The sequence below is a fragment of the Desmodus rotundus genome, chromosome 7, assembly GCF_022682495.2.
Source record: "Desmodus rotundus isolate HL8 chromosome 7, HLdesRot8A.1, whole genome shotgun sequence".
Taxonomy (NCBI): Eukaryota; Metazoa; Chordata; class Mammalia; order Chiroptera; family Phyllostomidae; genus Desmodus; species Desmodus rotundus.
In genome coordinates, this window is record NC_071393.1 from 18,393,650 (window position 1) to 18,893,551 (window position 499,902).

Below are 499,902 nucleotides of genomic sequence, written 5' to 3' on the forward strand. Positions count from 1 at the left end.
CAAAGCCTTGGGCCAAAGCAACGCTTCTCAGCCTTGGCTTCACCTTAGACTCACCGGGGACTTGTAGAAATGTTGATGCCCAGGCTGCACCCCAAGTTGATGACATCAGACTCTCTCTGGGAGTGAGCCCAGACATCTGTTTTCTTTAAAGTTTCCCAAGGGGGTCCCAGTGTGCAGCTGGGGCTTGAGAGCCACTGGGCTCAAGGGCTCCATTCAGAGCCCTGACCAGGGGTGAATGTGAGGGACCAGAGTCTCCTGGGGGCTGAGTTCAAGGACCCAGAGGCAAGACTGAGCCAAGGCCCCTGTACCAAGCGCTTGGCTCGCAATAGCCTGCTTTTTGTGCCTTCTGTCACAAGCCTCCCATTAGCTATGAAGCTGACATCATGGAATGGAGACGCAGAGAGAGGTAAGCTCACCCCTGTTCACAGGGCCAAGCAGTGGCAGAGGCAGGATATGAACCCCGTCCACCTGTGTCTGGAGCCTATGGCCTGGAGCATTTCTCAAGTATACAAGGCCTTCCCAGAAGGTACCAAGTCATCTACTATGAAAAATAGAGACCTTTATTGAAGAAGATCCAAGATACAAGAAACATTGTACGTAGGACAATGACACCTCAGTCCCCTTCAAAGTAGGCACCTTGGGATCTCACACAATCCTCCCAATCACCATCAGCTGCCCTGTCAAATTTTCCTGAATCTCACTGAGGGTCTGAAATCTCTTCCCTTTCAAAGGTGATTTTAGTTTTGGGAAAAGCCAGAAGTTGCAGGGCGCCAAATCTGGGCCACAGGGGGCCTGAGTCTCCTGGGTGATTTGAAGTTTTACGAAAAAACCTGCATAAGACGTGATGCATGAGCGGGCGTGTTGTTGTGATGTAGCTGCCAATCACCAGCCACCCATAGCTGTGACCTTCTGAATCATCCAAACAGTTTCCGTGGAGCAAAATTCAATGCAGATTCATTGTTCTACTCGAGCATTCATTTTGAATGTGATGCCACCCAGTACACATGCTCACTCGGTGGCATACTGCCCCCCACTGACTAGTACAGTGCAGGCATCGTTGTTCACGCCTGCGCATTCCAGTCCACTCTCCTTGGCGGCCAGGTTACATCAATGTTGCACAAACCGTTCTCTTTATATTAACAATGGCTGGGCTTTTCTAGGACAGACCTCATAGAGATGGAGCAGGGCAGCAGGGAGAAGCCCCTGGTCCACCAGGGACGAAACCTGGTTTAGAAGAGGTCCTCTGCTTCACTCCATTTCCGGTGATAAATTTCCCTCCCTCTCTGTGCCCTGTTTCCTCTTCTCCTTCTCTCTGCCCCCCTCTGTCTTTCTGTCTCTCTGTGTGTCTGTATCTCTGTGTCTCTCTCTGTCTCCCTTTCTCCCTCCCCCTCCTCTTTCTCTTTTGTGCTGAGTCAGCCAGTAGCTGGCGCTGTCTGAGGTCCCTGGTTGGAGCAGCCTGGGGGCACTGGAGGTCTGATGACTGTAAACCAGTCAGTGAGGCCACAGCCTCAGCAGCGTCCAGGGCCTGAAGGAGGAGGGGTTTTGCCTGGCTTCCAGGGACATAGCAGCCCCAGTGAGATGATGGCTCAGGATTGGAGGGTGAGTGCTGAGGCCCCCCACACCCCCGGCACTGACTCGGGGTTCCAGTGGCTCCTTCACCCGTGTTCTGCAGCTGATGTTTATTGTGTACTGTTTAGGTGTCAGCTCCTGTCCCCGCAACAGCCCTATACACAAAGTCACCTGCCAAATGGAATTTGAAACGAGAACAAGAGAACACACGATTCTACTTCCAGGTTTTGCTCAAATCTCAGTGAGTTCTCCCGTGACCAATGACTTTAAAACGGCAGCCCCTCTTTATTTCTCTGTCTTTATACCACGTGCTCCACGTCCTCCTGTCTGGCTTTATTTCTCCGTGTCGCCCTTCCAAGCACCTGACTACTACTCGCTATTTGTATTATTTGTGTTGTTTATGTCTACCTCCTCCAGCTAGACAATCAGTATCATGGGGGTGGAGATTTGAGCCTGTTTCACTCACGTCTGTATCCCCAGCATCTGAAAGTGCATTTGCCCATAATTGGAACTCACAGTATGTTTACTGAGTGAGTAAATGGGTGCGCATTTTACTTAACCCCCTTGTTGTTTTCTCAGCCCATCAATCATCAAATTCTCCTCGAACTTAGAATAATACTGCAGTAGAGTCCAGCACGGCACCCAGCACATGATTGGGACTTTGTCAATATTGGATGGAATCCATTACCACACACTGCGTAGGACTCTTTGATGAAAAGGAGCTGATGCTGGCTAAATTCAGCCAGAAAAAGGCGGGAGGGCTTTGTTGGAAGGACGGGAATATCTCACAGACCAAAAAGGAGCTGGGAAAGCAAGTCTGAGGACAGCACCGTAGCAGTTCCAGGGATCCAGGAAGCAGAGACCCTTCCCAGTCCTTTAAAGAGGATGCACTTGGTATAAATCACTTTGGGTCACATGCCCACCTCTTGGGCAGAGGAGTATGGAGCCTTTTGGTTGACAAGCCCACCAGGCTTGCGTTCAATGAGTGGTTCTCAGAACAAAACTATGGTGTTGATTCTAAAATAAAGATGGGTGTGGATTCAGGTCGGGGGAAAACAACAGGTGCCCGATATTTGACATATCAGTTACACTGGGCCCCCTCCTGTGTGTAGAAGGCTGTGCGGCTGCGAATGAACCATGCAAGGGCCCTAATGTCTTGGGTTTTCCATGGTTCTTCCTTCCAGCCATCTGAGCCATCTGCACAGCAAGGGACCTGCAGCAGGTTTCGTTGAAGGGTTTGAGCATCATGGCACATCTGTAGACTCAGAAGTCCCAGTTTCCCTCCCAAAATCTGTTCTGGAAGATGGTCCATCAGTCTGGGAATGACCAATAGCCAGAGGTGCATTCAGGAGAAGCGGAGCAAACAAAAAGATAGACTTGCTTGTGGACACCCATCACTGTCTTAATCAGTATAGGTTAGGCTACACTGCTATAACAAAGAAACTTTAAAACTTCAGTGGTTTAATGCAACAACCGTGTATTCTTCATTCACAAAAGGATGCAGTGGCTCTCCTGGACAGCCATCCTCCTTTAAGGGCTTGATTACCTAGGTCACTTTAACCTTGCAGTTTGCAATCTTTACATGTGTTTTCCTGGCAAACGGAAGCGACTTATCCCTGTTCACAGTCTACTGGTCAGAAGGAGCCACATGGCTTCACTCTAACTGCAATGGAAGCTGGGAAATGCAGGGGAGCATGTGAGGTATTTAATGAGCTTTGCTCAGAGAGATGACTGAAACACTTCCCGGCAATCAAAGTGGTAACAGCAGGACACGGCCTTAGAGGAAGAAGCACGGAAAAGCCTCTGGGTGAAGGCTGGTGATTAGAAACCTGGAGATTTTTAATTTTATATTCTGTATGTCTGAGAGAGACCACCACCAAGGTGCTATGTCAGAGGGCCGCGACTGGATGTTGGAGAAGGAGAATCAGTGTTGCTTAAACGCCTACCTCCAGGCCAGTTGTGGTCCGCACCCCTCACCACATCCCCCAACATCCCCTTGGAAATCGTGCTCACATTACAGATGAGCCAACAAACCAAGAAGAATATAACGACTTGTCTGAGCTTGCACACTTTATGAGTGGCACAGGTTGGATGGCTGCCTGAATCCAAAGTTACAGTGTTTCCACTACGCTGTGAAGCTTGCCAGACCCATGTGAGGTATTGTAAAAGCCTTCTCCTCACTGCATGAAAGTAATAATGGTGATGTTCATGGTAATAAAAACAATGATGGTGATGAGGAGGAAGATGAGGAGGAGGAGGAGGATGGTGGTGGTTATGGGGATAAGAATGATGAAGACAATGAAGTGGTGGTGATGGTGATGATGAAGATGAAGATGCTAGTAACTCCTATTTTTAAGGCATTATGTCATGTTAACCCCACTCACCCTATGAGATAGGCTCTACCATTATCCCCATTACACAGATGAGGAAACCGAGGCTCCGAGAGACAAAACAAAACTGTTCAAGGTCCCACAGCGAGCAAATAGCAGAGTTAAAATGTGAATTCAAAGTTGCCTGATTTTAAAGCCGCTCCCCCACAAAGAGGACAATTCAATTCGATTTGTTGTTTTGTCTACACATCTCCAATGATCAACTTTGACTGTTTTTCTTTAAACTCACCACTGCTTGTTTAGGCATTTCTTAGATCTCTCCACCACGTGCATCAATTTTCAAAACAGTTCTTAAAAAAGGAATGAGAACAGAATGTCCTGCCCCACCTAAGATCCAGAAAAGAAGCATGAATGCCCGATTATGTTCCCCGTAGAAATATACACCCCCACGTCGCTCTCCTTAACAAAAGACAGATGCTAAGTGGAATTTTCACTAGCATTTACAGGTTCAGTTTTAATTATACCAGATCTATCTGAGTTTACGGTAGCCCTCTGACTAACAGGGGAGGAAAATTAATAAGCATACCGAAAAATTTGAATGTGTTATATGGCTAATTCCAATTTTATGTTATAATCATGTTTTAATGTTGGTCCTAATTACCATAATTAAGCTGCCTGTGACAGTGTTGGCTGGGACAGAAGCTATTACTATTCTAAGATGACTTGTTGAAGGCTTTTCCCAGATTTGGGGTATATTTTGCCATTTGGCTGGTTCGGGGTGCTACAGGGGTGGGAAAAGTGTGGGCAGGGGGCGGGTGTGATAGCTCCTGGAATGCTGACTCTGCCCAAGAAAGCCTTGGTTCTAAGGTTAAGGCTGGGTCAGGGGCCATGTCTGTGTCATTTATTAAACATTTATTGAGCATTTACTACATGCCAGGTCTCTGATGAGCACTGGGAATACAGATGAGAGTTCCCATTCCACTGGGATGAGTTTGTCATTAGATAACTCATTAGATAAGTGAGAAGTACCAGATGATATGGATGAGAGCTATTCTAGTTAGATGTGCACGCAATGTGGAGTCTGGGAGGCTTCTCTAAGGAAGCAAATTCTTAGTTGAGACATTAAGAATCTCAGCAGTTGCGGAGGCAGGAGATCATTAAGAGGAGATGATGCCTGGCTAAGGGACCAACATTTGTAGAGACCCAGAGCTGAACGGAGGCGGAGACATAAGAGTGTTATGAAACAGGGAATGAGCGGTACGGGGTGAGGCTGATGACCAAGCAGGGGCCAGACCACGTGGGATCTTACAGGCCCTTCGGGATTGCTCAGTGCCTGGCTGCTTTGGGCTCCAGGCCTCTGAGCATCCGTCCTCCCTGCCTTCCTTCTCCCTCCCATCCACATGGAAAGCATTCACTGAGCACTGACTATGGACCAGAACGTAGACTTCCTGCTCTTGACTGCACTCAACGATCACTCATTCGTTCATTCATTCACTCTTGCAAAAGCATTTTTGTACCAGAAATTTAAGTACTAGAGGTGTAAGGGTCTACCTTGAATGACGTCCCTTTATTGAATGTGAGTTACTCAGCAACCACCTACAAAGACTTACTATCTTTTAAGTATATAGTCGTTTAGCACTCTACGTTGATTTACTAAATACGGTGCCATTCAGCCATTCCACAACCATCCTAGTGCGGACCCCTCAGAAGTGGAGGCTGAGGCAAGAATGTGAATGGAAGTATAGTTGACTTGGCAAGTGATCCTGGGAAATATCAGTAGTAGAGTGGAGAAGGCAGAGAGGGAAGGGACAGGGACCCCCTCCCCCCAAAGTGTGAGTCACCAAGCAAATGACTGCTGTGGGCAAGTGGGGCTCTATCTCATTGGGGACCTAGGAGGGAGACCTACCTCTTAAAGTTATTTTCCTGAGGGATGAGGGAGCTGAGGGTTTTGTACACCAACTTCCATCGGTCCCGTGTCCGGGACGGCCGAAGGTCATGGGGGCACTCCCTGGGACTTCAGGCCTGCTCTGCTTATGCCAGCAGGGAAAACCCACAGCCCAGTGACGCACGTGCTGAAAGTGGGGGCCCGCACAATGAATGCAGATATGGGGAAGGGGAGGCCAGCAAGTGCATCTACCAGAATAGCCTTTAAAATACCTACTATGCACCAGTATCCAAATGTCACTGAGTGACACATATTTGCCCCCAAAATATTTACTGTCCACCACTATCTGCTTTGCGTATAAGATCCCATCTCCCACTCCTCATATTATCCACCCAGGGCGGTCCACTCACAACTCCATTCACTCGTCAAGCTTGCACTGTGCTCGGGATAGGGGCTGGGCACTTAGGCTTTCAGCCTTAATCTCAGGTTCTGGGAAGCAAGACAGGTCCCCGTAGGGACCCCAAGAGAAAACTGAACAGGCCCCAGTCTCCCCTTTGTAGATTGGAGGCCCAGCCAGCGCTGGAGTAGCGTCCTGAGGGCTGAGCTATGGGGGGCAGGCCAGCCGTGGCCACCCTGGCTTCTGTCCACGACCTGTGGGAGGCTGCACAGCAGCTAAGTAGGGGGCCAGGTGTCAGTGAGTCCCCTTCCCACAGCAGCATGAGGTAGCTTCTGCAGGTGAGGTGAGGACCGCCACAGTGGCCAGCAGAATTAACTCCTTCCTGCCTGAGAAAGCACAAAGTGGAATTTGGAAGTTACACGGGATGTTTAACCATGTAACCATGTAACCATGTAACCGTTCACCTGTGGTTTCCAGCTTTAATATTCTATGAGACTTGGTCAACGTGCAGACTCCTGAGCCCCACCCAGCGGGAGGTGGGGTTCAGTGGGCCTAGGGTGAGGCCCGGGGATCTACCTGCATTTTAACTGCTGCATGAGTGATTCTGAAACAGGCAGTCTACAGGGCACGCTGAGAGCAGTGTGGCTTTAACCTGAGAGCCGTCTGTTACAGACGGGGCACCCGAGGCCCAGGGAGAGGCCCAAGTTGCAATAACTCATAGATCAAAACCCAAGCCCTCCACCTGGAAAGCTAGAGCTTCCCTCTGCTAGAAAAGATGAGACTCCCTGGGTATTTGTGCATTTCAGGCACACTTCCTGTTATTGACAGGCACTAATTGTGGTAATGAACTAAGAAGACCTCAGTTCACCCAACAACTGCAGGTGAGACTTACGGAGTAAATATGATTCTCATTCATATAACTCAAACTTCTCTCTGCTATAGGGATCTTATGTGAAGCTTTAAGACTTAGCCCAGCCTAACCACACCCTTTAAAGTTCTTTTGTTTATTCATTTAGCTTTCAGAAAAAAATAATTCAGAATGCTTGTATAATCCATACAGCAGGAGAAACCAAAGATAAATTGAGCTCCCTAAATTCAATTCAAGTATATAATTATATACTTAAGTCAGATGACATGAGAGTGGACACGGGCACCTACCTGTCTAGTCCAATTACCTGGACAGGAAGCAAGGGGTGCCTGTGAGGAGGGATGAGAAAAAAATGTAGCAGGATGGAATAATACATATGGTATAAGGTTAATTGGATACAAAATTCTTCACATACATTGCTGCAGATGTATAAAAGTAAAAAAATGCAACTATGCAAGTCCTGAGGAGAACAAAATAAGAAGAAAAAAAGAGTTTCTAGGTAATTAAGTGTTGGTTTCTTAAAAGCATCATTCTCCCCTTCTCCAAAGAAGAAAACTATTGAAGAAAAAAATATATATAAATGAAATAGCAAGAGATAAAGGACAAGTACCTGGAGGGCTTTGTAAAACGCACTCTCAGGCCTGTCCCTTGGTGATGCTGATTCTAATGAGTTTCCCTGTAGTTCTGATCTCATTGTGATTAGAACACGGTTTGGTCTAATGTCCGCCCCTAGCCCCTCTTCACCCAGCCCAATTTGCTCAGGTCTGAAAGCCCACTTGGAATCTATTTCCTATAACAAGATCACGTTAAAATGCAGTCTCTGCCTGGAAGATGATCTATTGAAACCAATCATTACCAGACAGTGTGATAAGATGAATCGGACCTGTGGAGCCTGACCTGAAACTGGTTGCACATACTAAGAAGAGCAAATACTCGCTGACCAGTAGTTATGGGCCCAGGGCTAACATGCTCTCAGCAATGCCCGGAGGTAACACTCTGGTCAATGCCATTTTCCAAGCGCAAAAACTAAGGCACAGAGAGGTTAAGCAATCTTTCCAAGGTTGCTCAGTATAACAGTTTGATGAGTATAACAGTTAGTAAGGAGAAGAGCCAGGTTTGAATCCACATTATCATATAAAATAATACGCTTCCTCTTCCCAACAGATAAAAGGGAGGAGACAGCTCCAGGACTCAGGGAACCTGAAATGAGAGAAAGGACACACCAGGAGAAGGCGGGGTAGGAATCCAAGCCCAGCCTGATGACCGTATTTCCCGTGCCAAAATTCCTATGTGTGCTTCGAAAAAGAGCGCTGCCTTTTCAGTTTGCAAAGGCATGAAGACGTGATTATGCCTATGTTCTTGGGGGCGAGGGTATGTCAGGAACAAACACAACTGCACGACTTGACGGAAACGGCCCTAGACCCCTCCATCAGGATGAAGATACGGGTTCCGGGTCAGGAGGGTGCGAAGGCCTGGCTGGGTCGGGAAGGAAATGGCACTGTATCCTCAGAGTGCTTTAGCTCAAACCCGGCTCTTCGGCTGACACCCCCTGTCGTCTGGTGCTGTAAAGGAAACGGGCCGAAACACATGCTGGAAACGGGTGTTCGGAAGGCTCAAGCCGTCACATGGTTCCATTGTATGGATGTGTCACATCTGTCTTCCGACTCACCCGTGGGGTGGCATTCAGATGGTGTCCACTTTTTGGTGAATACAAATAAAAGTGGCCGCAAACTTTGTGCAGAAGTCGTTTTGAGAGCGGACGTTTTCATTTCTCTTAGGCAGACACCCAAGAGTGAAGCGGCTCCGTCACGCGGTGGGTGTGTATGAAACTGCTCAGGAAGCTACCAAATGGTTCTCCAGAATGGGGGGCATTTTACATTTCCACTGGTATCGAGTCCTTGACACTGAACAGCCTTGTCAACAATTGGTATGATCTGTGTCACTAATTTAAGCCATTCTAGTAAGTGTCTAGGGGGACCTCATTGTGGTTTTAATTTTCGTTTTCTTAATAGCCAGTGTCTTATGGGCTTATTTGTCATTTGTGTATCTTCTTTGAGGAAATGCATGTTCAAATCTTTTACTCATTTTTGGGATAAATTTTAATTATTGAGTTGTAGGGTTCTTTATATATATAGAGAGAGAGACAATTTTATTTATTTTTAAAGAGGGGAAGGGAAGGAAAAAGACAGAGAGAGAAACTCAGTGTGTGGTTGCCTCTTGCATACCCTACTGGGGACCTGGCCTGCATCCCAGGCATGTGCCCTGGCTGGGAATTGAACTGGCGACCTTTCAGTTCACAGGCCTGCGCTCAATCCACTGAGCTACACCAGCCAGGGGAAGAGAAACAAACACTTGTTGGCTATGTGTTCTATTAATATTGTCTTTCAACTGGTGGTTTGCCTGTTCATTTTCATAAGTATATCCCACAGGGCAAAATATTTATACATCGATCTCATTTAGCTAATTGGTCTTTTTTAAATAGTTGGTGCTCTTGCGTCCTACTTTCAAAAATCCTTTGTCCAATCCAAGGCCACAAGGATTTTCCCTTGGAAGTTTTATAACTTTAGCTCTTACATGGAGAATTATGATTCATTCTGAGTCATTTGTATGTACGGTTTGAGGTCGGAGTCAAGGTCCTTTGTTTGTTTGTTTGTTTGTTGCATATAGCTAGCCCACTGTCTCAGCACCAGGAAGTAAAAGATTGGCCTTGGCAGCTTTACTGAAAATCAATGGGCCATATGCACGCTGGTCTATGTCTCAACTCCATTCTATTCCATCCATCTATACACCCATCGCTATGCCAATACTGCACTACTGATATTGTCGTGATGATTATGGCTTCATAATACGTCTTAAAATCAGGCGGCGGTGTAGGCCCTCCAACTTTCTCTTTTGCAAAATTATTTTTGCTCTCCTAGGTTCTTTGTCTTTCCATGTGAAGTACATAATCTTCTTGTAAATTTTTGCAAACAGTCCCGTTAAGGCTTTGGGTGGGAGTGGACTGACCACGGGGTCCGGGAGGGGGGGCAGTGACATGTGGGCAATGTTAGACGTTCTGACCCACGAATCTTCCCACTTATTTAGGCCTTCTTTAATTCCTCTCAGCAACATTTTACAGATCCGAAGGGATCGGTCTTGCATATCTCACCAGATCTGTCGCTAAGTAACTCCTATTCTTCGTGCTGTAGTAGGAGTATTCACGTCAACTTCCGAGGGGTTGCTGCTGGTAAAAAAGGAATACAATTCTTTTTTTTTGCACATTGGCTTTGCTAAACTCGATTACCACCCGTAACTTCTTTGTAGATTCCCTGGGATTCTTTCTTTGTAAAATCCTTAAGATTTTCTACAATGATGATCATGCCTTCTGAAAATAATGCTAATTTCCATTCTTCCTTTCCAATCTGTTTGCCTCTAATTTTTTCCCCTTCTTTGCCTCATTTCCTTGACTGGAACATCAGGTACGACACTGAATGGACATGATGAGAATGGATAGCTTTGCTTCATCTCTCGCCTCTGTCATCATAAAGGATGATATCAGCCGTAGTGATTTTGTAGGTTCCCTTTATCACATCAAGAAAGTTTCTATTCTGAATTTGACAAGGATTTTTATCAGGAATGGCTGTTAAATTTCGTCAAATGCTCTTTCTGCATGTATGGGGATCATTTAATTTTCCTTCTTGAGACCCTTGATATAGTGAATTCCATTTAACTTCCAAATTTTAAATGGAGCCTGCATTTTTGGCACACGCCACACCTAGTCACAATGTGATTATTCTCTCCATAGATTATTGCCAGCACTTGATTTGTTAGCTGATTTGCTAACATTTTGTTAAGAACATTTGTGTCCATGTTCATGAAGGATATTGATCTGAAGTTTTCTTTTCTGTAATCTCTCGGTCTGATTCTGGTATGAAGGTAATGCTGACCTCATTGAATGAACTGGGACATTCCCATTTTTCTAAAAAATAGTCGTGCGTAATTGTACTATTTTTTTCTTTAAACGTTTCATGGAATTCACCAGTGAAGTCACCTGGACCTGGAGTTTATTTATTTTTTTATGAAGGTTTTTAAATACAAATTCAAGTTCTTTGATAGATACAGAGCTATTCAGGAAACCTATTTTTTTCTTGAGTGAGCTTTGGTACTTGGCATTTCCCAAGGAATTTGTCACTTTTTCCTAAGTTGTTGAATTGATTAGTGTAACATTGTTAATAATATCCCCCAGTTAGCTTTTTAACATCTATAGTATTTTTAATATCTGCAGCAATGCCACCTCTCTCATTTCTGATATTAGAAGTTCGTGTCTTCTCTTTTTTTTCCTGATCATTCTGTCTAGAGGTTTATTACTTTTATTGATTTTTTTTAGCAAAGAAGAGCTTTACTTCCATTAAATCTATTTTTTCCATTTTATTGATTTCTGTTCTGATCTTTATTATTTCCCCTTTTCTGCTAACTTTGGGCTTAATGTGATTTTCTCTTTCCAGTTTTTGGAGGTAGACACTGTGGTAATTCACTTCTTTTCTGCGGCAAGCAGCTGATGCTGTAAATTTCCCTTTTCAGTACTGCTTCCGTTGCGTTCAAACTTTGGTGTGCTGCAATTTTTAAAAATTCAGTTCAAATGCATCTTAATTTCTCTTCTGATCTCTCCTTTGCCCCATTGGTTATTTAGAAGTGTGCTTTTAGTTTCTAAATATTTGGGAATTTTCCAGATATCTGGTATTGATTTCTAATCTAATTCCATTGTAATTAAAGAATACACTTCATATAATTTGAATCACTTTGTATTTACTCAGACTTGCTTTATGGCTTATAATATGGTCCATATTGGTAAAATATTTCATAGGCACTGGAACAGGACGTTTGCTGCCCTTGTGCAGGCATTCCGGAAATGCCAGCCAGATCAAGTTGGTTGGTTTTGTTCTTCAGGCATTGATACCCCCTTCAATTTTATGGCTACTGCCCCATCACTTACTAAGACAGAGATGTGGAAATCTCGGACTATGATAGTGGATGTGGCTTTTTTTTTTTTCCTTTTTGTTCGATCAGTTTTGGGTTCAGATATTTTGAAGGCTGTATTTGAATTTTTAAAACAGCTTTATTGAGGTATAATCTGCATAGTATAACATTCATCCCTTTTACATGTACAATTCAATGGTTTTAAGGGAGTTTATTGGCTTGGGCCACCCTCATTACAACTTGGTTTTAACATATTTCTGGCACCTCCAAAAGGTCTCTCTTGCCTGTTTGTGCTCAGCCTCCTAGTCCCACCCTCAGCTCTAAGGAACAGTCCTCTGCTCTGCGATGCTAGAGATTGGCCTTTTCTGGACGCTTCATACAAATGGAATCACAGGACGCGTGGTCTTCTGCATTCTTTCACTCAGCACGATATTTCTGAGGCTTGTCCACCTGCAGTGCAGATCAGGACCTCATTCCTTTTTACTGTTGAGCAGTATTCCCCTGGGTGGGTGCATTGCATTGTCTTTCTCCGTTTGCCCGATGACGGACATGTAGCTTCTTTCCACCTTTTGGCAATGGTTAATGTTGCCATGAATATTTGTGTGCAAGTTCTTGAGTGTAGCAATGCTTTCACTTCTCGTGGCTCCATTCTTAGGAGTCGAACTGCTGGGCTACATGGCAAGTCCCTTAGGAGTGGAGTCAGTGGGTGATACGGTAAGTTTCTGAGGAGCGGCCAGGCTGTTTTCCAAAGTGACTGTGCCATTTTCACCCCCACCCGCTGTGAACAAGAGTCCCAGTTTCTTTCTGTGCTCACCAGTGCTACCTGTTGTCTGTCTTTTGGGTGATGAGCTGCTTTTGGACCCATTAAAATGGCATTTCACGCGATTCAATTTACAATTGCCACAGCATCTTACAGATGGGAAAGCTGAGACCCAGCGGTAAGAGGTGGCAGAAATTAAATTCCCATCGCTCTGTCCTGCAAACCCAGGGAGCTGCGTGTGGCTGCGTCCATTTCTCCCTGGAAGCTCGGCCCTGGCTTTTCTCTCTGGTCACCAATGAGCCCTGCTCCAACCCCAGACCCTCTGGGGGCCGGCTTAGCCTGGAGGTTCGCTGCCTCATCCTGGCTGCAGAGAAAGACCTGTTCCTCCCTGGCCGCCTCTGTAAGGCTGATAGAGAAGGAAATCGGGGCTCCCTTAGGTGTATTTGAGTCCTGGGGGCTTATTCCCAGCCTGGTATTCAAACCAGCGGTTTCCCAGCTTCTACTTAATGGCTCCCCTTTAAACTGTACAATAAGCTCACCCGAGTCTCTTAAGACATTATTGTTATAAGAAATCCTCTTTTAGGTTTGCTGAATTTGTGCTATTACCTGGGGAAGATATATATATATATAATTTTTTTCCCTCCAGGTATTTCTCAGCTGACTTTTTTTTTGAAAACAGCACTTTTGAAGTGTGCCCTAACCCCCCAAACCTCTTTGCAACGCCCCCTCCAAGGCTTCATGGGGGGGCAGAGTAGGCAGCACTTTCAAAACACTGCCCTGGAAACCTGGGCTGGCGTCTGCCGGGCTTTCCCCTGATCTATGGGAAAAGTGAGAGGAATGCTGTTGAGAAAGCCTTCAGAAAGCCGCACTGATATAATGTAAAGGGCTCTCCTTTCTGCTGTGGTTCTGTTTTTTTCCCTCTTTTTGGTGTTAAAATGTCCTTGCTTGATGAAATGATGGTGGTGAAAGAGGTAGTCATTTTTATAAAATGTCTTATTTGGCAACATAGAAAATGGAACACACTACATCAATCCATCTATCTTTATTTTATTATTTTTTATTACTATGTTGTTTCCTTTTTTGATTGACAAGTGCTGTCCACATGCCTGGGAATTTCTGGTAGCGAGCATATGAGGATGGGGGAAAATTAGAGAGACCTGGCTTTAAATGTAACTTTGTAGCAATTCGGTCTTGGTTAATAATAATATTGATATCAGAAACAATAATAATGATGGTAGTAAATACTCGCGGAGGTTTTTCTCTGTGCTAAGCACTGTTCTAAGTACTTTATGTTCATAAAATTATTTGCTCCAGGATATCCCAGTGAGAAAATTTGAGAGTTAAAATTACCAGGGACTAGGGTTTAAATTCACCTGACAGGGGACTATGGGAGCCTAGAAAACTGTTTGATCTTTGTGTCTGGTTCCCAGCATAGAGCTCCCAAAACCCTTGGAATTCCCTGACTGGTAAGCGAGATGGGAGCATCTTTTGTTCTAATGAGGTAACTCTCAGAGGGCCCCTAGAGAGCTTCAGGATGGGGGCTGGTGGACAGAAAGACTGACCCTTGATGAGAAGCTGGGCACTTTCAGCCCCACCTCTCAGCCTCCAAGCGGGGAGGGGCTGCAGAGTCGCCATTGGCCAATGATATAATCAATCATACCTACATAAGGAAACCTCCACAGAACCCTTAAATGATGGGGTTCCAGGTTGGTGAGCACATGGAGGTGCTGGGGGACTGGTGCACCTGAAGAGGGCATAGCAGGAGGGGGCACGGCAGCTCCACCCCTTCCAACATCCCTTGCCCGGTGCATCTCTTTCATTTGGCATTTCCTGAGTTGCATCCTTTATAGAAACCAGTAGTAGTAAGACACTTTCTTTGAGTTCTGTGAGTCATTCTAACAGATCATCTAACCTTGGGGGTGGGGGTTGCAGGACTGCCCCACCCCAAATTTGTAGCCAAGTGGGCAGAAGTGTGCTTACCTAACCTGGGGACCCAATACTTGCGACGGGCACCTGAAGCGATGGTGGTCTGATGAGACCGAACCCTTAAACCTGGGGGGTGTTAGTGTCAGAAGTGAGTGGAACTGTAGGACCCCCAATTGGTCCTGGAGAATCAGCGAATCAGAGAATCGGCTGGTGTCAAAAGTTTTTAAAAAAATCTCTAAGGTGCCAATACATTGCCGGACCCAGTGTATGCGCCCAAACTAAGATTTATTTTCCTCCTTCCTGTCCTCAGGGCACACCTCTCCGTTTCTCATAGAGGGGAGGTAGCTGGTGAACAGCTTGCGTTTGGAAATCTAACGGACCTGGCTTCCAGCCCAGGCTCTCCTGTTTTTGGCTGGGAGACCCTGCCCAGGTTGCTCATGATCCCGCCCCGCCCTGCCCCGCCCCGCCCTACCCTGCCCCATGCGTCAGCGGCTGAAGGGTGGGGGGCAGCTGAGGAGAGTTTGCACTTTGTGTTACATTCATCCCCTGATCGGGAAGGAGACCAGAAAGGAGAGGTGGGGAAGCAGCGTCTGGATCCCGCATCTCGGTTTTTCTCCTTTTGGACGGGCTCCACCGCCGACTGCAGTGACGTGTGACAGAGTCTCCCGCCCACTGCCTGGCACAGCCGGCTTCCCTTCAGCCCCCAGCACCCAGCCAAGCTCAGCCCCATCTCAAACCCCAGCAGAGGGAGGCCTGGCCAGCTGCAGTGGAGCGTTAACCAAAGCCTGAGTCAAACTTCATTTCCTCTTGTCCGGGGAGCCTGGCCGGCCATGGGCTAAGTGCCAGGCCAGAGCTGTTGGCATAGGAGCAGATGCTGAGTGAAACCGCAGCTCACGGGCCCCAGTGGAGCAGGTGCCCTCACACACTGCCCCCCACCCCTGCCATCCCTGGGCCCCTAGGGGCCCCTACCCTTATGCCCGTTGTGCAAATGGGAAAACTGAGGCTTGGACAGGCAAAGTTGCCTGCAGAACATCCCAGAGTGAAAACCAACAACTGGGGGTTAATTCCAGGTCCCTTCCAGGGCTGCCTGACTTTCTTCTTACACCACTTTTTTTTTTCTCGTTTGCTCTGAGGTGCAAATGACTCCTTAACAAAGCTCAAAATACAATGCTTCCTTGGAGAGCCGCATGCAAAGGGAAAAAACAAAACAAAACAAAACAAAAAACCAACAGCAACAGGCGAGGAGGATTTTAGTGGCACTAGAGTTATCCTGCAGGGTTGTGAATGGTACCAACAACCATTCTGTGAGCATCTAATCATATGTGTCAGGGGCTGGGCTTCCCATAAACCATGCCATTTCATCCTCCCCACCACCCAGCGAGGTAAATACTAACAGTCCTCACTCCGCAGATGCAGAACAGAGGCTCAGAGAGGAAAAGTAGCTGGCTGAAGGTCACGCAGTCAGGAAATGCAGGGGCTGGGATTTGAACTCGGGACCATGGCTTCGGAACAAATTCCTGTTGTCCCTGAATGTCAGCCAGCATGGCAGCCACCTGTCCTTCCTGTGACTTGCCCAGAGGGGTGAAACTTTGGCACCCTCTTTCCTGCACACCCAGGATATGATGCTGGTCACAAAGGAGCTGTAGATACAGCAAAACAGAAAGGCGTTGCTCCTGTGGGAAGCGCCCAGGTGGGGAGCAGCGGTGCCTGCTTCTGTGCTCGGCACTGTCACTTACTGGTCACTCTTTCCTCTTCGAGCCTGAGTTCAGATTCAGCCAAGGAGAGCAAGGTTTTCCAACTTGTTTGCCAACTCCACAACATCACAACTCCAACCACTCGGTGTTTGCTGTCTAGAGGGTTGTATTGAAAGAATTGTGAGGCTCCACAATCGATTTGTGATGTCTGTCACTGCATGAGGTGGGGTGGGTGGGTGGGGTAGGTGGGTTCAGGGGCTATTTTTGTGCTATGCATTTGCAAATCCCAAACCAGGGACTCTCTGAGGTCCCTAAAAGGAGCCCCAATCCCTTATTCCAAAGAACGCGTGGCTTCCACTTGAGCACTCAGCAAGATGGGGGTGGGGGAGTCAAGAGCTTAGAGTTGCCAGCCCTGGCTGGTGTGGCTCGGTGGATTGAGGGCCGGCCTGTGAACCAAAAGGTCACAGGTTCGATTCCCAGTCAGAGCACATGCCTGGGTTGCAGGCCAGGTCTCCAGTGGGGTCATGCAAGAGGCAACCACACATTGATGTTACTCTCCCTCTCTTTCTCCCTCCCCTCTCTCTATAAAAATAAAAATAAAATCTTTAAACGTTTTTTAAAGAAAGATCTTGGAGTTGCCAGATAAAATAGGGGTGTTCTGTGCTTTTATTTGCTCAATCTGTTTACCTTACAAGAGCTGAAAATTCAAGAGACTCCAACAGTATCTTGTCGGCAGCTCGCTGTAATCTCGAAGTCAGCACAGCTGATACAGTCAGGACTAACCCCAGGCTTCTGCTCTTGACAGGTATTCACTTTGCTAAGTCAAGGCAAGCGAGTCACTTCCGGGGGCAGGGGAGGGTTGTTAACTCAGCCTTTCAGGGTAATTACCTGGTCAATTCTGCATGTTCCTCCCTCGCCCCATCCTTATCCCCAAGTGCCGTCTGAGCCCAGAGAAGGCTTTTGTCCTGGCTGACCTCTGCTGACCCCTGCCATGTCTCAGGGGTCAGCCTTCACCTCACTAATGCCCAAAGTGGACCAGGCCTGAATGTGTCAGGTCTACATGCCATTCTTTCTCTAAATTCGTTTTTCAGTTACAGTTGACATTTCATATTATTCTGTATTAGTTTCAGGTGCACAGCATAGTGGTTAGACAACCATATGCTTTACAGGGTCCCCCTGACCCCCGATATTTCCAGGACCCAGCTGGCACCCTACATAGTGGTCACACTGTTATCGACTATATTCCCTGTGCTGCCCTTCGCATCCCCGGGACGAGTTTGTAACTGCCATCTGCACTCCTCAACCCTCTCACCTTTCTCGGGCCCCTCCCCGCCCCCGTTCTGGCCACCACAGTCTGTTCTCCGTATCTGTGAGTCTGTCTGTTTTGTGTGTTCGTTTATATTGTTCCTCAGATCCTTGTTCCCTCGGCTTGAGGGGACTCCATCAGATAGTGACTTTACTGCACCCTGGGGAGCTCTGAGTGGCTGCCTCCGGCCCGGACATCCCTCAGCCATGGGTACTCTATGGTCCAGGAGCCACTTGGAGGAGCTTCTGGCTTATCTGGGAATCCAGGAGGCCTGGGCTACATCTCAACTTAGGGAGCTTTCAGTGGCTCCTGTCTCTTGTCCTGCCTAAAGATTGGGACCCTGGGCTCCTTCTCAGGGACTCCTGGCTGGTTTTCTCCTGCCGGACCCCTGCCATGGAGAACCGGATGTTCAGTCTTCCCACGCACTTCTGCACTCTGGCTTGCTCTCGGGGTTCTTGATATTAGAACTCAGGTTTTGGACTTTCAAAGAAAACAAGGGCACTTTTTTTTCCTGCTCAAACATTTGACATTTTCCATTGAAATCCATGGCTTTCAATACCATGGGTTTTGTTATAGATTCTCAAAAATCTGCCTAAGAACTCAAAAGACAATACTTTGATTCCTGAGTCTTTTTTTTGCCTCCCTTCCCTGAGGAGGATCTGATCAGATTGCTCACCGCTCTTAGGGAGATGGGGAGAGGGAAGCAGGTACAAAGCCTTGAATATAAATATAGTTTTTAATATCAATAGTACGCTGCTAGGGGTACGTTTAGAATAAGGTATAAAATCCGCAAGTAAGAAAGATTCTATCTCCCACACGAAAAATGACCCCGTACACACAAGCAGTGCATCTTCTCTGATGCTTCCAGGGCTGTTTGCTCATCGGCGGCTGCGATCTGACTTTGCAAGGGTATTTTCATCCATCCATCGCCCATCAGCACGAAACTGTGAAAAGACTCCCCCAGACTTTATTTTTAGAGTCCTGGTGCCGATTTTTAATTCATCCTCTCAGTCATTGATTTGTCTGCTCATCGGCAGCATGGCTGGCACCTGCACTCCGAATTGGGGACCCAGTGGTGGATAAACCAGAGGTGGCCGCTTCCCTCATGGAGCTCGCAGACAAATTCATCGCACAGTCTTGGGAAATCCTTGGGGAGTGAATGAGCGAATTCTTACTGCACATCCCTTGGTTATTGTGTTTGTTTTCTAGGCTGCCACATAGACTTGGTGGGTTAAACAGTGCAAGTTTAGTGTCCCACATTTCCGAAGGCTGGAAGTCCAAGATCAGAGTGTCAGCAGGGCTGGTTCCTTCGGAGCTGGGAAGGAAATCTGTCCCAGGCCTCCCCTTGGCTTCTGGTGGGGTGCCCACAATCTTTGGTGTTCCTCGGCTTGTAGAAGCATCACCATTGTCTCTTCCTTCATCTTCACATGGTGTTCTCCCCATGCGCATGTCTGTGTTCAAATCACCCTTTTTTATAAGGACGGGCTCACCCTAGCAACCTCATCTTAAGTAATAACATCTCTAAGAACCCTACTTCCAAATAACGTCACATTCTGAGGTCCTGGGGGTTAAGACTCCGTCATATGGATTTTAGGGGACACAGGTCAACCTGTAACAGTTACACACGTTGGCTTGCCATCCTGACATGAGACACACGCAGCTGGAGTCAGGCCGGACCTTACACTTGCGTATCCCCGGGAGCCAGTGGAGAACATGGCCTACAGTGGGTGCTCCGGAAATACATCTGGACCCTGAGAATCTCCACCAATTCATGGGAGGGAAAGTGGATATGGCAAAGTTAATGACTTGCTCAAGGTCAAAGGTGCAGCCCATGTGAGCGCATGAGAGTATGTGAATGTGTGAGAATGAGTGTGTGTGAGTGTGTGTGATTCTGTGAATGAGTGCGACATGGTGTGTGAGTATCCAAGGAGTATGAGTGAGTGCATGATTGTGCATGCATGCAAGGAAGTGTCAGCTTGTGAGTGAGTGTGTGTGACCCTGAGCAAGAGTGAGCATGCAGGTGTGAGCCCAAGTGTGTGGCTGAGAGTGTGGGTAAGGGAGAGTGTGGAAGTGTACATGAATGTGGGAGTATGTACCTGTGTGTGTGCACATGTGCGCATGTGGTGTGGGAGCAGTGACTTCCACAGGGCAGGCTTCCATCTGGGTTCAGGCCAGAGCCGGCTCCGTGGATGTGGATGGTGAGAGTTGGCACAGCCCTGGCAGGTAACTCAGTCGGTGAGAGCATTGACCCGATAGGCCGCGGTTGTGGGTTCGATGCCCAGTCAGGGCACACACAAGAATCAACCAAAGAATGCACAGATAAGTGGAACAACAAACTGAAGTTTCTTTCTCTCTCTCTCTCTCAGATCAAAAAAAATTTTTAAGGCGTTGGAACCGGCAGGCCGATGTGGGGAAGGAGGCAGTCCCAGCCGCCTCAGCCTCTCATTCTCCCTGGCCTAACGTGCAGCTCTTTTCATGAACTCAGCCCTTAGCAAGAAGCCCATTAGGCCTGAGAACAAGGTTAATGTGCGCACTGTGGGACTTTCATGTCAGGGAGCATAGTGCGAGAGTGAGTGAGTGTGTGCATGTGTGTGTGTGTGTGCAAACGCTGGCTAACCCCTTCTGTGGTGGATATGATTGATCTCAAGGATAGGTGGGCCAGTGGTAGAGCAAAAATATGTTAAAAGATTTTTTATCTCTTAACTTCGATAGTATTTAATTATTTGTGGCCTATTAATGCCCAAGTTAGGCAGTTAAAAAGCAATAAACATACGTTTTTATGTCAAGGACTGTACTTCCTGCTAGCAGCTTGCACATGTTTCTGTACCCTTGATACAGCGCCTCATTGGCAAACCCTTCCCGAGCACCTGTTCTTCACCAGGCCCTGGGGTGGGTTCGGGAGATACAGTAGTGAATATGAGAGATTCACTCACTCATGTATCCAATTTCTGACTACCTCCCTGCGGTTCTGTACAAGATACTGAGGCTACCATAAGAAATTCATATCCATTCATTTGACAAATGCTCATCGACCACTTGCTATGTTACCCTCCCCCCGAGTGATATATTTATTTACACACACATTCATTCAGTCATCAAATTTCTGAGTCCTACCCTTGGGTCTGTGCTAGGTAGACACCAAGCCTACCCCAGAGCCACGTCCCTTCATTCAGCAAATGCTCCCCGAGCATCTGCTACGTGACTCCTTTATTTATCGACAAACACTAATTGGGAGGCTATTCTGTGCCTGTCCGGTCCCAGGGGCTGAGGATCCAGCAGTGAGTAAGGCAGATGTGGTCTTGGCCCTGTGAGCACCTTGCAGACTCACCTCTGTGTTTGGGGCTTCAGGGGATCAGGAAGAGAGACCATTTCAGGTGAGGAGACAGACAGGTTCCAGGGGTCCGCTGAGGAGCTGATGGTGGGGACAAGGGTGGGGCTGCACCCTCCAGCTACCGGGAGCCCGTCTTCAACTGTATTCCTCATGCACGGCCTCTGTGGGCACATGTGAGCATCAGGGCACCTCTGCTCACCAAGGTCAGGGACACACGGGCCCACCCCCCCACTGCCCACTCTCAGCCGCCTCAGGGGCTGCACCTTTTTCCCCTCTGAGAGGTTTTGCCTTCAGCCTAACACATGAGGATATTTCTGCTTCTAAGGCACCATCAGGACACATATCCAGCCCACCCCTCTCCTCTTGGCATCCTGGTCAGCCCTCCGAGCCAGGCCTAGGGGACCGTGCACCCCCTACAATGCTTGTTGCTGCAGCCAAGGCTCAGCCCAGCCCCCATTCCAAGCACACCATTCAAACATCAGGCTGGCCTCCCATCCAAGCCAGCAAGCAGCTCCCTGCCCTGCTCCCCTGCAGAAGCTCAGGCTCCAGGCAACTACCCAGGGATTCCGGCTTTCTTTCTGCCTGACCAAGCTGATTTTTCCCCCTCTTATTCTCTCAAGGTTTTGTTCCTGGCACCATTGCTAGCTTTGCAGTGAACTGAAATGTTATTCATTGCAGGGGGCGAAAATCCCAGCAAAGTAAAGACTGCAGCTTCCCATAACACAGGGTTTTAGTCATCAGGAAAAAGCTAGGGTGAGGAGTAGAAGAAAGAATTTTTAACTCTTGTGGTGACATGCTTTCCACTTGCCTCTAGGAGTCTAATTGCGGTCTAGCCACCAGGAGGCTTGTCAAGAACAGAGGCTAAGAAGGGCACAGGGCTGAGAGGCAGTCCAGGAGACAGGTCTCCAAACAGTAGCTCATTCACCCACCCACTGACCCACCCACTCACAGACTCACCCACTCACTCACTCATTATTCATGGATCATCTTTCATGCTGCAGGCGCTGTGCTAGGTGCTCACAGTAAATACACTGACAAGCGGAGCCGCCGTGCTCCCTGCCCTGGTGGATCTTGCAATTTGTGGGATGAAAACACACTGTAGAAAACTACCCAGCAGCCCAGGGAACGGCAGGAAATGTTTGCTAATTGCACATCTGATAACACGCTCATATCGAGGATATAGAAACAATGTGTACAAGCCAACAACAACAACAACAAAGCAAACCTCATTAACAAGCAGGCAAAGGACTTGCACAGGTGTTTCTTCCTCCAAAGATGAAACGCAAATGGCCAGTAAGCACATGAAAAGATGCTCGACATCAAAGGTCACTAGGGAGATGCACACCAAACCCATAGGGAGACACTGCCTCACACCCATTAGGGTGGCTACCATCAAAATGCCAGACAACAGGCGTCGGCCGGGACGTGGAGAAACTGGACCCCTTGTGCACTGTTGGCGGGAATGTAAAATAAAGGCAATATGAGTAAGCCAGTCACAAAAAGAAAAATACTGTCGGATTCTGCTTACGTGAGCTACCTAGAGTAGTCAAATTCAGATGCGGAAAGTAGAATTATGGTCGTCAGGCGCTGGTGGAAGGGGAAATGGGGGAGTTTTTAAAATTGGTGTAGAGTTTTAATTGCAAGATGAAAGGAGTTCTAGAGATGAATAGTGGCAACAGTTACAGAAAAATGTGAATGTCCTTACCGCTACTGAAAAGTGCGCTTAAGTATGGTTATTTTAGATCACTTTTAGGATTTCATATTAGTGTGTTTTACTACAAGTTTTAAAAGTTACCCCAAGCCATGCTTTTGAACTTTAACAAGTGCCATGTGGGAAAAGCAGAGGGGGCTGTGACCAGATCCAACAGGGTTTCAGGTCTTTCTGGACGAGTGGTCTGGGAAGGCTTTCCTGAAGAGGTGACGTTGAAGCTGAGACTTTGTCGGGGGGCGGGGGGAGTCAGCACACCCCAGGCTGAGATGTGGGAGGTGGGTGTCTATGGCACAGCAGGAGGCGAGGCAGAATAGGCAGAGAAAACCAGAGTCTTTATCAGTATTCAAAGTCCAGGGGGAAATTATTGGAGGGCCGTAAACCAGATTCATCATGACTAGATTCTCATTTAAAAGAGCTGACCCCAACTTCACTAAAAAGATAACTCTCCCACAGAATGGACTAGAGGGAGAAGGGCAGAGGCAGGGACACCAGTTAGGAAATTATCACTCAAGCGCAGGCAAGAGATGATGGTGAGCTGGTGTGCAAGGGTGGAGAGCAGGTGAAGAAACGGGGCAGCTTCAAGAGATGCATGTGAGAGGAGGTGGGCCAAGCATGGGCCATGGGTATGTTCTCTCCTGAGTCCAGGGATGAGCCAGGACTCCGATGGGGTGTCTGTGCCGGGCTGTGACCTCAGATGGGTAGGACTATATGCTGGAGACAAGTCCAGAGGTCAGAAGTGGAAGCAAGGAAGGGAATAGGGGTTCAAGAATGAATACAGCCCCCAAAGCTGGAGGTCGGTCTGCAGGGACCTCATGGCGCGGAGGCAGGCTTGGCCCCCAGGAGGGCTGGCGCGTCTCTGCATCTACTGCCATTGCCGCCGCCAACTGTGCGAGACAGAAGAATATTCTAGGGGGAGCAGCCAGTGGGAGGCTCTTGAGGAAAACATCTAAAGCCTGGCTCTGCTTAGGTGGGTGCCCCAAGTCTTCCTCTCATCTCACAAGGCTGAGCTCCTGAGTGCTAATCATCACCGGAAGTTTCCTGTGCTGCCGTGGTAACGCGTCTAGGCCACGGACCGGAGACCCCAGGAGAACGCAGCAGATTAAATCGGCAGTATCTGAAAGGAAGACGGACCGCATGACCTCAGGGAAGAAATCTCTATTTGGGTTTATTAAAAACTTGCACTGCTGTTCTGTGATGAACATGTTTTACTGTGTGAAAAAATAAAATGAAGGGAAAAAACGCACCATTGGACTTCTCCGTTGCCAGAGGCCCTGGGATCGATGTGGACTCCTGCAGGAAGCAGAGCGGGCAGGTGGACACCCGGAATCTTTAAATTGTTTATGACTTTTGTGGCAGTAACAGCACTTTGGAGGTTCTTTCTTCGTGAAATAATCCTAAACGGGAGATAAAAGCTCCATAGACAGAAGCTTGCAGCGGTACTTGTAAATGTAAAAAGCTGAAAACAGCTTAACTGTCCCAACAAAAGGAAGGCCAGTTAACATTCGGCACCATTCCACTCAATGGAATATTAAGCAGCCACCATAAATGACGCATGCGTGACAACCTGGGCAACGCTTAGGACACGGTGGACTGTGTGTGCAACTGATCTCAACTCCAGAGAGACAACAGCAAAGATGATGTTCTGAACAGAACCAGAAGGAAATGCATCAAAACATCGACTCCTCTCGGGTTGCGGTGGTGCAACTATTAACACTTTTCCCCATTCTGCTTTAATTTATGCAACGACATTTCTATAATGTGTGTGTATCTGAAAATGGGGGAAGTTCGTTTTAATAAGAAAAACCTTTTGGAGCCCTTCAAGAACCCAGGTCTTCCGACACCGATGCAGGGTTCATGGGGAAGAAGGAGATGAAAACCGTGCAGGCTGCTGTGTTTTCTGATGATTATGAACTTGGTCTTGGGCTTGGTGTCAGAGTTTGTGACTTGGCTTCGGCGACTTGTGAATAAGACCTTGTGTAAGTGACTCAGCCTCTCTGAGTGGTCCCTCTTTCTCATCTGCTGGGTGGAGATAATAGTAACCCCTTCAGAGGGTTTGTGAAGACGATTTGAAATGACATGGGTAACTATTTAACAATGTGCCTGGCATGTAGCCTGTTCTCCATAAGCATTAGTTATTAACAGTATTATTATTGCCAGTGGACTAGGTTAAAGAGATATTTGTACGAACTGTGGACAGCCAAAGAATCCAGATTTCATTGGTCCAAAGGAAGCAGGCCAAACAGGCATTTTTCTCTGAGAAAAGCAATTTTGCCCCTGGGTCTCCATGGAGTTTTGTGAAGAAAGTTAGGTGCCTGGCTGGGTAGCCACCAGGCAAAGGGTCACCTGCCTTCACTCAGGAGCTGCCAGGGCATTGAATCAAATGGGTTCATGCAGTCACTGTCACACCTGACTGGGTCCCACCTTGGTGTTCCCAAGCGACCAAAATGCCAGGCCAAGCTCATTGGCATACACTTCTCAAGGTAGAGACTTGGTTGCTTCAGCTGCTGGTTCCCAGATCATGGTGTGAGTTTAGGAACATTTAACACCTTTTGGTTCTTGGGCAAGAATAGGATCCCAAAGTTCAGTTTGAGGGCGCTTCTTCTTCTCCTCTGTTTGGGGGGGCATGACTTTGCACTTCTGTGGCTCTATGCAAGCTCCTTCCTTCCCTCTGAATGTTCCTCCCTGTGCTTCCATGTACTTGGGAACTTCTATTCTGCCTTGGCTCAAATGTCACCTCCTCTGGGAAGCCTTCCCTGAATGTATCATCCTAGTATTAATTACTTTTTATAGGTGATGCCTTTGTACCTTGTGCACTGTTAGAGGTACATGTACCTCCCCTATAACCCATGTCTTGCGTGTCCTTTGTAGTTCTCATCACACCTATACCAAACTAATTTATTATGGGCTGTCTCTCTGTCTAAGGGCTTTGTGATGGCAGGGATCATATTTCTCTTGTGGTGGTTATTATCCTTAGTAGTACCTAGTACACGATATGGAATAGATAAATGAATGAATGGATAAATGAATGGATGCATTTTCAGCTTCTTGGTCGCTTGATGTTCACTATTCCACAAAATAGGTTTTATATCAGGAACCTAGGTTTTATTTAGGAAATGAAAAGGGAACTAACCATATGGGAAAATATATTTGCCAATGACACCTCAGACAAGGGTTTGATCTCCAAAATATATAAAGAACTCACACAACTCCACTCCAAGAAGACAAACAATCCAATTAAAAAATGGGCAAAGGACCTGAACAGACACTTCTCCAAGGAAGACATATGGAGGGCCAAGAGGCATATGAAAGGATGCTCAGCATCACTAGCCATCAGAGAGATGCAAACTAAAGCCACAATGAGATATCTTCAGACCAGTGAGAAGGTCATCATAAACAAATCAACAAACAACAAGTGCTGGCGAGGCTGTGGAGAAAAGGGAACCCTAGTGCACTGTGGGTGGGAATGCAGACTGGTGCAGCCACTGTGGAAAACAGAATGGAATTTCCTCAGAAAACTAAAAATGGAACTGCCTTTTGACCCAGCAATTCCACTGCTGGGATTATACCCTAAGAATCCCGAAGCACCAATCCAAAAGAATCTATGCACCCCAATGTTCATAGCAGCACAATTTACAATAGCAAGTGTTGGAAGCAACCTAAGTGCCCATCAGTAAATGAGCGGATCAAAAAACTATGGTATATTTACACAATGAAATACTACACAGCAGAAAGAAAGAAGGAGCTCCTACCATTTGCAACAGCATGGATGGAACTGGAGAGCATTATGCTAAGAGAAATAAACCAGATGGTGAGGGACCAATACCATATGATCTCACCTATAAGTGGAACCTAATCAACAAAACAACAAGCAAGTAAAATATAACGAGAGACATTGAAATTAAGAACACACTGACAGTAACCAGAGGGGACAGGGGAGAGGATAACGGGGGAAAAGGGGGAGAGTTGTCAAGGAACATGTATAAAGGACACATGGACAAAGCCAAAGTGGGGTAGGGTCGAGGGTGGGAGGTGGGAGTGGCTGGGGTCGGGGGGGGGGGGGTGGAGGCGGGAAATGGAGACAACTATACTTCAACAATAATAAAAGAAAATAGATGGGAAAAAAAGAAAAAGAAAAAAGAAAGAAAATGACCGGTCAATGGATGAAAGGATGCTGGGGAAATTGCTGGACTGCAGCGTTTGTCTGATTAAGCTCTTTCCTGAATTCTAAGTCCCTTACCTACACTTTTGTCCCCTTATAAAAAGGCTGGCTTGAGAGGAAAAGTTAGACGGTCTGTTAGGGTACGAACCCACCGTCTACTCAGATTGCTGGCCATCTGAATAAAGTGCCGATAAAGATTCAAAAAGGTAAAAGAATAGGTTTTCTCAGGCGGAAGAAACACTTTCAGCGTGAGGATTGTGTTTCTCTCGTTCATCGCTCCCTTTTCTATGGTGGACCTGGGGATACACAGCCCAGACCCCCTTCCAAGTGCTGCTGGTAGATGGCCCTGGCTCTCAGCCCCTCAGGTACACTCGGCAGGGCGGAGAGCTGCCTCACCCCAGAGCACACCCTTCCTGGGGTGGCCCACACCCAATCACAGGAGAATAAAGGCCTGGTCCTCTTGGCCCAATTTGGGACAAGGTTGAAAGGTCACTCGAACCCCAGGGTTTCTTGTGGGCCGGTCCAAGGCCAATGTTGGTCTGTACATGGCTTCTCTTTTCCCCTTGGTCCTGCATCCATCCACGGGGGCTCCTCTGCAAGACCCTTTACTGCTTGTGAACCTTGTCTCAGGGCCTACCTACCCCAGAACCCAGCCTATGCCTTCAGTCCCAGCACCGTCTGAGGGCACACAGTAGCTACTTACTAAACATTTCCCGAGTGAATAAACAGGGAAGGGCATCTCCCTCCTAATGACGGCAGCTCTGTCTCCCTCTCTTGCCTCCCACTCCAGCCCATGAGCTCCCCATGGAAGCAACTGTATCCTTGTCATCTCTGTAATCTTAGCACCTAGCACCATGCCAGGTATACAGCAGGTGCTCCATAAGTGTTGGAGGAATAATGGGTCTATGAGCCTCAGAGGACAGATTTGGGCAAGAAAGTATGGATGAATAGCATCAACCCACCTCCACCCTCTGTCCAACCTTAAACCTGAACTTCCCTCTTAGCAGCTGCCTTGCCAACATTGGGCCAGGAGCACCGTTTCCGAAATGGTAGGTGGAATGGGTTTTCTTCTCCACTTCCTTCTCAAAGGCCCTTTCTATAGCACTTGTTTGAGGAATGGATGCTGGCTCGGAGCACGGGCATTTATTGGTAACAATAAAAGCCTCTTTAGAAATGACTTCCATGACCTGTGGTCAATTTGGGGCTTGCAGGCCATAGAAACAGAGCTTAGCAGACTCGGAGTTACAGGGGAGGGGCCCAGATTGATTTTGGCCATTAACATGGCAGTTCTCCAAAGCCCAGACCCATGAGAGGCCAGCCCTCCCTCCCACTGCAGCCAGGGGCAGGCTGGTCGGGAGGCAACCAGGGAAAGAGGAAGCACCCAGGCTTCAGACCTAGTTGCGTGGTCTTGGGCTCATGTCTTTATCTGGCAGAGTCTCGGTTACCTTCCCTATATAGTGGAGCCACTCCAGGCATGCACGACGCTATAGAAAAAGAGTAGGCATCACAAGCTCAATTTAAATCAGGTAATGGGGTCTGAACCTTCCAACCTTGCCCCTTGCCCCGCTGGGTGAGCTTGAACAAGACACCCTCTCTGAGCCTCAGCTGGTTCACCTGTAAAGTGGGGCTAGTAGTGTCTTTTCCTAGGGGCCTTGGAGAGATTCGAGATACTGTATGGAGCACACTTAGTGCACTGCCCCCCCTCTCTGCTGAATACGATTTTGCTGCTGTAATAATTCAGGCTATGGATACAGTTCTATTCTCAAGGCAATTATTTTGGAGCCTCTGCGGAGTCCACAAAGTGGCTGACGGAGGCTGTACCGTGTCCCCATCATTGGCTGGCCCAGTTATTTCTTACCAACCTGCATAATTTAATTTTTTTTTCTATTACACTTCAATTTTTTCCTGATTACATAAGGAACACATGTTCATTGTAGTATATTTGGAAACCACAGAAAAGTGCAAAGAAGCAAATCAATATCACTCAGAGATAAACATCACCAAGATTTTGGCTTTTCATCTTGCTGTTTACATTCTATGTGGCGTTCTCGTGTGCGTATGCACGAAAATATGATATTTGGGTCATGTGATCTCCTCGGGCAAAAAATCAGATTGTAACCTGCCTTTTTCACGTAATAGATGTTGGACATAGTTCTGTGGAATAAGATATTCTTCAAAAACATAATTTTTAACCACTTCACAGTATTCTAATTTATGGATGAATCCTATTTATTTCACCATTTGCCCTAATAAGGTTTCTTCTCCTCCCACATTTCACAACTCTGAACAATGTAGCGATGAACGTCTCTGAAGGAAGGCCTTTCACATCACTTCCTTAGCCCGTGTTCTTCAAGGGGGTTCCCGAGTGGGAAGGTACACATATTTTTAGGCAGCTTCATGTGTCCAGGGTTCCTGTATCATATGATCTATTTGTCCATTAAATATCAACACGATTTCTAACTATTCTGTTGCCAAAATGCATCCCCCCCCCAGAGGTTTACCAACTCACACTCTTTGTAGTCAGTGTATGAGTGTCTATTTCCTCATTCCATGCCAGCACTGGCTACCAGCATCTTTTTAAAAATAGTTTTGTCTCACCTGTAGTTTTAAAATACAAACATCCATCCACACCGGATTCCACCACAAGCTACTGGCACAACCTTGGACAAGTCATGTTCCTCCTTATTTATCACATGAAGGGGTAAACTTCCACAGAAGCCAAACTCAAGTGGCTTCAGGGAATAATAATCACTTATGGGTTCTTATAACTGTAACGTTCAGAGAGTAGGACCTCAGGCACAGATGCATCCAGTACTCAAATGGTATCATTAAGAATTGGTTTCATCTATTTCCCAGAGGTGGTGGTTTGGTTTACCTCTCAGACAGCCTCTCTCCAGGTAGTCAACTCTGGCACTTCCTAGCTCATATTCTCCTAGTCTAGCATCGCCTCTTTTGTGATAGTCCCAAGATTCATTCTGATTGGGCCAGCTTGAATTCTGTGCCCATTATAAACCAATCAGTGTGGGGAAGGGGGCTGGACTATGCTAACTGACCAGACTTAGATCCTGGACACCTCCTGTAGGTGGGAAGTGGTGGCTTCCAAGTGAAATCAGTGTTGTGACCAAAGCAGGTGGGCTCAATGCCCTGACATTGCAGGGGTCTGGGAAACTCTGGTTTCCCCCAGCACCTTTCTCACGGTGGTTTTCTGTATCTGGTTTCTCCATGGCCAGTATCTCCTTACCCATTATGTTCATGGGCACGTTGTTTCAACGATCTCTGCTTCTAGGGGGGCTGAAACAGAGGGGAGAATAATTACCACAAAGATTTATGGACCTCTGCTCAAGAAACAGAGCCCTTTCCCTGCAAAGGTGCAAAGCCAGCTTTATAAATATTAATCAGAAGGAAACTGCAATCAATTCAAGTGGGAGAGGAACTGGCAAATTGCTTTTTCGTCTTTAGGACAGAAAAGCGAAATTCATTTGTTGTGTGACCAGAGACTATCCAGGGGGCTGCCTGTCTCTCCCAGCTTTCAATACTAATACTAATACTAATACTAATATTAACACTACTACTACTACTACTACTAATAATAATAATAATAATAATAGCAACTAAGATTTCTGAGGTACCTACCATGTGCTACTTCATGTACATTAGTTCTAACTCCAGTTTTCCAGATGAGGAAACAGGCTCTGGAACTTTAAGTAAACTTGCCCAGGAAAACGCAGACAATAAGAAATGAACCCAGTCTGCCTGACCACAACGTCTGAATCGCTTCTGCTTAATGGGCTGTCTAGGGTTTTTCCAGAAGGGAGGACTTGATTACCCTTTGCCCTTTAGTTTTGGGGACACCATAAATCAGACTTCTATTTTATGTCTGTGAGCATCAGGGAGATAAGCAAGGGGGATCCCATCTGCTTTTGTAATAGTTGTCCATGTGCAGACCTCGTAGGTCGAAGGCTCTGGAAAGGTCTGCTTGAGCCCCAGCTTTGGGAGGGAGCCAGGTGGGCCAGGTTTACCCACTTTGTCCTGATATCATGCCCCAATAACTTTGCCACTTAACTAATTTAGGCCCATTTTACAGGCAAGGACATTGAGACAAGAGGGATGACTGAGATTAGATCCCAGTTTTCATTCATTTATTCAATGAATATTTAACTAAACATTTAAGTAAATACTTAACTGAATCTTTGCCGACCTCTGCCTAACCAGCCTGCCATGTTGCAGACTCATTCTTTCCACAAAACATAATAACTGATGCCCATCACCCACTGATAGCTGGTAGTCATCACTCCCATTCTTCTGAGCATGTGACACCCCTCAGCCGTGGTGCATGCTTATTCCGAGACAGCTGGGTCTGTTCCCAAACCTGTTTATGCCAGTTGTACTTGTCATTATAATTATATGATTTAATTAAGTAAACCAATTACATTACATTGAGTGTGAAAAGGAAAATAAATATTTCTATGAATAGGAAATGGAATGCTATAAAAAGACTCAAGAACAAGGATGCTATAAAAAGACTCAAGAACTTCTGGTCAAGATGGCGGCGTAGGCAGAGATGGCATGGTTCTTTGCACAACCACATCAAAATTACAACTAAAATATAGAACAATCATTACACAGAACCATCAGAAATTGAGTTGAATGGAAGTCTGACAACTATGGAATTAAAGAAACCACATCCATCCAGACTGGTAGGAGGGGAGCTGACACGGAACTGGCTGTTCCCTCAACCTCATGTGAGGGCCATATCAGGAGCAAGGAGTCTCAGCCCCACACCAGGCCCCCCAGGCCAGGGTTCCAGTGCCAGGAACAAAAGTCCCCTGGCTGCATAAACCAGCAGGGATTATGTTGGTGGAAGAAACTTCTGGAGCCCTAAGCAGTTCCTCTTAAAGAACCCACACATGGACTCACCTACTCAGGCTCACTTCCTTTGGGCTCCAGCGATGGGGTGGTGGCTTGAGGGGCACCAGTGGCATGCAGAGGGAGGCTGAGGTATCTGGCATCAAGATGAGCAGACGCCATTCTCCCTTTTGGGGCCTTCTCCCTAACAGAGCTGGCAGACTGGTGCCATATCTGAGACTCCATCAACCTGGCTAACACTGTTTGACCTGCCTTGGAGCTCCCCAGAGACTCCGCCCCACCCAATTTATGGGCCCACCCAAGCTGCATTTCCATATGAATGGTTTTAGCTTATGCTTCACAACTTCCTAAATCCTCTCAAATAAGCAACAACTGGTCTTAGTGATCCTCAGGCCCAGAACTAACAGCAGCCAGCCTAGATTCACAGCTTGGGTTCACCTGGGAATCTCCAAGCCCAGCACAAGGTGAAGCCTTCTCCGTTGCTTTATAACTCAGGCAGGGTGGCACTGGACAAAATACAGGTTGGGGCTGACCTTGGCCTGCACCACCCAGGAAAACCCAGGGCCAGCACACCCAGTGGACAGCTACAGACCACATTAGAGCACCACCATACTGCCCTACACAGCTGATCCTCCACGAAGGGTAGAGGTTGGTGGTAAGTGCTCACAGCCAATCCTTGCAGCTGACTGGCCTGGGTAAATCCCTCCCATTGATCTGCCAACAGCATCCAAGGCTCAACTACAAGAGGAGGATATACTCAGTTCCTATGAAGGGCATACCTTGAGTACCCAGCTTGGGTGATAGGGGTGGCTGTGCCACTGGACCCTACAGAAAACCTATTACATTAGGCCACACTACCAAGACACAGAGTCAAAGCAGCTCTACCTAATACATAGGAACAACACAGGGAGGCTGCCAAAACAAGGAGATAAAGAACCATGGCCCAAATGAAAGAATAGATCAAAACTCCAGAAAAAGAACTAAATAAAATGGAGATAAGCAATCTACCAGATGCAGAGTTCAAAACACTTGTTATAAGGATGTTCAAAGAACTTAGTGAGGACCTCAGCAGCATAAAAAAGATCCAGTCAGAAATGAAGGATACATTATTTGAAATAAAGAACAATTTACAGGAAAACAACACTAGAGTGGATGAAGCTGAGAATCAAATCAATGATTTGGAACATAAGGAAGCAAAAAACCAATCAGAACAACAAGAAGAGAATCCAAAAGAATGAGAATAGAACAATTAGCCTCTGGGACAATTTCAAGAGGTCCAACATTCACATCATAGGGGTGCCAGAAGGAGAAAAAGAAACAGCAAGGAATTAGAAATCTACTTGGAAAAAATAATGAAATAAAACTTCCCTAATTTGGCGAAGGAAACAGACATGCAAGTCCAGGAAGCACAGAGAGTCCCAAACAAGATGGATGCAAAGAGGTCCACTCCAAGACACATCATAATGAAAATGCCAAAGGTTAAAGATAAGGAGAGAATCTTAAAAGCAGCAAGAGAAAAGCAGCTAGTTACCTATAGGGGAGTTCCCATATGACTGTCAGCTGATTTCTCAAAAAAAACTTTGCAGGCTAGAAGGGATTGGCTAGAAATAATCAAAGTCATGAAAAGCAGGAACCCACATCCAAGATTGCTCTACCCAGCAAAACTATCATTTAGAATTGAAGGGCAGATAAAGAGCTCTCCAGATGAGAACTAAAGGAGTTCATCATCACCAAACCATTATTATATGAAATGTTAAAGGGACTTATTTAATAAAAAGATCAAAACAATAAACAATAAAATGGCAATAAATACATATATATTAACAATTGATTATGAAACAAAAGATGGGAGCAGGGTGTGGGAGAATGGGTGAAGAGGCGAGGGGATTAAGAAGTACAAATAGGTGGTTACCAAATAGCCATGGGGATGTGCAGTACAGTACAGGAAATGGAGTAGCCAAAGAACTTGTACGCATGACCTATGGGCATGAACAATGGTGGGGGAATTTCCTGAGGGAGTGGAGGGTGCTGGGTGGAGGAGGGCACAGGAGGAAAAATCAGGACAACTGTAATAGCATAATCAATAAAATATATATTTTTAAAAAATAATGAAAATTTTTGGGGGGAAAATCCTGGCATCAAGTCAGGTCTTGGAGGTGACTGTTAAGGTTCAGAGTCAATGCAAGAAAATTACATGAAACTCCAATAGCAAAACACACTTAAGGAAAAATCTTCACCTTCTATCATAAGATGAGTGAATCAATAAACACGTCTCAGAGTTTTAAAAAAATGTTAAGGTGTTCATTCTCTTCATTTTCAGTTTTAGCCATTTTCCTTTTGATTAGCTGGCAATTAGTGGTTCTATATGGACTCAATAAGAGGGCTCTGCTGTATGCCCAAGATAACTAGCTGCAGAAGGTCTTAGAGATGAAGACAATGAGCACATTGGAAATGAACTCGTACTCGTCCCCTTTCCCCACCACAGACACTTCCCTTTGTCAGGAAGGGCAAACGGTACCTGCATCTGCCAGGACACTGAAGCCAGGTGTCGTCCTAGACCCTTCCTCTCCAGGTGTCGTCCTAGACCCTTCCTCTCCCTCCTCACCCACAGCCAAGGTCCTGTTGATGCCACCTCGCTGGCATCTTCGAAACTCACCCTATTCTCCCTCCAACCGCCCCTTTTCCTCCCTCCCTGCCTCCTTCCCTCGTTTCCTTTCTTTCTTCCTTCTTCCTTCCCTCCTGCCCTTTTGTTCTCCTTTGCTCCCCTCCTTCTGCTTGCAAATGTTTATGGAGTCTCCACCAAGTACCCGCTACTCAGCTGACTCTGGAGGAAGCACTAGTACAAAGAGTTGACATGGTCCCTGCCCTCAGGAAGGTTATAGTCTAGCAGAGAAGACTAAACAAGTAGGTAAACCAAAAAACACATTAATACTTCTAAATTGCTATAAGTGTCATGAAAAAAGTAAAGGGGACCATGAGAGAGAATGTGGAGGGGCTGCTTTGGAGGAAATCAAGGAAGGCTTACACGAGGAGGTGATATTTAAGCTGAATCCCAAATGATGACGAGGAGTGAGCAGAGAGGAAAGGGGGGGAGAAAGCCTTCCACAGAGAAGGAATGCCATAGAGTAAGACTTGAAATCCAGTGAGAAACAAGACAAAAACTGCCTGGAGTGGCTGGAGTTTGGAGAATGAAGCATCATGGGACGATTTGGAAGGTTAGCAGGGACTTCAGGCCAAGATGAGAGTTCGAGTTTTATTGCAAAGTCAATAGGATGCTCTTAAAAAAAACACACACACACACCGAGTTTTTAATTTTAAGGTACTTACAGATTCACATGAACGTGTTTTTTGTACAGACATAAATTTTCACTTCTCTGGGACAAATCCCCAAGAGTGCAATGGCTTGGTCTTACTGTATTTGTCTCTCTGGTTTTAGAACCACAAAACTGCTTTCCAGAATGGTGCCCCATTTTCTAGTCCCCCCAGCAATGTATGCGTGATCCAGTTTCTCTGCATCTTCCCCAGCATTCGAGGTTGTCATTATTTTTTATTTCAGCCACTCTGATGGGTGTCTAGTAACATCTCCTTCTGGTTTTGAGTCTCATTTCCCTGGTGGCTAGGGATGCAGACCATCTTTCCACGTGCTTGGATGCCCTCTGTAAGTCTGATGCCCTTTTACAAATGTTATCACTCTCCCAGTACCGACGAATCCCTCTCCCAAAACAAGACTTAACAGCAAGATCTGACCCATGGATCATGCTCATAAATGCTCCTTGGTGAACAAACTCAGGACTAGAACAACTAGAGTCTCCACCAGCAGCTCGGAGCCTGCCGCCAACAGCCCACATCTCACCCCTGCGCCCTGCTCACCAGCCTGCAGCTGACGGCGTCAGGAGGTCCCATCTAGGAAGTTTTGACGCCCAGAGGCTTGCCCTTGCTGTATAATTAGGTCTAGCAAAGCTTATGAATGTAGTCCCTGATTATAATCACTTTTTAATTATATTTACTTTTGTCTACAGAGAGGTGCGATGTATTATTGGCTCTGGGAGGTAACAATTCAAATCTTCATCCAAAGAAGCAGGTGCCCTGAGGAAGATGTGCAGACAGAACCAAAGAAATTAAAACAGACCTGCAGACACAGAGCTCTGGCCTCCCTACTGTGTCTTGGAATCTGGGGCCGGAAAGTTGAGGGCCTTAACATTTGCAATTCTCTGTGTACCAGGAGGGTGGGAGACTACAAACAGAGGTCAGTCCTTGAATGCTGACTGTGTGTTGGGTACTATGCTAAGTCCTTTTCATATGTATCTCATTTAATCTGGGAGGTAGAGGCTGTTAGTATCATTCCCATTGTGCAGGGGGAACAGAGAGGGCAAGTGGCTTACCCGGAGTCACACAGCCAGGGAGAGGCAGGGTCAGGATTCAAATTCAGCTCTGCCAGACGTCAGTGCCCTTGTAGGCAACTCCAATGCTGTAGACGGCCCTGACCCTGCTTTCCTACAGCTAAATCCCCTGGTTAACACCCCAGCCCCCTCTGCTTATCTGCATTAGCTCAGGAAGTATCCCTTGAGACTAGTCTTTTAGCTACTGTTACCTTTATTTTAATGATGAGGAAACACTGGTAGGTGACAAAGCCAGGATTCGAACCAGGGCTGCCTGACCCACAAACCCACGCCTATACACTTGGCCCTTGAACAACATGAGTTCAGTCTGCTCCGGTCCCCTTATGAGTGCTTTTTTTCTTTTTTCTTCAGTAAATACATAGAGTACTGTAAATGTAGTTTCTCTTCCTCAAGATTTTATTAATACCACTTTCTTTTCCTTAGCTTACGTTATTGTAAGAACACAGTATATAATACATGTAACATGACTTGACTGTTCATGTCATTGGTAAGGCCTCTGGTCATCAGTAGGCTGCTGGCGATTAAGTTTTGGAGGAGTCCGGAGTTGTCCGTGGATTTTCGAATGTGTGGCAGTCAGCGCCCCCGGCCCCTGTGTTGTTCAAGGCCCAGCAGGAGGTGTCGTGGGAGAGGTCACGTGGGTGAGTCGCATGGTCTGGGCTGTCAGGGCCTGACGAGTGTGGTCGAACCCTGCAGGGACTGTCATCTGACACCACAGAGAGCCAGCTCCGAGTGAGCTCCCACGGCGGTGGCGAGACTGACACCCGTGCCCTCAGAATGCACCCATCTGCAGCTGACAGGAGGGCTGGGGCGTCGGAGCTGTCAACTCAGCCTCTTCTTGGAGCAGTGCGTTCCCAGCAAATGGGGTGTGTGTATATAATTATCAGCGATGTAGATCCTGACATTAAAACAAACTGTCTCAAAACCCATCAACGCTGAGGATGGCAGGTTAGGAGGGAGCGGGGGGTAGAGCCGCTGTCAGCAATGATTAGGAAAGGCATATAACTCGGCACGCTGGGGAACGCGCGCGGCAGAGAAATAGAGGAGGCATTTAATAGCACCGATTATGTTTGTAATTACTTTAACAAACGAAGTGTTCTTGTGCTCGGGTGGCATTGCTGGAGAAGCCGCCCCCGGTGTTCCCAGGCTGCCTCTGAGTCACCACCGGGATGGGGGCTGGTCTGGGGGAGCCAGAGAGCGTCCAAGGCAGCATAAGTGGATTTACGCGTGATGTCTTCTTCCCAGGAATCCTGCCCCCGATCCGCCTGTGGGGTGCTCAGGCCATTATCGTCAGTGTGGTCAGGATCACGGATGCTGGAGGCAACCTAACTGGACTTAAAGCCTGCCCCCACCATTTAAAAAATTTTCCTTTTCTCTTTCTATTGATTCCAGAGAGGGAAGGGAGGGACAAAGAGAGGGAGAGAAACACCAGTGCAAAAGAGAAACATCAATCAGCTGCCTCCTGCACATGCCTGCCCAGGTATAACACCTGCAACCCAGGTATGTGCCCCGATGGGGAACGGAACCCCCAACCCTTCAGTATGCAGGACGATGCCCAACCCTCAGAGCCACACCGGTCAGGGGCCTGGCTCCACCATTTGTTGCTGAGTAATCCTGGATAACACACCTGGAGTGGGTGGAACCGTGTCTCCCTCCAAACTCATACACGGAAGCCCTAACCCTCGGTATCTCAGAACGTGACCTTATTGGGAAATGGGGTCATTGCAGACGTAATTAGTTAAGATGTGGTCATGTGGAAGTCCAGTGAGCTCCTAATTCAATGTGACTGGTGTCTTTATCAAGAGAAGCAGTTTGGACACGGTCGCGCACATGGCCAGAAGGCCATGGGAAGATGAGGCAGCGGCTGGAGCAATGCTTCCACCAGCCAGGGAACATTGAAGACTGCCAGCGACCCTGCCAGAAGCTCGGGGAGGGGCACAGAGCGGATTGTCCCTCCTGGCCCTAGGAAGGAACCTGTCCCTCTGACTGCTTGACCTCGGACATCTAGCCTCCAGAAATGCAAGACAATATTTCCGTTGTAAGTCACCCAACTTGGGGACCTTGGTCACAGCAGCCCTAGGACATTCACACAACTTTGCTTCTCTTTGCCTCTATTTTCTCTTCTGTAAAAGTAATGATGGAATCTATGCCTGCTGCTGGTGTTGTGAGGATTAAATGCAATTTAAGTAAAACACTTTCACCCATGCCTGCTATAGGATGAGCTCTCCATCACCACACGCAGCTAGTTTTACTGTTGAAAACACTTGTGGAAGGAGTGCTTTGAATGGCAGTTAGGAGGGGGAAACCAACTTGGATCGGGTACCTATGATCGAATGGCAGCCATCCTGGGCCCCGGACACACCTTGCTTTATTTATACTTACAGCGTGAAGGCATTTCAATCCCATTTTACTGACAAGAAAGTTGAGCCTCAAAGAGGTAAAATGACATCGTACCCAGGGTCTCCCAGTTGCAAGCAGTGGACGAAAGAGTTGAACCATACGCATCTGACTTGGAAGGCAATAGCTGCACCCTCCACAGGCTTACTGCCCCCAGGGGCATCAACGCAGAAGACCTCCTTAGTGCTCTTGGGATGGGGGAAGTGGGAAGTGACAAAGGGAACAGGCACAAACTGTGAGTAGCCACTGGGGCTTGGGGCAGATCAGGTTCAGGGTTCAGGGCCATTACCTCCTGGTTATCTGACCAAGGCCAAGTTGCTTCCCCTTTCCTGAGTCTTAATTTTACCATCTGAGACAGGGAGATGATAATGGCTATGTTGGGGGGTACGGGAAGGAAGACCGAATTTAGCAATGTAGATGAAGCTCCTGATGGATAATCCCATTAGCCCTCATTACTGGTACAATAATGCAGCTGTGAGGGAGACAAGGGAGGACTAGCTGAGCCTAGGCGAGAGGAGGGGCAAGCACCGTGCGTGGTGAGTGAGCGATGTGAGGGGAGAAGGGAGGCTGTGTGTGCATGTGTGTGTTTGTGTGTGCATGCACACACTTGTACACAGCAGGCAGAGTGTTCACTAAATGAGACTCAGGTGATTGTGCAAATACACGCACACATACACACATGTGTGTGTTTCTCATTGGTCATTTCAAGTGCCCAGGAGGCCACTCTGACTCAGCCCACTGGGTTTTGTTTTTTTTTTTTTGCAGCTAGGGAGTTGACCCCAGTTCTCAACCCAAACAGACCACAGGGAGATGCCTCAAGCAGAAAATAAAGACCATGTCTGTACTGTCCTTGTGATTAAAAACAGGTAACAGGTAACAGGTAACACAAAGCCCTTACTTTGCCCCAGGGGCTGTGTAAGCGACATCATCTTGTTGAGCCCTCTGCTGGCTCCCAGGTGGGCCATGAGTGGGCGGGAGAAGACCTTGCCTCACTTCATTTTAACCTCCAGACACACTCTGTGAGATTAGATCTACATCCTGAAACCGGCCGGCTTCGGCTTCCAGAGAAGCTCATTACTTATGGCCCCACAACCGTGTTTACTCGGGGCTTATACCCCCTTTAAACACACTCTGTACAGACTATGCCCTTGCTACAAAGTTCATGCAGACACCAGGCCTGTTCCAGCTCTCCAGCAGATGCAGCAGCATCCTAATCCATGGCCACATCTGGGAGGAGAAGCCTGAGCTTGGGCAACCTCTCCACCCTCCTCTCCAACAATCCAGGAAGTCTATTTCCCTGCATCAGCAGACTAGCCCTGGGAGAACAGTAACACTGTTTTACATTGCAAGTGATTAATATTCACTGCCGTTATCATCGTTATTGAAGAACATCTCTGGAGGCAGCATTCAAGTGGCACGAACAGGTGTGTAGACATAGGTCATGGGTTTGGGGGCTGCAGCCAAAGTTCAGACCATCAGTGATCAAACCTGGCTCTGCGATGCAACTGCAGGGACAGAATGTGGAGGGGTGACTGGTGAGCACCGTGTAAATGGAAGACTAAATGTGCTAACATCTATGGAAGGGTTTTGTAAACTGTACACATCTGAGTATAATTACAATTAGGGCTATTTTCATCAATTTTATTTCTGGGCCCGTCAGCTTTGGTTCTCTAGAGAGAAGATGCCATTTAATTTTCCCAGATCAAATATTTAACAAACACAGCACTGAATAAACCCGGCCTTGCTTATTTAGCATGCACTCAGTATTTTTAGTTGCCAAGTGCAGCTCCAGAGATTTACCACCTTGACTGACATGATTCCCTGACTGAGTTCGCTTATCTGTAAGGAGGACTGTACATACAGTGTCAAGGCCAAGAACACAGGGCCTGGAGCTCCACTGCCTGGGCTTGAATCTAGGCTCCGCCCTTGGGCAAGCTGCTCAATCTCTCTCTGTCCCCAACAGTAAAGTGAAAAGAATAATAGAATTACCTTATGGAGTTGTTGTAAAGTATAATATGCCAGTAGGACAGGGTCTGGAATGTGAGCACATCCATCACCACCATCATCACCACTACCATCACCACCATCACCATCACCACCATCACCATCACCGCCATCATCATCACCACCATCATCATCATAACCACCACCGCCATCACCATCATCACCATCACCACCACCACCATCATCATCACCACCATCATCACCATCACCATCACCGCCACCATCATTACCATCACCATCACCATCATCACCACCATCATCACCATCACCATCGCCACCATCATCACCATCACCATCACCGCCACCATCATTACCATCACCATCACCATCATCACCACCATCATCATCACCACCACCACCATCATCACATCACCATTATGCCGCTCTTCTCAGCATTTCATATGGTTGTGTAAACATGTAGTTATTTTTTACCAGAATATATTATACATGTTAATTAACTATATATAATGGGTTTATTATTGTCATTGTGCAATAATAAATGTTTTTAAATGTTTCAGTTTTAATTTCTAATATGACCATTTTTATTGCTATAACCCTATACACAAAGTTCTTTGGGGGTCTTCAGTTAGTTTGAAGAGTTTGGCCCAGCCCTGAAACCGAGAAGATTGAGAAACAAGGCGAGCCCGAGCAGTTACAATGTGACAGGTGTGGACGCCCAAGGAGTTCCTCCCAGGTACCTGGGAGCAGACTGTGGTGCGGTGTCTGCCCCAGTCCTGGCCAGATGAGGCTTCCATGATTGCAGCTGAGGGGGCCAGATTAGGGGGGCGGGTCTGACACCGCCCCCCAGCCAGTGCCTCCAAACCCACTGTGGGTTGCCTGCCCTCAGACTGAGCCTGGGGGCTGTGGCACCACTGCCTGGTGTCAGGATGAAGTGCTTGGCTTGGGTCTGCTCACTTGTCCCCACCAGGAGTTGCTTCATTGTTTCTCTACTTTGACCCCAAAGAGCACTATCCTACTAATTAAAGCAGCCTTTGTTCTAGAGCCCTCTGGAGAGGGCTCACACGCAGTCATTACACCACAGGCTGAGGCTGGTCCCTGGTCCTAATGATGTCCTTTTGGGAGAAGAGCAGGAACAAAATGTTCTAAGTATGTACTAGGTGTAAGGCAGGGTGTCCTGACATTTTCATGTGTGATTAAAAATACAGGTGTCAGAATTAATTCTGGCATTCTGTGTCCTCACTGTGTGACCTTGGGCAAGTTGCTCTACCTCTCAGGTCTCCAGTGTCTGCTACCGTACAAGGGACATTAATTATCACACTGACCTTTGTAGAACTGAAGAGTTCTACATGAGGAGGTAGCGAGAATCCCATCTGAGGGTGCATAGTAGCTAAGCATCTCTGATCAGTGCCTGAGACTACCACTAAAATAGACATCACTCCTGTCTTCGTACACTTCCCCAACACCCCACAGGTAAAGGAAGAGGAGCCCAGGGCCCAGAGAGATGAAATTAGTGTCCAAGGGCTACACAGCCAGGAAGTGGCGGAGCCAGGAAGTGGCGGAGCCAGGATGTGAACTGAGTTCTGTCCAAGCCCGAAGCATTCAGTCACATCGGTGGCTCTGGCTGGGATGGGGTGGGCGGAATCCAGCCATTGAGAGGACAGTCTGCCTGGTGACCCCTGCTGTTTCCATCCAGGATCTCATTTTCCCTCTTTTCACCTGGAGGCGAGTAGCTGATACTTGATAGGAAACTCGAGGAACAAAGACATGAAACACAGGACTTGTGTGATTGTTTTGTTGCTGCTTCTCCTTTCTGTCCCTGGACGGAGATTGGAGCAGCAGGGCTGTTATAAACACACCCGCAGATACTTCCGATCATTCAGGTCCCCCCCCAAAGGACATCAGGTGTAAGAACAAGGGCTGAAGAAAGCGATTTGATGTGCACTGAATGAAGGGATGATGCAGGAACCAGAAATGGGAGGAGCAGAGAGTGGGGAGAAGAGTGAGAAATGAGGCCTTGGAGGGAGCATGAAATTAATATTTCTAAAACCGAGCTGCTGAATGAAGAAATCGGGAAGCTGAAACTGCCCCAATTACAGTATCAAATGGAGGCAACAGAGACAGGACACTTACCTTGAACATGGGCAAGCTAGTGGAAAATATAGCGCCTTCCAAATCATGGGCTTCTGCCTACTAGAGAGAAAAAGCTGGCTTTACCTCCTTCAGAAGGTGGGGGAGGGACAGAAATACAGAGAGAGAGAGAGAGACATGGAGAGGGACAGACACAGAGGCAGAGCCAGAGACAGAAGGGAAGGGAAAGAGACAGGGGGTGACAAAGGTGGATTTAGTGAATGGATGACCCGGCTTCATTCAGAGGGGTCTGTGGGTCTCCAGGCTCTCCCTGTCTGTCCCAGTGCCCTTTCCCCACTGCCTCTCTAAGCCCTCCAAGTAAGAAAACCCAGGGACCACTGCCCTCGTGGAGGCTGTGACCCCTGACACCTGGTTGGGACACTCTGTCTAGGTGTCCTGGCTCTATCGATGAGCTGGGCTCCTTTCCAGGGAAGCGAACTGACTTCCTCACGACCTGCGGGAAGGTGGGCAGTGGACAGGCCTGGATGAGGGGTCAGAAGGCCCATGGCCAGACCTGGCTCTGCTGCGACGTGCTGTGTGATGTTGGGCAAACTTACTCAATCACTCTGGGCCTCAGTTTTCCCACCTGTGAAACGGGAAGAATCACTCCTGCCCTTCTTACCTCCCAGCACTGGTGTGGGACTTAAATGAGATCATGGTTCTCAACAGGCTTTGAAAAATTTTTTAAAAAGGGTAACAAAAGTGAGACACCCTGGTTTTTGTGTGTGTGGCCGCGGGTGGGGAGGTGTCAAGGCCCACTGTGTTGCATGGGAGGAGTCAGTCCGGGCAGAAAATAAAATCCTCGTGTTGTGCGGGTGCAGGAGGAAGTGTTCAGCGAACTTCCGTCTTGCTCTACTCCAGAGGAAAACCCCTTATAACAGGCCATGAAACTCAATGGGGGGAGAATGGTAAGGACGATAGAATAATAATGGTCTTTAGAAAAGGAGAAACAGAGCCACTTGGATCAACTAGAAATACGAGCCGCAGAAGGGACCGCTGTGCGATCTCTTCTTCTGCAGGAACCTCCTGGCCTAAGCTCCACCACTTCCTGAGTGGGCCCACGGCTGCCTGGCAGGCAATCCCTTGTGGAAAGGGTTTATGAAGGAGACCGACCAGTTCCTTCAAATGCGGCCCTTCCTCTCTTTTGGTCGGATTCTGGAAGGAAATGGCTCATTAGGCCCCTCTGCAGCTTGCTTTGGGTGGAAGCATCCCTCCCCCAGTTGGTGAGAAACACATGGAAGAAGCTGCACTCTTTCCTGCCAGGAGCCTCCCTCCCTCCCTCCAGGGCCTGAGGGCAGCAACTGGATAATTGTGTCCTACATCAAGGGGGCTTGCAAGAAGCAGATTCTTCTGGACATTTCCTTCCTTCTGGCCTCGAATTTGCCAGGAACAGGAAGTGAAATTGCTTCATGAGCAAGGATCTTCTAGATTAAATAGCTAAACTGCAGTCAGCTGGGTTCCAGGAGCCCCACTGACCTTGCAGGCATACCCAGCAACAGTGTTCCCATGGAGGGGTGGGAGCTCCCTCAAGCTCAGTCCTCACACCTGGCCTGGCAGGTGAGTTTAGTCAAGCCCCAGCTCAACAGATCGGTGGAGTTTGGAAGCTTCACAGTGACAGGGAAGGCCTGAGGGCTCTGGAGGCAGAGAGACGGGGCTGCAGTCCAGTCTGTGCGACTTCCTACAATCCCTGGGTCTAGTGAGCCAGGGAGAAAGTGGACGTAGACGTGTCTTGCTTCCTATAGGAAGTTAAAAAAAAAAAAGTAAAAACATAAAAAAGATGACTACCATTGGCTCATTTATTAAGGGTCTGTGAGCGGTTCCAAACTTGCCCAGAGAAATTACTGGAGTTGGGTTTGAAGCCTCTGGCCACAGAGGTGATAAAGGGGAGGAAGCCACAGTGGTTTCAAAGCCACATTTTTCTACTCCCCATCCACTACTTTTTCTGCTCTGAAAGTCTACCTAATTCACACTATTATGTTAATGACTGATGGAGTGCTTCTGTCATTCTTAGAAAGGTAGCCATCATGGCAGAAAGAATCGTGGCAGAAAGAATCGTGGTAGAAATCTGCTCACTGTAACAGCATGTGGGGACACATGCGGGAGTACAGGAGCCACTTGGCCCATGGCATGTCAGGTGCTCACCTCCACACTTGACAGCTTCCGTTTCTTCCTAAGAGGGAAGGGGCATCCTCACCATTCACAGAAATGGTGCTGCCCACCACTTCCTGTTTGTTTTCGAGCAAGAAAGACTTCTCTGGCTTCCTCCTAGGGGAACAGCTTGGCAGTTCCCTGCCACCCATCTGTCCCCAGGTTCAAGGCTCTTCCCCGGCACAGACACGAACTTGATAATAAATGCAAAGCAATGCCGTCTTGTTCTATTTTCTCATGCTTTCTGCAGGAGAAGAGGATGCATTGTGCACTTTATTTGAATTCCATGACCTTTACAAACACAGGGCTGCATATGTTGTTCCGCTGCAGAAGAAAATGTGAAAAACCACGTGACGCGGGAGTAAAATGCGAGGCCCTCAGAGCTCCCTTGGGTCTGATTCGTGATGTCAGAGTGCAGATGTGCCAGGACAGAGGGGTGGTTGGTGCGACACGGGGGCTTCCAGGAGCCTCCACTTTCCCATCTCAAAAATGGGGAGAATAACAGGATCTCCGGAAACTGATGGGACCAGCAAATGCAGCTCCAGTGCCCAGCACAGTGCCTCGCACACAGTAAGCACATATAACGAAGGGGATTGTGAATTGGCCGCAGGGGAAGTGGCGTGCAGCACAGAGTGGCAAACTGTGGCCCGTGGGCCAAATAAAGTAAACAAAGTTTCATTGGAAAACGGCCATGCCAATGCACCTGGGCGATCAAAGTGGTAGCGATAGGCAGACTAGTTGCTGAAAAAAAATTGCCATCTGGCCCACTGCAGGACAGCGCGATGACCTCTGACCTAGTGGAATCAGACGGCGCTGGGTTTGCGGTTACGGAGCAGGTTGCTTTGCTTCTCTAAGCCTCAGTTTTCCCACCTCTAAAATGGGGATAATATTATAATTGAAACTTCTTATAAGGATGTCATGAGGAGTAGACAGTACAGGGCTTGGTACATAATAGGGACTAAACTGTCATTTCCCTTTCTCCCCCATGCCTGCAGGGTTCTAGGGCAGATGGCCCCCAGTGCCCCTTCCCACCTGGGGTCCTGGTTTCCCGGGCCGACCTTCCACTGCCCACAGCAGAGTCGGGAGCCTGGAGCTGCCGTGTGAAATTAGGGTCACATGGGCTGAAATGAGCAGCTCATTTTCCAGCAGGTCATTCCGTCCCACAGGCTTCCAACATGCCCAGCAAAACGGAAACCAGAGAGACTGAATGCTTTTATCAAAGGAGCGGCTCGGGAGGAACTGGGAGGCTGTGAAGCCTCGGGAAGGCAAATCAAAGGCAGACTGAGGAAACCCTTTGTGAAGCAAAAAAATAAAATAAAATAAAAAATCCATTGCGATTGACTCAATGGAAGGTAATTTAGTCGGAACACAGAGAGGCTGCTCCCCTTCGCGTCTCTGTGCTGAAAACCAGACCCCAAAGGGAAGTCGGACAAATACCCAGGCGATCTGTTTGTCAGATAATTGGCATAAAAATGTTGCTTTTTCCCTCGCCTCTTGAATTATTTGAGTGCTTCAAGACAAATCTTCCATCCTAAAACTTTATGTGGAAACACAATCGCAGAGAGGTTCTCTATTCTGTATTTTTCATCTATCTATCCATTTATCCATCCACCCATCTAGCTATCTGAATATATATTAGATTCTATCTATCTGAATGTACATCAGATATATATTAGATCCTATCTATTCTCTCCCTTTCTAGCTCTCTATCTAGCTGTCTATTTAAGTATATATCATACATGTATGTATCCACGATCCTATATTTTTATTTCTTCCACCTACTATCTATTTAGAGAATCTAATGTGTATATAATATAAGAGAATTGAGCATGTATCATAGAGTGAGAGAGAGAATCTCTCAGAATGTATCAGGCCCTATGCTAGACTCTGGAGATTCAGTGATAAACGTACAAGACAAATGTGACCAGACAAAGGTGACCTGGCCTCACGGAACCCAGCACCTAGCTGCTAAGTGCCAGGTTGGAGAAAGCATGGAGGAGGGGATGAGCTTGGGAGCCAAGGGAGGGCCCAGTCAGCCTGCAGTGTGGGGAGAAGTGGCTGTGGTTGGGGAAGGACCACTGGAGAAAGACAACACTGAACGAAGAACGCTGGACTAAAAGTCAGGGTCAACAAGTATGCTCTCTGTCGCTCTCTCTTTATGTGACAGTGGTCATGTCACTCTCCCTAGTGACCTGAGTAGCCTCATGCATGAAGTCAACTCAGCGTTTATTAGAGAACATGTGTTCTTCACGGCATTCTGCGTACGAAGAGTTCCACGGCCAAACAGGGGTGAGATACCCACATGGGGTCTTCTTCTGTTGAGAATGCAGACTGAATTGTAAGGCATCATAAAGGCTCTGACAAGTCCTTCAGTAAAACAAAATTGAATTTAACTCCATTTACAAAACTCCTGTCATAATACATGTTTTTAAATAGACTTTCACTATTTTAGGGTTCCATAGGATACATTCTGCAAATGCAGAAACATCACTGTGTGCGTACTGCTTTAAATTTTACAACCTGATTCTCACAAAAAGCCTGACAAAGTGATACAACTTCTGCTCCATCCCTCCTTCCTTCTTTCCTTTCTTTTGTCTTTCCTTCCTCCTTTCCTTCTTCCCTTCCTTCCCTCCCTCATTGATTGTTTGAAAGCCCACCAGTATCAGAATATAAAAAATTATAAAATTATGAGGAAATGGACGTCTAGAGAGAAGTGATCCTCCCAAGATCACCAAGAACTGGAGTTAGAAACCAGGTTCGGTAGCCCAGGGGAAACTCTGAAAAGCAGAAAGCCAAAGCCAGAGCTTGCTGTCTTACCTTCCTATTAAATAGAGTGTCACACACTGAAACCATCCAGAAGCCAGGGAGGCAGCATAAATGATCCTAGCAGGCTAGGTGTGGGGCAATAGGGAATGGTGGGGACTGAGGCAAAGTGGAGAATCGAGCCCTTTTAGGAAGAGTAGCCCCTACTCATCTCCAGCTGATGCTTATTTTATGGAAATGCAGGCCTGGTGTTGCCAGATCTGATTTTTCATGGGGAGCTCTAAATCTAGATTTTTATGCAAAACCTCCTGATAATAATTGGCCACAAGTTTAATATTCTTGACAACCTCAAAATGTGCTGATGGGCTAGATTTGACTAACAGTCCACATGTTAGAAATTCCTCCCTCCAATGAATATGCTACCATCAGAGCACTGGGTCCCCCTGGTCGTACATACTCATTTACATATCTCCCTCGGGGCTGTAAATGGGCTGTAACCCCCTTGAGGAGGACTGTGGCCTAATCATACTTGCATGTCCCAGTGCCCAACCCAGGGCTGGCATGAGCAAGGGGCGTAACACATGTTTAGAGAGTGAATGCTTACATTCCCACCCTCTTCAGCAGCACCCCCCCCCGGCCAAAAATATATATATAATAGCTTTTAATTAAAAAGAAAGGATGAAATATGCATGAGACTCCTAGTTTTTTGACAGGAGGCAGTGTGTTAAGGAGAAAGAGTTTCAAATTATGTTTGCCAGCAATGCTCCCGGAAGACGAGAAAAGTTTTCTGGGCATGTGGTGAAGTCTTGTTCTTGGTTCTGCCTGGCGACCAGTGCTCACGATGTTTGGATAGTTCTCAAAGAACAAGAGAGATGCTTATTCAAATAGGTTAGCACCCTCGTCAGCTATAGAGACTTGCTGATATGGAATCCGGATATCCCTCAGCTGACCTCGCAGCCATCGTGTGGGCTACTCCCTAGGAGCGTCTTTTCTCACAGTAACAACGAAAGAATCCTAACCGCAAACTGCTTCCAATGAGAGAGATAATGGAGCAGCCTGAAGGTTTAATCACAGGCTTCAAAATCAGGCCCGTGTTAACTGGGGTCCCTGCTTTGGCATGGTGGCCAAGGTGACCTTGAGCCAAAAACTGAACCTCTCCGGATCTCTGTTTCCTCTTCTAAAAATTGTGGATGCCACGGTCTACCTTGTAGTTCTGTTCCTGACGGTTGGGAGCAGCGTATGTGAAAGGCCCACTGGCAGGTAGATGCTGAATACCTGGTAGCCACCATCATTTAAGAAGGTGGTTTCCAAAGTTCCCTTAAGCAGCAGGATTCCTTTTCCAATTGAATCATACCTGGAACCCTGATTTGAAAAATAGAGCAAATGAGAGAGGCTCAGGTAGGCTGTAGCGACCCAATCTCCCCTGCTCCCCAGCTTAGCTCCCCCCTCCCTCAGGGGGAAACTACAGACCTCTGGGACTCCAAGCAACACGGTTCGAAAGCCAGGCGTCTCTTTGCCAAATGTGAAGACTGAGTTCCAGGGGGGGTATGACTTCTTCAGACACATGGTAGATATTCAAAGGAACTTGGACTTGGGTCCAGGAAACTGGGTTCCTAGGCTGGTTGGTGCTAAGAGACGGACAGAGTCGCGATTAAAGGCGATGGCTTTGGGGTCTCTTCAGTCTGGTTCACGTCCCGGACCCATCCCCACTGCTTGTGTGACGAGCGAGTCACCTCCCCTCTGGAAACTCAGTTTTGCCCTCTGTAAAATGCAGACAAGGGTGACTGCTTACCTTGTAGAGCCAAAATGATAGATAAGTAACGTAGAGAAAGGCCCCAAGCAGGGCACTGGCACATAGCTGACAGTATACCAAAAACTCAGGATGGACATCTTTGTGACCACGTGACAACGGCTTGTGCCTGTATAGAAATTCACAAAGGGCTGTAGTAGTCATTTCATCCTCAAAGCCACCGATGAGGTGGTGATTATTCCTCCCATTACACAGGGGAAAAAACCTCCAAGAGATGCAGTCATTTGCCCAAGATCACACGGGTAGTAGAATGGTGGAGGTAGGGTGTGGATTTACCTTCTAGAAACGGTCTCCTGACCTGACTCCCTGCCCTCTTACCTCACAGCCACGATCTCATCGTGCTAGATACATGTGCTTTCCACAAAAACAGCCAGGATCACAAACGGCTAATACTTGGCATGCTGACCACTGCTCTCCACGTCCACGGCCATGGCAGACATCAGTAATCAATCCCCACACTCTCCCACTGAGCCTTAAAATCCTTCCTTGTAGGCAGGGCAGCCATCTACAGCAGGCTGGAGTTGGCTCCAGGAGAAGCAACTGCTTGCTCACAGCCCCCCCTTGCCCTCAGCCTCCAGGTTCCTGCCCTGGAAAGTCCTGAGCCCAGGAAGCGGGCTGCTGTGCCTCACTGAGCACACTGGGCTCCTTGCTGGGTGGGTCACCAAGACCTTTGCCCTTGTCCTCTGGCTCTCTGCCCAGGGACACCTTAGAAAAGGAACAGCTGTTACAGAAAGAGCTATTTGTGCTTTAAAAAAAAAATCCTTTATGTGGGTGGTGAATCACATAATTAGGAGCCCTTCCCAATGAGATTGAACACTCTCACTTGGACCGGTGGCCATTGTCCTCATTGTCCCCACCTCCCAGCTGAATTAGCTCCCTGCGCACTGCCCGTCCCCTGCAGTTTTCTTGCACAGGAATTACAGTACATGCTGATGAGAGTCAGCGTGTCCCAAACGGGCTCCCTTTCCAGGGCAGGAGGAGACAGAAAATCACTCATGACCCCTCGAGTACCAGGCTATTTGTTTCAAAGACGCACGGGGTCGAGGGGTCGCAGAGAACAGCCTCAGACACACAGTGCTGGTTTTGTGGTGGTGGTTCCCACTTCCTCCTCATCCGATGCTCACAGCACAGAGCAAGCCTCACAGTCACTTTAAAATCGAAATGTATGCACCTCGCTTCACAATTATGGACTTGTCACAGAGCTGACATTTTATCATATTTCTGAAAATGACAACCACCTCCCCCTACTTCCCCTCAAGGTGTCTAGGTGTGTTAATGTGCATGTGTGTGTGCACGTGTGAGAGAGAGAGAGACGGGCTGTTGTTAGAATCGCCTCCTTCACACTCAACTGGCCAAACTTCTATCAAGTTAAATCCAAGTACTGGCCCTTCCCATACCTGTGGCTACCTAGGCCCACCTGGATAGAGCCATTTCTCACTTGAAATTCACGCTTGCTAACCTCACAGTCCCATGGAATTTCCATGATCCCAGCTGCCAGACAGCTCTCGATTCATCCTTCAACCCTCCAGCTCCTCCTCCTCAGTCTCCGTTAATATCCTTGCTTCCTTTCCCCTGAGGAAACAGGAAGAGATGTTCCCGATTCTGTGGTCCTGCCACCACCACACCCATCAGTCTTCCCCCGGTGACCCTGTGCACCTGCACACAAGCCCCCTTCCAGTGCCCATTGAGGCCCCGCCCCAGCTGCCAGCCCCTCCACAGGGCCCTGGGTTCCTCTGCTCGCACCTAATTAAACATATCACCCCGGAAGCTGATCCCTTTCTATTCTGCATCATCCGTTTTTCTCCTTTTACTGGGTCATTCCCATCAGCAAGCAAACAGCTTCCTTCTTCAAACAAACAAAAATAACAACAATAAAAATGTCCCTTGACTTCACATCCCGCTCCAGCTGCCATCTGGCCCCTTCTGAGAAAACATTAGAGTCGTCCAGATTGCTCAGCCTTTTCCCCATTCTCTCCTGAGTGCACGTCAGCCAGGCTGAGCCGAGATGACACCTGGCAGGGTCACCGATGACCCTCGTTTTGCCACACCCAATGGGCCATCCTTAGTGTCCGTCCTACCTGAACTGTCGGCAGTAGTGGTCAAACTGACCACTGAGATGCTTTCGGGCGCTTTCTGGCTTGGTTTCCAGGACACACGGGCTCCCGGGTCTCCTCCTGCCTACCTGGCTTCCCCTTCTTCATGGTTCCCTGGTTCTGCCCTGTCGCCTGCCCTCTCCACACCGGGGCATCTTGAGACTCGGGACTCTCCCCTGTCCACATCCACTCCCACAGGTCTCATCCAGTCTCTGAGCTGTATATACAAGCTGCGCTCTGACAACTCCTGCCTGAAGCACGTGTCTCGAGCCCTGGTCTTTCCAAATGCAGACCGCCCTGCCCAGCATCTTCACCTGGATGTCCGCAGGCACCCGGCCTAAGGTGCCCGCCCTTCCCACAGCTGTGCCTCCCACCACTCACGCATGGCAACTCCAGCCGCTTGGAGTCCATTTCGTTGCTTCCTTTTCTCCACTTCCCACACAGTGTCTGTCAAGAAGCCTGACCTTACAAACAACCTGGAATCTGATGACTCCTTAAATTATGCACTGTTATTGTTCTGGCCCATGTCACCGTGACATCTCCTCTGCATGATTGTAGTCACCTCCCCATGGTCCTCCTTGCCTCCAGCCCTGTCCCCACAATCTACTCTCCACACAGCAGCCAGAAGGATCCTCTTCAAACGAAATCAAATCATGTCACTTCTCCACTCAATATTCTCCAGTGGTTCCCTATCTCATTTGGATGCTAGGGTACCATATCCATTACAGGATTTCTTATATACAGCCTCCTGTGACCTGTGCTTGCCACAAAGCATACTGGGCAAATCCCTGGAACATCAGACCGCTCCAGTGAAACGTGATAGCTTGGGCAATAAAAATCTTAACCTGGAGATGTTGCATTTCTAGGGCTTAGAATCTTCTGTTCTCCTTTAGGCATTTTGCTCTCCAGAAGCACTTGAGAAGCAAGCCAAGCTCCTTCAATGCTGAGGAAGGCAACTGTCGGGAAGCCTAGGGTAAAATGTAAAAGCCTTCCTCTTCACGCTCATCCTGCTAGCAATCTTAAGGAGGGCGACGCGCTACCCTCTTATCTTCATCTGCGGACGGATGTAAAACACGCTGCTCGGGGGATGATAAATGGGGGGAGCTGCTGAACAGATCAGCTCCTCTCCAGAAGGTTGAAGCCTCTTCAGCGACGGCATATACATCATCCCGAAATCTGCAGAAAAGGCTAGATTTCAGCGGGGCGGGGGGAGAGGGAAGGTGCAGATCCTTTTCTATAATTAATTCCATTTAATCTTTTAAAAATTTTATTGCGAAACACATCACACATACAAAATGGTGCAAAATCTATATAGACAGTTAAAGAAAAACAATAGTATGAAAATCTGTGTCCTCACCCCTTGGCTCATAAAACAGAACATTATTAATAATTGAGGAGGTCGTAGAAGAAATCACCACTCTGAATTTTTGTTTTAATCATCTCCTTGCTTTTCTTTATAGTTCTGCCATCAGGTAAAGGTTCATAAATAATGATAATAATGACTGTGGTAATAACGCAGCAAAGACAAAAGTAATAATAGAAGCTAATATTTACATAGTGTTTGCTCTCTGTCGGGCATCTTCCAAGCACTTTACGCACAGTAATTCTCTTAATCCTCACAACAACCCTTGGAGGTGGGGACTCCCGCTGTCTTCAACATCCTGCAGGTGAAGACGCAGAGGCACAGAGAGGCTGAGCAACTCTCCAGGGTCACTCAGCAAGGAGAAGGGAATGCTTACTCCTCAACCTCTTTTGGCTCCAGAGTTCCTAACGCCTCTGTTATTCTGTCTCTCAATAGACTACTTCATTTTCCCTGTTTTTGAACTTTACACACGTGGTCTTGTGCACTGTGAATTCTTATGGGATGTATTTCTTTGGCTCCGTCCGAAGTCTCAGAGATGCCTCAACATGAATGAGTGTAGCTATTGTACACTCATTTTTACAGCTGCATTGTATTCCGTTATATCCATTCTTCTGTTGATGGAGACTTGGGTTGTTTCTAGTTTTTCACTGAATCTCTGTAGAGCTCTCACCTCCACGTAGAATATGATCTTCTTGGTTGTATAGATGGGGGAACTGAGGAGGCTCTGAGAAGGGGAGAAGTCCTCTGCGGTCAGAGCTGGCAACTATAGAGAAAGACTTCAAATCTGGAGCTGCCTGACTCCCAAGCTCTTGCTTGTCGCTGCTGCGGCTGCTGCTGCTGTTCTGTGTAGAGTCTTCAATCGCTGAGCACAGGCTTTTCCACTGGAGTCTCTGGTGATATTTTTACCCTTTTCTCCCCTTTGGAAAACAGCTCTAACATCTCCCTTCTCTTCCTCCTGGGAGAAGCCACCCTCACTCTTCCAGACACACACTGCAAATGGCAAGCCCTGGCTCAGCTGGGTGGACAGAGAGGTGAGTGGGGCATTCCTGGCCTCGCAATCGCCCCAACTGTGGGAGAGGGCACAGGTCTTCCCACCCACAGGGCGACAAAATGTGCCATAGGTCTCCTAGGGGATGGAAGTCCAAAGGGATCTAGAAACACACACAGAAGTGGAACCAGGGAAAGCTTCCTGAGGAGGAGACACTTAAGATGGGCCTTGAAGCCTGAATAGGAGTCATCCTGTTAGATGGAGTACATTTCTAATGGAGGGACAGGCTGGGTCAAGCCCTTGAGGTAGGAAAGTCATGGCGTATTCAGAGAGCAGAGAGAAGCTTAAGGGGGCTTGAATGTAGACCATGGGAGAAAAGGGAGCCAGGGCGGGAAAGCCTGATGGTGAGTGGCCATGGATGCCAAGCTAAGGGGTCTGGAAATGCTCCTATGGGCAAGTGAGGGGGCCGACACTGAGGTTTCCAGGCATGAGGGTGATACGATGCAGCTGCTGTTTTGAGTCCAGTACAGAGCTGGTCTTGGGGGACAGGCGCGAAGCTTCCTTTTTGAGGGAAGGAAAGCCAGGGAGCCTGTTCCGGGAAGTCCACAAGGGGGTTCACAACCATATTTATACCTTATCCTTTCCTTCACAGCAATAATTATCTTCCATGTATTTAGCTCCCACTGCATTAGCTTTATGAGCTGGGGGGAATAATTTAAACTCTGTGTTGTGAATTCTTCATCTACAAAACGAGCATAATAAAATCTAATAATGGAAGGTAATTTTATGACAAATAAACTCACACATGGCAAGTAGTTAGAGCAATGGCAGGTACATTATCTTCAGTGCTATTGAAGGTTTAATGTGACGATGGTGGTGGACATCATCATCATCACCATCATCACATTTTTAGGGCACAAAACCAGACTTTGAAATACTTCATGATACTGAAACTTTTAAAAAGATTTATTTGTTTATTTTTAGAGAGGGGAAGAGAAGGAGAAAGAGAGGGAGAGAAACATCAATGTGTGGTTGCCTTTCATACACCCCCTACTGGGGACGTGGCCCACAACCCAGGCATGTGCCCTGACTGGGAATCGAACTGGCGACCCTTTGGTTTGCAGGCTAGTGCTCAACCACTGAGCCACACCAGCCAGGGCATGATACTGAAAGGTTTCAATATCTCTGTGGAGTAGGTAACACAGCATCCTCCTCCACAGGCAGATTAGAGGTCTGAGAGGTTAAGACCAATGTTACCAGAATCAACACTAGACTTGTAACCTCAATCCATGCCTTCTTATGGGTTTCCAGCCATGACCTGTCACACTCACTCCCAGACTAAGACATTGTCCCATGCCTTACCTAGAACATGGCAGTTCTGAGAAATGGTCAATTATTTGGGCTCTGCCAGAGCTCGGTCAATACCTTGGACAGTGACAGACATTCTTAAAGAATCCAGTGTCTCAGTTAGAGGAGCAACATCCCCCCAACATTCATTCTAGCACGAATGCCATCAGCCTTGCAATGAATTAAGTAGCACCTTTGGGGGAGAACGTAGCTTCCTTACTCGCTTTGTAATTCCATAAGCCACCCTTCTCAACCCTGCGCTTTTATTGTGTGTCTTCAGGGCTAATTCTTTGCTTTAACCACAGTGGGTGGCATGCGCCCAGTTCCCGAACAGTTAATTAAGGTCAAAACTCATTTCCACAAGAAGCAGAAGTAAGATGAAGGCAGCAGAGTGCACTGTACCTTTCATTATTCAGGGAACAGTTCTGTGTGTGAGGGGAGAAACTAAGAGGGTGAAAACGGCAGAACGCGCTGGCAAACTCTCTGTTGGACCATTGGGGTTACAACTCCAAAAGTTCCACTTGTTGGAATCTCTAGGCCATGAGATGCAAAGCAAGGACAAGCCCCAGTTGTGACAAGGCCTACGGACCACAGCAGGGGCTGCTGGTGACTTCACCAGCCCTCTCCTGAGTCCAGAGATCTCTCCTTAGGTATCATTCTCTCTGGAACTAAGGAGGACTCACACATGAACAGTATAAGTGGGGTGATTTCTCTCTCCTGCAGCTTTCACTAATCCTCAGCTTTTGAGCTAATTCTGGCCACCCAGAGCCCGTTTGGATGTTCCCGATTGTCTAGTGGAGAAGAGAGACCTGGCCTGGAGGCTAGAAACTTGGACATGACACCAACCTGGTCTGTTATCTGAACCAGTCCTTTCTCCTCTCTATGCTTCAGCGTCCACATTTGTCAAAGGCAGATAATACCTACGCAGGCTTCCTTGAGGGGCTGTGTGAGTCCAAGTGCAATCCTAGATGGGATGATGTAAGCCCCTTGAGAGAGCACACCGACACCTGAGCGCATAGCTCCCATGTTTGGTTCTGATCACAGATAATGTAGTAATTTTCCATTTGTAACTCATTCATCCTTGGCTGTCGAACACCCAACACAGTGCCTTGTCCAGAGCGGTCCTCACTCAATATTTGTGGAACAAGAGGCAGCAAAGCCTAACAGTTAAGTGCAGGACCATGTCCTGGTTCTGCCACATCTCAGCAGTGTGACCTTGGGCAAGTCTCTTAACCTCTGTCGTCCTTAGTGTGCCCATCTGCAAAAGAACGATGACTCCTCATTGGGTCATTGGGAATGGTAAATGAGGCTGTGACTATAAAGCACTTGGAAAAGTTTCTGGTATCTGGGCAATATGCAACATACCTTAGCTAACACGTTTATCTTACGTATTCTGATCTTTTACCACGGGCCACCAAGGGAGGACTCGCAAGGGTGCCTACAACTGCTACGTGGGCACGCTGCCATTTTCGGCGTGGCTACTCCAAGTCCATTGCAGCATGACCCTTTCATCGGCCAGAGGGTGTCCAGACAGCCAGTGAGTGTCCAGGTGCAGCAGGAAGGTGGATAGACCTCAGCTGGCTCTGCCACTCACCTGCTGTGTGATCTCATAGCAATTGCCCGTGGTCTTAGTTTTCCGACAGGTGAAGAGCTGGCTGGGATTGATTTCTAAATCCACCCTGCTGCTGTAAACACCACGATCGTTTCTGTGCTAAAAGGAGGTCACCCTTTCCGAAACCCCTGCAGCTGCTCCCAGGGAGGAATGGAACCTGATAGAACAAGAATGCTGGCTTCGGGCAGAGCCAGAATGGTCCCCTGGGCATCCGTGCTGAGCACCCGGCCCAAGGCTGGGCTGCCTGAAAGACACACTTCACAGCAGAAAGCAGAGATGGGCGCTCCACATTTTGTTCGGGGAAATCTGAGCCTGAGGGCTCTCCTGGACCCCACCCCTTGCCCCCCGGGAGTCATTTACTCAGGTAACACATTTCCCAGAGTCGATCCCTCACTTTAAAAGAAGTCACCAGTGACGATGAGTCAGCAAGGAGACCCTGGGTGCTTTGCTGGAAAGGTCATGCGACCCATTGTCTTTTGGGAGGGGAAGTGCTTGCCGTGGGGGTTGAGGAGGGTGGGGAAATAAGCCTTTCTCACTCCCTTTGAAAACAGAGAGAGGATGGCAATCTGGAGACTTCAGCAGTGATGGGACCTGGGCTTTCTCTGTATGGCCTCCGTAGGACTGAGAGTTCCTGGTGAGACTCAGGAGAATTGGGTCGATGGTGCCTTCGCCATGGACCAGCCGTGTGACTTTGGGCGAGTGCTTTCCCCTCCCTGGGTCTGGAACTCAGTGCCTGCTCTCACGCTGGCTCTGTGTATTACAGAAGGACGTAGCAGCAATTGTCCAGGATGCATTCAGTGCGCCTGCTCCGAGTCCAGGACTGTGCTCGGTGCTCAGGATGAGTTTCTACCTACCAGGAGCTGACGAGTGAGTGAAGCAGAGGTATAGAATAGGTGGTTGCTTCACCAGTAGATAAGTGCTGGGGGCAGAGGTGGAGAAAATACAGGTGCCTCGGGGCGATATGGGAGGGACTATATGTGCACAGGTGCCCAAAGGGAAGCCACAAAAGAGTTCCCAGCGTCAGAGGGCTATCGTCAGGCCAGCTGGCAAAAACATTCTGGCCACCCTGTTGGGAACGGAATTTCCCTGCCTGGTGCTGATGGCCAGGGGACTTCGCCAGGAGAGACAGTGAGGTGTCACCCCAGAGGAGAGCAGTGCGCAGTGACCCCCTCCCTGCCCTCACTCACTGTCATCTCTCCGTGCGCGACCCAGCAATCTTCCGGTTTATCATCGTGACAACCTCTCACAGCGGGTCAGACTCATCGGTTAGGAGGCTGAGTTTCCATGACAGCCACCAGCCCGAGGCTCACACGTGTTTGGCGGGAAGGACCGCCTGCCACTCCCCAGCCAGTCCCAGGCATGGTTCCGGGAGAGACCCACTGAGAAACAACTGATATAAATGTGGAGGAAGACCAGAAGACAAGCATGGATGCAAGTTCCATGTTTGTTTCCTTATGCAAATCGTGCTCCCTGCTGGGCTGGTGGCCGACACCAAGCGTTGGAGCCTCAGTTTTCCCATCTGTAAAGTGAACTGGTTGTAGAAGGTCAATGTCTTCCCAAGTATATCCCAACAAAGACGATTTACAAGTTGCTCCAGGGGTCAAGGGTTCCATGACTTTTGGGCAAGGCCGTGGCCCTCTTGAGGAGATTCACATCCCACACCGGCAGACTAAAGGCTCTGATAAGTGCTGCAGGAGAGGCATTTATCTAATCCAAAGGCCTTTACACTTGACCGTGGATTTTCCTCCTTTAATATGACACCTCTGAGCCTCATTATCAAGTCAAATCAAACCAGCATTCTGTGACGCCCACACAGGGAAATTTTGGAACCCATGCTGTCTAACTTCCTAGTTTGAGATTAAGAGCTCCCGGGGGTCAGAGAGAACACCTCACCCTGTGGGTGCTGATCAAATCGGGGATGAGAGGAGGAAGTTCACGGTTACTTCACACCTGTGCAGAACCCAAAGCTAATCCCTAATCTGTACTTACATTTTCCAAGTCCTCCATGACGTACCTGGTAATTCCCGTAACCACTTATGAATCACCTACTAGGTGCCAGATTTGGGGGCATCAGCCATGACCGACTCCCAGCAGTTTTCCATCTCCGGGGTCCTGGCCCTACAGAGGGCGGTGGGCGCTGGCATCTTTTTCTGCCCCTCAATTTTCCCCCGCCCTGCTCTGGCCACCCGAGCCAACCTGTATGGACTCTATGGGCCCACTTCCGTGTCCCCTAGGTGCCAGCTGTGTTCTGCCAATGACAGGCAGCAGCGTGATTCTGCAGAGCAGGAGGAAAGTGGGCCGGGGCTGTATTCTCCTGGCTCCCTCGCTGACAGGTCGCTGTGAACTGAGGCAATAGGGCAGTCAGTCCTAGAGTTCAGTCCTTTGAGACCAGTCTTGTAACTGTTTCTCTTTTGCAGCTTTAGGCCTTGGGGCTAAGAGCTCCCTAGTGTTGCCTGCCCCGGGGCCTGCACTGTACCTTGTTAGTTCCTTAAACCCTGCCCGTTGTCATGGATACTACATTGTAAATAGCCACTTTAGGAAAGCCTCCTCATGTTGTCTGGTGTGAGTGTTCCATTGTTTAAACTGGGACCCTGATGTGACCGTGGAGAGTAGCGTATTGGGGACACAGAATTGGGGCAGGGGATTGACCCCAGAAAAGGAGGGTGAAGATTAGTAAAGGTTGTGGATATTTGAGCTGGGTTTTGAAGGTTAGGTTTTGAAGGATGAATAGGAGTTTTCCAGGTAGATGTTATTTTTGAGGGACACACCTGAACAAAAGTAAAGGGTAAGAAGAGATAAGAGTGTTTGGGGAAACAGTAAGCATGAAATGATGCAGGCTCTTCTTTAAAATCATCTTCCCACGTCTCTGGAACTGACCATCTAAGAAGATGTGGAGGCAAACTGTGGTCACAAATTCTTCAAGATTTGCTGACAAAGATGCTGCAGATGAGGCCTGGCTGCTCAGGAATTGCAAGCAAACAGCTTGCAGACCAGATCAGACATGTGAACAGTTCTACCGTACTCAAAACTCTCTTTAAGAAAATTTAAACTGACACTTAAATGTTGATCCTTTAATTCAAAAATTCTGTGCTATCTCCTCCTCCCTCTCCCTCTTCCTCCTCCTCCTCTTTGAGACAATCTGGCAGCAACATGCCTGCACCCCCACCTGGCAGTAATCAGTTGGAGTTGGGAGGCTCCCTCTCCAAGGCTGTGCATAGGGTCTGTAGTTTCTCACAGTCTCCACCACTCCCTATTGTCCTGACCACTGTCATCTTCTTCTTTTTTTCTTACTCTTGTCCACCATGCTCTATAAAAATAATCCACTGAGCTCATAAGAATTTAGTCTGATGACCCTGGCTGTAGAGTTCAACCCCACCTATAAATCCTCACCCTCCCTTTTCCCTTTGCCCTGCCTCAGTTAAACAAAGAACTTTTCTTTTCTTTCTTTTTTTAAAAATATATTTATTGATTATGCTATTACAGTTGTCCCATTCCCCCCCCCCTCACTCCACTCCATCCTGCCCACCCCCTCCCTCCCACATTCCCCCCCTATAGTTCATGTCCATGGGTCATACTTATAAGTTCTTTGGCTTCTACATTTCCTACACTATTCTTACCCTCCCCCTGTCTATTTTCCACCTATCATCTATGCTACTTATTCTCTGTACCAACAAAGAACTTTTCAACACTCTGACCCACCTTTCTCTAGGATCAGAGTCGGGGAGGGCCTGGAGCATATTTTCACCTTCCTCTTTGTGCAATAGGCACACAGCCTTGTTTTTAAGTGAGCAGAGGGTGGGATTGATCTCCCCCTTGTGATCAGACCTGGTGGGGTGCTAAAAGACTGCTCCAGAGAACAGCTCCTTCTTTGATATATGAGGCGAGCCCCAAGAGGACTCTAGGAGTCTCAAAATCAGGCCCCTCATTTTGCAGATGGGGAAACAGATGGAGAGAGCAGTAGGACCCACACAGGCTCACGTAGGAAGTAAGGGGCGGGATGGGGAAGAGGAAGAGGCAGCATTTGGTGACTCCATACTAGGTGCTTCAGAAGGCATGTCTGTGTTCTCACCATCACTAGTCAACTGCTAATTCCCTTTGACAAATGAAGCAATGAACACTTGGAGAGATGGGCTGAGAGGCTGGAGGCCACACAGCCGAACTATCATGAAGGTTCTGAGCTTGGGGACCCTAGAGTCACATGGGCCCGGGGGCAAAAGTCAGCTCTGCTACTGACAAGAGGAGGAGTCTTTCGGGAGGAACTTTCTTGCTCACACTTTCTTTATAGCCTGAGGCAGGGCAGGGCTAATCTCCAGTTCACAGGTGAGAAAATAAGACCCCAGGGAGCAGGGAGCGCTCCAGGACGGGGCTGGACCTCTCATCAACCACTCCAGGTTTTGGATCTGGAGGGTTCGCCATGGCCGTGTTCGGGCCAGGGTCTCTCCCTGTGAACCCGGAGGCAGGCCAATGGGTCTCAAGCTCAAATGATATAAGGACCAGACAAGCAACAATAAAAGAGCAAATCAGGTCCATGTGGGTAAGTAGGGGTGAGGATGGTGGTGAACAGGTGGCCAATGGGGAGGTGTGGCCAGACCTCAAGAGAAGGTAAAAGTCTGTTATTTTATGTGAAATTTCCTTGTTTTTGAAGTGCCGTGTGGACCGAACCAAAAAACATTTTTGTCTGCAGGCCACAAGTCTTCAGCCCCTACATTAAATTCCCACCAAGCCCCCAGCTACAGTTGCCAGAGTTAGCAAATAAAATGTAGGATGGTAGTTCAATTTGAATTTCAGATAAACCTTGAATAATTTTTAGTGTAAGTATGTCCCACGTATGGCATGGGACATATGCTACAAAAATATTTGTTTTTCATCCAAAATTCAAATTTAACTGGGGTTAAGGTTAGGTTTAGGGTGAGCAACCTTATTCCCCCAACAAATCGAGTCAGCTCACCCCACACAGAAAACGCCCCGGCTCCACATCCCCCCACCCCCCAGCTCATCTGGGGCCTGTGCCCACTCTGCACCTTCATCAAAGACTCTGGGTGCTCAGCCCACCGTCCCCTTGGCGATGCATCCTGTACCCTTGTCTTCCTGCCCTGACAGACGGGGACCACCGAGACTCATCAGATGCAACCACAACAGCCCTGCCTTGAAATCAGGGCTCCCAGTCTCCACAACACAATGCTGATACATCGAGTATCATCTGCTTGTTGGTCCCATGCAAAGGAAGGAAGCACCCCTACCCCTCACAAACCCGGGGCTCTGGGTCTCCAGAGTCCATTAGAGATTCCGGAAGGTTCTTTGGAAACCTTCCTCCCCCAGGCCGCCGATCAGACGATACTGTGTCATCTTACTCCCATGCCTTGTTCCAGAGCGCCCAAACAGCTGAATGCACGGTTTTCCTCCTCTGCCCGCCAGGTATACAGGCCCCTGGTCTCAAAGAGTCTTTTCTTTTGTGGATGCTGGCTGATTAGGGTGTCCTGTTTCTCATTTTTTTTTCCTTCTAAATGTCCTTCAGGGATGCCTCTGAATGTCCTGCCCACAAAGGCCTCACTGTCAGGTGGAGACAAGCAGAGAGTGGGCAGCGATTCCTCTGACTCCGCCCAGTGGCCTTGCCAGGCCCGCAGGCTTGGACACCCACCCGCCTGTCCTCCCCGGCCTCTGGGGAGAGACTCAAATGTCCCTGTGCACCCGGGACGCAAGGATCGGGCCTCACCAGACTTCTTTTGACATTGAGCGTCTGTTTGCCTCCTGTGCCCCCTTCCCGCCTCTCAGGCTCCGGGAGCCTGCTGTTCTCTCGCCCACCGAACTCTTTCAACTGCCCCTGCCAGGCCTCCCCCACACTGGTCTTTTCTTTTCTGCCTTCCAGGATGAACGCTAAAGAGGCAACCCTCTGCGCAGGCCCTACGTGGGAAGAAGCAGTTTGTCCCTGATACTGTTTATAATAAGCAATGGAGTCAGGTTCAAAGTCAGGCCCAATTGCCCCCTGTACCTTCCCCGCGAACACTGCCTGCTTTCTCGCCAGCACAATCCAGCAGGAGCCACAGCCCCACATGCTGCGTTACCCACATGCCAGCTCCCAGAACCTGGGTGTAATTACAGCGCCCATGCCAATGGCCTTGAAAGGCCCAAACTAGGTGTTCAAAACACAGGAAGGCGGAAGGGCTGTGCTGTGCCTGCTTCCCCTTCCAGGACGGCTCCGGAGGACACAGCCAGTCCCCGACCCCTTTCATCTTCTTCTGCTTTTCTAGCTCTTTAGCCTGTGAGCTGGGTTTTCTTCTTCTCCTTCCAGCTAATTATTTACACAGAAGGAGAATAATTAGCAGCCCGGGAAATGCTGCTTTGTTCTCAGCTTCCTGCCCCTGACCGTCTCTCTTGTTTGAAACGGTACCTCTGGGAAGAGGGGGCATCAAAGCCTGCAGGAGAGGCTTTGCAGGGAGAGGGATTTTTTTCCTTTTTTGTCTTTCTGAAAAGCAAAGAAAGACAACCTTGGCTTGTTTGTCTCTGCCTCCTGATGCTGCCGTTGCTCTGGCCCGGGAGCCCCCAGGAACCCTGCAGAGGTTACAACAACAGCAGATTGCTTCCAGGGTTGGTGGGTGTTTTCCTGTTTGCTTTCAGGCTCTTTCCATGGACGGTGAAGGGTATGTTCTGCCATCTCGGAAAATAAAGGAGAACGTCCGCCTTTTGGGGCCAGCAGGTCACTCCGGAGCTGAGCGAAACATCCAGAATGAAGTGCAGGAAAGGGTGAAGGTCGGGAATAGACAAAATGGAGTCACTTTAAACGGGCGGCTGAAATTATTAACATTATGAGGAAAGACTCTCTTCTTGTTCTAACTGGTCTGAGAACTTAAACTTTTTGAACTTTCCAGTCCTCTGTCAATGGCTGGGTATACATCAGGCCTCCCGGTTTCCCCGCGACTAGTCCCCCTGAAGGACTCACGTGTCCAGACCACCCTATGTCCGTTATCCGGTGCAACCAGACCACCCAACATTCGTCACCCAGACCGCCGGACACCTGACTGATAACCATCCCCGACGAGTCCCAGGGCCAAGAATTCAGGACTGGTCATTCTCAAGAATGTACTGTTTTACTGTAAGTGATAGGGGACTCAGGAGTTGGAAAATTTTAGTTTAAGGTCAAAAGTTAAAAGCCTAGCAAGTAATGTATATGTTAAAGCTTTTGTTTCAGAAACTACAGATAAGGCCCGTCCTGGCTCCTGGGAAAACAGCTGACCTCCTGGGGCACTGCGGGAAGATTACCCCCTGGGGACAACTGGAGGCATAGGTCCTTTGTGTTCCAGGGAGAGACAGACAACCGCCGCCCCTGGGAACAGCTAACTGCCCAGGACACGAATGTTGCAGCTTCTTCCACCTAATTCTCCCTGAATCTCAAAGCTCTCACCGCACCTTGTTTATTCCTGCTATAAAAACGTTGATCTGGAAAGAAAAGACAAGATGGTCTATTAGGGTATGAACCCACCATCTTCCCAGATGGCTGGCCATCTGAATAAAGTGCCCATAAAGACTCAATCGCTGTCATTGCTTATTGGGTTTGGTAGTGACAGGCAGCCCGAATGCCGGTGTCTTTTCTGGTTTCATAAGAACTCTTAACTTTCCTGTCTTCTTTGAAACACTTCCGGGTTTTTGGCTGGCTGTGTCCCCAGTTTGCATACTCTAAGACCCTTGAATTAATCTTGATCATTTATTTCTAGCAAAGGCTTCAGACTCTTTATGAATCTGTTTCACAAGGTGATGGGGAGGGGCAGGGTCTGGGGGACTCAGAGTCATACGCCCGCCTCTCCTAAAACCTGCCTGTATATGTGATGTAGCACTGGGGACCCCATCAATGTTGACTCCCGATTTTTCTAAAGAAGCTGGACACCTGACTTTTCATGTGCAATTTTCTAAATTGCAAAACACTGCACAGACTGAACGAGATGCCAAAAGAAGGGCTAGGTCTAGCCCCCAACCAATCTGAAATGTCTGGTGACTTCCAACCCCATTTTCTTGCAGAGGAGGGAAACTGAGGCTCAGACAGTAGGAGTAACTTATCCAAGACCACATTTAAGGGATGAAGCCAGGACTGGAATCCAAGCCTTCGAGTATACCATGGCTATTCCCGGCACTTAATACAGCTCAGTGTGCTTGGCACACAGAAGGTACTCAAACGGTTGTAAACTAGACCACTGCTAACAATATTTACTTAATATTGAATATCTGTCACGATTTAGTACTACGTTAGTTGTTACATATCTTAGGTGTATTCTTCAGGACGCTTCTGGTTGCAAATGACAGAAACTCAATTCAAAATTGAGTTTAAACAAACAAAGACGTCTTGGCGGCCATGTATGCAGGTGTGCGAGCTTTAGATGTAGCTGTAGCTAGATATTCGCACCAACCTGGCACCAATTGTCAGTTTGTTTTGCTACCCACATTCTTTTTTTCTTAATTCTGCTTTCCTGAAGGCAATGTGTTGACTCCATCATTAGGTCAGTGCAAGAGGGTACAATGGAACCACAGACAAACTTTAGCAGTTCCAAGAGTTCAGCCAAAGTCCCAAGAGTTAAGCCAAAGTCCCAGGGCTGACTGTCATTGGACCAACTGAAGTCGTTGCTCATCCCTAAACCAATCCCTCTGGCCAGGAGGATAAAATGATCTGATTGGCCATGTCTGGGTCATGTGACCACATTTAGAGCCTGGGCGGAAGGGAGAGAGAGGGAGGTGCCTCAGCTCCATCCAATTTTATGACCTGAGAGTGGGGGAGAAGCCGATGCTCCAAAGGAACACCAGGGTGCAGGGGGACTGAACACTGGGCAGACATGGGCCACAGATGCCCACTCTGCAGAGTTAATGCTTACAGCAGCCTCGTAAGGTAAATACTGTCCCTGGATCTATGTGACTACCCTTGAAGGGAGATATGGGACTAGCAATATGTTCTTCACCCAGGGGAAACCATGTGATTTTTAAGGCAGTGGGTCTCAACTGAGGCCATTTTTTCAACGGAGACATTTTTCTTTGTCACAACTGAGATGGGAGTGCTGCAGGTATCTCAGCAGTAGAGGCCAGGGACGCTCCTAAATGTCCTACAATGCACGGGACACTTGTCCTACAATGCACGGGACACTTCCCCCCACTCCGGCTCGTGCCCACCACCACACACACAACAATTATCCAGTCCAACATGGCAATTATACTACAGTTGAGAAGCCCCATTCTAAACAGTAACAGCTAAAGAAGCCAAGTGCACATATATTTAAAGAAATAGATAAGAAGGAGCCGTGCCTCCCCAGGGGTTTTGTCCATCTATTTACAACAGGGTAGAGCAGCATTCCACATGCTGCTGCCCAAAGCGAATTCAAGGTGGCAGGAAAGAGCCCGCCCTTGGTGGGGTCAGCTCAAGTTCTAGCAAGCCTGGTCTTTGGGAATCTGAAGTGCCCCCAGCAGGGCATTGGAAAGATCAGAGAAATGGACATCAGGGCCCAAACTGTGTGCTGGAGTCCAGGGTGCGAGAGAAACCCAGCAGACTGAGGCGCTGGGGCTCAGACATCTCAGAGATACAGACGGAGACACCGGCAGAGGGCCCAGGGAATAAGGAGGCCCAAGGGGAAGGCTGGGTTACAGGAAGCCCCATAGTCTAGAAATCAATTCCCTTCAGGTATATGATTTGCAAATACTTTCTACCATTTTGTGGGGCTCCTTTTTTACTCTTTTGACAGTGTCTTTTGAGGCACAAAATTTAAAATATTTCCTGAAGTCTAATTTGTCTGTCTTTTTGTTTGTTCATTTGTTTCCTGTAACGTTGCTGTCATTTCCAAGAAATCATCGCCAAATGCGAGGCCACAAAGCTCTTGCCCTGTTTTCTCCTAAGAATTTTATAGTGTTAGGTCTTCCGGTTAGGTTTTTGATTCATTTTGAGTTAATCTTTATATACGATATTAAGTAAGGGTCCAGCTTCAGTCTTTTGCATGTGGATATCCAGCTTTCCCAGCCCTATTTGTTGAAATGAAAACACTGTTTTTTCCCCATTGAATGGTCTTGGTCAAAAACACTCAACCAGGTATGGGAGGGTTTTCTTCTGAATTCTCTATTCTATTCCATTGGTTTTTAGGTCTGTCATCACACCGGTACCACACTGTTTTGATTACTGTAGCTTCATAGTAAGTTTTAAAATCAGGAAGTGTGAGTCCTTGAGCTTGAATCTTCTTTTTCAGAATTTCTTTTTTTTTTTGTTTTTTATTCAGGGTTCCTTGATATTTTATATGAATTTTAGGATGTATTTTTCTATTTCTACAAAAGATATCATTGGGATTTTGACAGGAATTGCATAAAAACTATAGATTGCTTACGGTTGTATTGACATCTTAACAAAACTAAGACTTCTAAAAAGTATTTTACATGTGGATATGTGTATGTATGTGGGTGTTTTGTTGTACATGTTTGTTTATATGTTTGAGTGTCCGTGTGTTGTTTCCATCTTGATTCAGTCTAAAAAGAATGTGAAGTAGCTCTTACTCTAAGACACCCCTGGTACACAGTAGGTGACAAATAGCTGCTTTTCTGAGTGGTGGTGAAGTACACCGAATGAGCAGAGCATTCATTATTGGCCATAACATTCAGAGGCTAATACTTATCTGGGGTCAACCAATAATTAAGTTGCTTTTGTGCTGATTTAATTATTTCATCTTAGTGGTTTGTTTATTCATTCAGTCACCATATTATTTCCTCATTTAAGCACCTACTATGCGCTCAGTGCTCTGTACTGCTAGTAATATGGAGTGATGAACAAGACAAGCACAGTTTCTCCTGGAGCTTATGGCTGAGCTGGGGAGTAAGGAAATGACAATTAATGTTTTAAGTGATGGGTGCTGTCTTCATTATGGACTCCTAGCTCACCTTAATGGAGCTGGTCTGGGCTGATAGGAGTGTTAAAATTTACTTATGTCCACCATGTTTCCAAGGACAAGCTTTGCAATACTTTACTCTCCTTCAAAAAAGTATTTTTGATTTGTTAAGGTGTCATAATAGGCCCAATGCCACCAAATCAAGAAATGAATGATTGGGGGGGAAACAGCCTCAATCACCATCACACTATTTTCTACAGTCACAATTTTCACAGGCGGCAACTGGAAAGGTTAATGGTGGAAAACACGTTCTAGCAAGTGGTGTTTTTTGGGGAGTGGGTGGTAAAATTCAGAGCAGGGAAGAGATGAAGGGCAGACTCACCTTATCCACTGGCTGGCAAGATGGGAAATAGAGTCCCACATTGACCACAGAAGAGAACTGGCCAACGCAGCCTTGTGGGGTCGCGGGCAAAGAGAATCGGTGGTATGAGTTACCAACAAGATTATCGGTGGAGGCTCTATTCCGACGTTGAGTGGCCTTGAGCCTGGAAGGTGGTATTTTCATTGCTCTCTCCACGCATTGGGTTCTCCTCATTTCTGCCACTTGTTTACCCCTGTATTCTTGGCACTTCCGCCATTCCACATGAGTAATTCCCGAATTAAAACCACCACTCAGCTGGAAGGCCTTGGAATCTCTCGTCTATAAATCTGAATATCATTCAAGTCAACACATGTTGTTTTGTAGCTGCACCGAGTAAATTATTCCAGGGCTGCAATCAATGATCTTTGATGTTGGAACAGTATGACAGCCAGGAATGGAGAAATTTAGAACAAATGCAGAATCAAGACACAATCCAAGGGGGAGCACAGGGCTGGGTGACTGTTTCCCTAAGAGCCGACCCGGTGGGTTTGCGTATGACGGTACCCAGGATCCTGAGGCTGTTATTAGAAAGAAGGCATTAGAACGAGGAATTGTGGATGGAGAAGCCCACACTGTGCTCTCGCCTCACTTCGTCTGTCTGCTTCTTGGCCAACCCCTCACTTCTATATGGCCTTCTCTCTTTGGGGAACCTGAAGTGGGTAGACTAGTACCCCAGCCATGGGGCTGACCTTGGGGACTACATTCCAGGGATGTAGGGACGACAGGGGGATTTTGACTCAAGGTGGCATGACACATATGTTGAACCAAGCGAGGCTGTGTCAGTTAGGCAGGCGTGTGTCACTGATCAGAGAGAGAAAGTGAACTGAACTCAAACTACCTTAGGAAAAAATAAAATTGTCAAAGGGGTGGGGGGTTTACTAGCCCACGGGATGAAGAAGTCAGGGGCGTGGACTGAGCTTCAGACCTGAGTGAACTTAGGGGCTCAGGACATATTGTCAGGGTTCTGCTCTTTCTCCAGCTCTCAGTTCTACTTCTCTCTTTGGCTTGGGTTTCTACTCCAGAAGGTTTTCTCCACCTGAGAGCCATTGGACCTCCTGGGCCGCTTATATCCCAGTGGAAGAAAGAACAATTCTTCCCTGAAACCGTGGCCAGAAAAGTCCTAGCAAGGACTCTGATTGGTCCAGCTTGGATCTCATTCTCACCCTCAGCTCAGCCCTGTGGACAGGACTGGGTCACGCCCTCAACCCTGTTGCTGGAGACGGTGGCGAGGGGGTCAGTCCCCCCCACACACTGTATGGAAAAGGTGTCTGACTGGAGAGGTATCTTGACAGAAGTAGTGAGGTGAGGAAAGGATGGAAGCTGGACAGAGAAAAACGACAAACTCTCATCAGGTCAAACATGAGATGCCCCCACTCGGAGAAGAGAAGTTCCATGCTAGATTTAGCTTTGACAATGCTGCAATCTCAATTGTCTTGTATTTCAAAGGCTCTGAGAAGTCCTGCAGGAAAGAGACCTCTTTAAACTGGCTTAAGCCAGCACTTCCTAAGATGTTTTGACCAGAGGTTCCTTTTGTTTTTCAGAATCAATTTTAGAATTAAAAAATAAATAAAACAGATGAGCAAGGGGGGTCCACGTTTCAAATGCCGAGAACACCAAACGCAAACAGTCTGAGGCAGGAGTGACACTGGTGTTCCCGGACCACAGGTGGAGCTGGGAAGAGGTACGTTGAGAGTGTGAGCAGCTCAGGACAAGCAAGGAGCATCAGACCGCTGGCTGCTCACAGCTGGTCAGGGCAGAGTGCGTGGATGAGCTGGAGTGGCCCCAAAAGGCAGAAATCAGAAGCTGTGGGAGTGCCGCCTCTCAGGGAGCCCACCTCACCGTGGGCAGGAGAGCAATACCGAAGCACTGCAGTTGGTGTTCGTCTGGAGAGGGTGGAGAGGGTGGAGAGGCCATGGGCCTAGCCAGCCCTCCCTAGCCGGTAGACCTGTCTGCTCCCAACACACAGCAGAATGGAGCCATCGACAATTCAGAATTCTAACAGCTCCATCAAGGTGGAAAGTCTGAAACTGACTCTAAAGGGACTCCAGGTTCTAACCTGGGATTCAGAGTCAGGACTCGTGTCTGTCAGGATCCACCCAGGGAAACAAACCACCCTATGGATTGAAAACAGGGAAGTTGGCACAGGTTGCTGGTTACATAGGTGACGGCCGGGCTGAGAAGCTGAATAGGCCCCAGTGCGCTGTCCCAGGGCGCAATAATACAGCAGGACGCCCCTGTCACCCCTTGGCTGAGGGTCAAAGAGGGGGACAGTGTTACTAGAGGCCAGAGTCTGGGGTTCCCAGAAGAAGCTAGCATTACAGAGGGCTTGTCCTACAGAATCTGGGGCCACAGAAGGGGACTTAGTTGCTACTGGAGATGCTGGTCAGTGTGTGTGTGTGTGTGTGTGTGTGTGTGTGTTTAAGTGACCCTTCCTTCCCTCCTCAGTCTGCTCTCATTGTCAATGCTGGACCTAGACAGAAGCCAGCTGACCCAGGGACCTCAAAGGCAACCACGGGAACCAGCCCTTCTTCGATTTCCTACGTTGCTGAACGGGGCAGATAAAAAGGCAAGGGAAGTCACAGACCAGCACAGAACCCCAGCGTCAAAACCAGATGATGTGTTTTCCCAGATATTCCCCTAGATCGGGATCAAAAAACTTTTCCTGGAAAGAGCCGGGGAGTAAATATTTTAGGTTCCGCCGGCCACTCACTCTCTGCTGCAACGACTCAACCCTGCTCCTGAGCAAGCACAGGCCAGATTTAAATAAAGGCACTGCGTTCCAATAAAACTTTATTTATCTGAACAACTACAGGCCAGGTTTAGCCCGCCAGGATGTTTGAGCCTGGGGATGTTTCAGAGACAGTTGTCACCTTTGCCCCTGACACCCAGGAGCCGAATGCTTCTCCCAAACAGAAATAGAGTCCTGGGCTGCGCAGATCACAAGCTAATAAAAGAACCATTAAAACATATTCTTAGGCTTAAAAGGGTTTCTCCCAGGATTTCTGACTTGCAAATCCTTTCCTAGGCTGCCACAACCATCTACTGCAGATTTTACCACTTGTGTCTTTAAGATGCACCAACACGTTGCAACCTGGCCCCACAGACCATCTCCAACCTTCTCTAGGACGACATGTAATTTCTTCCTCCCAGAGCCCCAGGCACGGGGAAGCTTGAACGGCAGGGGGTTGATTTGGAATTGTTCATAATGAACCCCCAGTCAAGCGCTGCTCTCTCATTGGTTCAGAGAGGCTAATTCTGTCTCAGGAATTGTGAGAATAATTCTCTAAAGCACGCTGTTGGAGTTTGAGGATGGATTTAGGCAGACAGCGGAAACATATGCGAGTTGGAATTGGTCCAAAGTGGCGCAGACAGCATCTGCTTAGCTCATGGAGATGCTGTCCCCTTCCCCAAGCTCAGGGCACAGACAGGAGCCTGGACTGAGCTCCCCCTCCTGGGGGAGGGGTTCAGTACTAAATTTAAATACTTCCATGAAATAGGATCCCTCACTAGAAGGCAAGCTTTTCTAGAAAGTTCTGCATCTAGAGTTTTCTAGAAAATTCCTCCTTTCTTGGAATTTCAAATGGAAATAGAAACAGTCACTTTGGCATTTGCCTATGTCCCATCTTCCCAGCCCAGGACTGCACTGCTTTAAATTTGGTGCTCACACCATCTCCATCCCCCTCGCCCCACATTTTGGTCTTCCTCCCTTTGTTCTTTCTGACTCCCTTTGTTAATGTGACCACGATCCATCCATCAGCCCAGGAACCATGCCCTCTGGGAGGTGCAGTAACGACAGTATGACAGAGACTTGTTTGCTTGGCAGGGTCTTGTCAGAATGTGTTGACCACATGGCACCCACAAGTCCCAGGAGTCAGGAAACGTCCTCGCCCGAGTCTCCTTCAGACAGGCCCCAAAGGCACTGTGAGGACCAATAGTATACTACCCTTCTCCGCTGATTCTATTACCCTCCCTTTTATATGGCCGCCAAATAAAGGGGTCTGGGCAGGGGCAAGGGGCAGAGCTATCTTGTCCGGATGGCTTCAATTTATATATACTTCCTATTTACCTGTTTCTTCAATCTTTGAATCTTAGCTTTGTCCCCACAACCCAGTTCATACCGCCTACCCTCACAGCTGTCCATCTGAGCTCCCCTCTTGGTCAGACTGCATCTTCCTCTCCTCAGCTTCACGTACTCCCAGGTTACTCTCAGGTTACTGTCATCTCAGACTGACCAAACCTCCTGCTACCACCTTCTCCTGCTCACATCCAGTCCCCTTGTGATGGTCCCCAGCCCCACTGCCATTCCGCTTTATCATGATCTTGTGGTCAGGATACAGGCATCAACTCATGATGCTGTGTATCTGCCTCCAAAAGTCACCAGCTGTAGGAGCTGGTCTTTCCTAGTACTTGAAAGAAACTACTTTGGACTGAATAAATTTTTGATAGCAGGTACTCAATTGGACTTTTTTTTTTTTTTGGTGTCCTCTAAAGGCCTGAAACAGTGCTCTGATGGTGACAATAGTACATAGGGCTTATCTCATTTGCCAAATCCAGCTTGTTGGGAGTCCTTGCCTGGAGTCACATCCAGGCTCAGCAAGAAAGAGTTCCATGATTGATTAGCAATGTCTGCAGGAGCTAGAGGTAGGAGAGTGATGCTATGTGTGCTTCTTATCTGATGTCCCTGTGGCAGGTGTTCAACCATTACTTGCTGAAGCTGAGTGGAACATAAAGAGCTCAGAACCCAGAGGGAGAAAAACAAGGACTTAAAATTAGCTTTGCTACTAATTAGCTGGGTTGATACTCAGTGAGTTTCTAATCTTTACTGGACCTCCACTGCCGTAAGTACTAAGGGAAAGGTGAGAGCAAAACAAACATACCAAACTTGGAGCCTCCAACCTGTCAACAACAGCTGCTGAAGACATTGATGGACCTTCCCCAAATGACTGTCCATATTCCACAAAGACTAATAAAAAGGCTGTAGCATGTAAGAGTCAAGACTGGCTTTATGGCCAGGCCAACCCAGGTTTGGGGCCCAGCTGGGTAAGTGACAGAACTCCTCCATACCTCAGTTTCCTAACCTGTGAAATGACAGTCTAGGGGGGATTCGGGAAGGTAAGGTTTGTTAATCCCTTGGCTGGGACCCAGGAGACACCAGTAAGTCATATTTTTTAAAAATAGTTTTGGGAGACATAGGTAAACACGGACTGCCTCCTCATACAACCACAGCAAAAATTACAACTAAACTACACAACTATCACCCAGAATCATCAGAAAATTGAGCTGTATGGAAATCTGACAGCCAAGGAATTAAAGAAGTCACATTCATTCAGACAGGTAGGAGAAGGGGCGGAGACACAGAGACAAAAAACGGGTGGTCCCACACCCAGGGGTGGCAGACAAAAATTGGAAGGGAGACCTCAGGAGCCAGAGATCCCAGCTCCACACCAGACCACCCAGCTCAGGGCTCCAGGGCCAGGAAGATAAGTCCTATAACTTCTGGCTGTAAAAATCAGTGGGGGATTCTCAGGAATCTCCTCTTAAAGGGTGCACAACGGACTTAGGACTTACACAGACTCACTCCCTCTGGGCTCCAGCACCAGAGCTGCAGCTTGAAGGGTACCAGTGGCATACAGGGAGAAACTGAAGTGTCTGGCATCAGGGTAAGTGCTGGGTTACAGCTTCCTCCTGGACAAAACTCCAGAGGCCAGGCAGCAGCCATTGTTGCTTTTCTGAGCCCCCCCCCACACAGGACCACAGAGCGACCGGCACTATATCTGAGACTCCATCCACCTGCTTCACACAGGTTGACCCACCTTGGTGATTAGCTAAGGCTCTGCCCCATCCAACTTATGAGGGAGCTTTTCTACATTAGGCCATACTACTAAGACAGTGAGTTAAAGCAGCTCTACCTAATACACAGAGACAAACACAGAGAAGCTGCCAAAATGAGGAGACAAAGAAATATGCCCCAAATGAAAGAACAGAACAAAACTCCAGGAAAAGAACTAAACAAAATGGAGATAAACAATCTATCAGATGCAGAGTTCAAAACACTGGTTATTAGGATGCTCAAGGAACTCAGTGGGTACTTAAAAAGAATAAAAATGATCCAGGCATAAAATGAAGGTTACACTAAGTGAAATAAAGAAAAATTTACAGAGAATCAACAGTGGAGTGAATGAAGCCAAGAATCAAATCAATGATTTGGAACATAAGGAAGGAAAACAAACTCAATCAGAACAGCAAGAAGAAAAAAGAATCTAAATAAATGAGGGTAAGGTCAGGAGTCTCTGGGACAACTTCAAATGTAGCAACATTTGAATCATAGGGATGCCAGAAGGAGAAAAAGAAAGAGCAAGAAATTAAAGACTTATTTGAAAAACAATGAGAGAAAACTTCCCTAATTTGGTGAAGGAAATAGACATACAAGTTCAGGAAGCACAGAGAATCCCAAATAAGACAGACAGAAAGAGGACCACACTAAGACACATCGTAATGAAAATGCCAAAGGTTAAAGATAAAGACAGAATCTTAAAAGCGGCAAGAGAAAAGCAGGGACTTACCTACAAAGGAGCTCCCATAAGACTGTCCGCTGCTTTCTCATAAGAAACTCTGCAGCTGGAAGGGACTGGCAAGAAATATTCAAAGTGAAGAAAAGCAAGAACCTACAACCTAGATGACTCTGTCCAGCAAAGCTATCATTTAGAATGGAAGGGCAGAAAAAGTTCTTCCCAGATAAGGTCAAGTTAAAGGAGTTCATCACCATCAAGTCATTATTATATGAAAGGTTAACGGGACTTATTTAAGAAGATCAAAACTATGAACATTAAAATGGTAATAAATTCATCACTATCAACAATTGAATCTAAAAAACAAATAAGCAAACAAGCAGAATCATTGATATGATCACGATTTGGGAGGGGGAAGGGAAGGATGAGGGAAAAGGTGCAGGGATTAGAAAGTACTAATTGGTAATACAGACTAGGCAGGAGGATCTTAAGAACAGTATAAGCAGTGGAGTAGCCAAAGAACTTACACGTATTACCCACGGACATGAACTAAGGGGGTTATTGCTAGAGGGAATGGAGGGTACTGAGTGGAGGAGGGGCAAAGGGGGAAAACTGGGACAACTGTAAAAGCATTACCAATGAAACATATTTAAAAACTTAATTGACCCAGATATCATTTAATTGAATTGACTGGGGCGACATTGGTTAATCCGATCATAAGGGTTTCAGATGTCCAATTCTGTGACACATCTTCCACCTATTGCACTGTGTCAAAGTGAAGTCTCCTTTAATCGCCATTGACCCCCCCTCGGCCCTCTTCTCCCGCCCCCAGCTCCCTTTCCCGCTGGTCATCACTGCACTGTTGTCTGTGTCTGTGGGGTCTTTCTTTTTCTGCTCCCTCCCTTCTAATAAGTCATATTGTTACTGATATTATTATTAGTTGGATGGGAGAGGCCACTTGTCTTTTGGAGGCACCATATTAACTGAGTGATCATTAGCGGCTTATTGATAGATCCACAGCTGTTCTGTAGGAAAACCTCCTCTTCCAGATGATCAGAGAAGGTTAGCTGGCTGGCTGCACCCTTTAAAGATGAGATTGGGGGGCGCACTTCAAAGAGCCCTTTGCTGTAGAAAAGGCCAGGGCCCCTGGGGACAGCTGTCCTCTAAAGGCCTTTCTTATTCCCGACGCCCGCACTCCTCCGAAGGCCAGGAACATGTCTCCACAGGGCTTGGCACACGGGCAGCTCTCTGGGTGGGAGGTGAGACCATTCTGAGGTTTTTCCATGCTATTGTGTGACTCACAGTGCAGGTTGTGTCCCCTGTCGCGCCAATTACTGACTTAAAATGTTTGGAGAGGCGAGCACGTTCATTATGTAGTTGCGAGCACACAGGCCCGGTGGTTTTCTATTTGTGCTCTTTGAAAAGACATTCTCCCCTGGTCTCTTTGTGTGTGCGTGTTGCTACAAGGCCTCCCAATCACGGTCTTCCCTGGGAGCTGACCACGTCCCACCCCCTCCCACCCCTCCCCCCCCAGGCCCGTGTATCACCCTGTGCCGCTCCGCAGGGATTGGCTAGAACAGGAATTGCAGGAGGGAAGAACTGAGTGAGAGCTGAAGTTGTTGGTAAAAGATGCTGAGTGCCGTGATACTGGAAGAAATGGAAGGAAAAGGATGCAGGAGCTCATGGATCGGGCCAGCATTCCTGAGGCTCGAATGGAGGTGAGGCTGCGAGGTGTCATAGTCTTGGGTGAGTTCCGTGAAGACCCTTGAAACCATCGAAGAAACCAAGAGCTATCCTGGTGGGAGAGGCAGACGAGGCTGGGAGTGAAGCCACCTGGGTTCTCGTAGTGGCCTGTTTGCCCTTGAGCAAGTAATTGAACCTTTCCGGTTCCCAGCCCTTTCTTCGGCAACCGGAGATTGTTGGGTAATATCTCTGTGGTCCCTCCATTCAGCACCTACAGCACCCGGGTTTGTGATTCCGTGAACCAGAGCTGGTAGAGAAACTAAGTCCTAATGTGGGCTCCATTTTAGCTTCATGGAGACTAAATCTAAGAACTTAGAACAGAACCTCCACCAACCCCTGGAGGGCGTTTCTCAGGCTTGGCCACACCTTGGACCCATTGCTACGGCACACAACTAAAAGCTCAACACCTGGAGCGCTATTTACCCACCTGGCCAACCCGTCTTTTTTCTCCTCTCCTGAATATTCCATCGCAAGAAACACAAACATAGGCCCTTTTTATCAACCCAACCTTGCTATCAGTCAGGAAGGAGCTGAATGCTCCCACTTCACGTTTCCTAAGCAGGCAGGACAAGCTCACCTCCAGCACAGACTGAGTTCGCCCCCGAGTGAGGAATCCCGCCTGCGTTTTCAAGCCTGCCCCGCAGCTACGGCCCTGCCTCGCCAGGGCACGGCTTCTCTAACCCAGCTGCAAAGAGGCATGTGCTCCCTCCTCACCTGGCTCTCCTGACTTGGTGTTCCTTCATTTTCTCCTGCTTTTTTTTTTTTTTTTTATCACTTGCTCTAATGTATAAGGCACCCGGTTTCCAGAGGCAACCATCGGGAGTCTAAAAAATAACTACAGAGTGTCTCCATCTCCCCTGCCTCCTTCCCAGCCTCGTGACAAACAAGAGAGAGAGTCGCCAAGCCGTCAGATCTGCTTTGCCAACACGAGTCCCCGGCATGGCTTTTTTCCCCTTCAATCCAAAGGGAGAGGTTTTCCTTTCTCAAAAGAGAAAGCCTCTCCCTCTCACTGGCATCATCAGCATCTCAGAGTTTACCGAGTTAATATGACAATGGTCTCCTTAGCAACCACCCTCTCCTAGGATTCGAAGAGGACATGGCTCTCTTTGATGAGCTGGGTCAGAGAAACCCCAGTCCTGACCAGCAGAACACGGCTGTCCCCAATGTGGGCAAACAGAATATAATGAGATAATGAAGTTACCAAAAAAACCCAAATAAACCCCAACAATAACAACAACAACAAAACCCGGTGACCTTAGATAGTTTCTCTCCAGGAAGCAAGGCGGGATTGCTAAGCAGCACGTGGTCTTCTGTAACTAAGGGCTGGCACAAAGTGAGGGAGGGGAGCATCCTGTCTGCCCCCTCCCTGAAGGAACTCAGTGTTCTAAAGAGAAAAGACATTGGGCTTTACACACTGCTTACCTTTTGGCTTTTGATTGAGACTCACAGATTATAAGTGGCGTGGAGTCTGGCGCGCCTCAGGTGGTCAGCAAGGATGCCTGATGGGTGGGAAGAGCTTCTGCTGCACGAGGCTGCGGGCTCCAGGAAGACAATCAATCCTCCCTTGTCAGCCACTGATGGGTAGCCTGGTGTCTGGCAGGCAGCTGATGCACAAAAGTCAGTGTTGCTTAAATGCACTTTATATGTTGTTGTTACATCATTGGATCCTCGAGATACAGGAAGAGGTAGATAACACTCTCGCCTAGCATTTTACACATGAGGAAAAAAATGAGCCTTGGAGACCAGGTCTCTGGACTCAGGTCCCATGGTAGGTGGCAGGGCCAGGATCTGTCCAGGTGACGTGGATGCCAAAGCTCTAGCCACCACGTTTAAACTGTCTCAGCAAACAGTTGCTCTTTCTCTGGGCTCCGGGAACAACAAAACAAAGCTCAACATCTCTCCAGAGTTCTCAGCCCTGTTTACCTGCCAAGCTGGAAGAAGCAAGCATGACATGGAGGTTGCTGCTGAGGAACTTTAAGCATCTCCAGGACTTTGAAATTCCACGACTCTGCCTCTCCATGCCCCTTGGTAACTGTCTCCCAACTGGAAGCGCGAGTGATCCAGTTCCAACACGGCTGATTCTAATTCACCGAGGAGTGCTCACTCTCGGTTGCTTCTCCAACATATGTTTATCCAAATTAATCACAGTAACAGGGGATCCCGTGTCCCAGCACGGGGCTCTGCTACCTGGGCAGGTTTTCCTGGCAGGGGACCCAAGCACACGGGACTCGGGGATGGAGTGAGCATAGGGCTAGTTCTATGGAGCCATGGGAAGGTGCTGTCTGCCTGCTTCCGGAGAGCAGGATTATGGAATAAGGAGGAGGCAGAAGCGCGGTTTGAATATTTGGGCAAGGCAATGAACTTTATCACGCAGGTTCCTCGGTGGGAGCCCCAGAGAGTAGGTGACCCAGCAGAATCGTCTCCTGAGGCTGCAGACCTTGTACAGTGTATGGTCTCGGGAACCCCTGCTCTGGGCCGGTACTAGTCACTGGCCTAGGAGAACACCGTGTTGCGCTGTGTATATGCGCTCCCATGTATACTGCGCACCCATGTTTTGGCCTAAACTTTCAGGGAAAAAAATCTCATTTTAATTTTTTTAATTCAATTTTTATTTATTGATACTTAGATACTTGTTTTTTGTATGATAAAGAAATTTTAGCCTTTATTTTTGAACATATCATGGTACAAGAAATTTTATGGAACAAATAATTACAAACACAAGAACAGATACAAGGTATTTCAGGTACTACCCATCTATAAAGCGCATCCTTATTATTCCCTCAAAAATCTGGGCAAAAAGTGCGCATTATACATGGCAAAATACGGTAGTCACTCAGCCTAGAAACCCCAGAGGCATCCTGGGACCGTCCCTTTTTCTCAACTTCCACACCCAATCAGTTTCTAGGTTGTTTGTATCAACTCTTCTCTGTCTGAGTTAACCCATTACCATCTCCCGCCTGGACTTTTGCAAGAGCATCCCACCCGCACTGTCCTCCAATCCCCTCCGGGTCCCCCTCTCTATGGTATCAGGTCCCCTTTGCAGCTGGAGTGATTCTTGGAAGGAAAATCTCAAAACCCCTCAAGGATTTCTGACATCTTTATCATAAAACCAAATCCCTTAGCCTGGCGTTCAAATCCCTTCAGGGCTCGTCCCTGCCCGGTTCTGAGGTCTCCTCTCTCTGCCCCTGGATGCGCATGCGCCCTTTCTGAGCACCAATACCCTTCCTCGCCTGCAGCCGCTGCACGTGCTGTTCCTGCTACTCACGACCGCGCTCTGGCTCTCGTGTCCTTTATGCAGTTCTGAAAAGCTGATGTGTAGCTTTTCCCCAGGGGACATACTCCAGCTCTCCTGGAAACGTTTGGGGTGACCATGAATTTGGGGTTCACGCCTGAGAGCCTGAAAGGCATGTTGTACAAACGGAGCTCACACCCCTGCATTCACACTAATAAGATGCTAACCGGGTGATAGGGGATTAGAGCGCGGGTGTTTGATTGACACCCACGGGTGTAAATTCCACTCTCCGCACCAGCCCTCAGGCTGCGGGCAGAGTGCTGAACCCTATTTAGCCTGCGTTTCTTCCTCTGTGCGGTGGGGATTGGTGATATTATCCAAAATGTTATGTAAAACATCTGATGCTGTGTCTTATACACAAATGTGTTTAACAAGTAGCGGTAACGATGATGAGGCTACTTGACGGGGATGGCGGTGACAGCCGAGCCCAATGCAATCCTAGGGTGCCACGTGGTCCGGCTTGCGACTAGTATGACCTTCAAATAAACACAGACCGGCCATCATAGGTGCCAAACCAGCAGCCTCAGCATTTGCCTGTCTCTCTCAAAGAGGCACCCAATTCATAGACGACAGCAGCGTATTTGTAACTCCCTTTCCTAATTCCGCTCACTCTGCCACTCGGTAGTTACACCAAAGTGATTCCTTTCCTCAACTCTTAGTCAAAACCTCAGCCCCCAAGCTGCCAACGTTCCCTCGTCCCCGCCCTGACCTCTTCTGTTTACTTCATTTTCCCTCCTAAGTACATCTGTCCAACCCCCGCTCTTGGGTCGCCCCAAACTAACTTCTTTCTGCATAATAAATGTTTGGGGGCCAGAGGAGGGAGGGTAGGACATGCTGAGCAAACAATGGCAAAATTTTCTGCGCCGGTGAGGGGAGGGATGACAACATGCATCCATTAGTCCCATTTTTCCTGTTAAAACAGCAACTTCGCAATGGCGAACACGTTATGAACGATGAATTGGTGAATTGCCACCTCCATCCATGATAACCCACTTGATAAATGGAGGTGACCTTTCTTATTATACAAGATAAGTGGCGAGATTATCAAAACCATCTCAAAGCAACTTGCAGCCGAGGAGGAAGGATTTCTAGCTCCCAAATCTATTAGGCCTTTAACCTCCAACAAGCCAACCTCCAGCACTGCCGGCAACAGAGAGCGGGGAACTCGAGAACTGTGGAAACACACCAGTTTTAGAGTTTAGCAATCCCTGCTAAAACCCACAAAAATCGCACTCAATCTTTTCATTTCACCTTTATGAATCTATCCCACCAATGACCTCAAACATACATGCAGAGATATAATCAAGGATATTCATTAAACTATTGCAGAAGGAAAAAACCGAAAAGAACCGCAGTGCTCACTAAGAGGGCTGCTTGAAAAATTAAGGGAGATTCAAGCACTGAGCAGAATAATCTGTGTATCTTCTTTGCGCCGATGCAGGAAAATCTCCAAGATGTATTTTGAGTACAAAAATACAGAAGCATTTACAATGCAGAAGTATTTACAGAAGCAAATACAAAAAAGTGCAGAAGCATTTATTTAATATGCGCTCACTTGTGTTTTCAAAAATAGTATCGTACATTTGAAATGTACGGGTTTTATATGCGTGCTTGCCCGTGCCTAACCAGTATCTCAGGAGAGGTTAACAATAAATCCACAGGGATGGCTCATCCCTAGGGAATAAGACCAGGGGCAGAGGCGGGAAGAAAAATACAGGGTCCCACACAAATAACACCCCCCCTTTTTTACAAACTTTTATTACAAAACCATAAGCATGCAATTCTGTAACATAACAATGTCAGACGCAAGCACACCATATGATATTTTAGGTGAAGTGTCCAATTAAAACTATACATTATGACGGCCATGTTATCGCCCTACCGACCCCGCTCCAGCAGGCGTCCCTTCTGCCGGGCCCTCGATGTTCCACTGCATCCTTGTTTTTCCACAGGCAGGTCTTACTTTACGATGAACCTTGTTCTTTTTAGGGAGAAAACTGCCCTCACTTCAAGAGAGACCCCAACTCAAAGCCCATCCCTTCACTCACTGGCTGTGTGGCTTCGGCAAAGCATTTCCCCTCTCAGGCCTCTGCTTTCTCACTGTAGAGTAGGGGCCATCAGCTATATCTTGCTTGATTGTGAGAACTCAGTGAGAGCGTGTACACAAAATCCCCAGCATGCATCTGCAAGATAGTAGATGCTCAATAAACCTCGGTCCTTCTGTTCTGGTCTCTGCCCAAGTTCATTGCGTGAGTCCACAACACCCCCTGTTCCTGGGTCTCTCCTCCTCACCAACCCCTCTCTCGGAACTATACCTGCCCTTGATCTTAATAGCTACCCAGGTTTGCTTTCACTTACTCTCTCCTTGACAGTTTTACCTCTTTCCAGCAACTTTTCCACCCCACCTTATGCCGTCTCAGGTCCTGCAGGGGAGCCCGTTAGCGGCTGGGCCCTCTCAGGCCCCCTTACCACCGCATAGGAGCCCAATCATATCTAATATTCATTAGGCATTTTCTATGCACCTAACACCGTGCTAACACTTCAATTCACGCAAACATCCAAGGAAGTAGGAATCGTTATTCTCCTTACTGTACAAAGGAAATCAACATAAGGTTAAGATACCTGTGAATTCCTACTCTCCCCTGGCTAGGAAATTCAGACAAAGAAAGACATGGACACCTGGCCCGGGCCGGGTAGCTCAGTTGGTTAGAGCATTCCCCCCATACACCAAGGTCACAGGTGCGATCTCCCATCAGGGCACACAGAAGATCAACCAACGAATGCACAAATAAGTGGAACAATAAGTCAATGTTTCTCTCTCTCTCTAAAAATCAATCCATTAAAAAAGAAACGACATGGAGCTCTTCATCCCATCACAGCCAGCAATAACCCTCCTCCTTTCCCACAGGCTTGGTATTCTCTTCCTCATCCCATCCTCCCAACAGCTGCAGAATAAGTGACTGCAGAAGAAAGCCTTTACTGGCTTCTCCAGACCGGCCCAGACCCGGTGGAGCTCTGAGAACACTCCAGACCACACTCCACTTACCAACTAAACCTTCCGAGGAAGCCGCCCTGCCCCAGGGACGCAGGGCTCCAGCAGGACCCCCTTGGCTGCACTGCGTATCTGCCTTGAGTAGTTGAGGCACCTCAGGTGAGTCTCTGAGCCCGCCTCCGGCCACAGACACGCGGCTCGTGTCCCCCACTGCCGCCCGTATTTCCCCAGGGGGTGTGCAGGAGGGCTGTACACTTCACGACAGCCCATCCATCCCCACTGCCGCGGCCCGATGGGTGGTGTTCACCCTCGTTTATTTGTTTTATGATCTGGTTGCCCACCAGAGATATAAACAGGGTTGTTTTTCTGAGGCCATTTCTTATAAGCACTGAAATCTATTCAAGCATTGGCTCAGAGTCGCTTTGCAAGGACAGCTGCGCTTTGAACTGAGAAGCTCCGACCTCCGGCTTGTGGTTGTCGACTTAATGGTTTCTTGACGGAGGTCTGAAAGGGACGTGCAAACGGAATTACAGGAGATACTCAACCGTTTACTCAAAATAGTCTTTGTGGTGGACGATTTTGCCCCACTGTGGGTTAATGCAAGTGTTCTGAGGACGTTTAAGGTAGGTTAGGCGTATTAAATGCATTTCTGACTTAACGATATTTTCAACGCATGATGGGTTTATCGAGACATAACCCCATCACAAGTTGAGGTGCATCTCTATTTAATCTGGTTTTTGGCTTTGCAATGCAAAGGAGGGTTTGCCATTATTTTACACTTGTTGTATACCAGCCACTGTGCCCAGCACTTCACAAGCATTTTCCCACTGAACCCTCAGGGCAGTTTAATGAGGCAGATGCTACAGGACAGACGAGGAAGCAGAAGCTAAGAGAGGTGATGGGACTTGCCCAGGACCCTCGGAGGTGTGGTCAGAACGCAAACTCAAGCCTCTGGAATTCCAGCCCTGTGATTATTCATTTCTTCATTCAGCCACTCGTTTATCCTGCGGGTATGCGTGAGAACCTCCCAGTGCTGGGCCCTGGGCCCTGGACATGTGACAAGATGGCCCCAACTCTGCACGGATGGAATCTTTACTACGTTTACCAGGAGCACATTATGCTTGCAAAAGAGCCATCCCTTTGGATGTGCCAAGCATTTTAAAGTTTTCGAAGTGCATTCACACACATTACCTCATCAGGAACAACTTACTTCCCTCACGGGAAAATGCGACCTATGACTCTGGAGCGGCTGTTACTGGAAGTGCATCCTTTTCCACTCAGTTTTCCACAAACCAGAAGCTTGTGTTCTCTCTACTCCAAGCAGCTGCCTTTAGATTAAATCACTGTCTCTCTTTCACTCACTTCACTCTCTGCTTTCTGCTGCTCTTAAAAATGCTCCTCGGGTCTCCAGAATCTGGCTTTCCATGGCCAGTGCAATAGGATGAACAACACGTGTTCTCCAGGTGCTGGGGGTTGGGTGCCACCTTGCTGACCTACAGGGTTCGATTGGACCGCTGGGGACTGGGCCGTCAGCCCCTCTCATGGAAGCCACCTATTCGCCTCCCATATGTCTGCCCACTCTTTTTGAGGTATCCTTTGTTATAACGGGGGAGACAACACTCCCACAAACAGATACACGTCAACTATGTGCCTATAGCCCTACAGGCCATGAAAAAGGATTTTGTCCCCAGGGTAACTGGGAGCCATTGAATGCCGTATCCCAGATGTGCAAGAGCTGCCAGCGTCCGCACCACATCCCTTTCTGCTGATAGAGAAACACCCTTGTAAGCTGATGACAAATGTCATGCTCTGCCTCTCCACTCTGTCCCTGAGAATTCACCGCAGGTCTTTAATCCTCAGCCAATAATAATAATAATAATAATAATAATAATAATAATAATATCACCACATGTAAATCTAAGCTTTGATTTTATAATCTGGGATCCAGTGTACGTTTATCTCATTGGTCTAGAGTTCGGGAGGCTTTTCAGCCGGTGCCCCGAGTCTTTTCAGGGCGTCTTTCTCACAACTATATTTTAGCTCCTGCTTCATGTCAAGAAAGATTTCCTGTGTTCGTGGATTTCCCCGCCTAGGGCGTGAAACAGACAGCGCACAAGCAGACTGGTAATTAAAGTGCAGCTTGTGGTTTGGGCCATGAAGAAGATAAACCCGGAGCGAGGTCTAGAGAGTGATCAGAGGGAGCCTGGTTTGAGTCTGAGAGGAGCGGACATAGAGGCAGAGATCTGAGGGATGGGGAGGGACCAGCTGAAAGGACTTCAAGGGGAAGAGCATCCCAGGCATGAGGAGCAGCCTGGGAAAGTCTCAGAGGCAGGAGATGAGGTGACAGGAAGCTGGTGCAGCAGGGGCTGGTGACTAACGAGTGGCACTAGAGTCAGTCCGATTTCGTCTGCCAGCAGCTGTCCTAGGGGAGGTGACCAGAGCACACAGGCAAGGGGTGCTGACAGGTCAGGGCCGAAGCCACACTCCACGGTGGGAGCAGAGCACAAGGTACGTGTCACTTTAAAATTTCTAGGTATTCAAAATAAGTAGGTAAAATTGATTTTAAGAATATATTTTTTGAAACCCACATAACCAAAATATTATCATTTCAACTCGTAATGCGCATCCAAAGTGGTTAGTGGTATGCTTCAAATTTTTGCAGGCACTGAGTACTACAACCTGCTTTGCATGTTATGCTTACAGTGCTTCTCGGTTTGAACCAGCTATGGCTCAAGCCTCAGTGGCCACACGTGGTCAGTAGCTACCATATGGGACAGGGCAAAGCTAGACTGTGGGAGGCCTTGGTGGAAGTTGGTTACCCTGGTGACCGCCCCCACTTCTCCAATGAGACCATGCTTCTCAATAGTCATGCCCTTCTGTAGTCCTTTCCCTCCCCCCAAATAGGCCAACTAGCAGAAGGCAGCGGTTTCCAAGGCTGGGCCTGAGGAGTTCTGCAACCCTCGCCTTCACCTCCTCTAATACATGCTCTTGCACTTAGCCACCATGCTGGCGGGAAGCCTGAGCAGCTTTGTGAATAGGGTCACAGGGAGAGAACGCAGACACCCATCTGGTGGCCCCAACTGAGCTCCCAGCCAGCAGCCGGCTCTCACCACCCGCCAGGTGAGTGAGGTCGCTGTGGACCCTCTGGTTATCCCAGTGCCCCAGCAGGATAAGGGCATAATCAACCCACCGAATGTGAGGAATAATATACTGCTATCTTAAGCCACTGTGTTTGGGGTGGTTTGTCTCATAGCCATAGAGAAACAAAACACCATGGTAAGATTTGGGTTTTCCTGGGAGTGGGAAGAGGAAACCAGGGAACAATCCTGAGCAGGGGAGCGACTCAATCTGACTTCATTTTTAACCAGGTCGTTCTTACTGTTGGGCTGACAACAGACTGTGGGGTCCAGAGTGGGAATACGGAATCTTGGGGGGGCGGGAGATCACAGCATCTGGGTAAGAGATGCTGGAGGCTGTGACAAGGGCGGCCGGGGAGGAGGTGGAGAGGAATGGACCTATTGGGGATAGTTTGGTGGTCGGGTGGAAGCCCCTCTAACGGGGTGGAAAGGAGGTGATAAGGAGTATAGAGGGAGGAGTCGAGATGTACTGGGAAACACTCTCGAGAAGCCTCTAAGGACACCTCTGAGCCTTTCCCTTCCATCACGGCCCCACTTCAGAATAATCCTGAGAGCCGGTGCAAGAGCGAAGTTGAAAAGTGTCTGGCATTGACGGCATGGATGGAACTGGAGAGCATTATGCTAAGTGAAATAAGCCAGGTGGTGAGGGACAAATACCATATGATCTCACCTTTAACTGGAACATAATCAACAAAAGAAAAAAGCAAACAAAATACAACCAGAGACATTGTAGTTAAGAACAATCTAACAATAGCCAGAGGGGAGTGGGGAGGGGACAGTGGGGAGAGGGGTTTTCAGGAACTACTATAAAGGACACATGGACAAAACCAAGGGGGAGGGTGGAGGCGGGGGAGGGAGGTGGGTTTGGCTGGGGTGGGGTGGAGGGATGGGGAGAAAATGCAGACAACTGTAATTGAACAACAATAAAAAAATGTGAAAAAAAAAGAAAAGAGAGAATCAAAAAACTAAGGGTACAATAAAGGGTAAAATGGAAAGAAAAAAAAGAAAGAAAAGTGTCTGGCACTGACGGCCTTCCCCCAGCCGGTGAGGACGCCAGCCGTGCGGCCCCTCCTCCAAAGTGTGTGAAGTGGATAATGAGCAAGTGTCCCAAGGCTTTCTAGTCTCCCAAACAAGTGCTCAAGTGTCACAATTGTGCTAATCATCACAAATTGCTCCTTAATGAAGTCGTGAGCACAGACATTGTTCAGTGGACATGGGTTGCCTGATGGAGTCGGCCACATTCACGATGACAGCCACTTTTTAAAAATTGTATTTATTTATTTGGCTGGAACAGAACCCCCTTTTTCCCAATGAGAAGTGAGACCCTTGTCAGTTGAGAGCAGAGCTGACCCTTTGTACCAGGTACCCGTGGCCACAATGATGTCACAACAAATGTCTTCCACCGTAAGTGTCTACTGCTCACAGGCCTGGGGGGCCGGCTGGGGGGCCCTGCCCTGCTGCCCATGGCTGGGCTTTCTCCCAGCAGAGAGTGCAGTCACGTGACAGCCTCCAGCTGTTGGCACCTTCAGGATCTCCTTCGGCTTTCAAGCCAAGGTCAAGGCTTCGAGGGCGGCCCATTGACAATGACTGAACACAGCCAGGTAGCAGAGTCTGGCCTTTTTTGTCCACTGCGAGGCTCCTGTAAAGGGACATCGTTGCTCTAAAGCCCCCTTTGGGCTTGGCTGAGACTTTATCAGACATGGGTCACGATCTGAGCTTCTCTGGCCACTCCTGCTTCCTCCATCCTTCAACAGTTTTCTGATCGGCATTGCGGTCCAAAGCTTTTCCCTGCTCAGCTCTGGTTTCTTGCCCTGTTGTCTGTCAATGGAGGACACCCCTCCGTGAACATCTTGTGTGCTGGACTTCGTGTATGCACCTGCTCCCCACATGACTCAGGAGGCTCAGTGGGGTGGGGGGTGGCTGGCCTTGGCTAAGATAACTGGGGTGAGTCGGCTCCACTCCGTGTATCTTTTATCCATCAGCAGGTCGGCCTGGGCGTGCTCCCGGGACGATGATGGAGGCACAAGAAAGCAAACAGAGACACGCAAGACCTCTTGTTACAGACTGAAAAAGTGCCAGCCCCCAGTGGGACTGTATTTGGAGACGGGGCCTTTATGGAAGTAACTAAGGTTAAATGAGGTCATAAGGATGAGGTCCTAAGCCAGTAAGATAAGTGTCCTTATAGGAAGAGACACCAGAACACACTCTCTCTCTTTCTGAACGCACAAGAAGAGATGGTGGCCGCCTACCCGACCCCAGGAGAAGGGGCCACAGACTGACACCACATTATCAGAACCATGACCTTGGACTTTCCAGCTTCGAGAATGGTGAGCTAGAAACTCCTGTTGTTTAAGTCCCAGTATGCAGTTCTCATAATGGCAACTCTAACAGACCCCTGAGGCCTAGGCTTGGAGCTGGACCCCTGTACTTTCTGCTTCATTCTATTGTCTAAAAAAATGTTGCATGGGAAAGGAAGTGCTTCGCCTGTAGGAACTCCAAGGTCCTATAACTAGGCAAGGGAACGAGGAGAGTTGAAGAACTGGGGCCGTCACTGTGATTTCCACTCTCGTTGCCATTGGGCCGACCCCCCCAGCAAGAGGAATGCCTTGGCCCAGGGATTTCCTCTCCCTCTATCTGTCTTCTCCTTATACTCGAATATTTGCATCTTACTCAACTTCCAAAGGCTCTCCCAAGCTCTCTTCTTCTGTGAAGTCCTTTCCTGGGCCGCCTAGGTTCTCTGTGGCCGGGGACTGAGAGTCTTACGTGCAGGTCAAATGCAAATACAGGGGCAGGTCCACTCAGCTCCAAAGTGAGTTTTAGACGAGTATTTGTGAAATCAACAAGTGAATATATACATGAAACACAATAAAAGACGTAAATGAAAGTGGAGGTCATGTTTGTACCTACGTCAAAACCATTAAGGAAAATTCAGTAAGACTCTCCACGTTAAGCATTTGACACATTTCCTGGTACATTATGAGTGAATTCCATTGTAAATGGAAGAGCTAAAATAAAAATAAGGCTGCTAGAAGAAAAAGATAGGAGAATATCTTGACAACCTTTTGGGCAGGCAATGGTTTCTTAGAAAGGGATTAAAAAGCATGAATCACAAAAGGAAAAATAATAAACCGAGCTTCACCAAAAATAAAAACTCCCGCTCATCAAAATATATCTGTAAGAAAATAAATAGGCAAGCCACGGGCTGGAAGGAAATATGGCAAAACGTATATCTGACAAAGGACTTGCATCCTGAACATATAAAGAATTTATACAACTTGATAATATAAAGGCAAGCAATTCAATAAAAATAACTTAAACAGACACTTCATTCAAGAATATATGCCAATGGCCAATGAGCACATGAGAAAGGTCTGCACACCATTAGTCATCAGAGAATGCCAGTGGGAACCCAGATGAGATCCCGCTGCACACCCGCCAGGACAGCTATAATTAAAGGAGCAACCCCAGGAAACGTGAGTGAGCGTGTGGGGGAGCCGGGACCCCACTGGTAGGAGTGCAAAACGGCACGGCCGCTTCGGAGAAGCGTTTGGGAATTTTGCGAGAATTAAATACGCATTTCACCCTGTGACCCAGCGCTCCGTTTCTAGTATTTATCCCAGAGAAATGAAAATAAAGGTCCATAAAAAGTTCTGAATGCAAATGTCGATGGCAGCTCTTATATAACAGCTCTCAAATGAAAACAGCCTAAATAGCCACCTCTGGGAAAACAGATAAAAAGATTGCGGTACATTGGCACAATGAAATACTGCTCAGGGGAATAAAAAGGCCATGAACTGCTGAGTTATCCAATCCCAGATGAATCTCAAAACCGTTCTGCTGGGTGAAAGAAGTCTACACACAAGTCTACACACACACGCGTGCACACACACGTATTTTGTGTGATCTCATTTCTATGAAATTCTAAGATAGGCAAACCTAACCTGTAATGATACAGCTCTGGACAGTGGTGGCTTGGGGGAGGGCGAGGGATTGGACCAGGAAGAGTCGTGAGGGAACATTCTGGAGTGAGTAAATGTTCTGTTGGGATTGGCATTGGTCACAACTGATTGAACAGCATGCTATATATTTTTAATCGAATGTATCGGGGTGACCTTGGTCCATAAAGTCATTCAGGTTTCAAGTGCACAACGCAACAAAACCTCATCCGCACACTGCATCGTGCGTCCATCGCCCTGAGCCAAGTCTCCTCGGTCTGCGTTCCTCCACCCCACCCTTTGCAGACAAGCCATCGACAAAGGAAAAGGGAACCTCTGAATGGGAGAACACGTTTGCCAGTGGTAACTCTGGTAGGGGGTAATCTCCGAAATACACTGCTACTCAACACTGAGAAGACAAACAACACAATGAAAAAGTGGGCAAAGGACCTGAACTGACACGTCTCCAAAGAGGACACACAGATGCTCAACGTCACTAACGATCAGAGACGCAAATTCAAACCGCAATGAGACCACACTTTAGATCTGAGTATTCACCGTAGGTGAAGTCAACGTCGAGTAAGAAATATGAGCTGTTGTTATCATTATAGTCATTACTGCTTTTTTTTTTTAATGTGCCAGGTACTGAGGTTGAAACTTGAGAGCCAACACCGTGAGGTCAGGTCCCTGTCCCTTCGACCCCTGCTTGGTCCCCAGGGTCTGGCGCAATGCCTGGAACACAACAGGCGCTCTGTAGAAGTGTGTGGGGTAGCTTCCCAAGTGAACAAGTGACTGTTTGAGGAGGAGAGAGCAGGTGTGAAAGAAGTTTCTGGCTGCGGAACGCGGAGCCGGGAGAAAGTCCTGATGTTAACCAATGTATGAGACCGGAGCGCCTCAGTTCTGGTCTGCTGGATGAAGAGCGGGCTCCGTCAGCGCTCACATCCGTGTATTTATTATCGTGCAAGTCAGCCTGCAGGCTGCTGGGGAACTAATTCGGCATCTCCAGGAAATCATCTGCCTTCAGAAAAGAAGACGTACATGTCCCCACTGGGCTGACCAGAATGGCTCCCCCGGGCTCCCCCAAAGAGTCCTTAAGAACGTTCTTTAAATCTGTGCAGGAAGGCTGGGTGGGTGGAGGCTGGGAGGAGGATCCAGGGAAAGAAAGGGAAACTGTGGGTAGTGAGGGTTGACTCCGCACCAGCTGCCCGGCCCTGAGCTGAGCGAGCCCTGTTACACGCCTGGTCTCCTTTATTCATTGCAGTGATGAAGCCAGAGAGGGTCGCCGTCTCCATGGTGCAGATGAGAAAACAGAGGCTCAGAAGTGTCCCAGGTGAGTTACACTCCACTGGGCTGGCACTGAAACCAGGCCTGCCTGACACCCGGCGGAGGTGAGAGACCAGGACGTCATCCCAGACCTAAGAGTCACTTACTTGCCCCCCGAGTATAGCAGCCCCCAAGCCTCCATCTCCTCTCTGTTGTAACGAGGGGTCCATGCCCTGCCTTCAGCGCCTCCGCAGGTAGCGCTGCTGACCACATCCTGAAGACGCAGGTGCTCGCTGCGTCCTGGCTCCTCCCACCTCGGAGGAGGCGAGGCTGAGGGGAACTTCAGGGGAGGCAGAGACGCAGTAACTTCTCTTGTCATCCAAGGCGGCTGGCTGGGCGCGTCACCTGCCAGGGGGCCCCCTGCCAGGTCATCCATGCAGGGAAAGGGCACTGATTTCTCCATCACGACTCGCCAGCTGGCGCTGCCTTCTGAACCTCCTCAGAGGCTCCCCACTTCTCACTCCCCCAACTGCCGCCACTCTGGGCTGAGCCACCTTCACCTCGCTCAGCGGCCTTCAGACTCTTCCCTCTATTCTGCTTTTGTCCCCTGGAGCTTATTCACTACCCAACAACCAGCGCGATCCTTACCGAACCAGGGTCAGAGGACATCACAAGTGGCTGGCTCTAACCCCTGCAATAGCTCCAGGGTGACCGCCTTGCCCTCATCTGCCTGGGACTTTGCTGGTTTCAGCACTGACAGACCTGTGTCCTGGGAACCCTCTCGGTCTGGGGCAACGTGGGATGGTTGATCATCCTAAATGTCCCTAATCTCTCTGTGTTAAAGCCAACACCTTTACAAAGTCCCACGCTATCTGGCTCCCATCACCTCTTGGACCATGTCCACCACCCCTCCCCCATCTCGCTCACCCAATTCATGTCATTCACATGCCCACCTCAGGGCCTTTGCACTGGCCATTTCCAATGCTCTTCCCAAAGTTAGAGGCAAGGCTGGCGGTCTCACGCCCCGCAGGTCTGTACGTAAATGTCTCTTTCTCGAAGAATGGTCCTCTGCCCACTCTTTCTGAACCATCCTCCACACCGCTCCCCCAGCCCCTCCCCTACTGCATGTTCCTTCCCACACGCTTCATTACCGACCGAACACGTGGCTCACACACTGTATTTTTCAGACCATAAGACGCACCTGGGTTTTAGAGAAGGAAAATAGGGGAAAAAAATTTGAAGCAAAAAAATGTGGTAAAATATTTAATAACATAAATAACATAATATTTCACCAATGTAAATGTAAGCTACAGACTATAAGATGCACCCCCATTTTCCTCCCAAATTTGGGGGTGGGGGAGTACGTCTTATAGTCCGAAAAATACGGCATTTGGCTTTCTTCTCTTGTTTACTATTTGGTCCTATCCCAAATGAAAGGTAAATTCCATGAAGCCATGAATGTCCCCTTTCATCACTGCTACAACTCTGGTGCTCGAACTGTGCCTGACATATAGCAGGCGCTTTATAAATACTGGACGAGTGAATTAATTTCCATAGCATGGACCACAAGTGGGGTCCTGAGCTCACAGGTGGGAGGGGAAGAGCGGTGAGTGAACAAAGAGCTCCAAACAGCAGAGGGAGACACAGGTCTCAGGGGGACTGTGGCAGAGCCCCCAATCCCACTCGGAAACCAGGGAAGGCTGAGAACTGAAGGAAAAAGGCAGGAAGACACCACCTTGCTGGAGCGTCGGCTCCTCAACCACAGAGAACACCCCCTCTGCCCCTCCCCCAGCCCCTGCCTTCCAAGCCCACCACAGGGCGGGCAGCAGTCCCGGGCGGGACCAGGAGCCCTGGCGTCCGCCCGGCTGTGATGGAGGCATCTGGTACCTACTGCGGCTGAAGCACCGGCGGTGACAGTAACTCCAGTTACCTCTCTTTCAGAAAGGACACATTCAAATCTGCCTGACGGCGTCTCATGGCATGGCAATTTGGTGTAAGTCACTCCACCCAGCGAGCATGAAATTGGGTTCCTTTACGTCCGGGGAGCTGGCCGGGCAACCATGGAGCCACCCCCAGCCCTCCCGCCTTTGAGGGAGGTGGCTGGAGATCGGAGCTGACACAGAGGTGAACAGCGGTGAGGGCTGGGCCCTCACTCGGGGAGTCCCTGCCTGTTGCCGAGCCCGAACCCACCTTTAGCCTCTCCCCAAACTGGCCAGATGACCGGGCCATGGCAACGGGAGAAGCCAGCATGACTGTCTCAGGAAGCCTCTGAACTTGGAGGCAGGAGTGCTGAGCTCCGATCTCAGCTCCTTATTGCTAACTCGGTCATCGCCTGGTCTTCCCCAGCCTCAGTTTCCCCCCTTATCATGGGGGGTATGTTCCAAGGCCCCCAGTGGGTGCCTGAAACTGGGGATAGTACTGAACCCCCAAAATACTATGACTTTTTTCCTACATTCATACCTATGACAAAGTTTAATTTATAAATTAGGCACAAGAAGAGATTGTTACAACTAATGTAACAACTAATAATACATGCGAACGATTATAGCAACATACTGTAGCAAAAGTTATGTAAGTGTGGCCTCTCTCAACGTCTTGCTGCACCTTACTCACCGTCTTCGTGGGGGGTGAGAGGGTACCGTGCCTGCGTGTTGCGGGGAATGACAAAGACGTGGTGACAGAGCGCCAGGCTACCATCAGGGTGACCGGGACACAAGCACTGCGATACTGTGACCGTCCATCTGACAACTGAGCCAGCAATTAAGTGACTAATGAGAGGGGAGGGTACAAAGCATGGACACACTGGAAAAGGGATAATTCATGTCCTGGGTGGGACAGAGCGGGCGGGCATGAGATTTCAGTATACCACCCAGAATCATGCACAATTATGAATTGATTATTTTTGGAATTTTCCATTTAATATTTTTGGACTGTAGGTAACGGAACTTCCAAGAGTGAAACCATGGCTAAGGTGGGCTCCTGCAGGCATCTAACCCTTGTTCTGGTGCTTTGAAGGCACAGAAGGACTCTAACAGCAAGGTCTCCCCTCCCACCCCCATCACGTAAGAAGCCACCGAGGTCTACAGGGGTTTAGTGAACTGCTCAAGGTCACAGCTTAAAAAAATGACAAAGACAGGAGTGAACCTAAGACAATTCCTAGAGACGGGGCCCCACTGCCTCCCATGGAGAGCCAGCAGAGCTGGCTTTGTTTGCCCAGAGGGAGATGGCGAAGGTGAAGGCCCCTGGGAGGAAAGAGCCGCCTACGCTGCCAAGCGTGGCCCCCGGTGTTAATGCCAAGATCACCTGGGTTGGAACTCCGAGCCCTGGGTCTTCTTGTCCCAGAACTGCAGTGCCTAATGTGGGAGAGCATCCCCAACCCTCTCCTCCCGTGCTTACCTTCTGCCCAATCACTTGTCCACCCCCCCTTCCCCAACTCCCACACACACACGATAACCATGGACAGCTATTTATTTGATTGATCGGTCAGAGCCAGCCAGAGTCACTGGACTCAGTTTACCAGGGGGCAAGGTCACTGTGCCTTTAAGGATGGCTTCCCCTGGAGTCCTTCCACCTCCTGCTGCAGACCCACCCCCACACATAAGCTGGGGACAAGTCAGACCCAGAGCTTTGGGCCTTTGCCGCTCTGTCTCCACCACTGTCTGCAGGCAGCCTGGCAGGAAGGCCGCAAACCTAGATCGGAAGATGGAGAAGCCACTGCCCTGAGCTCTGCACGCCAAAGGCCTGCACTGGGAGCTTGGAGCAGGGCTGCCGGGCCTTCGTGCGGCTCGTTACTCTGCAGCATTGCAAGTCATTTTTAATTTCCCCCACGTGCACAGAACGTACAGGGTGGGCGACAGGGCGGTGGACCCCCAGCACCTGCCTCTTGGAAGCACTGTTTGAATAACACCGAGCATCGTGCCTCGCTCCTTGAAGACGCACAAGGAGTGGGAGCTGTGATAGTTCTTACTGAACAGTGGCAGGGTCACTGTCTCACCTTGTCACCAGGGCTGCTGCTTAGAATCTGTCACTGTTTGCTCTGAAGGTCGTTGTCCACCTTGACGGGTACATCAGCACCGGGCCTGGGGGTGGGAACATAGCCCAGGTGGCCCATCACCTCCTGTAGACAATCGCGGGAGTTTGGCCAGGTGGTTAATCACACCCAGAGCCCTCCATGGGCACAGCCGACACCCAGCTACGGCGTTTCCCTCTCCCGGTGTTCCCATTTACGATCTTTAGGGTCCGGAAAGAACGCTAAACCCCTGGCTGTGCGAACAGGCAGGGGCCTTGGGACGGTACTGGGTCTCTGCGAGCCTGGGGAGGGCTGTGGGCAGGGCTGGGGCGGTGCAGACACGGGAAGATGACCTGCAGCAGGCAGACTTCAGGGGGCATCAGGGCCCAGGGCCACAGCCAAGTTTACTACCTGTGTCCTCCAGTAAACTGGAAGCTCCACAAAGCCGCCCTGTTCTCAGCCTTTTCTTCGGTGCCTCCAGCAGTGCCAGCGACAGGGGCTGCAAGGCCAGTAAATACTTATGAGTAAATAAATGTTAACTGACTTCTAAAATCTGTCTTTGAGTGTCTTTGCACAGATCTTTTCCCCTCTCTGAGGCCTGGTTTTGTTACCTGTGTAATTACCTTGAGGCTTTCTTCTAGTCCTGAAGGTCTTGGGCGGGGGGGCAGATTTTTAGATGTAGGCACACTGTTAAAAGTGGCCTTGGGGCTTGGAAGTGGGGGGAAGCATTTGGGGTGGTCAATGGGTCCGTGATGTTGGACACACCCACCTTGGGAATCACTTGGGTGACTCAGCTGGGTGCCGTGCGCAGCCGGAGCCATAGACCTGGCCATCAGGGAGCAGTGCGTCTGCACCCAGAGATGAGGGGACTGACCCACCACTTACTGCGGGCCGCTGCATGCCAGGTGCTGTGCTGCGTGCTCCATGAACGTCAGACCCCTCGAAGGATGCTGGGGAGCTGGGATGAGCCCTAGAGCCATTGTACAGATGAGCGGAGGCTCAGAAAGAAGTGAGCTGCCTGAGGTCACACGGGGAGGGAGAGCAGAGTCCCGGCCATGAGCCATGTGGGCACCCAGGGTAACGGGGGCCATAGAGACAGAGGGGCACCTGGGTGGGTCAGTACCTCCTGCAGCAGGCTGTGTTGGGCTGGCGGATCTGAGAGACAGGGGGACAGGTGTCATGTTCTAGGATGTCCAATTGCCTCTCAGTGAGCATCCGAGGGATTTCTCTTTCCTGCTGAGCAATGAGGAAAGCTTTGCTGTTATTACATGGGCTGAAGCTTTTGGATGTATCGCTTGCTCATCATTGAAGAATAATATGACAAGTTTCTTCCTTTACAAAAATGTACTTCGTGAAATCAACCTCCAGTAAATCTCTAACAGGGCACTCGCAAGATAACGGCCTCTTTATTTTTCTTTATAGCATTTCTCACCCTCTGACAACATTTTTTATTTTCTTGCTTACTGTCTGTCTCCCCAGCTAGGACGTTCCCTCCAGAAAAGAAGATGGGGGTTCTGCCCACGCCCCGGTTTGAGGAACAGTGCCCGGTGTGTAGCCAGAAGACACAGCCAGAAGGTGGCCATCTGTGAGCCAAGGACAGAGGCTTCGGCAGAAGCCGGGCCTGCTGACACCTGGATCCTGGCCTTGCAGCCTCCAGAACTGCGAGAAAACCGCTCTGTTGTTCACTCCGTCTGCGGTCTTCCGTTACGGCAGCTCTGGCAAACTAACACAGCAGCTACTCTCCTTAAATAGAGCACTACGCTCCTCGAGTAGCATTCACTTACAGGCTCACCAAGTGGGAGCATCTTCCGGTATCCAGGCGCTTGACAAACCTGGTCTGAGTGCGCGATGCTGCTGGCACAGACAGCGCTCCGGGAAACTCAGAGCTGTCAGGTCTCAATGTCCGCAAGTCTCCAAAGCCAGGGCGTCCCGGGAACCTTGTCCGGCCTTCCAGAGTTGCTTTTATTTGGGGATCCAGCTGGCAGCCTGGGACATACTTATCCGATAACCACATACATAATAATAATTACTAATAAATCAAGTCACCGCCTATTTTCACACAGTATGTCTTAGGGCCTGAATTGTGATTCCTACAAAATTCCTATGTTGAAGCCCTAACACCCAGAACCCTTCAGAATGAGACTGTGTTTGGAGACAGAGCCTTTACAGAGATGACTCAGTTAAAATGTGCCTGTGAGGGTGGGCCCTGATCCAGTCTTCATCCTTATGTGAAGAGAAAACGGGGACACAGAGAGACACCAGGGACGTGTGCGCACCGAGGACAGACCATGTGAAGACACAGCCAGAAGGTGGCCATCTGTGAGCCAAGGACAGAGGCTTCGGCAGAAGCCGGGCCTGCTGACACCTGGATCCTGGCCTTGCAGCCTCCAGAACTGCGAGAAAACCGCTCTGTTGTTCACTCCGTCTGCGGTCTTCCGTTACGGCAGCTCTGGCAAACTAACACAGCAGCTACTCTCCTTAAATAGAGCACTACGCTCCTCGAGTAGCATTCACTTACAGGCTCACCAAGTGGGAGCATCTTCCGGTATCCAAGGAAACGCACTGTCCGTGGACTTGCTCCGTCGGAAAGGCGGGAACAGGTGAGGCCTCCCTTGGGTGGGATCCCTGAATTTCCCTCCCGCCCACCTCTCCTCCCCTTCCCACCATGAGGCACAGCCCCTGCTGAGGACGGCCAGAGCTGAGACCGCCCCTTCTTGGAGCGAGCTCCAACTGGTAAGTTGTCATGGGTTGAACTGTGTCCCTCAACCCTGCAAAAAAGGTATCCTAACCCCCAGTACCTCAGAATGTGATCAATAAACAGCCAATCGTTTTTCTGTTGCTAACACTGCAAGGGCGTTTGAAGAGCAGGTAGCCGAGCTACAGATGTGCGTGCCCTACGGGAGCGTACTTTATGCACAGATGCATGCGGTGTGTGTGGCAGAGCTATGTGTGTCTGTGTGTCTGTGAGTGTGTAGGGGGGGACTGGGAGCAGATGTTCACACATTCCTGAATGTTGATACGGGCAGACATTCACAGGGAGGCATGTATGTCGATCTGTCACACGCATGCAGTATGTGTAGGCTCGTCAATTTGTTCATTGGTTTTTTCATTCATCAGAATTTTTCAGATGCTTACCCGCCCATGTGCACACAATGTAGAAGATAAATAGATGAGGAAAATATGGTAGAGTACGTATGGGAATTAAAGGAGAATGGAGAAGTTATTTCAGTCTGACCCATCAGGGAAGACTTCCTGGGGGAGGTGACAATTGTATTCCACCTGGCCAAATGAAGAGAAGGAGCAAGAACAGTGCATGTAGAAATATAGGGAGACAAATAACAGTATGTCACCCCAAACTACACAGAGTCTAGGTGCCATTCCTCAGGACCCTCCGACCCCCAGCTGCAGCCCATCAACCCTCCAGAGTCCCAGGGAACAGAACGACAGAGCAGAGAGAAGGCACAGATGCCAAGGAGCCAACACTTTATTTTGTGCAGACCAAGCACGCTGGGAGCCCTGCACCTGTGGGATAGGCCTCTGCTGGGCCCCTCTCGTCTCCTGAGGGCGGCCACGCTGGCTGTATCGGGACTGAGGGCCCCCGGGGAGGCCAGGCTGGTCTCTCTCTGTGGAGTTGGGAAGTCTTCGAAGGCAGTGTGTCTCAGGAGGCTGGAAACAAGCGTAGGTCAGAGCTGATAAATGGGACACAGGAAGTGGGGGAGGCCCCAGCGGCCCATATTCCCAGGCAGCATTCCTGCAGAGATGCTCCTGAGAGGAATGAAGACATGTGGGCAGCAGGCAAGAAACAGGTGGTGAGAGACAGAGACAGGGCTCCTGAAGGACCAAAATTTCCCTGACATTGGGTGCGGGCACTGTGGGCCGGGCTCGGGCCTCAGGCCCTCTCGCACTCCCAGACAACTCATGGCGTAACTTTACATGGTTGGTATTGTTATCTCCACTTTCCAGCAGAGAATGGATGCTCACAAAATCACATCGCTTGCCCAAGTCTCATGGCCAGTGATGGGAAGAACTGAGCTTGTATAGTTCTGCATCCTGTAATGCATGTGCGTTATGGGGAAGGGGCTGCACTGTTTAGCCCGAGACTCTGGCAGGAGGCCAGGGCAGAGGTCTGTGTTCAGGCAGGTGCCCTGTTATCGCAGTGAGCGTTGCTGGGTAGGGGGAGGGAGCTTGAGTTTGAAAAGAAATGGCAGAGACAAGATGTTCTGTGTCAACTTCCGCTAAGGGCTGCTCCCCTTATGGACGCATGCCCTTTACTTGGCCTTTGAAACTGCGCTCTCTGTCCCTGAGCGCATAATAATGTAAATGAATATCAGATCTTTCCTTGGTAATTGAGAGCAGAGAGAAGGCCATGTAAAGTCAAATTAATTTGCTCTGAAACATCCGAGACTGTCTCCACGGAAGGGGCAATGGCTTTTTGATGGGCTGATGGTGCCCCTCCAAGCAGCAGGTGTCTAGCAGTGGAGGGCATGCCGGGCCCTTTCTGGTCTGGGATGCCTTTGGGGGTAGGGCTGGGGGCTGAGGACAGGCCTTCGCAGAGCGCCCACCTGCAGCTGGAGCCCAGAGCAGCTGTGAGTTCCAAGATTTGATAAGGGGGAGATTACTGTGGCCGTGGACTATCATTGGTCTGTGGGTTTGCACTGTGTCTGAACCTGGGGGTTGGTTCTTTCTCCTCCTCCTCCTCCACCCATCCTGCCCTAAGGGGGCCATGAAGAAGATGCTCAGGGCCCTGAGGTATGAACATGACCCTGGAGGTATGTCAAGGGCCAGCCCTGCCTCTGGGAGGAGAGCAATGACCTGGGAGTTGGGGTGGCTGGGTTGAGCAGCCTCGCTCACAGACCTTAATCCCCAGGTCTCCCTCACTCGTTCAACAGTGAGGTTGGAGTCCGAGAGTTCCAACACCCTTTTTGTCACATGATTGTGAGGTCTTCCTCCTCTGGGGGGGTTCACGGAGGCCACCTCTTTCAAGATCCAGCGTGCTCAGTGTGGCTGAGCTCACTCAGGAAGATGCCTGCGATGTGGACCCAAGGAAATCATCACAGATGAGAGGAGCGATTCTGGAGTTTGGAGTCCCAGTCCTGCCTGGGTGATTTGGTACAAGTAGCTTAACCTTCTTGATTCTTAGTTTGTCAGCCTGTACAATGGGAATAAATACCAGCAGCCACCTGCTGGGGTTTTTGTAGGTACGAAATGACTACCTGATGACACCCAGGGTCCGGCAGAAGTGACGCCTGCTTGAGTGAGGTGGGTAGGGTAATAATATGGGTGTCATAATGTGTAGTTTTAATGGGAACATTTCACCTAAACTGTCATGTGGTGGGCTTGAGTGTGATAGCGTCATGTTACAGAATGACATGCTTATGATTTTGTAATAAAAAAGGGCGTTATTTGTGCCAGACCCTGTATATACTCAGTAAAAGGAAGCCATCATTCACTCTCAATTCCTCTCCCTGCCTTTCTGCCACTGAAGTGCCGGGATTAGGACTGGGAGTAGGAGAGGAGGCAGAAAGAGGCGCTGCTTGTCCCACACATGCTGCTCTGCGACCTTTGCCCAGGCCCCCTCCGCCCTCCCCACACCCCGGGCCTCCATTAGTCTCTGGGTATCATCGAATGCACTCTTCAATAGTCTCCACTGTCCCCGAAGTCTGGCACCTTCTTTAGCAGTGTCCCCAGGACCCTCTCGCTTTCTGATGTGCCTGCCTTTTAAGGAGTGGAGAAACAGGAAGCACCAGGCAGAGGGCTTCTGCTAAGCCAAAGCCTCTAAAAGCCTCATGCTCTGGAGAAATCAGGCCCAGCATTAAGTGCAGGAGCAGGAACAAAAGTCCTCCAGGCCGTCCGGCTGGGTGCAAGGCCTGGTCGTACTCCCCTGAGACGTCCCCTCCCGCCTGTGACCTTTACCTGAGCCGGTTCCTACTTCTGGAGGTATTTCTTCATTATGCTCTCCACATCCTGGTCTCTGCCACCCGTCCCTGGCTCTCTGTTATTGGGGGACATGCGCTCACCGCCGTCGCCCTCTGGCCGTGGGATTCTTGGTCGACTCTTGATGCTGTCGGCGCTCTTGAAGGATACGATGGAGCTGGACGAGGAGGACGAGTCAGACAGGTGAGCAGGGTCCTCCTTGGACTCCGGGCTCTTTTTCAAAATGGTCTTGATCCCTGAGAGAAAGGTCCGGCCGGCCCCTTCGGTCTCCAAGTGGGCGCTTGAGTGCGGCGAACTGTCTCTCCCGCCTTTGGACGCTCTGGCCAAGGACCGAGACGTCTCGGGCTTCCGGATGGCCGGGAGGAAGTCATCAAAATCCACTTTGGTCTTGTGTTCATAGTTGAGGCTTGGGAGTTTCCAGCTGAATGGGTCGCTGCCCAGTGGTTCCCCCATTAGGTGGGCAAACTGGCGATTCTGGAAGACGAGCGACTCCTTCCCCAGGTCTGGACAGCCCGCGTCGTCCAGTGAAGACTCCAGACAGCGCCTCCGAGGACGCAGTGTGGGCGACAGGAGTGTGCTCCTGGGTGTGGTGGGGGAGCTCAGATTTCTCCCCGAGCCTGGCCCTGATTCTAAGAGAGACTCGCATGAGCTGAACCGGGTCTTCAGCTTCTCGGGGAGCAGCGGGCTGCCCTCCCCGTTCTGGGAAGAGATGCATTTCAGGCTGGTGGACCGCAGGAGACCAGCTGATGCCCCAGCCGAGTCCTCCGTTTCTAGGAGGGACTTTGCCCCAGACCTCAGTGAGAGGTGGCCCTCGTCACTGCCCGCCCTGGCCCTCCTCAGTGTAGATGCCCCGGTGGTCTGGTAGATGGGGACAGTGGGCCAGTCCTCCAGGCCCAGTGGTGACCCCTGGCTTCTCTGAGCCCTCTTCCTCCGGAGCCCTTCCACGAACTCAGACAGGGCCGCTGAAGGACTCGGCAGCTTTTCCCGAGACACCAGGGATGTGTCTGTCCTCGGAGAAGATGGAGATGAAGCCATAGCTCCTAACCTCTCCGCAGGCTTTCTCTGGGCGTCACACTCTTCGCCATCCCCCAAATGGCAGTACCTTTGCCGGCGGCGGGAAAGGGGAGAAAGGGACTTGTCCCCTGCGGTCGGGCTAGGGACGTCCCAGGCTCTGCTCAGTACAGCTGCCCGCTGGGTCCTTTTGGCGTCCCCGGCCTCCTCATTTGCCCTGTGCCAACAAGAAAGACGCAGTCGGTAGAAATCGTGCAATTCCTATAATTTGGGCAATTGCCGTTGAGAGCCACTAAGCACAGGCACTAATATTATTTTTTCTTTGAAAATGCCATCCCTACTGCATTCTCAAATGCACCGTATGATTTAGTGTGCAAATTCAAGCCATGTAAATGATTTCTTGTTGCTCTCTGAAATGCAATTTCTGTCTATAATTAAACCCAGCTAAGTACATTCGAGTAGATTAAAACTGCAGCCAGGACGAATGACTTAGATTTATGAGGCATCATATCTGACATGATGGGACCCACCATCCCAGAGCCTACTGTGAAATAAGTCATTTCCTTCTTAAAGACACAAGGGGGACCTGCAGGAGGTTAATTATTTGTTTAGGGACAAGCCCAGAGGACGGTCCCAGCAGAAGGGCTTCTGGAGGTCCATGACCCCAATATGCACTTCGACGGGATGCTCTGTGACACCCCTGTTTCATGGGCAGGGGCAAAAATGGTCCCTCCAAAAGGGAAAAGATTCACATGAAATCCCCACGAAACCACGAGCAAATACGAGAGGGCAGACGGCTTCCATTCTGGGATGACACCAGGCTTGGCTTCCATGCAGAGTCTCTTTGCAGCCGCTGAGCCAAAGCCACTTTCCTTCTGAGAAGGAGGGGCCTAGACTGTGAAATAAAGGGTGTCACTGAAAAGGAAGAGACTAGAATCTACTAACTATTCCTTTAATAAAGAGAAATCAATCGGTCCTTCTGCTAAGACAAACACCACCGTTCCCACCCAGCAGCAAAGTCATGATCCACAAAAAGCAAGAGGGGTGCCCAGCACCAGAGTCTGGGCGGAGCAGGCCAAGCAGGGGCTGGGGACCGAACGAGGCTGGAGCGTGCATGCAGGCTTCCGGTCACTGTCCCGCTCTCCACGTTGCTGCTCTCCCCGTAACCACGGACGTCAGCCCGCTGCTCGTGAAGGGGGTTGGCATCCTGGGCAAGGTTCTGAGGAAGGTTTCCCACTCACCAGTTTGATGTCACCATTCCCACCCCGTGATCACAGATGACAGGGCAATGACCCAGAAGGCTTCTGAGTCTGGGGAGGTGGCCAAGCCAATGGCCCCTGGAGGCAATGCCCAGAGGGGAAAGGAGGGACAGGGTAGGGGATCGGGGTCCTTTCTGAGGACAGGGGTAGAGACCTAGACACTGTCTCCTGAGCTCCCGAGGTCAGAGCTTCAACCACCTGATGTGCCTCTTTCTTCTGAGGCTGGCGGGAGCCCCTGCAACCCAGGACCTATGGGAGGACGCCATGGCACTGATGTTCTGTTAAAGGGTTCCATGAGTGACAGCCACAGAGCTGGGTCTGCTCATCTGCCTCTTCTTATTCCCAAGGTCAGCTAGGTGGAGGGTCAACGGCATGGTGTGGGGTTGGTGGGGAGACACAGGGTCAAGGTCAGGGTGTAGATGAGCCACCTCCATCACCCACACCCCTCACCATCCTCAGTCCTTCTGCAGGGTCAGGTTCCCTGCTCCCTTCCCAACTTCCTGCCTCTAGCTGCCCTCCTGCTCAGTTCCTCCACCCACACCAGCCCCCAGGGCAGGCCACGCCCCTCCAGCCCCTGGGTGTTGCCTCTGCTGTTTCCTTGAATACTCCTTCCACCATTCCCCCACCAGGCAACACGCAGGCCCCACGGGGGAGTCACGGGAATGCAAGAAAGGCCCTGGGCACCGTGTCTGCACCTTGCTCCTCCAATAATTGTTACCAGTTATGATGCATAATTAATAACCAATAATTAATGGCTCTGAGTAATTAACAGGTCATGGTAATCATCACTACTACTACTCATCTCTGAATCTCCTGAGCCTGGCCCACCACTGGACTCAACGAAAGCCTCAGCTGAAGTTCCAAGAGGGGCAGAGATTGGATGGACAGGTGACCTTGCAGGCCCCCATGGGCTAGAACAAAAGCCACACAATTGGCCTGGAGCAGCTGCCGCCTTCCCCATTTCTTGGTCATCAACTTCCATCTCTGCTGCAGCTGGACACAGGCCGGGAGAGGAGCTGAAGGGCTCCTTGAGGATCACCTGAAACCATGTTTTTCAACATCATTGCTTTGGAATCGCTCCCCTAATACAGGGTGAGATGGCATTCTCACTCCTTTCTTTTTTTTAAATAAACAGCTTGGAGCTGCCAGGGGCAGTGGGCTGCCGCAGAGCTGACAGAAGTCATTTCCTTCCTGTCTGGGCCCCTGCAGGGAGCTGGGTGTGATGGATGTGTCTTGGGTGTTCAGTCTCATCCATCGCCTGCCACGTGGGGTGGTGGCATCAAGGGCTCCTGTCGCAGAATTGCCTGGGATTCTGCCATCCCACTCACCCCAGCGCCCACCTCCAGCACTGGCTGTGGATGCCAAGACAGGGCATGAAGAAAGGAGGGGAAAAGGTTACAGGGAGAGCAGGAGGAGGAGGAACAGGAGGAGGAGCAGGAGCAGGAGGAGGAGGAGCAGGAGGGAACAGGAAAAGGAGCAGGAGGAGGAGGAAGAGCAGCAGGAGCATGAGGAGGAGCTGGAGGAGGAGGAGAAACAGGAGGAGCAGGAGCAGGAGGAGAAAACTGGGCAAGAGGAAAGGAGGTGGGGAATCACAGAGCTCCAGCTGGTTCTGTCAAGATCTTGTCAACTCTTGTTTCTGCGTCTTCTGAGCTGGCGCAGGGTAGATGGGGTTTGTTTGTTTGTTTTGTTTTGTTTTTAAGAAACATCTATCAGTTGCCTTTCACACGCCCCTAGCCGGGGACCTGCCCTGCAACCAAGGCATGTGCCCTGACTGAGAATCAAACCGGCAACCTTTTGGTTTGTGGGACGATGTCCAATCCACTGAGCCACACCAGCTGGGGCGGGTAGATGGTATTAAACTGGGGCAGGTGTACCTTGGGAACCAAGTCTATAAGGAAGAGGAAGAGGGTGGGAGGAGAAAAGTGGCGCAGAGGCAAAGAGAAGTGGGAAGAAGAGGAAGCAGGACATGCAAGAGAGCAGCTGAAGTGAGAAGGGATGGAGGAAGAGAAAGGAGTCCAGTGGTGATGGAGGAGGAAGAAAGTGAAGGTCAAAGGCAAGGGACACAGGGACAGTCACAGGTGGGTGCAGGTTGGCTGCTGAGCATCTGCCTTCCTCATCTTCAACCAAATGGTGGGATAGGGTGGGATAGGCGGGGGGTCATGCCAAACCATCAGCAGCTCATGAGTGAGGTCTGGTGGCCCCAGCCTGTGAGTGCCAGTGTCCAGGGCAGAGGGCACAGGCTCATTAAGCCCAAGCCTTAAGGACCCTTCGCTCTGAATGGGGAAGGTCCGACCACCTTCCCAGACACCCAGCAGGGGCAACACCTTCTAGAAGGTGCGCAAGTCCCAATGTCCCAGCACAGCCACTCCGGCCCCTGCCTGGCTGTCACCAGATTGTGATTGCTGAGCTCTGCCAAGGGGCACAAGGGCCTGATGCCTTGGGGTAGGGTGGGCTGAGTTCCATCTGGCAAGAGTTGTCTGGTGCCTTCATAGCCCCAGCTGGTGGGCTTGAAACAGAAACACAAGCCAAGCGGTGCAGTTTCCTGGGAGACTGGAGAGGAGAGGGTGTGGGGGCAGTGAGGAGGAAGGAAGAGTGTGGGAGGGAGGGAGGAGAAGGAAAGAAACAAGGAAGTCTTGGCTGAATGCTACCTCCTGGGTTTACCATTCAGAAATCCACCCACATCTCTGAGATGTCTTTTTCTATTTCCTGTCTACTTTACCATTCACAGTAAAAAGTTCCTTGTTCCCACTCCTTTCTGTGTGGAGACCACAGAACTACATCTGAATTCAGATGTCCTCTTGCAGGTTTCAGGGTGAGGGTCCCAGTTCTGCTGTCTGAGACAGGATGGTCCTCTCTTTCTGTTGCAGCTTTGGACATTTCAAACACACATACTATCTTCGGTCAGGGGCCTGGAAAGACTCATTTTTTTCAGCTGTCCTCACGGGACAGCCTGGCACAGACGGAACTCCCCTCCATTGATCTCGTGTGATGGATGGCTGGTGGATAATCAAGATGTCACGGCGCCCGCCTCCCAGAGCCTTGGCCAAGGGGAGGGATGATGGATAGAAGGCTCTCTGAGTTGCTGGGAGACAGGTGTGGACAAATGCCAGGCGAGGCACTGTGATTCTCTAATGAGAGACTCCAGAAACATCTTGGGAACTTCTGCTGCCTGTCCTTTAGTCTAGACAAACTGGAGCAGCCTTGTAGCATACCTGCTACGATAGGGAGCTCACTGGCGTCCCTGAGACCCAGCCACAGTGGTGCCGGGCTGCTCCACAATTGAGTGGAGCGGGTAGTGAACAGTCGTCACAACAGCTACCCCTGGCTGAGCATCTGCTGCGTGCCAGGCACTGTGCTGGGTACCACGGATACGAGGGGGAACAAGCTGACGAGCCTCCCACCCTCTTACAATCTTTATGGCAACTCTGGAGGTAGGGGTTATGACCTTGAGGCAGGTGACCTCCACAAGCACCCAGGTGAGAGTGACAAAGGCAGGTTCCAACCCCAGGTTAGGTGACCCCACAGCCAGTACCACTGTTCTCTGCAAACTTCGTCTGAGCCCTGTGATGTGACTCAGGGTTAACAAAACTTCCTTGTCCATATAACACCTGTCACTTGGCCTAGGCTGCTCCTGCCATTTATAAGCCATGTGACCTTGGGAGTCAACTCACTTCTCTCGGCCTCAATTTCCTTAGCTGCAAGATAGAAGAAACCTACCTGGCAATGTGTGGATATTTGAACTCCAGGAGGGAAGGGTGCCTATACACAGGTGCCTAGAACAGCGTTCTGGCACATAGTAGGTGCTCAATAAACCTGGATTGAAAAATGAGTGACTCCTGAGCTCTCTGCACATAGTAAGTACTTAACAAACATGTGTTGAACAAATGAGTGAAGTGCCATAGTATGTTCTTAGCAAACGTGTGGAATGAGTGAATGAATCTTGAGCCCTCTGGCACATAGTAGGTACTCAATACATACGTGTTGGATGAGTGAGTGAAGCTCCGGTGTCTGCCACATACTAGGTATCCTGTAGATGTTTAGAAGTGAATTGATGAACAAGAGAATATATATGAAAATTCTCTAGAGGTATCGGTGGCTTAAACTGCTGAAGGCTTATTGGGAAAATCAGGCTGCGAACACCCAGATTTACCGGAGTGGCCACTCTTTCTACCCCGCAGGGCTAGGACGGCGAGCTCCAGAAGCAGACAGGCCGGGGTTCATAATCTGGCTCTGTCCCTTCCCAGCCAGGCATCTGGTGGAGCCTGGACTCGCTCAGCCGTAAGGGCGGGAAGGCTCAGGCCTATCCCATGGGGCTGTGTGAGGAGGCAGAGACGGCGTGTGTGACAGGTGTGGTCAGTCGCCAGAGCGACATCTAGGACATCTCTGCCGAAACCCCAGCGCTTCGCAGGAGGCCAAGGCTGGTGCAGTTAAGTTTACCTGTTGTATCTATTCATCTCAAAACATTACTACTAAGAAATACAGGGTGGGGCAAAAGTAGGTTTACAGTTGTGAGTACGCAAAACAGAGTGAATTATTGCCTTATTTTCCGTATGAAGAGCTGTAAACCGACCTCTGCCCCACCCTGTATTATTTAAAAATCTTAATGCTTGTCTGAGTGTTTACTTTATGACCCCTTCCCTCAGGCCTAGAGAAGGCCCTGGAAGGGCAGGTGTTGGAGAATAAGCAATTCTCACATACGATCCTGCTCGAGCAGAACAGGAAGAGTGCGGATATCAACGCTGTCGGTTCAGCCTCAAAATGAATCAACTCTCCTGTCTGGACCACACCCCTTTCCCTGCCAGGCCGTCCTGGGAATGCGTCACCGCGGCCTAGCGCCTGTGTCCATCACAGTAGTAGGTGCTCCGTGGATATTAAGTAAAGCATAAAAACGCACCTATGTGACACGTGTTTTATGCACACCATCTCTTCAGGCTCAGACCATCACCCCATCCTGCAGATGAGGAAACCGAGGCTCCCTGGTGAGATGCCATGTGCTCAAGGTCACAATGCTAAGTGGCAGGGCCTGGATTTGAACCGTGGTCGCCCACATCTGAAGCTTATGCTTTGTCCTTCCCTGACATCCCACGTGCTCCAGGTAGAAAGCTGGGTAGAAACCTCAGCCAGCTGAACTCACATCTGCACGTGTACTCTTCCCCACATCCACTGAGACGGTGAACAAAAAGAGTGAGGTCCAAGTCAAGGAGAAGCTGAACTCACTGGCATGAGATCTAATCACACAGCAAAAAAAAAAAAAAAAACCCCACCATTTCCAGGTGGGAGAGTCTGGGCAGAGCCGGGACCGACTGGAGCTACAGGCAACTCGAGGAGGGTTTTAATGACACCATGAATCATCCCCAAAGGCATGCTGTCACCCCATGCTTCATCCGCACCCTGAAATTAAAGAGGAAATTAAAAATGTATTGATGTTCTTTCATCCTGGCGAGGCCTGGGATGGGAAACCAGATGTCCTTTCAGGATGGCCTGAAGGCTTTGTAACCGTGTCCAACATAACAACTGATCGTCTGTAATTAAACTTGACATGGTGCCCGAAACCACGCGTGATGCGCAGAGAACCCGAGACGTCTATTAAGCCCCTACAGCATGCAGGTGAATTCTGCAGAGTAACAGCCGCCGTACACGGTGCCTTGAGGCTTTGCTGGTATTGCTCAATTTTGTCTCCCGTCAGTCCTCTAAAAGCAGATGGTACTGTGATCTTCCCAGTTCACAAGGAGCCTCAGAAAGGTAAGTAATTTGTCATGTGATAAATGGGAAAAGGTGGACTTCATCCAAGGAGTCTACCTCGGGGATCCATGCCTCCTAACCACTCGGCTCCACTGACCCTTATTATCCCACTTCACAGATGAGAAAACCGGGAAAACAGAGGCAAGTGGGCTTGCTAAGGAAGGAGCGGAGGCTCTCATCTCGGCCCCTCAGACTAGACACAAGGCGAGGCTAAGCTCATAGCAGGAAGCCGGGCTGCCTGCCCCTCCTGGAGAGCACAGCGTGGGTGTGGAGGCAGGGTACGCCCAGGAAGAAGAATCAGCGGTGCAGGAAGCTCTAGGTAAACTGTGAGCCGGGCGGCAAGCACAGCAGGGTGCTGGCAAAGGAGAGCCAGAGCAGAGCGGGCGTGCACAGCCTTCCCGGCAGCGGCAGGGGAGTCAAGTTTTTGAGGAGGGCAGAATTTGGGCGGTGGTGAGGGGTCAAAGAAGGCACTCTGAACGGGAGTGGGAGGAGAGTCCTCCTACCAGTTGTTGGCCTATTCAATCTGCAAAGCAAGCCCGGGCAGATACTAACTTTCAGAGGCAGGGAAACAAGATTTGGAAAGGCCACCCGCCCGCCGGAAGGGAAGACCTGAGACAAGGAGGAAGCCATGCATGGGCTGGCCAAGGGAGCTGCAAGCTGGAACCAGCAGCTCCCAGCTAGTTCCTCAGCCTGGTCATGCCTGGCCGCAAGGTGGCAGAGACCCGAGTCAGAAAACAGACTCTCTAAATATCCTCTTTTCCAGATAATAGGATGTTTTCCGGACACAAAATAACTCTCAAGCCTTCCTTGCTATTCTCTTGAGTGCTAAGCGGGTACGGAGCTCTGGACACTTCAGAAAAACGAATCCAGGGACCTGCCCTCAGAGAACACCAGCCGCAGGTCGGCAGAATTTGCCCTGTCCTTGTCCGCATCTTCCTCCTGGTCCCCAGGTCCCAGGACAGGGAGATTTGGAGCAGGGCTCCATCAGAACGAGACCTGGAGCTATCCTGCACCCCCCCAACCCCTCCCCCGCTCAAAAAAGTCTGTCTCAACGGGGGAGGGGGAGGCTACGGGGGCATTCTAACTTAAAAGAGACTAAGACAAATACAGGGTGTTAGCGATAGGAAAACTGTGTGTAGGAGGCAGGGGGTATATGGATGCTTTCTATACTTGCTGCTCAATTTTTCCATAAGTCTAAAACTTTTCAAAAAAAAAATTCTATTTTTTTAACAAAGGAAGAGACCAAAGAAACAAAACAACCATATGCAATGTGTATTCTTCAGAGGATCCTTCCTTTTGAAAAATACAATGATACAATTTTAGGATGAATGGGGTAATATGAATGTTGGGATCGTGGACAATATTATGGATTTGCTCATTTTCCTCAGTGTGATGGTACAATAGTTAAGAAAGTCCTTCTTCTTAGGAGCAAGATACGGAGTTATTTATAGAGAACTGTCAGGACATTTTCACGTTACTCTCATGGTGTTAAGCATAAAAATGTGTCTAGATGTATAAAGGAATAGACAAGGAGGTAAAGATAGAAATGAAGTAAATGTGAAAAGTCATTAGTCATTGTCAAATTAAGGTGGAGTTGATGGTGCCCAGACACCTTCATTGTTAGAAATAATAAATAAGAAGAAAGGAAGAGGGAGGGAAACGAGAAGGAAGTGACATGTTACAGGTGATTCTGAGAAACCACTGCTCTACGTATTGTTTAAAAAGCAAACACTTTTCCTCACGCAACTGTTGCCTCCTCCAGAAAGCCTTCCCCCACCTCCCAGGAAGGGTTAGGGGTCTCCTCTGTCCACAGCCCCCTCTGCTTCCCCTTTGCCCTGTATTATAATCGCCTGTTTACTTACTCGCATCTCCCAACAAGACTGTCAGCTCTGCATTAGACTGTATTTTTCTTTTACGAGCACCCAGCATCTGGACCATGCTTCATGGGGAGTTGATGGAGATAAGAAAATAAAGGAATGGAGCAGCGGAAACAAGAGGGGTGTGGAAATGCAGGAAGAATGAACAAAAGGCTTCGTCCAGACCCCGAAAGCCCTACTTCACAGCCAGCCAATGCTTCTTCACTGGGCTTAAAATAGATTCAAAACCAACTTCCAGTACACAATATAGACGAGTGAAGTCCTCCTACGTCCAAACTCAAACTAAGAGACTGGTCTTGTTTCTACAGAATTTTGTAAACTTCTAGAATATCAGAATTGAGAGGGAGCTGGAACCTCATCTAGTCTGAACCTCTCATTCAACGTCGGGAAAAACAGACATGAAGAGAATTTCCCAGCTCACATGCCGATGAGCAGGGAAAAGCACTAGCTCTAAAATTTCAGCCGTTAACTTCCTGATATAATTTCTACAATGTTTTGAAAGAACAAACGGGGCATGTGAAGTAATTAAAATCTTTAATTGGATTGGAGGTTCAACTTGGGCTCAACCTATTTTCAATGTATTCTTACATTTTCCATACACAGTCATTGCCTGGCTGAATGTGGTTTAATAGCTATAGCCACATAAAATCTCAGACTTATTCGTAAAGGCACCCAGTTCCTCAAGAAAATGCAGTTTTCAATCAATGGAAATCATCCACCCATCCAATCATCCATCCTTCTTTACATCCACCCAGCATCGCTTACTGAGTGCCCTGACGCCAGATGCTGTCCACACAGAGACGAACAGCCCTCGTACTTAGGAAGCCTAACCCCCAGGCCAGGGAGTAGATTCGCCCAGCTGTGGCTGAGAGGAAATACAAGCGAACGTTCACATCTTCTGGGGCATAGAAACTACGGAAGACGTGTCTATGCAGCAAAGGGAGTAAAAATGTCCAGCTTAGCCTTCAGCTTTCCGATGTAATAGACTAGCTGTGTCAGACCAAATCCTCACTTAGAAAAACCAGAAAAGCTAAATTTAAATTTAAAGGCTTTGGAGAGTCACCAAAGCAGACAGGACTTAAAGGGCCAAATTCTGGAAGAGGGAAGGACACTGTGGTGAGCCCAGCATGGTGTAATGCTCTCCCTAAAAAAAGATCACTTGCTGATCTTGAGAAAGAAGAACTAACCCAAGGAATATATACATCCAGATATCAAGACTTACTATCTAAAGCTACATTAATTAAGGCCATGTTAAATCAGTTCATGAACAGACAAGTAATAAAATGGAATAGAGTCTATAGGTAATACTGTTGTGAACTGTGGAAATATTATTTATTTTAAAATACATATGCGAACCAATCGGATATCCACATCTTAACCCCTACCTCACACCATAAATAAATATCACTTCCCAATGACTGTATATCTCTATACAAAAGTTAAATCAACACAACTTTCACAAGGAAACATAGGGGATAGTTGCATGATTTGGGAGCAGGCAAGTAATTCTGCAACATTATATTACAAGTGCCAACCATAAAGGAAACAAATTCTAAATTTGGTTACATTAAAATTAAAAACTTCTCTTTGCCAAAATAAACCATTTGGTGAGAGAAAAGGGCAAGCCACTGAATGGGAGTAGATTCACATACTCGAGAGAGGAACTGTATCTATAATATATTAAGAACTTCTACAAATCAATAAAGAAAGACAACCCAAGAGAAAAACATAATGAGGAAAATATTTCATCAAACATTTCACTAACGAGTACAAAGGTTTAGTTATCAGGAACATGCAAATTAAAATCAAAATCAGCTCAAGAATGAACAACTACTAATATCCACTAGAACAGCTAAAAAAAATTTAGATGACAAATCCAAGTGTTGGCAAGGACGCAGAACAACGGGAACTCTTTCACTGCTGGTAGCAATGTAAATTGGCACAGCCGTTTTGACAACATTTACTGAAGCTGAAAACACATCTATGACCCAGAAACTTTACTCCTGGGGTTCACTCCAAAAGAAAGCCGTAAATGTGTGCCAAAACAGATGTGGGCAAGACCGATCACAGTGGTACTAGTCGTAGTAGTGCCGAACTGGAAACAACCTAAGCATCTATTAATAACAGAACACACGAATATTATTTCATGCTCACCTGATAGGCTATTACAGAACAGGGCTTCTCAATGGTGGCATGACTGACATCCGAACCGGAAAACTTTTCTGTGGCCTGGCCTGTGCGTTGCAGGATACATAGCTGTATCCTGGGCTTCTACACACCAGATGCCAGTAGAAACTCTCTCCCTCCATTCTGACAACCCCAAATGTCTCCAGACATAACCAACTGTCCCCTGGCAGGAAGGGGGGCATGAAAAATTGCCCCCACGTTGAGAACCACTGCTATGGACTACAGAGCAAAGAAAAGAAGCGAATTGCTGTTCCGTGCCACATTGTGGATGAATCTCACAAACATAACATTGAAAGGAAGAAGCCAGACACCAAAGAGTACTACTGGTTGCTCCCATGTGTCCAGAGCTCAAAAATAGGCATATCTGATTAACAGTGTTAGAAGTCAGGATGGTGGCTACCTGTGAGGAAGGAAGCGGGCATGACTAGGAATGGTCTGATTTTGATTCAGGTAGTAATTACATAGGCTTGCCTAATTTTTGAAAATTTCACGAGGATGTACCTTCCTGTATGTATATAAAAATCAAATGCATATGACGTGTGCACGTTTCACTAAGAAGCTCAATGAGAGCACCACGGATGCTGAAACGGTGTTTTGAACCCTCCAGGATTCATCTAAATGGTTTCACACAAACTTGTGGTTAACTTAGTTGAGCCCCCAAATTCCTGAGAGAACCACAGATCTACCATCCAAGACAGGAACCAGCCCTCTCTTCCTGGAAACCCGACCAACCCAAGAGGGATGTGGGCTCTAGGGGTGAATCTTGGGCAGAGACTGACTGGCTTTACTTGCTCAGTCCTTGGGTCCAAGATGGATGTGTTTGCATTGAACAGTTCCACACACTCAGTTGTACCATCTTTTCCACTAATCTTCCTAATACTGAGAAAACTGAAAAGAATCCTTTTGTCCTCAGAAGACGGAAAATGATATTCATGAGAGGCCCTTTCATTAAGTACATTCAGGACGAGTTAAAATGAGCCTGGGCTCCGGTTCTAAGAATGCATAGACCAGTAAATAAATGTACTATTGCAATAAGATTAGCGTGGATGCTTAACCTACTTTGAGAACAAGCTGTTTTTAAAGCTAAGTACCATCCATGCATATTTACATAATTAATGAACTAATTACAAAGAAGACACATCTAATCATTTAAGCAGGCTTCACGTGACCCATCCTTGGCTTCCACTTCTGTAGAAGTAATTGCCTTTCCTTGAAAGTAATACAACTTTATTTTAAAAACAATACCCTATAATTTAGATCTTTTTATTAATTCATGCCAGCCTTATCCAAATAAAAATCAACAGGGGGGCTCAGAGGGGGTGGTGGTGGTATCTAAATCAATTTCTTTTAAACTAAGAACCACAAGCCAAGAGTACGAGGCTGTGAATGTTTACAGAAAGCAATTTTTCCCCAGAAAAAGAAAACGTTATAATGCCATTTTTTAGGCAAAGGAAAAGCAGTTGTGTTACATCGGAACCAAAGCAAATGATACATACAACAGTAATTAGCGAAGATTACACAGTAATTAAAATCACGATGATTATGTGAGTGAGAATAATTTATACAATAATCTCCACGCTCACACTGCAATATGGTCCACGTCCAACAACAACAGCGGAGAGCCCTGCTTGGTAATAAATTCAAGTCCCAACGTCACTAATTTATGTAGTGACGGCCCGGTGTTGGAAATGCAGGGGTGAATGTAGCCCCTGACCAGGAGACACATCATTGTATTTGGCCTTCCCAAGGCTGCCAAATGGGGACCACAAACACTCTAATATGTTTTTGCTTTCTCCCTCTCCTCTCCCCTTCTTCTTCTTCCCTCCTCTCCCCATCCCCACTTCCCTGTCCTCTGCTCTCCGCCCCTCCCCCTTCATTTCCTGTCTGCTGGGTCTTGTTTCCTTCTATAATTCAACCTTCCTCTTGATGGAGACCATTTGTTCTGATTATTTTATCTACCCCGTGAGGATATACTTAGGATGTGGGGGGACCTGCAGGCGTTTATAACCTGTGAGGAAGAACAACTGGAATGGGGGAATCAAGCAACCAAGAGAGGGGACCCTGGATGGGTTGCTGCGCTGCAGGGCAGGAGGGAGTGGACCCGAATTAGCCTCGGACAGGACCGGATCCCGTCTTCTGAGACCAGAGGGAAGGTGGGGGCAGATGGAGATGAGTTTGCAGACATCATAGAAGTTGAGGCCATTATTATTTTCCACTGAATGAAAGGGGAGTTTAGCGTGTCTCCTTAGAGTGAGGGGTAGGGGCTGGAGGAAAGTCAGAATGGTGTGGATAACTGTCCAGGAAAATGAGAGAAGCGACTGCTTGGTGACAAGACATTAGGAATCTGCACAGTTGGGTCAATTAACGCCTGTCAGCGCATGGACCCTGCAGAACTGTGAGTGATCCTCTGTTGGGCATGAGGATAGGGGTCCACAGGGACATGGGGCTTGGACCCTCCTTGGGAAGCTGATGTGCTGTGAGGACAAGGAGGAAGTAGAGCCCCTTTCACACTGTCTAGCAGGGCAAGGGCCCTGGAGGGCAGGAAGGGGAGGCCAGGGGCACAGCAGGGGCCCAGGTGAGATGTCAGCCCCTGAACAGCCCTGACACCACCTGTAGCCAAACATTAAGAGACACCCCCGAGCCAAATGTGGCTGCTGCCACCAAATCCATAAAGTCCCACTCTGGGGGCTACAGGGTAATATAGTGTCTCCCTCTCCAGAAGCTCTTGCATTTATCAGCAGCAGCTGCATAACTCCTGGGCAATAAATCATAAAGGCTTTAGCTATATTTCTCTGGAGTTGACATCCCCTTATAAATAATACAGAGAATGCTTTTTAGTTTTTTGGCAGAAGACTGCTTTCTCCCTGTCCTGTTTTTAGAGTGACCTTTCTCAGTCAAATTGGAAACATCCATGAGACTTGTCCCTTGAGCTCCGTGATGGGCCAGGTAATACTGGCAGGAGGATACAGGAGTCTCATTGTCTACTATGGTACAGAAGGTACATTGGGAAGGCCTGCTAGTATCCAGTCAAGTTTCACACACAAATGCCCTTTGACCCAGGGAACCATTTGCCCACGTGCACAATGATGTGTGTTGTTTGAAGCCTTATGGGTTAATAGCAAATACCTGGAGTCAACTAAGAGTTAGAGGAGAAGACTACAGTTAATGAACCATGGCAGAACTTCAAGATATTTTACAGAAATTCAAAAGAATGTGATAGGCTTGGTGTACTGCTAAGAAAAGGCTGCCAGAGTCTACGGTTGAGGGAAAGAAGCACAGTGTAAGAATTTATATATAGCATGATATACATAATACAGCAATCTATCACTTACGGTTTTAAAAAGCCTGCAAATACCTTATGTATTTACCACAAGAATATATGTGTTTCGAAATATACAGAGAAAGACACGGAAGGATGCACACCCAGCTGAAGATGGTTAATACCTCTGAAAAGGGAGATGAGATCGGAGTGTTTGCCAAGAGGATTTTAACCTTCTCAGTTATATTTTAAGGTCTCGAAAGGGGGAGGAATTCACGGATCACTCGGGAATCTACGAACAGAAAGAGCTGGAAGTCAAGGCACCTGAACTCTAGGTCAATCCTTACTATAAAGTTGGCTAAGATACTTCCTTCGGCAGACCTCAATGTTCTCCATCTGCATAATGAGCAAATTGGACTAGGTAATCCCAGTGGTTCCTTCCAGCTCCGAAGTTCTAGAATCTTTAATTTGTAAACATAGCCCAAGGACAGAGATCAAGAATTTCAGGGCTTCATGCCATGGGATCTGGCACTCAGCAGGCACTTAACAATATCTTTTGGATGGATGGTGAATGTTGAATAATAACTCTTATGCAGTTTTATTATTAATAACAAGCCAACTCTTTGCCAGTAAATTTTGCCTGGTGAGTGATCTACCCACTGGGGAAATGTCCAAAGCCACGCACTGTGGCAAATACAAATATAGGCTTTGGAGGAATTGAAACCTGGGTTCAAATCCTGACTCCTCTACTTACCTGCTGTGGAACATTAAGCAAATTACTGACCCTCTCTGATCAAGGCTGGAGCAGAAATACGAAGTGTACTTGCTGAGCTATGACCAAGTACAGTTATTATTTCTGCTTCAGCCTTGATCTCACATTCAGTTAGTCATTCAACAAGCATTTATTGAACACCAACTGTGTGCCAGCCCTGGGGACACTGACATAAAGAACACAGACCAGGAGCTTACAGTCCTTTCTTGCCCCCTGCCCCATCACTGTCCATGGTGCAGGCACCTCTGCTCTGCACTGAGCTGGATGCTGAGGACTTGCAAGGGGAGAGGACAGTGAAAGGGGGAAGAGGCTCTGGAGAGGCTGCCTGGGAAGGCTCAGGACCAACTGCCCGAGGAGCGGCCATGGGAGCTGGGGAAGGGCCATCTGGGCCTCCTCTCCGGGCCTCGGATGCCCGTTCTGTAACATGGGGCTAACGATGTCTGCCTTGAGGTGCTCTAGCATCAAATAAATACCGACACTAACAAAGCAGCTCATTTTCTCAAGCACTTTCGAGGCGCCAGGCTCAGCATGAAAAATGACTTCCAAACCATCTCATTAACCTTGACAGCAACCCTGATGTACTCACGATGAAACACAAACAGAGAAGTTAAGCAAGTTGCCCCAAATTTCACAGCTGCAGCGGAGTAAATACAGGGCTGGAATCCAGATGCTCTGACTTCAGCCCATGTGTCGAAACTACAGCCACCTCCCGTCTCCCAGTGCACCAAACCCTCGAAAAGAGTGTAACTCAAGGGCTGAGTCTCCTTAGCATACAATTATATGCCCCCTAATACAATTATAATTAAGAAACTCGGAGATCATGGTAATGAACATCACACTGTGATCTGGCCATCTCCAGTTCTGCTTCTGTTGCCTTAACACTGGCTGATGGGAAAACACAGGAGTATTGGGTTATCAGGAGAAAAAAAAAGTCCTCGTTGTTTGGGGTTAACTGAGGACATGGCTCCTTCTCCATACAGGCCTTTGTTATTAATGAAGTGCCATAATTGGACCATCTTGCTTTCATTAACTCCCTACATGCGCCCCATTCTCAGAGGCTCTTTGATCATTTCAACATCAAATCTTTTAGCCTAAGACGGTCTGCAGCCCTGCGCCCGTTTGCCATTCACCGAATGTGCCCAAAAGGTTAGCGTCAGCTTCCACCCTCCTTTTTGTAGAGACAAGTCCCTGCCTCAAAGCGAACGCATTTGAAGTCAGCAAGGGGTTGTCTGGGTTTGCTCCATTTCTCTGTGATTTCTCTATCTTATCACATTGATTCTTCCGGTATCACAAAGCAGTGTGCCTTTCATCTTAATTACGCATCTGCTTAATCCATACTTTCTGATTTACAGTCATTAGCTCTCAATTACAAGAGGGCCACCTTGAAAAGGAAAAGTGAATGAGCTGAGAGAATGGGGCTGAAAAGCAGGAGGGAAGATGGATTTAAGTCCTACAGCTAAGGGTGGATTCCAAGGCTCATTTGTTGGAGCAAACTATTGTTGGTGATCCCATAGATTTGTGAGCGTCCCATCTCAGGCTATAAAGGAATTCATCTCCCTCTGTGTTAGGGAAAGTATAAAATCCTGATATTCAATCAAAGCTAAAATCTCCTAAGGAGAAATCATCCAACTTTATATTGACTCACTGTTTTAAAAAAATAAAATAAAATCTGAATACGTTGATAATTTTTTTAAATCTAGAACTATCTAAACACGGAAAACCAGAAGAACTTGCCTTAGATAGAAGGCAACTATAACGAACACATAGCTATTTTTAAAAAAGGTTTGCCTCATGCTATTTAAGACCATTTGGAAAACCATGCCTTGTGGGGAGCTGCGTTAGATTCTCATCATTTCAACTATTGGGGGCAGTAAATACGATTATATTTCCTGTTCTTCAGCTGAGGAAGTGACGGCTCAGAGAAGGTAACTGACCTGCCTAAAGTCATACAGCTAGAAAGTGGCAAGGTCATACCTCAAACTGTCCGGACCCTGATTGTCCTTGCGTAGTCCAGAGGAAATGGATGACTTGAATGACAACCTGCAGAGTCTGACATTTTTTTGAGACATTGGCCATCCAGAGGCAACAAGGAGATACTCTTACCTGGGGCTGAGGATGTGGCTGCTGATGGCTGACTGTTGCGAGGGGCTCCTCCTGGCGTCCGTGGCCATGGACAGAGTGCAACTCAGCCAGGACTGCAGACTGCCTTCTGGCTGGGAGCTGAGGAGGGAGCCGTTATCTCTAGAAGCAGAAGGCAGGACACTGTCACGACGATGACAACCACAGTAACAGCAGTAACTAGACAGTCGCCCCTTACAGGTAGGCTGGGTCTTGTGCTAAGGGCTGCACGTACGTATCCTCAATCAGTTCTCACAACCCCATCCCGGAGGGGTGGTAGCTGGTGATGTCCCCATTACGTAGATGACAGAATGAGATTTGGGAAGGCCAACCTGCCTATTGGTGAACCCCACTAGTTGGTGATGAAGTTGGGATGCAAACCCTGGTCCCTCTGGTCCCAATATCCATGCTACTGATCGCTGCCCTTCCTTGGGAAGATAGCCACTCTAACGTGGATGGAGAGGCATCCCCGATTTTAGAGTAAATTTGGCATCGAATTTCACACCAAATGATACGTTCGTGGAATATGGTAAGCGTGAAGGTCTCAAGTCCCTGCTCACCTTCCCCAGGATCTTTGCGGACACAGTCTTTACTATTATGCTCCCTAATTCTGAAAGCAGCACAGGGAAAGTCCTGTGTGGGCCTAATATTGATGTGGGCCTCAATTATCATTTTATTTTCTGGTTGATACAATATATATGATAAATATAAATGTACTTATTTACAGAATACTCTATGCCAGGCACCATGGGAAGGAGTTATAAACAGGAACCCAGCATCAACCCTGTCCTCAAGAACCCATCTTAGCAGAGTAGACGTCTATATACATCACCATGAAACGAAGGAGAAAATGAGCAGTGCCACAGAGTGGGACGGAAGGTGGGTTCTAAGAACAATAAAGAGGAGTCTTGATTTGCTTCTTGGAAGCATGGGGAAGGCATCCCATAGTGGCGGTTGAGCTACATCTCCTCTGAAGGTTAGAGCCTGTCTACACAGGGCCTGGAGATAGGAATTTTAGGTCGAAGGAACAGCATACACGTAGGTATGGAGGTCATAAAAAGGCAGAATGTGGATAATATGGAAAGTAGGAGTCCTAGGCAGAGCAGGAAGTAAGGGTCAGAATGTGCAGGGCTCAAATGTCAATGTAAAAAGTCTATCAGAGGTCATGGAGAGCCATTGAAGGTGCTTGAGGAGGACAGTGGCATCGTAAGTCCCGAGCATCTCTTTATCTCAAAGAAGTTGGACAGTTCAAAGTCCCCAGTGCTATATACACGCTATGACTACGGAGCCAAAGCTCTCATGGGCATCACTGGTAATGCCCCAAGAAGGCGTGGACGTGCGCTCTGCAGAATGGACGCAGACAGCCAGGGGTTTGCTCCTGGCTGCACTGTGAGTTGCTCAGTTCTACTCAGGGCTAACTTACATCTCTTTTCTGCCACCTCCACCACAATCCACTGTCGTCAGGACACTAGAAGGAGGCACAAGAAAGAGTCCGTTACCCTTGTGCTGCCTGGGGTTAGGGGAGAGCACCGTTCCTGACATTAGATAAGCTTGGGTTAGGGTCCCACTACTGGCCTTTGCCACCTTGAGATCTTAGGCAAGTCATTTGTCTTCTCTGGGCCTCCTGTGCTCCTTTGTAAAATGTGTGTAATAATGGGGTTCTGCCTCCAGAGTTGTGGGGCAGATGAAGTGAGATAACCCTTGGAAACGCGATGGTTCTTGGCAAATAGATAGTGCTGCTTAAAAGGTAGCAACAATTACCACTCCTCTAAGTACAACCAGTACCATGGTTATTAACAGCATCATTATTGTCCGCAAGCAAGGCATTTGTTCTTTGTGAGTGCTAGCAAGTCAGACAAGAGAGAAGGTGGTCAGCTTCCCAGGGCATTCTGGGGAACTCTGGAACTAATTACAATGATAGCTGTTTTTTAGGGGGCATCCCTTCCTCCCAAAAGTATGTTTTACACACAATCTCATCTGATGACCCTGCCTGTCTTCGTTGTAGAGATGAGAAACCTCACCCTTACCTAAGGTCACACAGCTTTGAATCTCAAGTCTGTAAGAGCTATTGAGCCAGGCTCTTAACCACAGTGCAACAGCCCAGCACGTGGGTGCCGACGGCCAGACCAGAAACCTCAGACCCCTCAGATCTCATCTGAACCCTGCTCCTCCAGTCAGGACCTCTTCATTCTCTGCTGGAATCTGGCTATTTCCTTCCTTGCAAGACCTGGTCACTTCCTCCAAGGGATGCACCTTCAGCTTTTTGGTCCCTGCCCAAAAGGACCTGTCTCTCTTGGGGCTTCTATAAACATCTATCTGTCCCCACCAGACTGCAAGAGCCCCTCACGGGCCAAGAACTTGTCTTATTCACCCTTTAGCCCCAGGGCCCAGGACAGACCAGAAGTTCTCTCAGACGACACTTGGTGAATTCGAACAGGAAGCGCGTATAAACTTCAGCCATGGGACAAATCCAACCTACAGATCTGTTTCTATAAAGCTTTATTGAAACACAGCCACACGCGCTCACTCACATTTTGCCTGTGACTACTTTTGCTCTACAACAGCAGCACAGAGTAGTCGACACACAGATCACATGGCCTGGGAGCCTAAAATACTTACTACACAGGTTTTAAAGAAAAGTTTGCTGACCTCTCCGGTAGACCAAAAGCATCTTTTGTGAATGACCCTGTGGGAGGCAGAATAACGGCCCAACATGTCCGTGTCTAAATTCTTAATCCCAAGAGCCTGTGGCTCTGTTTCCCAACATGGTAAAAGGGATTCTGCACATGCGGTTATAGTGAAGGACCTTGAGGTGGGGGGTTATCCTGGATTATCCAGTTGGGTTCAGTCTAATCACACACACCCTTGAAAGCAGAGAACTTGCCCTGGATTTGGCCAGTGGGAGATGTGGCAATGGAAACACGGTCTGAGATGCCACACGCCTGGCTTTGAAGATGGAAGTGGCTGTAAGCCAAGGAAAATTGGAATCCTCTAGAAGACAAGCAGGCAAGGAAGACTCCCTTGCAGTCTCCAGAAGGAACCCCACCTTGCTCACATCTTGATTTTAGCCCAGGGAGATCCATGTTGGACTTCCAACCAACAGAACTGTAAGATAATAGAACCTGTGTTGGTCGAAGCCACTGAATTTGTGATAATTTGTGTAGGATGGTAATAGAGAATTCCTGCTACAGAACAAAAGTGCTTTTGGTAAGTGACCTTAAATCCTGAGGATCTGTATAAAATATTTGATGCAGCTTTCAAGCAAACTCTTTACAGATACTTTAAAAAGTTTGTTGTTAAGTAAGACCCAACTCTAACCTGGCAAGTGACCTGAGTTTTTTCTACAGCTCTGCTGGACCCAGGCTTCAGAAAACACCTGACTGAGAGAAAAGGAGACTAAGTCCCAGTACCCTTGCCTTGTGGTCCTGGCCTACTCCCTTCCCTGCTCGAAACTCAGTGACTCTACTTTTGAAATGAGGAGTTTGGACCAATGATCTGAGGCTTGTCTGGCTTAAATGCTTGAAAATCATATGCAAGCAAGAGGATGCACTTGGGCCCTGGAGCAGGTCCTGGGCCTTTTGTGAGCATCTTTTATGAAAAATAGAGAAAGAACTTCCATCTCCCCAAATGCACCACACCGACTTGGATTTTGGTGCAATATCTGAGGGCTCACAGTATTGTTCCAGAACTCATGCATGGACACCCCCTTCACTACCCGTTCACAGACCCCAGGTTAAGGACTCTGGTTCTGGCTGAGCTAAGCATGTGGTGGGCAAGGCCCCTTAAAAGCAGAGGGATTTGAGTAAATGGGGCCACACCTTCTGAAATGTTCATAAAAAGACAAAAAGGACTGAAGGTCCTGTGGCCCGAGCCATAGAGATCAACAGCGTGGCATTCCTCTGGGAAACAGAGAGGGGCGAGTTATACACAGAACAGGGTTTCTCATGCCCTCCAGCAGGGAGGACCGGCCAACCCTGGCTGCAGTGGGGGTGGCACCTGAACCATGACAATGGGCATGGGGGCTTCAGGACCATTTCCCACCTCAGAATTCCAGGACTCTGGAATAAAAGAGGCTGCGGCCACAGGTCCTACTGGGTGCCCGGGCACCCTAATGTCTCCACAATCCTGACGCGATGCGCCTGGAGTTCTGCAGGAAACGAGAATTTGTATGTACCTCTGCTGGACAGCCAGGTACACACTTCCTCACAGACGTCATTAGACTGAACATCAACCTTTAATTGAACCCAGGCCCAGGAAAGCCTTGATAGCACAAAATAACTAATGAAGGCACAAGCTCCTGGTAGTTTGTGACCACTATTCACTCCAGCTGACCCCATGAGTATGAGCCCCATTGCGGGGGGGAGTCCCAGTGTTCAAATTCACCCCTTTCTGCAAGGGCTCCTTCCTCCCCAGACTAGAGACCCCGTAACTTCGAGATGTTCTGTTGCACTGTCTTCTCTTTACTCCTCCAAATCCACTCCACACTGTCATGTGCTCAGCAGGCTGACCTGTACCTTTATGGCCACAGCAGGGGCTCCCTGCCCTGTGGACTCAGCCAATGGGGAACTCAGATAATAACAGTGGGAGGGACAGAGGAAGAGAGGAAGGTGGAGTATTTATTCTCTTGGATTTCTCCCTACAGCAACTCCTTATTCTCTCTCTCTGGCCACCTCCCCTGCCCCACCTCCCCCTGGATTCCATCAGAGGTAGTTGCTCCCAGGAGTGGCTAGCCCCAGGGGCTACACCATTCCTTAGGCCTCATTTCCTCAACACTGTGCCCATTATCTTGGTAAATAGTCCCTTTATTCAGCTTCCTCATTTGGCTCATTTGAGGTGTGCCTTCTGGTTCCTGCCAGACTTTGTTAAAATAGCTAATTTCAGTACTGGTTTCTGCCATAACAGGAAGAACTGGGTTTTCCAGACCAATAGTTTCCATGACAAGCAAGCAGGCAGCAGATATGACATATCACTGCATCATTAAGATCTGTTACATCCTTTATCACCATGTGGGGGGAAAAATGGTGGAACATCTACAGAGGCAATCTTGTAAGAACATGAGATTATCAGCAATCATCATTAGCCCAACCTGAGCCCAGGATTCTGAAAAAGAACCAGCCATGAGAAGAGACAGAAAGATACAGGTAGGGATGCCTACTGAAAACCACCCTAGTTTTTCATAGTATCTGCGCTGGTTGCACCTGCCCGTGGACCTGTATCACTGAATTTGCACAGAACCTCTCAGGTGGAAGCCGACGCCTGCTGGGCATTCTATTTATCCACCCAAGCTGAAACACCACCCGGACTGAGGATGGTGTCCAGCTGGGACCACAGATTGTCTGTCATTTGGGAATGTCTCAAAACAGAGGATATTTAAAATAAAGAGGCTGGGTTAAGAAGGGCTTCCGGAAACCTCATCACACACTGATGGTGGGAGAACATGCCAAAAGCACCTAGCACCTTTATTCCGACGTGGTCTGGAGTGATGGTTTCGGGGAGGAATGGGAGGAGGCTTTCCGGCAGAGGCAGGAGATGTTTCGTTCCGCGTGATTCTGAGAAGCATTCAACCGGGTCGGGAGGTATCACCACCAGGGTGAGGTTTGACAAGTCAGGGATTATGGACCGTGGCAGGGACCTGGGTCTGTGCACAACGGTCCAACGCGTCCTTGTGTTCCGGGAGTTCTCACAGCTGGCTACCAAGGGGTCAGGGAGAGGGACCTCGGATGGATGCTGAGCCTCAAACCTTCCTCTCCCATGCCCATCAGAGAGGACAGCTGCAGTCCATCCTAAGCTAGAATTTTCTGCAGAAGTTTGTTTTGGTGTAAAAAAGAGGGTTCTCCTTAAAGGAGGGCATTTGAGACCTGCTGACCCTTTCACCATATGAAGGAGTCTCGGGACCAGCTCCAGGAGCAGGTCCATGTTGCCTGCTCCCTGCTGTAACCTCGGCTGTCTCAGCACAGAAGGTGCTCTGTTATGATGCCGATGAGGATAACGATGATGGTGATGGTCATGGTGGTAAAGATGATGGTGATGATGATGACGACGATTGGAATCTGTTGAGTGGGCAGATGATGCCCAGGGAGACCGGGGGACCTGTCCGTGGTCCTGATTGGCTTGGTGGTGCAGCCAAGGCCAGAACCTTCCTCTCCTGACACGTACACTCAGTGGTTCTTTCTCCTACCTTGGCGCATGTGGTTTTTAAGGAATACCTGGTGCCAGGCATTAGTGGGCAGGGGACTGCTGATGAGCAAAATAATTAATTAAATGTCTTCTGCTGTATTCCTTCAGGGTGAGGTGTTGCCAGACAACTCCAGTCTGAATACAAGCATGGCCTGGGAAACAATTCGTGAATGCACTGGGCCCACATCAGAGTGACAGACACGAGTTTGCCAGGATGACAGGCCAGTTACTTGGCAGAGGAGAGACCCTGACAAGAGAAAGGGGGAAGCGGGGGGATGTTTGACAGGTCCACAGCGCTCGATCATTTGATCTGTGGGTGACGAAGTCAGCCTGGAAGTCAAATCACAACCCCATCACTTACTGTGTGCGCTGGGGCCGGATTCTTGACTTTTCTCAGCTCCAGTTCGTCATTATAAACTTGAGGTGGTAATGGTACCAACCTCAGAGATTTGTCGTGAGAATAATATATGCAAAATGGGTAGGCTGCATAGCCTGGCACGAAGTCCTGAGGAAAGAGGGCCTGTTATCAGAATTGTCATTTGTTTCCTGTACTGCCAGAGCAGGAAGTGGTTGGAGCTCTCACTCCCTGCAAAGCCCACTAGCTGGGTGTCCAGGCTGTCCAAGCTACAAAGATGCTTCGGCATCATTTAAACACGAGCTATCTCACACCAGGGTCCTGTGTTTAATTTGGAATGTGACATCAGACATCAACCTATTTAGAATAATGAAGAAATTCTTTAAGCTTTTCCCTAGTTCTGGGATATGCTAATTACTTAAAAAGGGGAGAGCAAATGAGAATGCAAGAGAATTGTAGGAAAAGAGAGGTGGGCAGCTCTGAAGCCTGTGCTACTAAGTAGCAGGAACCTTTGCTGTCTGGCCAGAGCCTGTGCCCGCTAATAAATAAACTAACTCAAAATTATGCCCTGGATGGCAGCTGCAAACTTTGGTTAGACCCAGTTTTTCCTACTTGTCCCACTGCAGCCTCATTTGAGCCAAATGAAAAGGATATATGTTGGAAAATACACAACTGAACTCAAAAGAGCAACAGAAGACTCTTGCTAGAACATTCATCCCAGAATGGGCCACCTAGAATGGATATACTCTCAGCTGACCCAGGAGTCAGAGGTCATCCACTGACCTCTCCACACTCCCTTCACCCCATCCCAAAACACCAGCCAAGGAGACAGAGCAGCCACGGACCCTGGGCGGGGATAGATGGGGCGGTCTGTCAGCTGATACATCCCTTCCATGACTAATGAGCATGCTCCAGGCCTGGGGTAACAGCTTAAAGCATTTCTCCATTAATCTAAGAAGGTCGGTGCCACAGGCGAAGGTACCGCATGGCACTCTGGAGCAGGACAGCACACATTTAAACACTGCCGCACAGCCCGCCTGGCTTTCTGAGCACGTAGCCGTGTTTCCAGCCTGGGAGGCCTGTTACGCTCCGATCTAATTCCCAACATGGGGAAATGTGACTTTTTATAATTTGAACAAGTCTCTCAAAGAACCTCACCTCCAGCTGAAGCACCTCTCTCTCCCCCTCTCTCCAGGGTGGGTCTGAATCCTAATTGAGAGCTCAGTTTGGAGGAGTGCCATGGGCCAATCCCTCCGGCTCCCATCCAAAGCTCTTATCGCAGCTAACAAGACAATGCAGAGGGGAGTGCAGTGCGGCTGCTGGGCTGGGGAACAGCACAGATGGGCGCTGGGGCCCGGGTTGGGAGCTCTGCTCCAGACAGTGGCTCTACATCCTAGCAATGCATGTATTTCTTTTCTATTGTCGATCACCATCTTAATGGCACTGTGACTAGAGAACATGTTTTGTACGATTCTCCAAAATGTGTTCAGACTTCTTTGTGGGCAATGTTTTCCCTAGTCCTCCCCCATCCCTATGCTATTATTGAAATCTATGCTCCTTGTAAATTTTAAATCCAAGTTACAGGGCAGTGAGCTAGGACCAAGGCCTGCCAAGAATTAAGAAATGCTTCCTAGAACCACGTGGGGTCAGGGCTGGCCCCCCAGAAGGGCCCGTGCTTGGCTTAATGCTCCGCTGTCACTGTCTACAAATTCTGCATGAATCTGGAACAAGAAGGCCCATATTTTTATTTCACAGCGGACACACTAGTTACATAGTTGGTCCTGCCTGGGGTTCTGGGGCACATCAAAGAACAGGGGGGTCCAGTGGGCTCCTGTGAGCCATTTCAAAAGAGGAAGAAAGGCGGAGACAGGGAAGGAGAAAGTGGCGGGAGGTGGGGTGGAAGGAGGAGAGGAGACGTGCTTCTCTCTCTCACCTTGCTCGGGCCCAGAGAAAGTGGGCAGCTCCAAAGCCCATCCTACAGCATAGCAGGAGCCTTTACAGTCTGGCCAGACAGCCTTTGTCCGCTAACTCAGAATTAAGGGCAGCTGCAATCTTTGGTTAGGCCCAGGGATTTCAGCTTGTCTCACCTCAGCCTAATTTTAGCCAACATAAAAGGACATATATTGGACAAGGTACAATGTACACTCGACACAGCCAGAGAGGACTCATTTCCAGAGCTTCCGTTCCTGTGATCTCAATGTCCAGGTGAGAATCTGCTCCTGGCTTCCTGTCACACCTCCTGCCCAGCCTGTGCCCAAGGCCCCAAGCGGGGTCCCTCTTTTCCCCTCTTCAATTCTGTCATTTCCATAACTTCTATTGTTTATCCAAAAAAAAAAAAAAAGAATCTCTTCTTATGCAAGCGAAGATGGTTCAGACGTTTTGCTCATTGGCAAAAAAACCAAACCAGTAGTATACACAGCCATCAATTCCCTTTATAAGGAATGCAAAAGCTCGCGCATTTCTATTAATAGAAAAACTAGTCCAAGCGCCGAGTGCGTAATGTGAGCAATAGAGGTTTGTAATTACAGACGTTAGTTCTGTCATGACACTAATAAAACTGGAGGAGGGGGCGGCGGACGGGACACCCCTCCATGTAATCACAAGCTGGGAGCAGCTGCGACGTCGGTGTTTGCCATCTCACCAGCTATTTGGCAGCTGTACAAAGCAGCAGGGAGCGGCAGAGACACTCAGGATGTGCATGGAAGCCATTTTTGTAGGAACTGCAGGTTCTTTAGACAGAGCCCTCTCTTTAGAGCCAAGAACATGGGGTTTTAGAGCCACTGGGTCTCTGTTGCGATGACGCTGAGCACGACGAACACCTTTGTGGGAAAGTTGGAGGGTACATGCCTCTAAATAGCATATGGCCCTCCCAGGCCTGCGTCAAGGGAAGAATGTGTTCCCGTTCTACAATCAGCTGTGTAGAGCACATCACTTAGGCGAGCAAAATCTCCTAAAGAGGGTGCTTGGAGAGCTGGGGGGTGGGTGTGCACGTTCATTGCAGGAATTTTAGAGAATAGAAATGAACTTGCAGAAAACAAACCCTTAGGTCACCAACAATGCCTGCCCTCTTAGGAACAGAGGGTGGGCGTGTTTCCCTCCAAGCTTTTTTCGTGATTAGGTGTGGTCAGCTCTGATGCAGATGCATGGTTGTTCCCACCAGAACCAGCCGCAGGGCACACGCAACTCTATTTCCCTCACTGCCGGTCCCATGCCCACGTCTCCCACCGGTCAGCTGCTGGCCCCTGCAGTCGCCCTACCGATGAAGAGGCGTGTGGCCGGCAAAGGTCTGGGTGGGAAACTGAGCAGCGCTGGGTTCTAACTCCGTGTATGATGCTAATCTGCTGTGCGACCGTGAACTTCTCTGAGGTCAGGATTCTCATGTGCAAACGAAGAAGGCTGCACTCCGTGGTCTAATCCTCAATGGTTCTGGCTGCAGCACTAACCATCCCTGACCCCTGAGAAGAAGACCAAGAGGGGCTGGTTGTCGATGCAGCCTGCACAGGCGTGCACAGGGATGGCTGGCCAGTGTAGGGAGGGGACCACATCTGAAAGTTAGGCTAAGATACCCGGTTCCTTACCAAAGCGATGCAAAGCCCAAGTCTCTCCCCGCTGCCCGGGCTTTGCTGCAGAGGCTGGGATGGGGGCAGAGATGCTGCAGTCAGGTGGGCAGCCATCATTGCCAGAGATTACCACGCCGAGGCCCCAGGCAGCTCTGAGGAACAGCTGCGTGTCCATCCAGCACACTTCAAACTCCTTCCAGCTAAGTGGCCCACTCATGGCCCCAGGCAGCTTGAGGCTTGAGTGAAGATGGTGAGAAGCAGCCTGCCTTCCGAGGAAGGAGAGAAGCCTTGACGTTGAAGTGAGTGGTCGCGCCAACCACCAGCCATCGAATCTTGCATCCTCGAATTACTTGTTGCCTTTGGCAGACTTCCTGTCACTCTGCACAAACACGGCTTGCATCGTGCAGCACTCACCCGCCCCAGGCACTGTTCTAAGTGATGCTCACCTACGAACTCATTTAGCTCCCTCACCAGTAACCCTATGAGGTGGGCTGTGGGTTGAATATATAAAATGTCCAGTCTGTAGGTCAAAAATGACCGAATCTTGGCAATTTGATGTGGTTTGTCCAGTAGTATCCAATCTACTTTACAGAGGAGGGAATTAGGCCCAGAGTGGACGTGTAACTTGCCCAAGATCACACAGTGGAGTCCCCTTTGCAGCCACTCCCCCAGACTGTCTCACCCCCCAAAGGCTTGGCAAGCTAGGCAAGATGGCATGGGCCTACTCACCCGAGCCGGGCAGATACCTCCCACCCTGAACACACCTGGGTCTCCCAGCAAATGCAGCCCCAGGCCCCTGGGTGGGAGCTCGGGCCACAGAAGGCCACAGCATCCCCCTGAGTGCAGCCCACCTACTGCGCCCAGCCCCCGCGGGCCCTCCCGGGTTACCTCTCTGTGTCACTGTCGCTGGATGCCACCTCCTCCAAGGCCGCCTGCAGGTCGGCGATCCTCCGGATGGACGTCTCCAGGTCCACCTGAAGGGTCTGTCTCACTGTGGCTAGCTCCTCCACGTACTTCTCCTAGAGACAGAGACCACGAGCCCACATTGGCCTTGGGCAGGACCCCAGCCACCCACAGGGGCTCAGGGGGAACAGACGGACCCTGGGCTCAGCCACGTGTTCACCGAGCACCTATTAACGTGGTGGGTGCTCATGCCAGCCTCTCTCTGCAGGTGGGCTTGTCAAACCCTCAGACTAACGCTCTGAATTTTATAGTGAAAATGGATGCATGAGGGCCCCTAGGAGATGGCCCACAGAGCTCACTCATCCACGGTGGGGGTCTGAACCCAGACTGTGCGACCCAGAGCCATGTTGAACCCGCCCCACCACCCTGCCTGGTGCAGAGCCAGCTCTTGGTGCACCTTGGACAGATGAGTAAATGCACGAACCGATCAATGTTTCCCGGCGCTGTCACAGAGGGTGTTTCCGGAAGCGGAGCCTGTGCCCCGGGGTTGGATCTGGAGTGGGAGGGTTGGGAAGGGCAGAACAAGAATGGCTCCCTTTCTGTCACCTCCACCCCCAAACCCCAGCTTTCCATCCTCCAAGGCAGCAAAGGCAAAGATGGCAGGCCTGGCAGGGCTCCCACCGTAGCAGACCAGCAGCGCCCCCGTTTACTGGGAGTTTTCTGAGCCCAGCACTGTGCTGAGCGTTTCCCACGCCTGACCCCACTCACTCCTTACAAGCCTGAAAATGGGTCACTCTTCCTGCTCCCATGCCACAGACGAGAAACTGAGGCCCAGAGTGGAGAAAGCTTAATGGCGGTGCTCGGTGCATCTGACTCTCTTCTTATTGCTTGTCCCTCCCTTCCCTCGCTGACACCACCCAGGACAGATGTTGCTCAGGTCCTGGCAAAGCTTTGACTCCCATGTGCGACACAGTCCACACCCCTACCCTTGACCACAGTGACCGGCAGCTGAGGGTGAGTATGCCCCCGGGGACACTGGGCAATGTGCAGAGATTTTTGGCTGTCACAACTTGGGGGGTTGTTACTGGCATGCAGTGTGTAGAGGCCAGGGATGTCGCCCAACGTCCTACAGTGCCCAGGCCAGTCCCCACCACGGAGAACGACCTGGCCCAAATGTCAACTGTGCCCAGGCTGAGCCACCCTCAGTTAAACCTGGAAACTCATCTCCTGGAAATGAATACCACCGGGAAGGAATGAAACGGCAGAGGGAGGCTCTGTACCTGCGGGCGCTCGGAGCAGTGCTCTCTGGTGACACGGAGAGGCTGACCGCCGCCCTGTCACCCGGCGATTAGGAACGGTGAGGGAGATCACAGCGCGCCACTGCGAGGCCACCAGGCAGACATTAAGATCAGAAATAAGGACTGTGGCAGCGCGGAATGCTTCCGTGAAATAGCATTAAGGAAACAGTATAGAACGGGGGAATAGCGTAGCCCACATGTCTGCGAATAACAAGGGCTGAGAATATTGATAGGTGGGCGTGAAGAGGGTTAGGGATAAGATTTTTTCTTGTAAGTCGTTCTAATTATGTAAAGTTTACTTGTTGGCTGTTGCTTTAAGGACCACACACACACATATGTATATCTCAACCAATCAGACAGTGGAGAGGTGAAAACATAAGGATTCAGCATCTACGTGCAGTTCTCAGCTCCTCGTCTAACTGACGAGCAGTGTGTCCTTGAACAGTTCACAGCCCCTCTCTGGGCCTGGGATCGTTTTCCTTTCGTTTGCAGGTGAGGAAACCGAGGCCAGCAAAATCAGTCAGGGCGGGCTGGAGCAGAGAAGGTGAGTGTGCCCTGTTCCTCCCATCTCCCGGTCTCTTGACCTTTCTGGGGCTGTGGGTGCGTGCCCCAGGGAGTCAGGGCTGCTCCCCACTCAAGGGACACTCTCAGTTCTCCTTGCACACTGGCTCGTCTGTTTACCACACTGTAAGTCTGGCTTTTCCGACAGAGCCAGGCTGAAACAATGAACCATGCTTATTCCGTAAAGCTGGGACGGGAGGACCATGGTTCTAAAGGGGAATGGGTATGGCGTGGAGAGGTAGGGGTGCTGTGGTGGGGGGCTGGCAGTGCACAGCAGGTGATTGAAACTGCCAGCTGTGAGGTCCCCACCTTGTGCTGACATGGTGACAGACACCTGAGGCAGGGCCCCGGGCGGGAGGCCAGTGGGCCCTCTGAGGAAGGAGCACACACCCCAGGATGGCAAGGGGGTGCTTGCCCCAGGATGCCAGCACATGGGCTCCTAAAAGCACCTAGGAAGGTGGCTGGGGACAAAATCCCAGCAGCTACAGGGGCAGCTACTCACAGAAGCTCAGTCCCTTCCCAGGGGGCCAGGACGCCAAGGCCACAGGAAAGCGGCCCCCTTCCCCAGGAGATGTGGCCCTGTGCCTTTGTACGACACAGAGATGCTATCTGAAGTCCACATCTGGGCCATTTAGGGCGAGTGCTCGTTTCAGAGGAGAGGAAACTGAGGGCCAGAGCAGCAAACAGCTGTCTGAGGTCACGCAGCCACGAGACCACAGGGTGGAGACGGGCATCGCATCCTGGCTTCTCGGGTGAGACCTCTTTAGGCCACTCGTGCTGAGAGATGAGAAAAGAGCACAGGTGTCCCCTCCCAGCTGTGCCTGGTGAATGATGCCTGGGTCAAGGTCACGTGGAGGGAGCCCCTAGGGCCTAACATCCCAACTCCAAAGAGCTCCCTGGTGGGCAAATGACAGGGACGGTGTGGTACTGTCTCAGGATGGGTGGCCCCGGGCTAGGACTAAACAGGGGGGCAGAGGAAAGGGGACCTGAGAGGGTCAAGCCCAAATTATCGTGAAAGTGAAAATAGTTCTCTGGAGCACGATGCCTGGCTGTGTGACCTTCAGCAAGTTACTCAACTTCTCTGGCCCCCACGGACACAAGCGGGCAGGACCCCCTCCATGCTGGGCAGAGAGGAAAAGCTTGGCCAACAGTGGCATTGCTATCATTTAAATATCAGAGAGAATGCGGAGCAATTGGGTGGGTGCCCCCACGTCACTGAGGAGCTTTGCCAAGGTCACTCAGCCGATAAGGAGACTGGAAAGCAGGACTCTGGCCCAAAGTGGTTTCAGTGTCCAGAGCGGGAGAGACGTGGGTGGAAAGCAGGGTGGTGTAGAGGAGGGGTTAGCCAGACAGAAACAGGCGCACGGAGAGCAAGGAAACCGTCACAGATGAGGATACATGGACCCAGGATGGAGTTCAGGGGACCGGCACTACCTCACACCCCGACCAAGCCCCCTTTGTCCTGAGTCCCATCCTGTCTGTGAGGGGCCTCGCATCAGGCTCAGTGGGAACACCCTGAGGACACGGGCTGGGGAAATTCAGACTCTGTGTAATCAGCAAGCAGCAAACCTTTCCTGCTTCAGCTCGAAAACTGAATAGAGCCTGCTGACTGCAGAGACCACATCATCAGGCGAAATGGATGCGGGGCTCTGGTGTCCCTGGGACAGACAAAGCAGGGCCCCATCCACAGAGCCCACGAGAGACACGGAGGGGTGCTCAGGGAAAAAGGGGCACAGGGAGGTGCCCCCTGCAGGCCAGGTGCCTGGCTTCTTCCCCTGCCAGGACCTCTGACTAACAAAGCTCAGTACTCAGGCTACCTGCAAACGGGGTTGTGTTTACAGCCAGGTGCGGGCCTGGTCTTTCCCGTCATTCTCGCTCCTTGGAGTCGTGGAGCACAGAGAAGTGCGGGGCGGGGGCGGGTAGGGGGTAATTACGATCTGACCATTTAGATAGTGAGATGGATACCGCAGAAGCCTACTAATAAAGATACCGTATGCCCATATTGATCTACAGCTACAGACAGTGATACATACACTGTTACAGAAACACAACATACTCACACGTATTATATATTCATTATATATATTCATATACAGATGCTCTGCCACTTTAGATGGGGCTACAGCCCGAGAAACCCATCGTAAGTGGAAAATCGTTTAAGTCGAAATGTATCCAACACACCTAACCTGCCGAGCGGCACAGCTTGGCCTGGCCCACCTTAAACCTGCTCACCGCACTTAACGTTATCGGTAACCCCACCGTAAGCGGGGTGCAGGTTTCATTGCCTTCCTCTTCCCACCAGAAGCAGGAGGCACAGATGGGCTCTTGGCAGACACGATGGAATGCAAAACACAAAGCGCGATGTCCCCAAAACTCACCAGAGACACACACACTGTAGAGGGTCCTCGGGCAGCCCTGTGGTCACGTGGCTGACCGGGGGCTGCGGCTGCCTGGCATCATGAGAGTATGGAACCACATGTTGCCTATCACTCACTCGTCCAGAAAAAGATCAGAATTTGAAATCCAAAGTACAGTTTCTACGGGATGCATATCGTTTTCATGCCACCGTAAAGTCGAAAAGTCATAGGCCAAATCATAGTAAATTGGGGACCATCTAAGCCATTCATTCATACACTGATTAATAATCATTTATTGAGCACCTGCTAGGTGCCAGCACCAATCTTGGCTCAGGTGACAAAGAGAGACAAAGCCCTAACGTCCACGGAGCTTATGTTCTTGCAGGGACCTCATCCATCTGTGTTGCCACTGCCGGTGTCCAGAACACAGTAGGCGCTCAACACACATTTTGGGGTTGAAGGAATGGTGTTACTGCGTGACTCTAAGCGGTGAGTGAAGGAGGGGTAAGGGCCCTGCACACTCACTAATGCACGCACAGTACACACCAAGTGTGCAGAGAGATCAATGCAATAATATGCAGTGTGTGTACTTGCCGGCCTCCCGGCACCACTTATGAGAATTACTACCCATGCTGAACCCTCGAGTCGCCCCCCCTGGAGCGTGTCGCACAGGGCGGCTGGGGCGGGGAGCAGTTCCTATGATAATTAGTGGCAGCAATTAACATCATCTCCTCTTGTAATGTTCAATTAGAGGCTAATATTTAAAACTGTTGTTTGTTTCCTCCGCCCAGGGCAGCTCCGTCTCTGGAGCCCCTCTCCTGTCTGCAAATGCACAGTTTCCTGTCAGTGTCTGAGCCCCTGGAGGTCGCCTCTCTGGCCTTTCAAGGTCACCTGCAGCTCCACCAAGACCGCCCACAGTTAATTTGACAAGTTTACATTATAGAGCAGAGGATGTCAAAACACCCCCAAAACACAATGAAAATTCATCTTGTTATTTTTTTAATTAATTATTTATTTTTAGAGAGGGGGAAAAGGAAGGAGAAAGAGGAGAGAAACATCGATGTGTGGTTGCCTCTCTCATGCCCCCTACTGGGGAACCGGGCCCCCAACCCAGGCATGTGCCCTGACTGGGAATCAAACTGGTGACGTTTTGATTCACAGGCCGACGCTCAGTCACCTGAGCCACATGAGCCAGGGCCATCTTGTTATTTTTTTTTTTCTGGTGCAGTAAAGACAAATAGAAACTTCATGATACAGAGCCTGGTGCAAAATAAAAAGAATTATGCTCACATAATATTATACATATATATGTATGAATGTGTATGCACCTCTGTATATATAGACACACACAAATATTCCTAGTCTGACACATGCTTAATAAATGTCTTGAATTAATTAATAAGTGAATATATTTATTTATATTTCTCCCATGTGCGAGCACTCTGCTAAATGTTTAAAATACCTCGTCGCACACAAGCTTGTCGAAGAAGCCTCAGAACCACGTGCTACTTAAACACACAAAGGGTGATTTGAGCCTGTTACAGCGAGTGACAGCGGCGCCGTTGTCTCCGTACGCTGAGATAGCAGGCGATTTTTACTTTCCTTTTTTATACTTCTCCAGATAGTCTGCAAGGAACATGAATGACTTTTCTTTTCAGAATGTTAACAAATCTAAGAGTTCACTTCTCTCTGATGCTACCAGGAACAGTCCCCTGGTCCGTGTACCTGCGCACTGACTCTCAGGGCATTCTTGTTGCCTCACTGACCCCATTTTACAGATGAGCAGGCTGAGTCTCAGACAGGTTGTCACTTGCCCTGGGACATGTAACTAAGACATGCTGACCCATAGTTGGATCCAGGTCTCGGGAACCCAGCCCACAGCTCTTTCCCCCTTTGCCTCTAGTTGCTCCTGCTTCATCCAAGGACACCTGTGTCTCCAAAGAAAGATTATGAGAAATGGCCATTGCATCATTCCAATCATCCAAAGGCCACTTGCCTGGGAGAAATGAGGCTAAGGGGAAAAATAAAAGCCCTGTGAACTGTGTCCTGGTCAGAGCTCAAGTCCCTCTTAGCAACGAAGTGAGCATTAGCAGGGAGTGTTCGGCCTCACTTGGTGAAAGGGAAGAGTGGAGGTACCCATTAGAAACCCTAAAAGTATGCACCTGATTGTCTTATTTGGGACTGAAAACGAGCCCAACCTCCAGCAGAAGCAGGAACTGGGGAAAAAACGTGGTCATCTCTCTCCAAGGTCCTTTCTTCCTTCTTCATATTTATTCCGCAAGTTCATTGTTTTTAGTCTATTTTTATGATGTGGTAATAGACACATAGAGACTCATCAAAGATTCTAAAGTCACGCAGCTAGAAAGTGGCGGGTTGAAGTTCCAGCCTACCCATTTCCAAAGCATCAGTAAATACCCAATTCTTCCTGCCCTTTTTTCGCCCGTGGCAGGCATGTCCAAGCGATCGCTGCACGGGCCCAGGCAATCTGGGGCCAGTGTCCAGGGCTGCCCTCTGCTCCGTCTATCTGCCAGCACCAACAGGAACTCTCAGCTCTGCCACACTTCTACTGATCTCAGTCCTCCTGAACCCTCAAAGAAGACACATGTTAGTCTTTCAGGGGCGTGGATTTGTCCTTGAAACCTGGCAAGTGTTCTATGGAATTAAAGGAAGCTGCAGCCCGCAACACTCAGGGAGAGACCCTGGTAGGTGGGGAAGGAGAGATGCAAACTAACCACACGGAAGCAGCTGGAGAAGCAGTGTCTTTAGAACAAGATGAACCCTAACGCGCCTGTGTGAATTCTGAAGCGTAACTAATCCTTTCTTGTTTCCAGTTCCTCATCTGTTAAAATGACAGAATTATTCTCTAGCTGAAATTTGTTGCAAGGAACAAATGAAATAGCGTATAACTGCGTATGTCTGGTATACCTAACACAGGGGCACGTACTTGACACATAATGAACATCCCCATTTCCTTTTCTCTAAGTAAAGACTGAAAATATGAAGCCCGCAGATATTGTATCCTGAGGACCGCCTCCTTTTTCAGGAAATGAAGTCTACGAACCTGATGCTTTCTTGTTGAATCCAGGATCCACTATGCAATGCCTCCAGGAGCCTGTATCCATCAGGGAAATCTAAATCACTCTATGTCACCCAACCGAAGGAATTTAGTACTGGGAATTAGTTATCCAGGTGATGGGAGACGGGGAAGGAAAGAGAGATTATCAACAGCAGAGAGGCGCTGCCAACCTAGGGCTGGGTGGAAAAGCCAAGACATTGGGCCACCCAATGGGTGGCGAAACCTCAACAGGGCTGCCTGCTGGGAGTTGGCGTCACGGAGGAGGGGAGTCCCTGATGGGACCTGGAATCACAGAGGCTCAGCTGCTGCCAGGGGTCCCTCTCGAGACAGTGCGAGACAGGGAAAACCACTCTGGCTGCTCTCCTCCTATCTTTCAGCTGTCCTTCACTGCCATGGAACCTACCAGAAGGCAGCTGGGAAACAGAGTTTCCTGCAATTCTGAGCAGAGCAGAGAAGGGGCAGGAATGGATCTGAGAGCGAACAGGAAAATTACCAGCCCCAAGCACAAGAGCATCTGGGCTCAATCCAGGCTTCATTGTTAGAGACAGACAAGGGTGTTTTCAGTTTGCAAAAATTCATCGGACTGTATATACAAGATATGCACACTTTTCCAGCAATATAGGAGGTCTGTCTAGAAAAAGTCCAGTCAATGTTATTCTAATGAGCACAGTTTGCCCAACACGGATGTAACCTGGCAGCCAAGAAGAGTAGACTGGAATGCACATGTGTGAACAATGACAACATCACTGTACTAGTCAGCGGGGGTGGTACATGCCATTGAGTGAGCATGTGTACTGTGTGGTCATCGCATTCAAAATGACTGAGCAAGTACGGCAATAAGCCTGCATCAAATTTTACAGTAAGCTTGAACATTCCTCCATGGAAACTACTCAGATGACTCAGAAGACCTAACTGGCGATTGGCAGCTTCATCACAACAATGCACCTGCTCATGCATCATGTCTCATGCAGAGCTTTTTGGTGAAACATCTAATCACCCAGGTGACTCAGCCCCCCTACAACCCAGATTTGGCACCCTGTGACTTCTGTCTGTTCCCAAAACTAAAGTCACCTTTGAAAGGGAAGAGATTTCAGACAATTGATGAGATTCAGGAAAATATGACAGGGCAGCTGATAGTGATTGGGAGAACCGTGTGAGGTTCCAATGTGCCTACTTTGAAGGGGACTGAGGGTCACTGTCCTGTGTGTAATGTGTCTTGTATCTTCTTCAGGAAATGTCTCTATTTTTCATATTACACGGCTGGATACCCTTTGGACAGACCTCGTATGTGTGTTTCGAGGAAAAAGCTTTAAGAAATCCAGAATTATAATTTTCAAGTATTACAGACTCGAATGCGGGGTTAAAAACTCCGAGTCTCTATCAGTATTTATTGCTGCATGACAAACTGCCTTGACACCTAGTGTTCGGAAATATCAAGTATTATTCAGCAACGCTCATGGTTTCCTGGGGTGAGGACACTGCCGCCCATGCTCACAGAAGAACCCTGGGGCCACTCTGAACTTCTTCTCGTTTCTAGCACCACATCTGCTAATGGACCAAACTGCGTCTCCCCTCTCCCCCTGCAGAAAGATTCATTACATCCTAACCCCAGCCCCTCAGAATGTGACTGTATTTGGAGAGAGGGTCTTTGCAGAGGTACTCCAGTTAAAATACGGTCATTAGAGTGGGCCCCCAGCCAATATGACTGGTGTCCTTGTAAGAAGAGGAAAACCGGAACCCAGAGAGACAGACACAGGAGGGAAGATGACGTAAGGATGCACGGGGAGAGCACCCCACGTAGATGGAGGATAGGGGTGATGCATCTACCAGCCAGGGGACACCAGAGGTTGCCAGCAAAACACCAGGAGCTAGGAGAGACACAGGGAGCGGGCCCTTCTCTAGCGCCTTCCAAGAAGCACGGCCCTGCCCACCTCTTGAAGTCAGACTTCTGGCCTCCAGCACGGTGAGACAAATGCCGTCTGGTTTTCCAAAGCCACCCGGCTTGTGGCGCTTTGTTACCGCAGCCCTAACAAGCTAATAAGACACCACATGATCTTCTTTCTTTTAAAGACCATTGCAGTCACGTGCCTCTTAACATGCACTTCTGAGAAACGTGTCCTTAGGGGAGCCTGTCTTTGCAGCAGCCACACACAGTGCACTTACACCAACCTACCGGACGGTCTGGCCTACAACACGCCGAGCCTATCGCTCCCAGGCTACAGGCTCGTATAGCATGCTGCTGTACAAAACGGCACGAGATAGAACTGAGCACAAGAGGCAATGATGCAATGAAGAGATGCGCTGAACACAAGACGTATGGGCAGCTGCCAGCCCAACAGGGCACACTGGAAAGAGCACGCTAAAATAATGATAGAAGTATAGGACAGTGCACAGCCGTTTATTATCCTTCCCCAGGACCGGCCACGCAGTAGGTTTGTTTATACCAGCATCACCACAGCCTGTGAGTAATGTGCTGCCTGTGACGTGGGGACAGCTACGACGTCGCCAGATGATGCAGCCGCGACAACACTAGACGACCGGAATTTTACTGCTCCGTTGCAGTCATGTGGGACCACCGTGACCCAGGTGACCCAGTGTGCACCGAAACGCCATTATGTGAGATGTAACTGTGATTTTGCTTGCTGGTTCTAATAGGATACATTGTAGAGAAGTTAGAAAATAAAGAAAGTGGCAAAAAAATTACCCATAAGTCCACTATACGGGGACAACCACTCTTAATGTCTATGCTTTGCTGTATTTCTGTCCCGTGTTCATTTCTGCGTAGTGTGTAAGAGATACGCACACTCAGGTGAAAGGGCTGCATATTAAAGGCAGCGTGAAGGTTGCCTTGCCCTGCAGACAAGCAGGTCCCGCCCCACCCGGCCAGCCTGCCCTGCCACTTCTCCATTATCTCAACGCAGAAAGCTGGGGGCCCCAGGCACCTGCTTGGGTCTTTCCTTCCCCGGCTCATTTTTCTGATTGTCTGAGAATGCCCCCAGCTGTTGCCTGAGGGCGCAAGGCTAACATTTCAGGCAATTTGGGCTGTTTAAAATCTAAGTGATACAGACTTGGCCTGCAGAAAGCCTGAGATGTGTGTGTTTGCTATGCACGTTCACAGCACAGAAACCTCTGTGGACAACACACCATATACCGGCGGCCCCCACTGAGGCTCGGGGCAGGAAGCCACGTGGGCAAGGTTGCGGGGCCACTGGGTGGTGGAGGCTGAACTTCCGACCCAGGTCCCCTCTCTATTAGAAAGTACTTTCCACGCCCTGGCTGTGTGGCTCCGGCAGATGGAGCATCGTCCCATGCACCGAAGGGTTGCCAGTCAGTCCGATCCCCGGTCAGAGCATGTGCCTGGGTTGTGGATTGGGTCTCTGGTTGGGGTGCACGTGAGAGGCAAACAATCAATGTCTTTCTGTTTTTTTCTTTCACATCAACACTTCTCTCCCCCTCCCTCTAACATCAATGAAAACTTGTCCGCGGGCGAGGATAAAATAATAATGATGATAATAACAATAATAATAACACATAAAAGAAAGCCCTCTCCTCTCTCTGCTCTCCAGTTCATACACTCTGCATAAGCTCTTCTTGCTCAAGCACTGGCCCCAGCTAGTTGAGTAAGACTGGTGCCCGGACTGGGGCTTCAATGGTGAGGAGGGGACTCTGCACTTGGTTAGGGGGTCCCAAGTTTCCCCTGACGGGTGGGGAGTGCAGGAGGGCAAAGAGTCCTCGGCAGGCACAGAAGTGGATGTGGCTGAGGTGTCTGGGGCCTGTGGGGTGTGGGGGGGGGGGGAACGCGGGCCCACTCTGAGCAGTGGGCAACTATGCTGTGAGTCTTTACATCACAGGGTTACAAATAAAACAAAACACCATGAAATTAAAAAAAACACACCTCTCTGAGTTCCTTCCAGCTCCAGCTATCCAGAGCTCACAGCTTTCCCAGCCCTAAACCACCCCCAGCCTGTGACCCCTGCTGCAGCCTCTCCAGAAAGGGACCCAGCAGGACTATTGCTGGAGTCCAACCCCCCCAGGCTGATGCCCACGGGCCCCACAAGGCACCGGCTGCAGACAGACACGTGGACCTGGGCTGAACGCCAAACACCCCACCCCTGACTTCCCAGAGCCACCCACCCAAATTGCCTCCTGGAAAAAAAAAAAGGAAAAAGGCATTTAATTTTTCTGCTGAAACTCAAATATGACACATCTGTGCCACCTGATTTTCCTGACAGAAGAATAATTATATCAACGTAATTAAGTCTCAAATGCAAAAATTATCTGTGCCGCAAATACCGAGGCCATCCTTCCCGCAGCCCAGGGCCGCTGTTCCAGTCAGTAATTACCGAGCCACCTTCGGCATGTCTTACTTCAACTGAGATGGAAATGAAGCGCATATATCTTCTCAGCCCACTCGCCATGCGACTGCAGAAATAGGAAGATGGACTTTGAAGCTTCTCAGTTGGCCACTGGATTTTGTATCCAAAGAAGCTAGCGTGAGAACAAGTTACTAAGTCCCTTCTCTGGGCCTCAGGTATTTTACCAATGCAATGGGCTCATGCCTTGCATCTTTCCCCTGCTCTCTGTTCACTGACATCACCTCCTAAGGGTTCTTCTAGTCTTAAACTTCCTTTCTTTGATCCAGCCCCCTCTGCAGGCTGCCTTCCATAAAGCGGTAAGGGAGGATCTCTTTCATTTGACCAGGTCCTCTCCTGCTTAAGAGGCCCCAGGGCCTCCTCATTTCCCACAGTCCAATCTCTGTGGTTGAGCCTACAGCTCCCTTCCCAGTCTCCACCCCCCAGCCCACCCTCCGAGGTTCCTGTTCTTCCACGGCTCATACTCTGCACTCCACATACCCGGTCATTCCCATAGACTTCATTATGAGTTTTCATGCCTCGGTGCCTTTGCACCTACCAGTCCTCCACCCAGGATGCTCTTCCCTGCTCTGACAAGTGAACTCCTACTCATCCTTCAAGACCCATTCCACAATCACTTCCTCCACGATGCCCTCTCTGGCTCCCTTGCATAGAATTACCTGCCTTCATCTCTGTGCTTCTAGGATTTGTACAAGCCACTGGGGTAAGCACCTACCCCATTCTGTTGCAAACATTTTCTCCTTTCCAATTTCCTGCTAGATTGCATTCCTTAGGAGTAGGGTTGTGCTCAGCCTTATATCCCAAGTGCCTAGAGCACTGCCTGGAAAGTACAAGTCACCGCATGGACCACATTTCAGCTTTAGATTCTCGTAGCTTGGCGTGCACGGCGGGGGCAGCATGCAGCGGGTCCTCCCACCACCGGGCTTCAATTCGCCCACGCAGACACAGGCCTGCAACCAGCTCCACCACGTACAGCCTGACCTTAGGCAAGTTGTCGCCCACCTACCTCAGCCTGTCTCCTCATCTGTGAGGCGGGAACGATGAGTGCGTCGCTGTGCCCTGGGACGAGTTGAGGATTATGGGTGGAAGGTGTGTGACGCGTTGTGTAAGATGGAGAAGGTGCTCAGTAAACCTCAGCCCCTTTCCTGCTCTCAGAACTGCCGGGGGCAGTTTGGGGAGTGTGGCAAGTTCCCACAGTCTCCTCTATTTTGATGCTTTGTTGCCCTCGCCCCTTATCCCCTTCATCCAGTGTGCTCAACCCTGCCCCCCACTGGCCACAGCATATTAGTACCCCCAAATGGTCCCCAAACCCTTCCTGTCCCCTCTCCACCAAAACATGCTCGTACTCTGTCCCACTGCCTCACTGACCTGTCACAATTCAAACAAACACACCCATGAATTAGACACAATGACTACTGCCCACGTGCCAGCCCCGCGGCCTGGGTTAGGCCTCGTCCCCGTTGGTATCCTCGTGTGCCCAGGGCACCCCAGGAAAGGCTTGGCTGGGACTGCAAACACCACCTATAAATACAGGAGTCAGAAGCCTTGAACAAAGTCATTCGGGCCAACAGTGACTAAAATGACCGCATCCCAACAGCTAGGCCAGGAACTGCCAGGGAGAGAGAGCACAGGGTTGAGACTGAGAGCAGCACCAGACTCGAGACCCAGAAAGAGGTCCCACATCTGCCCCCAGCTCCCCACGCCCCAGTGACCACCCCACAGTCTGTCTCCCCAAGTCCACAGCAGTCGTCGATTCATGGGAAGGGTCCCGTTTCCCACACAGAATACTGTGAGGCTCACGTCACTTCCAAGGCTTTGCAAGCCGGTAAGAGCTGAATACGCACGAGGTCATTATTTCTCCCACTGCTGCCTCCCACTCCAGAGATGGGCTTCTCTTTTCAGGCAAATCCAATCATCTGGGAGTGACTGAAGCCCCAGCCGGGGTGCTCAGCAGGCCAAGGGACCGTCACGAGTGAAAGCACGTGAACAGGGAGAAACACTCTCCCAGTAAACCAACGCTCATCAGTGGTCTGGCGTTATTAGACATGTGCCCCTGAGAATGGACCGGGGAGGACACAGACAGATGCTGTTGGCATGGTGGACCACTGCCAGGTTCTGGCCTGCCCTGTGTTTGGACCACAGTCACAGCGGTCTGGCTGGGAACAGGGTGGAGGCAGGAGCTGCTGTCAGAGAAGACAGTGCTCATGACATAAACACCAAAAGACATCGGTAAACAGAGTACATCCAGGCGTGGGAATGGCCAGAGATTAAGACAGTGATAGTTTCGGTTCGCTCGGCTCCCAACTGCTGAGGTGAGAGAGGGTGTTACTGAGCACCCTGGCCTCGTCCTGAAGCAGTGGGAGGTTCCACCAATTGACTGGGAAATGGGCCTTGTGGGTAGTTGGGACTCACTTACTCGTGCCACTTATCAAAGGGAGGGTTTCAAAGGCTCTCCAGCTCCTCCAATTCAAGGGCACCGGGAGGCCTCCAGAGAGGAGTTCGGGTGGGTTTTTATTTTCTGGACTGAAGAATATAAGCATCACGGACACCTGGGGCCAGATACTTCTTTGCTGCGGGGAGGGAAGGTGGCAGCCCTGTGCATTTCAAGATGTTGAGCAGCATCCCTGGCCTCTACCCACTGGACACTAGCAGCACCCCTATCCCCACGGTACGCTGGTCAAAAATACCTCCAGCTGTTGCAAAATACTCCCTAAGGAGTAAAATCGACCCCCGTGGAGAGTCAAGCTGAAGGCAGAAGGGTAGATGGTAGGAATTATTGTTAAAAAGACACAGACCCTGGACAGAGGTGAATTTGAACCTTGAACTAACCACTTCCCACTACAGGACTTCATCTTAGAAACGTAAACCTGCCCTCCCCGTGACTTCCGGGGGTCTGAAAGGGGGAGGAAGTGTGTATAGTGCCAGTTGTCCCACGTGGGGTCCCTGGCCCAGCACCACGGGCATTGCCTGGCTGCTGGTTAGAAATGCAGATTCTCAGGCCCTATCCTGAACCTGCCAACTTGGAATCTGAATTTTAACAACCTGGTGACACATGCTGGTGCCAATCTGTCCTAGCTGTCTAGCCTTGGGCAAGGCACCTCACTGCTTTTAAAACGTGTAAAACAGCTAGAACAATCACCTCGCTCCTACCACTGAAGGTGCAGATTTAATCAGGCGGGGCATGCAGAGCACTGTGTGAGTGCCGGCCACGCCGCAGACAGGTACTGAGCGTCTGCGCCTGGGCTGCCCCCACCCCCTCCTTCCAGGTGCCGCTCACACTCTCACAGCTGGAAGCCTGGGCTCCCAGCGGCGGGACATAAAGACGGGACATAAAGACACGGGAGCTCCCTCCACACACTTTTGTGATCTTCCTTTTGATGGAGTCTAAAATTATATCAGCCACTTGGCCACTCATGGCCCATTTATTCATCCATTGACTCAGCAGGAAAGAAAAACAACTGCTAAGCGGTGTGCTCTCTCTCCCTTCCCTCCACATCTCAAGGTTACGGCCGGGTGGCGCGTGCCTCTCAGACGAAGAGCCTCATCAAATCCTACTGGCAGCCGGGGCCCTCTGGCGCTTGCCAGGTCTGTCAATCCAGGCCTCCCAGGCACTCGGGGTCCTCTCCTGCCTCTTACTGAGGGCAAGGCTCACGGGGGCTGGCCAGCACTCCAGAAGCCAGGTGCTGGCTCCGATGGCCTCTCTCCTCTTTTCCTCAGTTCAAGGACAAGCTCTCTGGCTCTCTCCCAGCACCAGGGAGCATGTTAGCAACAGCCCGGAGGGGCCCTTTCTTCCCGGAATTACCTCCAGGGGGCCAGATGCTGTTCTGGGAGAGACGGTGGTCTCTGGACCACAGGCTGGGGTCTGCATGGGGGAGAGTCCTGTCTCGGACCTCTCGAAGCCCCCGCGTCCCCACCTGTGACACAGTCAAGATGAAGTATCTACAGTAGGCTCTCCACGTGCAGACGCATCACCCTCAGGTGGACCTTGTTAAAAAGCAGGTCGTGACTCAGAGGGGTTGGGCAGGGCCTACGATTCTGCATCTCTGCAGCCAAGACTGCTGGTTTGCGAATCCCACTGGGAAAAGCAAGGTGGTTGGTCACAGGGCATTTGGGAGAATTAAATGCTTGGACCTGGCATACATGATTGGCTGTTACATAAGTAGTAATACTAACAAGAGCAATACTAATAACAACAATAAGTGAATACAACGTATACATCAGCCAACTTAAACTGCACCTGCAGCTAACATCTGTAACAGAAAATAAGTCAGGAAACCCACAGAATCACAAATCAAGGTTCTACTTACACTTTCCCAATGAAGAGCAATCTTTTCCCCTCCTCTAGTTAAGGGGCCGTGAACTATGAGTATCACCACACGGAAGTCAGAAGTGTCCCTCAGGTCCTGTCTGAAAGTCCTACCAGTGAAAACGCAAACGTAATTACTGGATTTAAAATGCCGCATCCCTGACTTGCGAACACAGTCTCTGACGATGGCCCCGTGTCAGACCACAGCAGAACCGCTTGCTCCAACAACAGGAGGGTGTACACAGAGTCCCGACTGGTTTGGGGGTTTCCAGCCGGGGCGGCGCCTCTTTGATGGCCATGGGGGCGGCCGCCCCAGGGGCGGCATCTTGGTGTTGGGGTACATCGGTTGGAATGGACAGGAGCAGGACCACCCCCGGGAAACTCGGAGCCGCTAGCCTGTCTAATGAGCTACAAAAAGATTTGCATCCCTGAACCTGTGGCCATAGCTGGAGCCGACCGGAAACCACTCCCGCAGGCTTCCTCAATCAGTTTCACTGCCTCATGATTTTCAGCAGGGGGGAGGGAGCAGGCGAGTTATTATTTATCTATCATTTAATAGTTCAAGACACTCCTTTAATCGCCTTATAACCCATTTTGCAGATGAGGAAACAGTCTCAGAAGACAGGAGACGTGCCCGGGATGCACAGGATTTCATCTACCTCTGCTGTCCGTCCCCTATGTCACCTTCTCTTCTAACAGAGCTTGGAGCAGGAGCTGGCAAACCACAGCGCAATGGACAAGCTCCAGCCCACTGTCCGGTTTTGCAAATAAAGTTTTATTGAAACACAGCATGCTCATTCATTCAATGGATCTTCTATGGCTGCTTTTGCACTACAGTGACAGAGGCGAGCAGCTGTGACAGAGCAGGCATGGCCCACGACGTCTAGAATGGTCACTCCCTGGCTCTTTACAGAAGACGTTTGCAGATCCCTGGCACGGAGCATGCAACTGCCACCTGGGCGCAAGCTCAGGAGGCTTTGCCAGGCTGTCAGGAAGAAATGAAAAGCGTCTTACTTCCTGAGTTCCCTTCCTTTTGTTTGCTGAGAAGTGACGTCAGTCTTTCTTTTCTCCCCACCCACCCAGCAATTAGGTCACAAAAGCCAAAGCCTGGAGGGTCCCCACTGAGTGTTTGTTTGTAAGGCTCTCTCCAGCAGGCTGCTTTGTCTCTAACCCTCTGCCCCCGAACTTTGGTAACAGCACTGACCTCGTCCTGTCCCACAAACGCAAACAGGACACCTGGCTCTCTGCCCTGCTGGGTGGGTGCCATCTGCAGACAGCTGCAAATTCCCTAAACAAGGACCGACACAGCTTGTTTTTGCCTTTCTTTTTCCATTTGAAAACTTTGGGGGGAAGAAGATGAGAATGCTGTTGGAGAAATAAATGTGTTAATTCTAATTATCTGTGTGGGCGGCAGAGGTGACTTGCAGCAGGACGCGCTCCACATCATTTACTTGGAATGCCGCCAAGGCGAGGCTGGGGAAAGGGCAGAATTCCAATGAAGCTGATGCCTGGGCCGCGGAGCACAAACGAGGAGGCATCTCATCTGTGAACCCGCAGATAATAACATGGGTGTAGCACATCAGGGACAGAACTTCCAGAACTGTCAACCTGGAAATGATCCAACCGCTGGCCTAGGCTTTGACCTCTGCTCTGAAGGTCAGAGCTCGCCTGCTCTTGAAGGCGCTCCGTGGGTGATGCTGTCCGCTTTGTGCCACTGTTCCAGTGACGATGATGTTGAAGATGATGATGATGATGGGGATGACGATGATAGTGGTGCTGGTGATGATAATGGTGATGCTGGTAGTGATAATGGTGATGATGGTGATGAGGATGATGATGGCGATGATAGTGATGGGGATAAGGATGCTGATGGTGGTCACAGTGGTAGTGATAACAATGACGATGATGATGGTGATGATGATGATTATCTGATGACAGAAATTGTGGTAGTGATGGTGATGGTGGTGCTGAGATGATTGCTATGATCTGAGTTCCCCCCACCAAACACGTGTTGAAATCCAAACCTCTGATGAGATGGTGTTAGTAGGCAGGGCCTTTGGGAGGTGATTAGGTCAGAAGAGTGGAGGCTCATGGACAAGACCGGTGCTCTTATAAAAGAGGCCCAGAGAGACCCCCAGACCCTTCTTCCCTGCGACGACACAGCGCAGAGGCACCAGCCAGGAGCCAGGAAGACGGCTGCCACTACAACGTGACCGTTAGATGCCTTGATCTCCGACCTCCCAGCCTCCAGCACTATGCGCACGAACTACATTTCTGCTGTGCATACGCCACTAGCCTGTAGTAGTCTGTTAGAACAGCCGCAAGGTCTAAGGCAATGATGACAATAAGATGATAGGAAGTTTGCTGAGGACCAGGCACTGTGGCAAGCACTTCAACACATTATCTCATTAAATCTCCCCCACGAGGTAGTGAGGGAGCTGCAAGAACGACCCCCATTTTACAAGGTAACAGAGACACAGAGAAGGTGAGTATCTGGACCAAAGTCACACAGTGCTGGAACTAGGATTTGCATCGAGGGCTCCTTACTCCCAGTTCTTGCCCATTCTGTCCCGCTCTTTTTCCATTCAATATGCGTTTTTAAAATATGTGCCAAGCAATGTTCTAGGGCAAAGATAAGCAAATCTATTTTTTCTATAAAAGGGTAAATAGTAAATATTTTAGGTTTTATGGGACAAGTGGTGTCTGTCACGACTCATCTCTGCCTTGTACTGTGAGAGCAGCCATAGACAACACATGAATAGTTGGGACTCTGTTCCAACAGAGCTGGCCCACAGATTGCAGTCCGCCGATGCCCCGCCTCCAGCCTAGACCACGGGTTTTGCGGTGTTACCCTGGGGCCCAGGTAAGAGTAAGCGTGACCTGATGGAGAACTCTGCCTCTAGTTACCCGGGAGCTTCATCAGCTATGGATTTCAAAGGGGATTTGGCTACTTAAAAAAAATAAGACAAAACTTGGCAATCTTAGGGTAACTCCTTGCTGTCTATAAGCAAGCGAAGCATGGGGGTATCTCTCTGTCCTTTGAAACCAAATCCCCAGAGATGAGGTGACCCGTCTGTAATCCAGCTGTGGGGCAGGTATCGGGTCAATCTGGAATGCACTTGTGTCTACGAGGATTTTGTTAGAGGCAGTCATTTCTCCAACTTGGCAGATGCTTAAGTGGAGTCGGAGGCTGGAGCTCAGCAAGGAGGAAGATTACACACCTTCAGGTTTGAGAGTCTGTGACTGCGTGCAGAGGTCTTGGGGTGTAGGGATGTGCTCATGCCAGAGGAGCCTGCCACCCTGACTTCCGGCCCTTTGAGACACTCCCAGAGCTTGTGGCCCCCTGACCAACCAGGGCTAGCCGTGCCCAGTGTCTCAGCAGAAAGAAGCTTAGAGATCATCCGGCCCACTTTACAGATAGAAAAAGTGGGCCCAGCATGGGGAGAGGCAAGTCCAAGGCTTTGCAGTCAGTTAGGGGCAGAAATGGGGCTGGAATCCAGGTTCCCCACCTTCACGGCATGTCCCTCCCTCTGTGTGAGCCCCTCCCTGGGGAAGACGCAAAGAAAATCAGGCTGCCCTTCCAGCCTTCTCTGCCCCTCTTTGATCCATCCTAGTATTGGGACCTCCAAGCCCCAGAAATAACGGGAAAGAAACAAAACCCAGGAGAATAAAGTCAGGTGGGAAGCAAGAGACCACGAAGAGAAGACAGCACTAAAAGGGACGTGGGCAGAGCAGAGCAGCCAGCGCGGCACAAGGCACGTGGACCTGGACCCGCAGTGGCCATGGGAGAGACTCGCCTCTCTGGAAGCCACTCCCACTTCTGGCACCAGTTCTCCTTTCCAGTTCTCCTTGGGGGAACTCTCCTTCCCCTATTCTTCGTCCATGTGGGTAGAATAGGCGGACTCTACCCCTGGGCCCAGGGCTGGGCATGGATCCCAGAACTGTCCAGACTGAGCCTGCGTCCTTCTGGCTCCGGAAGCGGAAAAAAGCCCTGGTTTGTAGCCCTTGCCAGTTTCCACGGTACAGACTCTCCCTCAGTGGCTAATGTCACTCTACCAACGTGACCTTTAACACCGGTCGCTCAACGCAGAGTTGGGGAGAGATGTGCACAGTTAGCTCAGGCGAGCCTGCTGGCCCCAGCACACCGGATTCAGCCAGGCAACATCATTCGAGTCCTTGAATTCCACTGGGCCTGAAACTGGAGGTCACTAGACTTTTTTTTATCAGATAAACACTCCCTTTTGCTTAAACCAATTTGAACTGTTTCTGTCATTCACAACCAAGAGTTGTAACTTCGACCGGCTGCCTCGTCCTTTCGCACCACGTGCACCTGTAATTCCGCGCCAGCGTACTCTCCCAGAGAAAACCGTTTTCTTTCTGTCTGCTCGCTCTACCCTCAAAGTCAGAGGTGGCCTTCTCCTTTATTATCTCTCAGCCCCCATGCCCCAAAAAAGCACCAAAAAGAGATGAATTACTCTTCAAACCACATTACAGCTTAGATGAATTCAGAACATTCAGAGTCCAATCCGGGGCCCCTACGTTTTCTCGGGGCCACCGACAATCCATCTCCCCCCCAACCCACTATCTTTTTGTGAGTAATTAACTTTGCAGAGTCAAGGTGCTCTCATTTCCAGGAGGCCTCAAGTGACAAAAGTTCAACGGATGAAGTCTCAGGGAACCAGATTGGTATCTGTTCTTCTGTTTGCCATCTCGAGACTCCCCCCGTTATTTGTAATTGGTATTAGTGACTTGGAATTCTGATTAATTACCCAAGTGCCTGTTTTCAGTGCAGAAACCAAGCCACTAGCCGGGGAGTAACAGACCCAATTATTCCCAGGTAGGCTTTCGGTAATAGATTTTATTATCGAGGTATCTCATCTCGGAGGCAGACTCAAAGGAACCCATTTCATTAGAGGATAACACCTCTTGAATCGAGACAGGCACACTCACGTCTGGGACCAAGAGGGCGTGGAAGGATTCTGTTTCAGGAAACGTGCCTGGGGGCTGGGGGCAGGCGGACTGGGTCCTAAGCCCCTCCTAGGACCGAGCTGTACTTATTTGTTTGTCTGTACAGAAACCTTTGTGGGGGGACGGACAGGACACCACGGTGCCTGGAGTCGGGGGCCTGGAGTCGGGGGCGTGATGTAAATGCCCACGTTGTCCCCCGTCAGCTCCCTGAGAACGCAGCGGCCGGGAAGAGTGGGGAGTGACGGTGGTCTGTGACCAGGGAGTGTGTAAACGTGGCGGGCCCTTTGGATCACACTGAGATAGCAGAGCAGTAATTAGGAGAGCTAGCTCCCCGTCAGGAGAGCCATAAAGGTGTTATTTACACCCAACTCACGGCCCCACACGCCCTCCATCCGGAATGCCTTTTTAAATACTTCGGTTCCCAGCCAAAATAATTCATCTTTATGCTCTGAGGTTCAGAGCCATTTGCAGGAGGAAAGCACCGAGAGCTTTTAAAAAATGAAATCCTTAACACAGGTTTGGTGGAAGCCCCAGCTCAGCGGGCGGGAGGGAGCTGTGTTCGGACCTAGAGTTGGGGAACATGGGTGTTTGGGGGGTTAAAAAACAAAACAAGAAAAGATGGAAACAAACATGAAAACCAAACAGAACCTGGCTTTGGGCTTCTGAAGGCCCTCGCCAGACGTGGCCAGATTCTAAGACGACAGGAGAAAGTAGAGAAGAGGAGATGAAGGAGCCACCATGCCCTCGTCTGCTAGGACAGTGGTCCCAAGATTTCTGTCACCAAGGACTGGTTTCACGGAAGACAACTGGTCCCCAGATGGGGGCGGGGGTTGGGTGGAGGGGGTGGTTTCGGGATGATTCAAGTGCATTATGTTCAAGCTCGCCTCCTGCTGTGTGACCCAGTTCCTAACAGGCCCGGTCCGGTGCAGGTCCTCGGCCTCGGGGTTGGGGTTGGGGACCCCCGTGCTGGGGACAGGCACAGCTAGATGAATCGCATGCATTACTGTGTAGTTTTTCCGAGTGGATTTGATCATACCCAGTTTACACGCAGGTGGAAAGAATGTCCTCAAGAACACTAAGTTCTGATGGTCACATAATTTTGTTTAAGAAAGACCGTCAGTGAGCCAGGCAATTTGACCAGAGGGCCTCTTGATTCCACACCTCTGCTCCTTCCACCCCCCACAGCCTCCTGAGCAGGGCACGCTGACGCCACCCAAGGAGACACCAAGCCAGTGATTTGACAGCTCCAGCTCACACCGGCTTGCAAGAGCTGACTGCTGAATTCTCAGGAATTTTGCGAGTCAGTTGCTAAACACAACTATTATTAAAAAGTAAGTGATGTAAACTTCCGATTAAATAAATCTTATGAAAGGGAACACATACTCCAAACACCTTGCTTCCAACTTATTTTACTAACATGTTCATTGTTATCTATGCTTTTGAAGCGATGTCTTTCCCATCTGTGTGGTCAACATACCGTCACACACTGCCTGACAACCGCTCAAAGATGAGCCGCAGAGAGGACAGCGGTCCCAGAAGATTGTAACGGAGCGGAAACCCTGCCGTCACCCAGCGCTGCCCCAGACGTCTACACACAGTAGGGCAGCGCATTACCACGTGCCTGAGTCGATGCTGGCGTAAACGGGTGTAGCACCACCGCTTATACGCGATACAGAACACCTGGTACCGCCAGTAAATGACTATCACTGGGCTACACTCCTTGTCTTTACTTCAGCGTGCGCTCTTCCTGCCTATTAAAAAAAAGGTTTGCTGTAAAACAGCGTGTTGTGCTAAACCAACAGCAGCCTCATAAATCGCGTGTTTACTGTCTCTTAACTGCATCATTTGCTCTCGTACTTCATCGAATCTTGCGTTGTTCTGTACAGTAACACGCCGCACAGGCGTGTAGCCTAGGAGCAATAGGCTGTGTCACGCAGCCCAGGAGTGTCGTGGGCGGCACCGCCCAGGTCTGCGAAAGTGCACTCTACGATCGGCACACAGCACATGGCACACAGCACACGGCAACAACAAAACCGCCCAATGGCGCGTGTCTCCGAATCCAAACACATGCCCGCCTTTAAGTGGCGCATAATGTGTCACGGTGCGCTCCTGCGCCCAGCCTCCTACTTCCCCACTCACCGGCGTCATACTGTCAGCCAGGGGACAGCCCGAAGGGGAGGAGGCAGGCCACAGAGATGGGCAAACACTAGAACCAGGACTCCGCCTATCCCGGGGAGCCCGTTGCTACCCACTTACTACTGTACCCCTGTCCCAAGCTTTTCCCCAGTGGCCTGGCAGAGCGCCCTCTGATCCGAAGTCACTGTAAGGCCTCACTCACGTCGCAGGAGGGTTTGTCCGCACAGGGCTGTTCGCTAACACGGAGGGCCGATGAGGCCTTCGCAGCTGGCCCCTCATCTGTCTTAGGCCTCACATTTTTTTTCGTTGTTTTCCCCCGGAAGGTAGAAAACATACCCCAAAGTAACAGCAAATAAATAATTCACGGATCGTACATAATGGGTGCTGGGTTTAACTGAAGCACAGCCGTAAGTGGTTGTCTATTAACTATTTATGACCGTGCCGGGCAGCCGACAAGCCAGGCTCAAGGAGGAGATCACACCCGCGCTCCCATGTTTTATTTAAACGTTATTAAAAGCACACAGTCTGCAGCAAGGCCTTCAATTCCACTCAGAATTAGAGTCTGCTGTGAGACCGCCTGTGGGGCCGTGGGCGGCTGGGCCTGAGTTTGGCTGGACCGTCTACTGTCCTGCTCCTGTGCGGGCGGGCGCTTGCGCTCCCTCCCGTGTCTGTCCATGAATTTCTCCCTTCCTCTCCAGTCTTTCTGTGACCCTGGGCACAGCCAGCCACCCCGCTGAGCCTCAGTGTGACCATCTGTAAAGTGGGGAGTACTCCGGGTGTCACCTGAAGGGTCACTGTTTGGTGACATTGGGGCAGTGATTCCTAATCTGGGGTGATCGTGCTCCCAGGGAACGTCTGGCGATGTCCGGAGATATTTTTGATTCTGATAACTCCGGGGGGGATGAGCGGGTATAGCTGGCATCTAGTGGGTAGAGAGCAGGGATGCTGCTAGATGTCCTCCAGGGCACGGGACAGCCCCCACAGCAGACAATTGGCCAGTCCCAAATGTTATTAACGCCAAGGTCGAGAAACCCTGGATTACAGAATCAAAAGCAACATTCATTTTTATGACTCACTTGTTAAAAAGTGGACTTGAACCAGCAGTGTTATGTGTCTGAAGCGGATCCATAGCACAGTGGGTCTGAGCTGGCCAGACCTGGGATTGAGTTCCCACTCTGCCCCTTGCTGGGAATGTGACTTAGGAGAATTTGCTCCAGCCCTCCAGCTTTTAGGTTCCTTACTAGTAAAAGAGTGAGGAACTCCCTCAAGGGGTGAGACTTAAGTGAGAGGTGCATGCAAAGCACTTCACCCAACACGCAGTGACTGGTAAACAAATTAGCATCGCATCAACCATTAGGGGCACGGGATGGGGTGTGGATGTGAAGCTGGCAGGCTTAAGATAAAGTTTACGCAGAAAGTCAGGGGAGGAGTGAGGAGAAAGAAAAGCAAAGCAGCATCTATTAAGCACTGACTGTATGCCACCACGCGGCACTTTGGTGTACATCACCTCGTTTGATCCTCACAGCCCCCCAGTGAGGTTGGCTGCACTATGTGCTCCTGTTTCACCTGGGGGACTGAGGTTCTACCATGTTAACTCAGCTGCCCAGGCCCAGTGCCCTTCCTACCACCCCGCAGTGAGCTGAACAGCCTCCCCTAAAATCCATGCCACTCGGAAACCCAGAAGGTGGCCCTTTGGGAAGCAGGGTCCTTGCAGACAGCGTTCGCTAAGATGAGGTCATACTGAAATAGGGTGGGCCCTAAACTCAATGACGAGTGTCCCTTGGCACAGCCCCTGGTCCGTCCATGTCTGTATGTGCCATGACATCAGGCGCAGGACCAGGAAGCCAACTGAAGTGTGTCCATCTAAAAGTCCCAATTTGTAACACAAACTGTTTGAGCTTTTCTCTTGAGAGGCAGAAGTTCACAATGTTGAGGAAACAATTCATCAAACAATGACCGAGACCCTGCCTTATGCCTGACCCTGAACTAGAGACCCAGAGTCAAATAAAATGCAGCCCTGCTCTCAGGGGGGCTCTGTCTAGAGAGATGAGAGCAAAGGCAAGTGCACTAACTGGGTGCCCCGTGCATGGGGTGCGGGGAGCACACGGGGAGGTGGGAGCACAACGGAAGTGGTTAACTTAGTACAGGGTGCAGATGACAGTGAGGGCTTCCTGGAGGGAGCTCTGATCTGAAGTTTGAAGGCTGGGGAGGCAGCACAGGATTCCTGAGAACAAAGGTGTTGAGTCAAGAAGTAACACCGTGCTGGGTCCTGAACAGTTGCTCTCGTGCGCGAGTAGAACCTGCGAGGTGACGGGAGGCAGGCAAAGGCAGGGACATCGACAGAGGCTGGGTTTCAGAGGCTCTGGGAAATGGCTGTGCTGTGCTGAGAAGGCAGTAAAGAGCCGCGGAAGACTTCTTAGCAGAACAGACACAGCAAGGTGTATCCCCTCTGGAAAGATCTTCAGCTGGGAGGAGCAAGGATGGAGGGCAAGAGGTGATACAGGTTAGAAGGCAACTCTAGAGGCCTAGACCAGAGGGGATGTGATTTAAATAAAGACACAGGGAGCAGGGATGGGACAGGAGGGTATCGATTTGAAAAATACCTAAATAGGGTAAAATCCACAGGCCTGACTATTAATGGTGTGAGCCATGGAGCGACAGATCACTGCTATTTCTGGCTTGGGTCAGTCTAAGAGTGAGCAGAAGCACCACTGAAGTTTTTCAACGTCTGAGCAGCTTATGAAAAAAACACCTGGCTCACGAGAGAGTTGGGCCAAGGTGATGAAGGGTGAACCCACCGGGTGCAGCCTCTGAAACAGGTGCACAGGCCAAAAGCAGGCAGGGGGCAGGTTTTCCTGTCGCCTCAGGCTCTCCCCGCTGCCCCTGACCTCCCCTGGCCACCCTGGGGCCAAGGTGGTGTCCACTGGGCTCTGTAACGACGGAAAACCAGCAGGAGAGAAACCCGCAGATGTGCTGTCTCATCGCTCCAGTGACAAAGGGACTTGAATGATTTAGAGCCAGAAGATTCTTTTCTCCGTAATGGCTCCTGGAGTCGCCAGGAATAGTACACTTACTAAAATTAATGGCAAAACCTCATTTTTCTTTTTTCTGGGAAGAGAAGTTCCGTCAGTGGGATAATTGATCCTGGTCAGGACGTGCCGGGGCACCCGCGAAGGGCGTAAATCATCCGCACGGACCAACTCGCAGCCTTTAAACCAACGCGAGGGTGTCAGACGCTGGAGCTGGGGACAGGCGGGAAGGAGCCTGGAGGGGCGATCCATCAACGCCCTTCTCGCCTCTCACCAGGGCCCAGAGTGCGGGGTCCTTTTTTTTTTTTTTTTTTTTTTTTTTTTGTCACCCACAGCAGAGGCCATTTTTCAGCAGCGTTGGGTTGAAAGGGCAGAACTGGAGGCTCAGGGATAAAGCTAGAGCTGGACACACAGGACTGCCAACCCCAGCTCTGCAGCCCCAGGCAAGGCCCCCAAAGAGTGCCAGCCTGCACATTCTCCACCCGCTGGGGTTGGCGTGAGTGTGAAAGAAGGCAGCATCTGCAGAGGGCCAGAGCACTGAGTGACTCAACAAACATTTGTCCAGGGAAGGAAGGAAGGAAGGAAAGAAGGAATGCTCGGACTAGGGAGTTAGGAAATCATTCCATTCCCCCCAGGGAGATTTGAATTTCATACACAGAAAATGGAGAGGGCAATGCTTTACCCACAGAAATGATCTGTGGTGGTGACAGGGGCAAGTTCCTTGAAATGCCAGCATACAGACACCTTGCATCACCCGTGACAGCTCTGAGCACCCCTCACAGAGGAACGTATCAAATACACAGGCAATGACCTTGGCCGTATCTTTCCATTCCATGGGAGCAATTTGAGGGCAAGAGAGTGTCTTGGTTGCCCTGGATGCACAACAGCTGGCATGAGGCTCGGCGCACAGTAGGAACATACTGTGCATCGATACGTACACTGTGCATGGACACGTACACTGTGCGTGGACACTACACTGTGCGTGGACACTACACTGTGCATGGACACATACACTGTGCATGGAGGAAAGGACCGGAACCCTGGCTGCTTTGCAGGTGTTGGGTGGGGCTTATAGAGAACACACGGCATGAAGCAGCCATCCCTGTCTTACAGAGGGGGGTGGAGGAAGGCACATTAGTGACATGGACATGGACCAGGAGAGATGAGATGGCATCTCCTAAGAAACCTGGGAAAGCTCCAGGAGGCCACGCCAATGGGAGGGGCTTCAGTCCAAGTTCATCTTAAAAGTGGCAGTGAACACTGAAGTCTCCCACAGAGCTGGGTTTTGTCTACCTTGCCAGCATCTACCCAGCAGGGGCCTATGATTCCTTGCCCCTCCCCACCAACACCCATGCCCGTGCCATGCCCAGAGCTGGTGTTGAATAAATATATGTTGAATGAATAAATGAGCAATATAAGAAAATACGACATGCTCTCTTCTCCCAGTGAAAATATCCTGGATCCCAAAGGCCAGGAGCATGCTTGAGGACAAAAGGTTGGTGAGTTGGGGACACCCACAATTAGGAAGGGTCCGCCCACCTGCCATTGTCCCTTTGAGCCCCTGCATAGAATTACTGAGGAAATAAGAAGCTGCACAGGACCACTGCAGAACACCAGCAAAGCAGGAACACGCCCCCTCTCCTGTAGTGGGGTCCAGAGTGCCTGCCCCAAAGGTGATGGCCCCCAGAACCTGTGAATGTGACCTTCCTCGGAAAGAGGGTCTTTCCGAGATACAACTAAGATAAGGAGCTCGAGATGAAATCAGCCTGGCCTTAGGCTGGGCCCTACATCCAGTGGCAGGTGTCCTTACAAGAAAAAGCCAGAGGGATATTTGAGACGTGTCACAATAGAGGCAAAGACTGGAGTGACACAGCCATAAGCCAAAGAACACCTGGACTCACCAGGACCTGGGAGAGCGAGCAAGGATTCTTCCCCAGAGCCTTCGGAGGGAGCACAGCCTGCCTACACCTGGGTTTCAGATTTCTGGCCCTCAGAACTACGAGAGAATCAATTTCTATTGTTTAAAGCCACCTGGTTTTTGGTAATTTGTTAAGGCAGCCCTAGAAAAGAAATATACCTCCCAGCCACAAACACCCTAAAATAAAGAGAAAAGTTTAGCCTTGGTAATTTTTTCCAGAATCTTGCAATTAGAAGAAGACAGAGAAGGATGCAGGTCTAATCCCAGCATACATGCAAGCTTTGTGTTTTACAGTTTTATGTTATTTCTGTTTTGATTCATATACGGGGGTTGCACTGTAATCTTTTCAGTATTTTAGGGCCTTAAAAGATCTTCATGTGTCCCTGGGAAAGGGGATAGGAAGAGTGAAGTGGGCAGAGAGGGAAGCAGAGGACAGGAGAAGAAAGGGAGAGAGCAACAGAGCAAAGCAGAGAGAAGCCCGTTTCGATCTGGCCAGAAGGCCTGGGTGTCTGGCCAGTTACAGAGGACGTCCGAGGAGAAAGGCTGGGGATGTTCTCCCGCTCCCGGCCACAGCTGGCAGGCGGGGAGCTCAGCTGCCTCGGAAGCAGCGCTGGTTAATGGGGTAACGTTTCCTTGTCGAAGGGAGGAAGAGCCTTCCCCTCCCAGGGCCACACGGGTGGAGGAGCTGCCAGTCATGGGCCTGGACTTTGTCTGGAAACCTCCCCTCTGTGCAGAGCCTCACCTGCTGGCTCGTCAAGGGCAAAGCTGATGGGAACGACATTGCCCACGGCAGGCAGTGGCCAGAGATATATGCCTGCTATAGGACAATTTGGTGAGACCTGTTACAAAACCAGAGTGGACTGGGCAGGAAGGAAGCTAATGACTGTGACTGAGAGGCTCCCTGGTGGGGGGCAGAGGGGGAGCCAGATGCCTCCTGAGTCCCGAAAGCAAAAACCTAAGTCTTAGGGCTATTTAGCCTCAAGGGGAGAAGGAGGAGCAGGCTCCTCAGGTGCTCTTGATCTCTGCGGGGAAACAGTTCTCAGAAAAGAACATCGAATGATGAAGAAACCCACCCACTGGGCTGGAGACAAATTTTCAAATGTTCCTTGGACCACACCAGGGAGCAAAGCATCACTAGATGCATAAAAGCAGAGACTATAGAGTTGGACAGACCTGGGTCCACATTGTCACTAGCATGCAGCCTCGGGCAAGTGACGGCACCATTCGGAGCCTCAATTTGACATGTTGATGTGCCCGTGCCTCAGTTTCCCTATCTGTAAAATGGAGATCAGAATAGTACTTACCTTGCAATACTGACAGGGGGATTTTAAATGACAAGTGTTTAACTCACAGCCTGGCGTACAGCACGTGTTTAATACATGGGGGCTTGAACATTACTGTTTTCATCTTTTGTGTTTGTTGTTGCTAATTCATGGTCCAGAAGTAGCACTGACCTTTACTAGGTGTAATCTTACACAAGTTATCCCACTGCTTTGAAGCCTCAGCTTCCCGATGGGATGATTCTGACTTCCTAGGGTTGTGGCGATTACAGCATGTTAGGGATGTTAAGACTCACGCAAGGTAGACATTTAATCAACATTGACTCTTTCCTCTTCCCATGAGGACACCTGCCTTTGGAGTGGAACGTGTGAGGCAGGAATTGGAGTCTGAGACAGAAAGGACCTAGGAGACCATCCCAGAGTGAATGCCACTGGTCCACTTTGGGCCCGCCTGCGGGGTTTGCAGCCAATGGCAGCGTCGTCTCTCTGCCGCCCCCTTCCGGTTTCGCCCTGCTTCCGGCCTATTCCCGTAGGTCGCAGAGACTCGCCTCTCCCTGGTCTCAAACCATCCATCACACAGGACCCGCGGTCAGGGATGCCACTCACCAGCTCCATGCACCTCCGGCTGGCCTCCGCCTCCCGCTGCACCAGCTCTTCCATGTCCGCCTTCAGCTCCTCTAGGCGCCGCTGGTAATACTGGCTGCGTTCCCGCTGCTGGGACTCAGCCATGGCCGCCTGCGAGAGCTCCTCGCCCATCTTGATCAGACTGTCCCGAAGCCGGATGACCAGGACCTAAAGGGGTGGAGAGCACACGCCCAGCTCACACTTAGAGGCCAGGGGTGGGAAACTGGGGGCTCCAGGAAGAGACATCCGTTGCTGAGTCTCTGTGTTTTTATATTCAGGATAATTATTCTCATTTCTGATACGATAAAGAATTTACTTTGAAAATCTAGGAAATGGTAACGGCTATTCTGAGAGGCAGTGCAGTACACTGACGAGAGCCCTGCCTCTGAATATGATTGGGGTTCAAATCCCAGCTCGACCTCTTCCTGGCAGAGCGACTTTGGGCTGGTCATCTAACCCCTCTGAGACACGGGTATGATGACAGCACCTACACGGGACATTCAGAGAAGGGCTGGGAATTATTCACACGTACAGCGGCCTTCCCTCATCTCCCCGTTTGGGAGGTGGGTGGTCTGTGGAGAGAATACTGAGCTGGGAACAAGCCCCTCCCCGACATGGGTTTCCACTTCCCGATTGGTAAAACAGGGAGGTTAAGGAACTAATCTCCCATGAGCCTCAGCTCCAATATTTTATGGTGTGTTTCCTTTCCCTCGGGGGGGGAAATCCACGGGGACACAATGAAACAATAGAAAAGAGCTGGGGGCACCTCCACCTCGATGGTAGACAAACCCGAAGGCTGTTCTGCAGAATTCTTTAGCGGGCCAACAAGCCTGGAGCCAAAGGATCCCGATGGGCAAATGCTCAAGTGTTGACAACACGGGCCCCACGTGAACATTTCAGGCCCACACTGAGGACTCTGAGCCCCTTTCCCAATCAGAGACTGAGGAAAAGCCTAATCATTCAGTTCTCCTTCGCCTTTCAAATGGAAGTCAGCAACACTTTCAAAGTACAGCAGGTGGGCTATAAGACGTAGAGTAGTTCTCAAACTGTGTCCCCAGGGCACCCCATCTCCAGGACCCAGGATTCTCCTAAATTCAAATAACGGCGGCAGAGGGGAAAAGTGCGTTTGGAGATAGAATCCGCCACTGAAAGTTATTCCACCAGTTTTCTTTCCTTCTCTGCTATCACGTGACTGTGCTAGAATCAAATAAAAAAAAGATACATGATAGAGCCCACCATCGTGTATTTAATTATTTAATATATAGCAGATCAAAGGTTTCAGGTAATCAGCAGAGACAAGCAGGCCTTGAGGGATCCCCATCAGAAGGAAATTCTGAGAGTCACTGAGGGTCAGGACGGAGACGAGATTTTTCTTTGTTCTTCACCCAGAGCAGAATTCTTAGAGACCAGATACCCAATGGGGCACTGGGAGGAAATGTTTCTGCTTGAGGGTGCAGCCTCTCATGGTCCAGATGCACCTTCACACGGTGGGTGGGCCAGCTGGCTGCCGGGAAATTAAAGCCTGGGGCCAGGATGGGGTGAGGGCCAGTGTCAGTCCACTCCTGCCACAGATACTGCCTGGCTTTATCTTGACTAAATTGCTGGACCCCTCTGGGGCCATCTTCTCCTTCTATCCTACCTGTCCCAGGGAGCTGCAGAGAATGTCAAGTGGGGCAGCTCGGGTAGAAGGATTTTGACAATGATAATCTCCTCTGCAAATGTCTCCTGTCACTGGCCTAGAGAGCTAAATGTGAATAAGACCATTGAGCTCCAGCCCAGCCCATCCAAGTCTTACTCGTTCTTCAAGGTCCAGCATCACTGCCACCTCCTCCTGGAAGCCTCCCTGACTCCCCCGCCTGAAGGGACCTCTGTCCTCCAAACCGCACAGCCCCTTCTCCATATTCTGGGTGTTTATGCACATATCTTACCCTCATCTCCTACCAAGCTCTCTGCTTCTAGAAAGCGGAATCTGTGTCATACATGTAAAACAGCCTCACATACACGGGAAAGAAATGTCTGCTCAAAACGAGTGCTGGGTGCACAAGTGGATGAGTGGGTAGATGGAGACGGTGGAATTAGATCAACCGATAAAAAGATGGGCAGATGGGATCAAGGTCTAATGAAAAAAAAGGAAGAGAAGAAAGAACGGAGAGAGAGAGGAAAAAGAACGCATGGAGGGAGGATGATGCTGGCCTGTGTGGTCGGATGGAGTGGGTGGCTGAATGGTAGTGTGTGGAACAGGGTGGTTAAAGAAAGGAGGGAAGGAGGGAGAGAAGGAACTTGTACAGGAGATGGATGAGTAATGTAGATCCAGATAAAGGCACAGGAGTGGATAGAGGGATGGTGGAAAGGCGGACAGAGCTAACAGAAAAGGCCTCCCTCACTTCTCTAGGCCTGAGCGATATTTACACATTAGCAAGTACCTCAAATCTCTTAATCTGCACTTTCTGGAACTCAGTCTTGTTCTCCAGGTCGCAGATGACCGCCTCCTGCCTGCTGACAATGGCTCGGTCCACGGTGGACTTCTCCAGGTATTCGATGCGCACCTGAGCCACCTGCAGCTGGGAGCAAACGAAAGGGGTCCATTGGCCATCTGTTGGCCCCGAATCATGAAATGAGGCACAGGCGGGACCCAGCCCCAGGCCTGTTCACACGGCTTCCTTCTCGGCACAGGTGCCGTATGGTGAATGCACAAGCAGGAACTGCAGGTTCCAATCTGAGGACCCCCATACCAGACCCAGCCCCTGAGTCTCAGGGCTGGGAGGTGACATTTTCTGGGCCTTCCGCCTCCAAAACAGGACTTTCAATCAGTGCTTCTCTTACCTCCTTTCCCTGCTCTGTTAGGGGAGCAAAGCCCGCCTGTGAGCAGCAAGCTGCAGCTTCAGAGGATACAACCAAAGTGAGTGGCAGCCAAGCGCCAATCTCAAGAGTTCAAAACCTGTCTCCATCTTTCTCCCTGGATGAGCCTGGGCAAGTCAGTTCCCTTCCTTGAACCCCACTTCTTCATTTTTGTGCCTGCAGACATCTGCGTGACACGCAGGCACTTGTGACAGTCACTCTAAGCAGGCTCATGCAACAGTCCAGGAAGTGCTTTGAGAATTTCCTGGGTAATAGCGGCCCGCCAGCTAACGAGGGAAATTCAGAGATGCCTGGAGAAACCATGATTCAAAGGGAGGTTTCACAAAGGACGACGGTCCTGTCTTGTGCAGAGCATCCCATTTCCTTGGAGCCATTTCTCAGAGGGAGAAAACCCTTCCCTGCCATGCTGATGAGTCTCATTGCACGGGGCATCTTTGGATGCTGAACAGGCACCGGTAAGGAGAGTGTGTGTCTATTTAAGATTGCTGTCAGTTCATTTGGCACAGGACTGAAGTTGAGTGAATGAATAAATGAATGAATGACAGTTTCCAGGACCCAAAGTGTGAGGTCCCGGAGGGAACCCTTCTCTTCCTCCCCCACAATATGGCGGCACTGAGCACATACTTGTTCCTGTAGCTTGTGCTTCTCCTTCTTGGCTTCCTCCAGCTGCAGCTGCAGTTCTTGGATCTGCCCAATGTCAGTAGCAGACTGGAGAGACCCAAAAAAAAAAAAAAAAAAAAATCACCCTGAGACCACAGGCTTTGCTGGGAAACTGCCCCCAGCAATCCCTTCTTCCCCACACACAGATGTCTAAATTTCTCAGAATCTCTTTGACAGTAGGTAGTTCCCAAAGGGCACCTGTCACATTCTCTCCAACATCCTTTATCTCCTTGTTCAAAGAGTCACTCCCGTTATATAAGCCCAGAGCTTTGGTCAACTGTCTATAACTTCATTAGGCACCCTGGAGAGCCCAGACAGAAATGGGCCGGCCACAGGACTAGGACCAGACGCTGAGGGAAGAGGACTATTCTGAATGTTTGGTAACGAGGGCTCCAGAGCCAGATACCAGCCACGGCAAGCCCCAGAATCTTTCTGCACCTCAGTACTCCCATCTGTAAAATGGACTGATCGTTTCTCCTTAGCCCTTCTACATAGGGTTGGTTCCGAGATGAAAGGAGACAATGGAGAGTAAAGTGCCTTAAAAAAAGTAGAACCAAACTGATAAGTGCGATTATCTCCAATGAGAGGGATTCCAGTGATCAAGAGGGTCCTTCAATTTTTATTTTCCACGTGCAATTATTATCTAAGTTATTTACAATGGGCATATGAATATGCTGCTTTTGTAACTACACAAATAAACTTTGAACAAAAGTATGATTCACAAATGCAGAAGATGGCATGGGCTATTTTTGTGGCGGTTATCATGTCAGTGATATAATTGGTTTCTTTTTGTTATTATTATTTGTGTTTGGCAGAAATTCCCTCAGATCCCATCTCCACAGGATGCATCTGAGGCCTGGCAGGCACTCCCCGTGGGTCTCCTCTGGGGGGACAGAGTCATGGGGGAGTTGCTCACCACTCCTGAAGGGAGCTGCTGGGAAGTTACCCAAATCAGATCAGAAATCTGCCAGGGGTCCTTGTTACCTCCCTCAGCTGCACCCCAAAGCCTCTGCTTCTCCCTGTCCTGACATGACTCCTAACTGTCTTCTGGGCTCATCCACTTTGCCCCACCTCCACTTCACCTCCCTGGCCCACGCCGCGTCCTCTCTCCCCTGGACTACAGCTTTCATTTCTTCAGTAGGTGTCTCCCGAGTTCCTACTCCCCACCGAGCTCTCTTCTGGGCTCTGGGATATAGCACTGGGCCGGACAGGCGAATCCTGCCACTGCAGAGCTGACAGTCTAGGGCGGCATCCTGGCTGCGCCTCTCCTGCTCTTGCCCCTAAAATGCTTGCCAACCGATTCCCATCGCACATAAGATGAAATCCAATTGCATCACAGCCGCGAGATGGCTCTCCCCTGCTGGCCTCGCAGAGCTCATCTCGCGCCTCACAAATGAACTGTCGTAGGCCCTCTGTGTGTGCTGCTCCCTCACTCTTCCACTCCCATCTAACGGACTCCTGCTCCTTGTTCAGACCTCCATCCAAGGGCCACCTCCTCAGGGAAGCCTTCCCTGACCTCCAACCTAGGTCAGGATTCATAGAACTATGTTCATTTGATCTCTGGACTCTTAGCTCAGTTTGCAAGTCTCCCTGCTCTGCTCTGAGCGACTGTATGATAAGGTTTGCCCAGCCCACTAAAGAAAGCTATGTGAAGGCAGGAATGGGGTGTGATTTTACTCAACACAGCATCCTTGTCATTTCACACAGTGCCTAATACACGGTGGGCATCCATTCAGCAAATAATGGATGGATAGATGGATGGATAGACGGATGGATGGATGGATGGATGGATGCATGGGTGGGTGGATGGATGGATGGATGCATGGGTGGGCGGGTGGGTGGATGAAGAGGTTGACAGATGGGTGGAAGGATGGACAGATTAACGAATGGATGGATAAATAAATGGATAGGTGTTGGGTAGGTAAATAAAAGAGTAGATAGGAGAATGGGTAGATTGATTAGCAGATGGACAGTGAATAGATGAATGTTCAGTGGGTAGAGGGATGGATAGATGTACGAATACATCAAAAATTTCTTAGTGGAGATGTCCTCCAGAGATGCACACGCCATCTGAAGATGACGTCTCCTCCCCAAAGGCCCCGTGAGCGTTCACAGTTCCCACACATCTTCGTGGCCTTTATTCTAGAGGGATCACAATCCCTACATAACTTTGTGGAGGTCTTATGACCAGACCAGGGAGGGACCCAACCTTCTCACCTTCTCGGTATCCCCCACGGACGCAGCCCAGGGCCACCGGGCCTTCTTCCCCGCACGGCTGTTACCTGAGCAATGAGGTCCTTGTGCTTCTGCATGAGCTCGTTCAGGTCATCCTGGTCCTCGTCGATGCGCTTCAGCAGGTCCGCTCTCTCGAACTGCAGCCGGTACAACTGCTCGTCCACCTGGCAGGAGGCAGGACAAGGGTCAGGGTGAGGCAGAACGGTGGATGGGAGGGGGACTGACGAACAGCAAGTGGGGGCTCACCTACGGGTGTGTCAGGTGCGTGACCAACTACCCGGAGGGGTGGCCACGGGTGTGTCACTGCATGCTGTGGGTATGACAGCAGTGTTGGGGGGCTGGCGGGTAGGGGGGAAATTTCCTCTTAACCTAGTGCAAATAAAATCTGGGACCAAAGGGCCAATAGGGACCTCCAGACAAGCTTTTGCCTATAAATCTCTAGCTACGCCTAAGCTTTAGGATTTCACACGTGAAGTATAAATTTAAGCCAACCCTGTATAGCCAGACAGGGGACTTAGAAACCCATGCCCAATTTTCACCAACATAATGGATACATAACATATGTCCGTTTGTCCCTGTTCCATAGAGGGCACACAGCAGGTCCATAGTAGGTGGCTGGGTCCCTTACAGTCGTGAGCTAAGTGGGCCCATGAGGACTGCCTTTGTCTCTGCGGATGAGACTGGGCATGCAGTAACCCGACGATAATGGCCAAGTCCCCGCTACGATGGTGAGTGCACAGTAGGACTACAACAGATGGCTGAGAACCACTGCAGTGGTGAGCATGCTCTGGGCGCACAACAGGAAGTTGTGATCCCTCTCAGGGTGCTGAGCACACAACAGGCTCACATCAGATGCACCTCTACAGTAATGAGCACACATTAGGTCCACAACAGGCTTCTTCACCTACCTTTGCAGAGGTGGACACACAGCTGACCCGCATATATGCCCTTATACCTTTACAAGGCTCAGCTCATAGTAGGACGCCTGCATTTGCAGGGTGTCGAACACCAGTAGGTCTACAATGGATGCCTATACCTCCGAGGTGGCACCCAGTAGGTCCACAATACATAACCTTTCCCTCTTATAGTGCTGAGCACACAGTAGGTCCACACAAGCTGAGAGGCCTGTGCTGGCCCGGGTCCCCAGAGCCTCAGGAAGGGACAGGTACCAGGCTCTTGCTCCGCGTCATGTTCTCCAGTTCACTGTGCATGCTCTCGAGGTCTGCAGTCAGCGCCTTCTGGGTCTTCAGGGCATCTTCACACTTGGCTTCGCTCTGCTCCAGCTGCAGTGGGCAGGAGGGTGGGAAGAAAAGGAAGAGGCCTCGTGACGCTGCCCTTCGAATGTCCTTCCCCTCCAGCGCAGCCCGGCCCCTCTCGGGCAGCAGAATCATTTACAGGCGACCTCCGTCTCGTGCCTCCACAACTATTCATCAACCCGCGCCTGGGGAAGCCTGTGCGTTTGCATCTGAGGCGGCCCCATTCTGAGCCCACTCAAACTTGAGCAGGCACTGCCCCATGAAATGTGGCCAGGCCACCCCTGCTTCTGTGCCACCAGCTAGGCCCCAGTTCCCTTCAGCCAATATTCACTGGCACCCACAGAGTGCCAGGCACAGGGCATGCAGGGGACAGTCCACTTGGCCCCTGCCCTCCCCGGGGAGACAGGCAAGAACAGGTAATGGCCGCCTCTCTGAGGAGCACGGGTAGAAGGAGGAGGACATGGGCATGCTGGGAATGCAGCACGGGGGTCGGGGAGCTTCTGGGAGGAGGTGCTCATAGACATCTCTCAACCAGAGTCGTGAACCCCATTTTAAATGGTATTCAAAATACTCCACATGCGAGCGTTTTCCTGGATCCGTGACTTTCACTAGATTCTCAAGGTTACAAGCCACCTACTTAAACAAAAATCCTCTCACACCCTTCTTTCTCATCCTTCTACCCACTTGCACACAGTAGGCCTGCCATCCTAGCAAAGTAGGGCCATCAAGAAGGTACAGTCACCTACGTGGCTCTAGAAGACACAGTTCCCTTTGGCAAAACCACACCTGTGCACAAACCCTACGTCCATTCTGCGACCGGCAGTGTCCCCTTGGTCTCCGAGCCCTAGAATCTCTGAGCAGAAATCACCCTCAGAAACCACCTACGGGAAACACTTGTGGCTCAGAGAGGGGCAGAGCCTTGCCCAAAGTCACACAGCTTTGAGGAGCAGACACCACTTGTACTGTGTGGGCCAGTGCACTTTCTCAACCTCCAGCCCAGCGTCCCTTCAAAACAGTTAAAGTTGGTGCTCACAGACAGAAGGGAGAAAGGGCAAACCAGAGTCCTAAATTGGCATGTATACAATCTCTGAGCCCTGAGGCCACTGAATAAGCGAGGGGGCCCCACTGACCTACAAAAAGGAAAACAGTGGAGTCAAGGCAAAGTCACCCCACAACAACCGGCCAAGGTGGGGGGTGCTGTATGGGCAGAGCCCGGGATCATTGGGTCTCCTTCCAAACTGGGCAGAGAATGTCTCCCTCAGAGTGTCCAGGAGCTCAGCCCAGCTGTGAGAATAATAATGACAGTGGAACGTGGGGAAAAGGGAGGCAGCCCTTCACTCGATTATAACCGCCAAGCACCACGCTAACGGGTCTACCTGCGTTTTCTCTTTCAGTCCTTACCTCAGATCCGTGAGGTATATACTGCTAATATCCCCATTTTAAAAACAGTTATGGCATTTACTGGGGTGACAGGTGGGGAAATAGAGATGCTGGCCTAGTCCCACAGGCTCCTCACACTGGCACCTCCAGTTCCAGCCCCACCCACTACCAGCCACCATCACCCACAAAACCTATTTCTGAGACCTCGAGAACGACGTATTCCTGTGTTCGGGCTCAGAGCAGAGCCTGTTGGAGAAGGCTCAGGGTCCACCTCCTTCCGTGATTAGGAGGGACTGAGACACACTGAGAGAAATGATGTGCAGAGAGGGGAGGTGACTGGCATTGTTACAGTGTAATGGGCAGAGGACACAAGGAGTCAGGCACAGCCTTATCTTCCTGCCAGTGGTCGCGGGGAGGCAGGGAGGTGGAAGGAAGGGCTCCCCACCACCCTGCAGGCAGGCAGGGCCACCCCAGCCCTTGATTCATGCAGGAGTCAGAGGCCTCACCAAGGAGAGGCATTCGAGCTAACACCTACAAGACACAAAGGAGACGGACAGCCATGTGCAGATTTAGGGGTAAGCTAGCCCTGGGTGGAGGCAACAGCACGTGCAAAGGCCCTGGGGCAGGAACAGGAAAGACTTGGTGCTGAGGAACAGAAAGCCAGCCAGTGTGGCAGGACAGCTGGACGGAGAGGGACAGGAGGAGATAGTGCTGGTGAGCCAGGCCGCAAAGATCAGGTTTATTTTCAGTGTGCAGGGTAACCACCGTTGGCTTCTAAGGAGGAGGGTGGCATGGTCTCCCTCTGGCTTCAGGGGACAAGACTGAAAATAAGGCGCTGGTGAGGACACTGCTGTCACCCTCCAGGGAGGAGGGGGTACAGGTGCTCTGATCAGAGTGGCAGTGGAGGGAAAGGGAAGGATCTCACAGTGGGGGAGCGTGAAGAACTAAAGGTCTAGGTAGGCAGCGACAGATGGGCCATCGTGGGAGATGATGTCAGAGAACTAATAGTGGGGGGGAGAGGCATCACGCAGGGCGCCGCTGCCAGGCCGCGTGGCTCGGCCCAGGGCCAGGAGGCTGGTGAGAGCCATTGCAAGAAACCCGTCAGGGCAGAGCCAGAGAGGATGCCAGCAGCCCCCTCTGCTCGGTGGCTCCGTCAGCAGAGGGTTTCATCAGCACGATGCCATGGTCCTCACAGCCACTGGAGTAAAGAAGGCTGTTTTAACGCCCTTTTACAGATGGTGTAGGGTGTGTGGTCCAGACAGGCTCCTTCCTTCCCCCAGTCTCCCTGAAGCGAGCAGGGAGAGCTGTTGGCGGACTTCTAGCTCACGCTGGGTTGGAGATAGGATTATCTTGGCCATGATGATGGGTTGGGCATTAATGACCGCACCTGCTACTGGTGCTTGGGGACCACTGCCAGGGCTCTGTGCTTCAAAAAGCAGCCCCACAACACCTCTAGGGCAAAGGTGCTACCCTTAGGACCAATCAGTAGAGGAGGAAACTGAGGCTCACAGAGGGGAAGGGATGCCCACAGCCACACAGCGGGTCAGTAGGGAAGCCTAGCTGGTCCGACCCCGGAGCCCGATCTCCTCCTCGCTGGGCCCCACGGCCCTTCTGGGAAAGTCTGACCACACAGGCAGGAGGGGTTAAAGGGCAGAATTCAACAGCAGAGACAGCAGCTAGCTTAGTGGCTCGGTGCTGTAAGGGAAGCCACTCGGGCAGCGCCGTGACGGCCAGAACCCGCCAGCTGAGGACTCCACAGGGAGAGGCAGGCAAGTCAGAGAGGACTGCCAGAACCCGGAGTTGGAATCAGCGAGGCGGCCCAAGGAAGCACGCCGTTATGGGAGCCGTCTGGAGGTGAATGAGTTCATCCCCAAGGGAAGGGGAAGGCGCCACACGCACTGCTGCTCGCCCGGTGCCAGAGTCCAGCACGTGTGGAGGTCAGAGTTGGCACTGGGGCCAGACCTGGTCCCTCTGCCCCTCCCAGCCAGCCACTTCACGCTGGCTGTGCCTCAGTTCCCGCGTCTGTGAAATGGGGAGAGCTGACCACAGGACCTCTGCAGGACGAATGAGTGAAAACATTAGCACGCTTTAGCACAGTGCCTAGCCATGAGAAACCGCCAGAAAAGTATCGGTGGTGGTGCTCTTATTCATCCTTTTCACAACTCTTCACAGCCTGAGAAATGGGGTTTATAACACCATTTTAGAGGCGAGAAGAATGGCGGGGAGTCCAGCCTGTCTAGGTCACACCACCTGGAGGGGCAGGGCCTCGGCGCCCAGGCTTCCTGGCAGACTGGGAGCGGGCGGGGTGGGGTGCCCGCCCCAGAGGCACACAGGCCCAGCAGGCCCGGATTTTCCTAGGATCTGGTTGGGCCCGACCAGAAATCCCCCAGCCCCAGGCCTCCACTGGGCAGGCTCTGGGCTGCTGCTGACAAGTCGTCTTAATGCCAAGCTTTAAAAATTTTCAATTTATTACCCTTTTAGGGAGCGGGAAGAAATACAGGGCCATCTCGGGCTGATTTTCGTTATGGACGACCTGGCGGAAGAATAACTCACTGCACATTATTTCCATACGGAGGCGGCTTGACTGATGTTTTTATGAAGTCGGGTGGCAAGTCACACTGGAGCCGACATCAAGCTTCGGCGGCGTGACCCTGCCCTCCGCTGCCTTCCTGGGAGGAAGTCCCGGTGTGGCAGAGAGCACAGGGGCATGAGGACAGCTGGTTGACAGGTGGTCCCTCAGAAGAGGTTATTGGGGGCTATTCTCCATGCCTAGCAGCCAGGGTGGCAACGAGGACCCCAGGTGGCAGCTGCCACCTCACAGCTTTCAGCTCCAAGTCACCGGCACGTTTCCATGGACTCGTCGACTACAAGTCTGCGATGCCGAGTAGGTGACTGGTCTCCCTGAGCGGCGGCTTCCCCACTCACAAATGGGGGAGAGAGCGGCTCGCGCTCCTTGAGCAGGACAGCAGGACGCTGAGTACAGCTGTGTCCCCTGTGCACGGCAAAAGCTTAGGTCATCTCGGGCTTGCGTCAGGCCTGCACAACACGGGGCAGAGAGGGATGGGTGGAGATAAAGCCCTCCGTCCCTCTCCAGACCTACTGTGTGACCGGACCCACAATACGCCCAGACAATTTTTGGATACAGTCATGTTTTTCTTTCTCTTCCAAATCTTGTTTCCTGTAAAAATCAATACACATTCACACAGTGGGAGAAATAATGGTTCACGTGCCTTGGGGACTACGGCGTCCAGCGGCGTGAGCTGCACACGAGCCTGGAGGATGCTGCCCATGCAAGCTGTGACGACAAGCCCTTCCTTGGGCCGGCCCGGAACACTTTGCGTGCAACGACTCACGTGACCTTCACAACGCTATGCTGAGGTGCGGCCAATAGCCATCCCTGCTGTTACAGTTATAGAAACGGAGGGACAGAGAGGTCAGGTGACTTATTGGAGGTCACACAGGGACTAAGTGGCAAGCTAGCGTACGAACACAGGTGGCCTGGCCACCGAGTTCCCCTCTGAGCTGTTACACCGCGCTCCTTCTGTAACAGATGTGCCCGCCACACAGGCTCTGTGGGGGGGAACTGGTGATGTGATTACACAGTGTCTGTTCGTCTTTCTTCCTACAGCAGCATCCGTCCCATCTTCCCTGCAGGAAGCACCCAGCCGCCATGTGGTTCTGATGGGGCTGACCCTCCCCGCTCAAGTCCCTAGAAGATGCATTTGACTCAGCCATAGCCAATCAGAGCCCCAGCTCTTGCTGGCCGTACTAGTTGGTTGTAGGATAACAGTATGGCTGACACCGGGATGTTTGCCGGGACTGTGGAAACATGTTAGCTCTTTCTGATGCGGGATGTCAGCCTGGAGTGCCTGGGAACCCTCTTCCCAATGAGAAGGAAGAGAGTGCCTAGACTGCAAGGGGGACATCGAGGTTGCTAAAGCAGGAGACACATTCTTAATGATATCACTGGAGCACCTAGATCCAGCCATTCCTGAAGGCAGTCTTAGCCTCAGAACTTTTAAAATATTTTAGCCAGTAACTTCCCTTTTTCTGCTTGAGCCAATGTGAGCTGGGTTGCTGTCACCTGGAACCCCAGTACAGGATGACCAAGGATGTCAGAGGAGAGCACTCATACACGGTGTCGGCCACAGAGCAAACACTCAGAACCGCCACTGACAGTGTTTGCTGGTGCTACTCTGCCCAAAGGTGGATGAAAGCAGCTCTGCCCAGAACCCTGTGCTAGAATAACAACCCTCTATTGTTTACCGACTCTGTGTCTGGACGCCACCCCACAACGGGTAAATATTCCCCCGCCACATGCTCAAGGGAGCCAGATCCCTTCCGCACTGACCGTGTGGGCCCCCGGGTGCTCATCATCACTGTCGCCCACAGCATCCCTGCAAAGGAGGAGTCAGCCCTCATCTTGCTACAAAGGAAGAAACTGCAGCCTGGGCAGGGGAAGTGACTTGCTCAAGGTCAGATTCCAGTCGAGACTCCAGATGATTTCTGGGCCACCACACAGCCCCTCTGCACACAAGTCTTTTCTCTATTGCTGAGTTCATCTCTGGCTTTCTCTCCCCAACTCCCACGTCCTTTCATTCAGTGTGAGGGCAATTGAGATTCCTATCACATATACATCAACTACAAGCCGATGAATAGCATTACTTTCCCATGTGAAGCCATCTGCTGGCTTTAAATACCTGGGTACAATGTTTGCTTTGAACTTCTTATTAAGCTATAGATGAGTTGGCTTGACATATGGAACAAAACGGGGAGAGGAAAAACTGATATTTCAGCAGAGTGGTTAGAACATGGGTTTCCGGGTCTGGTCGAACAACCCGGAGGATTTAAAAATACCGCAGTGCAAATGCCACAGGGGTGCTCTGAGAGACGGTGGCCAATGTCAACATATCCCTGGCCCTGATATCCCATCAGGGCACTCAGCACAATTAACCTTCAGCAGGAAGACTTTCCCCGGAGGGAATCACCAACAGCTCAAACTATAGGCAGCCCTGAGAGCAGACAAATTTGCTAAATGCAAATGCATTAAAAACGTCAGGCCAGGCCCACCACTGGTCTGTCTTCTGGCTCAGAAGTTGGATGACAAAGGGCTCCAAAGGGAAACTTCCTCAGACCATATGGTGGCTACTGCGAGTGCCCTTGATCTCCAACTCTGGGCGCTTATGCCAAACATTCCATAACTGTCCTTACACTGTGCCAGAGGGCCATCATTTATTGATGCATCTGAGAATTTATTGTTTCCATCTTCTTCAGAGTAATAACAATATTAATAGTAGAATAATCATTAACTACTCTCTGTTAATGCTTCCTGGGCATATGTTAATTTGCAATATGTAACAACTTTGTGAAATACATATTTTCTTTGCTATTTTATAGACGAGACAGCTGAAGATCAGAGAGGTGAGTTACCATGCCAAGGTCACATAGCTAATAAATGGTGAATGGGGCCAGATTCTAGATCTGGGACTGGGATGTCTCTTAAATCCATAGCTTTTCTTGTAAGGCCCGAGGCACATACCCTCACCACCTTCGGAGTAAAGCAGGGCTCCTTGCACTGGCTTTAAGTCTTTCTTTGAGGGGGTCAGGGTCTTGCCTGGCTTTGCATTATGGGCCCTGAGGACTGCCCAGGCCCTACATGATTGAACAGACTTCAAACATTTCCTTTGCGGTGTCCCCTCTGGTGGCAATGGCTTTGGGTGCACTGGTGCCCTCCAGAGAAAGAAAAACCCCCAAACTTAGAACAGTGGGATAACGTGCTCAGAAAAGTTCCTCCCCGCCCCCACCCCACTCACCATCCTCTTGTATTGTATTCCAGCACCCCTTGGTCCAGCACCCCACCGTTGCCCTAAAGAGCACAGGATCTGTGAGCCCAGAGACGGTGGGCTCCTAGAGGCCACCGGGAGCTTGCTCAGCTCTTGCCCCACAAGGTAGGGGCTCCACAGGCTCACACTGAGGGCAGCCAGGCCAAAAAGTCAGCTCAGAACATCACTAAGCGGCCCTGACAACGGTCTGCGTGCATCTGCAGCCTGAGCAGCCCTGCCCTATGCTGCCCATTTGAACCCCAAACACCCCTAGGGAAGCTATCACTGCCAGGCTGCTCCCTGGCTCCTCTCCAGCACGGGTCTCTGACCCAGACACTGGGGGCTCCGTAGGAAGGACAAGGGGCCATGCGTGCAGGACCCTCCCCTGCGGGAGGAGATGACCTGATGGCCTGGACAGAGAGTGACCACAGACGTGCTCAGCAAAGCCTGGGTCCCCAAGTGGATCCCTTTCTCCAGCACGGGAAGGAGCTCACTTTGGGACAAATGAGGGAAGCCCCATTGAGTCCTGGACAGGTGGTGGTCAAGGCAGCAGGCATTCTGCGGAGGTGTCCCTTTAATAACGAGGATCTTTCGCAAAACAGAAAATACACACACACGCGCAGGAAAAGTACCAGGAGAGTTCAGCTCTTCCTCAGTTTACAAAAGAAAGCCCTGAAGCCCCCATTTGAGATCGATGGCAAACTGGAGGGCTGGACCGAGAGGCCTGGGCTGACCCCTGAGGAAGGCGGCCCCACCATCCTGCAGCAGCATGCTCAGTCCCCCAGAACGTTCAGCTACTCACACTCACGTTCAATTCTCATATGCCGCTGGCAGGAGTGTGCACGTCTACAGACACCGGGAAACCACTGGTGTCTACTACAGCTAAAGAAACGCGGGCACTATCATCCAGAGAGACCACACTTCTAGGCGTACGCCCTACAGAAATGCACACCCGTGCCCCCACCCCACCAAAGAACATGAAAAAATGTTCACAGGGGCTCAATTAACAATAACCAAAATCTGGAGGCCACTTGCATGTCCATCAATAGCGAAATGGATCAACAGTGACAGAAGTCTCATAGAATAGCAGGAGGATAAGCCAACTGTGGCATATAATGATACCAAGTGACTCTCATAGGCATAAATGGGGAGGAAGAGCAAGACACGGGGCCACGCTATGCAGGTGGTGACAATTCATCTAAATGCAACACGAGCAGATAATCGAGGAAAGGCTCCTAGACTGGCATCTGGTTCGTTACCCTCTCTCCTAAACCCACCGGGCACCTTTAAGAACCAGCCTTTCTGCGGGGCCAGGGGCCCTTTCATCGTCCCTGGATCGCTGAGTGCTGGAGACGCTGGCTCTGGGATGGGTGACCAGTCCATCCCTGTTTGCCTGGGACTTTCCTGGTTATAAAGTCAGAACTCCTGTGCCCTGGGATTGCCCTCTGACCCGCACGAATCCCCAAGGCTCTGAACTGAGAAAGACAGGGGTTCAAAGTCCAGTTCACCCAAATGGAGGACCACTCCTCAACGTGACTGGCCTGAGCCCTCCAGAAAGGCCAGTGTCATAAAATACAAAGAAAGACCGAGGCTCTAGGGCCTTGTGTCAAACTCATTTTCACGGGGGGCCACATCAGCCTCACGGTTGTCTTCAGAGGGAGGAATGTGATTTCAGGACTGTATAAATGTAACTACTCCTTAACAGTTAAGCAAGAGCTCGGCACTGTTGCTGGATAGAAACAAGGTACCAGGCTGCATAAAACGAGGGGGAGGGTCGGGTTCGGCCTTGTGTTTGCCACCTCTGCTCTACGGCATCATGAAAACTGAACGCTAGCCCTTTTGCACCCCGGCTCCTGGAAAGGGAGGAAAAAATGCTGTAAATAACATAAATGGGGCAATGGGCGGAATACGAAGAGTCAGCAGAAAATACCAAGAGTCGTCAAACATTTTCTTCAAGCGCCAGATAGTAAAAATGTGAGGCTTTGCAGACCAAGAGGGGAAATTGAAAAATGTACATATGTACTTATAGAACCACTTTAAATGTAGCCATTTAAAAATGTGAAATGCAAAAAAAAATAAAAATAAAAATGTGAAAAGCATTCTCAGCTCACAAGCTGTAATTTAAAAATATAAATAAAGATAGGCAGTGGGCTGGATTGGGCCCGAGGGACATAATGAGCCGACCCCTGGGTTAGAAATCGGCATTTCATCAATGCTAAGTGTTCTGATTTTGATTAGGATAAAGGGGCATTGTGTCTGCAACTTGCTTTCAAATAATTCAGAAAGTGTAATTCAGAGAGAGAACGATGATGCAAACGAGGCAAAACGTTAAAAATTGATGAATCTGGGTGGAGGACATATAAGAATCCTTCGCCTATTGCAACTTTTCTCTAAGTTTGAAATTCACAATGAATTAATTTTTAGAATCCCAGCCCGCCTCCCCCACCATATTCTGTGACTTTCGGTGCATCTCCTCTATGCTGCGCTTCCTCCTGCATAACATGGACCCAATACTAGCTGCTCCCCGTGGAGGGTCACAGCCCTTCCCGGCAGACCCTGCTCACTCACTGAGCATGTGTTCTATGCAGACGCACTCCTACCCTCGGGCCCCCCAACTGCCAAGGCCCCCACTCATGGAACTCACTACAAGCGCGGGGGTTTGGGGAGAAAATTAGGGCGTGGCCTCTAAGCGCTCCTTCAGTGCCCGGCACAGCTTCAACAAGGGCTGCGCGCCGGCAGCATCGTTGCTGTTACGGTGGATGTTATTACCCTGGTGGGCGTCTGCACTGCTCAGGGGGCCAGGCTCCCCGAGCTCAGCTGTAGCAGGCCCTCCTGGGGGGACACAGAGGCGGCTTCCCCTGCCCTGGATGGGACCAGCCTCTTCTGGCTTCATTCATCACAGCACTGGGAGTGTCAATATTTGTGGGGTGAGCAGGCCCACAATAACCATGGTTTTAACCAATTACAACTTGGGCTTTATCTCCTCTGACAGGAGGTTATGTTAATATTGAATCAATTCACTCCACCTAATCTTTAAAAAGAAAAAGCCTCTTCAAATAAAAGGCCCGGGCTGGCTGTCCCGTGGCTCCTGGCTGGGCGAGGGCTCTGAAGCCGCTCGCTCGCTCACTGGCACAAAAGACTCCCACCAGGGTCATCTGTCCAGAGCTCACTCATTAGTTTCAATGTCTCATGGAAGCGTGGGTGACACCTGGTGACAAATGTCTCCATTAAAGGCACTGGGGATGAATCAAGGGCTATCCGTCTTCTGTGCAGTAATTGGGGGGTGGGGGGCCTCAGACTGCTACCTAACTGCCCCCCAGGAGTTCATTGTCTGGAAGGCATACCAGGTCTGATGGGCCCACCAGGGTAAGCCTGGAGCTGAGCCAGAATCCCCCTAAAGAGGGGCCTCCAGCCGGGACGTGAGCCCGGAGACGGCAGCGGTTCTGGGAGGTGGTTCTTACACTCCCGGGTACTGATGTCGGACTCTGTGGGTTCAAAACACCTTTGTGATTTGGGGGCAAGTCTTTTAACATGTTCACTCATTCCAGGCCCTGCTTTGAAGGCTTTGGAAGGTAAGGAGGAGAACAGACAAGGGGGTAATTTTGATAAAATGATAGGTACTATCCTAGGGGCCAATGCAGGAGACCCAGAGAGGAGAGGCGAGGCAGGGCCATCCCCCAGTGTCCAGGGGCCAGCGGTAACACCGGAGACGATGCCCAGACCCTAGTTCAGAGGGTGACTGTTCACGAGGTGAAGAGGTTCCAAAAGGAACAAGCAAGAGCCCAGCAGAGAACGCAGCGTGGGCAAAGGTGGAGGGGGGAGGATGTGGTGGGGGACCCCAAGCTGCTCTGAGCTCTGGTCAGGGCTGACAGGAGGGCTAACTATGCATCCTCAAGGGCTGTATCCTGGGGCACTGAAAGGCCACTCACTGATGGATCTTAAACCCGCAGAGTCCAGATTGTGTTTAAATGTTAAAATTCTGTCTCTAAAGATCAGGGGGCAGAAAGATGGCTTGGGCAAGACCAGAGGCCAGCAGACCTGAGAGGAGGCTAAACGTGAGACACAGGTGGTGTGTGTGACAAGGGGAGAGGGAGGAGGGGATGGATTCAAGAGCTGTTTAGGGGGTACAGTGACTCAGACTTGGTGACAGCTTTGCTCTTAGCAGGAAGGGGTGAAGACAGCCCCCAGCCTGAATTAATCCAACAATGAAAGAGTTCAGTGCAAACTCTTCTCTACTGAACAAAAATCAAATAACATATTTCCTTTGGGGAGGAGACAAAGGTCAAAGGCATAAATCAAATTAAAAAAATAAAATAAAATAAAGCCACCCCTGCCCTGGAGCAGACACGATCTTGCACTTTCTCCGCGGGGCCAGGTGCCAGCACCTGCGGCTCCCAGATGTTATTTATGTGCAGCAATTATCTCAATTATATATCTTGGTTGTTGGAATTGCTTCTGTCTCCAGATTAGTTTGTTTCCAGTGGAAACATTCCATGGGAATTAATTAGTAATTGGTGCCTAAAGAACAGGTGTCATTAGATAACCCGACAAAATGCCGCAACTACCTGTCTCAAGAGGTCCCGCAAAATCCTGGGTGCAGAAGCCAAAGTCTGCTGACAGGCGACACTGGCGTGCGGGACAGGGGCGCCGGGGACACTCTGGATCTTAACATAGTGTCTCATAGTTCTGAATGCAGAGAATTGTTTCAAAGCCACGGTCTGGGGTCCTTTATGTCGGCCCAGTAAGTTAGGAATATCACCCCCTTTTTGGGAGAGAAAGGGGAGGCTCTGAAAGGCGGAGTGACTTGCCCCAAACTCATACCACTAAGGTAGCAGAAGCAGGATCTGAATCTGAAGAGGTGTCTTTTCTGCTGCCTGGCCCCAGGAGTCTTTGTGTTTAATCTCCAGGGTCTCAAGCCTGAGATAGTGACTGAGACAGAGCTGAGGCTGCCAATGGGGGGACCTGGGCAGGAAGAGCCAAATAACTTTCTCAGGATTCTCAGTGGTGGGGCCATGGGCATCTGGGCCCCCTGGGCAGCATGCAGGGATTCTGGGAGAGGCTCTCTCAGGGGCCCTTCCCTGCCTCTAGCTGAGCTGGCTTGCCACCCATCGGTGCTGCAGCTAGAGCTAGAATCCTGCCATTTTTTACAAGCAGTCTGACCATGCCCTTTTCTACAAGGAAGCTGGCTATGACTGCCTATCACCAAAGCCCAAACTGCTTAGCCAGGCTCACTACACTCTGGCGTGCTGGCTCCAGCCTCCATTACCGACAGCGCCCTCTCTGTTCTTAACCCGCGGCAACTTCGTGCGAGATGGAACAGACTTCATGCATGTACGTGCCCCTACCCCTTCAGGCTCTGTGGTTTCCTAGAATGGCTGTGTGCATCTTACTAACCAGCAATTCACTTCCATATTTAAGGGGACAGCGGAAGCCACCAGCTCCTCTCCCACGGCCAAAGGAAAGGCAAAGTTCTCTTCAGCTAAACTCCGACATTCCACCAATAGATAGCTCATCACCCTGCTTGGCTGTAGCCTGCTCCTAGGTCTGTCTCCCGAGGGTAGGGACCCTGTTGTCTCCTCCTTTCCCTGCAGTCTGGCCTTGAATTCATCCCAGAGCAGAGACCAAATCACTGTTTGCTGAATGCCTGTGATTTTCTAATAGGTGCATTCAAACACATCCCCTCGTCCACACCCTGCTGGAGTCAACCCATCGAGGCCACGCTTAGCGAGCTGTAAGTGTGTGTTCAAGTTTCTGAAGCTCTCGCTAGCTTGACCTCACCCGCCCACACAAGCACCTGGGCCATCAAGCAATGCCACTCAGCTTTGGGAAAAGGGCTTGAGGAGGTCGTGTCATTTGTTGAATGTCACAGAATTAGCAAGTGCTGGATCCAGCTCTCTTAATTTTTTGTTTATTGATTGATTTTAGAGAGAGAGAAAAAAAGGAAAGAGGGAGAGAAACATCGATTTGTTGTTCTACTTTTTTTATGCATTCATCGGTTGCTTCTTGTATGTGCCCCAACCAGGGATCAAACCCGCGACTTTGATATATTGGGATGATGCTCTTACCAACGGAGCTACCTGGCCAGGGCTGGATCCAGTTCTCTTGACTCCAAATTTAATTTTAAAATCAGTTAACAAAACAGTTGGTATCACCTCACTGTCAGTTTTCTTATCAGCAAAACAGAGGTATTGCCATAGAACAGAGAAAGGTTGTTTCGAGGGATAAATGAGGCCCATGATTTCCAAAGGTTGGTCCTAAGACCAGCATCAGAATCCCTTGGTGTAATTGTTTTAAAATGTAAATGCTGATCCCAACCCAGATTAAAACAAACAAATAAAAAAAAGAACACGTGGTGGATGGGATCCAGAAATCTGTGATTTGCGTGGGTAAGTTATCTGACATGCAGTCGAGTTTTGGGGAACCCCGAGACACTTGGAAAAGCCTGGCACGCAGTAGGTGCTTCACAATGTTAACAGAACCCACATCACGCAAACCAACTTACACGGGCCCAACCCTCTTGCATGGGCCCAACCCTCTTGGCGCCCACAGCCTGCAGACACGGTCCATCGCTGTGTGCTCCTGGGTAAACCAGACTCTCAGGGCCTGCGTCCTCTTGGTAGAACGGGTCACAATGGAAATCTCTCCCTCCTAGGGTTGTGGTGGGGACTGTTTCTAATGCACTTACTATGGCTGCTGCCGAGACCACCTGCAAGCCCGTCGACTTCAAACCCACCCCCAGTTTGTCCCTTCTGGCCCTCTCCATCAGCACCTAATCCAGGTGACTACTGCCTCCGGCCCCAAAGGCCATGAACTCACCCCCTCCTCACCCATTCTCCACACAGAACAGTCACCCTCTAAAACGTGGATTGCATGTCACTCTGCTCAAAATCTCCCAGCAGCTTCTCACCACCCTCGGAACCAAACCCAGACCTACCAGGCCCTGCAGTGGCGGTCCCTGCCTGCGTTTACTTCCCCTAGGGGGACGTAGCTGACCACCCAAGCTAAACAAGAGCCCTTGCAACTTCCTACTCGAGAACCCCACTTACTTCCCCCCAATCTGAATTAAGGCATGGGGATTTCTATTTATTTATATCATTGTTTGCTTGTCTTCTTTTCCATCAGATGTAGGTTTCATGAGGGAGGGTACCACACCTGTCTTACTTGCCATTACTTATCACCTCACCTGACACAAGAGTAAGTAGGTGCTGTAGAGAGAGAGAGAAAAAGAAAGAAAGAAAGAAAGAAAGAAAGAAAGAAAGAAAGAAAGAAAGAAAGAAAGAAAGAAAGAAAGAAAGAAAGAAAGAGAGAGAGAGAAAGAGAGAAAGAAAGAGAGAAAGAAAGAAAGAGAGAGAGAGAGAGAGAAAGAGAGAAAGGAAGGGAGGGAGGGAGGGAGGGAGGGAGAGAGGGAAGGAAGGAAGGAAGGAAGGAAGGAAGGAAGGAAGGAGGGAGGGAGGGAGGGAGGGAGGGAGGGAGGGAGGGAGGGAGGAAGGGAGGAAGGAAGGAAGGAAGGAAGGAAGAAATTGTTCAGCACCATTCCCAACACTTGAGATGCAGTCAGTGGCAAACTTAGCTTCCTCTCCCTTCCCCCTCCTGTCTGCTCTCCCTGCCTCTGTCCCTGGAGCCTTCAGGTAAAGGACAAATGCCATCCATCGCAGAGGAGACACAGCAATGCCCAATGTCAGCATCGCTTTATTTGATTAGCTCCGACTCCGGCATCCGGGCCACGTGTGCTGGGAGACAAAGCAACTGTACCCTGACCTCTGGTCCACGAAATCCCATCCTTGTAACAATTTCCATGACAACAGCAGCAGAAAGCCAAGGCTGTGGATTCCCTTTGATAGGAGCCGGATGCAGAGACTGGGAAGAAGGACTTTCAGAAGAATGAAGCTCTTTGATTCAGCTCAAGGCGCCTTCATTAAATACCACTATTTTCTAAAAACACACATTTTAACCCAGCAGAGGGAGATTTCTCATGAATACTAAATGAAGAAAAAGAAAAAAAGAAAAAGAAACAAAACCGCCATGGCTCCTTTTCTAGAACATTCACCTGTGGGGAGGGGGAGCCCTGGCCGGTGTGGCATAGGGAATATTTCGGTGGGAGGCAGGCAGAGCACACGGACCCCACTACGGAGACTGCCTGAGCCCTGGACGTCCGGCCCCGTCTGGAAGTGTGGGCATCTCTGTGCACCTGCGGGAAACCAGCAGGCTCAGGGTCTGCCGCCCACCTGGTTTCCCAGACAGACGGGAAAAACAGAGTGACCACCAGCCCTGGTTTGCCCGGGGCTGAGGGCTTGCCCAGGACACAGAACTAGAACTAGGACGGTCTGGACAAGCCATGATGGGTGGACCCCCTAGAAGAGGGTGCCCTGATTGAGGAAACTGCTAAGAATCATAGAATCTCCCAGAGAGAAGGGCCTTGATGTGCCTTCTGGTTTAACAGCGCTGCACATCTGGGCTGTTCTTTCCAAAGCCGCCTAAACCTGGCGGGATCATGAGAGAAACAGCAGACAAACCCAGCCTGGAGGACATTCTACAGCATGCCTGGCTGGGGCGCCTCGAAACCGTCATGAAAAGCCAGGTAAGACTGAGAAACTGTTCCGGCCCAGAGGAGACTAGGCAGGCATGGCGACTATGCCATACAGTGCCCTGGGTGGGGGTCTATGGGCGGGGGTCTGAGAAGGAAAAAGGCATTAGTGGACAAACTGGCCCAATCTGAATCAAGCCTGGGATTTCATTTTTTTTAAGAAAAGCTTTCCTACTTTAGCTAATAATCTCTATCAGAAATCTTCCCTTTTACAGACGGGAAACTGGCCCCACAGACAGGAGCAGTGGAAGCTCTAGATCTTGTTTCTAGAGCCTGGAGCTAGACTCTGCTGCCTCCCACTGCCTTTCTGGGGATCTGCTGCCAGTCAGGAGCTTCTCCAGAAGGAAGAGGGAAGAGCACTGGGTTTGGTCAGAAACATAGTTTCAAGAGCTGGCTCTACCTTTAAGTGGCTGTGTGACCTCAGGCAAATTCCTTGCCCTCTCTGTTCCCTGGTTTCCTCATTTATTAAAGGAGGTGGATGAGTCCATTGACTTCAACGGGAAGGCATTTTTATTAAGTATTGTGTGCAATGGACTGCATGGGTATCGTCAGACATGAATAAGAGTCCTGCCCCCGGGAGAGCACAGGTTTGCTGAGGAGTCAGTCTAAAATCACAGATTACCATCTGAGTTTCTGAGGACAACCTGTGAAGATAAAAAGCTGCTGGCCACGTGGCATGGCCGAGGCCACGTGACAGAGGACCAGAGGTGGAGGAGGGAGGGATGGCAATGCTCTGAGAGGGTGAGGTGGTGAAGGCAGGTGGAAATGCCCTCCCTCTCCCCACGCCTGGACTCAGCAGTGGTTTGTCCGAGGGAGTGTGTGACTTAGGGGTAACACGAACTGCAAGGGCACAAGGCCTGAGCCTCCCGTGCCCTGAGGCCTTGTTACACCGTTCCACCCTAGGACCTCTCTCCCAAAGCTCCCACCACCCCGTGGGAGCTGACCCACTGACACCTCTCAACACCTGCCACCCTGGACCACACTGCCCGTACCTGGCACAGACCACACCAGCAGGTATCACAAGGTCCTCCACTCCCGCCTGGCTTCACCGCCCATTGGCCCTCAGACCTGCTGCTCCAGACCTCCTCTAAGGCAGCCCAGAATGGTGGGGCCTCAAGACCTGGGTTCGAATCCTGGCCCTGCCATTTTCTAGCTGTGTGACTGGGCGGGTCACCTCACTGTGAAAAGGAGGTGACGATCCTCATCTCCCTCAGCTCTCCTGAGAACCCAGTGCAGCACCCTGAACAGGTGGCAGCAGCAACCAACATCATTTTGTGATCGATATCAGTGGCATTGCAATAGGCAGTGAAACGGCTACTATTTGTTATTGTTGGTAGACATAGGCTTTGCATTACTAGCACTATTACTATCAGTTTCACACCCAGCCCTAGCAGTGTACATATGTACACACACGTGCGCACCTACGAACAAACGCTCCCACATATGTAAAACACATGCACCTACGAACGCACGCTACCACACATGTAAACACACGCACCTACGAACGCACACTCCCACATATGTAAAACACACGTGCCTACGAACGCACGCTCCCACAAACATAACAAACGCAGGCATGCACAAAGGCACACATGCACTCAGCCACTCTGCCCGAGGGCTCTAATCTGCCCAGGCCCTCAAGATGCATCCAGTCTCAGTCCTGAAGAAGCGAGCAAGACTCCTCAGTCATTTATAAGCCCCTCCTCCTCATCTTCCACCTCCATGTGACCCGCCAGCCTCAGCAACGTCCCCCACCTCAGGTCAGCACGGCGGTCACACCCGTACCCAGGAGGGAGATCCGCTCCCCTCCGTGGCTGCAGCACTTCCACAGCCCAGCTCTGCGGGGACCTGAGACACCCACCTGGCTGTGCACTTTCTCCAGCTCCTCCTTGCTGACCGACGTCTTGCCGTCTTCCATGGTCCCCAGAAGGAGCTGCACATCTGACAGCAGCGCGTGAGTCCTTCTGAGGTCCCTCCGGAGACGCTTCTCCACGTCAAAGTCCCGATGGCCGATCTGGAAGCCAAGGGAAGGCACTCGTGAGCTAAGACGGCAAAGCAGTGGCCGGGGTCCAAGTTCTCTGGGTTTGAATCCTGCTAATGCTTCTCACTGCGTGACCTTGAACAAGACCCTTTTCCTCCCTGAGGCTCAGTTTCCCCATCTGCAGAGGGGCCTTACAAAGAGGTGAGCACATTCCTTCCCCACAGAACCCTGAATCTACAGGCTCTGCACTGCAGGCGGACAGCTTCGAGGGCTCCTGAAGAAGCCACACCCTGAACTTGGCGCCAGGAGGGTGACAACTGCCAGCCCCAACAATGCAGACAGACAAACCCGGGGAGACACAGTCGTGCAGGGGCTTGCCATGAAACCCCGACGGACTGCGGTCACCCCTGCAGACAGAGCGGTCACTCTACACTGAGTTAGTGCCTCTGAGAGAAACCAGCAGCAGCCTGCTCTTCAGGGGGCCAGAGGACAGAGCACAGCGCCATCGGTCAGAGCGGGAGTGTGAAAGGAAGTGAGGCACAGACACCTCACCCCTGGACACGTGTGCCTCTAGGCCAAGTACGACCATTTCCTACGGTGCTCGGAATGATCAGGGATATTCTAGAAGGAATGCAGAGGCCGAGGCTCTAAACCCTGGCTCACCACCTGCTAGCAGAAGGCGCACTAGCCGAGTTATGTCATCTCTCTGAACCCGAGTTTCCTCGTCTATGAAAGAAGAGGTTAAAAAAATCCGTGTCCTCCGTGTGGAGATGAGACAAAAAGCAGACGTGACAATGGATCGGAAAGCACTTTGTATGCTGCCAAGCGCCTCGCAAACATAAAGGATTATGGGTTTTGTCTGATGACCTGACTACTCCTTGAGGTTGTGCGTTACTAGTTCCCTGCCGCCGGTTTCGAATATAGCCTCTTTGTTCTCAGCGGTACTGCTTTGTTAAGTTATAAATGCTGGGGATTATACATACATAATGTGACATCATATATAATATGTTAGACACATATATTCATATTCCCACCTGCTGAGCTGAGCTGGGGACCGGGCATTGTGCCAGTCCCTTTGTCACATGCCATTACATTTAACTCCTGTGACAATCGCTTAACAATAGACATTATTATTATTATTGCCTTTATACGATGGTAATAGCTTACACTTATGGAGGGCTAAGTGTCAGGCACAGTTCTAAATCCTTTATGGGTATTAGCACATTGAGTCCTCGTAATGAATCTCGGAGGTGAGGGGTATTGAGTCCCGTTTTGCAGATGAGGATGCTGAAGCTCACGGAGGGGAAGTACTCTGCCCGAGGTCACCCGGCTAGCGACGAGCGGCAGGGTTAGGGTAGGAACCAGCTTTTCTGACTGCGAAACGGTCACTGTAGTAAAACGGGCGGTGAGAGATGTACGTTTTGCTCTTTACATTAAAGAAAAGTGTATTGGAAGCACAGAGGAGCGTGGCTCAGCTCAGGCTGCGACAGGACTGGGGAGCACCTGAGATAAGTAGGGCCTTGCCAGGTGAGGTTCAGGAAGGACGCCAGGGGCAGGCACTGCGAGCGCACAAAGGGCCTGGGTGATGGGCATGAGGGTACCCTGCATGCAGGTAGGGCTGGGCACAGGAGAGAAGCTACCTGAGGCCAGGGCACATCTCGTGAGCTGAGGGGGCTCTTAAGTGTGTGCTGTCATGGGGAAACAGAGGTATGGCCGACAAAACTGGCATCAGAAGGGTTGTGACCTGCCCGAGTCACGCCGTGGCTATGCATGCAGGGATTTGAACCCAGGCAGCTCAGCATCAGAACGCAAGTCTCTTACCCCTGTACCACAGAGCCTCCAAGAACCAGAACCCCAACCTACTCACTCAGCCCAGGTTCTTTACCATGGTTGCACGCAAGCAGTGTGCTTGGCATCTTTCTTATTTGTGTGTCTGTTCTTGCTCGGCACACATCCTAAAGTGCCTTTAATTCTCCTGTGGGGCAAGTTTGCATTAGGTACGTAAGTTCCCTGATGTCCGCATGCCCACGCATCGGGGATGGCTCAGACTCTACCCTCTTCTCCACCAGAAAGACCCTAAGAATGCTGCCACCACTTTTTTTTTCCAGAGGAATCATGGCAAACAAAACTAGCAACAAACTCTGAGACTGAGCCACCCTCCCCTTCATAATGAGCTGCTACAGGGGAGGGCAGAATGGCTCATTAGGTTAATGGGAGACAAATGTCATTCTGCAAGTTCACATTTGACAGCACAAAGATTCAAATTTAGATAAAACTGGTGAATAATTAACCAATACATCTAAATAACGTTTATAACGTTTAGTGTTCTCGTGGAAAACTACAGTTAAACCTCCGTTGTTCCACCATTCATCATAAAGGCAGACGGGGGCAGTTGCTGGAGGTCTGCGGTCACGGATCTCCCCGAGCACTTTAAAAATATGATCTGGAAAGGCTGTGAGGGGTCGTCAAGCCGCTTCACCGGGAGGGGGAAACTGAGGTCTGGAGAGAGAATGTGCATTGCTGACGGCTGCACGGCGGAGCTGGGCTGACTTAGAACGTTATGAAAAACAGTGGCCCACAAAAGATGCTTCCAGTTAACGAGATCTTAACCACTTTTAAGCAGCATGGCGTTCAACTTGAAAAGCACAGGCTTTCGAATGATATGCCTCCCATTTCAAATCCACCTGGGCCACTAACAAGCTATATGATCCCGGGCAATTTGCTTCACCATTTCAGCCTCACATCTTTCACTTATATGGGGAACTGATAATTCCAATTCCACAGCACCGTTGTGAAAATTAAAAGTGTTTTCGGGAAAAATCACAGTTTAGTACTAAACACTTATGGTGACTACCAAAAGAGGAGAAACGTGATGTGTAGCATTAGCAGCAGCAGCAGAGCCAGAGTGATGAACTCCATTATCAATCTATCCAGAGGCCGGGAACGGCCAAGCAAAGAGCAAAGGAAGGGACAGCGAACCAACAGGGACTAAACACAAAAGAAGAGAACAGAAAGAAACTCAAATGTATCAGTCATGGTAATACAGGTAAATAAACCGTCCTGTGAAAAGTTAAGAGACTAAAATTGGACTAAAAAGTATCCAGCTGTTTAAAGGAAATGCACGCACCTCACACATTTAAAAAGGTTGAAAATGACAGCATTTAAAACGATCTTGCAGGCAAACAAAAAGCAACCAAGCAGAATAAAATAAGACAAAAATCATTTATCAAGCAAGGAGAGACAACATATAATAATCAAAGTAACAATCTGTAATCTGCCAAGGAAAGAAAGCAGTAACAAACTTAGATGCAGCTAAAAATATAACCTTGAAATATATAAAAGGAAAGCTAAAACAGAATTATAAGGAAAACTTGATAAAACCACAATCATAGTGGGACTATAACAGGATTCTCCCAGAAACAGATGAAACAGATCACACCGAAGTTAATAGAAGGTGATTTTTAATATATTTTTAACATTTTTTATGGTTTATGCTTTTATCTCGGAGTATAATATTTAAATTACAAGATTAACAAGCTCCATCTATTTGTCATGGGTAGGACTCTATGCTTCAAAAACAGCTAGATTCTTTTCCTGTGAATAATTCATTAACCTTGACCATGAACTGAGAAGCAAAGAGACCTCAACAATTTTAAAGAATAAATGTCAGGTCATGTGTCCAAAGTGACACTAGCCCAAAAATCAACAGTCAAAAGTCAGTCCAAATAACCCCAAGTGTTAATAAACTTAAAACTCAATTTCTAAATGACTTACAGATTAAAGGGAGAAGTCACAAAGGGTATGACAAAGTGTTTAGCATATAAAGGTGAAATGAAAGCAGCAATTCAAGATAAACATATTATCTTAAATGGACTTTAAAAACATTTTAAGTAGAATAGAAATATTGACATTTTCAACATCAAAATTCAATAAGGAAGAGAATACGATCTGAATTTCTGTTCAGTTATGATTTCAGGATAGTAATCACATGGCTACCCTACTTCCTGAAAGAAAGTAGGCCCAAATAGGTTTCCAAGTAAATTAAAGTATGAGAACTACATAATCCAAATTTCATAAAAATCATTTCAGACATAATTGCAAGCTCACTTTATGCGGTTAGTACAACACTGGACAAAGATAGTATAAGAAAAAATAAAATTGCAAACCAATCTTACTTATGAACCTGGTTTCAAAAATCCTGAAAAATATTAGCAATTCAAGAGAACAATGAATTTAAAAAACCTATGACTAAAAAAGGCTTATCTGGGAGCTCTAACAGGGTACACTGTAATATCTAAGATATAACATATCACCTTAATAGATACATGAGACAAGTCATAAGCTAATCAATAATTGCAGGAAAAAATCTGCCAATATTCAACAGTCACACGTTTGAACTATTAGAAAACCACAAGCAGAAGAAGACTGACTTAACCTGATTGGATTTCCTTATCAAATACACACTACACATGTCACATAAGGGATGACCCTTTAGAAGCATCTCCATGCAGGGTAGGAAAGGAAAGGAAGCCACTGTCTTCTCTAGCAGCCACTCTAATACTGGAGGGCCAAGCCAATGTAATAAGAAAAAAGAAAGGAGAAGTCCACAAACTGGAAAGGGAGAGGCAAAGCTATTCTTATTTTCAAATGGCAAGACTGTCTGGGTAGAAAATCCAGAGGAATCTACAGACCAAATATGAAAAAAGAGGAGTTCAGCAAGATTGCTGGATACAAGATCAACACAACAATTGCGGTAGTCTCTTGTGCTGCAATAACTAACTGAAACCAGCCCTGGCTGGTGTGGCTCAATGGATTGAGCACCAGCCTGTGAGCCACAGGGTCACCAGTTCAATTCCCAGTCAGGGGAAATGCCTGGGTTGTGGGCCAGGTCCCCAGTAGGGGGCACGTGAGGGACAACCACACATTGATGTTTCTCTCCCTCTCTTTCTCCTTCCCTTCCCCTCTCTCTCAAAGTAAAATAAATAAAATCTCTAACTAACTGAAGGCTATAGATGACATAGAACTATTGTACTCATAATAGCCATAGAGACTACAAGACTCCCAGAAATAAGTCTAACAAAAATGTTCAAGGCATATAAAAAATAATAAAATATATTTTAAAAAATATTTTATTCATAATTATTATAAAAATATTATTTTGTAATGAAATGTGTTAAGAAAGCCATGGATATATGTAGAGATGTGACATGCACATATATGCAATGCTCCAATATAAAAAATACGCCAATTCTTCCCAACTAACTTGCAAACCAATGCGTTTGCAAATCGCATCAGGCTTTGTTAGGAAACTTCATAAGATTAAAGGGTCAAGAAGAGATAAGACAGGCGCCTGACTGCTCTGTGGGATGAGGGCTCAGGAAAGGAGCAATGGCCTCTGCCCGCACATCTGTCTGGGAGAAAACTGTCCCTCCAGCTACTGCCCTGATGCCAGACAATTCATTTTCTCCCTGTCTGTCCCTGGTGCCTGTCAAGCTGCTGCCCCAGTGCTGGAGCTCAGAGCTAGTGAGTCCGAGAAAACTTTATTGGGTCCCCAAACTGTTCTAGGCACTGGAATGATGAAGATGAGGACAACCCAACCCCCACCACCACAAGCTTCCAGCCTCACAGAGAAGTCCTTTTAGAACATCCGGGCATCAACATCAAGCTTGCTAGTGTAGATGTTTGTCTGAAATTCATGAAAAAGGTGACAGGAAAGGTGACAGGAAGGGGTTTACATGGGTACATAAGCTTCGATTCCCTACCCTGAAGGGAATCCCTGGCTGGGGATTACAAAATGTCATCTTGAAGCCAAGACCCGTAAGGATTGGGCGTTCCTCCAGGGAGCGGTACATGCGCTGAATCAGGGGCAGTTATGTGCTGCCGTGTCCAGGGGGAAGAAAACAGGTGCCGAGGAACCAAGAAGTGGAAGCAGGACTGGCTGCACTCGCTGTCACTCCCAGTGGCCCTCCCATCCTTGCCACTCTGGGCTCTGCAGAGCTGGAGGGCCTCGTTAGGGGTGCACTCCTGCCATTGGACGCAGTAACCTATGAACTACGGCTGCTGCCTGGGTACTGTGCATCCCTGTGTCCAGGATCCAGCAGGCAGAGGTCCTTGTCCCTGATCAGCAAGTGGAGGCAGGGCTCCTATTACACAGTGAGGCCAGGGAGGAATATGCGTGGCACTCGGGGGACTCACACAGGGCCCCTGGCACTCTGTTATTGAGCTGTGACCTTAAACGGAGCAGCAGTCCCAACCGCACGCCCCTCAGAATGGAGCTACTCCCTGAACCTGTGCTGGGAGGTAAATCTGTGCAGCACCAGGTGGACCGTGCGCTCACGGATAGGAATGCCCTTCGAATGTCCCTTCAAGAACTTAGTGATCAGCTGCGAAGGGAGCAGGTATCTGACAGCCCCAGGATGCGGCGCCTTTCGGATCTGCGGCACTGTTTGAGCTGAGGCCACGCCTTTCCCCGGTGGCCCTAGCCAATGACTGCGCACGGCAAGGATCTGCCCAACGTCCTCACGTTTGGGAACTTCATGACCCAACACCTAACTGTGGGGTTCCAACAGGAGCAGCCACCCTCCCGGGTGTCCTGTCCCCTGCAGCCGAGAGGCACTGGTTTAAGAGGGGGTGCCTGACCCAAGTTAGGCCACTGCTAGTCTTCCCCTTGGATTTTTATTTTCAACTGTAAGTGAGAGGAGACTCTCTCCAGTAGAGGAATGTGCAGGAAATAGACTCGGGAGTCTCTAGTTTGTGGCCACGTGCGGAAGCCCTGGTGCAGTGAGAGAGATTAAAGTTACACAGAAGCACAGGGACAGGGACAGCCGGTGCCTGCAGCATTCAGCGTTCTTGCTGTCCGGTTGTACCCAGCATTCCTAGGGTTTTCCTTCTACTCAGTAAGATAGTCTAGTATGCTTCCAATAAATATTCTAATAAAAAAACAGATAAGACAATTTTAAAGATGAGCAAGGGGAGCTGTCTTATATGTTATTAAGATCATATGGTGCAGGAGTAGACAAATAAGCCAATTTAACAGAATGGGTAACCCATAAACACATCCATATACACACATGGAAATTATAGAAAAAATTATTTATGAAATGGTTATCTATTTCAGGAAAAAATAGATTCCTACCTCACACTACACACCAAAATAAAATCTAGGTATATTAAAGACAAAAAAAAAAAACCCAACAAAAAACTTTACAACTTCAAAAAAAAAATAAATAATAGTGAAATATATTTATGAACTCAGTTAGGGAAAAATATCTTAAGACATAAAAGCACAAACCACAAAAAGTGACTGATGAATACGGCTATTTAGAAAACACTGTTTATTAAGTGAAGAGCATCATAAAGTGAATGATTTCCATAGACTAGGAGATCGCAACATACATAACTGAAAATGGACGAGCAGCTTGCAGAAGGGTCACGAACAACCAACAGATGAAGAGGAGGAGACAGAAGACGGAGCAGGCAATTGACACCAGCGAAAACCGTGACAAACGGGAACAGCACGCAGCGTCCCTCGTAAGGAGGGGCGAGGGGACAGCAGCGCAAATGAACACTCAGTGACTAGTGAGCGTATTTAAAGTATCTGACAGTGCCATGCGTTAGTGGAGACGCGGGGAAGCAAAAATACAAGACGAAACAAACGCCAATCCTGCTAGTAGCAGTGTAAGCTGTCAGAGTCCCCTTGGGGAACAATTCGGGCCATATCTACTCATTGCAGAGTGGCATCGTCCTAGGCGCCAGCAATTGCTCTGCGAGCCACATACCTGGGGGGCAGCGTCCGTGTGCGCAGACAGTGAGACGCGGATAAGAATACGCACCGCAAGTTTGTGTCTGAGAGTGGAAACAACTAAATTCTCCCCAGGAGAAGAATGGGGTTTAAAAATATTTATGTTGTATAGCAGTTAAAATGAAGGAACGAGGGCTACATGTATTATCACAGCCTAGTCTCAAACACACAGTGTGGAGGGGAACAAATTAAAGCATAGAATCCTATGGGCTGGCAATCGTCAAAGTTTAAACACCCCACGCAGACGAATTCACACTCCAACCCCAGGATAATGTGTCCTCTGGGAGGGAGGGAGGGAGGCAGGAGGGGGAGAAGGGAGGGAGATTAGGGATGGAAACCAAGGGGCCACCTACTGGTTTTGAAATGGTTTGTTTCCTTAAAAATATCTGGATCAAGTGTGGGCAAAATGTTCACTATGTACAAACTCTGGGTGCTTGATGCATAAACACCAATTACATTATCCGTTTGACTTTTCCATGTGTTCAGCAAATGTCTTAATAATTAAAAACATTCAAAGTGATCAGATGTGATCGTTCATGGAAAGGCCCCAGCTTGCTAACACAAAATGAGCATTTTAAAAAAAAAATTTTAATTCCCTTTGCTCTTCAAACTTTTCTTTTACCAATATTTATAGTAAAAAAAAAAAAAAACCCTTCTGGTACTGGATTCCCTGCGTTGTCCTCAAATGGGCTACGCAGAATCGAAGGCAAGCTTCCCCAGTGATCCCAGCTACCACCCACTGATGCAGACGGAGAGCAGCCCCAGCGGGTCCGAATGCGGGGCCCCGGGTCTGCCCAGTGGAGGAACCAGACCGTCCAGAGAAGAGGACCATGGAGCCGTCCTGCGGACTCTCCCTGCTCCCAGCTCTCACACCTGCTGCTACGATGGTCCTTTGCCAGGATTCCGCCATTTAATCCACTATTTTTTTTTTCCAAATACATAATGAGCACCCATTTGTGCAAGGTCTGGCTGCTCTAGATGACCCCTGGAAGCGGGCCCCCATTCCTTTGTGGACGAACAAATGACTGGGGAAAGGCAACTGATGGCCAGATCGCTACTGATGAACAGACAATGAGTGCATTTACAGGCAAATGCATGAAAATGCAGCCCTAGGCTACATGAACAGGAATTGTAGGCCCCACAGGAGTCTCTCTCCAATGTTGGGGTTTCCTGTAGCAGCAGTCCAGGCAGAGGAAGGAATACTTGGGGGATGAAGGAGTGATTCCTCCCAACACTGAAATCAGGAGCTGGCTCGGGGCCCTGCCGGCTGCTTTATTGACAGCTGTGGTTCTCTGTAAAGATGAGGGGGCTGATTTTGTCTTCTGTGGACAGCTGGCGATGTCTGTAGGCATTTCTGGATGTCACAGCTAGGAGGGGTGCCACTGGCATCTACTGTGAGGCCCAGGATGCTGCTCAACATCCCACCATGCATGGGACAGGCCCCCACCACAAAGAGTGGTGGCCCGAGTAGGTCCACAGCACTATGGATGGAGAACTCTAATACACAGTGATCGCAACAACCCTGCCAAGCCTGTTCTCCAGAAGCTCTGACAGCTGACTAGCTCACCCAAAGCAGGGCAGGCAGAAGGGGTCTGGCAAGGGTTTAAAGCTGCCTTTGCCTGACGCTGAGCCTGGCTGCCTCTAGCAAGAGTCTAGTTTTCCTGAGAAGCCGGCCGCAAGCACGGGGGCCATTACTTCACCCCATTCCAGCAAGGGCTGTCTTCGATCCCACTCCTATAGCTGCCGAAGGCACGGTGACCTCATCTGCCACTGCCTGGCCCACTCTCTTTATTCTCCTGGGTTCCTCTGAGCACACTGCTCTGTGTGGGCCCCGGAAGGCCCGCTTTGAAGAGCCAGTGAATGTGAGCAAGGACAGAGCTGGTGGAGAAGAGGTCACTCGGAGAAGCAGGTGGAGGCCTGGCCCATTTGAGACCCCTCCAGCCGGCCTCCCCAGGCATCCACCTCTCTGATAGGGCCTGAGACAGGGAATGTATTCTCCCAAATGTCTCCCCGGCGGGTGTCTCCCCCTTACCTGATCACACAGGGTTCCGATCAAGCCTTCCAAGTCCTGCTTCTCATGGAGGACCATCTGCTTCTCCTCATATTCTTGCTCCAGCTGCATTTCCAGCTGGCGGAGCTGCAGGCACAAAGGGAAGGTTCATGCAAGGATAAATGAGCTCCATCCGGACAAATCCCACCAGGCCTGGACGCTCCGCAGGAGGAGAGGGTGTGGAGCTCAAGGCCCTTCACCAGTTCCACAAACACCACCCTAAGGATCAGAAGCACGTGTCTCTGTTGAAGAACCCAGGGGCCAAAAAGCTTGGGAGCTGGACAGCTACAGGGAGAGCTGATCAATTATGGGGAGCCCCTACCATTCACTGTGCAGCCCCGTCCCCCGGTTCTGTACCCATTCCCTAACAGGTGTCTCCTTCCCAGGGCTCACCTAGCTGGGATATTTAAAAGTTTTGGCACTCCGATTTTGCTTTCCAGGCTCTGCACACCACCATGCCCAACACATTAAAATGTGTCCACCTTCCTCATTAAATATATAAATACACTATGATGCAGCAAAAAAAGTTGCATTTCTGATTACTTGGGGTTATGGACTGCATGTCTGTTCCCCCCCCCACTACAATTCACCTGTTGGGGCCCTCCTGGTGCAATGGTGTTTGGAGGTGGGGCCTTTGGGAGGTAATTAGGCTTAGATGACATCATGAGGGTGCCGCCCATGATGGGATGAGCACCCTTATAAGAAGAGACACACCACAGAGCTTGCCTCCTCCTCTCTCTCTCTCTCTCTCTCTCTCTCCCTCCCTCCCTCCACCTAAAACAAGGCGGGGGGCTGTCTGCGAGCCTGGAATAGAACCCTCACCAGACGCCTTGGCCTTGGACTTCCCAGCCTCCAGAACTATGAGAAAGAAATGTCTCTGATATTCTGTTACAGCAGCCAGGACTGACTGACACATTTGTGTGCAGGGAATTCATTTAATTTACACTGGGCTCTGACTCCTCAGCAGTCGCCCCGCAGACCCAGGCATTCCCCGCTAGGCTGGATGCCCCACCAGCCTCTGTCCTTCATGTTACTTCACCCCTTCATCCTCCTGTGTTCTTTGTGGCTTCAATGACCCTATTTCACAGATGGACAAACTGAGTCAGAGAGAGTGCACCCTCCCGAGTCCATTTTTGCTAAGAACAGTTAGCTACTGGTCTCCTGGCCCTGCCCTATGGCCAGTCCAGGCAGCCCTCCCCCACCCCAGCATCCCGGCCCAGGTTGCTAGCAATCGATTTCCTGCTGCCGTGAGAGACGGACAGAGCGGAGCAGTCACTGGATGTGAAGTCAATGTTAGTATCTGTCAGGAGGAGAAAAACACCTTTCCTGACCTCACTCTCTCCCTTTATAAATCTGTCCGCGGCAAAGCCTACAAAGGTCCAGGTCGCATCTCCAGTGCACTGGGGCCCTGGCCCAGGGCCCTCCCCGTGCTCTGAGGTGCTCCTGAAATGCACCAGAGATGGTACCACCTTGACCGGAGGGCAGATGAGCAGGGCCGGAGGGCTTCCCTCTCCTGACCTATGGCGGGGGAAGTCACAGTGATTGATGGTCACTTAGGCGGAAAGCAAGTTCGTGTCAAAAGTTTCTTTTATGAGAAGTATAAGGCCTTCTGCTCCTGTCTGCTTTCAGAATGAAGGTGGGAACACAGCTAAAACAATTTTTTTAAAATATAGAAAAGAAGAAGAACTATCTAGCAAGCAGGGCGGAGTTTTCTGGAGTATGTTCTGCAGAGTATTTCCACACGCTGTTCAGAGGGAGGGTGTGGGGGAGGGGGAGGGGGAACCCATGCTCAGTGAACCAATGAGAGTACAGATTCTTCCGTGCGGGACTTATCAGAGCCTTCGGTAGGTCACGGTGCCGGAGTGCCAAGCATTGCCCAAGACTGACTATTGTCAGGTGCTTCCTAAAGGGCCTTCCGCAGTTCAAACACGGGCAAAATAAAAAATACCTTACGTCTTGGTTAATAGTCTGGGCTTTGGAGTTAGACCTAAGTTCAAGTCCAAGCCCAGCTACTTCCCAGCCAAGGTACCTTGGGCATGTCACTTCACCTGCAGAAACAGAGTTCTGTGAGGGTCCAATAAGCTGATAGATATTAAGCACCCAGTCAGGTGCATGGCACCTGGTGGGCGTTCAAGGTTGCCATTCGTTTCTCCCAAATATGGAATAATGGAAAATAAGCAGAAACGGGCCCTTTGCTGATAACATCCTGCACTTCACAGGTGACAAGACCCTTCCCATTCGCTGCCTCCTCCTCACTGTAGCAGAGGGAAGGTAGAACAAGGTCTAGCATTCCTCCCATTTCGCAGATGAGAAAACAGAGTCCCGGGAGTTACAAGACTTACTCCAGGGCACACAGGTCTGGCTGAGACCAATCATTGACATTTTTCTTCCCAGACCCAGGGGAGTTCTGGGGGTAATAGGCAGGGCCCCTCTGGATGGCCACAGGAACCTGAGGAGGAGGAAGAGGAGGTGCTCAGATGGGCCAGTTCTTAAACGCCCCCCCTGGAGTGATGGCAGGGGGTCAAAGCAGCCCTATCTGTCACAGGACATGCTCAGCCAGGTTCCTGCCTCCCGTGCAAGTCGTGACAGTCACCAAGGCCCTCTGTCCTGCCCAGGAAGGTGTTCCGCAGTGGGCTCTGCAGGGTGCCAAGTTGCTGCCCCACCTTCTCTTGATGGATAAATCACGGTCAAGGGCAGGTCAGCCACTAAGCTAGTTCCCTAGCTCCTCTTGGAGGCCCTGCTGCCTAGAAATCCAGTGTTGCTCTTCAGTCTCCAACAAACAAGGATTACATTTCACCACTCTGCACAGTGGCTCCACCCTGTGATCTCCTCGAATCTTCACTGTCACCCTGAAAAGTGGCCATTATAGTCCCCTTTGTCAGATGAGGAAAGTGAGGCTTGTTAGCAGGGTATGGAGCTGGGACCCGGTCTGAGCCTCTGGGACTCCGAATGATGCGGCACCACGGGCGTTCTTGGGCATCTCACGGACTGGCTCTCGGTGACTGGAGCTGGACAGGGAGCCAGGGGCCAAGGAACACACAAGGGTTTCAGTTGGAGTTGAGGGTTTCAAATCACTTTCCCAACGTCGCACAGTTGTTATGTTGAAAGGGCAAAGATTCAGATCGAGAGTCTATAAACTCTGCCCTGGCTGGTGTGGCTCAGTGGATTGAGTGCAGGCCTACAAACCAAAGGGTCCTGGTTCAATTCCCAGTCAGGGCACATGCCTGGGTTGAGGGCCAGGTCAGGTCCGCAGTAGGGGGCACGTGAGAGGCAACCACACATTGCTGTTTCTCTACCTCTCTTTCTCCCTCCCTTCCCCTCTGTCTAAACTAAATAAATAAAATCCTCATTTAAAAAAGTCTATAAACTTCAACACTCAGACTCTCAACCCCTGCAGTGGCGAGGTCTCTGCAGAGAGACTGTTAAGGAAGCCAAGAGAGGAGTCAGCTTTGGAAAATGCTACTCGGCTCCTGCGTGGAGACCTGCAATGCACACAGGGCTGAGAGAGACCCGGGGAAAACCTAGGGCAACCAACCTGCTGCATAAGGCTGAACCCAAAGCTTTCTAGCAATTCCCCTTTCGGGGTTCATCTTCTATTCACATTAGCTGATGCATCTATGAGGATATTTATCTCAGCATTGCTGATAACAACCAAAAAATCAGAAACATTCTAAGCGTCCGACCACAGGAGACCTGTTGAATAAATCAGAGCACATGACTGAGGTGAATACTTTTGAACCATTAAACCTGCAAGTTAGATCTGTATTTACTGACGTGGAAAGAGACCCGGGACAAAGCGTGAGGGAGCGGCAGGCCTCCAAACAACCTGACTCCATTTGGGTAAAACGCGAGCTCTACAAATACGTGTGTGTGTGTGTGTGTGTGTGTGCTGACTGAGAGAGATGAAAGAACCTTTACCAAGAGTAATAGTAATAATGATGGTTTCCTTGGTGGTAAGATTGCATGGGTTTATTGCTTTCTTGTGCACTGTTTGAGATGTCTGCAGAGAGCTTGGATAAAATTAAAGAAATTATTTGAGTTGCAAGGGAAATAGCCAGGACCTCTTCTTAAAAGGCACAAGTCACTACCCAAGGCACCGGTCACTTGGCATTATGGGCTCTTGGCAGAAATCTTGGGGGTGATTACACTGGAGAGTCCCAGAGGCTTCTGGAAGTTTCTGGATCATCATTAAGATAGGTACTTCTGCTCCAGCACCTTTGGAAGCACTTAACGGAGCTAAGGTCTCAGGTGACTGCAGAAAGAGTGCGTCCCCAGGTCCTGCATCCCCCTTACTCTAAGGAAGAGGGCAGCAGGCCTGGGCCCGCCCGGTCCCAAGGGCACGGCTGTATTCACTGCTTACATACCCGCTTCTGGCAGGACTGGCGGACATCCTCCAGCTCCTCCTCCTGGTCCTCGCGGTCCTTCTGGTGCATCTGCTTCATCCGCTCTATCTCTAGCTCAAACCGCTGGCGGAGCTGGGGGGCGGCAAGCACAGCCCGTGAGGGTGGCCCTCACCCACTCCCCTGATCCCCCATGTCATGCCCAGCATTCCAGTTGTACTTGTCATTTTTGCAGTGATGGATGAGAGTCAAGGTATGCTGCCCAGGGCGGCCAGAAATAGTAGATAAACAGCCCAAAGGCTGCTCCTATCCCTTCCTGTGGCTGTAACAGACCTCACTAATCCCACCCTTCCCACTGAGTTACACGCAGCCCCAGAATCCTTCTCCACGCTCTCACGTGGATGAAGCCTCTGTCACCCCTGGGGCAGACCTCGGTGCTGGTTTTCGGATGGGTGGAGAGGTGAGTGGATGGACAGTAGGACAAAACCTGAGTTATGCAGACATGGAAGTCTGCAGAGGGAGATACCGGCCCGAGATGTCGCCTCGGACAATTGCCTCTGTCTCTGGTCGGTTAGCTCGCCGTCTCTGCAGGAAACCACCATCCCAGAATGCTCTCGTGAGGGTTCGAGGAGGCAGTCCCGGGAAGGCATAGAGCCCAGGGCCTGGCACAGGAATGTTCCTGTCTCTTTCCCCTCTGTCTTTAAAACCGAAAGGACTTCCCGGCAGCCTGACATAACGGGAGCTGCGACCCTGTGAAGGAGTCATCTCATACGCAGACCCTCCAAACCTTGCTCAGAACAGGCAAAGAACTATGCATGACATTTAACCATGTGAGGCTGAGCCCTGACCAGTGTGGCTCGGTTGGGCATTGTCCCGTAAACCAAAAGGTTGTGGGTTCTACCCCCGGTCAGCGCACAGGCCTGGGGTGCGGGTTCAGTCCCCAGTCGCAGTGGGTACAACCAACCAATCGCTATTTCTCTCTCACACTGATGTTTTCTCCCTCTCTAAAAATAAAAACTTAAAAAAAAATTTTTAAAAGAACATGTGAGGTTGTATCACAGTTTTTGAAATCGAATGGGTTCCAGTTCTAGTTCAAGATCTCACTTTCTTGAGCTGGATAAATGGGAGACTAACCAAGCTCTTGCTTCTGCAGTCTTGTGGCACATCAGAATGACCCGTACATTTTTTAAATTTAAACTCCAGAGCTTCACCAAATCAGAGTTTCCGGGGAGACAGCCCAAGAACCTGCCCTTTCAGCTTGCATTTCTCTACGCTCTTTAATGCTCTTGGTCCCCGGAGGAGCACTAGGGACTCAATACATAGGTGACATTGTAGAAGCTCTTTCTGACCATTGACCACACTGCCCCAGCACCTCCCACCAAGCTTCCAGAAGGTTGCAGTGACTGTCCCCAACAAGAAAATTACGTTGAGAAAAAACAATCTTGGTCTTTGGAAACGCTCATGGATACTGTTCTCTGCTAGGTGGGGCTGGGGTGAAGAGGAGAAAGGGTAGTGTGCGTCCAACTCCTTATTACAGTTCTCAGCATAAACTATGCTCACTTGAAATGTCAGCTTCCCTCCTTGCCTTCTTTAAAATGACAGAGGTTATGGGAAGATAATCCAAAATGAGGAGCTTAAGCAAGTAAATAAAATAGTTCTTCTTCATTTTTTTCCTAGCCACTTGGACACTCCTGACATCTGCAGTACCATTTGTGTCAAGCTTATGTGAGCTAACATAAAACCCCCGGAAAAAGCGCTCTATTGTAATCAATAACTGTCTCCGGGTGCCTACAAGGGCACAATGCGGGAGGAAGTTATGGGTGAAGCTAAAGATGAATGGAAGTGATGAGTCAGCCTCACCTCCCATGTAAGGTAGGGATGGACAGTTAGGAAGCTGGGCTGACTTTCGGGTCCCTGAGGTCGCAGTACTGCGTGTCTGTGTCCGAAGGCTGGGTCCCCTGGTGGTTTCTAAAAGAGCTAACACAATTTTTCAAAGGGCTTGTTTGATTCTTTTTTTTAGAGCGAGAGGAAGGGAGAGAGAGACATTGACGTGAGAAAGAACATTGACCTGTGGCCTCCTGTATGCATCCCAACCAGGGATCAAACCTGCAATGTAGGTACATGCCCTGACCGAAGATCGAACCCACAACCTTCTGGTGCACAGGAAGATGCTCCAACCAACTAAGCCACCCAGCCAGGGCAAAGGGCTTGCTTTATTCTTGCCTCTGGGCTGTGAGGTGATGCTGTGCCATCCTGCATGCCTCTTAATGTCCTACACAGATACTCCCCCTCCTGCACGCACCTTCACCAATTTATGGTGCTGGGGGGAACTTAGGGGACTGACCAGGTGCTGATTCCATTGTACAGATGAGGAGACCGAAGTGAGAGAAAACAGGGAGCTTGCCTAAGGTCATATAGACAGTAGGCCACCTCCAGGACTCCATCTGGTGGGATGGTGTCACAGCTCCTTCAATGCCACATGACCGTCCTGCTCCAGGCCTTCACACAGTCTGCTCCTCCTGCCTAGGATCCTCCTGGTCAGCCAACTTGGATTCACCCTTCAGCTTTCAGCTTTGGTAAATGTCCCTTCCTGCAGGAAGTCTTCCCTGATTGTTCTCCCAACTGGGCTTCCAAGACCAGATCTGCAAGTTACCCTTTCCAAGACACTCAGCATGACTGGAAACCTTGGGAGGGCAGAGACCAAGTCTGGCTTGTTTGCAGCTGCATCCTTAGCAACTACAGGGCGCATGGCACAAAGCCGCTGCTTCATAAATACCGGCTGACTGAGTGACTAAAGGGGCTGTTTTCTGAACTGCTCCGGACTCTGTCCCTCCACATTCGCCACACCTGGGTCTCCATACTCGGCAGGACCAGTCCTGATGGAGTGGGGGTAAGCAAGAAGCAAGGGCTGGCCCCCGGACGTCCCCCCACTACACTCTCCACCCCCACCCAACAACCCCTTCACACCTCCTGCTTCATCATTGCTGCTCAGAGTTCCCCGCTTTACATATTCTCACTGCCAGGTCCAATTTTCTAGAAAAAGGGTTCCCAGCCTTCAAACCTCTTCAAAAACATTGCTCCTTAAAAATCCCACATGAGAAATTTCTTTAGAGCTCAGCATCAGGAAAAGCCCTGCTTCCCCTTGGGAAACTGGTGTGTTCTTATATTGGGGATAATAAAGGCATGCAATTCACATTTCCTTTTTCTCTTTGGCCACCAGGAATTTTAGAGCTAAAACAATTAAGTGCATAAGATCGCTGATTTTGCATATCTGCACATGAATACACTGTCCCCACCACTCCTTAACATCTATCTTAATTTGTGTTTTTTCTGGGTCAAATCGTTGTATATATATTTTTTCGATTTTGTTATGCACACATCTTACAAGCTGCCTCAAATTCCTCCTGGAACAAGGTGGGCACATAAACAAACAAGCAGGCAAATAAAATATTCATTTGATACTTCGTTGAGCGTGCTGGTACTGGAGGGTTTGCTGTTCCTGCCTTGCTCCCCTTAGTTATTGTGCATTTCCCAAAGACCAGCACTCCAATCTTCCTTGAGAGTGTGCACAGTGCACACAGTAGGTATTCAAGGCACCGTGGAGTCGCATGGCGCAGGCTCCAAATCCCATCCCTGCCACTTTGCCCACACCTCTGAGCCTCAGCTTGCACGTCTGCAAAGTGGGGGCAACTAGTACCAACGTCTCACCACACACAGGGTTCTTGTGAAGAGCCAGATGACGCCTGGGGAGAGCTTGGGGCTGAGTCTCGCACACATACAGCGCTCAACACATGTCAGATAGTGGGTCAACACCAGCTGTGTACCTGGCTTCATCTAGGCTCTGCAGATGTCCTCATAAGCAAGATCAACAAAAAACACCTCCCTTCCTCAAACTTATGTCTGAATGGGGAAGAACAGGACGGAGCAAATTTTTAAAAACACCATCGACTGTGATGGAGGTGGGTACTTCAAAGGACAAACCAGCTAAAGAGACGGAAAGTGAATGGGTGTGGGGGTGGGGAGGACGGCTGTTCTCAGGGAGGTGACCAGGGCGAGCTCCTCCGAGGAGGTCACACTGAGGCTTGCAGGAAGGCAGCCATGGACTAGATTGTGAAGGATCCGAGTGTCAGATCTGGGGGGCTGGAGGTTCTCTGGGGTAATAGGGAGCCACAGAAGGATGAGGAGCAGCTGAGTGAGGTGCCCACGCTGTATTCTAATAACATTCCTCTGCATCGGAGTTGGCAAGGGACAGCGTTCCTACCTGCTCCAGCTGCTTGATAGTGTTTTCCTGCTGGCTCTGGACCTTCTGCTGCTCGAGGGCGCTGGATTCCAGCTTCCAGAGCCTGTCTTTCAAGCCAGCGATGCCACTTTCCGCCAGTGAGGGTGACTGCAGCAGCTCGCGCTTCTGGCCCTGCAGCATCTCCACCTCCTGCTTCAGCTTTGAGGTCTCCTGCTCCTTTTGCTTCAGAGGCAAAGGGGATGAAGATCGGGAGTCACATGGCCATGTCCCTCTCCAGGCTTACCTCTACAATCTGCTGGAACTTGCCACTTTTCAGTACCCACCGGCTCCACTCAGCCATGTAGCCCCTCAGAGCGCCCCCTGGGGGACACCAAGGGCTGTTCTCTGGAGCAGCACAGACAGGCAGGGTGGGAGAGTGAAGCCTTTGCCCCTGGACTTAGACCTCAAAGCACACAAAGGGAGTACCTGCCCCATTTGTAAGCTGTGCACCTGCTGAGGCCGAGTGCCCAGAAGTGACTTTTCCAGGTTGGAAAGCCACTTATAGGGTCGAAGAGCTTCAGGCCAGATCACGAAGGAGCTGCGTGCCAGGCTAAGAAGTTTAGAGGGTCACGGGGAGCCACAGCAGGGTGAGGAGCAGCTCAGTACAGGGCCTGTGGCATATTTTAATAAAGCCCCTCTGCCCTGGAGCTTGCATGGGACAGGGCGCTGCCCCTGGACGGGGCAACCGCTACCTCATTCTGCCCAAGGCTCTCATGTCTCCCAGGCGAGCACCTCAGAGCCCATGCAGGTGACCAGAGCAAATTCAATACTTTGAGCTGGGGAGGTCCAGTCACCAACCTGCTGTCTGCTGTTTGCCTTATTAAGGTGCCCCGAGACCCATGGCTCCGAATGGCTAGCAGGCCAGGACACCCGCTCAAAGATCCCTCCATGCCACCCTCTACAGCAGGCGCATGGTGGGGTTTCCTGAGACCCAGAGACCAAGAGCCAAGAGGCCTCCGTGCCTCCCATCCCTTACCTCCAACTGCTGCTGAAGCTGGCCCAGTTCCCACCGGATGCTGGTGTTCTCCTGGGTCACCTTCTCACGGAGTCCCTTCTCAAACACACACTCACCCAGGGCCTGGGCGAGCTGCATGTCAAACCTGCCCAAGCAGAACACATGTCATGGCACCGAGGTACGGCCCCCGAGGTGGGGCCCCCGGGCCGGGGAGAGGCCGTCAGCTTGCCGGGGACAGAGAGAGAGAGAGAGAGAGAAAGCTTGATGCTTTCGTGTAAGGTTGTGGATGGTGGTTATGTGGGAGGAATCTGGAATACCAGAGAGCAACTTTTAGGGTTTATAAAGAGTTTAATACAAAAATACCAAATACTTATTTAAAATGTAAAAATAGATAAAAATTAGGATAAAACTATATAATGATAGAGAAGAAGAATAAAAAACATATACAGAAAAATCTGATCTTTGCCAAAATCTGATGTTTGCCAAAATACACCAAGAACCTTTATCTCTGCCAGGCTGAGGTGTGATATCTCACAATCATTGGCTGATGAATGGATGAAGGTAGATACCCACCCAAGCAAGGGAGAGCCTACATTTCCTATTTTACATGACATCGTTGGGCTTATGTACTGACGACCCACATTAGAGCACGTAACTACTGATAAAATGCCGGACGTTCACACATTCAGTCTTGGCTTCCTTTGTTTCCCCAGCAGATAACACACAGACTAGCAGTCCTAGTTAGGGCCACCCGGGACTTAGGAAGCGGCTCATTTGTGGCCCATCTGCCCCTCCAGGATGGTGACCACTGGGTGAGAAGTACTTCCTGGACTTGACATCATTCCATGGGGTCATCTCAGCTTTAGGTCCCTATCACAGATGAGGAAACCAACAGAGATGGCTCTGCCAAGCCTCAGTGAGCTGTGACTTTGGTCACTCGCCCTCAGACCACCTAGAAAGGCTCCAGGGAGCTTGGTGTCACCAGAATGGCCAAACTGGGCACAGGGTTTGGGGCTTAGTGAAAAGAAGGTCTCCCTGTTGCGAGCTTATCCTATGCCTTTTAATACTAGATGGTTATTCTAAGCCTCAGACAGCTGAGAAAGCCAATCCTGGGTCACATGAGGGAGCTGCTCCTACTATTGGAACTTCCCAGGAGCTTTCTGATTGGCTGTTGATGGCATCATTCAAGAGGACCTATTGGCTGCCTCTGAATGGAAGCATTGTGATGATAATACTGACCTAGCAATCCCAAAGCAAGACATGCCTTATTATATCCATTTTACAGAAGAAAGGGGGAGTGATTGATTAGCCCAAATTGCCAAAGTCGTGGAAGTGGACTTGAGCCCATGTCCTCTTCTGTCTTAGCTAGTCCCCCACCACCCGCCCATACCCTGGGAGAGCTGGGGAGAAAGACAGTGGGGGCCAGACAATAGCTGGTATTTCAAAAGAGCCCTTGGCTTAACAGGCCACTTCATGCCAAAGAATGCTTCCTACAGACCCTAGGTTCTAGAATAAACTGACCAACCAAGGCCAGATGGGTTTGCACACACCCTTCATCCCACTAGGAAAAGGCCTAGGGTCCAGCCTCTGGTAAGTGTGGGAGACAGCCCAGCATAGGCCTTACCCCAAAGAAGCAGGCTGGGAGTTCCATCAGCCCTTGGAACTGAGTTTTGTAACCCATGGGGTAACCATAGTAATAAGAAGCCACCCCCGAATGGAACTATTCTGGACCACTCTGAACTCAGAAGGCAATATCAGGACCAGAAACTCTACCGGTGTAGACACCCCTCCATCCTGGGCCCAGAGAACTAAGGAAGCAGCTGCATCTGCAATGTGATGAAACTTAGAGATGAGGAAGTATTGCTAACTTCTAGATCCCTCTCTCACGAGAGTCGTTCTGCCTGCGTTTCCACCATGAGACTGGGACTTCCGCTGCCCTCACCGGCGACTTGCGAAAACACGAATCCACCTAGAAAGATGATGGCTGCTATTCGCAATGAGCACCACAACATAAATTAACTTCTGCCAAGAGATGGTAGCAGAGCAGAGGGCCTCCCGGGAGCAGAACAATTGTTAAGAGGAGGAATTGTAAGTATGAAGAAATGGGGACCTTCCGGGGCACATCATGGAGAGATTCTTAAGTACCTGGAATGCAGGGGAGTACCTGGTGTCGGGGGAGGGGAGAAAATTTAGGCCAGAACAAGGGAGGTAAGCCGCATGGATGAGGAATCCCAACAGAAGTGAGGGGGCTTAGGAGGAGAAGCCGGAGACCCCAAAAGACCAGCACCAATGCAGCCCCCGCCCCAGCGCCCAGGTGATGACGAGCGAGGACCGTGACTCACTTGTTTTGCTTCTTCTCAAGCTCGTGGTTTCGGCTTTGCTGGTTCTCCAGCAGGAAGCGGGTGTCCTCCAGGTCACAGGTCAGGTGGCGGCACTTCCTCTTCAGTTGGTGAGCCAGTTTCTTGGCCCCCTCGTAAGTACTCTGCAGCTCCCTGAGCTGTGGGGGCAACAGAACGAGTCACCTGCTTACTCCGAGCTACGGCCGTAATGCGGAGACAAGGGACACTGGAGGTGGGGACCCTGTCTGGACCACTGTCCTCCTAGGTCACCTTGAGGGAGCTGCTTCTCTGAGCCTCAGTTTGCCCACAGGTGGAATGGGGTCATTCCATTCATCTCTTGGGGTAGCTTTTCATTTTTCTCAATAACCCTCCTGCCCACAATCACACAGATCCTTCACCTGCCCCACCTCAACTTCCCAGCCTCTTGGGTGCTGAATCATTAGTACCCCCGTCAGCTGCGTGAGCTGAGGAGTGGGTGAGCCGGGAAGCAGCCGAAATGGCACACAAAGAAAACCTCAGCCGAAAGCCCCCGAGACAGGCTCCAAGGCTAGACCAGCGAGGGGCACTCCGGACGGCCGGCGTCCAGGGCCATGCACACGCCAGGCCGTAAACACACCGAAAGCCAAGGCCTCGTGCATCTTCCTCCAGGAAACATCCTCCCAAAGGCCCCACTTTAGATCTGGGAGAGAGAGCGGCTCAGAACCATCGCTTTAAGAAATGGCCTCATTAAAGAGTTGCTTTAAATAAGCAAAACGCTGAGTTAATGAAGCCTGTAATTCTAAATTCAGTATTTGAAGGCAAATGAGATGTTTTCTTATATTCGGCTGCTCAGAAAAGGTTGAGGTTTTATTACTTTTTAATGTAGCATGACTACCCCCTTTCCTTGGGGATGCTGACCCGACTGTATACTTCGCTGTGAAGGAACCTGGGCTGTTTCCCTGCGTGGGCGCCTCTCAGGTTCTGTCTACAGCTCGGGAAGCCTCTCGGAGGACCACAACGTGACATCCGTCTCCGATGCGACGAGGAAACCCGTCACCACCGCGGGCGATAATGCGGCTCACTCCCATTGTTTACAAGTTCCACGTGAGCCCACCCTGGACCCCTGGGCAAGGTGGCCTCATGATACCTTTCTCTCACAGGGAGGAGGGGCACATAACAGAAAAACAGGCAACTGTGGCCTCCGATCTCATGACAGCTACCTCTACTGGGGAGACCAAGGAAAACAAGCAGATAATTACAATACAGCGTGATGAGGCCGATAATTTGGAGAAACAATTTGGGGGGGATCCAACGCAATCTGCACCAGGGAAGACTTTCTTGAGGGAGTGACATCTAAGCTGAGATCTTAAGAATAGTTGCAGATACCGAGGTAGAGGAGAGAACACAGTGTTCTGGGAAGAGGAAAGAGCGTATGCAAGGGCCCGAAGGTGAGAGAGAAGAAGGTGTTTTCTGAAGGAGGGAAAACCCAGTGCAGTGGCACAGAAGAGGGAGCCCAGGAATAGACCCACTGCACAGAGTCAACTGGTCCTGGACAAAGGAGCAAAGACAAAGCAACGGAGAGAAGAGCCAGCAAACGTCCAGCGCTGGGACAACTGGACGTCCACATGCAAAGAAATGAACCTCCGCACAGACCTCACGCTTTCACAAATACTAACTACCCTGGATTGCAGGTCTAAATGTCAAGTGCAGGAGCTATAGGACTTCGAGAAGGTAACATAAAAGAAAACCTAGATGACACTGGGTTTGACAATGACTTTTTAGATGTGACACTAAAGGCACGATCCATGAAAGAACTGATAAGCTAGAATGCTAGAATTCACTAAATTGCCCTGGCTGGTGTAGCTCAGTGGATTGAGCACCAGCCTGCAAACCAAAAGGTTGCTGGTTCAATTCCTGGTCAGGGCACGTGCCTGGGCTGTGGGCCAGGCCCCCAGTTGGGAGCATGTGAGAGGCAACCAGTCAATGTATTTCTCACACATCAATGTTTCTTCCATCTCTTTCTTCCTCCCTTCCCATCTCTAAAAGTAAATAAAATCCAGAATCTTACAGACTGAAAGAAAATATTTGCCAAAAAAACATATCTGACAAAGGACTCTGGCCCCCAAGTACATAAAGAACTCTTAAAACTCCACAATAAAAAAACTTAATTAAAAATTGGGGCAACAACTCATTAAAGCCAAGTTTACTAAGAAAAAAGAAATGGGGTAAAGACCTTAACAGACGCCTCACCAAAGACAGATGGAAATTTTGAAATGATGCTCCACATCACAGATCACCAGGGCAATGTAAGTAAAACAACAACGGGACCGCATTACACCCACATCCGACTGGCCCAAACCCGGACGCTGACACCACCAAATGCTGGCGAGGATGTGGAGCAGCAGGTTCCCTCATTCGCCGCTGGTGGGATGCAACATGGCACAGCCGCTCTGGAAGACGGTTTGGTGGTTTCTTACAACACGAAACTTTCTCTTGCCATATAATCCAGCAATCACGGTCCCTGCAATTTACCCAAAGGAGCACAAACCCACGCCCACGTAAAACTTGCACACGGATATGTACCACAACTTTACTCGGACTTGCTCAAGTGTGGGAACAACGAAGATGCCCTCAGTTGGTTAATGGGTAAATACACTGCGGTACATCCAAACGATGGAATATTATTCAGCACTAAAAAGGAATGAGGTATCAAGCCATGAAAACACACGGAGGAACCTTAAATGCACATTGCAATACCGAGCGAAAGAAGCCAGTCTGAAAAGGCTGCATACCACGTGATTCCGACTGTGTGACATTCTAGGAAGGCAAATTATGGAGACGGTAGAAAGATCAGTGGTGGCCAGGGGCTAAGGGAGAGACATGAATGGTGACACTTGGGGAGATTTCAGGGCACTGAGGCCACTCTGTGCGAAACTCATGGTGGACACATGTCATTAGACATTTGTCCACACCCATGCAGTGTGCAACACCACGAGTGAATCCGAATGGATGGACTCTGGGTCAGAGTGACGTGTCATGTAGGCTCATCAATTATAGCAAACGTACCACCCCGTGGGGGGTGCTGACAGTGGGGGCGGGGGTACACGGGAGATCTCTGCACCTTCCTCTCAGTTTTGCTGGGAAGTGTAAACGGCAAGCCTGGCTGTACTGAGTGCTGTGCTGAAGATGGCGGAGACCAAACTTACGAGAGTTGCTTCGGAACATCACCTCCCAATCCTACATTCAGTGGCAACACAATAGTAACCTAAACTTGGCCGTGGTGGGAGAATTTACACCAAGGAAATTGGCAATTGGCAAACACTAAACATGGGGGGGGTTGCCTACTTGTGTGCTTATGTTCAGGGAGCTGGTTGCCCTGCTTACCACGTGCTACAACGTAGACTGGTTACAATGCAGACTGGAGGTGGTTGGAGACAATGCAGAACAGGCAAGGAGGCTAACCTATCATCATATTCCTCAGGAAACGCTACGTAAGATCATGTTTGTGATGGCGAGCTGCACTTTCAAGAACAAAGGGGAAATGGCAGAATACCAGAAATGCAGAGGACACAAAACCGGAGCCATACTGGTACAGGCTGACATTATGGCAGCCAGGTGGAGCGCTGGCAGATGCAGAAATCTCCCTAAGGACAGAGGCTGAGTTGGGGAGTTGGAATAAAGGCCCTTGGAGTAAGTGAGGGCCCTCTAAGAGCTGCACCTCAGTGCGAAGGGGCAGTGAAAGTCCCGCCCTCTGGCCTGCAAGGAGATGAGAAACCTCGCCGCCACTGTGGCTCAGGGTGGGGGAGAGCATGTCCCCATACGAAATCAAAACCCCAGGTGTGGAGCTCATGTGGGTTGGGAGCCCCAGCGGGCACCTGGCGCACGGTGCGGACTTCTGAAACCGAGCTTTTTGCGTCATCTCAGGGCCGCTGCACAGGCAAGCGCAGAAGAGCTGCTTCTAAAGGAACACATCCACAGCCCCGCGAGCAAGACGCCCCTCTCATCAATGGAATGTTAAAAAAATAAAAACAAGATCAACCCACAATAAAAAGAAATAGCTAAACACACCCACACACACACACACACAAATCTACCACAAGAGTCAGATGGGAAAAAAAGAACAACGCACAGCAGCCCCCACGGCGGGTGCAGAGGAACATGGGGAGGAGGAGCTCACGGTTGGAATTTACAACACGCACAAGGAGTCATTCTGCATGAGAGTCAGCACGACTCGGGATAACAGAACAGTCTGGGGGAGTCTCGGAAGGAGCCTTTGGCTGCGGCGTGGTGGTGGTTGCTGGGAGAGGCTGGAGGCCAGGAGACCAGCGAGGAGGCTGCTGCTCTGACCAGACGAGAGATGCCGGGGGCAGACTAGAACAGAGGCAATGGCAACAAATAACACTGGACTCCTGTAACAGAATCTCATGATCACTTTAGTGATGAGAAATCTGAGGCTCAAAGTGTGAAGTGATTTCCACGAGGTCAGAGCAGAAATGGAACTCGAGCTCGGACATCCTGAGTTCATGTTCATGTTCGTTACAACACAGAGAATTCTTTCCCGGTGTAGAATACCCACCGGGGGAGGAAATATTTTCCATATCCCAAGTGACCAGCACTTGTGACAACGGTGGAGGTGGGAAAACACGAAGTGGCCAGTGTGCTCCTTCTCCCGGCCCACCTTGAGTGGGGGGAGGGGGTAAGAACCGGCACACTCTCCGACACCTTGGCGAAGCAGCCTTCCTACTCCTGCCTCTTACCTGCTGCTCCAGCTCCCTCCTGGATGTCAGCTCCGAGTCCAGCCTCTCCTCCAGCTGCTGCAGACGCTTCCTGAGAAACTCGTTCTCCATCTGCGCACAGTCGAAGCGCACCTGCCACTCATCTGCTGTTTAACAAAGTTGGGGGGACCAGGACGGAAGGCTGGGTGAGTGAGGGCGGCTCTCTTCTTAGCAATTTGTACACGATTTCATGACATTAACAGAGATCCCTGGGCTTGACCTTGGACCTTGGGTTGGGAAATCTTGCTTAGGTCCAAACTTCAAAAAAAGAAACAAGCCGCTTCCTCTAGGCAGCCTGTCCTGACCACACCCCTCGTTGTCTCCAGTAACCGAAGGCTCGCTATCCTAAGCTCAGTTGTTTTATACTGTGCGATTTCTCCACAAGTGGACACATACCTTTCTTTTTCAAAAAAAAAAAAAAAATTCTGAGGGCAGGGGAGAGGTTTTAGTCATTTGTGGATCCCCAATACCTTCTAGAAGAGTTCCCTCCACAGAAGTTTCCCCACACTGATACAAGCTCACCAACTGGTATTGTCCCACCGGCCAATCACATTGGGTGACAGAGCATATAATGAGTGAATATTGGCTGAATTAACCAATCAACGAGTAGGAAAGTATCCACTGAATGATGAGCAACAGAGATAATGATCACAGAATGTCTCCACGAGATAACAGAACAGTATTTTGATTTGATAAAAATCTGAAAAAATCCTTTGCTGGCTGATGAAAGCTGTTTGGCTGAATAGAACAGGCCAGACCAAATTATGACTTTTCTTTTGACCATGTAAATAATGAAGTAATGTCCTGTGAAATAATGGAGTTTTGGAAAACACTCTACAAGTGGAAATCTTAAAACAGAGACCACCCGGTCTTCATCCATCCATCCACCCAAACACTTACTGAGCTCACCATTGCACACCAGGTACAAGGGAAAAGGGATACGAAAGTATTACAGCTTCCAGGAGAAGCTAGTGTGGAGACAAACGTAGTGAGAGCCAACAGGATCAGGGCTCCCAAACGGGGAGCTTAAGGAAAGCTAGAAGGGGACTCAAACTCATAGGGCAGCAAACATATTTTTGTTCCTCACTATGTCTCCAGTGATGAACAAATGATATACTACAGTATAGCATATACCCCAGTGAAATACTACAATGCCTGGCATGTCATAAATGCTCTGTAACTTTCATTTGCTAGGTGGATGGATGGATGGATGGATGAGTGGATGAGTGGATGGATGTGGGGATGGATGGATGGATGGATGGAGTTAATAAATGGATAGATAAACGGATGATAGGGTAGACGGAGAGGTGGGCAAGTGGTGGGCAGGGGGACGGACTGATGATGAATGGATGGAAGGACTGAGGTCTTCCAGGAGGTGATCCAATAGAGATTCCCACATAACTAACCCAAACAGAAGAATGACGTAATTGTAAGGAGTAAGCTCATTCAACTTTTCGCCAAGATAAATAATATCATGGTGGGGAAAAACATCCTGTCTCTCCCCTAGGGAAAAAGTTTCAAGTGGCAAACAGCGTAGCCTGCAAAAGAAAGAGGAAGCAGACAGCATCTCCGCCACTGGACCACGTGCTCTGTGCTCGGAGGGGCTGCAGAGCGTGTGATGTGAGTGGGTAGCCCGGGCAGATAGAAGAGCTGTTCTCCATTCTTCAAGGCTGATTTCCGTCTCCAACCTCCCTCCCCATGGGAGCCGTTCTTAATTAGTATGTATCATTCAGCCCTTCATTACCCAGTGACATCTAGTTACATTTTTTCCTGGATTTTTCTGACCTCTCCATTTATTTTGCAAGTTTCTAGAAAGCGGGGCCCAACGAAAATTCTTCTGAAACCCCAAGAGCCCAGCTCCACGCTGGATGCATACCATAAAAAGTTCTCTTTAAACACTTCACCACACTTGGAGGAAAACACAGATACTTTTAATAATTTATGCTCCGGCTCGATCCATGGTGGAGGTTGTGGCGGCAATGCAGTGGTGTGATTAAAGTGTTTTATGGCTTCCTCCAACTTTCCTATATTTTAGGAATTTTCTATAATGAGTATGTATTACTTTCATAATGAAAAACAAAATATTTGTGGGTTGGCTTCCTGGAAATGAGCACCCGGAGCTGAAAGCCCATATAACATCGTGACTAATGTACTCATGTGCTAAGTGCGTCTCTCCTCTCCTCCGACTCCTGCATCTTTCCACAGGAAAACGAACCGGGAAAACCATTTAGACATGAGTCACAGCCAGGACAGAGCTGCAGCTGGCGCTCTTCCGGAAAATTGTGTTATCTCCCACTGCCAGTCCTGGGCAAACGCCTTTCCTCCTCCAGTGTGTGCCCCATGCCCCGTCGGGTGTCCCAAATCAGATAGTCACAACCTCCCCGGTGAATGCCTGTTAGCCTCCCTGGTGAGCGTCTGCCCGGGGAAAGCCAGGATGAAAGGGGAACAAGAAGGGAGTAGAAGGCAAACACGCTTTCCTCTCCTCTGCTGCCTCCGTTCCCCTGAGTGTCCCCGACATTTCTAGGGCAGCAATTCTCTGGGGGCACTGAAGGAATGATGTCAACATTTTATAAAAGCTGACAGACACTCTGGGCAGCCTTCTCACCTAATTCATTCAGCCTGAGCAGAGGAGTTGACAGAGAGGTCACCGGGCCCATCCAACCATGGCACAGAGTCCCCAGGCATTGCGTGAGATGGGCACCACCAGGCACCCCTGGCTCTGCGGAGCACGCCTATCCTGGGCGGTGCTGGGCCCCCTCACCGTCTCTCCAATCATCCAGTGGCTGCTGAGGGCCTGACACCACCTTTAAATGGGGGTGGAGGTGGTTTCTGTAACCCCAGAGGTTTATAGCACGGATGGTGACCCTGCTCCCAGTACTGATAGCAGCAACAGTAAGGAGCAAACGGCTGCCCAGTGCTCTGCGCCGTGGACGGGGCTAAATGCTTTCTAGGTACCATCTATGACCACACCCACTTGGGGAAAAAAGTCACAACAATTCTTATGCCCAAAGCCACTCAGCTAATAGACGGAATCTAGATTTAAATCCAGACATGCAGTTTCATAGCTTTCACTTTAAACCACTGAACTGCCTGCCTCAAAATTTACATTTAAAATGTTCATATATATTTATATGTAAATATACATTACATATAACTACAATATGTAAGAATTATAATAATATATAATACATTATAATATGTAATGTATACATATTTTATATATATTTACATACACATATATAAGGTATATTTATATATAAAGGTGCCTTACATAGAACCACTATTTTTAATCATTCTTTGCATTATTACTGAGCAGCGCCTGTCACATTGCTAGTTTATTACTTGGGATGCTGTTGGCTTATGTGTTGGACGCCAGCCTGTTCCACTAAACTGTGAGCTCCCAGAGGGCAAGGTCCATGTCTGTCTGCTCTGCCGAAGTCTCAGCCCCTAAGGCAGTGTCTGGTGCCAAGTCAGTCCTTAGTGTGAATGGGTGGATGAAGGAATGAAGGAATGAATGAAAAGGACCACTAGCCTCTAATCCCAAGGGCTCCACTCTCCTCACCTCCTCCAGCGTGACTCCTTTCCAAGTCATTCAACTGAATTTTCTGCTGGGCTTCTTCCAACTGTTTCTCTACTTCTCCCAAATTCTTCTGGACTTGCTCATACTTGCTCTGGAAGAGAAGTTCAAGGTGTCAGACCACAGCTGGCCACCTCACCATGGCGCCTCCACAGCCGGGGATGGCCCACCCTCTGCCCCTTCCTCACCCAGGGCACCTCCAAGGCCAAACCTCAGTAAGACCCAAACGTCCTCCAGGACCTCGAGCACAGGTATGCATCTTACCGAGGCTTTCTGATCCCAGATGCGAGCACAGGGCACAGCCTGTTCATCCACACCCCCGCCCTCCAGCACTCTGGACCACTCACCTTCAGCTCCTGGACCTCCCGAAAGGCCCGCAGCCGCTCTGACCGCTCACTCTCCAGCACCTGGCAGGCCACGTCCCCTTTGAAGCGCTCATCAGCAAGCTCTGTGGTCAAGTCAGCAATCTGGAATGAAGATGGTGACAGCAGTGTCACCTGGTGGAGCCACCAACACTTCTGCCCCCTCACACACTCCACAGGACCACCCCCCACCCCCCACTGGACAAACCACCGGCTCTCAGGGCGAGGCAACACTTCCATGGAATGATGTGGTTAAGAACACAAACATTGGACTTTTCTTGCTCTTGGTGAGCTTGGCATCTTGGCCCAACACTGACGAGCTGTGTGACTTTGAGCCACATAGGGGCTGGCTCTTCATCTCCTCAGCTTTGGAGGCCAGGCGTTAGCTTATGGATTTGTTTTGAGAACTAAGTGAGAGAATCTCCACGAAGCTTAGCTCCATGTCTGGCACAGAGTACGTGTTCAATTAAAAAACAGTTATGCTAGTAGAGACCCTCCTTAGCCACCCTTCTGGGCACCATCTCGCCGGACCGACCGACGGGCTCCCTCAGTGGGACGCACTCTCAGACACGCACCACGCAGGAAACAGGAACGCTCCCGGCCAGCAGCCCTGTCTGTGGCTACCAGGTGCCAGCCGTGCACGGCACGTACCAATTCTGTGTGTTCCCCGCCCACTGATACCTGTTGCATTTTTATCATAATTACCTATTCAATTAGCTGTTGCATAAGCCTATAAAATAAGACTGGACAAAGATGTTCCATGAAGAGTAGGTTAAATGTTTTGGAAAGTTTGTTTGTTTTTTTTTTTTAAAAAGGGTAAGTTGCTTTTGAAAAAAGGGGTTTCTGCATTCCTATTACTTTGCCATTTGCTCACGTTGAAGAAATCAAAGCTGGACAGCACGTGGCCGTGTATTAGAGACATGGTTTAAGGAGGAAAGAGCTTGAGTCGGAGGCTCATCTTCCAGAGGCTTTGGTCCTACCTCTGTGAGTTAAGGTGGACAGGTTTAAAGTTAAAAATAGAAGTGTTTACTTCTTCACAAATTCCCTTGCACTGATTTTTCTTTCCAATTAACCGACCGAGTACAGATGCCAAATGGGTCAGGGCTTCTGTGGTATTACTGTTCCGACACGCAGCCTTCCAGGTTCAAGGTCAGGCCAAAGACGGTGAAGAGAGAAACATATGTGTGAACTGTTTGTGACCAAGCAGCTCAGAAACGGCCTCGCACAGGCAGGGGATAAAGTCAAGAGGCCAGGAAGGAAAAAAAAAAACAGAGGCCAGGGATAGGGTTCAAGTCCAGACACAGCAACTAATACACTGTGTGACCTTGGACAAGTCTTCCTGTCGGGGGCTTTGCACACTTGCGTTGTAAAAGGCATTGAATGGGGTGATGTCTGCTGTCCCGTCATTCTGACTCTATGCCAAAAATGTAGTGCATGGAGACATCAAAACACCTCGCTCTCCCGTCAGACCCTCGGGGCCACACTGAGGGGCAACCGTGCGATGCTGTGCCGCACTGTGGCCCTTCCAGGGTGGAACCCAGCCGCCCCAACCTTGTCCCCATCCCCATCGTCCCCCAAACCACCCAGCTGCCCTGTGAAGGAAGAGGATGCAGATTTCTATGTTCTGACATGAAAAAATCCCCAAGATACGCTGCCAGGAGGAAAAACAGCCAAGCTGCAGGACAGAATTTTGGTCTGTTCCCATTTTTACTTGCACAGAAAAAGGTACCCCCCAAAATGATCATAGGGATTGCCCCCACCCCCACCTCCAGAGAGCGAGCTCATGGGATATCCGATTTCCTTGTGACATATTTCTGTATTGTTGACTTTTTTAAACCCCTTCTGTCATCAGAAAAACCAAAAAACAGCATCTCCAAAACCAGCAATCGCGCTGCAAAGCCTGGGGCTGCTCCGCACCTGGGCAGCCTCCCCTGCTTCCTCTCCCAGCTCACCTGCCTCCCGTCTTGCTCACCGGCCAGTGACTGCTCAGACCAAAATGCAGATTTCACTACAAACGGCTTAAGGGGAGTGTTTTGAAGGGGGGCACACGGCAAGTAAGTGGCTGGTCCGGAACTTGAACCCAGATCCAGGTAATGGCCAGCAGTTAATGAAGGAGAGGCTCAGCCCGGATGCTCCTGGCCAGCTTTGGGAGGGGCTCCCTTTTGCTATCCCTTACCCTGTGTTCTGGGGAAACACTTGCATGGCAGTGACCTGAGACGCTTGTTAAAATGCAGATTCCAGGATTCTCACATCCCCAGAACTATAATCTCTACAGTGGGACCCGGGGGTCGGATTTTCAGCCTACTCCAGGGTGACTGTTAGGCACAACCAAGTTTAAGAGTTACTGCCGTATAAGCTGGTAGGATCTCCTCCTAATCTTGGCCTCACCCTGGGCTTAAATGGGCTAGATTTGGTTATGGCACACAGACGCACCGGAGCTGGACAAGTGGTCATTTGCAATGGGCACGGAATCCTAGCCAGTGCGATCCAGGAGTGCCCCCATCACGCTCCTGAGCCCCGCCCCTCTCCCAGAGCTCAGCATTGATCCCAAACAGCAGGACGGTGTTCTCTCCGCCTCAGCCAATTAGTGTGAAATTTAATTTGCACTAATCAGCCTGGGCAAAGGGAGCACAAAATTACTTTAACGCATTACCTTCATGTCCCACAGAACCCAAGTCAGGAGCCCAAAGGACAATTAGCCTTTGCAAATTGGGGGAAATGACAGGTGCTTTTCTCACAGAAGCAAGTTGCCCCTGACCTTCCCACAGACTCTCTCTCTCTTCCCACATCACAGGGCCTGAGAGCTTCGTCCACAGAGGTGAGGGGCAGGCTCCGCACCCAGAGCTGCCCGGCAAATGCAAAACGGAAGCCAGTTTAACGAGGGGGAGAGCCTGGCTCACAAGCTCGGAGGGCCCTTGCAGACTCCTCAAGGACCGATGAACCACAAATTATTCCCAGATGTCCCCTGGATCCACTTGGCCATATCACCGAAAACCCCCGTTCTACCTGGGGACCCTGGCTCTGGAGTCTGCCGGAAAGCAAGCACAGGAATGAATGAGTTTGCTGTGTATTTTGCATTCAGTCGAATAGACTATACATCCTGAGCGTGGCGCCCTTTGCAGTTCGGAGGAACAGGTGGACATTACACTGAGCACTTGCGGTCCAGAGCGGTCACTGCCACTAGTCATTCATCACACGAGCACCTACTGTGTGCTGTACCCTGATCCTCAAGGACCCCACTGTCGAGTTAGGGAGATAAGAAAACCGCCATGTGGGGCACCCACATCTTGGCCCGACTCTGCCCTGTTCTTCTGTTCAAAGACTCTCAAAACTCCCCCACCCATCTTTCCTACAGAGAGCAAACAGCCCCCTTTCACCCTCCTCCTCTACTTTCCAATTTAACTAACAGGACCTGCCCATTACTAAGGCTTGAGAAATAGCTCACACTCATCCAGTGCTGGGGACATATATGCTGTCTTCTTTAAACCCTTATGAGGAGGGTGTTTTTGTTATTCCCATTCCACAGAATGGAAAATGGAGGCACTGAGTGGGAAAAGATTTGCTGAAATCATAGCTGATCAGTCACAGAGGAGTCCAGCCAGGGCGGGCTGAGCCCCAGGTCCTGGGTTATCACTACAGTACTGGCCCCACCCCCTGGCCTCTGACCTCCCAGCCCCTGGAGGTCAGCAGAGCAGGCATCATCATCCTCCTGGAGCAGTGCTCAGGGAGGTCGCGTTAAACAGCCAGCAGGGTACAGATCAAGGACCAGACAAGACCTGGACCCCTACAGGGCCATGGCCAAAGGGAACCTATTTGGACTCCTCGTGGAAGGGAAGCCCTACCCCCATTAATCTGAGAAACTAAAAGAGAAAATGATAAAAAGAATTAGGGAAAAAAAGAGAAGAGCAAATGAACCAACAGGGGAAGGGCCGACCTGACTGCAGAGCCAGCTGGCTGGTGTGGGGTTTGTTTGTCAAGGAGAGTGAGCTGTGGCTTCAGACTCCAGTCTAGCGGTGCCTGCCCCCCAAGCTGCCTCAGTCATTAGGGGAAATTCAGAGCAAATCTCTAGCTCAGTGGCAGGCTCTGGGGCTCTCCCAGAGGTGCTGGGGGCCAGTTCGGCTCATCGTCCCGCTACTAAGTGATAGTAGTAGTGACCTTAATAATAGTCAGCAGCCCAGACAGTGCTTACCACGGGCTCAGCACAGGTTACCCCACCGAACGCTCACAGCAACTCCGAGAGGAGGACCGACACCTCCAGCTTGATTGCAGGTGAGGAAGCTGCGGCACCAGGGCGCAGACTCTCACCCAAGGATACCCAGCCAGCCAGCGGCAGAGCTGGCTACGAACCGAGGCAGCCTGGCTCCTGACCACACCATCAAACTGCCCCGTGGGGGCTCAGAGAACACGTCCTGAATGAGCTAATAAACATACGTGAGTGAGAATTAAAGGGAGCGCTGCACAGCCTCTGGTGTTTTGGTGGCAATGGGGGCACTTTCGTAAAAGCACCGGGAGAAGGGTCATGCTTCCAAGAGGGGCACGCGGAGATGACACATCACCTACTGGCTCTGGGATAGAAGGGGCAGTTACGGGCTTTCATGGGCTTCAAAATGGCCTTCAAGGTTCGCTAGCTCCACCCCCCAAGAGGAAGTAACTCCTTGGACGTTGTCACCCACACACCCCATCTTGGAAGTGTTCTTCGGTCCGCCCCTCACCTTCAGGATGGCATCTGAACCTCTAACAGGGCTCCCATTGCCCCTGTGGCCTGGCACAGCTTCGTGGCCCCGCCCAGCTTCATGGCCCTGCCCAGCTCCAAGGCCTGACCACCCACCTCAGAGCCAGGGATGTCCCCACACTCTGTCTCTGACCTTGCCATGCTCTCCGCCTGGAATGCCCCCCCACCTGTCAGGTGGCTAGTTCCCACTCCTCCTTGAAGACTCCTCCTCCAAGAAGCCCTCCCAGACCCCACTCCCAGTCTGGGTAGATGTTCCTCCTCTAGCACAGCCTGTTTGAAGTCAGCCAGGCCTGGGTTCCAATCCCAGCTCTGCCGCCTAACAGCTACATGATATTGGGCAAACCTGTTTACCTCTCTGAGCTTCACTTCCCTCATCTAAATGTGGGGGTCCTAACACTTTCCTCACAGTTTTATTTGAAGATGAAATTAGATAACAGTAGACAAAGGATTATCACAGCACCTGGCACAGACACATTGCTCATTAAATGCTACTTTATTACATTCATCATTATTCCATTCATTCATTCATTTATTCAATTTGCACCAAGTGCTTTGTGAGGGAAAGAAATAGCTAAGATGTATCATTATCTTCAAGGAACTCAGTCTGCCCTGGGGAGAGGGTGGAAAGAATTCAAATACATAATAGTGCTGATGTGTGAAGGCTTGAAATTTGTAATAACTACTTTACACGCGCCTCCGTGCCACAATCCTAGGGAGAAGAATTTATAACTATCACCCTCACCATTTTACTGATGACACAGACGCTCAGGGACTTGAAGAGTTTTCCCACAATTCCCTAGTTCTAGGCGTACAAAGCCAGCCGTCCTGATCGACCCTCTTGTCCTTTACTACCAGGCAGAACAGCTCAGGTCACCCACTGTCCTCATCCCTGCCCCCAGCTCCTTCGTCTGTGTTGCAAGGCAGATAGAAAAGAGATTACGGCTCCAGTTCATATGGGGAAACTGAGGCACACAGAAAGAACATTGCAGCTATGCTGTCCTCTGCGGGCCCTTTAGCTAGCCCCACTGCAGTCACCTGTGCACACACCCACGTCATGGGCGCAGAGACACAGCAGCCCTGTCTGCTGCAAACACGCCCTGCCCTGCCCAGCATGTCCCAGCAGGGAAGGCCCTAGAGACCTGGCAGGCTGGGTCAGACAGGAAACTGGGCTGGCTTATTCTCCGGGGGTCAGGGTGTGCCAAACCTGTCCCCACAGAGGCACAGTGACAGAGCATGGAACAGGGGTCAGGAGACCTGCGATGGGATCCGGACTCAGTAACCAGCAAACACTTGACCTCATGACCCTTGCACTTCCCTCCCTCCCTAGAGATAAGTTCCCAGCCACACTCGGGACCCTCAGGCCCACCCTTCCTGGGGCTCTGGAGCTCTGCAAATGAACTTTCTTACCTAAATCTCCAGCCCCTACTGTGTCGTGGGAGGTGAACCCAGCAATGCACTACCCAAAAGGGGCACAGCTCCGACTAATGAGGAGGGTGCGAGCCTCTGTCTTTTTGCCATAAACAAGTTCTTGGGAAAAGCCTAAAATATATTCCAGAGAGAGAAGAAAACACACCTCTCATACGTCCTCATGAGCTCCCGCAGCCTTACAGGTACTTCTTGTGAAAATAAAATACCCCACTTTGCATGAAGGCAGATTTTTGCACGCTTGAGGAATATTTATAGCCAGCTTCTCCAAGGCTCCTCATCTTCTCTTCTGCTCTTTGCAAATGAAGCACTTAAATCATTTCGCCATAATGTTTTTTTTTCTTAATAAGCCTAGTCAAACAGAGTTTCCAATGATGAGGCACAACACGTTTCATTGAAGTTTCTATCAACTGTTCGCCCCTTCCACTGACAAGGGGATGGGGTGCAGAGGCCAAGAATGGAGGGGCTGGGGTGCCTTCACAATGCATGGCCCTTCAGGGGTGTCTGCTCCCCAGCTGCTAAGAGAAAGTCCCCCAAGGAAAGTGGAACCGCATGCAAAGAGATAATTTTTTATCTGTTCCCTCGCCTAATGTTTCTCAAAGCGTGGTCCTGGGCCTGCAGGTTCAGCAGCACCTGAGAGCTTAGCCCACTGGACTTGGGATGTCTAAGCAGGGGGCAGCAATCTAGATTCTAATCCATCCTCCGGGGAGCTGCTGGCACAGAGTCAGACCGCTGCCTCGGGATACCACCGGGCTAGTCAAAGAAGCAGTGGAGGACAGACCATCCATCAAGATTCTCTCCTGGATCTTGGAGGATGGGCCAGGGGAAGCTACAGGGTTAACAGTAACTCTGATGCTCTTTCAAGTGCCAAAGCAACCAATGGAAATCAACAGTAGCTTTGGGGAAGGAGGGCAGGGAATCAGAGCCCTTTCTTCTAATAAAATTGTACATGGGCCCCCACACGCTACATGCCACCGAGTCGGAGCCGTCATTGACTGTAAGATGCACTGTGATAGAGGATCAGGGAGGAAAGTACCGCCAACTTGGGGGGTAAGACGCCACTGATCGTTACTACACATCCCAGTTCCAGGGATGCACAGAGGTGGAAAATACTGTGCATCTGAGAATCAATAAAATACAGAATAAAACGAAAACAAAGTTCATCTTCCGTAACTAATGCAGGCTTGGGAGTTCTGACACCCTCTGATTTCTTCCACACCCTATGGCAGTTTTGAAGGGACGGGGACTTCAGAAAACAACAGCTTCCAATGATTGCATCCAGAAAGCCAAGCCACGGAATGGAGAAAGAGATCTGCACTCCATCGACCCAACAACTAAACTCATACCACAATATAAAAAGAATTGCTACCAATCAATCAGAAGAACAATGGGAAAGACTTGGAAGACCACTTGGCCAAAGAGGACAGCCAGGAGGTGGCAGGTTACAATCACGACGTGGCCCTGCCCCACTGCACCCGTGTGGCTCAGTGAAACAGACAGACCCACCGAGGGCTGGGAAGGGTGTGGAGCGGCTGGAACCGTTGCCTGCAGCCGTGGGAGTGGAAGCTGATACAAACACTTTGGCACACTGCCTGGCGGCACCCATCAGAACTGAATGTGCCCCTAGGTACATTCCTAACAGAAATGTAGGACAGGTGCATCAGAAGTCATGTGCAAGAGATGTTCCCAGCAGGCTTATTCCTAATCGCTCACAACTGGAAACCACCAAATTGTTCATTTGGTTGATTTGTAACTTCAAGTGAGTCAAATTTATCATTGCCCCTTGAGATTTGTGCTTTTGTGAACTGTTTAAGAATGCCTCCCTTTGGAGCCAGGTGACGCGGGTTTGCTGGATACATCGCGGACTCCACACACAACGGAATACCACTCAGCAGTGAGGATGAGGGACACACCACCCTCCACGGCTGTGTGAATGGATGATGTCACACACATGAACGTCAGATGACAGAACCACACACAAATGAGTACCCACCTCTGACTGCATTTAGGTCAAGTTCAAAAACAAAAGAAAACCACTCGATAGCATTAGAGGTCAGCTTGCTGGTCCCTCTTGGGGAGTAGTGGCTGAGATGGGGCATGGTGGGGGGGATGTGGGGAGAGCTGTGTCTCGCTCTAGGTACTGGCTGCTTTGGTGTGTTCACTTTGTAAAAATGCATGGAGATGCAATCTTAGGGTGTGTGCACTTATTTGCATGTTCAACCTTAAACATGACATTTAAAAACTAGGAGGAAGAAGAGGGAGAAAAGGAAAAAGAGGAGGGGAGAGGAGTTGGGGAAGAGGAAGCAGGAATTGTAACACTCAGCTATCTACTGTGACATCAAGTTCCACTCCCTCCAGCAGCAGCCACAAGTTCCTGCTGCCACAAATCCTGGCCGACACTTGGCTAGTGGGACTTCAGATTTTGCCCATCTGAAGTGTGAAATGGTACCTGCGGTGGTGTTAACTCGTGTTTCCTGATCGCTAGTTGGGTTGAGCATCTTTCCATGAGTTTACCAGCGGTTTGAATTCCTGAACATTTGGACTCTTCAAACCCTTGGGCACCACAGATCCCTACTTTTTTGCCCATTTTTTTCCTGTTGGAGTGAACTGCCTTTCTCCAATGAGATGAGGGAGTTCTTTACATATTCTCGATACTCTTTGCAGGTGATACGTGTTGCCAATTCCATCTTCACGTTATGTAATGTGCCAGCATTTTATACTTTGATAAACTGAAGCTTATTTCTTGCTTTAAAGTAGTCAAATTGATCATTGTGTCCCTGTGACTTGTGCTTTTGTGACTTAAGAAACCCTCCCCTTTGAAGCCAGATCACACAAGTGGGAATCTCAGGTCTGCACTTGCCCGTCGTGCAGGCTCGGGAGATACTTCACATCCCTGCACCCCAGTCCCCTCCTCTCTAGAGTGGGGACAATGGCAGCATGCACCTCATCACTTCCTCGGAGGGGCTCCTGGAGCACTCCGAGCAGAGCTGGGCAGCGTTGGGTCCCCACTGCCCCCCACAGCACACCTCGCCCCGCGCGGAACCCACACAAGCCAGATGCAGTACCTTGCTCTCTAGCAGGTCTGAGTTCTGCCGGAGTTCATTCCGAGACTTCTCCGATTTTTCTAGCTTCTGTCTCAGCATCGTAAGCTCCTCCTACAGAAACAAGCACCACAACAGAAGCCATTGTTGGCCAGAAGCACAGGTGGCCACAGTGTTAAGAGTGGGGTGGGGGGGATGGAGCAGGTGACTCGGCCAGCCTGCCTGCAGGATGCCCCAGGCTCCGTTCCTACAGGGGCTCTTTCTCTGTCCCTTCTTTTCTTTCTTCCTTTCTGTTCTCTCTCTCTCTCTCTCTCTCTCCTCTCCATCCTCACCTTCCTTCCTTCCTTCCTTCCTTCCCTCCCTCCCTTCCTTCTTTCCTTCCTTTCCTTCCCCCATTTCTGAATATCACGTCTCTGCTCATGCAATTCTGCTCCACCCCAACCCAGTCCAGGGGCTGAATGCAAACCCCTGGAATGGGGCCCTTGCATAACCTGACGCTGAGCCTGCCTGAGTGTGACAGAGCACTCAGCTCTCCCTCTTCCCGAAGGCCACATTTCTGCAGGTGACTCAGCACTGTGCTACCTGTACCGCCCACACCAGGCAGGTATGACAAAGCACACAAAGGAGCTCCGTGTGGCCATGGAAGGAGACTGAGGATGCTTTATTAAAAAAAAAAAAAAAATAGACATGGCATGATTTTCGAAAAATATTTTCAAGTGAAAAACTCAAGTTGCAGGAGAGTATATGTAGTATTCTAAGAAAGAAAGGAACTGTGTGGGTGTGTTTGTTCACTTTTGCAAAAGAAAGAACAGGATGGATAAACCAGAAATCAATCAAAATGGTGGCTTAGCAAAGGTGGGCGCTAAGGGGGAGGAAGAATGGTAGGGGGAGTGTTTTCTGAGAGGTAAGGAGACAAAGGACTGAAGGACTCAAAGGCTCAGCCAGTGAGTCTCCCTGGGGTAAGTGGTAGGCGTTCCGGGCCCAGGGAGTAATGGTGCATCTAACCAGCACCTGCAGCCTAGAGGGGCCGGGTGTGGGAGGGACGGTGGCCCGTGTTGACGGGAACAGGCAGATCCCTGGAGGCAGGCAGCCAGGGCTCTCAGGCAGAATATTCCCAGCTTCAGAATTTTCAGAGCTGGGGTGCTGGGCCGGAGGCAAGCACCAGGGTAGGGGGTGGGGGCAGGGGGCGCGATCCCCGGCACCCTGCCTGCAGTGCACCAACCTCCTTGGCACGGAGCTGCTCGTCCCCGATGGTGGCGCTCAGCAGCGGCCGGAGGGAACCCAGGAGCCGCCACCATGGCCAGTCCTTGACCGCCAGGAACACAGCCATGTTCTTCTGGATGCACCGCGAGGCCAGTCGACGAACCTACAGGGAAAGGAGACTGAAGATCGGGGGCCCGTTCCAACCTTCTGGAGAAGGTGAAGGAAAGCAAGCGGGCAGAGGGTGGCACAGGGGGTGGGGGAAAGGGGCTTATGTCTGGTGGAAGGGATTAGATACATAGAAATTAAAAGGCTTCCTTTCAAGCACTCGGGCTCTCAGCATCAGGCACCATGCCACCATTTGGCCTTAATAGTTAGAAGAGCGTGAGGAGTGGAAAACAGTATGCAATGGGGGTCACTTCTTATCATCGGATTAGACACAAAAGTGACCACGCGAGGCAAAAATGATGCTTGAAAACCCCTGAGACTGCCCACTAGAGACTATGGCCATGATTATGTTGTTGGCTGAGCTTTAAGGGATGGGCAGCATTTTAAGTGCATTTAACACAAATCCCAAGCTTCTCAACCCTGCATGCATATCACAATGCCCCAGAGGGGCTGTCAAAACACAGATGCGGGGCTCCGCCTCCAGAGGATCAGATCCAGTAGATCTGGGACAGGGCCAGGGGTTTTCGTTGCTGACAAATTCTCAGTGTTTGGGGACGTGGCTGGCCAAGAGACCCCCCTTTGAGAGCCACTGGCCTCATCCCTTCTTTCCAGAGGAGGGAATCGTGCTGACTCACCAGCCAGAAAATCCCTCCCTCTCAATAGCCAGTGCGTGCCCGGCTGGCATGGCCCTTCCTACACTCGGGGCACCACCCCGAGCACCTGGTATGCTTCAGCTCAGTCCTTGCTACAGCCCTCTGAAGGCAGGTGTTATTCATCTCTGTTTTACACTGGGGAAACCGAGACACAGAGAGGTCAAGTCCCGAGTCCGGTGTCACACAGCGTCTCAGCGGCAGAGTTGGGATGTGCACCCTGGCAGTCTAGCTGAACATACAGCCCAGGTGCTTAATTAGCCTCTAATCCAAATCGTCCCAAAACATAAGCCACTTGAGTGCAGTGGGCCAGCGGGGTTGCTCGCAATATTTAAATCATTAATGTTCGTGCCTTTTTCTGTTTTTGCCTAGTGCGTGTACTTGAATTGGTAAATTCACATATGCTGGAGGCACATGTGATGAGACCCCGTGGTAGCAGGGGTAACTGACAGTCACAATGCTAAATAAACAGCAGCTAGTATTTACTGAGCCGCTACTATGTGCCACGCACTGTACTAAGTGCGCACAATCACACTTCACCTTTCCCCAGCTACTAAGCGGTGGAGGTGGGATTCGAACATGGGTCTTATTTGTCTCCAGAGCCAAGCTGCCTTCTCTCCATGGTGTAGACTACAGAGACAAAATCAGTCTCTGGAGATCTCTGAAGATGGTGGTTCAGGGCTGTGGACTCTACACTGGCCTCCTGGTCCCCACGGCCTCGGGGGCCGTGCCCTGCCCGTGCCCTATCCGCTGACCTGTGAAAGAGGGGACAGGGTGAAATCACGCACCAACCCACAAAGGCGTGGTCAACCGCATGGCTAAGGAGCTCGAGGCTGGCACTGTTGGCAGTCTGATGTCGTGTCCTGGAAACAACCGTAATGTCTGGCAAAAGGTCACTCAAAGTCTCACCCCTCGGGGCACACTCTCATGGGCACCATCGTGGGAGACGTGAGGGCCCCTGTGTGCACCCCGCCCCCACCGGACCAGAACCGCACATTAACGACATCCCACAGGGGCTCATGCACGAGAGCAAGTGTGAGAAGTGTGGGGTCGCAGCCCCCGGACCGGCACGGACGATGCTCGTCCAGCATGCTACACCTCCGCAGGCCGCCGTACCTTCAGCTTCTTGAATTCCTGGCGCGACAGAAAGCCCTTGCAGGCGGCCTGGAACAAAACGATGCTGTGAGACACCAGCTTCTCTCGCTGCTTCTCAAGCCTGGAGACCACGCCCGCCTTCAGGAAAACCTGGCAGGAGAGAAGGCAGCAGGTGACTTCCCTGCTGAACCAGACTGTCTGAAGCCAACCAGACAAAGGTGGCTGCCATTGGGACCTTGCGTCCACCTGAAATACCTGTTAGCAGCGGCCCTGGACTGAGGGTCTGAATCATCAAAGCATCGCGTCCCTGAAAGCTCCTCTTTCCCTGCCGCTAGCCCCCAGTTCTCAGAGTGCGGCCCACACACCAGCAGCCCCAAGACTGCCAAGGAGCTTGTTAAAAATGCAGACTCTTGGGCCCCACCGCAGACCCGCTGAATCAAAACCAGCATTTTAGCGCTGTCCCCACAGGGTTCAAGCATCCTTTCTTTTAGGAACCACTGCTAAGACAGACCCACCTAAACTTGGCTGTGTCCCAGAACCACCAGGGCAGTGTGGTGAGGGCAGATTCCCAGGCCTCGCCCCAGGAAATGTTGAATGAGTGGGTTTGGTAGCAGGCCTGGGAGTGTGCATTTTTAATAAATGCCACTGGCCGAGAGAAGTGGTGCCCTAGAAATACGCGGTCTGGCCTTGTAAGAAGGGCAGAGAACGTGAGGGAAGTGAGGGCAGACCTCCTTGGTCAGGAGAGGACAGGACCAGGCCGGTGCCAGTCACAGGAGGTGCTTGGGTATCTATCGGAAAACAGCGAGATTTCCAGGCTCTGGTTCATCAATGATGGATGGAGGCCTCTGCAGCTACGGTGTGATTGATGCCTCCCCGGCCCCCTGTAGGGCCGCTTTCAGATCGACCACAGGGAACACAAAGGGCTTTTCTAAGGGGACCTGAAGCTGGGGCAAGGCCTGCTCCCGCCGAGGTGGCAGGGCAGCTGAAGCTGGTCCTGCCTCCCCAGAGATGAAGGAAAGGGGCTCAAATGGGCTCTGAATCTGAGACGGGGAGGAATGACTTTGCAGATGTCCTCGTGCTCATTTTTACTACAGCCCTGTGCGTTTCTTCACCATAGAAACCCAGAAGTGTTCGATGTCTCTGGAAGCCCTGGACAGCCCCACCTCGATCAGTGGCAGCGCCAAGGACTCGGCGACATTGTCAGTGAATGGGTAACACTTCATGGAGCCCTAACTGGGCTCCAGATCTGCGCTCACCGCTTGCCATGCGCTTAAAGCACTTCACGTGCACAGTCCTATGTGGCAGTTATTATGAGCCCCCCCACCCCCCCGCGCTATGAAGGGAGAAACTGAGGCTAAAAAAGGCAGGTCCCCATGATCCTCCACAGCAGGTGGCAACACCAGGTTTATCTCCCTCTATCTGACTCCAGACAAGACTACAATTATCACTGAATGTAATTAACATTTGCATGGCATTTACATTTTTCAAAGCTCTTTCTCCTATGTCTCATTTTAACACTCAAAAAAAAAAAAAAAATCTTACGAGGGATCTATTGGCTCAGAGAGATCACATCATTGATTCAGGTTCCACAGCCAGTGAGCTATGTGAACCCCAAACCCTGAGCTTACCTCCTGGGCGCGTTCTCCATGGCCACAGGAGGCTGTCTTCCCTCATTCCTCACGGCACACCCCCCCAACCCCGAAGTTTGGGGCTGACTTGCAATTTAACTCCAGGTGGAACAAAGGGTCTCCACATAGCCTCCGCCCCCCTAAGCGTACTTTCTGCAATGGTGACCGCTCCGCCTGTCTCGCAGAAAAGCCTGTCTCGATGGGAAAATAAAAATTAGCACACCCGGTCAGTGCTCACTCCGGTGTGCGACCCACTGTCACTTCACAGAACACTCCATATCAGCCAGGGACACCAAGACAATTAGCCTCATTGAAATAAAGACACAATCGACTCATTACCTATCAGATTGCTTCAATAATGACTGTATTAATTTCACAAGCTAGTGAGTCCTAAAAGCTGCTGTAAAAAAAAAAAAAAATCAATGCTCCAAGTGATGACGGCACCAGTTCATATATTACAAAAGCGGCGGGGTTCTGCCAAAACCGCTATTGATTAAGTATGAAGCTTTCATTAAAAAGATAATTGGAAACAACCGTACAGGGAACAGGAATAAGTCATCGCCTCAGCAGAATCTTATTTTGATTTTTTTCTCCCTTTTAAGGGCCTGTTGCCGACCAGAAGGCCACTGCATGTGCAATCCCATCCCTTTCATAAATGTCATGGCCCTCAGCACGGGCCTCAGTAAGGCACTGGGGGCTGGAGATCACAGAGAAAAATCTAAGTTATTCGCTTTTCATAGGTCCAGCTGTTTATCGGACCCACGCAGGGCGTCACGTCCTCATCTTTAAGGAATCTACGGGCGTCACCACTGGGCAAGCTGTTTCTCCCCTAAGAACGCTGAAGGCCAAGGCTGAAAAAACTGATAGGGTAATAGCTTGCATGTCTGGTACTACTGAGGAATTAGCTCCTCTCATCTTAGTAATTTTCTAAAGAAGTTTAACCCTTTCAATAGGAAATCATTGTCCTATTTCATAAGCATCTTGCCCCACTGGCAAATGCGTTCAACAATGGAGGACAGCCGGTCCCTGTGGACTGACCCTTCACTGGTCCCCACGGCCAGCTTGGGAGGGAGAAAGCAAGAGCTCCATTCCACCGAGGCTCAGAGAGGCACACTCATTCACCCACTCACTTGGGATTCACACGATCAGGAAGCGGTGGGACGTGGGTGTGGACCAGCTCAGCCTGCTCTGTCCACTTCAGAGCCTTCCCACCTATTAAGTGCCAAATCCTGTAATGAATGAGAGTTGCATCTGCCCATAAAGATCGCAGCCCATTGCCTAGCCCGGCTGCCAAAGGATGCATTGCCCTTGATTTGTTCTTGACCGTTTCTTAGTGAATACCAAGTATTACTCCCTGGTGACAATGTCCTGTTACCAGGATGTTGGCTTCTAGACCCCTTGCCCTCGCCGCTGTGAAACTGTGCACAGGGACTTCTCTGCTTCCGTCCTTGCTCGCCACAGCTGGTGAGCCCGTGGGGACTCATGCTGGCATTTATGAAATAACTGAGTGGTCATCTAGACCCGCGACTCTCAAATGTGAGAGAGCACTGGAGTCCCCTCGAGGGCTTGTTCCAACCCCCGCCGCGGGGGCCCACGCCCAGAGTTTCAGAGTCACTAGACCTGGGGTGGCACCTAATAGTTTATGTTTCCAGGTGATACGGATGCTGCTGGCCTGGGGACCACACCTCGAGAGCTGCTGGCCGAGAAGGATGAAGGTCTTAGAGCTGAGGAATAATTTCTCCGAGTCCAACCATGAAGACCTGTGTGCAAAGGCTGGGCTGTCTGTTTACATTATCAACAACAGAACCCACAGCATATTGGAAAGCCCCTGGATTTGGGCCCGTCCAGGTTCTCCTGAGAGCTGCACCTACACCCCTAACTACCTATAAGACCTTGAAAAGGGGCTGGCTTCCCAGCGGCACAGCTTTTTCATCTGTAAAGAAGGGATATACCAATTATCTCACAGGAGACTGTGAAGGAAAAGTGAAAATAATACGTGACATTGCCTAGCATTGCGTTTGGCTCCTGGTGGGAACCCATCCCTGGCAGGTTTATTCCCTTGATTAGAAGTGTCTGCAAAGTTGCTGCCAGCTCCCAGCAGGAAAAATCATGTTGACACCACAGCGGACTAATATAGCTTCAACCATACACATCAGCAGGACCGTGAGGTCTACGGGGAGAGGCTAGGGTGTGCACGGGGCAATGACCTGTGTAAAGGACCGTGAGCTCTCCAAGGGGGGAAGTGTGATGGGTCAGGCTTCTCAGGGCCCCAGGAAGCACTGAAGGCCAACGATGCCACCTCGGTGGGCTTCCGGGGAGCAGGGCCCTTCCCCAGCACCTCAAATAGCACTTGGAAGTGGAAGGTGATCGCCAAAGTCTATTGGTTGGTACTAATGGATTAGTAGATGACGAATTACAATCTCTGTACCCCACTTCCTAAACTATCACCCATGGAACACTAGTTCTGGCAAATGGTAACAGGTCTTCCACAGAACCAGATGGGTGAGGGCCCCATGGCCAAATAGTTTGGGAAGCCCTAAATACTGCATTTGTCCTCTTGAAACCTTTAAACATGAGCCTACTGGGGCCCTGTGAAATCCTCCACATGCTTAAACATTTTTGGAAGAGCTTTAGGCTCAACACCTGTTTGGAAAAGGCTCTTTCTCTCAACCCTAACGATCACGCACCGCCTTCTCAAGCCCTTTCTTTTCACTCCTTGCTGCTCATCGGTGAGGACGAGAGTCATGTGACAGTTGGTTGCAAAGTCAAAGTTCCAAGGCTCTGAGCAACAGCGAGTGTTTCTTCTCGGGTTTTCCAGCAGCTCTTTCCGAGGCTCCGGGAGGCATCCTGAGGTCCAGAATGCAAACTCTTCCAGACCACGGAGGTCCCAGGAGTGCAGCCTCTAATAAATGGTGGTTTGCAATGCTATGTCCTCCCGCAGCATAACACTATCTCCTTAGCCCCACAAGGTAGGCAGGGCGGGGAAGCACTGGGCCTGTTTGCAGCTTGCTGAAAAGGCAAGTGGACTCTGAGGCAGGACATGCACGAGTCCCATCTGGCTCCCTGATGTCATGGGCAGAACAGCACCAGAAAGGGGCCCTACTCACTTGGCTGTGCCCCACGGCCACTGCCTTCTTCTCCAGGTCCAGCGTCCGCAGGAGCTCCTCCACCGCCTGGGAAGAAGAGAGAGGTTAGAGGAGAAAACAGTCAGCAGGCGGGAGACTCCCGACACGCAAGTTCGGGCAGCCTGGGGGGCTAGGAGACAGAGGACGACCCCGCGTGGCTGTGAGCTTTGGCTAATAGAGAGCTCCACCTCACCCTGGCAATGAATGTGTACTGAGTACCTACTATGTGCCACCCACTCTTCTGGGACCTTCACAGATACCATCTCGTTTCATCCAAAGCCACCCTAGGCAGGGTATTGCATTACTATACCCATTTTTATAGACAAGAAAACCAATGATACAAAACTGAATGATGGAAGTGTCTGCTACAGAAAACAGCACAGTGATTCAACACAGAGTCACCGAGGACCCAGCGATCCCGCTCTGGGGTGTGTGCCCACAAGAAGTGGAAGAAGGGACCTGGGTAGATGCTTGTGCCCAAAACGTAGATGCAACCCCAGTGCCCACTGGCACAAGGGTGGCTAAACAAAACGGGGTGTTCATGACAACGGATACTGATCAGCTTTCAAGGGGAAGGCAATTCTGGCGCAGGTGACAATATGGACGAACCCTGAGGACACCACGCTCAGTGAGACGCACTAGTCGCAGAAGGCCAAGTACTGCATGATTCCACTCACAGGAAGCGTCTGGAAGAGTCAAACTCCCAGAGACAGAAAGCAGAATGGCGGGGACCAGGGGCTGGGGGCGGGAGGGGCTGGGGGGAGGAGGTCAGGGGGTCAGTGGTTAACGGGTAGTTTCAGGCTGGAAGATGGAGAAGGAGTCCCGGAGGCCGATGACGGGGACGGCGGGACAACAGGGTGGCACACTTAATGCCGCAGGACTGCACCGCACACACAGTGAAAATGTTAAATTTCACGTTATGCAGATTTTACTACAAAAAAAACCCCAAAACCCTAAGCCAAGGCATTTCTTCAATGTCGCAAGGCCGCCCAGGAGCAAAGCCGGACTGGATGAGGCCCGTCTGGCCCCACTGTAGCCTGGCGTCTTGACAGCTTCACGCGACCAGAATGACTCCAGAGGCCTCCGAGCCACTACGAAATTCACTCTCTGTGTCACTAAAGCCCCCTGTGACGGGCACCCCAACGCTCTGCCCTTCTTTCACTGCACTCCCCAGAAATGGCCTCACTCCCAGGAAGTATTTGCTAAATAGATGGCACAGCCACCAACCTTCTGTGCCGGACCGTGATCACAGAGGGAGAGCGGCGTTCAGTCCACCTCCTGTTTCCCCCCTGCCCCCTGCTGTTCCGTGCACCCAGCAGAAGCTCAGTAAACAGGGTGACTGAGGACGAACACCCAAACAAGGGAGATCCGATGGGGTTAGAGGTGAGGCGGGTAGGGAGGCAGACCCAGGCAAGAGAAACGAATTCACTCGCACAGGTTCCTGGATGCAGCCTTGGCCGAACCACTGGCCAATTCATGGAATTTTCCTCTTCCCGTGAACTCCTGCAGGCTGGAAACCCCGCCGGAGATCTGCACCCTCGCTCAGTCAGACGGTCGCGCCTGGTTTCCGTGTGCCTGCCAAGGGCCCTCCCACTCCACCCCCATGCCATCCCTTGTGGCCCTTCCTTCCCTTGAAAATCACAAGGTCTACGTTAGGAATAAACTGTCAGAAAAGCAAACGTGACCCTCAAGAAGCAAAAGGTATTATGAGACTGGAATAATTTAGCAGATGAATTTCAATTCCACGGGTCATTGGCATCACAGAAAACTTCCTAAGATACAAAAAAAAAAAAAAAAAAGAATCTCATTAAAAGTCAAGTCCAAGACTGTAGTCTGGGAAGAAGTTCCCTCCTTGACCTCCTGCAAGAACATTCCATAAGGCCCCTCCAAAAAACGTAGTGGTTTCACTTATTACATTTTAGCCAAAAATGTGCCCAGGGAGCTATAGGCAGCAGAATGCAGAAAACCAGTATCTCCAAAACACAGCATATTTTCTCTCTGCACAAGAGGAAAACAACATAAAAATGGGCTGAAAATAGATTGGATGAAAAATAAATGAAGGCTACAGCCAATGAATTTTTTCTAAATCTACCTTGGAGTCAATACTCAGAGTAGATGTCGGGAGGTGGGGGGTGGGGGGGCGATGCGTGGACTAAGACTCTGGAGTAAGATCCACCGGGTTGAGATGCTGGTGTTAGCCCTCGTGAACTGCATGACCTTGGACAAGCATTTTACTCTGAGCGGCAGGCTCCTCTTCAGAAAAATGGGGCGGTGCGGGGCGGAGGGACATGATAGCACTCTCACAGAGGACGGTGGACTTGACACAGTACCAGGCGCGCAGGAAGCACTAAGACATACTGTGAGCTAGCCCTGCCGTCCTGGGGCCAGTCCTCCCAGCTCTGTCATGGGCAAAGCTGGTAGCAGTACGGAGGTACACCCCAAACACCACCAAGCAAACCCCCAAGGGTTCTTCACCATCTCGTTTTCCGTGGCCCCTGAGGTGTCTGTGTAGCCGGGAACATTAGGTCTAACAAAGACATTCCGTCCTGTTGACAGAGAAGAAAGTCCCGGTCCCAAGGGTGGAGGGAATGGGTAGCCGCAGGTACTGGCCTGTACTTCTGACCCTTGTTTCCCTCACCTGCAGCATGGGGACGACACTCCGGCCCCGACTGGGCCAGGGCTGGGGTGAATAATTGGGAGCCTGGGAGAATGACTTTGTCAATGACTTTGTACTTAATTACTATTATTAGTATCATCATTAATATCACTCTTAGCAGCTGTCACGGGTTGGAAGAAGAATCAGTGATCTCATTTGGTCGCTCACTGACGGGACCCAGGGTGCGCATCCAGGCTTCCTGTAAGAAATGTCCCCGGGGGCTGCGTCTTTCTGGAGCCAGCCACGCCTCCGCACTGTCCGGATGTCCGAACGAAGGGTTCTCCTCCAGACGTGGGATGCTGAGGAAAATGTTGGCAACGGTTTTCTCCCGCAATTTCAATTCTGCCCGTTGCTTTAAGCACCTGACGCATCACTCATGTTATTTGCAAACCATGGCAGCAGGTGCTGTTTTACGCCCGTTTTAGAGAGAGAGAGAGTGGCAGCAGGAGCCACAAAATGACTCATCAAAGGTCACATGTGACGGGGGGAGACGAGACCCCAGGGATCAGATTCTTGAGCTTTTTCTCTGTCCTCTGACAGTGGGCTCCCGTCCAGGCCCACTGGTTCATGAGGCTGTGTGACCCGAAGCAAGACACCCCCCTCTCTGACCCTCACATCCTAGAACAAGGGGCAAACAAGGGGCCTACCCTACCAGGGTGCAGTGGGAGCTTCAGGAGGTCACAAAAGTAGCACGTAGGACTTCCAGAGTGCTGGGGCCGGGAGCTCGATAAATCCTCTCCCCCAGAAAACAGTGATAAAAATGGATGCTATTTTGAAAAATCAAGTTTCAATACTGTGGAAATTGATCCAGGGGATGCAACAAAGTGAGAAGCATTCATTCAAGAAAAACCTATCAGGGAGGAACAGTGGGGGTCTGTGACAATCCTGAGTGGGGCCCTTCCGATCCCCCACCGAGCTCTGTCACTGCAGAACCCTACCAGGAAGAGACAAGCTGTGAAATCTGGCAGCTGCATGGGCAGAAGGGGCTACTTCCATGGAGTAAAGCGCAGGGAAATCCCCACACCCAGGATCACTGTCAGAAACACCAGTGACCTTGGCAGCAAACAAACGAAAGTCAATGGCACAGTTAGCCTGAGACTGAGTGAGCAATGAACATTGGCCAGCCAAAATTTAACAAGGAGTTATGGGAATGGGGCAGCCATAGCGCACCTTGAGGAGCTCCCACGTATTCCTGGCATTTGGAAGGCTAGGCACATGATCAAGGGCACGTGCGTGCACGAGAGAGAGAGAGGGATGACCCTATCTACCTCCAAATCCCCATTTAAACAAAAAACCATGAGCCAAACAAAGAGTAAAAGCAAGACACAATTATAAATGCCTGAACATAGAAGGTATTTCCCAACACACACACACAGCTCCATGCGAACTGGGTGAGTGCTTCACAGATTCACGGTGTTTGATGACAACCTCTACCAGCCACGATGCTATGCTGACACAGGGCAGCCCCGAGGACCCACGATCAATAATAAAAACAAGAATTAAAAATTGAGCAGAGCTATTAGCAGTCTCATACCATGGGGGAGACAGACTCCAAAAGTCTAGTCCAGATATGTTAGCTCTTAAACAGCTGGAGAAAAACCAGAATCTAGAGATGCGATCACATGTTATCTAAAATGTCCAGTTTTAAACAAAAAGAGAGTTTCAAGTGATGCAAAAAACCCACCCATAATCAAGGAAACAACCACCGCCACCACAAAAGCAGTCAGTGGAAACCCTCTGTGGGCTTAGATGTTGAACTTGACGATGACTTCCGGGCAGCTCACATAATGCACACGGAGTGCTTACTACCATGCCTGGGACGTGTTACGTTTCAGTAAACGCTGGTAACGGGTGGAGGTCCTGAGGTCATCAGCCCGTCTTTGACACGGTGGAGAGATGACACACGCTTCACCTCCACTGCTCTAGGCCAAAGCATGAGTCCTTGAAGGTGCCTGGGAGAAACCCCCATCATGCCTCCACTCCCAGGGCCCCTCTGTGTCCTAGAGTTTTGCAAAGAGCCTTCCCCCACAATGCTCGACAAGGATGCACCCAAAAAGCATGGGGGCTGACATCTCACTTGAAGCTGAACATGAGAGACAGGCAGTGAGAGATGCCGGGAGTAATAAAGAGTCACGGCTGGGAAATGCTTCCCCAGCTTGCACCGGAGCGAGTGGTGCGAAACGGAGAACCATGTTTGGGGGACTGGACGTTTGCCCGGTGGGCTGCTGGGCTGCTGGCAGCACCGCGCCTCGTCTGTGAAACGCCGTGGCCCAGCGGCCACCCCAGTCCAACAGCTGCTCTCTGTTAGGCACCTACTGTGTGCCAGGCGCTTTGTTATGCCCAACCAAATGTTACCTGTGGGCACGAATGAATGGAAGAGAGAGATGTGAGAAACCAGGCTCTGAACAAACAAACTACGTGAACAAATACACACATACACACACAAAATTGGTTGGTTAACACTAAATGGAAAACACACAAAATTACTGAAACAGTTGACTTGAAATGGAGGACAACAAGGTGAGCAGGAAAACGATGGTGAATAAATAATTTCCACAGGGCTTAGACTATAGGAACACCTGGATAGTCATTCAGTACCCTGAGTGCGGACAGCTCCCCCGACCAGGGGCTCACGTGGGCTTCTTACAAGAAGAAAGGGGCTCTGAGAAAATTTGGAGGGAATTGGGAGTGTCCACCAGGGTCTGAGATGAAATAAGAGCAGCTGCCTTTGAGAAGATAGCTTAACATCCCTGAATTGTGTGCTTCGGACCAAGTCCCCAGGACAGAGACGTGGTTGGCTAAAATCGATCGACACTGGACTATAGGCACTCTCGGGGGTCGTCACATTGATGAGAGAGACCTGGCAATGCTGCCTGAGGAGCAGAGGGGCTGGGAGGCCAGCACCTGGGTCAGAGTCAAGGTGAGCTGAAAGAACACCTCCACTGACCTGCCTTGAGAGCTCCCCATTCTGGCCACTGTGGGTGGGCTTCAGTGTAGTTTAAAGTATCAATTTACCCAGATGCGATAACCCAGGAAAGAAAAATGGGACCCAAGGTGACTAGAAGGGAATACACGGTCATTATGCAGACTTGAGCATAGGCCTTGGTGTCTAGGACAGACGGGACATCCTGAACCGCTGGAGGTCGGTGTGAGAACGTCCCTCCCTAGACAGGACCATGAAATGGGCAGAGTAGACTTGAATTCCTTCATAATTTTGCTTAAGCCAGATCAACTCGTAGAGACCAGGTTGTCTATGCCGCGCCCTGCTGAGAACCTCTCAGTGGACCGTCACCGACCCCCTGAGGAGTCCCATACTCTCTAGCTCTGCCAACAGTGCCCCGTGGCCGGGCCCCTGCCAACATCTTCAGACCCTTTCCTTGACACCTGACACCCTGTTTGCTCAAGCTCAGGGCTGCAGGTCTCCGCACAAGCTGCATCCCGTGTGCGCACCCCTGCCCTGATCCTTCCGAAGCATCGCCCCAGGCTCAACTCCTTGGCACCTGCTGTCAGATGCCTTCCCTGCCTTCCCTGCTGCCCCACCTTAGGGGTGTTCCCTGGGGCGTCCCAAAGCCATCCCTCTGCGCGGACATTGCTGGTGTTAGTGTTTCTCCCCCAGTGAGACTGTCCCGTTCACCCGTGTGGCACCTAGCACAGGCTCTGGTGCAGAGTAGGCACTTGGCTAAAGTTGGGTGAAATGAATAATCGTTTTAAATTAACATCACAGATAGATGGCACATTCTGTAGAGAGCCTCCCCATACACCCACCGCTGGGCCTCAGAGAGCGTGCATTCGGAAGTCTTGCGTGGGCATGAAAAATGCTCCACATCGCTGATGATCAGAGAAATGACATTGAAAACACAGTAAGATGCCACCTCGCATCCACTGGAAAGGCTACCATAAAAAACAGGAGGTGAGCGTTGGTGAGGATGTGGAGAAAAGGGAGCCCTTGGGCACTGCTGGTGGGAATGCAGACTGGTGCAGCTGCTGTGGGGAACAATAAGGAAGTCCCCCCCACATTAAATATAGAATACCATACAATCCAGAAATTCTGCTTCTGGGCATCTACCCAAGAGAACTAAAGCAGGGCTTCCAGCAGAGACCTGTACGCACGTGTTCACGGCAGCATTATGCACGACGGCCAAAAGGCGGGAGCAACCCCAGTGTCCTCTGGCAGAAGGACAGACGAACAACACGCAGTCTATCCACAGGATGGAACATCACTCAGACCAAAGGGAGAGAGGTTCTGACACGTGCCACAAATGGATAAACTTGGAGGACGTTGCGCTAGGTGAAATTAGCCAGCCACAAGAAGACAAATGCTGTGCAGTTCCTTAAACGAGGCACCGGGTAGTCAGATGCATGGGGACAGGAAGTGGAAGGGTGGGTGCAGGGCCCGTGGAAGGACAATGCCGAGCTAGTGCTTAATGTTCCAGAGCTTCAGTTTTGCAAGATGGAAAAGTTCTGGAGAAGGATGGAGGTGATGGCTGCACAGCAATAGGAATGTTCTTTTTTTTTAAATCATCACTGGAGGATATATTTGTTGACTTCAGAGAGAGAGAGGGGAAGGGAGAAAGAGAAAGAGCAACATCGATGTGAGAGAGAAACATTGATCCATTGCCTCCATATGCGCCCCAACCAGGGATCAAACCCGAAACCCTCTGGTGTACAAGACAGTGCTGCATCCGAGCCACCGGCCAGGCCAGGGCAACGATATGAGTGTTCTCAAAGCCACTGAGCTGAAAGGGGTTTAAGATGGTGAATTTTATGTTGCGTGTATTTTCCCGCAGTGAAAAGGAAAAGGCCGGCGTGAGGCACCCCAGCCTGAGAGCTGAACCCCACCGCCCGCCCAGGTGGGTGGAGACGGCCTCAGCGGTGTCTGCCGTAAAGCCGGATAGTTCCAGCAGTGGGACGGCTTCCTCCCGCCAGGACTGCTCCAGGCCAAGGACCTGAGACCTTTACCTCCTGTGCCTGACACGCAGCGATGACAGTTCGTGCGCATGTGGTAAAAGATGTGTGCTTTTTGTTTCAGGAACACAAAATAGCCGGCACGTACCCAGGCAATGACAGCACGTCTCTGAGAAATAGTCTGGGCGTGAAAAACCAACGTTTAGGTGATGCAGGCCAGGCACACAGGGACCTCACCAGTTCATACCCTAACAACGAATTCCTTCTGCTGCCCTCTAGTGTCCAAGGACAACATCGACCTTTTCCCTGCTGTCAAACTGGTCGTCTTAAATCCTGGGGTCTTAACTGCTTCCTTTACACACACAGGCTGACAGTTTGCCCACCCGAGCACATGTTCATGTATAATTCATGGCCTATCACGCTGCCTGAAAGATGAATATTTATCAGCTTTTTCATAACGGGCAGGATGCTATTTCCTTTTGCTGCTACCAAAATGCTATGCTGCAGCAAATGAAATTTGTGAGCAAATGAAAAAAGAATAAGGAGCAGCGAAAACTTCCCAGCGAGTCCATTGCACTTGTAATTTTCCATTTCCCAAGGCCTCCAGCGTGGGCATGGAGGTGGTTTGGGTTTGGCTACGACGGAGAACTGCTGAGTCGTTCGGAATAGAAACGCTTCCACATGCTACGCCCACCGTCGCCGCAGAAACCCCCCACGCCCCACTCCGGGGCTGTCTGCAACTGCAGAGGAGCCCAAGCTCCTTCCAACGGCTCCATGTCGGGTGCTCGTAACAGAGATCTACTTGGGCTAAGGGACCCCCAATAAAGATTGATACAAAGTGCTTAGTGGGGCCAAGCCAGGCCAAGTTTACCAAGTTTTCCCAATGGGCTGCCACCCAGAGAGAGGGTGGCCTGTACCACACCAGCTGGGTCTGAGCTGCCCACCCCATGGTGAATTAGGAGGGCCGTGTGGGAGCGGCTGCCTTGTCTTCAGGAGGTGGCCCGTGCCCTGGTCCCTGCTGCTGAGAAGACTCGAGAAAGGACCTACTGACTGTGATTGTGTTTATCCTTCCAGCTTGGGATTTCCGTGACTGTTGTGACTGAGGACGACAATCTCAAGCACACGTGGGCACGCCTCCCCCCCGGAGGTGGAGTTTCAATGAGGTGGTGAAAGTACCACCACTCTGGCGTTGGAGGACCACGACGATGCAGGTGATAGGGGTTCAGAGGAATGGAGCCCCCAGCTCTGTGCCAAGCGCATCAACCACGCTATTATACATAATCCTCAAAACACCCCATCGAGGTATGCATTATTGTCATTCCCACTTCACAGATGGGGAAACTGAGGCAGCCCCAGCTGGGAGTCTATCACAGGTCTGTGTGACTCTGGAGCCCCTGCTCTCTCAACGACCCTCCCTGCAATCACGAAACTTGGGTTCAGGACAAAACCCACGAGTGCCTGGCTGTGTGGCCTAAGGGGTGTCCGTTCGTCTCCATGGGACTATGTTTTCTCCTTTGTAAAAGGGCCAGAATCGCTCTTGTTTTGCAGGGCTGCTGTGCGGATGCCAGAGGATTTTGCAAATTCTAAAGAGCTCTGTAACCATCAATCAGCTGGTGGCCGTTCTCAATGGAAACATCATAGAGGGTTTGGCACTAGGGGTAAAGACCAGGCTCCAGCCCCAGGAGTTTGCGGTAGAGTTAGAGAAAGGAGATGCAGGAGCAGAAGTGCAAGGGTAGGTGCGTGTGGTCGTTCACTCAGCAGAGAACTGACACTTGCCATGAGCTAGAAAACACACAGGGGAACCGACTAATTTCACGTCGGGGTAAGTGCTGCACGGACGTTACAACAAGGTGAGTGGCGGAGAGTAATATCTTCCCAGGGGTGGAGGAGTAGGTCGACACCGGCCACGCAGAGACTGGGGGAAGGGCGCCCCAGGCAGAGGCATCAGCTAGTGCACAGGCCCTGGGGGGTTCACGGCAATTCTCTCTGAGGGGGCTCTCGTGTGAAATGCGCCCCAAATGTTTTTGACAGTGAGACCCCCCGTTCATGAACTATTTTGGGGTGCTGGTGCCAAGAGGAGCTCCCTCTGGAAGTGATGGCTTTCATCTTGCCGGGGCCCATCTAGCTGGGACACGCTCTTCTCATTGTGCTGATTCTTCTCCTGCATGTCCTCATGCAGGGTTTCAGAAGGGCCACTTTGGGATGGGTAGTGTCCCAAAGTGAGATGGCAGGGGGCGCAGCCTGGTGCAGGGACCTGGGCCACATCTCACACCGCCCTCATCTTTGCCCCCAAAGCCCAGCTCTCGGACCCCAGCTGGTTGAGGGGGTCCCTTGTCCCCCCTACAAAACAAAAGTATCCAGGCATGCACCCGCACCAGCACCCATCCCTACGTACCTTCCTCTCGTCTATTCCCTCAGTGGACGACAGGAACTTCTTCGCGAGCAGGGGGTCCAGTACCTGGAATCGCCGGCGGAACTGGATGAGCCCCATGTGGTCAGCATAGCCTGGGGGAGAACAGGCATCCAGGTGAGCAGGCCAGCCTGGGGTCTTGCTCCCAGCCTGGCTACTAACGTGCTCTGTGGACTCGTTTCTCGGGGCCTCAGTTTCCCCATGTGCTAACATCAGAGTTCAATCCAAAGCTCTCTGCAGAACACAAACCCTATAAAACGCCCACCAGTCTGAAAAAGCTGCACCCTTAGCTGCCTCCTGAGAGTTCAGCATCCGTGTCAGAGGCTCTGGAAGTTCTGCAGGGAAGAGGCCCAAGTAGCTTTGCTGAACACGGAGTTTTCCCAAACCTGCTTGACCATGGGGGAAAACGGTTTTGGCCCTACACTCATTCACGCCCACACAGACTGCAGGCGGAAATGCTGCACTGAATAGCATCCAGGGGTAGCTGTAAATCTGACGTGCAGGGTGAACCCAGCTGTGCCCCTCTGTGTGCACCTGGGAAGGGGCGTCTGGAGGGCTCCTGGGGAGGTGACCTGAGGCCTGGCCTACGAAGGAGCCGTGGGCCTGTCAGGGGACTTGGTGCGGGAGGGAGGTCTAGGCAGAAGGAGCTGGACCCGAGAAATCTAAGGTTTGTTCCACAGTCATAGCAACAGCCGGCGTTTACTGAGCACCTACGTGTGCAACACACTAACGTGTGCAAGACACTAGGATGACAACTCCCTTGGGTTACAGACTCTCTGGTGCCGGTGTTATTATATCTGTTTTATGGATGTGGAAACTGAGGCCCAGAGGGTACCAGGCACCTGGCCCAAAGTCACACAGAGGGCACTGTCCCTGCTGGGGCTCAGACCCCGACAATGCCAGTGACTAACTCGGTGGAGAGCAGGCAATAAGGGGTCAGAGATGAGCAGGGTCCCAATGGAACTTGAACTCTAAGGTCAGACCTTGAGGTTTGGACTTCGTCCTGATACAAGGGGCGTGGTAGAGCCTCCATGGTCTCACAGGAATAACACAAAGGGGGCCTATCCCGGAACATGCCGGTGTAGGCCACGGCCAAGCCCAGGCCGGCCCCTTCCAGAGTCTAGGCTGTGCCCCCACCGGGACGTAGGATGCTTAACCTGTAATGAGCATTTCCTACCCGTCAGCCACCATACCCCGTGAGGGCACTGCCAGCCAGCGTGTGTGACGACACGGCGCTCAGCACTTCATAGGTGCTCAATAAACAGCACACACGTGTGTGAATTATGCATGCATGTATACATTATATTTGCATGAATTCAAGAGCATCAGTATTTTATATACGTATGCATCTAGGGATGCACGTAATATCTCTTCTATGGTGTGAGAAAGACAGAGCAACTTAGAGCAGAAAATAATGAGGAAATGAACCGGGTCTGGGAGGCAGTAACTGAAAAGTTCCACCACAAGCATCAACCCTTCTCTTGGTTGGAAAACTCATCCTGACAAGCTGGGCTATGCTGAGAACGCAGAGGGCAGAGGCTGAAGACAGAGGGGAGGGGCCAAGCTGACCTGACTGTGCACTCAGGGGCCCCTACAAAGGCCCGGCGCTTCCCGCCAGCCAGCCAGGCAGAATCGATCAGCCACCGGCTGCCACTTGCTCTTCCCCTGTGACATTATCTGTCTCCCTCCGCTGGTGGCTGCACAGGCAGGAGGGAAAATCAATGGGAAGCTCAGGGGAGCGAGGGGCTCATCTTTGCTTCCAGCTGCTCCCAGCTTCTCCACCAAATACCTTGTGCCCAGGGTTCCATTATTAACGCAGTGGGCAGAGATGGGGGCGGCGACCACAAGCTGGGATGTCAGGGACCAGAGACATTAAACAAGTGGGTGTTCACCCGGGTCCCCACCAGCCCCAGCTTCTGCAGGGAGACCGCCTGCGCCTGAGGCATTTCTGACTGCCAGGGAGGGGCATCCGCGTGCTGGCCCCTGGGGTCTGAGAGGCAGAAAAGAAGCAGAAGAATTCAGATCGAACCAAACTCATAAGATGAGCCGATGGTGGCGACCTCGGGCGCATGCTCACTTTCTAAAATGCAGGCCTTCAAGACTTCATTGCGCTGATTCAACCCCCTTTGTCACCCCCCCACCCCCTCCTCTCCTCAGCTGGACCTGGAGAAAACCCAACTTCCAAAGACCAAATTCACAGCCTTTCCCCGTGGGTCCCCCAGCCTCATCTCCCACAAGTCCCTCGCTCACTCTGAACCCCTTCCTCGGCTGTGCCTCCCTGGCTTGGCAATACTGATCTCTCTGCCCGACGCGCCCTCTCTTCCCGGACCCCACAGCTGGGCCACATGTTTTGTGTCAATACCCAGCTAAGATGTCCCCTCCTCCAGGAGGGTCTCCCAGCCTCCCCAGTGAGCCCAGACCTCCCTCCTCCAGGCATCCAGGTACCTCCTGTGTCCCTGAGTGACACAGGCCCTCGTCACATTGTGTCATTATCACCTGTTTCCATGCTGGTCTCCCAAACCAGGCTGAGCCTCTTAACCAAAATATTACTCCCTCGGGGAATTCTATTCTTGATCCCAAAGCAGAGGTTCCCAGCGCATTTGGTGGTGGAAGGAAGAGGGTAAGACACAGGCCCGGCTGTCCAGGAGCACACAGCTATTCCACGAAACAGGACGGGCTTCAGATTTGGAGAGACCTGGGTCCAAATCCAGGCTCTGCCACGTCCCAGCTGAGGGATCTTGAGCAAGCCTTTTCCCTCTCTGAGATCCCCTTTCCTCATCTGTAAAGCTCCCGGCACACAACAGGTGCTCTTGTCCCTTGGGTGCCCCTAGTGGGCAGGCATGTCCTGGAGTCAGAGACAAGGCCCTCGCCCCTTGCCCCGGCGGCTCTCACCTGCCCTGTGCAGACGCAGCGCCTCCAGGATGTAGGACCCTGAAAGCTGGGCCCTCAGTGCCGGGATGTCCACAGGCAGGGCCCCGCCTGCTCCGGGCTTGTCCCCGCCAGGCTGGGGCGGGGTCGGAGGCCCCTGCCCACCCCTGCTCTCCAGCATCAGGCTCGGCACCAGGCAGTGGATGAAGTGTAACTGCGACCTTCTGATCACGCTGGACAGCGCGTCCTAGGGTGGAGAGGAGAGGGAGTCAGGGCCAGCTGGCTCAGGGCGAGGCAGGCAGAGCTCCAATGTTCCCCAAACACGCAGTCAGCCAGCCTGGCCCGGGCATCTCCTGGGCCCTCACCAAGGACCTTCTACCTGCAGCCTGATTTGTGCTCATGAAAACTAAGGGGTCTTTATAACCAGTCCTTGTCATAACAGGTAGGGAAACTGAGGCACGCAGCTCACACACCACCAGCAGAAGAGGGTGACGAGAACCCAGGACCCAGTGTGTGTGCTTTTTCAGTAATAACATGTTGTAAGTTTCTTTCAAAACGTATCCTTCCCCGCCCTACGCTTCGGCTCAGCCTGAGCATTGACCACTCGAGTTGTCTCACGTGTGACTGGATGAGCGTGTCCAGGTAACACAGTTACATCTAGTGCCGCGGCCTGCTGCCTTCTCCCGAGGAGGGCACAGTGGTGCAAATGCAGGCATTTGTCGGTGGGGAGGGAGGGGGCAGGCAGGCAGGCCTGGTCTGTCTGAGACATCCGTCACCTTGGTCAAGAGGACAACTGTGGCTCCCGCAAACTTTCAGAGGCCACTCAATACCAAGTAGCCGGGGCTTTGACCTCGGACGTGGGCCCGTCACTCGCCAGCGGTGTCACTGTGGCCAAGTGTCTTTGCTGCTGTGAGTCCCAGTTTCCTTCTCTGTGAAGTGCGGGCTGTGGGGCGATGCCAGGGGAGGTTGGAGATAACCCGTCCTGGGGGAGGGGAGGGGTACGTGGCAGAGGGGACAGGGCTCCCACTCACCATCTGTAGCTTGATCTGGGAGCACGGAGCTTTCCTCTTCACTGCAGCAAAGCTGCTGGCAAAAACCCTCCTCACCGCGCAGCTCCTCTGCAGGGCCTGCTGGGAGGTGCCCTCCAGGCCTGCCACAGCCCGGCACACTGGGGACAGCTTGGCCCGGGACTGGAACAGGCTCCTCAGCTCCTCCCTGGCAGGTGAGGGAAGAGAGAGGGGCTTTAGGGGCTTCATGGGGAAAGGGTCCACCTCACTTCCTGCAGATCTGCTTCCCACACCCCCCATGAACTACACAAGCTGTTTACTGCCCTTTTCTGCCAGACACGCCTTCGCTTTGTGACAAATGCTGCTCCTTCCTCCTCGCCCCCTACCCCCCGCCGTCCCCCTCCCGACCTCAGAGCATCTCTCCTTCTCTGCACAGCCCTGTCGCTTCCACACCTGCGGGGGTTCTACTGAGGCTGCACTCTCAGAGGGCAGGTTGTCTCTGCTATCCCTAGAACAGGGCCAGCTCAGGGGAGGCGTCTCCTCTGTTCCACACGAGAGCAAGCGACACACAGGCCACGCCGTCAGTGCCTGGACCTGCCAATGGAGCATCCGGCCTGCTGCCAAGGGGCGGTCTGTGCCTCCCCTGGGCACTCCTGTAAGGTGCAGGCGCTGAGGCTGGTGGGCAAGGGCCAGGGCCCCTTGTGTGTCTGCTCTGTGAACTTGCGCTGGCCTGCCTGCTTCTGTGGGCAAAGAGGGTAAGGAAGGCCGAGGATGTCCCTGTGGCCCTGACAGAGCCCTGAGCCTCTGGAGTCGCACCGGCCCCACCCCTCCCACAGAAGCAGCAGGCATCTCCCGTTGCTCCCCGCAAGTCCAGGCCACACCCTGGCCCCAACCCCCCAGACGTGCTATCACCGGTCTCCCTCTACGCCTCACCCAGCTGTGCAAACTATTGAGGAAGGGGGTTTCAAACGCCCCAAAGCTGTGTAAATGGTTAAAGGCATGACCGAGCACAAGGATTCGCAATGGCCTGAATACACTTGCACTGAAATATAAAAATCCGGGGGGGCAGGGGTGGGGGGTGGCCAGGGGAGCTGCCTGGGAGCAGGAGCCCTAGGAGGACAGGCAGGGCCCTGGGGGATGTGGATACACATCCTGGCGCTGGGAGAGCAGGTCGCACCCACAGTCCTGGTCCCCATACATGACTGACCCGTCTGTGGGGCTGGGAGCCCTGACCTCTGGTCTTCAATTTACTCTGTGACCTGGGCTTATCGTGTGTCCTCTGTGGGCCTCTGCTTCTGATATATGAAGCAAGAGTGTTTGACCAAAATTTGAGAGTGCCTAAGAACCTCTGGAGAAGCTTGTCAGCAAAGCAAGTCCCCAGGGCCCACTCCCAGAGAAAGAGGGTGGCGCCCAGGAATCAAAACGCTAAACACACAACCCTGGCAAGTGTGGCATCCTTGGCTGCAGAACTGCACGCTAAGGAAAAGCACCGTGTGCTCTCAAAACCCACCAAGGCTTGGCTCTCAAGTGTACAAGACATCCCAATGGGATTTACTCCCAAACCTGCCCTGCTCTTTCACCTCTCCCACCTGCCCCTCCCCTCCCCTCCCCTCCCCTCCCCTCCTCCAGCTGTGAGTTCACAGGTGCTGCTCCTTCCTCCAGAATGCCCCTGCCCACCAGGCCACTGGTTCACAAAGGTTTGCCTCACCCTTTCCAAACCATATTCACTGCCACCCAGCCTGAGCGGCAGGATCCTAGAGCAGGAAGAGAATGTACAGGGTCACAAGCCCCGAGACCTGTGCTGAGGGCCTGCAGGGAGCCAGGCTCCTAAATGAGCCACCAGTCATGTGACATCACCCATGCCTTCCGCCAGCCAAGTCCCACACCCACTTCTCAGATTGTAAAACTGAGGCCCAGGTTGTGCCACTTGAAAAAGGCAAAAGCAGAAGTTGAACCTTTGCCTGACCCCACAGCTGGGCAATATTCAGCAGGTCTGTGGTCTCCTCTGACAAACCCTTATTTTAGGGTGGAGAAAGCACCCCCCAAAAAAGAACAAAAGCCCAGGGGAGGGAAACTGCCCATAGTCACCCAGGTCGGGGATTTTCAACATTTTTCATCTCATGGCAAACATAAAGTAATTACTAAAATTCTGCAGCACACCAAAAAATGTTACTTTTTTGCCGATCTAGTAAAACATAGGTATAATTTTGATTGAATTGCCAATAATAATCATAATAATTATGATTATGATTATGATTATTATGATTATTTTATACCCTTTCTTCTCCAAAGAGACTTTTTAAAAAGTCAGGTGCCTATACTTGTATCTAAGCATTTCTGGTACCAAGAATTAACCAATCAGACACAACCGTATTATGCGACGTGCCCAATGAGAGGCAACTCTACTATATGACCTACTTATTTATGGTCCCAGACAGGGCATTCACCCCAGACAGCTATTGTGTTGGCTCTGATTCTTTTTATTGGACAATCTAAGGGAAAAAAGCTCAGTGCCCCTGACTAAACAGTCTGATACCGCCTGCTTAAAAAATTGTCACGGCCCATCGGTTGAAAATCGCTGACCTAGGTGACAAGGGGCAGAGCGAGGACTTGACCCAGGTGGCCTGGCTTTCTTCACGCGACCCTGTCCGCTCGTTACCCTTCCCTGTGCCCCATCCCCTGGCTTGATCTCTCTGCTGGAGCTGAGTGGCCATGCACCCCGCTGCACACATGTCTCCAGTCAGCTCTGGCCCTGGGTCCTGAGAACCTCTCCGAGGGTCACTTAGTGACGTGGTACCTCGGCTCTGCCACGACTGTGCTGTGTGGTCAAAGGCGAGCCATCCCACTTCCTGGGGCCTCCGCTTTATCGTCTGTAAAGTGGGGCTAAGGATGCAGTGTTGCTGGAAGGGTTTACAAGACACTTATAAAGCGTTTTGCCTGGTGCCAGGCACAGTGAGTGCTCAGTATATGTTCCTTCCCCTCTCTCACACCCAACCACCTCCCCAGTGGTCTCAGCTTCTCTCCTTGTGTCCAAGCTCTGGCCCCACAGGATTCCAGCACTGAACTTGGGAGGATTGCTTTGCATACTTGCACGGGCACGCACACACACACACACACACAAGCATTTCCCAGTAACTCTGGGAACCAAAGGCAGCAATTGGCTGCCAGCCCTGGGCCAGCACTTCTGAAAAGAGCCATCAGGGAATGCAGTGAGCTTTTTATAATGCTACAAAACATTATCACTTCGGTTTTATGACTCCCTAGTTCTAAGATGTCCATAAAAGTTGTTCCAGTCCCATCATCTCTGAGATACTTAATGAAAGGCAAAAAACTAAATAAGAAGTCACAGCTTTTGAGCTTTTGTTCCACCTCCCCAGAAGGCTGGCTCTTCTCCTCGGCTGAGCTCACCCTGGCCCCAGGGAGATGTTGAACTGCTCCGATTTGAGTTACAGTTCTTTGCGTGATTGGGGACAGTTCCCCGACCAGCCCTTACTCGCTGGGTCGCTGTGACCGCATGGCCCCAGCAGGGAGATAACGGCAGAGCCTCAGGGGGCCCTAACCTGTCCCCAGCCCCAGCGAGACTCACCTCTTCGACTGCTGCAGGACCTGGGGCGCGTCCAGGGCCGAGAGGTTGGGCTTGGCCCTGTGCAGCCAGCCAGTGAGGTCGTAGCGCACGGGGTCCCGTCCCCGCTGGTGGGAGACCTCACAGTGCAGGGGCTGTTCGCAGGGTCGCAGGGCAGAGGTCCCTGAAAGCAGACACAGTGCGTGAGTGTCGGGGCCCAGCGGGGACACTGCAATCTTGTGGCATCACCAAGAGGACACTTTTTCCATTTGACTGTGTTTCTAGGCAGCTAAGGCTGACAGTTCTGGGGAACCACGTTCTTCCTGTTTGTGCATTTGCTGACATTATTTCCAACGCGGATTTTACTCCTCCCTGCCTTCTCAACTCCAGAATACCTGTTTCCCCAAACTGCATTGGCGCATACAATCTGCTTGATTTTTTACCATACCCATGTATCATCTGGGCTGTTATTAATGTTTTACTTCACTGGACTCACATTTGTACAGAGAAGCCCATTTATAAAGAAGGATTATACTACAGTGTGGTGGGCAAACTATTTTTTAATATTCATGCAAATACATATATAATCATTAAAAATTTTGAAAATATTTGTGTGCCACCTAAAACTCGTCCTGAATACCATCAACCAAATAAATGCACAGCCCACTCTTGGAAGATGCTGGCAGACACTCAGTTGTAAGGAAGTGAGTGGGGGAGACAGCTGGGCTTGGAGTTGAAGAAGACCTGAGTTCAAACCCTGACCCTACTACTTATGGCTGTGTGACACGGGCCAGGCCACTTAGATCTCTGAGCCTCAGTCTCTTCTCCTGGGAAACGTGGATGGAGTGATACATGCTTCCCAGCCTGCCATAAGGCTCAGCAGAGACAGTGTATGTAAACACTTTAATAGAGGGCCTGGCACGGAGTAGTAGCTCAGTGAGTAGCAGTGGGTATCACTGCCATTTCCTGCATTGAGACTTGGGCTGGTGTTCTGGGGTCCCCAAGGACTTGTCTCCACCTGCCCAGCGCTCAGCATCCTGCCTGGCACAAGACCGGAGTCTGGCCCTGGCCTGGTGGCTTGGCTGGCTGGAGCATCATGCTGTGCACCAAAGGGCTGCCAGTTCCATACCCGGTCAGGGCTCATGCCTAGGTTGCGGGTTTGATCCCCGTACTGGGTATGCATGTTCCTCCCCATGGCTGTGCTGCTCTAGGTGCTGGTGACACCGTGCTGACCAACCCTGTCCCTGCCCTCAAGGAGCTGACACGCCTGCCCGTGAGGACAGACACCCCATGTCCCACAGTGATGGCTGCCGTGGAGCAGAAGAAAGCAGGGGAAGGGAGGCAAAGGCTATCATTTTCCACACGGTGGTCAGTCAGGCCCCTGAGACCCGCCGGAGGTGAGGGAGAAAGTCAGGGAGCGAGTCAGGGAGCGAGTCACGCTAAAATGTGATGGGAGAAGGAAGAGAAGGAACAGCCCATGCGGGGACCCTGAGGTGGGAATGTGCCTGGCGTGTCTCAGGAGCAGTGGAGAGAGCAGTAGGATGGGAACAGAGTGAGTGAGGAGAGGGGAGGGGAATGGCAGAGCCCCTGGAGGCCTGGCTGCGGTCGGGCACTGACTGGGGGTCAGCAGGGCCCAGACAGGCACATGTCCTGTAGCCTCCGGGGCTCCCAGGGCAGTCAGAGGACAACGGAAGGGAACAGATACCAAACGCTCCTGAGCCTGGGAAGGGCCCTGAAGGAAACGACCAGGGGGCAATGACGGGACAGCGTGGCGACTGCAGAGGGGACGGCGTCAGACGGGGGCCGGGCAGGGCTCCGAGGAGGAGCCTTCTGAGCAGCCAGCTGAAGGCGGAGGGGCACGGACGCCTCCTGGCACCATGAGCTCATCCATCCCCGCACCAGTCCCCTGGAAGCAACTTCCCAGAAGCCACACACACTTGTCAAGTCGTGCAGCGGGGACCCAGCCCAGGTCTCGGGGACAGAAGCCTGGGTGAGCTAACAACAGCTCTGCCTCCTGGCTTCCTCTGCATCTGGGTGTGCTTCTGCCTCCACCCACCCAGACCCCCCAAAAACTCCATGCCTGAGCCCCCAGAGACACCCCCTGGAGACAGGGGCCGCTTTCACAGCCTGGAGGGGAGTCGTGGGTCCAGCTGGCCTTTGGAGCCAGGCCTCATGCACGCAGCACTGACTCTGCTCTCGGCACCTGCAGGGCCCCAGTACCCCACCTGGTCTCTCCCAGGCTGCGGCCACCCCGTCGCAGGCAGAGCCCACCGTGCCTGGCTTGGCGTCAGGGCTTCACAGATAGCAGTTTCCTCTGCCCTCCCATCTCTGTTCACTGGCTACCGAAGGGACAGATGTACTTCAGAGAGCAGAGCTGGTCCTTGCCAGGGCCACCTCAAGCACCAGGGCCCCTCCAGGGTGAGGGCCGTCCAGTGCTGCCTCCTGGCGTTCCTGGGCCCTCAGCACTTTGCTTTCGTGGGCCTCTTCCTCCACTAAAAAGGTAATTCTGTATACACAGAATTACACTGCATGACTGCGCTGCTATGAAGGCTAATGGATACTATTAATAACACGTGCGGATGTTGCATTAGCTTCCTAGGGCTGCCACAACACGGGACTGGGCGGCCTGCGCAACAGCAACTTATTTCCTCGCAGGTCTGGAGGCTGGGAGCCCGGCTCGAGGTGTCGGCGGGTTTGACTCTGCTCCGAGGCCTCTCCCTCTCCCTGTGTCTTCCCCGTGTGTGTCTTTCCTTAAAAGGACACCAGTCAAACTAAATAAGGACTCACCCCCACGACCGTGGCCCACCTCAGTGACTCTCTAAAGACCCCATGTCCATACACAGTCATATTCGGAGGTGTGGGGGCTTAGGACGCTCACATATAAATTTGGGAGGAGGATACAATTCGACCCATAACATATACATTAAAACATTGTATTTGCCCTGAAAGGTTTTTTCTTCTACTTTTAACAGAAATGAAATTTCTGCGGGCCCTAACAGCACTGCGGCCCCAGGCGCTGCCCCCCTCCCCGTGGTACTGGCCAGTGAAGGGGCCCCGGCCGGTCGCCGGCAGAGCCAGGCTCTCTGGGAGTGACGAGGGTCTGCCGCTCTGAGCTGGGCCCAGGGACAGCTGCTGGGGCCATCAGGTGCTACCACTGCCGCTTACAAAGCCCTGTCCTGATGTGACAGCAAGAGTGCCCCACGAATGTCCCGGACAGGGGCCTCAGCCAGGGCAGAGCCTGCTGCCGGCCTGAGACCAGGGCACAGGTGCTGAGGGCCGTCCTGCGTCTTTCTCCAGCCCTTCTCCCGGTTTCCCACAGACCACTCAGGTCAGACGCTCACCCCAAACACCTCACTGAAATTGCTCTGGTCTCCGTCGCCAGTGACCTCCACTGTTGCACAGCCACACCTCCCGTGACCGCTCTGCAGCCTTGAATCGGCCCAGTTCCCGTCCTCCCGGCTTCCCACCTACCTCTCTGGCCACTCCTCCTCAGCCTCCTTTGCTGATCGCTCCCTTGTCCCTGGCCCCTGGCCACCGGAATGTCCCAGGGCTGACTGCTTGACCACCCTCTCTGCCAACCCTCATTGCCTTAGTGACCTCATCTGGAACCAAGGCTGGCTCACCACTGCACAGCACGCCGCCCAGCACATGTGTGGGCGCCGGAACACACGAGCACGTGAGTGAGTGAACGAAAGCGCACACGGAGACGGCTCTGCACACAGGCCCCGCCCCGGCAGGCTTCGTCGGGGCGCTTTCTGCAGCAGACAAGGGCAGACTCCAACTCCTGGCTGGACTCGGCGCCCTCCTCCCCCGTCGCCCTTACCTTCGGCCTCGGCCCCTTTCTTCTCGAAGGCCTCGCAGAGACGCTCGAGTACCACGCTGTCGCTGGAGCCCTCCACCCGGACCTCCTCGTCCAGGACCCAGAAAAGGCCCCTGGCATCCTCCGCGCCTCCCCCAGGTGGGAGGCGGACCTGGCGGGAGAACCACGAGACACTGAGAAGCCCTGATCCCCAACAGATGCCAGTCTTGGGCTTCACTCCTGTCCCCCAGAGCCCCCCAGCCAGGAGGTCTGAGTCCCAGGCACCGTGATTCAAACACACCTGCCTGGGTCACGTTCCCATGCACCCCCACACTCCCCTCACCCGAGAATCTCAGTGTCGAAACCACAAAACTGTAACAACCTCTGAGTTCCAAGAAGTCTGAATCCCACCTCTCCCCTCACTTCCTGGGTGACCTTGGGCCACTCGCTGCGCCTCTCTGAGCCTCGTTTCTTCTTATGGAAAGCGGAGGCTGGCGGCACCTCCTCAGGGGGCTGCGTGAGGGTTTTACACGGGAGCGCGGTGGAAATGACAGGTTTACACACACACACACACACACACACACACACACACAGGCGGTTGTGTGCATCTGCGTGCAGCCGAACACAATCCACCCCCATCGCTTCCTCTTAGAAGTCATACATTTTTACACTAAAATCTTCAGAGGGGAAGAAAAGTGCCCAAATCATGTTTCGGAGGAGATGGTGACCTCGGACCCACGGCACAGACACGGAATTTTAAATCCCGCCCCGAGCACCACAGGCCATCTGGGCAGCGCTGTGACTTCGCACACAGGGAACTGAGAGAGGCCTGCAGAGCTGAGGGGCGTATCCGAGGGCCTGGGGCGGGCTGGTGTAACCAGGAATCCTGCTGAGTGGTTTTGGAGGAAATGGGATGCGTACAGTGGCCAGCCGTCCCTCGTCCCTCGGTGACAGGGACTGAGAGGCTTCCCAGGACTTGGGGATTTCAGCGCTCGAGCCAGCAAAGTCCCTGGCACGCCAGGACTGTTGGTCACCCTAACTCCGAAATGCTGGTCCACACGCCCCGAAGGCCCGTAGAGAAAGAACACATCCAGGGGCACATGGAGACACATGGGGGCAGAACTAGAACTAGACCCCAGGCATCCTGTCCCTTCCCCTTGGCCTTCTGTATTAGGGTCTCAATCGATAGCCAGCCCATCTTCAGGAGGCAGCTGTTGCCAGCCACTGCCCTGGCATTGGGGGACACCACGGCCCCTCCTCACTGCCCTTGTCGATCATGCAGGACTGCCCCTGTCAGGTGTGGGAACACGACAGGGAGGTGGGATCAGCCGGACAGGTGCCAACCAGACGCAAAGCAGGTGAAAGGCTGGAGGGCTCACAGACTAGGGGGCTGTGCAGGGACTGGGTGGCCGACACGGGCCAGGAGAAGGCTGACTAGGTGCAGGAACGAGGGAAAGGGCAGCCTGTGCTCCCAAAGGGCAGGAGAGACGCAATCTGCAGGACACCTACTATGCGCCAAGCACCTTGCCAGGCACTGTGTGTGCCGGAACTCACCGACATTCATGACAACCTCAGGGGACGTGACATTCCCATTTTGGGGATGAGAAAACAGGGGTGAAATGACAGGCTCCAGGTCACCCAGACTGGGCTGGAGTCTGGAGCCACCTGAAACGGTCCCTCCAGGGCAGTTCTGGCCAAGGGTTGAGCAGTGCTGCAGGTCTGGGGTCAGCAAAGTGGGTTCTTGGGGTGGAGAAAGTGAGGTGAAGCTCAGGTAGCCCCCCAACTTAAGCCCATCTGCCGCAAGGGTGCTCAGGGGCCTGGATGCAAGATGGCCCTTCCCCACCCCCGGCCCCTTTTCTCCCATCCCTGCCGGGCATAGCACCTTCATCTGAACACCGATCCTCCCAGGAGAAACTGGCTAGAGGCCGTTGGGCCCTGGTCCTGCGTCCCCCTCCGCTCTGACCACGGGCTCCCAGGCGCGGGTGCACTCTAACACACCAACGCAGACAGAACGCAGAGTGTAGTTCTCACCCCGAGGGGGACTGGACGTTCAGGGCAGGGCCACTGTCCCGGATTCACACACAATCTGGCAGCGTGAGCCAGGCGTCAGTGGTTTACAACCCCTGGGTGATTCTGGTGCAGAGAGCACCCCCAGCTCGTAGCTTCGAGGCTCAAGTCTGCTAGTGTTTCCATTAAAAGGCCTCACGGTGCCTGAGAGCCCTGGCTGGCTGGGCCCCACGTTACCTGGGAGGGACTCTGATCCACCACAGCCACGCTGGTCCCCGGGGATGGCTCCGGGAGGTCGAACCGCACAGGAAGACCTTCCTGGAGAGTCACAGAAACTCACCGTTAGTTCCTTCCGTGAGCTGAACAGGGTAGAAAACTTCTGGAAGAGGTATGGGGAGTGAAGACTTTCCTCACCCCTTGGGCTTTTTTAAATTGTTATTTTTTAATTGGGGCAAAACACACATAACGTAAAACTTAACCCTTCTGGCCATTTTTAAGTGCACCATTCAGGGGCGTTGAGGCCATTCACACGGTTGTGCAGCCAGCACCACCGTCCAACGCCGGAACTTACTCCATCTGGCACGACTGAGGCTCTGTGCCCATCAAACAGCGACTCCCCACTCCCTCCTCCAGTGAAGGCCCCCTCCCCTGCCGTACCTCCCGGTACCGCTCCAGCGTGGAGGCGAAGGTCCGCTGGTAGAAGAGCAGCTGCAAGCGCTCCTGCGTGTAATTGTGACAGAGCTCCTCGAAGGTGGCCGCCCGGTCCTTGCCCTGGTGCCGGGGGTTCTGAAAGCCCGGGGAGTCCACCACCGTGATCGAGGCCATGGACAGGTGACGGGAGGAGAAGGATCTGGGGCAGGAGACAGGGGAGGCCCCAAGATGACATGGCATCTTAGGGACCCCCGCTCCCACATCACCGGGACAGAGAAACTGAGGAAGCCTGCCGGGCAGTTTGGAGAGCCAGCGATCTACTTTCAAAACCAGGCCCACCGCGTACAGGCTGTGTGACCTGCAGTAAGTTAACTAGCCTATCTGAGCGTGGACTTCCCCAACTGTGGAACTATGGAGGAGATGAGGAGGGCGGTCCCAGGGGCCACAGTAAGAGTCAAAGGAGCTCAAGCTCGGCAAGCGCCTCCCACAGGCGCCGCAGGCCTTCAGGAAACGCTCTCTCCCCACCAGGCCCAGAGCAGAGAAATGACTTGCTTCAGGTCACGTGCCAACTTGGCTCTAAAGTTCAGACTACAGCCTCCCTTTCTTTCTCAGAGAAACATTGCAACAGAAAAAGAATTTGGCTCAGTGTCTCAGCTTATAAAGCTCCTTCAAGCCATCACCTCCTTGGACTCTCTTGATGGCTCTGTCAGGGTGGACAGAGGAGGGGTCACTGATATCCAAACCAGGAGCTAAGGGACTTGGGACCCAGTCACAGGTGGGCTCCCTGGCTCTGCTACTGAGGGGCTGTGTGTCATGGGAAAACTGCCCAACCTCTCTGAGCCAGCCGTGAAAGAGTCAAGGATGGAGCCAACCCAGAGAGCACTGGGAGGGTGGGAGGTGACAGCTCTGAACAGGAGTGTAGCCAGGAGCTAATAGCACTACCCTGTGTGCTATTATTGTTAGCGTGAGCGGCACACACTTGGAAGGGCCCTGAGTTCGCCCCTTAGCTCTTCCCTGCCACGTGCAGAGGTTCTGCATCTGTACAACGGGGCCACTGAGGTCAGCCACCACACAGTCATGCGTGAAGACTACGTCAGCTAACACTCGGAAAGTTAGACGCCTCCTCAGTGCGGACCAGTAGCGGTGGGGGCACAGGTATCACCAATGCACCTGTTTACGGATGCGGCTCCAAAAACACCACCTCCGTGGGCGAAGGCAGCTTCCCCGGACTGCTGTTCATCCGCCTCCCCCATTTCTCCTTGCTCTGAGAGAGCGCAGCCCCCTCGGTTTCTGCAGAATGTGGTCTTAAGTGGCAATTATTCCAGGATCAGGAGAGGAAGTGGATTCTGTGTCCTGCTGACACTGGAGAGCCCCGGCCGCTCAGTAGCTATACACCAGCCTCACTCCCTTACAGGGACCTCAGAAGCCTTCACCCGGGAGGGTGGGACTCGCCACTGGAATTGATGAGAGACTTCGGAGGGCGGGCTCAGAGCTGGCTCATCTGACAGAAAATGAGGCTCCGACGCCTACGGCGTGGCAGACACACTTCAGAGACATCCCCTGGCCCACTGAGAAATTCCCCCCAGTCGGTGCCATTCGCAGCAGAAAACGGTAGAAAAATAAACGAAGGAGAGCGGACAGTGGGCTATCCGGGGACACTTGGAGGAATGAGGGGAGAGGACAGCACTGTGTTTGCATCCCAGCTGCACCACGGGTGTGAGTATTAGATGATCAGGGCGAGAGACACAATTAGTGTGGGCCAGACCCTATCAGCAGGTGCTCCCCAAAGCATTAGCCTCTAGTGCTGGTACTGAGGACCACGATTAGGAAGAGCTCTTGGGCTGCATTATGTCTTGTAGTCCTCGCAGTGACCCCGGGGGAGAGAGCTATTTCACAAACGCAGACGGGATGACCAGGAGGTGAACGGATTTGCCAATGTCACGCAGCCAGTGGGTGGCCGAGATGGAATTTCGACCCAGCACGGCGCGGCTAGAAAACCCACTCTCCCGCTCAGCAGGCACCCTGCTCTGCTCCACTGCCCCATGCCCGGGCCGCTGTGTGTGCCTGTGGAGAGGCTGACTCCGTGCCCGGGGCCAGCTGCGTTTACCTGTTGATGAGGGAGACCACGGCAGCAAAGAGCTCCTGGTACAGGCCCGAGGCCATCCCCTCCACACACTCCACGCCCGTCATCTTGAGCCCTGGAGTTGGAAAGAGGAAAGGGTCAGGGCCTGTCCTGGGACCTGTCTCCAGAGGCATAGGTACTGGCCTTGGAGAGGACCCCTCCCTCACACACCCCCTCCCCCCACTGCTGAAATTACATACTCGTGTTCTTAGGACCAAGTTCGAGTGTCTTGCTGGGACCTCCAGGGCCCTACATAACCTGGCCCTACCTCTTCTGCAACATGCTCTTTGGCTCATCCCTCAGGGCTCAGCCCAACGTCACCTCCTCAGGGAAGCCTGCCTTGACCACCACCGCAATGGGCCAATTCCTAGCTCTACCTTGATTCTTTTTCTAATTAAGTTTGTATTGAGGTATGATCGACATACAAAAAGCTGTAGCTACCTGTTCATTATACACACCCTGATGAGTTTGACAGGAAGTGCGCATTACCATAAACGTGACCGTCGGCTCTAAAAGCCTCCTCCCTCCCTCTTCGCATCTGTGTGTCTGTGACGAGAAAGAACAGCTAACCCAAGAGCCGCCCTGTAAAATTTTAATTACATAACACGGCGCTGGTGACGATGGGCACTGCGCTGAGAGCAGACCCACTCGCCTCCGGTCCTCTCGTCCATCTGGGCTCCTGTCCGCTGCGGGACTTACGCCCCCGTGTCGGGAAAACTAAGTGCCCCCGCTCCAGCCCCTGGTAACCACCTTTCTCCGCTCTGCTTCTGTGACTTTGGCTTTTTCAGATTTCAGACACCAGGGGGATCGTGTAGTGTATTATTCAAATACGCCATTTGCTACAGCATGGATGGATGTCGTGGCCGTTATGCCAGTGAAGCGAGCCGGGCACAGAAGGACACATCGGCCCTGCTTCACGGCACCGACTACGGCACGTCCTCACACACGTGGTTATTTTGTCAACCTGTGTCCCCCCGACCAGGCCTGGAGTGACCCGAGGATGGGCACTATCTCTGGGCTGGTCGGCTCCCAAGCCTCAGTGCCTGACACATAGCAGGGACCCCAGAAGTGCTTGTTGTTCCCTCTTTCTGAGGGGAATTCTGGCAATTTTGTATCAGAAGCCATAATATGTTCAAATATTTGGATGTATTAATTTTACCATTAGGTTTTATTCCGATGAAATATTCAGAGAAACAAAGATTTCTGGGTACAAATGTTCTCCCAATTGTTGATCAAATTGGCAAAAATCACTTTTTCAAAACAACTTAAATATCCAACAATAGCAAATGGATTAGATAATTTGTAATCCATCCATACAAAGGAGTGCTTGAAAATAGGCATAGAAGAATACTGAATGAGATGAGGAAGTACCTACCCAGAACATCAGGAGGAATAAAAAAGCTTACGAAAACTATTACGATAGTTGTGGTCTCAATGTTGTTCACACACACACACAAATAAACACACACATACACTCATTGGTGCTGTTCAAACAGCCAGCCTTGGTTAGAGGGCACTGAACCACGTGGAGGGAGGAGGTGGTGGGGGGAGGGAGAGTGTCAGGTCACAAACCCTGATCCTTTCGACTTCTGGTTCCACCGGCAGCACTGAAAACAGTTTCCAAATCTGCATGCGCCCGTGCCTGGAGAAATGCTCCTGCTCGTACATTCCAGGCAGCCTGCTGCAGCCCTGAAGCATTTCCCATCCCTCCTTTAACTTCACCCCAACCTGGGCTGTTGCTAGGCAACCCACAGCCTCCCAGCATCTCTCCTAAACCTGCCAGTCCCCTGACTGCTTAACATCTACCCTGGAGACCTCAGCCTGAGAGATCGACTCAGCCTCACAAAGCAGTGTGTGCACATGTCTGTGTGTGTGTGGTATGCATCTGTGTGCCTGTGTGTGGTGTCTGTGTCTGTGTGTATCTGTGTGTGTGCCTGTGCACATGTGTGGTGTATGTCTGTGCCCGCAGATGTAGTGTGTGCCTGGGGTCATGTGGTGTGTGCATGTATGTGTGTGCACTGTGTGTGTACATGTGCATGCTACGTGCTGCGCACACGGGTGCACAGGTAATGCGCATGGGGGGGCATATCAGATGGGACGTGTGACCACAAGAAGAAGACAGCTCACACTCTGATCGAGAAGGAAACCCAACGGGCCAGCGGAATTCAAGTGACGGTGCCCATCAAGCTAAAGTCTCCAGAAGGAGCAGCAACTCGTGGACCCAAGGTGCTCTGAGATGGGCCCCAAACCACAACGCAGAACAGCCCCAGGCCCCTGACCCCACCTCTGCGGGCTCCGGAGAGCTGCTCTGGGAGAGTTCTCAGAGGCCCTGGGCGCCCAGAAACCCCTCTGCCCTCGCCTTCCACAGCCAAATGTCTGGCCGGCAGAGGCTGCGGGCTTGGGACGCAGCAGAACCCCTTCAGCAGGAGCAGTACACAGCTCTGCTGCTCTGCCCCCACATCAGCTCAAAGCACCCCCATTCCTCCAGGTGCTTAGGCCAAAATCCTGGTCCCTCACTTTCCCCCAGGGCTATGCTGTCATCTGTTTGTAAACTTGACCTTGAACATGCTCACCTTGTCCTGTCTCCACTACCACTTTCCTGGTCCAACCCCCATCACCTCAGCAGGGGGTTTTATAAGGTTCCTAAGTGCTCTCCCTCCCCCCACTCACTCCCCAGTCTTCCTCCAGGCTGTGCTTCAGGAAGGATAAGTCCAGTCTTGCTGCTCTCCTGCTCAGGCCCCTCCCTGGCTCCTCATCACCTTAGAATACAAACCCGGGGTTGGAGACGAATGTGCGAGCTGACCCCCACCTGCTCCACGCCACCTCCTCCTACCCTCCTAGCTGCCCCAGCCACCCCGGCCTTATTTCTGGTCCTCCAGGGCCCCCTCTCCTCAGCACCACCCCCTCCTGGGTCTCAGAAAGCTTCACGACCACTGGGCAGAACTATTTGACCATAAGCGCCGTGCAGGTAGGAGCCACGGCCACGTCCATCCCCACCCATGGTGGCTCCCCTCTCACCTAAAAGGTCTGCATGCAACAGACCCTCATCAAATCCTAGGTGGACAGGTGGAAGAATGCTAGTACGTCCCCAGGAGCTGGCCCAGGGGGCACCCAGCCCACCCAGAGAGGAGGCACTCCCGTACCTGAGCTGGCCTCCTCGTCCTCGAGGCCTCGTCGGCTTGGCCCCGACGTCACTTGCTGGATGATCTGTCGCAGGTGGTGCTTGAAGGTGGCGGTGTTCAGCTCCTCATACTCACAGCCCAGGGCCTCGGCGGCACGGTTTGCCCACTCAAACCGCATAAACTGCTTCCGGCCCACTGCGTGAAGAGACAGACAGACGTATGGAGGGGAGGTCCTGGGTGTGGGGTGGGTGGGTGTCCAAGAGAACCTGGGAGACCCTCGCCACCTCCTACCCTCCAGGCCACCCACCCTTGGCAGAAGCCTGAAAAAAACCGCCCAGGCCTGGGCCCTAGTGGGTGGCCCTTGGACAGGGGTCAGATTTCCTGAAAACCACGTTTATCCTATTTCCTTGCCATTCGCATTGTTTACTTGTTGGAAGCAATTAAAAATATCACGGGGAACACTCTAAACGCGGAATTGGGGAAGGGTTGGTAAGAGTGTGATTTATCTACCCACATATTCACTTATCTATCCATCCCTCACCCACCACTTCCTGCCACCCGCCTACCTATTCATTCAACTACCCACTCAGGCAATCCAACCAGCCAATATACCAGCGATGCACTTATTCAGTGCCTATTTATGAAGCTCCTACTATGTGACAGGTGCTGTGTTAGCCACCGGCAAACCAATGATGAGCAGGACAGACAAAGTGCCTGGCCTCACAGAGCATGCAGTCTATGAGGGAACGAAACAACACACTAGTAAATGAACAGATAATAAGGTAAGTTCGGGTCATGAAATTATAAAGACATTTTTTTTCTTTAAGAAAATCGAACAGGGTGATGAGATCCCGAGAAACCAAGGGACCTGCTATAAATCTATGGTGGTCAGGGTGGGATGGGGGGGCTCTATCTGAGGATGCAGTATTTGACCTGGGTTGTGAAAGGTGAGAAGGGGCTGGCCCCAGGAAGAACCAGGAAGAGGTAGGAGGAGAAGGTGGTGCAACGGCCCTGGGGCGTGGAGTGTTAGAGAAATGCCGAGAGGGCCAGAGGGCTGGAGTGAGAGGAGGGGAAGGGAGAACCAAACGACGCTGAAGAAGTGGGGGGGGGGGCTACCCTGGGGACTACTGTGAAGTCCTTGCGGAGCAGCAGCAGAGACGTGGTACGGCACAGACAACGCTTACAAATGTTAAGAGAAAAGCAAACTCAGAAAACCACACCATGGTGTGATGTCAACTGTGTAAATTACTCTAAATTGCTGTAAGAAAAATAATAATAAAAACAAGATATACCCAAATATTAACAATCCTAGCTGGGTATGGGGATTCCGTAGTTTCCAAATTTTCTACAGTGGTTGTGTGCTAGTTTTGTCATCCAAGTAAAAAATAAAACACAACAGCACCACCCTTAAATAATGTCTGCCCCTATCTTTTCTTCCCATAAGTGCGTTTCCTTCTTTGCAGTAAGAACCACAGCTGCCAAGGGAGATCTCACAGTCCGTCAGAAAGAGGCCACGAGGCCCCAGTTCCTCAGGCAGAAATCTGGAAGAGTCTGCCTGGTTTCAGGCAAAATTTGGAAAGAGACATTCCCTGGGACTCGGACACCACCCGAAGAGCAGGAGCTCTGGCCCCGGTCACTCGGCGGCCACAAGACGCCACCACTTACAGAGGTCCCCCCGGCCAGGCCAGTCACTCAGCACGGATCATCACAAGCACATCGGCTACCACCCCCGTCTCACGGATTACTCCCATTTTATAGATGAAGACACGGACACTCAGAGAGGTGGCGTGGCGATTAGAAAAGCCCTGCCACGTTCAAAGATGACAAAGAAGGTGACAGGGCTGGTGGAGGTGACAGCGAGCAGTCATGGACCCCGTTCTCTGCAACACATCATCTTCGCCCAGCTCATGGCTTTTGGAGGCAGGAAGTCTGCATAGGGATTCCTGTAAGCAGCACCTGCCAGGTGTACTTACTGATCCACCTCATCCTCATCCTCATCCTCATCCTCATGCTCCTCATCATCAAACCCCCACAAGAGTCCGGAAAGCAGCATTATTATCCCCATTTTATAAAAGAGAAAACCGACCCAGAGAAGTCGCCGGAGACCAGGCTGATACTGAATGGAAAACTACTTCTGCAAACCAACCCTTCCAACACCACCGTCAGGAAACGTGCCGTGTGCCTGTGACCCTAGGTAGGGCTTCCTTTCCGGCGGACTCACTCACACTTTTCACTTAAATACACGGTACAGGGAAGTGCGACAGCACTGCCACTGTGAGGTCCCGCTGGTTGGAAGAGGTCGACGACAGGACGTGAGCACCAGCTGACCCATGTGTGACCCCTGGGCCGTCGAGTCCCCGGTCCTCGGAATGTAGCTTCTGCCCCCCCCCCCCCCCCCCCCCGGCTCTCCCCCTAGGAGCTGCTCCCAGCACCCGGCCTTGAGGGAGTAAGGTGTGGATGAGACCGTCACCGACTGAACACGTGAGTGAACGCCTGAGGCCTCTAAAGACACTTTTAAGGTCTTGGCGGGCTCGTTCGGAGACCTACTCACCCTGGGGCCACCCGAGTCCCGCCTCATACGCAGGTCCCTGGCTGATTAAACCAGCCACCTACTGGTCTGGAGCAGTCTGCCTCTTTCCTCCGTCTCTCCTTGCCCTCTACACGTGGGGGCCGGTGTGCAAACCGATACCATTATCACTTGTCACAAATAGAAAGTAGAAATAAATACAACACGAGCATGGAAATAGCATTAGAATCTGATCAGATACAGTTACCTGGGAGCCCAAGGTCTGCTCTCTTTGTTGAAAAAAGGAAAAAAGAGCCATTAAAGGCTATTAGCCACGAATGAGACTCTCTCCTTTCTTCCCTGTCTGGTGGCTGAGAGCAAATTAAATGGGCGGTAACGGTGTAGATGGGCGATGCCCTACCCACTTCCTGCGCCCCCATTCCTCCATTGCACTCTCTAAACCAGGCTCCCACACTCCACCGGCGGCAGCCTTCCATGGCGGTCAGCCGTGGAGCTGGAGAGAAGTCACGAGGGGAACTGACAATGTCTGGGTCTGCAAAGAGGAGCTGCGAACGGACTCACCAGGGCTCTCTAAAGCCTGCCTGGTTTAAAGGGGATATTTCCAAACCCACTGAGCGGAATCCAGCTGGTGAGATCCAGGAGGCACGCGGGGAGCGTTCCCAGGAAAATGCCCCTTTTGCTCCCAGCCCCCTGAAGCTGGTCAGCACACTAAATCGAGCCCGTGGGCTCCCGTCTTTGTTCGCACACTGCGCAGCTCCATGATGGGCCTTTGCCCTGCAGTCGAGGGACCCTCTTCCTCTTCTTCTGCACGCATCACGCATCACACATGTCATGATGACCGGCAGGAAATGCTCCCTGGCCCCCCACCTGTCACCCCTCCCCTGTCTCACCGACCAGAGAAAAAGAATCAGAAACGCCCAAGTACATACCGAACACCTGCCCACCCCATGCCAGGCACCGAGCAGAGCACTGAACACCTGCTGCCTCACGTAATCCTCCCGGCAGCCCCATGAGGTCAGGATTAATATCCCCACTGGACTTAAGAGAAGACGGAGCCTCAGAGAGGGTGACTGTCCAGGGCCATGCAGCTGGCAAGCGGCAGAGGCAGGATCTGAACTCAAGCCTCCTGGCTGCAGCTCAAGACCCTACCCATGGCATCAGGAGGAGGGGCCTCCTCTCATGGGGCGGGGTATTGTTCTCAAGTCAGAGGCTAAGGGGAAAACTCAACTGCCCTTCAAAGCCCTCAGAGAATCTCTTAAGTTGCCCGTGACGCACAGCCTGGGGGCACGTTCCCACACCCCGACGTGGCAGGCTGCCCTTCCAGGGCACCACCAGCGGACAGGGGCGGCTTGCCTTCAGGGGCCGTGACATGGGAAAAAGTACTTGTAAGCACAGGCCTCGGGTTTCCCTCCGCAGGGATGCCTAGATTTATGTAAGTACGATGGGGGTTAGGACCGCCCACCCTTGCATCTGTTCTGTATTTTTAAAGTTACTGGAAAATAGCCATTCTATTATGCTCTCAGCGACAAACGGCCGGTGCACCACACCACGGCCGGAGGATGCCCCGCTGAGCGTGTCTGCACTGAGGGGGAGGACGGTCGGGTGACCTTGGCTGATCGCCCAGCTGCCCGGCAAGGTATGCGGGCTGAACATGCGGGCTGAGCCTGATTCCACAGCAGAGGCCACTGAGATGCAGAACAGGACACTGCCCTGCACTACGTCACACTGCGTATGAATAACGGAGCTGGAACCCGAATCTAGGTCCCCGACCGCAGGCCCGTGGCATGGGGTTGGGCAGCCCTGGTATCTCCACATATCCATGTACCTGGCTGTAGGTCGAGTCAAAAGGAAACAGAGACAGACTTCCGATGACAACATGGTGGGGTGGACTGGGAGCAGAGCTCACTCATCCCCATCGAATGCCCCATCCTCGCTGTGCTTCTGACTGCTGAGGGCATTCTTTCCTGCCGGCGTTTGTCCAGGCCAGGGCAAACTGCAAGCGCTGCGGAACTAACATCCCCAGCCCTCAGAGACTGAAGGTAACACACTTGGGGGGATTAACTCGTGGTGCCTGCTCTATGCTGCCCCCCAGAGGGCATCGGAGGGACCCACTCAGCTGCCCAGAGTGGTAGATGGCTTCAAAATTTGTCCTTTGTGGCTGCCTTCCTTTCCCACTTCCCTTCCTCACACCCCCTCCGGTGCTGCCTGGGATCACCTCCCACCGTGAGCGCCTTGCTCTCAAACTGCTGTCTCAGCAGCTGCACCCACCTAAGATGCTAAGGCTGAGAGAGGGCCTTCGGAGGCTGACCACTCTCTTAGTAAGGTTTGGTTCAGTTTTCCCTTCAAATTACTGAGGCCAAGAGAAGGTTCCCTGAAAGGGAGCCAAGGTCTTGGCTGGCAGTTCCTTCTTTGCGTCTTTGTCTAAGCCTCGGAAGCCATCTGCACGCCTGGGGCAAAGCCCGGCTCCATCCAGCCCACCTGCCCTACCAGGGCTGAGCCTGAAGCTCTCCGGGTGGCAGAGAGGGTGTGGAGGGAGGCAGAGGGGCCACGCTGCTGAACCCCTCACAGCGGCCATTCCATGGAACAGTCACCAGTGATACTGGGAAAAATGAATCCTGTATCATTTTTTTTTCATTGCCTGGTGAAAGAAGTTCCTTAAATGCAGGATTTCTCTATCTGAAAGATCTCCAAGAAGGGCGTGTTCTCTTCAGACTTATTTGGCCTCGGAATGCATTTCTAGAGTACCTTTGAGGCCTAGTGTCCCGTGAGACACTGGTGTAGAAAGCACTGGTTTCGCTGATGGTGCCGATAAAATGCAGGCTAGGATTTGAACAGAGAGAATGAGCAAAGGAGAAATGAGAGAAAGAAGGAAGGAGCAAGGGAAGGTAATGGCACTCAGTCTCTGAGCTGCCCAGATCCACCAGTAAAGGCAGGGTTTTTTTCCCTCCTTTATGCTCAAAACAAAAAGAGAGAAAAAGAGAGTATGACTGTTTTCCTCTGTGCACCATGGGTTCAATCATATCAGTTACTGTGGCCCCTGCATTTATTAATAACTAAGTTATTTCTCTTTCCAACAATAGCCATGCTGTTGCTGAATTACTGAAGATTGTGTCTTATTTATAATGCTGGTGCTTCTGGTTCACACTTCCTCACACTGCGGTTTACAATTCGGAGACCCGGGAAGAAGGGGGCCACCTGCAGGAGAGAGAGAATCCTAAAGGGCTGCTAACACTACAGGAAAAGGCAGGGCTCCGGGGACGGGTCGCCAGGGTTCAAATCCCACTTCCACAGCTTAAAGCCGTGTGATGTTGGGGAACTCACGTCTCCTCTTTGGACCTCAGGGTTCTCCCCTGTAAAATGGGAATCTACCCCCATGGAGTTCCTGTGAAGCCTCAGTGAGGTTATACGCGCAGATCACTCAGCAAAGGATCTGTCCGATCAATGTCAGCTCATAAGGAGAGCACGTTCACATTTCTGCCCACGGACATCCAGCAAGGGTCTACTGGAAAATGTAACCCTCTTAGAGGCCAGAACTTCAGGTCTCTTCCTGCTTCTTAGGGCTTCTTCCTGTTCCCACTGCCCTCAGGCACCATGCTGCCCCACAAACCTGGGCACATTGTTCCACCTGCCCGGCCTGGGAGAGAGTTGCCGCCTGCCCCAGGGCCTTTGCTCGCCTGCCCACTCAGTGCTGCCTGGAAGGCCTGGCCGACAGCGCCTATAAACTGTTGCCAAGGTGCTCGTAGTCCAGCAGGAATCACTGTCCACACCCTCGCCGCTGGCAAGATGGCACCGGGACCCTTCCCAGTGCTCTGAGGGACGTGAGCAGGTGTTCTGGGAAAAGGGGGCTTGCTGGACAAATCAGCTGGGGCGGCATTAGATTAAACCTGGCAAAAGGGGCTGCTCTCCTGCAGGAGTTTCTCAGGGCTCTGAGTATGCGCTGGAAATTTCTAAGAAGAGGGGACTCTCAGTAGGGGTCTCCTGAACTCTTTGATCTTGCCGCTGTGAGCCTCAGCATCTGTATCTGTAAAATGGGTGGCTCCTCTCCCAAAGGGCCATTTTCAGGCTAGAACAAGATGCTGGGTATGATGCTGCCTGGGAGTTGTCCCCAAAGCAGGTGGTCCAAGCTGAGGGACTGAGTCATCAGGGAGACCTCAGCCAGAAGGGGTCAGTCCAGGGGAACGGCAGGAGCAAAGGCTTGGGGTGGGACCAGCGGCAAGTCTGTGAATGACTTCCCTGAGGCCACACAGCTAACAAGGCAGAAGCCAGGACCAAATGCAACCCTGGCAGCCCCAGCCCACTGCTCTCTCCACGTTCAAGTTCCCCTCACTACAGACAGAAGGCAGAGGGCATCACTCAACCCATCAAACTGTCCCCTTCAAAGCTTTTTCCTGGGACCAAGTAAGGTCCAATCATTGGTGTTTCCTGAGTGCTAATCATGTGCCTGACCCTGTGCTGAGCAGTTAACCTCACCAATGTAATAATCACACAAAAAGGTACAATTACCAATTCCATGTATTGATGACACCATGGACCACGCAACATAACGCATCGTAAAGTATGGGGGCAGGCTTTAAAGACACAACTCTTCAGTCCAAAACGGAGCTCCTCCCCTTCCCCAGTCTACCAGCTTAGAAAACTTACCTTACCTCACTGAGCCTCCATTGACTTATCTGTAAAATGGGTATGACCTACATAGAGGGTTATGAGAGTTAAATGGAAAAATCTATGCAAGGCACTGAAATCATGCCTGTCAGAGAATGGCCGTTCAGTGAATAGTAACAGTTAGTCAGGTCACATCACCTTCATCCTCATCACCACCCCCCTCACCACCCCCCTCATCATCCTCATCACCACAATCACATCACCACCACCCTCATCATCATCATCACTATTAGAAGCAGCATGGTGCTCTGTCTCCGAGCGGTGAGTCCGACATTCACACTGGGGTTCTCCCTGAGCCATCACTAACTCCCCTCTAACAATGGGTTACGGCATCTCTGGTGACCAAGGCTGGAAGAGACCCCAGAGAGCATCTAGCCCACCCCCATTCGCCATGTCCTTTCCCCTCGCTGAGCCTCAGCTTCCTCATCTATAAAATGGGACAACAGCGCCTGCTCCGTGGGGTCCATGAGATGGCCTAGCTCTCAGAGGGTGCCTGGCAGCCTGCGCTGGGTCAGTGCTAGCTGTGCTCATTATCTGTGGGGAACAGAGCCCAAGAAAGTGGGAGAGGATGTCGTAGGCCCAGCCAGTGACTGAGTGGCTTTGCCAATCTGAAACCTGGTCCCCTCCCTTGTCCCAGTGGTACCACCCAGCCCCCCAGAGGCATGGGGCTGCTGGGGAGTGCCGCCTTCCAGCATCAGCCACTCCAGGGTTTTGTTTCTTTTCTTTTTTTTTTTTTAATATAATTGTTTACATCCCAGAGCAGCCATTCCAGCTTAATGAATGAATTCAATATGCTTAGAAAACACAGACTAAATCTTTGCTTGTGGCCCAGAATAGGCACCAGCTGTCAGGCAGGGAGCCAAGGCACCAGCTGGGGGTGGGCAGAGGATGTGGGGCCTGCGGCCAAGGGAAAGCAGGAGGGTGGGGCTGGGCCCAGCAGGCACAGGCCTCAGGGTTGCTGGGTCCAAGGACAGATCCTTGAGCTCTCCAGGCCACAGGGCCGAACGCTGTGTTTGCTGTGACCGAATGCTGTCAACGCCGAATGCTGTGACCCTCTCTTCCTCACAGCCCTGTTTCAATCCCACAGGACCTGAGAAGGGGGCTTTTCAAGTCGGGGCCTTGCAGATGGAAACAGGGAGGTCCCGGGCCTCGATCAAGCCACCACACCTTTGCTCACCAAGCTTCCCCTGCCCAGAGCTCCTTCCCCAGTTTTTTCTCAGAGTTGGAGATTCAGCTCCAGGGTTCCAGGCTGGCGATTCTGAACCTGGGTGTCCCCTGCCTAGAATTTTCTCTTGGCATTACCAGTGCACTTGTCTGGGTCAATCTCCTTTGGTCAGACTGAAACTGCACCTTGAAAGCAGGTTGGTGTCTCAGGCCAGCTGAGGACCTGCTGTCCAATGGGCATAGAAGAGAGACAAGAAAGGAGAGATGCAGGGAGTGCAGAGAGACTAGGGGAGATGGAAGGGGAGGGGGTAAAGGAGAGAAGAAGGAAATAAACACAGGAGGAGAGGAAGAGGGAAAGAGGAGATGATGGAGGGAGCTGAGCAGAAAAAACACAGCAATGGCCCAGGAGTCCAGAGACTCAGATTCCAGTCCCTCCTCCCCTACGGCCTCCCTGGGTGACCCTGTGCAAGTCCCTTTCAGTCTCTGGGCCTTGGCCCCATCCTGTACACAGAAGGGCTCAGGCCTGCCAGTCTCCACCCCTTCTCAGCTCCCCTGCAGGGCGGTTCCCAGGGCCAGACAGATGGGAAATCATCCCTGGCTTCTGCCCTTGTTCAGGGAGGGCCCCTGGGCCGGCGGAGGGTCTGGGAAGCTGAGCTTGCCCTCCAAGGCTCTCTGCACAGAGGAGTCATCGACGCCCAGGCTGCAGCTGTCCTGCTCCTTCCAACGCAATGACTCCTGATGCCTCTTAACCCAGAGCCTGAAGGAATAGGCAGGGCTGGCCCCACCAGCTGGGGCCCGCACACCAACCCCAGTCCGGGCTCCTGGGGAAGACAGCGGGGAGGTACGTGTGTTCTGAGCTCCGAACCCCTTGTGACAAGTGTGCAGTGTGTCTCATTAGAGCCAGGAAGCAGCTGGGGGTGTGAGACGGGAGGGAGCAGCCCCTGGTAGCGGCAGGCGAGTGAGGCAGAGCGGTGAGTGGCAGCGGCCACCAGGCGGAGGACTGGCCTCTGCTCCCTGAGCCCTGCACGTTTCGCTTACAGAAACACACATGAGCTCTGAGAGGACAGAGGGCAGGCCAAGCATCTGTACTGGAGTAGTGGACAGAGACAGCATCCCCTAGTGGAGGCTGCAGGTCCATTTTGGGGTGCCAAGCCTTCCTCTAACCCTCAGTGACACCATGCACGGCAGGCGGAAGGTCCAGCTCTGTGCCACTTAGAGCTGTGTGACCCTGGGTTTGGGACTTCACCTCTCTGAGCGTGGGCTTCCCCACCTACGAACAGGAAGGATAACAGCAGTACCTAATGCACAGGCTGGGGAGGGGTAAGTGAGCCAGCCCGTGTAAACACCCATGGAGGAGAACCGGACCACATCCATGAAGTGTTCAACCTCTGACCCAGCAGTTCCATGTCCACAGAACCACGCCTCCAGAACGCTCACGTGTGTGCACGACCTCCGTGTGCAGGGATGCGCAGTGGGCCACGGTTTAGACGCCAGGAAGCAGGAGACAACCTGAAGGATCCGCAGAATGGGAGGCCTGCCCGTTCCGGGCGAGCCCTCGCTGTCACACAGAGAACTAGGGACACTGCTGTGACCCGGCACGCAGAGATGCCGAAGACGCGCTGCGAGACGGGAAAAGCAATGGGCGTCCACGTGGAGACGGTGTGGGCGCATTTGTGTAAAACCACCGACCAACCAGCCAAATACGTGTTACGTGCGCAGGTGTAACCAAATGCGGCTTTAAGGCCTGGAGGTACGCGTATGCTCAAGGTTGCAGTGACACACCCGTGTCAGTTTCCTGGCACCATGGGGTCCCACCCACACCTGCGTGCAGTGCCACCACGGGGGACGGTCGTGGGACTCTGCGCACTGTCATTCCAGCTTCCTGAGAATCTGCAACTCCTTCAAATCCAACACTTCCACAGAAAAAAGCTCAGCCTGTCCGAGTAGTGACACGGGGGTCACGTGGCTGTGTACACGCCTCCACACCCACGGAACGCACAACACCGAGAGTGAGCCCTGGTACGAACTCGCGCTTCAGTTAACAGCACTGCATCAATGTTGGCTCTTCTGTTGTGATAAATGTCACCTTTAAACCTTAACAACGGTCCCCTTGGAGGGCAGGGGTGTCTGGGGGGTGAGGGGAGACCTTCGTTCATTCTACATTCTTCTATATTGTTTCCATTCCTCACAGGAAGACAACCACGCAGCATTGCATATCAGTAGCTTTAAGACAATAAAAATAGTAAAACACTTCACAAAGTGTCATCTGAATATATGGCCATTGCCTTGTGCTGATGGCATCCCTGTTACTATTCCCACTGGCCTTTGGCACGTGGGGGCTTGCCCCAGCTTAGGGAGCATCTGGCCGCTCCCTCCTGCCCTTGGATGGACCGGTCTGGTTGCCAGATGTTGGGGTGCCCCAGCAGAAAGCGAGGGACTGGGCTCTTGTCATTATTGCTGTTGCCTCTCCTTCCTGCAGGCCCCTCCGCGCTCCCCGAGTTACAGCCCCATCCATTTGGGGACTGACATCTTTACTATGGCAGGCGGGGAGCTGCCGGGCCGATTGGCAGCCTCCCTTCATCAGCCCATTACGCGGCCCCTCCTCGGGTTATATACGGGTCTGACTGTGCCATATATTAGGCAACGGGGTCAGCAGAGAGTAGACTGGCAAATTTAGTGAAAGGCAAATAAATTAATCCTCCCGCCACGCTGCTGAGAAAAAGGAAAGCAAAGCAAGGGGGCCATCAAGGCGGGCATTGCTCATCCTCATTGCTGTTTTGGATTCTGAACGTTACTGTCATCTTTGTAGTGACAGACAGCGGGCGGAGCGGCAAACCGTCTCAGACTTCCCAGAGAAAGCGTCCATCATCCCTTACAGCTGCAGAGGCGGCGCAGGAACTGGACCCGTCGCACAGCCAGCGTGTGCTGGGGTCCTCGCTTCCCTCCAAGCCCAGGACTGTGTCACTCGCCAGGTGTGCTAACCGCCACCCTGCACAATCCTCAGCCCTCAGCACTTTCGGCTAAGCTGTGGGAAGGGCACTGGACTGAGGGTCCGGAACTGGAGTCTGGTTTGAAGCCTCTCATTCACTGGCACCACAGTTTCATCGTGTGCCCTTCCCGAGCGGCCTCACTCCTTCAAGGCCTGGGCTCTCCCCGCACCGAATGGACCCAATGACCCCACCTGGCCCCCCGCAGGGGCAGGTTTTAATGCCAACGGAGACAGCAGCCAACAAAAGCGCTTTGCAAAGAGAAGCGAATTAGAGCTTGCTGACCACCCCCCACGCGGCAGGCAGGTGCTGCGCATCCATAATCTGGGGTTGACTGTGGAAGGGAGCTGGGGCTATTCTCGCGTTGTCATGGGAGCTGAAGTCCAGGGAGGTAAAGTGCCTTGCACGGGTCCAGTCGCCCAGCCAGGAAGTGGGGAGCCAGGATTCAAAGCCAGCTCTGTCCCACGCAGGGCCCCAGCCTGTCCCTCCTCCCTCACTCTCTCCTACCAAGTGAGCTCCAGAGAGCATCGTTTCCTGCCATTTGAAACATACAGGCGCCAGCTAATTGTTCCGCCGGCCACTTTTTGCCAAAGGAAAAAACAGGAGGCTGGATGAGCAGCGGCCTGATGGCTCCTGAGGGATGGATGGCCTGGGCCGTGAGCCTCGGTTAACAGCAAACCAGCTGTGATGTCAAATCACCCGGGGTTTTCCGCCTGCCATGTGGAGCCAGCCCCCAGGGCCTCTTCCCACTGCCTTCCCAAGGGACCCATTCCTGCCAGCTAGCCCAGGAGACAGGAAGGCAGGGAGACAGTGCAGAGCGGGGAGGGGCTCAGCCCCTCTGCCACCCTAAGAACTTGTTTCCTAAGATCCACGAGCCAGCTGCACCTGACCTCTCCAGACAAGCCTCTTTACAAAGAACCAGCTCAGCCAGGCGCCACTCGGCCGGTCTGTGGGAGGCAGCCCAGGGTCAAGGTCATTAGCATGGCGACTTTAGGGAGCCCCAGGCAGCTCCACACTGCCCTCTGTCCCTTGGGCAGATGAGGCTCAGGGCAGTGCCGTAACTTCGCCAAGGTCACACACAGCCAATGAAAGGCCAAGCAGAGATCTGAGCCCAGGGCTGGCTGACTCCGAGACACCCGTGTCCGTTCCCTGCCACATCCAGAGAGGAGCACCCCCAGACTTTGAGGCTGCCCAGGGCACCACATGACAGGGTGTTCCCAGGCCCTCACAGCCAGCCAGATGCCCAGGGGGATGGCGCCCAAAAGCTTCCTGGGAATAAAGTACACCATATCCTAGGGGCTGAAGGTGCAGAGAAAGGCGGGGGAGGGGGAGGCCACAGTGGCAGAACCCTGCCGGAGCTCCGGAGTCCACAGGGGCCTGAGGGGACTTCGAGAGGAGCAGGGTATGACCTCCAAAGGGTCATGCTGGGGCCTGTGTGATGTTGGTGCTGAAGGCTCCATGGACAGAAGCTGAACTAGCAGGGACCACAGGGTGCCTGGAGGGCCTGGGCCCTCATCAGCCTGGAACCACCCCAAATGGGCTCAGCAGACTTGAAGGAGGCAAAGAAGGACTGATGCACTTTTAAAGCAGGAAAAAAGGGAAGAAAGTTTTCAGAAGAGGAGGAGGAAGTGATGGCTCCCTGGGTGGGGAGAAGAGGGCAACACCTGAAAGGAAAAATCCCCTCAGGATCAGCTGCCTTGTGCCCCTCCCCTCCCCGACCTTCAGCTTGACCCTGGACACTAGGGGTCAATGCTTTATACCCTGAGAGGCAGCTCGGTGGAGGCCACTAGCCCGCTGGGTCTGGGGGCTACCGCGCAGGGCTTGGCACCTGTGACTAATATGTGTGTGGTCTTTGTCCTGGTCCCTCCCTGGCACACAGCTCCTAAAACCCTTGGAATCTCCTAAGTGAGAGGGCAGTCTTGATATGCTAAGGAGATGAGTGGTGGCTGGGGGGCCCTGGAGAACCTCAGGATGGGGGGTTAAGACCAAGGATGGAATAGAGGGGTGGAACTTTCAGCCTCACTCAGGGAGGAGAGATGGGCCGGAGATTGAATTAATTGCCACTGGCCAATGATGTATGTAATCAATCTCATCTATGAAATGAAACCTCCACAAATACCCCTAAGTGCCGGACTTTGAAGAGCTTCAGGGTGGTGAGCTCACTCAGGTGCTGGGAGGCGGGTGGCCTGGGGGAGGGCATCGAAGCCCCGCCCCTTCCCATATCCCTCACCCTGTGCATCTCTTCCATCTGGCTGTTTCTGAGTTGTATCCATTATTATAAACCAGTAACAGTAAGTAAAGTGACTTCCTGAGTTCTGTGAGCTGTTCTAGCAAATTATCAAACCTGCAAAGGGGCTTATGGGAAGCCCCTGGCTTTCCAGCCGGTTGGTTTAAAAGTGCAGGGTCCCACACCTCCCACTGTGTCTGAAAGCAGGCAGTCTTGTGAGACGGAGCCCTTGACCTATGAGGTCTGCCCTAACCCCAGCTAGTGTCAGAACTGCACTGAGTTTAGGACACTAAGTTGGTGTCTGGAGAATTAAAGAGTTAGTTGGTGTCAGGAAAAAAAAAACCCACACATTTGGCATCAGAAGTTTTGTAAGTAAAACCATTTCAGCATGCTCCATGAAAACGAGGCCTCACCAGACCTCTGGGAGCCTGTGAGGACAGAGGCTGCTGATGGAAGGCACACGGGGACAGGAGGTCCCAGAGCAGGCAGACGTGGGTCCCAATCCCACTTCCGGCTCTTCCAGTCATGTGCCCTGGGGAGGGTGGACAAACCTCTCCGGCAGGCCTCAGTCTCTTCATCTGTAGAATGGGCACCCTAACAGTTCTCACCCCCCCCCGGCCGGGCTGTCCGAAGGCTCTGCAGGGACACCATCATGCCTGCAAGCGCTCAGCACAGGGCCCCGGGAAAGGAGTCAGGGAATGACCTGAACAGCCTGTTGCAAGGTCTGGGGCAGTGGAGCAATCTCTGCAGGAAGAGTGGCTGATGTTCCAAACCTCACCCTGAAACACACCAGCTGTGTGACCTCAGGTAAACTCCACACCTTCTCTGAGCCTCCGTTTTCTGATCCCCCCACCGTGAGCCAAGTCCTGTGCTCCACGGGCTTTGGCCTTGGCCCATTCAATCCTCACAAGCCTACAGTGTGAGTACAGTCACTAGCCCCGTTTTACAGAGGAAGAAACTGAGGCTGAGAAAGCCCTCCAGGACTCGCACGCAGCAGGCTGCGCCCCGACGCCTGCCCGCGGCGCTGTTCTTCCTCACCAGATGATTGCGTGAGTCTCTTCAGAACAAAAGGCAAAACAGACGTGCGAGCGCCTCTGAAACCATCGAAAGCCAGACCAATATTAGTGATTGTTTTTCTTACCATTGCAATAACAGTTCAAAACCCTGAGTCCAGTTAAAAGGCCCCAAATCTCCCCACAGGGTCTGATACTCGCTTTTAAAAATAGGCTCAGGGCTCCCAAAACAGGTTAAGGAAGCCAGGCGCAGTGAAAGGAGATCATTTAATGAAAAAAAAAAAAAAAAAAGTCTTGATTAATGGAGTATTTCAAAATGATCTGTTATGACACAAAGCAAAGACATTTATATATGACTTTGAAATTCTTAATAGCTGATTTTAGAGCAACCTATTATGAAATCTTCCAAAGCAGAATATATAGTGAGTAAATCACCAAGCAAGCCTCCCAGGCAGACTGACGGCAGCTCCTCTTAAAATAATTTATACGCTGCCATGAGGGAGGCTGGGAGAAATTATTGCCATAATCACGTATTAATAAAATATTTATAAACGTGCTTTTCTCTTTTATCATTACAGGCAGCCACAGGTATAGGTCAGGCCCCTGAGCCCAGAGCAGAGGGGAATGTCCCACGTGCCCCAGAGGAGGGTCTCAGGCTTCCAACTTCTCTGGTGGCGGGTCAAAAGGCCGGGACAGGGGTGGGGGTGGGGCTACATTAACCTCTGTTTAGTCCTACCGGAGGCAGAGAGGGTTCGAGTGGGACAAGAGGGTTCAAGGGTGCCACCCATCTCCAAGTCGCTCTCCTCCGAGACCTTGCAGAGTGCTCGGAGGGAGCAAGCCAGTTTGAGCTGAGTGCAGCCTAGAGGCAAGTCCCCTAACCCAGGCTCAGCAGCGCCACAGTAGAGCTGTCTTCTACTGGGCGACTGCCTTGAACTAGACGCTCTTGATGCGCTGCCCACCACCCCTCACCCTGGCCCCCCCATTCATGCCCCTCATTAATGTCCCTGGCCTGTCACTGCAGGTCCCTGTCTGTGTCTCTCTGCTTCCTCTGAGGTAGGAGCATGCTCAGTGCATGCATGGGGAGGGTGAGGGTGCAGGGGGTCATAGCATCCGGGAGCTACCTTCAACCAGGGAGAAGCAGGAGGGGTGGATAAATATCGCAGCTTCCCTTCCTCTAGGGTTCGTCCTTCCAGCCTCCCAGGGGCTCGCCGTGGGACTGGGTCCCTCTGCCGGATATAACCTGCTCATTAGGGCACCCAGTATCACCTGCCTTCCCTCCACTGTCTCACTCCCCCTTCCCCTCTCTGTGGCCCCTGGAATCCCCTCCCAGATAAGCTACATGCACCCGAATCTCTGTCTCAGAGTCTCCTTCTGGGAAACCTAGCCTAGTTCAGGGTCCTTTCCTTTACCCCTTGTAAATCCTCACATCGACCCCACTCTTAGCCTGTGGAAAGAGGGTCTGAACTCATATCTGTGAGTAAAAACAGCTCTCAAGAGCCCACACCCTGCAGTTTACTGCACCAAACCTTCTGAGCCTCATTTTTCCATTCTGCACAATGGGTTCGCCCCCGTCCACACTTCCCTAACCTACAGATGTCCACGCTGAGCCTGTGACCTGCACGGCTTTGCTGGTCTGAACTGTGCAGTTACAACCCCAGAGTCAGGCAACGGCAAAGCAGGCTGATGGTTCAAGTATAGAAGTCTCACCTCTACAAATGAGACGAAAAACTTGCACGGAAGGACCCTATGTTTAATTTGAACACTATTTAACTTTTGCATGTCCCCAGATACTATTCTTATTTATATACTTTTCCAACTAACTGAAACACAAAAACTATCTTGGTTTGCGGGATGTACAATGGTAGGCAGAAGGCAGGCTTCTGCCCATAATACAAGGCACTATAAGCCCTATAAAGGCAGGAACCGCATAGCTCTCGATCCCTACTGTCTCCCCAGAGCCTTCCACGGTGCCAAAAGAGACAGCGGGAGAGACTGGGTTAGGGAACTGAGGAGCCGTGAATGCCAAGCCAAGGAATTTTACTGGATTTAGCAGGCAAGGGAGAGCCCCGGGAGGAATCTAGGCAGGGAGATGGTATAATAGGGTTACAAATGGGTTACGTGTTAGAAAGGAGCCCAGAAGTCACAATGAGGATGGACAGAAGGAAGAGCGAAGGCATCAGCAACCAGGCTGCAACCAGGCTACTGCACCAGTCCGAGCAACAACAATGGTCAACACCCAGTTTAAAGTGATAACAGTATAAACGGAGAAGCCAAGACAGGAAAGCTATCACAGACAGTGTCTCCACGGCAGCCTGAATGACTGGGCAGGGAGGGGTGGGGGCAAGAGGGATGACGGGAACCACCTGGGAGACCAGGTTGAAGTAGGGACAGTCAGCAAACAGCCCATTTAGGAGGGGGAGCAGGCTCGGGGGAAAAGGATGACTGGGTCATCTTTAGCTCATACGGTGGGGACCGTCTCCAAGATGTCTAGTTAGAAACAGATCACCTTTACTGCGTGGACCCACCTTCTCTCCCACGGTCTAGAGCTTCTCTGCTCAGTACAAGTAGCGACTAGCCACGCATGACCATTTAAATTTAGGTTGGTTAAAATTTAATGCACTCGAAACTGAATTCCTCAGTCGCACTTGCTATGTTTCAAGGGCTCAGTAGGCACGTGCAGGCGGTGGCCTCTGCACTGGACAGTGCAGCTGTAGGCCGCCTCCCTCCCTGTAGGAAGTTCTCCTGGATAGCGGGGCTCTGGAAGGGTTGCTCGGCAGCCCCGGCCCCATTTCCTTCCCACTGTGCCTTGTTCCACAGCCTCCCACCAAGCAGCCCCGGACACGCAGGAGATGATAGACGGACGCTGCCCCGCTTCTTCGAGAGAAGGACCTTGTCAAGTGCCTGCCAACGGAGACCGCAGGCAGCCCAGGTGAGCTGGGCAGGAAGGACGTACCTTTGCAGGCCCCCGCCACGCCGAGGTGGTAGATGGCTGCCAACACCCGCCAAACGGCTCGCTGCTCGCTCTCTGAAATGCCCAGCGTCTCCATGGCGCCCTGCAGCTGGGTGAAGGCGGCCGCCGCCCTCTGCTTGTCTTCGGGCTGAGGGCAAAGGGAGAGAGGAAGGAAATGAGGATGTCACAGTGGAGAAAATGCAAACTCCCAACATGAAGCCAAGCTCAGCCTCGGGGGACCCGTGTGGTCACTTTATGACCACAGCTAATTACCCACGACCAAGCCAAGGAGCATTGACAAGCGTTTCTATCTGACTTTGGAAGACAATACAACTTTTATTCATTTGCGTGGTCATTCAGTAGAGTATTGAGGCTCCGCTCTGTGCCAGGCTCTGGGAATGCAAAGAGGAGCGAAACCCAGAACTTGACTTTGAGGACTTCTCAAGGTAGAAGTGAAAAGAGATTTAAGAAAAGGAAAAAAAGCAAGTAGTAGGAACTGGGTGTAAGTGGGGAGCTATGGCAGGATTATCAGAAGTAGGAATGCACTATTAACCCCACCCAGAGAGTCAAAGAGAATGTCGTGGAAGATGAGACAAAGCTGTGATTGAAGTTCGAAAGGCAAATAGGCCAGGCTGACCCCTGTCATGTAATAAAGGTCCTGATAGGTAGAAGGAACGACAAGAACAAAAGAGATCTTTGGAGACAACGGAACAGGTATGTTTGGGTGTGGGGCTGACAGAGACGCGAGGAGATGGGCATGGAAAGGCCTCAGACACAACACTCAAGGGCAGGAGCTTTACTCTCCAGCCATGACTGGCCAATGCACACCCCGTCTACCTTCCCGGACCTGTGGCAGACATCACTGGCCGATCAAGATCCCACAGCAAGCCAGTGAGTCCAGGTTCTTTCCAGGACATCACCCCCTGCGGTCCCCGCAGCAGCCCTCAGTGCCAGTGATGGGGAAGTGCCAAAGATTTTGAAGCAGGAGGAAAGAGAAAAATCACACGATCGGATGTTTATGGGTTGTAGAGTGTTGGTTTCCTTTCTTAGATTTACGACCCCAATTATGTTTGACTGGATATTAAAATGAGTCTGAAATTCCTGCACTCACACCATCTGGCCAAAGAGACTCAGCCCAGAAGCCTGCTGGGTTGACAGGAAGTGAGCGGGGAGAATTCTTTCGTCAATAATCCACCAGCGCATAACGAGGAACTGATCTGTACTCGGACCGAGCTTGAGTGATGACTATCGGCTACTAAAGCGGACAGGTCCTTGAGTTTTGTGCCCAGTGTCCAGAGAGGGGGAGACACACGCCCAAGGTCACACAGCAAATTAGTACCAGACACAGGACTAGAATCAGGCTTTTCTGACTGCCAGTCCAGGCCACTTGTCTCATCCATTCAAACCACTTCTTCTAACTGGGAAAGGATCCTGCAAGGATCATTGACCCATTAGGACCACGTCAAAGTGGGCAGGGACATTGAGAGATTCGCTGTGGAAATATTTCAATTAAGAGCAAAACCATGTTCCACTGACCCATCATATTTCTGGGCCAGCAGAGGACCACAGAATCCCTAGCAACCAGGAGTCCAACCTAGCAACCGCAGCTGCTCCACTGGAGCAAACGAGGAAGAGGCATCTTACCAAAATGGTTATTTATGAGATTTCAAAGAACACAGGAGGGACCCCAAAGAACGGTGGCAACGCATTTATGATGGCTCCCACTGCCCGCGCTCAGCGTTTGATTTTAAATTACAGGCACAATCCACCGTCCGCCACTCAGCTCATGTGAGAAGAATGAGAAAACTTCTGCTAAAGCTGATTTGCTTCTTTCTCTCTCCCTCCCTGCCCCAGTCTCTGATGCAACAGAAGATACGTAGGGACAGATATATACACTTCCTAACGGTTAGAATCAGGAAGATGTTTACCATTCCTTAAACTTCTAGAGAGCCAAACATCTCGGATAAAAGCCAGTCCTTGCGTCAAACTCGTGAAAATAGAAATCAATCAAATTAGAGGAATAAGTCAACTCAGAGCCCGAATGTCTATCCATGGGAGAATGGATGAACAGCAGGTGGTGTAGCCAGGATGTGTGTGGAGTACTACGCAGCAATGAAAAAGAACGAGCCGCTGATACACACAATCACACATATGAATCCCACAGACCCACTGTGAGTCAGGGACGTCAAAGACAGAAGACCCACGCACTGTGTGACCAACCGTGAGAGCCTGCAGAACGGGGTGAACCTCATGGAGGCCAGGGGGAGCGGGGGTAGGACAGGTATCATCCAGAGCCAGGAGCTCCCATTCCCAGGGACTCTGCCCCATGCTCAGAACTGGCCAATCCACACCCTCTCTGGGCACTGGGGAGTCCATTTAAGCAGGGAGAAGAGAAAATGTTCATTGAGCACCTACTATGCTGTGCTAGGTGCCTTTGCCCTGTTATGCAGGTGTGGGTCTCTCCAATGGACAGGGCAAGAATCTGGGGCTCAGCAAAAAGCACTGGCCCAAGGCCCCCCCACTTCGAGATGGGCAGCATCACTAACTGCCAAATATTATACTGGGCCCCCAATCCTAGGAACAGACCAGGGAGTTGGGTGTTGCTCTACCCATTCCACAGGTAGAAAAGCTGAGGCTAAGAGGAGGTAAGGGACCCAAGGGTGCACAGTGGGTCAGATCCCAGAGGACAAGGTCTTCGGCTGAGATACAAGACTGAGCCCTCTCTGAGCCTGATCATTCCCCCCGAAAAACAGACGTGGTGATAATTCCCCAGGGCCCATTGAGAAGATGAAGTATGGAAAGCTCCCAGCAGGGCCCTGGCAGGAGCACACGACCCCCCATCCTGTTTGGAGACCTTTCCGGGGCTGCTGACACCTGGGCCATAAAGAATAAATGTGCCCCATCCCGGGCCAAAGTCTGGAAGGTGACGGCCGGAAGGCAACTGCTGAGGGGCGAGGATGCCGATCGTTGTTCCCGTTGCTGTTGGGCACCTTTTTAAAAACACCAGGCTATGTTGCAGAAACATAAAGTACAGAGAAGAAGAAAGTCATGAAAGTTTTGTGATTTCAAACGGGTCCTGGGCCCCCGGCAGATCTCAAACAAGTTCCCTTTAAAAGCCGAAGGTGGCGGCAGGCAGTGAGGGCGTGCTGCAGGGACCAAGAGGTGAGACTGACAGACTGACAGTCGTGGGTGGAGGAGGCGGCAGCAGAGGTCCAGCGCCACCCCAGAGGTCTCAGTGCTTCCACCCTGGGCCTGCACTCTAGCTGACTGGCCCAGGCCCCCCGCCCTCACCCTCTGCTCTACAGCGACCCCCCCCACATTTACCTCGGCATCAGGTGCTCTGCATAGCAGGAATGGTGGCCCCACTGCACCTAACTTCACTCTTAGTCCAGAACCAGTTTGTTGTTGCTTCCTCCAGGCAGCCTTCCCTGATACGCCTCTACCCTGCCAGCATACCCTCAGCCTACACAGACATCTGTTCAGGCACCTATCACTCTGGCTTAAAATGATCTGCCTTTGTGGCTATGGCAGCCCCCATTCACCTCCAAAATATAAGCCCTTTGTGGCAGAAGCCCAGCTGAGTTATCTCTCTGTGCCGGTGCCTGGGGTCTAACAAGATCAGTAAATATCCAGTGAGGAGTGAATGTCAACAAGCTGCCAGTTCGCGTCGCCAGGCAAGAGCCTGGTGGTAGAGCGTGTCCACCACTGAGCCAGGCCCCCAGTTCTGCTAATTCTGGGTTTGAAGGCTCTGGAGTTCCAGGCTGGCTGAGGGGTGACAGCCCCAAACCTTGTAATCCCCTTCCCTGGGGCCGCCGCCATTCCCAGCCACGGCCCCAGCTCCCAGGACAGCCCCAGCTCCCAGGAGGCCGTCAGTGGCTCCAAATAAAGCACAGGAAGATCCCAGAGCCTAGGAAATGCCTTCAAAGCCACCGGCCATCAGTCAAAGTATAATTAACATAGCTCTGCCCTCCGCGGCTGAAAAGGCATGAGCTTAGCCAAGGTGTGGGGCATGCTCATTCATTCATTCGCTCACTCAGCAAAGCACTCAGTGTGTGCCTGTCTCAGTGCTGGGCCTTGCATATTAAGCCGCAAACAGGACACAGAAGACCCCCCTCATCCGCCCTCGCAGGACTTAGGGTCAAGGGGAGACAGACTGTAAGTAAACAGTGTGATTGATACACAATGAGAGACTGTCACCAAGGAGATCATTAAAAAGGTCCTACGAGGCCTCTCCTGGAGAGAGGACTTGGAAGTGGGAGGTGGCAGCGCAGGTGCTGAGGCCGCAACAGGGACACCCAGACAGTCATCCCCTCGTTACTCGGAACGGCCGGCCAAGAGGGTGTAGCGCCCTTTGGAAAATGACAACATTAGGGAAGCAGCCCAGGGAATCACTGCTCTGAGGGGAACGGTCATTAAAAAATGTTGTGTGAGAGTTTCCAGGACACGCAGGCCGCTCCAGGCTGTGTAAAACACCTGCAGCAACCACGCCGGGGAGAACCCGCGGAAGCCGGCCAACAGCCGTCTCTGCTGCAGCGGCTACTGGCACCCGGTTTTGGTTGTGTGAGTGTGTACGTATTTCAGTGTGGGGTTTGTCTGCTTGTTTTTTCTGATTTTCCACAGAAGGTATTATTAAGTTGTTTAAAATAAACCTTTTATCAAAAATATAAACTAGGGGAGAAAAGAGATAAATAAATAAAGCCAGTCAGAGAAAAAACACGGCATGTACCGCCGAGAAATTCGGGCTGTGCACCTTGTGGGCCACTCTGGCCTTGCCCACCCCACCCCACCCCACTGCTCCAACACCGCCATCTGGGATAATACTGAACAATAACCATGACTCTAAAAGCTGAACTGGTGAAATTCCAGGCACGGTCCAGTACTTCACGGGCTTTACCTCGTTTCCGGCAAGGGCGACGAGCACCAGCCCAGTTTTACAAATGGGGAAACAGAGGCCCAGGGAAGTAAAGTCGCTTTGCTCAAGGCCAGCCAGCTGAAGCACTGGTAGCGGGATTTGAACCTGGGCACGGACATGCCAGACTCCAGAGCCCCACCGCTCAACCACTGTCCTCAGTGAGTGTCAGGGGACAACGGAAGCAACTGTGCAGATGCCACAGAAGCGGAACTAAGCAGAGCCAGGGGACTGGCTGGGAGAAGGGGAACAGGCTCAGCCGGAGACGAATGTGAGCCATAGAACTGCCAGATAAAATGCAGACATCTAGTTAACTTCCAGTTCCGATAAACAATGGGTGAACTTTTAGCAGAAGTAGACCCCCCAACAATACTTTGTGCAGCAAGAGTGCTGGCCTCCCTGCACCTATCTGACTTCCTTTGTCCAGGTCCAGCTTGTGCTCACCTCCTCCAGGCAGCCTTCTCTGATATGACTCCAGCCCTGCAGGCCTACCCATGCAATATTGGGGACATACTTATACCAAAAATCATTTTAAGCTTTTCTGAAATTCAAAGTTAAGTGGGCATTGGACAGTTCCCCAGCTTTATTGAGTTATAACTGGCAAGTCAAAGTTATGTATTTTTAAGTGTGCGAGGTGATGACCTCACATACATACAGGTTGGGAATTACAGCCACGATGAAGTTCATCAACACAGCTGTCACCGTACACAGTTACCGCTTTTGTGTGCATGGTGAGGACCCTTAGGCCCTACTCTCCCAGGAAAGTTCAAGGAGACAATAAATACACTAGTACTAACTATAATCACCGCGCTGGATACCAGGTTGGATATAAGATGGTAAGTTCTGGGCATCCTGTACTTTTATTTGCTGAATCCAGCAACGTTGGGGGCCTGTACACAGCAACTCCCATTCTGGGGGTGCATTTCCCGACCACCAAATGCCATTACGGAGACTGTACCTGGACTGCCTGATCCCAGAAAACTAGCTCAGCCTGTGTCAAAAGCCAACGAGTTTTCAGACTGCATTTCTGTTGTTGGAAAGAAGAGAAAACTCTCTCTCTCGATCCCTGCCAGGCAGCAGAAAGAGAACAAAGGAACACCCTACCAATTCCCACAAATCAACTGGTCTAAAAAAGCACCACCTAGAAATACAGGGAAAAAAACCAAAACTACTTCAAAGGCCTCCTTGACAGGAGTCACGCTGGGCCCGCTCCTGTGTGCAGATTGAACAAACAGGTCAGGCAAACAGGTCAGGCTGGGGGGGCTCCGGGGGCCAGGCGGCCCGCCGCCTGCTCCTCCTCAAAAACAAGAGGGAAGCAAACAGCAGCTCTCTTGCTGATTCAAATGGATGCGCTTGGCCAAAACTCGTGAAAGGAAAGAGAACACCCATGCTGGGACAGCCTTTCATCCTCTGCCTTCAAGGTCAAGGTCTGGGCTCCTGACTCCCTGCCACCCCCTGCCCGACCCTGGGAGAGAAGGTATGAAAGGAAAACATGCTACAGATTCCAACCCCCCAGTGAAGTGGGCATCAGGAAGGAGAAGAGTGCACTGGCCCCCAGAGTTTAAAGACGGGGGAGTCGCATCACCTCACTCTGTCCCACCCCCACCTGAGCGGTTCTCACTGGGCCAGACGCATCAGCCACACCTGAGAACTTGTGAGACATGCATCTTCTCAGACCCGACCTCAGAGGTACTGAATCTGTGAGTCTGTGGGTAGTACCCAGCAAGGGGGGGGGGGGGGGGGGGAGAGACAGCTTTATTAAGGCCTAATTGACAGAGGATAAACAACTTGTCTTTAAAATATAGTTTGATGAGCTTTGCCACATACACCTGGGAAACCATCACCGCAATAAAGACAACGGGCATCTCCATCACCCCCAAAGTCCCCTCCTATAGGCCTTTCTCCCCTCCACTTGCCAGCCCCCCAATCTCAGGCCACCGCCGGCCTGCTCTCTGTCTGTTTTCTAGAGGCTCGCATACACAAAATCGTACCATATTCTCTCTTTTCTCTGAGATCTGTCACTCGGCACAGCTACGACGTGAGGCCTTGTGTTCTCCGCTACATCACCAGTGCGCTCATTGTTATTGCTGAAAAGTATACCGGCTTTGTGACTATTTCACAATGTGCTCGTCCATTCACTTGTTAATAGGCATTCTGGAAGTTTCCAGGTGTTGGCTGCTATGAATGAAACGGCTATGCTTTCAGGCACAAGTTTCCGGGCTAGACACACTCTGTCCCTCCTCCGCAGAGACTCCTGGGAGTGGAGGCGCACGTCAAACGGGAGGAGGAATGTTTAACTTTTGCAAGACACTGTTTTGCAGAATGACTGTCCTATCTCACACCCCTGCCGGCAGTGTGTGAGGGCCCCAGTCCCCCCGAATTCTCGCCAACGCTTGGTGTGACCGATCTTGTTAAGAGTAGGTAGCCTAGGGGCTGTATTAGCTCGTGGCTTCGGTTTGGACGTCTGTAGTGACTGGCGGTGTTGAGTGTATTTGCCCGCGCTCACTGGTAATCCGTACAGCTTTCGGATGAAGAGTGATGTTAAAATCTTTTGCTGTCTTTTTCACAGGGTTGTTTTATGTCTAATTTCGAAAGACATTTCTATATTCTGGATTCAAAGACTTTATCAGATGCATGATTTGCAAATATTTCCTCCCGGTTGATGGCCTGTATTTTCATCACAACAGTGAATTTCAAAGAACAGAAGTTCTTGATTTTGATGAAGTACAATTTCTCAGTTTGTTCTCTTACGGACTGTGCTTTGGGGGCAGATCTAAAAATCTTTATGCTATCCGAGGTTACAAATTTTTTTCTCCCATTTTTTCTAGAAATGTTATGGTTTTAAGTTTTACATTTAGGTCTATGATCCATTTTTTTTTTGTTAACTTATATATATGATGTGAGATTGTAGATGGAACTTTTTTTTTTTTGCATGAGGATATCCAAGTATCCCAGCACCATCTATTCCCCTGACACGGGTGTTTGGAAAAAGGCTCCAGTGTGGAAATCATCTGTGCTCCTTTACCTGGTGAACTCCTCCTCATCCTTCAAAACCCAGGTCAAATGTCCCCTTGGCTAAGAAGCCTCCCCTGACTGAAGCCAAGTAGCCCTTTCTTTCAACAGTCCTCTGGTCACCACAGCGTCTCGGGCAACCTTTGGCACATTCCTACCCCACATTACTGCATTAACTGCCGTGTCTGTCTCTCCTGCTAGAGCAAAAATTCATGGATGAGGTCCACAATCCCAGCCCCTAGCACAGGCCTGCTGCAGAGGTGGGGTGACTCAGAAAACAATTGTCAAAACATAAACAAATGAATAAAAGAATAAAAATTTGCTTTTTTATACCATTGCATACCATCTCTCAGGTCCTAGGCACAGGCCCCAGCTTCCAGGAAGCCACCTCTGACCGCACCTACCCACGTTACGCATCAGTGAGATGCACTGGGAGTACCTGACTGACTGACTGATTTAGGCCAAGCCCTGTGCTCAGCCCTTCATGCACATCATTTCACTTCGTTAGTTTAAGTCCCCGAGGCTGATACAGCTACTGTTGTTACTTTAGTAAAGAGGATACGGATGTTCAGAGAGGTGAGGTGCCGTGCCTAAGGCCACACATCTAACCACCATCGCAGCTGGGGTTTGAGCCCAGAGAGCCCGTCACCAGAGCCCACATGCTTACCTTTGCGTATGCCACCTCCTGGTTTTATTTGTATGTCTCATTTCCTGACAAGCCCAGACCCTACAAGGCACCCCGCTCTCCCCCCCAACACGACCAGCCCTCACCAACTACAAACCCCAGTGGCGAAGGAGACAAGTCACATAGGAGATCTCTCCGTCAACCTCCCATCCTGGCCTCAGGGTCACAGGCACCCACACGCACAACCCAGGAGGACCTCCTCCTTACCTTAGACCAAACGCCCATGCCGAAGGAGCTGCTGTCTGCCACCTGGTGCAGGTACAGCTCCGTCCTAGAAGCAGAGAAGGGACGGGAAGTCAGGGAGGGGAGGTGCTCATCATGGCCCAGCAGGGGCTCCGCACAAAGCCCCAGGAGGTCCCAGTGTCTGCCCCCACCCCGATCCCACCTCTCTAATATTCCTCACTCACTGCCCTTACTCGGCCCCTCCTAAGTACTAGGGAGCCCTGGGAAAAAAAAGAGTTATGAACTTAAATCATGGAAGCAGGTTCTAGTTCCAGGTCTCCTACTAACTGGGTGTGTGAACTTGCTCAAGGATACTTTTAGACCGGTCACTTAGCCCTCGCTGTACGCTGAATTCTGGGATTAGACACAGTAGCCCCACCCAACAGGTGCAAATAGTACTCCCCTGATACAGATGACAAAGGAGAGGCACTCAGAGTGGACACCTTGCCCACACAGCTAGCAACAGAGAGTTGTCCTGCCACCCAGGCCCTCCCCTGGTCTCTGCCACCACCCTAGAATTTGGCATGATGCTTCAGGCCCCTTTCGGTTCCTTAAGAGGGTGGCCTGAAGGTGGGCTGCCCAACCCCGAGACCTGAAGAATGCAAGCAAAGGGGGAGGGGGAGCCATAGCCACGGCCCCCCACCCCTTTCCAGGCACACGTCACTCACAGAAGCATCACAGAGCCCAGCCACAGGCCCCCACAACCCTCCGTGGGGGCTCATTTTGGTTCCTGGGAAGTGGAGCTCACTCAGCGGTCCCCAGCCAACTTCTCCAGGCCTGGGTCCTTTAGTGCCTTCTCTGCTAGATCTCAGCAGGCCCCACACCCCTGGCCTCTGTCTCACACCCTGGACAGGCCCTTATAAGAAAGACTTTCAGTCCAGTCCCAGCCCTACCAGCTAGCAGGTAAGAGAGTTCTCCTCTCTGAACCTCCCTTTAACTCACCCATAAATAGGCATTCTACCACTTGCCTCACAGGGTTAAATGAGATATTATATATAAACTTCTACGCCAGCCTGGCACAGAGTAGGTGCTCTACATTTGTTTCCCTTGCACTTGACCTGATCCATGTTCCATTAGTTGGAAGTTCACCTTGACAAATAATTAAGGAGCATCTACCCAGTGCCAAGCCCTGTGTTGGTGCTGGGGAGGCAGAAAGGAGTAAAGCAAGGGCTCCTGGCTGAAAGATCTCATGGTCAGTCCGGTGAGGAAGAGAGACGGCACACCCAGTGATGAACCAGAATAGTAGACAGGAGAAACCGAGGGAGCGGGAACTGGGCAAGTGCTCTAAAGAAGGGATTCAGAGCAGGGCTTTGAAGGATGAATAGGAGTTTGCCACTTGAACCCATGGGAGAAGGGGAGGGTATTTGTGGAAGTGGAAGCCAGTTTTTGTCCTTCACTGTGGATAAGGGAACAGCCCAGCAGCGACAGAGGTAAGAAAGGGAGATGGCCTGAGGCGGGGCGTCGCTGGAGAGCCCCCAGCATGGCCTCCTGAAGGGCCTGAGTTGTTCCAGGCACTTTTCTCCCCCCTCCCAGGGCCTCTGAAACTCATCTGGGGCAGCCCCATCTCTCAGACCCTGCTTTGTCCTGGCTCCCAAGGACCCCCGGCTCTCCTGGGTCAGGCCCTCCGACTCACAGCTCTCTGGGCCGGGCTGGGCCAGGCCTGGCACGGAGGCCTGGAATCCTCTGCCGGCAGCATCCAGCCCTGTCCTGTCTGTGCGCATCACACGGGGAGCCCCTTCCCGGCAATCACGCCAGGCCCAGAACCGCGCTCCATGCAGGGGTATGGAACTGACAACCCCAATGCGGGGTCGCCAGGAGATGGGCTTGCCCTTCTGTGTCCTGAGAGACGAGGAAATGGAGGCCCCAGAGCTGAAACCTCTCACCTGAAGCCACGAGCTACGCAAGAGGGTTCAGACTCCGTGTGCGGAGTTTACATATATATTCTACTTTCCCCTGTTGCACCCTACAAAGCACGACACACAGTGCCTGCTGCCTTAACGTGGGGTCTGGTTGAAGCGCCCACAGGCTGGCACTAGTAGGCACCCATTCTGCAGAAAGGGAAACTGAGGTTCAGGGAGGACCACATGGGGCAGAGTCCGGACGTAAACACATATCCCTCAGACTCTAAAGTCAGTCCTTTACAGAACATACCTGTCAGGACTTGGGGGTGGGTGTCCCCCAGGACACCCTCCAAGATGAGTCTCACCTAGGTACCCCATGGGCCGCTCCACCCAGTGTCCCCCTGCTCGAGGGTTTTATCCCACTCAGACAAACCCTCAAGTGTACTCAAGGCCCCCACAAATTCAGAAACTTCTAGAATACGTGGAGTCTGCCCTGCTTGCCCTCCTCTCAGGCTGCCGTCAGCCCTGAGCCGACGTGCCCGTGTTGCGTCAGATGGCCCCGCCTCCTCCCAGCGTTTATAAAGAGCTATCTGGGGACTATCTCACCTAATCCTGTCAGGTCAGCCCAGGCATTGTTTCCACTTCACAGGGGATCAAAAAACAAGGTTCAGAGTGGGTGACACATAGCCCAGGCCACCCAGCCCGGGAGCGGTACCAGGCAGCTGGGACTGGGGGCCAGGTTCCCAACCACCAGGCTCTGCTGCCTCTCAGCTCTGGGCAGAGCTCAGGCTGGGCCCTGGAGAGGGGGTGCCCTCTGAATTATTGCCCCAGGCTGTCCCTGTCTGGCCCAGTCACTCACCTGAGATCCAGGTCCAATCCCGCCAGCATCTGGGAGAAAACCTCAAAGTTGCCTTCCCCTTCTGGCTGCCGTGCCACACGGCTCTTCTCCAAAAGCATTGTCTGCGCGGGGAGAGCACAGGCACCTTGTCAGCACTGGGCCACCTCGGCCTTACGCCTGGCGCCCAGCTACCTGGGGACCTGTTAGGGCGCCTCACCCTGGCCGACCCTTTGGAACATTTCAGTTCCAAACTCTGCGGGACACTTTCCTATCAAAACTCATCAGCCCCTTGCCTCGCTGATTCAGAGTCCATCTCGGGTCACTGCTAATGCAATAGACTCATCCCGACGAAGGTGTCCGAGGGGAGGAGCGATGACCTGGAGCCGCCCTCCAGCACGTTCTTGTGCCACAGAGGCCTTCACTAAGCCAAGTGGCCGTGAGTGGTGGGACTTCGGGGTCAGGCTGGGCATGGGCGAGTTTTCCTCGAGTCTGCATATTATCCCAGCTCCACATACAAACGAGGTTTCTGACCATCTGATCCTGTGTTCTGTTCAAACAGAACGCTGGAGGGGCGGGGAGGGATGGGGTGATTGGGAGGTGGGGGCCGGCAGGCACGTGTTTGTCACACACTGCCTGCCCCGAAGGCTGGCGAGCGTCTCTTTCATTTCAGCTTGCGCTTCTAAGACCCAACTAATGAGTGGCTGAATTATATAGTATTCATGAATATTTCTTCTCCGTGATATTCTCAGGTGCAAACGGCTTGCTCTAGGAGGGGACTTTCTGGGCCATGGAGTGAGGTGGGGAGGAGCTGGCAGAGGCTGGGGGAACTAGGACCATGTAGACACCCCCCGGGGTCCCAGGAGGCGTGGGCTCTGCTCAGTGGGGCTGGGGATCCTGCGGCCCCAAGGGCGCCCCTTTCCCTTCCACCCAGAGGCCTCACCTGGAGCTGAGCAGCCGTGACTCGGCCTGTGGCACTGAAGTCCAGCGACATCACCATGGTGAACCGGGTGGCGCTGCGGCTATGGCCAGTGGACACAGAGCCAAAGGCCCGGAGGACAGTGAAGGTGGCTCGAATCTTCTCCACTGTGGGGGCATGGGGCAGAATGTCACCTGCGGCCTGTGTACCACCACCCCCACCTCTCACCTCTCACCTCTCACAGGGTCACCCCCCTTCTTCACAGGCCCCAGGCCCAGGTGGGTACCTTGCCACCTCCTCAACTCAACTCCAAACCACACACATTTCAATGTCAGTCACATCCTGGCTGCAGGCGGCGGTGCAGGAGGACCAAGACTGAATCAAGAAGGGATCTGGGGGCCCCCTGGGCCTGACGGAGCCTGGGAGGAAGGCAGAGCACTGGCATCCTCAGACGTGCTCTCAGGGAGCCCCCACCACAGTGGGCTCAAAAAGCCCTGCAGCCTCCCCACAACTATTCATTGAGTTCCTACTATTCATCAGGCATTAGGGTAGGCTCCTGGATACAGCCTAGCATGACCCCTACACTCAGATATACTCACTCACAGCAGCACTACATTTTGGGAAAGCAAAGACTGGCACCTCTCCCTGCTGTATCCCCAGCTCCTACCATGCGCCAGGCACAGAGCAGGTGACCAACAAAGCCCTGGACTAGCCCCAGCAGGAAAGCAGCAGCGCACAGCAGTTCAGCGGGCTTGAATGGGCTCTACCCTTTGCTAGTTACATGACGTGGGGCAGATTCATTAACCTCCCTGTGGCTCCGTTACCCCACCTGTAACACCGGGAATGAAAATACTACAGTGCCTACCTCATGCGGTTGTCATGAGGACTGGAAGGTTTAGTGAAGTCGAGTTCTTAGAACGAACGTGCTCCAAATGTGGTGTTGTTAGTATTGCATTTATTACAACTGGAAGAGCAACACTGCTGGCACGCGTGTCCACGGCAGGGACAAGGAATATCGCCCCCGAGGGAGCCGAAATTGCTTTCGGGATGGCGGGAGCTCACCTTCTCGTGCACAGGGCTCAGCCACACGTGTATCAACAGATCGTGGTGAGCCCATGGCATTAAAATTTTATGGTGGGGAGATGATTCAGGGGCAACATGTTGAAAAAGACTTCCTGAAGGAGCCAAAAGGAAAAAATAAAATAAAAACCCACTGAGCACACTGGCCCCGGGGTTACATACAGCTCCTGAGCCGGACGGCCTGGGTGGGACGCAGCGGCTGTGCAGCCTTTGCAAGCCAATTATTTTCTCTGAGCCTCAACGTCCCCGTCTATACAATTTGAATAAATAATAGGTACCTTACAGGGCTGTTCCAAGTAATGAGTAAGTTTAAATCCTTGGACTAAGGCCTGGCGTACACGTCCTCCGCCCGTGTAGATGGAAGTCATTGCTAGCACCAGCATTATTAGTGTGAGGTGCCACGCCCTCTGTCTCCAGTGGCAGGTCCTCTGTACGGCCGCACGGGTCGTGCACTGCACAAGGACCCCGCATCAAAGGGACACGGCATTGAAGCCTCGGTGTCATAGGTTTGTGTACTTAGTAGGACAGCAGGTGAGTGTTCAGTTCTAACAGTGTCAACGAATGATGGTTGCTCTGCAAGTGGCTGGGGCGTCTTGAGGAAGGAGAACCTTTTTCTAACTCGTACGGAGGCATCCGGTGGACAGGGAGGGCCCTGCCCAGCAGCCAGCTCGGGGTCTGCACACATGCCGAGTGAAGGCGAAGTGAGTGGCTGTAAGGAGCGGCAGCCCAGCACCCTCTCCAGTTCTCCCTCTCCCTCCCCACAGTCCTGCCACGTGGCACCTGGAGACCACTGTACCTGAGACACTGCCATCCACACTGCCTGCCATGCCCACCAGGTGCTCGAGGACCTGCTCGCAGCAGGTGGTCTTCCCAGCGCCGCACCGGCCCAGGGCCACGATGCTCTGGTCTCTCCGCTGGCTCAGCAGTGCCCAGTATACCCGCTGGGCCAGAGAGGCAACGTGGGCAGGCAGGCCATCCCGGCGGCCCCTGGGCACCTGCAGGGAGACGCCAGGCATCAGCCTTCCCACCCCAGCTGTGCCCAGGGAGCACCCCAAGACAGTGCCCACTTCAGCCTCAAGTCCACATCCGTGCCCACCCACCCTGCTCCAGCCTTGTCAGAGAGGTCTCGCATCTTCTGGGGAAGAGCCCAGCCTAAGCAGCTGGTCCTGTGCCTGGCACACTGTGACTGCCTGGGCAGCCAGTGACCCTACTCTAACCCTGCATCTCCTCTTCAGCCAGTGGGAGGCTTGAACTGGAGCTTCATTAGCTCCTGGGGCTCATCTCGCTCACTAGTCAAATTATTGGATAGCACCAGCCTGGAACGAAGCAGCTGGACAAAATGGCACAATCGATTAGTGATGTCTGCCACGGAAACAGTGGGACACAGGGCGTGTGTGCTATGGACTTGCCACACACATTTAGGTGACACCTGAAGTCCCTTTCACCTCATTTATTCATTCATCTGTTTATTCATTATTCATTCAATGAGAGAAAAACACTGTTGAGGGTCTACTACGCAGCAGACACGGTCCCAGGCACTGGGGGCACACACAAAATATAAAAGAGGTCCCTGCCAACCACGAGCAGACACCGTGATACACCTCCAGAATGGCTTAAACACTGGCGTTTTCACACAGTGCTGGGGGGATGCTGAGCCGCACGGTCAGTCTGGGAAACTGACTGATGTTCCCCATGCAGTGAGACACGCACACGTCACAGAACCCTGCAGTGCCACACCCAGGTATTTACCCAAGAGAAGTTAACACTTACGTTCACGAAGGATACTGTGTGTCACTGATTATGTTGAAAATATGTTCAAGATCACCAAAAACAACCCAAATGTCTTCCACTAGCGAACCAGGGTGACCCACCATCCTGGTCTTAGCATTCTCATGTCCTGCCCTGGCCCCGTAGCTCATTTGGTTAAGGCTTCATCCTGATACGCCAAGGTTATAGGTTCGATCCCCGGTGAGAGCACATACAAGAAACCAGTGAATGCATAAACAAGTGGAGCAACAAATCCATGTTTCTCTCTCTCTCTCTCTCTCTCACCCTTCCCCATAACAAAAATAAATTTTTATTTTTAAAGATTAAAAAAGGAAAGTCTCATGTTACGGAAAACCCCTGTGTCCTCAGGACACCGGGACCCCCATGAATGGAGAGAGAAGCCAGCACAAGTACAGTGACAGAAATAAAGGAACGCAGAGCTGGGAGCGGCAACACCAGAGGTGAGCTACAAACACACGGTGCGAGGTGGGAAAGGCCGATGCAAACGATGCAAATGCTGGCAGCCTGCACAGCCCCATTCACGTGACTCCCCAGCACAGGGCAGTTACTACAGGACTGCCAAGGGCAGGACCTGCCAGAGGGAATGACCACAGAGTATCTAGAGAACTTCTGGAGGTGAAGCAACTGGCTTGTAATTGAGCTCGGAGGCGGTTACACACCTATACATGTTTGTCCAAACCTTACCAGGACAAGAATGGTTTTAACTGTGTGTAAATTATACCTTAACAAACCTGACTTTAAAAACAACAAAAAAGCCCTGCCCAGGGACTTGCTTTCTGTCGGAAAAGACTGATGATAAACAGAACGAATAAATTATATCAAACAGGAATCAGTTTAAAGCCAGGAGCCTGGGTGAGACCGCCAAGGGAGTGGGTCTTTGAGGAGGAGAAAAGAGGCATGGGGCAGACCCTCGGCTTGGACAGGGCAGCGGGACCAGCTAAGGAGGCCTCACGTAGAACTGAAATCTAATGAACAAAACAAGCTAACGAGAAAAGTAACACCAGAGACAAGGACACATGGAACAGACTGAGAGCTGGCTGCAGGAGGGGAGGAGAGAGGGGAGGACGGGAAAGGAAGGGGAGCATGTATGAATGACTCACAGACACGGACAACGAAGAGGGCATTGACTGAGGGAGAGAGGGGTGGGCTGGGTGGAAGGGGGCAAAGGGGGAAAAAATTGGGAAAACTGTAATAGAATAAATAATAAAAATCCAAAATCCCCCGCCAGAAAAATAAATAAAGTACATTTAGTGTAGGCAAAAGAAAAAAAAAAAAGGAGGCTGAGGCCAGCGGGACAGAACAGAAGGAAAACCAGGAGAGAGGAGTTCTGGAGCGAAGGAAGAGAGGAGGGGACTGGCTGGCAAATGCTGCTGAAGGTCACCTTGGCCGGGTGGCTCAGTTGGTTGGAGCACTGTCCCATGCACCAAAAGGTTGCAGGTTCAATCCCCGGTCAGGACACATACCTAGGTTGCAGTTTGGTCCCCAGTCGGGGAACTTACAGCAACGGATCAATGTTTCTCTCACACAGCTACGTTGCTCTCTGTCTCTCTCTCTCTCCCTTCCTCTCTCTCTAGAATCAATAAGCATATCCTCAGGTAAGGATTTAAAAGAATATGCTGCTAAAGGTCAACTCAGAGAAAACAGAAGCAGGGACCACAGGACCTGGCAGCCTGAAGCTCGCTGGTGACCTTCACAAAAGTCTGCTTTGCGTTGCCTTCAGGGAAGAGGGAGGAGGCGGTGGGGATGGGGAGGCGAGTGGAACAGGCCCAACTGGAGGAGAACATGGGAAGCCAGGGATGCGAAGTGGGTGAGTCCTCATCTGCCTTGGTGCGACGGGGTGGGGGTGGGGAGCCACAAATCCTAATGGGGCTGAAAGTGCCTCCAGTCCGCTGTTGGCCTTATGTCCCCAAACCCCTAGGAAGAGTAACGAATCCCTATCCTGGGCTCAGCAGGACCCCATACCCAGCAAAAGTGGGACAAGACCCTGCAGAGCCTTAGGTCCTCAGGCAGGCAAAGGGTCCTGGGGCCTGAGGCCTGAACCACCTTCCACTCTGGAAACACTGAAGTTCAAGGGACAGGCCACCTCTACCACCACTCCCTCGGGCTCACTGCCTAGATGGTAGAAGGGAGATTCCTGCAGGTCCAGGCCACTGTGCACACACACAGGTGCATGCACACACGCCCTTGCATTTGGGCATGTGCACCCTTGTGTGCTTGTACACAGGTGTGCTCACAGGCACGAGGCTCCACACCCAGATGCAGGCCCCTGTATATCTGACGTGGGGACACCCACACTCGCACTCTTGAGGAGCTGCACCCCGCCCCCAGCTCCCAGCCTCCAGGTGGGCCCCTACCTCACCCAGGCCACCTTCAAGTTGGCCCTGTCCCAGCCTCATCACAGGTCTATGCTCCCACCTGGTGGCCATTTGCAGAATCAAACAGGACTCGGACAAAGCACAGGAGGCAGCTGAGGGTTTGAGGGTGGGGACTGAGGGCTGGAGGGAAAGGCAGGGCACTGGGTGAAGAGTGTGTAGGGGAATCAGGGGCCTCAGGGGCAGAAAGGGATCTCAAGACTCAAATTCCCCCTTATAGGACAGGGCCCGGCGCCTGCACGTTTAGGCCCTTCAGCCCGGGTTCTGAAATGGACGCCTCCGTGCTTGGGTAGCCGTCTCTGGGAGCCCATGAGAACCGGCTTGCCTCAGGGGTCTGCCCGAAACGTCCCTCCCAGGGCTCTGAAGGAGCCAGAGGAGCCCCTCGGCTTCTAAGAAGGCTCAGCAGCCTGGGCACAGTAATAGAAGCACAGTCCTCACAGCAAGGGGGGGAGTGCACCTGCCGAGCTGTCACTCACCCAGGCCCAGGCCACAGGAGCCCCGCTGCGGAGGGGCCTGAGAAGCAACCTGAGAAGCCACAGACCAGAGGGGTGGAGCGGGGTGATCTGAAGAAGTCTGGGGGAGGGGTGCCATGGACTTGGCGTGTGCCATGGACTCTGGAGAGCGCTCCACCCCAATGACAGGCAAGGAAACCGGGACCAGAGAGGCATGGAGGCCTTTCCAAGGCCCCTGCAGCGTGTGAGTGGGTGTTCTGGAGACCCAGCCTTCCTCAGGGCAGCATCCAGATAACACGTCTGTCCTCGGGCAGGGCTCACTGCCTTCACCTTTGCCCCCTTCCAGCTACCCCCGACCCGGCAGCCAAAGAAAGGCCTGTTCTTACAAAGTAAGTCAGACCACGTCACTGCTCTGCCAAAACCTCCATCAGGCTCAGAGTAAACACCAGATCATTATGCCGGTGCACCTATAACCCAGGGCTGGCCCCCCCTCTCCCCACCTCCTCACTCTCTCCTCCCCCACACCCCTCTGCTCCGCCCGTGTCTTCTGTACTATCCGTGGCCTGTCTTCTCCACTGGAATGGAAGCTCCATGAGGCAGGCTTATAGCCCATGTCCTTCCCTGCTCTTTCCTCTGGGCCTGGCACGCAGGAGACTGCCATCAATAGCCCTCAGATGAACGAGATTGGCTCTAATTCTTCAGCTGCGGCGGCAGGTCTTCCCACAAGGTGGCGCTGAGAGATCCCTTTGCTTCAACAGTCCTGACAAAAACCAGCCATTTCTACAGTCCCAGAACAAATAAATACAAACAGAACCGAGGCTTCTGTTCCTGATTTACGTGGGTGTTCAGGACTCCCCAGACCAGCATGGGGTTCAGAGCTCCGAGGAGCTGGCAGCCTGCATTTTATCCCAGCTGCTCCACCTACTGAGTGTGTAAGAGTTCAGCAGCTGGTCCATCTGTAAAATGGGGTTGTAATGGCATCTGTCTTTTCAGGTGGCATAGGGTGGGGGGAATGAGAATTAATTGAGCTAATATGTGCTTGAAGGAGTGCCTGGCACAGAGCTGACACTCATTCAATATTTTCTCTCATTATTAGTATTATCTTTAATGCTCATCTTTCCCCTCTAAGGGGGGGGGGGGTCACGTGGCCCTGTGTGGCCCTTCGTGGCCCACGATGCTCACGATGCCCCCGCATCTCATGTCTGGCAAGATGCTGCTCACAGACAGGCCTGCAGGGGGCTTTCTGCGGCTGTCCTGCTCTCTCCTGAGATCCAAAGGGACCCCCCCACCCCATGCCTGTCCCCTGCCCCCTTGCCCAGGTTGCCCCCTCACCTTGCCTGCAGAGGGTGCCGGTGGCCCCCGGGGCTGGAGGACGATCAGGTCTGGCCCCGTGAAGGTGTGGGGCAGCTGAGCCCGGTAGCGGTGCAGAAGCGTGTTCAGGACACTGGATTCGTTGACACTGACCAGGGAGGCCAGGTCCTCGGCCTGGTCCAGCTCAGGGGGGTTGGCCTGTGGACCATCACAGAGTGTCCTGTGGCTTCTCAGGCCCCCACACCACCACCGCTCCCCTACACGCAGCCCTGCCGCCCCGTCTGTGGAGAGCCATGTGCCACAGGCCAGACAGACCGCGAGGGCTCTGCAGAGAGGGTCACACAGCCCTACCCGTGGAACAGGGCATCCCTCTCCTTCGCCCGTGGTGCGGCCTGGGAGCCACCCCTCCGTTCACACAGGTCCCTCCTTCCTCCGCTCACTGTACTATGAGGGGAGATGCTCAGAACAGAGATGCGGCAAGGTCAGTGTCTCCTGCATCTCAAACCCCCCCAAAACAGGTGGTGTTCCCAAGTCAGGAAGCGTTCTCTGATGTTTCTTCCTCGCCTGAGTCCTGGGGTGGGGGCTGGGGGGCATGGTGTATGCTCTGTCACGCTCGGGGACAGAGGCCAGCAGCCGAACTGCCCCATTTCTCTGACAGTCCCTCGTGCACGGACCCCGTGGAAATATGCCCAGGCCCTTCTGGAAGCAAGGATACTGCAGCTTCTCCTTGGGGCATCCGTTCTAAAAGCTTCCTAACCATTCTGTCCAGCTTCAGGGGGTTTTCTGGGCCTAATGCCCTGGGGTCTGCAAGCCCGAGCTCTCCTGAGGGTCAGTCTTCCTTCTGAGAACACTGGCCCTCTGCAAACTCCCAACACCACCGGGAACAGAGGGCCTGGGGTGGGCGGAGGAGAGTGGAGAGGAATGGAGACGACTGAGGCCCATGTGGGGCTCCCGGAGGAAACTCTTTCTTGATTAGCAGAGGCTTTGAGGGGTGGAAAAGGATCACATGACCCCCCTTTTTCTATCATTATACTCTGACCCTCAACTAGATTTATGGTGCACTGAAAAAATTATGCAAAACCACTGAAAAAGCAAAACCACAAGAATGCTTGATACCCAAAATATACGCCATTATACCCTATGCTATGGTTCATGGCAAACAGCACATTTGGCTCTTGAGTTCCCTAGCAGGCAGGGTAAGAAAGGAAACATGCTTTGTAGTATGATTTGCACTGTTCATAAAAAGAAAAACAATCATTTTCTTGGGTCAAGCAGAACAATTCTCAGTCCTAGGACCTAGCAAACATGGCTCCTAACGTGTCTTCATGAAAGAGATGCTGTGGGGCATCCAGTGGGGCAATGAGTTCAGGGTTATCTTCCCTATAACTCCCTCCAGGGCATGGAGCCAAAGTAGTCCCTGCAGTCAGGGACAAGGGAGTCCCTGGCAGCAGGGGCGGGAAAGTGTGGGGTAGGCAGGGAGCGGCGGGGGCTCACCCGATGAACATGCTCTTCATCCACCTCGGTGACGGTTTTGTCGGCATCAATGCAAAGTCGCACCCTTCCCGCCGGCAGGTCGGCTGTCCCCTCATCTGGCTTAAGCACGGTTGCTAGTGGACAGGCAAGGTGGGGGAGGAGACAAGAGGGGAGGGGAGGGGAGGAGAGATAAGACTCTGAGCTGCCGAGCCAGGAGCCCAACGAGGGAGCTGGAGAGGGGGCTGAACAGGTCAGAAAGGGACAGTCTTCTCTTCCTGTGCGGTCTATTCACACGGAGGGTTCTTAATTGTGACCCCAAGCTCTTTAAGGACAGAAGCTGGGTCCCACTCCCCTTGGGCCATTATCAGCTGGCACAGAGCAGGAGCCCAGATGGTGGGGTGCACTCCCCACCTCATACCTGGACCTGGGAGGGCAGATAAGTGGCCTACGGGCTGCCATCCCTCTCCGGTCCCCGTGACAGACCCCTGACCAATCACTCTTCCCAGCGACGCTCTGACTGGGACTCAGAATCGCTTCTGCTCAATAGTGTGGTAATCAAAAAAGTGGGCTGGGAGATGAAACCTATTTGCCACCTGCACTAGACTCCAAGCACCCGAGGAGCCCCGCAGGAGCCAAACCACGCTCGTGCATTGAAGAATTCATTAAATAACTAATTACCAGGGCTCAAAGGTCTTTGAAAACAGACCTGGTAGACCCGCTGCCAAGAGTGAAAGGGCTATTATTCCCACCCAGAAGGGCCAGGGCGCCCCATCCTAATCTCAGGGGCTCCTCACTGCTCCCCTTCTTGGAAGACTGAGATCTGGACCTAGGAAACCTGGCTAGCAGCAGTAGGGGGCGCCAGAGGAACAGACTTAGACACCCCCAGCCCCAGATGTCGGAAAGGCCCCGATTACCAAGAGTAAAGCCATCCTTCCGAACCAGCCAGACTTTCTCTGCCTCATACCATCTGTCCTCAGGAGCCTGAAAGCAAAGGTCACATAAATTAACCCAGGGTGACACTGCCCTCTCCCCACCCCCATGCGCGTGACGGGCAAACCCTTACAGAACAGTTTGTCCGTGTGGTCTGGGACCACCTAAATCAGAATCTAAGAGGTGGGGGCAGGGTGCTTATTTAAATGCAGATAGCTTAGCTCCACCCCTGGCCTTTCCAATGGAAGCTCCAAGGCGGGCCTGGGGACTCTGCCTTTTCAGCAATCTGCTACTTCTGCAGCCCCAGGGTTGAGAACTTCCATGTGGCACTGGAAGCTCGGCCACCACGAGGGGACATCTCCCCTGCTTGGGGCCTCCCTTTGGCTGTGGACCATCTCACGCCAATACAGGTGCAGTGGGGGCTGCAAGACCGCTGCTTGTCAAGGACAAAGTGCTCGTCCCTTCCTCTGAGCTGGCCACCAATTCCCTGTCCATCTCCTGTCCCCACCTTGCTCTTTCCCATCCCTCCTCTCCCCACCGCGCCCCACGCTGGGCCGTAGCCCTCACCTGGTCCAAGTCTCCACTAGGGCTTCCTCTGCTCCCTTCCGGCAGGGCTGGCTCCTCTTGCTTCTCCCGCACCAGGGGTCTTTCTTCATGGCTCCCCAGGGCAGGCGCTCTGGGTCCTCCCAGCTCCGTCTCCAGCCCGGCTTCCTGTCCCCTGCTGTCTGGCTGTCTCTCCTCCGTGGCTGCCAGGGCCTCCCCACGTTCACCCACCTCCGTGGGGGCCTCACAGCCCTTCTCTGTCTTACTCCCAGCCCCACCTGCCTCCCCAGACTCACTCTGAGGCCCGCGTGCCTTCTCCATTCCTCTGGGGACCTCCCCCATCTTCCCAACCTTCTCCTGCACTTCGTCCACCTTCCCTCCCCTGGTCTGTGGTTCGTCTGTCATCTCCACCTTACTCAGGAGCACACTTCCTTTGTCCTTCTTCTGGGTACCATCCCACTTGCTCTTTCTGCCCAGGGAACCTCCCCACTTTTTCACCTGGATTTGGGACCCAGCCAGCTTCCCTTCACCCGCTGCATCCTTGGAGAGTTTCCCCTTTGCCACCTTGTTTGGAGGGTCTCCTCCCCTCTTCTCCACTGTCCCTGGCTGCCCCCCCTCACCAGGCAGCTCTTTGTCCTGAGGCTCCTCCCCTTTCAGCCCTTTGGCCTGGGGGGCCCCACCCCCTTTCCCCGCTATGCCTTGGTCTTTCTCGCCTTTTGTCAGCAGCTCAGTTCCCGGGCCCCCAAGACCCCCAGTCTTCTCAGCCTTCAGAGCTGTGTCCTCAGGGCTGGCCTGGGGACCATGAGGAGCCTGTGGGGTCTCCCTCTTTCTTCCCCCTCCGGGGTCTGTGGCTGGGGCTGGGGTCTTGCAGGCGGGGACATCCTGGGGCTGAGCCCCCTGCTCTGGTTTGGCTGAATCAGGGTCCAACTTGGCCACCATCAGCAGCACATCACCCCTCCTCACACCCCTCTTGAAGGGCAGAGGTTTTTTGGCTGCAGTCCCGCTGGGGCCCGACTCCTGGGGCTTCTCGTCATTGATGGTGGTCATCAGCGCTGGCTCAGCAGTGCCGGCCCCCTCGCCCTCCTTGCCCGGAATGTTGGAGTGCTGAGGAGAGCCTGCCTGGCTGTCCTGGGAAGTCTTTGGGCTTGCAGACTTGGTGCCACTGCTGGGTCTGCTGCTGAGTTGGCTCGTGGAAATTTCTGGGGTCTAGGAGAGAAACCACAACCATCCTTAGCTGCTTGCTGGCCTAAGAGCTTCATCATTGATTCATTCATTCATTTGTTCACCCAGCCTTTCATTCACCCAAAGACCCTCGAGCACGCATGAGATCCGATGGGCACTGGGCCAGGCAACGAGCCAAACCCCCACTGGCCCAGCATCTCAAGGCCAAGGGACAGAGTGAAAAGAGAGTGGACTTTGGAGCCCAACAGACTAAACTCCAAATTCAACTCCTAACTCTGCCACTCACTAGCTGTGTGGCCTGAAGTAAATTACCTCCCCTCTCAGAGCTGTTTCCTAATCACTAAAATGAGGACCACTGTGGCACACCCTGCAGATGGGCAAGAGGGTCTGTGACAATCTTCAGACACTGAGCCCAGCACATGGTAACAGTAACAGCAGCCGCTACCGCCACCGCTGCTGCAGCTGCTGCTGCTGTTGTCGCTGATTTTTTACTTATTTATTTATTTTTGTTTGTTTTTGCCTTGTTTCCTGCTGGGCCAGGAAGGGATCAGGGAAAGGGCTGGAGCTGGGCTGGGCTGTGGCCCCCAGGTGATTGTGACAGACCTGCAGCCCCCCCTCTAACGCCCAGGGCCTGGAGGCTCGGTCTGACCTGGAGCCAGGCAGGACATCATCTCAGAAAGGGATTGGCTGCGCCCCACACATTTCACCACTGTATCCACCAGTCTGAAAAGTGAGTCAGTGCCTTATTTTTAACCAAATCATCACAGGGAAGACTACCTTGGGGAGGGGCCCAGAAAGATAACCGATCTCGCCGTCCCTGTCCCCACCCTACCCTGAAAGAAGAGAGTTCATGGGGTGGGGGGGGGAAATTTGGACTGGCTCTCTTTCGCTCATGAACACCGAAGCCCCCAGCCCTCCGCGGCTTTCTTAGGATGTGGGAGAAGCAGCGCCTCTAGAGTCACCAGGGGGGCCGAGAGGAAACTCACAGCACACCCAGTTTGCAGATGAGCAAACGGAGGCCAAGACAGGGGAGGGTTTTGAACCGGACCACAGGCAGCAGTGAGGCCGGAGCTAGAACCCAGTGCTCCTGACACTCGACACGGGTCTCTCTCTACCCCAGTGTCGTTCTGGCCTCTCCCTGTCCCTCACCGGCTGCGTGGCCCTAGGAGAGCCAGGTCACCTCCCTGAGCCTCATTTTCCATCCCTGAAGAATGGTGACGGGCTCTGTAAGTACCGAATGAAGCAGCTGTGCTGACTGGCACAGGAGAACTGCGGGGGCAGAGCCTGTCCTGAGGCTGCCCTGCTCCAGGCCCAGCAGCCCCTGGGCCAGCGGTCCAGACACCTGTTGTGGCCTGAGGCCTGTCCATCCTGCATCTTAGCCCTGAGTCTCCATCCAGACCCCGTGGTGACAGTGTGTCCTCAGTCTCTGCTTCTTCACTTGTACACGGCAATGCCAGGCTGGCCTGTACCCTCGTGAAGGAACCCTTCCGTCCCCAGGCCTATGTAACCCCCAGGTACCTCTCTCCACACACTGGCCCTTCCCCCAGGCAGCTCACCAGAGCTGAGATCACGCAGATTCTCATCCCAGCTCTGCCTCTATCTGGTCTCATGACCTTGAGTAGGTCTCTTGACCTCTCAGAGCCTCAGTCTCCACCTCTGATAAGTGGGTATAATCCCATATACCCCGATGCTGCACAGGGTTTCAAATAGCCCCATGCACAGCAAAGTGAACATGGTCCACTCATAAACAGGCATGCAGTAACATGTCATCAGGACCTAACAACAGCCTATAGGGTCGACTTTGGCTCCCACTTATGCCCGGGTCAGGCAGGGGTGGGGACAGAGCCTGTCATCTCCCCCGACAAAGGCTTGGCAGGAGAGTTTCAGCAGCTGCTGCTGTTCAGCAGCCGGAGGACTTCTCTGATGCAGCCAAGTCACAGTGATTGGACAGGTGCAGGCACGTGGGCCCGCCGAACAAACAACAGCTGCAGGGGAGTGGGAGGCAGAGCCAGGAGGGTCCTGGGCTCGAGCCAACACTAGGTCCCAAGGCTACCAGATTTCTCAGCCTAACCACTGCAGCATTCACCCCACTTCAAGGGGCACTGGAAATGATTGAGGAGGTACCCCGTTTGCCCAACAGATGGACTATTTCCAGAGATACACTATTGGAGCTGGGTTTTGAAGGATGCACAGGAGTTCAACAGCACAAGCTGAAAAAAGAAAACATTCTCCTAGGTCCACTGTGCTCCCCATGGCGTCTAGCCCCGCCATCCCGTCCAGGTTCCCCGGCTCGGAGCTGGGGGAAAGGTGGGAAAGAGCCCCAGCCACCATTAGTAGTAAATCTGCAGGTCCCGAAAGCATAGGTACACATCTTGGCCAACGATTGTTCTAATCCTGCTGTGCTATTCAGGATAATGAAGGATTTTTAGTAGACATCAACCAATCAGAAGGGGAGCCTGCTGGAGCAGGGTACTGAAGTCCCTACCAGGGACAAGCATTAACCCTTTAACTTCTGGACTGTGGCCACACTGGGGGACTAAGGAAAGGGGCCTAGGTAAGCATACCAGCTGGAGGGCACTTGGGGGCTTGGGACCCCAGCTATTTACCACCTGATATGGAAAAGTTTCAATATTTTAACAACCAAAACAGCTGCCATCAGCGAGTACCAGCTGCATATCGTTTCTGCCTAAATTAAACTGAGTTAACCACACATCCTGAGCTAATATCTAGGTTTCTCTTTCTGCAAGCGTGGGATAAAATCATGCCCACAATTGTACCTCAACTTCTTTCTTTCTTTCTTTCTTTCTTTCTTTCTTTCTTTCTTTCTTTCATTCATTCGTTCAACACGAGAGTTGCCCGAGGTACAAAGTTGAATGAGAGAGCTGCTGCTCTGAAGGAATTCCTAGTCGAAGAGGTTACACCATCAAGTAATTACTCTGCCGACCACAGTTAAGACAGGCATAGACGGTGCAGTGGGAATCGGAGGAAGGAAAGCAAGGGGAGAGCTTTCCAGAGATGTACTTTTTAAGCTGGGTTTTGAAGGATGCAAAGGAGTTCAACAGATGAAGCTAAAAACATGAAAAGGTGGGGATAGCAGAAGCCAAGGCAAAATGGCAAGTGACACAGAGGAGGTTCACAGGACAGGACAGTGGGTACCGGCAGGCACCTGGCCCCTCCCCGCAGGCCACCTACTTACCTCTCGTTCTGGAGAGGCGAGCACCGCCTGTTTCTTCAATCTTGCTTCCTTAGACTCTTTCTCCGTCTCCCGGACCAGCTGCCTAATGAAGCCGCCTGGGATGACAGAGAAAAGGGGAGGGGGCGAGGATGGTGGAGGGCTCTTGTCCTCTTCCCGAATCTGTTTTGCAGAAGTAAGAAAGGAAAGAGCTCCGTGAGCGAGCCAACAGAGGCAGGCTGCCCTTTAAAAAGCTTGCAAAGATGCCTGGGACGGGGCCCAGGAGGACATACATGACCAAGCCCATATATGAGAGGCCACGGCAAAGCAGGTGAGGCTGGAGGGGTTCTGGGGGGCCTGGAGACAGTGCGTGAGAATGGAATGCATGAGCAGCGGAACATGGAATGCACTCCCGCCAACGTGACTTCTGCCTGGGCCGAGCTTCCTCATAATATGAACTTGGACCGTCAAGGCCACGGCTTCCCTTCCTTGGTGCAGGACAGACCCATCTCGAAACTGTTCAAAAGGAGGTCTTCCAGTTTGCAGAAGGGGTTGGATCCCAGGGAACCAGCTGGTCTGTACTTAACATAACAATCAATTACTTAACCACGTAACCACTTACCGTGTGCCAGGTACACGACAAGGGAGGGAAGGCCTTGCCGCTGTGATTTATGTAAGGGCCCAGCCCTGTAACTGCAGCCCACTGCACTGACCCAGGGCCGTGGCTTCTTAATGGTCCTTAAACAAGGACCTGGGCAGCCAGGGGCTCCCCAACACTGGGCCCTAAAGCTGGCAGGCTGGACACCAGCACCGTACCCGAGGAGCATGTCCCAGGCCAGGACTAACTAGAGTTGGGGTGCAGCTAAGACTGCTTCCTTGGCCACAGAGACCTTGGGGGCTCAGGCATGGGACTGGCTGTGGCCCCCTGGGTTGTGTCTTTACCCAGTATTACTGTGACAGCTCCAGAGGGACAAAAATCTCCGGCACTTTCTATGGAAGAGCTACATGCTGGTTTAAAATAAGCTGCTTATCCAAGTCCTATGTGTGGGGCTGATAACCAGGGCCTCCAAAGAAGATAAGGCCAGGAGACACAGCAGAGGCCACGGGATAAGGCTGCCCGGGATAAGGCTGCTGTGCAGACCTTTGCCCAGTTCGAGAGAAGCAGGGGACGCGTGAGGCTGGGCGCGCATTTACACCACACCTCTCCCTCCCCACACGGACTGAAACACACATATGTGAGAGTGATTCTTAAGGCACACCGTGCAGGGGTACGCTCTGCTTCTTTCGGGACTATCCTCAATGCTCCTCTCGGACTGGTCAGGAAAAGGGGGGGGGGGGGGGGCAGCAGCCAGAAAGGAGCCTCTCACCCACCCCGCCCTTCAGCCTGCAGTTTGTCAAGTCCCAAGCATGAGGGTGGGATGGGGGTGGAGGAGAGAAGAGGCACCAAAGCAAGAGGCGGCCCTTCCGGGTAACTTGTGAGAAATATAAGAGAGAAAAGAGGAATGACTGGGCAGAAGGCCCCTTTCCAGTTTTCCATGGTGACAAAAGGCAGAGACCACAGACACCCGTCCCCATGGCATAAGCTCTGCCTCTGCCCCACCGCCACACCGCCTCCCACACCAGCCCCTGTGCTCATCAAAACTGCCATGAGGATGCAAACGGGACAGCTGGTCTGTCCTCGTTCCCCCGTGGCCCACGGAGGAGCAGGAAAGACCAGGTATTCACGGGTGGAGTTGAGGGCCTGGTCACTGGTGACCAGCTGGCTAGGAGAAAATGGAATGTGGGGCCAGACACGCTACAGGGAAGCACTGGAGGTCAGACACTGCCTGAGGTGGGAGGGGGCAGCCCGGCCACCCGTGCTGGGACTTGTCCTGCAGCAGCAGCCGAGCCCCGAGTGCTACTTTCCTTCTGCTCCCACAGGGCGAGGCGTGATGAGATGGCCATGCTGGACACGATGGCAGATGAGATGACGTGAGATGAGATGGAGCTCTCTGCCTGGCAGCACGGAATGGGCTAGACACACGCAGCACAGGACGCGGACGGACACACGGCTGACGCATGAGACACAGTGGGGAGAGAAGAGAGACAGGTTAGCTCACAGAGACTGTCCCACCCTGACCCCCGTGATGCCAAGAGCCGGGACCACACAGCCAGGCACATCCCGGCCATGTACACCTGGGCGGGGCACGGTCGGGTGGAGGCTGATGGCGGTGAAGTGGACGGGGCCCTGGAACCCTTGCCCTCTCGGCCCCACATGGTAACTTTTTAGTGAAATATAACACCATCCACACAGCACACAATCACAGGTGTGTAGCTCAGCAGTCTCACCTAACGAACATACCTACGTAACCGGCACCCTGATGGAATGAAAAATATTATTTTAAACTGTTTAAATAAAAAAGATCTTATTCTTGACAATGATAAATTTAAAATAATTTTAATTAAAAGATTAAAAATAAGTTGTAATTAAATAAAATTTAAAATATTAGTCATTATAATTTAAATTGTTAAATTGTAATCAAAGAAAACTTAATTTGAAATGTTCTTTTACTTAGAAGTTCAAGAGCAGGCCCATCTAATCTGTGGCGATGGAGGTCAGAAGAGCTAATAGCGTTGGGCTGGGGGGGGGACAAGGGAAGTGTCTCGGGTGACAGCAATGTCCTGTATCTTGCCCGGGATGATGGCTACACAACTATATCATATGTAAACAGTCATCTTCCGGTACAACCAAGATTGCATATTTCACTCTATGTAAATCGCATCTCAATTCAAAAAACACACAGACCATCACCAGCCCCCGTGACCCTCCGGCATGCCCCCCCTTCCAGGGGGGTTCTCCCGAGGGCAGGGCAGCCACCCTCCTGACTTCCGGCACCACGAGCCAGCGTTCTTCCCTTCTGGGAGGGAGCAGCAGCTCCAGGGTGACCGTGCAAACTAGGAAAGGGCAGGAATTGCTGACCCATCACTTTGGGCAGGCAACTCAGCTTATTTAGCATCATATGGGGAGCCCTATCAAATGTTCATAGGTTTTGGCCTAAAAAGCCCTCTTCTGAAAACAAGTTTGAGGAAGTAATCCTAAATGAGCAAATTTCATCTCTGTATTGATTGTAGCACCAAAAAAAAGAAAAGAGAAAGAGAAAGAAAAGGAATAAAAAAGATACCACCCAAGTGTCCAATAACTAGAGAATGTCAAATAAATTGAAGCCCCTCTAACTTGAAGGAACATTACACATTCATGGGAAAAGGTATTTAGGAAACATTTTAAAACAGCTATATTGAGGTACAATTTCTATGCCAGCCATACGATTCACCCATTATAAGCATACAATTTGAAGATTTTTGATAAATGTACAGAATTTTAGAAGTAAATTCACTGATTTTGGCAACCATCCCTCAATCCTGTCACCCCCAGAAGACCCTCAGGCCCATCAGTAGCCTCTCACTGTTCCCACCTGCAACCCCAGACCAACACTCATCTACTCTCCACGGCTGGAGTTCGCCTTTTCTGGGCATTTGATACACGTGGCAGCAGAAAGTACATCTGGCCTCTCTCGCTTGGCAAGATGTCTTTGCAGTCCACCCACAGTGCCATATATACCAGTGCCCCAAGCCTTTCTGCTCGCCAAATAGCTTTCCATTGTGTGAACGGGCCACACCTCCCGTGACCCATCCACCAGTTGACAGACACTTGGGTTGTTTCCAATTTGGAGCCATTATGGATAATGCTGCTATGAACAGTCATGGAAATCTTAACGTGCCCGTCTGTTTTCATTTCTCTTAGATTCCTAGGAGTGAGTCACATTGCTGGGTCGTATGGTGACTTTAGGTGTGACTTGTTGAGAGACGACCAAGCATTTTTATGAAGTGGCTGCGCTATTTCCCATCCAACCTGCAGTGAACGACGCCCGTAGGAAGCCTTTGCAGGAACCTGGGACGGGGCTCGTGCAAAGCGAAGAAACGCACAGTGTACATGGCACACGTGAAAACTATCCAAAATGGGCCCATAAACAACACTCCACATAGAAAATGAAGAGTGGAAGGAAATACACCAAGACCTTGGGGTGAGTCTCTTTCTGCTCCCTTCTAGCTCGGAGGACACGGTCACTCACTCACCCTTCCTGGATGAGGCCACCCCGTCCCCAGCTGTCAGAGCAACCAGCATCCCAGAGTTTTCAAAGGCTCACTGGCCTGTGAGTTACTGCTTCCAGTGTCTTAGGCATAAGAAGATGCCTTGGGCAGCATTCAAGGTGATCTCTCCCTGCAGGGGTAGGGGTAGGGGTAGGGACAAGTCCCGGAAGCTGGTGCGCGGGCCCTGGCAGCACGGGGGGCGGTGCTGAAGCCAGTTCTCATCTCGCGAGAGCTCGCTGTGAGCATCTCTCCCCAACTCTGCGTTGGGCCTGTCACATTATTAGCTTGTAATCAGCCCTGGCAGTGTGTCTAGCCACAGCAATTGGTAAACACTACAGATTGGGGTTTTCATTCAAGGAGTCGGCTGTTAAATATTTACCAGGACAATACTGGCTGAGACCCCAGCGCTCCCACAAGGCCTGGCGCAGAGGGAATCTCAAGATCCAAAGATCCAAGAAGGGATATTTCAGTTCTGATGAGGTCCCGTGCCCATGAGACCCTGGAAACGTGTCCAGGTGCAGACAGCCATGTCTGTGGCTTGAGGAAACCGCCCCCCCACCCCCACCCCCACCCCAGTGCGGGCTCTGCAGCTTGCCAAGGCACCGGAGAGGCAGATGATCTGCAGAAGGCTGAGACAGTGGAGAGGGGCTGAAGGACAGGAGGGAGCCAGAAGACCCCTCCCCACTCAGCCCTTTGAGAGATGCTGGAAATGCCCTGGAGTGACACACAGCCAGAATCCACTCTGCTACATGGCTGGGGAGCGGAGCCCAGGTTATGAATAGGCCTGACGTGAGGCAGCTGCCCTGTCCGCAGCCCCCCTTCCCATCCAGCCCAGGCCCAGTCATGGCTGCTTCCCAAGGATGGCCCTCAGCTTCAAGGCTCCAAGCAGAATCCTGGCTGTCAGTCCGGGCTGTCCGCAGCCGGGACTGCCGGCTGTGCCCGGAGGACGCGGCAGGCCGTGAGAGGGAGCTCAGTGTGGGTCCTTCGCTCCGGAACCCTGCCCCTCCAAGGCTCCGGGCCAGCCCCACTGACCCAGGTCCAGGGGCCAATCCTTCTGGGGAGACTTGTCAAGCCTTAATTTAAGCAAGTGTTCTTACCACCACATTCTCTTCCAGGCCTGAAACTCACACCTGCCCTGTCAGCTGCTATTGTAAGCCCATGAGGAGGCCCCAGCTGCTCAGAATTCATGGAATAAAGTCTCGAGTCTCAAGTCTTCCCTAAAGGGGGAGGGAAGCTGGTGAAAGATTCACCCCAACCCCAAAGCCAGGGCATGGCTTGAGACAGTTTTCCAAGCATGCGCACAGGGTCCGAGCGGTCCCGTGGGGCCCTCGAGGCTTTCCCGTCACCCCCGATGTCCAGCACTAACACAGCGGCCAGTCCTCCAGTCACTTCACCTGTCTCATAGGACAAATTGCCAAGCCTTGATAGTGGCCCCCAGGGCCCTCATGACCCCCTGCCCCTGGCTCCTCCGCTTCAGTGATGCTGATCTCCTGGTTACCACCCTCCACATAGGTTTCCACCTCAAGGCCCTGTATGTACTGTTCCCTCTGCTTCAGATGCTATTCCTTGTGCATGGCTCACACCTTCCCCTCCTTCAAGTCTTTGCTCAGAGTCATCTTCTCAGTGATCCTGCTCTCACCACCCTGTTTAAACTGCAGCCTAGGCCTGACCCGTGTGGCTTGGCTGGGCATCTTCCTGCAAAGCAGGTTGCCAGCTGAATTCCGGGTCAAGGCACACACCTGGGTTGCAAGTTCAATCCCCAGGCGGGAGCATGTATGAGAGGCAACCAACTGGTGTTTCTCTCACACATCAGTGTTTCTCTTCCTCTCTTTCTCCCTCCGTTTCCCTCTCTAAAAATAAATAAAATCTTTTTAAAAATAAAATAAATGGCAGCATAGCACCCCACCCCATCCCACCCTATCCTACAACTTTAATGCTACCCCACGGCATTTAATCACTGCCCTTCGTGCTAGTTCTATTTTTTGGTTTAGGTTCTGACTCCCCCTGCCAAAGAATTTGCATTTGTTCTGTTCACTTACATAGCCCCAGGGCCCAGAACACATACGTGTTTCTCTGTACATATCTGTTGAATGAATGAGTGCAGGAGTAAATGAATTAAAGATCGGGAGTGCAGCTGAGAAGGGACGGAGCAGGCCGTTGGCAGCAAGTCTGTGGCAGGGATTTCTGATGCCCCCCTGTGTTGTCTGCATTTGTATACAGGGGACAGCATGTTATCATGGCCAAGTTCATGTTCTGCCACCACCATTACCCTGTGGGACCCTGGGAAGCTCTCTGAACTTCAGTTATCTCAGCTGTAAAATGGGAGGACACCCAGATGCTAAGCAGGTGGCTTGATCACCATTAACTGCTCTGAATCGTTTTCATTTTCATTTGACTCCATGGTCGAAGCTGGCCTGGAGACCGCAGCCCAGGATGACTCACCGACATTTAGGGAGAACTTACTAGGTGCCAAGCACTGAGGTAGATCGCTGAGGTCACACCGCAAGCCAAGCACTCAGGGATGAGAGGACAGTGGGAAGAGGAGGATGCTGGGAAAATGGAAGACACGCTTCATTCTGCTCCTGAGTTGGGTATCTTCTGTTTGCCCCTTCAGACTTATCTCCCACCTCTTCCACCTGCCAACTCCCAGGTGGGTTCAGCTAATGGGGATCACCCGCCTGTAGAGATCAGAGGCCATCAGTGCTCCCGGCCCTGCCCCTGCTGGGCAGCCATGGGTTTGGCTGGCTGCCTGCCTGCCTGCACCACAGGCACCTTCAGGAAGCCCCTGCTATCCTCTCCTGTTCTGGCAACAGGCCCCTCCCCTGCCCTTTCAGTCCTGGAGAAAGTAACAGTGCTGCACCATTCCTGAGGGAGGGGTCAAAGATTTTTTTTTTCAGTGAAGAGCCAGATAGTAAACCTTTTATGCACGGAGAGAGTAGGGTCCCATTTGCAAGACTGGACTCAACTCTGCATTTCAAAAGCAGTCTTGCACAATGTGTAAATGAATGGGTGTGGCTGTTCCAACACAATATTGTTTGAAAAGGTGGAGGGCTGGGCTTGCCCGTGGGAGGTCATTTGCTGACCCTCACCCCGCTGGTCCCATTAAATCTCACCCCCACATCAATAAAGAGTCCCTTTCCTCAACTCCTCAAATGACCACTGCAGAGGCAGCCAACGATCCTGCCCTGAGCTGACAAGACAGTGGTCAAAGCCCCGCCCCCAGGGAAGGAGGGCCAAGGCCACAGTTCCTCCATACAGCTCCCACCATACGACTCCTGACGCAACAGAACCAGGGTCCTCCTTTCCCAGTGCCCGGGGTCTGCCACCTTTCCCTCCGTCTCAGAGAGGTGCCTCACCAGATGGCCACAAGCCGGCCCCAGCCTGCTCTCCAGTGAAACAGGTAAGGTGTTCACGGCGACACCTATGGGGTCCGCCCCAATTTTCTCATTGAGAGCCTTCATCCAGTGCTCAGGGGAGAAGTTTCTCACGGTTCCCAGATCCTGCAGAACGCCGGCTACTGTCCCCCGAGGGTTTTCTAGGCTGCGCCCTGCAGCATTAGTGCACACCTCACTCCCCAAGAGGCTGCCCAGGGCGACCGCAGCAGGCTTTCTGCCCTTCAGGGGGCTGGCATCAGTCCTGGAGGTCTCACACCTAAGCTCGGGCCCCACTCTGCTGGTGGCGGAACCTCTAGGGGCTGCAAGTCCCCCGCCTGTCAAATGGGGGCGCCCACCTTTCTTGTGCACTTACAGGGTGGTGTGAGTACTAGACACCCCACACACCCAGGACTTGGCTCCACTGTCCTTTATTATGATGGCTTTTTACTGTAGCCCTCTCCCCGACTGACTCAGGTGGAGTCCCAGTCTTTCAGGCTCCTGGGCCCAATTCCAACACCTGCTCTGTGTCCAAGAATGCAACTCAGTGCCAACTTATCTACACGGAGATAGCATCAGACTCCACAGGTGAGGGGCTCAGTCTCACAGGAACACCCTCCGCTGCAGACTCCAATTGCAAATCCAGGTTGTTACCTGTGCTTCTATCCAAACAACCAGCTACAAGGCCAAGAGCATGTTCGCGTTGCTACCTATACAGTAGTCCCCCTGCCCCACCCAAGTCGGTGGAGGGGAACTGCTGCATAGGTATCTCATTCCAAGACCCCCCTGGATACCTGAAACCATGGATAGTACCAAACCCTTTCTACACTATATTTTCCGCTACATACATACCTTTCGACTCTCAGGAAACATTCTACAGCTTCTCTTTGGCATATCCGAATTGTCAGTGTCATTACGCTTGAGGTTGGGGGACATTACTAACTGAAATCAGCGTAACTTGAACACGAGCACTGAAGTATCTCGGAGACAGCAAACTGTGCCGGCCAATCCCTAACGGGCAAAGGAATGATTCACTTCCGGGGCGGGGCCGGGCAGAACCTGAGAGATTTCAGCTGGCGAGACTATCGCACGAGATTTTATCACGCGAGATTTCGTCACGAGACACAGAAGGGCACTCGATTTAAACTTACAAATTGTTTATTTCTGGAATTTTCCATTTAATATTTTCAAACCACAGTTGACCTCGGGGAACTGAAATCTTGGAAGGCGAAACCACAGATGAGAGAGGACCAACTGGCTATAAATCAGAGGCCCCCGTGATCCCTTCCTTGGGTTCTTTTACTAGAAAAGCTCACATTACTCAGAGAAGCAGGCTTCTTACCCGATCACCAGTTTATTATAAATGAATAGCACCTGAAGGGCACTCATTCTGGCTGAATCTGAGAACAGCTAGATGGGAGAGTCACAGAGGGCAAGGTGGGGGAAAAGGGCTCTTTGAACAATAAATGGGAGAGAACAGTAATAGAAAGAACTACGAAAATGAGCTGACCCACTTTGACAGAACAAGACAAGCCAAAATTCCTGGACCCATCACCCACTTACCAGCTCCGTGTCTGTGGGCAAGCCATAAGCCTCTCTGGTTCTCAATTTCATCCTCCATAAAATGGGTTCCCCCCCACCCCGATCATTCATGGATTAAACACGGCAATGAGTGTGAACAGGTTTTGTTACCTGTTTCTGTGAAGCAGTGTTGCATAATTTATGATCATAGTTCAAGTTGTTTATTAGACTAAAGAGCCCACGGCTTCGGCACAAAGTCGCCTTGTGCCAGTTTCATTTCACTCTCCATGACCTTGGGCCACGTCAGCCTCTAACGCTCACTTCCTGATCTGTGAAATGGGGCTAATAACTCCAGCCCAAGCCCACAGGAATGACCAGGGGGAATGAGACATTGTATCCCATGGGGCAACCGTCTCTCCCCCAGTTCAACAGCTAATCCAGTTGGCCTCCGTGAAGCTGAAACTCAAACCCCGGCTGATACCCAGCACAGCTGAAAATGCATTTATCCTTTTATGGGCGGAGAGAAATGCCATCAGGAGCCCGGACCTTGACCTTCCTGCCTTTCAGAGTGAGTACTGGCTGCGGATTTGGTAAATTTGGTAAATCCACGTAGCTGATTCTCAAGGCTCTTTCCTGCCTCCTTGCCAGAAACTACAGTTCTTTAAGAAAAAGTCATCAGGGAGAGACTCCGTGGGAAGCAGAGCAGAAAAGGAAAATTACGGAGGTGAGTGAGTCATGGCCCGGGGCGAGGTTCTCCCGTGAAGCTATTTAATCCTTTCCTTTGAGGCTGGAAGAGTGCTGATGGAGAAGGTTTTGGGGGGTTGGGGGCGAATTGGGTCATTCCTAAAACGGGGGCTCCCTGAGCTCTCTGAATGCCAACCTCAAAGGCAGGGCCTGTTCTAAGCCCAATGCCGTCCTAACAAGATGGTGTGGCCTTGAACCAGTTGCTTCCCCTCTCTGTGCCTCAGCTGCCCTGTCTGTTCACAGATGAAGCTGACTGTGACCTCAACCCAGCACCCAGGAGCCCTTTGCCTTGTCTGGAATCCCCTTTCTACATTTTTTAAATAATTCAACTTCACGCGGTTGGAAGATTCAGGGTACCATGCGAAGACAGGTCAGGAAGTGAAAGAAGCCCATCTGAAAAGGCTACATTCTGTGCGATTCCAAAGCTGTGGAGACAGTAACAAGGGTAGTGGGCTGCCGGGAGCTGGGGAGGATGGGGAGGCAGGCGTGGGCAGAGCACAGAGGTGTGCAGGGCAGGGGAATCGTCCCGTGCCATACTCCAGTGGCGGGTCGGACTCGGGCCGTTATACACGTGTGCCGTTATACACGTGTGCAAACCCACAGAACGCGCACCCCCGCGAGAGCGAGCCCCAGTGTGAACTCTGCCCGTCCACTGAAGCACATGCCCCACTCCGGTGGGGGGTGTCGTTAATGGGGGAGAACGTGCATGCGGGAGGACGGGGGTCTGTGGGAAATCTCTGACCTTCCCCTCCATTTTGTTGTGACCCTAAAACTGCCCTGAGAAGTAGAGTTTACTAATTTAAAAAATTGGGGTACACCATGTGCCACAGCAGCTAACCGCCTGCTTCGACTGGACCGTCCGACGGTTGTTTTTCTCTGCGGGGTGGAGCAGGACCCACTCGAGCGCTGCCTCGTGGTGGCCGTGTGGAGACCCAGCCAGAGCTTCTGTTCTCTTGGCAGCGAGAGAAGCTTCCCTTCAGCTCGGGGGCCGTCTGTTCCCACCCCAGCACGCCACCCCGAGGGCCTGCTCCTCCTCCCTGTGAAGTTTTGCCACAGCCAGACCCTAACAGAGCACCGTGGGTGTTGCCTGTTTGTGCAACAACCCGATGCGTGTTGACAGGGCGGGTGCTGAGCAGCAGCGTCCGTGGCTGCGATGAGCTCTCGGCAGAGGGGGGGCGGTTCTCCCATGTCCGTGGAACCGCCGGTGAGGTTTGAAGTCTGCGGGTTGCTGGCCTCCTACCCCCAGGGTGGTTTAGTAGTTCTGAGAGGAGCCTGGGGGTATGCAGTGCAGAAGGCCCCAGGTGAGGCTGGTGCATGGAGTAATCAAGGACCCACCCTGGGGAGACACTGCCCTGGTGTGGAATTCCAGAAGACACCTCTGGGAAGGTCTGGCCCCACCCCCTCAGGTGCTGGGAGGGGAGAGGGAAGCTCTGACTGGGGAAGGACTGGTCCAAGGTCACAGAGGAGCCACAGTGGAGCCCAAATTAGGCTACTCAAGGTGACCAGGCGTGTGTGCAGGTGGCCCGAAATATCTATTAATCGGTGGCATGCAGACCCTCCTCCTCCTCCTCCCCGCTCCGACCCCATTTCTGTAGTTATTATCTAGAACGCAGCCACAGCCTAGACCACACGGCCTCCCCCACCCTCCCTGGCCATATGACCCAGTTACAGGCGACCACCACTCAGGCCAACAGCCAAGACAGTCCCCACGGGAACCACCATCCTGTCGGGCACTAGAGGCCCGCATGGGACCCTCAGCCTCCAGGGGCAAGTGCACTGGCCCAGGCAGGCATCTTCTCAGCTGGCCCCAAAGTGAAAGTAGCAGCCCAGTTTCCTGGGTCCCATGGGATGGAAACCCAGTCCCCTGCCAGGTCAAGGCCAGACAGGGCAGCTTGGGAGCAATTGGACTTTTCCCACCCAGCCACCAGCTGCAGTGGCTCTGAGGCCTGCAGCTGCTGAGGTCCCAGGGACTCCCGAGAGGGAGCTCCACATTAAAGGAAGCACAGCCCCTCTGTCCCCACCAGCCCGGCAGCCGCGCTGAGGCCTGTGAACATCTCCATTCAAAGAAACACCTGGTAGCGGGGGTGCCAGACAAAACACCTCCGCCAGGACAGAGGATCGAGTCAGCACAGAGGAGTCAAGCCTTCCACCCTGAACCACCACCGCTCCCCTCCCCCACCCGAGTGGCTTCATCTGGAACAAAAAAACAATCACTGGAATCAAGGCTTATCCTCCACAGAGGCACAAAGCAGACTTTGGCTCCCTGACCATGAAGTGATGACCAGGTAAGTGGAAATCACTGGCAGTCGATGAAAACAGGAACCCCAATGCCCGCTGGCCAAGACTCCGCAGGGAAGCTTATCTCGTGACTCTAAACATATCTTTTAAAATGATTAGCAAACAGCTGGGTCCTGACAAGGATAATCCTGAAAAGAGTCCATGCCCCGGTGTTTTGTTCTAAAATCCTTCCCCCCAAATTCTCTTGTTTTCTAAGAGAGGGGTGGGCAGGCAAGGCCACAGAGGTTATCCACACCAGAAAGGCCTAAAACGGACCGAAAGCCCTGAGGTCTGCCACCACTGCCCCCAAAACTCACTCAGGGGAATTAAAACTCGCCCAGCAGCTCCAAAAGTGCCCATCGTAAGACCCAGGCTCACAATACCTTGTCCACGCGAGGCCACGGGTCACGGGAACAACTCCTGCCCAAGAAGTCTCCCAGGCGGCAGCGTGGAGACCCCAGCGAGCCAGCAAAGCGGGGGTGGAGGACAAATGTCACAGGCACCCCTCCACACGCTCTCACATGCGGCCCCTTCCCTGCCTGCTCCTCCCTGTCCCTGCCCCCACCCGCCCTCTGCGCCAATGTGATAGCAGCAGCTGAGTCGACAAGTCATTTCTAAAATTAGCCGGTGAGCTCCAGGTCTGGCCAGGAGACGGCAGCCCGGGGTGGCCGTTGACCAGGCATCAGGGAGCATGGACATATTTGGTGGCACAGAGCAGGGGAGGGGACACCTCCTGACACAAACACATTCCCCCCCGTCATTCCTGCCCCGGCCGGGTCACACACCCACACTTCTGCCTCTGCCCCATGCAGGTAACTGGACGCCATCGGAGTTGGGCAAGGAGAGCCCCAGTCTCCATTCCCGCTGGATTCTGGGAGGAAATAACATGTACTAACGCTGCTGCCTCTCAGTCCACAAGCCGTGCATGTGCGTACCTGTGCCCTAGAAGCAGGTGGCAGTTATCAGACGTCTGACACCAAGCTGAGGCCTTTGATGGCCTCATCTACTCTCCCTGACAACCCTATGAGGCAGGGTTTCCCCATGCCCATTTGACAGTTGGGGAAACTGAGGCACCAAAAGGTTCACCAACTTGCCCCATGCAGTGGAGTCAGGATTCGAACCCACGCAGTTCTGGCTCCAGGGGGCGCTGTCTTAAACGCTGCACCAAACAGAATGCCCTAAAATCTGCTTCTTCCACTGCCTAGAAGGAGAAAAGTAGTGACTTCAACAGGTTAAGTGAGGCATGCAGGTCCACACAGCTGGGAGTTGAGGGTTGTGTGGGGGTCAGCACTCAAATCCGGGTCTTTCTGACTCTAAAGCCCACAGGCATTTGAGCAGGACACACTGCTTCTCTTAAGGACGCTTCCGACCAGCACCATGGGGGGCAGTTCCTTTCCTGCCTTACAGGCACAGCACGTCCCCAGCTGGGCTACGATGTGACTTGACCCTAGTTACAGACCCAGCGGCAACGAGAGGGGGCGGAGTGAGCCCACTGGGGCCCATGTCGCCACTGCATCATCATCCCTAAAGCCACCTTCAAATAACCTCCTAAAATGTTCTCAGGCCCTGACCCGGTAGCTCAGTTGGTTATAGCATTGTTCCAATGTGGCAGGGTTGCAGGTTCAATCCCCAGGCAGGGCACATACAAGAAGCAACCCAATGAATGCCTCAGTAAGTGAAACAACAAATTGATGTTTCTCTCTCTCCCCTTCCTCTCTCAAATCAATAAGAATTTAAAAGAAAAAACAAGGAAAGTCTACTTTTCAAGTGCTGGTGACAATGCGGCCCAGCCAGTCGTCACTGTGCACCCAGCCGGAGCCCTGTTGAAAACGCTTTGGTGTTTTCTAGAACATGTGAACACGGTGCACACCCTACGACTGGGGGCTTCCACCCCCAAGGAAACCTTTACACAAGTAAAGGTCACGTCCGGGAGACATGACCACAGATGTTTCCCGTGGCAGTGTCTGTAAAAACAGACAAAAACTGTGAAGGAAATAAAAGCCCATCGGCCGTGGAATGGATCGACACAGTGCATTCCTGCTGCTGAAAACCAGAGCAAGGCAAACGGATCCACCACAGACCCACAGACCAGCCACAGGCCCGCCACAGGCCCACGGACCAGTGTCACAGCATCGCATTCAGGGAGGGACATCGAGCTTCGAAATTCCATGTAAGGACGATCCTGGTTATGCAAAGTCCACTATGGACAAACTAAGCAATGTGTCGTTCAGGGACACCATCCCACATGGATGCTAAACCTGCAAGAAAAGAAAACGATGAATGGAAAACTCAGAAAAGCAACTGACTAAAGAAAATCCAAAATAGTGATTACATCTGGGGGAGAGGAAGGGATTTTGAGGTTCGGTTTATAAGGGGGAGTGAGTTACCCATAAGGCAACACAGAGAAACCAGGGACATGAGGGGGTGACAGGGAGCCTTTCCTTTTTGCTCTCTGGGGACGTCCACCCTGAGCCCCTCACAGTTACCCTTAGAAACGTGGGGTGTGTTTGGCTGGGATGGTCCTTCAAGAGCATCTAATCCAACTCCTCTAACTTAAGGATGAGAACCCTAAGGACCAAGGAGAGCTTGCTGGGAGTTGGGTTCCCAGGGCTACTCCCCTCCATCCAGGTACTGGGCAGAGACCAGACGTGCATGCCTCTCAGGAGGAGGCCCAGTTCTGTGCTGCATCAGGCCTAGGGCTCCCTCAGGCTGCTTTTGCCCCGGGAGCTGCCCGCACGGGCGTTGAACGTTTTCAAATCGGCAAGCACAAACACCTTCCAGGCAAACTCACGGCTACAGGGCCCCTGTGACTTCCTTCTCTCCTGACTAGCAAGACCCAGGGGGCGTTCCCAGCTCAAGGACAGGAAGTGCCCACCCTACCCTCGATCTGTGGACCCACGAGCGGACAGCTGTGCCCAGGCACTGTGGCTCTGGGGACACCTCCTCCACCTGACAGGCACATGCACAATGGGGTCATCAGCATGTCTCTGCGGGAACAGGGATGGAGAAAGGCCCTAAACCCAAGATGGCCCCAGGAGTATGCTGGGGAGCCTGGCATAGCTCCTGGACACACTGGAGACAAGACGGACCCGCTGGCTTTGCTCATGGCCCTGGCTGTCTCTCCTTCCTTCGATACATCTTACAGGAGGAACGGGCAGTCAGTCTCCAAACCCCCGAAGCCATGGCATTGGCTGAGCTCCAACGATCCACGAAACCAACAGAAATGCCTGCCAGCGGGCTGTCCCTTTCCTCTTTATAACATCAGCCTCTTCGTGCATTTCCCCCAAAGTCAGGATTCTTCAGCGTGAGTCACCTCCTGTTGTCTCGCAACTCGATAAATGCAGTTTTTAATTAGGGGGGCAAGGGGAGGCAAGCAGCACACCAAAGGAGGCATCTTTGTACAGATTCTTTTTATTGAGATTTATATATGCAGTTTATCAACACAGAGAAACCAGCCCAGGTGCTCCAAAATGACTGTAAAAGACGGTACTACGGAGGGTGACACACCACACACAGGGCGGGTGACCGTGGACATGCAACAGCATCTCAGCAGGATCCTACTTCAAACGTGCGCTAGGAAGGATGCTGACACAGGACCGTGAACTTCCACTGGTACGATCAGTGTGAAAGGAGCAAAGACAAGTAACTTCATAGGTACAATATCTAGATTGACAACACCTAATTCACGGCTTCACTTTGGATAGCCCTGCGCGGTAGAAAACGGGTTTTTCTCTTTAAGGGCATCCCACTCTGCCAAGAAGACAGCAAGTGTTACTACTACAGGGCCGGCTCTGCTAACAGGCAGACAGGCAGAGAGAAAGGTCAGCCCATGAGGGACCGCCCCTCACCGTCCAGATCTTTCTGTTTCATGTCCATTCTTAATGGTCCACACGAAAAGGACCCCTCACCAAGGTTTCATCGAACACGAAGGCTTTTGCCTCTGTGACCCCGTATTTTGAATCATCTTGAAACAGCGAGAAGAAAGTCCCATTCAAAAGGCCACTTCCAGAGGTGGTGTTTTTAAACACAGCTGATTTGTAAGGAACAGGGAGTGCCTGGGGAACCTTCCGGTAAGTACCTGACTAATCACGGGCAACAGTCGAATCTTGAGGCGATGGCAAGACTGATGCGGGGGTCGGGGACAAGAAGAGTAAGACAGGAAGGATGCTTTGCAGGCCAACCTCAGCTCCTGAAGGTTGACCTTGAAGGGAACTTGACCTGTGTGCTCACTGGGGCACGTACACAAGACCAGGGCTTTACAACCAAATCTACGTCACCGGGATGGTGACAGCGAAGGAATGCTTTACTGAGACTCTTCTATCAGTAGCCAGCTGAGAGCAAAGCATTCGGAGGCCTTCGGAAGAGGTAGAGGAAAGCAGACTCCCATGCGTCTGCCATCGGATGCCACTCAAAGTGCGCCCTGCCCTCGGCACAGGCCGGAGGGTGACCTTTTGCTGGAAACAGCCCGTGGCGGTGGGGCGACGTGTGCCCTGCTTGCTGTATGCGGGATTTCGATGTTATTTGGGAAAAACAGAAAGGACTGCCATTTCTTTAAATTACGAACTATAGAAATAAAAAGGGGAAGAAATGATAGGGAGTGTTTTCAATGAAAACAAGCGGAAGGAGGCAGTAAATAATGTCAAATGCTTTTGTGCTAAAGTAGAACTCTTGTTTTATGTGCATGTGGCTGAGCGATCTTTGTGTTGACCAGAAAGAGCCAACTCTATTTATTGTGATTCATTAGAACATAGGAAAATTCAATTTAACAATCAAACTGAAAACAGCCAGCGTCCAGCTTAGAAACCATGTACAATATATACATCATGGAGCACAATCAGCCGCGAAACAAATCCAATTTCAAGTCCTTTGCAGTATAAATACACGATTAGAGATATTTCTCCATTCCGTACCCTTGCATTTTATATTAGGACGATATTTAAAAATGGAAGCATCATTACCAGTTTTCAGAGATGATTTTGAGATTGTTAGGTATAGGGGAGTTAAATCTAAGAATATGAATTACTTCATTCTAAAATGCAGGGTTTTTTCTATATTTTGATGAAATGCATATACTGCTAACCCATTCTCTGTTGTGTGTGTGTGTGTGTGTTTGAATAAAGGCAATTTAAAATGTGGGGTGCCACGTGTACCAATCGGCGCTAACCTAGGCATGTCAGGAGTGGGGCCCCAGAGGTGGCAAGGTGGCTGGTCCTTGGTACCCTCAGGCCTTTGGATGCTGCCGTGAGAGGGAATCTGTTCCTCTTTATCTTTGAGGACAAAGGAAATCTAAAGCCCATTCTGACTTGAGAAAAAGGAAGGATTATCATTTCAGAGTTCAACTGACGTTAATTCTACAGTAAAAATTTTTTAAATGTGGCCTGGATATTTTTTCTAAAAATCGTATTAACACAATCTAAGTTAATTCCAGCCTCTGCAGTCAACATTACCATGTTAGATCTTTAGAAATAAGAGTTCCGAAAACGTAAACAATCAAAATCAAAGCTCACTCTAGAAATGGGTGTGGCTTAAGCAGCAAGCTCAGTCCCGTTATTCCCGGGGTTTTGTTGCAATTTCGATGGGTCTGCAACCATGTCTGAAACTGACCAACAGGTGAATGCACCAGCACCCACGGCCACCCAGACGCCACCTCTGGCCCTCCCTGCGGCTGCAAGGCACACACACCAAGACGGGGCGTTAGCACTGGGTCCCCTGTGCCTTCCCAAGGATGCTCGATGACAGGTGGTAGCAACTTCGTTTCTGCAGAATGTTCTCACTGAGACAGCAAAGGACCTCTTTGTGACTTCAGCAGCTGCATGTTCAAAAATAAAGCGACCAGGTCTCAAAATAATCACCAGTCAACCTCTCTGTTATGAGGATGCTTCATGGTGGCAAGGGAATGTTTTACCCCCATTTCTCCCACTGTTCTCTCTGTGACACCCAGTCCACCCCCCTCCGGCCACCACCTGGCACAGGCCCCAGGGAAGCCCAACTCCTGTCCGGGAACAAGGATACCGGATGGGGAGCAGTTAATTCATTGAGCATCTCTGAATGGCACCGAAGCACGTCCCTGAGCGTGACTGAGAAAAAAAATCACATGTGATTAAACCACACAAGGTAAGTATGATCTTAAACCAACACACTTCCACGTTTGTTTGGTTTTTTACAGACTTACATCAATCAAAAAAAGTCCAACTTGGAGAATTTTGCTTTTTTTCCCTCTATAGGTGAAAATTTTGAAACATCAGGAAAATCAATTCCACTGACAAGTCAAATGTCTTGAATTGGTCCAACTATAATTCTTGATGAAATAAAAAATCATTACGGAAAAAAGCACACTTTGGTCTTTTTAATCTAGTTGAATCATACTGTTAATTGGTAAATGGTATTTTTTTAATGGCCGGTGAGGGCCTTTAAACAGCTGTTTCTAATACCTTATGGTATATTTCAAACTGCAAATCAAAATAAATCTTGCTTCAAACAGATAGCTGTTTGTTGCTGCCGTCTTCCTGGGTCCAGTTTCTCGTTTCCAGGTCTGTGGCTGTCTTTTCCAGCCGAATGCTTCCTCTCCTCGGTGCACCTTGACCTCTGGCCCTCTCTTTTCAGACACGGAATTTGAAATGGCAGCTTCAGTGAACTGACCAATCAGAGACCGAGTAATGAACCGTCTGCGGTAGCAGTGACATCATAGCTAATTCCTAGCAGTTTTGCTGAAATATCATCTTTAAACATCATATAAAAGAAAAAATCACGAGCCCCACTGACGGGAGGGATAAATGCACCAAAGGGAATGTTTTAGGTTAAAAAAAAATATCCTTGGATTCATGAAAGTTTTAAATTTTCTGCACACATATTGTATAGCAGCTTAAAACAATCTATTTCTAGACTTTGCTTCAATTCCTCTGAATTATTAAAGACTTATTATAACATAACTGTATAAAAATAGTATCAATTCAATCATCTTGTTTGACAGTGTTAAAGTATCCCAACCATTTATACATACCCATATACACATCTCTAAAATAATGAAACAACTTGTGCAGAATTCTGTCTTTTTTAATGGTCCAAACATGGGAAGGGTCAGACATCTGGGAACGATGTAACACTTAAAACCATCTGTAACAGCCACATACACCTGGACTTCCGAACCAACAGCCTGCAGCAACACCACCCCAGGGGTGTCTCCCGTCTGGCAGCAAGAACACTTTCCCCGGCAGACACAAAACCGGCCTCCACAGGACCGCCAAACCAGAGCCCCAACACACCTGGAGCCCTGCCTGAGTGAGCTGCCCCCCGACATGGAGCACCGTCAGTAACCTCCCCCACCTAACACCCTTCTCGGCACGCCGTTCCACACCACGTGTGAGCTGGGGGAAGAGTAAAAGCTTATTGGGTTAACTCGGAGGTGTCAGGGTTCCTGGGCCATCCTCCCATTCGCATTTCTAATGAGCCGTTTCTCAATTTCCAAGAGATGAACCTTACCTTCCACTCCAGAGCAACAACTGTACCTTCCAGAGAGAAGCGAGCTGGTGAAGCTAGTGCCCCGGGGAGGAAATGTGGGACACTGTGCCCAGACCCTGAGGGGGTCCAAGTGCCTTCTCCACTCCGTGCGCTCCCCGCGTGTGTGCAGTGACGATGAGGGTAGCAACATGCTGGGAAGACGCTCACTCTTTACGAACAACTGCTCTTCCGTCTCAGTGGGCTTTTTGGCCTTTTTGTTTTTAAACAGAACTTAAGGACTGTTCTTCCCTTTTCCAACCAAGACTGCAAGCTACACCCCTCCTCCGATGCTGGAAACAGCAGGCGGGAGAACGTGTGTTAATTTAAACGCCAGTGAACAGCTGAGATGGACGGCGACCCTCCAAATTTCTTTTCCAAAGTAACTCCCATGAAAAATAAAAGACTCAGTAATTATCTTCCCAACTCTCAAAACAGAGTTTCATTTGAACAGTACTCTCTTCCCCGATGAACACAGCACAGACCTGTACACGGAAAGACGTGGCACCTCTAAGAATTCCCAGGACGGGACGACAGGGGTGGCAAGTTACGCATACTGTTAGGAGTTAACTGGAAATGGACAACGCAATTGCACTAAGAACAGGACAAATAAGTGGACGTCCGAAATCATCGTCATCGTTAATTTTTCGTCTGATGACTCGGAGGACGTTGCTGGGAGACACCTGCTCGCATCAGCCAGCATTCACCGGGGCGGGAGGAGGGCGGGCACTCTCGGTGGAAAGAGCCGCGGGGAACCGATGCCACTGGGATTGGGGGACAGTCCTCACGCTCCCACGTCACCGTCACCGCACCACCCACCCGGTGTGAAGGGTTGGCCACTCATGGCAGATAAACGACAACATAGAAGTCCACATACACAGTCAACCCATTTTGACACATTCATTCCTTTTTCAATAGAACTCATTTTAAATTATACTAAAAGGTGAAACAGAGTCTCCTTCCCTTACATGTCCATCGCTGATATGTTTTCTGAGGTCAGGCAGAAGGATCCAGAATTACCGCGTCACACAACAGCCTAAGAGTTGACACCCAACAGACTCGCCCACAAACTTGAAGATTTCTGGAAGTCGTTATTGCCCTGAATTTAAAACCCAACTGCATCTCCTTCAGAATCTCTGTAAACACTGCTGATGATCTACTGCCGAGTGCCGTCAGTTCTGAGGGACTCCGGGGCCGCCGCGGGCACGCTCCCTGGGTTCCCTGCGGACCGAGGGCTCCCCGGCACAGGCAGACCCACACCCGTGGGGGCAGCACACCCGTGGGGGCCCAAGTGCCGCCTTCGCAGGAAACGCCCTCAGCTTTCAGCCCCAGGACACAAAGTCGCGTCTGAAGCGCACGGAAGAGACACCCGGCTGGCCCCCACCCCCAGCAGTATGCAGCAAAGACATACAAATCAGCAGGGACTGTTTATAGATAAAATATGGCCACACTGGGACAACTGATTACCCAACACTGCAGACAGTTAAGTTCCATCTTGCCAAGTCAAAGATATGTTTGATATCAGACGTAAAAATCGAAGAGATAAGCAGGAATCATCTCAAGTTCTAGGTTCACTGATACCAAAATGAGTGTGTAGCAAAGAAAAAACTTTCTTTTCTTCAGTAGTTTTGCATGTGGATAATGTGACGGTGGCAGGGAGGGAGGGAGGCCGACCCCGGGCCTGAGAAAGGTCACAACTCCTATCAGGAGCATCTCGGCGTCCCAGATCTCCCCAGTGGTGGAAGAACCCCGGAAAGGAGTGAATCCATGCTCTGATCCTTGCCCTTCCCCAAAAGGCCCCACCTCAAGGGCTGGAAACAGCCGGCATGGACTTCCTCAGGCCCCATTTGCGCCAAGACCCTCCCCGTCCTGGGTGTCAGAGGCCATTGCTGTTCCTGTGGCAGAGGGGGGGCTTTGAGAGCTCGACGACGCCCAGCCGAGGCTTGTTGAGGAACTTCGGGGCGCGCCGCAACACCCGCTGGGCCTCGGTGAACGTTTCGGTCAACTCTTTCTTCCACTGCACAAACTCGGGGTCACTCTAAGTGGAAACACACAGAGAGGTCGTGACAGCTTCCCGCATTGTGCCGACACACGTGGACGCTGCTGGCAGTGGCCGGCGGCCTCAGACCTGTCTCCCCATGAAAGCACACTCTACTCCTCTGCCCCACCCCCGGGCGGGGTGTCAGCTGGGGGTCCCTGCGGAGGAGGGAGCGCCATCCAAGCCCCCACAGACAATCCTCGCACAGCCCCACTGAGACCACGCATCCGCCGGGTGAGAGCTTACCTGTGCTCTCTGGTTTCCGAAACAACTCCAGCCGGAACAATCGTAGGCGAGGAGTTGTGACGAATTTTACACATCTTCACAGGCAGTAACGAGGCGATTAAACACATTTTTCTATGTACTACTGGTCCCTTTGGTATCTTACCTTTATTTAAATAGACTAGCCTCAAACTCAAAAATGCCCGAAAGATCTGGAAGATTATGTAACAAATAAAGTTCCAGGCCCTTATTAGTTCCTGGCCAGAGTTCCAGATAGGGTAATCAAATGAATTCGCGTACTTCCTCCTCCCCTGTGCTAATATTTGCTTCTCTAAAAGTAATTTCACTTGCTGCAAACCTGGCGCCGAGTCTCGCTACGTTTGTGCGGGAGAAGGCACGGGTGAGACAATGTTTCATTACCAGGCCGCCGTCTTTTCTGAAGGTAGATAGGTGGGCAGACATTGTTCTCAACTGCACCCAAAAAATAATAAACACTCACCTCACATTGCAAGACAAATTGCTTCCCTCCTTTTATCCTCAACAAAATGCATTTTTTGTCTTTAATCTGCGTTTCTTCCACAGACAGAATCTGTTCCATTGTCAGCAAATTTTGCTAATCATAAAAATAAAAAGTATCAATTACTTCAAATCGTTCATGATTTAAGTTCAATCCGTAAAAAATACCTAGAACTACCAACTTAGAAAAAGGAAACAAAAGAAATTCGGCATTTTTCTTTCCTTGATAACGTTCCGGAAGTGGGGCGAGATGGCTAACAAAGGGCCCACACAGGTTCAAATCTCCACAGCGCAAAAAACAAAAAACACAAACCACCCTGCAAAGAAAGGGGTGTGCCTGGAAGGCCAAGCAGCAAAGCTGTTCCCTGCACACAGGCCTGGTGTCTGAGTGATTTCGAAGCACAGATTTTTATACCACGCACTCCTCTCAATTCTGCCAGCCAAGTGGCGGGGGAGCAGGACGCCCGCCGCGTGACTCACGGGAGCCAGGGCCGTGCTGTGAGGCTGCGGATTAACAGCAGCCCAGAAAATGCGTGGCAGGGAGGGCTCGCCAGCTAACGCTGCTCCGATGACGTCAGAACGATGTAATAAATACAGGCGACATCCTTAAAAGACTGTCACGCTAGGTCTATAGCATCACTGCTTAAGGGGAATGCTGTGGTCCCCTGGGCACCTTACCATCTGACGTGTTTTGGGTAAATACTCCAGGAACCCTACATGGAAACGACACCATCACAAACGCTCACGTTTGCTTTGTTCTCGTTGACACCTGCGAATCCACCTGTGCGAACTATGTAGCTTCTCACACAGAACATTAAACGATGACTCTTTCAAAACTAAGTAACTGCATCTGATGTTAAACAAAGGAAGATTTTTACTCAGTTTTCAAATATGCTGAAAAGTGGGACAATTTCTGTTCACAGGGCACAGCACTGCCCAGTGTACCCAGGCCCTCGCTATCTGGAATCACACATAATGATAAACTGTAATGAATCATAACTCAGGTGCTAAGGGCACACGGCGCTATACAGTACAATATATATTACACACTGTACTATATGATACTTAGCAGCACCTGAGGTATATAATTCAGGACCCCCCACAAAGGGTCTTAATAATTGTAACTGAGACCCTAGTTGCATGAATTTTCAGAAAATGTCTTTTATGGCATTAGTAACAGTGAGAAGATCTTGTTTGTTTATACAGAATGTAATATGGGGGGGAGTGGTGGGGGATAATGGAGACAACCGTACTTGAACAACAATAAAAAAAAAATGTAATATGTAACAGCCACTGTAATTACACAGCACGTCCACCAACGGGCTTTAAAAAACACATCCCATGGCAACTAACCAAGATCTGGGCTTCCTTCTTCCCATGCTGCTGCCCGCTGGAGAACGGATGGGCACTACTGTGACGGGTCCCATACCTCAGTCACCCTTGTAACATTTTCCCCATGGCGACAAGCCCTGGGCTCCTCACACAGTAGGCGCCTAATAAATGCTGCCTGGCTTGCTGGAAGGGACAGTGTAGACAGAATTGCTTTTTATCTTGTTCATGAACATTAGCTCACTCAAGGGCCTTACAGAGCAGCTGTATCTTCCTGTCTGTTGTAAGGAATCCACCTACAAGCTTCCGACAAGGCAGGGACAAAAGGGAGTGTGGTCTGGGGACTTGGCCTTGGGGCCAAGCATCTCTCCCTCATGTCAGCTGTCCCTGGTTACAGGAGGCCAGCTGTGCAGGGGAGATGCCGATTACATAGGCAGGTCCCGGTCAGATCACCCCTCACGGAACCGTCCAGCTGGGTTGGGGGTGCCAGACCTTCCCTCTCTACACCCTGGCTCCCTCTTCATAAAATATGAGTTGAACCCCCAAGGGCTGCTGCACATTAAATGACTTTTTTTAACAGCACCCCCTTGAAGGTAAATATGCAAAAGAGTGTGACAGCTGTTATGCTTTCTATTTCCCCCACTTTGCGGATGAGCAAACTGAGGCTCAGAGAGCCAGTGTAATGGCCTCAAAGTCCCCGGGCCACTCAGCAGTAGATTTAAACACCTCCGTTTGACCCAAAGTCCTAGGTATTTTCTCTCTCTTTGGATCTACCCAACTGCTCTCCAGCCTTCTTCACACCTGTCTGCTTTGGACCTCACTGAACGACACATTCCATTTTCAGACATCACAAAATGCTTCCATGACTTAGAAATCTAAAAGTTACCGTTTGAATGTCAAAATCTCATGCATGCGAGTTAAAACCGACGCACAGAGCTTCGGAGGCTATGTTACAAACATGCAGCAATGCGGGATAGCATGCGACGTTCGGTATGAAGGCGGTAAGGGCTCGGTAAGACGCAGGAGACTCACCCGCGACTCGCCCTCCCCTCTCCACTCAAGCCTGTTTGGAAAGAGGTAAAAATATCGACGCTGCCACTGAGTCAGAAACGGGTTTCCCAGTTTCAGCATGTACCCGTGCATGATGCAGTCTCTTCCCAGAGCGTAATCTGAGGGGCAGAAAACATCCGTGAGTTAAACAGGGTCTGAAACGGAATGTACTAGTCGTAGGAAAAAAATAGAGTTACACACTTTCTGGAAAAATCAAATTTCTAGCAATAGGCATTACAGAAATCATGGCTTCCTGCCAAAAATGTGTAAATTAAATGTACTGGGGTAACACTGGCCAGTAACGTGAGTACGTTGCCAGTGCAGAACGCTACATGCCACCTATGTATGCTGTGTTTACCGCCCGAAGTCCGACTTCCTCCCGTCACCCTGTCTGACCCCCTCCCCCCTTTGCTACGTCCCCCCCGCCCCGCTTCCCTCTGGGAACCACCATACTGTCGGCTGTGCCTGTGCATTTTTGTTTGTTTGCCTTGGTCGTTCGTCTGTTGAGGAAATTATTATTTCGGTCTTTGCAAGCACGGGAACTGGGAATCTGAAGAACAGAGGTTTCTTCAGCTCTCGCTCTGAGCGTTGAAGAACAGGGAGCGATCGGAGCCACGCTATGGCCCAAGTACCTTTGCCTCTGTGTGGGGCTGGGGTCTCTCTGTAATCTACCTTTTTTCCTAGATAGTAACACTGAGAATTTTCATGTCCTACTAAGCCAAAGTAACACAAGGATCAAAATGATTTATTCTTTGACTTAAAGTTGTATTTATCTCTCAAATATATGGCTATGTATAGAGACCAAGCTCCTTTACACTCATGTTGTATCCTGAGTACCTTTTTATAGTGACATATTGTCTCTCAAAAAAAAAAAAAGGAAAAAAAAAGAGAAAGGTTCGCTTTAAGTGGTTTGCTCTGCCTTCCTTAAAAGCTTGGATGATTGTGCTAAAATCAGTCATTCACTCTCATTCATTTATTCAACAGTGAGTGAGCAGCAAAGTGCTGAGCGTGTTCCAGCCACTGTGGACTCAGCAGTGAGCAGACACAAGCCTGCTCGCCCTCAGGGGGCTTCCGCTCTGGCGGGAGACGCAGAGGACAGGCACACGGGCAGACCCTCGCTGCGTCCAGTGGATGCGAGCAGGCGGGAGAAGAACCACAGGAGGGCGGACTGGGGAGGGGCAACGGATGTGTCTTCTCAATGGAAAACTGTCTGCACTTCTAAAGTGTATTTAAAGTCGAACTCTTGCGTTCTGACTTCAGAGATCTAAGCCTGGACGATTCTGTTCTGTGAAGGTGACTTCTGAGATCTTCAACTGAGACCCAGTTGTGCCCAAATTAATTACTTACACATGAAGATAAATTCATTAATTTGTTAGGCATTCTAATTACGGATTTAATTAAAAGGAAACACTTCAGCAAGGTCATTGAGGGGTATGTTTTTTTCTGTGTCTCATTTGTCCACATTCTGGTGACACCATGGCCATCCCTGGAGCAAATGACCATTGACATTGACAGAACTTCATCAATTCTGTGTGAGACCTGCTACAGTAAAGACTGTCCAGAGTGGCCTCAACTGACCTTTTCTCACAGGAGAGCTCAGAGGTACAGCCCCTTTCCCTGGACAATGGAGGTGGGCACAGGGGAAGGGCTGGACTGGCCCCCGGGCACACTCCGGGGCCTGTGTGCAAGGGGCGACTCATCGAGGACCAAGGGTACTTCTCTCGGCCGATGACAAACGCTACTGGGAAGCGCTGGGCAAAACACATAAGGCAGCGTCACGACGCCCCCCCACCCTCGCCACAGTGACCATAATGTGGAACTGCCTCAGGCCGTTTTGTTACACAGTTAACCTCGCTCGAGAGGTCTTTGCTGAGAGGCAAAGCAAAAGGGTATCGGGCCATAATCATCAATCACAATACAGTTACATACCCAAAAGCTGTAGAATCTTAGAACAATCAAAGAGTGACAACATTTAGGGAGTCAAGAATGAATGCCCTATTTAATATCCGATGTTACGTATTCCACTTTGAAAACCCTAATGGGGCACTCGACTACTGTAAATACAGATATGACTTGGCATTTCCTAATGCTGTCTGTAATATGAACGTGTTAACACACGTGTCTCTCCTCACAAGTGACATGCAACGCCAAGTCCCTCACCAGGACTGGCCACGTTTTGTGGGGCTGAGCCAAAAGTGAAAACGCAGGCCTCTCGTTCAAAATTGATTAAGCACGGCAAGGCAGCGACGGCAGAGGCTTCAGCAGAACAGGGTGCGCCGGTGCCACGCGGCCCTGGCCCTGTCCCTGACCCGGTCACGCTCACCCTTCCAGGAAAACCTCCTGAGGAGCCCCCAGCGCTCCAGGAGGACACGCGGACAACACTGCCGACTGTCTCCACGCATTTTCATTTATATGTTGACTAGAGCCTTTGAAATTTTATACTGAATCCTTCCAAGACAGACAGAACGAAAACAATTTATGATATTCCCCCGTTTCTACCAGAGAGCACTTTGTAACCCAAATACTTTTTCAGCTTCATAGGACGGTTTGAAAACCCACTGCCTTAAGAACATCCTGAGAGACATTAGCTGGTTCACCTTCTTCGTGGCCAAGTTGCTTATTTTTAGCTCTCTTCCTGGCCTCGATTTTATCTGTGTCTGCGTTCACTGCTTCATAAATGGTCTCCACCACTTCCTGCTGCCAGCGTTCGGAGATCACCAACGGGAAGTTCTTGTAGAGCTCTTGGTCACAGTCCAGAAGCTTAGTATTGAAAGAAACGGAGGCATTTATGAGTTAGCATGCTTACAAAGGCGAGAGATTCACAAGTCTCCTAACTGTACACAGGCACGTACGCTACGATGGCACAGAATCGTTCAGAATGTTTGATTGATTGTGACAAGTCTCTGCTCATGACAACCAAGCCACCAGGACCCCCCAACGGCTGTGACAGGTGAGCAATCGCACCCTCGCTCCCGGTCAGTTAGGTCCACCGATTTTCTTAGCGACCTTCACTCCATTTTGCTGACGAAAGCTACCAAACATAGGGTTTTATTTGAAGGACTAAAAGGTTTTGACAACAAAATAAAATGTCACCTATGGTGCGGATATTTTGCATTGCAAAGAGACTCCTGCAGTTTTTAGAAACAATTAAGAGGGAAAAGCCAGAAGACCCTTCTATCACCTTCAAACAACGTGGAAAGTGAGGAAAACAGAATCTAAGCCGGGCTGAACCTACCTTTCATTCCACGAACCTTCCAGCTGATCCAAATTCACCCATGTCGTCAAATGTCTGAGCAGAAAGCTCAAGGTGCGTGGAGAGTTTAGGCAACTTCGTATTTTGCAGTGTGTGATGCACACAACCACGGGTGCACATTATACTTGGGATTATTATAATGCGCATCCTTGTTTTTCCCTCAAAAATTTGGGCAAAGAAGTGTGCACTATACACAGCAAAATACGGCAGCCTTTCAGAGGAGCTGGAATGGAAACTACACTCGCTGTCCCTTCCCCACGCTCCTACCCAGACCTCCCCATTCCTCTCCCCGAGCGAGGCTGCACTCTGCACGTGAGGGAAGAACGTGGCTTTCCACACTGGAGCGGTAGTTTTGTGACAGGAAGGCTAGCGAGCCCACTGAGAGGAATCAACACGTGTCCTTCCGAAGCCCAAGTCCCGTTGTGAACTTGCTCTGCTCACTGCTTTGCCGGAGAGGCAAGCACAGGTGGTGTCCAACCTAAGAGGGTTGTGGACTTCACGCATTTTCGACTTTACGACGATGTGAAAGTGATGCGCATTCAGTAAAAGCATGTTTCACATTTTGAATTTTGATCTTTCGCAGAGCAAGGGGTTTGTGGTAAGATGCCATGATGCTGGGCAGCAGCAGCGAGATGATTCTGTCCAGCCGTGTTTAAGGTGGGCTAAGCCAAGCTATGATGTTCCGCAGCTTAGGTGTGTTAAACGCATCTTCCACTTACAGTATCTTCAACGTACCACTGGGTTTACGGGGATGGAACCCATCATGACCAAGGGACATCTATACTGGACCAATACTACCACAGGCGAGTTATTTAGAAGGAGAAGAAAGAACGAGCAAGGGTGAGGCACCAGCCCACAAGCCTGGGGCCGACTGACGTCACACCAGGAGAACGAGCACCCAGGGCCTGACCTGGGGTGCCCCCACCTGCTCTTCCCGGCCCGCTGCAATCATGTTCTGATTTTAGGGGCACTTGGATTCACAGAGTGTCCCTCTCAGGTTTCTCCAGACGTCCAGACCCGGCCCTGTGAACACTCAAGGGGGAGGCGTGTGTGTGTGTGTGTGTGTGTGTGTGTGTGTGTGTGTGTGTGTGTGTGTGTGTGAGTGAGTGAGTGAGTGAGTGAGTGAGTGAGTGAGTGAGGCAGTCAGAACACCAAGGCTGGAAGAGCACCTTGGGCTTAGGGACACCGGGAGAGACTCTGAAGAGTGTGGCAGAAGTAAAAACAGTCCTTGTCAAAGTAGCTGCTCCGAAACGGCCAGCTCTGCTTTATACAGGAACCCGCTCCACCCCCCGCCAGTTCAGAGCGCCCTGATCTGTGTGACCCGCTCTGCGCTGTTAAAAATGACTAAAACAAGGAAGAACATCTACCTTTATTTGTGAGCTTTTACAAAAAATATTTACCATCTGGGCTGCTTCTAAGGATAAAGAGCGGACAGTCTCTTCAAACACAGCCCCGAAGACCAGGCCGCCCGGCCCGGACCTCCCAGTTGCGGCCCAGCTGCTCGCCACTCCCGGCTGCTGTGAGCGTGCTCGTCAGGAAGCGCCCAAACCGTGATAGCAGCAGCGACCGGCATGAGCATCGTAATGTGCCAGGAGGCTTCAACGGTTGTGCCATTTGTGCTCGGAGACCCGTGGCAATGAATGCAGTCACTTTCCAGGGAAGGAAAGCGAAGCTCACGCGGCTACCGAGTGCAGACCTCAGCCCAGTCTGCCTGGCTGCAAAGCCCAGGTTATGGTTTACAAACTTGCTAGTACGAGAATCTCTTCTTAGCCTCATGAAGGCTCGTGGGCTCCCTCGCGACAGTCATTCTATCTCCAGCACCCACCATGGAGGGCAGTGCGTCTGATGGCACAACTCTGCTGGGACAGCAGAGGGCCTTTTGAATGACCCTGGAAGTGGGCGGTTCCCCATAGCTCTGCTGTGGGCTGGCACCTACACGCCCAACTCGCGCTGTCTCTCCAGGACACAAAGGATGCCTGGTGGTGCCCATGTCAGGTCCCGGTCACACAGCTGTCACCCGCAAGAGGCACTACTCCAGACCACAGAAGTGGCCTTGACCTCCTCCCCCTCCCCCAATGTCCCACTCCTGGGAAGCTGGTCCCACAAACACCCCAGGCGCCTTTACAACTCAGCCCCTCCTCCCCCAGCCCCACCTGTCACTCCTCACGCGTTCCTGCCGCTGTCACTGGCTGCTCGCCTTCCCGGCAGCCTCCACGTCTCCTCCATCACGTGCCCACCCTGCCTGCACCCATGTCCTGCTTGGCTCCGATCCGTGCATCACTAGTCACAGCGCCTGCGAGGCCCCGGCGTTGCACTTGTCAGTCTTTCACCTGCAGCTTGCTGGTGTGTTTGTGAGTGTTAACAGCACTGCAGCCTTCTGGAGGGGGTGCTACTTGGTAGGGAAAATCGAAAAATCGGGGGGCTTAGATAACAAGGCTATGAAGGCAGGCAGCCGAGGGGAGACCGGGAGCACCCGGGAGGGCGTGGGGAGAGCCTGGGGCAGCCGAGAGCGTGACACGCACTGAGCCCCGCTGACGGTGCCGCCCAAGGAGGGCGACGCTCTCTCATGACTCACTGTCTCTAATTATAACCTGTCCACGCGGGAAAACAGTAACATGAACAAAAGCTTGAAAAATGCAGAGGATTATATTAAAAGACAGTGACTATTTCATTTTTGATTGACAAATGCAAGGTGATTCACACTGTTTGCACCTTTTATCCTACGCAGAGGGATCTGAACACTTAGAAGAAGTGAGATGACTGGGTCTTGGGCGTGAGAAGGTGTGTGCTTGCCATACATGCCTGTTTTCTGTCCCGCTTCCTACACACTCGAGTGCTATTTCAATCACAAATACATGCGAATCAGTAAAAATCTGACCAGGTCACAGTTTATCAAACATAACGTTATCAGCCCCCCCCCAACCCTTCTGAGTTTCTAACCAATTCAGGTCCTTGACTTCTACAGTCTTCAAACGTGCAGATGTTCGTTTGTAAGTTACATCCCACAAATGGACCCATACTAGAACAACCACAAAGTTTGCTTTCTACTAAAAGATAAATCCCCCTACCCTTCAGAACAGCTGAAAGCAAACATCACGCGTGTACCTTGATGCCTTTGGTGTCCTCTTCATCAAAGGAGCCAATGTCGAAGGCGTCGGCAGCGTTGACTTCTCCCCGGGGAGGAATCAAGGGGGGAGGGTACTGGAAGGCCCAGAGAAATGAGGTTCGGTTACCAGGTGACCCCCGACCCAACCCGCCACTGCACGCAGAGAAGGCAGCAGAAGATCCAGCATGCTTCCCTCCACAGAACTGCAGCGAGGCTCGCACAAAGCACGCTACCTGCTCCACAGGTGAGCTTCTGCACTCAGTGGCCCCAAGGACCTCAGATTTTAGACAAATTTAAGAAAAAAAAAAGACTCATGTCCAAAGTCTTAAATAATTATTAAGTGTACCGAAGGCTCAAGACCGCACACCCTCCCGGCTCAAACTTTAAGGAAGCACCTTTCCCCAGGTGATGCGGGACCAGGTTCACTGGCCAGGGTCTTGAAGTTCAGCAGGGCAGAAAGAGCGCGTCACGCCCACCCAGGCCCCAAGGCTGATGCTGACCAAACCAAAGCTTGGCCTCTCGCTCTGATCGGGCAGGACTAATGGACCACTATTCCTCCACAGTCTGAGTTCATGTAAAAACAAGCCCAAAGCTAATAATCAATATTAAAAAACCCCACCTTTAGTCTGGGGTGTTTTCCTTATCAAGGAGAATATAGAAATATCTTAGAATAGGGAAAGGGACTTATGCTGATGTGCTATCATGTGAATTCTTACATCGTGTGGTCCTGGGCTAGAAAGTGTATGGAAGTTCACGACAAAGGTTTACTGTACATTTTGACATCGAAAAATATAAAAATGTAGTCACACACTGAGATGAGAAATCAAAAGGATGAGCTAAAGCTAAAAAAGTCTCAATTATATGGACATTTGAATTAGCAAGATAACAGCTCCATCTCACCATTTATTAATTTATACAGAGGGTATTTTCAAAATGTTTAAACTTGGGAAATGGAGAGGCAGCAGTTGGCGGGCCCTGCGGAGGCCCACCACCCGGCCACACCTGGACAGGAGAGCAAGGAGGACACTATGGATGGGAAGCCGGGGTGTGGGGGAGCTGGGGGCCCTGGGGACAGACCCGGGGGTGGCGGGGGCTCCCCGGGCAATACCTTTTGTAAGTAGACGTGTTGCCAGTCGATGCCTTTGAAGAAGCTGTGCTCCTTTACTTCCTGTGCACTGCGGGGGGCGGGAGGGGGGGAAGAGGCACAGAAGTGGTGAGCATGCATCTGGAAATCTAAGAAATACTCTGCAAAAATGGTCCCCCATTAGGAAAACAGGAGAACAATTACTTCCAGTTCCTTAAGAGAGAAAGGAAAAATATTTCCTTCAAAGCAACACAGGGAACACTGTGATGGTTCTTTTTTTTTAATTTTATTTTTACTTTTGATTTTAGAGTGGGGAAGGGAGGAAGAAAGAGAGGGAGAGAAACAGCCCCTAGTTGCCTTTTGCACAAGCCCGCAGTCCAGGCATGTGCCCTGACCGGGAATCGAACCAGTGACCTTTTGGTTTGCAGGACGATGCTCGACGCTCTGAGCCACACTGGCAGGGAACACTGTGACATTTAGAAATGCTGCACATCGAAGCTCGGAATATGATCCCACACGATAATCTATTTGGAACATTTATTCCAGTGTGGGAGTTTTCACAGGTTATGTATTTATTTATTTTTCTGTAATTATGAGAACAAACGTAAATAAGAATTAGGGAGATTTAGACGTTAGAGAGATTTATAGCAATGCCTTAGAGTTACCATAGATAAAATGATAGAAATACAAAGCACAAAATATTTGTTTTGAATAGAATTATAAACCTAGAAGAATTGTGCATGCGTGCTCAGGAGGGGCAGGCTGTCTCTCCTCATGGAGGGGATGACACACAGGACCCTAAGGTTCAGTACCAGGCGTGGCAGAAACTATGTAATGGACATGCTTACGTTGCCTTATAGTGTAAATACTACTTCTTCGTTTGCAACTTTTGAAACTGACCGATGTGCAAAGCATAAAGATTGATAATGGTTACAGAATAGGGAGTAATATCAAGTTGACAACGTAAAAATCAAAATTTACAATGACAAGCCCTGGCTGGTGTGGCTCAGTGGATTGAGTGCCAGGCTGCGAACCAAAGGGCTGCTGGTTCAATTCCCAGTCAGGGCACATTCCTGAGGTACAGGCCAGGTCCCCAGTAGGGGGCGTGTGAGAGGCAACCACACATCGATGTTTCTTTCCCTTTCTGCCTCCCTTCCTGTCTGTCTATAAATAAATAAATAAATAATCTTAAAAACAAAACGTAACAAAAAACCCAACAAACAAAAACACCAAAATTAACAATGACAAAAACTGGTCAGCGGGAGAGAAGACCACAAAGACAGGAATGGTGAAACCTTAGTTTCATAAGGTGGGGACTCAAGAGACACTGTGACTGATGGAACAAGGCACCACTGGGTAAGTCTGTGGTTCAAAGCTACAGAGGTTAGGCAGAAGAGGAACCAAAAACAGTGTTTTGATTATTTTTGAGAAGGTGGTAGAAAGGGAAGGCTGTGTGGAAGGTAATGAGGGAGGTAAATTGTTATCTATCATAGTAGGAATTGGAAATTTCTGGAGTTAATAAACATGCATATTACACATTATCTAGCAACCTACATAATATACACTAACATGTACACGCACATCTGCTACTTCAAAATACACATGCACACATAGGACATACATACATAACATATGGTTAAAAGCTGTTTCTTATGCAAGGTGAGTCTGGGGGTGGGGAGAAATACGGGAAAGGTCTGTGTTAAGTCTTCTATAAGCTTCCCAGGTATTCCTGGGGCTTTTTCCTGGTTTTGGGGTGGGGGGGTGAGTAGGGTGGCAGGTCGGGGATGGGGAGAAAGCACGTGGAAGATGGCCGTTAGCAGCAGAGAAAATATGTGAGAACCTGATCAGAACGTCACCTGCCACAGGCGCAAACACAGTCCTCAGGGAGCTGGTACTGATCACCACTAAAACCCAATCAAATGAACTACGTGGTATCGGAATCCACTTCCACCACCTACGTGATCGATTTTTGAAGTTAAAAAGTTAGCGACTCCTTCAACTTGTTAATTACAAAGCACACGAACACCACACGTATTTCTCACGTGGTTCCCGCCCCCTGGAATCGAAAGGGAAGACTTTTACGGACGAGGGGGGATTCTGACACACACTGAAAACGACTGCTTTGCTTCCCGGGTCAAGATGCCGACAGGCAGAAGGGCCAGCCTACCCGCCTCCGTGACAGCCAAGCCGCTTACTAACTTCTCGCTGCAGCAGGCCCTCCAGAAGGGACCTCAGATCGGGGGAGAAGGTGTCTGGGAGTTCTACGTTCTGGGGAGAAGAGACCACAGTTTCAAAAGCGTGTCCATGGACATGGTGCCTGCACAGCCGCCCAGAGGGAAAAGGCCATTTCTTGACTAATTTCTTGTCATCAAAAATGACAGATGCGTCACAAATTAGTATTTCCTCTTAAGAAACAAAACGGTTACGAATCACTTTCAAAGTCAACGCACAGGCTGGGGCAGGTGAGGGCAAAGAATCAGGAGGTCTCCTCACTGTAGTGAATCTCAGTAAGTTTCCCTTCTGTCTGACTTCTTCAGTCTTCTTGACTTTCTACATCTTCTTCTTACTGATTGTTAGCACATCTTGATTTTTGCCTCAGCATCTATTTCCATTACTTTTTTTCTTTTTTCAGATTCTTTTAGGGATTGTGCCTTCAGTTATGTGTTTTAAGGGAGCAAAATTTTACACTGGTCGTACCGGAAACATGAAATTGAATCAAAATAGTCTTTAACGCCCTTACCACGGTGAGCGTCATCCGGTCTATTTCATGCTTGTCTTTGGTTTTATGTTGTCTGAAAGGGCTGTGCCTGCAGAAATGAAAGACACTCTATTATAATACGGGACCAGCTAACTTAGCACATACCACTGACTAATATCTGGGTAAAGAACTGTGTTCTGTCACTATTCATGCAAAACTACAGAAATACAAAAGCCCCCCAGACTTGCCATTTGCAGACCACAAACTGGCGGTCAGGCGTGTCAGGCCCAGAAAGAGCCAGGCGTGTGTGTGCCCATCAGAACTGCCCGATCGCCTCGGCACTAAAACACACTTCAGCAAGCGTGCTCCAACTGATAATCCAAAATACCATTAGAGAAATGACCGGCCAGCACGTAGTTTCGAGAATGAGCCATTTATACAACACCGGTCACCTAAGTGTTTGAGACAGTAAGTTTCATGCAATGTGTTTAGAAAAATGGTTATTAGTCACTCAAACAACCCAAGGAACCGCGGTCAAACCAAACCGCAGAGGGAACCAGAAACTCTAAGCAACACCTTCCTCTGACGAGAACAGAGCCACACAAAGAGCTCTGAGGCTGCTCCCTCATTTCTCACTTGGGGAGACCGGTCCTCCTTGTCAGACAGCCTGGGTTCAAGGTGTGACGTGGCGGTTTACTTGGCTGTGACCCGGTCACGTAAACCTTAGGACTGACTGCTTCACCTGCCGATGGGCATCATGCCTCGGACTTCACAGAGATGGTGAGCAGGCACCCAATGTCTGTGCCAGCAGTGCGGACAGAGCGGCAGAGGGGGTGTCCCGTACAGAAGCCGTTTGTGAAATGAATAAAGACGAATCTTACTTTATGAAGTGAGTGTCTGCTCGATAAACCCTGCAGAACAAATTATTCTTACTCTTTACGTTTTAAAACTCTGAAGAAGCTGGTTTTTACATGAAATCTTAGCATTTAAGAGTGAGTAGTTAACATGCAAGTTGGAAAACCATGGCTTTATTTACTTATTTTATTTGAAAATTAAAGAAGAGGTACATATATGATTAAGTTTTCTTATGGTGAGACACACCTGTAAAATTACTAATCCTATAGACTTATTTATAAGACACATGTAACATAACCTGAGTGAGATGTTTATGTAAAGTATTTTAAAGTTAACTATAAAAGGGATTAGAATGTTAATCACACAAATCATTGGGATTGAGAAAAAAACTAAAATTCCACTTATCTTTGCACTACCGCTTACTGTGACTTATCAGCTGATTGGGCCGTCCTACCGAATTATTAAGTTACGTACTGGGTCATCTGGTAATGAGATTATTACTCTGCAGAGCATTTATTATCTTAAATATTTTAATTTTCCTTTTGTACGAGAGAGGGCACTCTCACGCTTTATTTTCTCTCTTACCGTGCAATGAAATACAAAGTAATTTCCATCTCTTGAAAGCACTAATTTGGAAAACACAAAATCTAAACTAGGAGACTGAGTACCAAGCAAACATAGGCTAATCTTTGAAACCAATTTTGATTAGAAATACTCTTTTCACCCTAACTGCTTCCAAGGACAAAAAGGTAAGATTACTACATTTGAAAAGCAAATAGAATATAAGAGCAAACAGTACTGATCTGTTATGTATAAGATACTAGAATGTTAAAGAAGAAAAACACTAGCATCATTCTTTTATGCAAAATACATAGACAGGAACACATTCACGAGTCCAGAGAAAAGGAAGTTTATTATTAAATCTTACTACAACCTTGGCCTTGCTGCTTGACACAGCTCTTTACACCAAGTTCCTGAACGGTGAAAGGGACCGTGTGACGACCTCTGCATTTCTGCGAACCCCGCGGCTCAGCTCCGGGCTGCAGTGCCGGAGGACCCCACTGGGCTCCTGACCCCACGTGCTCGCCTGCACCTGACGCCGGAGGAGAGCTGCGCCCCGGCCCTCTCGGAGGAAGGCTGCTGTGCCCCGACAGGAACGCCCTGTGCTAAATTTAAAGCGCTTTTCACAAGGCCAGAGGGAGGCTTGCGCGGGAGCTGGAGTCAGAGCTAGAAAGCGGGCACACTTCCGGCACATGGGCCCTATCACTCCCACTCCCACTCCCGCATTATAAACGCAGCTCCCCACTGCCCGCTGGAGAAGGAACGGTGGGAAACGCGTTCCAGCTTCCCAGCTCCGTGCTGTGGCGTTGAGAAAGCCGGGGCTTTCCAGTGCACGTCCTGATGCACATTTGTTCCAGTGTGTTCTTGATTATGCTTTGTGAACAGGACCGAAGACTCGGTTTCTATTTTGGAAAATGTGAAAGAAAACCTCCCGTGGCAGAATCTCCACTCGAGCGAGCAGGCGGTGCTGACAGATGCTGCGTGGTCGCAGCTGCTCCCTGACGCAGCCCCAGGCCTGTCAACAGCTTCCAGGGCGCAGGCCCCATTCTGGCCGCCCCAGGCGGTGTTGTGGGCACACAACTCACATGGCGATGGTCAGATGTGGCTTTGGAATTGCAGGCCAAGTGGGAGGGCTGCAACGCTCCCCCACACAAGTTGGGAAATCACTCAAAATACGATGAGTGATGGGCACACACAAACACACACACGCACTATATTCGCAGCGCAACGAACTCAAACATAACACCTTCACCATTGCCAGCGATTAAAAACTTCCATCAACAATGAACTCCAGAATACCAGAAAGACTGTGTGTGACGTGCATTTTGAACCTCAGCCAATAGCTGTCCAAATATTTATAAACGCTCCTTTTTTCTCTCTCTCTCCACACGGAACAAGCTCCATAACCCCGGGCAGAGCTCAGCTCTCCCCAGACCACCCCTGTGCTCTCGCCCCACATCTGACACCTCTGCGGGGAGAGGACCAATGGTGACAAGCTTAAGATCAGGCTATTGTCACATGGATTCTTTCCTTAAGAGACATCGTACTCAGACTGAGGATCAGGACAGCAATTCCATGCCTGCAACGCGGACACATCGTCACACGTGCGTGCTCCTAAGCATGTGACAGGGGCACCTCCAGAGAGTAGTGACCAGCACCCAACCCGTGGCTTCCAAACGGCTCGGCCCAGCACACTGAGTCCAGGCGTGCAAACACGTTCTCAAGCCCAGACAACGTCCTCACATCCGGGTCCCTTTCTCTCCCGCCCCGAGGTATTCTTCCAGGGGGTCAAGTCGACCTCGAAGCAGTGGGGCAGGCACCCTGGCGCGTGCAGGAAGCACTCAATCACAGCACACAGAAGCGAACAAGACCCTTGGTGACCAGGGCTTCAACCTGACTGCACAGCTGTGGAAAGAGGGCAAGGTCTGCTCTAGGGCAGTTTCCCCTGCTCAGTGCTGTTGACCTTTCGGGCGGGGGAGTGGCGTCGGTCCTGGGCTTTAGCAGCAACCCTGGCCTCTGGCTGCTAAGTGCCAGAAGTAGTCCCTCCCTCAGCTGTGACAACCAGAAATATCTCCAGGCACTGCCACGTAGCCCGGGGTGGAGGACCAGTGCTGGGTGGTGGCTGACAAGGTGAGGGCTGGCACTGGGCCACCCTGCGGGAGCACCAGCATGCGGGGGCTTGGCTGCTCCCTGCGCCTGTGCCTGGGGCCCTGCACCCCGTCCTCCTGCTTGGCCTGCTTCTGCTTCCCAGGTCCCTCGTGCTGGGGTTCCCTCTCTGGGTGTGTGAAAGTTGCACGGATGCTCCATACGTATTTTCGAGGTTTTCCTATTTGCCACCTTGTGAGAGAGCAGAACACGTGACATCATCTTTCCATCTATGACTGAGGGAGAGGGCCCCGAGCATGGTCCCACCTCTCGCAGGCCCCCTCCCAGCACTCTGCTTCTGAAGGGCCTTCAGTAAACATCAGCTTAATAAGAATCACTGACATTTCACATCCATTGGTTTCAGTAATGGTATCACCATCCTCCCAATTACTCAAATCCAAACAACCAGCACCGTCCTAAACTCCTTCCACACCCAAGCACCCATCGAAAACAGAACAAGCAAAAACCAAAATCACTGCAGCACCGTGGACCCTAACCACAGCAGCGGTAAGGCCTCGGCCTCCTTTCTGGCCCTGGGACAGGTGCTGGCCAAGCGCCCCTTGCCTTTTGCTGGGACTCTTACCCACACCCTGTCCCTGTCCCTGCAACACTCCGTGCTGCTGCTGGATCCTTTTACTGAGCAACAGCTTGACCGCACCCCTCCTTTGCCTCGAAGCCAGCAGCCTCTGGGGCCTCAAGAACAAAGCCTCTGCCCACAGCATGGATCCCAGGCTCTCCCCAGTCCTGACCCAACCTCCTCGCCTTCTCTCAGCACACCCTCCTGTCCTGACAAAGAGCCGGCCCACTGCTCATGGGCCACTGACGGGAAAGGCAGCCTGGTCTCCACTGTCCCCTCCCCATAGAAGGCAGGTCTAATTCCTACCCCATGTCTTCCTGTTGCCACCCTCTCTCCAAAGCCTACGCCACAGTCACGTACATCTGCATAAAGTTGGCCCTTCCCTCCCCAGCGAGAACTGGCCATCCCATATCTGCGCAGCTCCCGGCACACGGCCACCAAGTAAGCTGGCACGGCCAGCCCGGCTCCTAATCCTGGTGTGTAAATCCATCTGCTCTTGCGCCAGGTCCTGAAGGACTGCCTGTGGCTTCCTTCCGCCCCGCCCTCCTTCTCTCCCTCCTGCCTTTCCCCACAGCATCCAGCACAGCCTCGAGTATTGTAGGTAGTTACTCATAAACGCTTACTAAATTCAATTTAAATCAATTAAGCCAGAAAATATTTCCCTGCTCTTTGGCTTCCATGCCGTATCCTTTCCAGCGAACAGCTTTTGAACGACAGACTGGAGTTAGATCATAAATCCCGCTGAGGACAGTCATCGAACCCAGCCCAGTGCACACCGGAAGGGCTCTTCCCTCGCCAGGCTCCGCAGACGGTGACCACACAAGGACAGGAGCCTGCTCTCTGAGGTAGGACCCATCTTCACCAGGCGGCTCAGCGGCTTGAAAGGCCACTCCGGCGTCCACCGGGAATCCTTCCCCACCCTAAGGTGCCCGGCCTCTGGCGCTGCACAGCACGGCTCCCGCCCTGTCAAGGCGATGGGCCTCCCGCGAGCTGAAGGCCCTTCAACCTCCCCCTGTGGGCCAGGGCTTCCAGCCCTTTCTCTTCATCCCTCCCATCCCATCCTCATGAGCAACCTCGGGACGCCTTCCCGTCCGCCAAGGCTCCTCTAACAGGGTCACACTGAACGTGATTCCACCAGGCCCGACCAAGGGCTTCCCGAAGGACTTCCCAAAGGACTGGACACCTTGCAGGTCAGCACTCTGAACTTGAATCACAGCCAAATGAGACTGAACTCACTTTGTCAACCTCAAATCACAATGCTAGACCACGCAGCGTTCACTCAACAAAAGCCTGGGATCTTTTAAAAACAATGTTACGCCAGATCACCCCTAACATACAGGACATTATGACAAACGGAACAGCAATATTAAACAAGATAAAGGCCTGCACAAAGCCACAAACACCACGCTTTCGCAGGTCTCCCTGTATCATTTTACTGTAGATTTTTGAATTGTGAATTAATGCATTCAACAGCTGAGCTGCTTTGCGGTTTTTATCGTGTTGAACATCTCACAGGTGTGGACTCTGTGTCTCCAACCTCATCTCTAGCGCAGACCCAGGCAGCGACGCAGGCGAGTCTGCGTGCATTCACCCAGCACGCGCGACTCCCCGGGCTGGAAGGATGTCTCGTGTGGAAGTGGCTTTCTCTGATTAGCCTCGCAGAAGCTCTCTAATCAGGTCAGCTAGTCTGATGACATGAATTAAGGCCATCCAGGCTCCACAGACAAAATAATTCAATTCAAGACCCACAAGACCTGACTCTCTAGGCAATAATATAATTTTAGTTCCCAAGCGAGTAGGGGGAGCAGACAACCGGACTGTGAGTCCTGGGAAGCGGCAAGGGTGCCCAGAACCCAGTTGGGGGCGGGGGGGAGAAGTCAGACCCACCCTCTTTCCAGAACACGCTAAATATAGTAAGAAGCTGCAGTGGCACTCAGTGAGGTTTTCCAGTGGAAAAGTGCAAAGTGTAGCAAAATACCAGCCTTGCGTGTTCATACGAGAAATCAGAGGGAAAATCTTGACTAGGGACTTTTAGTGGAAAGTGGTTTTTCGTTTCTTTGTGAATGAAGGATAACCAACACTGCATCTGGAGGACTTAAGGTCTCTATTAAAATCGGCTGAAAGTTCTTAACATTAATGGAAATACTAACAACTTTTAAGTGTTTAATAGGAGAACACATTTTGAGAGTGCTTCCATCTCATCACCTTTCCACTGCGCTTCACCGTCTTCGGCAGCTCAGGGCTCAGGGTCACATATAACACAAACTAAGCACACAGAAGTACACGATTTCATTTTTGTGTTTTAAAAAACAAATTCATGTCAGCATGCTTACAAATAAATGTGCACCTTAAAATGGCTTCATTCGGGCCTTTGCCCACTTTTGTAACCTCAAAATGCCCATAGCTCTAAGACAATCATGGGTAATTAATTTCTAGGGGGGAAAAATCCTACATTCTTCAAATACTTACAAAATAATAAGTATTATTATAAGTATTATTATCAAATACTTATAAAATAATAAGTATTATTTTAAAATAATACTTATTCTCAAACTAGTCGTGTCAATGGAAATATTTCAAGGCAGTCTCATTTTACATTTAGGTATGCTGTAATTCCTACGTGGTACGGATCGGAAATTCCAAACCGTAAGCTCTGGTCTGCAATCTTGGGCGCAAAGCTCCCCCCTCTGTGAGGCAGAAAGAGCCACGTTCAGACCAGCGTTTGGCCTGAAGACCTCTGTGTGCCCCACAGTAATACTGGGGCCAATGGAGTCTGCGTCTTCTCGATGTTGCCCCAAGCCCACGCCCCGGCGACGGCCTGAAGAAGGACGGATTCCACTCACCCTCTGAGAAGCTTGAACAGCATGCAGCCCAGGGAGAACCAGTCAGCACTGCTGTCGTACGCCGTCCCCTTCTGCAGCACCTCGGGGGCCATGTACCCGTGGGTGCCCCTAGGGGGAAGACAGGGTGTGCGCATTATCAGAACGTGTCCGCCTGACAAAATGTTTACAGCTGATCCAGAGGTTCTGGCGTCGCTCATTACAGGGGACAGGGGCCACGGAGCTCCCGCACAAACGTGAGTCACCCCACACCCAGCGGGGAAGTGACTTCTGTCTCCATTAGTATAGGAATTAATGTAAATAAATTACCATCGAAACAAACATGAAGGCTGGCCCACCGTCTAAGAGATGAGATCTGACACTCGTTAGTCCCTCCTCCACGACAGCCGAGAGAGCTAAAGGTCTGCTGCCCAATCAAGAGGTCCTGTGAGGAGCCATATGGGATGGGGGAAACGGGGGGACATAGGGGAAAGCAGGGGGGAGGACGAACAGGCGACTGCACTGTCGTACTGGGGACCCCCAAGGGGTGGGGACGTCCACTCCTGTGGGCCCGTCCGTACTCACACATGCTAAGGCAGAGCTACTTCCTTGGAGTCGGACAGAGTCGGATTTTAATCCTGGTCCCACAATATGCCAGATATGTGACCTTGTTCAGGTTACTTAATTTTCCTGAACCTCCATTTCCACACCATAAAAAAGTCAACAACGACATCCCTGATCTACGGGGTTTCTGTGAAGATAACAACCCAGTCAAACCAGCCAGCCGCGCATGCCCGGGCCAGCTGTCGTCCACCTCAGGGCACGGAGAGTGGGTGGCTGCTGGCCTACCACCCTGCCCACCGGTCCCTCCCTGCCCGCACAGCTCTCTGGGCCGCTAGCCCGGGGTCGGGGGTCCTTCCTGGCCGGGTCGCCGCTGTGCTGCCAGCACCTAGCACACGGCCAAGGGTAAATAAATACTTGCTGCATTAATTAGACGACTTAACCCTCAGAACTGTCAAGTGAAGTAAACATCATTGTTCTCTCCTCTTTGCAGGGGAGAAAAGCGAGGCTGCGCGGAGGATTCGAACCCAGATCTGCTGGCGCAAACGCCTTTGCCCTTACTCGCAGCATGCCTTCTTGACTTAAAAGTAGTGGAAGTCATCGCGTGTTCAGTCTTTTTAAGCAGCGGCCTCACCGTCATCATTTAAACATGGAAACCTTTCTTCCCAATCCCACCCCTTCTCAGATGCTGCTCAAATACTGAGAACAGCCCACCTTCCAAGCTGACATGTGAGTTACAGCAAGAGTGGGGGAGGCTCTAAAAGGCAAGAAACAACCCGCATCTGAAAGTCAGCTCCGCTGGAAGATTAGCTCCTACGAGCCAGCCCTTGGATCCACGGGCAGCTGCGGCTTCACTAAATTGAAGAAATCAGCACACCAAATAGCTGGGGCATTAAAAATTCCAAGGACTCTTAAAAATGTCTGATGAACTCCCCGGGAGCAGCCCATACAACCACAACTGGCACTTGAATAAATGTGAAGTGCTGTCCAAGCTAATACCTTTATCGCCCCATCCCAGATTCTGCAGAAAGAGAGAAGCCTGTGTGCGGAACGACGCTGCTCGCTGTTAACACACGATTACAGCTTTGAGAGGCGCGTCAGATCTAACGCAGGCCCTCGGAAAGCTTCACTTCCAGGCCACAAAACGCAGGGTCCGTGGTGTATTGTCTGCACGCACACCGGAAACGAGCCTCCTGGGTGCTTCCTCATGACCACGCGACACAGACACGAGTGTCAGCTCGAGAGGGACAAGAAGTGTCATTTTAAAAGAATGACACGTTTAACAAGAAAACAGTACAGCAGAAGCCGTCTGCTTTTCCACAAACTGCACACCTGCCTGTACTTTCCACCCACAGGAACTGATAACAAAGAAGCATCCCGAGTCCACAGAGCCCGGGGACATTCCTGCTGTCGTTTTAACAATTCTGGGTTCAAAGGGGTTCTGGAGCCGGTGTCCACCCGCTCTGATTGAGCACGGTCCCCACCGGACGCCGTTCAGGGTCCACTGAGGGGCCAGGTGCTGGTGGACGCTCCCGGCGTGGTCATTCAGGAGACTGACATAATTCTCAAATCTAACAACATGACCTGCATTAAAAGCTTGAACGGCAAGTAGATGGTTGGTTTGTTTTTTATTTAAAAAAGTATTCCTAGATTCTCTTCAGAAAAAAAGAAAAAGCAAGCTACTTTGAAAAGGAAGGACAAAGCAGATGGAGAGAGGAACTTGACCTCCGGCCGTCCTTGCAGAGAGGTCTCTACAGCTACCTCTGTACTTGGCACTTCGACTTCTTCACTTCTCCTCATCACAGCTCCCAGAGGTTTATTACGACCTCTGCTTTCCAGAAGTAGGCACCGAGGCCCAGCAGGTAACATGCCTGACCTAGGGCCACAGAGCCAGCGGGATCTGGGCCTGCTGCCAAGGCCCCTCTTCCCCACCGACCACCGGGTCCCCGCACGGGGACACGGGGTGGTCGCTGCTCTGCGGACAGTGACAGCGAGCACACAGGCTCTCACCTCCTCTCCCACATCACGGCATACGGGCCCCTCCCCGACCCGGCACGTTCATAGACGGAAAATCACTGCCGGCAAGAAAAAATTGGGGGGTGGACCCACAACCGGGTCAGGGTTTGAGGACATAAATGAGTTGCGTTAGAAAAACAAAGCAAACGGTCATTGATGCACTACTCACACGCTCGCGTGCGGCTTCTTTTTGGAGAAATCACAGGCGAGACCGAGGTCTGATATCCTAACGTGTCCGTACTCATCCAAGAGGATATTTGCTGGCTAAAGAGAAAGAGAAGATGACCTCTGAGAGGCCCCCCAAAAGCCACAGAGCCTTTGGGAACTTCTAAAACTACAGGCACTTGGTACCTTATTATTTTATTACAGTTTCCTCCTAAACAGGAACTCTAGCTTTACGTTATCACAACCAAGTGGGGCACACGCAGTGTTTCTCCTGTTAACTTCGGCAGAGGAGGGGTGAGGACAGAAGCCAAGGGTTCTACCACTTAGAAAATGAGACAGGGGGCAGGGAGGAGGGGCGGGGCTGTGACCACAGTTCATGGGAGTTCAAAAGCATGTTCTCTTCAGGGCCTTCCAGCCAGGACAGGGTGCCCCTCGACAGAGACAGGGAGCCACCAGCTTCATGACTTCTTCTGAGGCCACCAGGCACAGGACAGAAAGGGGTCCTGCAAGGAGGCACCGACACTGACCTAGGAAACCAGAACACTCGATAGTGCCACGCCAGCCCCGATCAATGTCATTTCTGTTTATAGGCCCGTGACTGACACAGGGCCCTACCATGTGACCAAATACAAAGTGTGCCCATTAAGATTAGATTCAGTCAGCGCAACCATGAAAAACCAAGCTCTTCTCCCTAATACACATCGAATTCCAGTCATCTTAATATTTTTCTGCTGGAGAGCAATGATTGTTTTGCTTGAAATAAAGATAATGGCATGCTATTATAAAAACGGAGCATGAATAATCATGAGTGATTAGAACTGGGTTGGAGTAGAAATTAAACAATACCACTGCCTACTAAATAGCTTAGAAAACAAAACTACAGCATAAGATGATTAGAAACCAGTCACAGCTGTAAATTAAAATGTATTACAATAGCGCTTTATGGGCCTTCAGCATGCATTTGCTTCTTCTGCAAAGCTCGCGTGAAGAAATAAAAGGTCATGTGCCAGCCAGGGTCTAATTATTTCTCATTCGATGAAAATAACATTTGTTTCTTGTCTAAGCTCATGTGAGAACTAAAGAATAATTCTTTAACTTTGACGAAAGCATTAAAATTTACAAAGTATTTTGTGACAGAGATAACATGCTCAAAAATAAAATAGTTAGAGTCTCAGCAGGTAACCATAAAAAGCAAATCAAAACATGTTTGCTCCTCGGAGGAAAGAAGGTAATTGGTACCCTGCAGCTGGTTAGCTCTGGTTCCTGGAGAAGGAATGAGACGGCAGGCACCCACACGGCCTCCGCGAGTGCTGGCACCCCACTGGGAGATGGCCACCGCCGTCATTTTCCGCTCCTTGTTACTGAGACTTTTCGATACTTGCACAATCACCTCCACAATGTGCCGTGGCCCCTTCTACCTCTCCGCCTGTCTTCCCGCTGCGGGCTGGGGACTGTGACTGCAGCTGCCCCGAGCAAACCCCCAGGCCCCCCGGGACCGTGGCACCCAGGGCCTCGCATTGTGGCCTGGAATAGGAAAACTCAGAATAGACTCGTTTTACTCTTTCAACTCCAGGGAGATTTTCAAAGTTTGTTTATTCGCGTATTTAACCCTCCTCTGCCCTCCCCCAGGTTAGCAACCGTCAGCTTGTTCTTCTCTATCTATGGGTCTGTTTCTGTTTATTCATTTGTTTTGTTTGTTTAGATTCCACACGTAAGTGAAATCCTACTGTATTTGTCTTTCTCTCGCTGATTTCACTTAATACCCTCTGGGTGCATCTATGTTGGTGCAAATGGCAAAATTTCATTCTTTTCTACTTTATTTTTTTACTTTTTTAAAAATTTACTTGCTTTCAAAGTCCAGTGAGATTGTAAAGAAAACATGAACAGAAGCCCAAGCACAGCACGCTGGGGCTATGTAGTTCTAGGATCTAAAAATCTACCTACTCGTGGTTCTAAGGTGACCTTGAAACAACGTGAAGCTCTGACATTGGCCGCCGGGGAAGTTCTGCAGGAAGAACAGCCTCACCCCGGGTGAGCCGGGACTCGGCCGCGCTGTCCTGGTTCACCAGTGTGAGTCCGGTGAGACCTCTTATCTTTGCCCATCCCCAGTTCCAGCCCAGAGCCAGGACCAAAGCAGTCACTTAGCGAACCTTAACTGAATTACAACCAACTGTAAAATGAGCACCACCAAAAAACACTCCTACCCTGCTTTTCCTGAATTAACCGGTTCAGATTTCTGAACGAGGGTGTGAGCTGCACCAGGCATGGTAGCAGGCGCTGAGGTGACAGGGACAACTAGGACAGAGTTTAGAGTCGGGAAGAGACCCGCGTCACAGAGATGACGAAGTCTGCAGGGAGACAGGAACACGGCAGGCTGCCGCGGAGGACCGGGGGCCGCCTGGATTGCCGTGCCCCCATGCGTGGGAGCAGACCCGGGGGACAGGAGCCCGCACCCCCCCCCAGCCTCACCTTCAGGTCCCTGTACACCACTGAGCGGACGTGCATGTGCTCCAGCCCCAGGATGATCTCGGTGGCGTAGAACCGCGCCTCCCTCTCGGAGAACACCCCGTGCTGGGACAGGTGGTAGTGCAGGTCGCCCCCTGCAATCGGACACACAGAATTTAACCCAAAAGTCATTGTCATCCTGAATAGTTGGGGCATAAAAAAGAAGTCTGCTTCGTCTACAGGCCCATCTTGGATCCCTGCAGTCTGACAAAACACTTTAAAAATCAAAGAGAAAAGTTAAACGTGGAGAAGACTTATATGCAGCACTGGCTGGGACCACAGAGAGTGAAGCCGTCGCTCTCAGGCTGGTCCCAGAAACACCCCCGGGCAGGGGAGCTGTTCTGCTTTGATCCCCAAACCCCACCTAATAACCAAATCGACCTATATATGTGTAGTCACCCAGTAGCTGTCTTAGCAACTGGTTCTATAGACAAACAACAAACAGATAAATAAATAAACTGGTAATATTGATAGATATTTCATAAAGCAAATACCAGTAAAACTTTTTAAATTTATTTTTCAACTACAGTTGACCCACCATATTACAGTAGCTGCAGGTGTACAACACAGGGGTTAGACATTTATAGAATTTACAAAGTGATCACTCTGATGAATTTAGCACTCACCCACACCATACATATGTAGTTGTTACAATATTACTGATTATCCCTCCTCTACATCCCCATGAGTATTTCCACACCTGGCAACTTGTACTTCTTAGTTCTTGCACTTTTTCGCCCTTCCCTCTACCGCCCTCCCATCTGGGAGGAGAGTTTCTGTTTCGTTTGTTTGATTACTGTGGTTTTTAGATTCCACTCATAAGTGAAGTTGTATGGTATTTGTCTTTCTCCACTTATTTCAATTAGCATCATGCCCTCTAGGTCCACCTACGTTATCACAAGTGGTCAGATTTCATTCTTTTTTATGGCTGAGCCATACGCAGTCACACAGACGTACCACGTCTTTATCTGTTCGTCTGTTGACGGACACTTAGGGTGCTTCCATACCTTGGCTACACTAACTAAACACAGTAAAATTCTAATTGGTAAAATCCAGGTGGGCTTATTTGGGTGTCCCCAGAAAAGTTCTTTCAACTTTGCTACATGTTTGAAATTTTTCATAACAAAATGTTGGAAAAAGCAAATAATCACATGGCCTAAAGTCGCCGAGTCAGAAAATGCCACCAGCAGGGTAAGAGAAGGTTTCTGTGAACTGTAGGGAGAAAGCTTCTACTGGTCTGTAAGTTCCTGTGTGTCTAACCTGACTGCCCCGGCTTCTGTAAGTACCGTGCCCTCCCTTTCACACGCGCATTCCTGCATAACCAGCATCACCAGACGGAGGCGAGCTCCCAGCCCCGGTTAGGCGAAGGGAATGCCGTGTTGGCCTCTCTCACCATCGACTGGCTGTGCCTGTGCTGACAGCCACAGAAACAGAGTCGTACAGAACACGTGCTGCTGCGTCTGGCTTCTTTTGCTCATCATCATGTCTGTGAAGTTCAAATTCCTTCATGTGGTTGGACAGATCCAGTCTTAAACACTCAAAACAGAGTAAAACTTCACATGAACTTCAAAAAAGGCACTTAACTTGATGAACTGTTTGCCTTTCTACTTCAGCTCGTGTTACTAAAAATACTTTCAGAATACACAATGTCCCTTTCTGCCATCAGACACTATTTCTCTAACCTTTTCGGCCATCTAAGGGCCGCCATTCGTTCATAGTTTAACACGTCAATGCACAGAGCACTGGGCTAAAATCCTTCGAAGTTGGTTTTCAAACACATTTAACTTATATTCTTATGAGATAGTTCATTCCTGGAAGTTAAGGATCAGAAGACAAGCTAATTAGCAATCTGAACCAGCTGCATTCCAGAAAATCAAGTTTCACTGTAAGTATTTTATGAAAATCTTCTCAAGAAGATGCTACTTCCTGGGGAAGGACTGGGAGGGCCACGGGAAAACCACGGCCGACATTTGAAAATGCATTTTAACTAAAAATCGCACCAAGGTTTCCTTAATCTTCAGGAAGACACTCATTGCCTGCCCCAGCTGCCCGAGTGCCTGCCAAGATGGAGCAGCACAGCCAGTCTCCCAGGGTGTCCCGGCTTTGCTCACCGTTCATCAGGTCCAGGATGAAGCAGAGTTTGTCCGGAGTGTGGAAGGCGTAGGTCATGCAGACGATGAAGGGGCAGTCCTAGAGGGAGAAGACGCAAGACAGGGTGAGGAGAGCAAGAGCTGCCCTGAAAAGCACCCGACCACAGGGCACCACCGACGGGTCTGCGCAGCCAGGCCACCGCCCTGCCCACGCGCCGAGCACAGACCCCCCGTGGCGACTCTGACGGGCACAGGGAAACGGGTCCGGTCTCACGATCGAATGCACAGAGAGACACGGCATCACTAAAGGGAGCAGAGGAACTCAAAGGTCCTCTGCCACCAGATTCAATCACGGCTCTGCTGGCTACAACTTCGAAAGACTCAGATTCGACAGGAAAATACCGCTGCCTTGCGAGTCTTGTCGTTGGCCTACAGTGGCCCCTGGTGGGTCACACACCCGTTTCAATCCCCATTCCTAAAGCTGGAACGCCACGCCGTGGGGCACAGCGCTGTCTGCGTGACCGCCCTGAGACACCGAGAATAGAAGTAAAATTAAACTCACTTTGGAAAGTGCAAAACTGTACCAGGGTCAGGGGTCAGGGTCACCTGAATAACTCAGTTGTAACTATGTCCATTTCCCCAAATTAATCCACAGATTCTGTGCAATTTTAATTAAAATAAAATTGACAGGCTGATTCTAAAATGTATGTGGTAACGGAGACAGAAGACAAAGCTGGAAAACCCAGAGTGCCTGGGAACCAGGCTTATTACAACCAGCAGTAATTCAGAAAGTGTGGTGTTAACCGAGGCCACACAAGTAGGCAGTGGCACAGGACAGAGAGCCCTGACACAGCCCTGCACACAGACGGTGTGTTTGCGACAAGCGACACCGAGAGCACAGGGGAAGGCAGCATCTTCCATCGATGGTGCTGCAGCAAGGGTTTCTGGGCAATGAAATGTGTGCGAACAGTCTCCCCTGCCTCACACAACACTCAAGTCCACTCTAAGCAGATACAGGCTGAAAGGTAAGCAGTAACGCTTCTAGAAGAGAACAAGAGAGGATCTTCCCTGGCTGGTGTGGCTCAGTGGTTGAGCGAGGGCCTATGAATGGAAGGGTCGGCAGTTCAATTCCCAGTCAGGGCACATGCCTGGGTTGCAGGCCAGGTCCCCAGTAGGGGGTGCATGAGAGGCAACCACACATTGATGTTTCCCTCTCTCTCTCCCATCCCCTCTCTAAAAATAAATAAATAAAATCTAAAAAAAAAAAGAGAGTATCTTCATGATCTTAGGGTAAGTAAAGATTTCTTCAACAGGCCACAAGAAAGAACTAACAATAAAACATTGGTAAATTGGACCAAAACAAAATTAAGAACATCTGTTCTTCAGAGGACACCATTAAGAGAGCAAAAAGACAAGTCACAGAATGGGAGAAAATATTTGTAATCCATAAACCCAATAAGGATTCTTATTTAGAATATATAGAGAACTCATGTAAATCAACGAAGAAAACAAACAATCAACCCAATGGAAAAATGGCAAATAACAAGAACAGTAGTAATTAAACGGGCACGTCGCATAAGAGGCTAGCAAACGGCCCACAAGCCTGTGAACAGACGCCAACCTCCACTGTCCCCGAGGAAACGCAAGTGAAAAATCACTACGTGCCTTCACCTGGGCTCAAAGGCACCAAGATTAAAAAGACCCACAGTGCCAAGTGCTGGAAAGACAGCGGCCGAGAGGAGCGTGGGGCGGAGCACCCCTCTCGCCGCTGGTGGCTGGTCCCTGCCGAAGCTGAGCACCGCCTGCAAACTCTGCGACTGGCACGTCCACTCTGGGCCGTCCACCGCACGGGAACCGGTGCTTGTGTGTGCCCAGCGGCCTGCCCCGGACAGTTCCTCACAGCCTAACTCAAAATAGCCCAAACCAGGAAACGGCCCAAATGCCTACCACATTGGAACGGATCCCTAAATTGTGGGATACCAGAGAACAAAGGTCAGCTGACTTTTTCTGCAAAGGGCGGGGCAGTAAGTATTTTAGGCTCTGCAGGCCCCTACAGTCTCTGTCACATATTCCTTGCTTATTTTCTTTGCAACCCTTTAAAAACATCAAAACCGTCCTTGAGCATGGGCTGCACAAAAAAAGGCCACCAGCCGGATTTGGCCCACAGGCTGTATGCACATAGCTGGCCGACCCCTGCACGTAGCTACAGAACGCAGGTGGTCGTGTGCGGGGACACAGGCGGATGTCACAAGCAACATGAGAGGAGCCAGTCACAAAGAGAACATTTACATGAAGTTCAAACACAGGCGAAGCTGAGTGACGGGGTTAGAGGCGTGTGCACGTGGCTGAGAGGGGCCGTGTGCGGGGGCTCCTGGGACCCCGGCGACTTTCTGTCTCGAGGCCCGGGTGATGGGCACACGCGCGCAGGCTCCTCTGCGGAAGTCCCTCCGCGCTATGGCAGGTCTCTAAGTGGGTCTGCTGAGATTCTGTATACACAGTGAGCGCTTGCCAGTCCACTGATTCAGAAAAAGGCACAGGATGTCTCTATCCACTTTTTTAACCGAAATAATCTGTAAACAGAACTCACATTGTTCAAACCTCTGTGTTAAGGGCCTCCAGATAAATTTGAGTTCACAGGTTCCCACACACTAAAGACGCATAAACTTGCACTCAATCTCCACACATCTTCTGGAGGAAATTACTTCAGAATGAATTACAAAACTCATTTTGTGGTTACCTAGTTTTCCTCAGAGTTCTGTTGAGATAGCATTAGTGTTTCCTGATTTTGAGATTTTTTTTAATCTTTACTGTCATTTTTTTCCCATTACCATTTAGTCCCTTATACCCGGCCCCCAGCAATCACCTCCCTGTTGTCCACGCCCATGAGCCCTTTCTCCTTTCCTGCTCAGTCCCTCCACCCCCAACCGCCCCCACACTAGCTGTCATCTGCTCTCCATCTATGAGTCTTCCAAGTCTGTTTTGTTTTAAATTGGTAAAATAAAGACGCGAGCATTTCGTTGTTAAAAGCCACGTGACCCTTGGGTGGGGGGGGCACCATCCCACTCAAAACCCACCCACGTCTCACTCATTGTGCTCCTTCCTGAATGGGGTCCCACAGGCCCCAGTTTCTGATCTGTGAGCACATCGGCCCAGAGCAGAAAAGTGGGTGGACCCAGAACTCAGCAAAGCCAGGGCCTTTCCTAGCCTGAGGCAGCGACTGCACTGACTTCACCAAGAGGACAAGCAGGCCCTGCCCAGGGGTGTTTCTGAGGACAACAGTACACGACCTGGCTAAGGACCACGCTGAGCACACATCCAAAGGTTCAAGTGTATTAAAGAAATTCGGTTATTAAGGAGGGGTGTGAATTGTAGATTTAGAATCATAGGCTATCTGAGTATAAACGGCCCTTTAAAAAAATTACCTGGTTTGACTTCTTTATTTTAAAGATGAGGAAACTAAAACCCCCCAAAAGGGAAATGACATGCCTGAGGTCACAAAGAAAGTTGGTGGCTGGCCAACACGCAACACCCAGGCCTCCGGCCCCTCTCCAGAGTCCTTCTATGTGAGGCTTTGTCTGCGAGCAAGACTTCCGTAGCAATGTGAAATCAAACCTCCGCTAAAGGAAGGTGACTCGGCTCCCCTCCCTCCAGAACTCCCTGGCTGCAGTGCCTCCCCTCTCAGGCACTGAGCAGGTGCCACACAGAGTCCCACGTGGACTCGGGGACACGAAGAACCAAACCCTGACCAACCAGAACAAATAGGCAGCAACTGAATGAATGGCGCTAATACAGCTCCAAAGGTAGTTATCGTTAAGGTGTTCTGCCTTGATTACAGATAAAGGTCAGTAAGAACTAGTGAATTTTTAGAGGCACATCCTTAAATAAAGTTCCTTGGCAAAGAACTGTCTTTGATTTCCTATTGGTAGTAAGCAAAATAGCTTGCATTTTGCAGCAACTCTGTATAAAACTGTGATAAAACAGGCCGTGAAGGGTTTCTTTAAGAAACTTCTCCACTTTGCAGTCAGAGGGAGCTCCTCAAGCAACATGGCTTATGATGTTACCTTCCCCCTCAACACATGTTTCCAACTGCTATCAGATTTTTAAAATCCTCAGTGTTGGCCCAGAAAGCTCTCCACAGTGTGGTACGGTCTGGCCTGTGTCTGCTTCTCTGTCTCCAGCTTCATCTTGTGCTTCTCGCCCCACCACGTCTGACCCCTGCTCTCTGGCCAACCCTCTGGTCCCCAACACCCTGTGCTCAGGGCCAGACATGTGCTGGCACCTCCTGCAACTTCACGGGAGCGCTCACTGACAACATCTCTGCCCTGGTAAGTGCCTTCCACGCACTGTGCCCTCACCTTTCACAGATCTGCTCATGTGTTCCGATTACCTGTGCACTTCTGAGATGATCTGAACACTACCACCCCCTCCCAGTCCCTATGCAGCTCGGTGAGAGCAAGGAGCAAAGGCACGTTCTGGGACCCCCATCTCACTGTGGAGCGTCTGGCACGGTCAAGGTCCTCGACTGCACTTCCAGGCATGACCGACCCCTACCAACCGCTGTCCCAGCCACAGGCCCACTTACTCTGCCTCTCAAACACGACAGCCCTGTCGCTACACACAAATCACCAGCAACAGCACTTCCTACCGTCTCTGAGGGATGAGGAGTGAGACATGCCACTTGAGATTGAAAGGAAAAAACCACACTTCCCATAAAAAAAGAAACAATAAAAAAACCTACGACGAGTGACTGCAACTCAGAATCACACCAATATCCTAGAACATCGTGTTGATAAAGGCTGATTTAAACTTTAGCCTCATGAAGCCATTTTAAACTGAATATTACTAAAAACCTAGAAACAGTGGCCTCTGATTAGCAGAAGCAATGCCAAATAATTTTACTACAATTCTTTTGGTTAAATGTTACATTTATATGTTAAAAAAAAACCCCAAACTAAACAGTTTTGATATTTGAATAAAAATATAAACAATTCCTTTAAGTAACCCAAAAAACCCCATTTTCTGTTTATTTCCCGCTTATCTGAGTACATGTAAAATTGCTACACAAAAATTGTATGGATATTTTGCCAACACCAACAATGGTTTTCCACAGGCTTTTTCGAGAATGAATATCCAAGGCTTTGAGAAAACTCATTAAAAATGAACACTTTCCTAATCACTACACTCTGCAGTAAGCACATATCGCTGTGCGAAATTTAAGACAAAGACATTGCCAGTCAAAATCAGATGCTGGTGCCACTCACACCGAGTCCACCCCAGGGAGCAGGCTGCTCAGTCTCCACTCCAATTAGCTGAGCACTGGGTCGTGCGCACAGGCCAGTAACTCTTATCTGGAACGCCCAGTGTCCATACGCTGGGCGGGAGAGGCACATAACTAGGAAGTATTTATAGCTATGGCATTTTCACTTGTTAGAGTTGAGCTGAATTATGACATTCTTTTCCTTCAACAGCAGACAGCCCTTCTAGAACCATTAAAGCTCATGCTAGAATAACATGACCCGCAATGCAATAAACGCAGGTGGTAAACGGAAAACATGGGGCCCATAAAGCGGTGGTGAGAAAGGGACCCTGGGAGTGTGCCAGGGAAGCCAGGGACTCCGGTGAGGAAATTAACCTCCTGGGTCTCTGGTTCCTTGCCTATTAGGTGAGAGAGATTCTTTGAGTCACCACTAAAAGCTGGTTCTCTCAAACCCTCTGGGTGAAGATGACCTTATTTAGAACCCAGTCATGGTAGGTGGAGGCCCCAACACGTCGCACTGGGCGTAAGCCTTCGTGTGCAAATCCACACACGAACTGCGCAGCACGGGTCTGGCCATTCCAGGCTCCCTGCCTCCCTTTCCTTCGAGCCCCTGCCCCCCTGGCCTCCGCAAACATTGGACCACAGGCCCACAGGCGGAAACGGGCACGCCCAGGTTTCTGGGGCAGGGAGTGTTTCTGGAGGTGCCTTTACATACATCTGTCCAAGTGAAGAGGAGCCAAGGCTTCATCCCGGGTGATACCACTGACAGACAAAAATCAGAATGGGACACTGTTTTGCAAGTGAACACACAGGGTCAAAGCGTGTTTTCACATGTGCTGAGTTAAACATACCTGCTGGACACACAGATAAGACGCCCAATGGGCAGACACATAGTCCTGGAAACGGAAACAACCAAAGACCACAGCGGGTACAAAGTGGCAGGTGTTGCGAAGAAAAGTCACCTTCAAAGGAAACACTACCTGGGGCAACCCCACAGGGACGATTCAGAGCTGACCAACCCCGGTCACTTCCTCTCTGTGCGCAAAGGACGCCAGCGACTCTCTTACTTCTTCTCTCCGGGTTAGTCCTTCTCAGTCAGGCAGTCAATTCTTAACTACACTTGCTGTTCCCGTTGTGGTTATGACTATTTTCCTGCCTCCTCCCCAGCCAGCTTTCGCAAAGAAGTCGATCACAAATAAGCACTAAAGGGAGAAGGCATGGGTGTTCCCAGGGATGGGTACAGCCCCTTCCTAACTCCAAAATGGAAGAGATACCATCTGAATTGTACACTGTCTCAGTGCCACTGCTCCCTGCCGTAAATTCCAACCCGCCCAAGGACTGGCTGGCCCCATAAGTCACCAGAAAATGCCCGCATTTCAAATACATTGTCCTGATATCAAACAAACAAGGAAATTAAAAAAAAAAAAAGCAATGTTCAAAATTCAATACTTACTCCTGTGCTGACAAGCGACAACATGATCCTTTCGTTCAAGGCCAAGGTCTCTCCTTGTTTCATCTTGATCCTCTTCTTATCTAAGCATTTCATCGCATACCTAGAAACATAAAATAACGGAAAAGTCAACACTGGGAGCACATCAGCCTTGCTTACAAAAGACACACCACCCTGGGGAAAGTTTCTAAAGACTTGGGCAGGGTTTAAAAGAAGCAAACTGGCATCCAAGTGCCATGCAAAAAAATGCTAACACATGTATGAAGAAAAGAAAAACCAACCCCCTCTCCCGGGGGCGGGGGGCGGTATAACCCCCACCCCTTGGGCGTGGGCTGTGCAGAGTGACTTCCAAAGAGCACAGCATGGAGAAGGGGGAGAGCGACTTCACGGTACAGACGTCTGACAGACACAACCTCAGCCAAGGGACCAAGGTCAATGTCAACAGTGCTGCAGCACTCAGACAACAGGTAGCTTTGCTATGATGTGGTGAGAATGGCATTTTACCGCGGGGTCTTCCTCCGAAAGCCCATAGCCCCAGTCCAACTGTGGGAAAAGCATCAGCCAAGCCCAAGCTGAGGGACAGTCTACTATGCATGTCAGCTTTTGAGAGTCAGTACGATAACAAATGTGAATCGAGAGACAAGTTGATAGTATTTACTTCTACAACATCATGCAACGGGCCAGACATTCTAAATACCTCAACAAGCTGCGACGATGAAGTAAAACTAGTAACTTCAGTGAAGTGCAGTCAGTGAGAGTGAAGCACATCATGCAGGCCCCAACGGCCTGCTGGGGCGAGTGCAGGAGGGGAGAACGCTGTCCTAACGGGACTCTGTTTCCAGTGTATCGTCACATTTAACTCTAGCAATAAGCCAGGCACTTTTTCTAACCCTACTTTACAAACCAGAGTATGGAGGCTCCCAGAGGCCCAAGCTTGGCCTAAGCCAGGGAGAAAGTGCGGACGTGCGTGTGACCTAGCCGTGCGACACCAGGGCCCACCCGCCGGGTCTCTGCGCTACCCTGTCCCAGCACGACGCCAGGCTTCAGAGCTTCAGACACCTGGGTGCCAGGCACTGGGCTCACCCTGCACAGGGCCCCAAAACGGGAAGAGGAGCAAAGGCACAAATTAGCGAAGGCAAATCCCAGCCCCCACATAATGAAAACACGCCAACCACTGGACCGGGACAGGTGCAAGCAGAGGCTGAGTGGCAACCCGACGGTGATGCTGGGGAGGCAGCGGGGGTCAGGCCCCAGATGAGGTGGCCCAAGCTGCTCCTTCTCACGCCGACTCAGTGATTCTGTAACCAACCTCACAGACTACTCCACCTGCCCACCGCTCTGACATGCCTGTCACTTCATCACACTTGCGGGTCTGCGTCAAACAAAACACACTTTTCCATTCTCTTTGCCTTCTAAAATATGTTCACTTAAACGGCTTCTACATTAGCAGAAACTCCCCCCCACTTCAGAGCTCCACCTGCACTTTCCACAAGACCCTCGCACCCAGCTCACAGCCACTTAACTGCCTCGCATCACCCCCCATGAGACAAGTGACGGCAGTGAGTGATGGAGCCCCACGCTCTCGACCCCCATAGCAGGCACCTGCCCTCCCCATTAGCACGCAGCTACCCATCTATGGAAGCCACGCCCCCTGGAATGCTACACCATCCCCAACTGCACATGCTAAGTCACGGGTGGGTCATTATTTAGGAGAGAATGTCTACTTCTTTCGGAGCTACATGACTTCGAAAGAGTGAGATCTTGGGCTTCCAACAGTCTATGCAGGGATTTTCTTTGGATGCAAGCATAAAATCCTCTTTGTAGTCCCAGAAAACTTGTGCGTGAGCATTAGAAACTTACATCTTCCCAGTGTCCGCTTTCCTGCAGCCGTATACTTCACCGAAGCCTCCCCGGCCAATGATCCTGTGTACGCTGAAGTCATTCATGGTCAACTGTGAATTCAAAATACAAAACGGAACATGCAGCTGCGTGAAAAGCATGTTGTAAAGATTTACTTCTGTGCAAAACATAGGCAAGTTACTGGAACGGCAGCTCTACCGGAGGGATCTGCCCTTTCCCTGGCTGACGCCTAATGCAGACAGAGGGGCTGCACACGGCGGCCAGGCTCTCCAGGACCTCCCCCCGCTCCACCCCCAAAACGTACAAAACAGAAACACATGGGAACGTAACAGAGTGGAAGCCACACTAGACTGCTTTTCCAATCTCATCAATCTTAGATCGCAAGACACATCCCTTGAAGACAAGTGATTGTGAAATTTCTAGTCAAAATGAAAAGCAGCTTCGGCTACTCTGGAGCCTCAAGTTTGGGAAAACCCAGCACTTCCAGGACCTGACGTGGTAGAAAACTCAGTCCTCGGTGAGGGTGCCTGTGCCTTCCTCACCGGGAGCCACATGACCAGAAAACCCAACAGATGCTGGCCATGTGGATTTTTTACCGATACCATCAGTGCAGAGAGAGGACTCGTGCTGGGCATGTGAGCGTGAAACGAGCCTAAGTGTGAGCGAAGGACATAAAGAGGCTTTATTCATAAGCACTTTCCTCTTGGCAATTCTAGCTCAGTAAAGCCCTGCTTCATACGGAGGTTTAATAGCTCAGGACGGTGCAAAGGCGGAAAGAGGGGGCTGGGCAACAGCAGACGCCTACTGTTTACACGCCCTGGCAATTAAGGGTCAGGTTCTTGAAGGTTCTCCCAAGAACCCCTTAAAACTTCATGCCTGTATCGGGTAGGGGCAGCTGGCCCACTGGCCTCACACCAGATGCTGAGGGGACACGGGACACGAGGACACCAGGCACAGGCATGAGGAAGGCCCGCAGCAAATACAAGGGAGTCTAGGAAACTCTGTGTTACTGCCTTTCGCCAGGAAATGTGACGGAAAGGGCAGGTTAAAAACAGATAAACAAAAAGCAACTCCTCTCCCAACAGGCCCATTCAAGTAAAAAATGCTAAAGAAATGCATCCGGTTGATAATTAATTAATTTTTCCCACTGCAAGCCTGCGTGGGGGGACAGCAGGTGGGAGAAGGCAGGAGGGGCTGCATGAAGAAATGTGCGTCCTAAAAGCGAAGCAAAGGGAGCCCGTGGCCTAGAATCCCTGACGCCAAAACAAGATGGAATGCCACGGAAGCACAGGCTGGAAAGCAGCCAGCGTCTGAGCGCTGTTTTTGGCGTTCTCAAAACAAACAAATATGAGACTTTGGTCTAAAAAAAGATGTCATCATCTTTGTTACACGATTACACCTACTAATGCGGAAAAGGAAAGGCACTTCTCCCGGGTGGCAGAAGACGAGGGCACACGAGAATCATGTTGTGCAGACTGTACTCGCACTGCGATTTCTGTTCAAGGGTCGTCTCTGCTTAAAATACCCTTTCTTAAATCAACAGACACACTCCGATAGGAATATGGAAAAAGGGAATGCAAATCCAGCGTGCGCACAGCTGGGACGGGAGGACGGCCTCTTCGTACGTGAAGCTGGAAGCACATCTGCTCGGGCAGCGTGTCGCCCTGGGGAGTTGGCTCCAGAACCAAGTATTTTCTCATGAAGCGAAGCCAGAGGGAGTTTTTATTTTAAGAAAGAAAGAAAGGCAAAGATGATACTCACATGGATATTTAATTCCACGTTTTTCCACTGACAAAACCTGGTGAACTTGTCACTAAAAAAGAACACAAATGGTTACTGGAAAGGGAAACACCGAATGAACTGGGTCTAGGGAACAATGTTGGGAGGTAGGCGGGAACCACACTACTTGCTTCTTTCTCAAACAGAGCAGGTTTCCTCAAACGTGTTTTCACGAGGCAGCCCCGCGGCGGCTTTGTTTTACGATTCAAGTGACAGGCATCACAGTTCTCCTGTCCCTGTCCTTACGCTACGGGGGTCTGTCTGTCTGTCTTAGCCCGCACCGTTCGACCGGACAACACAAACCGCATCTGTAATTACATTTTAATAGTATATCTGATCTAACCCCGATATCTCAAAAATTATCATCTCAACATGGAACCAATGTAAAGTCATCGGTGAGAAATTCTACGTTCTCGCTCTTCTTGAAGCCTCTGGAGCCCGGCGTGCATTTGCACCACAGCCCATGCCCATTCAGACCAGTCACGTTCCACGTGCTGAGCAGCTGCCCACAGCTACCGTCCTGGCCAACGCAGCTCTAAAGGGCCAAAACATGGATGTTTACACATAATTGTAAGAGTAGCGAACCCCTGATGTGCTAGGCTCTGGAGGCCCACTTACTCAACAACTCTACGGGCAGGCTCTGTCCATTCCCATTTTACCGCCAAGACCAAGGCCTGCCCAAGGTCACGCAGCATGAGTGGGTGGAAGAGAATGTGGACCCGGACCCCACACTGCCTCTCCAGGATGCGCAGTGTCGGAGGGGAACCCTCGGACCGGAATCCGGGACACCACAGGCATGCTGCAGGGATGGGCCGGTGCCTCAGCTGCCGGACGGGTGCTTTGGCATCCGTAAAGTAAGAAAAATGTCTATTTAATATGTACATTATTTTGATTACTTTTAAATCAACGTTCTTATAAATTACAAGCTGTGGGTATTATCAGCATTATAACAAAATGCCCTAAAGGCATCGAATACCCTAGTTTCCCGGGGAATTCATCTACTACACATTCCAAGGAACTCTTTAAAATATTTCTGGGGCCAATAATCAAATTGAAAATCAAAAGCGCAAGAACTCTTTGTAATTACATCGTATCTTTTTCCACTGAATCTAACATAACATTTAACGAATGTTTCCCTGATCCTCCTAACATCTCTGTGCAGTTGGTAAAATAAACTATATTTTGAGATTTCATACAGTTTTTTTTTAAGTATGGTGAGAGCAAAAGGCAGAACCGTGTTGGGCACGCCCTGTGTTTATATAACCCCCCGCTGCTCTGTGAGACCCCCGTGCTGTCGGCTCACTGGTCCTCTTTTCTCAAACCAGTTCCCAGCTGGCAGCAGGGGGTGGTGCTAGCTTTATGCTCTAGCCGGTCAAGGCGACCAGCCTGGGACAGGGAAGTGCCCGGCTGGCCCCGAGGAGGACGAGGGAAGGAAGAGTGAGCGGTTTGGACTCCAAGGCCGGCCGGCGTCAGACTGCTCAGCAGCGGAAGCCCACTGCCTGCACAGGGCCCACGGGCCTCGTCCAGAAAAGGGAAGGACTCCCGGAGGATTCTGCCAGCCCTGCCAGGACCGCCGTGGCCCTGGGCCCCTCCTGGGCCTCGGGAGGAGGCAGAAGAGGAGTCTTCACCGCTGAAGACTTCCCCTTTATTATGGCACTGTGCCAGAGCCTGGAGGCCCTCACAGAGCATGGCCGGTCCCGAGGGCGGCAAGGCTACAAGGCCCTATTCATGGAATGTCTGTGCTTTTCAAACCCCAAGCTCCAAACTCTTGGTCTGATGATGGGTTTTTTAAATACTAATCTGAGAATGTATTAACATAAAAAGCATCCAAAAACAAATTGGCTTTAAAAATAATCTGTGCATATAAAATAGCTTCACTTGTATTTCCTGTGACAGAGTGACCAGCTCACTCGGGAGGAGAAAGTGGGCCGAACCTCTTCCCCAGTTTAAATGGCCACCCCCCCTCCCCCTGTCCCCCAAGGGTCACACAAAAGCTGGGTTGATCCGGACTTGGGAAAGGTCAGGTTTGAGAATCAAGAGCAACAGAGGCAGCCCTGGGACAGCAGCCGGTCCCCTCCATGATTCTGCTGCTTTTTGGCCAAGTTTCTGCTCCCATCCAGAAAAGTGCGATCATTTGTACACATCTTAGCTTCCCAAAGTACTGACTTGCTCCAGGATAAAATTATCTCTTGAACTCTAGTAGAACCACAACACAAGTTTGTTTTGCTCTAAATCACTTGAACATGTGGAGGGAAAAAAAACTGTGATGAAGCAGCATTTGTTCTTAAAGGGCAATTACGGCTCCAGCGAGGAGACACAATCGCCCTGCCCGCTGCCTAGAGCGCAGCTGGGCTGCGGAGAAAAGCACGGGCTGGGCGATGCGGACTGGGCTTCACGGTGCGCCACCACAGACGAGGGCTCCCACGCTGACACTGACTGGGAGGTGTCTGACCCGCGGGCAAGCCGGACACTTTTACAGACGTCGCTGAATTGTTTCAGAATCTCGGTGACAAGCGTGCTCTTCTATAGCTTGAGTAGCCCAAAGGGGCATGTTTGCTAGGTGTACACACGGTCACAGACATGCACTTGCCCGTACCCTTCAGATCCTATGGGAATCAAGCACACAGGCCTGTCCCACTCCGCATGGTTTCAAAGGTCGAACGAATGAGTTAGATAAATTATAGAGTTGTGCTGGCATTAGCGAAGGTGTCCCAGTGAGATACTTTTAATACTGAGGTTCCCTCACCTATTTAAATTTTAGACCATTGTGAAGCTAAAGAACTACAAGTCGAAGGGACGTTAAGCTATGCAAATCAAAATGATACTGTGCCGTATTAAGGAAATAAGCTAACGCGAAGCCTGCCACACAGCACGTGGTCAACGGCTACTTGGTGAATGAGGACGTTCACACACCTCAGAAGGGCAGCATCTGCTGGGTTAAATGAGGCATGCCCGCATAAAAGGAGATTTTTTATATATGCTAAAATTGCAATATAATGTTGAATGTCAGATGTATCTCAATAAAAAAGATATTACATATATATATATACATAAAGTTTCGTACCTTTCCATAAATTTTTGAAAAATGTTGCCTCGAAGACTCTCACAAATTTCTTCTATGTATGGCTGGGAGGGAGAGAGAAGAGACACCACACCGCGTAAACAGAAAGGTATTAAGGTAAAAATGAACGCATCCCTCCCACAGCGCCTGTCCGATTTTCACTAGCAGACCCGTCTCTCTGACTCTTTACTGAATGCTGTCTGCACCACTCGATGGCACACTCCGTGACCAGGGCCCGCTCGCAGGGGTGAGGCCCGTGCGGGTGCTCGGGGCTCACGATCAGAAGTGCACGGCGCCTCTCGGGTTAGTGACCTGCTATCACCATCGTAAAATTCTTGGTAATTCCTGACCAAGGGTCCTCTTTATTTTGTACTGGGCCCTGTGAGTTGTGTGTCGTGTTGTGTAAATGATTGTTAACTATATAATTACTATTAATTATGATCATTATAATTATCAGCATTATTCTTCAGTTTTAAAGACTAAAAGCTAAGGGACCCATGGAGTAAGATTTTTTAATTAGCTATTTTTTTTATTGATTTTCTACCTCCTGGAGTCACGAGCTAAAAGTAACACAGGGGGTAGGGGAGGGACGAGGGGAGGCTCATCTGCATCCTCATTTTGCACACAGGCTGTGGGCAGACATGTTCCTATGGGCTGTGAGCAAGTTCAAGGGTAAACCGGGATCAAGGCAAGGGCTCCCAGCTGCCCTGGGCTGTGCTCTCCCCTTGTGGAGAACAGTCTATTTCAGTTTCGTGCCACCTCACATACCAACACGTAAACAGCCTGGCTTCTTTTTTCCACGTGAGGAACTTTAAGTCAAGACTATAAAACTATGAAATGCCAACCTTTCACAGTTCAGCACAGAGTCAACTAGATAGTTTGTGCAAATACCTTGATACCCTACCTCACTGAAAGATGCAAATTTAGTGTTTTTCTGTCTTCCTGGATTGTTCTGAACACTTGCAGACAACAAAAGAGGCCCAGATCAGACACCGTCCAAGGCAAGTGATGAGACCAGGAAGTCTGCAGAAGCCACAGGAACCAGACACAGGCAGCAAGAGACAACCGCAGCTCTCTGGGAGCCCCACCCCCGGGGGCAGAATGGAGCCTCGGGGCCGAGCCAGCTCTGCCATCTCACAGGGCTATGACCGTGCTGGACTCTGGGCACTGAGACCAGCTGGACTCTGCCCCTCCTGGCAAAAGGGGAAGCTGAACTCTCTCTGAAGCTCTGTCCCCTCTGAAATCTTACGCTTCTACGATGACGTACATACTGATCTCGGCTAAGTCCTCGAGACGCGAAAGGCGGAGGGCCACACGCCTCGAGAGGTTCCAAGACATCAAAAGAGCGAACAGTCAAGCATTCAAAGGTCTGTGAGAAGGCTTAATTTGTGTATCACAGATTTCCTATTTATAAAAACAATTACATTACTACTTTTTCTTATTTTACCAAACATCCCATACTTTCTGCTAATAAAATAAAAGACAAAGTTTACCAGAAATTGTTAAGATTAAATAATATCTAGCACATTGTCACTTTTCAACAGAAAGAACCAGACAATGCGGCAGGGGAGCAGTGCAAAAGCCGGGGTTCTGCGTGGGCTCGGGAGCCGCTTCACCTCCTTTCACCTGCATGGCGGGGACAGTCGTGGGGGTCACCAATCTGCAGTGCGATCACGAGAACTCACTAAGGGGATGCTGAGAGCCCGACAGGGCCTGGCAGGCTTTGGGCACGCTTTAAGGCCAGCACCCTCGCCACCCGCTGTCACCAGCTGTGCCTATGCAGTAATTTACGTCTGAAGTCAATTTTGCAAACAAGAAGTTAAAAAGCATTTTAGCCCTGGCTGGTGCGGCTCAGTGGACTGAGCGCCGGCCTGCGAATGGTAAGGTCGCTGGTTAGATTCCTGGTCAGGGCACGTGCCTGGGCTGCGGGCCACGTCCCGGGTTGGGACAGGGGGGAGGCAACTGTTTCTCTCTCACACAATGATGTTTCTCTCCCTCACTCACTGTCTCCTTCCCTTCCCCTCTCTCTAAAAATACATACATAAAATCTTTATTGAAAAAACTTTAAAACAGCATTTTGTATTTACTTTCAGAGCATTTGTTTCACTCCCTGCCCCTCCTTGATTAGAAATTTCAACTCGTGCGTCACACTTCTTGAGTTCAAAATACATTATCAAACTACAGCGATCCAAATAGTTTGGTGCCGGCATAAACAAGTGGCATCACAGATCAATGGAACCGAACAGAATCTGGAAGTGAATCCACACATCTTGGTCGACTGATCTTCGACCAGGTGCCAAGGGCACACACTGGGGAAAGGACAGCCCCTTCGACAAATGGTGCTAACAAAACTGGGTATGCACAGGCAGGGTGAAATTGTTCCCTTACCTCACACCATACACGAAACCGACTCAAGACGACTTCAAGACCTAAACGTAAGACCTGAAACCATACACCTACTAGAAGAGAACACAGGAGGGACAGCTTCTTGACATGGGTTTGAGCAACCATTTTTTTCAGATGGGACGTCAAAAGCTCAGGCAACAAAAGCAAAAACAGACAAGTGGGGTTGCATCAAGCTAAAAAGCACAGCAAAGGAAACAACCAACAGAATGAAAAGGCAACCTAGGAACGGGAGAAAGTATTTGCAAACCATGTATCTGATGAGGGAATAATACCCAAACTATGTAAGGAACTCGACTCAACAGCAAAACAAAACCAACCAACCAACCTGAACAAAAACGGGCTAAGGACCTGAACAGACATTTCTCAGAAGAGGGCAGACCAGTGACCAAGAGGCACATCAGCTGGTGTTCAACCCAACTAGCCACCAGGGAAGACACACCAAGGCCACCACGACACGACCGCCTCCCACCTGTGCGGATGGCTGTTCTCGGAAGGACGAGACGTAAGCACTGGTGAGGGTGTGAGAAAAGGAGACCCTTGTGCGCTGCCTGCAGGGATGTGAACCGGTGAGGCCGCCGTGAAAACCAGTGTAGGGGCTCCTCCAAAGAGTAAAAATAGAACTACCGTACCATCCCACAACCCCACTTCCCGGTATTTATCCAAAGAAATGAAATCGGTCTCCTGCGGAGACAGCCGCACCCCAAGTTCAGTACGGAACTGCGCACAGTGCTCAAGACACGGAACAACGTAAGCGCCCGCTGACGGCGACTGCGTGGGAACAGTGGGAGGGGACGCGTACAAGGGGGCATTATTCAACCTTTAAAAAGAAGGCAGTCCTGCCACGCGGCAACGTGGATGAACGTGGAGGCCACTGTGCTGTGCGAAGTAAGGCAGACACAGAAAGGCAAAGACTGTGTGGTCGCACTCAGATGTGGAGTTCACAAAAGCAGAGGGTACAGTGGCTGCGGCGACCTGAGGGGCCCTGGTAAAAGGGCGCAGAGTTTTGGTTACAAGGATCGGTAAGCTCTGGAGACCTCGTGTACGGCATGTGGCTGTATGAGGAACAGACTGGTCTTCAGTGTTTGCACACACACACACACACGAGGCAGCCGTGTGAGGTGATGGGCGTGTTAGTTTGGTTGCAGTAATCACTTCACAATGCACAGATATATTGACATATCGCACTACATGCCTTAAATTATTTATAATTTTTATTTGTCAATTATACATCAATAAAGTTGGGGGGATTTCAACTCAACAAACGTCGACCAACCTTGTGGCTAGCGGCCCTTTACAAGCAGGACACCCACGTGTCCAACGTCTATTTATACTTGAGTGTGTTCTGATGGTACCCGTCACAAGGAATCGCACCAGCGTGCTCCTAATTTTAATCCACTTCATAATGGCTATTTCCTTCACCTTTGAAACAAGAGCCCATCCTATGTCTTTTTTACCACATCATTTTTGTACATATATTTTTATGAACAAATCAGTAGTGTTTTTAAAAGATATTCTGAAGAAGTAGCTTCTGACTGGGCGTTCCCTGCAGGCAGGAAAAGAATGTTGGCAACCTGTGTATCTCACCTGGAACTCCTTCGTGTTACCTGCGCGACAAGAAGAGCTAACCCCAGAGCGGTAGAGCCCGGGCACCGTGAGGTGTCCGTCAGCAACGTCACAGGTAACCATCTGCAAGCCTGCCTGTGAGCCACGCCATGGCCAGGTGAAAACTGGGGTTCTGACACTAAACTCTCGTGGAGACGACACAAAGCAGTTATTCACACTGCACTTTCGGAATGTGAAAACCTGGTACCAGCTAGCATTTGTGGGCACTGCGACGACAGGCCCAGGGCAAGGCCGCTCATGTGCACCTTGCTCACGGAATCCTCAAGACCCACCCCCGCCCAGGGAGAGCCCATGGTCTTCGTCACCCGCACAGGTGAGGACCAGGGTCAGGAAAGGTGCACAGGTCTCTCCACCCAGGTCCATGATTTCAGAGCCCAAGCTTCTGACCAACTAGACTCTCCAGAAAGGTCCTTCTCCAGAAAGCTGAAGAAGAAGAGTCCATCTATCAGTAATGATTGTGGCAGAAAGGTTAACACTCCATTTGTTCCTGTAGCCACGTGTCCTAGGTGCCAACTTAGGATGTTCTCTATACAATAATCAAATACATTTTGCATAAATAAAACAATCCCATGATAAGGCACCAATGCAAAACTAAATGACCGCACAATCCGAAAAAGGATAAGATACTTCCTTCCATTTATGCAAATCATAGTAATTAGTGGCATTCCCTTCTTACAATCCACAGCAACGTAAAAAAGTACATCATTCATCTGAAAAGCTGACCATGTCCGGCAAGCTGCCACCTCTACAGAAAGTACACGGGCCCAGGAGTTGTGGGCTGGGTTTCCAGGTCTCGTGATTTAAATCTAGAAGACTGTGTGCTTGCTGTGTGTTCCAGACGTGGGGAGCCACGGGACAACCCAGTTCCTCAGACACGGCGCCAAGGTCCTGCACACATTCACTCTCTAGTCTAAAGAACGAGTCCTCGTCACCTGGCAGACAAGCACCTGGAGAAACGGCACCCCTCCCCCTACCAAAGACCTCTTGTGAAGTCCTGGCTCCACCCTGGTGCCTGGGGTGGCAAACGGGAAAAGGCTTTTCCTTCCGCTATCTCCTCTGATTCACTGAAAATAATGTTGCTAGAAAGCTCGAGCGACCTTTTTCAGGAAAGCCTTTACGAAGGATGTTGGTGTAAGAGACCATTTCAATGAAAGGGAAGCGATATTAAATTTCAGCTGTTCCATCGCTTCTCGGCCTTTCGGCTAAGATCAAGTGCAGTAAATTTCAACTGTTCCAGGTAAACGTCCAGATAAAAATGGCCTTCTGTATCAAGTCCCCTGGTACCTGCGCTCAGGGCGAGGAAGCGCCCCCAGTCCAACTGTTGAGCACACTAAGATATATTTATGTTGAAATACTCTTCTCTTACCTGAAAAAGAGTCGACATCACTTGCTTCTTGGATAGATGATTTTGGACATGTTCAACAGCTTGCTTTGAGAATGGCTTTTAAAAACCGAAAACAGTAGTTTTTCAACAATTATAAAACATAGCAAACCTTTGTGGTATACAGTATCACAACATAAATTCAACACAACAATTATTAAACAGTAATCTAGAAACTTAAAAAAGGTTGTTATGTTAACATGCATTCGTTAAAAAACTTTCTGCCGGATGTTTGCAGGCCATCGGCACAAACGTTTGTTCCTCTGAGCTCCGGGTTCTCAGACACCACCCTGGGAAGAATGATAAGTACGGAGGTAGCTGACTGATATCTAACCCCACAGGAATTCAAGAGTACTGTGATTCTTTAAAAAAGTAGAAAGAATTTTATCATCACCTTATTTACTGAAAACATCCATTGATTAGCTGATAATGGGGTCCCCAAAACGTAAAATATCTACAAAGTTAAAATTTCTATACGAGAAAAAAATGAATGCATGAAGACATGCCTAAGAATGAAGTGCCCGGGTTAGAAAACTAAGCCGGGGGTGGCGGAGGCTCTGGGGGAAGGGCAAGGTCTGCTGCGACCACAGCCGAGGGACTGGTTCTAAAGGGACAAAACTCGTCACACTGACGGCAACTACGAACTCTGTCCTCCCCCAAAACTTCAAATTGTATCCTCTTCTTTAACGCACAGTAGTAAGAAAGACTTAAAAACCGTATCACACTGCTTTAAAAAAAAAAAAAAAACGAAACCCTCCAAATTGCTGACCCACGTGAAAACTAAGTTGACAGAGGCTTCCCCAGTGGGTATCTGGCACTGTCCACGGTTCAACTGTTCTCCAGCCAAGGCACAGAGCACCACCAATCAGCTCCAGCTCAGGAATCCTCTCTACTACGAGGTAGGTGGGTGCAAAGAACATCAGAATTACACCACCAGAGGTGTCATCCAGCACCACCACTGTTCAAACGTCAGGTAAGAATGGAGAACGGCACGACCAACACAGAAGCACCGATGTGCATCACCCTCGAGGCCGAGCCGTGGAGAGAACCTTCTGTGATAGGGGATGCATCGTGTGTCCGAGCTGTCCACGGCCAGAGCCACGGAGCCCCATGTGGCGCCTGAAATGTGAAGTCAGGAGTTCAATTTTTAATTCCACTTGATTTTAATTAAGTGGAACAGCCACCTGTGGCTGGTCACTACTGTACCTGACACAGAAGGCCAGGACTGTTAGGCCACTCCTTTGGAAAACAGTCTTAATGTAGAGAAATTACATGGTAAGTTTTATTATTATTTTTTCCACCCACTCCTGGTAGAGTAATTTCCTAGGAACTTAGTTTATTCTTGTGACTGAATTGAACTGTTTATCCGATTTACAGGAAAAAAAATTCAACCATTATTTAACAATTAATGGACACAATTAATATAATAATTACAATCTTCCTTATTAATTCAAAGAAACCACATAAGGCTTATATTTATTCTATTTCTGATTAATCTAAATGTAAAAGTATAACTAAATTAAAAGTAATAAAGTTTCATTTCCTTGAGAAAGTCTAGAATTGAGACTAGCTGTTGCTCTGAATTAGCTATTTTATTTCATCATTTTCTGCAGAGAAAGTATCTGTTTTTTACTATATTAAGAGTATATGGAGCAATGGATATTGTGTAAGTATCATCGGGAAGCAAATGACAAAACCTGGGTATCGTTTAATTTTTAAGCCTCTCCCTGGTTTACTTTCACTCTGGAAACACGGCAGGCCGCCTCCTAGGCTCCACGCGAAATTAACAGAACCACAAGGACACACTCACGTGCGAATTAGACAGCAGCTCCCTCATGATGTAGGTATCGTAGATCTGCCGACTTCTACAAAGGCGATCTTCCTCATTCTCAAGCTTTTCATACTCTCTTATCTAGATTTTAAAAAGTCATCATTGTTAGGCATGTCTTCCTAGAAACCTGCTTGATTAGAAGCTATGACTTGTCTTGGCTGAAACCACTTCCACACGAGATCATGCGCATTATGGAACCGGCTCGTCTCCCGGAAACAACCGCCCGTGCTGTCCTCCCGGTGAGGCTGGGACCACTGGAACCCAACGCGAAACCCACACGTGGAAGTTTCCCTGGGCGAACCTCGTCCCCGAGAGTTGGGAACACAACACAGGGAAACAGATGCTGCCATGGTTACGGCACTCTGGCAGCTGTGGGCTGTGGACCGCCCGTGCGGGCCGGTTCTCCTTTCCAAAGCACAAAGAGGCTCAATTTGGCTGTAATTCAGTCCGAAGAGTTACGATGTAGTTCTTGCTCAACTACAGCATTGCAAAACTAACAGGAGAAAAAATTATGTATTATATAGTCAGGATTCCTGCAAGGATAATTTTTCATAGATTAAAGCGCTGGACACTCATCTTCACTATTAAAGTATTAAGAGAAAGCTTACTTCAAACAGCATATTTTGCTGACTTAGGGAAGGTAACCCGACAGGTGTTAAGAGGGGCTCAAGAGCGAACTGTGCTTTGGAAGTGTTTGCCTTATGTGGAAATGGCCCCGATCATTCTAACTTGAAGGCAGAAGCTCCTGAATCAGAGAAGTGTCTGTATTTATTTACAGAAATACTTTTTCTTCAAGAGATGAAAAGGGATGAAAACACAGATGAACTGGGGAGCTAGCAGGAAGACTCGCAAAGATCCTCACTGTAATGACTAGTTACCACGTATGACTTACGGGGGACGGGGGCGGTTTCCAATAGGTAGCCAGTCGTTCCACTGACTTATCTGGCATCTGAGTGCTCTTTACTCGAACAATGAAAGGTAGGGCTAACCACTCCCACGGGAGAGTATAAACTAATGGAAATCAAAGTTACCTTTTTCCTTTAATAGTCTGGGCTGGACAGTTTTGAAATCAAAACCAGGAAATCCTACAAGAATTTCTGATGAAGAAAGGGCAGGGCGAGGGGGGTGTGTGTGATGCTGCGGTCCCACCTGAGGCCCAGCAGGGTCACACACTCAGAGATCACGGGGACCATCGGAACTGCCCCGAGGCACCGCCGGTGTTAACACTGAGATGCCTGCGGTTCACACCTGCAACCACCAGGGCTCAGGCTGGAGTCTTCGCGGACCAGATGACAAAACCTGACACAAAGGCAGGCAGGCAGACGGGGGCAGGTTCGTGCCCGGCCAGGAGGAGAGTTCAAACATCAGGCCAGGTGCAAAGATGGCAGCTACAAGCCAACGGAAGCTGGACACCACCGTCCGAAGCAGAGTCTGAAAATAAACTCAGCATTCTGGTTTGGTTGCGCGTTCTGTTGTTTTGTCTTAGGCAGGTGAGTGCCAGAATGCTGGGATGAAATGGGCAGACTGTCAGAACCAACGGCCAATGTTTCCGCCTAAACATTTGAACAAATTCAAGGAGTAACAAGCCTTCCTGGAATTATTATCCTTGAAAACAAGTGGAACGAAACGGGAACCCGCGTTCCGGGGAACGGTGAGGCAGGTCGACACCTGGTTAAACACTGCTGACCCTACAGAAGGTTTTCACGGACTGTGATAATCCAGCCACACTGGAAATTCTAGTTTCTCCGGTAAATGGTACTCTGAACCACAACACTGGCTTTATTAAGAACCCTGCGCTTCATAAACTTCAACTTGAACGATAGAAAAGGTGACTCTTAGTAGGCAAAGTGAGGGCCTGAAGTATCTGTGGCTGTAATTCAACGTTTACTATTACCAGTAAAACCACTCATCACAGAGCATGCAGTCGACTATCAGTCAGCTCCAGACAGGATGTCCTTATTGGAGCAGAACAGAGAAAACGCCACCCCAATTCTGGCAGCTCGGTTGTCCTGGTGACCTGGGCAGGCGGAGGCCTGAGTTCAAGGTGCAGACTCCCCTGCAGCAGGACAGAAGCATCGTCATCAAGGACAGACACTCACTGATCACACAGCCCCCCTTCGGCGTTGGTGGTTACAAAGCTCACGGCTGAACACGCACCCTAAGTTCCCAGAACCCTAAAAGCAGGCACTTGGGGCCCACGGCTGTCATGGTCTCCACCTCCTCGCCTCCTGTCTGCTCCCTGACCATTCCGGTGGGACGGCCTAGTCTCTCAAGGGTCTCTCTCCTGTCCTCAGCGTCACTGACTTCTCCACAGCATTCACCCCAGTTGCCACTGCGGCCTTCTCTGAAGCTCCCTTCTCTGACTCCCCAAGGGTGTGCGCCTCTGGCTCCTCTCCCTCAGTCTCCTGGGTTAGTTCCTCCCCCTCTGCTTCACTTCTCAATCCCGACGTGCCTCAGGCGTGGTGCTGGGGCACCCTCTTCACCCACGATCCTCTCCTTCGGCACAACCATTCCGTCCCGCGGTGTCATACACCGACCACAGTCCCATGACTCAGTCAGTCTGCAGGGCACACCTGTCCCCCTGGGCTCAGACTCGAGTATCGCACTACGCATCTGACATTTCTACATCCTCTCCACCCCAGCCAAACACGCTCTTCCCCTCATCTTCTTTATCACAAAAGTGAGTAAAATCATACTCCTAGTGGCTTAAGCCAAAAAGGAATAATCATTATTTTTTCTCTCCTCTGCTCACACCCCTGCCCCCGCCACCCTCTAGATCCAACTCATTAGCCAATCATCTTGCTTTTACCCTCAAACTACATCACACACCCAGGTTATGCTTTGGGTCACAGCCAACTAACTGCTAACAGCACAGTCCTTTTGAGGGAAAAAAACTCTGGACACAGAGAAGACACGGAAGCACTGGAGTGAGCGAAGCACACAGCTAGTGGGGAAGGGCATCCAGCAGAAGCTGGAAGGTGCGAGAGGAGATTCCTGAAACTAAGCAGCCGGGGGGCAGCTCCAGGACTCTGTGGACATAAACGGTCACAGTCTCTGCCGGGCCCCATGACGACAGGTGGGCCCGGCGGACACACGGAAGTCCCGCCAAGGCGGAAAAACTGAAGCAGTTCCGTTGCTTCCAGTTGTTTGGGGACGGAGCGTGACGGGAACAAGCCAAGTTAACTACTGGAATGAAAAGCAGTACGCTTTGGGAAGCATGCGTCATTCAGGGTACGTACAACACGTCAACCGAAGTGTTCCCGACACAAGCTGAAATCACCCCGCGTATGAAGGGACAGGACAGGGTGCCCCGCACGCGACAGAAGGGACCATGAACGAAGACCGGTCCAAGAGTGTCTGACGCTGGGGTCATCGGACGAGGGTTTAATGCCGCTACTGCTACAACACGCAAAGACCTAACAGAAAATGTGCAAGTAACGAATAAAAAAAGGACAGAAAGTAGCTGCAGAGAAATATTAACTAGAAAAAGAACACAATGGAAATTTTAGAACTAAAAATGGCAGTATCTTAAATAAAAAATTCAATGGATAGAGGCAGCTGCAGACTAGAGATGCCAAAAGAGAAAGTCAACGAATGTGAAGACAGAGCCGTAGAAAATACCCAACCTGAACAGCGGAAAGCGAGCATATTTGGAGGAAATATTGAAACAGACTCCAGTAATATTCAGGATAATATCCAAAAATCACAGATACATGTAACTGGAGTGTCAGAAGGAGGGAAAAGAGAAACTGAAGTAGAAGAAAATGTTTTAAGAAATAATGGCCCACATTTTACCAGATCTGGTGAAAGATACAAAATGTACAGATTCAAGAAACTCAGCAAATCTCACAAAGGACAAGCACGGTATCTAAGATTACTCCACTAAAATGAAATGGGGGTGAGGGTAGAGTGGGGTGAGCAAGGCACTTTTATACGTGTCTAAAAGAAATACATTTTACACATACAACACTGAGAGGGAATAGAAAAGACATATCACGAAAACAATAAGCATAAGGACACTGAAGTGACTATATTAACATCCAACGCAATCATTTTCTTTCTTTCCTTGTTTTTTAAAGATTTCATTTATTTTTAGAGAGAGGGGAAGGGAGGGTGAATGAGATGGAGAGAAACATCAGTGTGTGGTTGCCTCTCACGTGGCCCCCACTGGGGACCTGGCCTGCAACCCAGGCATGTGCCCTGACTGGGAATCGAACTAGCGACCCTTTGGTTCTCAGACTGCACTCAATCCACTGAGCTACACTAGCCAGGGCCAATAAAGTCATTGTCAAAACAAAAATATTACTATAAAGAGGGATATTTCATATGAAAAACAGAACAACCATAAATGTATACACACTTAGTAACAGGGCTTCAAAATACATGAAAAATTCTGAGGAAAAAAAAGAAATAGACAATACAGTAAAGAGATTTTAACACCCTCTCTCAGAAGACGATAGAACTGGGTATAAAAATCAGTAAAGAGGTAGAGGACCTATCACGTCGGCCACTTTGATCTGACTGCTATTTACAGAATATTCACCCGCCACTCCCCTCTATATTAAATTTTCCACGGGCTTCAGAACACAACCCGAACTTGTTCCTCAGGCCCCCAGACCTCGACTCGGAGCTGACCTCACCCTCCTGCACCCCCTTGCCCATCACAAACCGCCCACGCTGGTCTTTCGGTTCCTCAAACACACTAAGTTCTTTCCCACCACATCGGGGGCCGCTCAGCCAGGAACTCAGCCTAAGATGGTCTCCCCAGCCCGGCCCTGCTCCTATCTTCAAAGGACTAGCCTCCTCGGCATTCCAGTCTCACGTTTAAATGCCACCTCCTCAGAGAGCCAGTCTTTGACCCAGCTAACGTGGCCACCAAGTCACAGTAAGTCAGTTTTGGGTCTGTTCTGAGTCACTGCATAGCAGTTATTACTTCCTGATATATTTCCTGTTTATTTATTACTTGTTAATTGTTTCTCTCAACAACAACAAAAAAAGAGAGGCTAAAAGACAGCAAGGACTTGGCCTATCTTATTCATCCAAACAATACCTCCCAGCACTGGTGTTTGATAAACATTGGCTGAATGAGTGAAGAAAATTCTGTAGTCACTTTACCCTGATCTCATCCTTATTTTCTGTTTTCCATGATTGATTTTTAAAACTAGATGCCTCCAAATCTAACTGGAACCTCCAAGTGTATAAACCAGCACACCGAGCAGTAGGTAACCACGTGCCAGGCACTGTTCGGGTGTGCTGCACTCACCCACGACAACCCTAAGGGACGGGCACGGCCGTCACACTCATTCTTAGCTGCGGAGACCCGGGCAGAGAAACTGGACAGCCTGCCCAAGTTCATGCAGCCAGGAACTTCTAGAGTCCGCCTCCCAGTCTGGGCAGTCTGCGTTCAGGGCTGGAGCCCTCGCCCACTGTGTTCTGGCCCCCGTCCATCTGAACAATGCATCACAGCTGTCATGGCTGAGAAAGCAGCTGTCCGCCCAGCATCCGACTACAGCCTCCCAGTTGGCCTCGCAGGTTGCAGGAGATGATTCTAACCTCATTTCACAGGTAAGGTAACTGAAGCTCAATATTAAGTCCCCACAGTGTGAGCTCCTCAAGTACAGAACAATATACTGTTCACATTTTTAAGCTCCGGGTCTGAAATGAGGTGGATGCTTCAGAGTTTGCTCAGTAACTGGCCCCACATCCCACAGCTAGTGGGAGGCACACCTAGGTCCTAGCTAGGCCTTCTGCCTACGAGTCACATAACGGTCAAGCTGAAAAACGGATCACACGCACTCGCAGCAAGCATGCATTAAGTATTACCCATGCGTGGCACACGCAGCAAGCATGCATTAAGTATTACCCATGCGTGGCACACGCAGCAAGCATGCATTAAGTATTACACGTGCGTGTTGACAACAAGCGGTGGGAGAGTCAAGGGACTAAGCAACACAGAAGCCTGGGAGAGCAGTACAGGTGGGCCCATTAGACAGCACAGAAACCGAACTAGACCTTACACTGGGCCGCGCCTGGGCTTCCCACGGCTGAGAAGGGGAAGCAGCGTTCTAGGCTGGGGAAAGGACAGAACAAGTGACATAACAGAGAGACGGGCTCAGCGAGTGGAAATGGTGGTTATTAGTGGAAGTTCTATGTAAGAAGGTAGTGAAAGTTACAGAAAAGTAGGCAATAACTGACAAAGAGCTATGTGACTGTCAGGATAAGCTACTAGGACCTGAACCCACAGGAAATGGGTAGCGTTGAAAGTCTGGGGACACAGAGAAAGGGAAATACAATGTACAAAATAGACATTTTAAGACAGCTGACAAGAGGGCTTCCCAGGGGCTGGAGTCATCACACAACCACCAGAAATACGCCGGCTGATGAAACTGAGCGGTGGGAGAAGAGCTACTGACAACTCCAGTGCCTCCAGAGGGCACTGACTCGGAGAACTGCCTTTGGAGCCCGGGCTGGCTGGCTATCTGCAGCGAAAGCAGACAGACCAGTGGCTGAGGAGCTTTGCAGCAGCATCCTCCAAGAGGATAATCTGATCCACCGGCTCCACGGGTGCCAAGCCAGAAGAAAGGTGAGAAGAGCCGGGGAGTGAGCCAAAAAGGGGAACCCCGATGTTTAAAGGTCACATGCAAACACTGCAGCAGAGGTCACGCCATGTTGGCCAGAAGTGCTTAAGAAGGAGCCCCAAGCAGACCGCCCAGCTGCTTCCCCCAGACAACAGTTATCTGTTAAAGGAGATTTCTCCGAATTCGACAGGGTGACTTACACATGCTGAAAGGGCAAAGGTGACGACTGTAACAACAAAGAACGAATGATTTTTTGACAGGTATAGCTGTGATACTCAGAAGATGCCTAGTTATGACTCAGAATGATATAATGAAGTTCCTTCATACTGAGCAAAATCCGAAAGGATTTTGCTCACTTCTTACACAATACTAAATAAATGTGCATCATGATTCGACCATTCTTCCTGGAAATATGTTGATGTCATTTAGTAGAAAAATATCAAGTTTTCATGTATCAATAAACCAGAAAGGAAGGAACAGCCCTCCAATTTTCAAACTCGTATAAAAATGACTAAGATCAACCCTAATGATGCTGTTTTCTTCGGACCAGATAAAATGCTTTGGGGTGAAGATAGCTCAAGTTAACAAGAACGGCACGTGTCATTTTAAAAATATACTTTAATTAAAAATACCTCTTAGTTCCTGTTCGACTTTCCCCTCTGACCCATCAATTATGTAGAAGTGTGTGTTCCCAGAAAGTTCGCGATTTCTTAGTGAACTCGGCTGTTAAGTTGGATCTTAATTCCATGGTGGCCAGAGAGCATACTCGGAACAATTTCAACCGTGAAATTTGGAGCAGCCTTTTGATAAATGTTCCATATGTTCTTCTAAAAAAACCGCAAATTCTAACTTTGCTGGGCGCAGCACTCTGTGTGTCTCAGTTAGGTCAAGTTTATTTATCACTTCAGCAAGACCTTCTCCAGCCTTACCAACTTCTTGTCTGTTCTATACGCCCTTGAAGTGTGCGTGTCTTCCGCTGGGGTTACAGGTTAGTTTGTTTCTAGGTTTTGCTTTGTATATTTTGAAGAAACGTTATCGGCCCCATACACACTTCAGACTGCGGTACTGGCCCTTCACCCTCAGGAAAGGATCTCTCAGTCTCCAAGCAGCACCTGAGCGTCGGCGCTCTGATACTGGCGCTGCCGTGCCAGTCCGTCTGGGTTAGTGCCCGTACTGTGTCTTCCCCCATCCTCCTGTTTGCAAGACGTCACGTGTCAGCAGCATGTACTTGGGCTTTTGGTTAGCTATCAAGTTTGACAAACTTAAGTCTTTTACTTGGAGTATGTGGCCCACTCATATTAAACACAAGTACTTACAGGTGGATTTTAGCTGTCATCTTACTCTTTGTTTTCAGTTTAACCTAACTCAGTATTTTATGCCCCCCTTGTATTCCTTTTTTAGATTATTACAATGTTGTTTTATTCCATTTCCCTCTCTATTAGTTTGTTATATATACAAAGTGTATTCTTTTAAAAGTTACCTTCGAGATTACAAATGCGTCCTTGACTGAGGACATCCCAGTGCAAATTAATGCCATTACCACTCCCCCATAGACTCCCAAAACACTCGAACCCTCCCGGCCTGCGTGCCACTGCCACGCGTGTTAGCTTCCCGGGCATTTTCAACTCCACAAGCATCCTGTCATCGTTCTGCGTGGTCGCCGCCTCTTCGTATCTTACATATTTGTCCCTCACGATGTCCTCCATTCCTTTCTGCGTTTCCACCCGGGATCACTTTCTCCTGCCTGAGGGAGCAGCTCCCTCCAGTGTTTACTGTACTGCTAGGCCCACTCACACCTGACAAGTCCCCTCAGTCGTTGTCTGAACATACCTTGATTTCACCGTCATTTCTGAAGGAAACTTTTGCTGAAAACAGACTTCTAGGGAGGCAGATTATTTTTCCTTTCCGTACTTGACACCTGGCCATTTCACTGTCTGATTTTTTTTTAATTATTTCTTTATTTTATTTATTTATAATTTACTTTCATTGTACCTTTCCCATCACTACGGATCCCTCTGAGAGCCCCTCCCTCCCTCTCACAGCCTTTTTCCTCTTTGCTCGGTCATTTCTTTTAAAATGTCGCAGTCACCTCAGTCATAACATCGCTCCTTCAAAAGTAGTGTGTCTTTCTCTACTCTCTGGTTGCCTTAAAATTTTTATCTGTCGAACGTTTCCACAGTCTCATACTGATGGGCAAAGATATGTTTCCTTCACAGCCGTTTTGCTTGTGGTTTTCTAGTTTCTTGAATCTGTAAACTGCTTTCATCACTTTGCAAAATTCTCAGTATCACCTCTTCAAATATTGCTGCTGCCCAGTTCTACCTGTGCTAGACCTTTCAACCACATCCCACATGTCTTCAATGTCCTTACCTATTTCTTTTTTATTTTCTCTTTTCTGTTACAGTTTGACATTATTGACTATTTATTAACTCTATAAGGTATTGTAACCAATCTGCTATTGGTTCTAGCCATTAATTCTGATTTCAAACATTATACTTAATGTTCTAAACGTCAGGCTGGTTTTATAATAAAGTCGAACCATGCTGAAATTCTCTATCCTTCCTTATGTCCACATTTTTCCCGCAGTTATCGTCTTGCACATATCAGTACAGTTACTTGGAGCACCTGCTGCCAGCTGTCCCCAACGTTGGATTCATCTGGGGGTCTGCTTCTGCTGCCTCATTCATGAGTCACGTGATCTTGCCTCTCACGTGTCTAAGAGTGTTTTACTGTATGTGGAACACTGCAGATTCTCTACAGTTACCTTCTACCTTCAGAAAAGGCAGAGGGCTCCCCTCGTATCCTGTCACACAGGTGGCGAGGGGCTCATCACCCTGCAGGGGACCGAGCCGGTCTGGGTCTGAGCTGGCTCCTTGTCTCCTGGAGCAGCCTTCGACCCAGGGCAGGACCTGGATGCTGGTACCCCTGGGCTCGCCTGCTGACCAGGGTGACAAGCAGCTACAGATCCTGAGAGTCAGCAGGGCACTCGCCTTGGGTTTTACCTCTTGCCTGTTCCGTGTTCAGACTCCTGCCCACAGCAGGCCCACGGTTTGGTGTTGCACGTGCAGCGGGGGAGATGCCAATGTCTCCTGGGAGCTTTTAGCTCTTCGCTTCCGCTCTCCGCCACCCTCTCGCACCACGTGTCCAATCCATCACTCCAGCAAGTGTGACTGGAAAACTTCGCTGATTTCTCTGTCGTCCAGTCGGAGCCCTCCACCTGAGCTGACATCTCCAGAACCAGCACGCTTCTGCAGCAAATCACAGCTGGAGACCTTCGGTGCACCCCTGAATGATCCTCCCTTCTCCGGGGTTTTAGTCCAACTCTTCCTCATTGCTTCCGAGTGCCTCAGAGCCTTTACAAGTAGGGTCTGTGCAGATGTGGTCAGCATCTCCAAGAAACTGCCTAAGATACCTTGTACTACTAGTTACTTTCAGTGAATTTCTAGGTCTCTATAAGATATTCACTAGCCTTAATATGTTTCAAAGTACATTTCAAATATGCTTTTAAAATAAAAGCACCAGTAAAACAGTTACTTCTTACCTCTTCATAAAACTTCACCTGAGGTACAGCTTCATTAATTTCATTCAAACAAAAATCTTTAAATAGCAAGAAACCTAAAGGAAAAGAATAAAAAATTTCAGGCTGGGCAATGAATCGAAATTTTACCCCACAGGGTATTTTCAAAGTAATGCACTCACACTTCAACCTCTTCCTCCCCTAACTTAAAAATATAAGAATAAACATATCAAGAGGCTAATTATACCCTCGAGGGAAGTACTCCAGGTACGTAAGAGTCCCACATCCCTGGCTCTTTGCTTTGGGGTCTGTCTCTATGGGCAACCCCCCTCCCACTCCTGGAAAATGTATGACAAGCAGTGCTAGCCGTCACCACCACTTACAGCCGCCGCCGGTCACTACCGTGAGACGGAGGATAAGCAAACACACCGAAGATGCAGGTAGTACGGAGTGTTGGCAAGGGGTCACCAAGCAGCTAATAAACACTATGTCTGCAGAAACAGGACGGAACTCCCTTAAAAGACAAAAGGACTTCCACAACCTTTCTAGTTTTTTCTCTCACCACTTACTACCTCAGAGTCCCCACCAAATACCTCGTGCCAGAGCAGATCGCCCACCCCCAACTCACCCTCCGCTCCTTCCCAGCCCCGAGCCTCACCTTTACACAATCGGTCGAGTGCACCTGAAATACCGCCCCCACCGCACAGTGTCCGGCACACAGGGGGAGGCCAGCACACGTTTGTTAAGTGGGTGTTTATCTACACAGCCCCTCCAACGGGCCTCTGTCCGAGTACCTAGCACACTCTGCTTAATTATCTGATTATAAGTCCACCGCTCCATTTGCATACCGAGTACCTAGCTTAATGTCCAACACAGCCAAGCCTGAATGAATTCATGAAGGTGAGCAGGACAAGCTGATTTCAGTCAAGAACAACGGAAAAGTAAACGTAATTAAAATATCACTACGAGAAACAGAAGTCACGGGAGGGAACTGAAGGAGGACTCACAGAAAGTCTAAAATGCAGGAAGAACGTAGACCAGAATTCTCCAAGTATAGCAGAACCGAGACAAAGGAAGGAGCTTTGGCAAACTTTTAATTAAAGTTAGCCTAGGAATCATGTGACTTGAAATTGCCTGTTACTGCTCCATAAATTTCCCCTCCTTAGTTCCAGGAACATGACCTTTGAGAGTGGTAGATGGTCACTCACTGGAACTAAAAGAAAAGCGCTAGGACTACTTGGGTAAGCAGGCAAGGCCAGACCCCCCGGGGCGGGCTGCCGGGGCAGCAGGAACACGGCAGCACTCACCCAGGACCCGAGCTGGGGCTGGCACCTGGAGGAGGCGGCGAATTCAAGCCGCAGACAAGTAGGGAGAGTAGACTCTCCACCTGTAAGACTATTAGTATTTTTACTTGAAACAAAAGCGATGGCTGTCTTTTTGTTTTCGTTCATGTCAAAGTAATTTTAAATTTCCCTTGTCATTTCTTCTTTGACCCATGAGGCATTCAAAAATGTTCAGTTTAATTTCCCAATATTTTATTTGTTTTTTTCCCCCAGGTATTTTTTCCGTTTAATTCTCTTGTGGGCAGAGAACATATTCACTATGATTTCAGTGCTTTTCACTTCACTGAAACTTGATTTTGGTCCCAAATTTGGTGCATCTAGGCAAACTTTCCATGAGCACTTGGGAAAAGAAAAAAGTGTAGAAGCTACAGTGTTTCCTTAAACAAAATAAAAAGCCAAGTAAGCAAACTTGGCTGCTAGAGAGTTACTCAAGTCCATCCCCTAAGTGCTTAATGAACGTCTGTCTACTCTTCTACCCATTGTTGAGAGAGGACTGTTGAAATCTACATTTGTACTTGCAGATTTGTTCTTCATTTCACAATTCTGTCAGTTTTTGCTTCGTGTATCTCTTTTTTAGTTTTGGAAGAGGAAAGTAAGGTGAGAATTTGAACACATACCTTGATCATACTAAAGATGTTTTTAAAATGTCTAAATGACATCCTGGCCGGGTAGCTCAGCTGGTTAGAATGTCATCCTGATATGCCAAAGTCGTAGGTTCAATCCCCAGTCAGGGCACGTACACGAATCAACCAATGAATGCACGAATAGGTGGAACAACAAATTGACCTTCCTTCCTTCTTCCTTCCTTTCTCTTTCTTCTCTCTTTCTCTCTCCCTCCCCATTCCTCTTTCTCTCTAAAACAATCAATAAAATAAAAATTTAAAAAATAAAATGTCTAAATGGCAACAGGAATGAATCTACCACACATGGGCCGCTGGCTTGACTGTACTTGGAATCAAACTGAAACTGGCCCCCGTGGCCTCTGGAATCCAGTCCCCACTTTCTTCTCCAGCCTCCCCTCACAGCATTCTCTCCCACACTCGCTCCACTCAGGCCACGCGTCTACATTCTAGTTTCTCCATCGCCCAGCTGAACCTGTTCTCGGGGTCTCTGACTTGCTGTCTCCACTTCCTTCAACACACCTGGATCTTGGGGACCGTGAGAACTCAGCTCAAATGCCCTGAGGCCTTCTATGGTTCTCATCCATTTTCATTCTCCCTCTCACCTCTCCCCCGCTCCCTCTCAAAACACAAACACAGGCGTGTGCACGCAAACACACTCTGTTTATACTTAGGACAATCGAAAATTACTGTGTGCTGACTTCTTCACCACCTACCCCCCCCCCCCAGATGCTGCACTCGGACAGGCCCCATGCCCTTGTTCTCTGCACATTTGCAGGAACAAGAACACTGACTGGGGCAGAAAAGGAGGTCGGAAGAAAGAACAAAGGAAGGAAGGAGGAAGGTGGGGAGAAAAGAAAGGGGACAGTAAGGCAAATGGGAGGGAAGGAAAAGAGGGAGGGAAGATGAGGAAGATACTGAGGGAGGGGGAGCTGAATGATGAACATGCAACTTGAAGTGTTCTAGCTACTTCCTTTAATGCAATTGTTCCACTGCGGGCGGACGTGTGGGCTGAGCCAGAGACCCACCGCAGGGCAGCACGAGGGGAGGGAAACCCACTGCTTTCCTCCCGTCTGCGCACAGACTGAGCTCCGCTTTCCACACGGCAGCTGTTACAAGGGAGCGGCCAGGAGGTACTTTGCCTTTGGGATTAGTTCTAGATCATTGTGTTCCAGGCCGAACACAATTTACCTCCATCAGACTTAAATTACGTTTTAAAAACAAATAACATTCTTCAAAGATTAGAACAAAATCGAAAGGACAAAAATTGGGAAATAATTTGCCTAACAGGTTCCTTTCATCAGATTTCTCCTGACTTTAAAGATTAAAAAGTAGAGACCTACCACCTGCTTACCAGACAATTACGGCTGTGCTTACCCCTGTTTCCACTGCAAACTGCAGGAATACTGATTACCTTTTGAGTGCATGTAACATCCAGGAAAGGCAAACCATCCCAATCTCCCATTCGGTAGTTTGCAAAAATCAGTAGAAAGAACTGCACTGCCTTTTATAAAATACTAATGAGAACTTCTGCAAAGTGTTCAATGTAAGTGGGGTCTACGAGAAATTTTGAAATGTTAACTCCTAAAATTTTTTAAAGGGAAAAAAGAAATATGAAAAAGAGAGTTTTGCAAGAAATAATACTTGTGCTAGGTTTTGCCCAAGAGTGCAAACACTGGGAAGGAGGACAGAGCGCAGCACTGCTAGAAGCTCCCACCAGCGCGGGCCATCTGACAGCGCCTGCCGAGCGTCTTCTCAGAGCCTCTGAGCTCTGCACTGGGGATACAGTGGTGAGGGTCCTTCCTGTTGGGGGTCTATGGGATGGCGTGTGAGACAAACAAAGAAGTAAGCAAATAAAATAAGTGGGTGATTTATGGTAAATGACATAAAGGGATTTTAAAAGGTATTGAGACAGACAATGAAGAGAGGAAGAGATTCATACAGAATCTCAAAAAGACTTCTGTGAGCTGTGAGACGAACAAAGCGCAAAGCATTTCCATTTAGAACAGACTAAAGTGTCTCGCTCCTTCTAGTCAATAATTTATAAGCAGCCTTAGCAAGTGCAGTCAGGTAAGAAAAGGAAATAAGAGTTATTCAAAATGGAAAGAAAGAATTAAAACTGATTCTATTCATAGATAAGCTGGTCATCCATGTAACAAACCGAATCTAGGAACTACTAGGACACGTAAGTGAATTTAGCGAGGCCACATGACATAGGCCGTTTCATAAGAACCAGTGACTTTCTGATAAACTCACATCACGTGATTGTAAAGCAAGTCCGTCTGCAATAACGTCAAAAAGCCATCGATACTTAGGAACAAGTAAATAAGTAAGTAAGAGATATGAAAGACCTTTATGCTGGGAACTACAAAACATTGCTGAGAGAAGCTAAAGACGACATAAAGGAGTGGAGAGACGACTCGGTTTAGGGGCCGGAAGGCCCCGGTGATAATTCTCCCTGAACTGACCCTCGGAGGCGGTGCAATCCCCACGTGACCCCGGCAGGATCTGTAAAGAAACTGGCCGGCTGATTCTAAAACACAGATGGAGACACAGAAGAGAGCAGAATACCTGCAGCACCTGGAGAAAAAACAAGTTCAAGAACTCACGCCACCCCGCTTCAGAAAGACTCATTACAACCACAGTAACCAAACGGCGCGGCGCTGGCGTGACACCGATCGGTGGAACAGAGAAGACGACCCAGAAATGCGTCCACACTGACGTGGTCAATTCATTTTCAAAAAAGGGCTCCAAAGCAATTTATTGGGAAAACAAGTCTTTTCAACAAACAGTGCTACAAAAACTTATATGCAAATATTTTAATTAAAAAAAAGGAAGACAACCCTTACCTCACATCTTAAAAAGAATTAACGTTGATCACAGAACTAAGTGTAAAGGTAAAACTACACAGCTTCTAGAACATGTATAGGATATCTTCAAAGAAAACACTTATTCAGGAGATTTCTTAGGCAGGGTACAGAAAGAAAGGATGAATTAGACTTTATCAAAATTTAAAACTTCTGCTCGTGCAAAGGCACTGTTAAGAAAACAGACCCGCCGCAGACTGGGATAAAATATTACAAAACTTAAATTGGAAAGAAAAAGCTTTGTATCTGATTTCTATATATATTTAAAAACCTCTTACAGACAATGTGTAAAAGAACGGGTAGAAAAGGTGTACACTTCACAGGCGAAGAGATACAAACGGCCAGTAAGCACACGGCATGGGCTCAACATCGCTGGTCGCCATGCAAACGACAGTCAATCACTTCGAGGTCACCGCACAGCCACCTGAACCGGGGAGATAAGAAGTCTGACAGCAGCAGAGACCGCGGCCCGAACGCCCACTTGCTGAGCCGTGGACTCCCCACGCCGCTGGCCGACAGGCAAAGAGGGGGCTGACTGTGCTGGCTGGGGGGACGGATTCTCCCTGCTCACACGAAAATCGGATGCAGATATTTACAGCAGCTGTACAGAAGACATCCAAGGACTAGAAACAACTCGGATGCCCTTCAGGCTGCACACCACGGTGCACGGAACGCTCGGCAACAACTTGGAGGAGAGAATCACCGACACCAGCCCCCAGCGTGGCTCTCACAGGCATCACGCTAAGGGAAAGAAACCAGACTCAAAGGCGACAGACTGATCGACTCCACCTGCATGTTGTTCTGGGGAAAAGGAAACCATGGACACAGAAAACGGGTCACAGGGCGGGGGTGTGGAGTGCGGTCTGACTGTACAGGGGCACTGGGAAATTATAGGTGATGAACTGCTCTGTACCTGGATTTAGGGGGTGGTTGTACAACTTTATGCACGTGTTGAAACTCACAGAATTGTGCCCCCTAAATGGTATATTTTAATTTATTTAAATTCAACCATGAAAGAAGAAAAATAAGATTGGGTATGTACAGTTGAGCCAAGTACAAACTTGTTCCTGAATGGTAGCCACAAACGGGGATCTAAGATTTCTGGAAGCCAGTGCCTGATCACTGACTCACACGGTTCTCCGCATCTGCAGGGTATTCCTCACGAAGCACTAGTTTCTGTGGGAGGTAAAATCACTCACACACAGAAATGAGTGGTAACAGTTCTCAGTGAGGCAGAGGTCAAAAACGACTATTTTGACGCACCTAGAATACACGATATTCTTTACAAGTGAAAATAAAGGAAATCTTAAAGGACAAATAGAAAAGCAAACTCAAAAATAAAGGAAAAAAGCATACCAGTATTAAACCTGAAATCTCCCATGGGGCATCACATCCCTCCTGGCTGAATATCGGGCACCTAAATTCTCCAATGAGTCTCTTTTCATTTCTTCCGAGTTCCAATAGGAATGGAAAATGTAAATCAAAATGAATATTTTGCTAATTGTATGTATCTACTTCATATAAACCTTAAACATACAGTGGTACCTCAGTACTCGCAGGCTTCAGAACTTCTCACACCTGATACTCAGTTGCATTTTATGAGAAAAAATGTTTCAGCATCTGGTTGCCCTTCCTAGAACTTGTATGAGTAGACGCCACCCCTCGCGAGAAAACGCCTCATCAATCGCCGCTCGCTCGCCACTGGTCGGAGCGAACCCACGACGGGACCAAGGTACCACTGCATTTATTTTCATTGCTCTCTACTTCACAAGCTAGAACTTTCACTTCCTGACTTAAAACTTTACAGAAAGAGAAAATAACAAATGAAATGCAATTCAGGAATATTGTAGTTAGATCTCCTAAAATCCAAGTTATCCATTCCACACCCCCCAATTTAAATTCAGCACATGCATGCTCAATAAAATACTCTCACATTAACTAAGGGGGTCATTCACTTAGACACTGGAGACACTGCATGGAGCCGCTGACCTTTTGGGTCTCTTTGTTGCAGGGTTTATTTTTCCCTCTGAGACAACAAAAAGAGAGGCGTGGGGCCCCGATACTGAGGCTCCCCCTCAGACAAATGTACAAACAGTAACGAACGTGGCCAAAGAAAGCTCCATGGAACGTTCTAAGCAACTGACTCTTAACTCAAAGGAGAATGAAAAGAAAACTGGGACTGGAAGGAAAACGTAAAAGTTCAGTGGCAAGAAAATCCTACCTTAACTCCTCTAATAGCTGGATTACTTTCAGTCTTCAAAGGACATCGTACTACGAAACGATAGAAAAGAAAAAGCTTCCGGCCTGTGGTCAAAACCATCACCGATCAGAGTTCGGTGCACAAACTGGCAACTAAAAGAAAGTGAGATGTAAAATAACTTCAAGTGAAACAGAAATGTCATTCCAATGAGCCACCTGCTTTGCATTTCCCACAGGCTTCCCGCAGAACAATGAGTGGCGCCGGCATTCGGGGGAACGAGGGTGGGAGCGTACCGCACAGGTCACACACAGCCAGGACACAGGTGACGGGTGGGGACTGAAATCTCACTGCAGTTTTAATGAGGAAGAGACAGAACAAGGATCAATCAGTTACTACCCGTGCGTTCACTCTGTGATCGATCACTCGTGAGGCCATGTACTCAGGATTTGTGCCCTTTTCTCTACACGTATTTCAATAAAACTTTACTTAGAAGCAACCAACAAGCACTCATGGCATGCATGATACTCTAGGTGTGAAGCGAAGTTCTCTAAGCAACTGTAATCTGACTCAAGGTGCTCACAGGCAGACACAAAAGACAAGACCAACTGCCCTGCATTAGTTAAGCACCAAACTTGCTTTGTAAGCGGGGGAGAGAGAGGTGCATCACACTTCTTCGATCGCCGCACTGCGAGCCCACTGGGCTCTGGCCACTCATCCAGCCTCCTTTCCCATCGTTGCTGCGCACTGCTGCCCCAGGTCGGACCGTGCTGTTCCCAGGCTTTTGGCTTTTTCCCCTCGAGTCACACCGAAGGTTGGGTACAACCCAGCCTCCTTCATCTGAAGGGCTGTACACACCACACTCTGCCCACGACCCCCTGGCACCAAAGCACAAGCCGGGTGTAAGCACCTGTCACTCAACATGCCGGGAGCCCCCCCTGCCTTGACCAGGGGCTCCCCTCTCCAACTGAAACAAACTCCTCCTCTCAGTGCCCACTCTCTCCTCACCTCCACCCACATTTTCACGACCACTCACCCCCTTCCACCTCACCTGGTTAACACCTGCTCTGCCTTCAGGACTTCAGCCAAGCACCACTGAATGCAGTCAACTCTGAATGACCCCCACTGAGGCTCACTGGAGCTCTGTCCTGGACTCCCACAGCCCGGGGTTCTCACCACTTCTGAGGCGTCACCCCACCACACTGCCATGGTCGAGTTCTATTGTCCGAGTGGCCCAAACTGTTCAAACTGTTAAAGCACATAGGAAAACAATAGAAAGGGAGAAGCTCCCTCCCCACCCGGCCCCTTACCTCCCCGGCAGTCACCACCACCACCTGCCCCAAGGGACCCAGTTATTGGCCCCTAGGTCTTTTCTGGGAAGTGGTGTGTGTCATTTCTGGGCCAGGGTTGTTAAGAAATCAGTGTGACTTTTTCACCCTCTTTCACCCAGCTAGAGGTGGAGGACCATGAGTCCTAAGAGGCACCAGCGCCACAAGGGGAAATCTTAGCACATGGAGGGAGGGAGGCCTGACACCTGAACCACCTGCCCTGCCCTGTTACCCTAGAAAGAAACGCTTCTGCATGGAGCCGCTGACCTTTTGGGTCTCTTTGTTGCAGGGTTTATTTTTCCCTCTGAGACAACAAAAAGGCAAGCACAAATACCAGCTCTTCGCCCCACACTACCCACACCGCCTGCCTCAGACTTTCTTCCTTAGCACCGCGCCTAGGAGACCTTCCTGCACCCGTGGGCACTGTGCGGCTGCTTCTCCAGCTGCACGGCGCTCCACCACGGAGGGAAGAGCACACTTTCCAGAACTTGTTCCCTAACGGCGGACGTTTGCAATGTTGCAAATATTCCGCTTTTACAAAACTGCCACAACGCCCTCTCCATACATCACTTCTCACGTCCACACACACCCGACCCCGCAGACTGAAACTTCACAGCCGAAGGTCAGAGAGCCGTCCTGTGGTTCCACTGGACCCGGTCCAGCCAGCCCCTGGGGTCGGTACCGACTTATGCTCCCGCCAGCCAAGGCACTGGCATGCCCGTCCAAACGCACGGCCGCGCCGGAAGTGTGCTACTAAACTTTTGGGGGTTTGGGCCATCTGAAAGATAAAAACTACAGTATTTTCAGAGTAACTGCAATTTGCATTTCTCTCATTTTTTAGTAAAGTTGAAAATCTTCTCACATGTTCTGGCTCCGTGGGTTTTTCTTTTTTCACGGCCTGTGCACACTTAGACTCTGGCAACGGGTCTCTGCTCCACCAGTGTCCAGGGTCTTTCTGTACTGGGGTTCGCTGCTCCATACTGCTGCTCTGGGAACCTGCCCGGGTCCCCCCCAGCCCGCCCTGCCGCTCAGGTACTTGGCCCCATCTGGGTGTCCATGTGCCCATTTCTGGTTCCTTGCCATGTTCCTGGCATTGATGGAAATACCTCTAGCATTTCCCCAATAAACAAGATGCTGGGCTTTGGAACAGACGGCTGGGATCGGCTGGGACCGTGTTAGGAAAGGACGCACCTATTTCTGCATCGCTAAGTGCCAGTTGTTTATTCATGGGCTCCAGGAAGGAGACTGCGGCGCTAATCCCTAGCACCAGGGCCAGGACTTAATCAGCTCAATAAACACGTGATGAGTTTCCTACGGGGAAATCAGTAAGGCTGGAGACACGTCACAGGTGGTTTCAGGAAGAAGTGAAGTAGAGGCTGATGGGCACCGGGAGATGAACAGGTGCTCAGAGGCAGGAAACTTCCATCCAGAGAAGGAGAGAATGAGACTTCAAATCTGGACGGAGCAAGTTCCTACAGAAAAAGGCGGCAGGGATGCTCTATAACACGCTAATGCTCTCGAGGGTGCTGAGAGAGCTGGGTGTCCTCCGGCAGGCGGAGGCTCCATTTAAAAGAATACCAGTACCTCGAAGTATTTCCCAGTTACACAATACTTTGTGTGTGCTGAATGCTTCCAAATGCCAAAAAGCCTGCTGGGGAATAGATTTTAATACAAGTGGGCAATTGCTTCATAAAAAATTAAAACTCAGCATTCAAACCCAGGGCTGAGGAGTTCAGAGCTGGAGCTCTTCCTCCTCAGCACGCACGTCCAAGAGTAAAACTGAATGTGTACCCCGACCCTTCTTCCCCATGGCCCTGTGCAACAGGACACCCATCGGCCGCCACACTTGTCCCCGACGGCCCTTTGCATCCTCGTCCCATTCCTTGCGCCGACCTAACACAGGTAACTTCGGCGCTGACCCCCCGCGCAGCAGCAGCGCCTGCCTACCACCACCCCCGGGGGGTCCTAGGGGATCAGCGGCTTCCGACCTTTTTCATCTTGAGGCACATGTAAACTAATTATTAAGATTCTGTGGCACCCCAAAAATATGCATTATATTTTTTGCTGATCTGACCAAAAAACAAAAAACTGGTATAATTCTGACCCATTCACACCGATGGCTATTGATGTGCTGGCTGTTGTCATTTTTCTATTTGATGATCTCAGGACAAAGAGGTCAGTGTCCCTGGCTAAACGGTCACGTACTGTGTGTTTTAAAAACTCCTGCGGCACATCGCGAAGTGAAGATGTCATCACAGTGAAAAACTCAAACGAAAAGAGCTGACGGCAGACGGCGGCAGTGCGGCTGCCACTGCCCACCCGCGGGGCCAGGAAGGCCCACGTCCGCTGCTGCGGAGCCTCAAGTGGCTCGTGGTTGCAGCTGCTTTTCACACTTTGACTTGAAGTTGAATGAATGCGAAAGGACTGCTCACTAAAGAAATGAAACCACTGCTATGATTATGAGGCCGAAATCGACTTTAACTTACAACCAGCTGACGACATAGTCTTCAAAGGCAGTGACGCCCAGGGCCCTGGACCATCCCCCAGACCTGGGATGTTGCCGTGGATCCGGAAACGCCCCTTCCAGCCTCTGTGCACGGTGTGGCAGGGCAAGTCCACGGGGCCATCTCTCGGCCCGTCCCCTCGGAACTGCCACCCCGCCAACCCCTCTGTGTCCCTGACGTTCACATCGCACGCATCCCACAGGGCACGGGCGCCTATGAGGGCCATGGTGGAGGAGAGGGAGGGGACGCGGGGTGTGGGTCAGCGGGCCAGTGCTCCCCCTGGAGTGCTGTCACCACACTGAGAAAATAACCACCCGGTGTACAAATACATTCTTACTACAAAATGCTACAAGTGAGGGTTTCATAGCAATGATGTCAAACAGATTTCACGTTGAAACAGAAAGTCGACAGAAGAAAAGAGAGTCAAGTCCTCCGACGTGTGCAACTCCAACCCACACGCTGCAGAGTCACTAAGAGGAGACAGCCCCATCACAGGTGACCTTTGGTCCAGGGCGTCTGCCCTCCAGATGGAGAAACAGCGCTGACGGGCCCCTGGTCACAGGACGTTTCCCACAGGAGGCGCTGGACGAACGCCTCACACCGCAGCAGGGACTGGAGACACCGGGCTGCTGAGAGTCAAGCTAATGCGGGAAGAGCGCAGGCCCAAAGGTGGCGAGCCACAGGGGAGAGAAAACGCAGATGAAAGCGTAAGGTGACAGAGCATAACTAACGCTGGTCATCGAAGGCGGGTGCCAGAAGAAAAGGACGAAGCCCAGAAAAAAAGGTGGGCGCCAGCTGGGGTGACTTGAGTGACAGTAACAAACGGAGCGTCCTCCACAGTGGGGGCGTAGGACACGCACGTGGCGTGATGACACGGTGGTTTTCAGAGGCCCTCGTCGCAGTTAGAAACAGGGCTGGAGGATGAAAACAAAACCAGGACAGCCAGTCCTGGAAAACGTGCGTCAGGCTGGGGTCCAGGTGGCACAGTCCAGGCTGGACCGGGGTGTAGCCACAGGCGCACACAAAGGTGGTGGCGCTGGCGATGGACAATGACAGGGCGAGTGTGACAAGGACAGAGAGGAATCAACAGGCATCGCAGAAACTAAGTACACTATCAGCGCCCCCCAAATGGTGAAGTTCTGGAGTCTCCTTCTCGCTCACTCCCATATTCATTAGCCAGCCTATCAGCTCCTTCACCCAGAACAAGCCCCCAACCCACCCCCTTCTTGGATTTCCGCAGCCCAATTCTGATGAAGCCGCCATTGGCAACCTCGGGGATGGCAGGAAGAGCCTCCTAATTCGCTCCCTGATTCCACACTCCCACTTTTGACCTGACAGTTCATTCGCCATGCAGAGGCAAGGACGCTCTGGAAACATAAGTCGGACGTGGAAAACACCTACCAGAGCTTCCCACCACACTTACAACAGAACCCCAAGTCCTGCCCACCTCCCGCTTTACCTCTCCCCCATCTCCCACCACTCGGTGTGGTCTGCCCTGGCCCGCTGCCTGTTTCTGAAACAGACTGTGCTTTTCCGGTCCCCGGCTACTTATGATGCCGTTCCTTCTACGGAGAATGCTGTTCCCTCTCTGCTGAGAATGTTCTTCTGCCTGATCTTCATGGGGACGGCTCTGCTTCTTTCTCAAAATCAATCACTTTCTGCAACCACTTCCTCAAAGAAGCATTCCCTTCACAACTAACGTAAGCAGTGGCCCGGCTACCACATTGTGCTGTGTGATGCGCCCCCTTGTACATTGCACACCCGCGTTTTGGGCGCATTATACACGGGATTATTACAATCATTACTATACCCATGGTGTGTAACCATTATACCCGTATGTAATGCGCATCCTTATTTTTCCCTCAAAAATTTGGGCAAAAGAGTGCGCGTTATACATGGCAAAATACGGTAGTTTATTGTCCCGGGCTTGTCCTTATCCAGTGATGGCCACAACACCTGGAAGGCAGGTGACGCCCACGCCCCAGCCATGGTCAGTGCCCCTAAACTCTGGCTCTGCTGCCCACTAACAGGCTGTGCGGCTTTAGTCACCTCACCTTGTGCTCACGCTCCTGAGTTTGCTGGTCAATAAAACTAAGGGTCTGCGATAGATAAAACCTAATATGTCATTCGAGCCCACGTTCCACGTTTCATGGATTCAACCGTGACTGAGTTTTTGGTTTTCTTTAATTAAAACATGTGTTTTCAATTACAGCTGACACACAAACACCGTGTTAGTTCCCCTTCCTCTTCCTGCCCAGCCGCCCACACCCCTCCCCTCCGGCAACCACCAATTTGTTCCCTGTGTCTAAGTCTGTTTCCGTTCTGTTTATTCATTTGTTTTGGTTTTCAGATCTCACATGTAAGTGAAATCATTTGGTGCTTGTCTTTTTCTATCCGACGTATTTCACTCAACATAATGTCCTCTAGGCCCTTCATGTTGTCACAGGTGGCATAACCTTCCTTTTTACGGCTGCATAGTATTTCACTGTGTATATGCACCACGTCTTCTTCACCCGCCACCTGTCGATGGACGCCCGGGTTGCTTCCGAATCTTGGCCACTCTAAGTAATGCTGCAGTGAACACAGGGTACATACATGGGCTCAGTTTTGATTTCATTCTTTTTTGCTATTGCTCTTCTACTATTCTGACAGGCAAAGAAAGGGGAAGAGAGATAAAGGAAAGAAATGGAAGACTGAAAGAAGAAAGGTAGAAAGGAAGAAGGACAGAGAGAGGGAGAGGTAGAGAGAAGGTGAGGGTTTCTACAGAACCACTTCTTCTGGGAAATTAACCACCCTTTGCCCCGGCAACAGCAGCTGTTTCAGGAAAAAACCAACCACTTCACGCTTGAAAGTTCCTACGCTGGAGTTCAGGTTAACTGAACTCTACGGCTGCCCCAGAAGACACTCATCTGAGAGGCAGGAAAGCCTCCTCATTAGTGAGGTGAGTCAGCGTGGTGACTGAGGGCCCAAGCCCTGGGCGTGGCGGGTCCCTGCTCTGCATGGGCAAGTCTCGCGCAGGCCACCGCTGTTGGCAAGATGCCGGGCAGGTGGCTTCACCTCCGAGTGGCGGTCCTCTGACCCATGAGGTGGGGCTCCCAGTGACCTCCGTGCGGGGTTATTCTGGAGACTCGGTGATGTGCACACAGAGAGCACTGACCACGTAAGGCCTTGGTCGCTGCCATCCCCATTCGCCAGACAGCCCCACACAGACGGGTGCAGAGCCCCCCGTCCTTGTCCTTAGATCCCCCTGCACCGCTACAGGTAGGCTGGGAACTGATCGCCGCCCTTGCATCCCTTCATGGAGTTGTACCAGCCGTGTTGCATGTCTAGGGCTTCACAGCTGGTGCCAGTTTTACATAGTTAACCCGTTTTCCCACGGAGGGCCTAAGATTTTATTTCAAAGATAAAATTACACTTCAGGGTATGATACAGTAACAAGGGCCGGACTTAACCTCTCACCCTGTCAACCAGAAAACTCTACAAACTATGTGAAAAAACTTTTTGAGCACAGAATGGGGACAGACCGTGAGAGAAGAGCAACAGACTAGAGGGCCCTGGGATGGGCCAGCCGTTGGCCTAGAGGTACCTGCTGAAAGCCGGTGCTGGGAGGGGCCAAGCAGACCGTGGCAGCCTTGCTGAGGCGCGGGCACCAGGAGCTCAGGGGAGCCGAGGTGCCTGGAAACACCAAAAAAATAAGTAAATGAAATGAAGAGATTTAGCTAATAAGCCAGGAGTGATAACAATGTAAAATACTAGAAGACACACAATCCAAAAGAAGACAGGAAAAGGAAAAGCCACAAGGAAACAAACAGGAGGCTTTGAGACTTAAATCCACCAATACTGGTCATTATTCCATTGTAAATGGTCTAAACAGTCCAATTCAGTTAGAAAACAGGTGTACTGGGCAAACACTAATATCGAAAAAGCTGGAGTGATTCTATCAATATCAGACAAAGCTGACGTCAGAAAAATGTCACCAGGATAAAGGACTTCTCGTGATGGTACAGGGGTTGATCCATCAAGATGACGCAACAATTGTGATGGGCGTCCACCTGCCACAGGAGACCCGCAACTCCTCAGTCCGGCACGCACACTCGCAAGGCCTGTGTGAAAACGCCCGTGGCAGCTCTACTGATAATGCCCCAAATCTGAACAGCCCCAACGTCCCTGAGCAAGTGAGTTGTGTTACGTCAACACCATGGGACACTATTCAGCAACAAAAGAAACAGAACCCCCACACAATGAACCCCGGGACGGGCATTGTGCTGAGGCCAGCAAGCCAGACACAGATGAGTGCATACTGTCTGATTCTATTTATATGAGGTTCGAGAAAAGCCAGGAGTAACCTGCTGTGACTCGCAGCAGACCAGCGGGTGCCTGGGGCTGAGCGAGCCAAACACTAGGGGCCGAGAGTGCCCGTTTCACGGTGACGGAAATGGTCTGGGGACAGCCGTGCAGTACAATGCGGAGGGCACTTTTGTCCAAACTGACCTCTGTACCACAGGGGATGCCTACAGTTGTATGCATTTATACCTCCATAAAGTTGTTCTTCAAAAACAGGAACACGGCATGTAGCATATTAATCAATAAACAAACAAACCCAAAAGTAACAACTGGATTCTTACATGTGGTGTCTCACCAGGAGGGAGCCAGGCACCTTCTGAAACCCACACACTGAAAAGCAACAATGGGAGCGAAGGGCCCGAATCCAAGTTCCCAGGAGCTATTTCTAGGTCAAGTTCTTTTCCATCACCGATTCTGAACCCACTTGGTTTAAGAGTAGAAGCCACAAAACAAAACTAATTTCAACCTTGTTAAAGAGTCACAAATTATATGACAAGCAAATGGAGTCCTAAAGAGCAAACTTTGAAGACCAACAGTGATTTTTTAAAGAGTTACAGTGAAGATTTCTTTCACAAGTAAGTGCCTCTTACAAGGTAAGAATCTTTGCTTCTTTAAGAGGCTGCCCTAGTTTCCCTCTCTGTGCTCCACTGTTTTAAATCGTCTCTTTGAGGGACTAAACAACCCTCCGTGCCCCACGTTCGCAGGGATTTCTCGTCTAACCCGAACCCTGAGAATCTTCGCTGTTCAGCGGCAAGCAGAGAGCGAGCAGAGTTGGGACAGAGCTCTGAGCTCAGGCGGACCCAAAAGCCATCAGGAAGAATGGAAACCAGGTGGGACAATTCTCTTCAGCAAGTGGCCCACTCTGCAAATCAGGTCCCAAATTCCAAGATGCATGGATGAAAATCAGTGCCCTGTTCCCTCCCTCTGCTTCTTCTCTGAGCCTTTCCCGCACCTTCTGGCCCCAGCTGATCCCGAGGACATGGTGTCCCCTGCAAGCCCCTGCCCCACCCACCCCCTTTTGTGCCATGGTACAATCCATGACAATCCTGTCTTAAAGACTGGCACTCAGTGACCTCATACCGCCTCCACGGCTACCCTCCCACGGGTCCAGAACCCAGCACCCTCGCTCACCCGCATGTGGCGGAAGCTGCTCCTTCTTGGCCCACCCCCGCCCACGCTTCCAGGGCAACTGGAGTACTCGCCTCAGTCAGATGTGCCACCCCCAGGCTCAAACTTCCCTGCGTCCCATCTCACTCTGAGTGAAAGCCAAGTCCTCTCGATGGCCTATAAGCCTCTTGACTCCCATACCTGTCACTCGCACTCAGCCCCTCAGCCACAGCCGCCCCTGCCTCCTGCCTCCTTCCTCCTCACTGTCCCTCTGCTTTGCGTCTCCAATCTAAGGGCCTCTGCCCTGCTGAGCCCTCTGCCAGGGCCCACGTCCCCTGGATAAACACACAGGGGCTTGGCTGCCTCTCCTCCCCCAGGTCTTTGTTCAACTGTCCTTTGTAAGTGTTGCCCTCTCAAAACAACCCTCTCGCTGTCAGTTCAAAAGCTCAGACAGACTTTTTCTGGTAGAGATGATGTTTCCCAGGCCCCTGGCCTTCTTTCTCTGGTGGTGCATCTGAAGACCCCAAGCTTGCTGATATTGCTAGAGCATATCACTGTTTCCCCTAAAACAGGTGGACCCTGGCCGGGGGTGGGCTACAAAGGGAGCCCCCACCACCGGTGCGGGCTGATCAGCTGGGCTGACCTCTCGGTGAAGCAGAGCTTCCCTACACTTGCCCTGGGATTTAAACGCATGCCTCAGAAACACCACCGGTGGCCCCTCCGGGAATGTGAGGAGCTCCAGGGCAGCGTGAACACACCTCACCCCCGTCCACTGCCGCACACCAGGTGTCTGTGGCCTGGCGCATCCTAGTCTCCGCACGTGCACCCCTGTTTAGGGGGACAGTTCCAGGGAGGCACTCAAACACGTCAGGTTGTGAGCGTCTCACCCAGCAAAGCACAGAAGCGGACCTGCTCCAGAGACCTCTGTGCATCACACCCGATTCTGGACTTCCGTGTCCTAATACACGCGGGGGGACCCAAGACCTGGAATTTATTTGTAAAACATTGTGTATTTATTCTCACACATTTAAGCTTCAGTCACCTTCAAAGTGCTCTCTCTCTGGTGCAATGCACCTAACGAGACGGTTTTTCCACTGCTCACAACATTTTTTGACCTCATAAGTCACCCGTCGTGAAATGATGAATTGGGCCAACACATTGAAAGAGTCTTCAAAAAAATTCACTGAGGACGAATGCAGCCTCTCCCAACAATGCCAGCTGGCGCACTGATCCAGATGGGTGCTAGAACCCTCACCTAGCACCTAGCGGGGTAAGCCTGTGCCCCCCAGAAGATAAATCCAGTTCTGTTTGGACCCCCTCTCGTTTAAATGGAAATTGTATAGTTAATGTGTGTGCGTGTGTTTTAAAGGAACTTCGTAAGCCTGCTAACTTAATTTCCACAGTAACTTCCCCTGGTGGCGGGCAGAGAAAAGCGCTTGTGAAGAGCACACATCCCATCCAGGCTCTGCCTCCTGGGAGCTGTGTGAGCGCGGTCACGTGACTCACCTGGCACAGGGACACTCAGGGTTTAGTACACAGGTAGCCACCACTGTCTTAAGCTAAGAGTAATTCCTATCAAGCAGGGACTCCTAGAGGCTCAGGGAAACTAAGTAGCAACAATGTAAAAGATCACAGAGTCGCCAGCCTGCAGATCAGCAGGCCAGTGTAGGAGGCACACACCAGCACCCCTACAGCCCTTGGGATTAGCTGAGGTGAAAAGATTGTTGTTCCAGTAAAATGAAGCTTTTCTGAATTTTTCTCAGCTGATCTTAGAACTTACATGAAGGCTTTAAAAAGGAAAACCAACTTTAATAAACAGGTTTAAAAAAAAGATAACTACATTTTCTCACAGGACTGGTTTGGCTCTTTTATCCTCTTTGAAAGCTGCCTCACATCCCTCAGATGTCCCAGGTTTTCAGAGCAGCACAGGTGGCACTGCAGGGTGGGGGACATCCTCCAGATCAGGCCAACTCCAACATGAGGAAGCGGTACAGGGCTTCTCGAAGCTGACACAGATAAGAAATCAACTGAGCCCTGGCTGGTGTGGCTCAGTGGACTGAGCACCCGCCTGCAAACCGAAAGGTCGCTGGTTCTATTCCCAGCCACAGCTCATGCCTGGGTTGCAGGTCAGGTCCCCAGTTGGAGGCGTCCGAGAGTCAACGTATCAATGTATCTTGATGTTTCTCTCACACACTGATGTCTCTCTCCTTCTCTTCCTCCCTCTCTTTAAAAAATAAATAAAATCTTTTTTAAAAAATTAAAAAGAAAAAGAAAACCAACTGAGAAGACTGCCTGCCAGTAGGTTTTAAGTACTAACAGCTCTCCCCTCTTCTCCGTTGTCTCTCCTGTCTGGGCAGCATGTCTATTAGGAATCCCAAGTTGAAACTGCGCAGAATCTGTGCCCCTAGTTTCTCTAGGCTGAAAATCCAATTAGCTGTGCTTAGTCAAGTGTTCATCTCTGCTATCTGAAAGTTTAAATGGGTCTTTAACTTCTTCCCTCACTAAGTCTCCACAAAGACCTGGATAATTGATACAGAATTGAATGGGGCCCCAAGGTTTTTCTTCTTGCTGGTGTGTTGCGCTCAGCTAGAGACAGTTCTCCAGGGAAGACAGGATGGGGACCTGGCTCTGGGGCTGTGAATCCCGGGAGCCTCTGCCAGGCGGAAGGCCCTGCAGGGGCAGAAACTAACAGGGCCCCATAAAGGTGGAAACAAAAGGGAAACAGACTAAAGGGCTGAGGCTGGTTCCAGGGTGGGGTTTCTCTCTCTGGAACCATATGCAAAAGTGCTCAATTTACTATAATTTAATCCCAGTCTTGGAGTTGAAGCTGCAGTTATAAATATTTGCAGATTTTAAAAACCAGTTCAAGCAGTAATTTGATAAATTATAAAATAGATTGGAACTGACAAAAAGGTAACCTTAACATGTTTTATTCTGAGTCTTTTGTGTTTTTTAGTATTTCTTTGGTCTTGTATAATTAGCAGTGTTTATTAATAGGTACCTATAAGATTTGTGTCCACCTATATTTCTTTATTTCTATAGGGACAACTCAGAAATGCTTTTTAAAAGGACTTCTGGTGCAATTTCTGTTTTTCCAATGTATTACTTTATAATGAAACACACTTTTTTGTCATCAAAGCCCCTGGCAAGTATATTTTTTATGTCCAAACCCCAAATGCCAAAAATAATTTATGTATCCTTTCTATGTAAATGTCCTTGGAAATGATACAAATATGTTTGAGACCAACATTAAAAAATACTTAAGAAATCAAAGGGAAGGTAAAAATTAAAAAGAAAAGGCACCAGACTGGAAGGAAAGGAGTCACACTGTTTCTACTCAGAGAGAGGACCCCCTGCACACGGGGGACCGTGAGGAATTCTCACGCACAGACACACCCCCCCAAACACTTAGGAGAACTGATCGACTAGTTCAGTGAGGCAGCCGGGCACAAGGTCCCTCTGCGGAAGCCCATTCTTCTCCACGTACTAGCGGTGACCCACCAAAAATGACAGTAAGCAAACGATCTCACTCACAATAGCGTCAGAAGCACCCGGGAGTGAATTTTGCAGCAGGGCTGAAAACGACAAAGCCCGGCCGAGGCGAACTGAGGGTGACTCAGTAAGTGCAGGGGCGTTTCATTTTTGTGGGCTGGAAGACCCAACATTGCTAAAGCGGCAATTCTCTCCAAACTGATCTGTAGGATCAACACAATTCCTATCAAAATCCTCCAGTGCCTTTTGTACAGAAATTGAAAAACTGAGGCTAAAGTTCATGTAGAAATGCAAAGGCCCTAGAACAGCAAAAAAAGACAATTTGGATTTTAAGAAAGAACAAAGGGGGAGGACTTTTATTTCCCAATTTCAAAACTTACTATAAAGCTACAGTAAACCAGAGGCTGTGGATTCACGGAACAAGACGGAAAGTCCAGGAATAAGTCTTCACATTTACGGGCAATTAATTCCCGACACAGGCGCACAGACAACCCAGTGGTGAAAGGGAACATTTTTCAGTAACTGCCTTTCAGACAACTGGATACCCCCACGCAAAAAAGTGTCAGTTTAGACCGTTACTTCACACCATCCACAAAAATTACCTCAAAAGCCAGCTAAAGACCTAAACGTAAGGCTAAAAATGATGTAACTCCTGGAGGAAAATCTCTGTGGAGTTTAGTTAGGCAAACAGCTCTTCTATCTGATACCAAAGTATGACTCATAAAATATATACATATAAACTCCACTTCAGCAAAATTAAAGCTTTCTATATTTCAAAAGTCATCATGAAGAAAATGAAAGAAAAAAAATAATAACCCACAAGCTGGGAGAAAATACTTGTAAATGATACATATATGATAAATAACATAAAGAGAGACAATCAATTTCTTAAATGGGCAAAAGAGTTACATAGACATTTCGCCTACGATGTGCGCATGGCGAATCGGCACAAACTCACCCGATATCATTAACCGTCAGGGAAACCGAACCAAGGCCTCGATGAGGCGGGGCGGGCTGGCTCCCTCCCCGAGAGTGCTGTGAGCCCCAGCACAGATGGTGGAGTGCTGACGTCACTCCGGCAAACCTGGGACTCTCAGGGACTGACGGAGAGAAAGTAAAACAGTACGGCCACTTTGGAAGACAACTAGGGATTTTTTAAGAAGTTAACCATGAATCTACCATACAACCCCGCAGGTCCCACTCCTAGCTGTACACTCAGGAGAACTGAAAACACAGGAGTGCACACTTGTACACGACGGCGCACAGCGACAGTGCTCGTAACAGACACAGAGTGGGAACGCCCCAAGTGCCATCACCTGGCGAATGGATTAAAAACTGGTGGTCTGCCCGCACAAGGGCGTATTACGCACGAGCAAGAGAACGAAGCGCTGGTTATACCCGCAACGTGAACCTCCAACGCCTTACACTGAATTAAAGCAGCCAGATGAAAAGACTGTAGCCTCCAAACGGTAGGACCCCATTTACAGGGAAGGTCCAGAAAAGGCACATTACTGAGGAGCCTGAGAGCAGATCACTGGCTGCCAGGAGTGGGGATGGGAACGGAGTGACTACAGAAGGGCACAGGGGTCTCTTTAAGGCATGGAAATGGTTCAGAATTGGAGTGTGGTGATGGTTGCAAAGTTACAATTTACTAAAACACATCAAAGTGTAACTCATCAAATTATAACTTACAATGAGTGATTTTTATGGTATGTAATATCATACCTCAACAAAGCTGTTGTTTTTAAAAGTGAAAATTACACAAGTTTTGCTTTGACAAAAATCATGTTTTAGGCGCAAATATTATTTCATGCCAGTTCAAAAAGATTAATTTTGAACCTCTAGGTTGAACTCGGCAGTCACTGTTATAAAGTGAAATCTCTTCTGTGGCAACTCGTGATGTAATATTACATTAACTATGAGGTTCTTCATACAGGAGATTAACACTTGCATAACTCATGAATTAAGTATCTATTTCAGAGTCTCCTCATAATCAGGAACATCCTTCTCTAATAGGAGAGGGTATGCAGACAGAGAAGCTAAATAGATTGTCGACAGACAGACAGGATTTATCAAATGCCATGTGCCTCACTTGCATATGATGAAACTGTCATTTCAATATATATTATAGAAGAAAACTGTAACCAAATTATCTTAGCCATTACTGACAAGTCGATTTTACTGCCTATTCAATAACCAGCATCCCTTTAAAACTATTCTTTCAATGAGCCAAAGCAAGAACATTGTTTCATTATCCAAATGTATAAATTTTACTGACAGCAAATTAGGAATCAACTTAATTAATAAACATTAAGACATATAATTTCTGTGTAAGAACGAGAAGGAGGATAAAAGCAGCTCTTTTATTCTGAAAACTGGCAATTAAAAACAAAGAATTAAGCATCTGTCCTACAGTACTAGTTTTCCATTGCCACGTATTAAATTACCATGCACTCAGTGACTTCTGAACAACACCCCTTCTTCATCTCCAAGTCCAGCTGGGCTCCTTCGGGTTCTCTGCTTAGGGTCTCCCGAGGCCAAGAGCAAGGTGTTGGCAAGCTGGGTTCTTATCTAGAGCTTCAGGGGAGAATCTGCTCCCAAACCCATTCGAGTTGTTGGGAGAGTTCAGTTCCTATGACTGTAAGGCTGATGCCCCTGTTTCCTTGCGCCTGTCAGCAAGGAATCACTCCAGCTCCCGGAAGTCACCTCCACATCGCTTCTCGTGGGCTCCCCTCCATCTGCAAAGCCCGCACCAGTGCGCCAAAATCTCCTGTGCTTTCAGCCTCCCTGACTGCCTCTTCCGCCACCAGCCTGAGGAAATCCTCTGCTGGAGTGAGGAGAGTGAGCCCCCCCAGGCCATACCCTTCATTACAGCTGCGAAATCACTGGGCGTGGTAATGCCAGGACGGGGGTCCTCTTAGAATTCTTCCAACCACACTGCCTTCCCCACGTGAGCCAGATTTAAAGGCAACCGAGCAGTTTTACTTTAGGAGTACAAGTAACAAACGCGGAAGGAAGAGCTTGATTAGAAAACTCAGCGTTTGCAACTCCCTTGTAACTGTTTCAGACACAGATCGTCCGTGGAAAAGGGATGAGTGGCGGATGACCGCTTCACGAGAAACCTGAGAGCTGAGCACAGCTGAGCTCACTGAGAGACATGACCAGAGTGACACCTACGTGTAGTGTCCCTCCTGCTGCAAAGTACACGGCCCCACCTGTGACGGCCTCTCGCCCAAAAGGTCAGACCTAAATGTACTCAGGCTGTCAGAGCTCACTCTCCGTCCACCGGAAACAAAGGAAATGCAGGTGTGAGGTGAACGACGCCGTGAAGCAGCACAGAGACAAACCCAGATGTGGAACAACCTGCCACGCACGTGGCCCAGCCTCTTCAATGAGCCACTTCTCTGTGTGGGGGAGGGGGTGCCTGCTGGTGATTAAAAGAGGCATTATTAATGATAACAATACGAGAATAATATTTGGATCCTGATTCGAACCAACCAGGAAAAAGGCATCTTAAGCAAAAAATTGAATATAAACTCAGTATTAGAGTCTACTAAGACTCACCACAAATTCTCATTGGTCAGGAGAGAGGAAGGCATTGAGGTTGTGTAAGAAAACCTGCACATTTTTTAGCGCTGCATTTAGGGCTGAGATGCTCTGAGGAGTTAGTTCAATAATTGCTTTGAAGTATTTCAGCAACCACAGAAGGAGGGGATGAGCAAAGCCAAGTGCAGGAAAATGCTGACAAATACTGAACCTGGGTGATGGTATTTGTTTGGGGGGTCGTTATTCTAGTCCTCTTTTGTGTATGATGAAAATTTTTACAATAAACGATTTCATTTGAGAGCTTCCATTCATTGAGCAGCTGCCAAGGACAAATCATTGTGTCGAGGGCTTTGCAAACATTTCCTGCTGCATCCTCACAACAGCCTCATGAAGCAGCTACTATCATGTCCCTACTTTTAGAGATAAGAAAACTAATGAAATGACCACTTCGGGGTGTAGCAGACAGGTCTGCCCATCACCCAGTCACTCAGCACAGCCTCAGAGGCCAAGGAAATGAAAGGTCTCACTTTTTTCATTTCACAAAACATTTTTACAAGCTGGCTAAGTTCCCGTTGGAGTGCAGGCGCCCCCCGAGTTCTGCACTAACCATCGGCAGGGGGCACATTGGTGGGATGCAAAGTGAGAAAAGGAGTGGATGGGCAAGGAGCATGAAAGGTGAAGGAGAAACCACAGAAAAGCCATAGGTGTGACACAGAAACCAACAAGGTGGTCACGCGTGGAGATGGTCACGGACAGGGGCAGAAGGAACAGGGGAGAGTCGAAAGGAGGAGGCAGGTGCTGAAACAGGGATCCAGGCCTAGGGGATGAGAGCCCTTCTCTCCCATGTGGCCCTTCTTCCCCTCCTCCCCAATCCCTAACGCCAGCTAGAACTCCGGCCTCAGAGCAACGGAGGGCGCAGACAGACGAGTGCTGGACACATTAAATATGCAGCTATGTCAAAATGGAATTACAGGTTTCTGTCAGGCCATTTACCTTGTCCTCCCTCCCTCCCCAACCCACCCCCAACCAGTCACTGTTCTTCTCCATGCGCTTCCAAGTGCACGCCTAGCTCCGCCTGGCCAGCCCCAAGCTCACAAATCAGAAGGGAGGGAAGAAGGAATTATTTATTTAAATGATGTTTTAATTTTTTAAGAGCTGAGTTGGGATAAAATTCACAGACCATCAGTGTCCTGCGAAGGGGGCCTTGGGGAAGAACCAGAGTAGCTGAAACTAAGGTTCAAGGCCACATTAATGCCAGTAGCGCTCAGAACAAAGGTTCCTGCAGTCTGTCAGGTGAAGCTTTAACTACAACAGAAAGGTCATGTGGGGGCCCCCCACATGTGTGTTGGGGGGATGGAAGACAGGAAAGGGGTTACAGAAGGGAGAGCGAGGAGCAGCGAACGTGCGGGAGAAAGAATCCTCAACGTGTTTCAGAAAGTGGAGTGAGAGCGGCAGGGCGGCGGGTCCGTCACCATCTACCAGGATGTCTTCATCGCACGGACCCCCCCCACCCCCACCCCCCGCACAAACCGGAGGTCAGACAATCCCTTCCGCTCACAGCAGCATTACTCCCCACAGCCGAGAAGTGGACACGACGCGAATGCCCAGCAATGCGTGAACCGACAGAGAGAACGTGCCACGTCCACACACCGGAACATTAAGGAGCATCAAAGGCAATGAAGCCCTAACTCCTGCTCCTTACAACACGGGGGAACCTTCCAAACATCACGCTGAGCACTCGGTGCGAACGGCCACACGCTACAGGATTCGATGTACTCAGAGTGTCCAACACAGGCAAATACACAGCGGCAGAAACTGCTCAGCGGTCCCCAGGGGCTGGGGCGGGGGAGACTGGGGAGAGACTGCCCCCGGGCACGGAGTTCCTTCGGAGGGTGCTGCAGATGGTCTGAAACGACAGTGCGGTGGTGGTCCCTGCGCGGCTCCACAAGCACGCTGAAAAAATTACTGAACTGCGTGCAATGGGCGAAGTTTACACTGTGTAAACGATACCTGAATATTGTCTTTAATTAAAAATGTTATTAAAAATAAATTTTTATAAATAGAAATAAACTTTAAGAATGTGAATTTTTACATTCTTTTATTCTAAAACTTTTTAATTTTAATGAACAATTCATTTCTTTTCTCCCTTTCCTCTGAAAGATACAGTGCTTCTCTCTCATTGCCACAACATTTTATTTATTTGTTTCTTTGTTTATTTAGGTACAAGGTCAGAGGTGGAGGAGAGCGTTTCCATATCGATGACAATAAACCAACCACCATGAAAACAATGAGAAGCGGCAACAAAAAATGAGATGAAGGCCACACCCTTTGCACCAAATCCTGAAGATGAGGACAACACAGCTCTGCGTGGTTAAGGGGGTGAGATTCCCACACACTGGCCTCGGAGCACAGAAAGGCTGCACTTCATCCGGATCACGTGACTCACCTTCCCACCCCATGTTTGATGGGTTATCACAGAAGCGAGGTCTACCGAAGGTCCCCATGAGAGACTGGCTAACTTCTGCAGAGTAGGTACAAACTGGCTTACAAAAACCCAAAGACTTTCTGCTCTGGTTTCTGCTTTATTTGACCAAAAAAGAGCATCATAACTCTTTCTGAAAATCAACTTATCCATTTCTTACCAGGTGACCTTCTACAGCACAGTTTATGTTCATTGTTTCCTTCCCAACGGCCTTCAAAAATGTCAGAGTAGAGAACTGTGAATCTGGGCCAGTCACTTCCCCGACCCGAGTCCGCTGCGTATGGAGGGGCAACCCCGAATTATCTCTAGGAATAGTCAGGGTCGCCTTGGCTGGTGTGCCTCAGTGGACTGAGCGCCGGCCTGCGAACCAAAGAGTCGCCAGTTCGATTCCCACTCAAGGCACATGCCTGGGTTGCGGGCCAGGTCCCCAGTTTAGGGGGCACGTGAGAGGCAACCACACATTGGTGTTTTTCTTCCCCTCATTGTCCCTCCCTTCCCCTCTCTCTGAAAATAAATAAATAAAATCTAAAAAAAAAAAGGCCATGTCCAAGGGGTCAGCCTGTGTTTATGAGTCATGGGAACAGAACTGAATGCAGAATTAAGAGTTCTGGGAAACTGTAGTAAGACCTTAATTTCTTGAAATTAATTTCTTCTAGTAGTAATATAATTTTAAACCTAAGACTCAGTTCCTCCGCAAACCTTCTCTGAATTAACTGTGGGAGGCAAACAAGCTGCAAAGAACGGAAAGGAGCATCCTGTTCTCATAGTCTACGGATTTCATGTAAAGACCCCAGAATTATCTGTCTGTCACATCCCTGTGGGGAGATGAACGATGCAGCCAGCTGGCAGGCCAAATGATGAGTCCAGCCTAGCTGAGAATGAAACATCACCTTGGAAACTTCTGGGCAGCACGAACTGATTTGGGGAAATGGGGGAAAACATGTGGACTACAGCTCCTTCCTAAACTGGCTGACAGGCGCCACCTGTAAATAATCTGCCGGCCTTTCCGAAGGCAGGTGAGAACAGAGCTCACTTCCTCTTCGGCCCTGAAACGCCACATGGAAGCAGCCGTTCAGTCCTGGTTCCTCCGGGCACTAACGGTGGGAGCCACGGTGCGCTCCTACACACCCACACGTCTGCACGCACCAGGGCCAGCATCAGCCAGAGCTGGCACCACCAGGGAGAGATGGGTCCCTGACCTCTGTGTGAACAACAGGGGGAGTCCTGGGACCCTGCGGGGCACAGACTCTGAGTGGGGCCACAGCATAAACGTAACTGATGTGGAACTGACGAGAATGAACAGCATATAAAACCCATAACCCACGAAAACTGTCAAGATCAAGTAACCCAGCCCCACACCGTGGAAGGAGACAGCCAACCGCAAGACTGGGGTAACGTGCGTGAAGACACAGGCCAACTCCCTGTGATCAGAGAGAGTATCAGAGCCCTGAGAGAGGCTGAGGATCCCAAAGTGGGTCCAAACAGAGAGAGCTTATTTCCGGTCACCGGGTCCCCAGTTCTGGCAACCTTCCGAACTTCCTTAAAACCTCGACTCAAACTAGTCAGTTTCCCACTAGTTTATTCACAAGATGCATTACTGAGAATATAAGTTATCATTAAGTACCCGATTGATTACATGAAATTTCCTTCGTTCCCAGCCTGAAGGGGAAAGCGTGTAAAGCATCGGGGGCTGCAGGTTGCTACAGGGTCCCTCGATACCGCTACGGAAGTTACAGTGCGCTAAATGAATAAGCAGGACTTACCGATTTTCTGATTGAAAATCTTGTCAAAGGTTATTTCATTTCTCTCGGCAAGATACTTCTGCATCACACTCCGGATACTAGAAGAAAAGAGTGACACGGTTTTAAGCATTACCGCCTGTACCACGCGCAACCGCCACCAGACGGAAAATGCACGATGTCTGTTGTATCTCGAGGACACCGGCTGGACGAGAGACCCTCTTACAGACGCCCCCGACTGCTCGGAGGGCAGGCTCACCAATGAGCTGGGCACATCCCAGCACCAGCCGTTGCGTCTCAGGGCCAACCTTACATGTCGACTCGCCTCCCAAAAATAACTTGGGGACCTGGGGACTGTGCATCACTGACAGCTGACAGCACGGCTTCCCAAAACATGCACAAGCGTGTGAGCACATGTGACAAAGTCCACTCACGGATCAACGAGCTTCTTTTCAAAACAAAGGCTAAAGTTCTCTGGATATATGATTTTTAATATTTTTAAAAATCACATTTCTGCACATCAACAAAAAACTACATAATTAGAAGAATGCTTTCACTTTCAATAAAATAAAAAAACATCAAATGCCTTGAAATGAATTCAAAATACCTGAGCTTTACAGGGAAATTACAAATTGTATTGAGAGACATTACTGAAGATCTTAATAAGTAAAAAGACACACCACAATTAGGAACAAAAACATTTCATATTGTAAAAATCCAAAGCCTACCCAGATATATCTATAAAATCAATAGAGTCCCCCATCAATATCCCAACGGGGTGTTTCACGGAACGTAGAAACAGAGCAGATCTTTATAAAATGTACACAAAACAGGCTCATGAAGAGCCAGAACATTTCTGCAGACAGGGAGCGGCGATAACAGAGATTATTATGAGGCTAAAGGGATGAACAAGCTGATCGGTGAAAGGGAACAGACAGCACAAAAACTGACCCGCACATCCACGGAACTCGGACACGTAACCAAAGGAGCTGGGCAGAAAAACGGGGGAGGGGGGGTTATTCAGTAAATGAACCCCAAAAGGGATTATCCAAATAGAAAGTGTGGAAGTCGAATTTCCGTCATCCACTGACGGGCAGCAATTTGGCATTGCTTTTTTTTTAACTTTTTAAAACAAACTAATACAGGTGTAGTTTACACATAATTAGATGTATATGTAAGTGCACCATATATTCTAAATGAGTTTTCACATACAACTACTATCCTAATCAAGATATCAAACATTTCTAACATCCCGAAAGGTGCCTCTTTGCAATCAGTCTCCCCATACTTTAGGATCCAGGCAACTACCAATCTCCTTTCCATTAATACAGGTTACTTGCTCCAGTTTGAGCATTTTATACGAGTGAAATCATACAACACGTTGTCTTTTCTGTCTGGCTCCTTTCGCTTGGTCTACGCAAGCTCCACTCACATTGTTGAATGCATAAGCACTCAGTTTTTGCACTGCCGAGCCGGGTATCGTTGTATTCCACCATCTGTCCACCCATTCACCTGTCGCCAGACTCACGGGTTGTTTTCGGTTTGGGGCTACCACGGACAGAGCTGCTTTAAATATCTGTGTGGGGGTCTTTTCTCATGGGCACTGTTTTCACTTGTCACTGGTAAACATGCAGAGGTGGGAGTGTTGGCCAGGTGGCAAATTACACTTAACATCGTGAAAAGGTGCTGCAGGGCATGGCAGAACGGCCGCACGCGGGTATCACAGCCCCGCCGACAACGGATGAAGCTCCCGTGGCTCCACCCCCTCGCCAGGACCGGCTGCCAGTCTTCTCAGTGTGAGCCACTCTGCTGGGTGTGCAGCGGCACCACACATGGGCTTGCACTTGAGGCTGCGTTTCCCTGCTGAATGACGATGGTGAGCGTGTTTGAGCACGGTTATCAGACTGCGTGCATCTTCCTTTGTGAGGGGTGCTGTGAGATCTTTTGCCTGTCTTCTAACTGACTTGTTTGTATTAACGGAGTCGGTTGTAACATTTCCTTATATAGCCTGGAAGCAAGTCCTGTGTCAGTTTAGGAGATAATATTTTCTCCCAGTCCACACGTTGTGTCTTCCTTTTCTCCATAAAGTCCTTCTAAGTCGAGAAGTATTAGTTGGTGGGTTCTCGTTCACTGAATTCTTTTTCTGGTGGACAGTCTGTGCTAAGAAATCTTTCACGTCCCGAGGTCATGAAGATTCCAACCCACATTTTCCTTCAGAAATGCAAAAGTTTCAGCTTTTGTGTTCAGGTCTAAGATCCAATTTTTGTGTGTGACACAAGGTAAGACCAAGGTTCTTTTTTTCCTTATAACATAACACCTAACTGCTCTGGTGTCAGTGTTGGAAAAACTGCCCCTTCTCCAATGAGTTACCCGGCTTCCGTGCAGAGTCCACACTCCATGCGCGTAGGTCTGTCCTTGAACTAGCCGGTGGCACTGATCTGTGTTTCTGTCCCTACACAACTACTGCGCTGTCACAGGGCTACAGCAAACCCTGCCATCAGGTGACCTGAGGCTCCCCGCTTTGTCTTACTGCTTTTGTTTTGTTTTGTTTTTTCTGGGTTGTTTTTTTCCTCTCTCCTAGGTTCTTTGCATTTCCATGTAAGTTTTTTAAATCACCACGAAAATTTCTTCCCAGAAAAAGCTTGCTGGGGCTTGATTGGGGTTGTGTTGAACCTATAAATCAATTATGGGGGAATTAACCTCTAATAATATCGCATATATAATCCATAAATATGATACACTTCTCCATTTATCTAGGTCTCCTTCAATTCCTCTTATCGATATCTTACACCTTTCGATATAGAAGACTTGTCCTTTCCTCAGAATAATCTTCTCTGCTTTGGGACCAGGATAACATGATTCATGAAATGATATGGAAATCATTCCTTTCTCCTTTATTTTCTGAAACAGTTGGTGTTAAGATTCTATTAATTCTTCCTTAAATGTTGAATAGAACTCATCAGTGAAGCCATTTGAGCCTAGAATTTTCTTTGTGGGAAGGTTTTTAATTAAAAATCCCACTTCTTCCATAGATACAGGGCTATTAATATTTTCTATTGCCTCTTGTATTAGCTTGATATCTTGTGTCTTTTATGGAATTTGTCTATTTCATCCAACTTGTCAAATGGACTTCAAAATAACTAAAATGAGTAAAAGCTGCCAGATCTGAGAGAGAGAACAGGGACATAGTATTTGATTACAGAGGGGCAGGAGCAACAGGAACAAACACTGGGGTATGATGTACGCAGTAAAATTTAAAACATCTCTATTTGGTCTTTGTCCCACGGCTCTGGGCACAGAGCTCCTAAAACCCTTGCAGTGAGAGTGTCTATTCACAAGCAGCCCTTTTCAACAGTACCTGAGTTTATGCTAATGAGGTGACTCTGGGGCCCTTTGACAGCTTCATGATAGGGCTGGTTGCCAGAGGAAACAACCAAGCGAGTGATTAGAGGGCTGGGACTTTCAGCTGCACCACTAGACTTCTGGGAGTCTAGAGATAGAGTTCAATTGCCAATAGCCAATGATTTCTTCAATCATGCTTACAAAATGAAACTTCGATGAAAACTCTAGAATCATGCATTTTGGACAGCTTCCGCATTGGTGAACCCACGGGTGTGCTGGGAGGGGGTGCTCCTGGGTAGGACATGGAAGCTCTGGGCCCCCTCCCCACCGAGCTGGCCCCAGGTGATGACCGTTTTCCAGTTCTGGAGTTGTAGCCTGCACAATAACACAAGTCCGAAGCATGACACTTTCTGGAGTTCTACAAGCTGTGGTAGTGAAATGTCAAACCCAAGGGGAAGGTCATGGGAACCTCAAGTTGGTATCAGCCAGGCAGTAAAGCAGGCAAACTGAGGCCCCCACCTGCAGCTGGTCATCCTGTGGGACTGAGCCCTCCCCCTGGGGGGTCTGTTGTCAGTGTCAGAATGGCTTTGAATTGCAGGACACCCGGGTGGTGGCAGAGAACTGGAAATTGTTGGGAGAGGACATCATGCACGTGTCCCAGACCTTAATCTGGGTCACGGCTTCACTGGGGTAGACAAAACTTGCCCAGGTGTATACTTGAAATATGTGCCGTTTATTTGATGTTAAGTATACCTCCAAAGCTGCTTTTTAAAAACTATACCACAAGGACGCAATCAGCAAAATCCTAGGTGTGGGAAACTGCACACAACAGTCGACCTGGTTTCCTTAACAAAAACTTTCAGGAGGAAAAATGATGGATGGGGAGCCTATGTTTATGGTTCAAAGAAGACTTAAAAGAAAGAACCATCAGATATAGTGTATGGAGTTCAGTTAAAACTCAAGTAAGAAACAATCGTGCAAAAACGGAAGGTTGAATGTTTACTGGCATTTAGGAAGCATTGCCTTCTCAGCAGCAGCAGTGTATTACTAAGTTGTGGTGTTTTAAAAGTTATCTTTTAGGAAAACATGCAGAAATATCTACAGATGAAAGGATACGTCATGTCCGGATATGCTTCAAAATAACCTAAAGGGAACTAGGAGGTGTGGATGCATCCAAACTGGTAATGTGTTGGTAACTGACAAAGCCTGGCGACATCGATTTCATTGTATTATTCTCTCCCCTCGGTATGTGCTTGAAACTTTCACTGCAGAAGTTCTCTAAAAATTCAAATTCTGGCTTCCAGATTCCTGGATCATTACTTTACATCCCTCCTCATCAAAATAAGGTGTGTGTATATATATACTATATGTATTGATAATACCTTATATGCTAATTGGAGGCCTAATTTTTTTAATTTAGTATCAACTGGATGAAGATGTATCAACCCTACCTGCCATGACCTATCGGGTTGCTGCTCTAGAAGCACAAGGTAAGTATAATAAATGTTGTATCATAACTTTTAAAACTCTTCAACTACTACTGTGGTTGAAAAACTAGCTACCAGGTATCTCTGCTCTGCACTGGCCAAAGAATGGGCAAGCTCCGCTGTACTTCTGCACCTTACTAGCAGAGAAACTGCCGTATTTATGACATACCCAGACATCTCCCATTATTACAAGCCTCTCTCTTCTATATGAGGTTTAATTCTGCTTTATTCTAATGCCCAAAATACAATGCAATTAAACAAACACTTCAAATAGTACAGAACGTATCACCTAAAACAAGGTGGCAGTGCCTCAGACAGCTGTGAAGACCGAGCGGTAAGAAGAGGGCTTCGTTAGGCTCTGACCGAGTAAGAGTTGTCATCATCACCGACCGCCCAGAAACCCAACAGGCAGATTGTTTTAAGAGATAAGATGACTAAGCAGTCACACCAAGATTCAATTCCCCCAAAAGGAAATTGCTTTCTTTCATGTGTAGTAACTAAGCATTTTCCACTAACCATTAACGACCCAAAACAGAGCTACCTTATCCAAAGTCGCAATAAAAATGTTACCACTAGGTTCAAAACCACCAGACTCTGCCAGAAGACTCTGAAGAGGTCTGTAAAAGCATCTGGCACGATTTAACGCCCATGCTTTTCAAGTTTCCTCCCTTCACCAGATCTCTGGCAGAAAGTCTTGCATACAATTTATATATCCTTAGGGGATCCCGCAGGAGGCAATTTACATTCAGAAGATCACAATCCAATTAAGCTCAATGTGAATCCCTTTGTGTTTTTTTCTACAATACTTTGACAATCCACATCCTGTTTTTAATGTCTTTTGCTTGGCAACATATTACCTGATATGAAAGCCATGTAAGGGACTTGAACTTCCCTGGTCTAAAAGACCCGCCATCATAGCCAAAAGTCATCCCTAAACAGATGCGACCTGAAGGGTGAACATACGCATGGGGTCATCAGCTCACCTAATCAAAGCCACTAAAACCTCACGATCTACACAGTCCCTTCAAATTGCTTACAATAATCATTTTAGAATCCATTCGCTTCTGATCAAAATACTTTGAATGGGCAACAATACATAAGCAGCTTCGCCCTGCTGCTGTGCTGCTGTGTGTGTGAAATCAGCCCTCAGGGGGAAAGACTACAGGCAGGGAGAGTCCAAAGAGCCTGGTGCATGCTCCGCCCGTCCAAGAGTCATTTTTGAAGTAATTATCTCACTGAAAAGACATCGAGGGCCTCTCTTTGGGCCAACGTCCAAACTCCTCAGCACATTACAGGGAGCGTCTCCAAAGGGGCCCCAACCCAACCTATCGACCACATCCGGCCGCTGTCCTGCTCTCACTCAGCAGTGGCACCGGATTTGTTCTCACTGCCCTATTACCCTGCAAACACCGTTCCCTCTAATGCTTCTCCTCACCCGAAAACCTCCCGCGTCCTCCAGGGCCCTCACTGGTTCTCACTTCAGTTTCCACTGTGTGTTTGACAGCCCTGCTGTATCATTTCCCACAGTGCACTGTTAAAATACGCACTTTGTACAATAAATACATGACACATACATATAAATACATACACAGTAAATGTATATCTTATACACACATAACCCAGAGCCCGGGGGCAAACGGAGTCCCAAGGGTCAACAGCATTTCTGCTCAGGGAACCCGATTGCAGCGGGGTGAAGAAGGCAGGTCCGCGGTTCTCAACAAAAAGTTTCATTTCAGTATAAAGCTGCTCAGACGGCAGATCTTCCAGAAGCCATCTGCACAATTTCCCCCTGGACCAGGGAGTATTTCCAGTCCAGCAGCAGAAAACCATGTTGGTGCACTGTGCTGGGGTTTACCCAGCCTGATAGACATCGAAACCTAGAAAAAAAGTCACTGACTCATTCATTCTTTCAGAACAGGTGCGGCATCTTTCCGCTGGGCCGGGCACTGTGCACAGTGGGCCCCACCACGTCTCTGCCCTGATGGAGCCTGTGTCCAGAGGGCCGCCAGCGTAGTCAGCAGGAAGCCCCAATCCAATGTGACAAGTAGGTCTCCACAGGGGCAGTGACAGGGGCTACAGACCCCGCTCATGTGACTGAACTGCAGGACCCAAGGGGCCACTGGCAAAGATGCAGCGCGATAGAGAGCATGGGACCACCCGCGAAGGGTAAGTCATGTCGGCCTGCGCCAAATAACTGAATGAAATGGACAGAGGACAACAGAGATTAAAAAAATAAAACAAAACCACTGAGGGAAATGCCAGGCCACAAGTCGTCTACAGCTTCGGACTCACCTATTTCCAGCTCTCTGAGAATACCTAAATTCCCACCCGCGAGATTAATCTCCAGCTTCTCGTGGCTTATTTACAGCAAACATTTCCCTTCCAAGGACTGACAGGTGACATGTTCTTCCTATGACTGGCAAAATACTAACCTGTTGGATACAAATCGGCATACTTCCCGCCCCCCAGCGTCCAGGCTTCCTGTCCCCCACTCCTTCCTACGACATCGTGAACCAGTCCAGACAGCAGTAAACGGGCACCATCACGGCGAACAGTTACAAACTGAGACGCGTTCCACACGAGATCATCCAGTGTAATTTCTCTGCAACCCGTCTGTTCGTTTGATGTATGCCTTTGGTCACATGAGAAAGTTTAACTTGTGCCACGGGCCCATCGACCTTCCCCTTTATGATTTGCAGGCCTGGGTTTGCTTGGAAGAGCCCTTTCTACTCCCGAGCACTATAAATATATTCTCTCTTATTTTCCTGTTTTTAATATTTTCATGATTATCTCATTAAACACTCTGCGAACCCAAGGCAATCTGAGTGAGGATCCAAATGAGAATTTTAAAGAACCTGAGAGCTGATTCTCACTCATCCACAAGAGGAAAATGGGCAAAGGTACCTATTAACATTTTTAAAAAATAAATAACAGTGGAGATCTCTCCAAATGTAAAACATTGCTATAGTATTTAATTAATTTATTTACTTCTAAAGATGTTATTTATTTTTAGAAGGAGGAAGGGAGGGAGAAAGAGAGGGAGAGAAACATCAGTGTGTGGTTGCCTGTCCTGTGCACCCCACTGGGGGCCTGGCCCACAACCCAGGCACATGCCCTTACTGGGAATTGAACCGGAGACCCTTTGGTTCGTAGGCCACTGCGGTTCAATCCACTGAGCCACAACCAGCCAGGGCTGGCGTTTAATTTAAAACAGTGTGGTGCTGGTACAGGCATTGACACTTCAGTGGCACAGCATGCAAAGTCGTGTGTATGCATTTATACCCATCTACGTACTATGACTTGGTTTGTGCACAAAGGCGGCATTTTGAGTCTGTGGGGAAAAGGATGGTGTGTGATCCTTTACTGGATCCTGACTCGGGTCGCCTCGGATTCACAGGTTAATTGGAAGAGACCCGGCCTCTTCCCGATAGCGGGTCTTCCTGTCTAGAACCACCTCACGGCTCTGCACGTGTTCAGGCTTCCTTCGACTTCTCTTCACAAAGTTTTGCTTTTTCTTCACACTGGTCTCCTTGGTAATCAGTCAGCGAGCTCTGGTTTACAGCAACACATTAAAAAACACTTATTTTCAAGTAATAATTTTAAAATGTCTTGATAAATTAATATTCAAATAATTAAAACCAGAAAGTGTTCGAGTAATTTCAGTGAGAGACACTTGACGCTGCATCGCTGCATCAGGCATGGGGAGTGCGCTTAGACGGCAGGCCACTCGCGCAGCATGGGTTATGTTTTTCCTGCTTAATTTAAACATCGCAGTTCTGATTTCATAGCTACTCATCACTGGATAAAGTTCGGTGAAGTTGTCTGTACGCGGACTGAATGGATATGATTTTCTCAAGCGTCATTCTCACTATGCTTTCCCCCTTGGAACGGCCGTCCTGCATCTTTTTCTTCTCAGCCTCCTTTGAGGTGTCTTTGGGGCAAGAGGTTACAAACCTGTCTACGCTACTTGTATGAGTCACGACTCTGGTTGCGAATGAAAACTCTACCCACGTCTCTGCCATCGGCGTCAGGAGGCTGGTTTCGAGTCATCGGATGCATTTCCAAAGAGCACATCGTCCTCCCTCCCGTCTAAGTCACAGTCCGTCGTGCATCTGTGTCCCAGGTTACTGGTGCTCTCGCACGGGACACTGGGACGCCTCGGGTTTTCGTCAGCCCCGCAAGAACACAGTTGTGACCCTCACACCTACACATCTGCTCTGTCTTCAAAAATTGTTACAGAACCTTTCAAACATGCCACGGAGCACAGTGGACCCCCACAGCTGTCATTCGACATGCAAGCGTTACCAAGATTTTAGTCTGCCCCTTTTATCCTCCCCCGACAGTGCTCCCCCATTCTTTACAGCATTTTAAAGCAAATCTCAGACTACATGTCATTTTACCCTTATTACTTCCGTTTGCATTCCTGAAAGTTATGGGCATTCTCCTTACAGAAACACAACCCGCTGTCCCTCCCCACCCCCACCCTGGAAGTAATAGCAGTAACTCCTGAAGATTTAACACCCAGTTCCTGCGCAAATTCCACGATTCCCTCATTTTGTACAGTTGGCGGATTTCAATCAGGATCAGGATCGAATCAAGATCGCACATTCATGTGATTGCTATGCCCCCTCAATCTGTATTCACCTGGAGCCCCTCTTCTCCCCACCACCCACTTTTTATCTCCGCACCAGTGACTCACTGAGGAAACCAAGTCGGGAGTCCCGGAGGATGGCTCCGTCCTGGATTTACCTGTCTGCTTCCTCCTCTGTTCCAGCCTCCACATTTCCTGTAAGCTGAAAGGGACCTCTCAAGACCTGATTCCGTCCCCGCCCACCTTCTGGGGGCAGGACCGCTCCCTGGGTGGTCCTGGAACTTCACGTCGCCTCCCCTAAGCAGACACAGAGTTATTTCTTCTAAGTGACGTGGGAAGGACTTCCAAAACTCAGCTGACAATTCTTGGAAGAATTAGCCTCCATCGGCTGGGACCTGTGGGTTACCCTAAAATGTATTTCTTACAGGAAAGGCAAGAGACACGCTTAATTCTTCACCTTTTTGATTCTCACTATTCAGAGACAGAGCTGGTGCCCTATTTTTATTGCCAATGGCGATAAGTACGGAGTTTCGTTCTCCTGTCTGCTTGGGGATCTCTTTTATGAAGTATGGGAGTACTAGCCTGCTATCACTGATGTGACATCTGACTGCAAACCTGGTGGTTTAAAACAACAGAAAGTCATCACCTGACAGATGGGTGGGCCGGACGCCTGGCATGGGTCTCGCTGGGCAGAGGTCAAAGTGCCAGCAGGGCTGTGGACCCGGTGGGGGCTGAGGGGAGAATCCAGCTCCTCACCGCCGCACTCCTGGGCCCACGCGCCCACTCCATCCTCAAGGACAGCACTGACTGGCAGGTCGGCCGCTTCCTGCCTGCCTGGTAATACCCAGGGCCCTCCCACGAACCCAGGATAATCTCTTTACCTTCGCCTTCACGTCAGCACGTGAGCTACCTTACTTCCACCTGCAGCTCCCTCCTCTTGCCATGTACCACGGCACATCCAGAGGTTTGGGGGATTAGGAAGTGGACATTTCAGGGGGCCATTACTCTGCCTAGCACAAGGGTTTCAAGAGACAAGCATTTAATCAATTGTAGCCATATTCTTTTGATGGCCCAACTGCCCCACCTTTGGCCAGGAGAATCCCTTCTCCCGGTGTACGTGTGTGTTAGATTTGGTGCCACCCCAACTCCTGCCTGGCTCCTCCGCTGCCCATACCACAAGGGTCTGGGCTTCTTGCCCAGCCCCGACCGCACCCTGAGTCAGGTGCGGCCGTGCGGGTGCCCGCTGAGATGAGGCTGCAGGCTCTGCTCAGGCTTTTCCGTGGCTACGGAGGGTAAATACATATATTTGAAAAGATAAAAAACCCATGAATTTAAAATGACTTTCTCAGTCAAATTTGATCTTACAGGGTTTTTACTTAGCTCTCGTCATGGGCTCATGTATTTCACTACGTGCATTAGTGTAGTTACAATCTTAATTCTTACTACCCAGCTGGATCTGTGGAGTCTCTATGAAATAATTTTAAGTAATAACATTAAGACTTCTGAATGCAGCTCTGTTTATTCTTAAAACTATACAGGACAATTTGGCATCATCTAGCAAAACCGCAGACGCCTGTATCTTACTTACTTCTCTGGGGGTCTACTCCACAGAACACACGGGCCCAGAGACCCACAGGCAAGCACAGTCACTACAACGGCAGCTTCGGTTCTGAACGGAGGGCTCGGAACGTAACGATTTGCCAGCAGCCATTCGAAAGCCCGAGACCCACCTCTACGTCACTGACAAGGCAAAGCTGAACGCGCACCCCTAGGTGAAGGAGGCACGTTGTCCACATGCTCACCAGTGCGTTCCTGACAGAGAGAACGCCACCCCGTGTGATCTCAACCACCTTTCCGTGTAAAGGTTACATATGCGACCTGTTCTATTAATTTCCTATCACAACTTAGAATGTACCACGAACAAGGTTATCAAATACAACATTGTAACATTATCTCAGTACATAAAAACCCTTTCTGTACTGAGAGTAACTGATAAGGGTGTTTGAGCCAAGGATACCCATTTACCTGGTGACAGGGAGAGCGAGGAATTTAAATTTGTTTTTAAGATAAGGGTGCGTGTGAAATTATAAAACGATATTTGGGGTGAGAAAATATTAAAAACACTTGACATGTAGCTTTTTTCAGTTTATAGCACTGCCATCACCATTTTTTAAAAAGACCTTATTTATTTTTAGAGGGGGGTAAGGGAGGGAGAGAAACATCAGTGTTTGGCTGCCTCTCCTGCACCCCCCACCGGGGACCTGGCCCGCAACATAGGCATGTGCCCTAGACCGGGGATCGAAGCCTTTGGTTCGCAGGCCGGCACGCAACCCACAGAGCCACACCAGCCGGGGCAGCCATCATTACTGATAACTATCCTGTTACTTACCATAAAACTTCTGACATCTCTTAAGGAATTATTCATATATTTATTATAAAATCGATGTCCCCAGGAGAATTATATGTAAGCTACTGGAGCACCCCTTCAGTTCCCTGCAGTTGATAACCCTTTACTGAATGGAGACAAAGCATTTTCAAATGTGTTAGTAGTATCTGAAACTGACAACGTTCCGCTGCCCAAATCTAAGAGCCTTCTTCTCTGAGATGGTCCACCTGGCAAAACGCAGTCTGCAGGTGTCCATGAAAATGCACAGTTTGCACTGAGGCTCAGCTGGGCCCTTTGCTGTCAATGTGACCTTGAGCAATTAGTTTCCCTTTGAAGCGGAACTTCCTCCTTCTGAAATGGAGATGATGAGGATTGTAGAGACATTTCCAAGGAATCAGAAAATAAGGGCAGAACCTTGCCCTCTGAGAATTAAAATTTTACGCCGACACATGACACAAAGGGCGGAGAAGTGCTGAAGGCTCCGGAGCTGGCTGGCCCTGCTGTAGCTTCGGTGACTGTACTAGCAAACCCAGCAGAGGCCGGCCACCTCTGAGAACAGGAAACACGGGAAGACAGGTCGACACCAAAGCCACTCCCTGGCAGGGAATTCGAGCATCCACATCCAGTATAAAGCCACCCAGGGAGAGATGACTTGGTCCCAGCCAGAGCAGACAAGCCACAGGCCGGACCCTCTGCCACATCCCATCATGGGCTGGTGCTGGCTGTGCCGCCTCCGAGGGCCACTGCACTTCCAGGGGGCAGCCGGTGGGACCGAGGGCTCTGCTCACTCAGACGTGGGGCATCTAGGCTCCTGGGAGAGTCGGTGCTGAGTGTAAAGTAGCAAATTTGACATTTTAGTTATAGTTTGGATTTTTAGATAAGCTGCTATGTGAGTTAGTGCATTTTGGAGAGTGGGTAGCCTCTAGCTTCACAGATTCTCAAAAGGGTCTTTAAGTCTAAAGCAAGAACTGCCAGTCTCTAGGAAGAAACTGGGCTCACTTGGCCGACTGGCACGAATTTCGCGAGACCCGCCCGGGACAGGGAGAAAATCCAGGCTCTGGTCTGCAAGGCCGGGGCCGTCCGTCGGCAGGACCGCAGGAGGGACCCGGCGTCTAGGGAGAGAGCCGGCGTTCCCGCAAATAAGCAAAACACACCTCTCCGCCTCTCCACGTGGACAAGGCTAGAATAATTTTTTCTTTTTAAAATTTCTACCCACTACAGAGAATTGTAAGAACTAAGAAGAGTGAATACGTGTCAAACTATAAAGCATTACACACAAGTATTGGCGGAAATGTTTTTGCTCTAAACTGAAATCTACCACGTAAAATGAAATAAGGTATCAGAGGTTGCTGGGTATCAGAGGTTGCTGGGTATCAGATGTATGTAACTATCACAGGTTATACCCACACACACACCTGCGTGGGAAGCCCGACACACTGATCTCCCATGATGGTCGTTTCAATACAGGTCCAAGTTACAAGCCGGCCACCCAGGGGTGGGAGAGTGTGAATGGGGTAGAGCCACGGAGGCCCTGCAGCCGAGTCCCGCGTTTGCCGCCCGCCGCACTGCCCGACAGAGTCCTGAGGTGACCGCTGGCCAGAATCCGTAACCTGAAGCTCCAGTTCCCTGTGGAGGGGTTTCCACCACCTGCCTCACTTTCCGGGATGAAATGGCCAGAGAAAAATAAGCTATTTTTATACAGTAACCTGAGTGTTAAAAATAATTTCAAACATCATTCCCCCGTAAAGCTGGTCACTTATTTAAAGGACAGAAACACAGAGATACTAGCTGGTTTTCCACATAAAATTAAAAAAAAAAAAAAATCAACCAAATGATTAAACCCTAAGAAATCCCTGAACATAAAGCTCAGGGGCTTGGGGGGGTTGGGGGGAGCAATCACTAACATAGCATCTTCTCATCTATTACTTAGAAACTGCTACTGTGCGGAAAATACCTCTCCCTTCCGGACCAATAGTAACTTCAATGTTTTACATACATAATAACCTTCCCTCGACTGTCACTAAAAGTGAAACAGAAGGAAGCAAGTCCTAAATGGAGAAGAAAGTGCAAAAACTTGGCACTCCACACTTAACACTGTCACGACCAGAGTCACTGCTTCATTCCTTTCCCAGTTGTGACAGTAAGAAAAACAAAGGTAAATGCAGGTGAAAGAAGTGGGGCCCCTTCCGGGATGTGTACTCAAGTCCCATGGCCTCAGGCGTGAGGGTCACTTCCACTTCTCCCTGGAGTACGAACCCCCACATCCTACCACACAGCAAGAGCTTCCTTTTTGTTCAGTCCTCATGCAAGGGCTTTTTTTTTCATTGCTCTCAGAGAGAGAGAAAGGGAGAGAGAGAAACATCTACACAAGAGAGAAGCATCAATTGGTTGCCTCCAGTACGTGCTGGGACCAGGGATAGTACATGCCTGGACGGGGGATTGAACCCACGACCTAGGTATGTGCCCTGACCAGGAATCGAACCCACAACCTTTCAGTTACAGGACAATGCTCCAACCAACCAGCCAGGGCATCATATTTTTAAAAGATACATTTAGTCCTGGCCGGTGTGGCTTAGTGGATTGGGTGTTGGCCTGCAAACCAAAGGGTCGCCAGTTCAATTCCCAGTCAGGGCACATGCCTGGGTTGTGGGCCAGGTCCCCAGTTGGGGGCATGTGAGAGGCAACCACACATCGATGTTTCTCTCCCTCTCTTTCTCCCTCCCTTCCCCTCTTTCTAAAAATAAATAAATAAAACCTTAAAAAAATACATCTAAAATATCATCAGAGCCTTAGTCACAAGGCAAAATGAAAGTCTGCAGTATTTCACAGCTGTGTAAACGCCTTCCCATGTAACATCTAGTTCATTTTTAACTTAAACCCTTATCAAAAGCACTACAGATACAGAAAATGTGGAATAAACTACCTGAAAATATAACCAGAGTTATCTTTCCAGATACGCTAACGGAGAGCCACAGACTGCCGTAATTACACGAGGCAGAGAGCAAGAGCTGATCATCCCACAGCGAACAGCGCTGCACGGTTCTGAACACGGGAAACGCACACCCAAAACCCTCCGCAGAGGACTTCAACACGAAGCTCGCCTTCTCCCTAAAACATCTGGCTCACAATTAACTAAGACTTACACACGCCGAGCCGGTCTGGGCACGACAGGCAGGCAGCGCGTCCGGCCTGCAGATGCTGACTGTGGAAACAGCAGTCCCCCGACCGAACTGCGGCAACTACGAACTCTGCCCCATCGGTGGAGCCCGAGAGCTTCTCCCTAGGATGGACCTGCACAGGGACTCGACCACACACTTGAAACAGGACTTACTACTAGTTTGCCATCACTGAATTCATCAGAGTCCTTTTACAAATACACTGCTAGTCTTCGCAACGTCTGGTACTCCCCCTTCGCCAGGCGGCACGGGGACCACGAGCGGATCCCGGACGGGTGCGCAGACCCCGGTGCAGTGCGTGGAGTGACTGAGGATCGGAGCCCGGCTTCCTGCAGCAGGCTCGGGGTTGGGGGGGTGCCTTCGAGTATTTGAAGGCCTCTCACTGCTGAGGGAGATGAACCTTGTTTTGCATGGCCACAAAGTGACAGAAAGAGATCGGTGTGCGGAACAATTTACAGGAAAACTTCCCGACGCCACACAGCTTCCAGAGACGTTCCTCAAAGATGAGCCTGGATGGCAGGGAGGGGAGTCACCCACCCAGTGCCCGACCAGACTGGCCGTCCTCCAAGATCCTTTCAAACGTGACACACCACAGTGTCACCTGACTGACCTGAGGACATCTAAGGATGACTAGAATGAAGTAGAATGAACCGCCTCCACTCAGTGGACTGACGCCTGTGGCTTTTAGATGGTGACCTTTGGTTCATTTCAGCGAGACAAAGGCCTCTAAAGGATGAGCCGCCTCTCCTCGCTGCCTCGTTATCTATAGTTAAGAGTGGCACACTCGTGGTCTCGTACTGAGGCTAACGCAGCCACAGCCAGACGATGGATGAACAGATGACTGATGGATGGATGGAAAGAAGGGAGGGAGGGAAAAAGAAATGGGGAGAGGAAGGGAAGAAAGAAAAGGAGCCAAGTGAGGCACCATGTACAGAAGGTTCTAGACACAGAGCCAAACACAGTTAGAGGAAGAAGACTGAGAAGAAATCTGGGAAACTCGTCCACGTAGGAGTCTAAGGCCGCCATCTGCCCTGCCTGCCCTACCCACAATCCGACTTTACGGAAGCCCCGCCTCTGAAGCTGTCCATCAGAGCGCAGGGGGCAGAGGGTCCCCGAGCATCAGCCTCACAGCTGCCCCTGCCTCCTGCTTTCTACAGGTGGGACATCTTGTACTGCGTATAACCCCAACAACCGCCATTCAAGGTGTAATGAAAAGAAATCATCTTGTAATATTCCAATCGTTCTCTCTTGAGTTATCTGTGTCTGAAATTAGTGTTTCCCCCTGTTTACAAATATACTGCATGGACAGAAAATGCTTACAAGAGGCTGAGATTTTTATGGGCACATGTTAGGATCAGAAATGAACAGATACCATGTTGTACAGATGGGAAACTGAATACGGAGGATTTCAGTGACTTACCGAGGACCTGTGGCAAGTTGCCAGTGGAATCAGGTCCACGTTGCCTAGTTCCTAATCTAGAATTTTCTCTTTTATTGTAGCATGACACACCGTAGCAGGGAGGACACAGGAAAATGAGGGGCCAGCGATGACAGCTGGCCTCCGAGCTGACTGAGGAGGAAGGGCTGGCCTAGCTACTTTCCTACAATCACCTTTTCCTGCCCCCGGGACCCTGGAAGAAGGAAACAGTAGCGAACAAGTACAGGCCCACGGCTGGGTCAAGGCTGTCTGTTACCAAACCACCAGTCACAAAGTACATGAAGCGCAAAAATATTCCCACTGTACTTCCTAATGGGCTCGTCCTACAATGTCCTACACAAAGCATTAGAATATGTGTATGCTCCACACTGAAGCTGAAGCACAGACGACCTAAAAGAAGACTTCCCAAATTAAAAGAAACGGGATCTGAGTGAGGAGCCGAGGTATTACTTCTGCATTTTGAGACTGCCTGTACCAATCAAAAAAAGGCCCAGGGGTTCTAACGTCTAATCAATGATTAAAAAAAAAAAACAAAACAGAGAGGAATAAGGAAGCGAGAAATTAAAGAAGCAGAGGTAGGTCTGGGACATCCAGCCTCATTAGCATGCAAGTTACTTAGCATGCAAATGCCTTAATGATAAAGCAGAAGTGGCCAGCTCACTCAATCGCCCCCTTCTCCCTGCTGCCAATGCCCAGAGAACAAGGCCAGACGAGACCATCCCGCACCAGAACACGGCTTCACCCGCGGCAGCCTTCAAATACACAGTTTCATTCATGAAGGAAGGTTATTTGAGTGGAAAGTGGTTTTTATTGCAAATAAAGCCAAAAGTATTGTTTTGCCCTTTTACCTTTTAGATTTCTGGGGCGGGGGGAGGGGCGGGGTGGAGAGCCTGAACTGCCCTTTTTTCTTAATTGTAGAAATGCTACTTGCAGGCCAGGGGGAGCCGGGTGGGGGGGACGTGGTCTTTCGTACAGTTTCTCATTAAAAGCAGCGAGCATGCACTTCTTGTGTTAAACAGAAGAGACATGTAACCCTCGTCCTCGTGGGAGATAAGGAACGAAGTGCTGACTCACTCAGCTGTAATTACTGTTCCCAGGGTCCCGCAGGAACGGCTGCTCTCTAGCAGTCTCTGAGGACGGGCCTGACTTTTCAAACGCTTACCAGCAGTCGATGGAGACAGCCGCAAAATGATGTTTCCCCAAACACAAAAGTATCGCTATTCTGCCCATTCCGTGCAAAATGAAAGGAGAGGATGTTCATTATTCCTTTTCATGAGAAGGCACAGCAAGGCAGAAAGAACCCGGCCTGAGGGAAACCTCGCCCAAGTTCAGCTGTCACCTGGGCAGAGTTCCTTAGCCTCCCTGAGCACCTGCTCCTTCGGTAAAATGGGGCTAATGTTACTTCCATAGTAACATTATATCACTTCTGCAAACTGCCGGGTGGAGGGTAAGTTCTCAGCAAACGGCAGTCAATATGTTGCTGCTTCGTGGACCTCACCGTTCTCTTTTCCTTGTCAGGGTTACAGGGACCCCAGCATTCTGTTTTCTATGACTCTGAAATCCAACTCTGCTGGCCAGGCACTGGCTGATGAAGACCTAGACTTCCCTTCTGCCAACCTTGGTACCTGACCCAAGAGTTCCCATCTTGGTCCAAATGTGTAGCAAAGCCAAATGCAGCGTGCTAAGGGGGCGCTCTCAAGAGGCTGTCTCTGAGACACTGCAGGTCAGCGACGGGGGCCCCCTGGGCCTCGGTGAGATCTAAATGGGCGGGCGACTCCAAGCCCTGCACAGGGCCCAGCTCAGGCAGACTCTAGGGCCCAAACGGACTGCACGGAACATCTATTTCTAGGAACTGACAGGGACGCACGACACTTAGAACTTCACAGGGACACAAATTAGCTTCGACCAAGAACGAAATAATAACTGAAAGGTCAGAACAAATTACACTTTGTATCTGTACCTTGGTGAAACAGAAGCAAGAACATCATCAGCCCTGTTTCATACGTAGAAATAACTCTCCGGTCAACAATGAAGAGCACTTTGTCTCAAGGCTGTTCTTTCTGTCCACCTTGACTCTCCAGTTCAAAGCTAGGCTGGGGCACAGAGCGGGCAGGCACAGAACACCCCTAAGACCAAAGCAGAGGGGACTACTTCAAGTTCTCCACCACTCACTCTCTGCCTGGAGTTTGGGAAGTGACTGAAGAAACTCCATTTCCACGAAAGAAAACTGGACTACTTCTCAAGACTGGTTCCCTGTGGCAGTTTTACAAATAGGAAGATGCGACCTCCCATTGTATTTGACTGTATGTAGATTATGGCGAGGTAGCTCTTCAAAGCAAATAATTAACAACTTGTTGTAAAACAATGAGCAAACATGATGTGTTCTCTGAATGCGGACTAATAAAAACCATCCTCAGTCTTCGGTTAAACAGAATCTTCAAGCAACTTCACTTTAAAGTAAACCTCTCTTGGCTCAAGGCTGCGTATTTCCCACTAGACTGTAAGCCCCTTGAAGGAAGCGGCCACGGTGCGGCGTGGGGTCCGTCGGAGCATCCCCTCTGGTGCCTCAGAGAAATGGCTGTAGAGCCACGGAGTGAATTAATGTCATAATACCACCACCAATCTCCTTACGTCTGTCTCAATGCTCTAAGGCAGTGAAGAAGAGAATCTTTAAAGTGTTGTTTCCAGAACCTCTTAGCATATTCTATGAATACTCTGAAAGCCAGGCTTTGCAACCGAGGACCCAAAATTTTCAACGTCCACACAAGCAGAAATGCCACTCCGGGGGAAAGATCGGTATCGTGTTTCTCAACCTCTTTCAACCATGTGGGAGGTCAAGTCCACCCAACTGCAGTTTGTTTGGAAAAGGCTTACAGAGTAATGAGCCCGAAGTAAAAGCTGTCTTGACCACGCTAGGCCTTACTTAAGATGTTGATCCCCCGTCAGCCTCGGCTTGTGAATCAGACCCTATTAAATCAAAGTATTGCTTTTCTAACAGGGCCTGAGACAACGGGCAAGCACACCTGCACAACGGAGTTTTTAACCGGCCCGAACTGGGAGCCCAGGGACCCGTTTACCCTTCCCGATAAAGCCCGTTATCTGCTTCATTAGCTCCACGAATATTTCAGTAAGCTAGAGCAGCTGTATGAGTTGAACAAATGGTCAGCTTTTACAGGACTTACACTCATTGGTTCGTTAATCGAATAATGTGTCAACATAACAGAACGGTTGTCTCTTGCTATCTCAGAGAAGTAACATCTCCCCCTGGGGCCGCCTGGTCCATTTTCTGAGGTTCTCCCCTAACGCAGGGGACCGCAGCCCCGGCGTCTCATTCCGGTTAGCTAGAGAGCGTTTAGCTCTGCTGCTTTCGCGGGCAAAACCGTGGAGAAGGCACACTAACCAAAATAAGGAAGCACTCAGAAGACTATAGTGACTTCAAATAATTCGTTGGAAATAAGAAGTCAGTGGTGATAGAGCAGGGGCTAGTTTTATGTTTCTCATTTAGATACTAAGAACGCAAATCTACATCTTCTTTTCGAGAACACACGGGTCACTCCAAAATGAAGTAGAAACACTTGTCGGAAAACATCTATCTGACCAGTAACCGTCACCGAGAGAGTGAAACTACACTAGCCTCTTTGAGTCATCACGCTGAGGCATCTTCACATGCGACTGACTCTTACCGCATCCAGAAAGCCCCCAACCTTCCATCCCCACGCTGAAATCCAGCAGGTGGGCCACTAACTGCCTTGCAGTGGTAAAAAAAAAAAAAAAAAAAAAAATTGCAAGAAGTTTTACCTGCTAATCTCAATGTCACAGAATCCTAAATAGCCCAGGGAGCGGTGGTTACTATGTAAATAGTGACATTAGGGAACTAAAGCCAAAGCCATTGAGATAAATACAAAAACAAATTAGGATCCCTGGAGGAGGTTCCAACGGCATAATCCAAGAGTCTATTTTAAAAATAGCAACAGAATATCAATTACTAAAGAGCTGTTTCCTAAAATTACTCTCCTGTTGATATCTCTCATTTCTAAAATGTCGTAAGAAATATGCTCCCCGTCACTGATTCTGCCTTATAAGAAAAAAGCCTCACTACAGAATACCACCTAAAACAAAGGCATTGATAGAAGGAAGTGAATGCCCTAGGCACATAAGTACCTCCGTAAGAACACTAAAAAGCAGAAGTCACACTAAGTTCGAAACACTGAGAAAAAAAAAAAATGAACAGAAGTTCCTAACTTTAGTAATATTATATATATATATATATCACAACCTCCCCCCAAGAAAGATTGCACATGAGTCAAGATATATTGAATTTACATACAGACACTACATATTTAGGGCTCCTTACCCTTTAGGAAGGGTAGGGAAGGCAGCAGAAAGAGGAATTAAGCATTTGATTCCACATTTATAGAAACATAGTTTGTTTTTCTAAATGAAATTCAGGTGTGGGGGGGGTCTTGTTTTAATCCGTTTCCCGCGTGCTGGAAATTTTAAACAGCACTGACTATTCAATGAGCTTCAGATGCGTTCGGGTCTGAACTAGGAGCGCTCATTTCACAACCGTCCAGAAGGTCTGCACTCTGCTCCCATCTTTCCTGTTTGGCGTCGCTTTTCAAATAACTCTGCCTGCAGAACCAACCCAACGTGTGCGCTCAGAAGGGCCAGCAAGCCAAAAAGAATGAGAAATCGTGTTCATTTACACGATTTGGCTTTTCACAACAAGTAACTCGCAGGGGCTGATCCTTTCTATGCCGTAGCGCCTGGGCTCATAAATACACCTGTAAAAATGATCCGGGGATGACTTAGCATCAATAGAAAGACGTTTTTTTTCTTACATCTAGTTAACATGGAAGCAATCTTGGGCTATAAAGCTACACAGACTGGTGCTTTCCAATGGAGAGTGGCTTTGGTGTAGATTCCAGTATTTTACAAGACTGCATGGCCTCAAGTTCACCATAAAGAAGAGGTCTCTTCTTATCATTAATTCCACCGAGAGCTGTTTAGGGTCAAGAAGCCACAGTTGCTGACAACTCATAATGGTGTGAATTAGGAAAGAAAGTGGGGGTGGGGGTGAACCCAACCCTAATGCTAGCTTAAAACACTATTAGAAAGTCGCTATTAATCTGACAAAGAATCTTTTCTGGGGTTGTGCTAAGGATATGAATTAGTGAAGTCTTTTACTAGCTCATCAATAACAAATCATTTTCAGTTGAGATAAAATTACAACTTGATAACCAATGTCAACCCAATACATTTTATTTTTTTAACTTGGTATGGCCCCACCAAGCCCCTTGCCAATTCCATGGGGCCCTTCTTCTGGTTGTTTAAACAACTTCCAGTCTGGAATCACCCATTCAATGTGCATTTTTAAGTGAATCCTATTTCAATCTTTTAATGAAGTGCCAACAGTAGACCTGTAAGTTGAGGGAAGTAGCTCAGGTGACACACCCGGCACCCAAAAGAAGACTGAGTGGGTCACAGTCCACTCGTTCCTGCCTGGGACACAGAGAGGAAAGGAGGGTAGGAAGCTGACTAGACAGACTATTGAACCTCGAGGGGAGCAAGCCCTGAAACCGCAGTTCACATAACCTGGGAGAAAGGGCACTACGCCTGCACTGCCCCGTGAAGGAGCCCAGAGGGAGCTGAGCAGAGGATGGAGTTGGAAAGCGGGACAGCAGGAACCAGGGAAGGAACGACCAGAATGGATGGAGCACACGGGAATGACAGGAATGGACAGACGGAGACCAGAAGGATGGGGCTGGATAGGGAGAATAGGGACGGGGTAGGATGCACGATAGGGATGGGGCAAGAGGGACAGGGATGGGGCAGGAGGGAACTGCAGCGAGGAACAGGGAGGGACACGGGGTGAGGCTAGAAGGATAGACAGGGATGGGGCTGGACTGAGAGACAGGGATGGGACGTAAGGGGGCGACAAGTATGGAACTGATCCAGCGAAGTCACAACCACATCTAACGAGCCCCTCGCTTGAGCGCCCGCCGCGCGCGGGGCACTTTGCGGCGCTCTCTCCGCGAGTGCCCCCAACAGCCCTCCGCTGCCCCGTTTCTGAGACGGGAACTGCGCGGCGGGCCCCGCGGCGCCCACTCCCCGAAGTCGCCGGCCGGGGGAGAGCGGCAGCCGAGCGCCCGCACCCTCCCGGACGCAGGGGGTCGCTGGCGGCCGCCGGGGACGGCGACGCCGACCCGGGGGGCCGGTACCTGGGCTCGGGCAGGACGATCCTCTTGCTGGCGCGGGCGGCCGGGGTCGCCTTGCTCTTTTCCATCGCCATCAAGTAGCTGACATCGGCCAGCACGGCCTCTAGGTCCGCCATGTTGGCGAGCGGCGGCGGCGGCGGCGGCTCCTCGGGACCCGGACGGGACGCGCTCCCGCCGCCGCCGCCCGCTGCGCCCCGACGTGGGGGGGCCGCCCCGGGGCAGCCCCCCCCGCGCGCTCCCGACGGCGCGCGCGCTCCTCCCGCGTCCCGCTCAGCGCCCGGCGCGCCGCAGCCTCGCGCCCGCCGGGGTCACCGAGCCCCGCCCCCCGCCCCCCGCGCGCGCCGCCCGCCGCCCCGCGCGCGCGGCCCCGCCGCTTCCGCGAGGGGTCTGCGCGGAGAGCGCGCCCCGCGGTCAGTGACCCTCCGCGCTGGGACTGGCTGGCCCGGCCCTCCCCACACCGTGGCTCCTGGCGGAGTCCCCACGGGCACCGTCCCGCCCTCCCCTCGGGGCGGCCACGAGGGACTTCCTCTACTCCTCCTCCCCCGGACTTCCCGCCCCCTGCTCCTCGCGCCTTCACGCCCCTCTCCGCCCCAGGACCCGTGCACGTCGGACTCGCGCGGGGCCCGACGCGTCCCACCCGGGGAGCGGCGGGAAGGTGTCTGTGCCCTAGACAAAGTAGTTCTGAAACTGGGTAGTTCAGTCAGCATTCCTCCGGAAGGTCTGGCGTGGCCCCGGCGACGTCCCTGCAGGTGATGCTGCAGCCGTGGTCAGGGTCGCTCGTAGACGGAGCCCCCACACCTCCTCCTGACCCTGAACATCCCCTCTGTAAACTCAGCAAAGAGAAACGCAACAGCTGGAGAAAGTTGCTTGTCTCATGCCAAGCAGAGCAAAGTGGGGCGAGGGCTCCCCTCTGGGAGCCCACTGATGGAGGAGCTGTCTGCTCAAGGTGGCCACCGCCCCACTGCAGACAGGTGACAGAGGTTTGAGTTTGGTTATTAAAATGGCGACTGAGAACTAGAACTAGTGTCCCTGCTTTGTTTTTGTCAGTTAAAGAGAAAACTAGGGAGCATCTACTATGCACGTTGACCCACCACAAGGGTGATTTGGGGAAGTGGAAAAGCTAGAAGCTGAAACACCAAGGCCAGAGGGAATTTCCAGCTTCCTGATCCTCAGTCTCAGGGTCTGGTTACCACTCCCCACGTGGGCTGGGGTTTTCATTAGCTTCTTACTTTTCTACAGCAGTAGGCAGGGCTAGTGCGCCTTCAGAACCCAGGTGGCACACTGCAGTGGTTGTAAGGGATACCCAGAAGTCTTCCGAAGACCTCAGCTAGGAATTAATTTTTAAAAATCCCTCTAATTCATCTGCATTGATCATACTGCACCATGAGCCTGGATTTTACTAGGATTTGAGTTAATGCTCTGTCAGTGGCTTGCAGGGTTAAAAGAGTTCACCAGAAATGGCCTAGGGCGAATTTTGGACATTACATGTGATGTCACAGCAGAGATGGCCTGACCTGGGCATCACAGGAACCCTGCCCTCTTTTGTTTTCTCTCTTTCCCTCTCTCATCCCCCCCACTCTGCCCCCCATCTGTTCCCTCTCCGTCTGCAATCACAGTCGGGGGTTTTACCAGACATTTCTCAAGATCCACAGCGCAATGCTGGTGAAGCTGTCCAGAAAAGGACAAGGGGGGTGTAAGAAGTAGGAGCACGAGTCGACAGGGTTTGGTTGCGCAGCAGAAACTCTGGATGACCAATGAGGACAGAAGGACAAGAATGAGACCAAGATTTGCATGAGCCAAATATCAAACTTTCATCTTCCACCCACTTTTTTTTTTTTTTTTTTGCCTAAAAACAGGAACGCAGAATGTCTTGTCAAGGGTCACCCCAGGAGGATGGGGAAGTTCCCCAAAAAGCCAAACACAATTTAATACAACTTCTTTCAGTGTGTCTTTTTATCATGCCAGCGTTCTCATGATCAGGTCGTCAAATAAATACATGCTTCTGCCTACGTGGTCCTGGTCCTCCAAGTACAGAGGTTTTTAAACTTGCCTCTTTGACTCAGTTAAGAACTTTTCCTTTTTGGTGGTGGGTCATTTTGTTTTTGCTTTGTTTTGGGGGCATTGCAGCCTGGTGTAGTAAGTTTGGAACAAGAGAGACACCTGAATTTTTAGATTTTATTTTATTTTTAGAGAGAGGGGAAGGGAGGGAGAAAGGGAGAGAAATATCAATGTGTGGTTGCCTCTCACGTGGCCCCTACTGGGGACCTGGCTTGCAACCCAGGCATGTGCCCTGACTGGGAATCGAACTGGCAACCCTTTAGTTCACAGGCCAGTGCTCAATCCACTGAGCTACACCAGCCAGGGCAAGAGACACCTGAATTTAAATCCCTGCCCTGCTCTGACTAGCTCAGTGACTTTAGAGGCAATATACTCCATCTCTGCGCGTTACTGTTCTCGTTAACACTGGGGCCACTCCTCCCAGCATTGTTGCAAAGACAAAGGAGGAAAGACATATAAACATGCCCCTGGCCTGACACCCAGTAGGTCTCCAATAAAGAGTACTGCACTTCCTCTGTTGATTTTGCTTTATTTTACCCTAGCAGGCTAGATACTGAAACTGTACTTGGAGCAGGAAGACCCCTTACCAAAAATAACATCTCCCTGGGGCATTGGGCAAAAATGATTAGCCTTTATAAACATAAGCAATTACTCTTTGAGAAAAAAGAACAGGGAGTCCAAAGTTGGACCCCCTCCACCACGGAAGTCAGTGGACTGGTTCCCTCCCGGATATCTTCCCTTAGTATTAATAGTGTGCCAGCCTCAGTCCCCTGGCTCTCTCCCTGGCTCCGTCACTTTCTCCATCCTCCGCTTCTCTTTCCTTGAACTCTCTTAATGCTGAACAGTTTTGTGTTTGCTGTAAACAAAAGGCACTATTGACTCTGATGAAGTTGTCATAACTGACCTGCTGTATCCTGTTACTAAACGCCATCCCCAGCCTGTCATCATTACAACCATTACAACGAAGAGAGCCAATAAAGAGCCACCCATTTGTACTCAGCCAATAATGTTCCCCGGAAAATAAGTTTCTTCCCGCCCCCTTCCCCAGATAATTTAAATGACTGGGTGCATGATGCTTGTGAGAATAGATAAAACTCCAGACTTTGAATGTTCTCTATTTCTCTTTTCTAGGACTCCCCTCAATTGGGGGAGGTGGTGCTGAGATGGATGCGTTGAAGTTTATGCTGCTCTCCATGGTTAATTTGAATAGCAGCTTCAGAGGAAAAAGCTAACTAGAGACCTAACTGGTCTTCTCTGGGTTTTCCTGGAACCTCCTCTGTACAGTGAGAAATTTCTGGACTATGAAAGCTGGGGGGAAAGGGGCTTATTCTGGAAATTCATCAAGCATACATGAAAAAAGTCAACTCTGAGACTCCAAGTAGAAGATGTCTCACTAAGGAATATATTTGACCTTAATTCACTAATATCGCAATATTTAATCCAGTCTGTGCTAAGAGATGACTTGATTTGTGTGGTAAGCAGTCCTCTGAATCCAGTCGCTTCTCCAGAAGACCACACACAATTGGGGTTTGAATGAGTTTATTCCCAAATATCTCACTCTGTACAGTCTGCCGGGCCATGGTCCCATTTCACCGGCATCTTTTGGTCACCTCTCTGCTCTTGTCGCATGTCCTAGGGACTGCTTTTATGCTACTTTAACAGCAAAGCTTTACAAACTTTAAAGGTGTCTCTATACATAGCAGCTCGATACTTTAAAAGATCTGCCCAAAGGTAAGAATCCAAGCCTTGGTTTACCTAGCACTGAATTTTGTTTCGTACAGAAGTACCCGCCTTGAAATATGTGGGTAGAAACAAATTTCTCTACAGGGGCCCCTGGTCAGGGCAGCCCCCTTGAAAGAGAAGCCAGGCCGTGGAGAGCTGTGGTTCTGAGTGTGGGTTGGGAAACCAGGTGAGCTGAATTAGAACCCCGACGCCAGTACTCATGTGCTGTGCAACCTCAGACTGGCTGCTCAGTCTCTCTCTGCCTCCGCATACCCTCACTGGTATTAATGGGGTTTCTGTGAAACAATGTGGTGACTTATGAAAGCACATTGAACAGAAAGCCCTGAGAAAGCATTATTGTCAGTATTATCCTCACTGGCATTGTAGTATCTCCACGTGACGTAAGGCACGGTGGAAACAGACCAGTCCTCGGAATGAAAAAGCAGAGCTGGACGGAACTGGCTGGCTCTGGCATTGCCGACTAATTATAAGCAAGTCTCTAAAGCGTTTTAAATCTTCCTCTCCACGGCTGCTTAATGAAGGGATTGAATGAGCAGGTCCCCGAGGTCCCTTCAAATTCTGAAATTCTCTGCTTTATTTAATCTGGTGGTGAATCCCTTTGCGAGGGGAAGAATTCTCATAACCTTCAGTAACAGCTTGGGAGTTTCAGTTTTTACTGTACTGGGCAAGACCTAAGTATTAATCATTCTCACTGTCGTGACAGTCCACAGGTGAAGTGAGTGATCCGTTGGCAAGTTTCTAGAAACCAGCACATTTGTATCTCTCCCTTGGGCATCTCTGAGTACCACACTGACCTTGCTCAATAAATATGTATTGAATGAATAAGTGAATGAATGAGTGACATGAAAGATCATTTGCCTCAAAGACTCAGCCTTCTAGCAGAAGCTAATGTAAAGAGAAAAAAAAAAATGCTGTTGAAAACCACAAGTGCCCACGAAATAGGGTGCATCTTAGTAAAGGAAGGACCTTCACTGCCAGGTCCCTGCTGGTCTTTGCTGCTGCTAATGGCCTAGAAAGCTTTCCAGTAGCTGAGAACCATGATGCACTTGGGCTCTGCAAAGGTGGGCCTGGGAGCTTCCGGCCTGGGGATGCTGACAGCGAAAATCCTTTGACTAATAGAAGACAGGGAGGAGAATGGGAATCAGGAAGTAAGAGACACCGAAGAGAAGGCCTGAGGGATGGGCAGCCAGTAAAAACCCCTGGAGGGCGGGGCAATCCAGAGAACATTCAGGAACAGGAAGTCTGCTCTGTCTTCTGTGCCATTTTAAGTTTGCTGATCTGCACACAAATGTCACGCCTTTCTGGGGACTCTTAAAACTTCATGACTCGTATTTGTGGTGGCTTTGATGGCGGGTTGCAGGGAGGTGGGGAGCCACAACCCACACGGGAATCTACACCATGATAAAGAAACAGCTCGAACACCTGGAGAACAAGAACTCAGCAGAGGCAGGAAACCAGGACCAGCAGTGGGGAAAGTGGGCTGCCCCGAATCCTCAGACTCCCAGGGTGGGCCTTGGCTTTCCCACGGGACTGGAAAGCCCACCTTGTCTCCCTCTCAAGGAATGAGAAGATGACCTCTGGGTATACAAGTCACAAAAGGCCAGAATTTTTCCGCATTGCCCAGTTACCCTTAACCTGGTGGCCTTCCCTCCAAGATTCTGTCTGAAAGGACATGCGCCACTCAGCTACGAAATTGTACAAGACCAACCGAAGAAAGGCCACCCTGGTCTGCTAAGAAAGATCTCGCATTCCACACTTACAGGCACAAGTCATTTGGGGGCATGCCACATGGGCCAGGGACTCTACCCCCACCTCTCAGCACCCATCTGTCTCGTCCAGGTCTGTTTCCTCTCTCCTGATTGGGGCTAATAGCTGCCGAACTGGTCTCGCTCTGTCAGAGCTCATGGGTATAGGCTCCAAAGGGCCAGGCTCAGTAACAAAATAATGGCACCTGGGCCAGGCCTGGTGTACCCCTGAACCAAGAGGACCCCCAAGAGCCACCAGAAAGGTGGCCACATGCTCCTAAGAGGTGCTCTAAACCAGAACCGCCAGACACGTGTGTGCTGAAATTGCCAAAGCGCAGATTCAAATTCTGATCAGAGGTCTGAGGCAGGGCCTGGGATTCTGCATTTCTCACAAGCTCCCAGGCGGGACCTCTGCAGGAAGGTTGGAACCTCTGGCCCCACCCCCAAACTACTGAAGCAGCATCTGCCCTGTGATAAGACACCTGAGGGATTTCCGGGCAGGTGAAAGTGTGAGAATCCTCCCTGCTAGGTCACTCTGGAAGCTACAGCTCAGGCCTTGAAATTGTTTGGGCAGTCAGCACGGGGGAGGATTCCAGATTAGAAACGGGTCAGATCAGCTGAGCCCGAATGGGAAGCCCCTAGAGGAAGGAGAAGGAGAGACACATGTGAGGGTTAGCAGGGTGAGGTTGTGCAGGGCCTGGGAGGGGAACTGAAGCTGTCTGGGGGCAGTGGGAAGCCAGTGGCAGGTTTCAAAGAGAAGAGTGATAACATCACATGTGCCTTTTTGTAAGATTCTTCTGGCTGGAGGTACAGGATAGGTGAATGAGGGAGGACCCTAGAGCGGTCTAGGGTAGCCATCCAGGAGGCCTGGATGAAGGTGGCAATAGTAGGCAGACCAGCATGTCACAGGTGGAGGCAAGTTAGGTGTGCCAACTTAGCGGGGGCAGGGTGGAGGCCTCCAAGGCAGCAGTAAGTACGAAAAGAAAGCCTGCCTTCTCTTTTCTCTAAAACCTCCAGAACAAGTCTCCCTTATTCTCCATCCCAAGATGCCCACAGCTTGCCAACTATTCATCCTGCTTGTACCCTCTCCCTCCAATACATCTGACACTTCATTGCCCCCTCCTCAAGAACCTCCAATAGCTCCCCGTTACCTACCAAATTATCTTCTAACTCCTCCATCCACCCACCTTTTTATGTTCTGCCTTCTATTTCTGCCTGATCCTTGCCACATTAATTCATACTTTATTTAATAAATATTTATTGAGTACCATCAATGTGGCAGGCACGAAAAAGAAATCACTCGTCTGCCAAGAGAGAATCAACCCCAGGAAATTTATAATTACAATAAGCCACTTTGGCTGTATAAAATGTAAATAACAGGTAACATGTATTAAGTGCTTGCTGTGTGCCAACTATCACTCTGTGTGATTATCTCATTAAATCTTCCTCAAAGGCCCATGATGGAGATGGTTAACCTCAATTCAAACTTGAGATTAACGCCAAGTCATTTCAAAACACGCATCATAACTAAATTAATGGGATTTGAACCCAGGCAGTCTGAGCCCAGAGTTTGCTCCCCTAAATCTCGTCTTCTAAATGTCCCTACAAAGTCACGAGCCACTGGGTCAAACAAGTTGGCACAGTGCACACTCAAGCGAGCAGCAGGCTGTAAAAACCCCATTAAGACGATCTTCCAAACCTCACCTCCTACTGCTCACAAGTCCACTCACTGGGCCTGGGTCACACTGGCCAAGTCAATTCTAACTTTGGAGGCTTTTTCTCCTGGTGCCTTTGCCTGGAATGCTCTCCTTCAAGGTCTTTTCCTGGCCTCTCACCAGTCAAGTCTCTGGTCAAACGCTACCCCCAGCAATAATGCAAAGCAGCAAAGAGTTCTCTGCTGAGGCTCTATTTCCTAAGCCCTTTTTGCTCTTCTTTCCCTTTTTGCTCTTCCTCTCCCCTTGCCCCTTTAGCCCTTCAGGCACAAATGTCCCTTTCTTCTCCATGTGCTGCTCCTTTCATCAAAAGGCGCTGTCATGAAAAGATCTCCTATCAGTCATTTACACTTTAGTGTGAGTTTGTTCATAGGTCAACTTTCCCAGAAATGTCTGGTTGTTTAGACCATATGCTTGATTATAAAACAATAGGCTTTTCCCTTCTTAGAGCATGTTATTCACCAGGATTGTTTGTGTACCTGTGTGTGATGTTTTAGGGGCAGCAGCTTTGTTAACCCCAGACGTCATTCAGCTGACCTCTCTGGACTAGAGTAATTTTGGGATGCTGGCCTAGTTGAGAGGAAAAAGAAAATCATTGATGTAGGCCTTCATTTACATTTCGCTTTAAACATTACCTGCATGGTCACAGCCTCAGCCACTCAGACTGTCTCAGTTGCCTGCTCGCTGATGATGCGTGTTAACAGTCACAAGGATTATTGTGAGGGCTAAATGAGACAACAGGGCACACAGTAAAGGCTCCCTGATGTGAATGTGTGATGTCCACAGCAGTGGTGCGGAGACGCCTGACCGACTTTGTGCCTCAGACTGGGGACACCCACAGACACTCCCATGGCACGTCATTGTTTCTGGAAAGAACTGCACATGGAGCGTGGCCGGGGACCACAAGAGCCCTGGAATCCCGGCCACTTGCAAGTCTTGAATGCCCTCCTTCGGAGAATCACATTCTCCAGGCCGATTGTGAAGCATTCAAGACGTCATTGGGCATGGGAACCACTCCAGTCCTGAAGCTCTTCCTCCTGTCACAGCGACCAGCCCTTGTCACTCCCGGCCATGCTGGCCCATGACGTTCCGCATTCATGGAGTCTGTCAGCATCACAAAACCTGGTCTCTCTGAGGGCAGAGGGCAGTTCCCTGGCAGGAAGCATAACCCAGCCACCATCAACCCAAAGCTAAAGTGATAATAATGGAACGATGGTGAGGGTTCTCTGTCCCATCTCTCCAGGGGGCCAAGTCAGGTCTCAGAAGAAAAAATTATGTTATCTCCATTCATTCATTTATTCACAGATTCCTTCATTCCATAAATCATTTGTTTAGCAAATGTGTGTTGTGGCCCTACTGTGTGCTGGGCACTGGGATGACAGTGGGAGCCAGTAGACAACCCCTAGCTTCACGGAATAATATCCTAGCAGGGGGACTTTATCAGCAGTCAACTGGTCATTTAATCAAAATTGTGCTATGTGTGAAAAGAATATAGATATCTGAGAGTGCCTATAATAGCGGACCTTCCAATCAGGTGTGGATCCAGGAAGGCCTCTCAGAGGAGGTGACATTGAAGCTGAGAACTGAAGGATGAACAGAAAGCAGGGACAGATTGGCTTCCAGGTGAAGGGTATGGCCTAGGGAGAAGCCCTGAGCAGAGGAACATGGGCAGAGAACAAGCAGACAGGGTACGAGGTGAGGTCCGAGATAGGGCCAAGGTCCAGGCCTTGGAGCCCACACCAAAGAGCTGGGTTTTTGTCCTGCAAGCAGTGGGGAGCCCCAGATGGTGCTCCACAGGGAGATGACATGACCCACTTGGCCTCGTGAGCGAGAGCTCTGGCAACTCTCTGTCTAATGATCTCCCCCTCCCTTTAACCTAGTCCCAGAAAAGGTACGTGTGGAAGTGGGGGTGTTCGGGAGCAGGCTAGATTTTTGGGGAAGACTTTCCTTATAAACTGTTTTAAATAGGAAGGAGAGGAAGCAAACAAATGGTACCTCTGTCCAACCTGGCCTTGATTTTTCTAAACAAACAAGAGTGAGGAGCAACATGAAGCCAAAGTATTTCCACCCCGAGGCCTTGAAAAGAAATACCTGTTTTGCCTCCTCCTCAGAACTGCCAGGGACTAGTGTGTACTATGCAAAGAGATGACATGTGCAAACCATAACTCTCTGGGCCGATGGGCTGATGACAAAGGTTCTGCAGGGTCACCGCAGGATCTGGGTGCCAGAACTATATTTGCCAGCAGCTGACCTCTCCCCTGTGGGCACCCAGCACACGATTAGGAAACTCCTTCCACTGAACCCTTGCTCAAGAAATGTTGCTACAACGGGCAGCCCGCTTGGGAGTTCTTGGGACTATTCTGTGCAAGACCCAACAAATGTGTAAGGGAGAAAGTGGTTTCCCAAGACTGTGGGGTTACAGTCCAGCCATCGTGGGGTGCTTGACCTCCACAGCCATCATCTACCGCTCATGAGTTCCAGGGCTTAAGCAGCAGCACCGGGAGTTTTCAACCACCTAGAAGTGGTGTGGTCATCTGCGACCAGCACTTGGATGGGGCGAGACCAGTTGGCTGGTCAGATCCAGTTTCCTGGCTGCATTCTGCATCTCCATGCTGAGAAAAGGCTTTTATATTAGTTACTGTTTTACAGTGAACCTGGCCGCAAAGGCTTTTTTATTAGTTACTGTTGTATAAGGAACACGACTGCACACTTAGCGTCTTCACACAACAGAGATTTAGCATCTCAAAGTCCCCATGGGTTGAGTGTGAGTATGGTTTAATGGGGTCCTCTGTTCGGGGTTTCCCAGGGCTGTACTCCCACCCGAGGCTCAGGTGGGGAAGGGTCTGCTTCCAAGGTTATGGGGGCACTGGCCAACATCCAGTCCCTCGTGGCCTGTTGGGTTTAGAACCTCAGATTCTTGCGGACGGTTGGCCAGAGGTTGTCTTTAGCTCCTAGAAGCTTTACTATGTACGTGAACTTGATCAGAGGCAGATGGAGATGCATGACCCGGACGCTGCCTGGAGTTCTCAAATGCAAGACACACAAAACCTCTGTCCCTCTGCTCTTCCTCTCCCTGCTGTGGAGGCCCCTGCCCGCAACACCCCACCGGGACCCCCTGAGGTCTGTGCGCCTGCTGCTTCTCACGACCTTGTGACAGTAATACCGGGGAGACTCCGTGTGCTGAGCGCCCACGTTTAGAGCCTGACAGCCCTTCCCGGTAAAAACCCTAGTGCTGCTTTTCTTCCAAGGATCACGCTCTATGACCACAGTGATGTCAGGGGCAGGTGTTCTCTCTTCCTCTCTCCCTGATGCCAGCAGGCGTTAAAACAACACAGTTTCCATTATCCTTGTCTCTGGTGGGACCTCTGGCAGAGGGCGGCTCTCCCTCACTTAGACCTGTGTAATCATCTCCACCACATCATCAGACCTCTTTTATTATTTTAATTCTCCATCACTTCGCACACCGTAAGCACTCAGCAAATGGGAATGACCATCACTCCTTGGCAGACATGAGCATTCTGATCACTAGAGAAGTGACCCCCACAGCGGAGCAGAAATTACCCAGGCAGACCTGCAGCAGCCTTGCTGAACTTGACCTCTAGACGCTGCGATGCTCTCGACTCTAATTTGAGGTAACAGGGGACTTTCTTGTGATTAATTTTGGGACCTTCTGAGATTTGGTTACAAGAAGAAATCCCCTAGGTCAGCATTGTGTAGCTGCCACTCAAGGCCAATTAGTAGGTCATGAAATACATTCAGACGGACGCAAGCGGCATGGAAAAATAATGAAGTAAAATGGGCTGGAATGAAAATCATCAGACAGTGAGCCAGCCACACAGGCAGTTTTAAGTCTCATTTTGTGAAACGTTTGTCCCAGAGGTGCAAGTGTGTGCACGCACGCGTGTGCCGGGCTGCTGTAAACAATGAACTTCTAACTGCGGGCCATGATCACAGACTTCGGAAGTCCACAAGCATTCTGGTTACCGCCAGCGTAAATTCACCAGCTGACTTGACTCAAGTGAACTCTAAAACTGAGGCCCTAGCCCTGGCCGGGTAGCTCAGTGGGTTAGAGCATCTCCCTGATACGCCAGGGTTGCAGGTTCAACCCGCGATCAGGGCACGTACAATAATCAACCAATGAATGCATCAGTACGTGGGAGGAGACATCGATGTCTGTCTGTCTCTCTCTTTCTTAAACTTTAAAAATAAATAAATACATGATAAAATTGAGCCCCTAAAACAGAGGCCCCTCCCTGTCCATGGCTGCTGCCACCAGGATACAGCCACCCCTAAGGAAGCTCTGCCTGGGGGGGTCCCTGACAATCACCCTCGCGCTGCCTACTTTAATGGAAGATGAAAAACTGCCACCACAGTGACCGATGCAAATTGTTGTAGGCGAAGAGGCTCTCAGGCCTTTCGTGTTGGACAATCACCACTTTAGAGAATTGGCTTTGAGAGCGTGGCCTTTCAAGAGATGGGTCACCCATAAGAGGCTCCTTCAGAAGGCCAAAATGAGTGCTGTGTGAGTTGGGGCAAGGCACTTACCCTCCCTGGGCCTCCGTGGTTTTGATGACAACACAAGGAGTCAGTGGAGCTGGGAGGCAGTGGAGGAGACGTAACCTTTGCCTTTTGCGTTTTTATGCTTCTTGATGTCCAATAAAGTGGCGGTGTTTATCAGAACGAGATGTAAAGGTAACATAAAAGGAGAGACGCTACATGGAGATTTCTCAACACTGGAAATTCATGTCCTCTTTTAATAAAGTGGAAACTGTATGTGCTTGAACTACCTTCACAGTCTTGGCTGTTTCTGTTAGGGCAACTTCAAATCCGACTCAAGACATCTATAAGAAAGAAGGGAAGGAAAAGAGGGAGGGAGGGGGGGAAAGGAAAGAAGCAAAGGCAACTTGAACACATGGCTCAGGGGTGTGGATTTTACTGAAGATTTGGTGGAGATGCGGTGGAGGGAATTACATCACACATCACACAGCAAAACTGCCCACATGCCTGCCTGGGACCTCTCTGCTCTTCCTCCGTGTTCCCTGGGTACCAAGGCCACGTCTTTCTTATTCTTCACCCCATCCCACTCTGCTGCATTTTGTTGGCAACGTGCTTGTGCTGGGAACCAGGTTTCCCAGATCGCCTTTCGTTCTGTGATTGTGGGTTCGAGTTCCTAAAACTGAAGTAGTGAGGGCCCGGGGAGACCCCAAGGAAGCAGCCATCACACCGGGAAGGCCGTCCTTGGCGAGGGGCAGGGAGAGGCTGACAGATGCAGAGGCAGCTCCCAGTCTGTTCTCTTCCCTGCAGCGCACACCTGGTTCTGCTGGGCAATAGTGACGTCAAGCTCACCTCCAGACACTTAGCTGTGAATTCACACAGGCGGCAGCCATGAACTTCTGTAGATTTCCACATCAGCCCCTTTCATAGAACCCTGCATCAGCTGGATGCACCAAGCTCCCAGATTTCCCAAGCCCCAGCCCACCTATTCGCACCCACACTTGTTAGTGAGGTCTCTTCACCCTCAGTTCCCCTTTATGAACATTTTTTCACCAGCTTCTTCCACAAACGTGTATGTTCTGATTCACATAATATAGTCCTTAGTCCATAATACCTTATGGGTCTGCTTCTGTGACTGGCCCCTCAGTGATCCCCCCAGCTTTGCCCTCCCCACCCCCAGCTTCAAAGACAGCAGGTATAAGATGGAGCTGGAGATATCAGTGAGCATCCAGACCCTGCAGGACCTTACAGCTTAGAGAAGGACCATGGGCTGAATCCCGAGGGCACTGGGGAGCCATTGAATGTGTTACACAGGCGCGCGGCATGGCCATATTTTTGTTTTCACGCCACAGTGCTGTGAAGAGACTGGATTAGGGGGAAGCCAAGAGAGACTGTGGGGAGCCCAGTGAAAGGACCGTCACACATGTCCCCAGGTATTTATTTTCATCTGTACGGACGGAGCAGTTGTTCAGTGAAAGTTAAACTTTAATCATGGTGTGAAAGGCAATCAATCACTCGTGGAGCAAATATTGACCATCTCGGGGCCCTGGCTTCTTAATGAAACATAGAGGGTCACCTCTTTTTCCATCCATGACCCAGGACTTAAGAGCTCCCTAAAATAGTGACCATAGGGGTCAGATTGACAAAATGAACTAGAAATAATAGATGAGGAGCCCTGAGATGACAGACAAGAGGGGACATTTTAAACAATAGCAACACGGACCAAGTTCACAGAGGCGGGTTCATCGGCCACAGGAGAAAATGTTAAGAATAAAGAACACTGAGCAAATGAAAGAACATGAACACGCTGGTCTCCCCTGCCACCTGACCACTGCCATTTCAGCTCCATTTCTCCATTCACTCTGCTGTTTTATTTTTTTGTTTTAGAGAGAGAGGAAGGGAGAGAGAGAGAAACATCAATTTGTTTTCCCACTTATGGATGCATTCATTGGTTGATTCTGGTATGTGCCCTGACCGGGGACTGAACCCTCAACCTTGAGGTTTGGGACAGTGCTCTAACCAAGTGAGCTACCCAGCCAGGGCCCACATTCACCCTTCTTTCAGTTCATAAAGAACAGGGTGTGTGCACACCGATTTCTAGAGCAGTTTTCTGAAGCTATGCCTCAGTATGACATTATCTTTCTGAGAATTAAGCCCTAAAAGAAACACCTGCATTTTTTTTCTTTCTCTGCCAGGAAAAGAAAGAAAAATAAGGAAGAGAAAGGTGGGTTTGGGGTATATATTTTGGTTTTGGTTTAAAAAAAATACCGCTGCCCTGAGCGTCATTCTTTTGAATTTCTGCTTTGAGATTTACATTCAATAACAGAGAAGGTTCCCCTGAAATAGGGGCGTGTGAACCTGAACAAGCAGCAGTGGGGGAAGGGGTATGGAATTACCCAATAGCCCAAAGAAAAATCATTTTCATTTCGTCTGAAATTAAGGGAACTAACTTAATTCCCAGCTCATAACGGGGAAGTAGAAAGAAATGATAATGCTAGACCGCGATGGCTCCGGAGTCCTCTTGTTCACCCAACGGGTCCTCACAGGCCACGCCTTGGAGGAGACGCTCCTGTGAGCAACAGTGGCTTTGAGAGAGCGCAGACCCCGCAGTACCTGGCGGAAGGAAGTTCAAGGATGAGCGCGACGAAGCTTCTATGGCAGTTCTATTTCTTGGGGGTCGGGGGGCGGGGGGAGAGGAAGGGGAGGTGCAGATGATTCTCTTGTCTCTCTCTTTCTCTTCATCTCTTCATATATCTCTTTCTCTTCATCTCTCCCTCTCTTTCTCTCTCTATGCCTCACACACACTCATTCCCTTTAGAAATAATATTGTAATAACTATAAATGGTGTCAGGTGGGTACTAGATTTATTGGGCTGATCACTTCATAAGGTATATACGTGTCTCATCAGCCCTGACAGGTGCGGCTCAGTTGGTTGGGCGTTTTCCTGCAGAGCAAAAGACCACAGGTTCAATTCCCAGTCCAGTCACCTGCCTGGGATGCAGGTTTGGTCCCTGGATGGGCGTGCGCAAGAGGCAGCGGATTGACGCTTCTCTCTCACATCAATGTTTCTCTCCTTCTCTCTCGCCTTCCCTCCCCCTCTCGCTAAAAATAAGTAAATAAAATATTTTTTAAAAAGGTCTAGTCACTGGGTTATACACTTAAAACTAATATAATATTGGATGTCAACTGTAATTGAAAATAAAAAATTATTTTAAGAACGAATAGCAGTGCAACCATAGAAAAATGAAAGAATAGATACTCTATGAATACACTTGAGTGACAGTTCTCAAGCAGCAGCCTGACCCGGCCCCCTTCCATGTTGCTTTTCCTCCTGCGAACTCCTAATTCTGCTCTCCTCCATGATGACATCGCCAGTCCCTTCCTCGTCCCACTCCTCACCAAAGGACACGGCTGCCTCCGTTTGGTTCCTAAGGCTCTGACCCTTCTGCCAGCCTGTGTTGGGCACTGTGCCAAGGGCTGGGGACACGGGGACACCAGCACGGGCAAGGGCCCTGCATTCAGAGGACTCTCATTGTAACAGGAGGCCGAGATAGCAGGTGACTAGCTGCACCAGGCACTGCGAGACCGCAGTGCTCTGAAGGACTACACGGTGACTTGGAGAGAGTGCCAGAGGGGGGGCTCCCTTTGGCTGGCGGTCAGGGCAGGTCTCTCCGAAGAGGAAAGGAAATCTGTGTAGATGCTGGAAAGGGGAGAAGCAGGAGAAGAGCACTCTAAGCAAAGGGAATAGCAAGTGCAAGGGTCCTGGGGCAGGAACAAGCTCTGAGAATGTAAAGTTCAGTGAGCTGAGGGTGATGGGTGGGAGTACCGCTGATGAGGTCAGAGAGACGGGCAGGGGTCGGGTCACAGAGCGTCTTGGAGAACATGTGAAGAAATGCGGGGACCCATGGAAGGCTTCCGCCTGTGTGTGGGAGGGTCTGTGGTTCCTTTGCAGAACATTCATAGTCTTTTTGCCTGAAGCCTCCAAATCATTACACTCTCTTTGGTTATCAACATAGACATATTTTTATGTATAGATTACTGAAAACACTTGAAGCGTTAGGAATTCACACTGGGCCTCCTGTATTCCAAATCTTAGAACTAAAAGCAGTGTCGGAAGACCAGCTATGTCAATATCGTTTCTCATTGTACATTTTCTGATTATGTTTTTTACTCGGTTATGAAACTGATCATGCAAAATCCATTGAGAATACTTTGAGAGTGAGTAATGCAATAAATCATTTAATAAGTAATGACAACTATCACCATAATTGTGTGTCATATGGCCCGTGGCTTAGGTATGTGATCTTTGCATCTTTGCCCCATCTTGTGAAAATGAAACTACAGTAATCGTATTTCGTAAATGAGGAAGTTGGAACGCTGAGAAGTTAAGCGACTTTCCCAGGGTCGCGCATTTATAAATGTGAAGCAGTGTGTTAAAATCTATGCCTAAACTTCCTTCTTTATCCTCAAGGGGTGCCCCTGGTTCTATAATTTTTTTCTAATGAACTGTTTTTTAGTATTACTTGGGTTTTTTTTAACTTGCTTAGTTTAAAAAAAAAAGATTTTAGTTATTTGTTTTTTAGAGAGGGGAAGGGAGGGAGAAAGAGAGAGAGAAACATCAATGTGTGGTTGCCTCTCAAACACCCCCTACTGGGGACCTGGCCCACAACCCAGGCGTGTGCCCTAGACTGGGGATCAAACCAGTGACCTTTTGATTCACAGGTGGGCACTCAACCACTGAGCCACACCAGCCAGGGTTGCTTAGGCTTTTTTTTTTGTTACTCCTATTCTCAAACCCCCACCCCTTTGGCAAACATCAGCTTGTTCTCTCTGTCTATGGGTCTGTTTCCGTTTTGTTTTGTTTATTCCTTTGTTTTGTTTCTATAGATTCCACGGACTATAAGTGCAGTCAAATGGTACTCGTCTTCCTCTTACTTATTTTACTCAGCATGATACCCTCTAGGTTCAGCCGTGTTATCACAAATGGCAAGATTTTATTCTCTTGTATGGCTGAGTAATATTTCATTGTATCTTTTACATTATATACTATATAACACATGTACCTCACATCTCCTTTATCCATTCATCTGTTGATGTATAGCTCGGTTGCTTTCATATCTTGGCATATCTTGCCTGTTACTAGTAATGCCACAATGAATATAGGGGTGCATATATCTTTTCGAATTAGGGTCTATCATTTTTTAAATAAACTTTCTATTCGAGAATAGGTTGAGATTTGCAGATATATTGTGAGGAGAGAGTTCTAACATGCCACTCAGTTTCCCCTCTTATTGATATTAATTATGTCTTACATTAGTATGGTGAATTGGCCAGAAGTAATAAACTTCTGTTTTTCAGTAGGAAAAAAAAAAAAAAAAGGAAATTTTACTTCCCTAACTGATAATAAGGAAATCATTGCCCCCAGTAGGTTGTCCACGCTAAAAATACAAAATGGCTTTGATAATTGTTGAGATAAACGTACGAATATGCATGAATGTACAAGTTTTTCAGGAGTGGTAGATAGCGTTGTTTGCTCATGACTCTTTCTTCCCTCCCTAGCTTCCTGCCTTCCCTTCAGAATAAAAGCATGGACTTCCCGACTCTACCGAGGCATGACCTGCGATTTGCTTTGGCCGATGGCCTGTGAGCAGAGGTGACGCAAACAGAGGCTTTAAATATACTTGTGTGCTGTGACTTGGCCTTGCTCCAGGTGGCCACTGCTCCTTCATGCCGGTCCCCGTGAGAGAGACACAGAGAGAACTGCCCTGCGTCCCAGCCCAGGGAACCTTGGCTGGTGCCCAGACCCGCGGGAGAGAGAGACATAAATGTTGTTTGTTGTAAGCCACTCGGGTTTGGGGGGTGCTACGCACCATTATCACGGCGATAGCTGACACAAGGGGAGCATGACAGAAATATTGGGGGGCCCACCATGTTTCTCCTTTCATGTTGTACGTTGACTCCACAGAAGTGAAGTGGCCCTTCCAGGAAAGTAAGCAGTGCCCCTCCTCTCCCCCCAAAGACAGACTCCCAGAGCGGAAGGAGAGGTGATCTCAGGTAGAAAATTTATATCTGGGGCTGCTTAAGAGTTTCTGTCACAGTCTTTCCGTCGAAAACTTCTGTTTCTCGTTTATTTCATTTTTCCTTATAGTTATTAATCATCTAAAGTATAGCTATTCATAGAGTAGCTGTTATATGTGAAACAGTTAAACAAAGCAGGTACTTCACGGAAATGGCCCCCACCACCCCCTTACAAAGTGAGTTTTGCCCTGGCTGGGCGGCTCCGTCGGTTGGAGCATCAGCCTGTACGCCAAAGGTTGAGGGTTCTATCCCCATCAGGGCACACACCTGGGTTGCAGGTTTGATCCCTGGTTGGGGCACGTTTGGGAGGCGGCCAGTTGGTGTTCCTGTTTCTCTCTCTGTCTCTCTGTCTCTCTCTCTCTCTCTCATCGATACACATATCCTCAGGGGAGGATTAACAAAATTAGTTTTATTGCCCTCAGTCTACAGAGGGGAAAACAAAGAGCTTAACTGGGTTAGAATTTCCATCGTCTTTATTGTTTTCTCTATCACGACCATTTTTAAAGTGGACACCTGGAATTAAAGGCTGGGGTCAGAATGAAGAGCTAATGTTGGGCTTAGACACATAGGCAGCTTGGTGAGAGAGACCCCTCGAGATAAGAGTACCTCTCAGAGACCCACAATCGAGTCTGTTTATTGAGCACCTACTATATGCCAGGTATGTCATTGCGGGAGAGGCAAAGCATCGCATGCGGAAGAGTTTGAGTTTTATTCTGAAATCATAGGGAGTCACAGAAAACTTTTAAGCTCTAAGGAATCAGTGAAAAGGCTATTGCAGGAGTGCAGGATAAATATGACGGTAACATGGACTGGGTGAAGGTGATTCAAAAGGCATTTGGGAGGGAAGATGAATGGGGTGGGCTGGGCCATGGGGGCTGCAGTGGAGGGAACTAAGAAAAAGGAAATGATAGAGTTTACTCCAGATTTCTTCCCAGGAAACAGGGCGACTGGCGGCGCTGTTCTCTCAGACAGGGGCCCTGGGGGAAGGACAGATCTCTCTGTGTTTATTTGAGAGGGAGTTGGTGAACTCAGTTTCCAATAGGCTGAAATGCAGGTGAGACATACAAGAAGGAAGGTTTATAGACAATTGAGCGTAAAGGTCTCGGGTACAAATCTGTGTTGACTGCTATTCAGGTAAGATCAGCCCATTCGAATTAGGCCGTGTCCGAGTCCTGACTTCCGAGGGAAAGATCACCACTGCCGGGTCTGAAATAGCCGTGCAGCTGTGGTGGCTGAGTATAAGAAGACGCCTGATATGTCTTTCCTCGGACACTTCTCTCAACCAGAGAACCACCGTCCTGGTGTTTCGTATGCCTAAGTGTTTTATTACAGAAAACTTCAAACAGATACAAAAGCAGAAAAAATAGTACTTCCATCTACCCATCGTGGAGATTCAACCACCATCATTCATGGTCATTCTTTTTTATTTTCTTCTAAGATTTTATTTATTTATTTTTAGATGGAGAGAAAGAGAGGGAGAAAAACATCAGTGTGTGGTTGACTCTCGCACACCCCCTACTGGGGACCTGGCCCGCGACCCAGGCATGTGCCCTGACTGGGAATTGAACCAGCAACCCTTTGATTTACAGGCCTGTGCTCAGTCCACTGAGCTACACCAGCCAGGCCATTTGTTGTCATTCTTGTTTCATCTATACCTACCCTGACACTGGATTATCTGAAGCAAATTCCAGACATTATATTATTCTATTCACGTCCATTTCAGCATGAATTTTACAAGGGAGGGACTCTCTCTCTTTTAAAATATATAACCACAATATCGGTATTACTCACAAACACTCACTAGCAGTAATTCATTAATATTATCAAAAACCCAATCAGCCTTCAAATTTCCCTGGTTGTATCTCTGACCTATGCATCTTTTTTTTTTTTTTTACAGCTAATTTGGCTGAGTTAGGATTTAAACAAGGTCCACACATTTGCATTTCGCTGGTACGTATCTTTAGTTTCCTCGATCTGAAGTATATGTCTCTCTCTCTCTCTCTCTTACTTTTCTTACAATGTTTATTGGAAGAAAAAAAACTGGGTCGCGAGCTCTAAGGCGTTTCTCACAGTATGGACTTTGCTCATTGTATCTATGTGGTGCCCTTGAACCTGCTTCTCAATCCTTGGGATTCCCTGTAAATCGGTCATTGGATCTAGACTTTTGATCTCAATCAGGTTAGAGTTTGGGGCAAGAATATTTCCTGGGCAGTTGAGTTATTCCACCAAAAGGCACAGGATGCCTGGTGGTCTTTGGGTGGGTGGGTGGGCGGGGTGATCCATTCATTGATAGCTTTAGGCATTTGCAAAATGGTGCTATTCTAATTCTATTACCCTTCCTTTATTAGTGGTACTACTTTTAACTTTTATAGAACAGGCTTTTCTTTATTGATTACGTGATCACCCTAAGATGCAGTTCTTACAGGAAAGGTAAGATAATTGCTTAATTCTTTTATGTACCAATTTTCAGAAAAATGACTTGGTTCTTTAACCTCCTCCAAAGGGAGCCAATGAGTTTTGGAGGGTTTTATTTGTTTGTTTGTTTTGTATTGTTTTTAGTATCATCACGAGCTTATGGACCTCAACGGATTTGGTGTAGCGATACATGGCAGGGGTCACCCTTTTAGACTCTCAGGGAGTCCCATCGTTGGCCAGTGGGAGCCAGTGAATTGGTACCAGAGTCCCCTTGACACAAACACTGTAGTCTTGGCTGGGTGGTTTCCTTGCTTTCTTTTTTAACAAGTGTCCCCTGACCATCTTATACATTCCCTGCCCCAGTTCTGAAACCAGCCATTTCTCCAAGGCGCTCTTGTTCCTTTTACCAGGAAATTGTCCACAGAGACCCCAGTCTGGCCCGGTATTCCTGGGTTGGTCATCATTTCTAGGTATTTACAGTGACCAGAGCTGGGAAGGACAAACATTTGTTCAAAGAAATGATATCATGAGTTCACACTACTCGCTGTTCAAGTTTAGGATTACAAAGGTATGTTCACTAGGCTGATTTTGTGTTTTCATATCTTTTCTCTTTGGCTGAAAATCTTGGTTCTTAACATTAATATAAGAATGTACTTACTCTATACATTAATACAATAATGTATTAGTATAAGAATGTACATAAAATAGTATTGAAATTATGATACCAATGGCATTATTACTAATAATATGATTAATGAGAATGGTTTCAGTTTTCCTGGTTGTTTTTGTTTGTTGTTTTTTAGTTCTTTTTTTCTTGGGGGTATTTCCCTCTGACTTGCTGAGTTTTAAAGTCACTTTGTATGTGGTAAGTCACCAAGGCAACACACAATTAGGTTCATTTGTTTCATTTTGCTTTTGATTTTTAAAGTAACTTTTCATTTTCATTTTGACTCTTCATAATTATAAAAGAAATGTACACGATTCCCAAGTCAAATCTACAAAACAAGGTATTTTCAGAGATTAGTATTTTTAACCGTGTCACCCGCTCTTTTCAGACTGCTTTTTAGTATCTGAAAAAGCTCCGATGATCTCTTCTAAAGGACAGAAATAATGCTACGTGTCATTCAGCCTATGATAAAAGACGGGGTAGTTCTTTTTCCTATGAAAAGAAAAAGGGAAGATATTTCGCCCTGCACCTTGGAACTATTTTTTTTTCCCTTAACAAGGGCCAGTCTGTCCACGTCCCTGTTTCAAAGCCCGGACGAGGACACAATGCCACCCGGTGACCGAAATAATTTCCCTGTCGAGGTCTTTCCATTTGCGTGCAGCTTCCTTTAGACAAGAACACTTTTCAGAAAATCTTTATTCTCTTTGGGACTTTTCCCCCCTTAATGCTTTTTTAGTGAACGTGTCCACACAAAATCAGCCTTGTCTGTAACTTCCTTCTGCGGATACACACAGAATGTATGAAGCCTCGAAGAGTGAACTTGCACGTTATCCAGGAGGACCGGGACGACCCAGGCTTGAAGCCTTGACCTCATCGTTCAGTGCTCTCCCCTCTCTTGCCTCATTGCTAGTTGTCTCTCTGCCCTATTGGTCCCTCCGCTCAGGGGCGCAGGGACCCAGCCCTTGAGATCTCCTTCCTACCTCGCCCCGTTCCTCTGCCAGCATCTTTCATGATGGGTGACAGCAGACGCCTAGGCCCCTGCCCCCAGTCTTCCCACTTCAACAGAGCCACCAAAATGATCTTTCTAGGAAATCACATACCTGCTAGCCGTACACCCTTGCTTACAAATTGCTGATGGCTTCCCGTCAGTCAAGAAACAAAATCCCAGATCCTTAGCACGGTATTAGCACCTGTGATAATCTTGTCCCAACCTCATGTTTTGCTGGTGCAGGGAACCCTCTCTCTGCTTTTCTCACTTCATGTTCTCAGAGGCTGTCATGCATCGTCATTCCTCTCTGCCTTTGCTCACATCGTTTCGCCATCTAGAATGTCCTTCCTACATATCTCCACCTAACCAACTCCTATGCATCCTACGGCGCCCAGTTAAAGAGTCACTTGTCTTCTGGATTTCATCTCCCTGGTTCCCAACGCAGAGTACTCCTGCCTTCCCCCATGACTGTGCCACATTGCTGTCACTCTTTATCTTTGTATTCCCTTTCACCGCAGGGAAGTGTTCATCTACCCACCTTTTCCTGTGAATAATTACAAGCCCACAAAGTCGATAAGCTCTATGACATGCACAAACTCCTAGCAGCACACAGACCAGCAAAACTGACTCAAGAAGAAACAGAAAATCTGAATAGAACTTGTTATAAGGTAAGAGATTAAATCACCAATCAAAAACCCCTAACCAAAGAAAAGCCAGCGACCAAATGCCTTCTCAGGTGAATTCTACAAATACTTAAAGGAGAATTGACACCAGTCCTTCCCAAATGCTTCTAACAAACAGAAGAGAAGGGAACACTTCCCAATTCATTCTACCAGGCCAGCACTACCCAGAAAGGGGGGGAATGCCTGCACCTCCCCCACCGTGATGCCCTTATCGTCCATCGCAATAGCCCAGCACACAGCAAAAATCAATAGACACTCCTTTGTTCACAGGCCATTTAAAGGATGAACACGGATGTGTGTGAACTAGAGGATCTTGTCTCATTTCAAAGAGTTTGAATCCTGAGGTAGTTTAAAATGTTTATAAAAATCAATCAGGGAAGATCTTTTAAGAGACAGGGAGGAAGAGCTGGGAGGAAGGAAAGGATGGTGTCTTAGCTCGTCATCGTGGCTATAAAACTCCTGGGCTAATTACCCAGAGTTCTCCCTGACCACCTTTGTTACAATTTAACCATGTAATGTATGCCATCATTTTCCAAGCAAGAATTCTGTTTTGTTTTGGTTTTTTGTGATTTTTTTTCTCCAGAAACTTAGAACGGCCGTTGGGTGTAAAGCCACCTGGCTTCAGCATTTCACCCGGCCATAACATTGATCGCTGGTACATTCAGGGATTTCCAGTTTTGTCAAGAGTCTTTTCTTCTTCTCTTCAGCTGCCGTGAGAAAAGAAGTGCCGTGGAGCTTCCTTGGCAGGCTGGTCATGAATGGATCAGGTTTGCATCAGAAATACAGCAATACTCGTGTCCACAGCTTTACCCCGCATATACGCAAGTGACATTTTTGAAACTGATTTCAGGTTCTGGCATGTCAGAGAGTCATGTTTCCCTGGCTGAAGCTTTAGAAAAAGAGGTTTGCAAGGCAGGACCACCTGATCATTATTCTTACATCCCTTAGAAGGAAAGTCTGTTGTGTCCAGGCATCACTGTGATCACCATCCTCCAAACTCCTCCAGGGAAGGAGTGGGGGCTTAGCTCAAGTTTCACCTACGGAGGTAACGGTTTGTCCTCTTTCTTGCAGGAGTGGCTGCCAAGAGGAGAAGAGAGCATCAGAGCATTCCCTGTGTATTTCTGGAACATGGTAGAGAATGATATGGAAGAAGTACAGTTTCTCAACAGCTGAGTTACCCTCCAGGAAGAGCCTCGGTTTTGTCTGGCACATACATCAGTGAGTTCCTTGGACTGGGGTTGGAAACAGAGGGATGGATGGTGGCTGTTTGTTATTTTTGTTGTTGTACGGGTTTGTTTTTTGCAGAGTACAGAACACCAATGCAGGGGGAGAGGGGAGTTCCTAAAAAGATGTTAGAAGCTGCAGGGAGAGGAGGAAGAGGAGAGGTGAGGTGGGTGTCAGCACTGAGGTCCTATGGGTAGGGGTGGAAAATCTTAAGTTTTTCCTCTTTTTATGCCATGTAAATTCCCTCCTCAGAGGTCCCTTAACAGTTTCAGTAAAAGACTCACTTCTCATAACAGTGTGTACAGTTAGCCCTTGGGATTTTTTGTTTGTTTGTTTTAAGATTGAACCTAAGTACTAAGGTGGCTTTAAGGTGGGCACACAATGAGGACAGAGGTCTCCCTTAGGACTTGGTTGTATTTAAACTATAAACATAATGACCATTGTGCCAGTTAGAATGCTTTTCTTTGCAAAAAACAGAACCCCAGCTTGAAATGGTGTGGATCATAACAGGAATTTGTTCATTCATATGAATGAAACTTGGTCACTCCAGTTTCAGGAACAGCTTGATCAGGCTGCTGACTCCATTCCTGTGCAATTGTCTTGGTTCTGCCTTCTTCCACGTGGTGGTTTCATTTTTTGACTCACTTGTATTGTAGTGACAAAATGGCTGGCTCAATTCTGTATATCACATCTCCCTGAAGGAAAGAGAGGGCTTCTCTGTCTCAACCACCCAACAAAATTCTGAGTTTCGCTCTAATCGCGCCAACTTGGGTCACATGCTCACATCTGAACCAATCATCGTGGCCAAGAGAACTCATTTAACTCGGGGTTGGGTGCCCTTCTCTGAAACAACCATGTGCAACAGTAGAAGTTTCCTTCTTCCTTTTCTCCCAACTTCATGGAGATCTCGTTGACATAACCTTGTGTAAGCTTAACGTGTACAATGTGACGGTGTGGTACGTGTACATATTGTGAAATGTTTACCACAGCAAGATTAGTTAACACGCCTTCACCTCACATAGTTACCATTTTGTTGTTATGGTGAGAACATCAAAGCTCTACTCTCATCACACCTTTCAAGTACAAAACGCAGTATTGCTAACTATGGTCACCGTGCTGTCCCTTCGACTCCTGGAACTCCTTCACCTTATAACTGAAAGTTTGTACCGTTTGACCCTCCTTTCCCATTCCCCTCCTCCTCCCGCTCCCTGGCAACCATCATGCCAGAGAATAGCATTTTCTGATTGGTTTAGGCCAGCTGTGGGGAGGGGCTTACCTCTGGAGCTGGGACTAGAGTCACTCTTCCCTAAATTGCATGACTACCAGACATTGGGGGTGGAGTCAATCTCCTTAAAAATCACATGCACACACCTTCAGGGAGCAGGTATGAGGTTGCTGGTAAGAGATTAATGATGTCTCCCTGGTCGAGATTTTCTTTTGAGATTTAAAGAGTGCCTCTCACTTTGGCCTTTGGCCTTTGGCCTTCTACCACTATAGTCTGTTACTCTGCTACTTCTCCGGTGAGTATGGATGTGTTCGCAACTGTTCTCTGTTGGATACGTTTCATCAAGGGCTCCGAACGCTACCCAAACGCTGCTCGTGGATTTGAACTTTATTTGGAAACAGCCTTGGCGTTGTGCACACACTTAATATGCACCCACCCACCTTGTCATCGCTGACAACATTTCCTGTTGTCAGGCAGGAAAGCACAATGGCTAGGAATTCGGACTGTGGGGCTGGATGGCCGGGCTGTGTACAGTGGTTCTGCCACATGCTAGCTCTGGACCCTGGAGAACTTACTTAATCTTTCGAGCCTTGGTTTCCTCATCTGCAAGATGGGTCATAGGCGCTCACACACCATGGAGTGGCTGTCGGGGCCAAAGGCCATGATGATGTACATGCAATGCACGGTCCAGTGCCTGGCACATAGGAAATGCTCCATAAATGGGATGAAGATGAGGGTGATGGTGGTACGTCATTGACCTTGGCTTTTGCTTGGTCCTTGACAGCTATATGGAGTCTGTCACTACAAAATGTGACATTCTCCACGATTCAAATAACAAAATCTAAAGGTTACTTTTCCTACACATCTGCTCCTGGTTTGGCAAGAATTTATAGAACCACAAACAATGAAAACCAAGGACACTGAAATCTGAAGTTGGCATCTGTATAACACTATTATTACAAAAATAAAAAGGAAAAAGGAAAATGGGGGCCAAGTAGTTGAAAAGTGATTGTAGCACTGGAGGTATTAACATGTTAATACTGAATTATTAACAATAATTAGTAATATTGATATTAAGCATTTCTTTCCAAAGAGTAGTGTCAACCTGTTTCACAGACAAGAAGCACCACCTTCAGGAGGGAACAGTTAGTGGTCACCAAACAGGAAGACACCAGTAGTCATGCATTTGATTGAAAACGGCCTCTAGGCTCTGGCCGGGTAGCTCAGTTAATTGGAGCATCATCCCCGATACACCAAAGTTGCGAGTTCAATCCCCAGGCAGGGCACATATAAGAAGCAACCAATGAATGCATAAATAAGTGGAACAACAAATTGATCTCTCCCTCTCTCTCTTAAAATCAATTGATAATTTTTTTAAAGCCTCTAGTTTTCAATGAAGCAACACCTCTGTCTCTTCCTTTTCAAACAGAAACCCAATTTTTAAAAATCCTGATCTACCTAGATTACATTCCCCTCTTCTCTTCTTTCCTCCCCTCGCTGAAATAGTCCCTCATGAAATCCACGCCCCAAACACCGCTGTGTGCAGAAGACACATTCCAGGAACGAAAACAAAACCCCGAAGCGATAGCTACCCTCCCACCTGCATCGCGGCATTGTTTACAGTAACCGAGACTCGGAAACAACCTAAGCACTCATCCGCGGAGGCCTGGACAAAGAAGATGCGAGGACTGTGGAATACACACAAGGGAATATTCCTCAGCCAGGCAAAAGAAGGAAACCCTGCCTTTCGCGACAACGCGGATGGCCCTTAAAGGCTTTATACTAAGTGAAATAAGTCAGACAGAGCCGGAGAAGTACTGCATGGTGTCGCTTATAGGTGGAAGTAAAGAAAGTCAAATTCACAGAAACAGAGAGTAGAAACGTGGTTGCCTGGTGCTGGGGAGGGTGGGGGAAATAGGGGGAGGCTGGTAAAAGGGAACAAATTTTCAGCTGTAAGATGAATAAGGTCTGAGGATCTAATGTAAAACATAGTGATTAGAGTTGATAACACCATATTGTATAATTGACATTTGCTAAGAGAACTTAAATGTTCTCACCAAATACATCTATCTCTCTCTATATATATATATCTATATATATATATATATATATATATATATATATATATATAGATATATATATATGTGAAGTGATGGATGTGTTCATTTACCAGGTGGGAGGAACCTTTCACAATGTATACATATGTCAAATCACCATGGGTACACTTTAAATATCTTACAATTTGACTTGTCAATTATGCCTCAGTAAACCTGGAGGAAAAAAAACAAAGAAAACGGCACATCCCACACCCCACTCAGCTTTTGTTACACCGCACAGCCTCGGAGTTCGTGTCGCTACAGAAACAGCAGCGTTAAGGAGAGAAATCAGGTCTCCAAAATCCCCAGCAGATGCAGAAACTTAGAGGGGTGATTCTCAAGATTTGGAAGCTACTAGAATCCTCTGCCCAGGCAGGTGGAGGTGAGGAGGACTGGTTTAAAATGAAGATGTCCAGGCCCAAACCCAGAGACCCTAAGTTAGAGTGTCGGGCAGGGCCTCAGAGTCTGCATTCGCCCTGGCTCCTTGGAGGACTCTGAAGCGGGGATGGTTTGCATCCTCCAGGGACCTGGTCAGGAAGCTCAGAGGACTGGACACCTACCACTGAGGACACACACAACAGGCACTCAACAGATTCCTGTCACGGGGGTACACGACAGGGTGTGTGTTATGGACTGAATGTTTATGTTCCCTCAACATTCATATCCCATCTTAGCTGTCACCTGGACTTTATCACCTGGACAGTTGTACCACCTTCCACTCTGTCACCTTTCTGCCCCTCTGTTTTCACTACTGCCTTACTTCAACTCAGTCTCCATTCTGGGCCTGGCAAGATAACTAAGAGATGAGAACCTAATCACCCACCCCCACTTTTGAGAACTCCCCCATGAATAAAGAAAGAGTGATAGCTCTTCAATTTAGTACCCAAGCATTTCAGAGTCTTTAAGGACACGAATTTCCCATTATTTCTTGGCTGTGTTAAAAGATGCTTTCATTGCAAGAGGTAGCAAATGCAACCCAACCTGCCATAAGCACTAAAGAAAAGATATTGGTTTATATAAATGGAGAGTCAGGCAAGAATTTGGGCTTCAGGCATGGCTTGATCCAGGAGGTCATGCCATCGCCAGGACTCTGCTCCAGTTTTCTTTTTTTGTAGCTCTGCCTTCCTTTGCTGACTTTGTCTGTCTCTGAACAGCTTTTTACCCAGCAGGAACATGATCCCGGAGCTCCACATCTCATATCTACAATCCTTTAACCAAAACAAGAGAGAACAGGCTTTTGTTCCAGCAAGGAGCTCTGAAATTCACCCTGATTGAACTTGTTGAGATCTCATGCCCACGACTGGCCACACCAATCATTCAGGGGTTATCACAGTTATTACCATCAAAGCCTTTATTGCACAGAACAGCAGTCTTGGTTTTCTCACTGGCTTCCAATAGATGGTGATCGTATCATTCCTCTCTGTATAGCTGGTGCTCCGTAAATGTGAACTGGATTTTTAGAACACACAAGTGGCTGTCCTCTTTTCTCATGAACCCTGGCGCCAGCCCAACCCAGGCCTCAGCAATGTCTCCGTAGGGCCCCCATTCATGGTAATGAATAAGTAAATCTCTCACATTTTACTGCCTCGTCCTCCCTCTGGCTTCATAGGACCTCAGCTCTCACGATGTCCTCTGCAGCCAAGTGCTCGTGCCTTCTCCAAGGCTGTCTTCACATGAGCTTACAAAATGGCTAAGTGTTCCCTACAGAGTGGTGGGTGTTGCTGTCTTTACCGAGCTCTATGTCTTGGGGGGTTCAGGCCCCAGTCTCCGTCATTGGGTCTCCATGGAGATCCTGGATCTCTCCAAGTGGCAGAGTTGAGGACACAGCCCCTCCTCCTGGTGGCTGGCGGGTCCTGCAGCAGTGCTGCTCGGGCCCCCGTGTCACAGAGGTCTCTGTGGAGACCCCCTCGGCTTTGGCTTGCTTCCCTCTCTTCCCTGGGCCCAGACACTAGTGTGAGCACCAGGTTGAAGTCAAAGACCGGAGTTGGTCATCACGCTCCACTCAGAATCACTTCTGCCCCTGGTTCGGAGATATGGGACTCAAGTCAAGCTTCTCCTGCTCGGTGCCTGTCTCGCTGTCCCTCATGCCCAGAGACTCCTGGCTGCACCCAGAGGCTGCCTCACTGTTTCATACTGACCTAGGAGTGTCTGGGCACAGCTGAGACCTCGGCCACGAGGACTACACTCCCAAGGATGCCTTGGTCGTGTCTGACCCTTTCTGCGTGGTGTGCAGGGGCTGGCCTATTGGGAGATTGACTTGCTGAGCCTGGGGTTACTGCATCTGTGAAACTGGGCAATACTCCCAACCCCAGCTCTGCAGGCCATCTAATAAGAAAAAAGGCTTGGAAATGCTCAGGGGAGGCCCCTTGTTTTTTAGGTTGATCTAGCCCAGTGCCCTAGCCCCCTGTTGTGCTTAGAAATAGCTCCTTAGATCATGTCTGCTGACCTAACACACCTGTTTTTCCCAGGTCATGGAACGGGGGTCACGTGTAAGATATGGTCTCTGCCTCAGCATAACTTTCACCGACAAGAGCTATGTCTAAATCAGTGAACCAATCTATCATCTGTCTCTGTATCCATGTGTCAGTTACTCCTGTTTGTATTTTCAGTCCCCAATCCAAGCTGAATGCAGAATAGACAAAGTCAGTTGGCTCACCAATCCAAGCTGAGCCTTACCGGGCACCTACTGCACACCAGGCTGTACATCGAGCACACTCTCATCGGTATGTGATAGGATCTTCACAGCAGTCCCACAAGGTAGAGACCCGTCTTCTTCCTACGTAAGGAAACTGGCCTGGAGAGGTCCCCCCATCTGCTCAAGGCCATGCAGCAGTTAAGTAGCAGAGATGGGATTTGAACCTGCATCTTTCTGATTATTAAGTTTCTTTCTCATTCAAACATGTTTCCTAAACACAGGTATCATCTATGTTTAAATTCGCAAGACGTAATTCTTCCCAGCACATAGAACATGCCAAATGAATGTCTGATTGATTAAATGAAGAAGTATAGAAGGGTGATAGCTAGCTAGCTAGCTAGATACATTCAGAGATGGATGAGAAATTGATTCATAGATACAGAGATGGAGATGATAGATTGATTGACTGAGACATAGCTATTCTTGATAAGAATTATGCCAGGGCAGAAACCATATCTTATATTCTTTCTGACTCAGAAATCTATGCAAAGCTGTGCACCCAGTAAATATTTTTCATTTGCTTACTAAATTACAGTATCCTGGGTGGCTAGGTATGCAAGCCAAGGATTTTGTTAATGATGGTCTTGCTCCTAAGACCTTGCGTCTGACCTGGGAACCATCTCTGATAAGACCATCTGAATGTCCCGGAACCAGAAGGCCACGCAAGATCAACAGTGAGGGGAGGTCCCATGGTTTCCTTGCTGACGGGGCCGCTGTGGTTTATTCCATCTCGAGCAGGTCGGTTGCCATTACAGACCAGTGGGAGTATATTCATGTGCAGGGACCAGAGCCCAGGGGACTTCGGCACTTGGAAACTTCATTTCATGATGACAAATAATCTAGGCGGTGGGCGGAAGGGAGGGTGCCCAGGCCAGAAAATGGGTCAATCTCATTACCAACAGAGTCCAGACTTCTGGGAGCTCTGCGCTGTGATCCTGTTCAGTATATAACCCAAAACAAGGCTGACCACTTAGGGCCTGGTTGAAAGGTCTTGATTTTAGCGATCGCCCGAAAATCTCAGGACGAGGCCATTTTGCCTGCAAGGGCAGCCCTGTGGCGAATCCCAAGAGCCGTGTGATGCAGAAAGTGCCCTGGACTGGGAGGGAAGAGGCTGTCTTAGCCCCATCTCTGCCACTAATTTGCTGCGTGACCTTGAACCCAGGGACTCTGTTTCCTTAACTATTTAACAGGAGAGTTAAATACAAATAAGTTCCTTGCTGACTTTCCATCTAGGATTCTATGTAGGGATTTGGAGGGGGTGGGGAGAGGGAAAATGGGGGGGTAGAAAGAAAGAACTGGAGGCGTGCCAGAGGCAGTTTCTATCCGTTTTTACGAGAACTGTTTTTGCGCTCATTCTTTCCAACTCCGAATTCTGTGACATCCTATCGATAGCATGCAGTTGCAACGGGCCGTGATGGAAGTATTCACGTCATGGAAACTTGCAGTTGCTACATCAGAGATCTTTTTTTTTTTTTAAGAACCAGTTGCCATCGCTTCACCAGCTAACATTTATTGAGCACCTACTGCACGCTAGATACTTTATGCAGATGGTCTCTCTCTCTTCTAGCTTCTGCAGCCACGTGACAAACTTCGTGAGGCTCCAGCAGATGCAGTAACTTGCCCGGTGTCACCCAGCATGTGGGAGATGGAGCTGATACTCAAACCCAGGGCTGACGGAATCCAAACACCATGACCTCTATCCGCTCCCACTCTTGCCTCTCTGAATTTGGAAAGGCCGAGGTGGTCAGAGCCACAAATACAGCTGGATCACAGCCCTGAAGGTACCCCAGGGAGAGGGGGATGTTGGGTCATAGAGGTGCTAGTTCTTGTTTCTCTGCCCAACAAAAATCTTAGGATATTCTCAAGTCCCCTTAGGATTTCCCAGCTCACACTGTGAACATGGAACCGGCCTGGGCTCCACTTTTTCACTTCTGCTCTGCCAGTGGCTTTGTATTACGTGAACTCACAACCACATTATTCAGTGCCTTCGCCAAACATCAGTGTACGAGGTTGCTTTGGGCGTCGAAGGTCAATAACATCATAAATTTGCCACTGTGCTAAGCTGATGGATAACACGCATCATGAGCCAGTCAGAGGACAGACTCAGGCAGTCGATGATGGGTTGGACCCTGTGTTTCCAATGTGGACGTTGCTACGGATGGAAGGTTCCACATAAGCTAATGGAGGGGGGAGAGATCCAGTCCACTGAGAGCACAGCGCCTCCTCGGTTCATTAATGGTTCACCCCTCCAAAGACCTTCCTTCCTCTCCTTCCTCCCAGGAGGAAGTAGCTCTCAACTGGGTCTGTAAAAGCAACCCAGCAGAAACAAATGATAAGGTCCATTATCAAAGACATTTTGAATAAAAGCCATATGCCCTTATTGAGACACATTGAGCGCCTAGAAAAGTGATTTTTTTAATGGTCCCTGTAATATTGAGGCAACTCATGCCTCTGCCACTTACTCGAGACTGAACTGGGCTGAGCTCCTTGGTTTTCCTGGGACCACAAGGGTGCCCCTCTCATACCTCACACGACTGACTTTTAATCGACAGCAGACGTTCAATGATGTCCTGGCAGAAATGGTTCAGTAATAAGCCAGGCTCTCCCTGGAAGGGTCTCTCTGGACCCTCACTGGTCATACAATTGAGCAACATGAATTTTCCTTGTAGCCTGACTGCCTCCCCCCTTCAATTACTTTCCATTAAGCCAGTGAGCTCAGTGAAGTACATGCGGGTAGAAATTCACATCCCCTCTCTTCTCTCCCACCAGTGTGTCTGGCAGCCTCATTGGCAGCTTTCTGTCCTTGGCTCAGAAGTGGTTTTAGCGAGAAGCCATCTCCGGCTCCTTGGTAACCAGCATGGAAACACTCAGGAGGAGGATTTCAGCTTGAGATGCTCAGCTGCGGGGTACTCACAGCTGAGAAGAGCTGTGCACACCCCACGGTTAGGAAGTAAATACCAGGGATCTAGATGAGTTTTGTTCTTGATCGGCTGTGGCGATTTAGCCACGTGACTCTCATCCTGATTCAGACCTCAAATTCCCTGTGAAATACGGTGGATGGGCTTACCCAGGGTGGGACAATCGAGTGACTTTGGAGGTGAGGCAGGTGAAGTGAGTGAGTTCAGAGCCCTGGACTAAGAAACCAGAGACTGCATGTCCCACCTAAAAGAAAACCAGCAACAACATCAACGGTAACGCAAATAATAGCAATACCGGTTAACACGACGGAACACGTGTCGTTCCAGCCCCGTCTTACACACTGAAAATGCTCGTGTGTGTCTCAAACACTCCCAGGAGGCGGGCTCCAGCTCCACCTCACAAATGAAAAAGCTGAAGCACAGAGATGCTCAGGAACTTGCCCAGAGTCACACAGCTGATAAGCAAAAACCAAAATCTTCTGTGGGTCAGACTGGCCAGTGTTCCATCTCTGTTCTAGGTGATCTCTAACATCCTTCCGGTCCTACCAATCTAAGTCTCTGTGGAAAGCAGAGTCTGCTCGTAATAATTGCTCAGTGAAGGTTGATCAAGTCGATATCTAGGAGTCCAGTTTTGGGTAACAGGTAGCATTAGTGGAGTAGTTATTAGCCAAACTCCATCTTAAGCATGTCAGGGTATTCCTCCACACTGGCAGAACTGCAGAGAGGCTGATAGTTCTCAGGTCTGTTTGCTATCTGGCCCTTTAAAGATAACGTTTGTCGAGCCCAGGACTGGAAATACCAAGGGGCAGGGAAGTGGGAAAAACCAGAGGGAAGTACTGGAGACGGCAGGGCAAGTGCAGGCTCTAGGGGTCAGGGGAGGTTAGCAACGGCATGTTTAATGGGTGGGTAGATAAAAGGGAAAGGGGTTAAAAATTTGGCCAAAGACTCAGCCGAGGCCAAAACAAAAATCTTCAGACGTGGAGCAGCTTCTCCGGGCAGTAAACAGCATTATTCAAAGGCAGGGGGTTGGATCAGATCCTGGGCTGATTTTGAAGCAGATGCTGTTGCTATTCACTCAGCCAATCAAAGCCTCATTCACCAAGGGAAGCAGCCCAGCAATAGAATGTGCTGGAGTTCAAGGAAGGGAAGCTGGGTTTCAGATGGGGAAGGCCTTTCCGTTGTTCACTCCTCCCTTCCCTCATCCCTTTATCCAACGTCCACTAGGTATCAGCATCAGGCAAACACCACTGGAAGCAGGGGTGGCTGGGGTGCGGCTGAGGGGTGGGGGGAAAATGGAGATAACTGTACTCGAACAACAATAAAAAATAAATTTTAAAAAAGACATACACCACTGAATGGGGAATGATGTGGGAGCGTAGGACGTTAAGGAGACAGAGCACATGGAGAAATGAGAAGGGTCGATAAAGTAGGGGGAAAAGGAAATGAGGAAGAGAGGGAAACACGGAAGAGGAAAGGAACGCAGCAGCAAGAGAGACGGAGAGAGACACAGAGACAGAGAGGAAGGAAGTCGGAAAACGAAGAGGGTGCACGAAGGTCTGAGCCGTGAGCTTCGCAGCACGTAATCACCCTCCCTGGGCCCCCTTGGCAGTGCTGGTCAGACACTGGGCGCAGATCTGAAGCCACTCCAAGGGCTGAAGCACCAGGAGGCCGTGGTCTGCTTGGTTCTAACTGGGGGAAATTCGTCTCTGACGTGCCGCAGGGGTGCAGAACATCGCCTGAGGGGGTGTTAGGCTTGGACATGGAACCAGCTCACAAGCAGAAAGTTCCCCAACTTAGATGTTCAGCAGAAGAATGAAAAGAGCTTAATAATCGGAGGAGATGAGACTCATGGACAAATAACAGGGGAAAGTACTGTGGGGTCACAGACTTTCGGAGCTACAAGAAACCAAGTGCTGCTGCTGCTGATGGTGATGGTGATGATGATGGACGATGACGACAGAGCAGCAAACCAGCATTTATATTATTGGCTGAAACACGTTCCAGGCACACTGCTAGTTGTTTGTCAACTCCACCTCTGAATCCTCCTGACACCCCTACAAGATGTGTTTCTGCTATCTTCATTTTTCAGAGAAAAACTGAGGCTCCGAAAAGCAAAGCTACTCACCAAGGTCAAAGGAAGGTGGGGCTGGGATTTGAACCCATCTCGCTGAGCCCTGAGCACATGCTAAGAACTGTTAAGCCACTGCTTTACTGATTATGGAGCCCTGGACCATCAGCATCAGAACCACCCCAGGGAGTGGCGATGTAAGAGGCAGATCCCGGGCCCCACCCAGATGCTCTGAACTTGAAGGTCTGGAGGAGGATGGTCTCCGCTCTGCATTTTGAACCGAGCTCCCCAGATACTTTCGCTGCCTTGGCTGAGGCTTGCAAATCACCACACGAGACTCAGGTTCCAGCCCAGTTCTTAAACTGCCATTCATGAATAGCGTTCCGAGCGTTCATGGACCACTGCTAAGCTGGAGTGCTGTGCAGCACACATTCACTCCCTCCCCTCGTCCCTTCAGGGCAGTGTGGACCGTTCTGCCCCACTGCCTTTGAATGCGATCGTTTGACTTACTTCACCCAGTGGAATGTGAACAGATGGGATGTGATAGAACATTGAACTGTGTTTGCACACTGCGCCTTGTCTCTCGAGCTTCTGCCATCAACACAAAAAGAAAAGAGCAGCTGTCCCTTCAGAATCAGCCACATGAGGCAGAGCTGAACTGTCCCAAAACCCAGATCCAAGCACAGTCAACCCGTAATGTGAAATGGAAACATCGGATCTGACCATAAACACATAAGCAAGAAAAATAGATGCTTGCTGTTGTCAGCCATTGAGTTGAGGGATGATTTGTTATGCAGCTATAGCTGACTGACACACCTAAAATACATATCCTGTGTTGTGTGTCCACTTTTATATTGTGGGCCCACTGTTTTGGAGGGAAGGTACAGAGAACTTCCCACAGATTATCAGGAGACCAGGGACCCCAAAAGTATTGGGAGCCACAGATCTACTGGAAAGTCCTCCCCAATCTCAGCGGAATCTCAGGCTCCAGGACTGACTTGAGCTGAATGAGTTTTCATGATCCTTCCCTGCCTCTTATAATGCAAATGTTTATTTCAGCCTTAAACTTTAAGGGGTCCGGCCGAGTATGCTACAGCAATTCTCAGAAGGTGGTCTGAGGGATGGCCTTCAGACCCACTTTCAAATCTTTAAACTCTTAAAATTATCACAAGATACAAAAAAAGAAAAAGAAAGAAATGGGAAGAGGAATTATTAAAGTTCAGAGACATTTTCTAAAATTTCCCCCCTCTTGAACCTAATAACTTGCCCATTTATCTCTCCAGTGGTAGGAAATTTATCTCTACCTCTGAAAGAAACATAAGCAGCTCAGTCAATGTTTTGCCAGGTACATGAAAAATTAAAAATATTAGGCTGGGTTGGCTTCTATATAAGTATCTACAGAATCAACATTCAACACCTCAATAATGAAAGTTTTGTTAACATGTCTCAAGACATTCATATTTTCAAGACCATTGGGCAATATTTCTAGAAATGCATGAATACATACAATTCACGTTTTTGTTTTGACCTGCAGGTTGTGAAGGGAGAGCCCCAAGGACACTTGGTAAGGGGGGCAAGGCCCCCCGGAGGGTGGGAAATGACCCCGCCAAGCTTTCATTTGTTTTACGTCACTGATCCTACATTACCCAAGTTGGAGGCCAAGCACGCAGATCTGCTGGCAATCTACTCTCCTGCGCTGGGCTCTTCCCCTCGGCTGTTATCGGTGGAGCATTTCATCATGGATGGACGGGTTCTGCCCGGTCAGGGAGACGCAACTGAACTTGAACAGAGCCCAGCTGGCAGGGTTTCTGATTGCCAAAATGACCTGCTGCTTTCAAGGAGAGCAGAATTCGAACGGTGATTAGCAAGGTGATCAGAGGGAGGGGGAGAAAGGGCGCTGGCACTGGCATGCCAGCACCAAGGGCCACACTGGACCTGGAAGACAGATCCTGCCCCCCACCCCACCACTAGGATGGCTGGAACTGAAAGGGCCTCTTCTCTCCTCTGTTTCCTGATAACGGTCATGCTCTCTGTCCTGTTGTGTTTTGATGCGTCTTTTGTTTGTCAATGTGGTTGGCCTTGGTTTGGATCCCAGATTTGCTGTGCATCATAAGGGCATTCTTTAACTTCTCTGTGCCTCTGTAATCTTACTGCATAGTGAAGACAACATGCCTCAAAAGTTAAATGAGCTCATAAGGTGGGTAGTGCAGTGCAGAAGTTAAGAGCACAGGCTGTAGAGCTTCTGGCTGGGTTTGAATCCCAGCTCTACCACTCACCTGCTGTGCAGCCTAGAGCAAGTTACTTAACCTCTCTGTGCTTCAGTTTCTTCACATATGAAATGAATGTGGTAATGGTTCTTTCCTTGAAGGCTTATCTTGATGTTACTACAGTCAGTACTTCTGGGCCTAAGCCTAGGACCTTGGGGGTTTATAATACTCTCCCAGCTGGTTCTTCAAGGAGGTAGGGGTGCAGGGCATCTCTATGAGAAAATTGTTCATCCTTGGATAACCGACTTCCCTTCCCTGAGCTTCAGTCTCTGCATCCATAAAATGGAACTATTAGACTGAATGGTCTCTGAATTGCCCTTTTAAAACGTGATTTTCGTGGGCACTTACATAGACCCTGAAGACGGTGCTTCATGCCTCTGTGCCTTTGCACATGCTGTTCCTTCTGTCTGGAGAAACCACCCTCCGTCTGTCCGCTGGGGAGTGTCTGCTCACCTTCTACACCTCAGCGCTCAGGTTGTTTCCTTGGCAAACCCTCTGACTCATCCAAGCAAGGAGGATGAAGCCTGGCCTTGGCCTCTCTGCTCGTTCTTAGACTTGGGCTCTTATTACACTCACCCCCGTGTATTAAACTCATGGGATGCACACAGACCAAGTCTGTTCATACTCCTGCAGTCCCACTGTCAGCAAGCCAGGGAGACTTCTTCAGCTGGGTTTCCCTCAACAGACATAAGCTGGACCTCTCTGCAGGAAGGAGCCAGGAGACAGGCAGGGGGGACAGGGAGGGTGGTCCAGGCACTGAGTGAAGTGAAGACAGGTGTGGAGGGGAAGACAGGGAAGAGGCCAGCTTCTCTACTTTGGAGGTGAGCACCGCAAGCCCTGATTTTATTCTGGCTTAGGATAGAGTTTAAAGTAAGTGTTCAATGAGTATTTGTAGAATGATGGAGAGGATAGATGGATGGATGGAAAGATGGTTAAATATGGATAGATGGATGGATGGATGGGAAGGGATGAGACGAAATTGGATGGATGGGTGGGTGGATGGATGGATGGATGTGTGAATGAATAACCGTGGAGTCAGGGTGAAAAGACGGATGGAAGCCTGAAAAGCCACAGGGACACCAGAAACTCAGGAAACCGCGACACAGATGAAAGATGGTTTACGTTTGTCTGGGGAGAGCAATTCAGAGAACCGTGTTAGCTGATTTTGGCATCATGGGTGATTCGGGACATCACCTTGAGTGTGTGGGCTGAGTGTATGTCCAGGGTTTCCCACAGCGGGGCTGTGAAATGGAGCCAGAGTGTGTTTGGAAGTTGCCACTTCCAAGCACCAAGAAGATAGCAGAAGGAGAAGAAGACAGGGCCTTCAAAAACCCTATTTTCTCTGCTGAGGACGCCCCTCCCCTGCCCTGGACCCTCACCCTTTCAGATCCCAGCATCAAGTCTAAAGAGTCTGACCTCTCTCTGGCCTTGAAGTATCTCGGTTCCTTACATGACGACCTCTGAGAGCCCACCCCTCCGTGTTCCCCACCGTGATGGCCCTTGTTCTGCACTGAATTACCTTATTCCATCCAAATAATCAGTTTACAGATGTAAGTGCTCACAACATATGAGGGTGAAGGAACAATATAAACTACATGTCGTTAAAGATACATTATTGCAACACAGACTGCAACGCGTTTCTGACACCGTCTACCCAGAGCCGGCGCAGGCTCCCGGGCTCACAGCAGAGCGCCAACAACACTGCCTGGACTCCAGATGCCAGCTGCAAGGTCAGGGGTGCCCCAGCCACCCGCACTTCTGACCGAGTGGCTACAAAGGTAGGGGTTCCTACCACCTCCCTGGGGTTTGATAATTCACTGGAACAACTCACAGAATTCAGGAAAGTGCTATGCTTACACTACAGTTTTCTTACACAAAGGACAAATCTGGACCGGTCCAATGAAGAGACATATAGGATGTTACGGGCTGAACTATATGCCCCCAAAATCCATGCTGGAGCCCGGACCCCCCAATACCTCTGAACATGATTGTATTTGGAGACAGGCCTTCACAGAGGTGATTACGTGTAAATGAGGGCCTCAGGCAGGCCCTCATCCAACCTGACCGGTGGCCTGATAAAAGGAGGGACTTTGGCACAGAGGACAGACTGCGTGAGGACACAGGGAGAAGACAGCCACCTGTAAGCCAAGCAGAGAAGACTTAGGAGAGACCAAACCCTCCGATGCCTTATCTGGGAGGATGCCTCATCTGGGACTTCCAGCTTCCAGCACCGTGAGAAACCAATTTCCGCTGGTGAAGCCAACCGTTCTGTGAACAAAGATACTCGTGCCCCCTGGGAAATTCCAAGGGCGTTAGAGAGACACCCCCTCAGGCATCAGGGCACCAAGACCAGCCCACTGCTTTATCACCCAACACAAATACATAGTGTAAACGTATGCGCATAACACACGTATATGTAAATCCTACATTGAGTTGTTCGGATTGTACAAGTGTGGCAAAGGAGGTGCACTGTGCTGATGCAAGTAAGTAATGCAATCATTAATTAACAATAATTCAAGAACAAATGAACTCCGACTTTTGTGTGCTTGCGCTTATGCACCCACGTTGGCTCGCCCCCGTGTGTGGGGAAGATCTGCTCCCTCTCCTAGGTAACAGGAGTTACCTCCAGCTGGGGGGATTCGAAAGGGCAGTTCCTCCTTCTGTGAATTTCGAGTTTGAATGAAAATGCTCTGTAGTCAGAATTCTGTTCACTTCTTCACTTCTCTCGGGCCGTCTCGGAGGCTTGGGCCCGTTGCAGGGGTTAAGAACTGGGATTAGATTCCTTCTCATCAGCTGGATGATTTTTCCTGGATTTTGCTCTCTTCTGTGGCCAGGAGTTTATAACAGTGGATCCTGCCCCAGAGTCGCTGCCGTGGACGGAGCCTGATACAGTACCTGGGACTCAGTAAGTGGCTCTCATGGGATGATCATTGTAGCGATCACAGTTAACGTTCTTAGAACTCATCTCGGCATCTGGTAAGTCACTTGGGAAACTGCACTAGTGAGCAGCTATGGCGCGCAGAGCAGTGAGCAGTCAGAGCAAGGATACCTGTTCCCCCTACGCTTCCAGAAACTTACCATCTGGGAAAAGTTCCCTGAGCCCCCCACAGGGCACAGGGGGTGGCACATACCCAGGAAGGTCATCTATTGAGGTTCTGGTGGCACCCGAAAGGTGATGGACCTGCAGGGTCTGGCAGGGCTCAGGGAACGGGGGAGAGGCTGTGTCACAGGAGAACGGCACCGGGGCACAGGGCTAGGAGTGGTCTCAGAATGCCGATCATGCCTGTATCTGCCTTTTCTACCCCAGTCTCGGAGGTGAACACTTCCCACTCCCCACCTCTTGCCGGCTCATGTTCCCTGGTGCCTGGCACTTCCCTGAGAGTGCGTGATGTGAACTGCACAGGAACCAATGACAGACACTGGGAAGTCTCTCATTTTACAGGAGGAGATACTGAGGCTCCAGGAGGTGGTCACATGGACAAGCTCACCCAGTTAGTAAGTGAAGGAGTCAGGATTTGAACCCGGGTTGGAAGCAGGAGCGGCCGCTTCAGTGGCCTGTGACAAGAGCATCAAGCCAGGATGGAGCCAGTGGATGGTGGGCTGGGTCGTCTCCTTTTCCCCTCAGAGATAAGAATCCTTGCTCTTCTGCACCATTCCAGAACTGTCCCTTAGTATCAGATTATAACGACCTAAGGAACTTTGAGGAAAAAACAAAAAACAAAAGCCAGGAAACATCATCCACCTAAACGTGGAAATTTATTGCACATGGTAGCGTCCAGGAGAAATTGTTATCACACCTTTGCAGCGGGGGTGGGAGATACAGTTTTAGGTTCGTGTGGTTTTTTTAAACCATACGATTTGGAAGGAACAGAGGGAGAAAATGAACATTTTTGTGTGTGTGTCCTATAAACACAAGTACTGTGCTAAGGGGTAGATATGCACTCTCTCGGTAAATCCTCCCAGCACTCCAGGCTGAAGCCACTAGTATTAACCCATTTCACGGACAGAGACACTGAGGCTCAGAAAGGCGAAATGACTTGCCCACCCTCCTAATGACTCTGCTGCACGGCCTCCCTCTGTGGTCACACTTCCCCCACAGGGAGCACGATGCCCACCTCACATGGGCTGCAGAGCCCCACAGACCCAGGGCTCAATCCTGGCTTTGCTTCCTGCCCAGACCACCTTTGAACAAGCATTTCCTCAGAGCTCCTGTCCCATGTCTATAAGACCAGAGCCATAATACTTATGTGGCAGGGCTGTCATGAGTATTCAGGGGGAGATCATGTCTGCGAAGCACTCAGCACAGTCCCTGGCACTGGGGGTCACACCATAGATGTCCGGGATGTAGCTGTACCCAGACCTTGAACATGAGGGAAATGGACAACAAACCGAAGTCCTTGCCACACCCACTCTTCTGGCTATGATATGGGAAAGGAGATAAGCAGGAAAAGACATAATTTTTGCTGTCACAAAGCTCACAGCCTTGACCATGAGAGAAGAAAGGCCATGGAAACAGAAAGCAATCAAAAGAAACCATCTATAATTGTGTGAGTCAGGACACTTACAGTTGAGAAAGAAATGCCTACTCGAATTTGCTTTCTAAAATACATTTATGGGCTCATGAAATGGAAGAGTCCACTTAATTTTAATTTTAACTGTAAGGTGTCAGTGTATTAATTAAGAGTTTGGGACAGTGCGTCTTCAGGTCTGGTTTGATCAAGGAGTATCAACACCAGCAGGCCCAACATCATTCGATAACAAATGATTTCTCCTGCTGCCTTTACAATTCCAAAATGAAATCCACAGATAATATAATCCAGTTATCACATAGTTTAATAGAAAACCAATATAGTGACCTGTCTGTGATATAAAGGAGAGAAAACAATTAATTTATACTAAAAATGCACATCAATATTTAAATATTTACACACAACTCCACTAGAACACCTACTGAAGCAAGCAAAAGCTTGCGCATTTGAGAGATGTGAGACACTATGTAGCTGAATATTGTCAACAGATTTACTTTAGATTGAACATATTGGCATACAGGCTGCATTAGTACATTCATACACACAAGCATATCCCGTAGAAAGTTCCTAATTATCATTGCCCAATAAGATGCCTCTCGGTTTTTCCATATCCAAACTTCACGGAACGTATGTACCTTAATGTATGTTGGTGTTTACCTAGGAAAAGACTGTATGTCTCCAAAACTCAACACGACATTTTAAACAAAATGCTGCAGGGACCGCCTCTGACGCTACACTCTGGATACCACCCGTGGGCCGTCAGGGTCAGGTCGGAAAGCACGTCCAGTGTCCCCAAAGGTGAGTCAGTGTCACAGCTGCTAAGAGAAGCCGGGTAACTCTGAACCCCGCCGCTGTGGATTTTCTCTTCCAGTCCCTCTGTGGAAGTATGATTCACACACAGTAGCCCGCGCCCCTTGAAAGGCGGCGATTCAGTACTGTCTGACAGGGGTGCACACCTGGGAAACCACCGCCGCCCTACAAATAAACAATACCCCCACCCCGCTCCAGATGTCCGTGCGCCCCTCTGCGGCCCGCTCCCGCCTCCACCCCCAGCGCCAGGCAGCCATGGAGCCAGAGCTGCAGCATCGTTGCTTATGTGACGAGGTTACAGACACTTCGTGCCTCGGTGGGAGTGTGTCAATAGCAACTTCACTGTGTTCTGGTTGCATTTCAGGCTGGGCATCTAACGCATTATAATTTCCCTGCTTGAAAATAATAGAAGGAAGATTTCCTCTCTGGGAAGGTAACATAGAGGTAGTTTTTCCTATCCCTTCCCCAAGTGCAGCCAGAAACAACGTAAGAACCCGCAAGGCAGAGAGAAGGAGGGACACAGGGTGGGGACCTCAGAACTGGGGAGAGGGCACGGGAGGGAGTAGTCTGGGGTTCCTCTTGGCCTCCTATAACGCAGCGTTGGGGCTCTGAAGCTGGCAATGCAAAAACACCAACAGGTGAGGAGAAAAAGAGGGCGGGGGGCGCGGAAACCCTGCTCTTTCTAGGCATGGGACAGGGAAAGAGAAGCCTAGCAGGACAGAAGACTTTTTTTTTTTTTAATTTTTATTGAGCGAGAGAAATTTATTGTTCCACTTATTCACTCATTCATTGGCTGGCTCTTGTATGTGCCCTGACTGGGAATAGAACCTGCAACCTTGGTGTATCAGGACAGTGCTCTAACCAACTGAGCTACCCAGGCAGGGCTCAGGACAGAAGACTTTTAGATAATAAATGGTCTCCTGCATCCAAACCCAGGAAAATCGGTAGTCCCACATACCCCTGCACCATCCAGCCACGACAGAGGAGGGAGCCTGGACTTCTACCCTCACGCAGCTGCAACGAAGTTCCCAATACTCCTGCAGGGATGGCAGCAGGGAGGTACAAGTAAGGGGCCGGGACTTTCATCCCCACCAATCAGCAGTGAGCTCCTCCTGGACTTTGACCTCCAATTGGTTGGTCCAGCGGAGTTCCTCCTACTTCCCACTGGAGTAGCATTAGAAGAAGCCTGGGAAGAGTCAGAGATTTCTCTGTGGCCCAGGGGTGATGAGGCCGCCCCACCTCAGTGTCAGTGGGGACCACTGGGGAGCGGGAACTGCCCACCCAGGAGTAACAGGAACCTCTCTGGTGTCAGTGGTGGGAAACCTGGACTTCTAGCTCCTTCTGGCAGTGACTGGCTGGCAGCCCTACCACTTGCTCTGTCAGAGAAAGCTAGCTAAACGCCGCAGGTTAAGATTCAGTCTCATAACATAACACAGAAATGCCCGGGTTTCAATCAAAAATCACTTGTCATAGCAAGAACCAGAAAGATCTCAAACCGAATGAAAAAAGACAATTAATAGATGTCAACACCAAGAGAGCGCGGATGTTAGAATTAGCTCACAGCGATTTCAAAGAAGCCCATCACAAAGATGCTCCGATGAGCAATCACGACCATGCGCGAACCGAGTGAAAAAATAGAAGGGCTCAGCAGAGAATTAGGACAACTCAGCAAAGACATGGGAGCTGGAGAAAAAACCAAGAGAAACAGATGGAAATGTCAGAACTAAAAAGCATAACTGAAATGAAAGTCTCCGTGGGTCACCTAACAAGAGAATGGAGGGGACAGAGGGAAGGACCAGCGAACCAAAGCAGCATGCAACAGAAACGATCCCGTCTGAACAGCAGAGGGACGCCAGGCTGCGACAAAGAAGCAGAGTGTCTGGGGCCTGTGGGGCTGAACCCCTAGGTCCAGGATCCCTGGCGTCAGAGTCCGGGAGGGGAGGAGAGAAGGGGCAGGTTGCAAACATGCTCACACAGAGAATGGTCAGGAAATTCCCAAATTTGTCAAAGTGCATAATTCAAGAAGCCGCACAAAGCTTCTAAGACACATCCTGATTCCATCTCCGAAAACTGAAGACAAAGAAAGGCATTTGCAAGCAGCCGCAGGGATGGTTGTGAGATCCATGTATGTTGTGCGTGAGGCAGTGGCTCGTTCATTTCCGTGTTTGTGCAGTATTTTGTTGCACGAAAACTCCACCATTTTGTGGCCCCGTTGTCCCACTGAGGGGCACGTGGTTTGTTCCTACTTTTTTGTATGCATGCTGCCGAGGCAAGCACTTGTTCATGTGTGTGCACACACATGCGTGTGTGCACGTGTGTGCATGAGCCTATTAGAAAGCATGATGTAGGCATTTCTGTCGGGAATACACGCCCATTGTGATGGAATTGCTGGTAGGTGTGTGTGTTCAGCCTTCAAAGAAAGTGCCCAACTGCTTTCCAAAGATCTCCAGGTGGTCCTTATCTTTGAGAAGGCCAACAACATTGGACAGCTTTCCAAACTCCCCATAGGGGGTTGTATTGCCTGCGCTGAGCACTCACCCAGATGTCAGGGGGTCCTGACTCCCTCCCTGCTTTGCCTCTGCTCCCAGCTGCCTCTGTGTGGGCTCCGCCTTTAGATGGGTCCCCACGTGATGGCTGGACAGCTGTCGGCAGCTGGTGGAAGATGAGGCACTGCTCTCCCCTCTCCCAGTCCCCCAGCCCAAATTGAGGAATTACTGCCATTCATGCTCGTCACGTGCCCATCACTAACCCGTGATGGGGAGGGGTACCACACCGATGGGCCGGGCCTTAGTCACAGGCTCATCTTGGGATGGGGGTGGAGTCAGCTCCACCTGAGGTTCTCATATGGGGAGCGAGGAAGAGATTTCCCAGAGAAAAAGGGTGCTGTTACCAGAGAGTTGCCGGGTAACAAGGGTATCATGTATCCGTCAGAAAGGTCATCTGCGCCCTGCGGTAGCGGCAGAGTTCTCCAATATGAACAGTATGAAAATGGGAAGGATTTCTGAGTCAGCATCCAAACAGAAGTCAGGAGGCAAATCTTAAGAGGTGACATTTATAAGGGGTAAATATAAAACTTTACACTGAGGTCTTAAAAATCGTGCAAGATGGATTTTGCAAAAGCTCCTCTGAGTAAAATATGTGGGCTGTCTTTCAGACAAGATTCAATGCAAGTCAAGAGGACATCATGAGGGCCCTGGCCAGGTGGCTCGGTTGGTGGGTGTGTTGTCCCGTACACCAAAAGATTGCAGGTTTAATGCTCAGTCTAGGTTGCGGGTTTGATCCCTGGTTGGGGCACATACGGCAGGCAACTGATTGATGTTTCTCTGACATCGATGGTAAAAAAAAAAAAAAAAAAAAGTACATTGTCAGGGGTGTAAAAGTAAAAGACTTTTTAGGCCACATTAACAGAAGTATTAGGTCTAAATGAGGGAGGTGAGGATGCATACTTGGGATACTGAATTTTGTTCTGATTCACTTCAAATTATGAAGTACGGTAAAAGAGAGTATGTAGGTAGATAAAGGGACTTGAAAGCAGCCTTCTAAAATGTGGTTGAAGAAACATGGAAAATCTTACTTAAAGGAAAGAAGCTTGGGGCCTGGAGGGCAGGGAGATGCGACAATTGTCTGCAGACCTTGGAAGAGCTACACTTGTAAGACAAGATTATTTATGCCCTCTAGGGCCAAGGAAGGTGAGCTCAGGGGATCCAGCCGCCACGACCAGGATGACGGTCCTAGCACTTTTTTGAATAGATGCTCTGAGCTCTGGGTCAAGGCTGACTGAGTGCTTCCCCAGAATGCTGTAGCTTGGGTCCGCACCCAGAGGGATATGCAGCCGTTCAGCGTTCCTCAGAGTGTGTCCTGTCAAACTTGCTTGGGAGACACTGGACACGCACGGAAGGCCTCCTCTCACACCCACGTCATACACTGAGCCTATTAGAGGTGCCCACAAGGCGTTCCACCAGTGGGCCAAGTGTGACTTCCGCTGAGCCAGTGTTGTCCAAAATTATTGGACCAAAATATCTTCTTTTTTTTCTCCTAGTAACGTGTTCTAACACCCATCAGGACGCAAGTCCTGCGAAACAGAGTTTGAGAAACTCTGGGCATTAAGACCTCTAGCTAACCCACACACCCACGCACTGATGACTTGGTGGGATGGGCAAGCTCCATAAAGGCGGTATAATAATCTCTCTCTGTCTCCTTACCATTTTATCGGGGAGGGTATTAAGCAGGTGGCAGAGGGGGGAAGGCCTGGTCAGACTGGTATTCTGGGAGGACCTGGGCTGCTGGATAGAGGAGGGGCCGGAGTCGGAGCTGGGTGAGGGGGCAGGATGAGTTCTGCTGAGCTTCAGATGCCCATGGAGAGCTGGTGGGGGCGCATCCCTCATCCCATCAAAACGCAGGAGATGTGGAGTGCTGAAGCCAGAAGGCGGCCCGTGGAGAAGCAGCCCCATCCCCTGCAGGATTTTCTCACCCTTGTCGGCATCTCTCGGTTGGCATGTCTACCTCCTCCCACACAGGCATCCCGAAAGCCAGAGCCCAATTCTTCCCCTACACGGGAGGGGGGTACATAGAAAAATTCCACAGGGGGAAACAGCATCTGCTGTCTGATGGACCATCTCTAAAAAGTGGCAGAACCTCAGACCCCAGCCAAGGGTCCTTCCCCTCTTCGTTCCACTGACACACACACACACACACACACACACACACACACACACACACACACCCCAGCTCTCACGGTCTGGGACGCCAGCTCTTCGCCATCTCTGTGCAGAGCCCTGTTTTTCTCTCAGGGCCATCTGTCGCTGACTCTGCTATAAATCTTGTTGTGTTTCCTTGCCATATGGCATAATTAATTGCTTCAAGGCACAAAGGACCCCACTGCTCCACAGGCTGGGAGCCAGCTGGCTCGCTGAGGAGCAATTTGCCATGAGGGGACATGGCCTGGCTCCTGTAGCCTGTCACCCAGCTCCCACAGCAGGACCTGAGTCGGCCGAAGCCCCAGCTCCCTGTGGCAGCGTCTGACAGCCGCTTGGCAGCAGCAGGACACTTGCTGTGACACGGGTGGCATTTAGAGACAGTAAGGACGCACACCACCTATTGCCATGAAAGGGACTGTGTGTCTGTTAGTTCAACCAGGACCCTCAACGTCATTTATCTTTGTCATTTAACCACTGAGTCGAGAACAGTCTGTCAATTCCACCAGGGCTGTGGTTTGTCAGACTTCCAAATCTTCAGAAGACAGCTGAGGGGGAAACTAAACACAGCCACGGAAAGCTGGGATGCTGCGTGAGCCCCTCGCTCACCCAGGGTTTAGCTGCCACATCGGTAAACAAGGACAACAAGATGAGCAGTTCCTTTCCAGCTCAGGTGTGCCAAGATACCTTTGATTGACCAACGGATATTGAATCCACAACTAGCCCTCTGCTAAGTGCTAGGGACACAGCTCTGATGGGCAGGCAGGGCCCTTGTACTCACAGAGCTTGCTCCTAGAGAGGAAGAACCATACACGCACACTCTCACACACACCGTATGCACATCAACAGACCAAAATAATCACAGACGCTGGCCAACAAGATGAGGAGCTGAATCAAGCAGGGGAGGAGTGTCAGAAAACATCTAGGTCACCACCTTCAGAGAGAGGAATCACGGAGGACTTTCTTGAGGAGGTGATTTTTTGTTAGATAGATTTATGGAGATATAATTCACATACCATAGCATTCACCCTTTTAATTGTATACTTTTAAAGTATACAACTCAATGTTTTTTAATAGATTTGCCAAGTTGCTCAATCATCATCACAATCCAGTTTTGGAACATTTCTTCACCCCCAAAAGAAGCCACTTCCCATTCCTCCCTTCCCCTTACCCACTGGCAACTAAGCTACTTTCTGTCTCTATGGGTTTGCCTATTCTGGACATTTATTATGAATGGAATCATACAATATGTGACCTTCTGTGAAGGGCTTCTTTCCCTTAGCATGATGTTTCTAAGACTTAGCCACGTTGCAGCAGGCATTAGTACGTCACTGGTTTTCATTGCCAAATAAGATTCCATTGCAGGGACAGACCACATATTTTCCCTCCAGTCATCAGTGGATGGACATTTGGGTCGTTGCTACTTTTTGGTGATTGTGACTAATGCTGCTGAGAACATCCCTGTAGAGTTTTTGTGTGGATATGTCTTTACTTCTCAACGAGAAGACGTTTAACCTGAAGTCTGAAGGCTGAGAAAGAGCCAGTTGTGCCGAAAGCTGGGGAAAGGCTGTTCTTGGCTGAAGGAGCGGCACAGACAAAGGTCTGGGCATGCGTAAACTCCAGGATCTGTTGGGTGTCTCACAGACTTTGGGGAAATTAAATAAGCATCTTGTGTGAGCTACACAAATCTAACTCTGCCGACCTTTGAGTGGCCTCGTCCCGAGCTTTGTCATCTGTGGTTACTCAGTCTAAGGGGTCACTGTCGGCTCAGAGGAGCATTCCTTGGGTTGGGCAAATCGGGGTGACTCCTGCAGGTGCCACAATGTGGGGGAAGCGTAGGGATGGTGGATCGAAGGAGTGAAAAGGAGTGATTCACAGTGGCAGCACAGTGTACAGGTAGGGGGAGCTGAATGGCAGATCTTGGCACTGGCATGCATGCATGTATCCCCCCACCGTACCCCAGGACCCCCCAAAAACCCAGCCTGGGTGCCTGGCAGCAAACATCCTCTCTTGGCTTCTATATCACCTTGGCCACCAGTGAGAAGATAAAGATCACTCCTTAGTACCCCTTAAGGTACTATTTGTTTTTTTCCCCAGCTTTACAGAGTTATAATGGACATGTAACACTGGGTAAGACACTCATATGTTGCAAAATGATGACCACCAGGGCATTTGCTAGCACCTCCACCAGGTTGCATCATTTCCATTTGTTTGGGTGCGTATACTGAGGACATTTAAGATCTATTCTCTTAGCAATGTGGAAGTATAAATAACAGTATTATTGACAAGAATTGCCTTGCGTTTGGTTTTAACCTGCCTTCTCCTGGATCAACCTGCAGTAGCTACAAGGGGCTGAGCTCAAAAGGGCTTAGATGCTCCTTCTGAGGGTCCGGGCCAAATGCTGCTACAGGGAGGTCTTATAGGTCTGTGAGACAACAGGATGATAAATCTTCCCCTCAGCAGTGAAAGGAGATGAGGCTGAAAGCAGTTAGGATCATGGAGCCTCGATCTAGACCACAAAGCCAAAAAACACAAGGGTGGAGGGGGTTAGGGGGGGAACTGGCTCTTGAAAGCGGAATCTTGAGTTATTTTTAGAAACCCTTGATCCATGAGTTTCTATAGCCAATAAAGCTTCTTCACACAAGACTCAGGCTCCTTCTGTCTTTCTGTTTTATCATTCTTAACATTTTATCTCATAGTCCATAAGGGCTGCTGTAGCACCAGCCATCACATCTATATCACAGGCAGGAAAAAAAGAGGAAAAAGAATACTATTTTCACCAACTTACCAAGTTTGCTTCTTTTAAGGACATTTCCTGGAAGTTGTACCTAACAACTTTTACTTACATCTCATTATACACTCCTATCTGCAAGAAAGGCTAGGAAACAGTACTTTTATAGCCAGGAATGTTGGTGATCCCAGCTATAGAGCAAGGCTGTTACTCGGGTAGAAGGAGATAGTGTATAATAGGCAACTAATAGCCTCCAGAGCAAGTCCTTATTTTAATCACCTCCTCAGAGAGCTCTCCCCTGTCCACTGCATCCAAAATAGCACCTCTCACTCTGAACCTCCACTCAGGTACACGTTTCAGAGAATGTACCACTCCCTGAAATTACTTCTATATTAGTTTCTTTATTCGCAGACTAACTTCCCTCATTAGCATGGACGTTCCATGACATCAGAAACTGTATCAGCCTTATTCATCACAGGAGAGCCATGCAGAACTGCAGACAAGAGTTGCATGGCCCACGCCCCAAAGGAGTGCTGTGAGCTTTTAATGAGATGCTGAGTACAAAGCACTGCGCCCAGAGCCCAGCATGGAGGGGCCGGAACTGGCTAGTGTTTGCTACACCATTGGCATGGCCATGAGATTGAATTCTGGCCAGTGGAATAGGGGCAGAAGTGACATGAGCCACATCCAGACCTGGCCTCTCAACCTCTCAGACCACCCTTCACACCCTGTCTTTCCTCCTTGGCCCACGACAGAGTAGAGGCGCCTTACAACAGGGTGGAGCTACACTGTGGAAGAGGTGCAGGTTTCTGAAGGATGGCAAGGAACATAAGCCCCCACCCTCATCAGACTGGGATGAGAGTGAGAAGTAAATCTTCATAGTTGGGGGCTGTTTTTCGCAGCGGCATTTCATTCTCCTTGGCTGTATCAGAAACCACCTCGAAATGTACCTTAAAATGAAATCTTACGTCTCACAGTTCTTTGGATTGCTTCTGTACGTTCTCTGCCAGTTTTGCCTGGGGTCATTCCTAAGGCTGCATTTGGCTGGGCCGTAGGGTCCGAGAGGGCCCCACTAATGTCTGGCAGCTGATGCTGTCCATCTTGGGCCACCTCTGATGTCTTCCCTGTGGCCTCTCACCCATGAGTAGGCACAACTGGGCTTCTGCACAGCCTAGTGGTCCCAAATTTCTAAGGGGGGCAAGAGACACATCAGTGCCTCATATGACCAAGCCTGAAAGGCAGAGAGCATTACTCGGGCCACAAAGCAAGTCACAGATTTGAGAGGGTGAAGACACAGATGCCACATTATACTGGGAAGAGCAACTGAAGCCCATTTGCAAAGGAATGTGGACCCAGAGCCACGGGACCATTTTTTTGGTGGGGGGCGAGGGGGTCTTAGTATGTAGGTCTGCCTCAAGGAGTTAATGTCACATGATGTCCATGGCTGGCATTTCCATGCCTGCACTGCTGTTCTTGTTCCAGCCCCTCGTAACTCTTATTTCTGCAGGCTTCTCCCAGCACATGTGTGGCGGCAACAGGGAAGTCAGTGGGAACCGAATCTCAGCAGGACGGGGCTGCATTGACAGAGCTCGTGAGCGCAGGGAACTGCCCTCCTGGGCTTGGCTCAGCGCCTGCAGCTCAGGAAAGGTCACCCTCTCGGCTGGCAGGAGGTCTGAGTCAAATAGCTGTTAAACCAAACAAACACCCACTTCCACTACTGCCCACGCAGATGGGACCGATTCTTTCCTTGAGAGAGAAAAGGCTCCTCTTTGTTGTTTGATACTCTGACCTCTGCAGCATGGAAACTAAAAATAATGCCGATGGGGACAGTGCTATATGCTTATCCTCTTGTTCCTTGCACTCACAGATGCCGGCGCGGACACTGAGATGGGGGAGGGAAGAGAACTCTGGATGTGAGCAGAGGGTCAGGGGTCTTCAGCAACCAAAGCCTACATTTCTCCTATGAACCTGTCCATCGGTACCACCTCCCCACCCATTCATTCATCTACTCATCCTTTTATCCACTTCTCTACCTCTCTACCATTTCCCCATCCATCCATCCCAGCCATCCACCTGCCCATCCATCCATCCACCCACCCATCCATCCACCTGCCCATCCATCCATCCATCCACCTGCCCATCCATCCATCCATCCATCCATCCATCCACCTGCCCATCCATCCATCCATCCACCTGCCCATCCATCCACCCATCCATCCATCCACCTGCCCATCCATCCTCCATCCATCCATCTATCCACCTGCCCATCCATCCATCCATCCACCCATCCATCCACTCATCCATTCAACATTTATTGAGTGTCTTCTATGTGCCCGGCACCATGTCAAGAATTCACTGGTGAACGAGACCCATGAAGAACCTGCCCTCGTGGAGCTCACAGTCCAGGGGGGCATTCAGACAATCACCCAGTAAACAAAGCAATAACTACTGGAATTGCCATGGACAAGCACATTTAGCCACTGGCCAGGGGATGCAGTTTGAACTTCTCTTCTGCGTCAGACATTGCTATAAGCACATGATTATTTTCTCATTCCATTCCCATTATTACTTTATAAGGTTGTTACTATCCATATTCTGTTTCACAGAAGGGCAAGTGGAGACTAAGAAGGGTGACTTGCCCAAGGTCACAGCTGACAGGTGACAGAGCTTGGATTGGAGCCCAAATGTGCCCATGGGTCATGGCAGAGCATCAGGAGGAAAAATGGTCACAGCCAGGGTCTTCTGCCTCCATTTGTTCTGGGCCTGTAGCCACATCAGGGCGAAGCCACACAGAGTCTCCCACACAGCCGCCCTCCTTGCACCTGACCTCGGTCTGATGACTCAAGCCTCTGGGAATGAGATAAATATTAACCCAGCTTGCCTCCGCCAGGCTCAGGGACATCCACACCTCCCATAGGGCTCATATCCTGCCTCCCAGGGAGTCACCAGCCACCAGCCTCCAGCTCGGTCCCTCCTGGATATCAGCACATGGCTCTAAAAAGGTCTTTGAGGATGTAAACGTAGACGTCACTAGAGACAAAGGGAGGGGGTGACCACCATTGGGGCTCGGAAAGAGCCCCTGACAACACTCCTGTTTCCAACGTCCACACTGCCACAGGCTTGCTGTGTGGCCCTGGGAAAGCTCCCCTGGACCTCTGCTGCCCGCTGCCGATGGCTCATTCATCCAGATGTGTTTGAGGACTGACCGCGTCCTAGGTTGCATGACGGGCCCTGGGGAGTGACTAAGCATGAAGTCAGTTACAACAGGAACGGCACCGGGTGACATGGGAATGTGAAACGGGACGGCTTGACCTAGATTACAGGCCGCAGAGGCCTCCCTGGGAAAGTGACATTTCAGCGGAGACTTAAAGGATGGATAGAAGATAACTAGGTAAAGAAACAGAAAAGCGAATTCCAGGCAGAGGAATCGGGATCCGCAAAGTTCCCAATGTGGGAGAAGCCACGAGCCTGGGAAGCTGCCAGAATGGCTGGACCCCAGGGTGAGGGGAGGGCCGTGCAGGGAAGGCACAGAGATGCCCCAGGGCCCGAGCGTGCAGGGCCTTGGAGATCCCACTGTGGGTGGGGACCTTGAGCAGAGTGAGGATGAGGACCTTGGAGCTCCGGGTGGTCCACATAGTCACAAAACAGGGTGGCTAGGGACACAGAGACTAATAGCTTTGAGTGGAGCTGGAAAATTCTCACTATACTAAGGCAGGGCTCAGAGCCAGTATGAGCAACTGCATAATTCATTTACCACTGGTTTGAGCCTCCTCTTGGCCCTGGGACCACACCTGCAGTGAGAGCTCTGTCAGTTGCAGATAGCAGAACAAAGAGAATTTATTGGCTCCTGTGTTTGAATAGCCCAGGGGCAGACCTTCAGGTGTGGCTTGATCCAGGGGCTCAAATGATGTTGCCAGGATCCAGTTTCTGTCTCTCACTTCTCAGCTTTACTTCTTTGGAGTTGGCTCCCTGGGTAGAACCTTCATCAAAACTGGAGTTGGCAGCCCTGCATCCCATTCTTCATCCCTCCAGAAGCATCAGAAAAGAGGCTCTTCTCAGAACCTCAAGCCAGGCAACAAACTCTGATTAGGCCCATATATAGACCAGTCAGTGGCCAGGGAAATGGGATGTGCTAATTGGCTTAGCTTAGGTCACCTGTTCACTGCCACATCCAGGGGGTGGAGCCAGCTTCCTTGAAAGCCCAGAGAATGACAGAACAAGGGGTGGGGGTCTCACCTTAGCAAAACTGGGGCACTGTTGCCACATAAAGGGAGGGGCACAGGGGTTAAGGGGGCAGATAATAAACTGGCTGAGAAGAACCACCATGGTCATGGAGGGGCCTTCCTGGGGAATGGAAACATTTCAAGATTGCTGAGATTTGAAGGGTGGTATCACTGCCTAGGGTGTGGGAGTGGGGGCTGGGAGTCAGTCAGCAAGACAAGGGGAAGAGTCATCACCGGAAATGGAAGAGCTGGAGGAAGTGGGGGATCTCCTGGATTGTACTGCATCCTGAGCACGCAGGTGTGATCTTCTCTTTGCCGGCATCTGCTTGCTGCCTCCCCTTCCTTCCCAGACACCTCTGTGCCCTTAGGACCACCATGGGTCCTGGCTTGCCTGCACGGTCTCGGTGTGTGACTATTGTCCCTGTGTAATTCATGGTGCCCCTTTCATTCTCCAAGTGGCCTGGTTTGGATGAGAAATTAGGGTCACTGTATCCACCCTCCGTTCCCAAATCCCTGCCTACGTCCTTTCCCACAATAGCCCCGATGATCCTGGGAACTTTAGAAACCTGAATTCACATTATTCGCAGCCAAAAGAATGCATTTCTTCCCCCACAAGTCTGAGCTTTAAACAGCTACGGTTAAACAGCAACGGTTACCATACCTTCCCAGGCATGCTAATATCCGGGTCCGGGCAGGGGACCTTCCCACAAAGACAGGTGGAACGATTCCTTTTTAAGGAGCAAAGGAAAGAGATTTCCCATGGAAGCAGTTCCAGCCCCAAGGGTTTTCCTGTCTCCACCCCCTTGACATTCCTGTCTCCATTTGTCTCCACAATAAATCCCCTGTTTGAAGGTAACTTGCGTGGGTCTGTTTTTGCTGCAACAAAAAGAGGTGTACCTAAAATAGGCCAGGGCCTGGGCCAGCGGCCAAGTTTGAGTGAAAAACTGGGTCAGGCAGGGGAGGGAGCTGCAGACTGGGTTCCTTGAGGATCGGGGCTAGACGGCGCCCGCTGAAAGGGCTCTTCTTTGTGCCAGGCAAGGACTCGCAGGTTCGATGATAATTTTATTTAATCCCCTTATTTCCTGAGGAGGGAGGAACTATTATCTACAGTTCACAGAGGAGGAAACAGAGGCTCAGGGAGTCAGGAGTTGGGACTCCCCGCCCAGTCTCCTGAGTCCACAGTCTGCACTTTGGGGCGCAGAGAGAAGTTGGGCAGGCCACCGCTGCAGGTCAGGCGGGTACTGCTACTGTGCCCACTTGACAGATGAGGGAACGGGCTCCGAGTGTGGAAGCGACTGGCCATGTGCAAGCCTCAGAGCGAGCAGGCATCCTTGCCAATATTCACACCCAGGTCTGTCCACGAGCTCGTGACGGCCGCGCCACACTGCCTCTCACCGTCAGTCCTCCAAAAGACAAAGCTTCCAACGCACCAGTCCTTGGTCCCCACAAGCAGGGTGTTAAGTGCCTACTTGGTGCCGAGCACACAGGAGGGGTGCACTCGGCGTGAGCACCTGCCTTGCCCCTAGAGCTCCCAGTGCCTGCTCCAGGCAGCTCCTACAGTACATATACCCCATCAGGCCTTTGAGCAGATCCTTGTCCCCTCCCCGGCGACAAGGAGGGACCCGAGTGACAAGCTGAGTCTGCCCAGAGGATTGGCATCCGTCCCCATGCAGCCACCCCTCTCCTCAGATGCATTTTCGTTCCCTTTGAGAACTGCCCAATTTGGGCAGCTCAGAAACAGATGTTTCTTAACGACCACAGTTTATCATGAGTATTTTTGGTTCCTTAATCTTGGGAAATTATTGGGACTTTGTTGGTTCTCCAGGGAGCAGATAAAACATCTTCCGTCGAAGCCTTGCAAATGGTGGCAGTGAATCGGCATCATAATTAGTCAGCTCTAACTGCCTATTAAATTGTCCCAGAACTTGGCAGCGTATACAAGAAACAGTTGTTTTTGTGGGTGAGGAATTTAGGAGCACCTTAGCTGGGTGGTTCCCACTCGGGGTCCCTCATGAAGTTGCTGCTTCCACCTGGTTCTGTTCTTTACAGGGAGCCAAGCAGCCCAGCCCACGCTCAAAGGCTCCGCCCTTCGAGAGGAGTATCAGAGAATGTGTGGACGTGTTTTTCACGAGTAACAGGCACTGTTGTAGAACCCGACGTTGGCCTGGCTCTTTTCCCCTCCCCGCATTCCTACTCTCACCAAGTGGCCCTGCAGTTTCTCCTGTTAAAGGGATGGAGTGTAGTCCCCACCCTCGGATGTAGGGCTTGGTCCCGAGACTTGCTTGAGTCAATAGAACGAGGCAGGAATGACTCTGTGCGGGTTCTGAACCTACGCTCCAAGAGGCTTTGCGTGTTCCCACTTGCCTTCTTGCACCCTGACATCTCCGGCACAGGGCCAACGTCCGAGGCAGCCCACTGACCCCAGGAGAGGATGAGAGACATGTGACACCGACCAGAGCTGCCGGCTGAGCCCAGCCTGGCTCAGCCAACACACATGAGGCAGGTGAGTGAGATCGACGCTTGTTCTCTGGCACCGAGACTCCGTGGTTGTTTGTTATGCAGCATTACAGCAGCCCCCCTAACTCATACAGGCAGGTGGGCTTGGGAATCAGCCAGTCCTGAGTCCAGATGCCAGTTCCACCCCTCCCCAGGTGTGTGCCCCTGAGCAAATCACTTCCCTTCTCTGAGCCTCAGTGACCTTATCTGCAAAATGCGATGATATTGGCACCTCTCTCCTGGAATTTTTGTGATGATTAAGAGTCTCATGCAGATACAGTGCTTAGAGCAGGGCCCAGCACTGTGGTGTTGCTATAACAAGTGCTCTGAGCCTGTGGTTCCGGCACTGATGTGCAGCCGAGGGTAGGAGTTGACTCTCTAGCTCAAGCATCTGCTGTAGCTCCCTAGTTCCCAGTTCTGCAGGGTGCTTTCAAGGCTTCTCTCCTTCTCCTCCTAGACTCACTGGCCACTTACCGTCTCCCTCACCAAACGGCCAGGACAAGTGCACATCTTGGACCCAGAGCTCCAGCCCTGCACCTCTGTGAGCTTCCCTCCACACTAGGCTGGCTCAGCTCCTGGGTGACCGAGGGACAGTCCTTAAACCAGCTGGGCCACAGAGCGATTAACGGCACAGGCTCTAGAATCAACTACAGCGGGGTCTTCACTCTGGCTTCTCCGCTGACCCTCTGCGTGGCTGTGGGAGGTGACATACCTCCCTGTGTGCCTGTCTCCTCATCTGCAAAGTGGGGGTCACTAGAACACTTCCCTTATCGCTTAGTTTCAGGGATTGGTCCCATCAGACACACAGCTGGGGTCCCCGCACCAGGCCTGTCTGAAGTACAGTAACAGTATTTGGCCGGCGGGACTGCTAGGGCACTGACGGTGGAAGCAGATGCTGAAGGCTCTCATGGGTAGGGCAGCCTCCCATGGGTGGGGGTGGATAAGGTAGAGAACCCCCCTCAGTGGGATTCCAGGCCCCTGACTTCCACTCTGACACTGTCTTATCTGCTTTGCATAGTGGAGTTCCTTAGACCAGATTCTCCAGAAAGCAATTTCTTTGTCAAAAACAAAAACAAAAACAAAACCCCAGAAACCATGAATCAAATGGTCTCCCAGGGCCTCCCCAGCTCTGTATTTGAGGATTTCATTGCAAGGAGCTGACTCAGGGCTGAGTGGTGGGCACGAGAGGTCACAGTGCTGCCATTCAGACCCCTAGTGACTCCTAGGGCCAAGGCGAAGCCCGCCCCGGCTCCAGACGTGGCCCAGCGCCCGCCGCGCTCTGCCACCCCCAGAACACCCTCTCCCTAATGGCCCTCCTGCGCCAGACCGCGCCACGCTCTGTTTCCTTTTGTGTATTTTAAACCCGCTGCTTGGCTCCCTGCCGCAGGCAGCTAGAGGAAAACAACTCGGGGGGAAAATTCCTCTAAATGTGCAGATGCAACGCCAACCAGTCACCTCCCTAAACCGAAAGCTCCGCAGCAGGGGTCATCGGAGGGGCGCCTGGATTGGGGGTGGGCTTTCTCCCTCCCCCTCCGTTTTGATCTGGTCTGAGGCGCTTGTTTGGAGTCTGTGGTTGCCACGATACAGGGGCATGTGGTGGCCGTTTCTGAGAGGCGTGTGGGGGACTGTGTGTATCACTTCTACATCACCACAAGAGCTCAGCGGGGGGCCCAGCTGCAGGGCCAGGCCAGGGGGTCCATCTGTGTCTGTGGGAGGAAGTGGGCTGGCCCTGAAGACCTGCCACAAGGACCCAACCCAGCAATGGTGCCTGGAGGAAGTCCCTTCCCCCCAACGTGCTGTGTGTTCTGCAGAAAGTTTCTCCCCCTCTCTGAGCCTCAGTCTCCTCACCTGGGCAAGAGGATTACAACACGTGTCTGAACCACCCTGTTTCCTCAAGGCAAGGAAGCAGACGTGAGGCGAGAAAAATGCATCTTTGCTGAGCGCCTGCTGAATGGTACCTGGTGTCTTCTTTGCTGTGCCCATTTTACAGATGAGGAGGGTGAGACCCAGAGAAGTACAGTACTTCAATGACGTGAATCCTCACAATAGCACTATAAGCACTGCTATTATGACTATTTTTTATGAATGAGAAGCTAGGATCCCTTAGGTAACTTGCTGGTTTCCCATAAGTTACGGGGCTGAGATTTGAACCCAGTCAGCCCAGTTGCGGAGTTCTTGTGGTTAGAACTCAAAGAGAGGTTAGAGAATATATGGGGTGAACGTATGGGGTGTCCATGGTTTACAACAACACATAGGAGCAACATAAATGTCCATCCACATGGGCCGGATTAATAACTCCTATTATGTTCTTGCCACGAACCACCTCACGGCAATTAGGACGGACGCCCTGAATCTGCTGCTTGTTACCACATGAGTAAGTCTTAGAAACACAACGTTGAGAGAAGAGAACAAGTTACTAAAGATGCATAGGGTATGGCGTTTAGGAAAAGTATAGAAACAATACTATACATTGTTTATGGATATTCACAAATGCAGTAAAAGTAAAAGTAAAATAAAGATACAGGTGGCACCTCAAGGCAGGGGAAGAAAAGGGACTGGTTTTGGGGTTGGGTTGGGGCAGACAGCACTGTATCTGTAACATTTTATGTCTTATAAAAGAAATGTCTGAAGCAAGAAATGAACTGTTAAAGGGAAAACCAGAGGCCCGAAAACCAGAGGCCCCCTGACCGAATGAGCCACACTGGTCAGGCCCCACCCCTTCCTCTAAGTCTTTCCGTTTTGCGCGGCTCCTTGGAGGCCCTTCTGTTGTTGATCAGGGTGCTGCCAGACCCAGGGATCCCTTTTCAAGCCAGTAAGATCTTCAGATTTATTCAGTTGAATTTTGTTCTGTAACAGAACGAGTGTGCTTTGAAAATGTGAATGATAAGGGGGCTGGCTATGCGATGAACCTGGTAAGCTCTGCCGCCAAAAAGTAACCCCACAGGGTGGTCTGGTCCAGATTCCCAGCTGGGCCAGTAGTCACGTCCCAGGCCTAGAGCTTCCTGAGCCAAGTCCAAACTTCACCTTGAGCGAGCCCTGCCCATTGTTCTTACGCATCTAGGCCAACGACCTTCAAAATGTCAGAGCAATTTATTTCCAGACCCCTTGGAGTCTCAGCCGCAGGCACCAGGGCACAAGACCTCAGGGCACCAGACCGCGGGGCACCAGACCAGGGGGCACAAGACCAGTTTGGGCTCCCATGAACTCATAAAAACTCACTATGGGTTTGGGCATTGCTTACATTGACAAAAAGTATAAAAAGTGGAGTCATACTGAGCAGCATAAGTGTCCCTGACAAGGAGAAGCCGCACCCCATCCCTTGGTATACCCGCACCCCAATAGTCACTCAAAGAAAACAGCTTTGGGCCTCCTCACTCCCCTCAGGTCCACACACTACCCAGAGGGAGTGTCCTCCAGCGCCCACCGGGCAGGCCCGTGTCACTGCCTTGCTCAGAACCCTCCCATGCCACCCCGGTGCCCTTGGGATCGAGCCCCAACTGTTTTATGTCAATATTTACCTGCACACCCTGGGCTCTGCTACCTGGCCAGCCTCACCTCTCTCCATCCTTCCTCCTCCACTCCGCAGAAAGAGGCCCCAGTTCGCACCTGCAGAACTGCCTGCATCTCCCTCACCTGCTAGGGTTTTTCTCACCTTGCCGATTTTGCACACGTGAACGCATGGTTCTGGAAAGCCCTCCCCCCGCTAGCCTTGTGCTGCTGATACTCGAAGCCAAACGCCCCCCCACAGTGCACAGAGCCTCCTGGGAGGTGGGCGATGTCCCACTTCCCCTTCGTCACTCCCTGCCATCATTGTTGTGGGTTTGCTGGTTGTGAGCAACCGCATGTCACATCGAGGGCAAAACTCAGCCTTTTTCTTTCAGAACCCAGTTCAGGCCCCCCAAAGAGTCTAGTAAAAGGACAAAATGACCCCGTTCTCTCATTTAGCCCACAGGGGTCCCTCTGGCTGAGCAAAGAGGTTCCACCTGCCTACCCTCCTCATCCTCCTCCAGCCAAGGCTTCAAGACCAAAAGACCACAGGCAGCAAGCAAATGGCCGCCCAAATTTCTCCCACTTTTTCTTCCTCGAACAAAAGGAAGGAACAATGCTGGACTGCATGTGTGTGTTCCCATGGAAGGGGCACAGAGGGGAACAATCTAAAATTCCTTTCCTACTTGTGACTCCATATCCATTTTTAGGAGAGTCGCTGTTTACATGTCAAAAACACAGGGTGGGGCAGAAGCAGGTTCACGGTTGTGTGGAAAATAATACAGTGATTAATAAATAATGATACAATGATTAATAAATAATACTATGAGAATAAACTCTGTTCCATGTACTCACAACTGTGAACCTACTTTTGCCCCACCCACATATATGTTATATACGTACACGTTAAATATATTATCTGTGTGTGTGTGTGTGTGGTTGAGGCACTGAAGTCTCACTGCTTGCCTCCAGGTCTCAGTTTCCCCGTTTGTGAGATGACAGACTGGGCCCCCTTCAGCCCTGACCGTTCTCATCTGAGTCTGTATTGTGGAGTGCGGGTGGGGGGCAGGGAGTAGAGAACAACGCCCAAGGTGTATAATTTGCTCTAACTCTTCCCCTCCCCGTCTGCAGGCCTGCCTGAAGTCCCACCATTTGTAAATCCAATTCATTGCCCTGTTTAAAAATATGCTCGCCCCCAGTGTGAGTGTTTCCAATTCCCTAGAGCGGGGATTCTCAGCCTGGGGTGATGTCGCGCCGGAGATACAGGGCTGTGGGGACTTCGTTGGTCGGCACGACTTGGGGTCGATGCTGACATCTAGTGGACAGAGGCCAGGGCTGCTGCTCAAGTTCTCGCCAGGCCCAGGCCAGCCCCCAGGACTGAGGGTAAGAAGCCCTGCCATAGACCCGAGATGTTTATCAGATACTTTGTTCACGTGCTCTAGACCCAGACCGCTGGAACTGCCTGGTGGCCCTGAGAGAGGAGGGGCAACCTAACGTTGAAAAGAGAGAAGGCGTGTTGGTTCCGCAGCAGCCAGCTGCCTGGCTATGGATCCATTACTTCGAGGAGCTCGTCCTGCTGAATAAGCCCCACGTGCCCTGCTTTCAGATGAGAATATTGCGGCTCAGCTGGTGAAGGCACACAGCTATGAAGAGTTCGATTTACACCTAAGGACAGATTCCCGAGTCTGTGCTCTGGAAGGGGCCCGTGGGGACGGTCACCAATTCGAGGAGGAGGAAGCGTTTCTGCTGGAGAGCCCGAGCAATGAGCTGATTTCAGAAGACGGACAGATCAGCACGAGCGTGGGTCACCACGCGCGTAGCACTAAGGAATCCATGAAGCTATGGCTCTGCCCGCACTGCGACCAAGTCCGGGAGAGCAGGTTCCACCAGGAGACGTTTCCTTCTTGTTACAGGGGCTATTGGAGCAAGCGAGAGCTTAGCTGGAGGAGGAGGGCCGGTCGTCCACGCATGTGCCCAGCCGGGGCCCTGAGCCCACAATTGTGTGAAATCGCAGGGAACACGGCAGCAGGGAGGCGAGCAGACCCACCGCTGTCCTCACGGAGCTTCCGGTCTTGTTGGGAAGGAGGGGCAGACACACTGTGAACGATTACAATACTTTGGCAAAGAAGGCGAGGGGCTCACGAGCAGGGTCTGATGAGGGGACCGGCTGAATGAAGATGGATGGAATCAATGGCAATGATGGTGAATAGAGAGCGCCTACTTGGGGTCTAAAAGAAAATAAAGATTTAGACCAATATTTTGGGCAGAACTGCAGCCGTGGACATTGAGCACGTGGGCCACCTGGTCGGTCTTTCTTCCTTCCTGGGTTAAAGCAGAGAGGAGGTTTCTCCCAACCCACTCATTTCTGTCTTATTTATTGGAAAAAGAACAACGTCACACGGTGACAGCATTAATCACACACTGTTCTCTGAGCACAGACATCTGCCTGTTTTAAAGAGAAAGATGCAGAAAGACAGGCAATTTCAAGAGATACAAAAGCCTAAAGCAGTGGTTCTTAGACTTGGCCTTGCATCAGCTGAGCACAGGCCACTGGACGCTACCCATGGGGGTGGATTCTGATTCAGTAGGTCTACCGTGGGGCTGGAGAATATGCCATTCTAGCAAGCTCCCAGGTGCTGCTGCTGCTGGGCTGGGGCCACAGGTGGCGAATCATGCCCCAGGGCAACCAGACAGAGCTGGGGCTTTACTAACATCGAGGCCTGCTCAGACTGAGTCTCTGTGTTCTCAAAGGAGGAGCGACATTTATCATAATGTCTTCCCAGTGTATCCACAGTGTAGCAGATGGCAGGATGCCTTTCTTCCTTAAGGCTGAGCAACGTGTCATTGTATGGACAGACCACGTTTCGCATTATCCATTCATCTGTCAATGGGCATTTAGGTGGTTTCTGTGTCTTTGCTATGCTGTAACGAATGTGGGAGGGGAGCCAGTGGTCTGGACACCTCAATGAGGTCACCTGCTCCAGCTGTGCCTCCCTTGCCCCCATCAGGCTGCAGGGAGTGGGAGTGGGGTGGGACTGGGGCCTGGCTGAGTGGCGGGATTGAACTCACTCCAGGGACATGATGGTGAGGCCAGGGAAAAGAGGAAAGAAGGAGGAGCAAAGGCAGAAGGTGCAGGGTGAGGAAAAGGTGGGCATCCAGCGGAAGTCAGAGCACTGGAAGAGAAAGGCACGCCAGGAAGAGGACAGGGAGGCAGGGGAAGAAAATGGGAGGGCATGAGCAAATCAGTGAATGAATGGGTGGAAGGCACGCCCATCCTTGTGCACCTGGCAAACTCCTATTCTTCCTACAAAACCCCACTTAAAAGCCCCGGGGGGCCTTTCCTGACTCCACCCCACAATCTCACAGCCTCTCCTCAGCCTTTGTCACATTGTGTTCATTTATTGAGTCCCCGCTGTGCGTGGGGCACTGAACTAAACATTTCACACACTCATTGCAACCCAGTGAGCGAGCACTAGCGTTTCCCTCATTCCAGGGGAAACTGAGGCACAGAGAGGCTACTTTAAGTCATCCGGCTGTGTGGCAGGATGGGGCTTTGCCAGTTGCTTCCAGAGACGGTGGGTGAGAAAGTGATTTCCTCCTGCAGAGAATCATTGCTGGGTGAGTTCGTTTGTTTCCCCTCCCAACAAGCTTTGGGCATGAGAGCTGCAGAAAGAGATGGGACCCTCAAGGCCTGTCCCTGCTCTGTCCATGTTCCACTGAGACCGTGTTCACTGCCCACTTGCTCTCTGAGACTGTGTTTCCCTGCTGGGGGAGGAAGGGTTCTGAGACCCTCTGTGACTGACAGGTCTCAGCTCCAATCTGGGCCTGAGCAGCTCTGACATTTCCACCACCCCCCACCTCTCCCACCTGCGGGGAGCTTTGAGGATGACGCTTTACTGCCACCTGGTGGCTAGCATGGATAATGGTTCCTTGAGGGTGGAAAGGAGAGGAAGGGCCAGCCCCGCAGAGACCAAGAGAAGAGGAGGAAGCTGTCTGCCCTGAGAGAAGTAGGTGGGACCTTGTGAACACACCAATGCACAAACATGCTGTTGTGACCTGCCTCTGGGGTGGGGTGGGGAATGCAACGTTATTAACTTCCGGGCTCGAGGTAGCAATGCACTCAGTGAGAACA

At 50.3% G+C, this 499,902-nt stretch overlaps 2 protein-coding genes across 5 annotated transcripts; both read right to left on the bottom strand.

Moving 5' to 3' along the window:
• Positions 1-98,382: 98,382 nt before the first annotated feature.
• Positions 98,383-318,354, bottom strand: MYO18B (myosin XVIIIB). Its single transcript, XM_053928945.1, has 44 exons — positions 318,075-318,354; positions 307,556-307,701; positions 305,675-305,833; positions 301,321-302,502; positions 300,738-300,804; positions 299,845-299,957; positions 298,372-298,548; positions 293,224-293,422; positions 291,372-291,514; positions 290,453-290,553; positions 287,738-287,801; positions 278,928-279,072; positions 261,416-261,589; positions 258,258-258,348; positions 256,157-256,349; positions 255,737-255,817; positions 253,517-253,664; positions 249,718-249,877; positions 246,156-246,339; positions 245,149-245,371; positions 242,242-242,351; positions 232,268-232,333; positions 227,554-227,682; positions 225,642-225,785; positions 224,444-224,533; positions 215,207-215,326; positions 214,845-214,953; positions 211,265-211,389; positions 206,532-206,686; positions 204,211-204,334; positions 203,217-203,417; positions 198,980-199,090; positions 194,598-194,702; positions 184,645-184,797; positions 166,911-167,024; positions 165,789-165,905; positions 163,471-163,554; positions 162,411-162,548; positions 159,970-160,155; positions 130,047-130,177; positions 120,490-120,534; positions 119,052-119,189; positions 100,821-102,069; positions 98,383-98,573 (listed from the first exon to the last, which is right to left on the bottom strand). The coding sequence occupies exons 2-43, from the start codon at positions 307,592-307,594 to the stop codon at positions 100,833-100,835; spliced, it is 7,575 nt and encodes a 2,524-aa protein (XP_053784920.1). The 5' UTR covers positions 307,595-307,701; positions 318,075-318,354; the 3' UTR covers positions 98,383-98,573; positions 100,821-100,832.
• A 4,719-nt stretch (positions 318,355-323,073) lies between these two features.
• Positions 323,074-436,077, bottom strand: GRK3 (G protein-coupled receptor kinase 3). 4 transcript variants are annotated; one of them, XM_053928310.2, is made up of 21 exons: positions 435,729-436,076; positions 413,112-413,188; positions 385,543-385,616; positions 375,403-375,504; positions 373,578-373,652; positions 368,186-368,247; positions 365,104-365,155; positions 363,343-363,434; positions 361,486-361,585; positions 354,797-354,875; positions 352,650-352,780; positions 350,185-350,279; positions 347,463-347,570; positions 340,524-340,590; positions 339,951-340,051; positions 337,808-337,874; positions 336,699-336,794; positions 332,938-333,100; positions 330,323-330,459; positions 327,945-328,058; positions 323,074-327,223 (listed from the first exon to the last, which is right to left on the bottom strand). In XM_053928310.2, the coding sequence occupies exons 1-21, from the start codon at positions 435,839-435,841 to the stop codon at positions 327,062-327,064; spliced, it is 2,067 nt and encodes a 688-aa protein (XP_053784285.1). In that variant the 5' UTR covers positions 435,842-436,076; the 3' UTR covers positions 323,074-327,061. The 4 variants fall into 4 exon arrangements, with proteins under 4 accessions (XP_053784285.1, XP_053784288.1, XP_053784286.1 ...); XM_053928313.2 differs by lacking the exon at positions 413,112-413,188 and having other exon boundaries at positions 435,729-435,776; XM_053928311.2 differs by lacking the exons at positions 373,578-373,652; positions 375,403-375,504 and having other exon boundaries at positions 435,729-436,077.
• Between the last annotated feature and the right edge of the window lie 63,825 nt (positions 436,078-499,902).

What these genes read in the sequence shown, in the direction of transcription:
- GRK3 (XM_053928310.2), bottom strand. Translation starts at nt 435,841, where the DNA reads ATGGCGGACCTAGAGGCCGTGCTGGCCGATGTCAGCTACTTGATGGCG. An exon ending in AGGACACCAAAGGCATCAAG is followed by an intron (nt 333,101 to 336,698) that starts GTACACGCGTGA and finishes TTCAATACTAAG; the next exon opens with CTTCTGGACTGTGACCAAGA. An exon ending in AATTTGTCTTGCAATGTGAG is followed by an intron (nt 327,224 to 327,944) that starts GTGAGTGTTTAT and finishes GTTTCCACTTAG; the next exon opens with AGTGACCCCGAGTTTGTGCA.
- MYO18B (XM_053928945.1), bottom strand. Translation starts at nt 307,594, where the DNA reads ATGGCCATCTCATCACGCCTCGCCCTGTGGGAGCAGAAG. An exon ending in AGGAATTCAAGAAGCTGAAG is followed by an intron (nt 225,786 to 227,553) that starts GTACGGCGGCCT and finishes CTTTCCCTGTAG; the next exon opens with GTTCGTCGACTGGCCTCGCG. An exon ending in CTTGAGAAGAAGCAAAACAA is followed by an intron (nt 204,335 to 206,531) that starts GTGAGTCACGGT and finishes CTGCTTGGGCAG; the next exon opens with GTTTGACATGCAGCTCGCCC.